The sequence below is a fragment of the Archocentrus centrarchus genome, chromosome 18 (assembly GCF_007364275.1).
Source record: "Archocentrus centrarchus isolate MPI-CPG fArcCen1 chromosome 18, fArcCen1, whole genome shotgun sequence".
In the NCBI taxonomy this organism is placed as follows: domain Eukaryota; kingdom Metazoa; phylum Chordata; class Actinopteri; order Cichliformes; family Cichlidae; genus Archocentrus; species Archocentrus centrarchus.
In genome coordinates this window covers 426,169-1,002,884 of record NC_044363.1, presented here as the reverse complement: position 1 = coordinate 1,002,884, position 576,716 = coordinate 426,169, and the positions used below count along the sequence as shown (strand labels likewise).

The following is a 576,716-nucleotide window of genomic DNA, read 5'->3' as shown; positions in this document are numbered from 1 at the left end:
GCTTAAGGTTCTGTATATCATTATATGTGTGTGTGTGTGTGTGTGTGAGAGAGAGAGAGAGAGACAGAGAGAGCGTGAGCGAGCAAGCTATTGTGACCATGCTAGAGCGGAGATGGAGGAGAGGATGACCAGAGTCCTAAATCATACAGCCCTCGCTTGTCATGCTGCAGTGTGTATGTGTGTGTATGCACTCACTCTCTCAGCCAGTGGCATAAATAGCCCTAATGTTTTTCCTTGTGCATGTCACCTTCATTTGCACAGTCAGCTCTCTCCCTTTGTGGCACAATGTAAAAACACATGTACAAAGAGTCTTTAACCTTCATCGGGAGGTTTAACTGCATGAAAAAGATGAGTCACTGTAACAAACCACACTCATCAAAGTCCATTAAAAGTCAACAAAGATTATCCATCCATGCCTTATCTGGGGCAGCAGCCTAAGCAGAGAAACTCAGACCTCTCTCTCCCCAGCCACCTCCTCCAGCTTATCTAGGGGAAAACTGAGGCGTTCCTAGCTGAGAGATGTAATCTCTCCAGCGTGCCCTGGGTCTGTCCCAGGGCCTCCTTCTGGTAGGACATGCCCAGAACTACTCATCCAGGAAGCACCCAGGAGGCATCCTAATCAGATGACCGAACCATCTCAACTGACTCGTTTCAATGTGGAGCAGCAGCAGCTCTCCTCTGGGCCTCTTTCGGATGATTTTTCATCCTATCTCTAAGGCAGAGCCCAGCCACCCTTTTTGGAGACAGCTCCTTTCTACCACTTGTATCCATGATTTTGCTCTTTTGGTCACTATCCAGAACTTGTGACCATAGGAGAGGGTTGGGATCATAGGAGAGGGTAGGGACTTAGATTGACCAGTAAATAGACAGCTTCACTTTTACACTCAGCTCTCGCTTCACTATCAATTCCGCGTCATTGCAGCCACAGCCCCAATCCGTCTGTCAATCTCCCTCTTCTTTCTTCCCTCACTCATAAACAAGACCCCCAAGATACTCCTCCACTTGGGGCAGCAACTCATCCCTGACCTGGAGTGGGCACTGCCGCAAGTGGAGGCCAGACACCCTTTACTGGCTTAGAACCATGGCCCCAGGCATGGAGGTGCTACTTTTCATACTTGCCACTTCACTCTCAGCTGGAAACCACCACCTGATGAAGCCAACAGGACTACATCATCAGCAAAAAGCAGAGATGACATTTGAGGCCACCAAGGCGGATCCTTTCCAGCATCCTGTGTCACAGCCACTAGCCCAATTGCTAAAGTGGATCCAAGAGCAGAACCAATGAGGACACAACTGTTTACAGATTTTATTTTACACAAGAGAATCTGAGAGTTGCAGTGTAACATGGGGAGACTGGGAGTCTTTCCTGTCAAAGGCAGGAGAAGGTCACTGAGGAAAAGAGGAGACAAGAGTTATCAGACAGTCTGGGTTTCACTACGGAGTTTATGCTATGCAGAGAATGAGGAGGCTTAGTTGTATCTTTGCTGGAAGCAGGTCCTGGGAGAGGCATGAGTGCACTGGTTGATTCCAAGAGGAAGTTTCCGTGGGAGAGTGAGTAGGCAGGCAGGTGTCACAGGGTTAGTTTCCATTCGGTGTTCCAAAGAGGTCAGGATGCAGGTGAAGATTGAAGGTGACTGGGTTAACGCTCTTCAACAGGAAGGAGCAATGGTTAACACAGGGAATCAAGATGACAAGCAGAAACTGAGGTTGAGCCTGATTACCACATAAGTGAGGCAGACAATCTGGTGGAGACTAGATGCAGAAGCAAGTCCCTTTATAAAGCGTTTGATGAGGCTGATGGTACACAGATGGTTGGACTGAAGCACCTCCTTAAGAGGTCCTGAATCAGGGAAACAAAAATATGGGTTATTTTGAATAAGCCACTGAATAAATTCTGCCATTTTTTAATGAGAAAGATTTACAGTAATAAGCCTATTTTGCATGCCTGAAATATGCTCAATACAAAACACGCTGTAATTAAAGTATGAAATAGCAGTTCTCATAACATAAAACTATGTTAAAAAAAACTTACATGTACCCTCACTTACTGTATCAGCCAGGCATAATCTCAAACTCAATGTAGTTCCATCCTTGAATATCCTCCAGCTCTCCAAAAAATAATCCATTTATAAACAGCGTTCGGGGAGAGAAAAGACAGAATGTGTGTGCCATGAGGGTTTAGTTCTCATAAAATAGTGATTGGCTTTCTTCATCTGGTCCTTGTACTCCTTCACAGAAAGCAGGAAACGAATACAGTACTGCTTTACACACAGGCACACACACCAGCTGTTCTCTGCTTGATGGCAAAAGCACACACTTCAAATGTATGGCGGAGGAACACACAGAATGCAACTGTGAATATACACATAATATCATCGAAATGATGTACTCAAATGCACATCAAATAAGCAGGCTGCATAGGCAGATGTCCTGCAGCTAGAGACCAGCACCATAAATATTCATGTTTTCCCATGATTGCAAAAATGTAAATAAGTCAACAGTCATGAAATTGCCAGCATCTGGTCACTCGGGGGGCAGAGGAGAACAGAGAGAGATAAAGTAGGGAGGAGAGATGGGCAAAGAGGGAGGGCGCAACGTGGTGGATTAAGTGGAGAAGTATGAAAGACCAGGGACAGAAAATGGCTGGCAACGGGAGAGAAGACAGTGGAAGGCTGACGGGTGGGGAGCCAAATCACCCAGATTATTTTCCACTTCCAGCATAATGACTCTCACTTGGATTCGCACGCAATTACTTAATGATAAATATCCTGGAGAGCCCATCTATTTTGCGTTCTGCCGGTGGAGAGCAGCAGCTGTAGCCAGAGCTGAGGAATGAGGAACATCTGTTTTACATGAAGAGAGTTAATGTCTCTGTGGGCACCAGAGGATCACGGGTTCGGCTCTGATCTCTCTTGAAGTTAGCAACAGTGTGCTGTGAAGCAAAATAAATAATTAAGTGCAATTTATCCCTTAAAGATCGGCCCGCCTCTATATTATGTAATAACATTTGTGAATTTACTTTATATCACTCTTCATTTAATCATTTGTTATTATTAATCTCTGGCTCTCTTCCACAGCGTGTCTTTTCTCTCCCCTCAGCCCCAACCAGTCGCAGCAGATGACTGGAGAAACTGGAGGTTTCTTCCTGTTAAAAGGGAGTTTTTCCTTCCCACTGTCACCAAGTGCTCATAGGGGTCGTTTTTGACTGTTGGGTTTTCTCTGTAATTATTGTAGGGTCTTTGCCTTACAATATAAAGCGCCTTGAGGCGACTGTTTGTTGTGATTTGGTGCTTTATAAATAAAACCGAATTGAATTGAATTTAAAGGCACATTTAATGATATGTTTCATATTATAAATGGATCAAATGTGAAAGGTGAGAAGTGACAAACTTTCAGAAATGTCATTTCGCCTTCAGTGTTAATATGTTAGCAATTAGCAAGCATCGAATTCACATGTCCACTGAAATGGACTAGAAAGAAGTATAAAGTAACACAATGAAATTCATGCCTGAAGTCCTTTGGACACTTTCTGAAAAGACACATTCATTTACTCATTATTTCAAACTAAAAATTAGACTACCCTCTCTTCTCAGAAGCAGATCACTACCAAAAGGAGGGCGCTGTAGAAGAAGAGCTCGCACGCTTGGTGTCTGCACCATAGGAGCCTGATTCATGGTTAGAGCCATACAAGAGGTTTGGCAGATTCTTTAATCACATGGACTATAATGAAAGTTTTTTTTCTTTGCCAGAATAAACTCCATCTCTGCCATCCAAAACATACACCACTGTGTGCCACCTTCACAAAACACCTTCAGCTCAGCATCTCAGAGGGGCTGAAAGACAGACTTTGTAGAGTGGGGAGGTTTCTCCACCATGGACTGTTTATTAACCGTCATTTTAAATAACATTTTAAAAACATTTCAGATTGTTTGACCTACAGTGGCGGGGAAACAGTTCCTTTTAACCCCTGCTGAATTTGTAAGTTTGCTCACTTAAAAAGAAACGAGGTCTCAAGTTTTTATGGTAGTTTAATTTTAATTGCGATAGATGGAATATCAACAAAAAATCCAGAGAAAACACATTACATAAAAGTTATAAATTGATTTGCATGTCACTGTGTGAAATAAGTATTTGATCTTCAAGGAAAACATGACTTAGTACTTGGTGGAGAAATCCTTATTGGCAAGCACAGTGGCACGACATTTCTTGCAGTTGGTAGCCAGGTTTGCATTTTGGCCCACTCCTCTTTACAGAAACTCTCTCAATCCTTTAGGTTTCTAGGCTGCCACTTAGCAGCTCAACGCTTCAGCTCTCTCCTCAGATTTTCTATAGAACTGAGGTCTGGAGGCTGTATAGGCCATCCTATAACTTTAATGTGCTTCTTCTTTAGCCACTCCATTGTTGCCCTGGTGGTGTGTTTTGAGTCATTGTCATGTTGGAACATCCATCCACGACCCATCTTCATTGTCCTGGCTGAGGGAAGAAGGCTTTCATTCAAGATTTGACGGTACACTTCGGCCCCTCGGTGCAGTGAAGTCTGCGGGGATGGTGTTCTTAGGGTCAGCATTTCTCTTCCTCCAAACACAGTGGATTGATTTGATGCACAATTTTGGCTTCATCTGTCCACAGCACTTTCTCCCAAACCTTCTGATTTAGATGTTCACTGGCCTGCACGTGTGCTTTCTTAAGCAGGGGGACCTTGCGGGCGCTGCAAGATTTCAGTCCATTACAGCATAGTGTGTTAGCGATAGTGTTATTGGTGACTGTGGTCCCAACTGATTTCAGATCATTAACAAACCTCTTTTGTGTAGTATTGGGATGATCCACCACGTTTCTCATTAGCATCATCATCCCATGAGGCAAAATCTTGCATAGAGCTCCAGACCAAGGGCAACTGAATTTATATTTCTTCCATTTCCGAATAATCATACCAACAGTTTTCACCTTTCCATCAAGCTTCTTGCTGATGGTCTTATAGCCTATTTCAGCCTTCCAGCCGGTGTGCTTTATACACATAACAAGTTGAGGTCAAGAGTATTTATAATTGATTGGTTGATTGATTGTTATCTGTGTGTCGCACAGCCAAACTGTGGGAACTGGCTGGGTTGTAGGGGATCAAATACTTATTTCACTCAATGACATGTAAATCAATTTATAACTTTTATATAATGTGTTTTTTTCTGGATTTTTGGTTGATATTCCGTCTCTCCTTTCCATTGCTATGCAGATGATACACAGATTTATATGCCCCTAAATCGCAAGGAAGCCAACTCTGTACCAATGGCCCTAGTACCATTGGTGGATTTCCTCCTGTGGACCTGGGTCCATTATCACAATATGTAAAGCCGTCTGTCACAAATTTGGGTTTTATGATGGATGAGAGTTTTAAGTTGGAGGGCCAGATCAGTGCAGTGGTGAGATCTAGTTTCTTTCATTTGAGGCAGCTGGCGAAGATAAAAAAAAAATATATATTTTATCAAAAAAACACTTTGAAGTAGTGATCCATGCCTTTATCACAACTAGGCTGGATTATTGCAACGCATTGTATGTTGGTGTTAGCCAGTCTTCCCTATCTCGTCTACAGCTGGTTCAAAATGCTGCTGCGCGGCTCTTGACGGGATCACGGAGAAGGGAGCATATTACTCCTGTTTTATCCTCACTGCACTGGCTGCCCGTCCATTTTAGAGTCCAGTTTAAAATTCTTTTATTTGTTTTTAAGTCATTACATGGCCTTGCCCCACCTTATCTTTCCGAGTTGCTGCACTTGCATACTCCTTCCCGGTCACTCAGATCAGCTGAACAACTGTACCTTGATGTGCCGAGGACACAGCGGAGGCTCAGAGGAGACAGAGCCTTTGCTGTGGCAGCTCCTAAACTCTGGAATTCACTGCCATTGGGCATTAAACAGGCCTCGTCATTGGCCAGTTTTAAATCTGCTCTTAAGACCTATCTTTTTCATTTGGCCTTTGACTAGTACGAGCTGCTGTTTTATTTTGTTTTTATTTGGCTTACTTATTTTTTAGGATAAACTGTGTATTTTATTGTTTTTATTTATAAATTGTATTCTATTTATGTATACATTTATTTATTTAGTTATTTCTTAATTACCTTTTTAAATTTTATCTTCTCTCGTCCTGATATGTTTTATGTACAGCACTTTGGTCAGTGGTTACTGTTTTTAAAGTGCTTTATAAATAAACTTGGCTTGGCTTGGCTCTCTCAATTAAAATTAAACTACCTTAAAAAAAAATAAAGACTGTTCATTTCTTTGAAAATGAGCAAACTTATTAATTATTTCCCTCGAAGTAACTGAGTGAGCTGAAGAGGGAACTTGAAGAAGCTCGACTGTGTCACCTGACAGTGCAATTATCTGTGCGATAAAAATGTTTAACTGTATTGTGAAATCAATACAGAGCCAGCGAAGAGTAAAACATGATGTGGAACCATGTTTGTTCCACTACATAGCCTAGCAGCAACAGAGCTGTTTTACACAAAGATTCTAGATTACACATACTGATATGAACAACAGATGACGTGAGCCTTAGACTATTTCTGATCATGTATGCAACATTTTCTGGTGCAGCAATTAAAAACGCTGTCTTATCAGCACTGAGGTGTAAAAAAAAAAAAGTCTTCTTGATAGTATTCAGACAGTCCATTAACCTAGAAAATCTACTGTCATGTCCTGGGCCGGTGGCCCAGTGTTTTATGTTTTTATTGGTATGGTTTCCGTTTTCTCAGGTTGTTTTGTTATCTGTTAGAGTTGCCCTCAGTTATTTCTAGTCCCTCATGTCTCTCTGTATTCTGTGTCAGGTTTGCGTCTCTGTTCCCTTGTCATACTTCCTGTTTTATTTTGATATTCGTCCAGCCCCTGTCTGTTGTATTCAGTTTTGCTTCCCTCTGGTCTCGTCTTAGTTATCAGTGTCACCTGTGTTCCCACCTGTTTCCTCTTCCCTGATCAGCCCTTCTGTGTATTTAAGTCCTGCGTTTTCTATGCCTGTTGTCGCGTCGTTGATGTTTTGTGCCCGCATGGTCCTGTGTTCCTTGTGTTTCCCTTCGTCATCCCTCCGTTGGATTTTGGTGTTCATTCTCCTCCGAGCCTTAATAAACCTTCTTTAAGTTATGTTTACCTCTGGAGTCCTTCGTTTTTGCCCTTCCTCACCCGTTTCCTCCCCGGCCATGACATCTACAAACCTCATATGGTTTCTATCAAAAATAAAAATGAATGTCATCAGCAATTAAGTAATAGTTCGTTTTTAAACTCTAAATAATCTGTCCCAAAGAAAGCAGATAGAAAATTAATAACAGGTGTCCCAGAAGACAGCCATGCGGGACACCACAGGACAGAGGGAAGGAATTATCGTCCAATAGAGAGAATAAAACTTCTGTCTTTGAAATTCATTGGAACCATTTTAAACGCAAAACCTGAAATGCAACAAATTTAATCTTACACAAATGAAGAGCAGTGTCATCATCACAATCCAATAGTTTCAGCATTCCAAACACTTCAAATGTACACAAACAGATGGCAGGTTATAAATTATAGTGGAAGAGTTTTTGAATCAGGAGGCATTGTGATGTCATTCTATATGACACATCCTTTAGTCTGCTTGCATTTTGTGCAGAGTAGAATTTTCAGCTGACTGTACTGGACAGTAGATGCATTCGTGTTTAATATTTGCACATTTTCAATACATTTTAGCTCTGTATATTAGTCAGCTAAATATGTTTCTAGTTCAAACAGCTTGCGTTGCCAGAAGGTTTGGATTCTTAAGACACTGTTTGTGTGTATGTAAGGGTAGGGGGATTGAATATTTTAAGAAAAAAAATTAAAATATAAATTACCGTGAGAGTATTTGCTGTTATCTGTAGAAGATGGCTTTTGCTCCTGCTAAGCCGAGCCAACCTCATCCGTGCAGCCCTGACCAGGCTATGCATGCATAAATAACTGTAGTGCTGATACTGTGCTTGAAGGCAGGAGAGAACTCATACAATCTAGGCCGGAGCACTTATCTCCTTTTTGGTTTGCAATCCCAGTTACTATGTGAAATTGTAAACCTCGCAGAGCCCTGTGGCAGCACAAAAGTTGCCTCTTCTGTACATTATTACTGTAGTGTTTATTTTGTCAAAGACTGATGCTTCTTTATAAAGTCTTGGTGTATTAATTATACCAGGAGTGGTTTTTGATTTTTTTTTATTGGCCTAAGTCACAGAACTTCATGATTACATCTTGTTTAAGAATGTCTTCTGAGATATTTTTTGTGTGTCACCAAATCTTTGTGCCATTCATGTATGTTTAATGTAAGAAGTCCTGCAAGGGAGGAAAAAAGAAAAAAAATATTCTTATGCACGATCTTGCAAAAGTTTTTCATTTAAGGTCTTGTTTTTTAACTTACTGAATTTTATAAGTACCTTCTCCCATTGTGTGTGCATGATGTCCTTTTGTGGGACTTCTCTTGACTGCAGGAAATGTTCTAAATCCTCCTCCACGTCTCTTCTGTGGACCCTTCTGATTCCTGAATGGCCAGAACCGTTACTAAAAAAAAAAAAAAAGTCTTTCTCGGGATCTTGCAAAACTTTTGTGGGATCTCACAAACGTAACTCAGGATCTCATAAATTTAGTGATGACGCACACTGAAAGAAAGAGAAGCCTTCTCGTCCTTGTGCTTAAGTTCCAAAGGGTGAGAAATGGTTGCAGGGGTTACTATGACTGATGAGGACTACAGAGAACAACCTTGATCTGTGTCTGAGATGGTTTGACATTTTGTCCTTACCAAAGTCAAGCCAGCAGGAGCCTGTAAGCTCCACCTCCAACAACAATGAAGATTCTTCTCAGCATGTCCTTTAGGAATACTGTATACCCCAGGTGTTAAAGGAAGAGGAATTCCTCGATGAAAGGGATCGCCATGGCCGTGCTTATGACACATTATAGTTCTATAGTGTGAAACTATATGTGTGTGATCATGTATCTAAGGTCTGAAATGATTGATGTTGCCTCAGAGGCCTCGGGGCTTTGGGGATGGCGAATATGACCTCTACAGAGGTGAGTGGATCAGCAGCTCTGCTATGACTGACTGCCTACATGGAGGAATACTTTAGATGCCTCCTGTGACCTTGTGGAAAGCACATGGGACACTTTGTACGCAGAGCTGAATTGTTCATGTGTGTGGCAGTTACACACCAGTATACAAATGCATCCCAAACATCTAGTGGACATTTCTTATCTTCCTACAAGGGTAATGGACTGATAAACAAAATGCACCCCCCCCCCCCCCCCCCCCCCCCCCGCCTCTGCATCTCTAAAACCATCCAATCAGAGCAGAGTATTTCTCTGATGTAATTCTTACCCAATCACTCTGACACCACTGAGACACACAAAGACACACACAGATTAACAGAGTATTTTGAGATTGTCAGCATACATAAAGAAATGCAAAGAAGCATGAAAACAAACCTAAAAAAAAGTATAATCACTCATTTAAACCGTCTCCCACTTCACACAAATCATGAGTGTATCAGTCTGCAGTTTACATGTCAGCATTCATGAGGGCAGCTGTGTAGGGAGGGGGGCAGACATAGTAAAGTAACTGCTAAGAGTTGCAAAGGGAGACACACACCTCATAGTGGAGGTCCTAAATCTTCATCAGCAGGACCAGCTCACCCGAGGAACAGAGCACAGAAAACTCACTGATGAATGGCTCTATACAAGTGTGTGTGGAGAAGGCACACTGTGTGTGTGTGTGTGTGTGTGTGTGTGTGTGTGTGTGTGTGTGTGTGTGTGTGTGTGTGTGTGTGTGTGTGTGTGTGTGTGTGCATTCATCTGTGTGAGGATGTCCGTTAGTGCTAATGTTCCAGTGGGGATTAGCTTCAAACCAATCAGGACAGCACGGTGTGATTAACCCCAGTGTGATATAACAAACCAGGAACATGCACATCCACAAAGCAAACATCCTCTGCAATGATGCACACACACACACACACACACACACACACACACACACACACACACACACAGGGGCAGTCAGTAACACAATGCATTATTCCTGAATGTATGGCTGTTCACAGTTTTGAATTTTAATCTTTGAAGTGCCATAACCAATTCCCAAAATATATGCCTCTAGCATTTGTCATGCATAAATCAGCAGCTGGCTCACAGTTTAAAGTTTTCATGTCAGTTTTAACCAACGTAACTTCAAAGCTGCTCCGATCGAGATTTTTCACATTAACAGCAGATCATTATATGTAATCTGAAAATGGTTGCTGGTAGAGAATTATTATCCAACTTTACAGTTCCCTGTTTTAGCATCTTTCAGCGCGTTGTTTTGGTTTTATGACCCCTTTAAAAAGGGTCATAAAATCAAAACCATGCATAATGTTTTATAAGACTGTATAAAACATGGATGAAGCCACTGTGATGTCACCCATTGTGTTTTGAAGCCAGAAGTGACCATATTTTGACAAGAGGGTGAAATGCTAATGCAAGCAAGCATAGTTAGCAAGCTGCATCTTTAAACTATACAGGTGCAATGCACAGACACACATTAACACTGCTGCTTAGTGCTACATCAGTGACTAACAAAATACTAGAATTTCACACACTAAAACCAAACCACAAACTTCTTGGATGGACTTTACCTCACAGTAGGCCGTATTATATCTCAGGTAATTCCACTGAAATGCTGTCAGTCAATGTAGCAACAACCTTAACTACAGCATCTGGATAGGAGATTCATAAAAACAAATAAATAAATAATTATTGTGCTTTAGGATTAAAGTTGTTCATTCTAACATGGGAGTCTGTGGAGACTGACTTGCTGTTGGAGCCGAAGCAACTGCTGCTTGCAATATTGGTCATGTGTGGTGTGTTTCTGAGTTAAATTTGTCTGATCTCACCTTCAAGGTCATCTTCTTAGGCATGTCCACCATAGCTCCTTTTTTTTTTTTTTTTTTTTTCCCCGGATTGCTCTCTGGAAACCCTGTTCAGCTCTCTTGTACCTGTGTGCTCTGGAGCTCTAACTTTCACACAGAGCAAACATCAAAAGGTCTCTTTCAAACTGATCCAGATTTTGGTGTTGAGGATCATCGCTGCTGACGAGAGCGTAGTCTTCAACTACGACCAAGCAGTTTACCATTGTAAAAATACAGTGTCCAGAGCATCGGGTGAAGCGGGAGACCAGGAGAACATTCACCATGAATTTGTCCCTCTGGGTGAGATTGTTAACATGGAGTTGGAGACAGAGACGTCTGAGGCAAACCATTAAGGACTGTGGCCCCTGCCAGCTTCCCACCTCATGTCGACTTAGAGGGCTTCGAGCAAGGGAATTTTCTGCCCACACCATCTTCATGTACCACATGCCCTTCACGTCTGATTTGCTTCACTGCTACTTCAGCCACTTCCTACATATGAAATTCTAGCTGAAGCATGGCAATTTAGATACTGGAGGAGATCCAGTATCTAAAGCAGAAGCACAGGTGAACTTCATGAAACTTCTATGGTGACCCATCATCCATCCATTTTCTTCCACTTAAACAATTCAGGGTCATGGAGGTGCTGGAATCTATCCCAGCTGTCACTGGGCAAGAGGCAGGGTACACCCTGGGCAGATCTACCACAGGACTTACACAGGGAGAGCAGCCAGAGAGAAGCCAAGCAGGCACAACAAGCAAACTCCACAGAGGAACTGGACCAGAAACTGGGGCAAATCGGCCTGTTGTCAGAACCTTTTGATCACACCTCACATTCAGTCATTGGCTGATTGTTATACCAAAAACAATTTGTTCAGATTACACAGTTGTTAAGTGATCACTTGATGTTTTTCACCCCATTACACTTAAATAAATTACTAACAGGGCTAACAGGTCAAAATGCCCATAAGCCCCTGTGTGTAGTGAGTGGCGCGATTATTTCTTATTAAAAGGGCTTAGTCATAATTAAACATATGCTGAGCCAAGTTATTGGCTCCTGACCCCCAATTTGAGTCCTTTAATATAAAGTATTTGACCTTAATGTTACCTTACCTTTTGCTTAAGTTTGATCATATCAAATGTGAGTAGAAAGATGTCACTCCTTCTGGAGTCACTGCAAACTGCGGGAAACTGTCATTTGCTGAAATCAGCATCTACATACAGCTGTTGAGGATGGTGTTAAAACAATATGCATCACACTGTACCTTTATATTTGCAAATTTGAAAATATTTGAATCCCACACAACAAAAAAAGAGCAACTAACAGAAAAATCTGAGTGGACGGACCCTGAAGGAGCCTTGGTCTTCAGTTCTGTGGTCACATCAATAGATCGGATCCAGCTTCAAGTTGTTGACCCAGCCAACGATTTCAGTTCCATTTATCGATCTGCTCCCCTTTGTTTGTGATTGCTGCCATTCGCATTTTGATATTGACGGCTTTGCTTTGATCTGCTTTTTGTGCCGCCACATTTTTGACTTTCCTCTGAATTTTCTCTTTAACTCGTGTTATTCTTTGACAGCATTCCCTTTCCCACTCGATGAGAGGTAGTGAACCAGGACAAATGACAACACAAGCGATTGGTTCAAATAATTGACCACTGGGTTGATTGACCAAGTTATTGCCTTGTAATTAAAACGGGCTCTTGCCCTGAGTTTAAACGCCTCAAGATAAGGAAATACAACAGCATATAATTTAATCAATGCAAACCAAGGACCTGAACGTATGAGTTTCCACAGGCTCACGCGCTCTTTAGGAATCTCCTGTTCAACCTTTGAAGCAGACGCAGCAATGTTAGGAGGCTTTTTCTGTCTTCAGCTCTCCAGGAGATGTCTTTTAATCCAGACCAAAGGGGAATCTTCCCATGAAGAAACTAGCAGCTGAGTGGTGACCAGGGATGAAAGAACGTCAGCGACATTCAGCAGCAACTGTAAGTTGACAGGAAATAACCACTGGCAACAGGACGTGCACGGTCCCGAATTAAACTTTTGTCAAGGCGCAGTGATTGACTACAAAGGATACCACTGTGACATCAACACTGAGATCCCCAAAGGTTTACCAGAAGGAGACAAACATGTGACTTTAGTTCCTACGGGAAGGACTTCACCTTTACAAAAAGATTAGAAGGGAAGCTCTTGACTGCCATATTAAAACATTCCCCATTAGCATGCATTTATATATGGGTTGGCTCAACTATATAAGCTAAGCTAACTTTGCTAACGCACATAATTCACAGCAGGGCGTGATCTTCATCAGAGCTTCATCGCGGGTATTAAGTGGTATTTTACTTTTAAAAATCTGATTGTCTTACCAAAGTATACTTGGATGCATATAGATGTGTTCTCATAAAAACATATATTGCTTGACATTGAAATTATTAAACATAAATTACAATATATAGTAGTAAGTAGCCGAGTAACAATGTGAGCACATTTTATTGTACTGCATGCTGCTGTAGTTAATTTGCCAGTACTCATGAACTGATGGTCAGAAATTAGTTTGAATCATAAGATATTTAGTGAAGGTATGATTTTGGAGTCCTGTCTGTCACTGGCAATTTTTCCTCCTCCCACTTTAATTGACAGAATGTGAGGCAGACATTGGGGTTGAGATTTATTTTTTTTTTGGGTGGGGGGGGTTGTTTATTTGTTTTTTTCCCTATGTGGCTGCATGATGCTTTCTAGCCCTCTGTCACACTCTACAGCCCCTCTCTGCAGGTGTCTCTCCCCATTCTGTTTCATTCACAGCGCAGTGCCGAGCGAGATGACTCATCCTACAGTGTGAAAGACGTGAATTGCTCTCTGTGTTCATCGCAGCGCTTTGCTTCTCTTCTAGTCTCCCTCGCTGTCCTTCCTGTGGTCGCTCTCGCTCCTGCACCCCCCCGTCCCACCACTCCCCCATTCTGTCTCCATCTATGAAGCACCGAGCCGTGGCTTCGGCTCCGTCACATGTAGACGTTGATGGACAAGAGGAGTAAGTGGCTGAGACAAAGGAGCACATGTTATATATGCAGATAGAGCCGAATGACAGCCACCTCATGTCACCTCGCTGCTACAGACTGTTACTGTACACATCACTAGATGCCTCAGCACCAGAGCCTGAGTCCTGTTTCACAGTACACGTGCGCAGAAATTTGACTCAGGTTAATCATCCCTGTGCACCAAAATTACTTCAAAGCAGTGAATCAATCCCAGCAAATGAGGTCCTCGTGTTGCAAAAACATCTGAGAAAAGGTAAGAAGAAAACGCAGGTGAGCCGCAACAGAGTTGCAGCTGCAGTCAGATTATCACACATTTGACATATTACAGAATTTTGTCTGAGACTGCATTTGGTTCCCACTGTTACAACAGATAGCATGCACCATAGCACCCAAGCAGCATCCAGGGCTGAAAAACAAAGCTAATACAGAAGTGTTAAAAACTGCAGTTCCACTAGTGGCCAGTAGATGCTAGACCTGAATTGAGTTAGAATTCATAAATTTGCCCAACTTTAAAAAGCATGTTTGCAACCTGGTACAAAAGCTATTTTTTGGCATCTACAGATAGCTTCCCCCGTATACTACTATGTTTGTTTTTTTACTAGTAAGTACTGTAATGTAGATGCTCTCTACTGAGTTGAGCCACTGAACTGGACCTCTCGACTATGGTTGCTGGTTTAGAGCATTTTAATGGAGGACCAGTCCTTCTAAGAAGTTTGTGCTCCAGCTGCAGTGACTGAAATTGAAGTATTTTATTATTCAGTTACTTAGCAGTAATTACCAGACATCCTGCGTCTTTGTGTAGTATTCATAGAGTTTATGGGTGCAGGCTGTTAACCCAATAACTTGGGTAAAACAAACAAACAAAAAAAAACATGAAACATGGTATTTTCAGGCTTGAAGATGCTGGCTATAATTCTAACACTGAGTCTGAATCCTGGAGTCCAGAAGCAATGGGTGGCATCACAGCAGCTGCAGCCACCTTTAATATGTAGTCTACAGCAGGACAAAGAATTTGAAGCTATGAGCAAAGATTTTTTTTTTTCAAGCTTTTGTCTATGGAAGCTCAAAGACTGCACAGTGTATTCCTGGCTTTAAAGCAAATTTCCATCAGAGCAGAAAAGGCTGTGTTGAAGCTCCCAAACATGACTTACCAACAATTCAGAGCATTTTCATAAAACACTGGTTTTAGCTGTTGATGGAATGGCTGGACCCACAACCACTCAATTTAAATAACAATGTTCTGAGTTACCCTTCTGCTGCTCCAGGAAGGCATTTTCCCATAGGCTTCTATAGGACCACAAGTCTTTTTGGAACCACAGCTTTTGCCATCTTGTGGTCTTCGGATAGAATGCATTTTAAGGCACCTCCTCATGGACTTCATTTTTCCAACCGGAATCCACATCCATGTTTTTATGTTCCCCTTTGTGTATCTAGCACGAGTTTTGTCTCATTTGGTCAGTTTGTTAAGCTCTAATTTTGTTAAGCAGAACTTTTGTGTAGCAGCCTTTTTAATTGATCTCTTTTATCTTGATTGTTATTGGATAATAATTTTGTTGTATTTTGGGGGTAAAAAAAACCCTACTTTTTGAACAGTACACTGCCTACACACACACACACATACTACAAAGACAAAAGGTCTTGTGTTTCTTGTCAGCAGTAAATCATCCATCCATACAGAACATACAGTGTAAGGCAGTCAGTGTGAACAGCATTCTGCACTTTGGATGCACTTTCTGCTGTAACAGTGTGTGTGTGTGTGTGTGTGTGTAAGTGCCACAGAGTGAGTTACTACAACAGTTCTGTTGTGGAGCTTTTGTGGGCCGTAATTTCTATGTATGTTTGTTTTGTAAAATTGCTTTGTATTGTAAGTACGGCAAATGATGGATTACCCACAAAAAACATGCACACACATTGCATGCACACACACACACATGAGCCAGCTCTCTGGCTGCTGCTCTTGTGCTGTTTTTATAATGTAAGTTCGCACCAGTGCCCGTACATAAAAGGTAATATAAGGCTGAGATTATTGCTCTATATCATGCCTCCATATTCTTCTGCTCCTTTCATCTGTTTCCATTATCGCTCCCTGGAGTATTCCACCGTTCTTCCAATCAGCCTGTTTTCATCTCTTTTTTCCCTTCACTCTGCTCCCCCCCACCCCACCCCATCCTTCCCCACAACACACAACCCAGAGGAAAAAAATGTGTTCAAAAATGGATTACTTGCCTTTTTAAGTCATGTCTGAAATAGGTTACACACCTTAGAGCCAAACATAAGCTCTGCATGTGTGCGTGTGTTTAGTGTATGCAAATATATGCACATAAACTCACAGAAATACAGTACACATGTAGATTTTTAGGGAAAAATACAAACAGAGCACACATTTACAGACAGAAACACACACACAGATTTTCTCCTCTGCCCCTTATTTTGTCCCTTCCATAGCTCAGTGTCAATAAAAGCTGGAACAACACACACACACACACAGACACACACACAAACACACAGAACATTGCATCACTGACCATGTAAAGTCATAAACACAGAAATGGACATGCACCCACCCAACATCCACCCACAACATACCAACACACACACATGAATTGATTACACATTTGCATAGAAACATTTGCACCTCAAGCTAAACACACACGGTATTAAAGACACACACACTTGAATGAAATCAAATGTGATTAAGTTAAATGGATTTCTAATGTCCCTCCACTTGTGTGTTTTTAGCACATGTACGTGTGTGTGTGTGTGTGTGTGTGTGTTGGGGGGATAGTGATTTTGTCATTGTTGTGGGGTACATTTCTATTCATGCCAGCGAGCTTCAATCTGTGTGTAGAGAGTACGAATGACAGGTTACAAATTGATGGGTGAAAGAGAGGCTCACATGCGTGCACACACAAACACGTACGCACTCATATTATTCTCAGTCCTATTAAACTAAGCGCAAGAGTAAATATAGCTCTGTTGTAGAATTATTCATGTTCTCTATCCCTGGTCTGAGCACTTCTGGTTAGCCTGGAGGGAAAGAGGATGAGTGACATCTCAAATGTTACTAGCCTGGACTAAGGTTGTAGTGCCTTTGTGAGCTCGAGAATGGCAGGAGACTGGGGAACAATGAAACGTAAACACTTGAATTTGGGTTTTTGACCTGATGAGATTTTTAGAGCTGAAATTAAAGTGATACAACAAACCGTATTAGACCTTTATAGGACACAACAACTATCTGTGAAAAAAAACACACTTTATGAAAGATGGATGTTGCCACCATTACATCACCCACTGTAAACTACCAAATAGGTGGTGTTTGGGGGTGGTTGGCAAAAAAATGGTTGGCAATATGTGGATGAGAGAAAAGAGCTGCAGTGTTTTCACCTCATGTTAGCACTGGCTAGCTACCTAGCCTGGATAACAAGGTTCCTGACTGCTTTATTTTTGTTTCAGGTCTTTTTTTCAAAGACAATGGCGGTGCTAGTCTATGAATAGGAATTTTTTTTATATGAGGTTATAAATACAAATTTATTTTACCATCAACATGATAATCCCACTTAGCATAATCTATTTTGAACAAAAGATAACAAATTAGCCGTATTATTGCAATTTCTTTGGTCACTAGAAGATTACTGTAGTAGCCCACAGCTTGTATGGAATATGCCAACTTGTCTGCAAACACTCACCAACTACTTGGTAGTGAAACTGTGAAAAGTGCAACACAAACCGGTGGTGGAGAATGTTTGCTTTCAAAGTAAAAGTTGCACCTTTTGAAATGTGTTGGTTTCAGTGATAAGACAAGTTTTATTTTGAAAATGAACATTCTCTGGGCACTTTTTCAAGTTTTCTTACTGCTCGGTCATTATTAAGCATGTGTTTGCAGACAAGTCGTCATCTTCCTTGCAAACTACAGGCAACCGTAGCAATCTGCTAACAGCCAAAGCAATCACAGAAAGGTTTTTGTGTAACACCCTCTTTGTGATCAATTTCACTTAGTGACAACTAGCAAACTCCAGCAACTGCTTGCCAACTGGTTGGGGAATACACATTTTTCCCTCATGACCAGTGTTTGCCAGGTTATCACCAAAAAGTCTCTAGGCCTGTGTGTCTGAGGCGTAGCCTTTCGAAATTCACCCCCAGTTGAGAATCTATGGAGACAGGATGACTTTTGGACCACTAGAAGAACAGCAGGGTTTTTTTTTTTTTAAACAGCATTGAAGGATTGGCTTCATTTTTTAACTTGATGGTTGCCAGCTGGTTTAACTGCTTTAGGCACTTATTTGGCCAAACACACGCACATTTATCAGGAATTTAAAAGGGCATTTTCATCAAGTTTGAAGAGACTTTGAAAACATTTTTTACACATTAAATTTTGTCTCTGATATGGGGTCATGTTCTTAAATTACTGTACCTTACATTTATAATAATGTATCTGGTAGCTTGTTTTGAAGGTCTTTCATTGCCTGGTGAATCCTCAGATTAGACTTTGGACTAAAAGTTTCGCTGCCTCTGCTGCTCCAACTGATTATTCAACAGTCTTGCATTTCAACAATAATTTAACAACATTAAAGCTACAAGTCACAGTACCAACCAACAGCATGAATACAGACTGCACTGAATGTTGCTGTCTATATTCAGCTGAGAAGAAATGTGTGAAAACTGTTTTCAACGTTTACAATTTTTCTTACATTTTGGTGTTTGGACTCGGCGTGTCGCACCACAAATACAATATGGAATTTGTATTGTTTTAACTCGGCACAGTCCTACGAAGTCACAGCTTCACATAAGATGTCTTCCAGTGCCTTCAGCAGCTATGAATAATGAGTCTCTTTTCATGAATAAACTATAAAAGATGCTATGGGGAAACATTTGCTCTAAGGTCATGAAATGAGGACGAGCAGCCTAGATACAAAAACAAATCATCACACAATCTTTATTGATCCCTGTGGGGACTAATGCGCTCACCCCTCTCAGTTTTTTTTTTTCCTACTGTGTCCTCACAGTGGGGTCAGATGTCAAGTTGAGGCTGCAACAAGTGAGAGATCGTTCAGAATGTGACTTTTTCTTTTTTTTGACATTAAGATTTTAAGCCCCCACCTTTCTCTACATATCGCTCCAATGTAGCATCTTTATGTTCTGGCAGTAAATTTTGCCCAAGTAATTTCACTTCAAAGATACAGAGGCCGTGACCAATTTTCTTTGCTCGTCTAAGATTCCCTTCTTGGCGATAGTAATTACATACGGATTTAATTAATGTGGGAACAGGAAGGGAGGAGCAGGAGGGGTCTTTGAACTGTACGTTCATAGTAGACGGAGGAAAAGATGGAAAAGGAGAGAGAGAAGAAAGAGAGGGAGAGATTAGTGAGGGAAGGCAGAATGAGTTATTTTAGATCGCAAATGTGAGCCAGAGCTGGGACCAGTAATCTCTGGTGGATGCATAATATGTCAGTCTCTCATCTGTCTTTTCTGTCTCATCATTTGCTTCTGGAAATTTAATGTCCCATTTGCCTCTCCATCACACGTGTCTTTGTTAGCCCGCCGTTGCTCTTTCTCCATGCCCCTCTGGGCTGGTAGCCATCCTCCCTCTCCTCTTGCTCCTTCCTCCCTCGTTTCCTTTTCTCCTAGGCTGCGGAAGCGCAAGAGGTGGAAAGCAGACGGCACAAGACAACTCCTGAGCGCTGTGTCAGCACCGGGCGCCTTGGGAGAATAATAAAACGGCGGGATGATTCTGTAGTGACGAAGGGCTAATGAGGGATATAGAGGGGCATGTGGGAGAGAAGGTGTTGAAGGGGGTGGCTGCAGGTGGTCTGTCTTTCAGGTGAGACCATACTGCAAAAAAACTGCAAACCCCTGATTTGTGTAAAGTTAATAAAAAGTATGTTTTGTCTCAAGGCTTTTATATGTGGAACTTACTACATTTTAAAAACCAACACGCAAAGATGTTTTTTTTACACTTTTGCTGAATTTATTTCACATGACTTGAGAAACAGCAGATTAAAATCGCCACCTATTTTAAAACTGTTGGGCCACTGACTGACTGTTACTGCCTGCTATCAGTCCCACATCACAATTAAATATCCTCCTTAAAGTGGGTAATTATCATTTCACGAATGCTGGCCATTCTGCCTTGCTGAGTAGAAATGGTGGATGTCTTTCTAGTGTAAAACAGCAGCTAAAGTCCACATTAGGAGACGTGGGGAAGGAGTAATCCGCTTGACTTTCAACTATGAGACTTGAGTTTGAGAGCTCGGCTTTTCCTTTTAAAAGTACTTGGTTATGGTTTGGGTATGGTGCAAAAGGACACGTTACAAAAATGCATTTGCTCGTTCTGCTAGCATTTACCACTGGAGATTTTACAGGCAATGATTAGGTCTCCCTTATCATTGATTAGAAATAATGAAAACCACCTTCTGAGCTGCAGAGGATTCAGTAGAGAGACAGCTAACAAATCAGCTGCAATACCCCAGTAACATCTTAATGAGAGAGTAGGTTTGGCAATCAAAGAACTGTACAAACAGACTAAAGTGCTAACTGATAGACTAACAAAAAAAAACCCCAAAAAAAACACAGTCATCATATTATTTGTCAGTGAATTCCATTAAAAATGCCCCCAAAAATATCAACACCACAAACAGGTGCAGCTCAGTAACTAGATCTGGGGGAGATGCGGTCAGTATGAAAGACGCACTCAACCAAAGACTCTTTTTGTTGTTGTTGGTTTTGTTTATTCCATCTTCCTCTTCCTCCCTCCTGAGCCTGAAGATAAGAAAACTTGAGGCGGGAAGTTTTACATTCTCTGGCCGAGCCACAAAGTCAACAGTATCGACTGCGCTGTCAAAAATCGATGGGCACAAAAATCATTTTGGCATCTCTGCTTCTGCTCGGAGCCAAACTTATGGGCCCTCGTTTGTATAAAGCATTCTCACCCTATATGTTGATGGAGATTTGCGTTAGCGTAACAGACACACACACACTGGTAAAAATGTGACCTGCTGATATTTCACAGCATTAAATCAGAGCTGCCGCTGAGATGTGTCACGGTGTTGGCGGCGGTGGCGGCTGAGGAAAAAAAGCAGAGCTGACTGCTGACAAAAGGCTGGAGCTGTGCAACTTTGCTGGATGTGGTTTTAATGTTCAAGAGCTCCAACAAGTCAAACTGAGATGTTCATGTTGGATTTGAAGCTGGAATGTAGGAGTTCAATATGCTTTACTAGTCCGGGTGGCTGTGCTTCAGGAGGTTGACATAAGGTTGGTGGTTCGATCCCTGGCTGCTTCAGTTTGCATGCCAAAGTATCCTTGGACAAATCCCGAGTGTCCATCAGAGTGTTACTTCACTTAGGAACGTTTCTAAGTAAAAACTGTTTGACCCAAACTCTGGAGAGCGGGCCTAACAAACACAACTGACTGAGACACTAAGAGTAGGTGAGGCAGGTGTGACATATAGGAGACTGGCTGCTGACAACCTATGACAATAGGTGGGTGGAAGGAGTGATGCAAAGAAAGCCAACATGGCTCACAACTGACCTTTAAATGGAGCTTTTTTTTTGTGGTAGGCATATTTGAGCACCTTACAACACAACTACTTAAATGGGTGAAGCGTTCATGCGGCACAACTAAGCCTGATCTAGAGAAAGGCTGTGAAGGAGAGTCGGCTGAGGGCTGGAAAGAGACACCAGGCGAAACATGCTGCACACCAAGTGAAGGGTTATCACTGGTTCAAGCTGGGAGATGTTCAACATGCTATACATCTGCACACCTGCTGGAGAATGCATTATACTTATAGAAGAGTAGCTACACACGTTACAAAAGTAAAAGCATGCATTTCTCAGGAGTTTTATAACTACCACCACGTGCATCACTCAATCATAACAGAAAACTATCAGCCTACTGACGTGTGCTTTACAATCAGCTATGACAGAGGCCATTATGAGGAGATGCGGTCCTGCTGCCCGGCCAGAAAGGAGCAGCTGAAACTGTACAGTACAAGGGCAAAAGGTGGGGGAGACACCCACGATGTGTGCGCTGCATGCAAACAAAGCAGTGCTCTCTCCTAGTTGTCCTCCCTTTCTTTTTCTCCACAAACTCTTAATACACGTGAGTCAGTAATGGAGATTAATGCACACTGGCACGGGCACAAGTTTCACAGAAATGCAGGTACGATGGTGAGAAAGGCAGACAGAGTTTGATTATAAAACAACAGGGTGTGTGCGTGTGTGTGTGTGTGTGCCATGTCCAGAGTGTGGGGCGAGATGGGATTGCTTTAGCGATGTGGTCACGTGGTTTCACATGCACACAACTACAGGTGAGTAAGGAAGCTGTGAGATCCAGCTCTTCTGCCCAGTTGTGTTGGATTGACGATCGCTCTGCTGAGCATTGGAGGATTTTTGATAGCTAAACTCTTTTCATTTAGGTAACAGGATGAGAGGATGGGCGAAGGCCCACTGGCATGAACTAGAGTTACAACTGTGAGTCGGGTGAACACATGTCCCCGTTCAGCCCCAGTTGCTCAGCTCAGTCGTATGGAGTTACAGCCTGGCCTCATTCACACCAACACACACAACTTTAAAACTGCAAACACACAGAAACAGGCTGCCTGCGGGCTGAGGTTACAGTGGCCTATTTACAAGAGAGAGACACTGGTGAGGACACGCTAAACCCAAAGGTGGAGGATGTGGGCACCAGTGAACATTACAATCTTATAGAATCAGTGAGTGCACCCCCACCCCCGTCCCCTCAGAATCTGCTGATCTTTTTCTATAATACTTTAGTTCCTGATTCTCTCTCATGTCTGGGGGCAGATTTTGACCAAATTGAACTGGATAAGCAGTCTCAAGTTTAAAGCCAGGTCTTTTTGAAGTGGACTGCACCCCGGGGTACACAGTGTGTTGAATGTTCTCACAGACTGGAGGTCAGAGCATGACAGAGTCACATCTGTAAATCACACAATCCAGCGATTTCCTCGCTTCATAATCTGCTTAAAAGACATTAACAGATTGCTGCTGTCAGCATGCGGTCTCGGGTATTAATGGAAAATGATACGTGTGTGTGTTTGTACCAAAAACACCTGTGCCATCATCACATAACTGATGACAGAGTATGGATAACGTTCTTAAATGTCACCGGAGGACAAAACCAAATTGCTCATAATTATTTTTGTCAAACGATGTCCCCTGGATCTGCACGCCGGTAAATAAACAACCAGAGATGAAGAATTACACAGTGGCTCCTGTTTCCTGAGAAAATTCAAGAGAGATTACATGAAAAAACTTCTTTACTCAAAGGAATCATCTTGAGCTCAGTGTGCAAGTTCTTCACTTTTTTCAATAATGGCTTAAAGAAGTCACTTCAGGGATTTGCCCCGTGCTAAAATAGTGCTAATGCATGAACTGAGTGAGCATATTATGATTAATCAGCTCTATAATACTTCAGATAATAACAAAAGAATGCAAACACAGACATGTCTCTGCTTAGAAACAAGGATACAGTAGAATGACCGAATCGATCGATAACCTAAATATCAAGTTCCAACCTGGAAGATTATGAAGTCAAATTGTGAGATCAAGTAAGAAAATCATTTGTTTAAAGTAAAATGTTTGCCTTCAAAGTAAAAGATGGGCCTTACCTCTGAAACTGAGACCTTTCCAAAGGTGCGACTTTTACTTTGAAGGTAAACAGTCTCCACTTCCTGTTTGCAGCACAGTTTTCACTGTTTCACTACTGCTTGATAAGTAGTTGGCAACGGTTTGCAGACAAGTCAGCGTCTTCCATGCAAACTACTGCTGACCGCTGCAACCTGCTGATCGCACTAGCGATTCGCAGCAACCTGCAGCAGCCAGTCGCAGGCTACACTCTTTGAACTTGCAACCAGTGGTTACCGGCGGGTAACTGATGTCTAGGCCTGTGTGAATGGGAGCCTTAGTGATGTGAAGACAAATTAATGAAGAGGCAGACAGCAAGACAGCAAAAAATAAGATCAAAAAAGCAAATAAAGAAAAAACAAAAAAAAAAAGCAAGAAAGCAAAAGTGAAAGCAAGTTTAAAAAAAAAAAAAACGCATGAAAAATAAAAGAGAAAGTGAGAAAAAGAAAGAGAAAGCAACCAGGAAAGAAAGCAAAAGTAAATAGAAAGAAAGCAAAGAAAATAAATAGAAAGAGAAATCAAGCAAGAAAGATCCACATTAAAAACAATCTGCACATAGCTGACATTAACAGATGTGAACAATTAATTCAGAAGTATTTATATTTAGGTTAATACTGCTGCTAATGATGAAGTAGAGTGGACCCGCTCAGTGTCATTTGGTTAATGTAGCTGATGTATGAAACTCTAAGCAGTACCTTTATTTATCCTGAAAGGTTCTAGAAAAATAGGATTTTTACTTATTTGCCTTTTTGTTTAGCTACAAGTAAGTTTTTAAAGATTTTATAGTTTTACTGATAATAATTCAAATTTTTTTTTTTTTAATTGTAAAGGAGCCCTAAAATATGTTTGTATTAATTCTTCTTACATGTTGGGTAAAACAAACTTCTATTAAGACAATCTGCACCAATCTGCTGCTTAGGCTTTGAGGTTGACCTCTGACCTTTGTAGAAAACAGAACCTGAACTTACTTTGTTGCGTAGCACAAGTTTTTTTGTTTTTTTGCAAAGTTTTAATCTGATATTCATCAAGAGTGTCAGAATGCAACATGAGCCTCTCTTGCCGTGGTGCAGCACAGCCAGGCCGTCTGCTGAAGTGCTCTCACTGAAACGCTGTCCTGTGGCGCCCTCTCTTGGATCAAACATATATTGCAGCTCAATGTTAAATCTGTCCACCGTGAGACTGCAGAGGAGTCGCAGGGAAACTGAGAGCAAAGTTTTTTTCTTAATAAAAACGCACACATAGTGAAAGCACGCCACGTGACAGCATTTTAAATGTAATGTTTATTTCATGCTAAAGCTTGAAGACTGATCAATATAAATCCCCAGAACACAAACAGTAATAAATAAAGCAAAATCAGTCAGCATAGAGAGAAACAAAAACTTGCAAAAAATAGGAGGAAGAACTCAAGTAATAAAAGAGATATGAAATTCAATTTCTCAAACTGTGGAGTAATCCGGTACAGATGTTTATCTCAGTGCCTGGGTACACAGCACAGCGCATCTGCTGAGATAACAGTGAAGGGTGATTTGACTGTGATCTCAAGTAGGGAACAAATTAGAAAGATATGGTGGATACATTCAAAAGTTTTAGAACCAAAAAGAGAAAAAAAATCTTCTAAACTGAAGAACACAGATGTTCAGCTGTGTCATCCGTGGGCAGCAGATAGTGAATGAACCCCGCCGCCCTGCATTTTTTTTTTTTCCTTCAATCAATAGTAAATCTACACTCAAGTACGATTAAGAGCAGGCCGATTCATCCGGGGCATCCTGTTTGCATATCTATAAATCAATACTCTCTTAAAATACAAGATCTGATGCTCCCCACAAAGATTTTATGTGTATAATTCAGGTAAAAACATTGATTGTTTTCAGTGTCTAGTAATCTCTAACTGGGCCCGTTAAGGTACAAAGTGAGACACACTTTAAACATCCAACGCTGAGAACGTACCGTAACATCGTCTCTATGTTCCAATAAATAAACGCGGCTCTCGGTAAATCTTGTAGAGTTTGGGCAACAATAATCGGGCCCGTCTTGGAAAAAGTGCTGAAAACACACAGTCCACCTTTACAGCTGAATACACACCATGCTGACACATTCTGTACAGCCTCCACAACACACTTTGGTTTTTCTCAGGCTCGCGCGCACACATTATTAAAGACAAATAATAATAAATCATTCAGTAGTAAGTACACAATAGCTGACAGTGTAACACAAGACACCTGAAACATTCCACCAGTAGTTTAAAACCAACCGCCACCCTGATTTTTAAGAAAACTTTGTACCCAACACTGGAAGCAGCATTGTAGTGCTAGGTCAACGAATTGAATCCAAGTCTCAGACTTATTTAAGTAAAAACAAGCAACTCTCACTTAATTGGTGGAAGTGGAAGTGATCTGGGTTTGCTTCTGGTTTCTGCAGCAGCACTTACTGGCTGTTCAGCTTGTAATCAAATCAGCTAAGTGGCGCTGCAGGAGAGCATCTGTTTACAGAGTAAACAACATGTTGGAGTGATACCAAGTATAAAGAGTTTGCTTTATTTATTTATTTTTTTTTTTGTGGCTCCAGACCAGAAAGTTGCCAGCAGCGGGTGGGCCGGAAATAAAAAGGCCAACTTCAAATCACCTGCACCTACTGAGGGGGTGATTCAACAGGCAGCATTTGGGTGCCTGTCTGCACCCTGCTGTATGTTCTGTCTCTCAGTGAACACACGCGGCGCATATACAAGCGCATGAAGCTCATTCAAAAAGACTAGCCAAGCAGAGGAGACGGGACACTTATCAGAAGCAGTCAAGTCAAAAATAGCCTCCAAAAAAAAATAAAAACAGACACTAAACTGTATGTTTCTCCTACAGTAAGTGAATGGATGTGCTTACACAATGTTCAATAAGAAAAGATGTACTGGGCCCTCTGTGGGACCTTTGACAGTGAAGTATCTAGACTTAGTGGTCGCTATAGTATACAATCGCCCCAAAAGCCCTGGCTGAACAGCGTGCCACTTGTTAGGTCTGACAAAGTGATCCATTTCCGGGTCCAAATGCTCCTTCAGTTCCCAAAAGTAAACGGACACAGAGGCACCTTTGAGGGTTAAAAACAGCCCAAATTCTTTCAACTCCAAATCTTTACAATCACGCGTAGCATCCAGGCAGCCACGAAAAAAGATTTCCAAGGTTCAGTGAAGTTAAAAGTGTTTTTAAAAAATATACAAAACTGTAACTTTGGACATATAAACAAGAGTGAGGGTTAGTGAGGTCAGGCTAGCTGACAAATAATGATCTGATCCCCAGCGAGCTACAAAGGTGTTGCGTATCAACACAGCAGCAAAGGCAATGAATTTGAGAAGGTTCGGGGTGACGGCTGAACTGTTCTCCATCAAGCACAGTGAAGCACAGCAGCGAGCGCCATCACGCAGAAAAAGGAGCTGGAAACAGGGTCGATATGACATCACGCGACGAGCAGACTGAGTACAGCTGCTGCCTTTTACTTCAATCCAGACCTTCTGTGTTTCCTGTTTTCGAACTCCTACCATAATACTGGAAAAAAACTGAAAAGCTTGGACTTTTATGGCTTTATCACTAACTTACAGTGATAACTCAGAGTACCAGCAAACTCTTGTTTTCTTTTAAGTGCTTGAATTTCTGTTCCTGTTTATTCTCAACTTGTTTATAACTTTAAGGTTTGGTCACACCAGAAGGTAAAATAGCAAAACGGATCCACTTCTTTGACACAAGAAATTTGTTTCAACACGACTGTCTCTCTCGTTTTTTTTTTTTACATTATCGTCCTGGCATCCAGCGTAAAAATCAGCCAAATCAAACATGCGGACCTACCCGCCGTGCCGACTCCTTTTGAATAAGGGAGCAGCCGAGAGCAGCTGTGATTGTCACGATTGACCAATTTTGCTTTGTGAAAAAAATGCTACAGAGGCTGAAGTGACATTTTCCATCACTGGTTATTGTCTAAAACCAAGACGATTCAACTGCTAGCTTATGCTTCAACCTGTTAACTGGCAGCACCAAAATCACCTGAAAAAAACTACCTAACGCCTTCTGGTTATTATTTGCTCTGGAAAACCCATTTCGTAGCCTATGAAGTGCGTTTTATACGGCAGGCTAGACCCTCCCATTTTGATTGACACCTATTCGGCCAATCACGTTAAGAAATGGGTTTCACGGAGCCAATATTAACCAGAGGGCATCACGTAGCTTTGTCAGGTGATTTGGTGCGGCCAGTTACGTGATTGGGCGAATGAGGTGTCAATCAAAATGGGAGGGTCTAAACTGCCATATAAAAAGAACTACAAATGCCCCGCAGACGGGACACGGCCAGTTAGGAGGCTAAAAGTGCAAAAAAAAAAAAAAAAAAAAAAAAAAAAAAAAAAAAAAAATCATATTCCTGATATATTGTTATATACTAGTTTCAGCAGCATAATGGAACAACAGTTATGTCTCTTCTTACTGTGTTGATTCTGTTTTTGGGAAACCAATTCACTAAAGAGTTTTACTGAAGAGGAGAAAAAAGCAGCTCCTAACAGCTGAGAGTCGGTCAGTTAGAAGTCGAGCACTAATAGAACAAAATGCCTGGCCTCTCTCATCATCATTTACAAGCACGGTTTTTTTTGGAGCGGTTTCCACAGCTAGAGAGCTACAAAAGCTTCCCAGAAGCAACCTGAAACATCAACAGGTTTCCTGATATGCCACAGTATGAAAACTGACAGTTCTCATTATTCTACTCAGATTTTGGTATCGAAAGAAAAAGCAATCGCCTCTCTTTGTAGCCCTCATATGAGAACTGAAAAAAATCCTGCATTTTATTTTTTTTTACCCCATTTATGCTGTTCATCAGCTTTTATTTGAAAGATATGCTCCTTTTTCCCCTCCTCCCAGTTTCTTCGAATTGTATCCAGATATACATATTTCTGGTTTTTAAAAGGGAGACATTTTAGTTTCAGACTCCCTTTAAGGCCTATTGCAGCTTCTAATTTCATATTTTGAAACTAATACTTTCTTAGACTGTTACCGCACCATGATAATCTTGTTCCAGTGCAACCTTAGCGCTTATTTAATTTATCTCAGCATCAATTCCACTTTTTTTTTTTACGTTAAATCTTAACTCTGATTTGGGGCTAAATTTCACCATTTTACACGCTGGTGTGACCGAGACTTTCAAAGGATAAAAAGCAACCCGACATTCTGACCGTGACTGAGCGGATTCATCAACGTTTGACGAGAATTGGAGAATTGTCGACACGTTTCTTAAACCGTGTTTGTCTTTGCAAAACTGCTCAAAAGTAGATCTTTGGTACATTCCATCACCCCCGTGAAATGTGTTTGACATGAAACACAATAATCGTGTACCTACAAAAACAGCGATGTGCATACCTGAGAAAGATTTTTGAAAAAAGTGAGGAGAGGGGAAAAAAAAAGTCATAAATTGAGGCATGAGGGTCAAAAAAAAAAAAAAAAAAGGGTCTTAAGTGTAGTTAAAAGAGAAGAGAGATTATAAAGACTCGGCAGTTCTCCTTACAACATTACATTCAGTTACATCAGCCACACCTTGTTTTTCCTTTCCAACACAGCTATCGCCCACTCTGATCTGGAATAAAAAAAGGAGAAATGCAGCAATCATGAAGCTTTTCTCCCGCTGACTTCAGGAGTGTAAGTAATGCATGAAAACTCTTGGGCGAACACACACACACACACACACACACACACACACACACACACGCTCTATGTTCACCTCCACTGGACTTTTTTCTCATTAATAAAGCCCGGCCCTTGTCTTTGTAGCACCAGCTGATAAGTCTTGTTAAGGCCAGCTCATTAGGAGAGGGCCATCTCCGTGGCAACAGCTTGGTGACATCATGTCTATTATGCAACGTCTCGTAAACTGGACGCTGCTTTCAGTAGTGAGAAATGAGTGTTTTTGGTTTAAAGAGTCAGTCGAGCAGCAAGGCTTCATCGCCGCAGGATGGTTAACAGGCGGCGTGCACGCAGCTTTCTGGGTATCAAAAGTGTGTTTGGTAGCTAAAAACACACACACGTCTTCCCTGCAGCACGTCTGCATCAGTAGAACTTGTCATCAATGCGGAAGTGAGGCCTGGTGACATCATCGGGGTTGAGGAAGACGGATATGGATTTCCCAGGGTTCTCTGTGACCAGCTGTTGCAGTCGCTGTGCCAGCTTGTCTTCCGAAGGCGAGATGATGCCATTGGCCGGGTGGTGCCCGGGGGAGTTGTGGCCGTTGGTGCTTGTTGTTAGCTCCTTCTTCAGCTGGCCTGCCTGCTGGGCTTGGTCCAAAGCCGCCCGCAGGTGCTCGCTGGGATCCGAGCGCACGTGAGCCAGTTTCCTGGCGACGAGCAGCGCCTGGCTGTCTGTCAGATGCTCCAGCATGTTGCACTGGGGCAGGAAGTAATTTGGACAGTTTTTACCCAGGATGCAGTGAGCCAGGTCGTCCAGGAGACCCAGGAGGAGGCGGCCAGGTGTGTCACTGTCGGGGCAGGACAGGTAGGCAGCAGGAAGTCGGTCACAGGCCCAGAAGAGAAGGGTGCGCAGGTGGTAGAGGCTGAGGCCTGTACGCGGACGGGCCAGGATGCGAGAGAGGACGGCCTTGGCTGCTTGGAAAGCCTGGGCCATGGGGAAGGGGATGCACTTCTTCAGCTGAACCTGTAACAAAAGGCCAATGAGTGACCAGTTAGTAGGAAAGCATACAGAGGGCTGCTCTTAATATTTACTTAATTTACCTAATTTATGTTTCTTTGTTTCATTTCAGCACAGTGCCAAAATCTCTACTCAACTGTTACCAGACCACCAGCTGTGGCTGTGTGTGTGTGTGTGTGTGTGTGTGTGTGTGTGTGTGTGTGTGTGTGTGTGTGTGTGTGTGTGTGTGTGTGTGTGCTGGATAGGGAGGGGTGGAGTTCAAGCCCATAGAGTACGAGGAGAAGGCAAGACAGCCACAGACAGAGAGATGCTGACTGACTCCCAAACGTCTGCAAGTCTGATGGCAGGGAATCCATCTAGCCCAGGTTAGAGCACCAGCAGGGATATGAGCAACGTACGAACTAACACGACTGTGTGTTTACATTCTGTACTCTCTGATCGTGGCTTTCAGACTGTAATGTTCAAACCTGTGCGCTCCATTTACTAAATTTACTGGAGTGCAGCCTTCCAGCTCTGATGCTGAGATATGTATTAATTAATAATAATACTACAATGGCTGTCTTGACTTTAAGTCGTAGTAACATTCGCTGTTGTTATAAGTCGTCTATAATTCAGGACACAGTTAAATAAGCACTTCTTTAAATGTTCATAATTATTGCTTAGACAGGCAGCAGCCGCAGCAGACGCCCGCATCAAATTCACTGTCAATCAGCAGATGAGGGACAACAAGGCAGGACAAAAAAAAAAAAAGTGTTACCAGGCTGCTGGTGAGTTACTGTGAACAGATAACAGGGCTTGGAAGTGCGATAATTTCACTCTCAGTGGCAACAAATTACAGTGCACAAACTGCAAAATGTATTTGAAGTGCATGTAAATAAAATAAATAAAAAGCCAGTATTCTGGCTGTTTTGTAGCATATCAAGCTATTATTATCATCAGTGCTGTTTCTGCACAACTAAACCTTTACACAGGCATACAATGGCTCCCTTTGTCAGCAATTAAATATCTGACACACGGCTATAGAGTCGGTCCTTAACAGCGTGCTTTATAATTAAATGTAATGCTGTCCTGTTTTTAATCAAAGTCAACATGTGGCTTGTTAGCTGCGATCTTCTGCCTCTGAAACAAACTTTGAGGCACAGATTTTTCTGCCTCCAGGTAAAAACAAGTGTCAGAGTTGAGCTACACGTTATCATACGTTAAGCTCCTCCCAGCTGTTAACACACTGTTGTGCTACCTGGCTAGCTAGCATTACCTACATTCAGTGGTGTCATTTTGTAAATGTGTAGTTATTGTTATTATTATGCCAAAAATCAATCACACCACCACAGCGATCTTAGTGGCCAATAATATAACACAAGAAAGACTCTTGAAAAGCTGCAGCAGCTGTTTCATCTGTTCAAGTGATATTTGAAAATTCTACGACCAGCGGACTGCCCGGATCTATTGGTGAGCACGCTAATGTGTCAAAACTAGTCATAACCTCTGCTGTGTCTTTATTATACCGCAAGATGTGCAGAGCATTACCAAGAAGAGCATCAATAACAGGACCAACATCAATAAAATCCTAATGACACACAACTTTACAAATGAGAGCGTGACTTTAAAAATGGGACATAAAAGAAAAAGAGCAAAGAACATAACCTGTAATTACAGCAACGATCCCGCTCACCTCGCTGCGTGAGAACGCCAGTCTCCACTCCCTGTCAGGCCGACCACCCAGTGGCGAGCAGCAGGGCAGCAGATAGAAGCCAGATATGGCCTCTTCCTCTGTGATTTTACCGTCCCAGAAGTGGTTGGCAGTCAGCCAGCCTTGGGCCACAGCGGGCCAACCTCGAAACGACACCACTGGCAGAAGGTCGTATAGCACCCGGCTCGAGCCTGCCTGCAGGAAGGAGAGTGTGGAGAAATATTAAAATGTCACAGAGTCAGTGCTGAATTACAAACAGGGCAATTCTTTTGAAAAAATAATTTTAACATTTGACTACAATCCTCTGTGATATTGATTTCACTCCACAAAAACGTCCCGTTAAAATGAGCAATTTTCACACAGCTGCAAAGTTAAATAGCCCAATGTTCTTCATCGACTGAGGCGTAATCAGGACTTCAGTTTATCATCATTTGAGCAGGGAGCAAAGAGGAGCCTAAGCTGTACCTGGAGGATAATGGTAGTAAGGGGTCCGTTCCTCTCCAGTCGGTCAGGGGTGGGAATGCCTCTTTGGGGGCTGCGCCTCAGTTCCTCTACAGCCTCACTCACAACCCCCCAGAACCAGTCTGTCACTAAGGTGGGAGAGAAGTAGCATCCATCCAGAGACTGAGGGGAGCCCAGGGAGGGGATGGAGCCTTTACCTGAGCAGGGAAAGGAGGGAGGAGGAAGGATGAGTCATTGGTCCTGTACATTTATCTCGTGGTGTGCAGTCCCACAGCCCAAAGATCTCATATTCATCACTTCTGGTGTTTAGCCAGAGCCCCACAAGACCTGGAAGACTTTTGTTATTCTTTATTTTCTAAGCTTCTTGTGCACTTTCCTTGAGAAGCTACACTCTGTAGCCTGGTACAGTAATCTTGCACTAAAGAAGTAGGACACCAGATGCATTACATATTTATGGCACCAAAGTTTCAGGGTCCCAGTGGAAGCCAATTTCATACAAGTACCCCAGGCACGCTAATGGCCCGTTCCCACTGAATGCGTCATTTGTCACATGAAATCGCGGGCACATTCAAAACTACTGCAGCCGCTGAAACTGCTCTCAATGGACATGCATAACTCGCAGTATCACTGGGAGAAGTGTAGAATAAGCAAGGCTGAGGAGTGTGTAAAGATTTTCACTGAAAATCTGAATAGATAATGAAGGACTCCCGTTAAAGTAATACACCCCATTACCCCATCATACACCCGATCCTGCCAGCACCATCCTGCATGAAACGCTGAGACACACTCAGAAAAAGCAGGAAATAAATCTTCCAAATTGCTGAAAATGAGAGAATATATCCATAAATTTTGAAAGTTTCACGCTCGCAATCATGTGGCAGATTGTTGTAGAGGCGTAATCTGAAAACCACAAAGCAATGCTGGACTTTTGATTGTCAAGCTATACCCATTCATAAATGTTTATCTCCTGTGCAGGCTTTTCTTGTTCTCACCTATCTGAAGAGTTATAAAGAACACTGTGCTGAAAGCCCTCTGGCAAAATTGCATCACATCAGGCATCAAATTATGAGCGAGACATGCATTAAATTCAATCAGCACCCACGCTCCTGCAATACTTCCTCCCTCTCTTCAGTTGTAACCTCATTTTTCTTGCATTCATGCTTTACATCCACCTGTCCCTTACTTTCTATCCCTGCTGCTCTTCTTCCTGTTCTCCTTCCCGGTTTCTTCTCTGATTATCCTATTTTTGCTACTCACTCATTTCCCCTTCCTCCTCATCTTCCTCGGTGGGATGCCCATTCTCCTCCTGGCAGCAGATGCTCCAGCGGGACAGGATGCTGGAGTCGCAGAGGCGAAGGCTCAGCCACGAGTGGCAGGGTGGGGAGTGTCTCATGTCCAGAGTGACTGGCTGGTTGCGGTCGTGAAGCTTGAGGGCGGGAACGAGCAGGGTGAAATCCAGGTCAAAGTCGGCCCCTTTGGCGTAGTCCCCCAGGTCCTCTGGGTTGAGGTCCAATACGCCCTCTCGGGCCCCGCCAGATAGCAGCAGGTACTCGTTGGCCACAGGCAGGCGCTGGTCCACCTTCTGGACTAAGCCTAGAATTATTGAGCAAGAGGAAGAGACCAGGAAATTAATAAGATCCTGTTCTCATTTTCCTTATTTTCTGTCAAAATTTCACTACACTTCTAGATGGTCACATCAAACATGGCCAAAGCTTAAATTCAACACCATATGTACCAGTACTTCCTGTGAACCAAAAGCTAAGGCTTCAGAGGGTCCAAATGCTAAAGTTATCTCATCTCCTCAAGTGTTTGTCGACTGCACGTGTGTTTGTCAAAGAGTCCTGTGTGTGGAGGAGAGACAGATGAGCCCTTTACACAGAAACAAATGACGTTAGTAAAACTATCAGCCTAAAGAAAACAAGAGAAAATGTTTTTTTTTAGCTGTTTAGCAGATATCTGTCAACTCATACAGGCAGGTACATTATTCAGTATTTATTATTTATTTACTATATTCAGTATTTGGATAATAACACAATTTTTGTATATGAACATGTGATTGAAGTGCAAACTTTCAACTTTAATTTAAAGGATTTTATAAAAGTTTTGCATTAACTGTTTAGGATTTAGAGCCATTTTTATATACACCCCCCCACCACCACCACCACCACCACCACCACCACCACACACACACACCCACACACACACACAAAAAGTCTTTAAACCTGTATTTAGGATGCATTCTTTTTAGTTGCCAGCAGGGGGCGACTCCTTGTGGCTGCAAAAAGATTCTCAGTTGTATACAAGCATACAGGAGCAAAACACTTTCCTGATGACTTTAGTCTCTAATTTCAAATAATAATGAATACAAAATTGTTACAAAATTAGTCACTGGCAACAATTTGTGATTGACAAGTTAGCCAATGAGCGTATAGAGCCCATCTGCTTCAGTCGGCCCCACACTGGTGACAGCTGGTTTCAATAAGCTAACATGGCAACAGTGAAAACGCTGAGTTGAGGCTGGGTGACATTAAGGCGGCTCCATAAGCCTTTTGTGTGGCTTGTGCTATTAAAAAATGTCATTTTAAATAACTATTAAATAATTACATTTAAAAAAGAAACAGAACTAATGAAAGAAAGCATGTGGTTTCCAAAAACTGCCATGATCTTTATTTCCGGCCCTACTTTTGATCCTGAACTTGTTTTGTATCTTGTCAATAGTAGAAAAGAACTCAATTAGAGCAATAGCCATCAAGAGCTAGAAGTAAAGATGCTAACGGAGAATCACAGTCAGAACGAATCAATGCAAACACAAAGGAGTACATTTTTCATCTTAGGCTTGTGTGATTATCAGAGCTTGCAGGTTTGGGGGCGTAGCAGTGTTAACTTCGGGGATGGCTGCCATAGAAAGTCTGTTTTCAAAACAACTGACTTAATTCATATTTAGAGCTATCAAATCACCCCCCCCCCACACACACAGTGACCACTGCACTAAACACTGATGAACAATTCAGTGGTTACATGTGCTCAGCAAAGGTTTCAATTCAGCTTCCAGCCACTCTGAACAAACATGAGGTATAAGCATCCTGACCGACAGAAACAAAGCACCTTTTACAGATCTTCAGATACCACGCTAATGAAAATGAGGATAAAAGTTATATCACTTTGGTAGGTAACTGCTGAAATATGGGAGCATGGTGATAAGTTTAAGATGAAGCTGGGGCGAGAAATAATCAGTAATCGGATGATCATCTTATCATATCCTCACATTTTAGGCCTGGCTGCTTAAAAGAACCCCTCACTGTCCTATTTGGACAATTTATATGAGAGAAACTCCAGCCTGGAAATCCCTTTATGGCTACTTAGCTGTGTTGTATACTTTGCAGGCTCCAGGCCCATGGGAGCCGCAGCGCTGGAGTCAGCTATATTATGTTTTGCCAGCTTAAAAGTGCAACTGAGAAAGGCTTGATCACACAGCCAAAAACGTGCTGCTGGGGAGCTAACTGCTAGCTACTATAGGTCAAAGGTAAAGAATAGACATTTCAAAAACACGTCGCAGGAGCGAGATTGTTAGAGCTTGAACCTGTGAGTGTTTATCCCCGCAGGGCAGTTAAGCAGCTGGAGATAGCTGAAACAGGGCAATCAGACCGAGCCAGCAGGCCGTGGCTGCGGGCACACAGCTCCCAATGTGATCCTCTCATCCTGTTACATGGGCGCACAACTTTGGTGGCAAGATGCCATGTGACTTTCATGTACAGGCGTGTGTGTAAATAAATATCTGGATTACATGCTACATGCATTATTTAACTAAAGTTATATTAACGTACTGCTATAGTCAACTTAAATACTTTCAATGGATTTAATTTAGTTTACTGGGTCTTCTTTATTTTTTTTTTTAATTAGACAAAGCCAGCAGGAGAAATGACACAGCAAGCAGGATGCTAACAGGATACAGCAGCTAGGACATATTTCATGCCTGCTAAGCTAGCAGCTTTTCTTTAGATGCAGTAACTTTTGACCTAACTGAAAGCTGCATCAGTGCTTCAGCTCATCTCTACACTTGCACACAAGCTTTTATTGCAGTCACATGACATCTTATTTCACCTCCCTGCTCCACTCCACACGAGGCGTGTGTGTGAGGTGGTGCACTCACTGGGAGAAATGGATCGAGTACAGTTGAATTAAGTGAGTACTTTAAATGTGAGTACATTTTTTTCATTACTATATATTAATTTAATTTATATTCTGGGATGTATTTATGTCACACTTTATTTCACAAAGTTAGCAAAGCAGTACAAGTCCAGGCTGATGCTGCCATATTAAACTGTAACACCCACTCTCTTCCTCAGAGTGAGGAATACAGCTTATTAATTTAACACTGGTATGTGATCAGTGCTTAGTGTAGGCAGACACCCAAAGACGTGGGATCTTTATCATATTAAAATTTGGATAGGTGCAATAACAATTTTAGCTAACTATAGTTTGTTAATGCAAAACTGGATCTTCCCCGACACACACTCTGGAGACTACAACACTACGTGGGTTGTACCTGTAATATATCTCAAGGAAAGGGAGAAAAACTCAAAAGATTCAAGAAGCAGAATTTCTCTCTCTTTTCTTTTTTCCTTGCAGCCCCACATGTGACCGCATCAGTAACTTCCATCCACCCTTTAACATTAACGTCATAACTACAGAGTGCTATTCCACAAAAACGCTAACGCTGGCCGTAACTCGAGAACAATGTGACGCATGATGCGTTTACTAAAACTCCCGGACGAGTTTGAATCTCAGCGACCTTGACCTCAAGCTAAAGGTCAGAGGTCAGGTTTTCTGAAAAGCTTGAGAATGCGATAACTCGAGAACAATCTCACCATAGATGCATACTGTTCAAGCTCGACACACCAACCTGCACACACCTGTGCATTGATTTTACTATAAGAGCAGTCCCCACCCCCCCGTTACGAATCCAAAACAGCCGAGCGTTGGCACCCGCTCAGCAGTGCTCATGTTTAACATATGACCAGCTGCTAGTATCTCCTCCCCTTCATAGCCTGGCTGTACTCGATGATGCGTCTCAGCCTCAAGTGGTAAAGCAAGTGTGCCGTTTCCACCTTCAGTGGGAACATTTTCTCGCCTATTTTGCAAAGCATTGTGCTCTGTTGGAGGTTGCTGAAGTAGCTCCCTTTTAACTAAATCACTGGACGCTGACACACAGCTCTCAGACATGCCTGGGCTTGTCTCTAATGAATGTAAATGCATGGCGTCACTGATATGACTGATATCATGATATGAAACTTTTATATCACATAAAAATTCATACCAGTACTTCTCTGACAGCTCACTTATCCCCTGTAAGCTAACACCGATTTGGAACAATCCAGATATTTGTCAGAAAAAGAAAATGCTGAATTTTCCGTTATGGTGTGATAACAGTGTAAATACTTTAGAACATATTATCCAAGATGGAAACCTTATTACATTCCAAGAACTTATGTCAAAATATAGAATTGGCAACGGTAGATTTCTGGAATATCAACAACTTAAGTCCATTTTACAGGGAAGATTTAACCTTAATCAGTTGAATCTAGAAATACCTACATGGGTAACAGAATTTCTTAACCTCTATACCCCAAAATTGTTGTCAAAATTGTATAAATTATTACTGAAAACTGATGATTCAGTTTCCCTCCCAATTACAAAATGGGAGCGTGATCTTTCTGTTAACCTAGATCAAAATTTATGGACAGAAATATGTTTAAATATCTTCAAAATGACTAAAAGACCCCAAGTACAACTTTTACAATATAAAATTCTCCATAGAACACACTATACTGGACAAAGGATGTTCCAAATGGGCCTTACACATTCAAACATATGCACCCACTGTACAAGCAATTCAGAGGAGAATTATCTACATGCTCTGTGGTCTTGTGTACCTGTTCAGAGATTTTGGCAAAGGATATGTAAAGACCTATCCACATGGTTTAGCTGTCGCGTCCCAACTTCCCCCAGACTATGCATCTTAGGTGACATCAGTGAATTAGTGATGGAGTCAAATATGTCACACATAGTTCTCACCGCCTTGTGCATCGCTAAGAAAACTATCCTTATGAATTGGAAGTCAAAAAATAAACTATGTATTACTCAGTACAGAAATTTATTAATAGATTATGTTAGTTTAGAGAGAATGTCTGCTTCATCTAAAGATCAATTGGAGGAATTTGACTCTCTTTGGTTCCCACTGATCAGCTCTATTACTTAGTGGGGGTGGTTGGCTGTTGGTTCTGCCCCTGAGGTGCTTTGTAGGCGGTCGGGTGGGAGCTCTGGGGGCCTGTGTAGCTGGTAGCCTCCTGAGACTGGAGTCCTGGGGCGACCTTCTGGTGATGTCTGTGTGCCTGTTCTAGTTGATGGTGGTGGGGGCTTGGATGGTGCTGCCTTGCGGTCCTGGGGTGTGGTCCGGGGTGTTTGGGGTGATGGGTGCCGGCCCCCGGTCAGTTGGCTGGTCTTCCCTGGGTGGCTTGGGGGCTGGGCCCTGGGGCCCCGGGCCTGGGGCCGTGCCGGCTCCCGGTGGGTCCCCCCTTGCGCTGGGGGGTCTCTGCTGTACCGGGCGCGCCACCGGGTGGGGTGGGTTGACCTAACCTGCGTTGGGACGTCCGGTCTGCGCTTTTGGGGCCCTGGGGTGCCTGCGCTGCCGGGGGCTGGGGTGGGGGGTGGGGACGGCGGTGGGGTGGTTGGTGGGGACGGGGCACCGTATTTCCAACTCAGGCCAGCATGTCCTGTCGCTTGTTTGTGTCTATTGTTGAGTGAATGGGCGTCTAGTGAGAGTGGGCTACCCTCTATGATGGGGGCGGTGGCACCAGTCTCAGGTGCTGCAGTGCTCTGGGATGCTGTCACCATGGCCCCGGGCTCACCCCTCCCTGCCCTGTGCTGGGGTGTGGGAGGTCGGGGTGCCTACTGAGCCAGTGGACTGCTGGCTCTCTTCTTCCAGGTTGGGTGGGGTTTTTTTTTTTTTTTTTTTCCACCTTCCTGGTCTTCCCCCCCACACACACACACACACACACACGTAGGGTGTAGGGTTGAGAGGCTGCGTGCAGAGTCACGCGGCCACTTGCATCTCCTTTTTAATTGCACTATAGACATTATAATTCACAACACATGCACACATACTACACGATACATATAGGACCTTTGGGGCAGGCATGTTACACAGAGGTTGATGAGGGGCGGCCGCTGAGGTGGCCCCATTCAGATCCTCATTTCTGTCTGTCCCCAAATTTTATTTGCATTTTAGACATGGAGGGTTTTTGGGGGGGCAGTGTGGGCGAGCACTGACGTCCAGCAGTTGGTGCTTGTGGCACAACTGCCCCCTCAATTTTAACTGCACCCTATACAACTCATTTATTCACAACATAAACACATACACTTATAAGTTGGGCGGGGGGAGGGGGGGGTGGGCCATCTCACACCCCGATTTCTTATGCCTCGCCCGGGGTCGGGGACGGGTGGTTCCTTGGGGACCGGGCTGGCGGCATCTTGGGGTCACTGTTGGCCCTGGGGTGGTTTCCGCTCCCATCTTCAGAGAGTGGGTAGCTATGGATGAATGTGTGTCTTTGTATTTGTCACAGTCTTCGTGAGTATGGGTGGGCGAGTGAATATGGTGTATCTATGTTTATATGTGTGTGGGAGAGTGTGTTTGTGTATAAATGTGTACATGGGTGTGCTTGCCGGTGTGCGTGTGGTTGTATGTTTGGCTGGACCTGGGTCTGGGCCGGTGGCTTGCCTCCTGACCGCTCCTTGCTGGTTGCCTCTCCCCCCCTGCCCCCCTGGGGTGTGGGTACCTCCTGGTTCCTGGGTGGGGCCGGATGTTCTGATGTGGGTGGTGACCTGCTCCCCTGGGGGCTGCGGCGCGGGGCTGCGTTGGCTTCTTCAGCGTGGGGGGGGGCCCTGTGGGGGCTTGGGCGGCCCTTGGGTGCCGGGGGCCCTGGGGCCCTGCTGCCGGCCGTGCGGGGGGCTGGCCGCTGGGGGGGGGCTGGCTTCTCGTTGCCTCGAATGCTCTGGTGCCCTTGCTCCTTGGCTGCTGGGACTCCATCTGAGACCTCCGTCCTCCGTCTGCTGGGAGGGGTGTATGGTTGTCTTTGGAATGAGTGGCCGCGGGTCTTCGTAGGTCTTGATGGGCTGCTGGTGGCCTGGGCTTCCTGGGATTCTCTTTGCCTGCCTCTGGGTTCTGATGGGCGGGGCTGCGGCTTTCTGCCTTCATTGGTAAGTACATTTCATGACACAAACACATATACCCACATAATGACACAAAATGGTTGGTTTGTATAACTATTCTTCTTTTATTTTTATTTATTTATTTATTTTTTTTTTTTCCCCACACAATCTTTAATTTTGCAGATATTGTCAATATCTTAAGTTTAACACGTGGCTAACTATTTGGTTTACTTACTTGCACTCTTTCCTGTTTCTTTTTTCTATTTTCTCTCCTTTTTTTTTCCCCCTTTCTCTTTTCTTTCTCTTCTCTTTTCTATTTCTTAAGCCTGTCATTTCTGGCACAATTTGATAAATAGCATGTTAAAAATAATTCAAATAAAATAAAGGATTACACAGTAACAAGAGGAGCCTATAGAGAACCTATAGAGCTCATCTTGAAATAGCAAATATGTTTGGCACAACAATGCATTCAGATCACAGTTCTGTTTGCAAGATCTGCCAGACATGACAGGCAAAAAAAAAAAAAAAAAAAAATTCATACCAGTATTATCACACATGACATGATATAGTGCAGCCATAGTGACAAGCCAAATGATGACAGTAATAATGCACTAACACAAAGCGGCATAAAGAAAGCCATCCTTAAGTCTTCCAGTGATACAACCATTATATTTCATGTGGTTGATTTGGCTGGTTTCCTCCTACTTACGCCTTCTAATAAGTAGCACTTGCAGAATCATGTCACGTAAATAATAAATACAGAAGCAGTTGATGAGAAATATGTCCCAGTGCAGCGGCAGCATTACCACCACATACTGTGTGCTACTTTACATGAAAAGGGTAGAATGGTTAGATAAACTATAAGGGAAAAAAGGGGTGGAAACTGGAGGGAAAATGAACACGCGACTAACGTGGGAGTCCAACTCAAATCTGCTGACGAGAATCTCTCTGCTTTGAAAAGTAGAAAAAAAGAAAGAAAGCACCTTTTTTGACGCCGCCACAGGGTGAGCTGTCGATGAGAAGAAGGAAAGCAAGAAGTGTGTGACAGCTCGTCTTTAGATCTCCACATTTCTCAGCAGAATCGGCTCATCTCCCTCCACAAGCTCCAGTCATTTTCTGACTTGACAAGTGCACCTCACTCTTTAGACAGGAGTTCCAATAGGCCTTTATGTAAAACACTCAAAGTCCTCTGGATCTTTAGCCTTCCTGAAGCATCCTAAGATATCTGCAGAAAACCCACAGGAAATATTAAAGAAGCATCGTACTGTTGTGGAAGGAGAAGCTATCCACACAGGCCAAAACCCCCATTTTGTAAACATGCTTTTTATTGCAGTTGGGCATTTTAACATGTTAGTTTATGGCAGGGGTCGGCAGCATGCGGCTCTCTCATCCTTATGCTGCGGCTCTGTGTGACTTGGTCCAAGTCATGATGCCATGATGGCATCATGGCAAGTAAAATACCAACAATCATAAGAGAAAATACATTTGACCACTTGAGTGTTCTATAAAACTGTTTTATGAATTATTTCAACACTTTAATGGTCAAAATTGCAGAATTTACCCTTCGCCTGTTCCAACACATGTAAGAAATGCGGGGTGAGCCAGTGCAGTACTGTGGCTCACCTCTGGTGGCGCTGTGTCGCATACAATAAATGGAGCAGGCGACTGGAGCATGCCCATTGCTGTCTCTCTTTATATCGCCAATATACGTGTTTGATTACACCTGTGCTGCACATGCTGATGTTCCACAGTCTGTCTAATATACTGAATGAATGTGTGTGACATGTTTATTCTTTATAATCGGTCATAAATGCACAGTGAAAATACACAGGGGGAGGCAGGAAGTACCGCACCACACCAATAGGGGGCAGTGCTGCAGCAGTGCAGGATAGGTACAAAGGTAAGATGATACATGTTTTTTTTTTTATTCATTTAAAAAGAGAGAACCCCACACACACACACACTCACACACACAAAAAAAGTTTGACCTCACATTAAATATTTTGTTTTTCTTGCCATCATTTTTGAACAGTATGGAGTTGATTAAAGCATAATTAACCATTGGCATAATTTTGGGTTCATATATGTGAATATCCGACTCCAGACGAGTCTGTGCCTCACCCGTCACAAACCTCACGTCGCTGCCAGTTTGTTAGAGGGGGCTGTCATTAGCACTAGCAATGGTAGTGCCGGAAGCCTCCCAGTACCGAGGGGCTCCATCAAAATGTTTTTTTACGCTTTATTCCCTGATTAGCGACTAAAAATAGACCTGCAGTAGAAACATATTTAGGATAATGCTTGTGAATAAAAAGCATTACAGCGTTAAGCTCATGCAGCCCCCAGTTTTTCAACAAGAACAACAGCAAGCAGCTGTTTCACAGTCTGTCTGCAGCGCAAAGAGGCGGAGCCGTTGCTGAGACTGTGAGGTCAGGTGGAGCAACCAGGAAACAGCTGGAGGTCCTTCATCAACCACCTGATCAGCAACATGAAGAAAGGAGAACCTCTCCATCTACCTTGTTTCACACAGAAAAATCTGCAGTACAGAAGTTAAAATATGCAGATGAATTGTTAATACGAAAAATTATTTTTTATCTGATTAATCAATAGAATAATTGGTAGAATACTCAGTTGCTAAAATAATCAATAGTTGCAGCCCTATTTGTATTCAGAAAGCCATAGTCAAACATTAGCTTTCAGCACCAGAGGAGCTATGAAAGGCCTTCAAGAAAAAACTACAGGTGGCTGATATTGGAATGCAGGAAATGCTTTTAGCAGCTGATCGATAAAACATCTGGATTATTTGTTTGTGTGTGGATGCTTTTTACGTGATTTCTGCAAACCCATTAGTGGAAGGAAACAGCACTTGGGGACACATTTTGTTAGATCGGTTTTTGTTGTAGTTTTAAATCGTGACCTTGAAATATTAAAATAAAATTATTTTATTATTATTTTTTTTTATTTTTCATCTCTCAATATATGCATCACTCGCGGAAGCCAGCAGCAGCTACCAGCTTCCGGTAGTATTTGCGGCTCTCAGTGTTTTCTTTTCTGTGGAAACCGGGTCGAAATGGCTCTTTGAGTGTTAAAGGTTGCGAGACCCCTGGTTTATGGGGACTGACTGACTTGAAGCCAGCCCCAAGTGGCCATTAGTGAAATGTCACCTTTAGACACTCCTGCACTGTCTTCATTTTTCAGCCCTGCTGTTTCTTGCAGCTGACCCAGCCTGCAAATATCCCCATATCTCAGTCTAATTGAATATCTGCCAAAGCTCTGGACAAAAAAGTGGCTCCAAGGAGCCCCCTAACCCGTATCCTGTAGACACAGTGGATCTTCAGTGATCATCCTGTTTCCAGACACCACAGGACCTCTGGTCTATCCCTGATGGGTGAGCGCTGTTATGGCCGCATGAGGAAGACCTACACAATCTTAGTCAGACTGATTTAATGTTGTGGCCAATTGATGATACCATAGATATTCAAGCTGTGTCTAAGTTGCTAGCTAGTTTGCAAAATAAATGATCAGTTCACATATATTGACATGGGAATTTTTGACTTCCCAAAACTCAGTATTGGCCCTAAAGCTTGCTCTGATGTTTTATAGCTTGGCTTTTACCATTATATAAACATTTTCATTATATGAAATGCAGCCTACCCCACAAACTCCCTGTCACCATTTGCTACATTGTACATTGTTCAGGTCACCATTCCCATAATAATGCGAGCAATGCTACAGGTTGTTAGAGCAGATAATTTAGTGAGTTATCTGAGGTATTTAAATCTTTGAGGGCCAATATTAAAAAAAAAAATCCACATATTACAAACAAATAACTGCTGAAAGCAGATCTGGTGTGCCATCAGTATTTGCAAGAGCCACATCATACTTTACTCATCTGTCCTCTTTCTGAGGTATCAGTCTGTGGATACAACTTGCGAAACAAAGTATGACCAATTGATTGATCAGGACTTAAAATCTGGAAAGAGAGAAAAAGAGAAGGGGAAAGGGCAGGAAAGGCAAATGGGCAGATCAAAGCGAAGAAGAAGAAGGGGAAAGGATGGTGTCAGAGGGAGGAACAGATCAGACGCCAGCCAAAGGGCAAGGAGTTTGAAGCTACAGATCTTCTGATTTGTTTGGTTTTATCTGCACTGATAAATTGGGTCAAATAGGCGAGGAGGAGGAAGAGAGTGATGAAAAAGAGAATAAAAAGCATCTTATCTCTCCAGCTTCGCTGAGAGACCAGAGCACAGAGGAAAAACTGCATCAATTAACGAGGCCTCTTCAGTCTCCACGCTGGATGCGGGAAGTTTGAGGTTGTTCCAAAGAACACAATCTACTTTTTAACGCCAAACTCCCAAATCGACAGTCGCACGCCGCTTTACTGGGCATCTGCCAGTGAGCATGCAGGCACACGTGAACGCACATTAACACTGCGGTGTGTGAGTCTTCAGGCACACGCACAGTCTGAGAAGAGAACTGAAATGGAGACAGTCTAGGCTGGTTTCACAGCCACAGATTAACCCTAATCCTATAAGAAATGTCTCTGAATGTAGATTTCTATTAGTGGGAAGTTTTTTTTTGTTAAGAACTATTTCTACTCTAGACCCAATTCTAGGTCTGTGAAATGACCATTTGATGGCAGCTGGTTTATCTACATGTCTCAGTGTGTGGCAGCAGTAAAACCTGCCTGGCATGCCTCTGGCCAGTGTTTCCAGTTTTTTTCCAGTGTTTTTGTCTGTCCACCTCTGGGATGTTTACAGTAAGCCATGGTATACAAAGGTGCTGTTAATTTTTGGTTAAAATGTGCGGTCTACAGAAGTAAAATTTTATGCATCATAATAAAGTGGTTAAAGAATTTTTCACTACACAGTCTTGCTGCAGCAAAACAACAGGAGAATATTAAATTCAAATATGGAGGCCCATAGCTGCCCAAATCAATTATAAATTAATTTAAAAAAACAAAACACTAATAAAATATTCCAATTTATTTATTTGTCTTTTTTTCTATTATGTTTAATTATGGCAGCACGGTGGTGCAGTGGTTAGCACTGCTGCCTCACAGTTAGAATACCATCTGGAAGGCCTGGGTTCGATTCCACCTTGGCCCAGGCCTCTCCCTCTCTCTGTGTGGAGTTTGCATGTTCTCCCCGTGCTTGCGTGGGTTTCCTCCGGGTACTCCGGTTTCCTCCCACATTCCAAAGACATGCACTTACTGGGGTTAGGTTAATTGGCTAATCTAAATTGCCCATAGGTGTGAATGAGTGTGTGAAAGGTTGTCTGTCACTCTGTGTTGGCCCTGCAACAGGCTGGCGACCTGTTCAGGGTGTACCCTGCCTCTCGCCCTATGACAGCTGGGATAGGCTCCAGCCCCCCCGCGACCCTTAACAGGATGTGCGGAAGCGAATGGATGGATGGATGGATGTTTTATTTTTTTTTTTTATTATTTATTTCTGTATTATTTTCTTTTGCATATTTTATATTTCCATTTCATTACACAAATACATTTTTAGTCAGTCCATTGTGAGGGGAACATTTTACCTATCGACTGATTGATGCATCCAGTCAAACTGCTGGAAATTTGGGCACTTAGCTCAAAATACTGTCAAAAATTCATAAATACAATCTTGAAATGTAATAATAAAGAATGAATAATGAAATTTATGTTTGCTGTGATATACAGACACATTATTACAAAAACTGTCATGTCTGCTTTCTTATGAACCTGACTGTAAATTAAAGCAAAAACATCAGTTTACTGAGTCTTTATTTTTGCTTGTTTTACTTTCATGTGGCAATTCTGGTCCTCACTTAACCTCTCCGCAGATCGCCACCTTACTGTGGTGGAGGGGTTTGTGTCTCCCAGTGATCCCAGGGGCTATGTCGTCCGGGGGCTTTTGCCCCACTCGGCTGAGCCTCCAAGGCAAATTGGACCCGGGTGAGACAAAGAGCAATTCAAACAATCCATATGAGAGAAAGACCAAGGGAACAATTTACCCTGCCTGGAATGGGTTTACCAGGGCCCCCCTCTGGACCCAGGCCCAAGGAGGGTCTTCAAGGAACAGTGTCTGGTGCCTCTGGGGGCCTGGCTGGGTGGAGTCAGAGACCGATTGCAAGTACTTACAGCAAGCTGACAGCACAGATCACCTGTTACCATCTCAGTCAGACTGACTGTAATCACTCTCAGACAGATTGGCAGTTTGCAAATATTTAAAAAATGCAGACAGACTGAATCTGAGTCAGGCTCCGCCAGTGAGCACCCTTTGCAACAGGAGACTCAACTGGTTACCAGCTGGTTATATTCTGGTTAAGTTCCTGTATAAAAAGCAAGGTTGCCAAATACCTATGTCCTCTTGCAGTTAAACTGCTGTTCTAAAGCAATTATGTCACTAATTGTGGAGCAACCTCTGAGGTTATACTGGACTTCGAAGGCAAATAGTTAACATAAACTTCTGTGCATGTAGATGGCAACAGATTTGCAATTTCCTCCAATTTATCACAGTTAATTGCTGTATTATCACGTAATTCCCAACTTGTCCCAATTCAATTGTGAACTGATAATCATTTTCCATCTTATTGAGGTCTCATTGCCATCTTAATGCACCAAGCTCCCGTTTGAAGACGGCAGCTGACTGTGAGTGTCCGCAGACCAAGTCCCCATCTTCAGAGCAACCATTTCAGATGCAACAAAATCCTAAGTTCATTCTGCAGGCAAATTTTGGTCGTGTCACTCTAACCACTGTTTTCCCTAAGTGTGACCATAGAGTGTGTTTTTGTTTTTTCTTAAAAATCATACTCGACCAGTGTCTTTGTGAACACTGAAATTAAACTTGAGAAAATACTTCAAAATAAACCCAAACAAGTGTCTGGAGGCATTTCCATATGGCTGCCATCATGTAGCAGCTTCTGGAGACTGAAAGAACAAAGTGTGGGCAAGCAGGGATACACTTTTGACTACGATGAAAGAGACTTAGGTGACATGGTTCAAACTTTGAGATTCAAATGCATTTACATACAGCAGTGCTCACTTTACAATACATTCAGCAGGGCAGGGTACCCCTTCAGTCAAGCTCCTGCCTGAAAGTAAGAATAAATATCATGAACATTTCATTTTTTACAAAACAAACTAATTTACTATGATTTCAAAATCAATAGACCATTTATTTGTACTACAGCTCTATTCTGTCACTGTCACCCATCTTTGTCAACAACTGAACACATTAGCATGTAATATTAGTGCACATTGATTGAACTGCATCAGTGCACTATGGACTTGCATTCCAAACAGAGCAATTCAAAACTGAGATATCGTGTGTTTGAAATGAAGCCCTGCCTAAGTTTTCAAACAGTATACTTTTAGCGAGTAAAGACACATTCAAAAAGAATACCCTTCTCTACACTGCACAATGGTGCATTCAGGTTTCAGAACAAAGCTACAGTACAAAGAGATCCCGCTGAGAGAGCCCCCTGCAGCAAAGCACAGGCAACACGGGAACGACGTCCCCACTCACAACAGCCACGGCAGAGCAAGAATATCTTGCCACACACCTCTACAGTGCCGTACACTCCTAAAATAGCTCTGCAAATCTCTCCGGAAAATGTGATTCCTCTAAATAAACCGAGGATCCCTGTGTTGTAGCTGTGAGAGCAGAGGATCTGAAACTGACTGCGCTGAAAACTAGGCCGCGCTAACAACTGAGATGTAGGTAAAGCTAGTAATAACATTTATTTTTAATGTTTATTTATCAGCAGGAAGTTTCACGCATGAAATTCCTCATCCTCACAGCTTTAAACTGCCTGATTCTGTCACTGTCTAATGCTAACGGTGACGTGCACGAGGTCTGTGCGAGCATCTCCCTGAGCATTTACACAACTTCCTGTTTCCAGCACATGCTGTACACATGAAAAACATCCATGCTTTCCAGCCAACAGCCCAAAGGAACACTAATACTAAAACCATTACTGACTGCTATAACTATAAATCATGGCATAAACATATAATTACACTATTATCTTGTTTAAGCACTGTAGTCACATGTTGTAAAACTACCCATTAAAGCAGCCATTTCGATTGTAAATGCTTCTGGGATGCATCCAAGTTCTTATTTCAGGCCATCTTTGTAGAGTAGCGGGAAGGGGTGTCATTTGTGTCAAAAAAAAGAGATTTTTTTCTGAGCATCTTTTACCTCTGTGTGACCTGCTATTCCAGACAATAAAATCCCAATACTGCTGCAGAGCATGCCATGAAAATCATTTTAAAAGCAGCCACATCCCACAAGGAGCAATTCAATCCGTTACAAATGGCTCCTGACTAATATAGTCTCACCCTGGATGTTATCTTTGCTTTTCAACTGCTGCTCCTCGCAGCCTCACCTCACACGCTAATAGCGGAATTAATCCGAGACAACCCCGCCGCTGAAAGGTGAGCCATTCTGACGCTGCACTGTTTATGAATTCATATCAAGTCAGGAGATTAGCTCCAAAATAGGGCTTTCAGAAGGATAGGAATTGAGAAGTTCCAATTTAATCTGATTGGAGGGGATGTTTCACATCACTGAGCCAGGTGTTTAGAGAGAGAGTGTGTGTGTGTGTGTGTGTGTGTCTGTGAGTGTAAATGTGATTAATAGGAGCAAGTAACAGGGCTGAGAGTGATGGCAGACATGGTGTGTCTGAAACCACCTGCAGAGAGAGAGGGGATGCAAGAAGCTGTCAGTGTGTTCCAGCTCCACATTGCTGCTTTGATGCCAGCTACTTGGTGATACCATGTCCCGCTAAATGACAGGCAATTATCACCAAGGGGGGAAAAAGCCGGGCTGCAGTTTTACTTTTACATTTTAGAGCAGCAGTGAGCCTCGTTTGTTTGAGAAACCACATAAAGATGGTGGTTATCCACTAAAACATGGGCAAAAGAGGTGATTCTCCTCAGTTATCAATTAAGTCTCACAAAGAGGCTTTGTGCAACATCCATCCATTTTCTTCCGCTTAACCAATTCAGGGTCGTGGGGGTTCAGTCCCTGGCTGCTTCAGTCTGTGTAACATCCAGATAACTGTTATTAATGACACCCGCAGCAGTTAAGTGAACTGCAGTCAGCACCTCACAGCTCATGCTTGAACTCCATGCAAAAAACATGAATCTTGCATGCATGCACCACATACTATCTTGTACAACTATGACACCAGTGTATATGCTGTGCACCTGAGTACCAGTATAATCACTAATAAAGTTAGCTTAGATGTGATGAACGTGCCAACCGCAGATACAAGCTGCATACCTAAGTTACACCTAGCTGGCTAACTGCCCTCATGTTGGCTATTACAATTTAAACATAGTTTTAAGTTAGTAATGAATATTTTCTTTGTGCCATTACATAAGTGACTGTTGGCAAAAATGAATGTTACTATACATAAGTTAGTTTTATGGATAACATTAGCTGTTGAAATAAGTAAAATGGTCAGCAAAATTATCAAATCAGTCCTGAGAGTCTGGATCAATTAGCCAACATTATCCACTCCAAACAGCATTTTACTAATAACTTATACTCCACAGACAGCATGAAAGATGGATGAAAAAGTGAAGCCAATGTGAAAGCACATTGGTCTGTTTTGGTTTTGCTTTTGCTTTTTAATGCCCACCAGGGGGTAATATCTGCAGCTGTGTGATACACACAAAAATGTCCAGTCACATTATATGGTAGGGCTGTGCAATGAATCGAAATTTGATTTCAAATTTGGCTCCAAACGATCACAAAAACAGTGTAATTGACAAAAAGCATTTATTATTAAAATTATTCTGTCACATTATGCTCCGTATACTCTTAGCCTTGATTTATTCTACAGCCGTGAGTCTTTGCGGGCCCTACAACGTAACCTACGTTAAGTGACCACTGCAGTGTGCAGGTGCATTATGTGTTACCGTTAATTATCGAGCGGGATAACTCCAGACAAATATCAAATAACATCTGTTATGCCCCTACCAATCACAATTACCAAGGGACGGAAGAGAGACGTTCCTACCAATATTCTCTTTGTAGAAATGTACTAGATTTCTAAGTATTCATTGTTTAAGTGCAATAAATGCAGTGTTTGCAAAGTCAATGAATGATCATATTAAACAATCGTGATTTTAATATTACGATTTTTTCCATTATCAAGCAGCCCTATTTTATTATATATATTTCTTCGTTGTTGTTGCTCAGTTTGTGTTTCTTTTGTGTGAGGAGAATATTATAACCCATAATGGGTGTAAATGAACGGTTATGCCATGATTTTTGCTGTAGGCAGTGAGGAGGCAGTGTGGTGCTTTACTGAACGGACCTTTACATACAGCAGCTTCTTCATTCTGCTGAGTGAAGCCGCGCTGAACAGAAACCCTACTGCCGCCTGCCTCTTTCTTTCTCCTGTTTACACAGCAACAAACTTATCGACCGATTCCCTAATCACACCTGTAACAGCTGCAAAAAGAACTTGCAGTCCTATAGAAGACCATGGGGAAAACAGCTAATGACATGTGATTGCCAACTGGCTGGCCAATGAGCATTCAGTCTCAGGTCAGTCAGATCCACTCCTCCCTCATCACTAGTGGTGTGCGATACTGCAAGAGTTGTTATTGATCCGATACCAAGTTAATACAGGGCCAGTATCGCCGATACTGATACCGATACTTTTTAATAATTATGAAGAATTTTCATGTTTAAGTATTTTGTGATTTTTTCCATTGGATCATTAATTAGTTAAAACCCAGGATAGAATTGGGCAAAGTTTATAGGTAAACAGAAAATACTATTAAAGTATACTAAAAATAAACACTAAAAAAGTTTTTGTTCTCAAACAATAGAACAGTAACAAAACAATTTTCCCCATACACTGTGATGTCTGGATTTTTTTTCTTAAATAAAGTGTACAAAATAATCACTCAAGAACAAATTAAACCTTTTTTTTCCCCAGGTAGCGTGTTCAGAAAGTATAATACAAAAATGTAATAAAAATATCCCTTCACTCACTAATTTTCTGGATTTTTTTCTTAAATAAACAAGCTGTGCAAAATTATCACTCCACAACTTTATGAAACATTTAAAGCAAATTCCTTTTTTCCCAAGTAAAGTATGTTACCTGTCACGTGACAGTATAACATCAAAACACTGTGGGGAGGGGAGGAGCTAAGTGTGCCTGCTCTGTTCTGTGACAGGAGTGGCACCTAAACAGACAGTCAGCTCACTTCTTTGATGAAACCGCAGCACTGCATACAGGAGAGAAACTGAAGCTAAAGTATCGATCTCATTACACTGGTATTGGTCAATATCAATACCAACGTTGGTATCGATATTATCGATATTTGGATCGATCCGCCCACCACTAGTCATCACATCTGGTTTCAAAACACCAAGATGGCGGTTGCCAGAAACCTCAGTTCAAGGCTTAATAACAAGACCTTTACAAACTAATGGATGACGTCACAGTGAGTAAGTCCATCTTTTATACTATTAATGGTTTTAGCAGGTAGGCTAGCATAGCTAACATTAACTAGAAAAAACAAAACTCAGATCCCCTAAACTCAAAAGACTCCTCCATGAATCAAATGCCCTCGCTATGTTGACAGCATTTATTCCCCTAATGAACAAAGTCTCATTTGGCCAGCCAGGTTTCATTACATAAAACTTGTTTTATTCTGGCTAATGCAGCCAGCATGCTTGATACTAAATGTAGCAGCTAGCTGGCTAACCTTAACTTGTTGGCTCGTTCGCTGGGAGCCAGTTATTTGTTGTCATTAGTACTTAACGGATATATTTAAGCTTCCATTGAGACCATTTATCTTGAGTCTTTCACACAGAAATCAGTCCGCAGGCTGTTAGCAGCAAGAGAGAGTCGAGGAAGGTCTCATTTTTAATTTACATTACATTGTGTTCAAACACTGGAAATAACCAGTACCTAATGCATGGAAGAAGTTGCATGGAGCATGTTTAATTGTGTTAATAATTACCTAACCCCCCCCCCCATATTTGCACCTTACATTCAGAAATGCAAGCAGTCAGGAAGCAAAGGAGCTTCATAAACTGACACATCAAATAACTGCACACCGCTGCATAAATGACAAACCCTAGAAGCCTATTAACACGCAAAACAAACCCAGCACAAGCTCCACTGCCTCCTTGGATCACATTCAACATCAGTCCCAGAGTAATATATTCAGCTCTTTCTCCCAGGTCTTCTACAGTCCTCGCTCGGATTTTGCGTCACAATGGCTGAGCAGTTCCACACGAACGGGTTCAGTGTATCGGTTAATGTCACACTCACTGAATTTTATATGAAGGCTTAGTCACTCCATCCATCATGCCCTGTATTTGGAAACGTTGCTGCTTGAATGTCTTATTTTGAAACAAAGACGGGAGCTCATTTGAGACAATTAATGAAGGCAGAAATTAAATTAGTCAAATTAGGAGAAAATATGAACAGCGAATATTCAATTGTTTGAAACGGAGAGGGTATTTTCTCTCAGTCAGTGCCCTTCGACGTTCATTATGAAAAACTTTCTGTGAGTGAGGTGTGCATCGAACACTTTTAAAGATATTCCAGTGCCTCATATAGCTGCACCCACATCCTTAGATACTGTTATCAGTTGACAGCTACTGTCCAAATTATTCCTTTTTCTTAGCCTCGGGAATTCTTCAAGTGCTATTATGAAGGAGCGAAAATTAGAATGTCAGCCACAGTTATTAAAACGAGCAGATAATGTCACGCGGTGTCAGAGTATTTCTTATTTAACATGATAAATACAAGTCAAATTATAATGAGTGATGTCTGTGGTCATGTTCAGTCACAGAATGCAGACAGTTGTTGGATGATTTGTTAGAGTCTCTTCTAAGAGGCTGTGAACATCAACAATTTAGTATTTTGCAGTCAGTTTCACTGACACGCCAGCTTTCCGATAATTTAGATTCGAAGCTGCAATGTGCCAGAACAAGCTGTCAACAATGACTATCACTTGTGGCAGGTAAGATGCTGCTCGGCACTGGTGGGCCCGAGGGGACGGAAAGTGAACAGAAACCAAGCCTAACTAATCAAAGACGAATATTTCAGTCATCTTTGGTGTCTGCGGTGCCACGATTCTCGCATACCTGCCAAGAATGAATGACGACAGACTCTTAAATACAAAATGGCATTAACAAAGAATTAGTGAGAGCGAGCAGCCCATGTGGGCCGCCGGTCCAAGCGTGCAATAAAAAGCTACAGCTGGACCTGGATCATCGGAGCACGGCCCCTCCAACGAGGCAGAGAAGTCACAGCACCCAGCTGCGATCCAGTCACACAGAAGCCCACCAGCATTCACAGGCTGGAGCGACAGACCGGCCAGACAGAGCTTGGATCAGAGCGAGCTGCTTTCCCAAGGGGATAAAGCTGCTATTTTGGCGGCTCAAATTAAACCAAAAGGGATTTTTTTTCCCTCCCGCCCGTCACAAAAATAAAATATGCATCACACCATGTGAAAGTATGTGAAACTGCTGCAAAGTTTGAGAGGAGAAATTCAGTGCCAGATAAATGCACCCAACATTAAAGCATTAGAGAGAAAAAACATGCTCCGCTCTGACTGGCTTCTCAATGTTTGGCTGCTGCTGCTGCTGCCCAACTGTGAAAAAGGAGAAATACAAGATAAGAAAATATGCCGGTCTCTGTATCTAGTAGCTCAAAGATATGAAAATATATACCATTTTAAGTAGAAAGGTCCATGTTTACACCTGTGTTACTACAACTTTAATATCTGAACATACAAGGCCGTTCCTGTATATTAAAGAGGCTGTTTCAAGCCGCTTTAAGAGCTTCATACAAATGTAATTAAGGACCTTGTTCAAGCATAGTTTGGCATTACATTACTATATTATTAAATAATAAACGGATTAGTCAACTGACAGCAAATTAATCAGTTAATATTACTTTGTAAACAAGCAACAACCTCCAGGGCTAAAAAAAAAAATTAGGCCAACACAGCAGTGCCAAAAATGAAGTTCCTCTAGTGGCCACCTGAGGCTGACTCCAAAACAGCCAGCCCCCACAGACGTCCATGTTAAAGTGCCCAGCTTCAGCAACGAAATAAACATGTTTACAGAAAAACAGTTCTGGTCTCTATGGATAGTTTCTCCCTTTAGAACAACTGCACAGTACGTGGATTTTTTTTCCCCATCCATCTGCATCCTTGTAAGGCTTCAAGTTAGGGGCACGGCCACTTCAGCCGACAGGTTTGCTGACGAGGGCAACTGTACCCAACAGCTGTGTGCTAGGCCTTACCACCTAAAATTAGATGCCAGCCTATTGTGGCTTTTTGGAACAAATTTAATGGAATTACCTGACAAATGAGACAGTCTGCTGTGGGATACGTCTGTCAAAGTAATTTGTGCTTCAGTTCTGGTGAGTGAAACTGTTCTCATAGCACTGAGCAGCCAGACTCTGGCTCACACCTCTGTTTCTCTTTAGAGAGGATGAAGAACAAAAACAGGCCTGATAACTTGGGCATAATTGGCTCATGAACAAACAAAAACAAAAAAAAGACAGAAAACAAATCTCCATTATTCTGATGTCTTTACAGCTCATTAATTGAACAATTTTTAGCGACAGCTTTCAAAAAACTAGCGTGCTTTAACTAGGCATTAATGCAGAATTGTGGTACGTACAACTTGTCGGTCTTAAGAGCTGTTACGACCCAACCAAACCATGAGTATGTGGGTATGTCTGTCTCTGCACTGCACTAGTAGAGATGGTAGATGAAGCTCATTAAGCATGTTTGCTAGCCTCTGGAGCTTGAAAAAAGGCGACTGGACTTCTTTTTGTTTCTTGAAGACGTTTCACCTCTCATCCGAAAGGCTTCTTCAGTTCTCAACCAAATGGTGGAGAGACCCAGGTATTTAAACCCCTGTGGGCGTAGTCCCCTGGAGGGGTTTAAATACCGGGGACTACGCCCACAGGGGTTTAAATACCTGGGTCTCTCCACCATTTGGTTGAGAACTGAAGAAGCCTTTCGGATGAGAGGTGAAACGTCTTCAAGAAACAAAAAGAAGTCCAGTCGCCTTTTTTCAAGCTCCAGAGACTACTATGACCTGGATAACTGAGAATCTACACAGACATGTTTGCTAGCATTAGCTGATAACTTAGCACTTTAATATCTCATCCAAATATGGTCACTTCTGGCTCCTGAAAACCAACATGGCCACAGCCAAAGGACTAACATTGAGGCATCAAAATGTGGAGCCCAAAAACAAGCGGGAGACGTCACAGGGGCCACATCCATCTTTTATTTACAGTCGTTTTTCACAGCAGAAACACTGGAAATGTCACTTGTTCCAGCTTCTCAAATATGAATAAGAGGTTCAGTAAATGATTGATGAATGATTCACTATATTACCAAACGTACTCGCTCATCTGCCTTCACACACATTTGAACACACACTTGAGTGACATCCCATACCTAATCCACGGGGTTAATATAATGTCGGCTCACTCTTTGCAGCTTTACCAGCTTAAGCGCTTCTGGGAAGGCTTTCCTCAAAGTTTAGGAGTGGGAATTTTTGACCATTCTTCCAAAAGTGCATTTGTCTAATTCATCCCAAAGCTGTTCTATCAGATTGAGGTCAGGACTCTGTGCAGGCCAGTCAAATTCCTCCACACCAAACTCACTCATCCATGTCTTTATGGACCTTGCTTTGTGCACTGGTATGCAGTCATGTTGGAACAGGAAGGGGCCATCCCCAAACTGTTCCCACAAAGTTGGGAGCATGAAACTGTCCAAAATATCTTGGTATGCTGAAGCATTAAGAGTTCCTTTCACTGGAACTAAAGGGGCCGAGCCCACCTCCTGAAAAACAACCCCACACCATAACGTTTGGAGGTCTGTAGTGATCGACTCTGCAGAAAGTTTGGCAACCTCTGCACACTATGTGCCTTGGCATCTGCTGACCCCACTCTGTGATTTTATGTGGCCTACCACTTTGTGGCTGAGTTGCTGTCATTCTCAATCGCTTCCACTTTGTTATATCCCACTAACAGTTGACTGTGGAATATTTAGTAGCAAGGAAATTTCCCAACTGGACTTGTTGCACAGGTGGCATCCTATCACGGATTCATGCTGGAATTCATTGAGCCATTCTTTCACAAATGTTTGTAGAAGCAGTCTGCATGCCAAGGTGCTGGGTTTATACACCTGTGGACACTGGAAGTGACTGAAAAAAAATCTGAATTCAGTGTTTTGGATGGGTGAGTGAATACTTTTGGCAAAATAGTGTATTTGAGTTTTTGACTGTTGGCGGAACAAAACAAGTTAAACAGATGCTCCTTCAAGAGCTTTGGGGGAATTACAAGAAACATTTTTAATCACTTAAACAATAAATGAAATCATCACAATGTTAAACACTGATTTATACTTTTAGACAATGAAAATTCAAGATAAAATACACAATTACAAACTATGTGTTTGTTTCAGTGTTCTAGGCAAGGAACTGCAAAATTGACCAAAAAACAATAATTTCATGAAATGTTGAGATTCTAGTGATATTCCTGGTTAAAAAACAAAAAAAACCCCATTAAAATAAATAAATAACTCAAATAGACAACGTTTCCCCCTCAATTGTTTTGTTTTTTCTTTAAATCACAGCTCCAGGTGAACTTTTGACTCTTCCTTCCTCTGACTCGGAAGAAAGCAACTCAGCTGCTGATCACCCTTCTCGGTCTAACCACCTCCACTTATCACTCAAATGGACGCACAGTCAAGCGGTCTAAGTGTGAAAAATAGCAGCAAAGCGGCTGACGTAGGCAAGAAGTGGAGGTTACTGTAGCAACTAGGAAAAAGTAAAGGTCTGCTGTATACTAGAAATTTACTGTTATGTTTTTTTTTAGGGCTGATATTGATACCAATTATTACTAAGTAAGATGATATCGGTAACTGGAACAAAGTATATTAGTTGATCATGTCAGCGTCATAAAGCTAGCACCATCACAGCACCTCAAAATCACTACTGCAAGGAGTACCAAGGAGAGACAAATGCAAGCCAGAGATTCTGCCCACCATGACTTTTGGTTTTTAATCGGTTCTCACGCCTGTCAAAACGTGGGCTGATTCTCAAAAGGCATCAAGTCAGAAAAGAGGTGACAGGTCATAGAAATGTACTTCAGGAACGTTAGCAGAGAGGGCTGTGACATTTACAGCAGCTTCAGAAATATCTACCACCTCACCTGTGTGCAAACACCCTTTTTTTTTGTGTTGATAGCACATGATTCCTGGCATGTAAGCAATCAGATGGTGTTGTGGGTTGGACACTGCTAAAAACCACAGTCATTACTACAGAGCTGGCTGTTTAAAAAAAATAAAACCAATCATTCAAGTAAAAATTAAAAAAGAAAAATGCTGAATATGGCTCCAAATGATCGACTCACCCCTAGTGTACAGTATGAAGAAGAAAAAAAAATCAAGATTTGTTTTAAATGTTTGCTTTTCTTCAAATGCAAAGTAGTTCTTCAAAAACCCAAAACAGATACGATTCATGAAAAAAATGTCAGAATCAGGGCCAGTGCCAAAAAACACTCGTGACTTTTTAAACTCGGATCAAAAGTATTCCCACTCCCTGACATCAGGGGGAAGATGAACTCTGAACTAAACTCTCTCAAGCTGGCTAACAAACTTTAAGATCTGAGAAGCTGGCTTAAGAGACTGGGCCCAGAACCAGATCATCTGCTCCACCGGCAGCGTGGCTCTATTTCTGCCTTCATCACACTTTTGTTTTTCAAAAAGATATACACAGTAGCCCCACCACCACTGTTGCCTGAAGGCAAAACCACAGTATTTACTCAAATGCTGGGTAAATAAGGGCCTCTTCTTGGATCTGTCACGCTGTGAGGGAAATCACTGGGTGCATGCGTGTGCGTAAGAGTTTAATCTCTTTTCTCCTTCCTTTTCTCTGACAGCGTGCAAATCCCAGTGGGGATCCCTTTGCAGCTCAAACTTTAGAAAAGGCTGGCAAAAAACAGACACGAAGCCACTCATGTACAGCAGCCAGCCACACACACACACACACACACACATACACGCATGCATGACAACACCTTTGCAGCATCCTCCAACAGCAGGCCGGCATGCTTTAACAAGGCCCCTCCATCAAGACGTTTGCTTTTCAGTGCTGCTTCTCCTCCTCCGCAGGGTCTTGAGAGGCACAGAGCTGCTAATATGGCTACCACTGCATACTTAACTTTATATTCCTAGAACACAAACTGTCTCCCTCAGTGGAAAGTGCCAAACTTTTTTTTTTTTTTTTCCTTGTATTTCCATAAACAGTTGGAGCTGTCACAGCGGGTGGTGAGGCACAGGCTATGAAAATACTAGCAAACCATTGGTGATTATGCAGGCGAAAGACGCCTCAAAAACCAAGACTAAAAAGAGCGTTAGAGAGAGAGATTCTCAGCCAAGAGAGTGGGAGCAAAGAGGAAAGCAGAGGGCTTTGCGGCAGAATCATGAAAAATAAGAACTGAACAAAAGCAAAAGCTTTTACACAGAAAAAGGAATCGCTGCCTGTACACTGGTGACACAATGAAATGATAGAAACAGGCCTGGGTTCCATTTTGATACGTGTGATTTCTCCCTGGGTGAAGCAGCCTGTTTGATGAAGCTATTTCAGCATAGAGGAAGAAAAGCCTTGAAACTTAGAGGAGCTGTATGTCAAGCAATGCTACAGTACTGATTTGACAGGAATAATAATTCTGGGTGAGCGAGGCATCTCTGCAGAGGAACAAGAGGATATACAGCAATGTAAAACTTAGTAACAAAAATACATAAAGAAGATAAAGAAGTATATATATATATATATATATATATATATATATATATATATATATATATATATATATATGGCCTAAAACTTTCTGGCCAAACATGCCTCGTTTCAGGAGAGTCTGAGTGACAAGAGACAGCAAGGATGACAGCTGGGAGGGAGGAGAGTGCCACCTATTGGACAAACAAACACATTTCACTTCTTACTAATAAACACATTGTGAGCCTTATGTCTTAGCAAACCCAGCCCTCAGGAGCATGATGAAAACGCATGCAATGTACGAGATGTGCTTAATTCACACGCACAATTTTAAATCCACAGTCCGGCCACAAACTTTAAACCTCAAGTGAAGTTTTAAAAATCAAATTTTTAATAAAAAAAATAAAATAAAAAATGCTTTCTAAGTCCTTCATAAGGCCTAAATAATAATAAAATAAATAAATAAATAAGACCAATGATGTATTTTATTCAGGCTTTCACAAAAAGGCCATAGCTACTCGTTAGATATACAGCTATTTAACAGTGCAATCACCCCATTCAACACTGTGTATAGAGTACTGTATAGTACATGCAGAATTACATGCGTACCCCTGCAGGGTCCCTGCTGATACCAGCAGCACTGAGCACTTTGAGACAGTCAGTGGCAGAGTGAAGCAGCATAGTTTTCCTGATCCTGTTGGCCTTTATTCAGACTGGTGTGTGTGAGTACTATATTTATTTCGTACAAAGGAAAAGTGGATTAATAAACTGCCTTTCTGTTCTGAGGAGCCTGGGTGAGTTAATTGGATTAAGAAAGAAAATGTCAGCTCAAAGCTTACCCTGTGCAACTGTAAGGTAGGATTCTACACCTATTGTTACCCTTAACTGTTTACACACACACAAAAACTAGCTGACAGACTATGAAGGCTGGCAGACTATGACTCTGATGACTACGTGGAGTCTGCATGTTCTCCCTGTGCCTGTGCGGGTACTCCGGCTTCCTCCCATAGTCCAAAGACATGCTTGTTAGGCTAACAGGTGATTCTAAATTGGCCACAGATGTGAGGCAGATGAAATGCTTGAACTGTGGAGAACAAAGCACTATATAAATGTATGATTCAAATGTGACTTATGCTCCAAAGTGCTTTGAGTGGTCAGTAAGACTAGAAAATAAATGTGAGTACGTGACATTACCTGTCCACTTGTGATAAAGGCTAAATCATCCATGAGTGAACATGAACAAGGTTAAGCCTGACTCAGTGCCTTCAGGCTGATACAGAGTACTTTACTTTCTCTTCATGCAGAGAGTGAGAAACAAACTTCCTGCTGGCTCTCTCTCTTTTTCACACTTTTTCCATTTCCAAAGCAAGAAACAGACAACCATCAGCATTTAAAATGTGCACGCTAAATGTTATGACCTTTACATGTCTGCGCGCACACATGCTGAATCTTCGGATGTAAGAAATGCCAGGCTAAGCAACAGGAAATAACGTTCCACATGTGAGAAGTTGTTTTACAATAATTTATTATTCAGAAATAATACTTCAAAGTTTTACTTTTTTCTAGCAAACTTAGACACACTGTAGCAAATATTAGGGGGATATAACACATTTTAAGGCCTTACTTTTCTTGATTTTAATTTCAGACCCACTGGAGCCCTGGTGCATATTGGAGGATTCAATTAACCATACTGTACCTGGTCTATGATTTCATCACAGACTGGGTTGATGCTGTTAATTATTTTCCCACATGCTGGCTCCCAACATGAGTCATGAAATGAAAGAGAATCCTTTCACATGGTGTGAAAGTCAAGAGCCTTCTGATGCACTAAATCTACTAGCAGAGCCCTGCAACCACATCTGAACTTGTTGACGGGCAAATCAGAGCATGCACAGGAGGATGAAGCCGATGGCTTTAACCATTATTTTTCACAAAGTGTACACCGAGTGCCAGCACGGCTCACTGCATGTTTAGCCAACAAAGCAATGGTGTGATTGTACTGGGCAAAGTCCAGATGATCAGAGCGGGGCTCTCACAGTCACACTGCCCTGGGTAAATAAATGTACACTGCAATACAATATAAATCTGTGGGAAACCTTTTCAATATTCCACCCAGTCATAATTGATTGTAAGTTTAACTACAGGCAATAAATAACTACCATCTCAGAGGTTTGTACTGCATTAAAATCCCATGTTGTTAAAGCTATGACATGCTCTATGATATATTTACATTCCAACATCCAAAAAGACAAAAAGACATTTTTAATCACTCTTGGTAATAGAATAAAAATAATTCAGAGACCTTCAAAGTGAAGCCTGGTTTAAGGTACAACCATGCTAGGAAACAGGTTAGACCTGATTTTGCCTTCATGATCATAGATTCAACAAGGTGCTGGAAATATTCCTCAGAGATTTTGGTCCATACTGGTATGATGGCATCATGCAGCTGCTGCACACCTGTCAGCTGCACATCAACGTTGCAGCAGTTAATACATTTGGCTTTCAAAGATCCCCAGTTCGAGGCCGGCTTCACCAGCTACTGTACTCCTCACGCTGGTCTCCATCCCAGATAAATGGGAGGGCTGCGTCAGGAAAGATATCTGGCATAAAACCTGTGCCAAATTAAGCATGTGGTGATTCCTTGGAAATAAGAGAGTACCTCACATCCATGATGCAAATCTCCTATTCCACCACAGCCCAAATGTGCTCGATTGGATTGAGATCTGGTCTTCAACAAATCAGTTTATGATGATTTTGAGCTTTGTGGAATGGCACGTTATCCTACTGGAAGCAGGCATCAGAAAATGGTACAGATGAACATGGCCAGCTACAATACTTAAGTAGGCTGTGACATTTATACAATGCTCAGTTGGGGGCCAAAGTGTGCCAAGAACATATCCTCCATACCATTACACCACCAGCTGCAGAAGCATGAACCGCTGATATACTGTTTTTAATCAAATGCTGGCACTACCATCCAAATTTCGCAGCAGAAACCAAGACTCATGGTGTGGTCTTCTGCTGCTGTGGCCCCTCAGCTTCAAGGTTTGAAGCTGTGAAATCACAGATGCTCTTCTGCATACCTGGCTGTAACGATTGGTTATTTCAGTTACTGTTGCCTTCCTATCAGCTCGAAGCAGTCTGGCCATTCTCATCTGCCATTAACAAGTATATTTTCACCAAGAGAACTGCTGCTCACTGGATATTTTCTCTTTTTTGGACCATTCTCTGTAAACCTTAGAGATGATTGTGCGGGAAAATCACAGCAGTTTCTGAAACGCTCTGACACCCGTCTGACACCAACAACCTCACCATGTTCAAAGTCAGTTAAATCACCTTTCTTCTGATGCTCAGTCTGAACTCAAGTGGGTCATCTTGATGCACCTACTTGCTGCCATGTGATTGGCTGATTACATATTTGTGGCAACGAGCAGTTGAATAGATAAACCTAACAAAGGGGGTCAGTCAGTTTATATTCTGCTTGTGTCATCTCTCCAAGCAAGCAAGAAGGGCCACAGAATTGGAATGTGTGTCGCATTAATGAGCAGCTTTACCTAGCATGTTGAAGATGAAGTCCTTGGCGGTGTGGACCTCTAAGGCAGTCTGGTCTCCAAACTCCCCCTGCTCCAGTAGTACCAGCTCAGACACCTGTGCTGACAGCTGCTCCAGGGTCGCCCCTGAGCGGAAGTCCACCTCAGATAGTTTCTTGGCGGGGGCCGGGGAGCGTGGAGTCACCGCACTCATCAGGGACTCCATCTCTACAACCCTGGTAAGCAGAAAGAGACTCGTTCTAATTTTGTTACCCTATATGCTCAGGGTTGGAAAAGCACAACAGGGCCTACTGTGATGACTAAAGCAGTGGAAACAGCTCCCCCGAGGGACGAATTATACACTCACAGTGCGAGTAATAACTATTTGTTTTAAAGTTTACCATTTAGCACCCTAGAACAAACCACAGGGCTATCTGTTTTCAGGATGTATCTTACAGCAGACTGCATGCTCAGACAGATTTAGTGCTGCTGAGCAGTCATGTTTTCACTTGTATATAATGCTTGCCTTGTTTTCACCAGCCTTGTGTGAATCATGAGACTTAAAGAGGCACTTTCACAGAGAAACATATGACATCGGGGAATAACCAACGGTGCATTATAACACTGATATTTTAGCCAGCATTTCCTAAAGCAGTGATTCAAAACCTTTTTAATCAGACAAATCCACACTGGCCTGTCATATGAGCACCAGCATTCATTCATTACTAAAAACCATCATGGTCCAAATTAGTGTCTTTGATTTCAAATGTTATTTAATTCATCCATCCATCCATCCATCCATTCGCTTCCGCTTATCCTGGTCAGGGTCGCGGGGGGGCTGGAGCCTATCCCAGCTGTCATAGGGCGAGAGGCAGGGTACACCCTGAACAGGTCGCCAGCCTGTCACAGGGCCAACACAGAAAGACGAACAACCTTTCACACTCACATTCACACCTATGGGCAATTTAGAATAGCCAATTAACCTAACCCCAGTAAGTGCATGTCTTTGGAATGTGGGAGGAAACCGGAGTACCCGGAGGAAACCCACGCAAGCACGGGGAGAACATGCAAACTCCACACAGAGAGAGGGAGAGGCCTGGGCCAAGGTGGAATCGAACCCAGGCCTCCCAGATGGTATTCTATCTGTGAGGCAACAGCGCTAACCACTGCGCCACCGTGCGTGAATTAAATTTAATTCATTTAATTAAATGAATTAAATAACCGTGCTGTTATTTAATTCATTTTATACAATTAACAATGGGGATTTGGGCCAGTTGGGCCATTTGCACCCAGAACCTGGAAGTTTCACTCATGTTGCCATTATATTTAGCCATTATTTCTATCATTTTTAGACATTTACACTATTACAAGAAGTTTATCTAAAACCTATAACCATTTTCTATTTCTTTTAGCTTAATGATTAATATTATAAGCATTTAATCCATTATTTTGAGCAGATTTTCTTTCTTTAACCATTTAGCCCAACAACTTACCAACTGGTTAGACAGCGTTTTTGCCATCTAGTGTGTGTGTGTGCCACTTTTAGAAATTTTAAGTTTTATCTTTCCACGTACCTCTTGCAGTTATTATAGTTTTGTATTTTCTAATTAGTTTTTATTTTTATTTCTTTTTTTTTGTTTGTTTTAATGCAATTTAATTTAAGTTAGTTTGCTGAGCAGGCTTGCTTGTTAGTTTAGTTTTATTGCTTGAAATTGTTTGGTTTTAGTTTAGTTTTTTATTAGTTTCTGTGTTTCTTTTAGTCTTTTACTGTATGGCGGACACATGACAGAGGCAAGATTTAGGAAAACCAGCATGTCCATCAAAGCCTCATCAAATAAATTATGATAATAAATTTTTAACAGATTAACAAGTACTAAAACAGGGGACATTACCTCTGTATTTTTATTTTAGTTGTCCAAGTTACCAAAATGATTTCAGTTAAACTTTGTTTTTAGTATGTTTTTTTTTTTATATAAAAGACACTATGTACTTATATATTCTGCCCTGTATCTACATACATGAACACAGGGCCGAGTCTGTGGAGTTACCTGGTTAAAATGTACTGCGTCGTGCCTCACAGTGACCGGACTATGTGGCATAACGGGGCAGGAGTTTTTAAGGCTTTTGCGTAATTGGCAAGACACTGCGTCAGCGGTGTAGTGTTAAAAATACTTCTGCTGTTCAACAGGCTTGAATAATTGCATTAAATAGCATGTTCTGAAAGTAACAAGCCTAAAAGTTGCAATGTAAACAAAGCTCAGTCAAGCGGACTGATATCTTGGCCCGTGCCCCACCAAACACCAAACTAGGTCAATTAGCGAGCCAGCTTCTAGCTCCAAAGCTAATAGCCATGAAAATTAGCCAGACTGCAGTCTAAAAGTCAACACAGGCTTCTTAAACGCTTCGTTAATGACAGCAAATTCCGCTGTCCTGCTCCGAATAAACATATATATCAGTGTTATACTATCGTATTAGCGCAGTGTTTGACTTGCAGTGATAATGTGGGTGCGGTACATCGCCCAGAGCCAGCTAATTTCTTTTATTAGCCAATATTAGCTCACTAGCGATATCAAATTAGCATGCTAGCTAACGTGACAGATGGGGACAGGGAATACAAGTGCAGCGTCATACACACATACACACACACATTCACACTTAAATCTATACACACACACATTACCCACACAGATGCATGCACTCAGCTAGAGTGGGTGTCGTTAGCTTACGAGTCGCGGATCACAGTGAAATGATTAGCTGTCAAGCTAAAGCTGCCAAATATCCCAAACGGACACACACCCGTTACGCGGTGACGCGAGGGACTTTCTTCGCTATCTTCTATCTTTACTGTTTTTGTGATCCCTTTGCTTCAATCCGCTTTCCTCAGCTGTCATTTCCAACAGGTCCCGGGCACCACCTTTCCCCTGGCAACACCGTCCCAGAAATCATGGTCCTACTCAGTGGATCCAGGGATTAGTAGTATGTGTGGAGAGCACGCCCCGCGTTGCAAAACTACAGACGGATTTGTGAGGCCAGGTTTATGATTAAAAATGTACCTCGCAAAGAAGATAAAGGCAGAGCTGAAGGTTTAACAGGAGGACTGCACAGCCAGTGTTTTGAAGCTGCAACAGCAGCGGTGTCCTCGCAGCAGAGGGGCAGCCTGCTGGATGCTGGGAAAAAAATACTCCTGTACACATCTGTAATAATGTCACCTTTAGTTTGAGGTAGGTTGTGTAAACTGGATTATCGTGGTATTAGGGTAATGAATTTGGATCATACACTAATATATCTGACAGTACCAGCCCTGTTAAATGATGTCAGCCTATCAGGTACACCCTGGACAGGTGACCGGTCTATGGCAGGGCTAACACAGAGAGATGGACAACCATACACACCTACCTATCTGGCTGTTGGAGGAAGTGGGGTTGGATGTATTTTCTGCTGCTTCTGTGGTTCCAAGTAGCATGGGCAGCAGTCTAAGCAGAGATACCCAGACCTCCCTCTTCCCAGCCACTGACTCCAGCTCTGTCAGGAAACTGCACAGGTGTTCCCAAGCCAGATGAGAGACATAATCTCCTCACTGTGTCCTGGGATCTGCTGTCCAATTGGACATGCTCCAAAACACTTCATCTATGAGGAAACCAGGACTCATCCTAGTCAGTTAGCCAAATCGCCTCAACTCATTTTGGTGCAGAGGATCTGCAGCGCTACTCTGAGCCTTAAGGATGAGCACAGGCAACCTACAGAGGAAGCTCATTTCTGCTGTTCTGTCAGTCTCTACCCAAAGTTAAAAAAAGAGGATGGATGCATTTGCATCAGAAACCTCACTTTGAACAGAACCTGGCCTGAGCTTCAAATTATGAGCCTGATGGGTCCAGAGCAATAGGGTGTTTTGTGGTTTGGGTGACAGTTAAAAACAAAATCCTTAGTGCTCGAATCCCCAGGTACCAAAACTGACTACCTAGTTGGCCTACTATATATGTTCTGAAAATATAATTAATTGAAATGAATTCATAAAAAAATGCCTTTAAGACTAATTCAGTTGAACATTCACACATCCAGTTCTCTAAATACTTCAAAGGGTTTTCAAGCATAGTAACTTTTAAAGGTACCAACTTTGCAGCTGAGACTTTGAGACCCTGTTATAACTTTTGTCTAACCTTGTCATCTTCCTTGTGAAATACTGTGTAATTTAAACTCACAGGGATAGACAATATCACTTCATAAATGTTTAGTACCCTCATCCAACAAACTCCAACCCTCTGTCCAAAATGTATGCTCTCAGGTCAGATTTGAGATGAATATGATTACATCCTCGTGGTTTTTATTTTCTTAGCCTTTAAAGATCTCTCCAGATGACATTTCATAGTCGGGTTGAATTGAACTTCTCATGACACTGAATTTCAGGTGCAAAACTTTTGGCTCTTTGAGGAGGAACTTCCCTTTTCATATTCCCAAATGATATTTGGTTTAGAAAATTTTATATAGGGAAGGTGGAATTAAACCCACAAAAAATGTGTTTAAATAAAATGAAGCAATAATTTCTCTATGGGATACCTAGCAGTTCAATACTGTAGGTGAACCACTTACTGTTTAATATCTGAGGGTAAACCTCGTGAGCACCCTCCAGGTTATTCATATCTTGCATCACTGCTACATTTCACTGGATTGATAGCGCCTGGAATAACCTGTCAGACCTCCCCCTCAGCTTGTCAGTGGATCATTGCCACCTCACAGTCTGCTATCACGCTGTGACAGTGAGAAGAACTGGCCATATACAGCCACACGGTGTCTGATTCATCAGCCTATCCTGTGCCATAAGAGGAACATTTATCAAGATAATGCCGTACCACACCGCACTTAATAAGCAAGCTGAGGGAGTGACACTCGCTGTCTGCCAAATGAGAGGTAAGAGACAACCATAGCCTTCAGCAGACAGAGTGAGACGCTTCAAAAAATGAGAGCGTTGTCTCTTAAAGTCTTGTGCTTTTTCTTTTTTGACTTTTTTTTTTTAAACCAAGGGAGGAAACGACTGGGGAAACATCACCAGTCCTACTGATATTCCTCCATATATCACCCAGGTCCAGAATTAAGGGCTGCCTTAAAAATATTCCTCTTTGCAAGTCAAATCAGGGGGAAACTGCAAGCATGTAGTGGCCCTGTTTCAGGTCAAGCAGTGGTGTGATATCCAAAAATTCTGTCTATGACATCAAGTCACTGCCTGTTCAGCAAATGTAGGGATGGAAATCAGGAGAAATGTCGCTTTATGGAAGGACGTTTGGAATATACACTGCCTGGCCAAAAAAAAAGTCGCCACCTGGATTTAACTAAGCAAATAGGTTCGAGCCTCCTATTGGATAATTACTGCATGGGCGATTATCTTTCAGCTGGCAACAAGTTATTTAACCCCAACTGGTGCAATGAGTTGCTTCTCATTTCTTAAACAACCATGTCGAAAGACACATTGCTTGGTCATGGAAAAGATGGCAGTCTGTTTGAGAAGGGTCAAATCATTGGCATGCATCAAGCAGAGAAAAGATCTAAGGAGATTTCAGAAACTACTAAAATTGGGTTAAGAACTGTCCAACGCATTATTAAAAACTGGAAGGACAGTGGGGACCCATCGTCTTTGAGGAAGAAATGTGCCTAGAAAAAAATCCTGAATGAGCGTGATCGGCGATCACTTAAACGTTTGGTGAAAGCAAATCGAGGAAAAGCAACAGTAGCACTCAGGGCTATGTTTAATAGTGAAAGTAAGAGCATTTCCACATGCACAATGCGAAGGGAACTCAAGGGATTGGGACTGAACAGCTGTGTAGCCTTAAAAAAAATCACTAATCAGTGAGGCTAACTGGAAAAAAAGGCTTCAATTTGCTAGGGAGCATAAAGATTGGACTCTGGAGAAATGGAAGAAGGTCATGTGGTCTGATGAGTCCAGATTTACCCTGTTCCAGAGTGATGGGCGCATCAGGGTAAGAAGAGAGGCAGGTGAAGTGATGCACCCATCATGCCTAGTGCCTGCTGTACAAGCCTGTGGGGGCAGTGCTATGATCTGGGGTTGCTGCAGTTGTTCTAGGTTCAGCAACATTATGTGCTCAAAGAATGAGGTCAGCTGACGACCTGAATATACTGAATGACCAGGTTATTCCATCAATGGATTTTTTCTTCACTGATGGCATGGGCATATTCCAAGATGACAATGCCAGGACTCATCAGACTCGAACTGTGAAAGAGTGGTTCTGGGAGCACGAGACATCATTTTCACACATGGATTGGCCACCACAGAGTCCAGACCTCAACCCCATCTTTGTGCAGTGGTCAGAATCTGCCATCATCACTGCAAGGCCTTGGTGAAAAATTAATGCAACACTGGATGGAAATAAATCTTGTGACATTGCAGAAGCTTATCGAAACAATGCCACAGCGAACGCATGCCGTAATCAAAGCTAAAGGTGGTCCAATGAAATATTTTTTGGTCGCGACTTTTTTTTTTTGGCCAGGCAGTGTATGAATGGATGAAAAAAAAAAAGTGTTTAATGGATTAAAAAAAATATCATAACTGACAAATGTAAGCATTTTAAACTTAATCAATTAGCTTTAAATGTGGGTGTTCATTTTAACAACCCAAAACTCTGAAACCATTCAAGAACTCTGTTGAGGATTGAGGATTAATAAATAGCTTCTCGGCAAAAAAAATGAAAATAGAATTTAAATACATTTTGTCTGTGTGGCAGCAAAATTAATAATTGGGGTTTGAACTGTGGGTCAGACTAGAAAACAGTAATAGAAAACAGAAGACACTGGCTTGTGACATCATGTGTACATGTGCAGCAGTGGATAAACAGTCCATTAGAAGTAGAAGTCCTGCAGGTAGCATTCTGCTACAGTAAAGCCAAAAAGGAGAATCTGTAACTGATGCATGACCATATATAACATTAGGCTGTTAATGCTGATGAAGTGATGTCTCCTGGTCTGCGTGGGCTGAACTTCAGTAATGTAGTCCAAACTCTATGGCAATGAGTGATAAAATATCAGCATAAACATCGTTATTGCTATTCTTAGTCTTCAGTTTTAAATGTTCTCTTTTCTGTTTCATGACATCTCTTTTCTTACTTTGGTTCAACTATATTGTCTACAAAGTGCCACATAAATAAAGCTGAGTGAGATATGAACTGAGCCTGTGCATGGCTCTAATGATCCCCAAGGAACTAAGCTGTAGCGGTGAATATTGAGATGCAAATCAGATACATTCATCGTGCACATGAATGGCAAGGCAATATGTAACCATTAATCATATGAACGGTTCTTTTTCTGGAACTGAAGATTGTGCATTGATCCTTCAGAGTAAAAAAAAAAAAAGATCAACATTTGATGCACAATTTTTTTCTGAAATAAACTGGGTCAAAATCACTGTATGCATAAAGGGCTGAAAATACACACCTAATATTTGGCTCCTTTACCTGTGTTTCCCGATTTCTTGGCAGCTAGCATTGTGTGCATACTTAATGTGATTGTGTGTGTGTGTGTGTGTGTGTGTGAAATCAAGCACATGCATGCCTCCTTAACAGAACTTAAATAATACATTTAGGTGTTCCAGTACAAGTAACTTAATAATCAGTAAAGTATTTAACACAATCAGCTGAGTTTCTTGTCCTGCAGATGGACTCCAGCTTCGTGGTGTCTGAAAGCAGCAATCCATGCTAGCCCTCGTTCTGCTGTGCAGCCTTGTTGATCTTGATGAAGAAGCATATGAACCAGGGCTCCTCCTGCTGGAGATTCTGGTTAGCGGGACCCTCTTGTCGGCAGTGGAGCAACAAAGTACAACAAGAACTATTCTAGGACTAGTCTCACAGTGGGACAAGTGACTCAAGCAGCTAAATCATATGAGAAAACCACCAAAACATCCGGCAGAGAAAACATGGATGAAAAATATAAACAGCTAAAATAGCCAAATATACTTGGTCAGCCATTAATATAAACGGGTGCTTTCCTAGGTAAAGTCTACGTGTGAGAATCACTGCTTTGCAAGTTGCCCCTTGACCAGGCGCTTTGTTAGCCATTAACAAGCTGGTGGTAGAGGCCATTTAAAGTGGTTGCCTTCCTAGCGCAGACTGGACTTTTAGGTCTAGTCCACATATTTTTAATAGGTTTGATATCAGGAATAATTGCAAAAATGAAAAATTCATTGCAAATTGCTTTGTAGAACTGCAGATCGTAGAGTTTTGTAATATTATTTATGCAACATAATCCCAACCACTGTTTGCCATTATCTTTACCATCCCAGCTGTCTAATAACAATTCCCAGACATCGCATTACTCTGTGAGACGGCTGCTGATGACAGCGGTAACAATAGCAGCTCCCTCCGGTGTCATCCCTTTAGCTCCTGTGACGCATTGCCATCATGACTGTGCTGCAGAGTGAAGCGAAAAGATTGGGTATAAAGCCGTGAAAAGGGGGCTGAAGTGATGGGGCCTCGATGTCCACTGAAGTGAGGGTATAATCTATCTGAGGGTGTGATATCATTTAAGTGGCTTGAAAAGGTCAGAGGGGGGACCAGGATGTGGGAGCACTCGGGACGGCCATTACAGTCATTCCGCTTCACTGTGCGAGCCGCTGCGTCCTGATTGATGCCTTTGAGAGAGGATTTGGCGCTGCTGTGGTGGGCATTATACAGCATGCTCTTTAATATATTGCCCGTGTGTGTCTGTGGATAGGTGTTTGTGTGTCTCCTGGTCCATGTGAGTGAGAGGGAGGAAGCTTTGGGTAATCAAGTAGCCTAGCCAAAGATGGCCTAGCCAGAGAGTTTCATTCAGGCGTTCAGATTGGGGATCTGATGAGTGCACATCAATCCATAGCCAGCCTCTCAATTCCTATAAGCTCACTATCACCTTACTCGTTCATGACTGATAACACTCACAGAACCACTCTCTTCATGTTTTGACCAAAATAAGCCCCACCACCACACACTCACACACACACACACATAGAAGAAGCTGATGTAATTAAATCTGTCTGCAGGGTAAGATGAGAAAAAGGCCAAAGCAGAGGAAAAAATGGGGAACATTTTTGACTAAATAATATATTCTTGAGTTGAGGGGGAATAAAAGGAGAGGAATGCTTGTGAAGTGCAGAGGAAGTCCCTGGAGGTATAATTAACAATATCTACCGTTAGTATCTTTGCCTCTGCTTTCTCCCAAGCTCACAACAGTACAGACTGAGGCAGAGGCAAAAGCAGACAGACGTTCTGCCCATGGGTCTGCCTCTGTAATCCATCCTGCTTCATGGATTAAACAGCAGCACACAACACATTAAAACCACACTCAATCAAAGGGCATTTAGTGTACTTTTTGACACGTATCACTCGCCCATGTAATAGGACGTGTAAATCATAACAGGTGCACCCACTGGGCCTTTTTTCACAAAAGACACTTTAATATGTCACAGTCGGAAAAGCTGCTGCTGTTTTAGGATCCTGGTGTCGTACACACTGTCATGGCTGACTAGGACACTAAATAGAACTGAGCTAATGCTATTAGTAACAGATTTGCTTTTCCTACAGGGAGGAGTACAGTTAAATCAGTCTACAAAGGAAGTGATGAAACAAAGAGATTAACACCTCTGTCACAGCTGCCTGTAAGATTTGAAGCTACTGCCAGCAGCTAGCATAAACACTCAATGACTTGGTAAATGGCAAGTCTTAGCTCTGACTGGTTGCCATGTGGCTATTGTAAATTGCAGTGTTGGGTGTAACACATTACTGTAATCATATTAGTAATGTAGTAATGTAATGTGTTACTGTACTAAGTTCAGTAATCACATTGCAATTACAATTATGTAATTACTTATTTTAGAAAGGTTCTTCAGTTATCTGCATGTCAGGCAAACATGCTAACACAACGCTAGCGAAGAACCCAGAGCGATGATAAAGCTGAGTGTACGCTGACTCCAGCCCAGCAGACAGACCATGAACTTCAACAGGCAACAAAAGCCTCCATTTCTACCTGTTCATGTTTCTACAGTAGAATCGCTGTTGTGATGGCTTCGAAGTCTCATTGGACCAGTTTTAAACTTTTCTTTGTGTTGTCGGCTTTGTGTTCGAACTTAAACGCTAAAAGAAAGATCTCGTGTGTCCTCATTAGGATACGGGTTTGTCACCGTGTGGGACTGTAGCCTAAGGTTTATATTGTTAGCTGGTAATTATGTCATAATGCCCTTTACATCACTTTCGCTGAGTGATGTGAAAGTGATGTAAATTCACCCGGCACTGGTAAATTATGATTTGTGCAATCATACAACAGCGTGTGTATTGATGTGTTTTTGGTTTTAAAGAAGGGCTTCATTTGATTTACACACACACCACAGAATCATATAAATCTTACGGTGTGGCACTGATCTTACAGTAGCCTATATAAACCTCAGTGCTGAGATTTTTAATGTTTTTAACAAGTGGCAACCTCTGAGGCTAAAAATGAAGCCAACTCACGAGTGGTAAAAACTGCAGTTCTTCTAATGGCCACTTGAGGCTGGCTTTAAAAGTGATCCACAGTCTCACATATTTGCCTGGGAAAGAAACTATTCTAGCCTTCGTGGATAATTTCCCTGTTAATAACAACTGCACAGTGGGGGATTGTTTTAATAACTCACCCATATGGATAAAGGTAATGCTTAAATGTTTGTGATGTTGGTGCCTTTTAAAAGATTTTTAAGGGAAATATCTGACTAATGTCAGATATGGTTTGCTTTTTAGAACAGACGATACATGAATGTTCTGCTTTAGTTTCTAGCCATTAAAAAAAAAAAACAAAAACACTAATGGTGGCAGCAAAAATGCTATAGTTGCTCCAGCATGCACTGTGGAGTCAGAAACAAATGGCTGACGTCACAGTGGCTATGTGCATCTTTCATATACAGTCTATGACAGGAAGGGCATCCAGTGTAAAAATCTGAAAAATCTAATATGTGGAGCTACCCCCCGTAATGACCCTTTGTGAATAAGGTAGTAGCTTCTCTTGTTTGAAACATTACAACAATAAGAAACAAACATGGAGCCTGCCTGCTGTGCTGGAAATGGATCTGCTGAAAGGTAAACCAAGAGTCTTGGAAGAAGGAGGAACAAGGGGAAATTATCAATTGTATTGATGGAGACTGAGCCCCTGAAATTAATCATTTCTGAGTCCTCAGTATTTTCAGTAAACATTTTCAAGGTCAAAATATAAATGATTTTTAGTTGTTGTACAGATATGGTGCAAATTCCTAAATTAAATGTAGGATTTGTATTAGCAGAAGATCCAACTGCAAATGTTTGCCCCGGGGATCAATAGATTAATTGATGATAGAAGGTAAAATAGATTCATCAAACGTGTGGGTGTTTGTTTAATGAATTAAGCAAACTTGCATTTTATATTGTAATTAAATATATATATATATATATATTTTTTTTTTTTAAACTCCAGTTATCTACTTTAAAGGCACTGTAAACTGAGCCCAGTTAGAAAAAAAAAGCAAAGAAATACCAAGCACCCTTTGTACACACACTGAGAGGCTCCGTCTGAATTACCTTGTGAGATTATGGCTCAGACAGGAGGGTCTCCCTTTATCCCACTTTCCATTTCACCCTCCCTCATGTGCTCACACATTAAATGTGTCTTGCCACAGCAGAACTCTGTGATCCAGTAAATAGATTTTAACACCGAGTTGTGCTGCTGACAGCAACAGGATCCACCCATGTGAACGTCAGCTGTAGATGAGAGAAATAAATAACCCTAAAATAAGACTGCTGTGTGAACTTGTAGCTCACATCTTGTTAAAAAAAAAAAGCACATGATTTTCTCCTTAAATATTTAACAAGTGGCTGAAATTTTGATGATTGTGCTTCAAATATGCATCCGACAGAGTGGAACACCCTGTAACTTTCAGTAAGGTGTCTCCCATAAGCTTGAAAGTTGTGACTGGGTGTCAGAGCTTTCTCTTGTGTGCTTGCTTGGTCCCCAAGAGCAGAATACTTCTCGGTAGCTACTTAATTCTAATGAGGGTTTTATGAGTCATGATCAAGAGCTCATTGGCAACGTGTTCAGTCAATAGCACCTTCTCTTTTGAGCACAGCCTCGGCTTATGTGCCGACCCCGGCAAATTGACCCAGAGATTTATACAGCTATTTTCTAAAGGTCCCCATTCATGGGCCTACAGTCAGGAAGGAGAATTAGTGTTTCAATGGATTTGAGTTTCAATTTGAATGGCGAGCGGTTGGAACATGGTCCTGGCTAACAGGAGGCCATTGCTAAAGAACTCTTTTGTGTTCTGCCACTCAGCGGCTCAAACGCTCAGGGCTGTGAATAAGGTCAGCGCTGCAAAAGACACAGTTTCTTCTGGCTGCCTTAAGTGGTGAATCCTGTGAGTTTATCTATCCTTTACTGAAACCAACACACTGTAGATGCCCATTGAACTAGCACTACAGTTAGTCAGTGTTGTGTTTCTTCCAGTCAGATGAATGTGCACACACCAAACCTGGGAGTGATCTGAAGTGTTGTCCATGTATGGTAACAACAGTGGGAGAAATTAGTCATCAGATTTGTAACTAAAGCTGCTTTAACATGTGCACTCCTATAGCTGTCACATGTAGCATGCAACACATATGTTCTCACTACTGGAAATACTCCTTTTGTTTTAGGCAAGCACGCTGCTTAGTCGAATGTACAGGAAGACCACTCACTACCAATGACTTCACCAGACTACTGCCTTCAGCTACTCTCACAATGCGTTCTCATGTTGCAAACTGACATCCGCAGACTCGGTAGAAGGAAGCTGGTACTGTAGGTTAAAAATATTCAATGTCCAATCTGGCTGTTTTGGACATTTGGATTCTCATTTGCTAGATAATAACCAGATAATATCCAGAAATGTACAGAGCCGCAATATGTGTGATAGTGACTTTTGATATCATGAGACACAAAGCACTCTTCTGAGCTAAAGCACATGCTAACATGTTTTTGTTCTTAGTGTGCGACCATTACACACAAAGATTGACAGGGTCAAAACAAACAAAAGAACATAGTCTTACTGTGCTAGCAGAAAGTTCAATGGGTCAACATTTACTTATCATCTTTCAATAACATATTTGACTAGTTTGTGCATCTGGACCTAGCATGACATCAGCAGGTTTATCAAGAATGTTGCCACTTCACGATATATATATATATATATATATATATATATATATATATATATATATATATATATATATATATATATATATATATATATATATATGCTTAATGATAAATAGGCCCCTCAGAGTGATTCCTGGACCCTCCAGCAGCACAGCATAGTCTCTGGAGATCTGCTTGTTGAGATCTGAGAGCAGAGGGATGTGGGTGTTTCCCAAGCCACCAGCCTTTCGTGGGGTGTTGATCCATGCTATATATATATATATATATATATACAGGTATACATACCACAGAGAGCATATACAATGAAATATAGCTTCTGGTTCTGAAAGGTCAAGCCAAAGTGCCTTAAACCTGCATTCTTTTTAATAGCCACTTTTGTTTTGCTTCCATGGACTCAGACTTCCTTGTAATTTTTAAAGCTACCTTGAGTTGGTCCAGCTACTGTTTGGTGTAGCTTCATCAGAAATGGTCTCAGTGGAAGGGTGGCTGTCAAGACGCCATTCTTAAGGAAGGGAAACAGGGAGAAAAGGTTGAGGCATGCCAAATAACACAAGGCTGAACCTCAATGGTGTTAAGGAGTGATGAATCCAAATCTAAAATTTTTGGTTTAGGGTGTGATAAAGAATAAAGGCAGTCATACCAAATATTGACTTTAAAGCTCATTAGAATTGTACAAACTCTGTTTTTGCCTTATACACTGCAGTTCCATGGAGGTTTGCACATTTTTCAATAGATCGCTGCACCTATTTCCCATTTTTTTAGATAAATATAAAGAAATCATGGGTGATTGTATGAATTGTATGTTATCAGCGCTTTTACACAATCCAACAAATGGTGTTGCTGCCTCTGGTGCCAATCCAGGGCCTAGTTTCTGTCAGAAAGTGCGTCTCTATGCCACATGTTAACAGTTTCTCCTAACAGGTAGCTTCTGCAATATCGTTTACCTTTTTTCTTTTTTAAGTGGTGGGTTGTCTGCACTGCTGTATTTTTTTAATAGTTAGCTACACTAAAAAAAAAGCCCCCCCCCATTGAACTTCTCACAGTCTATAAGGGCCTCTCCATCCTGGCAATTGTGCCCATGGACTGGGGTTTTACAGAAGGTTTTTAAAGGATTTTATGGGGAAATGAGTGCATGCAAAGAACTGAAGAACAATTCTTTTATAGCATTAATAATGCATTGCTGTCCCAAAATCTCACAGCACATCTGGACTTGCCTCACAGCATGTCATTCGGGAATCACCATTCTTATAAAAAAGAAGTGTCAGGTAAATTATCTTAAGACTGCACCACAGTACAATATAAAAACATTTGTAACTATGAATATCTCTAAATGTGTAATCTGCTTGCGACAAGCTGATTATAAACTGATGGTAGAATTCCAACAGTGAAATCCTGCATTTTGATTCAATACTATCAAGATCTAGTCTGTTTTTATTCTAGCAAGACAGCTGAATGAATCAATATTGTGGCAGATGCTTTCCCAAAAGTATTTGTACACTAATTCAGTGTTTCCAGCAAGAAGTGACATTTATTCCTTGATAACTGAAATATGGAAAACTATAGCACACTATTTTTACTGTGTAGGCTATCTTAAGTAACTTATCTTTTGGATGGTGCTGTTCCTGGGCCAGTGGTACAGAGCAGATTGAGATTGTTGAGATTTAACTTGCTGACAAATCACTCCTTGCAGAGGTAAATAAAATCATCCTTGTGAAAAATCAGACACTTCAACATAGCGTATGAAAATCATTTAATTCAAAATCCAACATATGCCATTCTTTATTTTTACAACCAATACTACGTTATTAGTGCATTTTAACTTCTATCGGCTCATTTGTGAGTGTCCTACCAGTGCAAAATTTACATGTCATAAACAAAAATGTTCCATCATAAATTGTTTGGGGGATACAAATCCCCCCATTCATTTTGTATTCAATTTCTTATCCAGTTTAACATTATAGTCAAAGGGCGCCAGCCAGAATCAGACAGCAATGGCAGAAAACTGATACTCCTGTTGTGACCTTATCTCCTGCTGACATCCACGACCCAGGGCAGGCAGTGGTTAGATGGGTGACATTATAACTCAGCACTACCTCACAGCCAACTCTTACAAGTTCTCCAGTTCATTTATTAGCAGTCTGACAGTTTAGTGTCACATTGTGGCTCTCTGGAGAAGATGTAAGCTGTCACAGTTCAGAGAATCATAGCCAGCCATCCAACAATCATAGCTACACCCCCTATGGGAGCCATTTTGCGGAGTCCCGGGTCCCTTGTCAGAGCCTGGTGATATAGAGAGCCACAGAACATCCCCATTCCCGCAATCAAAATGGTACCAGCCTGTGAAGAAGAAATATGTTGAACTTAGTCATTTTAAATCAGTAGGTTTGCAAACACATTGCAGAACGCTGCCATAATGCTCTCCAACGTCTCTGCTGGCTTGTTACCTCGTCCAGTTGCCTGTTGGTCCTAATATTAGCGTTAGCCAGTGTGTGTTCTTAGCCTACTAATACGCTATTAGCTAACATAGTTTATAGTATAATTTATGTTAAGTTTGCCAATTTAACCTATTAACCCACTTCTTAGCGTAACATGTTATTAGCCAGCATATCTTGTTAGCCCACCAAAAAGTTAAATAACGCATCTTATTACCTTACTAATGCGTATTATTAGCAAACATACATTGTTTCCTAACATTTTATTAGCCCACCATTCAGTTAGCTAATGTATGTTATTAGCAAACATATCTTATTAGTTTACCACCACATTACCCAATGTATCTTATCAGCAGACTAATGCATGTTATTAAATATCATTACTTATAATGAATTAGCTAATGTATTGTATTAGCTAATGTATTGTATTAGCTAATGTATTGTATTAGCTTAATACGTGAAAGCATTTTGACACACAAAAACACTGGTTAACTTCTTCATAGGCGGCCACCTTGTGTAAACATCCTAAAAATCAGGCTGATACTATTCACGTTTCATGTTTTTTGCCCATATATTGCCAACTCATAATAACATTATTAGACAGCAGGGGAATATGCCTGCTTAAAAGTACAGATAATGGACCAATGACATTTGAGCCAACTGGGAATGGCTACTATTTTTTCCTTGGCTGAATTTGTCTGGATAATGTGTCCTTTCACAGTCAATCCACAAACAAATTTATGCTCACACTGTCAATTTTATCATTTATAATGTAACAAAAAAAAAAAAACAGAAAAAAAAACAACCTTTAATCACATTCCACTATTAGCTACAAGGTGCAACAATCTTTGCAGGGTAATGTCTCTGAGTGAGGACAGACAGGTAACACCATATAACACTATCCCAGTAGATCCATTTTAAAGGATAGTTAAGTGCCTCCAGCCCTGAGTGAGGCTTCTGTACTTACCACAGCAGGTTTGCCACAGTGAGCAGCACCCAGCAAGGCCAGGCTGTGGTAGAAATGGTACTTGTTGGCGGTCTCAAAAAGCTGGAGAGGCACACAGAGAGGCAGAGAGCTTTCAGAGGAATTCTGCCCTTTCCAGCCACTCTTCAAATTCAGTGAATCAAACATTTTCTGGAAAGGCCTTTTATTATCGAGTGAAGAAGTGGACATTTAATGATCCACTATCAGGCACCACTTACACCATTTTTATCCATCAGCCCAAGTTCAGACTGAAAAGTATATTATCCTGAAAGAGGAATCTTTTTCCTGTCTTCTTGCATTTATAAAGTTTACTCCAGATTAACAGAGTAATTTACATGTATAAAAATATCTATTAGCACCTTTTAGCTTTCTGGGAGTAAAAGAATTAAGAAAAACAAAAGACAGTCAAACAGTTCATCTAACTATAATTAGGGTTGCACCAACTGGGCTGATACAAACACTGATGTTTAGAATAATGTGGCCAGTAGTAGATGCAGCTTTTTTCCTTTCTCATTTGGATTTTGTAATCATGGACTTCTTTTTTGTGTAGAGTCTGCATGTGACAGTCTGGGTTTTCACCAGGTACTCAAGCTTCCTTCCACAGTCCAAAGATATACATGTTAGGTTATCTGGTTGTAAATTGGCCACAGGTCTCACCCAGTGTCAGCTAGGATGGGGTCCAGCAGCCCTCTCCCCTAGAACCTTAGCTGGATAAGGGGTCTTTCAGCCGCCACTACTGACACCAATCACAAAGCTGCCATTAACCCATACCAATATTTGGCCAGTGTACTGTAGGTATGCAGCAAACCCCCATTACTGCCCAGCAGCACTTCGGCAGGAGCCTCGTTTTGGATTTTGCCAAGGGCGTTTCAGGGAACTGCACAATCACCAGACTTCTATACAGGAACTGATAACGTAGTGCACACCATCAGTGACCTGTGTGTTTTTTTAGGCTTTGATTTCAAGCTGCCATTTTTCTACAATTCACCTTCAAAAATTTGCATTAAAATAGCTAACAAAACAACCCATTCACCTTATTTTGATGTATTATTCTTTATGCCGTGGACAGTATTTGTGCTAATTTTGAGCAAATTCTATCAGCTACCAGTCCACATTTTTGCACCAGCCACAACATGGGTCAGGATCAGTCACATCAAATTAGAATGATATTTAATGAATTCATCAATGAAATAAGCTTTTTAGCAATTTAGTCTTTAAAAACTTTTGATAAGCTTTCCACTGATATCACTGCCACAAATAACTTCCTTATTTGTCCTAGAAAAGTGATCTTGGTAATATTTGAAAGGTCTTTTTAAGATTTTTCTGATATCAGATTCATAAAGATTTCAAAATGTTCGCCACATACCTATGTATTGGTGTACCCCTGACTACAACCCAGTCTTAAAACTGACCATAACCTCTGCTAAGACCAGGAGAGAAACTGAATTTGGGGAAAGTGTCAGAAAATCCTAGAACATACCACTACTTGGTAGTCATCAGGATCTGTGTTTTTGAAACCTAAAACACAAAGAAAAACAGAAAAATTAATGGATGCAGTATGTTAGATGAAATGTTACTTCTTATTGCAGACATCGTGCGTATCATGATGACAGTCACAATCAACAGGCCTCACTTATTTTATTACTTAATGATTCACACACCCTCAAGTCATGTTCCTTAATACTGGTATTGTGGTAGGATGGACGCGACAGATAACCAGGTTAGTGTGTAATCCTAATCAACCGGCCTCAAATCCACATTTTAAAAATTAGCCAATCATTCAGCCATTCCCCGCATGTACACTGTTGACCCACTAACGGCCCTCTTTCGCCATTACACCCTGGAGTCACCTTGATTACGAAATTGGTTCTTTTTACTAAAAAACGTGATGTTTCGACGGTTTATTGAAAGCCGAATTAAGCGTCAGCCTGATTAGCATTAGCAGCATATATGTGTTGTTGCTATTCAGTTAAGTAGCCGTGTGGTGAGGAAGCAAACTTTAAGTCGACATGTTTGGGTACCAAGGCTGGCGCCGTAAGCTTCAACGTGACAAGTGTTTCACGACCGTTCAGCTGAACGACAGCTACAGAGAGCAGGACAGTCCCGTACCGTGAGCCCCGTATGCTCCAGCTCCCACTGCCGAGGCTCCTGACAGAGCTGCCAACCTCCGAACCACCACAGAAGCGGTCATGTTTTGGTTTGTAGGTGTCGCACGGGCGGAAGACGGACTGACGGCGGTGCTGCCTTCACAGCCTGCATGTACAATCAGACTTCTCAACTCCTTAATCACAGACATAGGCAGTAGACAGGATTATGGATTGCCCATGGGGGATAAATGAAAACGACCAAGCACTGAAAGAAAATGTAAAAGCAATACGCTGTATCCACAGTGTTATAACTGCATGGAAACGGGGAAATTTGTTGATATCACTTGACATTTGCATACCAAAATGACTGTAACATACATGCAAATAAGTAGCATATTGTAATGATCTGCAGTTATACTAACTAATGACTTCACAGTGAAGTCTCTCCTTTTGGCTATTTGCTGCTGTGTGTTTATTTAATCGGCCATTTGTTTCCTTATTTCCAGCATTTGAGTCCTTGAAAGCAGCAATGGGACAGCTTTGGGCTTCCTGGCGCATTTGAACCAAAATGGTACCAAGCTGATCTGACCCTGACACCCAGTCCTTTCAGCACCTTTATATTTTGCATAGAAAATCAGATACACTTTATGCTTTATCCCTGATTTGTTTGAGTCCTCATCTCTGAAATACATTATCCATTAAAATTTTAGTATTGTTCTGCATTTTATGAATAATTGATTTTCCCCAGGGAAGGGTAGAAAAGGCTTAAGAAAGTGGCTTATTTTGCCCCCCTTTCCCCCTCAGCAGCAATTGCCACATTCCACTGAATGACAGGCTCAGGGATGCAGAGGGTTCATTAGTGTGTGGTACTTTTCAATTTGTCTGTCACTGCAATTTTGGGCAAAACCAGTGATGTTCTCTTTGGTGAGCTATTCCTAATGTGTGATCTATTTCCCTGTCAGTAGAGGTGTTGAAGACCAAGGTTGATGCTATCCCTTTGATAAAGATACACTAATCCCAGTAGATCCTGCCAAAAGGGGGAGCTCTATTGCTTTCTCATCTGCCAAAATCTGTGGATAGGTTGTGTGTGTGTGTAGGTGTGTGTGTGTGTGTGTGTGTGTGTGTGGGCACATGAAGGGGCAGGGGGACTTCGTCCAATTATCATCCCGAAATTACACAGGGTCACACTGCATTACTGGAGTCGCTAAACCGCAGTTTCCGTTGAACCTCGTCCTTAGCTGACTTTGACACAGCATTAACACAGTGCATACAATTAACACATTTTAATGACCATGTCGCTAATTAAAAATAAGCCTTATGAGTCGCAAGCATTCATCATCAACTGTGAACTGAACCCAGTGTGTGTGTGTGTGTGTGTGTGTGTGTGTGTGTGTGTGTGTGTGTGTGTGTGTGTGTGTGTGTGTGTGTGTGTGTGTGTCCTCTTTGGGTTTTAATCTAAGTCTGTCATGAGCATGTGAACTTTTTTTCTTTTTTTTTTGTCTTTTGGTATGATTTCTAGCTCTGCCGGCATATAGGGTTATATGCAGAGGAATGTTGTGCTTACCCTGCAAACACAGGTCATTTTCATTCTGGCCCATGGCAGATGGGACAGCAAGGACAACAATAAAGTGTGGCTTTACATCTTGTTTTCACAGACAAGCAGCAAATTATCTCTAAGTCCCAGCAGCAGTGTGCTGTGAGGTTCCTCCAAGAGCCAACATCCATCTCACTTCAGCCTGCCTGCCTGTCTTCTTCTCTGCTCTCCAGTGACTGCTTTACTCCTCGCCAATCCTCGGTGTGTGTTTGAGTCAAAGTGTGTGCGTGTTTGTGTCTGATCTCTTCAGATTGTTTGCCCCTGGCCTGTCTTGTTGTGATCAAGCTACCCTCCAAGGAAACCATCAGTTCTTGGGGGGGGGGAAAAAGAACATTACTTCATGCAAATGGGAACCGGTAGATCGTCTTGCAACCTATACATTTACATAGCAGTCGCATGTTTGTGCAGCCAATAAACAGTATACAAATACTATATGGCCAAAGTCCACTGGTCCATCTGAAGCCTTGAGTGGGGTGCTTTCACTATTGCCATGTTGGTGAAAATCCCAGAAAAGCCTTCAGCTGATGTGAAACGTTACGGTGAGAGTACTACCAGGGACTTGAAAGAGAGATCATATTTCTCTCATACTGGCTTCTCTTCATTGGCTCCCCTTGAATCCTTTAATAGCAGCAATCGCCACCAATATATCCTTTACCTGCCCTTACTTTCCGTGGACAGCTGGTTAGCGCAGAGTGTATCACCAGAGACGTCTGATCAATGAATTACCGTAATTATTTTCTGTTCAAAGGGAATTCTTCCTCCCCACTTGTCACCAAGTGCTGCTAATAGGAGACTGTCTGCCTTTGTTGGGGGTTTTCTCTTTAACATTGTAGGGTCTTTACCTTACAATATAAAGCACCTTGAGGTGACTGCTGATGTGAATTGACACTATATAAATAAAAGTGAAATCAGTTTAATTGGCTAACTGTTATCAGTACCAAAATCATCTTTGATTGAAAATGCTAATTGGCTAACTTGCTAAATTACCAGCTAACATGAGCCATCATCTTAACCTGTGTATAATGACAAATGATAATGAGTAATCATGTAATAGTACAAAGTAACAGCAACTATATTGCTTTTTACAATAATAGCCAAATGGGAGCATTTCGCCAGCTAGCCAAAGTTTAGCTATGCAATATTAGTTTCTCATCATGTCCAAGTAAACTTTGTTATTATACTGATACCCAGGTATTTGGTATGTATAATGGTTTATGTTTATGTAACAAAAACATGTAACATTTATGTAAGGTTTATGTAACATAATAGTGCAGGACATTCTTGTGTATGTCTCATTACTGTTTTGGACAATGCTAGCATGTAAAACACAAGCAACAGATAATAAGAATTATAATAACACATTGGCTTTCTGAGGCTACATAAAGCTCTTTAAAAAAAAAGTGTATTCACCAGAAATGTTATTTCTGTTCAACTAAAAACACTGCCTTGGGTTGTTTTGTAAATCCAATTTCCTTGTTAGCTGTATAGTTAGATATGTTTGCTGGTGATGAATCTTTGTTCTCAAAAGAATTTAGGTGTAAGACAAAGAAAGTAGAAACAGGCTGTCTCATCAACATACAAATAAGGATTTCACTTTGTTTTCCTCCTGCAGGTAACAAGACAGATGGAAATGCCTCAGCAAGACCCCAAAGACGTCATTATTTCAAGATATAAGCTACACTCTGAGTGATGCTCTCTGAAATGGAGAACTTGCTTTGTAACAGTGTCATCAATTTAGTCACGTTTACTCATTTTGAGCTTGTCTTGTAGCAAAAATAAAACTAAAACAGGAAAACATAAAATTATGAAATTCCATTTGTGCCAAAGTGATGGTTGTGCTATCCACGTTGGTTGAATGTGGCAAAATATTTGTCTCTGTCTTTTTTACTTTGAACTGTCCTTCAGTTATGAGAATCACTTGGTTGATTGTCCATGTCAGCTGCTCTGCTGACAACACATTTGTCAGTATCACTGTACCTTTTCTTCTGTTATATTGTTCTGCTTGTCAGCCTGAGTCACAGAGGGCTGGAAACTGGTTAGCGACTATCTGGCAACCACTGGGCAACAGTGGTTGCCCCCCAGTAAAGCCTGGTAATCATCAGTCACTAGGTTAAAATGTGCATTCTATGACTGTTTGGTGGTTGCTGGAGGTTGAAATCTGTTGCAAAGAATGTGCTGCACCAAAAACCTTCTTGCGATTGCTTTAGTTACTAGTAGATTGCCACAGTTTTTCAGAAGACACCAACTTGTCTGCAAATGTTTCCCATTTACTCCGAGTTGTAGTGAAACTGGAAAAAAAAAAAAAAAGCAGTGCAAACGGGAAACTGGCAACATTCACCTTCAAAGTAAAAGTTGTACATTAACAACACATTTCAACAGGCATGTCCTTTTATTTGAAAGGAAACTTTCTCCATTTCCACTTAGCGTCACATTTCATGCAGTTTCATGGTGACCTAAGCAATCACAAGGAGGTTTTTGGTGTAGCACCTTCTTTACAACTGATTTCACCTAGCAACAGCCTGCAACCTCCAGCAACCACTTGCCAACCGGTTGGGGAATACACATTTTTTCCCCATATCCTGAGGTTTGCCTGGGAGTTGCTGACCAGTATCCAGGCCTGTGTGACTGAGTCCTAACCACTGTTTGGATTTTGTTTTAGCAGATCTGTCACAATTTTTTTTTTCTACACAGTATTGGACAAACACAAGAAAAATGAGACATTAGAGCAAAATGCTGAAGAACGCAGCCAAATAGGAGGAGGCTTGACAAGTTAGGACTGTGTTGGCAATGACAAGTGTTTTAACTGATGAGCAATCAACATGAATAATCTGTCTGTCAAAATAGTTGTGTCACAACTGAAATCCAGTTCAGTGTCCTAGACTGTTTTGACTTGTGTTCACTCAACATAGACAGTGTGCATGCAAACTTAATTTTAGCACAAATGGAACCTCATGCAAAGAAATCAGAAACAGGGTGCCTGGTTCTTGTGCCGAAAGCTTTGCTTGCTGGGCGGTGTGCTCTCTCTCTCTCTCTCTCTCTCCCGATTTTCAAAAAGAACTGAACATTTTGAAATTCTCCATTAACCTTGATGTGTTTTGACGGCTGCAGCCCATCACTGTCTTCAGCTTGCTTTGAGAAGCTGCAACCACATCCAATTATCTATCCGTTGGGGTGCTTTCATGTCTTCAAGATGTTTAGTCACAAATATGTGTATTGTGCCCCGGTGTCACAGCTTTTCATGCCCCAGCTCCATCGCTCGTCCACGTCATTACATAGCTTTTAGCAAAGAGGAAAGATGGGGGAAGAGAGAAAGACAGAGTGGGGAAGGATAGAGGAGAGAGGGAGGGAGAAGAGTCAGGCCTGTCGAATGACATTTTGTCTGGGTGTCCAGGCTATTGTTTGCTAGGGGAGACAACACCAGTCATTGCTGTTCCACTGGCTGGTAGAGTGACACACACGTACATACCCTGGATCAAAATAGCCTCAGGTACACACACGAACATGCACGATATTTGTCTATATTTTCATGTCAACACTGAAAATAATTGTTTTGTGAGTGTTTTTAACAAAATAGTTTCATTTTCTGCCTTTAGTTGACTGTACAACCTCTGACTGTATGTAGCTCGAAACAATGCAATCAAAGCACATTCACGCTGCCATGATATTAAGTCGCTCTGTTCTTAATGTCAGGTTGTTTGTCCCCCGCAGGTATCCACACAATAGTGCATACAAAAACATGCAGGCATGCACAAGCATAAAATCTGAAATATCCACACATACACACACACACAGACATGCTCTTATACACACACAAAGTCACGGTTACAGCAGGCTCCCCACACCGAGCGAGCATAATTAGCGGACTCGTTAAGCTCATCTGCATCTCTCTTCAAAGGAGATCGATGCAAATGGATAGGACTTAGCCACTGGCAGCAATTAGGCCAAAAACATATCCTAGCTGGAGAAACTTGGTTCCACTGAGGCGAAATTGGTTTCATTGTGGGGAATAAATGCATTTTCTGCTCCTGCGCTGAGCACATAATAGAATCCAAACCGAATGCTTTCATTTACTCTCTTGTCAAATCAAGTTCTGTTTAATCACGTTCGGCACCAGCCCTCCTGGTTATCGCATAATCCTGGGCGCTAAGGGGGAACAGAGTTTCATTAGGGAAATGCAACACTATCACCAATTCATTCTGCTAACAAGTCTCGGCTTCGCTGCCATACACTCATGTATCTTATTGCCATTTTATTGTCAAAAAAATTTTACAAACTCTTACATGACCCACACCATGATGACCAACTTGTTGACTTTCTGTCATGGTCCGGGGTCCGGTTGACCCTGTGTGTGCTGCTGTGTCTTTATTTTTGGGGGGGTTTTCTGGTGTTGTGGGATTGGTTATGTTTTGATTTTCTAGTTTCTCGTGTTTACTGGTTTTCTGTTGGGTCTGCGTCTGTCACTTCCTGTTTTATTTTGGCAGTCCCATCTTCCTTGTGTTTCGTGTTGAGTTTTACTTCCTGTGTCATTAGATTTATTCATTTCACCTGTTGTGCCCTGATGTTTCCACTCACCCGTCGTTACCTCCGTGTATTTAAAGTCTCAGTGTTGTTTAGTTCTTCGTTTGGGTCCTCGTCTTTTCTACATCGATGTTGATGGCTGCTGTGTGTTTTGTTTTCGAGTTTCGAGGTTTCTAGTCAGCCATGACACTTTCCCTAAAATTTACCTGGCAACAATTCTGTCCTAATGAGTCGGGTTCTCCACTTTTGATGTTTCCATGTTAACGACTTTTTGACAGGCATGATTTACAAAAATCACTTTAGTTTCCAGGTTTTTGTGTTTCATTGCAGTTTTTTTTATTGCATTAACATCAATCATCAAATTGATTAAAATAATTTACGCTAATTTAGTGACTGCATAGCATTATGAAGGTCATGTTTTGTTTTGATTAAAAACAAACCTTCTAATTTGAAAAAATAACCCTTTATTCCATTTGAATGATGTTTTAGGGCAGGGGTGTCCAAACTCCTGGCCGGCCGCCCACTTCCTGTCCCTCCCCCTACTTCCGGTCTGCGAATTGATGTCAAAAATGACACACAATTTGGCTTCTTTAAAAAAGTAACTTAAAGGGCCAAATTGTACGCCATTTTTTACATCAATTCGCGGACCGGAAGTAGGGGGCGAGGCCAGAAGCGGCCCACGGGCCGGGAGTTTGGGCACCCCTGTTTTAGGGTATGCATTGAAACATATATGTTAATAGAGAGATGGCAGATCTAAGATGACAGCAACCATAACAGTAAAGATATTCTGAAAAATACTTTACAATTTTTTTCCTGACCAGAAACAGTAAAAATATTGAGTCCATAAAAAAAGACATTGGCAAGTTTTTTTGTATACTGATAGTTAAGGGAATACTGCATTACATTTCAGCCAACAAAGCCATACTGATGACATCATAATGACATAATTTTTCATTATAATGAAATTATATTGGTGGTAAGACCTTAAATAGTTTAGGAATGGCAAAGCATAAAAGTGGAGGGCCTCAAAAGCCTCTTTTGCTAAGGTATTTTAGTCTAGAACCGCACATTAGCCTGTTTGTTAGACAAGCACTGTCTTCCCTTAGAGCCACAGTGAAAATACAGTCTGCTGCTTTGAGCACTTTAATGTTTGTGTTTTAATGACTTTGTCTTCACTTTCCCACCAGCCCCACTGCTGAATGTGCAAAAATAACAGTAAAATGACAAAACCGAAGACTTTTTACAATACAAAGAATAATTATCAGCTAAATGATTATTGCTTTCCAACCAAATCATATTTAGGATACAGATCACACACACCATTCATCTTAGCATCACAGTCCTGAAGCATGGATGCTTGTATCTCAGATGCCTCCAGTATTGCAGTAATGTAATATTTCCAGCCCAACATTCCTGTAGAGCACCACAGAGGTCTCCAGACTCTCCAATAAAGTGTCTTCAATCACAGTTTGCAGAGCACCTCCTCATCCATAGAGTGTCTCATGGAGAATGTGCCCCACTCCTCTAGTTCTATAGAGGCAGCAGCTTGTGGAAAAGTCTCCCTGTCCTCCATAAACTGTTCCTCCAGGCCCTCCACTTACTGCTGCTGTAGGTCTTCCAGATCCTCACCCAAAGACACAGCCATACTTGTGTCTGATTTGTCCCAACATGTGTTACAGTCTGGCATCTGCCTCTGGGGCTGAAAAAATAAAGCTGACAAAAGTTAGTTGATCCCCACAGACTAAAATAACGGGCTTTGTACATTTTGTTACAGTCCTTCCAAGAAGGCTGTGTTTCAGTTTAGGTGAGTGAAATTCTATTATTTTATTAGTCTATCACTTAACACTAGTTAGGAAGTATATATATGTCTGTGCTTTTTACCCATGCAGTTCCTGGATGCAGCTTGTTAACAAAGCTTAGTACTAATTGATAACTTACCACTCCACCCTCTGGTCTAAATATGAAGCTAAATGTTTGTGCTTTAAATCCTAACGCAGACTCTCCAAATTCACTGCATTCAGACATCAGTCCCTGTGCAGTGTGCCCGTAGTGCTAGTTTGTTCTGGCATTTTCCTTTTCACATTTATTTCCACCTTTTTTGTTTTTTCAAGAAATCGTGAACTATGCAGCTGCTGGAACTGTGCTGATTTACATGAGTAGGCGCACGAACGGACAGCATGTCCTGTTGTTGATTGTTACCACTTTCCTCATCATCACCATTCCTCACTGAATTACCTGTGTGCATGTGAAGTGGGGTTAAAAAGTCACATGGCGGCATCGTCCTTGGTGCCGTTGTGACTTGGGCCATCCATCTCATTCACCTTACCCTGCTTATTCCTCCCATCTTCCGGCTCAGTCTGTTTTTGCACTTCTAATGAGTCCCCTTCTGAATGCTTGTTTTTCTGCAACGGCATTAGAATTTCCATGCCACAGCTCTGATGGACGCGTATTTGCCAGGAGCTAAATTCACAGCAGAGTGAAAGAGGGGAGGGACGGGTGCCTGCGCCCGTAAGTTCAGCATTATGAATCTTTAAATGTTCTAATGAGACAAATGTTGGCGAAAGTGGTGATCAGCATCCCCCCCAGCATGAATGCCATCAGAGGAGTTAATTAACACAAGAAGAAGGGGCTTGGCTTTTTCAAGGTATCGCACATGGAGAGAGCTGGTCTTTGGATTTTAAGCCTCGCTGTGCAGTGCCCTGATGGACGGGTAGAATTAGCAGTGAAGAATGTAGGAAGTAGCAGGGCTTCTACAGGCTACAACCTGTTTCCTTTTTGTTTGGAAGAAAAGGGAGCAAAGAGGAATAGAAATCTCTGCAAAGGCTTCACGACTTGTTTTTATATATATATATATATATATATATATATATATATATATATATATATATATATATATATATGTACTGGGCTCATTAGTCATCTACCTGGAGAGATGCAGGAGACAGGGAGCAGGAAGTTGAACCAAAGAGGAGATGTGTTTTATTCATGCTTTCATAAAGAGAAAGTATCATGGCAACATTTGCACAATGGAATGGCTTCATATAGAAGTGAACTTTTAATTCTGCTCTGCTCAACTAGCCTAATGGAGCCTAAAATAAAACCTTTCAACCTTTTTTTTTTTTTTAATTATTTACTGCAGTTCCAGCATGTAAAAATACCCCCATACATCCAAGCAAACACCTCAGATATCAGTATGCACGTTTTACTCTAGAGAAATATTGCTTTTGGTTCCTTTCCTATTTTCATTTCCCTAACAGCAACCTTAAAATAAAAAAGAGTGCACCTTAACTATAAAGTTAATCTGTATGCAGCTTTCACAATGAGACTATTTTTTACTGCCGCTATCTAATTGCAAGTCATAATTACCTTTTGCCAAAATGGACAATATATATATGTGTGTGTGTGTGTGTGTGTGTGTGTGTGTGTGTGTTGCTGGCGAGAAGGATGCCTCGAACACCCTACTTAGCCTGGTGCCATCATGACCTAACTTTGGATAAGTGGAGGATGGATGGATGGATGGATTTCAGTGAACCTGTTAGTTTCATATCCTGCAGACATCTGTAAGTCCACTCCTACCTCTCTTTTCACCTCTAATTTGTTCTTCTCCAGCTCCTGAGAATGCATCTGGTGTTGGGTAACCTCGCTTGTGTGCCACTCGGTGCGAGACAGTTAATGTCAGTGGGTTTATCGAAGCTTTTATTTGTTGCCGGTGCTGCTGGAATTTGTCTTGTCTTGTGGAAACAAGGTATAATACCAGGAGTGAACAAAACAGTTAAATTGCAGGACTTTAAACAAAAGTAATGAGCTGAAAGAGATTAAAAGGTATTATAGAACTGATTAAAACAGTAAAGTGGGGTGTTAATTCTCTGCAGCCTTTGTCACCATAACCAGTTGTATAGAAAAATCAACTGATTTAAACTTTTAATGCTCTTGGGTGTTTCCCCTTATCTGAGCCCTCCTTCCTTACATTAACACCTTTTCTAATGAACGAGATACCAGCTCATGGGCTCCCTTTTACAAATTGCATGTAGTATTATCTTTAGTACTTTCTGTTTAATTCTTATCCAGAGCCAGTTTCCCCCACAGGGACCATTAAAGTATCTAATCACCTAATCTAATAACATTGGAAACTTTAAGTGTTTTACACATCACAAGAAAACGATTGCTTTAAGCTGAACGTCATCCATCTGGAACAATGATATAGCTCGTGATAGAGTCATTGAGATGCCTATCATCTGGATATTCTTCCCAGAGGAGCCACTTTCTGCTTTCATTATGTTGATTTAGCTGTGCTCCTTATGGCGCCGCTCAGTTTCTGAATGCTTTGCTCACAAGGCAGCAAGCTGCAAAGGAAAACAAAAGGAAGGCAGACGGTGGATGAATTAAATATATCAAAAACAATTACACTCAGCAAAATGTCAGGCCAGGATAAGCCTGCGTAATAACCTGTAAAACTGTGTCTCATTCCGCTTATTATTCATAATGGACTTTGCACAATCACACATAGAAATGCAAGCATGCCGGTGTGTGCGTTGGACAGTTGTAGTGCATGACAGAAAGGGTTGAGTTTTACTCTTTGTTCTGCTTTAGGTAGGGTCACCCCTTCAGTCTGCCATCAATTAAAATCAGGAGGTCAGTTACTCATATTACATATCACTCATGGAAAATAAATGGCATTATTTTGCTAATTGCTCAGAAACTCTTGGAAACGAGCCTTTTATTACCTCCAAACTCTCAGCGAAGTCGGGGGTGGGGGGGGAAATCACAAATGCTAATCACCTCATATTTCTTGACCCACTGGACGTGAGTGTAGCAATGCTGCCAAGAGCCTTTAATGTTAATGTGATGACTACAATGAGATCAAGACCAATAAAAACTTGTTAAAAGGAGCAAGAAAGCAGATGACTTCATACTCTGATAAGAGAATCCCATCCATCATCATTTACTGCATTTGCCTTAGACCTAACCTTAGACAGTCATCATAGGGCTAACACATTTGAATCATTTGTTCTGCAATCCAAAAAGAATCTCTGATATTACATGTAAGAACATTTCACCTGAAAGGACCAATAAAATCTGTGTTATGGAGCAAGCACACCTGACAGACTAGAGCTGAAGGCTCGTCCACTTTGATCGCCCTAAGGCTTAGGCATAGCTGCAAAACTCACTTTTAAAAGTCATGTGTGAGGTTCTCTGGATTTCTGACTGACCACACTGCGCCCATTGAGAACACGGCGCCTGGAGGTCACTTAACTTTAATTCATAACCGCAGGTCAGAATTACAGCTGCCCCAAACAACTGGTCGGGTTATTTCCTAGTGGAAGACAGTCTGGAAAAGACTTTAGAAAAGCTTTATTAAAAATGCAGATCTGAAAAAATGAACTCAAGAAAAGTGTGTAAATTAGAAAACCTGTGATCATTGGAAAAAAAAAAAAAAAGCTGACTACACCTGTGAATACCATTTAGGCAGGGCAGCGCCAGGTAGGGAGGGGCTTGGGTGTGCTGCAGCTACCTCTAGGAAAGTCATAGCACTGTGGTTTATTAATATAATTTCAACATTTAATGTGAGCACTATATACAAGTAAAAAAATAAAAAACACAAATACCTTAATAAAAATATTTTTAGATTAAAGAAAATAACTTATCTGATTGGCCAAAATAGGTGTAGTGTGAACTTGTGACTTTGCTCCCACTTCCTGTTGGTCAGCATATGATTTTTGGTTAGGCTACTGGGCTTTAGCAAAAATGCACAATGTTTTGTTTTTCAGTCCATAAACGTCTACGTCTGGAAACTCACTTAAAAACCTAAAACAAGAGTGATCGTGAACTTAATAGGCTCAACACAGGTGATGTTACTACTTCCAATTAAAATGTAAATATCAGGGATGTTGGGGACCCAGACCAGGAAAAGCCCAATGATAGCGATGCCTCTGGGAATGCTAGCATGCTCATCCTCAAGAAGGCCCAAGACGACCGCTTCTTCAGAACTATTCCACATGACCATTTGGGGGGGGGGCAGAGAAGTTTTAACAAAGGCTGGTTGGATCAATGTGGATGGATAGAACACAGCCTGTCCAAAGACTCAGCATTTTGCTTTGCTTGTCTATATTTTTTTTTAAATGAGGGCTTGGGTTTCATTTGGAGCCAGCATTTACCAGTAATGGGTTCATCAACTGGCGAAAAGCCTCAGCATCCCTGAAGAGTCATCATGAAAGTGTGGGATATACATTTGTTTAAACAAAAACAAGAAGCTCCAAAATAGCAAACATACTTGATAAAGGACGTTTGGCCCTTGTTATCAAGAACTGGAAATATATTAAGTGGATGAAGCGAGGATGAAGAGTCGTCTAATAGGGGGAATTTTCCAAGCTTCTGTGCGTCATAGGAAGGCTTGATGCAATGGTGGCCAACAAGTCAGCCAGTAATCCACCAAATGCTAAATACAGCCATCATGACACACAAAATGAGATTTTTCCAGTAATGGCTGATGTGATATGAAAACAAATAAGCGCTGAGGTCAGGGGTGCACAGGTGGAAGTAAAAAGGGACGGCGTTACGTGCATCTAGTATCAGAGAAAGTGCATGAAGATTTCCTGCCTTTCACCCCAGCAGACGGGTTGGACACAAACTCACTACCTACCAGCATCAAACACACAACACACATTCACACAGTATAATATAGACTTATATTTTTGTGTTGGACCATCAGTGATGTTGGGATGCAATAATGGAGCACAGAAAAAGATCAGAAAGAAAGTTCCTTGGGCAATTTATGTACACTGTTATGCACATAAACTCAATTTTCTATTCGTGGACTGTGTGCATAATGTTCCTGCTCCGGCAGAGTTTTCTGAGACGCTGCAGATGCTCTACGAGTTTTTCTCCGGGTCGGTACTTCACAGTCTTTTCATGAAAAAAACAGAAGGAACTTGAGCTGACAGTGCAGCGTGTTGAACTTAAGAAGCTATGTGTTGCTTGACGGGCATGCCAGTATAATGAAATCTCGGCTGTCAAGAAAACTCTCCCAGCAATCACAGCAACACTTGCTGACGTCCAGTGCCAGTCAAAGCCACATCGGAGGACAGGGGCGAGCGCCATCAGTGCAATCGTTGACGACAGGTTTGTTTTACAGCTCCAGCTTTTTGATGATGTGTTCAGAACAACCAAATTCGTGCCAGATCAGCTTTAGTTGCTCACTTTTCATCTTGCAGCAGCAGATGATCTGGCCCAGTCTGTAATCAATGCCATATCAGAAAAGATGACAAATGGGAAGAAAATCTGAAAGCCAAAAAAAAAAGGCCTGTGCCCAAACACAGGAAATGCAACAGAAACTTCACTACGTGAGATAAGGCAGACCCAAGCAACTTGACATCTCGAGGGTTATGTTGTGAAGGCCTTGTTAAAAAGAGCATGTGTAAACTGCATGGATGACCTTAAAATCCACTCTATCCTGTTATAGACAGGTTGTTAATAATGGAGATGAAGCAATGTGTTTCAGCAGAGACAAATGTTGAAGTGAGAGGTGTGCCAGCCCCAAGGCCAAAACACACAATTTTTTTTTTTCTGTTTATAAACCTTACAGTGTTGGTGGACAAGTGCTTCAAACTTGGCACAGGGATTAGCAACAAAAAAAAAAAAAATTTTTATGACAGCTTACATGGTGCATAGGGCATTGTATAAAAAAATGTGCATGGCAATAAAAAAAAATTAAAAAAAACCTCCCTTCTTTTTTGACATCAAACAACAATATAAAACCTATTATGAAAATGTATCAGTTAAACAGTTCGTTTGGGGCCTGTTTGGACTGAACCTATCCAGGGCTACAACAGCAAATGCATTTTCCTGACCGTGAAGCTCTGAGGTATGCGTATGATGTATGATGCGACATTTCTAGATGGCACCATGAATGCCTTTGAATATGCAGAAACACAGGCTGACAGGACGGCTCCAAGTTTCCAGAAGCCTGGCAGAGGAGGAATATTCCTGCATGATAACAACCCAAAGCACACTGCCAAAATCATACAAGTTTCTGAAGAAGAAGAAAAAAGTGAGAAATACACCCATAGCAAGTATGTCGCCTGGAGCACAAACTTCTTGGACTGGCTCTCCCTCACAGCAGGCCATTTTTTTTTTTTTTTTTTTTTAATTTGTTCTCTTTTTTTGTGATTTCTGTTATGAGCCCCTTAGTTCCACGGTTTTGAATGTTTGTCCCTGAATGTGTTTGAATGTTTGTTCCTCATGTGGCTTTTTGTGTTTTTACTTCCCTCTTTTGTTCCTTTCTCTCCCTCATTAGTGTGTGACTTCACCCGTCCCTTAGTATCTCCCTGGTGTACATTTAGTCTGTGTCTATTCCCTCCTGTTCCTGCTAGCTCTCTGCATTTGATTAGTCCTTGTTGGATTTTTGGATGTCATAGGGTTTTCCTGCTATACTGTGCAGCACTTTTCTGTTTATCAGCAAGTTGCATGTTTCCGTGTGTTACGTGTATTTTTTGGATTTTTGGATTCAGACGTGATTAGCAGCATTTATCCATAAACAGTATGCTAGTTTGTTCCTTATTCTTGTCATTTAGATTTTGTTCTATTTAGATTTGTTCCATGATATTATTCTCAGGTTATGTTTTCTTTATTTGTAATAATTATTACTCATAGTTAGTTCCCCGAGCTTGTGTCACTGCCCTTCTGTTCTCTGTGCGTCTGTGTTTCTGTGTTAGATGTTTCTTTGTTTAGTTACTTACTTACAGTTTTGCTTCCCTTGTCTGCTTAGTTAGATTCAGTTCACCTGTTCTCCCCAGCTGTCTCCACTCTCCCTAATTACCTTGTGTGTGCATTTAAGCCCTCAGTTTTCCTCCCCTCAAGTTGTGTGCTTCCTCAGCCCATTTTGTTTTTGCATTTCTGGCTCCAGTCCAGTCTTGTTTTATATTTTTGTAAGAGACTTCAGCATTAAAACAAAATAAGCATTTCATTGTGTTGACAGCGATGCATGAATGGCTCTGCTTTGCTAAAGAACAAAATAAATCCCGTTTTTCCAAAATTTGCTACAGGAATGTGCTCAACTCAGAAAGCACTACAATTTCAGAAATTTCCATTAAAAATTCTCTAGAACTGAACTCTAACTAGCAGAGCTGAGGCCTATTAGACAGCTACTTGCTTCAGCTGCCCATGCTGGCATCTAAATGGAGGAGTCAGAAAAAAAAAACCATCCATGTACAATTGTTATGAAGGCGGAAACTATCCATAAAAGCCAAAACATTTTTGTTGTGCCAGGCTGTAAACATATTATTTTCATTGCTAAAGTTGGGCATTTTAACAAGGGAGTCTAATGGGAACGGCTTTTTTTGCAGGCAGCTTCAAGTGGCCATTAAAGGAACTGCACTGGCTTTCCCTTTACAGCTCGAGAGGTTGCTGCTTGGTGTAACACTGATATCCCCCATACTAAAGAGGAGCAATAAAAGAGGTCATATGAAGTACTGAAAAAGTAAGAGACTTTAATGTGATGAAAGGTTTGTTTCAGTGTGTTCTACAGTGAGGCTTTTGAATATATTAAACTATGCAACTATTCTGCTGTTCGGTTCAGAGATCATGTGTTTTATTCAGTTACAGGGGTGTGTTCACTTCTATATCCTGTACATCTCTCAGCGCATGTGTGTTCACGTGCACGTCTGAGCTGAACATTTGCTGCTGTCCATTAGCACTAAAAAGTGTTGGGAACCTCTGTACTTACATCAATCAAGCACATGTTCAATTTATGTGAGTTTACTATCTCCTTACCATGAATAATGCATCCATCCAGAGCTCCTCTCTCAGCGGGCTCTCGCACTCAATGTTGCAACATACGAACGTATTAATGTTAATAAAGACTACATGTGCATATGTGATCACAAGCCCGTGAACTCGAGGTTTTAAGAGCGGAGGCAATGAAAAATGCAAAGTCACACTGTGCGAGGCTTCTCCTTCTCTTTCTTTATATCTCAGTGCAACAGCCTGCATCGAAGGGACATGTGGCGCTGCAATTAGCTCTGGCCGATTCGTGGATGTGGAAACTATGCCAGTGCTCAGATGGGTACAATTAAAAACAGATGCCACTCCAGCTAATAGGATGTGCATGTGTATGTGTGTGGTAGTGAGATACTGCCAGAGAGAGTGAGAGAAGGTGTGGCATGTGATGGGAACCAATGCAAGCTGCGCTACTTTAGCACTAATCTGCCGGGCTCCCTGCTGCTTCAGATCAGAGAAGAGGGATGTGATTCCCGACCTCAAGGGGCCAAAAGCTTGCTGAGGAGCAGAGATATTGGAAAACAGGGTCGGAAGGAGGGCTGGATGGAGGGAAGCAGACTTAGTGGTAAGGAGAGGCTGGGCAGAGGATTTCTGAGTGAGGCTGGGAAACGGAAGGAAGGCGGGAAGCAGGTAAATAAATCAACAGAAACCTCAGCAGGTCGTATGCCTTCAGGGGTTTGTGGTGATTTCTTTACCTGCAAGGTGGGAAGGAGGAAGAAAGAGGCCAAATGTAACAAGGGAGTGGAAGTAAACAGGAAGAAGATGAACCAAGAACAGGAGTCCAAGGGCTGAGGATGAGGAATGAGGAATGAGGGGGGTAGAGTGCAGTTCCTCTGTGGAGACAATCATGCTCTTAACAATCATTGCAACATTGTATTTATTTTACCTTTAGATCTCACTTCACCTTGAATGTATTGATTTAGCAGCTTCAGGAGGAGGCCAGCATCTCTCTAATGATTATCCACCTCAACATGGAAAAATAATCTCGACAACTCACAAAAACATTATCCTGAGCCTGTGATAAACACCTTTATTAGCATAAAGATAATTATGTATCTATGTATGTATGTGACAATGTAAAAGGGGTCCCAGAAATCCAAAAACATCAGCTGATTTCATGCTGCTCTACACTATTTACAACAGCAGTTAAAGAAACGAGTAGTTATCAGGAATCTGTAGAGAGCAAAAACAGAAAGATGAAAAGAGCCTAAAATGTTGGATTCACATTCTCCGGGAACACACACACGAGCACAAATGGGTGATAATGTTTCTTGATAGCAATTTACTTATTATCTAATGAAACACACAATTTTATCCATCCGTGGTGCTTCATTAGACACTCCTGCCAGCCCAGCCTCACAGCAAAACATTAAATAGTTATGAAAAAGCAATCTATTTGTTTGTGTTCATGGACGTGAACTGTGACATTTTTTTAAATTTTTTTTTATGACAGCACGGACTGGTGCGTAATGTGTTTCAATAGGGAGTATATTTTGTGTCTGCAGCACGTATGTCGCACAGACAAAGTGGGGGACACGTCGCCGTGGCAACCTGAAAAGCACAGCTGTAAAAGAAGCAGCAACGATTTTAACTGAACCCAAACCAGCAGGTTCATGGTCCCATCCAGGTCCTTGTTAGTGCCTAAACCTAACCTAACACATTTAGAATGAATAACAGCAACTGGACTGGACAAGAATGAACACAGGAGTCAAACAGGATCATATGTAATGCGACTGCAAATCATATTTAACCAGCAACCAATAATTCAGTCGCCCTTTCAGAATAATTATTTACTTCCTACACAGTCAACAAGTATTAGATAACTAATCAGCTGTAATCTACTTTAGGTGGCACAGTCAGAAGGTAAGTAAACGTTTTTTTTTTTTATCATATTTCACATTGGTATTCCATATCATAAACTAAGTTGAAATTTCTCTCCCACTGGTTTTCTTATCTGAATTGAAAAGCTCTCAGCATGGAACCAACAGAGCTGTTTAGTTAACATCTGCCTGCTGAACAGATTGCACCATGCATCTCTAAATGCAGAGTTACACAACAGCATTATGAAAAAAGAAACCAGAATCAGAGAAACTCCATAACTGCCAAATGTTACTGAATAAACCGTCAACCGAGCTTGATAATGTTTCCAAACTTTAGAAGCAAAAGAAGGTAACTGATAAGGGTTCAGATTGTTACTGGGGTTTATTTTTCTTCGAATTGAGTACCTGTCTTCTGCTACTTGTATTCGTGCTACATGATAAATTATTAATATACATTTATTGTAATTCGGCTTCCTCAGCATGCGGCTCGAATCTCTGCAGCCCATTCGCCTTGAACCAGAAATCTATTTTATATCACACAGAAAAGCCAAAGAATGAGCAAACCTCTGAATGCTAACAAGAACAGCGTGCAGCTCTGTCCTGTACAGAGCCAGATATTTCATATTCTTTAAATCACTAGATCTAACTGATATTAAAATGAATTACACGCGGAGTCATTTTGCATAGTATCTGTAATATGGATAAATATTGAAAACGGAAGCTATAGTATGTAAAGTGATGTAAACAGCACCTTGTTTAAAAGAATAAAAGGATGCAATTGTCATTTCACAATAAAAAAAAAAAATCACTAAAATGGCTAGCATTGTGAATAATATGGTCTGGTGTGAGGTATAGGTCTCCAAGAAGTGCCCAGTTTAGGTGAGTGAAATTCTAGTATATTGCAGGTGGCTCAAATACCTTCTGTGGCTCAGGAGGTGGAGCAGATCATCCACCAATTTGGAAGGTTGGTGGTTCAATCCCTGGCTGCTACAGTCTGTATGCCAAAGTATCCGCGGGCAAGTTACTGAACCCTGAGTTGCTCCTGATAAATGCGTGTGAACGTTACAGTAGATAGAAAGCCCTTAGGCATAGAGAGAAGTGTGTGTGGGTGAATGGGTGAATGAGGCATGTTGTATGCTCCACTACAGAGCAGAAAAACGCTATATAAGAACCAGTCCGCTTACCATTTAGTCTGTTACTTAGCACTAATTAGCAGTTATCCATGACAATGTTGCACCAGGAAAGCTTATGGATGCAATTTGATAAGCTGATAAACCTAGCTGATATTAGAGCCAAAACTCTGACACTGAGACCTCAAAATATGAAGTCCAGAAACCATCCACAGTGGAAATCTATGTCCATCTCCTGTCTCCAGTAGTGGTGTGCGATACTGCAAGATTTGGTATCGATCCGATACCAAGTAAATACAGGGCCAGTATCGCCGATACTGATACCGATACCAATACTTTTTAATAATTATGAAGAATTTTCATGAAGTTTAAGTGTTTTGTGAATTTTTTTCCTTTGGATCATTAATTAGTTAAAAACCAGGACAGAATTGGGCAAAGTTTATAGGTAAATAGAAAATATTTTATCAAAATAAAAGTTATTTTCTGAAACATCAGAACAGTAACAAAACAATTTTCCCCATACATTGTGATGTCTGGATTTCTTTCTTAAATAAAGTATACAAAATGATCACTCAAGAACAAATTAAAACTTTTTTTTTCCAGGTAGAGTGTTCAGAAAGTATAATACAAAAATGTAATGAAAAAAATATCCCTTCATTCACTAATTTTCTGGATTTGTTCTTAAATAACCAAGCTGTACAAAATTATCACTCCACAACGTTAGAAAACATTTACACTTCTGGCCCCAACCCCCTTAATTGGAGGGGAAAGCAAAATGTCAAAAAAGTAACTTCAAGGGCCAAATTGTCTTATATTTTTGACATCAAATCTCTGGCTGGAAGTAGGGGGCAGGGCCAGAAGTGGCCCACGGGCCGGGGGTGCTGATAAATTCCTTTTTTTCCCCTGCTCTGTGCTGTGACAGGAGCAGCACTTAAACAGTAAGCTCGCATCTTTGATGAAACCGCAGCACTGCATACAGGAGAGAAACTGAAGCTAAAGTATCGATCTCATTACACTGGTATTGATCAATATCAATGCCAACGCTGGTATCGATACTATCGATATTTGGATCGATCCGCCCACCACTACAGTCTATGCTGAGGAATGACAACAACACAGCGTTCCAAAGAACTACCTAATGCCTAAGCTATCCTTCTATGCCATGCTTGCCTCATACATCGCATGAGCGAATTCCCCATACAGAGCAACACTGTTCCAATAAATAACGCTCTGCTCAAATATAAATCCAACCTTTACAGTGATAAGTGAGAAACACAACTCGACACCAGGAGGTAAAAAAGCACGACAGGAGAAGGAAGCTGATTGAGGCTGGTGCCTCACAGCCAGCACAGAGCTACAAAGAGAGAAAAGAATAAAGGTGAAGCAACGCAGAAGTCAAGAAAGGCTATGTGTGACAAATTTAGAAGTAAAGAGCAGACACTGTGTGATATATAACAGGTTTAAAGATGTAATGGTGAGAATACAGAGACCAGAATAAGGGCAGCTGAGGGGAGCGTAAGAGGGGCGAGATTTTGAACACTCAGTGTTGTGCTGTGTGACTGAAGGATAATCACTGTTGCAGGGAGAGAAGGAGAACGAGTACGTTCAAAGTGTTTGTGCCGTGCAGTTCCTCTGCTTCTCCTGCCAAGCCAAGGTCCAGCTATGTGAAAGCTCAGTCTCTCTTCCTCAAAACAGCTTTGTGAATTAAAAGCTTTTGGCACCTGAGTTTGTTCCCAGCTATTTGGAAAGACTTTTGAAGGCCTTCTCTATAGCCTCCAACTATGTGTACATAGGTGAGCGCATACTGAAGTCCTTCGAATTAATTACAAGGGAACAATAAAGTATTTCTCCTGGATAAACTGTTTTAAAGTCTGTGATAATGGCACATGTCTCAGTCTGCAAACACAGAAGGGATTTGTGGGTACACTTACCAGGTCAGGTTGTTGGAAAGTAAATTAGGCAGAGAGAAAATACCTGAGACAGAAAGGTTAATGGCTTTATGAGATTGCAGTGACATATTATTGCAAACACCTCAGAGCAAACAAATGATTTGATTGTGATACTGAAGAATGTAGCAGGTGTTTCAGCCTGTTAATGGAATATTAAATCCCCAGGCTGTGTATGTGTGTGATTGTGGTTTACAGTGCCATGTATGTACATCTGTATATTGTTTTTGAATAATGTAAAATACTTTCAAAATAAATTCTTAAGTTTTTTGGCAGTCTGCTTCACCAACAAAGTAAGGAAACTCGGCCTTTTCACTTATTAATTCAGGAAGACATGATTTACTGCGTGTGAAATTATTTTGTGGAAAATGTAATTACAATAGTAAGGATGTGAGCTAAATTGCTAGCTTTCTGGAGAAAATGTGCGTCCACCTTGGCTTCCGAAGTTAGTGTCGTACCCGTAACTTAACTCGTGCTTGCAAACAAGCGAGCTAAATTGTTAGCTTTCTGTTTGGAACACTAAGGAGAAAAATGTAAGCAAGCTGTATGTGTGTGTGTATTCAGTGGTTTTTCATTATTTAAAAGTTGTCTGCATTGTAGATTAATACTAAAGTCATCCAAACTATGAAGAAATACGTATGGAATTATGTAGTAAACCAAAAAGTGTTAAACAAGCTAAAATATGTTTTAGATTTTAGATTCTTCAAAGTGGGCACCTCTTGTTTAGATGACATCTTTGCACATCCTGGCACTGACTGTCAGCTTCATGAGGTAGTCACCTGGAATGGTATTCAGTTAACAGCTGTGCCTTGACAAGAGATAATTTCTTTTCCTCTTAATGTGTTTGAGACCATCAGTTGTATTATGAAAAAGTACAGCTGGTATACAGTGAATAGTAATGTTGTAATCCATATTATGTTAAGAACTACTCAATTAAGTAAAGAAAAACAACAGTCCGTCATTGCTTTGAGAAGTGAAGGTCAGTCAATCCAAAAATTTCAAGAACTTTGAAAGTTTCCTCATGTGCAGTCACAAAGACCATCAAACGTTATGATCAAACTGGCTCTCATCAGGACCTCCCCAGGAAAGGAAGACCAAGAGTTCCCTCTGTTGCTCAGGAGAAGTTCATCAGAGTTACCAGCCTCAGAAACCGCAAGTTCACAGCACCCCAGATAAGAGCCCATCTAAATGCTTCACAGAGTTCAAGCAGCACACACATCTCAACATCACCTGTTCAGAGAAGATGAATCTGGACTTTATGGTCAAATTGCTGCAAAGAAGCCACTTCTATGGAAGAACGACAAGAGGAAGAGAATGGCTTGGGCCAAGGAACACAAGGAATGGACATTAGACCAGTGGGAATCTGTCCTTTGGTCTGATGAGTCCAAATTTGAGATTTTTGGTTCCAAACACCATGTCTCTGTAAGACGCAGAAAAGATGAGCAGATGGTTCCTACATGTGTAGTTCCCACCGTGAAGTACGGAGGAGGAAGTGTGATGTATGGGGGTGCTTTGTTGGTGAGACTGTTGGCAATTCATTCAAAATCCAAGGCACACTTAACCAGCATGGTTACCACAGCATTCTGCAGCGACATGCCATCCCATCTGGTTTGTGCTTAATGGGACCATCATTTGTTTTTTAACAGGACAACGACCCCAAACACACCTCCAGGCTATGTGAGGGCTATCTGGCCAAGAAAGAGGCTGATGGAGTGTTGCGTCTGATGACCTTCGTCTCCACAATCACCTGATCTAAACCCAGCTGAGATGGTTTGGGATGAGTTGGACTGCAGCTAACAAGTGCTCAGCACCTCTGGGAACTCCTTCAAGACTGTTGGAAAACCATTTCAGGTGATTACTTCATGAAGCTGACTGAGAGAATACCAAGAGTGCAAAGATGTAATCAAAGCAAAAGGTGCCTACTGTGAAGAATCTAACATCTAAGACTTATTTTGGTTTTAACTTTAATACACGATTCCTTATGTGTTCTTTCATTGTCTGGATGACTTCAGCATTCATTTACAATGTAGGGAAGAATAAATAAACAAATAAAAACACTGAATGAGAAGGCGTATGTTGACTGGTACTGTATGCAAAGTGATTTTTTTATAGACAGTAGTCAGAAAGTGCTTTACAAAGTGAATGAATTTAAAGGCAGAAAAAAAAGAGAAAATTTAAAGCAGGCCAAAAATTAAAACAATATAAAAAATAAATAAACAATAAAGATGACAAATAAGAAAAAAAAAATAATAGAAGTTAAAGTACAGTGAAAGAAATACAAATCAAAAATACATTTCACCCATATACACGTGTAAACAGATATATCTTTAGCCACTTTCTAAAAGGAACCACAGCATCAGCGACCATAGACTGAAACGTTCACCTCAGGTCCTTAGGCAGGTTTGTGAAAGGGACTGTAAATGTAGCTTTTTAAGACTAAGGTAAGCAACATAAAGAGTGATTGTGAGATCAGCCTGTGGTTGAGAATTTTAAAATGGATCCTGGACACAACTGGAAGCCTGTAAAAAGATATAAATAATTGGGTAAATTGAGACCATCTGTTTGACCTAGTAAGTAGTCTAGAGGCAGCACTCTGAATAGGAAGTGATTTAGGGTCACCTTACCAAGGGAAGCAAAAAGTCTGTTACAATACAGTGGAAAAAACATGTGTTAGCATCACTATAGCTCCTCTTTTGAAATAATGGATCTAGTTTTCCTGATGTTGGGTGTCAAAAGACTGGAATCATTCAAATTCCCTTCATATGCAGGATTTACAGGTTTTCTTGCATATACAGCCCATTTTAAATCCCACAGCATTTCAGCTGGATTCAAATCTGGGCTTTGACTAGGCCATTCTATAACCACGCACTTCTTCTTTTTGAGATTTAAGATGCAGAATTTATACTTTGATGGAAAAAGTATGATGAAAACGTTAACAATCCCCACTGGATGTACTTATTTTTTTCACATCACTGTTACAATGTATTCCTTGTAAGTCTCATTTTCCCTTGTGGGTACCGACTATTTCATTTTAAAGCAGTTCTCTTTTGAAAATCCAGACAACAGAAGAAACGAATCTGAGGTGGGTGTCTGCAGGGACCCAGGGGGCACATCAAAGGGCGGTTGACTGGTCAGTTATGCAGAGAACTGCAGTAATCAAGCACAACAAACTGTAATGATGTTTCAGAGGCGTACGAACACACATAAACACATGAATTCTCCGCAGACCAGCAGCTCCCCCTGGGGCTTAAAGGCGGCACAAATGACCCCTAACAAAATATACATCACTGCTTTAAGTGTAGGTGTGTGTGCGTGTGTGTGTGTGTGTGAGAGTGTGTGCGAGTGTGCATGTGTGGATGCGCATATCTCTATGTGGGCTCAGGTACCAGGTTTCCCTAGTGGGCCATTACCTCTGATTCCTGGCTAGGGTCTATCAAGTGTCGGACATCAACATCACCCCTGTACATGCAGACGCACACTTACAGGCCCTCTGCCTCCTCAGCTCGGCCTTGGGATGTCAAAGGGGAAATGCACATCGACCGCCAGAGACCATTTGTCTCAATAGTGGAGAGTGTAGCCCCACAGTGTCCTCTCTCCTCCTCTCAGGCATTTTTGAGGAGTCTGAAGGTAAAAAGCAAGACGGGTGGACATGATGTTTTGGCTGACTGACAACAGGTCGGCTCCGCTCACGGGTGGAGACGCGGCCTGTTTCTTTGTGGTTTATGAGGATGTGAATAGTGAATGGATGCAAAGCCATAAATCTTCTTTAAAATAAGATTCGAGCGCTGCCTGGGAGCACAGGCATCAGCTGGCTGTACCTAGGGGTTACCCTCATTAAGCTATACTTAAACTTCAGTGGCTGCAGATAGTGGAAGGTGAAGATGGAGCCAATAAAAAAAAAAAAAAAAAAAAAAAGTTTTATTCAGCGAGCTGGGAATTCCTGGCAGTCATCAGCCCACCAACCGTGGATACATGGCTCTGCTGTGGGATAGTGACGGAGGCAGATGTTTGGCTGTGTTACGACCCCTGGTAATAAGACAGGCATGTGGCTGTGTTGCATCCAGAGGAGCAGGTGCTGCCACCGCACTGCCATTACCATCTGCACTGATGAGATCAGGGACCCAGCCGTGCTGGATGTTTGATGGTTATTATCCCTTAAAGAAAAATATAAAATAAATAAGCATGCAAGCCGGTGAAGTCAGGAGTATCATTTTTATCCCCCCGTGATTTCACTATAAAATTAGTTTAATGCCTCATTTTGCCCTCTGGATGTGATATTCATCCCTCAAAGACATGTCTACAATAAGGACCAGCCAGTCTGAACTATGGGATGGATGTGGAAATGGGGAAGAGCCACTGGGCAGTTTAGGAGAATGGTGAAGGGATAGAGGAAAAGGAAGATGCGGAGTGATGGAAGAAAGGATGTGGAAAAAAATGGGAGAGTATCCCTTTAACGTCTTCTGACGTCATGGTGATGCAGATCCGCCGGGCTGGGTGCGAGCAGAGGAAAGGAGGAGAGTGATGCCGAAAAAAAAAAAAAATAATGAAACTCCTCAGTACTATTTTTTTTTTTTTAGTCTCCTTCAGGAGAAGAAGGAACTCGACACGCTTTATGCAGAAGAGCGGATTAACACCTATTGTCACCACTGAGTGAATATGTCAACGAAAGCACGGTGAACGCCACACGTTTTAATAGAAAAAGCGACCAGATTGAGGTCAGAGGAAAGCGTTGCCAGGGCGACCAGCTTGCTAGGGAGGACACTGCGGCGCGCGTCACACGCCGGGGACGAGCGTGCGTGCTTTACGAGGGCGCGCACGTGCGCGAGAGCGGAACATCGAGCCGGAGCGGTCACGGAATCCTCTCGGCGGCAGCGGCGGCAGCATCTTTCTCGCAAGGTTTGCTGGAGCACCGCGCATTGCGCGTCCGCCGTTTCCGAGGCGAGCCGAGGCTTCAGCCGGTGCTCGGTTCTCTTTATGGGGATTTATTTTGGATTTATCGTCGACGTACTAGGAAAATAAGAAAAAAGAGAGCGTGAGTTAAACTGAGCAGCTGAGACCATTGGTCAGCACAGGTGATACTTTCCGGCTGTCAAATCCGCCGAGTGCCCGCACACACGTCCGGGTTATTTCGGGGTTATTTTGTAAAAGAAAAAAAAAAAAAAAAAAAAGGAGGGCTCGATAAATAGAGACGTTCTTGTTGTGGCACACTGGACTGTCAGGAGAGAAAATTAATTTCTTGCGTGGACCAAACCGAGCTCGGCTGCTCGGATGGAGAAGCCTACTATACCGAGCTGTTTGTGGTGGGTATTGCAGTAGAGGCAGCTTTATTTTTGGTATTCAGTCTCCACTCTGTCATTGTCTCCAGTCATGAAGTCCCACCTGCCGGCCCGGTTGGACTGAACGAGGTAGAGCTCTGTCGAGGGGGCACTTTTTTTTTTTTTTTTTTTTTTTTTTTTTAAAAGTATTTTACCTATTTTTTTTTTTTTTAATCATTGTTTTCCCACGACCTGGCGGAAGGTTTAGTGAGAAGGACGAAATCTGAAGAAGAGAACAGCAGTGGGAATCTGGCACCCTACCAACACCCGTGGATCACAAATTAACAGGTAGGCTAGGGCTTACATGGTGGATGCTGGTTTTCACTGAGGAGGTTATTCTCACTGAAAAACGAGTTTCACACTAAAATATAATGATTCTCCCAATTTGCATAATCTGTTAAGAGTGTGTCAGCAGCTTAGTGAAAAGATGCATTTACCCCAAAGCCTGCCTGAAATCATTTATATGTTGTCTCACTTGCAGGCTTGTTTTTTGCAGCATGTTTCTTAACGTGTGTATATTTGCTGTGTAGTGATGTCAGACCTGCTGAGAATGAACCATGCTTCATGCAGACGAGCTTCTCCATAATAACAGAGCATCCGCGGTACCATTAATGAGCAACCTGCACTCAGAGCTCATCTGGTGGGATGAGAGAAACAGAGGTTGCCATTCAGTCAGGCTGAGCTTATTCCTGTGTCCTCTTACATGCAGAATTTGTAGCTTTTTTTTTTTTTTTTTTTTCTTGCTTTTTTTAAATCAACAGAGCTTCCCTGAGATTGCCCAGAATTGCTCATAGTGCATTTCCTTATTTGTGTGTTATCTGGAAGATTGAAATGAAGGAGGAATGCCTGGGAAATCTTGCAAGAAAACCACAACGGGTAAAGAAGGATGACTGAAATGACGCTCTCACAAAAGTCCTCCTTCAAGAGCTGAATCATCCTTCAACTTAATATGAGCCTGTTTTCATCTGACCTTTATTCTCCAAAGACCCCAGGAAACGCCTTGGCCTTGAGAACATATTCCCCTCCAAACACACACACGCACACAGATAAATGCACACACACACACAGCCCGAAGAATGGGGTGCATTTATATGCTGTGGCTGATGTTGTGGGGCATTTGGATCAGCAGGGCCTTCTAGGTGATGGAATTCAACAGGGACAAGAAGACTTCTGTTCTTATCTACAGCAACGAGAAGGGGAAGGCTCTCCTTGGTTTAGGCAGCTATCCTGTCCTATATAGCAGATAGGGACATCTCCTCTGTGGGGAGAAAGCATTTAAATGGAGGCAGGGGGAAATATGTGTGGCTGTCCTTGTTCCAAATAGATGTTGTCACAGAGGAGTTGTTATTTACCTCACTGGCGACTGGCTGGAAACTTTGAAGACGCGTGGAGATGTTTAAGGGGGATAAAGGTGGCGTGCTAATGCAGTCTGTTGAGAAATTGCAGACATTTGTGTGAGCGAGCAATATGTACACACAGGGAGATAAAAATGGAAGTGAGGGGAAGACATTAGTAAATCCTGGCTCCATTGTTTACAATGTTCTGTGCTCATCACAGCAGAGCACATGGTATATGGAGTATATAAATATAAAAATATATATCAATATCAGAATGTTTTGCTCTCTTGAAATTGGCATTAGTTAGCCTCTAGACGTTATCACTGTAATCTCAAGGTTGGTTGGTCATGTTGTTGGTTACTTTGCTCACATCTGACCATATTCTTGTTGGTCAGACAGTCAGAGGTGTAACTTATTAAGGAGAAAAGCACATCAGGAGCATTATGGGATGGATCCAATATTAGCAAGAAAAGATTACCTGTGAAAAATAGGTTTTTACAACTTGGAATTTCCCAAACCATTCAGTTTCATGACCACATACCCAGCATGGGGTCATGGGGGTGGCCGGAGGCTATCTAAGACAGGGCAAAATTTTGGGTACACAGCCTGGACCGATCACGAGTCCATCACAGGGCTAACACAGAGTTACAGACAACCACGCACTCCCGCTTTAAGACCTTACTGAGCTTTAAGTCAGAGTTGGCTCTGAAGTAACTGACATCGTCAACCATTGGTACCGGTGCCCAATCTAGAACCCGTTCTGCACATTCCTACCAAAAAGACGACTAATGTGCATACCTAAAAGCTGGCACCATCGTGGCTCCATATAATTGCTGAACTGAAAGTTGAAACCAGTGATATAAACACCAGTGACTGGCTGACGCAGCCCACATCATGTCTGTCATAATGTTTTTCCACAGAAATGATTCCATCTTTTGCTATTAACACTTTGTTGTAATCATATATGGATGTAGCCCCCATGTCTGCAATAGCCTCTGAGGATTTTTCTGTTGCCATGAGGGGTGAGATGACTTGGAAACTGAGGGACATGCCCACTGGCTAACAACTAGGTAATCATAGGTCCTGAGCCAGTGAACACAGCCTCCTTTCTGATTGTTAGAATGACCATAATTTTTTTGGCCATTTTACGGTAAGTAAGTATTAGCAGTGGAGAGAGACAGGAAAGCGGGGGAAGAAACGGGGAAGAAACGTGGCAAGGGGCGGCCGGTCGGGACTCAAACCTGTGCCCGCCACACTGCCATGCGGAATATATGATCACCTGCTCCACCTTCGCCCTGAGCCACCCCGGCGCCCGAGAATGACCATAATTGACAACAATGGACTGTTCGGTTCAGTATGACCTAAATCTAGCAGTTGAACCCATAAAGTCATTAGTGAAGTGTAGTGAGGTAAGAAAGCAAAGGAGCTAAGGACCTTTTTCCTGTAGACTTCTACACAACCAGAAAAGCTGCACCATGATGGCCATTAGAAAGAAAGCAGGTTAAAGGCATTTTGTGGTGGCTTCACTTTTTAGACCTGGAAGCTGTCTATGATACTGTCTATGTTTACAATCAGTTGTCAGACATGGCGAAATATGTGCTGTTTCTCAAAAGGCCCTGAGGTGGTACTTACTGCTCAGCAACAACACTCACTGCATGGTGTTGGAAAAGAGGTAGATGTTAAAGAAGTGTTGGAACGACTGCATAATTTGGAAAACAAAAAAAAAAAAGCCCAAAAAAGTCAAGCGTCAGCTATATCACAATTCAACAAACACAACAGTATATCATGTAAAAATGGCGGGCTACCTTTTGTGTCTAAAGCTTGAGGCGCTGAGAGAAAATGTATCAGAACTGGCACGTGTTTCAGTGTCTTTGGCATTCAGCATCATCTTCAGCAGCACTTAGACCCAGCTCAAACTGGATGCAAAACCTTCTCACCTCAAAACAGAAAGCATGTAATGAGGCTTGTTAGTGGGTTGAGTTCACCAGTTGATATACCATATTTTTCGGACTATACGTCGCTCCGGAGTATAGGTCGCACCAGCCAAAAAATGCATAATAAAGAAGAAAAAAACATATATAGGTCGCACTGGACTATAAGTCGCACTTTTTTGGGGGGGGGTTGATAGAATCCGAGACCCAGAAATTCCATCTTGAACGGCAATTTAAAATAATAATGGATTAAAGAACAGGACGAACACGGTTAAGCCTACGTTATGCTAACGTAGCACATTCAGCTACATGACGCACAACGAACACGTGTTCGGTATGTTAACGTAACATTAAGTTATTCAGATAACCATAGCATAAAGGACATACTAACAAGTTAACCAAACCATCAATCCATTGAATTCTTCATCCTCGGTGTCACTTCTAAACAATTCCGTACACTCCGTAGACGAAGCGCCGCTTCCTCTTCTGTGTCGCGTTAGTCAGACTCGTCGTCAGCTGCAGTTCCAATTATTCCAGCCTTTCTGAATCCAAACAGGATGGTTTGTCACTGAAGCCCATGTTTTCTTGATCCATCCAATGACTTCCAGGAAAGTTGGGTGGCGCATTCTCCCAGTTGCCGTTAAGCTGTGCTCTCCATCCATCATCCACTGCGCCCACAGGTTACGCAAGACTGCCTTAAAGCTGCAGTTCACGGAGATGTCAAGTGGCTGGAGTATTTTGGTTTATGTGTTATAAATGTCACATATACATCGCTCTGGAGTATAGGTCGCACCCCCAGCCAAACTATGAAAAAAAGTGCGACTTATACTCCGGAAAATACGGTAGTCCTTTCTTTTTGGGAATTTTTTTGAAATCCTATATTTGGGCAGAGGGTCAGTTGTCTCTGTCCACTGGTGATTTAATATGCTGGGTTTTTATGTCTGTTTATAAGGTTAAGGTAAAGCAAGAGAGTGCAGTCAGCACTCTGTGGCTGATTTGGTTAATCTAGAGATAACGTAGCAGATTTTTGGTTGAAGCGTTGTACAGTTTCATTTGAATAAGATTATATTTGATTGACCACAGCCCCAGAAGATATGATGGAGCATTTCTGTAGAAAGGCATCACGACATATACCGTTTATCCATTTATATGCACTTCTTTATATATGTGCTAGTTTGTGGGCATCCTGCATGCAAGAAATTGTGCTTTTTTTTTTTTTTTTTTGTGTCTCTGTGTGTGTCCTAATCAAATGCATTGAGCCCATGAAACCATTGCTCAATGCCAGCCCTCCCAGGCAAGATGCAGCAGAGCTGGAGGCAGACGGCGCTGAAGTGTTCAAAGCACGCCGGCGGGTGGATTGATGTCTCTTAGCACGGGTCGCTAAGCAGTCAACAGATGCAGGCTGGTGTTGTGACAGAGTGGGATGAAATGGTCATCACGATCACACACAATCACACTTTCACAGTGCTTAAAAAGCCCGACCTGTCAGTGTCCCACATCTAATTTTATCCCTCACTGTTTATTTTCACTATTGACATATCAGCGACAGCAGGTTTCCCAGTGGGTTAGGAAGCGTTCTCACTGTGGAGTAATAGGAGTCAGTGCTAATTTTAGGCGAGCGATCTTCAGCACTATGACAGCTGACACGCTGTCTGGAGAACTGGAGACTCGTCTGATGAATGCTGGTGAAATTAAATGTTTGTTTAGCAAAGTTGGAATGAATTAGTAAAGCTGGCTGTACACAGAAGTCCTCAGGGAGGTGCTGTTGTTCATATCTTCCTTCTGTTAGGAGAAGCTGTATGTGTGTCACTCATTACTTTGAAGCCACATGAAGATATTTTCAGGACTGCTGGAAGAATTTAATATCTGCATAAATGTGAATTTGCCTTCAACTTTCCAGCTAAGTTGAAGTACTGTGACTGTACAGTTATTGGATGATAAATAATATAATTATGGTAGCCTGTTTGCACATATGGAGGCGCGTGGCGCACACAGTTAATGGATGTTATATAGAAACTCATCATGGCTTCATGGAGCTGCGTGGGCTATGAGCACGTTCTGCAATGGCGACCTGTTGCTGTGATCTCATCTGCGTTATTGCTAAACTTCACAACCGAACCCTGTTTTCTCTGCTTTATTGGTCGACTGTGAAGCTGGTGAAATTAAATAGCTCTACAGTGGATACACTTTCTAACCTGGAACAGCTTGAAGAATTATAAGAAGCTGTTTAAAATAGAAACAAGCCTCTCCTCCTTTCTTGAGGACCAGTCCTCTTATGAGTCATATAATCACCCGTTATTAATTTATTATTTTTAAAGTAATTTAAATTTATTATTATTATGTTATTTATAAAAAAAATAAAAAATTCCAGCTGGCTATTGTTAGTCCAACAACAGGTGACTGCTGATACATTAGTGGAGTTGTGTCACTGCAGCAGATTTTTGGTATTAAATGGACAAAATTGTTGAGCTCAGTCAAAAGTAAGAAATGAAATGAAGGACGCTTAGCAGCGTCTGAATACACAAACAGGTGGGCATACGTGTGTGTTTAATGATTAGGGTGCACATGCTGTATAGTGTAGGGGTTTCAGTGAGGAGCTGGCGTCACACAGGCAGATTACCCAGCATAGTTTCTGGGATAGCTTTCTACTTTTATGGGTTTGTCAGACAGTTGAACCGAGACTTCCAAACTGTAGTTAAACATGCTGGAAATCTGGTGATTTCCACCTCGGTTTAACTGGTTGAGCAAATGTTCTGATTGGCTGCTCTTTGCAAACCGCAGGTATGAGGGGTTTCTGTGCTCACAGCCAGAGCTGTGTGCCTGAGGTGGATATTTAAATCAGGGCTCTCAGTGAGCTCATACAGAGCTAAGAGTAGAAAAAAACTGTCTGAAACAGAGCGTTCAGAGCAGTCTGACACAGAGGCTTTTTGGCTCAAAGGGATTGTACATATGCTGACCTAATTATTTGAAACTTTAATCATGTTTAATATTAACATCCACCATTGTTTGGCAGAGGAAAAACAATAATAACAATAGGTCCATCACTAATAATTTGTCCAGTTGCCCATCACTAATAGGTTACTGCTCTCAACACAAGCTATAACATTAATTTTGGACTCCTTGCGCTCTTTTGTATAACCATATAGACGGCGCGTGACTCCTTTAACGCCTTGTTTCTCGTTGACATATCCATTTATTTCTCCTCTGCATCCACCTGTGGCAGTCATGGATGTTTTGTTTTTTTGGTAAAAACTCTGTCGTTGCTATGGCAGCATTGTTTTGAAAGGCTAAGCGCCTCAAAGCTTTTAAACCTGAAGGTTTTCTTTCTTTTCTTTCCACTGGTTTTTAAGTGTGCCCCAGCATGTCTTTGTATACTTAGCCTGATAAATGACTCAAAAGGTAAATAAGCAAATAAAATAAACAAGTGACATCACCACATCGACTGCTGCAATGCCCAAAATGCTGCAGGCTGCATTTTTCTGTATCTATGATAAAGCCAAGTAAACAATGTTCCCTGGCGCTGTATGGAATGTTGACATGAAATCATTATGACCAGATATTTCATTGCATTAGAAATTTGCAAGCCTAAGCATCGGCTTGTCTCGAGTTGTCCAGTTTTTACAGCTGGCACAAAATTTTCAAAAATGGGAGGTCCTTTTCTTCAGACATTAATACACAGCCCTGGCATGTTGGTAAATGCTACGAATGTGGTACTTTGCCTTTAGAGGTGTTGAATTCGTGAAGGTAAGAGTTTACATTCTGCAGCTGAGGATCGTTCTCTGAAGTGAGTAGCTCCATCTTCTGTGCTCAGCCTGTCAGTGTGTCTGTTTTGCTGCCATTCTCTTCGAGTGCTGGGCTCCCACAGTTCCATCACAGTGGCCCGTCTCTCTTCTTTGAAACTGGTGAATGAGGTCTTTGATCGCCGGGGTGCAAGATGGAGATAAGGTTTTAGAGCCGTTATTCATCCCAGTTCTTTCCTTTCTCCCTCCTTTTCCCTCCTCCTGCTATTCCTTCATATTGCAGTATTTTCTGCTGGTTGTTTGTCAGTTGTTAATGTCTCTCTCTAGTCTTCCCCTTAGACACACTCTCCTCGTTTTTTGTGTTTGTCTTCAAACCCTTGTGCTTATAAACCTGAGGCGGACAGCGCTCATTAAGGTTAGATCAAGGTCGAATGATTGGACACATTTTTATTGAAAAAAGCAAACAAACAAACCAAAAAAACATCCAAAAACTGTGCCCTCCGAGTCTCCCGCTGACAGCAGCAGCAACCTTCACATCACCGCTCCTTCTACCCCCCCCCCCCCGCTAGAACCAGGCTGACCACCAACCAAGATCAATGAACATTTACTCCTCTTATTTCTTCAGAGAGATAAAAGCCAAAGGAAGACACAGAGACAGTGAGAAACCACCCAGAACACCCATCGGCCAGCTCTGGACTTGCTAACGTCCCTCTGACAGTTTCACAGTGCAGATTGGATACAGCTCCACATTTCCTCTTAAACGGGAAACCTGCAGAGATTAGGAACTCTGATATTTATCGAACGATTATTTTCATTCATAGTAGAAAGGCAAGGATACAATAGGATTTCATGCTTCTCTGTTGCACAGTCAGGTCCTTAATAGAAAGCATGATACACTTTTGATGCAATCAACAGCTGTGATTGACATCATGCTGCTCTCTGGCCAATCAGATTAACAGTAGGAATGAAATGGTGTGCAAGCTTGATGACTTCCTTGTAGCTTGTTGAATCCACCAGAGGGAAGTCTACACCTGTGCTTCATTGATGGCAGTAACATACACACATATACAAATGCATATGTGTGAAAGATCTATCTAGAAGAAGGAGAATTCATGAATAGTTTTACATCGGTAAACCGTGATTAAAAAAATTACCCTTTTCTCTGGATCTCCAAGGTTCTCCCAGTGGCTGCCATGCTGAGCTACAGAGGTGCACGAGTCCGCTGACTGGGGCTGGCAGTTGCCCTTGTGAGATCAGCGTTATGGTAAAAGAGAACCGCTAGTCTGGGTCTAACCTGTCAATTTAAATGAAGTTATAGGAGGTAGTTTCGTAATATTATAGTACAAGGTGGGCAATTAATTTTCCTAAGGGGCCACATGAGAAACTGGGACTGTTGTGAATAGCTGCACCAATGAGCTTGTACAGAGATAAAATTAATATTGAGCAGAATTGAGTTCAGCTTATTGGTGTGGCCCTCCTTGGAAAAATTAATTGCCCACCCCTGGTATTGTGTACAGTAATATGAAATCATTTAAAATAATTGAGATAAATTAAAATGCACAATAAATTCATATAAACCCATATATAATATATGAGAATCAGTTCTGTCTCTCACATGCACAGCACTGCAGTATATCACACCATCATGAGGAAATTGAGTGAGTTATGGTATTGACAGAGTCTCAAGGGCAGGAGTAGCCACATCCCTGCAAGTGCTCTGCAGTAAACCCTCAGCATTGCAAACAAGGTCCAGGTCAAGGTGCAGGTGGAAGCAGGCAGGCAGGCAGGCTGCTATCCCTGCCCCCTTACCCCAGACACATACCGAGAGAGGAGGAAGTGTGCTTGGAAAGTCAAGTGACCACGGATGTCGCAATCTGAAAGGAAAAAAAAAATAAAAGAGTGGAGGAAGCGAGCAGAAGTGCAAATAGGAGAGCTTTTCAGGAAAGCGTTCAGTAAAGGGACAGACTGTGGAGCAGGGAGAGCAAGAAGGGGAGAGGGATGCCATAACATTACAACAGCACCATCTCTATTTTGCACTCTTAACATCTGCTATATGCTACCTCTTCCCTGCTGTTCTAGTCACATTAGTATTGGCTGACACACCACGACATATATTAGTATGAGCTGTCAGCTGAAGCCCTAACAACTAGCTTGAGAAGGGCCAGTTGAATGGTAATGCTGGCAGAGGAGGCAGCAGCAGTTGTGGCTGTGTTGGCCAACATGCTGAAGTGTTATCACTGTGGCTGTACTGTATAATGATGTGGGTTGTTATAAAACACATATTTCCTGCTGGAGCTGGAACACACACACATGCTGACACACACACACACACACACACACACACACACACACACACACACACAGACACACAAAAAAATAAGCACGAGTCTCAGTCAGTCAAATATAACGAGCCTAGCCAGTTGGCATAGCTGGTGGCTGTCCCGCAGAACAGGCTGGACTGTTACCCATTTGATGTCCATCTGCTGACATAAGTGACGGTGGGTCGCGGTGGTTGGGTTTGAGGCATGGCCAGAGCTGCCAGCTAATGGCAACACTTGAGGACGCAGAGATGGCAGTCTCCGCTGTCCTCCTCCCAGAGCTTACTGCTGCTGCTGTTTAGAGTGCTGCCTGGAGGAGTTCTGGATGGGCTGTTTATAGCACCGTAGTCACTAACTCCTATACAGCTTAAACATTTACTGTTGAGGCGTGGAAGTGTGTGGATGCATGCATATACAGGATGCCACATTTTCAGCCTTACCTTTAAAAACTGAGCCTCTACCCCTCCTCCTTTAAATAAATGGAGCATTCACTTCAATACACTGTATGCTGTCTAGCTCCAGTTGATGCATTGTTAGGCTGCTAGGCCTTAGCTGTCCTGATGGCAGACGCTAATGAAAAGAATAAGCCCATTTTAACGTTGTGAATTACAATGTCTCTTGCTTGACAGCCTCTCACTACTTTTTGCTTGTGTTTGAATGTGTGTGTGCGCGCGCGCGCGTGCATGTGTGACAGTTTGCCGGTTATGAATGAAAGCAGTGGCACGACAGTGATGAATGAGCACCAGAATGGCAGTGTTACACTTTTGTGCGTTCAGTGATGCAGAGCAGGCGATGATCGTCACTGTTATTGTCACAATCAGCAAAGAAAACTCAAACCCTCTGGATGAAGCGGGACACACACACACATGCGCGTCAACACACACACACACACACACACACACACACAAGCGAAAGGTTTTGCCTTTGCACACAAAGCAAAGCAAATGCCTCGAAGCCCTCGGCACGCCTTTCTCCTTTGATTTATTTTAACTAAAGCCACTTTTCTTTTTGTTTTGTCCTAATATTTAAGGATGCAGCATGTGTATCCTCCATCCTTCATAGAAAACAATGCATGTTGCTTGAATCATTCATCTGTGGCTCTTCACGTTGTCTCTCAAGGCTGTAACAGTTCCTCTGTTGAAAAATGATAGCAGGAAAAAGGGGCTAAATTCCAATCTGTGTGGATCACTTCTGGACCAGACACTCCGCATGAGCAGATTTTCTCTGGCCATATTTTCACAGGTAGCAGCTCCCAGCACCTGGAACGTAAATGTCACTGTTCTGACTCGTAGCAAACTTTATTGAGTGCACTTATCTCCTACCCTCAGGCTACAGTATCTTGGTAAAAATGACTCGTGTTCCCTGTGCTGTGCCCTTGATATGTCCCCTCTGACTATCTAGAATTTGAATTAAAGAACTTTGAACTTTTTTTCAGGTTTTGAGGCTAACAGATTCATGAATTTATAAGGCAATACTAATCATAATAGCAATAGAGAATATTAGAAAAGCAGGTATAGGGAGTGTGAACTATAAAGGTTAATAGGGACAGCAATGTATAGGCTACATGTAAAGACTGCAACAGCTTAGTGGAAGAAAGATGGGCTCTTGTCACCTTAATTAGCCAGGGTAAGGGAGTGTAACCTTGATCACACGCCGGTGCCAGTGCCTAATGAGTAGTGAGATAGCTTTGCAGGAATGTTAGGATGTATAACTTTTACACTGTAAAAATCTGTAGGATGGCATTTTTTTTGCTGCAAAGCCAAAGACCTGGGAAGATCTTTGTTGGTGCCAACATTAAGCAGTCTCTTTTTGTTTGGCCTTAAACTCCAGTGTCTTGAAAATTACAAGGGGTGTAGGACAAGAGGGCGTTGATTCAGAAGGCTGCAAGTCAGCAGGATTTCTGAGCCCTATTAACTGTCCCTTTCTCGCTCTGCCTTTGTGGGGACTAAAAACATTTAAAGACTCCTCTCACTCGAGGACATGCTTTACGTTCTAGAGGACAGAACACCCATAAGGGTGCTGCATTATGTAAGTATGCTTGATTGGTATTTTTGTACTTGGCACATGCATTCCCGCTAATGAGATTGTGTTTACAAGTAAATACCTGAATTGATTTTCCAAATGTCTCTGAAGGTCTGAACCACATCTTGACATCTTATTTTGTAAGAGTTTGATAAATCTGAAGAGGTGGGGCTGTATTGATTCCAGCAGGTGAGCCAATAGTTCATGATCGTCACTAACATGAAGACATTTCCATCAGAGAATTATTGGATGGTCCCAGTCAATTTAGTTAAGTACACAGGGGAAATCAAATCCCACTGTGGGCGCCTCATCCTCTAGGTGTTCAGCTGGGAAAAATCTGTCTGCCTCTTTGTTGTTCCCAGCCTAACCTCCACCCATTTGGCCTCCCATCACCTTTTTCAGTGGTTACTCAGGCCCCTGGCCTCCCCATTTTCTCCTCTTTCCACTTAATTAACCCATTGATCAGCGTGCTCATAAATTAGTCCTTTGGAGAGGCACTCAAAGAGCGCTCCTCCCTTTCTATCAGCCCTTCACCTCCTTTGGCATCACTGTTACAGAAACAGTCCCTAGTCTACCCTAGGCAGAAGTTGTGTCATCATGGGAAGCCAGATTTATTCTTTTTAACAATCATTCAGCTGTTCATAGATCGTGAATGCAGGCTAGCATGGAATGAAGAATTAAGGCAAGTACAGATTAGTGAGTTGAGGTTACGTCAGTGTTGCTGATGTACAACCCCTCTATTCATTGCACTTGCATAGCTCAGCCTCTTCATGGTGCCCCTCTTGTGTCTGTAAACGTTTCCCCTTGCTTTTTTCTCTCTCGCTCACGCTTTCTGTCTGACCTGTTCTCTAGAACAGGGGGGGGGCAGGCGCCTACTTAAAGATTTGCCCAATTAGGGGGTGCTCAGAGGTCAGTATGGAAGGAGGCCTCTTGTCTCTTGTACCTCTTGTTCCGGCTTTTAGTCATTCTTTATAACAACCTCTTCACTCCTTTTATTACCGTTAACATTCATTATCCACATTTGCTACATTCCCCCTGCAGTGAAATCCTCTTTAATTCAATTCACTTCAGTTTTCTGTATGTAGCACCAAAATCACAACAACAGTCATCTCAAGGTAAAGAGCCTACAGTGATACAGAGAAAGCCCCAACAATCAGATGACCTTGGTGAGTATTTGGTGATAGTGGGAAGGAAAAACTCCCTTTTAACAGGAAGAAACCTCCAGCTGAAACAGGAAGGGGCAGCCATCTGTTACCTGGTTGGGGGTGAGGGGAGGGGGGGACTCGACAGAAGACACACTGTGGAAGAGAACCAGAGATTAATAATTACTAATGATTAAATGCAGAGTGGAGAGAGTGAAACGCTGCCTTGGTTCATTGAGGTTTGTAGGCATTTATTAGTGCACAGCTCTCTTAAGGTTCCACCCAGGGCTGCAACGGTTCGACGTGAAATTTTAAAGCTTCATATTCTAAAACCACGCACGTGATTTTGTAACTACAGGAAGATATGGGGGCAGTATTGTCTACATTGTCTGCCAGTAACAACAATACCAATGAAGAAGAAGGTAACATGAACAACATAACGATGGCAGAACAGAGAGGAAGGTGGAGAAAATGAAAGAAAATGGGTGTGGGAGCATTTCACAGCAAACCAAAATAAAGCTGAATGCAGACTGTGCAAAGCAGAGCTTTCCTCCCACAGCACCATCATGAGCATCTAAAACACCGGCACCCTGGAGCTGTGACATCTCTGGATGGGTACGTTTCAGAGTTAGTGCATCGTTGATACCTGTTAATGTTTGCACAGTAATGCTTCTGTTAGTTTACCTGTCGGAAACAAGCTGTCATGGATGATGTTTGCTAAGCGGGACCATTTCAGCGATGTTAGCTAACGAGTGAAGGACAACAGGAGCAGCTACATTGTCTCCTATTTTTTTTTTCTCGCATTAATATTAGCGTTCATTCTGAATAGTAACCGTCTTTGTGAACTGAATATTTGTAAACTTTTAAGCTGTTTTGGATGGAAAAAATCTTTTTGATTTAATTTGAAGCCTTATTTAAGCTTTTGAACAGAGGCTGTTTTTATTTACTTATTTGCGCATTATATTTTCATTTAAAAATAAAAATTGCATTCACTTTAATCTGCATTGTTTATTTGATATTTATTTTTTTATGGTCACATTAATGTTAAAAATATATTGGATTAGTGTCAGTATCTTTATGGGTCATTATTTTAAGTGTGAGAGGAGACAACAAGATGATGTTAACAGGTGTGCAGGCTTGAACAGGTGAGGTAAGATTGAAATAATCGTCGACTAATCAAAAAAATAATTGACAGATTAGTCGACTACCAAAATAATCTTTACCGTATTTTTCGGACTATACGTCGCTCCGGAGTATAGGTCGCACCAGCCAAAAAATGCATAATAAAGAAGAAAAAAACATATATAGGTCGCACTGGACTATAAGTCGCACTTTTTTTTGGGGGGGTGGTGGGGGGGGGGTTGATAGAATCCGAGACCCAGAAATTCCATCTTGAACGGCAATTTAAAATAATAATGGATTAAAGAACAGGACGAACACGGTTACGCCTACGTTATGCTAACGTAGCACATTCAGCTACATGACGCACAACAAACACGTGTTCGGTATGTTAACGTAACATTAAGTTATTCAGATAACCATAGCATAAAGAACATACTAACAAGTTAACCAAACCATCAATCCATTGAATTCTTCATCCTCGGTGTCACTTCTAAACAATTCCGTACACTCCGTAGACGAAGCGCCGCTTCCTCTTCTGTGTCGCGTTAGTCAGACTCGTTGTCAGCTGCAGTTCCAATTATTCCAGCCTTTCTGAATCCCAACAGGATGGTTTGTCACTGAAGCCCATGTTTTCTTGATCCATCCAATGACTTCCAGGAAAGTTGGGTGGCGCATTCTCCCAGTTGCCGTTAAGCTGTGCTCTCCATCCATCATCCACTGCGCCCACAGGTTACGCAACACTGCCTTAAAGCTGCAGTTCACGGAGATGTCAAGTGGCTGGAGTATTTTGGTTCATGTGTTATAAATGTCACATATACGTCGCTCCGGAGTATAGGTCGCACCCCCAGCCAAACTATGAAAAAAAGTGCGACTTATACTCCGGAAAATACGGTAGTTACAGCCCTAGTCCCACCACAGGGTTCCAATCGGGTTGAGGTCTAGACTTTGACTGGGCCATTTGCAACACCTTGATTTTTTTTTCTTCTTCTTCTTTGGCCATTCTGTTGTAGATTTGCTGCTGTGCTTGGGATCATTGTCCTGTTACATGACCCAATTTTAGACAGGTTTCAGGCTTCCTCCTGGCAGCCTTTCCAAAGAAGTCATCCTTACTCAGTCTTTTTCTAATTGTACTGTCATGAACCTTAATGTGCTGAAAGTCTGAGATGTAGCCCCTGGTTTTTTTTTGTTTTTTTTTGCAGTTCCTCTGAGCGTTGTATGGTCTGAAATGAGAGTGATTTTATTGTGATATCCACTCCTGTGTTAACACATACCTGAATGCTCCAGACCAGGAAACTGCCAAAACATCTGCTTTTGCAGAGGCAGTCACACTTGCTGATGAGCCATTAATCAATTTGATCAGCAGCACCAGGCTGCTACTTATTAATTCCTAAATACTGAATTAGTAGAGTCCCGTGACTGTATTTTTCAAGTTCTTTGGTACAAATAATTAATGGAGAAATATAATAGATTCCCTCTCAAATGAGTCAAATGATCTTGTTGTGTTTGGACCCCAATATCTTGGACTTCAACTGGTAGTTGCTGTTCTATTCTAAATTGCTAAGCTTGGCATAGTGGCATATTTCTTACCTGTTGCAAGTTCAGGTTTGAATCCCTGCAGAGTATAAGAAGGAATGCAGTCACCAGCTGCAGTCCAAGTCATCTGACTGTGGGACGAAAGCTATGGAGAGGCAGCTGAATGATTACAAGCACAGCTGCAACCTTGATATTGAACCAGTCTGCAGGGAAATGTGACACAGGAAGGGCCAGGGCTAGCTGATTAGCAGCAATTGAACTTTTAAGAAAAGAGCAAGGGCACTGTCCACTAGTTTGTTGATCATGGTTGATGGTGTCTTCTTGGCCAGCCATTACTATATTAGTCAGTCTGGCTGAGTAAAGCCTGCGTGTATGTGTGAAACATTGTATTCCAGAATGATTATTGGAAACACGCTCCTTACATGCTCCTTTGACACTGCATAAGAACAACTTTTACTGGATCCGACTATCAGAAAGTTAATTTTTTTAATGAAACAGTTACTGTCATTCTTCCCTCCTGGAAAGAAGTCTGAAAAATTTCACCAAAATTGTTATATTAATAAAACTGTCTTCTCTAGTTTTTTGATGGCAGGCTTCTCTACCGCTTCATCTTATAGTGAGACCACTCTTCATTTCTGACTCGGTTGGACCGCATGTCATATTCTGCTCTTGTACTGAGGGACCATGAATTTCCTTACCCTCTCTGATGTCTATGGTCATTTAACCCATGGCGCATTACACCCATTGCCCCTTGTCTAGTTTTCAGCCTCATCTTAAGGACTATTTAGGAGTGCTCAACGGATCTGAACCAGGAAAATGTGTTAGCTACGGTCCGGTTCAGGGTGGGTGGTTGGTTTGATTTAAAGACCTGGCTCTCTGTTACAATTGGTTCATATGCTGAGGTCTCCTGCTGAGTGAACAGCCAGGCATGGAAATCTTTACTGAACCAAAAGCTATGTGTGCACTTGTGCAAGTCGCTTAAATATAGAATGCTTTGGCAAACTGTAGAGGGGATTGCATATAGAAGCAAAGTATTTTCTATGTAATGACAGGAACTTTGTCACACATGAGCTCTCATGGGGCAGAACAATCTTCATGCAGCAGGAATATTCTTACCCACCAACCCCCTTGGCTGGGGTGCTTACAGCTATGCTGGGTGCTCTGTCAGCACCTTTGGCAGGTACCCATTTGCGAGGGAAGCTCGTCGCGATCATTTTTTTTTCTTGCGCAACAGCAGCAGCGATAAAAGGGGCCGCCTGTCGTGGAAGGGGACTTTGTAGTGTTTGTCCCGGGGCACATGTTTACACGTATTTGGGTGGGAAAAACTTAAAACAAGGCAAGCAACTGTTTCAGATAGAGGTTTGAAACAATTAAAAAAAAGAGGCTCTCCTGTAATAGTTGTATTTATATCTTTGTTGTTATACAACCTTTTTGTACGTTTGTTGTTCCTTCTAACCTTGACATGTGGTGCCTCTTTATGAAAGGGTGGCTTTTACAGTTGTAATGAAAGCAGACATCCTTCTGGAAATGAAAGAAAGAGTCAAAGACAGTGAAGATTCAAAGGTACAGAATGCCTCCAGGCTAAGAAGAGCTGAGCATACCCAAGGGTGTGATGAATGGTCTTCTTTCTACTCATGCGGTGGCCTGCTGTTGCTAAGGCTGGAGGGAAAAGATTGTGCAGAAGACATCATTGCCATGTGCAACCTAAGAGATCAAACTCATGGGCTCATTTGTCTATTCATTTATCCATCTTTGTGTGTGTGTGTTTGTGTTTTCTTACGGATGCAGGAGCAAAATGTGTGTGTGTGTGTGTGTTTGCATGCGTGTGTTTTAGGAAATTGTTATGACAACGAGGCAAAGCAGTGGCTTTTATCACCCGCTGTTAATGGGGAAATGCAGAGAACAGTTGTTCTCCTTGTCGTCCGACGACATCGCCTTGTATATTGAATTACCACTGACTCCTGTGGCTCAGTCTGTCACGCACATACGCACATGCGAGGACACACACACACACACACACACGCAGGTTTCGTAGCCCTAAGCGTATGCCACTATAGCTGTCACTACAGCACAGGTGTACATATGTTTTAGGGAATAATCTGATCTGCCAAGTGCCCTCTCTAGCTCGCGAGTCTTCTCCGTACAACAGTTATAATGCTATTACATTTACTCTTGTCAAAGCCAGACTTCAAGGTCAGTCACGACAGACAGGGATTTAGAGTCTGAGCTGAGAACAACTTAAACAGTGAGGTTTTACACATTACAGAAAAATGATTCCCAAGGGTTTTAGAAATCAAGGTCAGTGATTACACTATCACAAAGGGATGACTTGGGGAAAGAGGCAGGATGGGTGTAAAATCAAGCGCCACCTCATTTATGCGTGAAGTGACAGTCTGCAGAGACTGACATACCTGCCAGCCCCTCAATCCTCATTTTTTTTTGTTTTTTTTTTTAAAAATAACTTTATGCTTGATAAAGAATCTTATTGACATTATTTACAAGGTCATTTTGAAATTGTTTGAGCGCATTTACACTTCATGTTTGCCTGTGTGATCTCGATTTCCATGAAAATACAACATTCCACACAGCACTTATGATTACTACCGTTACAATGGCAGATATGCTTTTCAAACCGTGTAGTACTCACAATATGCTAGGGAAGTCACAAATCAACAAATCAATATCCAGTTGCTTCGTTCTCTGTGAACCCATGTGCCCTGATGAAATGTTAGGACGTAAAGGAAAAAAATAACTACCACCCAAGCCAACCTGGGACACAGCTTTTAGTTTTGTGATTTGTTTTAGATTGTGCCCCCAGCGGTACAATTTAGGTATATATATGGGAATGAAAATCTCTTACCATCCACCATATTTGGCCTGCCCAAAGGGGATGGGATCAGAAGAACTTTAAAGCCAAAATGCAAGTTAGAGCAGATTTGAAATAGAGCCCAGCCAATTTTAAGACTGATATAAATACCAATATTCAGTGATTTTAAGAATCTGATATTCTGTCAGGCAAAAAGATTTTCCTAAGATTTGTTATGTGTAATCAGTTATGTACTCTTATGCTCTGCCTGACTCAGATCAGCTAATTCTTATTTGTGGTATTGATAGACTGAAAAATAACTATAAATAATACTGGCCCGCCGATATATTGGTCGGGCACTAATTTGAAAGCTAAAGTCTTCTGGTTTTTAAAGCAGTGTTTATTTAGCATTTAGTAGGCTAACCATAAACCTACCATTTAAAGGTTCAATAATAACCTGGCAGATGGTGAGAAGTAATGAGCATTAAGTGTGAAATCCACTCAGCAAGTATTGTTTGGTTTTTTTAGTTGACATTTCTAGCCAGTCTGTAAAGGCAGCAGTGCAGCAAAGAGATGCTCATGTCGTGGTTTACATACTCTAGTGCAGGTCAACAAAGCTGGACAAGAAGTGGTGTTGAATAGAGTTTAAGCATTAATCGTCCCTCAGAAATGTGGTCAATAAGAACTGCTGCTGAAGCATTCAGTTGGAAGAATATTCTTTATGAATAGCTGGAAAATATAACTTGTGGAGAAAACTTTATAGAAAGCGTACTGAGCCTTGACCTTAAAAGCACCCCGTGTGTGCGTGTGTATTGAACCTGTGCACTGTCGGATTGCTGCATGAGGATAGAAAGAGTCTATCTCCAGGAAGACCTTTCAGATGTGACCTGTGGAGTGTGATAAATGAAAAGACTTTTTGACACACGATTCCTTTAAAACCCACCCCTTCTACCTACTGTACCTTAATCCCCATCATTATCCTCAACCTGGAAGCATTGAAGAGGTGGTAAATTACGACTTGCAGTCAGTCATCTTCATAAAGCTCAGTTCAGCTGACGCCAGCCTCACAGCCCCATCTGTAAGTACCCAGCATGACGCAGGCAGAAAGGCTTCTTTCACTGCAGTCTCCCAACTTATCTGAGAATATTCACTTTTGAAGCGCTGCAGTGTTTGATAGTTATTTTCCACTTTTCTTTAGTTCTGTTTGGTGTGAATTTCATTTCTGTTAACTCATCTTCATATATGCACCTCACTGCTGCCCGGGCACCTTGATAAACACTGAATTGGAACTAACATCAATTCTACTATGTTATCTTCAGATGACGCATGATGAGACCAAATGAAAAGATCCTGGATGGATAAATGTGAAGTGAAAGGGGTAAACATGACCAATAGAAGTTTCAGTTGCATACAGCTGTACTGCATAGCTTACAATTATGAATGCAAACTGCTTTGTGCAGATACCTGCAGTCAAGGTGTTATACAGCCCCAGCATTTCCACTAGCTTGCTACTGTGAGGATTAGTTTTAGGTTGAATGCACACACAACTAAAACACTTTGAGTGTACACTCACTGGCCACACCTTGCTACTAGCTTGGACCCCCTTTTGCCTTCAGAACTGCATTAATTTCTTTTGGCATAGATTCAATAAGGTGCTGGAAATATTCCCCAGAAATTTTGCTCCATATTTGCCACAATAGTGTCACACAGTTGCTGCGTGATGTGAATTTCCCGTTGTACCGCATGTCAAAGGTGATCTGCTGGATTGAGATCTGGTGACTGTGGAGGCCATTTGAGTGCAGCAAACTCAGTTTAAGCAACCAGTTTGAGATGATCTGAGCTTTGTGACATGGATTGTTACCCTGCTTGGAAGCAGCCATCAGAAGATTAGTACACTGTGGTCATAAAGGGATGAACATGGTCTGCAGCAATAATCAGCTGTGGCTTTTAACTCTTTAACACTGAGCCATCACTGCGGATGCACCTGTTACCAGCCTTTAGCACTGAGTGTATCACCACCAAAAGGTCAGATCAAACCCACTTTGCATTACCGTAATTACGCAATAGTTTGTCCTACTGGAAAAATTCAAATGGTTTCTCAAAGCTGATAAATTGTGCTTCACACGCAATATAGGGCTATTATGTTAATTGTTGCTGGAAGTCCACGAATGGCGAGACATTTGAAATACGTCATGTTTGCAAATTCCAAATATATAACTCAACGGTTTTCGTGTTTTGTCCTTGGTAATTAAATCCAATTTTTTTCCTCTTTGCAAAAGCTCCAAAGACCTTTAATGAAAGTATTTTTAATCACAGTGCATTCATCAGATTTACTTAATAGTATTGATATTGGGACCTTGGGAGACTGAAAACATATTTTTTAAATATGCAGTCATGAGATTATTAACAACTGAGATCGACTTTATGTTTTTGCTGTACCCTTTCTTGTGATTGTGTCATCTGCTTATACAGTATTATCATAAGGTACGACCCCTTAAACTGAATGTACGAAATAAACAAAATTTACAGGAAACTGTCTTAAAATACATACAGGAACAGGCTGATTTTCTAAAATTCACACAGATCATGTATAATTACAGTAATCCAGTGTGGAGGAAATAAATTGTTTTTATTACTTTGTGTCAGTTTTATCGTGACGAAAATACACACGTCTCAGTCAATTTTTAAAAAAATTTTTACATGTGAATGTTTCTACATGCAAACAATATATCTTGGAAAAAATACTGAATAAGGTGGAAGCCCTGAACGCAGTTACATACATGCAAATCAGGTTTGACGCCAGGCAGCAGAAGCAGGACATCGTGGAGCCGATGGGAATTAACACTTTTCCAGTAGATTGGAATGCATGCCCATTACATGTGAAAAGGCAGACAGAGAGAGCGCGCTTGGATTGCTCAGTACGGCTCAGTACTTTTTTTTTTTTTTTTTTTAACCTATTTATTTATTTTTTGCATTCCATTGAAATTAATTCATGAAAAGAATGTTTGAATGGAATGGTTTTGGTGATTTGCAGTGAAAAATGTGTGAAAGGTCAGAGTGACTAAAGTTCTGTCCATCTAGTTTAGATTGCTCCACCATCTGTAGTAGCTACATTTCAGCTAGTAAAAATACTTTGACATAAAATGTTAACATTTGTGAACCACAGAAGTCAAAGTTTTTGTGAAGAAAGCGCCATCTCTTGGTGGCAATTGAGGGAAAGGGGTGTGTTCATGGTTGAAAGTAGATATGCCCCAGGAGAAGGAGGGGGGACTTCTAGCGGCTGGCAGCTGGCTGGGAGCGGCAAGTTTAAGTGGCTGCATCTGTAAATGAGTAAAACACTCACACAGTTGTTTGTATGCATTTGGAAAGAAAGAACAGTACCTCGGGAGTTTAAAGACTCCACCATTGTACACCTTTACAAAGACAAGGGAAACTGCACTCTCAAGGTACAGTGGTACGCGTCTTTTTAAACAAGATGCTAGAGCATTTTGTCGAGTCAAGCAGAGTGAGGGTTTAGAGCTGAGAGAAAGTCTGTTGATTTGATCTTTGCCATAGGAAGATTCAAGAAAAATGCAAAGAACAAAACATGGATGGAATGCAGGAATTGCGTGGGGAATTATCAGATCCGTTTCCTGTCACCAGTGGAACCAAGCAAGGTTGTGCTCTTGCTCCAGCCATTTTCTCGTGTTCTCATTTATACTACTCTGTCTTTCATGACATGGCTAAGGCATATTTCGTACAAGTGCTGGTATGTTCAACCTTTGGCGCCTCCAGTCTTGTATGAAGATACTGCATATGCTGATTCACTATTTTTAAGTGGCAGTGGAGCAGTGGGTGGGCGTTCGCCTTGCAGCCGGAGGGTTGCTGGTTGGATCCCCTGTCCCTGCACTGCGTTGTGTCCTTGGGCACTTAAACCACATTGCCTAACGGCAGTGCCGGTCTCTGGCTGCATGACCGCAGATGCTCATCTCTAGATGAGTGATCTGGAATGATCATTTGTGCGCACAGTGAGTTGAATCTAACAATTTTGTTTATGTGGATGACTGCGCATTAGTTGCTCATACCATCGAGGACATCCAACAAATAACAAATGCTTGTGCATCTGAACTGTTTGGCTTAACAGTCAATTTAAATAAGAGGGAGGTTCCATCCATGTATCAATCCATACCAAATCAAACTCACAGAGATGCAGTTATCACGATCAACCGTGCGTCTCTCAAGTCTGTAGAGATATTTTGCTACCTAAGCAGCATTTTGTCCAGCTCATAAACCACTGATGATGAGATAACACAGTGTATAGCTAAAGTGAGTGGTTCCTTTGGGATGCTAAGACGGAGCCTGTGGAACGAGCATCACATCAGACTGTGCACTGATCGCAGTGATCGTAGCAACTCTTCTGTATGGATGTGAAACCTGGGCAACTTGTCGTTGTCACATTAAGCTTCTGGATATGTGGCATCAAGTGGCAGGACAGCATCTTGGTTGGAAGACTAAGGCTAAAATACAAAGACACCATAAAGCATAAGGCCTGTGGAATCTCTCCTGATGCCTTGCTCAAGAATGTGCAACTTGGTGTAACACCTGTTATGAGGGGGTACAGGCGTTTGAAGAGATCACATCTAAACATCTTTAAGATCAAAGATCGAGAAGGAAGGTAAACTCCAACAACATAATAGTGTCCATCTTCCACGTGGCATCCAGTCCCATTTGAAAACGCATCTGTCGCAGGATACTCGTGTGTCGCCTTTAACATAAGAATCCATCCTGACATGCCTAAATGCACTGAATTGATGTGCTGAATAGATATTTGTGTTAATGAGCAGTTGAACGGGTGTACCTGACAATGGTGGTGAGTGTACGCACAAGTAATGCTTGGGCGCAAACCTATCAAACACATAACTACATATACACCACCTCAGTGGCCTTTAAGTAAAAGAGTAAAGCATTAATTTGTTGCTTTGTAGCATGTATGTCATATCAATGGCTGGCTTGGTGATATTTTGTATCAGGTACGTTGACAGGTTCGCAGGCATTACACCTCAGTGCCTTAGTCATCTAGAAGAATATTTGTTTTTCTTGTAAAAGGTCAAAATGCATAAGTTGGACTTACTACCTGAGGTAAGGTGATGTATGATAATACAACCACACGAGTCTGACTGTCGCTGTGTGCTCCAGCTTGTTGGTATTATACTGACTCTGCTCTTGGTCCTAGATGGTTGTAAATGCCCATGTTTACAAACCCAACCTTGACTACAGAGGTAACACTGGATGAGTTGTTTGCTGAGTAATCTCAGCTGTGGCTGGGTGGCTGTAGCTCAGGAGGCACAGCGGGGCAACTAGTAATCGGAAGGTTGGTGATTCAATTCCTGGCTGCTCCAGTATCCGTGATAAAGTATCCTTGGTCAAGATATTGCACCCAGAGTTGCTCCAGATGAATTCATCAGAGTGTGAATGGGTGAATGCAAACATGTTGTATAAAGTGCTTTAGAGTAGAAAAGCACATATACGAACTAGACCATTTACCATTTAATCTCAGTTATTTGAGAGAATACCCCCGTGATTATATATATATATATAAAAAAAAAGGAATTAATGTCTGTGGTTCTTGTTTTAGTAGATTACAGGGAAAATCTGAATGACGAGTGAAGCTGTATCAACCCTGTGTCAAGCTTTGACTGCATTTGTTAAGGCTCTCTTTTTTTTCTTTCAATATGCTGCATGACTGCTAAAATAAAGTTCAGTTATGGGCACCAGTTTAGCTCAGTGGTTCAGCAGCAGCCCTGGTTTGAGTCCAGCCTGTGGCCTTTGGGTGTGTGTGTGTCTTCCCCTGCTCTCTCCCCCTCTTTAATGCTGGACTGTCAAATAAAGGCAAACCTGAAAAAAAAAAATCATCTTTATAAATGCTCAGTTATATTTCTACCCCTGTACAGCTTTTATTTATTTTAATTAACATTATTCAGGTGTGGCACACCTTTAGGCTAAGTGTTCTAAAGACTCGTGGTTTATACGACAGCCCTCAGGCTCAGGGTGTAGCACACACCATCATTTTAACGCTTTAAAAATGAATCACTGTCTGTGCGGCTAAGAGTTTTGTCTTGCCGTGCAATAACACTAGGCTGTCTGCACTACCCCTAACTAACCAACGCGAAGCCTCACCAGTATTGAATTTACACCCATAGCGTTAGCAGGGTTGCATGTTCTTGTTTTGTTTTTTTCAGACATTTCTCAGCCTAAACTCCTCTTTATCCTCCATTCTTTCTGTGTTTTCTCCCCCAGCAGTTATGTAAGGCCCAGAGCAGGTGTTTTAGAGAGATTGTGTTTTTCAGGCTATTTCTGGGCACAGGTGGACTCGGACAGTCGAAGCAACACATCAGCCCTCCCCAGACACTGCTGTCATTCGGGAGCGCAGATGTTTCAGCTCTGGCGGGAATAAACCTGTGTGTTTGCATTTGCACATACTAGAATACAGCGGGCGACATGCTTTACTTTGACGTTTGCAGAGAAACTGCTGATGCAAGGCAGTAAATGGTATGATTGTGTCTATAAGCATGTAGTCACTAATACATTTGTCTCACACTTAAATGCTGTTTTGACATTAGTTTAACGGCCTCAGGCTGGATATCTGTCTGTACAGTGTACACTTTGCTCCATCATGCCACATGACATACTGCTGTGTATGGAAGATAAACATCCTATAGTCTGCTTGTTTATCTGCAGGTAAAAGCAGCGCAGGAGCAATCTCTGTTGCGACATTCAGCTGATAAGAAACAAAATGAAGCCTGAAGCGTGGCTAGGCCTTGACATTGAGACAGCCGGTCAGCATATGTGTACAGTTTGTGTACATTTCGGTGCATGAATGGCATGTGATGTTAAGATTGCAGCCTTCGACTATTGATAAATATGGTTTTTAGAAAGTGATATGTAGCTGGACTGATGCTGCAGCTGATGTAAAGGATTATCCTCTTACCTGGGCATTAGCACTCAACTACTCACCTTAGGGATCTGCAGATGGACCAAAAGGAAGAGAAGGCGAGAAAATGGAGGGAAATATAAAATGTGAGGGGGGTGGGGGTGGGGGTGGGGGTCTTTTGGATGAAGAAGATGAAGAGGGGTGGCTGGACGAGGAAGAAATGGGAGAGAACAGTGACAATGATGGAAAAGTGAATGACAGAGAGATAGGATAGAGGTAGCATAAAAGAAAGGGTTGAGAGCGCAGGGATGAGAGACTGAGCTTTACTGCATGGATAGAAATGCTGTAGAAAAGGACAAGAAGCAGCAGCGGCAGCCAGAGAAGTCAAGGCAAGACTTTACAGTGGGGGGGGGGGAATACCAGATAAAAGCCGATGATGAAGATTTGATAGTGTGGCTATGAAAGAGATAGAGAGTGCATTAGGGAACAAAACCATGAATGATGCATCAAAGAAAGGACTGTTTGAGTTACTGGGGCTATAGGAGAAGAGTGGAGGGTGTAGGGGGCGGTAGTTGAAAAGAGAATTTTATAAGAAGGGAAAAGAAAAGCTGTTGGCAAGAAAAGGGAAATGGAGGATTAATGCAGATGGCAGTAAAATTGAGAAACGAAGGAATAAAGGGGAAATATGTGACATTAGAGGAAACAGAGAGGAGTTATTATTCCAGGACCAGTTTGACAGGAAGAGAAGATAAATAAAGGCAGGGTGAATGAAGGTTATGTACATATGTGCAGAACATAAGAGCCACAGTGTGAGGAGGCAGAGAGTATGGGTAGAAAGAGAGAGAGAGAGAAAGACTGATGAAAGCGGAGCACAGGTAATCTTTCTGCCAACCTCTGTCCCCTGTGGATTGATCCAGTGGTGGGGCTCACATGCACACGGGGGCGATAGATGGTGAACCAGCACTGATTGAATGAGGGTCCTGTCCGGTCTTGTGTTGCCTTTGTTCTTTATGATTTCTGTGACCTGCACATTAGCACTTGCACACACATATGGAACCAGATTTAGAGCCCGACCCCAGCATTGCCCTTGATTGTCTACGTTACAACACGCAACTTTGTATCAGCCGTATTGTATCTATAAATTCAGGGAATTTATGTTGTAAAGCTGACAGAAGACCTTAAGGACACTATAAACCAGTGTTGAAACAAACATAAGATTAGCGATTTGTTTTATTGGGATGACTTACAGTGTATAACCATGGCCTAGTCGATGCTATAAAGCTCTTTGTTGCCTATATACAGAAATGGAGGATATAGAATATTAAATAACACTTGTACACACACACACAGTAAATGTTTAAAATCCAAAACCAAAAACAACCATTTAAAATTTCCTTTAGCTGTTAATTATGATCCTCAAACGACAGAGGGTATTATTTGTATCTACCTTTTGGAAATTTGTTGAACTGGATGTCTTTAATGGTACTGTTTGTCACCAGATGGCAGTATTTTACCAGCATGTTTTCAGATCTTCTATGAATGACCTGCCTGGTTAAATAAAAATTACGCCCACTACACCATCTTGTGGTACAAATTGGTATCACATAAGAGTACAACCTGGACCTAAATTCAACTTCAGTTGATATCTCTTTGACACAAGTGATTGTTTCTTCTTGTTCTGGGGATAGACTTCAAAAGTCTAATGCTAAGGTTGACTTGGACTGGAGTGGGCAGTGCCTTAGTCACACAATGTGACGCTTACACTTGCTTTTTAGCAACAGTATGCAAATGCAGTAAAAATGAAGGCTGTAACAAAGTCAGAATGGGATAAATTAGATCAGTTTCTTTGATGACAGATGAAGACATTAAAGTAGTAGAAGCTGCCACCCAAACATGAGTAGGAGTTAGGTGAGCTGAACACTGAGACTGTAGACAATTCAAGTCAAATACTAAATGTCAATGAGTGATTTTGCTGTATTTAAAGAGGGGGATATAAAAATCAAAGAAGCTGTGATTAAATATAATTACAGTCAAGATCATTTTATCATAATGCTCAGAAGTATTATACTCAGTTTTTCTTTACTTCTGTTAGGGGATTGCCAGAGTAGTTAAATTTCTAAATGTCACTCGCCATTTTTCCTAAAGTGTAGAGAGAATTATTGCAGATTTATTGCTTTAGTGTTGTACTGTTACGCCACTGACACGTTAATGCGTGTGGAATCTGAACATGACCAAAATTCCACCAAAACTCAGTTTTTAATCCTCGCTTCTCTGGTAGTGTCTACAAACGGATATCTGAGACGAGGTTTTCAGTACCAGATTTTTGGCATTGCTGTTTGTTGTCAGGCCTATCAGCAGAAGAATAAGGGCAAAGAGGGGAATCCATTTTACTGTGTTTCACTGAGTGGTGACTATTCATGATTGGTACCCATATAACTTAGTATGCATTTTCCTCTGATTTCTTGCTATTTAACAAAATGTACACTGCTCAAAAAAATAAAGGGAACACTTAAATAACACATCCTAGATCTGAATAAATAAAATATTCTCATTAAATACTTTGTTCTGTACAAACCTGAATGTGCTGACAACAAAATCACACAAAAATCATCAATGGAAATCGAATGTATTAACCAATGGAGGCTTGGATTTGGAATCACACACAAAATTAAAGTGGAAAAACACACTACAGGGTGATCCAACTTTGATGTAATGTCCTTAAAACAAGTCAAAATGAGGCTCAGTATTGTGTGTGGCCTCCACGTGCCTGTATGACCTCCCTACAACGCCTGGGCATGCTCCTGATGAGATGGCAGATGGTCTCCTGAGGGATTTCCTCCCAGACCTGGACTAAAGCATTCACCAACTCCTGGACAGTGGTGGATGGAGCGAGACATGATGTCCCAGATGTGCTCAATCGGATTCAGGTCTGGGGAATGGGCGGGCCAGTCCATAGCTTCAATGCCTTCATCTTGCAGGAACTGCTGACACACTCCAGCCACATGAGGTCTAGCATTGTCCTGCATTAGGAGGAACCCAGGGCCAACCGCACCAGCATATGGTCTCACAAGGGGTCTGAGGATCTCATACCTAATGGCAGTCATGCTACCTCTGGCGAGCACATGGAGGGCTGTGCGGCCCTCCAAAGAAATGCCACCCCACACCATTACTGACCCACTGCCAAACCGGTCATGCTGAAGGATGTTGCAGGCAGCAGATCGCTCTCCATGGCGTCTCCAGACTCTGTCACGTCTACCACATGTGCTCGGTGTGAACCTGCTTTCATCTGTGAAGAACACAGGGCACCAGTGGCGAATTTGCCAATCCTGGTGTTCTCTGGCAAATGCCAAGTATCCAGCATGGTGTTGGGCTGTGAGCACAACCCCCATCTGTGGACGTCGGGCCCTCATACCATCCTCATGGAGTCGGTTTCTAACCGTTTGTGCAGACACATGCACATTTGTGGCCTGCTGGAGGTCATTTTGCAGGGCTCTGGCAGTGCTCCTCCTGTTCCTCCTTGCACAAAGGCAGAGGTAGCGGTCCTGCTGCTGGGTTGTTGCCCTCCTACGGCCTCCTCCACGTCTCCTGGTGTACTGGCCTGTCTCCTGGTAGCGCCTCCAGCCTCTGGACACTATGCTGACAGACACAGCAAACCTTCTTTCCACAGCTTGCATTGATGTGCCATCCTGGATGAGCTGCACTACCTGAGCCACTTGTGTGGGTTGTAGAGTCCATCTCATGCTACCACGAGTGTGAAAGCACCACCAACATTCAAAAGTGACCAAAACATCAGCCAGAAAGCATAGGTACTGAGAAGTGGTCTGTGGTCCCCACCTGCAGAACCACTCCTTTATTGAGTGTGTCTTGTTAATTGGCAATAATTTCCACCTGTTGTCTATTCCGTTTGCACAACAGCATGTGAAATTGATGGTCAATCAGTGTTGCTTCCTAAGTGGACAGTTTGATTTCACAGAAGTTTGATTTACTTGGAGTTATATTGTGTTGTTTAAGTGTTCCCTTTATTTTTTTGAGCAGTGTATTTTATGCTTCCGTAAATATAACTCCACTTAAAAAAGATGTCAAATACTTTTGTTGCAATCCTGGTAAAAAGCCTATTTGCTGAAATACAATCTCTAAAACACTAACTGTTGTCTGTTAATAATGAAAGAGGAATGTTTTCCTAGTGTCTAAATGTTTTAGATGTCACGATTTTTCTCTCACAATATGCACAGTATCAAAATAACTGCATACCTGTCTATATGGCGCTGATGAAGATGGTGAGGGCAGTCTCATTGCTTTCAATTAACTCATCAATTTGGTCATCTGAGACTGCATAGGGGTCTCCGGGGAGGGCAGCATGGCCACAAATCTATCAGTTTGTGCCAGGTTAAATTAACTTGGAGAGCAATAACAGGCGTGAAGTGATAGAGAAGTATCGCACAGCGCAAATGCAAAGCACTTTGCTGATAGTTTATGAAATACCAGGAGATATGTGTCCATTTTAACACTCTATACACAACGCAATTCTGTCCAATTTTGTTGCATAATATTGTGTCAGAGCCACAATTTCACTTGTGACAAACTGTTGGATGTAGATTGAGCCTGCTAATTTCCCCCAAGACATTTCACAACAAAAACTGTAAGGGAAGGAAAGAGAAACTTTGATATAGGGGAGTTAAATTGCTTTTGGAATAGCTTAGTTTTTTTTTTTTTTTTTTGCATAAATTGTATCAACACATTTAATGGAGAAATAAACTATAGAGTGATTGCAGTGCAACAGCAAATGTTGCAGAGTGAGTAGGTAATGTAAATGTTATCAACAAATAAATGGAGACATCAAGTGGAGTGCATGTAGAAAATGCAGAAGGCCATGTTGAATGCATTAAGGGAGTGCTTCCCCCTCATGCTAAGGTGTAAAACATCGAACGTGGATGGCATTTCTGATAGCACTGCATTGCTGTTTATTATACTGATGTTGGAGAAGACTACTGCATGGAAGAACATTTTGCTATCAGAGTGGTGAAACAGCAGGTTGAACATGCTGTTACTTATTCATAAGTACAGTATAGCTTTTTGCTGAGCAGTCTTATAATACACACTGCAGTATGTCCAGTAAAAAGTGAGTGAGTAAAAAAAGAGAGCTAGTTTTTTTGTGTGTGTGTGTGTGTGTGTGTGTGTGTGTGTGTGTGTGTGTGTGGGGGGGGGGGGGGGGGGGATTGAATTCTTTACATTAAAGGTGCAATTCACCCCCAAATCAAAAATGTCCTGTAGCGGTGTTTATCCATTTTTCATTATTTGTATGAGGTGCCCAATTTATGTAGATACGAGCTGCAGAAATGAGCTTGAGAAATTCTTAAGAAATTCTCTTGAATCTCGAACGCCTAAAAATTAAGCATGGCATCGTTTAAGGCAGGTGATGAAGTCAGACCCAATACTAGCAAATCACCTGATCTCAGTGCCAGTCCACTTCAGCTGGTGGCTTAGCGGATCTCCTTCTACACACCCAATTAGCTATCACATAATAGGGGACACTATTTAGGCTCCTTAAGCTGGTCCACATTTGCACCTGCAAGCCGCTTTGCAACCTACCTCCATCCCAGCCGCTCATTTGCTTTGTCTGACTTAATCAGTGTCAGTTTGTTGTCATTGATCCCTCCTCTGTTCTGTGTTATGAGCAGTTTTTCAGTAGATACAGTTTGATATCACTGATACTGTATTTTGAGGTGAACTCAGGCAATTTTCAAAGGGACAGACAGCTCCCTCCTGAGTTGGCACTCTCAAAAAAGGAATAGATCATAGTCCTTTACCTTGACTGGGCCTGCACCTTCATTATGATAACTGATATTGTTTGTTTTTTTTGTTTGTTTTTTTAAGAGTTTCAAAGCTTACTGTGTCGTTGCTATGTTGGAGTAATTGCAGTAATTGAGCACTGTTCTGTGTTTATGAGCTCTGGATGAGCTGACTCCACAGGGTCATCGTCACTCCGGCGCCTGGGAGACCAAACGCTAGTTGCTCCGGCAGTCACCTCATAATCGATCACAGAGCTGGGGACTGGAGAAATCTCGACCAATTATTAGACCAAACATGCACAAATTAAAATGCAAAAAAGGGAGCCAAACTTTGTGATCTTAGTGTCTACTTGGCAGAATTCATTTGCTTGCATTTAACTCAAACATTTTGGGTGTCTGATTAAAAGTGGGCCAGATTAAACAGATGTCCCCAAATTGCGGTGTGATGACTGGAGCACTCTCATGGTGGCCCAAATGGAACTTGCTTTGCCAGTCTCTTCATTAACTCAAGCAGAGCTGTGCAGTACTCAGCCCTGGCAACAGAAATCCACTTAGAAAGGTGCTGGGAGGCCCTGGGGGGGGCTTGTGAACACATGCATACAAGACACACATATCCATGCACAGGGATACGAGACCTTACGTATCCTAATGTGCATGAAATGGATGCGTGGTTATGGTAAGATGGGAAACTAGCACAGATACTACACCTCCCAAAACAAACTCTTACACATACACACATACTTACTCTTACCTCTTACTGTGCACTTCACACCAAAACCTGTCAGGTCACAAGTGGTTGAGAAAAGAGTTAGAGAGGCTTGGAGTCAAGATGGCCCTGGCTGATTAGGAAGTAGGAGGCGTTTTTCCTCCTTGTGTAAAGATGATAATGACAACTCTAGCAGCCCCTCGGCCACAGTGAACCGGTATGAAGTACCTGTGGAGAGGAGCTGGAGTGGCTGGTGGGCGGAGGTTTGGCTCTTAGGGTTAAAGGGCATTCAGCAATACCAGTGTTAAGCTTGTCGTTAAACAAGCTATTGGTTGTCCAAGTGCTGTGCTGGGAAAAGACAGAACAGAGGATTTCTGAATGTAAGTTTAAACATAATGCATTAAAAGTAATGCTAGTGATTGCATTCAGGTCTACTGTGCACTCCATATATGTTGTCAGGTACTAAAATCTGGCATGCAGCTGTGACTTAAAGTAATGAAAGTAATGGAGGCGCTCCATGGATTGTGCGGAAGTTGAGTTGACTCATTATGGAGAGTACTGCTTGGCCTGTAAAAACAGTTGTATAATGTCTTAGTGATAGCATCATGGTTAGTCTCTGCAGCACAGACCCCCTTTTTTTTGTTCCATGTGTGTTATATGACATTGATACGGGTAGGCAACGCTTGTTATTTTGGTAAAGTTGTTGACTTTAGTAACAGCCTTGGTCATCATGATCTGCAACAATTCTCTGTTACTATTTTGTTTTTTCAATCTGCTTCCTTAATCTTACCTATTTGAATTAATGCAACAATGTGGGTATTAGTTTAAAGGTCCCAATAATAATCCCATAATAAAAAAAAAAAATAAAAAAAATTCTAATTTTGTTACATCACAAATATGGAATGAGGCACCTGACACTGGGTTAGAGTTAATTACAAATCCCACATTACATCTTTGTCTTTTAACTTGTGTTGCCAGCCGTCCTCCTTCCCCATTACTGCTGTTTTTTCTGACTTGGCATTTCCCAGCCAGATATTACCTATAGTACCTGTAGTCCATGTAGTCCATGTGTCAGAGTACAGTGCTGGAGTGAGACAAGCAGACATTAGCAAGGACCTGGGGGAGGGCAAGGGGAGGGGGGGTTAGTGTGAGGCTTGGCTGGGCATCAGTAGGCACTGAAGGGCAAACACTGGTGAGGACAGCACAGACCTGCTTCTGCCAACAAAGCTCAGGGATTGATTACATGTCATACTGATGCAAGAGTAATTTGATTTAAAAAGAAAAAAGAAAAATAAAATAAAATCCATATCTGTAATCATGCATATGCAGATATAATCAGACAAGAAGAATAGTTAACATAAAACATGCAGAGGTTTGTGGTATTCTTTGATGCTAATTATACTTGATTTACAATTAAAATTGAGTTGAAGCGATATGAGCGGTATTCCTCAAAGGCCAAGTTTACAATAATCCAGTCGAAGTGAGGTTAAGAAGTTTGTCAGATAAATATTTTAGTGGTCTACATGAGGAAAACTGATGTTTTATACGATATCTATCAGCCCAGCTGATACTGGGTTTAGACTAATAACTTTACTATAATTTGAAAATTAAAAAAAAAAAAAAAAATGGGTGAGCAGGCACCCATATGCCCTACGGCTGAAATGCAGCGGCCTGTTGTGTCCTCTCCTGCTCTCGCTTCCCCCTCATTCCTGTATACTCTTCACTGCTACAGTGTCCAATAAAGGCAAAAAATGAATCTTAAAAAAAAGTAGTGTGGTATGTCACTTAATTACTTGGTCGAGAAGGTAATTCATTACACTACTAATTACATTACTTTCACGTTACTCTGCAAAATGACCTGAAATGCACTGACACGTAATTAACTTTTAACAATATAAACTTCAGGCTACAGTTCCACAGACTGACTCAAATCTCCATCTTAATGAGGACACACATACAATCTTTCGTTTAGTGTTTACATATGAACATGTAGCTGACAACACAAAGCAGCTGAAAAGCAGTCCAGAGAGACTTCAAAGCCACAGTGATTCTACTGATTATTCATGCTTTTATCTCTTCTCGTTTGGATTATTGTAATGGTCTTTTTACTTGTTTTAACAAATCAGCTTTGGATCGCCTTCAAACTGTGCAGAATGCTGCAGCAAGACTTTTAACTGGCACCAATAGAAGATCTCATATCACTCCAGTTTTGGCCTCTCTTCATTGGTTGCCAGTAAATTTTAGATTTCATTTTAAAATTTTAGTTTTAACCTTTAGGGCCTTACATGACCAAGCCCCCCCAGTATATCTCTGACCTGTTGAAACCATATTCTTCATTACAAGCTCTTAGATCATCAGGTCAAAGGTTACTGTTGGTCCCTCGCACTCGTTTCAAAACTCGTGGGGATCGGGCTTTTGGGGCTGTGGCACCAAGGTTGTGGAATTCTCTTCCACTGTCTTTACACTGTACAGACTCCATTGACTCTTTTAAAAGGCAGCTGAAGACATTTTTATACAGACAAGCTTTTAATTAACATGTTATATTGTATTCTATTGTTTGATATTGTTGTACTTTAATTTTGTTTTTTGTTGTGAAGCACTTTGTGATTTTTATCTGTTATAAGTGCTATATAAATAAATTTTACTTACTTACTTACTTACTGTAGAAACATGAACAGGTAGAAATGGAGGCCCAACTGCTCATCAATGCCTTTGTTACCTGCTGAAGACAGGGCTCTGGCTGCTGATCTGGAGTCAGCATGCACTCATCACTCTGGTTTCTTAGCTAGGTTTGCGTTAGCATGTTGCCTGTGCAGGTGTTCCCAAAGAGCTGAAGTTGTTAGCACTAGCACAGCTGTTTCTGAAGGGAGTTTGCACTTCACCATCACGCTCGTGTCCTTTCGTGATATAAAAAAAAAAACTAACGTCCATATCTCCACCCCTCGAAAGCTGTAGACCGCTCCATCATTTCCCACCTCCCAGCACACAAACTGAAATCAGCTGACTGTAGGGCAAGTGCACAGGAAGAAAAAAGCACGTTTGATGGATTACTTTGGAACATGTTACACCCAACACTGGTGATAATACTTTATTACTGTATGGTTATAGGGAGAGTAAATAGGACTAAAACCACTCAGCTGGATACATGCTTAATAACATACTGCACAGGCATGTGCAAACTAATCTGACAGTGTGCATTTGCAAAGTGCCAGACATTTCAGCAGCATTTAAAATACAGTTTGGTTATTTAAGAACGTTTTCAAATGGCTCTGAAATATATATGCAGTATTGTGACAGCAGTTAACCTTCTTGGCTTTTTTTTTTTTTTCTTTTTACTTTTAGGCTGATCCGTTTGACTGAATTTTTTTTTTATCCTCCTACTTATTTGACTGAAATGAATACATTAGTTGAGCTAGTGAGAGAGGAAAAAAACAAAAAACAACAGGGATGTCCAAAGTGCACTAAAGGAAGACTGCAATCAAAATCCATGTGAACAGGATGCATCATCTGCATAAATCATGGTAATACATCTGTGAGTGTAAAAATGGAGGTCGTTGTGAGATTGCCAGATCTCTGCCATGTAACCATGTGTGAAACCTTCTCTGAGCTTGACCTTGAAGACTGATTCAGCTTAATATGTAAATCGCACAAGTCAACAGTACTGATGGCCTTGTAGGTCAGTTGGGCCATCAATACGTATTAGGTATTGGAATTACATAAACTGATTTGATGGTGTCACCTTGGACGAAAAGGAAATATGATTGCCAGTCATTGTTATTTTGTAACATAGTGTTATAATCAATGAATTTATTGATCAGTTAAAAAATGGTGGTCAAATCTCAGCTAGATTTTTGAAAGTTTATGGAAACAAATCTTTCAAATGTACGTACTGCAGGTATATTTAATTGCTGGTCACCTTTTTGAGCTCATGCTGACATGTCTGTGAAACATGTTATCTCCATTGATGTTGTGATTCGTTAAAAAAAAAAAAAAAAAAGAAAGAACTGAACCATTGTGAGTGGTAGTTTCTTATGCATGAAAGATCCATTACTCTTCCTAAAGTCAGCACTGAAGGATGAACTAGACTCGGAGCCATGGTCAGCTGGCAGGGCGCCACTGTGAGTGGCACAGTGTTGCTCTGCAGTTCTTTTCATTACTCTATCCCTCCATCTCTTCCTGTCCTCAATCACCTCTCCCCCTCACCCGCTGCTCTCTCCCCTCCCTCTGTGTTTTGAGGGTTGTGTGTTCAAAAATTCTCAAGCGGAGAATCTGATTATTCCAATAAGACTATTGACTCATCAGCAGACACACTCAAGCACACACCACGAAGATAAATAGACAGACTGACTCACACATATGCACACATCAAATACAGACACGCACAGACTTTGATGTACAAACAGACAGAAACGCACACAGACACACACTCCAAGTTGACACAAAAACATAAAGACCACTGCCACACAAACACACAGGTTTAATTTAAATCACCACTGCACCCATGTACGTCCCAGCACTCCATTTTTAATAGACCTCTGCCTCTTTATAGCTTTCTACCTCCTAAACCTATCAATCCTCCCTTCTCTCGCTTCCCTCCCGTCATATCTGATTGGAGTTGTGATGCAAGCGCCCTCTCTCATCCACCCTCTGCCTGCTTTGTCGTGCTCCTTTTTCTGCAGTCATTCCGTTTTTTTGTTTTACCCCGGTTCTTTTTTTGTTTTCCACCTTGTTCTTTATGCTGCCTCTCCCCACTTGCCATCCACTTGCTCTCCCCTCTGTTTTCCCCTTTCTACTCTGCTGCTAAAAAGGCTGGAGTCAATGCAGCAGAGCATGTGGAGAGGGATTAGATAAAAAGAGAGAGAAGAGGAGAGAGACGAGTGGAAAGTGAGTCAGAGAATGGGACCAAGGACAGCAAACAGAAGGAGACAGATTGACTCAGGGGCTTGGGGGGGTGGGGACGACTCATGAAGCAATATTGAATTGTATCAATTTAATCTATCTGTCTGTCTGTCTATCGGTCTATTGATCTGTCTATCTAAACTATTCACTCACCCATCCAAATCATTGAATTCAGGTTGACTCAATCGCTTCCAATCACTTGCACGACCACAGGTGAATGAAACCAAGCACCTAGGCATGCAGACTGCTCCTACAAACATTTGAGAAAGAACGGGTCACTCTCAGGAGCTCAGTGAATTCCAGCGTGCTACCGTGATAGGATGCCACCTGTGCAACAAGTCCAGTTGTGAAATTTCCTCGCTACGAATTATTCCACAGTGGCATTAGAACAAAGTGGAAGCAATTGGGATGTAAAATCACAAAGTGGGGTCAACGGATGCTGAGGCATTCTGCAGAGTCAGTCGCTACAGACTTCCAAATCTCATGTTGCCTTCAGATTGGCTTAAAAACAGTGTGTGGAGCGCTTCATGGAATGAGTTTCTATGGCTGAGCAGCTGCATCCAAGCCTTACATCGCCAAGCGCAATGCAAAGCATCAGATGCAGTGGTGTAAAGCACGTGACCACTGCACTCTAGAGCAGTGGAGACTTGCTCTCTGGAGTGATGAATCACACTTCTCTGGCAATCCAATGGACTAATCTGGGTTTGGTGGTTGCCAGGAGAACAGTACTTGTCTGACTGCATTGTGCCAAGTGTAAAGTTTGGTGGAGGGGTTGTTTTTCAGGAGCCCCTTAGTTCCAGTGAAAGGAACTCTTAATGCTTCAGCATACCAAGACATCTGGGACAATTTAATGCTCCCAACTTTGTGGGAACAGTTTGGGGATGGCCCCTTCCTGTTCCAACATGACTGCACGCCAGTGCACAAAGCAGGTCCATAAAGACATGGATGAGTGAGTTTTGGTGTGGAAGAACTTGACTGGCCTGCACAGAGTCCTGACCTCAACCTGACAGAACAGCTTTGGGATAAATCAGAGCGCAGACTGTGAGCCAGGCCTTCTCGTCCAACATCAGTGTCTGACCTCACAAATGTGCTTCTGGAAGAATGGTCAAATATTCCCATAAACACTCCTAAACGTTGTGGAAAGCCTTCCCAGAACAGTTGAAGCTGTGCAAAGGGTGGGCCAACATCATATTAAACCCTCTGGATTAAGAATGGGATGTCACCCAAGTTTATATGCATGTGAAGGCAGATGTGCAAAAACTTTTGGCAATATAGTGTATCTGTCTATCTAATATACAGTCAGGTCCAAGTATTTGGACATATTTTGTAATTTTGCCTATGTACACCACTATAGAGTAATTTAACTAGATCACGGTGTTATCAAAGTGTAGTCTTTAAGTTTTAATTGAAGTAGTTTTACTAAAGTGTTGCATTAACTCTTAAGGAAACATAATCCCCATTTTACTATTTGCTTAAGTGAAGTGCTTAATATTTAGAAAAAGATTTTTGATAAAATAGACCTTTTCACAAAGCCAACCACACGATGAAAAGCTTAATTGTGCAGATGACTGCAATTTACGTTAACTTACAGAGGGTAATGTGTCCTGTCTTCAAAGATAAAGGCTGGGCCGGTAACAGAAGGTATAAAAGTGAGTGGCAAAGCAGCCTAAGATAAAACATTGAGAGGGAAGGTTTTTAGTTACTGAAACAAAATGAGTCGAGTGTCTGAAACAGCTACAAATTGGCAGAAAGAAGCTGTGTGTACCTGAGGCTTGTCATTAGCCTACAGAGTATAACCTGTGGGAATGACACAGTGTTCGTCAGGTGTGGAAAGTAGATCGTCCTCGTTTATCTGCTAAAACTAAAGTGTGTGTGTGTGTGTGTGTGTGTCACAGTAATGAGAGCACTGTTAAATCCATGTCATGGCAGAATGTGACACTGGTATACCGCCCACCCTAGGTATCATCGGTATGGTGACTAATATTAGCTAATCTTGGCAAACTCTTGATAGACGTTGCTGTCTAGCTGACAGTACTGAATGACTAAACCTCTTCCACGGTTACATCACAATCTAGCACTCACCATTATCCTATTATTATCACTTGTGGCCAAGATATCTAGTTTTTTCACAATGATTACATATTCTAAAAAAATATAAAGAGGATCTGTTTTAACAAGCCTTCATAACCGGGCCATCATGGCGTGTGACAGAGCTCAGGTACAGAGCATTGCACTCTCTCACCCTTTTTGAACATATCCAAAATTAGCTATTAGCATATAAAACAGATTTAAACTAAGGCAGAAGAGTGGTGTGGTGCTGCTGCAGAGAGCTGTTGTTGGTGGGCTCAGGTGGTGTGGATGGCAGGGGTCCTGGTTTAGGAAGCAGCGGGGCCTGACCAGTACATCTGCACACCTGCACCCTGCCTTCCACATTCCACCTCTTCGCCCTCCTAAACAACTCCCAAACCAGTAATCGCACTCCCTCACACACAGCTCCTCAATAACAGCTGCTCTCCACCCCAGCCCTCCTTTTCCTTGTTTTCACTTCCACGCCATCGGGTATCTCGTAACTCCTCACCCTCTCTGTTTCATCTGTCTTTTTCTTTTAACATCCCTAACTTCACCCATTACCTGCTAAGTAATTTGGAAGAGCCTGCTTTATATTCATCACCCTGTGGTCTTATACAAAATAAACGTGACATCCAGTAAGAATGCAAGTATAAAAAATACATTTCTGATGCAAGGCTGAAGGGCATTCATATTCTTTTCTAAATTAGCCTTGACTGCTGTGCTGTTCACTCAGCAGGATAACAAATGTCACAAGAGCAAAGAAAAGTGTAGACAATAGAACAAAGCTGTTAGCATGCTACCATTGCATGGATGGCAGTATAATGGCAAGTTTATGGTTCAGTGGTGGTAGCATGTTGGCAGCCCATTGGCAGCTACAGATTGCTTGTCTACCTGCACAGAGTGTCTGCTTCCAGAGGGGGGCAGTGTCAGAAATATGCGGGACAACCGGACGCATGTGCTGTCGCTGGTACAGTAGCCAGCTGTGCAGGAGAAGTTAAACTGAGTGCTAAAAATAATAAAGTGTCCACTGCAGCCACTGTCTGTACTTTTTATAGTGTTTTTTTTTATGTTTTTTCATTTTTTTCATGTTTCTCCCTTTCCCGCTGAACTCTGCTGTTGCTCCCTTCTCTGTTCCAGCTCGCTTGTTAACCAATCAGCATTCGGCCAATGCACAGCATCATCCATGCTGAGCAACGTGCAGTTACTGGAGTATTATACAGGAGCATGTTTGCATTGGTTGAAAACCCCTCACCGTGGGCAAATACCTCCGCAAACTGACAAGGTGCCTTAAATTAAGCTTAAGTTCATCTTTTTAGTTGTCACTAAAATATTTCAGCAGCTATCACTGTGACGCGGTTAGCATTTCCAGGTCCAAATGCTTCTGAAGCAAAGAATCATTGAGGCACCATTGATAATTAGAAGTTCAATTTAGTTTAATTCTCTTTATATATATAGCACCAGTTCATATCAACAATCACCTTAACGTGCATTAAAAAAGGCTTACAGGGTTCAATGGCATTAGAAGTTAGATGTCTAGCTAAGTAGCTATCTAGAGATGATATACCATATTCTTTGCTGAACTATTTCTTAAAAGGCGAAGCAAACAGAAACATACATCATGGACATAAATGAAGATTAAAATAGTGGTGGTGTTAGGCTTGTTAGCATATAATCATTTGCCACCCTGTGGCTAGCTAGGTACCAGCTAGGCTAAAAGAATCACAGCAACACTTACACAGTATTTAGCGATTAAGGGTCGTTCAGTGCTATATGGCAAGAAGGAGCAGCTGAAACCAGATAAAACTTTAGTCAAGGGAGTGTTTGACATGAGCATATCCACAGCATGATGTTTAATATGCTGCTGCTTAGTTTGAATTATTTGCTACCAAAAAGCTATAATCCCAAGCTTTATGTCTAAATCTTAGCGATTACCTTCTGAAGCATTAAAATACTGGTGTCTGGTGGATCTTGAGCCTGAGGCCTGTGCTGTACATCATGAGTTTTTAAAGACCTAGCTTCAAGGCATGCTTTACGTGAATAGAAAAAAAAAATGGTGTGATATAATTACAAAATCCTTTAGGATTTTTGTGTATTTGGCAAACAAGGGACATGGCACCGCCGCAAAAAATACAAGAATATCAACATAGTAAAGACATCATATCTTAACAAGGAGATTGGATGGATATTGTGATGGACTTTACCAAAACATGTTGTGGTAATGTTCATGGTTCCCAAAGGACAGACCTCCCTGGCTTTGCGGAGCCTTTTCCTCTACTTCACAGCGTGCTTTGCTTCTGGGGTTTATAACAAAACATCTTGACTGTATATTTTACATACTGAAATCTAGATGGCTGCCCTGAAATTGGAAGATATTCATAATGTATAGAAGATTAGTGATCACAAACTGACTATTTAGTTCTAGAAACAATTCAAAGTGTTTCAGTGTCTAAGAAGAGGATATCTGAAAAGAGAAATAAAGATTTAAATGCTTGCAACATTTTATGGTTTATAGATGATTTATCTTAATGTGTTTGGTAACTAAGCACAAGGTTTACGTTTGTGATCTGTAGACCTGAGAGGGCTAAAGTACTCAATTGTCATTATGGTAAGAGTTATACGTGATAGCCGTAGGCATACTGCGTACTGGTGTTAACATTTAATTCTAAGCACCAGTGTACTGGTGTACTGCATCATAGAGCCACTAGCATGGCAGGAGATTTACTGGTGATTCGATACAGTACTGCATGTACTGTATTAGTGTGGCTTAGCTCAAAGACTTTTTTGAATAATTTGGACACTAGTTGACCATTTTAGAAGTCATGAACCCAGGCTATAACCTCCATTAGACCAAGAGCAGTTATGAATAAGTGGCTTGGGCAGGTTGGTGGAGAGGGAATATAATTTGAAGTGCTGTATTACAAAACCTGTCTGTCCAGCTAAATCATACCATCTCTATTGCTCTCATTCAAAGACACTTTCTCACACACACACACACACACACGTTTTTGAGGTGAACCATGAAGCCTTCGTAATACCTGTGTGCACAGGGGTGTTTCAGCAGTGAGAGGAGCTCTTCTCAGTAAAGGGATAGATAGAGAAGAACAGAGGAAGAGAAGTGAAGGAAAAGAGGAGGAGGCGAGGGTAGGTAGAAACTAAAAATAGCTCAGAGTCTCCAGTCTTTCTGAAAACAGGCTTTTGTGAAGTCACATTTGCCCGAAGCAAAAGATTTGAAGTCTCCTGGAATAATAGATTCACCATTCACGCTTTTCTTTCTCATCGTGGCTCTCTCTCTCTCTCTCTCATTACAAACAGCTGCAGTAATGGGAGGGGGGGTGAAATTGACATTTGTCTATTTTGTCCACTTAGACACAGGTGATATGGAAAATAGATCATGTTTCACATTTAATTGAAACCTTGAAACTGACAAACACTTTTTTCATGCTGATAACACAATTCTGACAGTAATGAATATAAAGGCTCTGTAGGAATTTCAGAAAAAAATCAGTACAATACAGTTGTTGGCTTTAAAGAACAGTTTAAAAATAACACTCATTCTGTATTGATTGCTGTAAGGAAATTGCCTCAGTGGCCCACTTAGTTCACTGTGACAGAAGCGGTCTGGATGGGGCTACAGTAAAAGCAGTGTATTGCTCAAGGACAATCCGGCAGATACTTGCTGATATGAGTCTTGAAAGGTTAAGGAACATCCTGCTGGCTAAATAATTGATAACACAGATTTCATATACAGACTTGAAAGCAGAAGAGGTTATTTAAGTTCTTTGGTCAAAAGCAGCCGAATCTGTGCTGCACGGATCCTTGAATCACATACATTTGTGAAAGGAAGCAGTTTCTTTTCAGGGAAGAACTGAATGGGTTAATTAGATTTCATTTTACTCAAGAGGGCTGATATATCTGTTTGTGCTCCGTGTTCAGTGGGCAGACTGATCCAAGCTGTGTAGTCACCGAGGCTAAAGTAGCCTTAGAATTGTTAGTCAGCAGATTGTTGAGCTGCCTGCTTATAAAACTGGAAGGCTTGGAAATGTTTAAAGGCGACTTTGATGCACTCTACTGGGTTAGAAAAGTTAAGCAACTGCTAAAACTATTCTACTACTTTTGCTGCTGAGTCATTAGTAAAGTTACTAATGTTTTACTTCTAGTGTGTAATGATTGTTAGCCAGCCTCTGGATACCGACTGGTATGCAGCCACTAGATTAACCCTTGACTGTAGTTTTATATGTAGCTGTGCAATAATTGTCATTCTTATGCAAAGTTGTAGTTCATCCTATGAACTGTGATCTGTATTGGGTGGGTTGGCTGGTACGCCACTTTGTTTCAGCCTGAAACATCTCATTTCAGCCGGGAACGATTTGAAGTCATTAAAATTTATACAGATATTAAAGTTGTCAGTTGTTTTTTACTAATGACTTTGGTAATTGTGTAACAACCACCTCAAGGTTGACATTCATGTTTTTGAGTGAAATGTTTTGACAGCTGTTTGAAAGATGAAATTTAGCATTCACCCCTCAGGATAAATAATAATAGATTTGCTAAGCTTTCATCTAGTACTAGTTGCACAGCAGGAATAAATTTCATAGAACGCATATGAATGCCAAAAGTTGGCATAAGAGTGATTCCCTCATTTCCAGCAGCATCCGCATTAGACTTAGGAGTTAGGCACAAAGACTATCAGCTATATGCAACAAGGCTGTTACAAGCTGTTAGAAAACACAGTCAAAAAGCCAGAAAAGGAGCTGGTACTATGCTAAATGCTAAACTGTGTTAATTTACTTATTTGTCTTCTAACACAAAAGATGAGCTAAATCCAACATTGCCGAAAAGGTAATAAAGCATCATAAATGCTGATCATGCAATGACCCTTATCTGTTTTTGGTGGCATTAATTCCAAATATTGGCCTTCAAATGTATTTAGCACAATATGCAAGACAGATCCCAGCATATAAATCAATTAAAGAATCAAAACATGGGATCTGCCTTTGCCAAAATTGTATTTCCATGTTAGTGTTTTAAAAATTTACATATATTCACTGCAAAGGGTGGCGGTTGAGGTGCTTCAGGGATCTGAATAGGGTGCCTCCTGGTTAGCTTTTAGGTGAAGTGTTTTGGGCATGTCCTACCAGGAGGAGGCCTCAGGGCAGCCCGAGGACATGCTGGAGAGAGTGCATCTCTCGGCTGGCTGAGACTGCTGCTCCCGCGATCCCGCATAAACGGCAGACAATGGATGGATGACTGGATACTTGTACATTATGCCCACCAGTGTCATTGTCTAGCAATATCATCAGCACATAAGGTCATGAGTTTACTTGTCCTACACTGGCGTGGTGTATGACCAAATTCTTCAACCGCCTTATGAATGTAGCCCTGGTTAGCATAGGTTACCTGGTACAGTGTGCCCAAGTGCAGCCTCACAGAGCAGCTAGTGGCTTTACAGATGACGATAAGATTTTTTAATCCCCCTATGGAAGTTTTGAATAATTTTTGTCTTTTTAAACACAGCAAGGGATTTTTAACATAGGATTTCTAAACATACTAGATTTTCCTAGAAGGCATAAATTATTTCTATTCGCACACAATAACAAAAAACAGACTTTTTTATTAAGCCATAGCACAAACCACTGCTGTGCAATAATTTGCTTTAACTTTTAAGTGCTCAAAGCCTGTAAAATCAAGTTCAGACTGAGGGTTTCTGTTTACACACAGCATAAAAACCTCAGCAAGGCTTTGAGCTGTCACTTGAGAACGCATCATGCCAAAAACAAAAATCAGTTTAGACTTGAGAAAAACAATTATTGATTCTCACAAAGCAGGAGATGGATATACAACGTTACCATAATACCATAACATAGTTTCCAAGCGTCAAGAACCGGAATAAGAAGTATCATAAAGAAATTCAAAGAGAGCCACACAGTACAGAACAAGCCTGGCAGAGATAGGAAGCAAAAGATTTCTAGAAAGAAAATTATTGTCTAAAGACCCCAGAACAACACCAAAGACAGTAGTGACCAAGTCGGGAATTGTAGCCTCAAAGAAGACAATCACTAGAACCCTGCACAGAAGAAGAAGAAACAGCCTTTATTGTCCCACAGAGGGGAAATTTGGGAATGGACTGCGAGGTTGCAGACCAAGACAAACTCCACTTCTGCAGAAGAGACACCTTCAAGTTAGACTGAAGTATGTGAAGGACAACCTGGAGAGAGATTATCCATAGGAAGTACGTCCTTTGGTCAGATGAGGCGCAACTAGAGCCCTTTGCTTAAGTTTGGAGAATGAAGGGAGAGGCCCACGACCCAAAGAACGCCTTCCCCACAGTGAAACATGGTGGCGGGAGTATTATTCTGTGGGGATGCTTCAGTGGGTCTGGAACTGGGAATTTCATCAAGGTGAAAGGAATCATAAATAAAGAAAACAATTGCTTTATGTTCCAAGTCTGCAATGACTCAAAACTTGCATCGCTTCTGGTGAAGAACTACCTCCAGAAGACCAAAGTGAACGTTACTGACTGGCCTGCACAAAGTCCTGAATCCCATTGAAAATCTGTAGGGTGAAGTGAAGACCAAGGCCCATGCCAGAACACCATCAAATCTGGAGGGGTTGAGAGATTCACCAAAGAGTGGGCTGGGATTGCTCAGGAGATGTGCGTGAGACGTGTTGAAAACTACAACACATGACTGCAGTTATCCAGCAAAAAGGACACTATTAACATAATAGTCAGTTGGTAATAATTTTGTTCTTAATAATTTTGACACTGGTAGTTTTTTGTGGAGTCATTTTGTTTCTGTGTGCAAAGTAAAATAAAGTAAGCATCCAAAATAAAACTGGCTCGTTTGGGAAAGCCGTGTTAAAGATTTCTTACACTGTTTAACAGCAATTGGGAAATAATTTAAAAAAGTGACATTTTCACAGGGGGACTAATAATTCTGTCCTCATCTGTACATTAGAATAAGTATTGCCATTATATTAACAGGCCAGCAAAGACACTGTGTGAATGCCTGTCAAAACATGGATTCAGTGTTAACAAGTATCCTTCCATCCATTTTGGAAATAATCTGATGGGCATTCTGTCAGGAAACAGGGACACCTTTCGAGACCACGGAGGCACAGTGATGCATGGACTGTGCAGATAGATGCTGGGCCAAAGGTCACCACTGCAGACACACACACACACACACACACACACACACACACACACACACACACACACACACACACACACACACACACACACACAGATGTAACAGTGCTGGGCAGACAAACAGACATTTGGTTGAAGTGATACTTCACTTGTCATCTTCACTTACTGCAAACTTAACTTAACCTTAATTAAGAAACATTTAGCCTGAGTATTACTCAACATAACTGAAGTCAAATTAGGGTCACCGAGTCTTAAATGAAGCAATCACAAATTTGGTCTGGATAGAAAACATACACAAACCCCTGCATACAAACATTGGCATAATTACCTTCTTAACTCGTTCTTAATAAACAAATGGGCACATTCTCTTTCTGTCCCTTGACTCCAATCTCCCTCAATCCCCAGAGCAGCCAGCAAGTTCGTGCTTGGGTAACAAAGCAAAATCAAAGTGTTGTGAGAAATATGGCTGGGATTCGCTATTAGGTGAAGGTTTTATTTTCCCTGGCACGCAGGCAGACTGGGGGATTTAAGCCTCCCTATTGGAAAGCATACAGATTAGCCGAAAGGGAAGCAGCCGCTGTCACCTCACACTACTTTTTCAAGTCTGGAGCATGGTCAAATCTGAGCTGGCCAAGCATGGAGACAAATGGATAAACACTTGATAGCGACTCCAAAATGATGAGAGGAAGCATCAGGAAAAAGTTCGGTGAGCAAATAGAGCACAAGTGAAGATTCCTAGCAAATCGTTCTTTTTCATTTATTGGCATGTCAGTGGCATTAATAGGAACAAGTCATAATTTTTTTTTTCCCCCAGTTCACTTCGCTTGATTGGTCAGTTGGAGATAAAGGGGATGAAAGGGATCTACTCATGCGTGCTAATGTGGATGAGAGATGCTTTTTCAGACATCCGTCTCTATTTTTATACACGATACTGTATTTGTCCATATACAGTATGTGAGAGAGCTAAAAGGAAATCCGAGCTCAAGGGCATACGACTAAATGGACATGTTGCACATGCTAAGTGCTAGCCTGTTAGCTCAGCCAACATACAGTACACATGCATGCAGAGCAGCTTTCATGGGGCTGCAAAGCTGTGCTGCTGTCGTCTTTTATTCAGGGCGGGTCTGTGTGTCTATTCTGAGCTGCTATCTAGCAAGGATTTAAGAGAATGGGATCATTTCGGCAGAATATTTTCCTGCACTGCCCCTTTCACTTTAATATACACAGTCGCATGCATTCTGTGTAAATTACACATCACTGTAGCTGCTTTGCGTATTCGTAGAGTTGCCTTGTGCCAAAGCTGTGGCAGCGTTCCACATCTAACGGCAGGATGACACAGTGATTTTTAAATACTGCTCTACCATCTACAGCCTGCTTCCTGACTACATGGATTTCCTCTGTATAGACATGCATGTGCGCTTAATCTCATTTGGAGACTTAAAGAGGCAGAGAAGGAGTGCAAAGGTCCCCCTGCCAGAACCACAGGGAGAGAACATGAACTCGCCAGTAGGGGGGAGCAGAGGTGGGAGGATCAGCAGTGGAAAAAAACACAGGTGAGAAGGTTTTGTGGAAGCAGCCATGACCCCTACAGTGGCCTCATTGACACAGCGACGGAAGCCTGAATAATCAGAGCCATGCTCCGGCCTGCTCGTCTCTCATCATTACATCGGCGCACATATTAAATATTCAATGAGACATTTCGGGCAGCGAACAGGCAAAAGGGCAACTTTGCTGAAGGACGTGTCATGTGCCAGGAAAGATATGCAAACGTGCACTCATGCTTGTGCTCTGGCAGCTGGTTTTTAGTGTGAATGTGTGAACGTTTGCACACGTGTGCTTACATTAATATCGCAAAAGCATACAGTGGGACTGGAAAATTGCTGTGTTAAGGGTTATAGCTGCTTTAACTGTAAACGCAAGGCTAATCGGGTGCCTCTTTGCATCAAAGCTTGCAAACGCCCAAACATGGTCTAATATAAACAAAATTAGGACCATTATTGACCCTGTTAGTAAATGGTCAATTGATAGTTAATCTTTAGTTTTATAGATAATCCATGAAATGATATTTTTCACACAAATTAAGGACACTCATAAATTATAACATTAGCGATGACTAGTAAGTAATAAGTAACTAGTTAATATTAGTTATAAATTAATTGGTTGTTAATGATTAATTTAGTAGTTATTTTATAAACTAACAATTTGTTAGTGATGGTTATACCTCTTCAAGCTAAATCTAGATTCTAAATTTCCTCTTGGAGAGAAAACAATCATCATAAGTCTGTTTTTCAGATTTGGTGTAACTGCACACGTCTACCTCTAACTATTCAGGAATACACGTCACCTTTTAAAGGTCTAAGAGGAGCACGGAAAAGTTGATACGATTATGCAACGAGCATTTGGTTGCTATGGTGTGCATGTCAGAGGTACTTGTTTAGCTGTGCTCTGTGCTCACTGAGGCTACTGTGTGTAGGTGTATCTATGTGGGGGCATCATTTGCACTGGCCTTACTTTTATTGGTTTAACATGCTAAAAAAGAAGAGAACAAACACACACCTCCACTCGCACTCCTGCAGAGGGCACATGGGGATGCTGAGGCACACGCTCAGTTGACTTGCTCAGAAGTAACTGCCAATTATTCCACGTAAGACAATGCAGCTGTGTTCCTTGGTCATGTCATGTTTTGTCACAAAGAGAACGGTACAGCCTGTTACAGAGCAGATACTAAATGGATACAGATCATTGGTTGAGTGGAGCCACTTTGGTATCAAGCCCATTATAAATGTGCAAATTGCTTCCAGGCCACAGACTGAAGACTTCTGCTTTGGTTTATTTTAAATGTTTTGCAGTTTAACTCTGTTAACCTCGTTTAACCAGGAAAATAGGACACGGCAGTATTCAGACAGCAATATACACACAATAACCATACACCTGTACATCAATAAAGAGCCAAGTACAGAAATGTCAGAATTTCTTGTTCGCCTACAGTGTATATTTAAAAAGCAAGGTGAACCCACAGTATGTATTGAAACTTATCATCTATTAAATTCATAATCAAGCCATTAAATGAGTGAAGCTTGTTAACACTCACTTATTAAATATCTTAATGTTAGAACAAATAACTCCCCCTTTGAACCAGGAAAACTGAAAACCTCGTTAAGCCCTGAGCTTGGCTTCAGTGGATCAGAGGATTCTGAAATGCAAAAAGTCTCCTTATCATTATCAGCAGTCCAGAGAGAGGTTCAAAAAAAAAAAGATATGACTAGAGTCCAGTGTAGGAGGTTTCAATTTCTTGTGCATCATGCTATATTTCAACATTGGTGTTTCACAACAGATAATCACTGACCGTGGCCACTGGTAAGTGGCATCTTATTTGCTCTTATTTCATTAACAGCAAAGCAGTTTCAGCTGCTTTGCTGTTAATGAAACTAGAGGGGCAACAATGAGACATCCCCAAAACAGGAATAGTTTACAGGTGGAGGTCACTGACATTTTTCTCTCCTCATCTTTTCTGACAGTTTTTTCACTAGTTTTGCATTTGGCTAGGGTCAGTGTCACTACTGGTAGCATGAGGCGATACCTGGACCCTACAGAGGTTGCACAGGTAGTCCAACTCCTCCAGGATGGCGCATAAATACTTGCCACTGCCAGAAGGTTTGCTGTGTCTCCCACACAGTCTCAAGAGCACGGAGGAAATTTCTGGAGACAGGCAGTTACTCTGGACAGGGCCATAGAAGGTCCTTAACCCATCAACAAGACTGTTATCTGCTCCTTTATGCAAGGAGGAACAGGATGAGCACTGCAAAGACCTACAAAATGACCTCCAGCAGCCTACTGGTGTGAACGTCTCTGACCAAACAATCAGAAACAGACTTCATGATGGTGGCCTGAGGACCTGACCTCCTCTAGTGGGCCCTGTGCTCACTGCCCAGCACTGTGGAGCATTTTCCACAGAATACCAGAATTGGCAGGTCCACCACTGGTGCCCTGTGCTTTTCACAGATGAGAGAAGGTTCACCCTGAGCACAGGTGACAGATGTGAAAGGGTCTGGAGAAGCCATGAAGAACAGTTCGCTGCCTGTAACACTGGTTTGGTGGTGGGTCAGTGATGGTCTGGGGAGGCATATCCATGGAGGGACGCACAGACTTCTACAGGTTAGGTAACAGCACCCTGACTGCCATTCGGTATCAGGATGAAATCCTTGGACTCACTGTCAGACCCTACGCTGGTGCAGTGGGTCTTGGGTTCCTCCTGGTGCACGACAATGCCCGGCCTCATGTGTGAATATGCAGGCAGTTCCTGGAGGATGATGGAATTGATACCATTGACTGGCCCCCACTCTCTCCTGAACTAAATCCAATAAAACCCCTCTGGGACATTATGTTTCGTTCCATCCAACGCCATCAGGTTCCACCTGAGACTGTCCTGGAGCTCAGTGATGCCCTGGTCCAGATCTGGGTGGAGATCCCCCAGGACATCATCTCATTAGGAGCATGCCCCGATGTTGTCAGGCATGCATGCAAGCACATGGGGGCCATACAAAGTACCGAGTACCATTTTGAGTTGCTATAATGAAAATTTCGGCAAAATAGACTAGCCTGCTGCATCGTTTTTTACTTGGATTTTTGGGGTACCTTTGAATTCAGCCCTCTGTAGGTTGATAATTTCCATTTCCACCAAACGATGTGGCATCCCTTTGTTCCTAATGCATTACCCAGTCCATATCAGTATCGATATCTAGCATGGTTTGTTTTTTTTCCCCACTGAGATCTGATGTGTTTCAAAGTGTTCCTTTAATTTTTTTTGAGCGGTGAATATAAAATATATACAGTATGAATCAAAGGTTTGGACACACCGAACTCCTTTGCAGATGCATATTTACTGTACAGTATGTTTTACTGGCTGTTGGTTGATGGAACACCTGCACAAAAAAAGAAGTTTAGCAAAAAGTTGAAGGCAAAGTTTTACTTTTAATACACCTAACTATTTTAGAATCAGACCACAGGCACACACACAAAGCAGTTTTCTAAAGGTTAGATCCTTTCCTTTGTTTTTCAGTTCAATTTGGTGACATTTACTTTGTGTATCTGTGCATGAACCCTTGTTTTAAGACTTGGTAGTGAAATGCAGCACATGTCACAAGTTACAAAAACTCCTATAAGTTTGTGTAAGTAACTATTTCCAGACTATTTGGAGCCCTCGCTCACTCCGACTCAGACATGTTGGCGCAGTGCTGTGTGGAATAAGCGAAGTAATGAAGGAGAGGACAAATTCCACTCTATTTTCTCCATCAATCCTTTTTGAAACAACATGCCTGCTGCTTAAGGCTGATGTATTGTTACTGTACGTTGTGCAGTGGAGCTCCATTTGTCTCAATCACCTGATTCTTCTATTATCATTCCACCCCAGTTACTTTTGGGAATGTCACCAAGCGTAGCGAATGAATCATACGCTACGTATTCATTACACAAATAAAATGTGAGACGTGCGGGTGCCAAAGCCTGTTTTTACAAATAGCCGTTTAGCTGTGTTTAAAGAAGACCAATGGTGCATTTAGCTGAGGAATAATCACAACCATCAATACTGACATTGAGAGTAATGGCCAATGGACATCAACAAACAAATGTAGCAGTGCACTAATTGGGCAGCTGTACTATTTAAAACTGCCTGCTTCCCAAGAGGGGAATACTTCAGTTCAAAGGTTAATTTAAAGTCCATGTTGAACAGAACGCTCTGTTTGCACCTCTGTTATCCCAAGCTGGATTCAGCACTTCTAATAATAACATTGCATTAGTTGGAGTCTGCCCGCTGAACATAAGGACCTCTGAAGTCCTCAATTTTTTCCAATCATCCAGTCTCCACTGTCTCCCCTTCCCCGGTCAATAGTCCCAAACTAGATTGACGGCTGTTTATTGCATGCTTCGTTGTGGCCCGAGGCCTGAGTGAGTGAGTTTGCCGCTCTGCGGGGAGAGAGAAAACAGCACAAGATTACACGCTACTGTTCCGCTGCTGGGCCAGGCTCTGTCACAGCCCACCTCAATCTAATAAACACATGTCGTTATTGATCTCGTCCATACTCCTGCATGTTTTTACCGCACTTCCCTATTCTCCTGTTACAGAAGCTGTAACCGCAGTGCTACTTTGATTCAGTGTCATCATTAAGAGAACGTTCAACATGCATTTTGTTGTTCGACAAAAGCTTGCTATTGGAATATTTTAAGTATCAGCCTCTGGCAGTTGAAATAGGTGTGTGCGTGTGTGCGTGTGTGTGTGTGTGTGTGTGTGTGTGTGCGTGTGCTACAGCCTTATTTATTGAAACATGAATTAGCAGAGATGAGTGGAAAAAAATCTTTCAGTCACAATTTTGACTTTCACCACATATGAATGAAAGAAAAATAACACAAAGAAGACGCTGGTTTCATTTTTGCACTGCGTTCATAATAAATGGGGGTTGGTTAGCGTCTGTCCATTGCTAGATTTAGAAGAACTGGCACTTGTTGGGGAGTTTTTATTGCACTTACGGTTTCTCACAGTAGCGTGGAGTACTCTACTGCTCCTGCCTTTACTTCACCCCTCCCCCACACACTGCTGTTTAGTTCAGCTTGAGCCAAGATGACAGATGACAGAAAGTCTTCGGTTGTTAAGATCAATCTGGAGGATGGAAAAGTCAAAAATAGGTTAGCTTAGGTGGCCCTGTGAAGATCCCTCGCCCTGTGCCTTTCCCAGACTTCACATGGTGGAGGCAGCAGCTGACAGAGAGAAATCAAATAAATCATAATCAAAGTCAGCTTTAACTTCAAAGCAGTAAATGCTATAGAATGTAACAGTGCCAGCAAACCACATAAAAGCATTAAAACATGGCAAAGGACTAGACTTTGTGCTAACACAGTGTTCTCTCTAATGAGGCCTACTGTAAAGAAAAAAAATGACTTGGTCAGCCAGCACACGTCAGTACAGATGTCAGTAATACATGCAGTACTCAGTTTGTACAGCAAAAATGGAGTAACAGATAGCAGTGTCCTAATCAGGCCAGCCACAAACTATAGACACAGGGCACAGTAGCACACTGTAATGGAACAGCCAGCATCAGCTCAGAGCACTCGGAGAGCAGAGAGGAAGAGAGAAGCTGCAGGAATGGCAGATAACAAATTGGTAATTAAATAAAGCATGAATTCCTTAACAGTTAGTGATAGTCACCTTAATTTAGTCTGTCATAAAGGGTGTAGATAAGCTGAAGCTGTAGTAAAGGTGTTACTGAAAATCTGTAACTGAACCGCAGGCAGCTGGTGAGTCTAACTGGGATGTTTAGGATGTTATCATATCCATGTTTTTGACATGACACGATTTTATTCCTAAATCTCACAGTTATCATCTGTATTTTATTTTTAAATTAAATTGAAAATTCAAGAAAAATACTGTCAAAAAGATTTTTTTTTCTCAATTTAAAACAGACAATAATTAAAAAAAAAAACAACTAATGACCAATTGTGTTAAATAATTTATTTTGTAAAGTTATCTCTCACTGCTAGAGCCCAATCGATTTACCAGTGGGCTGATATTGTCATCCAATATTAGCTTTCAATCTCTGTTAGCCCTTCACTGATCTGTCAGTAATGGGATTTGTAACGACTAATAAATTAAAAATTTAAAAAGTAAAGAAGAGCTGAGATGAGAAAAACACCCTTCAATCATGTTATAAGTGTTGACACTGCATAGTTGGCTCACCAGAGGGCGCTCTGGAACTTCCCTGTTGGCAATGCGTGTTTGGAACACCACAAACACAACAACTAGCTGATCCGAGCAGAGTCAGATGGATCATAAACAAGGAAAAAAATAACTGCACGGCAAATGTTATGGAAATCTGTTTGGGTTTGACGGAAAAAGGTCGTCCGATATATCAGAATGTGAGATTTTTAAATCATCAAATATCTGTATCGGTATCGGTCTTAAGAATCCTGTATCAGTCGGCACCTCCATGCTTTTTTTATTTTGATTTTAATTGTCAAATTTTATCCCATTTTCTGTAATTATGACAATAATGTTGTCAAAATGATATGTTTCATACCACAGCAATCAGTACTGTGACAGCCGTACATCATAACTAGACTTTTTGCCCCAATCAAGTTTTACCTGACCTTATTTTCACTCTAGCTAAAACGTATCTAAAAAGGCTTCATATGTGTAAAGCTGTGCAGGGGAGCAGAGGCAGCAATTTTGAACGAAAACAGCATTTTTTATGTAATTTATGAGTATTAGTACTTTAATCAGTCTGTTAATTCAGTAGATCATAATAACTACAGATCAAGTGCTGTGAAACTGGTTGATAGATTTAGCTTAATTCTGGGGAAAGCATGCATTTTGTGTTAGAGATGTCTTTAATCAAAAATTGGTCATTGATCGTTTATACATTTTAAAGGCTCGAGAGTTAACGGCACATCCAGAATCCAGAGAATTGTCTCTGAGGCTCATTTGTACTCATGGAGACGCGTTTATGTCTGAGTGTGTGGTGTGTCTGCCTCTGACCGGGCGCAGTAGTAGAGATTGCGGTCAGTGGTTTGGCTTTGTGTGCCTGTTGAACCACGACAATGGGGGGAAGCGGAGGAGGAGGAGGAGAGGGAGGGTGGAGGTGTGAGTCATAGGGGTTTGACAGAGGAACAGAGAATGAAGAACGCGGTCACATGGGTTTAAGGCTACACTACACTGCAAGCTGGACAGCAGATAGGGTAGCAGGACACAAGGCACCGTGGAATTAAAGGGGATGAAATGCAAAAAAGATGGACGTAGTAAATCAAAGCTGAAAAAATGAGTAAATAAGTCATAATTCCTCCGTTTGTAATTTGCAATAAATGTGACACACAAAAAGAAAACCCCACACGAACACCTCTGTAAATATAATTAAGTGATTTGATTTTTTTTTTGGGATAAACCCAGAATTGATGTGGAAATCTCAATTAAGATAAGAGCGCACTTGCATAAACTCTCACACACGAGTCCTTGCGTTTACCGAGCCGTATCTCTCCCGCATGACCGCACACATTTCTAATAATTCAACTACTTCTCACACACGATGCGAGGCAGTTCCCTCCTGCTCTCCTCCAATTTTAACAGTTTCCCGCCCTCTTCATCTCAGCGTGTTTAATTCTGAGTCAGCGGGCCCTGTCGCACAGTGTGAGCGTGGGTGGGGCGGCTGGAAGGCGGCGTCTGTGTACACTACACTGACCAAAGTCACACACACGCGCTGTACACAAACACTGCTGATAGGCCTTGACACTCACAACAAAAAATGTGATAAGATGGCTATTTTTTTGTTGGAGGGGACACGCGGAAAGAACCTCAGCATGGCCAGTCACAGTGTTTTGCTGTAAACTCTTGGCTCCTTATGGCTGGTGAATGGTCCAGTAGTGACATTTGCTCCAATTAGCCTTTCCCTATCAGCTTGTTTTAGATCAGTGCTAAGTGGTTAGAGATAAGAGGCATGGCACTGTCACCAAAGCCTGAATCTCCTGCAGATGAGCCATATTCTCCTGAGCCGTGACTGCAGCAGTCATTTTAAACACCCCCCCACCCCACCCGGCGATCGCCGCAGCCATTACACACCTCGTTGGATTAAAAATAAGTAGGGACTCATGCAGCAGCCAATGGGGTGATAAAAATAGGGGGGAGGAGGATGTGAATGAACATGTGTGTGTGTGTGTGTGTGTGTGCAGTATGGCACCCCATGTCTGTGAGGTCCTGAGTGTGAGTGTTTTATGGATAGTTAATCCATATTCTGTGTATTGGCTCATTGAAAACATGAAATGAAAATCACTGAATCCTGAAATGTTTTTTTCAATGTTTTCAGACAGAAGAAATAAAACAGATGAACAGTGAACTGACCTGGATAATTGGAGCTCAGGTGCCTCGGCCCCGTAGATGCACGCACATAGATGATGCATGTGTACCAGCTTGTGAGATTGGTCTCCATCTGACGCAGGGATCTGATTTTGCATATCTATAAAATACCAAACGTTTTTGCAGCTTTTTATGTGAAAATGGAAGACACGATAAATGTAAGCAGCATTAACATTTTACAGATGAACATTTTAAATTTAAATCTAGCACAAAAAAGCTCACAAATGGTTAAGTTAGTCTGCTTACACCAAATTAAGCAAATGCCAACATATGTCAGGTACAAAAAGGTAAACATTTTTTAACTTAAGTAATCTAAGAGGAAGATGCTGAAAATGATATGTTGCTGTATGAGCTGTTGTTAGACCTAAATAATTAAATATGCCATTGTCTGCAGCTCTCATCTGACTGCAGTACGGCTTGTTTAAATGACGTCGTTAATAAGGATTTACAGCAAAAAACATCTAAATAACTGAAATATTAATTTTCAGTGTTATACTGCAGAATTACTGCATCATACTAGACACCAAACCAAATCACCAAACTCAGTAAGTTATGCTCTTGAGGCATTATGTCTTCATCCAATATGGCAGCTGTGTTGCTGCACCATTCCATTATATGTGGGCCTATATGTGAGGGAGCAGGAGCAAAGCTGGTCATAGAGTCCCGGCTGTGCACAAAAAACAGCCCAGCGGTAAATTTCTAATATTTCCAGTGTTAGTTATCTTAACTTCACTGTCTGCACAAGATCTTTCAAAACTGTCTCATGAAGATGTTTATTGAACATTTTCTGATGCATAAACTGCAAATAAATATTGCTATTTTTACCCCAAAAGTTCCAATGATGCTGGTGACGTTTCCATCTTTGGCCTGCGGCGACGACGCTGTGCGGATTGACCGTTTGCATCATTAAAAAACAACAATTCAAATAACGTACACAGTTTGACTTCTTCGAGTTAAAAATTCAGTGAAAATAAAGATCGCTAAATGAAATCTTCCTTGCGTGTTTATCTAAAGTTTTGAAATTTTAGGAAGCATAAAAAAAGTTAAACGATGTCATTTTTTGCACTTTAGCTTGGTTTTTGCATCCTGTGTCACATATATCCCTCAAATAACACATTTGGGTAAATAATATTTATGTATTTAAAGGTTTTGAAATCATTGTCATACTTCTTTAACGTGATTTCTTGGGGCAGCAGAAATGAGCTGTAAACTGGTAATAGTTGAATCTTTCAGTTTATATTTAGACAGAAAGGTTGTTAGCAGAGCTGTGAAGCTGCAGTGAGAATGCTGATTAATTTATGTGCCAAATCACAGCAGAAACTAACGTAGGCTTTACCAGCAAGAGAGCACTGTAAAGGGTATTCATGCTCCACTCTCACACATCTTAAAGATGTGTGAGAGTGGAGCATGAATATTAAAAATAAAGTATATTGTGACTTAATGGCTGTAGATCATATCTGAAGAAAAAACAAACTGCTATGATGCAATGCTGCTCCAATCCTAGTGGATTAGGTTTCCTATGAAGCCAAATGTAAGTCAGTTACTTTCTTTCAGGCTCTGTTTGGATCTCCACCATCACCACTGTGTATATCCTGCTCACTTTGTCTATTATGTATTCCTGGATGTGTGGTGTGCAGTTTGTTTATAGGCTGAAAACGTCGCAGTGAGAGCCATCCAAAACAGATATGTGTTAAACAGAAAAATGTCTTGTACAGCTATGGGCTGTAAAATCCAATATAGCCAAATTTAGATAAGGCAGCACATTTGGACACGAAATCTATGGATCCCAATGCCTGCACGAGGATTTTTGTTTGACAGAACAATCGAAATGATTAGTGATTATGTAATATTTAATGGGTAACTCAACGTGGCTGCACTGACAGGAGGATATGTGATTTCACTTTCATATCCCCCTTGCTGCCCCTGTTCCTTGAGACTTTCTAGTAAAGGCAGAAATGCTGCATGAATAATGAAGAAGAGCATGTAATCTGCATGTTGGTGCATGTGAGTGAGCCTTGCAGCATTATAACAGGTAGCACCCTAGTTGTTGATGCTGATGTGGGCTCGGTATGCGTTTGGACGAGGTTATATAACACATTATGCTGCGTAGCAGTCGAGCGGTGTTGCTGCTATTTATAGAAGTGCTTTGATGGAACAAACTGCGTGACACACAGACACAAAAACATCAACCTAGGCGTGTACGTGTGCAGAAAAACTCATCTGTTGGCTGCACAAGGCTTAAAATACCCTTTTTCTTGCTATTTCTTCCCTTCTCTCATCCACATTAGTCCATCCAGACAATAACAAACTGCCATCTAAAAAAATGTAATTGCAAGCTATCAGAAGGCTGAAGAGGCTCTGTGAAATTCTGAGGCTGCAGCAAGTAAACAGATAATTATTGATGTGTCCTGATCAGTCACCCTGTCCACAGTGTCCTCTCTCCACGCTTTGTCTGTCTGCCTGTCTCTCGCCATATGAATGAGTCAATCTTCTCCCTCTCTCTTAACCGCAAGCATATCTCAACGTAAGTGCACGCTCCCACACACATGCACATGCAGAGAGAATACCCACACCCACAGACTGGTGCCGCTTTTCCTTTTGTTCATTTAAATACCAAGGAGTCCAGACAAAAAAAAAAAAAAAAAACATTACAGGGCGCAATGTGGCGTGACGGCTTTTTGATCAGCTGGAAAGAGAAATAAGGGGAGAAATGTTAGGGGCATTACTACTCATTTCTCGAGGTGCTCTGATAACGTTTAACTAGCTGATTGCTTTGTTTAGGGCCCTGTCTGCCTCTGCGGCCTGGAAATGTAAAGCCGAACAAGCCTCTGCCCACTGTCTGAATAATTCCTGCAGAATTTCAATTGTTAGCACTTAAACTGACCACAGATGACCATAGTAGCAATACAGAAATTAGTTTCACAATGAATTCATGAAAGAAAGTGCATCCGCCTCTTTGGTGGCAACTGCAATATTTCAACAACTTGGGTTGTTGTAGGTTTGTCAGGAAAAGCTACATGATCCTAAGAGGACCACGCTGTGACTCTCCAGGGGTCCTACATACTCAGATGTGTTGATGACTTTTTTTTTTATTTTAAGGAACATTAATCAAGATGTACATCATCTTGATGGAGTGAATCTTAAATTCTCACCAACTTCTCTTCTAGCACCCCATCATGTAAAAGTTAACACACCACATAGCCATGCATATATGTTGCACAGATGTTTCCAGATGAATAATTGTAATGACTCGGCCTGCCTGCTTTATCTCTAGCACCATACAGATGATGATAAACTATGTCGATTAGAGTATCTCAGCTACAATTGGATTAATCATATTGGGTGAATTATGAATCTTGTCAAAACAAGACAAAACAAGGTATTTGAAATGACATACAACTTATTTTTTTCTGTGTTTTCATGTCTGTACATCAAAATTTAAATTCCAGTACTTTTGTTGATGAACAAAGTAGTTTTGGGTAAATTTTCCAATCACCAACAACTGCCAGTGGGTTTGCAGAAGTGTGTGCCACATGCATGGAGGTGAAGAAGTCACAACTCTTCACTTAACTTTTTCAGTAGCCACAGAAGAGTTCATACAATCTCTGATTATTTTGCTTTTAAACCAGGCAAAACTGGCAGGCTGAAGGACATGAAAATGCTCCTTGCAACCTGGAATGGAGTAGGTGGGGATGACATATGCAGTCAAATCATTTGATATATTTGGTCTACTTCTCAAGTGATTTACCCTCAGCACAAATCAACTGGAAAGCAAGTTCCAGGCCAGTACCGATATTGACACTGATCTTTAAATGAACAATTTAGTTGATAGCTGACGCCCATACAGTTATTGTTTTATTTCATATATATATATTTTTTATTTATTTATTTTATTTTTTAAAATCTATTTATAACAAAGACATTTTTATTCTAAAGAACAGCTTTTTCTCCAAATATTTAGCCAATGCAAAACTGATCCCAACAGGAAAATATCGGCCACTGGCATCTGTAAATGTCATCCTATCTGCCACTATACCGATATCAGCAAACAAGGTCGATACTAGCTGTGTTTTATTGTCAGTGTTTGGCAGATCTAACAGTGCTTTGATGGAATTGGTTCTCTTTAAGTTTGTGGACCTAATTTTGTACCTTGATCAGACCAGTTTGGCGGACATGTGAACTTCATTCCCTCCATGTCTGACATTTTGCTGCTTCAGTTTCCTACAGTTGATAATATTGTAGGATGTTGCTGTCAGCATGCTGTGACTTAACAATGCTATAGCTCCATGTGCCATCCATCCTTTGAACTCCACAAAATAAATCTACCCATATAGAAAACACTCAGAAGCTGAACGTGGAAATAGCCTTTTATGGGAACCTATAACAGCTCCACTCCCTGCTTGCCAGTCACCACCACAAACTCCTGATACCGCACAAACAAAAGGCTCAAATAGATAAATCTGGATAAGGTTGTATCTCAGCAGCTGTTTGTGCTGTGGAGGATAAGATAATGTAGTGAACAGGCGGCTTTGGGGAAAGGACTATCGCCAAAAATTTAAACACTTACTTACTGGATTTATGTCGCTGCCTGGTGCATATGTGCAGTCAAAGACTGATTTTCCAGAGAGATGCATCAACAGATGCATTTAGAGCTTTATATGATTTTTGAGATTGTTGAGTCCACAACACTTAAAACTAAAATTGCCTTAAATGAAAAAAAAAAACAAACATATATATATAAATTTACAATTCTGCTACATCACACTCCTGCCCCACTTGTTTTGATCGTAATGATTAAAACGGATGAGCGAGGGATCGAGCGAGCAAGGTGGCAAGAGATAGGAAGAGAGACAAGAAGGAGCGGGCACTGACAGCTGCCCAAACTGAGCTGCCTTTCAAGATATCAGAGCAACTGCAGCACCGCAGCAACCAAGCAGATAAGACTCCAGCCAAGATATCAAACAGCATCAGCAATAAGCAACCGCAACAAACAGTTCTGTAGCCAGCCACGTGCTCCTCACCAGCCACTGCCAAACAGCCAAGGGCCACCTCAGGAGGCCTGCAGCAGGGAGGGAGCGCTCCAAACAAATTGGAAATGCCAAACGGCGCACTGGTCGAGTCTGGTCGGCTTTTTCCATCAAGAACGAAATCAACATGTCTCAGTAGCTTCCGTATAGCTTTAGCATATTTGTGAGTAGGAAGCAGAATAATGTTCAGGTGTGTTGTAGGCACAGGGGAGGGATTTACATCATTGTCTTTCTCATGATTGCATCATTTTCTTACTGCTGCGAAGCAGTGCTAGAGGGCAGTTAGAGGTGATAAACTGGAGGAGGTTATCACCTTATCACCAACTGAAACACAAAACTCTGACACAAAAGAATATGCATTTTAAAGACCCCAGTTAGCATTTGTAAGGCCAGCTAAAGCACACGTGAAAGTCCAGTGATTAAAGGGGAACGTGTGCTCTGCCTACAGTGTTTTCCCATATTTATTCAGTTAAACGAGGTAATGCGATGAATTTTGCTGCTCTTTTCGCCTCAACACTGAGTGCCTGCACTGTTGTGAGCTGCATTTTTAATCTTTTACTCAAACAGTGCGCTACAGTTACTGTGAAACACTTTACAGCTTGTTTTGGATGTAGGGAATACTCTTGCTCTTAGTCGAGGACAATGCAATGCTAACGGCAGTAGATTCATCATTCTCTCCATAATGCCGGATATGAATCATGCTCTCCGCGCTGTCCCCCACCGAAGGAATTAGTTAAGAGTTGCGAGGCTGTCCCGTTCCTCATCCTTTTCCTCTGTCTCATTTATCTCTGTCTCTTCCTCAGGTTGTTTTTTTTTAATCCTCAGATTTACTGTCATCAGCACAGAGCTGCAAAGAATATCTTATTTTACCAACAAGACTAAGATTAAGAAGCGCAGAGAGAAGGAGCAGACAGCTGAGCCCATTACGAGGGGAAAATTAGATAATCAGCAAACCCACAGACATGCCAGTTTCATTCCAGAATGAGCTATCTACCACTAGTTTAGATTACACGGTGGGTTTGTCACGCATGCTCCAAGCTATACAGATCTCACCTTAAATCAGACCTATCATGCCTATTTCTTGCTCTATATTTTTTCTTTTCTTTTCTTTTGTCTTTGTAGTCTTTGTAGTTTTGAGTTTATTAACAGTTCATCACTAACTTTATTTATCTTGTACTGGGCTATGGTGCAGCCTCTCAGTCAATCTGCTGTCCCAAATGAGCTGTTTTAGCCACCTATCTCTCCCTTGTCTGATTGGCTGTCCTTTGCTGCTGTGTGCCTGAGATGACCATATCAGGAATATCTCCTCTCAGTGTTGCTATAAAGCGCCAGGCAAAGAAAAACATATTGGAAACTGGGCCTTTAGAGCAATCTGAAGCCTGAGCTTTGCGGTTCACGGAGATTACTTGCACCAACCTCAATTTTGGAAACTTTGGCCATGTTTCATTTTAGCCTCCGCTACTGCAACAGTGTGAGCGGTGTGATCAGGAAGTTCTGAGAACAGGTCCATAAAAATCCAAAGCCTTTCACATTTAAACTGGCTGATCCTCTGTTCAAGATCATCTTCTCGTGGCATTTTTTTTTCTCTCAGTGTGATTCAAGTCCAGTTATGTTTCTTTCAGTGTTCCTCCTCCGTGATGAACGCTGGATCTCCTCCTGTGTGTCAAAACAGCGATTCTTGATGATCATTTTTGGGAAGTGAATGAAGTTTCTGGTGAGTGGTCCAGGTGTTCAGTGAAGACTGAAGACAGTTTCCTCTGAGAGCTGTCCGTCAGACACCTCGGCATGTCACGGTATAACTCTACAGCCTGTTCTCAGAACTTGCATTTACATCAGAAAATAAAGCCCTCTTAAAATGACAGTGAATGCCACACCAGTGTACCCGGAGGGATATACTGAGTTTTTTTTTTTTTTTTCCTGATCGTTTATCACTGCTTGGCAGCCAAAAGTACACCAGCTAGCGTAGATAACACCATGTTCCAACAAACCTGCACTCTTGATTTCAGGAAAGATGTCTGATCAGGGCTGGCAAACAATGAAATCTATCATTTAGACTCCGGGGTCCACGACTTCAAAACCAATTTAAACCTAAATGAATTGACAGAAAGTTTTCAGGCTTCCTCGTTCAAACTCTACTGAAAGGAGTTTCAGTAGCTTTTTATTTATGAAATGAACATGTTATTTAGTGACTGCTGCATGAATGTCTTTTAGATTAATTAGAAGTTGTTCCACAGATGCTTGGTTAGGACCCACTGGCATCACATTTTAATGCACTGGATACTCCTAAATTGTTGTTTTTCCAAGTAATTGAAGTCAATGTCTGAAATAAACCTCTGTACTTGGTTTGATTTTACACTTATACTTATTTTATATTAATCTACAGCATTAGCAATGACTAAATCCTGACTAACAATACAAAAAACTACAGTAGAAGGATGCCCAGTGCATTCAATCATGGCGCCACAAGGTCGTGTCCAGGCGTATGTGATCAGACGGGAGTGAGAATATGCTGAAGGGGTTCAGCTTCTTGTTGGAGCATTTGTAAAGAGTTGCTTTACTCCAACTTTGCTTCCACTTAGTCTAAATAATGCGTAACCTTCATTATGTAGTGCTACTTTTTAAGCTTTGAAATCCATATATGCTTTCTCTCATTAAAGAATAACTTTAGACAGTTTGTGTGCAACAAAGTGGTATCACCAAAGTTCATAACGATCCGAATCTGGTAATTTATTCAGAATTGTAGAAAATAAGAAGCGCAGCTTGTGTAATTATTCCCCCATAACATGTACCTCCAGCCATAAACGTGGTGTGATTGCATAATATTTTATTGATTTATGCTGCTCGGACAGAACAGATCGGGATCGGATTGTATGCTCATACTGGAAGATCCTGCACAGTGTAGTTTTGTGTAGTTAGGTTAAATCTATACATTTTTAAAGAAATGTTTTTGTTATAACTTTATATTACACCTCGGTAAGTTTAGAGAGTCAAACCTAAGGTGGGTTTGTAGATGGTGGAAATACTGGACAAAGGATGTTGAAGATGGAGCTGCCAGGCAGGAGGAAAACAGGGAGACCTAACAGAAGCTTCATGGATGTATTGAAGGAGGACGTGCAGAGGGCTGGTGTGCCAGAGGAGGATGCTGGGGATAGGGTGAGATGGAGGCAGATGATCTACTGAGTGGGGGTAGAATCTATACATCACCATGCTACCATTTTTTTTATCCAAATATTGCACAGATATTACCATTCTGTTGTTAGCAGGTTACTATATTGATAGTACAATCAATACTCATTGGATTGCATGGTGAGTTGACTGTAGCCACATTTGTTTTTTGGAGCCAAAAGTGACCATATTTATATGAGAGGGTGTAGCGCTCACTTAACAGCTAAACCTACCAAGTGGCCACTAGAAGAAATGCACATTTTTGGCCCTTTTGTGTGTTGGCTTCATTTTTTAATCCACAGGTTGCTGCATGTTACCCTGTTAGAGTTGTTTCAGTCTCATATCTATTGTTTATATCAAGCTATTATGTGTTTATTACCTTGGTAATTAGCTGTGTTTAATGAGTTGTTATCTCTTTATCAAACTGTTACCCCACTATTAATTACTAAGCTGTAATATGAAAATGAAGTGCTACCAGAGGCATCACAAGGTGGCTGTAAAAGCACATTTGCTCCAAAATGTACAGGGCTTCTTAAAATGGGAAAAAAAACCCTTCAATTTAGCATTTCTTTGCTTTGCTTTACTACCTCATATCAGTGCCCAAAGGATATTTTTGCACCACATGCTATGACCTATCATGAGACTTCGTATCAGCTCGGTAAAGGCGAGGGGACTCTCTTTCAGAACTAAACAGCACAGTAAACAGAGTTAAGATGGAGTCATCCTGCAGTACATCCCTGCTGCTGCTGCTGCTGCTGCTGCTCTCCCCTTAAATCTCCTCTCAATAGCTTCTTTATCGGTCTACTTTTTCTCCAGCACTCTCCCTATTCACACTCTCTCTCTTCTTTCCTTCCTCTCATCCTCTGAACTCAGCCTCTCGGACATCTTTCTTTCTCTTGTCCTTCATTTGCCCGTGCCCTCCATCCTCCTCTCCCTCCATCAGGCCATGTCTCTCTCTCTCTCTCCCCCTCCATCACTGCTCATTCCCTCGCCTCCTTCCCCCTTCATTTCCTCCATCTTAGTTTGTCATTACCGAAGCAGGTCTTTTGCATGCTGCTGATGTCACAGGTGTTGTGTGTTTGTGTGTGTTTGTGTGTGTGTGTGTGTGTGTTTGTGTGTGTGTGTGTGTGCATCTCAGAATGATATCGCTCTCCTTCAGACCAAGTGAATGAGATGATCCACCTTCTCACGGCCTCCCTGCCTCCACCCCCCCACCCCCCACCCCACTCCACCAACCTTGCCGCACACTTCCACTCGCATAAAGGAGTCAATTTGTCAGAGATGTCAGGGGTGCTAACGAACAGCCAGCTTCTTGCCATATGCCCGTGTGTGTGTGTGTGTGTGTGTGTGTGTGTGTGTGAGCACTTCAGTACTGTTGCTGTGGCATGGTGTGAAAGAGTGTGTGCCAAGTGTACTAAGGAGACAAGTACACATGTATACATAGCTGCTGTGAGGAGACCTATGGAGACAGTTACTGGTGTGATGTGGTGTATGTGTTCAGGCTTTAGAGCTGGTAAATGTGCTAATTAATGTATGACAGCTGTATGTTCTCTTGTGCACGTTTTTGTATGTGTATGTCTGCTTTAGTGTGTGTGACGCCTGATCTTCATCAAGCTCTACCAGAGGAGTGTGATGAGCAGCCTCTTTGACAAGCGTTACAGGCACAGCAGTTCCCCCATCACCACGGCGCCTGGGTCACCAGAGTTAATTATTCTCAGTGCTGGTCCATCAAGTCGCATGCCGTGGACACACTCACACACACACACACACGCACACACACACACACACACGCACAGTCACAGCTAGCCATAAAGTAAAAGCTTTGACCTGGTTAAACATGATGCCTTTTAACTAAAGACTCAAAAACAGACATAAGAGCCTGCTGGTGCCCCGGCAGTCTGTGGGGCAAACTATTTAGTGTCACGGTCATGTACACTAGGCCTCCATTATGTGAGAAATAGCTGCCTTTTGCAATAGCATCAATCAGAAATGGAATCTTGAAGACAAAATATTTTTTGTATTAATCCACAGTTCATCAGTTGTTAATTTGCAAAATATATATAAAAGATATATAAGATGAGATAATCCTTTATTCGTCCCACATGTTGGAAATTTACAGAGAGTTGGAAATTTATATATATATATATATATATATTAGGGGTGGGACTTTAACGCGTTAATTTCGATTAATTAATTACGGGGAAATTAACGCGTTAAAAATTTTAACGCATTTTAATCGCACTTTGCACCGTGGAACGTTTCTCAGTGCGCGAGTTCCCGGCATACAGATTATATCGACGCACAATGTCCAAATTAGGGGCTGCATCCTGCGAAGGACCCGGCCCACGTCTTTCGCAGCCCACGAACACCACAAAGGCCGGAAGTGAGCGGCTAGCCTTCATATCAGCTGCCGTCACCTCTGCATAGCTCATGTCGCCTAGCAACCGTGAGTGCGAAGCACAGCTGTGTAAAAGCAGCTGGTTAAACGGAGAACGAACTTTTTCTCGTTTTTGTGGTTTAATTTTAAGTCTTTAATTCAAAATAAGCTGTTAAAACAAGCATAACACATTTCAACATCAAGGAATACAGCTGAGAGAATGATTAATTTTCAACTAGATTAAGTGAGACATTAATGTTGAATAAAACTATCCAGTTATGATGCTTAACTTTAATTTCAGGAGTTTGCTTATCACAGGAGCACTTCCACCCTTCGTTGGTCTGTGTAGTAGACTGGTGGGAAAATAAACAAAATTTTGAAGTTTAAGCTAATGTATATTGATTCATTCATCAACCAAACTTAAATTAATATTTCTCATGTCAAATATTGAAATGCGATTAAAATGCGATTAATTTCGATTAATTAATTACAAAGCTTGTAATTAATTCGATTAATTTTTTTAATCGAGTCCCACCCCTAATATATATATATATATATATATATATATATATATATATATATATATATATATATATATATATATATATATATATATCTGTCTATCTGTCTGTCTGTCTGTCTGTCTAAGCTCACATTTGACTTCCTTTTAGCCTTTTCCTCACATATATTTGTTTCAGTACATTTTTGGAGGTAATGGAGGCCAGTGCAAAACTTGAAGCTGCGTTGTTTTAACATAGTTTATCAGTTTCAAGTCTTTTATCAAATATAAAAATATGTAAAAGGTAGCACTAACAAGTAAACTAGCACAAAATACTCACATTTCACCTGTTTATTGGCTCAGGATGGAGTTGGTATTCAGTGGAGGGTTGGACCCAGTTATTTCTGAGCCAGTTGCTTTTCTTGGGGAATGACAGGGACTAATCACAAATGCATAATTACATCTCGTCTAGGTCCCTCGATATGCATAAAGCACCAGTGCTTGTGGCTTTAGTGCTTTGATACAGCACAAAAACCATCCACTGAATGACAACAAATGGACATTTGATGAAACTCAGTTCTTCTTAACTGAAGCACGATCACAAACATGATCAGCAGTCTGATCCGTCATCTGAGGGCCTCAAAAAAACCCACAAACTGCTCTAAATCACAAAGCTTGATAAACTAAAGACATCAGTTTGTATTTTTAGTTTGTCTAAATTTACTTCTATGTTTAACCATTTTGCACAATATGTTGAGGAAAATTCAAATCAGATCAGGATTCTGAACTGAACCCTTGATCAGTAACATTAAAAGAACGTTCAAGTTTATCTCTGGCCTTTTAGTTTTTATTCAGCGAAGTACTGTGCTACCTCACACAAATGTGCTGAAACTGATACGTGGCAAATTAACTTTCAGTTTAGCTTGTTCATAACAAATTATAGTGGCCTCAAAAGCAGCATCTGGTTGTGTAAAAATTTTCAAGGGTGCATGGAAGCGCGGGAAAAGAGTGGTGGTGTGACAAAGGCTTCTAGTTTTTTTTTAAATTTTACCCAGAAGGGTTTGATTGTGGTGACAGTAATGAGCATCTGCAGTCATCTTAACTTTACTTGGGTTCACTGTTTATGCTAATTAGTGTATGACAGCTGTATGTTCTCTTGTGCACAAAAAGTAAGTAAATTTGTGTTTGGTCGATTATTTCTTTGTTGAAATAATGTTTCATGGCTGTTGGAAAGCCTGTTTATTTTCCCTTCAATGGAGCCTCGTTTATAAGGAAAATGCATCTGTGGGTTGAGCAGCAGAGTTGAGTATGTGGGTTGCATCCATGAAAAACTTGCCAAATCTCTGTCAATACCAAACAGCTGATTCTGCTATTGACTCTTGTTGGATTGGATGATTGAAGTCTGAAGAAATAAGACATACTGTCAATTCAACAAACAGGAAGAACCATGTGGAAAAACCACACACAGCCACAACAGCCTGGCACTTCCTCATGCTCGTCACACACTGCTGTGGGATGGTATCCGCAATGAACACTTGTGGGGTCAGCTTGAGTGTGCTGTTTGTACAAGAGTGACCAACAAAACCACACTGCCTGACTTTGACAAATGCTGGTTGAAGAATGGGATACCATCACACAGCAGTGTGACCAAGCTGGGGACCAGCATGAGGAGGAAGCGCCAGGCTGTTGTGGCTGTGTGTGGTTTTTCCACATGGTTCTTCCTGTTTGTTGAATTGACAGTATGTCTTGTTTTTTCAGACTTCAGTCATCCAATTCAACAAGAGTCAATGGGAGAATAAGCTGTTTGGCACTGACAGAGAAGATTTGGCAAGTTTTTCATGGATGCAACAATGCACATACAGTACTCAACTCTGCTGCTCAACCCACAAATGCATTTTCCTTGTAAATGTGGTACCATTTAAGGAGAAACAAACAGGCTTTCCAACAGTATAAGATTTATTGCCAAGAAGCATTGTTACAACAACAAAATAATCAACCAAACACAAATTTCCTTACTTTTTGTGCTAAGTTTAGTTCATTTGTCTGTGCATAGTGTAACTAAGTAGCAGGGAAACCCATGCATAACTCTGCTGTGTTCAGGGCAGAGTTTGTGTGCATGGTTCATGAAAATAAAATGAGTGCTTTTATTCATCATAAGTGGTTTGTTTCTGTTGCATTGCAGTGATGATGTAGTAAAAACGATTTATCGTTGAGCACCAATGCTACACTAAATGTATGGACTTCTGCAGCTGAATTGAGGATGATGGTGATTAATATGAGTAAGGCTTCTTGCTAATTAAAGTCTTGTCATTCATTAATGAGCTGGTGTAATTGAGGGCTTAAATAAAGGACGGATAAAGATTGCCAGATGAAAATGAGAGAAAAGAAATTCCTATTGTCTGTTTTTAATGTAAAACTGTAGTACTATATATAATGTGGATGATACCATTAATTTTGAATTTAGAGGACTTGAATTGTATAAATTTTAATGGAATCACTTTATATCCTGCACTTATCACGGGTGTCCAGCTTCACTCCAAAAGCCAGCTTCTTTAATCATTACTCAGAATATCATGCTAATCCCCGTTATCTCCGTTAATGCTATACCAGCTAGCTTATTCGCTTGTGTTAAAGAGGTATTGTTTCCCAGGAGAATAGGCTCAAACATGTTGTTATCAAAATTTAAATGTGCATTATGGAAGGAAAAACTGCTCAGAAATGACCAAGGAGGGAAGCTTAACAGTTGAGATAAAATTCTTGATGTTTTTGGCATTTGGTTTTTCACAAAAAACAAAAACTTTTTTTTTTTTTTTCTTTTTTTAAATTCATACTTGGATGAAGTATTTCCTTGTTAAAGTACAGATTAGAAGGATTCAAAAGATAAGTTCAGGTATTCATTTAGTGCTTGTAAACCAGCAGATATATGTCAGCACTTTGTCTTATTAGTAGAATCTAGGCTTCATAGTTTGTACAGCAGGGAGAAGTACAGTTATTTAATAACTGTGCGTAAAGTGACCCTATTATATTTTCCCTGTTTTCTTTATATAAAGCGTTACATATTAACAAGGCCAGTCTGAAATAATTAGCTCAGTGTATGTAAGTGTGAGAACCTAAAATCTCAGGCTTCAAGTGGCTCTAAAGAGTCAGTTTCAGACTGTTTTTCTGCTCTTGGATCTACCTGATGTCAGCAACGGGGGCTTTCTCTAATGTGGTCATCTGAGGCCTGAAACTCTGGCTGTGAGTGCAGCAGGTTCATCCACCGGGGCAGCCAATCAGATGAAAACAAGCTTAAAGCTACTTGTTTCAGGCAGTGGATGAACTGGGGAGGTGCGCCCAGGCTTAGTAGAAGATAAATAAGGATTATTTTGAACTCTGAATCATGCAAAGCTACTTTAGTAAAGTGTAAGGACCTGGAATTAAGCATAATAGATCCACTTTACGAGATTATTAAAATGAAAAAGTAATGTTGATGGAGCTAACATCCAATTTATAAAAACTTTCATAAATCAGGTGGACTTACAAATACATAGCAATCATTTGAAAATATCTAAAATTCAAACTGATTATCATATCCAAAGGTTACCTGTGTAACAGCTGATAGTGGCAACAATTACCAGAGTAATCTGACATTTTGTTATTCCTGGCGGCTTCGACTGTAATGTAGTGCCATCAGTCTGCTAAAATGCTAATTGTGCGGCAGAGACAGAGCAGTGGAGCTGTGTTGGCCCACGCGCCTCTCTGCACACACACACACACAGGGTGAGGAAAGGTGGAGAGACCAGAGAGTTTATTACCCACTTTATGGGATATACCAGGAAGAGAGCGCAAGGTTAGCCTCGTTCACATATGGCAAAGAATGAGCTGGCCTGCTGCAATCTGCATTTATTGAACATAAGTGAACAGATATCAGCTGACCAGACACACAGTATTAAGTTATGAGATTCACCTCTTTATTAATTAAAAAAAAAACAAAACTTAGCATTAGATGGCTAATAGGATTTATTAGCCAGCTTAACAGTTGTAGCTTTTGTTTTATTTATTTATTTAAAAATTCCCCAGTTCTTGGGCCAGGCACCCAGCCAGGATTGTACACCTCACCTTCAATGAAGTCTCCCATGGGTGGTCTATCACCAAACAGTGTGTAAGGCAAGTAAGATATTATGTAATCAAGCCAGGTACCAAAACTTAAAGCTAAAAAGATAACAGATCACCTAAATTTGTTCATCTCCATTAATCTCTGTACACTAGAAGCTTTCCAACCCCACTGTCTTGACTTGTTACCTTGGTTTTATTTTAAGAAAAAACAGACTCCTCTTTAAATGCTCAGTGAGTGGAACCACATTGTTTACACTCTAAGATGTATTTATGGCTGTATACTGACACTGAGGCGAATCCTGGCTGAAATATTTCGAGCAGAAGGTAGCCATATGTGAGTGGGTGGGGTGATGGCATAATGCGCGCGCGCACACACACACACACACACACACACACACTGTTTGTTAGGAAGGCCACGTTCCTCAGGCACTATCTGAATTACATTATTGTGCAATAGTATTCACAGCGTGAACCAACTGTTCCAAATGTGGCCAGGTCAGCCTCTCTCGTCCTCCCTCACTGGCTCTGCCACCGCAGGATCACAGCTGAAAGTGGAGGTAGACTGAGACAGCTAAAAACTGAATGCAAACTGATAAAAAAAAAAAACCAAAATAATGATAATAAAATCCCTAGTTTGGCAAAACAAATGAATACCCTTGTGACTGCAAGCACATCAGGTGAGTGATATGTAAATGAGGTGCTCCATGTGCTCACGAGCAAACGTGCCAGATGCTGGTGAGCCGAGCCCGACGGGTGGGTCGTGAGGGAACTCGCCCGCCGAGATAGAGAGATGGCGAGAGAGGGGGCCGAAAAAAAGAGAGGGAGCGGTTAAGGAGAGTGTTTTAATGTGTTGTGATTACTGCTGAATATTTTGGCAATTGCCTCAGTTTGGCATGAGGTGTGAAAGGTACATTTATAGAGAGGGGGAGGTGGGTTTGGGGGGGGGGGGGGGGGGGGGGGGGGGGTGGCTACGCCGGGCTGTCTTTCCTAATGTAGCGCAAGTGATGCTAAAAGGTTTTTTGGACCAGATGTAAACAAATCACATGTGGGATTTCCTGGTGAGGAAAGTGGGGCAACAGCAAAAATCTCATTTGCACAGATTGCAGGAAACATCTCAAACTCAGTTAACGAGCTCTGTATGCAAAGCAGAGGTCGCCAGCATCAAAGGAATATATCTCAATGGTGAGCTATTGCTCGTCATTGATGAGTCAGTCCATGCCTGTTTGAATTACATTTAATACTCATATCAACAACTTCTATATTTGAGTGGTGTGACATTAATATACTTGGACAAACACTTTTATCTTCAGCATTCTGATTGGTGATTGCCCGACTGCAGAGTTTGAAAAATACCAATTATAATCAGCCTCTAAAAAAAAAAAGAAGGGGGAAAAACAGATGAGAGAGAGCGCTAACAACAACAACAACAACTGCCAAGCGTTCAGAAATAAATCGAGCAAATAAAAAAATGCATAAAAATACTGCCTCATTGTGACAGGTTTACAGGTTACAGGCAGATGTGCTACGGAGCTAATGGCCCTTTCATATAATTAACTGTACAGATGGAACAACAAGAATAAACAGAAGGTGTGTACAGAGGGTATCCTAACCTATCAATTTATCTCATATTCCGATGGAAGAAATACTTAGATAGAGGTAATAAATACAGAAATAAATGGATTTTCTTATCCGATAAGCCAGCAAAAGCAAAAATGTAATGCAGACCTCTAATGTTATTTTCCATTTTTATTCTTGGATTCCACTAGAGTAACTTTATATGATTCACATATCAAAACAATCCTTAGTTATTGTGTCCTGGACCTTTGTACAGCTCCTACCAGCCTTCCTTTAGAGCAGCTGACCCTGATATACCCTGTAGGGGACAAGGGAAGAACTGATATATTGGCCCAAACATCAGTATTGTCTGATATTATCCCTGTTAACCAATAATGTCATATCAACAAGTAAAATGCAGTTTTATTTTTTTTTAATGTTAGTGGGTGATGTTTATCTGCTGGCTCACATCAATTTTAAACTTTTTCATAGTGATGTTTTCTCAGGTTTTAGTTTTCCTGAAATACAAGGAGGGATGGCTAACATCAGCAAAACTCCAACAAACAGAAAAAGTTAATTAGAAAAGAGTCGGTACTGGTATCGCTTTGGGCCACATTGTTATTTTAAATGCAGGTATTGGAAGAAGATTTCAGAATCGGTGCATCTCTTGACAAAAGTAGAAAAGAAAAAAAATAGCAAAACTGGAAATAACAATCTGAAGCCTGAGCTTTTGGCTCATAGGGATTTCTTTCACATACACTGAACTCAATGTTTGAACCTTTGGCCATATTTAATACAAGCATCCACCACTGCAACAGTGTGTATACAAACACACACGCACGCACACATGCATGGCAGAAAATAAGGAAAAATATAATAGGTCCACTTTAAGACATTTCAGCATTTTGTTTTAACATTTTCTGCCCTGTAGTACGCACGCACACACACACACACACACACACACACACACACACAGGCGCGCGCACACACACACACCTCTGCAACCTGCATGTGCAGCTGGAACACTCATATTTAATGCATTGCATTTGCTCATTGTGTGTTGTGTCTCTGTGTACTCACACGTTCCCAGGTCTGTGTAAGAACAAGTAAATTAAGACCACATCATGCCAGCACAATAAACTGTAGACGACTGAACATACTGTGTGCCGTTGTGGACTTGTTTGCTACATTATAGCCACTGTGTATGAACAGTTTGTACACACACTAGTGTGTGTGTGTGTGTGTGTGTATGTGTGTGTGTGTGTGTGATGGAGTGCCGGTGTTCAGCCACAAAGCTCTGCAGCTACATCTAAATAAAACTGATGAATCACAGCTCTACAGTCCAGTAAGTCTGAGTGGCTGATGCCGGCACATTGTTGTGAATCAGCCACCCTGTCAGAGCGTACCGTGCCCTTCTTCCCTCCCTTTCTTAATAGTCCGTGTCACCCAACTCCCCTGCCAACACCCCTACACACAGGCTGAAAGCTGTTAGCTGCTGCAGTTGGTGAGCAGGTGCTAACGTGGCCTGGAAGCGCCCACAGGGCTCAGAGGCCGTAGACAGACACCAGATCGACCGCCAGTTTTCTACATTCTGCTCGATGGTGCCCAGCTTTAATTATTATTGGCCGCTGTAATTAATTACAGAGCCTCAGAGCGGCTGGCAGCCATAATCCAGGATCACCGCCTGACTTTAGTGGTATCATTTGGTGTTTCAGACTGTACCGGTATGGCTGCTTGTCCCTCTTATTAGTATCTCAGAAAGCATACAGTGTTTTTTTGCACCAAATTGCAATACAGTGCTGAGCACGTGGTGCTCCTGATTCTTGATTTGGCTCAAGTCTGCATACTAGCATATGGTCCGAGGTTCGAATGACTGCTTTATCTTAGGTTTTACATTAAATTACTTAGCTGGTAAACGAAGCTGTCAATTTAAACCATGCAATTGAATATGAGAATCACACTTTATAGTCACTGGTAGCGCCTACTGTTGGCCTGAAGGGGCAAGTATTCATGTCGCGAGCCATAAAGATTATGGGTTTATGAGCAAGGGATTTGTCCTCTCCTTGTGGTCAGAGGGCTGCTGCTGTCTGCCCACACACTAAAAAAGGGACTTACAATACACACACACACAGGCAGCAAGATTTAGGAGAAAAGTAGATGAGTATTGAGTGTAGAATATATCTCTCTGAAAACTGCACCGGGGAGGGCGAAAAACAGCGACCGAGGGCCAAAGAGAAGGCAAACAAAGAAAGCCAGCTAAAACGAAGGATTAAAAAAAGAAAAGAAAAACGGGACAGTTTTAAGAGGGAAGTCGAGCCAGATAGAGTCGAGGCCTGATGGCAGCTGCTGCCGCATTTTAAATTTGCGTCATCTTTTAAAAGCAGGTTTATGGTCATGTGTGTCCTCCTCCTCCTCCTCCTCCTCCTCCTCCTCCTCCTCCACCCATTTCAAATTACGGCGCGGGTTGCAAGAGAGGATCAAACAAGCCGCGCTGTCTTATTCATTTTTTATGCTGCCTCACTGAGGAGGGAAAGGAAAGCAGGAATGAGAGGCAACAAAACTGAGTGACTGGGGGAATGAAAGGGAAAAGAAACCCAGAATAACCTACTTTTTTCCCCCTTCCTCTCTGGGTGCATATGTAGGAGCTTAACGAATTAGAAACACACATGGACACTCGCATGCAATCACTGCACTTGTGATTGCTCCGGTTGGTGCACACGAACAGCGGAGTGTGGATCCCAGAGGTGGGAACAATTCTCAGGCTGAGAAACAAAGAGCTGGCACATACACGCCCCTCAGCACTGGCACTGTGCAGCGGCATGCTGCTAAGGATTGAGCGTGACCTCACCCCAGCCCTGAGCACCAAGTGGAACAAGTCTCTCAGGCCTCATCTTCCTCATGCCACAGTCTTCAGTGGGTTTCTCACTCGCTGTTTAGTGGTGGAGCTGCGACTCTCCGTTGGCACCTCATTATTTCCTCAGGCGCCGAGGGGCAAAAGGCTCCCAATTTCTCAGATGCAGAGATAGAAAGAGAAACGAGTGATAGCAAGATGAGGGAGGCGGCGGTGCCATTCAGTATCCCACTGCGCAGCACCACGCTGCCGGGGCACCTCAAACATGTCACATACTCTCACATACAGATTGAAGTACAGTAGCAGTAGAGGAGGAGGAGGGATGCAGAAAAGAGGCAGAGGGAAAGGGAGGGAAGAGATTAGAAGAGAGAGAAAGGCAGAGGCGGTGAAGAGGGAAAAGACAAACTGTCTGAGATGGATTCTGAGAGGGAGAAAGTGTCGGCTGAGAAGAGAGCAACGGCGGAGGAAGGCGTGGAAGACAGACAGAGAAGCAGGAACAGACTGAAACTTTTTACAGGAGCTCATTTCGCCAGCAAGCCCCACAGAAGCTGAAGAGATGCAGGAGTCTCTCTCTGTTTTTGGCTGCCAGTCCAAACCCGCAGACCTTATTCTGTCATTCAGAGCTGCAGGTATTCAGTCCTATACTTCCTCCACCAGCTACACGCATGTACCCTAGATAAATACCTCTCCCAAGCATGGATTGTCCAACAAAAAGAGGGCATGACAAGCTTTGGTTTTAAATTCTGTAGTTGTGTGTCTAACCCATCCTGCAGACATGACATGTTTTGTTGACTGATTTAGTTCAGAGTTCCTGCTTAAGGGCAACAGTAAGCATGTTCGTTACCTCATTGGACGAGCTTGTGGAGAACGTCAGCCAAATGTGGTACCTGAGCTCTTACCTGTTATGTTTTTCAGACCCCAGTTGTCAGCATTGATAGAGACTTTTCTCTCACCACATGTAAACCAGAATAGAAGCAGACATAGTAGAGTGAACTTTCATTTTTCTCCTTGTTATAATCACATCTGAACAGTTTCCTTTGTGGTAGAGCCTGACATATACTGTAAATCTTGTCGTCTCACTAGTGAGATTAATGAAGGTGAGTTTGGTCAAAAGTACAGGCCGTTTGCCTTACTTGCATGGCAAGCTAGCATGTGAGTCCTCAAACTTGTTACCATGTAAGGTGTCTGCCTAGAAAAAAGCAAAACCCATACCCGATTTGAACGTCCAAGCCAAAGGTGGCGCAGTCAGGAGCATAACTCTGAGGTTATGCACCATAAACTCATCCCCCAGAGTCAAATTTTATTCTCAGAGCATTTAAAGGAGGACATTTGGTGCAAATGACCTCGATTGTGATAGCTCACGGCACATTTAAAACTTTTTTTGGCCACACTGACGCAGTTGTGAATTACTGCCATGCCATAGTGAAAATGACCATTAAGTACACAAGAAGATGACCAAAGTGGACCAAATGTAAATCTCTCACGTTTGGTGGAGTCACAGAGCTTTTTGATACGAACTTGTTGGGAACAATGCATTTTACTGTGTTTGTCATTTAGCCATCTATGGTGCAGAACCCCAGGCTTTTTTTTTTTAAAATATCTTTTTTCCCATTTCCAAATGAAAAAGATGCTTACTTGTATGCATTTGCAAATATATTTAGCTGAATATCAATAAGAAATTAATTCAGTACAGCAGCATGTGATCATTGCTAAGGTAAGAACAGGCAGTCTCATAACCATAGTTTGAACTGTTTTACAGAAGAAAATCTTCAATGCGACGTTTGATTTTTGTTGGTCACCATTTATGATTTTAAAACTATTCCACTCATTTCTGTTTGGAGGGATTTGTTGGATGTTTTTGTAATCACAAAGAACCGCCTGATCTGGCAACAGTGATAAAGTCTTTTAGTAACAACTACTTGTTTCAGCTGACATAATTGGTGGGTACACACTTGAAATGAGAACGCTTTGTTGACTTCAGTCGGAAATCAGGGGTCTTTTGTTTCAAAAATTACCAAGAATCTCTAAAGGCACATCTGATGCTATTTTTATAAACCGCGCATGTGATGGGCGAGAAGGGAAATGTTGACAGGCTTAGTAACAATAACAGATGGGGTGTGGAAGAAAATCTATACATCAGCAATCATATTGTAGATCCTCGTATGTTTTGGCCTCTTTTCTTTCTTTTGTCCTGTAGCAGGTTGAATGTGTTCGTTACGACAGCTCGACATTTTTCAATCAGTCATACATGTAGCTGAGCACACTGCCCTGCACATGCAATATGTCATGATCATCATACCCATCAGGTCCTTGGAGGGGTGGTGAAAAAAAAGCAATATTATTGTGCTGATCATGTATAGCATCTTTATGAGCAAATATTCCTCCTCCAGCTCTCTCCTGCAGTTGTAAAACCAGCACTGTTTTTCTAGACGAGCTCAGCTATAGATTAAAGCTTTAGATGAATATTCATTGCTCATGTTAATAGCCAAAAGAGGAGAGGAGGGAGGGGGGGGGGGGGGTAAACAGGGAGAAAGATTTGGGAGAGAGGGAGGTAGAAGGGTTTAGATGCTGCAGCTTGTTATTAATAAAGCTGATTATAATCTAAGGCTTATTCTCGGTGTGCCCTTTCTTTTGATATTTATCCCTCAACCGCTCCTTGGCTTTAGAAAGCTGCATCACAGGCTCCTGCGCTGCGATAAATTCAATTAATTGAAGACCAAAATAGACAGGGTGGAGGAACAGGTAGTGAGGGAGGTGTTGATTGTTGCTGCACCCTCTTTGGGAAGCAGACAATCATACACATCAGCTGCTCGTGTGTCTCACTGGCCATCTGTCAGGGACAACTAGATCAGGATGGCAGCTCTCCAAACCCTCCTGCTTCCGCTCTGTCTCACACTCTCTGCACCATTCAACGCCGCGCATATCGCTCTCGCTCAATGGTCATTACCAGTCAAATGAGTGTGACTTAATATCTCCGTTTCATGTCCTCATTGAGGGCCCTTCAGTCCTGCTTTTATAGCAATCTCAGCACCTACAATCTTTAATATGGCCGTAGCTACAGTGCTACTATCCCCGCTATGCTGAAAAGACTTAAACAGCACTATAATCCCTGCCTTTGGTTTGTACTGTACTACTTCAAATACCAGAATAACTTACACTTTACCCCAGTTATGTCTACTTAAGGGGCCTATTTCTGTTCTCACATTATTGTGCACCCGACAATTTATTCTATCTGTGTGATGCTAAAATATTAAAATCCAAGTCTGTTATTTTTTTGTTTGTTTGTTTGTTTGTTTTTATTGCTGCGCCACTTTATTTTATTTATTTATTTATTTTTAGCTGCACCACTTTATAAGATGTAATTGTTTGGCTCAACATTTTAATTCACATTTACACATAATTATTAGATTTAACTTAATTTCTGCATGTTTCTCAGCTGTGCTTTTTGCCCACACGCTGAGCAGTACAGCTGTGCAAACCTGCAAACTGCTGAAAACTCCAACTTTGAACCTTTAACGTGGCAGTGCTTTAATCGCTGGGTTCTGTTTGGACTTTGATTCTTGTGGATGTGTAACTTGGTTTCCAGTGTTTGTTTGGCTGAGATTCCTGCAGCAATTAATAACCCCTGATCAGTGTTCTTGTTTACAATTGTTGTTTAAATGTTAATAACAGGTTAATAACACAGTAATACCACAAAAACTGAAATCTATCTCTTAACTCTTAAAGTGAATGTTTTATACTCTTAACATTAAAAAAAAAAAAACCTTCAAATTAATTATAGCTTTTTTAAAAGTATGAATTAAACCACATAATCCATATATGCAGCATTACACCCTGCAAATTCAGATTAAGCATCCCATTAGTCTGTTGACAGCTTAATATCTCTTTTCTCTAGAGCTATGATGGGACCTCAGTTGGAAAATTGCAGGTTTATTTCAATTTGCACAACTTCTCCTTCCTGCCTAATCCTCTAACGGAAAACTTTTATCTGTCCCAGGTCGCAAGTCCCTGTTAGACTGTAAACAAAGTTCAAGTGCTTTTCTGCTTGTCAAGTGAGCAGCTGGAAGCTACGGCTGACATTCATCAGCTTTAGCCTGGTTTGGGAAACAGTATTTTGCACCACCTTGTCCTTGCATCCTATCCATCCTGCCACACTTGCTCTACTTTTCATTTCTCTTTAGCAGCCCAGATTTTGCATAAACTGTGTCAGATTAGGTGTGCTGGTGTGTGCCCCTCACCAAATTTAAAAACTAAGCCCACATTTTTTAACAGTTGTAGGTTTTCTGGCACATCTAGATCATTTCTATAAACACAAATATGTAGAATTTGTAGACAAGAGGACAGATTTTTCTTTTAGCATAAACTTTCTGAAATGTGCAATTGGGAAGTCTTCAGCTATTTGCTTAAATGCAGTCTCAACATCATCTGGAAACCTCAGATGCAATCATAACCCATTAACACGCACTTTACCCCAACTATGCACCCTTAAGGGGCCTGTGAAAAAGGGGGGTACACCGACTGAAACATTCACACCTAAGATTCGCTTTTTTATAACAGCACCAGAAGCTATCTATTATGTGACAGTGATTTAGCTTTTTTAAATTCGGTTTTTAAAAATGGCCAGATATTGATATTTACCTATCTGCCTATCCTGGGTATACCGAAGCCCCTAAAATTTGGCTGTTGCCCCCAGATGCTAAGTTAGTAGACTAGCCGATAGGTTGCCAGATTGGCACCTACAGCACACCCTTCCTAATCATGTTTTGATTTGCATATTATTGTGAATCAGCTCTAAAGGTTTGTGAGGCAGGGACAAGCTTGTTGATGTGATGTTATTGGGGAACAGCTAACATTGCAGTTGCAGCCATGATGTTGTGGCTAATCAGAGAAAGCAGGTTTTCTCTCTGTGCTGCCGTTTACTCTACTTCTACTGTATAAGAGTTACTTGAAGTGTGCGATTTGCTTAGTTAGGCCTTAATGGGTTAGCAAAGACGTGTTTGCTCTATTGGTACAAGCACATGTGGATTAAAAGCTTATACAGACTCTTTGGACTCTTTGGCTCTCCGTCCCCTCAAAGGTCAAAACTGTCAGGAGAGTATGACACGGTGTGTCAAAATGAATCAAAGTTGAACTTCACAGATCAACTTCTATCTTGAAAGATAAACTAATCAGTCACTTTTCACACAGGGTTGGAAAAATGTTGATATTTCAAATGTTGATTTGACGAGATCTTTACTGACCACATCGCTGTGAAGAGAAACTGACAGAAGAGAGTTTGAGAGCCTTTAAAGCTTTTCTGCAGCAGTCACTGCAAAAACAATTTGTTGTAAAATCAGTTTTCTGAATAAAGGAACTTTATTATAAATGTATTTATTAACTTCTCCCCACATCAGACCTTCTCATGAATGATGCACACACAAGTGTTTGATGGTGCTCTACTACTGTAGAGCAGAGCATCCAGTTCTGGTATAAAAGCAGGTTTTTGGAAACGTACACAAGCCCTTTTTAGAAGCCCCATTTCAGCCCAATTTAATTACCACCAACTCTTAAAACTTTTAAAACTCTGCTCATGTTTCTCCCATACTGTGGTATAACCTACACTACTCCGATCCAAGGTCAAAACCACTTAGTGGACGGTAAAATATTTATGATATAGGGTACGTGTTTAATGGTGGCACCCTTAGCCAACTACTATGTCTCCCCCTTGCTCTCACGTTTCGCTGAGTTCTGGCAGTGTCCTCCAGCCTACAGATGAGCTCTTCTCCCAGGGGCAGGACCACGTCGTCCTCTGCCTCTCCTGGACGCTCCCACTGGAGGGCCAGCAGTGGGAATTGAGCGGCTCAGGAGCTGTCCTTAAGCAAGGGGAGGGGTAGATTTATAGCTGGTGATTTATTAAGGCGACAGAGGGAGAGGGAGCAGCAAGTAATCAGAGCAAGACGGCAGGGCAGTGACTCCATACAAGTTCATGTGCTTGAAAAATAGGAGGGAATAAGGTACGGTCGTCAAAGCTCGATACACTCATCCTCCCTGGCTGAGAGGAAAACATCCAGAGCATTTTACCGGACGCGCCACGCTAAGCGATGGAGCTACCGTGCGTAGCTCGTGGATGTGTGTGCTGCTGCGAGGCTGTGCTCCCAGCCTGTGATTAATCTACCACTGGCTGTCTAATTACCAGCCGTGCCCTCCCATGTTCGTCAGCTCCGTAGTAGACGCGCTGGCCCATACCGGAAGCTCGGTGTTCCCGATGCAAATTAAATCCCTGTAAATATTTGCTTTTAACTCTTGCAGACACATTGTTTCCAATTTTGCGCTTCAGTGGTCTGCATCCCCGACCCCCCCCCCCCCCCCCCCCCCCCCCCCACCGCCTTCACAGATGCCCACTTTTCTGCCCACCGCAGATGTTTGTGCGCACATTTAGTGTTGTCAACAAGTTTGCCGTCAGCCCACACACACTCTCTACCTCCTCTGTCTAGCCCTTCTTTCTTTCTTTTAACTGCATCCTCCCATTGTATTGTAGCTGGCAGTCTATCAGCCCCCCCCGTCAGAAAAGCCTAGTCTCTGTAGGAAGTGTATAGGAGTATGAGGAGGGGAGGAAGGACAATGAGCATTGTTTGAGGCTAGAAACACTGAATTAAAGCAGTAAACTGATTTCTACAATTTACAAGAAAAGTTTTCTGAGGCAGAAACACTTTTATGAAGTGTACAAAGTATCTTTACACAACAAACTATAATCTGTGTTGCTCAGCTGCCACTGTTACACTTACGTGTAATGTTTAAATCCACACATGACAGTTGTTAAGCTCATCTTTATTGCTGGTGTAAACATTATGTATACATAGGTTGTGAACTATCTTTGGAAATGGGAAATGCTAATTAGCCATGTGCTCATGTTGCATAAGCTAGTCATTCATTTATAGCTGTGGTGTTTAATGTCTGGTTACGCTGGAGTCTTTAAAGATCCAAACAGATGAGAATAATCACATTTATTTTTTTTGATTTTGTCTAATATGTTTTTTTTTTCTTAGGCTCTCACTTTGGTTTTGAGTAACTGTGGATTTGGAGAATAGAATCACTTGTAATAGTTAAAATTCATCCATGTGTGTTCTTTTGTTTGCTTGCAATATCCCCAGGTTTCTCCTCCATGAGGTAATTAGTGCTCTTTTCTGTCTCAAAACCCAGACCTTCATTTTACTGAGTTATTTATATTGATTACATGAAAAATTAGTAGAAATTTCCCGATCATCCGCACACTGAGTTCTTTGATGGAATGATTCTCTAATTTCACCAGGTATGAGGTTCATCATATCAGAGTAATGGCGAGCTATCTTGAACTTTACAGGGGCCCTTAATGTAACCGTATGGCAGACGAAGAACAAGGATTTAGCATTCATGGTTTTATCTAGACTTATCAAAGTCTTGGCACCTCCGTGACCTGAAAATATTTTTCTTATTTGTATTAATAGTTTTCCCAAATAGCTGCTGTAAATTTAGTTGATCACTGTGCTCATAATGTTGTTTGTTTATAACGTGCTCTGACTTTGATTTTGACTTTTTTTTTTTTTTCGTCACAAGCAGTGGGAGAAAGGCAGATGATTTAAAAAAAAAAAAAGAAAATAAGGGACTGACAGGAGTCTGAAAGAACACTGACCTGCCTGCTGGCTCTCTTCTATTTGGAGCTCACACAGAAGCTGTCAGCAGGATGGCAAACATACAGAAACACACATGCATGTCCACCCCATCTATTGCCACTTATGTGGCATCTGCTGAGATGAAACGGCACTTTTCCGTTCAGCCACTCAGCATCCACTCTACCGTGACCTCGCAATTACCTTGCAATCAACATGTCAAACTCGCATCACGTAGATAAAACACGTGCACACCAGCACTGTAGATATACAGAGAAACTCCAAAGAGCAGTTTCTTTTCTCAAGGTATATGCACCGATAACCGTATATAATACCCATACACACAGTCACAGGGATACATTGGCGTTTCAATATCCAATTTTCCTGTCACAGCCTTGATGTGTTAATTAGCAAATGTGAAAACAAATGAGTTGTGCTGATTCAGAGGCTGTCAGGGTTGACATGATAACGAGCGTGATGCATTTGTGTGCGTGGGCTTGAGTTGGCTGCACACTGACAAGGTAAATGTAGTGTATGTGATTTTTCATTTGTGTGTTATGGGCCTACTTTGATTTGTCTTCATCTCTCTCCCAGTTCCTTCATATTTCTTCTTCCTGACCACAAAAAACGGTTTTAAAGCAGTGACTCCTATTGACCTCGTCCTTCCAGAAACTTCATTCACTGAATTCCAGCTAATAGTCAGTACCCTTGGCCCAGCAAAGTCAGTTTATTATCTGTCATTAAGTTGAGTCCAGTGAGTATACTGACAGACCGACTGGCAACACAACACGGAGCTAGAGGTGGTAGGCAATTACAGGGAAGGTAGTGGTGGGCGATTCTGCAGCTGTGTTCGAGTACAATTGGGGGGAATTGGTTTTATTGGGATCTGGATTGTGCTTGGTAAGGTGTGTGGCAAAATAGTGATGGATGTGATTGTGAGACTGTGGTCTCTAGACTCTTTCAACAATGCAGGAGAATTAGAGAACCTTCCTAGCAGAGGAGATATTGAGGAGTATATGGTGTCTGCATCAAAAACTATTAAATACTGGTAAAAGGCTCTTGTTGGGTGCTGAAAGTGGCGATTATAGTTGATTGCAGACGCAGACAGCTGCAGGCACAATGCACAAATAATCATTTCTGTTTTATTTTTTTGAAGTCCTGAAGGGTGCATGAATGCAAACATCCATACAGAGCCTTTTGATGACCATCTCATAATGAATTTTACCGTACTCGCACCCAAGCAGGGTCTCGCATCATTGTGGGGGAGTTTTGACTCACTCTTCTTTAGAATGTTGATTCCATCCATAGACATTTGTGGGCATTTGCTCATGCACAGCTATCTTAAGGTCCTACCACACAAATCAATCTGCAATCAGGTTGCAGTCTGGACTTTGACCGGACCATTGCAGCACCTTGATTTTTTTGTTATTCAGGTATTCTGTTGGAGATTTGCTGCTGTGCTTGGGATCATTGTCCTGTTGCATCACCCAGTTTAGGCCAAGCTTTATCAGTCAGGTAGATGGCCTCACATTTGATTTTAGAAAACTGTGGTATACAGAGGAGTTCATGGTTGGCTCAGCGACTGTGACTGCAAAACAAGCCCCTCCACTACCATGCTTGAATGTTGGTATGAGGTGTTTGTCCTGATATACTGTGGTTAGTTTTAGCCCAGTGTGCACCGTGGCTGAACATCTCCCCTTTGGTCTTATCTGTCCAAAGGACATTGTTCCGGAGGTTTGAATTTGAATTTATTTATTTAAAAGGGACAGTGCTTGTGTTTTCCGTCTTTTTCTAATTGCGCTGCCATGAACTTTAACATCTAACATGCAAACTGAGGCCTGTAAATTCTGAAATGTAGCTCTTTTGCAGTTTCTCTGAGCAGTTCACGGTCTGACCTTGGGGTGAATTTGCTGGGACGTCCACTCCTGGGAAGATTGTGTTAACAAACTGTCAAAACTTTTATGGAGCTGGTCACACTTGCTGACCAATTTATCAAGTGTATTTGAGTAGGAGCACACAGCTGTTACTTATCCTCGTAATTCCTATGGAAACAGTAGCGGTGCGCTTAGAGTTTCACAGGATTGCAGAGACTCCTATGAAAAGTTTATTTTTCACATGACTGTGAAAATGTATCTAAAAGGATCATTTTGGAGTTGGTATATGCTTATATAGGTATTATGAATTGCACAGATTTAAGCTTGATGCTTTTTTTTTTTATGGTTGTGTCTCCGGGAGTTTTTGTGTTGCCTCTCTGCATCTGATTAGCTCTACTACATTTTAGATTGGACCTAGTTATTCTTTGGTCTGTGTTTGGCTGGTTCATTGGACAATTTTGGATCTCATTGGAATTTTGGACTCTGAAGATCTTTCTGATTGCATCAAAAGAAATGAAATACATGAAATACTTAACTGTCCAAGGCCTTGGAAAAATTAAAAATTATCACCAACTAAAATTAGCACCAACTTTCTAAAGAATAAATAGAGTCATTCAAGAGGAACATCACAACATAAACATCTAGTAGACACAAGTATTTCCTTTTTTGATGTATACATGAGTCAGTTAACAGTCATGGCTCATCTTAATCAATTCCTCACCCTGCCTTAGAACCAAAAAAAGGGGTACAGCTTATTCCTCCTAAGTGTGGTGTAATTTCAATCGCACTTACTGATCGTACTTCAGTCTCCATGAGCAGAAACATGACCTACACGTCGAAGATTAACAGCAGGTTAATTGGAGGAAGGCTCTCTCACAAAGCATAAAAGTGGTGCTGAACACGCCTCCCCGCAATTAAAGATAACAAAAGTAGGCTTGCTGTTGAAAACATAAGCACTTAAGTAATTCTTCCCTGAATGTGTGCAGCGATGCGGCTCCCCCCTCATGGCACCAACATCAAAGAGTGGTGTCAGTTTTGAAGCAGAGATACGCAAAATAAAACACAATTTGTGGAATGTGATCCCCGCTGAGACTTATTGTAATTAGTGAGGGAGAAAATTGTTCACACATGTTGGAGAGAACAAAACAATAAAAAAAAAAAAAAAAAAACACTTGCAAATTGGATAAAATCTAATTGTCTGTGCGGCAAATTGCAGTTTTTAATAGCTTTGTCAATGACACATTTTCAGATCATAGCTTTTAGTCTCGTGCTGGAACTTGTACTGCAGAGATCCATTCAGAATTTCTGCACTAAAATCCAAGACTTAGTTGCTTCAAAACACCTCCTCACAGTCATTAGTCATGGATGGTAGGAAGGTGCTGTGGTGGTTCACAGAACTTTCTGTTACTGAAAAGAAAACTCAGGTTTTCCACGTGTGGGTTTTATTTGTTTTACTTTTTCCTGTGTCCTCATCAGGGGGTGATATTGATCTTAAAGGGGATGACGCATTTGCTGCTACCTCACAGATGATTCACTTTTTCCAAGCTGTACAAAATAAATTTAACGCCATATAAATACCCTGCGGATATTAGGTTCTTTAGTATGACAAAGGCAAAGATTGTCATACCAGACATTGAGCACTCTGACTGGTACTGAATGGCGTTCCTGTGGTGGCTTTGATGGAAGATTGATGGCATTCATACAAGAATTGAGAATCACCGCTTAACCCAGTTTCCGTCATTTTTCTGAAGCTTTGAAGTCACTTATGGCTGAGTTCCTGTTCAGTGACTTTACTGTTTTTGCGCTTTTTTTCGTGTGCTGTAGAGATGCACTGATCCAACTTTGTCCGTTATTTTGGCGAGTACTGATCTCATGCCACTGTTAGATTGATAAGCTGCATTCATCACTGTAAGGAAGAAACTGAGAATCATTCTTTATCTGTAAAACAACTTATACTGGTGGAATAAAATATACTGCTCAAAAAAAAATTAAAGAAGCACTTTGAAAACACATCAGATGTCAATGTGAAAAAAAAAATCATGCTAGATATCTATACTGCTTTGGACTGGGTAATGTGTTAGGTATGAAAGGATGCCGCATCGTTTGATCGAAATGAAAATTATCAGCCTACAGAGGCTGAATTCAAAGACACCCTGAAAATCAAAGTGAAAAAATTATGCAGCAGGCTAGTTCATTTTGCCAAAATTTCATTGCAGCAACTCAAAATGGTACTCAGTAGCTTGTATGGCCCCCACATGCTTGTGTGCATGTCTGACATTAGGATGGATAGTGTCCTGGGGGATCTCCTCACAGATTTGGACCAGGGGATCACTGAGCTCCTGGACAGTCTAAGGTGCAACCTAGCATCATCAGATAGACTGAAACATAATGTCCCAGAGGTGTTCTATTGGATTTAGTTGAGGTGAGCGTGGGGGGGGGGGGGGGGGGGGGGGGGGCAGTCAGTGGTATCAAGTCCTTCATCCTCCATGAGCTGCCTGCATAATCTGGCCACATGAGGCCAGGCATTGTCGGCGTTGGGTCTAAATATTTCATCCCAATGCCAAAATGCAGTCAGGGTGCTGTTGCCTAGCCTGTAGAGATCTGTGCATCCCTTTATGGATATGCCTCCCCAGACCATCACTGACCCACCACCAAACTGGTCATCCTGAACGATGTTACAGGCAGCATAATGTTCTTCACGGCTTTTCCAGACCCCTTCATGTCTGTCACATGTGCTCCATCTGTGAAAAGCACGGGGTGCCAGTGGTGGACCTGCCGATTCTTGTATTCACCTGTAAATGCCAATCGGGCTCCATGGTGTTGGGCAGTGAACACAGGGCCCACTAGAGCATGTCAGGCCCTCATGCCACCCTCATAAAGTCCACTTTTTGTCCATTTGTTTAGTCGGATAATTCATACCGGTGACCTGCTGCAGATAATTTTTAGGGCTCTGGCAGTGCCCGTCCTGTTCCGCTTTGCACAAACGACCAGATACCGGTCCTGCTGATTGGGTAAGGCCCTGTCCAACTCTCCTAGAGTAACTAGGTATCGTTTCATACTTCCAGTGACACTGACCCTAGCCAAATGGTAAAGTAGTGAAAAAAACTGTCAGAAAACATGAGAAGGGCAAAAAATGTCAGCGGCCTCCACCTATAAAACCATTCCTGTTTGGGGGTCGTCTCATTGTTTCCCCACCTGCTTATAATTTCATTTACACCAAAGCACCTCAAACTGATAAACAGCCCCCTCTGCTACTGAACTGACCAGATCAATATCGTGGCCGTTTAATTGACTTGACGCTATACTCTGAGTACAAAGTGTTCCTTAAAGTTTTTTGAGCAGCATACTTTGCAGAAATTTGAAGACCTTCGGCTCCAATAAACAGTTTTTATTACACCGAATGTAACGATTAAAAGTGAGATCGTTAAGCCTTTCAGTTGTGGCAGCTCACTTGAACACAGTTTTATTTGACAAAAAGCTAATGTAAACATACAACAAAATAGTTTTTGGTGTCCCAGCTGTAAAATACCTCCATTCTGCTGACTTTTCTGTTAACTTCACGCTCTGATAGCTCACCTGCTACCAACAGGTACATCACTGTAAAACACAGAAGAACACAGGATTGAATTAAAAAGAGAGTTCCTATTGAATGGACTGTTTTCAGCGATATCTAGGTAGAACTGGACCAGTAACCAATCCAAATATCAGATCGCCTCTTATGGGCATTTCATATTATTTGTATATTTAGTGCACATTCATTTTTGATATAAAGTGAGACTCAGTTTGTTTCCTGTGAATTGCTACCTTATGAACAGATTTAAGTAGATTCCCTACATTTGAATGCTTCATTGATTTGTAAAGATACATTCTATTGCTAAGTGTGCAAGCTGAGGCATTAGCTGTTTTTTTCCCTTTACTTTAGTAAAGGTTCTGTTAGTTCTATTAGTTTAGTTGCTGGATAATATCTGTCTGATATTCTCCTCGGCAGATGATCCTGCCAGATCAGTCACTCTGCTTCCTTCTCCACCTTGCTGAGAAGCATTTAGATGTCCATTATGTGTATATACTCAGCATTCAATACTCATTTTTCATTTCTTTTGCAGCTCAAGTGATGACAACTCCACTGAGTAATGGCAATATTTGATATTGTTATAGCTTAGCTATTGGCCTAATGACAGCATTACCACTACAGCTAGGCAGGCATCAATTCAGGTCAACAAATTAAGCAGCAAAATTATATCACTTACAGATGTATAGGTCAAATTAAATTGTTCTTCTGGTTGGATCTGGCCCATAGCTGTGATCTTTATTTGACCGTTCCTGCTCAATGGATGAATGGCTGACACAGTGGTTTAAAGGTCAGAGAAATTTGTAACCACAGACATTGTATAAAAGAGGGATGTTGCTACTGTTGTCACCCACTGGTACACTATACTGCCAAAAGTATTCACTGACCCATCCAAATAATTGAATTTAGTTTCCATCACTTCCATGGCCACAGGTGTATAAAATCAAGCCCCTAGGCATGCAGACTGCTGCTGCAAACATTTGTAGCTTTCAAGAGCTCAGCCAGTTCCAGCGTGGTACCCTGATAGGATGCCACCTGTACAACAAGTCCAGTCAAGAAATTTCCTCACTACTACTACTATTACTACTACTACTACTACTACTACTACTACTAGTCAACTGTTATAGCAAAGTGGAAGCCACTGGGAATGACAGCAACTCAGCCACAAATTGTTAGGCTATGTAAAATGACAGAACGTTGTCAATGAATGCTTAGGAAGAACAATGTGACACTGATGAGAGGATTAGGCTTCCCAGGTCATTCCCAGGCCAAACCGGCTGGTGATCAGAATTATTTTATTTATTTTTTTACCCAGTTTCGCTGGCAGTGCAGCGCTCACAGCCTGTCCGGGGTCCCGGGCTGAACTTCAAGCCCAGCCCGTCCCTCCAGACAATACTCACTGCTCCACTATAATGACCGCTTTACTCTTATCTTTCTATTGTTTTTAATGGACAGTTCCGCTTACAATTACAGTTCAATGATGTGAGGATCCTTGGTACAGTATACAGTGGGCTGTAAATGAATGCGCTTCCACTATTACTGCTCCTCCTGGTGGATAAACAAGACATTACCACCATTTTCCCCAAATGCTGCTTAGGGGCGTTCCCACCAGTGGCCGGAATTCCTACGTCATTAACGGGGGATCGCGTTTAGGCCACGAATCGGCCAAGGTCGCGTCATGGATCGGGCGGCCATTTTCGGTGGCTGCTACTGTAGTACACAGAGGTCATTTGGACAATTTCATTCTCCCAACTTTGTGGGAAAAGTTTGGGGATGACTCCTTCCTGTTCCAACATGCAAGGACCATAAAGACATGGATGAGCTAGTCTGGTGTGGACGAACTTGACTGGCCTGCACAGAGTCCTGACCATCAACCCAACAGAACACCTTTGGGATGAATTAGAGTGGAGACTGTGAGGCAGGCCTTCTCATCCAACATCAGTGCCTGACAAATGCACTTCTGGAAGAATTGTCAGAAATTCCCATAAACACTCCTAAACCTTGTGGAAAGCCTTCCCAGAAAGGTTGAAGCTGTTATAGTTGCAAAAGGTGGGCCGACATCATATTAAACCCTCTGGATTAGAATGTCACTCTCATTCACATGAGTGTGAAGGCAGACGAGTGAAAACTTTTGGCACTGTAGTGTATGTGGAGCCTCGTTATTAGCATCATTAACTGCCATCACGTTGGTTTTCAGGAACTGGAATGACCATATTTGGATGATAAGGTGGTTTATAAACTCAATGTGTGCAACACACACATACATCAGCTAATTAGTGCTGAGTAACAGACTCACAAAATACTAGAACCAGAACTTCAGCACAAACGTCTTGGACTGGCTTTACGTCACAGTGGGCCATATTATTTGTCAGATAATTTCAGCATCAAAACCACAAACACTGCCACACCTCTAACTTTAAGTCCTGTAACCACTGTAACGTTATGTTCGGGGAAACCATCTATAGAGGCCAAAAATATTTTTGTACCATGTTGTTGACATGCTCTTTAATAGGCCATTTTAACATGGGGGTTGACTCACTTTTGGAGTCAGCCTCAAATGGCTACTCCAGGAAGTGCAGCTTTCATCTGGACCATGATGCCAGACATCTCTCTCTTCCTGGATTCCTATTCTGCAGAAGGCTCACATTTGTACCCAGTTTGAAAAAAACCATGGAAAACGCAGGAATGCAATTGTTGCGCATCTTTTTATGCTGCTCATCCTCAATGATACAGTCACACAGCCTGCAGTAAAGACTGACTGAGAATTGAAAATCATTTTTTTTTACCTTTTTAATTGCAGCATTGTTTGCCTTTCTCATTTAGATTGGAAATAAGTAAGAGAGGAAAGGAGATGAAGCGGAAAAGCAGAGGAAGATGAGAAGATGAGTTTTCCCACTGACAGTCTGCCACTGAGTGGTCTGTGCGGTCTCCCTCAGTCTTGCTGCCTCCCGGGAGTTGAGGAAAACATTCTGCTGATGACATGAACCTTGGATGTGTGTGTGCGTGCATGTGTGTGTGTGTGTGTGTGTGTGTGAGAGACAGAGTTAATCTTGCGTGCATGCAGAGAGATACAGTATATTGGGAGAACCTGTTCCTTTAAATCTGCGTCTGTGAGTATGATAGTGTGTGTGCGCCAGTGGCATTCTAAAATACCACTCACACATCCCCATGAATGTCTACTGTGTGGCTCTGCTGTCATGCTCAACCCTCCTCTCACCAGTCCACCCCTTTCTCTCTCTTTCTCTACTTCATCAATCACTTAAGCTCCCCCACTGCTCACGGCAGAGCTGGACCAATTAAACCCTCTAATTGAGCCAATTAGCAATTAAACACTCAGATGCACCACAAAATTCTGGAGGTCCCTTCAGGCAGACTCATGTGTGCCAGGGGTTTGGCCTTTTACCAGGGATTCTGACTTATGTGGGCCATGAGGAGCAAGTTATGGGCAAAAGGGAGTCCAGTTATCCCCCTTCGTGGGCCTGTGAGTTTATCAGTTGCTCACTTCCCTGAGAATCTCTTGGCCCTATGTCACTTTTACTCAAGGAGCCTGGAGGGCCTCTGCTGACCAGAGAGAAGCTTTTCATTAGCAGGACCTGTTTCCTCTCCATCCTCATTCTCACCTTTCATCTCCAGTTTGGCTCTCTTGCCATCCCTGCTCCTTTTTTCCACCCCCCACCCCACCCCACCCCACTCTCTCTCGTCATCTTCGCCAGTCTCTTTTATGTATGTTGGAGGATGAAAGTTTAACAGCAATGTAGATGGTTATTTTTGAGTGTTGGGTGTGTGGGTGAAGGGCTCGTCTCCGACTCTCCGTGGTTTAATTAGAGCACACATTGTGCTGCCCCGCTGCTCAGTGAGCAGATACACATCCAGACGCACACACGGGGGCGTGGGCAAAACAATAAAGTCCACTGTGAGAGGAACAAAGGCAGGCAACAATATATTTAGTGCAAACGCACTGCAACAAACAAAAACAAGGAGAGATTACAGGCGCTACGGACCCGCTCGCAATTACCGCTCTTTTTTTTTTTCTTTTTTCACTGCACATTTCCCCACAAGCCGGAGTATATCCTCCCCCTCAAAGAGCTTGTTGTACATAAGAAACTTTATTATCACATGAATGAGCCTCCTTATTCGTATTATCTGCTCATCAGCCTATAGGCTCTAATTATCTGCCGTGTTGCCTCAGGACTCTTAACTCCCATACTTTTAAATTTTAAATGGCTTTTTGGCAATGTGAGAGAATGTGAAGGTGGTGGTGGTGGGGGTGTTGGTAACGAAAACAAAAACAGAGGCACAAGGGTGGGTGCAGGCAATTGCAATAATATCCTTAATGATGGTTTTAAATGGGACAATTACAGCATGGTGATAAAGGAAACGGGAGCGATGTGAAGGATGGGAAGATTTAATGGTGAATTTAAAAAAAAAATCAGATAAGACCGAAAACGTATGCATGAACACGAAGGAGAGGTCTTACTGTACTTCCAGTCTTTCTTACTGGTGGGCCATGTGTGTCCCGCACCATTACATAACACCATGCAACAATGTTATGACGGCCTAATCTCCTCCGTGCCTCATGCATTTACTGACTGTGGATCTGTTCTACGAGGATTTGCATATTTCCGCAGTAGATTACATGAATGAGTGTACAGAATGTGGACTTTCATTCATGTGTGGTTCAGTTATTGCTACGTGTGTGTCTCTGTGTTCTGTATATAGCCAGAAAATGTCCCTGCTGGGCTGTTCTAAGCTGCTTACAGGCGCACATTATTGACATTTGACCTTACTGGGCAGTGAAAGGCTCGCCCTAATCTCTAGCTTCTACTCTTCCTCCAATGCTGTCTACTGTACTCCTATCTCCAAGAGAAACACTGAAGCCTCTAGGAATTTAATAGCCATAAATATTGAGGCATCACTAGCAATGTTGTTAGGTGAAAACTTGAGAATACATTTGCTGTGTTACATTAGCTCTCGGGAGAGATGTGCGCGTGCACACAGGCCAGACTGGGACAGAAAGGGTTTTTGTGCATAATAGAAAAATGTGCACTCAGCATGGAGTGTACATGGGATTATGTTGCAAACACCAGAGGAAGTAAAATGTGATGGCAGGAATTGCATTTGTGTTGCTGAGTTCCCTTTTCGTGCATTTTCAGCCTTGTGATGTAATGGAGGTGAAAAACGTTGATCGTCACATGAAATGCTCCCAAAATGAACCCTGTTAGCTTGATCTCCACAACACTGGATTCAGAATGTCTTTTATTTCAGAAAAAAAAAATCCCTTGGCAACAGCTGAAGGTGAAAAAAAAAATGTTGAACTGACAACATTTAATGGAATATATTTCTGTTTCAGATAAGCTTAATCTCTTTTATCTTTTCTTTCTCCCTCACCCCCCCTCTGCCTCCGCTCTCCCTCTCTTTATCACTGTCCTTTAAATCTCTTCCCTCCTCCCTCCTGCTTCTCTGTCTCATTCTGCAGAATTCATCATCAATCCAATTATCTGGATAATAGAAGACGAATAGGTATGGAACGCAACAGAGCCATGGCTTGGGAAGTGTTTCGGATCACTGTTGCTCAGAATCAGCACTGACCTGGCACCCACTCCGAAGTCCAACCCCTTTCTCCAGCACCCTAAAGGACCCTCGTCTCCCAAACAACTGCTTTATCCTCCATTTCACCTTCACTCAGCACTCCGAGTCTTCATCGAGTTTCTAAAAAAATTTCCTTTAGTCATTAAGGGTGTTTTACCTTCCAGATTGTTGGATATAATCCACTTTGTCTCATAAAGACAGAAGTTCTCCCAAACAGAGTAAAAGCAGGTGGCTGAACAGTATGAATTCAGTCATGCACCCCCTTCCATTTGCTATAAATAAACAGAGTCGACAGAGTTTGTTGTCCAGGACACGCCACCTCAGTCTCATGACAGACTGGTGCCTCATGAGCATGCTAGGCCTCATTCTGCTCTTCAGTCTAGCCTCGAGCCAGAAGATGGATCCTTCTAAACACCCTATTGTCACCACTAACTATGGCAAGCTCAGAGGCATCAAGAAGGACTTGAACAATGAGATTCTAGGCCCCGTGGAGCAGTACCTGGGTGTGCCCTACGCCACGGCGCCCATCGGCGATCGCCGCTTTCAGCCACCTGAGGCCCCAGGATCTTGGCAGGAGATCCGCAACGCCACACAGTTTGCCCCTGTGTGCCCTCAAAATGTCCACGGTGTGCTGCCGGAGATAATGCTACCCGTGTGGTTCACAGACAACCTGGACGTGGCGGCGGGTTACATCCAGAACCAGAGCGAGGACTGCCTCTACCTCAATATCTACGTGCCCACGGAGGATGGTGAGTGGACATGGTGAAATGAAGGGTTAGTGGATAGGTTGTGTAGACTTTTCACTAAGCCTCATCCCTTTAGTTACGGGTGCTGTGCCTGTCAAGCTTTCCGTGCTCACACAACAGGTATACACTTACTGCGCAACATCAGGTTCTTGGTAGAAAAAGCCGACTTGTTTTTGGTTTGGCTGCCAAATGGAAGATATTACATAAAGTTTATGATTTGATTGAGGATAACTGACTGACTTTTTATTCTTTGCATCTGACTTCTTTTAGCTCTACTAAAGTTCTTAAAGTTACTAAAACTATGAGCTTTCCTATTCTTGAAATTGACTGGGATGGGGCACCCAAGTTTTTTTAGAAACAAATTTTGGCATTTTTAAAAGAATTTTCATCTGTCTGATAAATCCAGGATTGGTTTTAGTAGCTAACAATACCCTCAATCATAGTTTGAAAGTTCAGCTGCTGTTAATCAGCCCCACATTTCCTGTCATATGTTTCCTTGGCAGTCCTTGATATTCAGTTGCTTCTCCAGTAATCTCTCGTCCCCTGGGCCTCATGGTCTTGTACTGCAGCTGGAGATGGTGGTCCTTGTTTGTGATCTTGTGTGAGCTGGAGAGACTCTAACCAGAACCTCAAGTAGGTAGAGAACTGGTTCATGAGCTGCTACACTGAGCTCGCTGAAACGGCAAAGCAAAAATAGGACTACTTTCTCTAACTGCTCTCCAAGATGGTGGTTTTCAACCGCAGGATGAGAGACTCAGCAGAGGTGCAGCTGATTATTGCTTGAGAGTCACAAAGAAGGCCTACTTATATTTGCAGAGGAGCACCTTCATCTGTCATTAATAAAAGAATGGATGCACATGCACCACCACCACCACATATAGAGTCCAGTTCTATCAGACTCTTATTTCAGTCTAACATAACTTCTGGTTTGCTTTGAATATACTTAATGTTACACCTGAACAAGCACAACAGAGGTTGCATATACACTTACTATGATCACTGAGGACTGATCTGTTCAGGGGAGGCGTTTAGTGAACAGTCACCACTTCAAAGGGATAGCCTAGGTGAAGATGAGAATGCTACTTTTTAGAGTTTTTCACAACTTTAAAAGCCCTAAATATTTCATATCCTTCTTGCACATAATATAGATGACGACTGTTATTTTTTAGAATTATGCTTGTGTCTGGTTTGGGCTTACATATAAAAGAAATGATATAAAATTCCAAAGAGAATCAAAAATCATTTCAACTACCCTTTGCTGGTTTTATGGTACATCCAATTCAGGGTGTTATAAAGCGAAAGGACTGGAGCAGCTTCCAGGCGCTTTATGAGAAAAGGGATTCGATGACTTTTGGCTTTCCCATTTTTTCCAGTCAAGAATTTTCTTCTCTCATCTTAGATCAAACTGTGGACATTTTTGTCGGTCAGGCACGTTTTGGTGCGTGAGCAATAAAGGGGAAATATTTCCATCTTGTCGGCAGGTGTGATATGAAAAGTAGAGATTTCCATCACCTCCCTCTCTCTCCTTGCCTAGGGTGTTATGCTTCACGTTTGTCTTTTCATTTCTGTATCTCTAATGAAAGCTGCACAAGTCCAGCAGCTTTCACAGAGAAAAGGTTGTAAGCATCTTGGGTTTTGCTTGGGAAAAAAAAAAAAAAAAAAAAAAGACCTGAAAGCCAAGCTGACATTTTCCAAAGAGGAATAAACTGTTACTAAATATCTGTGTGAGTGTCAAAAAAAAAAAAAGCCCCACAATGTAGTTTGAGTGTCTGTGCCTTCATGTCTTTTTATTTGTATTGATGTGTATGTCAAAATAAGAAGCTGATTTCCTTTCTGAGCCCTTCCATCAGTACGCTTTTTTTTTTTTTTTAAAGCCCCCTCGCCGTTCAGCACCATTCCTTTAGACTCTCCACTCCAGCACTGCAGCCTCAGCCCTCGACACCCCGTCGCTGCCTCGGGCATATTTAGAACATTATACATCAATTTTCACATTTTTTTTTTCCCCGTGTTTTCTGAGATGTGCAGTGTGGAAATGGAAATGTCATAACTCAGAGTCATATAAACACATTCCCAGCCACGCACTCACGTTCTCCTGTACAGTGCACCTTCTGCAAATGTCAGGCAGGTGCAGAACACCTTCCCACAATGACCTTCATTCATCAATATGAAAAATCAGCAGTAATTCCGGCATTATCAGTGTACCACACAATCACTGTGTGTGAGGTGTGTCCAATTTAGAAAGATGATGTCACAGCAAACACCTACCCAGTGTATGTCATAATGTATTCTAAATATGGAAAAAGAGCTGCACCCCACCCAATCCTTCATCATTATTGCTGTTTTATTTACTGTGGTAGAGTCAGCCATGACATTGCTAGCCTCAGCAATCCCTAGCAGCCCCGGGCTTGTCTTTCTCTTTGCTCCTCTGCCTTTCCTCCCACTTTCTTTTTTAAATAATTTTTAACACATGCAGCTAAAGAAGGAGCAGAGGAAACAAGGAAAGGAGATAAATCAAGAAGCAGGAAGGAGAGGAGACAGGGCTAGAGATTTCTGGGTATTTGCATGCAGACTGATTCTCTCCCATTTTCTCTTGCCACATCATGGATGGCACGTTTTCTTCTTACTTTTAAAATGTGAATTTTCTGTCTCCTGAGATTTTTTTTTTTACTTTTATCCTTTCATAGGGCACCCTTAAGACAGAATCCTTCAAAAAAAAAACAAAACTCTTATTTTAAGTGGATTAAGCTGGCAGAATTACATCTTAATGCTGCCATCAGTGCAAATGGGAGAAAGTGGGACTCTGACATGAATGTGTGTTTGTTCATAGATAAACAAATATGCTAACATTTGGCGGTTACTCGTGGCTCTTTAATTAATACTTAAGTGCTTAGTAAGTTGCAAAGCTAGCCATATGTTGTTGTTTCTTGCACTCATTCCATGGCTCTCTTGAATAAATATGCTTCTGAATGTGTCACGCTTTTGGAAAAAAAAAAAAAATTCAAGAAATGAAACATGACTTACAGAAAAAATGAAATATTACACTTTTTATTATCTGATTAACTGCAGCTTAATCTAACATACAAATGAGAGTCTTAGGATTTTACATTTTTCTAAACACACTCAGTGAGTCATTATTTATATACTGTTAGAGAAATTAATTTGCTGTGCAAACATTTTGGATTTCATTTAGATATCTGCATTTTTTGTCCAGCACATGTTGCCATCGGGGAGGCATGACAACAACCCAAAACATCTAGCCAGAACCGTAAAGAATTATTTTTAGTCACAAGAAGAACAAAGAGTCCTTCAACAGTTGGTACAGCTTAAGCAGAGCCCTGATCTCAATGCTGTGGAGGCAATTAGGGATTAAATAAAGAGCATTATCCTTCAGAACGGGGTAAGTTCTCCAAGATGTTTGGAACAAGCTACCTGCAAAATTCTTATCTGCTTTAAGTGGCTTATAAACAGCAGTGTACATAAGAAGACCAGTCCAAGACCTCTGTCAAGCGTGAAAGTATCCTCCATATCATGTATAAATTGAGTCCAGATAATATCTAGACCCAGATTAGGTTTAGATGTTCTCGTTTAGGCTAACCTTAACCCTAACCCTAAGGCTAACCCTAACCCCTTCAATGTGACAGGAATTCATCTGCCAATGACAACGAATATTTCTAAATATTCCTGGATCCAGATCTGAATCCTGATTGATGTAAAGTTAATCTCTTCTACACTGGGTCCAGCTCCACACCTCTCTTTGGTGAAAGCAATAAAGCATAATGCACAACAATATTTGTGAATCTTTGATCTGGCAAGTGCAGAGTAGTTTTGTGTTTGTCCACCTGAATTCAGCAAAGAATTGTCCTGGGTTTCCTTTATTAGTACCTCAGCTGGAATGAAATAACCATTAGGTTGTCATAAAGATTTTACAGTGTAGTAATATTCCCGTGACCGCATCGTTTTCTCATCCATATGGTAGTATGGACTCTTAGGACCGAGGGGAACTGGTTTTTGCTTCCGGCGGGTAGCTTCCTCACCAGATGCAGGGAGGGAGGGGCTCCACTGGTACCCCTTGGAGATGACATCCCATAAATCACAGTGAGAAGTTTTCATCTCACTCCTGCAGAGTCACGCTGGATCGATGAACGAGGCAAGGGGAGGACCGGCAGCCGATGCCGCCTCAGGCCCACAGACAAACCACATGCTTCTCTCAGCAGTCAGCTGCCGTTAACACAGAGCAAGCCTTCATGGTGAATAAGTTGGAGTAGCTGGACTCAGCAGCCCACAAATGGAAACTCGTTATAAATGTTTACCGGCATGCACAATCCATTATAGCTGTGCATTGTGCAGTTAGGCAGAGGGAATAAAGAAACCATCACTTTGATGCCAGCAGAAATAACTCACTTTTTTTTAAAGAAAGTTTGGCCCATCAACACCTCAAGCCTAAACAAAAACCAAAGCTGGATTCATTTACTGAATTTATTTATAAACTGATGACAACATACAGTACCCCATATTTTTGTCCCAGCTTTTTCTAAACCTTTATTTTATTTTACCAGGTAAAATGTTTGAGAACCAGTTCTCATTTACAAACAGCATTTTTAGCATTTTCACTTTCTTGTTTTACCTCGAGCTACAGCCTGTTTCAGGCCCAGTTACAGCTGTTTCAGCAGCATGTAGCTGGTCTGGACCACGCATGTTAAAACCTCCTTACATCTCCAGGTCGGTGGCAACCCCATCTAAGATTAGGGGTAGGGTTTGTATTAGGTTAAAATGAATATATGAGACTTCATTTGAAAGGTAACATCTTCTAGTTTCTGAAAGGTTGCCCATTTAACGTGTGGCCGAAACGAAACCCAACCTTAATCCTAGATGGGCTTCTGGTAGAGGTCAGTGCTCTACCGAACCCCCCCCCCCCCCCCACCCCCACCCCAAATAAATAAATGCACCACCTCACCAACGCTAGTTATGTTCTCTGAAAAGATAAGGTAGTGCACACAATTTCAGGTGTTTGTGTGTCGCCTTCAAATTACATGTTACCCTGTTCATGTGACAATTCCTCATTGTCTTAGAGCTGTTGGTTTTCAGCCTACCTTTGTTCAGCCATTCTGCAGTATGAATTAGCCTGTCTCACAAGCTGGGTGAGTTTCACAAAAACTGCAATCAAGGCTGTTAGGCTTCTGCAGAGGCATGTGAATGTAAGAGCTGAAAGGGATCATTGTGGACATAGTCAGTAGACTCGCATGAATTGCTTATGAAATGCTGACATCCTGCATTCGTGTATTAAAATCAAGTAACTGTATGGACAAGCACGAGTCTTGAACCAAATGAGACAAACTCTACTACTACTACTATACTGGTGGTAGGCTGGGGTTAAACCTAGATAAGCTGCTGCAAAAGTGCCTTTTAAGCTGCTAGTTCTGTTCAATTAGTCCCTTCCAAGAGGGTATACATCCGTTTTGCCAGAGAATCCTTCGGGATTTGAACCGCTAACCTCAGCGTTGTCAGCGCTGTGTCTTTTTGGCTGAGCTGCTGGATGCATGCTGGGGGCCTTATAAATTATTACAGCCAATGCTTCATCTATCTCCATGCATCAAGCTCAAACTCCCACATCTCCCCATTCTGCAGTATTTCAATTTTCTGAGGAGATTCATCAAGAAGGGTTCAATACTAATACAATAATGCACATGGCGGTCGAGCACCGTGCTGCAGCGTCGTCAAAGAGCAAGAGATGCATAAATAAATAAGAGATAAAAACAGATAAATAATGGAAAAAGTGAGGGAAGTGCCAGCATGCAGCAGTAGACAGGATAGATATTGCCTCTGAAAGACCTTGATTATTCTGCTCCATCTCTTTCTTTATGTCACCTCTTTCCCCTCCCCACCCTCTAAAGGACAAAAATGGGAGAAAAAGGGGATGATGGGGGGGTGGGGGTGTAGATCACCGTCTTTCTGCAGGCAGAATATACTTTCCCTAGAATGAACAATTGGTGTTACATACAGTATGGGTGCCTGTAGCTCCCTGCAGATGAAATATCCGCTGTCTTTCTCTCTTTCTTGCTCACACACCCTTCACAAAAGTTTTCTGTGATGTGACGGTGCTTGCCAGAACTGAAAGGCGAACCAGAGGCTTTAATAAAAAAGACAAGGACACAGTGAGAGCAGAGTTAGATTTCAAGCCAGGCGTCTTGAGATAGTTGTTATATTGTCAAAGATGGAGGTTAGAACAGAAGGCCTCATCCAGCCTGTGGTCCAGCCCTTTACAAACCAAATCTGACATCTTTGCTTTTTTGCCTCCTCTCATGTTTCACCTTTCCATTCTCCCGCTCCTTTGTTCAGTCTGCTCCCCTCTGCTCTGTGGTCTGTCCTGAGGCACAGTGGTGCAGACAACAAATGGACTGCTCGGTCAAAGGCTTTAGATTACACTTGGGTGGTGAGGGCAAGGAGAGAATCAAATCAGCCTGGGTCAGTCACTCGCTTTCATCTATTTCCATCATCCATCTAGGATAGTAAAACAGAGGCTGCGCAGCATGTCTGTTGGTTGTTGAAAAGTCTGAAGAAGATTTGCTCCTCAAGTTCCACAACTCCTAAATGTCTAAAGCAGTCTAGAACACCATTCTTTGGGTGCTGCAGCGTGTTCTGTAGTAAACTAAAGCAAATATTTTTGGCACTGACCGAAAAAAAAATACCTGAAAAGGGAAAGATTCAAGCTGGAGAAATGTCACATACCAGGTGTTGTGCCTTGCCAACTCATGGCTATAAATTAATGTTCCTAAAACTAATGCATTGGTATGCATCAAATGTATTGATGTTTAGATTAGGGCTAAATGCATTAAAAAAAAAAAACAAAGAAACAAACAAAAAAAAAAAAAACACTTTCCAAAATGCTCGTGGTCAACCGTGAACATGGTGTCAGTCTGAATGGGCGGTGTAGGAAAATTCCAGTTTAGTCTGATTATTAGCATTCCTTGAGTCTTCTCACAACTGAAATACAGGTTTCATGATCACATTTGTGAGATGCTTCTTAATAAACCTGGCATACCTCCAGGGTATTCATTCACAACAATTTTCACTTGGTTTTAATATCTTTAATTTGTTTTTAAGTAGGCCTTAAATCCAGTCTCAGGTAGCATTAAAAGAATTAAATTCCTCTCCCAGAAACCTGAAGATAACCCTTTGTGAAATCACTGTTGTTTGTGTGTTGTTCTGCCTGCATGAGGATACAAACGCATATGTGTATTGACAGATGGGTTGTGGATATAGACTACATGGTTGTAGGGCGATAAGGTTGTTTACTGTAGTGTTTATTTAAAACATTAAATTGTGTTTGAGAGCACCTAATGCAAATGTTAAAAAGTAGACATGTAAGTCAGGATAATTCATATTTCTATATAAACTCTTGAGTTAAAGTACAGAAGGGGGGTTTACAGAGACTGGCAGGCATAAACAGTAATGTGTGACATGTATCTGACTTGAAGTTAAGCCAGAATAATCAGATTACATTTACCCCTAGGAAGTGATGACAAGTCTTAGATGAGTGGCAAAAACATTTTGTAGACTAAAAGTGGAAATCCAGATGCCTTTGATGTAGTACCTCTGGTTATACGCTTAGGTTTTTAATTTTGATTTGAACGTGGGAGCTTATGAAATAATTGACATTTACATGACAAAAAGCATTCAACTTGTCATCAAAGAAACTACAGACGGTCTCCAGGGAAGACTGAGTGTTGTCTCATTTTGATATTTGCAAAAATCTGAAGTCTGTAACATCACTCTTTGCTACACTGTCAAGTACTTTATGTGACATGAGCTGAGAGGAAGAAGAGCAGATTGTTAAATTCCTGACTGCTAAGCCGGTGTAGCTTGTGGATTTGATGGACTATTGAAAGAGAGGAAAGGTTATTAGAAATGTGTCCAGAACTACTTAGGCTAACATATCTTACAGGGCAAATCTGGTCGGACAAAGTGAAAAGCTTGGGGCGGGGGGGTGGGGGGGGGGGGGGGGTGTCTGTCGGAAAGAGAGTGTGTCTGTCAAAAAAATGGATCATCTTTTTATCTGGTGGTATGTGATGGACAGTTATTTTCAAGTTGTGTGGGCTGCAGTTGGGTAGTATATTATCTGTAAAGCTCCACCTTGTGTGTGGGATGCAGTCCAGTCCCATAATTGGTTGTGGTCTGAAAAAGTTTGAAGTCTGAGTCTAAAATTTTACTTCAGTCATTTGAGGTGGTTGGCAGCTCACCAGACATTAATTTATTTGCAAGTGTAGTGCAATTTTACCAATTTTCTACCCACAACTTGTTGATTTCTTGATGTTGAAACAAAATAACTTGACAGCATGATATATTACAAGGTGGTATATCCCCAAATTGATTCAAAATACTAAAACAGTTTAAAATACTAAAGCAGTTTGAAAAGATCAGAATATGTCTGAACTATTGGTAAAAGGAAAGACCCTATCCCTAGCAGTTCATGAAATGCACCCGTTCCATTACTGTGTAATTTGTTGACCAACCACATCTTAATATTGGACAATAATTTAATAGCTCTGCAGTCAATATAAAAATAATTAGAGATAGACTGTTTAATATGGAAGATAAAGTCTTTAAGAACCCTTTATCAACTGCGGCTAGCTAATTAAGCTAATATTCAAGCGAATTAAGCTAATACTCAATTTGCTTACTAGATAAAATAATATCAAACACCTTGAGTTGTTTTAGTCGTTAAAAGTGAAGAGACCTTTAGTAAGAGTCTGCTTTTAGTCACATTTGACTAGATTTTATTGGACTCTGCACTTACCTTTGTTAAATTCAATACAGAGCAGGTCAGAGCTGCTGATGTTATTTTAAACTTCAACACAAATAAATGACACATGCAGCAAAGGATGTCATAGTCATAAACATGACAATTTAATATTGCTATTAATGTACGACTACTACCTATAACTTCTTATGTATTGACTTAAAGAAGCTCCTTGGCCTTCAGCACAAGCTGTTCCTCAATTGCTGGTGTAGCTGGTATGCTAGTTAGCAGGATAAGCTAATGATTGCACTGTTGCCAACTCCTCAGCAAGGAAAGTAGCTATTGGATGTCCTAAAACTCGCCAGAAGTCGCTATATGACGTCATCACCTAATTTTCATAATTGGTAATTTGCATGTAGTTGCAATTGAAGCTGTAGGAGAGGAATAACATCTTTGGAGAGACAAAAAGTGAAGAAAAACACCCGAAATATGTTTAGAACTACTAGGGCTGGGCGATATGGACAAAATAATATCCCAATATTTTTTACCTGAATGGTGATATATGAAATATATCTTGATATTTTTTTCTTCCCAAAGGTATAAACAAAAAGGCACTTCTGAGTCAAAGCTACATGTCCCAAATGTCACACAGACACTTTTATTAACATTCAGCTGTAGATGTACATGAGAAATTGCTCAAAAATAAACCAATGGCATATTTAATTAATAATGCTCCTCAAATAAATTAATGCTTTTTTCCTCCATAACAAAGGTAAAGGTAGCGCCGGTAAAATGGCTGCATGACCTCAGACACCTGTTTCCCCTGTTTGTGTTTGTCTCTATGTTTGTATTTCTTGGATGGGTGTTCTGTTAACTGTAATTTCCCCATTGTGGGACTAATAAAGGTATTCGTATTTGTAAAAGACTCACAGCCGTGCTATTAAAATGTAAACAGAAAAGATACAGAAATATATAAAACAGCAAACGGCTGACTGATTCTTTAAAAAGCCAGTAATGTTAATTGTACTGCTACACGGGTAGCTGTGGGCCCTTCTGCCTGGTGAATGCTTAGGAGAGGCCTTTAGTTCTCACCTGCCTGGCATGTTTTCCTGGTTATGTAAGTGAATCAGGATGAAAAACTATAAATGAATGCAGGGCAAAGCATAGTAAGCTAAGGATTCATGCTGTCAGTTTTTATGTTTTTTGTGCTTTGATTCACCCTGGACTAATTCTGGAGTCAGCTGAAGTGAATGTGCTCATATTAGAGTTCATATAATGTTCATTTAATGTGCAAGAACCTCTGCAGATTTATTCATTTAACTGTAACTGGAGAGATCATTTGCATATTTCAGCCTGTCTTTACTTACTGTGCATGCAGGCAAAGCAAGTGGTTTCATAATGTGATTACATGACTAAAGTGTAGTGCATTGTCAGATTGTGATATTGATCATATTTTGAAGCTTTCCATTAGCCTCTTGAGGAGGCTGAGAAGCAATAGAGTAGTTTGTGAGGGATGCTGAAATGAGCGAGGATGAGAAACAGGGAAGGAGGGAGATTCAAGGAGTGCAGATTTTAGATTGAAGACACGTGACGGAAGGGATGGAAGGGGAGGGTGGAGGGATTGTGTTGGCAACCATCCACCACTTCCTGTGTCTTCCTGTCAAAGTGTGCATCAAAGGCTGCATGCATTTTGCCTTTCTGCTAGGCTCTGAATGAAGGAATTAACAGGAGCTCAGTTCCAGCTATTTATAGCCTGTAAGATAGAGAGAATGAAAGAGAACTGAGGAGGGAATTTGTGTATGGATGCATACATGCTTGTGCTCTGTATGCACATGCATGCACATCACATGATCCCAAAAATCTGCTGTGTGTTTTTACTTGTTATGTTGCATGTGTATGGGTCATTGATTCAACTGACTCTTCTGTCCTGTCCTGTTCTTCCTCCATCTTGCTCTTTTTCTATCGTTATGGTGGCTCTCCTCTCATACATTACTACCCTTTACATCGTACCTCTTTTCCCTTCACTTTCCCACCATTTTACCTCCCTGCTGTCCTCCCTCCTTCCTCGCTTTCTCTCCAGCATCCCCCCACCCCACATTCCTTCTTGAATTTCTCACAGCTTCCCAGTCATCACCATATGCTTTGGATGAGCAATGAAGGCAGAAATAGGATTTAGCAGTAGACAGTCCATTTAAATGATCTTTTTAGCCTCAGGAGAGTGAATTGACTTTACAACAGTGCTTAAATATTAAGCTCTCAGGCTTTGACTATCCATGTTCTTTTGGCTTGGCTTCTGTAGCAGCGCTCCAGCACAATCTGGGATATCATCTGAATTAACGTGGGGATTGATGGAGCACATTTAATGTGATTTGATGAAGTCTAATATACCATGTCCTATCAATTAGACATTCCATGTGATAATAAGCTCACTCCCACAGGTGTGCCTTTTTGTAGGTTTAAAACCCCCCAAAAGATGTTTTACCTAAAAGTCCTTTGAAACTGATCTTGGTAATGTATTTTTAAAGCTGCTGCTGCTGCCAGTATTTTATGCATTCATATTTTAACTAACAATTATATGTGATGTAAGAGAAGCCGTATGCAAAGATGACTCCTGTGACTTATCACCTCTGTGTGTGCAGGCCATTAATGGCAACAAATTATTTAAGCATTTTTTACTGTTATTTTTTATCTGTTTGGGGGGGAAATAAAACCCACCATCCCATAATCAGCTGGCTTGGTGACAGTCTTATTGTTATTTTTTTGTACAGTCACCATCTAAAATCCACTTTTTACTGCTGTGACTGTAAAGTTGTGGTGTAGCTGTGCTTTTTCTGGCACGACCTCAACATGATTCACGTTTTGTGTAACGTATAGCAGGAGAGAACAGTCGTAAATCGCTGCCCACTTCTCAGTATATTTGCCTTTTATAATTAATCCTCCAGTTTATTGATATCGTCCACATTTTGAGCTGCTGAGTCGGCTATTTCAGGGCAGCACGGTCAGCTGCCCTGTTACCATGATGTTGATGAGACCAACTGCGTTGGGAAATTATTCAGCAATGCTGTGAAACGGAGATAAGCTTAAAGTATAGAAAATGGAGTAGTGCTGTGCTGGAGGATTGTGTAGTATGGAAATGAGTGAAACTGATACCAAACATTCTTATTATAATTAGTCATTTTGATCCCTTTATGCTGGATATTTACAATGTTTACTTGTAATGGAAGCAAATCATGAATACTGCTTATTCAAAAGGCATTAGAGAACAGAGCGTGCACAGATCCGATCTACCGCTTTTCTAAGTGTCCGTGGAAATTACAAACGGATCGTGTTCTCGGACTGAAAGTGTGCTGCAAGAGTTAAGAAAGTAACCTTGAGAAAAGAAGATATAGGAAGATCAAAAAGCCCAGCAACCTGTGAGGCGTTCAGCAAAAAGCAGAATTCAGCTGTCTGAGGATTAATAATGGCTGCAGTTCCCCCTCAAGGCCGAGCTACTGAAGATGCACATGTATGCAAACACACATACACACACACAGCCAAAGACTTGTTGGTGCAGATACACATTTAGTCATACACGCACATGCGCTGCTCAGTGTGCACTAAGAGGAATGTTGCTGCCTCCCATCCGCCTCTTGCTCTCCTTTTTGGTTACACACACACACACACACCCATCGTTTCTTTCAATGCAGCTCAAAGGGCCATCTCTTCAGGGCTTCTGAAGCCGAGGCGGCCGGTGGCAGTGAATGCAAATTACCCCTCCTGCACACAGACACACACACACACCCACACACAGACACACAGCTTCCTCTGCCAGGTCCCATTGCTAACAGTGCCTCCCACAACACTGAATAGTAGGGGAAGAGAGGAAAAGGACATTTTAAAAAAGGAAGGAATAGTTACAGAGAGCAGGAGGTTATCCAGAGGTAAGGCCTCCTCCTCTGGAAGAACAAGTCTGTTGATATGCTCACACAGGAGAAAGTCAATACCTCAGTGCAACACAATTCATCTCTAGTTAGCAAGGGGGTCTGCTGGGGTCAGGGAGACGCTGATTGTTGGAGATGAAAATTGTTCTCTGTGCAGCTTGAACACCTGGGCTAAAGCACTCATGCATATGCACACAGATGCACACATATGCTGACGTAGACAGATGTACAGTGTGGCGTGACATACAATATGCAGGCTGAATCACATGGTAATTGTAACATACCAGAAAAGGGAACTGTTTATATTATGTCCAGAGGGATGAAAAGATTTAGTTTGTATTCTGTGAACGTTGAATTTAAAAAATAAACAGAACTGGAAACAAAAATGTAACCAGACTATGTAAGGTAACATCATGCACAGACCAGCACATTTAATATTATTTCAAACTAAACTGATTAATACACATGGTGATATATCAAACTACCAGCTTGTATTTGTTATTGCATTATCCAGTTTTCAGTCCTTCAACACTTTATGATTTGTTAGTTTTATATCACTGTAAACACTGTTCTGCAGAGTCTTTGCTGGAATGCATGTAGTTTTTTTTGGCTCTGTCCTCAAGTTGTGCACTGCTAAGCCAGTTAGCCAGTCTAGGAGGCTTTTTACCAGCAGCATGTGCTGTACACTTATAATTGATCCTATTTCAGCACCATGGACAGCGTCACAGAAACTGTAACTGATCACAGTTTGAAAATACTTTGGTTGCTCCTTCAATCAAGGATTATGTAAGTTCACCTTACATAATGCTTACAAGTGAGCTTTCAAGTAAGTAACCATCTGCTCTTATGACCAGAACAAGAAACATTTCTCCCACTCAAAGTTTCTGCTCGTCTTTCATACTGTCCTTGTCACTGTGTGTCTGATGTACTGGAGTTTTCAGAGTTTTCAGATGTCTTCAGAATTCAAAACACTTTTGGATGAAGGTTTGTACAACTGCTTCAGTATAATTATAATATTCCCTAGCCATGAATACAGTGTTTTATTATTATTTCACCTGTTGCAAGCTGAACTGCAAATCCTCTCTGGCATACACTCAACCTTGAGTTGGGCCACATTGACTTAGATAAAGTAAGAAAAGGGTCCCTCACTGGATAACTGAGTCGACTTATTATTACAAGTTAAAACATTTTTACTGTAAAAAATCTCCCCCTATTCTTACTAGGTGCTAAATCTTTGTCTGTGTGTTTGTCTGTTTATTTGTCTGCAAACTCTGGTTGTTAAACTCTTAATAAACTTGGCACACAGTTATAACACCTCCTATTATTTTAATTTCACAGCAGTAACGTCTCAATTATGTCCACAAAAGCTAATTTTTGCATTTTTTTCATAAATCATCATAAATCTTACGAACAACATGAACAGACCAAATTTGCCAATGCATAGGTAACTGATGAAACACACTGCATTAGAATCAAATGAGATAACAGTGCAGACTGAATATTATTATTATTATTACTAATTACTTACTTTTTCTTTTTTTAGGGTGGTGGATGGTGGGTGGTTTAGTGCTTCTTTTAGGTTTTGGAGGGCTGGACTGAGATCGTTTGTGGGCTGGTTCCATTCCTTGGGCAGTATTTAACCCATGTTTGCTGTACCATGAGTAAAAATGTAGGTATAAAATCAAACAGTTGAACATCAGTGACATAGGAGTGTGGTAGTTAGCACTGTCATCTCACAGCAAGATGTTTCTGGGTTTCAAATATGCTAACTTCACATAGAAAGGCCCCACTCCCATGGAGCTAGCATGTTCTCCCTGTGTCTGCGTGGGTTCTCACTTTAGCTTCCTCCCAGAGTCCAGAGACTGGGGGGAGGAGCTTCTAAGTAGATGTGAATATTTGTCAGTCTCTGTGTGTTACCCTGTGTCAGACTGGCGACCTCTCCTATTCTGTTTGTAATACTATGTTAATATATTGTGGTGATAAGATGCCAATGAGTGATAAAAACAATGGATTTCTCTAGGGTCATAAATTGTGGAAACATTTAGGATAATGCAATCATAGGACTTAATGGAAGGTATAACATTGGTCCAGTCATGTTTGGACATTTTAATGCAGCATTGCTACATTTACTTTTACACCTAAGCAGCATAATAGGCAGAAAAGTTTTAAAAATTCATAGAAACACAAGTCATTCTATGAGGTATTTTTTTCCATTAATTGCTAAACTTTTAATTCCTTATCAAAGTTTTTTATGGTTCCAATCAAATACCTTTTAAAGTTAACAGAGCTGTTCCCCACTTGATTTTATAGTAAATGCAGCTGCTATGGGTTTAGTCTCTACCTGACAAAACACATTACACTGTTGGGGTGTATGTATGATGTAGCTTGGGGAGATAAGGTGGCTTGAAAAAGAGATGGCAATTGAACTGTCCAAAAGCATTAAAATAACATGTTCTGCTACTGCTGTCAGCTCTGCCTTATTTCCCAGAAGTCTCCTTTAGGTTTGCACTCAAGTTTAATAGGATTTTACTCTCATTTTAGAAGACCTTACTGAGCTAAATTAATATTAATGGAAAATCTCCAGTGGTTACATTATTCAGAGTTACCAGGCTTATTTAAGAGTGGACTTTTCCTTAAATGGAATATGCACAACTGACATACATAAGGACGGAGGCTGATGAAAAGCCAAAGGAAGACACAGAAGGTATAAAAAAGAATATATATATATATAGGCATGTTTCTACATCTTGGTGTCCCTCCTGGCCCTTTGACCTAAATTACTCCCCATGCTCCATCTCAGTACTCCCTCAGTGGTCCACTCTGTCAGCATTAGGAGCTGTGCCTCATCTGCTCACTGGTTAGTGATGTCCCAGTGCTGCAGCCTGCGGTGGAATAAGCTCTTACAAGGCTGCACAGAGAGGAGATGGATTTAGATGGAGGAAGATATAAAAAAAAAAAGTGTCTGCCCCAAACAAGCTTCACTCCTTTGTGTCATCGCTGTCAGAGCAGCCCTCAAAAGTTATTCAGGCTCTTTTATTAAGACATGCCCAGATTGCTGTGTGCAGTGACCATGTCCATTTTAGTTAAAATTTACATTTTAACTGATATGTTTTCTGAAGCTTGATTAGTTATAGCCTAATGGCGATTTATATTTACAACAGCATGTAGAGTATACACCCTGTGCACTTGTGAAATTGTGGCCACAGCAGGTAGCTCGCATTTTGGACAATTTCTTTTCTTTCTTTCTTTCTTTTTTTTTTTTTTAAAAAAAAAAAGAAAAATAAATTTTTTGAAAGTGTGCAAGATAAAATTTTATGGGGCTGCATTTATGTGTGAGCCTGTTTTGGTGCTCCTCCAGTAAAGGTAGCTACTGCTCATTGTGGTTGAAAGTAGTAATGTTTTGTCTCATTCTGTCTCTTCACTCACTCTGCCTGCACTTTCATTATCATTGCGTGCGCACTGATGCACTGACGCGTGAAACAATCCATTTAGCTGTTAGCGTGTTCTAAAGATGAAGCAGTCTATAGCTGATTATTTAGAGAAAGAAAACAATGAGGAGAGAGAGAGGCAGAGGCTGATGAAGAGGGAGAGCCGACAAGAGGCTCCGACTCAAACATAACTGATAGTAAGAGTGCAGCCAGGGAAATCCTGACTAACTCAGTAAAGCGGCACCCTTTGCTGGGTGTATGAGGGAAATTCTGTTCTCTGTGTGTGTCTGTTGTCATATTGTCAGCAATCTGGCTAATCTATTGCAAGAAACACTAAACTTGTCTCACAGATGGTGAAACAGAGAGCAGAGGAGAGAAGCAAAACAGCAGTGGAAATCGACACAATGCTGAAATTAAACGAGCACACAAAATAACACCAATCAAATACTATAAATATTTGGTTTTTGCTGGCACTTTCTGCACGCAGTGGACTGCAGTCTGTCATTTCGAAGCCTCAATTTTTGCATTTTGGCTGCTGCTGTTTGTCTTTCGGAGGCAGACGTGACAAGATCATGTGCTGGTGCGACCAACTTCAAGTTGCTGTAACCAGAGATGGACCAAACCTTCATGTGAGGCTGCATATAAGGATTATTTTCTGTATGAATAAATTTGTTGTGGATTTTTGTGTACTATGAGTTTAAGTGTTTAGTCTGTTAGAGATAATAAAAGCAGAAAAATGACATTTGCAGGTTCCCACAGCCCAGTGTGTGAAAAAGATAGTCAGTTTGTAGTGATATAGTTCAGAAAAAGAAAAGTCTACACATTGTTTGGCTCTAATTTAATAATTTAATTCTCTAAAGCAATTTTACAAAGGCAGCATTTTGATCCATGATCCAGTACCTTATTGAGTCCTATGGATTGAAATGTTGCCTTTGTAAAATATTCATTCAAGCCAAACGGTGTGCAGAAATTTCTCATTGTGGCTTGTTTTGGTCTTTCACCTATGCTTTTATTTATTTATTTTGCAGTTTTTATTTTCTCAGTCTGTAGTGATATAAAATAGAAAAGAAAAATACAAAATGAATGTAGTCTCAAACAGAAATCAAGCACATATTGGTGAGTATGTTTGGTGTCATCGGTCATGCAAATCGCAGTGGCAGTCACTTCAGATGAATGAAGACTTTTTTCAGCATGTTTCCTCTTTAGGAGAACAGAAACCTTCTGTGTATCGTGCGGTGGAAGCAGCTTTGGTGTTAGAGAAGAGTTTAAAGCCCACATAAACAGATAAACAGCCACCGTGATCTTGGACCGTACTAGAAGGTTATTGCACAGATCACCAACAAGCCTTTGTTGAGGGCAGAAATAGCCCAGGGGTTGAATGACTGTTCAAACACACAAACACAGATTGATGCCTTTGTGTTTTTCATGAACAAAGGAAGACAATACACCGCAGAGATTACCTCTGAGATGAAATACTACATGAAATGGCAACAGAGCAGCTGAGCCTGTCGGCATTTTGATAGCTCAACAGAGCAGCCCCCCGCCATATTTTTTTTTTTCTTGTTTCCCTTTACCTCCTCCACCTTCCCCATATGTCAGACAACATAAAGACTTGTTGCTCTTCAAAGGTTAGGCTAATAAAGAGCGCACACAGCTCTGCTGACAAAACCGCAAATGTCAAAATGGTTAAAAAGTGAGCTTTTCTAAACATAGCTCTTAACTTTTACATGGGGAGCTGAACAGTGGGTGGTGTTCTGATGGAGTCGGGGTATTATGGGAGATGAGGCGAGTGTCTCTCCTGTAATTTATCACCTCTGCAGCCAAGGAAGCGAGTGTATTAAGAGTAGGAATTGACTGGCTAAGCACAGACGAGAACACACACGGCTTAAGAATTTGCAAATCTCAGTATTTGTGCTTAAAATATGATTATTTTGTTATAATTCAACTCCAGACCTCTAATACCACAATCTTCAGTGAAAAAGAACAGGTGGCATTTTTAAAAATATATCTTTGTTTTAGCGTGAATGGATTTAAAAAATAATGCTTGTTGAGATCTTGCTATGATTCATGCCGCTCAGTCAGAGAACAATGGGATAGCCTTCTTTTGAAAGGTAGACCAGAAGTCAGTAGTAACTGGATATAGTCACAATATTTGGTACTGTAATAATGGTTAAGTGGTAAGCTGGCAAGCCACATCATTATAATGTTTTGAGTTGCTACCTGCTGAAGCCATTGTTTACCCTGGCTTCACAGTCTGCCAGAAATCACTGGCTTCAAAACCTCAAATCCTGGAGTCCTCAATTACAGTAAAAAGCTTAGACATTATATCATGTGCTTAAGAGTTAATGCCACTTTGCTCCTCAGTTTCCCGTTATTTACACTTAACACCTAAACATGCTGCTTTCTCAAACAGATGCAAGGTGATCGCAAGAAAAGCAGTTTATTAGTTTAAAGGGTGAGTTTTTGTCATACGTGGACTTAGATTAAACATGGCCAGACTTTCAAATGATGACATCAGCATGCAAACGAGTGCATAACACATTTATTAGACCACCATCCAGTGTAAGGTTTATGCCACAGCTGCTCTAAATCAACATTATAGGTAATGGTCAAAATCACTGTTTTATATTTCTGTAATGGTTAATCCACTTGCATGGACAAGCTCTTTAATCAAAATGATATGCAGTATTTTTTAATGCTAAAACGTAATTATTGTTTTTAATCCATGAATTTTCAAATTTACTATTTAAAAAAAGCATAAAAAATAGTAAAGCACACTTATTATTTTTTAAATAATTATAGTGATTGCATTCCTGAAGAGAAAATTAGTTTTAGTAGTTGACTGGTATGCTTGATTAATTTCTAACTGCTTAGAGAAGTCCAGTGTGCCGTTACATTTCTAAAACATGTTTTATCTTGTTTTTATGACAGATTGTCTAATAAATTTGTTAAGCACCGTATGTGCAAAGCTCAGACTAAAAGGCTTGGCTTCAATCAGTTTTTTTCTACTCCTGGTTCTGTATGATGTCAGAGAATGGAAATATCCCTAACATGGTCACGTGAGGCACACAGCCCTGGTCGTGAGGACAAAAGCCCCACCCACTTGCTATCACATGACTGCTGAAACATGTGGTGGGGGAAGGGGGTGGGGGATTCTTCATTAAAATGTGTGTGCAGTGAACAATGAGCAGCTTTACACAGGGTATTCACTATGGCATATGAAACAATATAACTATTGGATTTCTTTTTCTTTATTTGGTCACCTTATGAAAAGTTAGTGCAGCAGCACAGTCCCCCATTTAGGTTCAGTGCCGGTTAAGAATAGCAGAATTTCTCATTTGTGGTTGATGGTAATCCTTTTTTTTATTGATAATCCTCCTTTTTATTTTGTGAGGACTGCATATTGTAAAATCCTGAACTGTTGTAATTTGAAGGCTATAGTGATTCAGATTCAGCTCTAAAGCACACATTTGTCAGTGTAGTGAATGCATGAATGCATGAACAGATAAGCCTACTAGTGCGTGTGTGTGTGTGTGTGTGTGTGTGGCTACATGGGGAGAAAATGGCTTTAACCTTCATGCCTACGCGATCATCACCACTCCGTAAATGTCACTCCATCTGCCTCCCCACCACTCCCTACATCTCTGTTTACCTCGCTTTCTCTCTGATTCACATAATCTCTTTATCTGTCCTCACTGTCATCTCTTTATCCATCGTTTTTTTTCCCTCTCTGAATTCTGTTTTCCGCACAGACTTTCGCTTCCCTCCTCATCTCCTTTGCCTCATTCCTTCTCCTCTTTCCTTTAACTCTACACTCTTTCTCCCACCTCCTGTTCTTTTAGAAATACCCTACAGCCATGCTTTTCACTTTCCCCTCAGTCATGACACGCCCGCCCCAACACACACACACACACACACACACACACACACACACACACACACACACACACACACACACACACACACACACACACACACACACGCACACACAGACCTTTTCTTCTCATGTTCTTCCTCATACCTGTACAAATAGCAGCCTCTTTTTTGGCTTCAACTTACTGCTTCTGTGTTTTCTGTGTCTCTCGTACACACATTATTGTAGAACCCCTCTGTCAGCATCCTCTTCTCCCATGTCTTCTCCATCCTTTTTTTTCCTCTTTTTATTTTGCCTACTCGATTCTGCTCCTTCAGCCAGGGTGGATCAATATTTCTCAGGCTCTCAGTCTGAGGCTTGAGAATGAGGCACCGAGAGACTGAAGAGGGAGAGAGAGCTGACAGGGAGAGAAAAATGGTGAACAGAAAGGAGAGGAGAGGAGAAACAGTATTGGGGAAAAGGGAAAAGAAAGAAGGATGGAAATGATAAATTGTATAAAAAGAAAGACAAAGGGAGAAGGAGGGACAGAGTAAGAGCAGTTATTTCTCACTTTGCATTATAATTAGCTGACATATTAGCATATATAGTATGTAAAGGGTTGGATAATGGCTATATATATATATATATATATATATATATATATATATATATATATATATATATATATATAATTTAAGTAATTTCAAAAGAGAGGGCATTAGAGAATTTTTTTTTTTTTTTAAACTCCACAACAAAGAAAACTGTTGGTCACTTTGTGTAATTTCCACTCAAAGACCAGTCGCGCACTATCACAAACTACATGAACAACTCCTGTGTTTTGCAAGGTGAAACTTCAGATTTCCTCAGTGGCGTCTGGTGGAGTGTAATGCCTTCATTTCCTCATCGGAAAGTGTTCTCTGACTGCAGGTAAAAGGTGAAAATGTTCTAAATCTAACATGCACTTAAATCAATATCGATTTATTTTGGGAAACTAAAATCAGCTTTGTTGCTCACTGTGACCACAATAATGCTTTCGTTTCTGTGCCGGTTGGTGCTCCTGCCTCCTTAGGGGGAACGCTCTATCCCCAACTGAGAGAAAACCGTTTACCCAGTGAAATGGTTACTATCTGAAAGAAATTTGTAGCATGGCTTTACCGAGATTGCTACAAATTGCAGCAGCTCCTCAAACTGCTCTTAAATATTTTTGCATTCCTCTGTCTCTGTTTAAAAAAAAAGTGCTTTTGACCTCTCAACCCTTTGGTTTTGTGGAAATTGTAAGATATATCTTGTTTTGCATAAATTCACAGCCTAAGCATATATCTAAATATGGATTTTGTTGCAGAAATGGCCACAGTTATAGGTTACCCAGTATCATTGGGTTTCTGTAAGCAAAGCAGGAGGTATTACAGTGTCAAATCAATGCAATAATTTAAAAGGAGCCATAAAATTAGCACCAGCAGTAAATTTACAGAGCATCCTGACAAGCAGTTTTTTGCTTTCTCATTGTGGAGTATATAGTGTGCATTGATAAGATAATAAATGTATTAATTTGAAGATTAATCTGAAATATAGCAATGAATGTAAAGTACATTAACTCAAATTAATTGCACATATTTGGAAGGACATCTAGACTTTGTGTTTCCAGATGTATCAATATAGTTAAATCATTGCAGTTTCTACATCACGATCCACGTAGAGCATTTCATACATAAGCCAAGCATCTAAGTGTTATTTCAAAAATGTTTTTTCTTTGTGCATTACCAGCTTACAGATAATTAATAACTTGTGACTATAGTTGTCTTAATTACTTCAGCACAACACACAACTTCATGTTTATTTTGTATATGCAGAATTTTCTTATTCTTCACAGGAATGGAGACATTTAAAAAAAAAACAATCCAAATGCCTGGGCTCAGACTTAGGGATCAGGTGAGAAGCTTGGCCATTTGGGAGGGCCTCAGTGTGTAGTTCCTCCACATCGAAAGGAGCCAGTTGAGGTGTTTTGGACATCTGACCAGAATGCCTCTTGGGCACCTCATAGGTGAAGTGTTCTTCAGGGCAGACCGAGGACACGCTGGAAAGACTGCATCTCTCGGTTGGCTTGGGTATAGCTTGGTGTTCCCCCCGAAGAGCTGGAGGAGGTGGCTGGGGAGAGGGAGGTCTGGGGGTCTCTGCTTAGACTGTTGTCCCCCATAACCCAGTAGACTCAGTAGATTCAGTAGACCAGGAATTTCCTATTGTCCAGTTTTGATGAGCCTGTCTGAATTGTAGCCTCAGTTTCCTGTTCAGGAGTAGCACCTGGTGTGGTCTTCTGCTGCTGTATCTCATCTGTTTTAAGGTTTGAAGTGTTGTGCATTCAGAGATGCTCTTCTGTGTACCTTGGTTGTAATGAGTTGTTATTTGAGTTACTGTTGGCTTCCTATCAGCTAAGAGCAGTCTGGTCATTCTCCTCTGACCTCTGACATCAACAAGGTATTTTGACCTAGAGAACTGCTGCTCACTGGATATTTTCTCTTTTTTGGACCATTTTCTGTAAACCCTAGATGGTTGTGTGGGAAAATCCCAGCAGATCAGCAGTTTCTGAATTACCAGCCTGTCCGGCACCAACAAACATTCCACATTCAGAGTAACTTAAATCACCTTTCTTTCCCATTCTGATGGTTCAATTGAACTTCTGCAGGTCCACTTAACTATGTCTACATGCCAAAATGAACTGAGTTGCTACCATGTAACAGCTGGTATGATATTTACCATAAGTAGTGGAAGAGGTATACCAAATAGCGCATATACACGGCTACAATGTTAGATGCCCATATTTCACATGACTCACCAATGCTTCAAATAATGAGGTATGTACAAGTAAGAGTCATCACTGCAGTTGGCTGCCCCTCCCTGAGCCTCCCTCTGCTGGAGGTTTCTTCCTGTTAAAAGGGAGTTTTTCCTTCCCACTGTCGCCAAGTGCTGCTCATAGGGGGTCATTTTGATTGTTGGGGTTTTCTCTGTAATTATTGTAGGGTCTTTACCTTACAACATAAAGTGCCTTGAGGCAACTGTTGTGAATTGAGTCTATATAAATAGAATTTAATTTAATTTAATTAAAGTAATGTGCTTTTGATGTGATAACAGCAGCCCATTTGGAAGAAAGTTGTGGCCTTAAAGTGGGTGGAGCTAAAGCAGCTTCCTTTAGACACAGGCTGAACTGAGGGGCCCAGTCTAAGATAAATAATTTTGATCAGTACATTATGCAGAGCTTCGCTAGTGGAAGTGTAAAATTATAGAGCTGGAAATGAGCACATTAGGTGCGCTTTAAATTCTTTCATTAATTTTAAACATGATTAACTTTTTAAGTTTGACTTTCAAAACACAATATCCAATCAGATTTAGCACAGCTGGCAGCAGTCACAGAGATGATTTTTTTCCTGTCATTTTTGACAAAAACAGCCCAAGTGGTATGCAGATATAAACATTAATAAATTTGCAGATCCTTCCACGCATATTTCTATCTTACCCGTTTTTTTTATTTGCATATACTCTCCAGAGAAGAATGCAGAATGAGATTAAAGTCTGCCAAAACCAGCTCAAGCACAACAGATCTACTTCTTATAGTCCAAAACAAGGATGGAGAGGAAGCAGAACTTGAGTGTGCGCTTGTCTCATGAATAATTCGAACTTTCAAAATTAGGAGATGGGCAGCATAATCCCTAAGTTATCAAGCACTTCTAAAATATGGAGCTGGAACCAATTTTTTTTAAATGTATGCAGCTTCGTCTCCGTTGTTTTTTTTCCCCCCTCTGCTTTTAAAGCTTGGGAAAATGCAAACATGTCTTCTAAACATTTTAGCACGCTCGAGCCGAAACTTCACAGAAATGTGTTGCACACAAGTTATGTTGTGTAAGTTGAAGCAACCTTTCATAACTCCGGCTCAACGTGCTGCTAAAATTTAGTGTGCTGTGGTTTTTCCCTCTGGTGGCCTTGGGCATCATGGGACAGCATCGTGACAGTCTCATCTATCTTTCTCTGTTAGTTTAACCCCCCCCCCCAAAAGCCTATTATTCACCTAATGCTGCGACACGTAAGGTTACTGTGTGCTAAGTGAGATGGACAGAGAAAGCAGCTTCTTATATAAGTCTTCTTAATCGAAACAAAGCCAGAAAAATTGTCCCATCTGATTGGAAATGGGTCTTGTTGCGCGCACACAAACACCTGTTGTGTTTCATCCAGTTTTAAATTGATTTATTTTGCTCTTCCCCAACATTACCGATCAGTGTGATTTCACAGCGCCTCCTGTTTGATGGCTTTATTTCTTCAAATTCTGCCTTCCACGGCAGTGTTGTCTGATAAACAGTCATGCAAATCGCGTCGTTTAATTGAGAGAACTGAATTGAGACTTAATGACACGAGAGTGCCGGAAAACTATTTTTGACAGGGTGACTAATGACAGCTGTAGAAATCCATTTGGAATATTTCTGATGTGTGAATTTTGAACATCACCTGAAAGGACAGAAGCTCCGCCAAGCTCGCAGTGGCTCCCACTTTAACTGCCATTCATCTGAAAATGGACTTCACAGTTGTTTTGTAATGTAGTCACAGCTATTCATGTGTGACCTGCCCACACACTACTCATGCACACGCAGAGTTTAGTGGCTCAGGGAGCTGTGCTGTGTGATAAATGGCTGTAGTATATCTGCTTGCATGACTGCTTGATTGTCTGTACATCTTACCATTGTACCACACCATCACACACACACGCACACATACACTGGCACCAGAACATGGACTTACAATGTGTGAAATAGGGAATGTGGGTGAGCGACTCTCAGAGGGACGGTCATGTCTCACTCATCCCTGTTGCTCATCTCCAACCTGCTGTCTCACGCGCTTATGCGCAAATCCGATTGAGGTATTCGTTTCATTTCTGCCGCTATACTTTAGCTCGAGGACAATGGCAGCACCCTATCTTCCTGTCTTTATCACTATCTCACAAAAACACACACATAATCTTTTGTACGGGCGTCCATCTTTCAGGGTCGGCGCTCACTCAGAAGCTGTCAGACGCACTTCCTTTTCCTCGTAGATCACGCCGGACTGCCTAAATGAGCTACTCAACACGTACTTACTCGTGTGGCGGCGCATAAACAGTTTTACGCACGTTCACTCATATCCATAAACACAAAGAAATAAGCCTCTTTGGTGTTTTGGAATTCAGTCTGCATCAAATAACATAATGGCACCAGTTGGTGTGGTACAAACACACTGATATGAATGTACATCAAAACATGGCAAAATACACTATTGTAAAAAATATAATCCAAGCAATGGACTGGGCTCTCTTACCCATTCCCATTACATCAGATGAAGTTTATTATGTCGTTATAAAAGATAAAAACTTACTTTGAGAAAACACTGATGACACTTCCTGATTCTTGTGATCGGCTAAAGAGCTCGTTCACTTTGTGCACATTTTTGCCTGTTTCATTACCTATAGGCTTTGCTTATCTGCTGATACCAAATATGGATCTGATGCCAGTGTTAAATAGTTTCCTGTTGTCCAGTTTTTGGTGAGCTTGTGTGACCTGTAACCTCAATTTCCCGTTCTTAGCTGACAGGAGTGGCGCCTGCTGTGGTCTTCTGCTGCTGTAGCCCATCGGCTTTAAGGTTCAGCATATTGTTCAGAGATGCTCTTCTGCATAGTGGTCATTTGAGTTACGGCTGCCTTTTCACCCAGAGATCTGCTGCTCTGGATATTTTCTCGTGGTTGTGGTTGTGTGGGCGAAAAGTCGCAGCAGACAACAACCATGCCACATTCAAAGTCTCTAAAAATCACCTTTCTTCCCCCATTCTGCTGCTCCGTTTGAACTCCAGCAGGTCATCTTGACTGTGTCTACATGCCCAAATACATTGTGTTGCTGCCGTGTGATTGGCTGATAAGACATTTGCATTAACAAGCAGCTGAACAGGTGTACCTAACAAAGTGGCTGGTCAATGTATATGCTTTTTGAGCACATTGAAGGACAATAAAGGGGAGGGAAAAAAACATCCTCTCATGCTTAACCTGTCTGTTCCCTAAATGTCAGACACAGCTGCACAAATACAGTTCAGTGTTCAATAATACAAAACACAATCAGGATTGTTTTTGTCATTTTCATCTCCTCTGACTTTTTATTTCGTCTCCCTTGCTGCGCGGACCTTGTGCGCTCCTCACGGTCCATTTTGCATCCATGTTCAATGTTTTGCAGATGTGTAAGTGTGGCGTTTGGGTGCGCCCGGATGTGGCCATCGGGAGAAGTGGAGCCAAAGTGAAACCTTACATAACCGGCTTCAAAGAGAGCTGCAGTCAGCCCACAATCCAGACACAGAATAACGCAAAGGAGAGGAAGAAGAAAACAGTTTCACAGAGGGGATGATAAAAGGACGAGGCTGTATAAAAGAGACAGGGTGTAAACAACTGGAGGTCTGAAATATTCTTAGCCACGGCTTTGTGGAGAATGGATGATTATAATAAATTTTAATATCTGAAAAAGTACACACAAAGGCCTCATTAGGCTTTTTTTTTTATTATTTGAAAACTAGCAGATGTCTTTGTTTTAGTCCAATGTTAATTTCTTCTGTCTGTTTCGGGTGCATTATAATAACACGCTGCTACTTTTAGCATCTACAGGTACAGTCGGTGCGTGTGGGGGGTAAACGGGGGTTGATGGGTTTGGGGTTTGATTCTCCAGCAAATTGCTCACGCTCTCATCACTGCAGTTCTTTTGATTGGGGGCAAAAAAAAGGCCTCAAAATGTCAGGAAGACCAGTCATTTCTCCCCCCCCCCCCAACAGCTTGATTCTCACCGCTCAGCTCCTCGCCCGCTCGTTGCAGAAAGGTGTCAATCAAGCTACACTTTTACACTTTTTCTCAGCATGTTGCTGGTAATGGTTGCTTGATTTTTTTCTTTTCTTTTTTTCTCCCCCATTTTGTCACGACCCCCAACCAAACCTGAAAAAAAAAATGACTCGCTCCTGTTTCTTTGAGAGGCAGCTCAGTATTTAAACTTTTCGCTACATAATTTTGATGTGCATCAATCAGAGATGTGTGTTTAGTTGTTTGGTGATGCCTATAGCCAACCTTGAACTTATCTTACACAGTAATTAGTCAGTCCGGGGCTTTATTTTTCTCTCATGTATTTTAGGTTTTTTGTTTGTTTGTTTTTTAAATCTGCTTTATCCTCTTCTGTAACAAAAAAAAAATCTGAACGCAGTGTCCACGTCCCATTGTCTTCAAGTTAGAGATGGAGTTCACTTGGGTCTTCACTGCTGCTGTTTCTAATAATCAAGTTCCTTTTTCAATGCTGACTTTCTGCTCTCAGGATGTTTTTTTTACGAACACAAGTTATACACACAACCTTTGCTTTTTTAACGTGCCGTAGATGATGTCATACATTTCACCCTGCAGATTTTTAAGTATGACCGGAAACATTTGAGAAATCAGCTCGCATGTTGTAGGTACTAATTAAATTCTTGTAACCTTTTGCTTTTAGGTCATTAATCTTGGAAGTTTCCATTAAATTAGTCACCTTAACTCAATTTGCTGCTTGGAGCCAGCTGTCAGGCCTTTTCTAATAATTAGCACAGGTAAGTACCCAGACAGTGTTTATGGAGGAATTCTTTGTTTATGTCTGAAAAAAGTCAGCAACACTAACATGTTTCACTTTTTAACATTAACACAGGTCTTAGATACAACATCCGCTGTACTTTTTGACTGTGTGGCAGAACATTACCACACTGATGTTGAAGTTTTAAGGGTTCATGTGTCAGTTGAGCTCAACATTTAGCTGCTGCAGGACTGTTGTGAACTTTTGTGAAAACACGTTGTCCACATGATGAATCCTTCTGGCCTAAGCACACGTGTCTCTGTGTGACAGTTCTGTGCTTGAAGCACCTGTTTATCATGTGTCCCTTTGCAAATTTTAATTTGGCCCACATATCACTTTTGGCAAACCCACTTTTAACAGTGATCTTCACAGCGATGCGTGCCCCCCCCCCCCTCCCCAGTTCATGCAAAACAGGACAGACAGGCTAGCTACCAGAGAGCGCAACAAAAAAGGAAAACTGATGCTGGGATAGTGTAAACAGACACACGTGTGTTTGTTTACCATGAGACGGTTTCTGTCTTCAAAGAACATAACTTTCATCATTATTCTGTTGTTTGAATCCACACACTAGTAAAGATATGGGGCCATAGATGAGGCTTCAGAAAGTTAAAGAAATAAAAAAAAAGAGTCATGTGATTATGGTACAACAGTCTGTGTTTGTGTGTGTGTTTGAGGCCAGTCTCAAAGTGATGTGTGTGGCCAGTTTCACAGCAGATGGCTGAACTGTATATGTATATTACATGAACTGGGATTTTTTTTTATTTTTTTTTATTAAATTTCTTACCCAACTTTTGAGATGCTTTTGCCTTTCTTGGGCCTTTGAAACAGGCTTGGTAAGTAGACATATGTGCATATAAAGATGCATTAGATTGCTTTATAATCAGGGTGTATTTGGTGTTATTAATTGCCCACACTATGAAAGTGAGGCTCTCACAGCGAGGCTGTGAAACGGGCTGTTGTAGACAAATACATTTTTTTTGCGGGCTGGTTGAGAGGTTTACATGGACTAAATCAAAAAAGGCTCCATGAAACATACTTTCAAGATTAAAATGAAAGCATTTCAGGCTATATACAGTCTCTGCACTTAATATGATTTTCCCAGCATGGCCCTGAATCTGACACCTCTGATCGATACCATCACCCCTAACCCCCCCTGCCTATACTGTAAATCTGACACAATGTAACACATCCTGGATTGAAAGGGGCCAGTATAGCACCGGGCAGTGTTAAAGTAACAAAATGCTAAATGTGAAACTGGGAGGGTCAGCTCTTGATCTTTTTATAATTCCTGCCTAAAATCTCTTAACTCAAAACTCCTCCTCATACTTTTTTAACCTGTGTTGTCTTCATAGTTAGAACAACAGGCTGCGTTACTCAGCTCTAAGAGTTGTGGTAATATTTTGTTACAAGCTTTTTATTTTGAAATCTCCTGGTTGGAGGTGAAGTGTTTCTTGGATTTTAGTCATATATCTGTCCAATTCTTAGCGGGTAATTGGCATTCAACATTCACCTTGTAGTGTGTACACTGGCAGTATTTTCACTCTGATAAAGTTCAGATACTTTCAGTAAGTCAATGTTATATAAGTTATTTTTTTTTCATAAATCCTTCAGAAAAAAAAAAAAAATGGTTCTCTGCCAAACCTCAAGTTCAAAAAGTGGATTTATCAGATGAAAGCCAAAGTGATGAAAGGTGAGGAGTATCTTGCTGTAGTACTTATTTTCTGAGCACCGAGGTGAAGAGTATTTTCTACAAACGCTCACCTTCTGAAAGATGAGGTGAAACCGTATGCGTACATAGCATTTGCTAGAACTAGAAAAAGCATTTGTCTTTTATTCTGCGATATCTGTGCTGGACGTGACTGCAGCGATCAGAAAACTGACAGGTGGGTGGACGATAAAAGGAAGATGATAATCAAAGTGGGTGATGAAGTTTGTTTTTTTTTTTAGTTCTCACTTTGTGGTGATGAGGAAGAAGTCTACAAAGACTTGATGACAAAGAACCCACTTGATCATAGCGAGCTTCCTTGAATGTGATACAAGCAGTTCATCAATGAATAAAAACAAAAACCATCCAGAGCTGCTGATGGAGAGAGGGCGAGAGAAGGGTATTTTTTTTCTCCTCTGTGCGGATCTCTTTGTCTTTCCGTCTTGTTCCATTCTTGTCTTTCTCTTCGCCAGTCTTTTAATTTACCAAAAAAAAAAAAACAGCCTGTGGCCAGATGGGGATCAAATTACATTCACCTTTTACCTGCATTCCTCTGCGCAATTAGTGTCATGCTTACTTGTCATTTCAAACTGACACACTGCTGTTGTGTTATGTAATTATTTGCCCGCCTGGGGAATAACGCTGTGGTTTACCCACTAAACAATGCACACAAACACATCCACGCATTCAAAAAACCCTCTGAAACACTAAAGCGCCTGTTCTCGATTTTACCTGAAACATGTTTAACATGCTTTTGACATTCCAGGGTCCTGCTGTCTAATTAAAGGTGTCTTTGTGTGTCTTTCCAAAAAAGTTCTAATTGACTAATGTTGTGCGGCAGCCCGCTGAGCCCTCGCTGCTGAGAGCTCAGCGTTAACATTTTGAGGGTTTGAGCATCAGGACCCAAACCTGCCGTTCGTCCTGTAGGTGTTTTCTTCTTTGCCTGTGCTTTTTTATGGTTGGAGGAAAGGGCTGGGTCCTGTTCTTCAAACCACGGAGGCCTTATTAATCCACATTCTCTTTTCCCCCCCACCTCTTCCCACCTTCCACCTCCTTCCCCTTCCACCCACCCAGCTTCCAAAAAAAAAAAAAGTCAGACTCAGGAACAAATAGGAGAGAGAAAAAAAACAGGGACCATAAACAGTGGCAGCCATTTTCTTCTGCAGGGGGAGAGGAGGAAATCCAAAAACAGTTTTCTTTGATCTTGTGTCTTTTCTTGTAATAAATCTGTGTCTGTGATGCCTTTTGTTTTTGTTTTTGGTGCTCTTTTTAAAGAAAAAAAAAAATCACACAATAAGCAAACATGAACTCTTGCTGATTTGTCCTTTTTGCTCTTGCTTCTTTTCTTTTTTTGATATTCTTTTTTTTTCGGTTTTTGCCAGTAATCTTTTTTGAAATTTTCTCTTTTCTCTTTTTCCCCCCTTTTTTTCTTAACCCTAGGTCCGCTCACAAAAAAACACGATGAATCTTCAATGAACAAGCCTCGAGACGAAGGTATTTTTGTTGCATGTTTTTCCTTTTTTCTTGTTTTGAAGTCTTTTTGGGGGATGTGTACATGCTGTACAGGAAAGCACACACACACACACTCAAACACAGGTGAAACATCTTTTAGGTGGGACTTTGGATATGAGATGCATACCGATGTGTTGGTGTAAGTCTATGTGCTGACCGCTGCAATTAAAAAGCTGTCTTTCATATGCAAATCATTAGCCTCACGTAACCTTGGATGATCATAACGGCTGGCTAATGGAACCTAGATACCCATTATTAGGCTATCTCAAGTGTTTTCAGAGGTCCTTTTCCCGCTCTCAAATAATAGCCGGCCACCATCATCACCGCCGTGCCCTTGAAAATACATTGGCCAACTAACAACATTGTCCCCCAAAACCAAATTGTTGTCAGGAATTTGAGCAACAAAGCACCTATTGAGACCAGCTTACACAATGAGGTGCATTATTATTGCGCCTCAACCTCCAGCTCAAGGATCAAATTGCTATTGAATAAGGAACTACACAAATATTAAGCAAGCTCTATTCCAAGTCACTGATGATAACATCAAATCAAGTTAGGTTAGGGTAAAAAAAAAAAGGGGGGGGGGGGGGGGGGACATACAAGGACACTCAGCCCCGCTTTGGAAGATTTAGGCCTAATAGGCTGTTGGAATAAGGACACAAAACTCTCAGCCTGCTTTTAATTTATCTCCTACCTGCAGCAGTGATACCACAGAGGTGATTTTATCTGCACTTTCATCTGCCGCCCTTCCCCCCCGCACACACACACACACACACACACACACACACGCAATCTTTCCTTATTCTTTTGGACTTGTTTCTTGGAGAAAAAGATGACTGATGATATTTTGATGCATATTTCTCTTTATGCTATTTTGAGGGTTGTGCGGTGGAATCTTTTTCTTGCTCTTTGATTTGGGGTCTTTTTTGAAGTTGGGAGTCGGAGGAAGTTTGACACAGGAGGATTTTCTTGGTGATCAAACACGGCTGGCACAGACACAACTTTTTTGAGCTGCCACAGTCAGGAACGCAGTCCAAACAGTCAAGGCCAGTCAAGACGCGTCCCCCCCCCCCTTCCTCCTCCCTCCCCCCTCCTCTAAATATGTCTCTCATTCCTCATCGCAGTGTGCAATTAACCCCATTTGATTGGGAACTGCTAATCCCTTCACAGGAATTTAGCATCACTATACTAAACCGGAGTTTAACACCAGTAGAAGGAAAAAAACTAATCCGTCCACACAGTGAAAAACACATATAGAAAACTTGCCTAAACAAACAAACTTTTATAATCATCTTTGCTTTGGAATATTCATGCATAAAGTTGTGACTAATACAGGCAGCCTTTTAGTTACACTGGTTCAGAGCCAGGCTTTTAGAAATGTTAGGAATTGAAATCCAAATCACCCTAACAAACATCAGCCCATTAAGCATTTTGTGCACATATTTCATTCAATTATATTCCTTTTTGTAATATATCTAATGTGTATATAGAATACTGTTTCAAAGCCTTTTACAGCCACACTGAATATAATTGTTTAGGAATCCCTCCAATAAATTGTGATCATGTGTAGGGTTAGTTCAGGCAGGCCTCAAGTCAGCCTCAGCTGCAATCCCATCTCATTGCCAGCCCACATCAGCTGATGGCTCTGCTGATGCCCTTCTCTACATCCACTTTGCTGTCTCACATAGGGCACTCTAAATGAGCTTGTTTAGCCTGCTTTAGTGCTGCAGATCTGCAAACTGCTTTGCAACCCGCCTCCACCTTTCACGCTGTAGCTAACTTTTTTTGATGCCTGCCATTGATGGCTGTTCTGTACCGGAGCCTTACGCAAGACAGAGCCACGCTATTAAACAAAAGTAACTGTCCCTGGAAATATCGGTTTTCTTTTTACTAAAACTGTCCTGACAAAAATGTGTTTTTTTTTTCCCCCCAATATTTTATCCAAAGAAATGAGACTTACATAAATCCCCTCTCCACACAAAAACATGTTTGGTTTGCTGTTTATTCCCTTGGATGTTTGACCTTCACTGTTCAGAACAGTGTATGTGCAGAGTTTTTGGCATTCATCTGCCGAAGGGAGAAACCTTTTAAAGGTTTGACATGTACATGCAAGATCAATTTTAAAGCAGTTTGGAGGCCAGTCATGATTGCTTGTGCAACATACTTGCAATGTGGACAGCCAGATGTAGCCAGTAAACATTTTAAACATTAAGCCTTTATGATAGATGTAGGAGGAAGAAATCATTTTAATGATGCTATAATGATTTATTTAATGCTTTATTATTGCAGCCTTTGTTTTGAAAGCAGCAGTGGATGGTTCAGTATATTTAAAACAGAATTAGAGCTTTCAAAACCTGGCATGTGAAATTAAACTGGTCCTGTGGTTGGTAGTTACCTTAAAAGCAGTAAAAGCCAACTGGCATGTCTATTAAGAAAAAAAAAAAAAAAAAAAAAAAAAAAAAGAATTACTTGCCACTTTCAGCATCTGATACAAGTCAGAAGTTTCCTGAGTAACAATTTATTTTGATGGAGAAAAGTGCATTACCAGGAAACAATGCACAATGAAAAATGGCCTGCTACTTTATCTCCAAAAAAAACAAAACATAATGGTCAGTATGATTCAGCTGGTAATTTTTCACATTGGCATGAACCAGCTCAAAGTAAAGGCCAAAAAGAAGCAAAAGGAGCTGGTGTGTGTGAATGCAGACATTTAATGATGATCTTTAAAAGACAACAAACCAAACAAATGACACACTGCCTGCTGCAGAGGAGAGAATGTTATAATCAGTTAACCAAGTGACAGCAGGTGTGCTTCTCACACCAATGCCGCTCGCTTATAAAAAACAGAAGGGTAAGGACCAAGCAGGCAGAGCTGAGGGGGTCATCACAAGAGTTTCCATTTTACCCCAACACTAAAACACAACTAAATACGCTAAATATGCAAACTGCATTGCTCTAGCACTTTTCTTGTTTTATGATTCTAGCCTAACAGCCACTGTAGGGCTGTAGTACCATCACTTACCCTCTCTGCAACCTTCGTATACTTGGAGCATATTTGAGAGAGCCCGCTTGCTGATTGTGGTGATAATGATCAGTTCCGATACACAAATGACAGTAACATGACACTACAAAAGAGTACAGCAGCTATAAACCAAAAGGATCATTCAAACCAAATTGCTATTCAATTAAATGTAGCAAAAAATCCTAACCAAAGTGAAAAGGTCAAACAGTGGTCCTCAAACACAACAAGTTACAAACAAAATAAGTAAATGCTCCTTTGAGCACTGATTCAATGACTATCCCGTCTTTAAGTCCGACATCACTTCTGGGTCCAGATGCCCATAAATGGGCAGCAATGGCAGCCCAGTGACTGTTCACTATTACATTCGGATCGGTCAAAACAACGAGGGATACAGCATTGCTGAGTATTGAACGCAGGAGAGTTTGGACCCGGAAATGGAATTCTACGTCATCACTTAAAGACCGGATAGAAGGAGAACCCATATTCTGAACCCATATTCTGACCAAAAATGGCAAATTGGAGAACAATCCCACTACTTGCCAACTCAACCTTAGTCTTCAGACATTAATTGTGAGGGGTACTGACACACTCTTAATTAGTGGTGTAAGTAGGCAACTGGTTACACTAGATCCACTGAGGTTGTTCCCGAGCATGTAGCTCTAACCACATTCACCACTATGATACAGCTAACCAAGTGGATTCCCTACACAGAATGTACTGTCTAAAATGTAGTACTGTAAGGGCATTCAACTCCAAAACCTATTGCTAATCAGAAAGAACAACCATTCCACCAACCAACTAAAACCAAATACCTGTGTATAGCTCCTCAAATCAATTCACACTAGTGACCAAATAGGCTAGAATAAGCCAGTAAGCGATTACAGTTTGTCAAAATTAGAACTGGATGAGCCACAAGTTTGTCATGAGCTGGCTCCAAGTTCAGACAACATTGAATGCCAGTGTGTGGTGGAGCTCTGTAAAATAGAGAAAACTAACCAAACCCAAACAACACCACACGCCTGCCTCCAGCAGAGAGGAGAAAGAACATTAGCTTCCAGACCCTTTTAAACATTTTCACCAAGTGGCAACAGGTGTGCTTCCTCTTAGGACCTGCCTCTCACACCAGACGGAGGAAAGATCAAGCAGGCAGAGTGGGGAGGGGTCATCACAGCATGCCCTCTTACTCCAGACTGCTCCTCAGCTTAACCTATACAGTCTTCTGCTCTGAGGCAATGCACTATAATCTTTCAGAGATGCTGCAATTTCTTGAATAGTGGCACAAATAAACATTTTAGTGTGAGCTTCCAGATCCTGTTCAGTTCGGTCTTATTTATATAGCACCATTTCACAACAACAGTTCTCTCAAGGTGCTTTATATTCTAAGGTTACAGTTCTACAATGTTAGAGTAAGAACTCCAGCTATCTGGTGATGGTGACAGTGGAGAAGGAAGAACTCCCTTTTGAGATCTCTGGCAGACCAAGGTTCAGGGAGGAGTAGATGTGACAGCAATTTGAAGATAGAAAATGTGAGCGCAGAGAGTCCAGAGAACAGGACAAAACAAACACTGTGGGAAATAGCAGACAAAAATTTAGTGACATGCAGCAGTAGCATGTAGAGGAGAGTGAAGAAGAAATGAACAGTGCCCTCAGTCCCCCAGCAGCCTTAGCACCACAACTGATCAGTTGTTGAGGGTGATCCAGCCCTGATCCTGATCCAGCTTTATCAAAAAGGAAAGTTTTTAAACCTGATCTTAAAAGTAGAGAGCGAGTCTGTCTCCCAAATCCAAACTGGGAGCTGGCTGCACTGAAGAGAGGCGCCTGATACCCGAAGGCTCTGCCTCCCATTCTACTTTCAGAAGCTCAAGAAACCACCTGAAATGGGATTTTATGGTACTTTTAGGTCTTTAAGATATAATAGGGCCTGATCATTCAATACTTTGTATATAGAAATGATTTTAAATTCAGTTCTGGTCAAAGCATGATCTTTTAGAGCTCCTTTTAGGACTCTTACTGTGGTATTTTGGCTCAACTGAAGGCTTTCAGGGACAACCACATACTAACAAGGACCTACAGTAGTCAAGCCTATAAGTAACAAATGCATGAACTACCACTGCAGCCAAAACAGGATGTTGCTAATTTTGGCAATATTGAGCAGATGAAAGAAAGCAGTCCTAGAAATGTGTTTAATGTGCGTGTTAAAGGTCAAAAATGGCTCCAAGGTTCCTCGCAGTAGTACTGGAGGCCACGGTAATGCCATCCAGAGTAAGTATCTGGTTAGATCCAATGCTTCAAGAGTGCTTTGACTCTAATGTTAATCTGTAACCTGGCTTAAATGCTCCTCAAATTCTCCCCTACATTATTATTATTATTATCAAACCAAATAATAACAAATCAACACCTGACTGGTTAATTGTAAAGGATGAGGATGCAGGATTTTGGTGGCTGTCAGTTGCAACCCGTTCCTTCGCCCCTCCCTTTTTTCAAGCATGTATGAGACCCTCAGATGGCCTCACTTTAACTTAAATCTCTGTACGCGGTGTTCAGCGCTACCATAGAAACATGCTCATGCAACAAGCTCCCTACAGGAGCACCTGCTCCCCGTGTAGATTAAAAAGGGCTTAATTTAAGCTAAAGGAAAGACAGCTAGTTGTACTATGTGTGCAAATTTTCCACCTAACTCGCTATGACCCTTTACTGTAAGTGAAAAACCTAGCAAATCCACAGGCAGCTTTTATCTGATACTGGCCACGGCCCGCACAGTCAGTTCATCTGTTTTAGCCACCATTTTGTCCTCATTCTTTCAGCTGCATATCAACAGCCTTTTCAAATGTGCATGCTTTGAAGCAGGATGTTCTCTGCCATCTATTCACAAGCTAGTCTATTCAAGTAAAACAGCGCTTACTATGAGTATACTCAAGACGCATCCTTGACCAATCTAGACAGCTTCATAGAAGACTAACCCCCGCTTTTGCATCAGGTGTGAGAAAGCAAAGGTGATTGGGCCTTAATGCTGCTCATAATCAATGTTCTGGAAGATTGATAGAGCTTACAGCGCAGCTGTTTGTGTGTTTGGGGAGAGAGAGAGAGAGAGAGAGAGAGAGGGGGGAATTACAAACCACGTCAAGATTGTGCTAAATCAAGAAAGAGACAGCGATTGTGTGTTACTGTGTGTCAGCTCTGATCAGAGACAAACCAGAGCCACCTGAGCCCCAAACCTGGAACATATTTCTGCCAAGAACAATGTCACCCCTCTCCAACACACTCACACAATTACACACACACACTCAGTCTCACTTGCGCACGGTGACACGACGAAGACCAAACCACATGAAATAAGAAATATTCCATCAAAGCCAAACTGGCAGTAAATGCATCACATTGCATTAAAAATGTAGTGAAGGAAACGGCTACCATTTATAATAAAAAGTTAGCGGTTACTTTATTTTTTTAATCACAGCTACATTACTGAAACATAAGAATATCTTATGTTTACTATTAAGTCCAAAAATCAGTTAAAAATATATATATAAAAGCAGCAATGAAAAACCTGAGCATTCGTTTTGCAGCATCTCGTACCGATTCGTTATTAGCTGCCTTTCCCTCGAAAAACTCAATTCTGTGATTGTGGCAAAAAAAAAAAAAAAAAAAAGTGCTGATGATCGGTGACACCAAAAACCAGCAAAAATCAAGTAAATCAAGTTGGTTGCTGCAGAGCTGTTTGCTGTGTCCTACATCATAATTGCTGTATGGCGACATTTGAGGGGGCAGCAGTCTGCTGGCTTTCTTCTGGGAGGGTGCTGCTCCAAAATACGTAGCCCCAAAGTAGGCAGTGCTGTCTCCCTTTGAAATCGGCCCTGAAGGAGCTCCTACAGAGGCAGTTCTCGAGTTCGGAAGACACAGAAATGTTGATTCCTCCTTACGTTCTGTTTGGTCTCCCTAACACAAATCATTTAAAATGACTTTTTGTTTTGTCTAGTTAAAAACAAAGAGGAGACATAAAAGCTCTTGGAGATCTACAAATTGAGGACATTTTATGCAACACATTGTTCAACTAGTAAAATGCTTTTTTGTGCAGCCACCAACAACAAAGAAAGACAGGAAAATAGATTAAAAAATTCACTAGTATTACTGTATTGAATATCCTAAACAACCTGCCTGGTTATCTTCCACTGAAAAGCAAGCTGTCCTCTTCAAACATTACCTGTGAAAATTATAAAGTGGACTTAATGCAGTCAATTTTCATCATGATTATTAAGCACACAAATATGAACCATCTGTCTGCTTAAATTACACTGTGATAATGTCATTAATCAAACAAAGGTTTATATTTTCCTCAATTAGTCTGTCAGCCTTTGCTGCATTCGTAATAATTATTTCATGTTGCGGCGTATGCGCCTGGATGTAACAGGTACTCATTTTGTGACTTGCCCTCACTCCAGCGATAATACAATCACATTTCTTTATATAGTTTCTGTTGCATTAAAATTCAATATTCTTTGGATATTTTACCAAAAGCTGTTTTCATATGCAGAGCAGCTGCACTGAGCATAGAGTAGCCACAGACATTAACACCAGTCATTGGCTTTCAAATGTATTTGCATCCTAACATCTGTTAGAGGATACAGCCAAACATGCGTCTCAAGCACATACAGCTGCCAGCACCACTGTTACTCCACACAGTTCACTTCTTCATTAGGCTGAAATAGAAATTGTGGTTAATTTTAACCTTAATTCTAATTTTAATGTGCAGGGAAACATTGCTGTTCCATTTAGATAACTAAACCTGTATTTTAACCTAAAATATGCAGTACTGTGAAATAATATATTTCTCAGTTTTTGCATATTTGTCACACTTACATGTTTCAGATCACCAAACAAAATGTAATATCAGACAAAGATAACCAAAAACTAAATGCAGTTTTTAAATGATGATTTCATTTCTTAAGGAAAGAAAAAAGCTATCCAAACCTACGTGGCCCTATGTGAAAAAACTAAATTCTCCCTTTTGATTAATCATGAATTGACTGTGATTTATCACATTTTTTGGAAAGCTGAGTTTAAATTCACCAGTCACACCCAGGCCTGATTACTGCCAGACCTGTTAAATTAAGAAATCACTTTGTCTGACAAAGTGGAGCAGGCTAAAAGCTCTCAAAAAGCAACACATCATTCCACTGTCTAAAGAAACAGATGAGAAACAAAGTCATTGACATCTGTCAGTCTGGGAAGGGTTACAAAGCCATTTCTAAGGCTCTGGGACTCCAGCTAACCAAGGTGAGAGCCTCTATCCACAAATGTCAAAAACTTGGAACAGTGGTGAACCTTCCCAGGAGTGGCCGACCTACTAAAATTACTCCAAGAGCGCATCAACAATTCATCCAGGAGGTCATAAAAGAACCCAGAACAACATCTAAAGAGCTGCAGGCCTCACCTGCCTCAGTTAAGGTCAGAGTTCATGATTCAGCAGTAAGAAAGAGATGAAAATGGCATCCATGGGAGAGCTCCAAGGAGAAAACCACTGCTGACCAAAAAGCACACAAAGGCTCATTGAACATTTGCCAAAAAACATCTTGATGATCCCCGAGACTTTTGGGAAAATATTCTGTGTCCTTATGAGACAAAAGCTGAACTTTCTGGAAGGTTTGAGTCCCGTTCCATCTGGTGTTAAACTAACACAGCATTTCATGAAAAGAACATGATACAGTCAAACATGGTGGTGCTGTGATGATCTGGGGCTGCTTTGCTGCTTCTTGATTTACACGATTTGCTGTAACTGATAGAGAGCAGAATTCATGGTTCCACCAGAAAATCCTGATGGATGATGTCTGGCTATCAGCTGGATATCTTTTTTCCATTAAAAAATAAAGTAATAATTTTAAAACTGCATTTTATATTTAGGCATTTAGGTTATCTTTGTCTATTATTAAAATGTGTTTGAAGATCTGAAACATGTAAGTGTGACAAATACGCAAAAACTAACAAATCAGGAAGGGAATATAATTGATAAATTATATGCATGCAGGATAAGAATGTGTTAAGTATAATGCTGATATATAATAACCTTATTAAGCATATTAATCAGCAGATATAGTCATGAATTTTTCCCAACTGAAAAATACCAAATATTTGCTCTGTGTTAGCTCTGCTTTTGTTTCCATGAAGACTCTTTATAAGAGAACACATTTTGTTGCACCGCTAACTGCGCAACAAAAGCTCAAATTTACACAAATCTGCAATACTGAGTCCTTATTCAGTAACACTCTCTGTGGTCCACAGAGTACAGGGCAACATGAGTCGATGTTATAATACACAGTCATAAAAACACAAAGTGTTCTTTCTCCACACAAATGATTCTGAATTGCAACATATTCTCAGGTTAATCAAGATTATCATGTTTCCTAATGTCACTATACAAAAAAGAGTCAAATCATTTATTTTGATTAGTTAAATAACATGATTACATAATATTTTTCATTTGCTATGCCTTAAAGTCATCATTCACGTCTCCCTTGGGATAAGCTTAAGAGATTTAAAAAGAAAAAAGGTACGCAAACACATTATTAGTGGATACAGTTATTAGATTACACACAAGCAATGTAGTAACAAATAATGTTACTATTTATTTTAGCCTTTATTTAACCAGGAAGTAAAACTGTTAAGATCAAGAATGTCTTTCAGCAGAGTGTTCTTGGCTGACATGCTTTTCATTACCTTTTAAAGTTAAAGAACATTTTTTTCTGAGATTGAAGTGGGGTCATTATTTATTGCACTGATTTTGCTCAGCATTGTTAGGCATCAGTGGGACAGATTGATGTTTAGCTTTAAAGTCCTTTATTTTAAGATTCATTTTAGCATCTCTTTGGACAGTATATGTAGGAACAGTGATAACTAATAACCCACTGCACCCATGGTGTCACATGTTACATAAATGTAATTGAGGTAATGCTTTTATACTTTATACTGCAAACCTGGAACTTTCATGATTCAGAATTCTACAACATGAATTAAAAAAAAAAAAATTAAATTATTACAATAGGGGTGCCCGGGTGGCTTAGTGGTGAAGCCGGCGTTGCGGTGCGGGCGGCGCAGGCTCGAGTCCCGGCCTGTCACCAATTTGCCCGTGTGTCTCCCCCTGTATCTTTCCCCCATTTCCTGTCTTTCTCCACTGCTGATAAAAGCCACTGTGGCCAAAAATGCAAAAAAAAATTATTACAATAAAAAGAGGTCTCGATTGGTTGTTGGCTTCTTTCTGTCTTTCAGTCCATAAACGCATGCATAATAGGAATCTCAGCTACTATACTATTATTACCAACTAAACATATTAATGGTACTTATGTAACTAAGTTCAAACTCACTGTTAAAACAACAGAAATAATGAAAATATCCTTTTAACTGGTGCTTACTTAATCAGCAAAACTCTGTTAATCAAAAATAATCTCATTAATTTAAAAGGATAAAATATTACACAGGAACTCTCATGAGAAATAAGGAATACTTATTAAAATAGTATAATTTTATTTATTTAAAAATCTTAAATTTGCTCTTCTTAATCTATTTAATTACATGCAGCATTTGGTTTACAATGTGCTGTCTAAGCACCAAAGGCTTGTAAAACTTTATCTGTAAAATTTATTGTCCCTGCTGACTGCCGTATGCTCAAAGCAAAACAATGGCACTGCATTAGGCTTTTGATAAACAGCCATAGCAGTGGCTCTGGAGAAAGTTGTTCTCCACCAGCTGCATGAGTGAGCACAGCTCACTGAATCAGCTCTTAATTAATGTCTCTTAATTGAACATGTTGCTTACAGTAATAGCTGAAAATGGCTTTGATGTCATACAGTATTCCCAAGGAAAATGAATTTTTTTTGGCTGCCAGAGACGTTTTTTTTTTTTTTTTAGTGGTCGAGATCTTCAAGTTAATTTTACGGGATTATTGATAGATTATTATTAGCAGAGTGAGAGGCTGATAAGGATGAGAAAAATGGACTAAACGACACCAGAGCGGCATTAGTTAGACTGATGGAAGCATCAGGGGAAGTCTGCCCTCTTTTTTGTTGGTGTGGCTTTATCGCACAGAGACAACCAAAGACGTTCATGATGCTCTCTCCTGGATGGCAAGATGGTAGATGGGGTGAAGGAATAATAAGAGTTTGTCGTCGTCTGTGTGAGACAGAGACAAGCTTTTTTCTTCACGCTGCTTTTTGTCTGCATCGATGTGTTTTTTCTCAATTTGCTCTTCTTTTTTGCTTGTTACCCCCCGCCCCCCTTTCCTCCTCTGTCTCTCTGTGTTATGTGTTGTTTCCACTCTGGTTAGAACTCTTCTAACAGACGCTGGCCTGTGGGCAATGCAACATCTCTCCATATCGGCGTCTCTTCCCGGGCTCTCACATGTACATGTACACATTTGCTCTACAACTACCCCCCCTCCATTATTGTACTCACTCACAATCCTTCGTTTTGGAAAACAGCGCCATGCAAGGGTGCCGACTTGGCACGATTCATCTTTTTCGTATAATTAGGAGCATCCAGGGAGATACTCTTGTGCTAAATCTCTCCATTTCCTGGTGGATTTTCACTGTGGACAAAGTGTAATATTCAGTGTACTGTACAATACATATTCATCCAAGCAAATCTCCAAATTGTGAAATACAAAAAGACAAGGGGACTGTGAGCAATCAGCGATGGAAAATACGCAGGGCAGCATCCATTATATGATTTATTTCACCATTTTTACATCCTTATGTGCTGAGCGCAAATTACTTCATAAGAGGATTTTGAATGGAATTAGGTGGCACATGGACAAGATTGAGTAGTCCTGTGCATTGAAATAATGATGAGAGGAGAATGAAAAGAAAAACTGAGGGGCAGAAAGATGGTGATGGAGCAGAATTCAGCAGTGACAATACAGAAAATAAAATGACAAAACAGGAAGGCCTGATGTACTAGAAAACTAGACGCAGTGGCATGTCGTGGTATAAAACAGCACAGTGTGGCTGGGTGCAGCAGAAAAGAGCCCAGCGCAGAACCAAATAGAATTTTCCGCAGGAAAGGATCAACAGTACTGTCAAACCAACTTTATTTCAACATAACTATAGAGACTCAATCTCTTGTCTCTTTCGATCACTCCGTCTCTCTGTGGGCCTGTCGCTTATTTGCTGCTGAAGCTCCCTACCTCCCTGTTACCTCAATGCTTGGCCCACGTCGTGTCAAGGTTGTGTCAATATCATGTCGAATACACCTACTCCATCGCACGCTGACAGATAGTATTTTATTGAGCTTGAAACCCTTTGACAAGACAAAGAAAGTGAAGAGGAGGCAAAGGAGGGAGGCTGAGAAAGAGACAGAGATGAAAAGGACTGGAAGGTAGAGGGAGATGGAGCAGGGTAGGAGAGAAGGAAAGAGAAAGGGGGAATGAGAGAGCTAGCTGGCGCTGTGTGGCCTGTCAGCTAGCTTAGTGCTTGGGAAAAAGCTCCACACTGTTTTTTTTTTTCCTTCTTTTTTTTTTTTCTCTCACTTGGCCGGGTTTATTGCCATGTGTAATGGCTGTAAGGGACTCAGGGAAGCAACTGGCTCAGCTTCTCTTCCACTCCTGGATCCCAGTGAATACCCCTGATGCTGGCTTTGTGCTAGCCAAAAGCTATTGTTGCTCTATTTAATTTGAATCAATAAACTTTAAAGTGCTCACTGAAACAAATGAAGTTTGGAAATTGTATTGCGGACAGGACCTCCCAGCAGGTATTGTTGAAATCGCCAATATAAGTAAAGCCGTGTAGAATTTTATTGTCTATTAGAGAGAATGCTAATTCTGACAGAGGCATTGAAAATTGTCATTGAGGGCCGGTGTCCTGCAGGTTTTAAATGTGTCCCTGATCCAACACACCTGAATCAAATGTCTGAATTACCTCCTGAGTATGCAGTCAGGCTCTCCAGAGTCCTGCTAATGACTTCTATATTTGACAGAGACACAACTAAAACCTGCAGGACACCGGCCCTCGAGGCCTGGAGTTTGAGACCCCTGCTCTAATGTATTTACCACCTTGTTAAATCAGTGGTATTCATGACTCTCACTAGAAGTTGCTTCAGTCACTCACCTGTGATTTGGCCCATCATCATTTTAAATCACTGAATGTCATTTAATTGTTGTGGTCTCCGGTCCCCACATTGCTGCTAGTCACTTCCTGTGTGGATGCCCCTTTATTTTGAAAGTTCAGTTGCTGCTAACCAGATAGCTGCGGTCCTTCCTGTCTTGCGTTTCCCTTCAGGCAGGCTGGTCGCCCTCCTGATGTAGTGGTCCTTAATGTCATTCAGCTGTCTGGAGTCTCTTGCCCCCCCCCACCACCACCACCACCGCCACCACCACTTCCACCATCTTGGGCCACAGTTGCCAATAGTAAACTTTGTTCTGCTTTGGAGGAAAGATGGTGGTTTTGGTTTAATAGTGAAAGCAAAACCAACTGACATATTTAGGACATATTTATATCTATTCACTTCTGGCTCAAACTGCCACCAGCCTACATTCTGTGATGTCTGCGTAGTACAAAAAAAGCAGCTGCCGCTTGACTTAAAAAAAAAAAAAAAACAATACAAGAATGTATTTGGCAAAAGTAATTAGTATATAGACAAAACCTCCAAGGAGGTGGTATTTTGGGATTTTTAAAGGTTTAACCTTATTGTGCCTAAAAAAAAAAAAAATCAAAGCTGTGTAAAATAACATCTGATGAAAATACAGAAAAAAAGAAAAAAAAACAGGTTGTGTGGCCTAGTTTTAGGATTGCATATAAATAGTGTGCCCTGTGAAAATATTCTTGGCAGGTACATTTATTTATTTGTTTTGTGGAAAGAAAGCCAGAAAAGGAGGCAGTTGTGATCAGCTGGGAATGCATCACTCATGTTCCAAGACACTTTTAAACACCAAGAGATTCACCGGGATTCTTTTTGCTTTGGCTGCATCGGTACAAAGGGGGAGTTTGAGCGGGGTGAATATGTGCAGGGAAACCAGTCGGAGCAGAAGGTCAGTGAGCTCTGGGAACAGAAGTAGAATTTACTTCTCAACCATCAGATTAACTTTGAGGACAGACGGGACGAGACAAGTGGATGCTGATAACCCGTGACATGGAGCACAAACAATAAGTTCTCCATTCATGTAAAAAATGTTTGATTAAAGATTAACGGCTGCCTTCACATCAGCACACACACACACACACACACACACACACACACACACACACACACACACACACACACACACAGGAAAGACAAACCCACTCTGTGTGCACATGCAGTTCTGCTGATACATGTTGAGCTAAGTTGCTGCAAGTTGCAAAAGTTCCACTCAATTTGACCAGCTGCTGCATTTTTCAGGATATGCTGTCTCTTCCTTACTTTGTACACATTGTGTTTGTGTGTTTTCACCTGGATTGTGTTGTAACTGTCGGAGGAGCATTCCAATTAAGGAGGTATTGTTATGTATGAGATGGAGAGCCGGTGGGTAGTGACAGAGCTGACAGCATTACTTAATGGAAACGCTGGTGCCTGAACCGATACGACAGCACAGACTCTCTCACACCCATTTCCTTGTTTCTGTGCTCTTCCTGCTGCAACTCACAAATAGAAAAAAGAATACATTACACCCACAAGGTAATAAACTCTGCAGATCAATATATATCCAATCCAACACAACATATAAAAGGTGTTACTTCTGTGGGTTTCACGTGTTCTCCTGTTGTTCAGGTAAATAGTAACTTTTACTTAAACTGGGAAACAACACGAAGCAAGAAGTTATTGTGGTTATCCTTTTATCATCATGCATATCATTTTAATAACAGTGATTTTTAGATATTAGCATCCGCTGCCACGATAAAGTCCTCCTCTGCTTTTCATCCGAGTCATTTTCATTCCATATACATCAGTTCACACATATCTGCTGACGACTGTTGACTGCATCTAATGGACTGTGTGAAAGATGGATGTAGCTGGCATAATGTCATCCACTGGTTTTGGTCTCTGCATTTTAAAGCTTTAATGGTTTTCTGGCTAGAATGTACCCTATCTGGACATATCAGTGGAGTTACCACATAGTGCTGGCATAGTGGTTAGCAAGCTGCATAGACACGGGTACCTGCTGATTAATGCTAACAGACAAGTATTCAGTTCAATTCAGATTTATTATATACTGTGATGGGGTTGTTACTCAAAAAAGCAGAGTATTACACATTACTCTTTTTTTTGTTAAGTAAGGGTTTACATTACTTTTAATCGTAACACTGCTTTATGTTACTTTTATAACATGGCCTCAAACGCACCGTCACATAATTACCAGTTACAAATACAAACCTTAGGCTGCATTCCTACACACTCACACAAATCCCTGCCCCAATACATACCATCTTTCTTTTAGTGTTTGAGCACAAAGCCAGCAGCTCAATGCAAAGTTGAAAATCAGACCAAAGAGACTTCAAAGCGATCGCCACAGCAGCTCCGCTGCGGAAACACGAACAGGTTGAAATGGAGGCTACAATGTAACCATGACTGCTCATCACCGCCTTTGTTACCTGTTGAAGGTGAAGTCGACATGCCCTCAGGTTTAACATCACTCCAAGCTCTTTGTTGGCTTTGTGCTGCCTGTTTGCAAAATGTTGTTGTGTTGGCAGCATAATGCAGTTCTTTCTGTCCAGGATGCAGTTTCCACTTTGCCATCACGCTCGTGTCCTTTGGGGCAATAAAAATAAAAGCGATGTCCATATTTCACTCCTCATAAATTGTAGACCACTCCACCATTTTCCTCTTCCCTGCACATGAACTGAAGTCAGCTGATTGTATCGTGAGTGCGCAGCAGGGGTGGGTGATATAGCCTTAAAATTTACAGTCATAAAATCCACAATTCACACTCATCCATTCATTTGAATGGGTGTGTCCAAACTTTTGAGTGGTACTTTATATCATGATATTTCAAGAAAATTTGCAATAATGATAATTTTGACAATATAGAAAATAAATACTGAGCGTTTTATTAATATTTGCAGGCATCAGCATTTATAAGTATAAATGAAGGGCATTTCTCATCCCTCTGTTCCAACAAGCTACTGTCATTGATGACAGACTGCCTAATCTCAAGTGTGAAGGTACTGAAACAAAGTGCCAGCAGCAGCATTAAAGTGCAATAGTAGTACCACAACATAAGTCAAATAAAGCTAACCTAGGGAGCCTGGAAATGTTAAGTATAAAATAACTGCCTTTTACTTTAGTTTAGCACTAATTTAAGTAATTTAACCCTTTAACTCTACAGGAGTTTCACTGTATGATCGCTTAATAAAACTGAAAATATGCTCTACCTGAGATGTTGGATCTTGGCTCCGCCTTTTCAACCAGCCGTTTAAAGCCCCGTTTTTCCACTGAGTTACCGCGTCAGCATTTTCCAGTCACTGTCTGCGCGGACCCTCATTGTTTTGCACGCGCTGTTTGACGTTTGATCTTTTTTCTTTGTATCTTCTGAATGTGTAAATAAATGAAGAATCTTTGTAATCACATATTTGTAATTGTAATTTGATGATTTACTGTAGTACATTAATTCATTATGTTACTGACATTTGGAATATTTTTAGACTCAGCAGCTTTTTTAGTGGATGGTTTGCCGCCTACCAGGAGAAACCTAATTGTTATGTTTCTTAAAGCAATTTTCACTTGCTACCCAGGAGCGTTTACGCTTCCTGTTGGACAAAAATGTAGGCACTACGTTTAATTTTAGTGACTGCTTATACCCAGCAGCATTGTGAGCTCTTATTCATCTAAATGAATGAAATGCACTGGGATAGAAGTGAACGCTGCCGTGAGTCTTTTGTCGAATATCACTTCTCTTTATTCCTTTGTATTAAAATTACAGCCAAAAGTAGCACATTTTGGGATTTATTAATTTATTTTTTGACACTTAGAATACAAATTATAACTAAAGTAGATTTCAGCCATTTTATGTCATTGATGCAGAGCAAATCTCACCCAAAGTAATGCCAGTCTATGTAGGTCAAAAAAATTGGGTTAAAATTTGTTGAGTAAATTATAATATTTCTTATGTTTTTAACTATTCATATTGCAGTTTAGGCTCCTTTTAAATACACTGTGGATAACTCTTTCTTGTTTCTGGTAAAATACAATTAATAAACTCGTCGAGAAAATAACCTGATAACTACAAAATCTTTGATTTAAATAATTGTCAGCTGCAGACACAGTTGTATTTATCTACATGTTAACATAGAGTTGGCATACACTAATCAGCACTTAACTGTGAAAAAGCTTCCCATAAATGATATTTCCTGTATGCTGTCAGATATCTCGCAAATGTACATTTCAGTACTCAAAAAAAGCTGATATACTGTTCCAGTTTTTCACCAAATGAAAGAGACACTTTGAGCTCTCTAACATTTACTGACATAAAGTTCTGTTTTTTTATGTGACTTGAATAGAAATGGTAGAAAAACTGCAGGAGTTTTGCCACTGTGTGATGTTGCCATGGATCATTGGGCTTGCAGCTATTCTGAGTTTTGCATATTGCTGTTGCCACAGGGGAGCCAAATGCAAAATATATACTTGCCTCTTGTTATATTAAACCCACTGAAAGTAAAAAAAAAACAAAAAAACAACAACAACAAAAAACAGTGCCTCACTGTAGACCTCTCAAAGTCAAACATCTAACAGTTTGGTGCAGGAGAGTTTGCTGAAATGTGTGTGCGATATGCTAGAATGTCTGTTTGTATGTAAAGACTCGATTCAGCTACATTTCTGTAAGGTGGGATAGACGCACCAAACCCCTGGATCCCATTCAGTAAGACCTCACAGCAACACACACTCATGTTCATTCAGTCCCAATTAGACCCCAGACACCCCGTGAAACCAGGGCTGGAACTGTAGCCCCGGTAATGACCAGATCGTTATAGGAGAGAGCAAAGTGGTGAGGGCAGAGAGGCCGAGGTGGTGGACTGGGGATAACGAGAGGTTGCATGAGGACAGGCAAAGAAGCAGATGGGGTGAAGTGTTAGAGCACGGCTGTTTGCACTTTATTTATTGACAAATACATAGAAAGAAAAAAATAATGTGATTTATGTTCACACATACTGGGTTGCATATGCAGAATATCAGACAAGTATCACTGCTGTCAGCATAAATCACTCCGTGCAAAAGTGTTAAAACTTGAAACTTCTTTAACGCTTAACCGGTTTGACTTTATTAAGTACTTAGGTACCATGAATGTAAGACTTGCTCTGAGTATTCTTTCATAATACATGTGTAGGAACTACAGTTAATATCCACAATAAATGGCTACACTGGTCATAAAAGCAAGAAAGCACAAATATTTTAGAAATTTGTCAAAAAGTTGTTTATTAAAACTAAAAATCACTGAATTCCCATTTTTATACCCAAATTTGAGCCAGTGCACTGGACTTCACTGAGAAGTTAGAAATGAATCAAGCATAACATTCAAACAAATTCTTCTGTTCAGAATGCGAGTAAATAACTGTAATTTGGTTTCTTGATCAAATAATAATAATGTGTGTTATTATTTTTCCTGCTTTTCTTTTAAACAGTAAATTTGAAAATTCATGAATAACAACAATAATTATTTGCATTATTGTCATTGCATATTTTTTAAGTAATCAGAGACTGACTAGTATTTAAGCAATAAGGAGTCTAATACTGTATTAATGTATAAGAGATGTATTAAAACAGAAAGGTGTAATGATTTTATGCCTGAAGAAGAAGACGCGATTGCTTTCGAGTGAAAAAGGGTTAAGGATATTTAAAAGTTATGAAGACAGTCTTTATAACAAACAGAACTTAATACAGGTTTAAGTAATAAGAATAGATTTTAAGCAGCAGGAAGGTAGAATGAGTTAAGCAACAAGGAGCACATTTTAGTTAGTGTGTGTCTTTATTCAGTGCTAAAAAAAATTTAAGGAATACTTTGAAAACACATCAGATCTCAATGGGAGATGCTGTTGTCTGTGCTGATATGGACTGTGTGATATGTTGGGAACAAAAAGATGCCTCATCATTTGATGGAAATGACAATAATCAACCTACAAAGAGCTGAATTCAAAGATACCCTTAAAATCAAAGGGAAAAAATGATCAAGCAGGCTAGTCCATTTTGCCCAAATTTTTCAAAATGGTATTCATTATTTTGTATGGCCCCCACGTGCTTGTATGCATTCCTGACAACATTGGGGCATGTTCCTAATGAGACGACAGAAGGTGTCCTGGGGAATCCTCTCCTAGATCCAGGGCATGGGGCCAGTCAGTGGTATCAGTTCCTTCATCCTCCAGGAGCTGCCTGCATACTCTCGCCACACGAGGCCGGGCATTGTCGTGCAGCACGAGGAACCTGAGACCCACTGTATCAGTGTAGGGTCTGACGGTGGGGCCAAGGATTTGATCCTGATACCTAATGGGAGTCAGGGTGCCGTTACCTAGCTTATAGAGGTCTGTGCGGCCCCCCGTGGATATGACTCGCCAAATGATCACTGACCCACAACCAAACTAGTCATGCTGAACAATGTTACAGGTAGCATAATGTTCTTCACGGCTTCTCCAGACCCTCAGAGACGTTCAGACTGGTGACCTGCTGGAGGTCATTTTGTAGCTCTGGCAGTGCTCATCCTGTTCCTCCTTGCACAAAGGAGCAGATACCGGTGCTGCTGATAAGTTAAGAAACTTCAACAACCCTGTCCAGCTCTCCTAGAGTAACTGTCTGTCTCCTGGAATCTCCTCCATGCTCCTGAGACTGTGTTGGGAGACACAGCAAACCTTCTGGCAATGACACATATTTATGCGCCATCCTGGAGGAGTTGGACTACCTATGCAACCTCTGTAGGGTCCAGGTATCGCCTCATGCTACCAACAGTGACGCTGACCCCTAGCCAAATGCAGAACTAATGAAAAAAACAGTAAGAAAAGATGATGAGGGAAAACCTGTCAGTGGCCTCCACCTGTAAACTATTCCTGTTTTGGGGATTGTCTCATTGTTGCCCCTCTAGTGCACCTGTTGTTAATTTCATGAACACTGAAACTGATTAACAACCCCCTCTGCTACTTAACTGACCAGATCAATATCCCAGAAGTTTATTTAACTTGATGCTGCTCTCAAATTACAAAGTGTTGCTTAAATTTTTGTATAATAAGCAGGAAAGGACTAATAAGGAAAGAGCAGTCCTTAAGCAGTAAGAAGGAAGGCAACTCTTTAAGAAACAAGGACTTAAAATGGGCACTAAAGATGATTAAGTTTCACATGATTAGAGTTTTATACAACAAGAAGTAATCTCTCTTAACGCCCACCAGTTCCTTGCTGACCCGTCTAGGGTTAGGGTTAGTGTCCGTTAACGCCCAACTCTTTTAAAATCAAATCTTTGCCTATTTACAACATTCAAAAGGAAACGCTTTTAACTGAAAATATTTTCAAGGTGGAGGATAAGGTGGACGCTTTAAACAGAAAAAAAACTCATGAAGTTCGACTTTAAGCAAGACCAGAAGTTACAGTAAGCATAGACTCTGAGCAATAAGACAGTTAAAGCAATGAAGAGGATGTTTTTAAGCAGCAAGGATCAAAAAACATTTTAAGATAAAAGTTATGAAGGTAGTCTTCAAGAAAAAAAGAACTTCCAGTAGTATTAAGTAATTACTGTATGTGTATGGGTAGTGTTAGGAACTAGCAGGTAGACGGCCTCAAGGTAGAAAGTAATAAGGAATTAGCATATATTTATATATTTTAAGGCTCAAGCTGAGTTTGATTTATGCGTATGGCATTTGTATTTATATGAGCAATTGTGTTGTTTGCTCTCTGTATTTTTGTGCTTATATGATACTTCAGACATGATCCTGTTATCTTACACCATGCATAATCTTAGAGCCAAACAAACACATTCATATAAAATTAGGGTACTTTGTTACCAGTCATGTATAATGAATGTGGAGAGAAAGAAAAGGAAAACCAAAGGAAAACGGGGAGGAAAATGAGAGGGGTCAACTGAAGTCCAAAAGGCTTAAGGCTGAAAGAAAGGGATGTGGCAAATGGAAGCGAAGAGGGCCGTTACCAGAGAAAAAGAGCGAGCCCGCGGTGGGAAAACAAGGACAATGCCTGTGTTTGTGTCATCTTTGTCACTGTGGCATTTTGGAGGACACAGGGGCTGTTTGTGTGCATTCGCTTCCCCATCCACTCAATTTGTGGAATTGATCCGCTCTCTAATAGTGAGCAAAACAAAAAAAAAAAACAAAAAACAAAAAAAGTCAGCCTAATCCAACCACTATTTATAACACAGATTGGAGAGAGGAGAGGGCGAGGGATACAATTTAACAGTAGAAGTGCTACAAAAGCCTGTGACAGAGAGATGAGAGAACGATAGAGGAAGACAAATGAAGTGGAACAAAGACAGAAACGGGGAAGACTACTCAGTGCAGTCTGAGTAAAAACAAGAAGCTTGAGCATGTTGGGCTTTCAGCCACATGAGAGGGTGTAGAAACTCTCCGAGCAAGAGGCTAGCCAGCTGCACATTAAGATGGAGGCAGGTGGTGGTGGGGTATAAAATAAAGGCGATAACAGGCGAAATGGAGATCAGGAAGAGGAAAAGTAAAGAAAAGAGGGTTACTGCTGCTGGAGAAATGGAAAGAATTTGAGCTAGATAGAGCAACAGGCTGCTTGCGGTGGTAAAAGTGAGAGCCAAAGAAGAAGAAGAAAAGAGTGATATATATATATATATATATATATATATATATATATATATATATATATATATATATATATATATATATATATATATATGGACAGCGAGAGGGAAAATTAGAGTACTTGTGTTTTTGGAGATGTTTCTGAGTGTAATAAGAGCTTGTTGTTGAAAGAGAGGCCAGGGCACAGCTATTCTTATTCCCAGTGGCCCTACTCATCTTTCCTCTCTCGCTCCCTCTGCTCCTTCTCTACCTCGCCCACTCTTAATCTGCTGAGGGAAAGGAGAAGCATTGCCGTCTGATTTGGGGACAGGAAAGTGGTTGCAGGAGGTGTTGAGCTCAAAATACAAAGGAATAAGTGGAGAAAATGCTCAGGACACATTTGGTTAAATGTTTGTTTGTTTTCGGTGATCTTAACTGCTGACTGCAGGTTATGAATTATGTTTCATGAAATTAGATCTAGTATAATATCTCTGATGTTATACAGTGCTAGATAAGTACTGCATGCGCATCCAATTCCCTCGAGCAGAAGCTGTTTGCTTATTTTTTAGGAAATCGAGTTTTGTTGGTCTGATCTTTGGAAGCATATTGAGCTGCGAGGTGGGCGTTTGCTTGCTGTCACAGGCAGTGAATTTGGTGTAGACAGAGTACAAACAGTACAGCGACAAGGATCATCCCAACTTCACGCTGGTCCCTGCAGTCCAAGTGTTATAAGCTCGGGCAGACGGAGAGAACAGAGGCAGCGCTTTGGTGTGTGTGTGTGTGGCACCTGGGTGTAGATAGAGGTAGAGAAATAGATGCCCCCCCATTTAATTTTTACTCTATAAAAAGGACACATTTGCTTGGGACAAATACTATTGCTCTTTTTGTTACTGTCAAATCATCTAAATGTGTGTTTTGGGTTGATATGTAGTTCCGCCAGCAGGGGGTGCTTGGTGCCTAACGCATTAGCAGCTGACGGCCAGAAGAAGAAGGCTAGTCAGTTGTAATGGCAGACTTTACAGCGAGTGCGCTCCGAGAGTAAACCTTTCTCTGTATTTCCACAGGTAAGCTGGTTGTAAACAACACTTAAATGATAGACAACAGTAGCAATAGATCATAAATGCCCAGTAGTGTCAAAGAGATCGAGCTAAAGAGTAGATCTTAAGGTTTGTGTCTGGTAGGATCAAATCGCCACACTGTTATTGTAGAATGGCGGATGCGCGTCCGTGGCGACCGCGGCGATTAATCAGACGAGTGTTTGTTTGTGAAAGCTAAAATGATGAGAGTAAACTGTCAAAGGAAGCAGATGTCTAGCACAGAAGCACGAGTGGCTGGCGAAGAGTATATTGGACAGAGTGAGTGTGTCAGGATAATGAGATGACATCAGAGCTAAGTGTAAAGCTAAGCTAAAGCACCAAGTGGGGGCTGTGTAGTAGTACAGACCCAGTTACTGAGTCGTGATTAAAGTCTATGGACTCTATATGCTTGTTATGTGTTTTAAAGCAAGGATTTATATTTTGTTTGTGTTTGCTAAAGTTTAACATGCCTGAAGTTTGTTTTAAGAAGAGTTAATACAATATAACAGTGTGTTTTGAGTTCTTAAAAGAATTTGTTTATTATGTGAATTTATAAAGTTATGTGTAAAACTGTGGCTACAGATACACCAGTATGGTGATCAGAGAGACTGTCCAGAAGTAATATGGTTTGTGTTTAACAGTATTACTGTAACATGTTATGTATAAGAAGCTGACAGCAGAAGAAGAAGGCTAGTCAGTTGTAATGGCAGACTTTACAGCGAGTGCGCTCCGAGAGTAAACCTTTCTCTGTATTTCCACAGTGTCTGGAAAAAAATAAATATGTTGCACGGGATCTGACTAGGCCCATCATTTCCGTCTGTGCTACATATTTTGGCGAGCCACAGCCAGGAGGTGGCGCTAGTGAGTCACAACACCACCAGCCGCCCCTCCTTCCCAAGAGACGAACCTCCCTCAATCAGTCAAAGATGGAAAAGGTGCAACCTCTGCGAGACCAAGTGAGTGCAGCTTTGTGGCAGCTGGAGAGAGAGCCTCTCGTGGACGTCTGCAGGCGATTGAAATGTTCCGGCTTAGACAGCGGAGGCCTTCCCAGCCAAACCAAGAGGACACTCATCAAGATGGCAGAAGGCGTGTTTGATGAGATTGAGGAAGCTCAAGAAGTGGATGAAGTGGAACAGTTCTACACAGACATAGCCACATACATCCAGAGTTTAAGTGGAAATGAGTGTCAGTCATCTGAGAAACCCCTATCAGAGGAGTCTGTGCCAAAGAAAGACCCTGAGAATATCAGGTTGTGCGCCACTCCACTGAAGACTACAGATTCTCCACCCAAAACCCAGCCAGAGCCAACACGAACTCTGCAAGAGGTAACCTTGAGGAGGGAGTTTAAAATCTGTGGGCAGATTGGAGAGCAGGGACAGAGGGATAAATTATCCTATCTCAGCTTAGTCCGCCAAATTGAAATGGGGGTTGAGAGAGGACACTCAGAGGCTGAAGTAGTTGAAGCAGTAATCAGGGCTATTACCCCAGGAATGCCTCTAAGAGATATGCTGGAGATAAAGCGTGGGCTGACCCTCAGTAAAATGCTCACTATATTAAAGGGTCACTACAAGGTAGACAGTCCCACAGAACTTTACCATCAGCTCCTCAACATCTCCCAAGAGCCCAGAGAAACTGCCCTAAATTTTGTATTTCGTGCCATTGAGCTAAAAGATAAACTGTTATGGAAGGTAGCAAACGAAGAGACTGATGAACTGTACAGCAGAGCCACCATCCAGCGCAAGTTTCTACGTTCTATTGAAACCGGGTTGCTCAGTGATTCAATAAAGTATCAGTTACTTCCTCTTCTTCACAACATAAGCATAACAGATGAAGAACTGATAGAGAGAGTCAACGAAGCTTCAAAGTTGGAAGGTGAAAGACTTGAGAAACGTAAAAGGTCAACTGCAGCCAAGATTCCCAAGGTGCAAGAGCTCCAAACAGAATGCCAGGTCACTCCGACGTCCACTCAGAGCTCCACCGTGTCCAAAGATTCTCTTACTGCAGTGGCTGTGAAGACAGTTAAAGGGAAAGAGACTAAGTCGGACAGCCCGAACACACAGCAGATTATAGAAGAGCTGCGCAAAGAAATGAAACAGATGTTTGCGGCTGCTCTGGAAACCAGTTCACGCCCTATGCAACCAAAACAGCGAGAGAGAGGCTGTAGAAAGTGCAGAGAAGAAGGAAAAGGAGAAAACTGTTCGCACTGTTTCAAATGTGGGCGAGAGGGCCACTACTCTCGTGGATGCCGAACACCAAGACAGCCGTCGGGAAACGGAGAGGGACTGCTGAGATGGGACCATCAGTAGTCCAAAACCACGTGTCCCAAAACAAACAGTCGAGACCAGCACCAGCCCCGAAGGAGACACCTAGTGCCTCATCAGCAGTAACTGAAGTTCACTACCTTCCCCCCCGACGTCAGTCACGTTTGGTGAGTCTGGTAGGAAGAAGATGCATGGTGAACTGTTTCATGGACAATCATTCAGTCAAAGCATTGTGGGATACAGGTGCACAGTCCAGCATAGTGAATGACACCTGGCGGCGAAACAATCTTCCCCACACAGTTATTCGGCCCATTTCAGAACTGTTAGAGGATGAGACGCTGACAGTTTTTGCCGCTAATGACACGCCCATCCCCTACATTGGCTGGATAGAAGTCAATTTCAGACTAGATAATGACTCTTCCCAAGTAAATAATCTACAAGTCCCGATATTAGTATCAAGTGACCCAGCTGTAGCCAGTGACCCCATCATTGGCTATAATGTTATAGAGGCTATTGTCAACAAGAAAGATGGAAGTACAAAAGATGGAAGGAAACAGCTTGCACACAAAGTGAGTAAAGCCTTTGAAATAACTGTGAAAATGGCACACAACATGGTCAAGCTGGTACAGAACAGCAGCAAAGATTCAGAGACTGGTGTGGTATGTACAGGAGTCAAGAGAGTGCCCTTACCAGCTAACCAAGTCACAGTAGTCTACCTGCGGGCACATGTTAGTCCACAAGCCAGAGGTCAACACATGCTCTTCTCACCAGATATGCCAGACCCACCACCCGAGGGCATAATTTATCATGAGGTACTTCTACAAATCCCAGAGAGAAAAGTGCCATATGTGCCCATCCCAGTGACTAACACAACAAGCCACACCACCTACTTGGAGAGCCGTAAGGTGATTGGACACCTCGAGCCAGTTAAGACAGTCTATGCAGCAACCGTGGAGACAAAGGTAAATGAACTGACACAAGAACCCAAAAGCAGTGCAGCGCTCAAGTCACCTGAGCCAGAGAACGTGTATGGAAACAGGCCAGAGTCATGGGACCCACCTGTTGATCTCCAGCACCTAAGTCCAGGTCAGCAGGCAGCGGTAAGAGAGGTGCTGAGAGAGGAATGTGAGGCTTTTGCATTTGACAGCGATGATGTGGGCCAGATACCATCTCTGAGGATGCACATCACCCTCCATGATCCAAGCCCAGTGCAAAAGACCTACATGTCTGTCCCAAAGCCCCTGCACAAAGAGGTGAAGGAGTATTTGCAAGACCTGCTTAACAAAGGCTGGATCACACCATCACGATCCCCCTACTCATCACCTGTGGTGTGTGTCCGGAAAAAGGATGGTAGTCTCCGCCTCTGCTGTGACTTCAGAGAGCTCAATCGCAAGTCAGTTCCAGACCGCCACCCGATACCCAGGATTCAGGACATGTTGGATGCGCTGGGTGGGAGCTCATGGTTCTCAGTTTTGGACCAAGGAAAGGCGTACCACCAGGGTTTCCTGGATGAGGAAAGCCGCCCGTTGACAGCCTTCATCACACCCTGGGGGCTTTATGAATGGGTGCGCATCCCTTTTGGGCTGAGCTCCGCACCTGCAGAGTTCCAGAGGAGCATGGAACATTGTTTGGCTGGCCTCAGAGACACTATCTGCCTCCCATACCTGGATGACAATCTTGTGCACAGCGATAGTTTCGAGAACCACCTAGAGCACATCCGCCTTGTCCTCCAGCGGTACAAGGAGCATGGTGTTAAGTTGACCCCGAAGAAGTGTGAACTGTTTAAGTCAAGTGTAAAGTTTCTGGGTCGGTTGGTAACAGGAGAAGGCTATACCATGGACCCAGCGGAGTTGGCTCCAGTAAGGGCTCTAAAGGAGAAGACACCTGCCACTGTTGGAGAAGTACGTCAGATGCTTGGTTTTCTGTCTTATTATAGACCCTTCATCCCCAACTTCTCTCGTGTGGCCCAGCCACTGTACAGCCTGCTTAGTCCGCCAGCCCCTGAAACCAACTCTACAGCCTCACCAGCAGATAAGCACAAAGGAGGAGAGAAGAAAAATAGAGGCCACTTACCTTCACGCACACCTGTCCAGTGGACCAGCTCCCACCAGGAAATACTGAGTCAGCTTGTAGACGCTCTTACACGGCCTCCTGTCCTCGGATACCCTGATTTCACCCAGCCCTTCGTGTTACACTGTGATGCTTCACAAGTTGGTTTGGGTGCTGTGTTATACCAGCGACAGGAAGGAAAAATGAGAGTGATAGGCTATGGCTCCCGCACCCTAAGTCCAGCAGAGAAAAAGTACCACCTGCACTCTGGCAAATTGGAGTTTTTGGCGCTGAAGTGGGCCATTTGTGAACGTTTCCGGGATTACTTGTATCATGCCCCATCCTTTGTGGTATACACAGACAACAACCCGCTGACGTATGTGCTCACTACTGCAAAACTCAATGCCACAGGCCACAGATGGGTTGCAGAGTTGGCTGATTATAACTTCACCATACGTTATCGTCCAGGCAAGACCAACACCGATGCAGATGGGCTGTCGCGGATGCCGCTGGACATAGACGACTACATGAGTCACTGCACAGTGGAGGTCAGTCAAGAAGTATTAAGTGCATCCATAGAAGTGGTGGCAATAGAAAAGAACGACCCCTGCCAAGGCATTGGAGTCGTCCAGGCCAGTGCTCTTGAGCTGGTAAAAGACCAGAACAGCAATCAGCCTTTTACCCCAGAACAGATCCGCAGAGCACAACAGGAAGATGAAGTCCTGGCAAGAGTCCTCTGGTACAAGTCCCAGAACCAAAGACCGAGGAGAATTGAGGTGAAAGCAGAACCACCTGCTGTAGCTACACTACTTAAGCAGTGGTTAAAGCTTCAGGTAGACCGAGATGGCATTCTGCGCCGGTATACTTCTCGTCGAGAGCAGTTGCTGATCCCCAAATCTTATCGTCCATTGGTCTTTAAGGAACTGCACCAAGAGATGGGCCACTTAGGAGTGGAAAGGACATTAGACCTCATTCGAGAAAGGTTCTACTGGCCTCAGATGAGTAAAGACGTGGAACACTTTGTCACCAAAGAATGCGAATGCCTCAAGAAGAAGAAGCCGAGTAAGCAGACCCGTGCACCTCTGACACCGATCCATACTACCTACCCATTCCAGCTTGTGTCTATAGACTTCCTGCACCTGGAAAAGTGCAAGAACGGATATGAGTACATATTGGTCATCATGGATCACTTCACGAGGTTTGCCCAGGCTTATGCTACAAAGAACAAGGCAGCTAAAACAGTCGCTGACAAGCTCTTCAACGACTTTGCGCTCAAGTTTGGTTTCCCAACCAAATTGCATCACGACTTGGGCAAAGAGTTTGACAACAAGCTGATGGCAAGGTTAAAGGAACTGTCTGGCATCCAGGGCTCACACACGACACCCTACCATCCACAGGGTAACGGTCAAGTGGAAAGATTCAACCGAACCCTATTGTCCATGCTACGTACCCTGGAGGACAAGGAAAAAGATGATTGGAAAGAGTCGCTAGCGAAAGTTGTACATGCGTACAATTGTACAAAGAGCGAGGCAACAGGCTACGCACCCTATCACCTGATCTTCGGACGTTCACCACGCTTGCCCATTGATCTGCTGTTTAGTCTAAAGAAGGATGAAAGTCATCTTGATTATGATGACTATGTGGACTGCTGGAAGAAGAGAATGCAGGAGGCATATGCAATTGCTGCCAGGACTGCTAATAAAGAGGCAGCTCGAGGAAAGGCCTATTATGACAAGAAAGTTCAAGGGAGAGATCTTCAACCCGGTGATAGAGTGCTCCTCCGGAACCTCACTCCTAGGGGTGGCCCAGGGAAGATCCAGTCCTACTGGGAGAACCACGTCTACAAAGTGAAGGAGAGGAAAGCTGATGACAATCCTGTCTACCAGATCAGTCCTGAAAACGGTAAAGGAAGAGATAAGGTAGTGCACAGGAACCTCCTGCTCCTGTGTGACTTCCTTCCCCTTGAAACAACGCCAGCGAAGACTGTTCATCTGCAGAGAGACTCTCAGACTGTTACAAGGAGAAGGTCACCACCAGCACATGGACCACAGCAGCAGCCAGAGGACAGCGACACTTCAGATGACGACTACAGTGGTACCTATCAGGGGTACCTCAGACCCGCTCCAGGGAGAACACAGAGGCACACTTCACTAAACCCCTTGGTGGAACCCTTCCAGCCTCAACGAAGTCATCAGGAAACAGCAGAGTTGCCACCGCAGAGTGACAAGGATGTATCCCTGCAGGTCGGAGTCCCTCAACAAAGTCGTCAGGAAGCAGAGGAGTTGCCACTGCAGAGTGACAAGGATGCCTCCATGCAGATCGGAGTCCCTGAACCTGACCTTGACAGGTTGGGGAGTGGTGAGTCAGAGACAGATGTTCCAGCTGGAGTTGGAGGTGAGACAGAGACTGTAAGACAGCGGCCTCACCGGTCAAGACAACAGCCAACGATGCTCAGTTATGACACGTTAGGTCAGCCGACTTTGGTTCAAAGACACTGTAAGATAATTAAGACTCAGGCTATTGAGACAAGGGCCTTTTGGAGACCCTGGGCTGTTGGACTGTGTTAAAGACACTATTGACTTTGTGATTTGAACTGAAATGTCAGGAGACATTTAATTTTGTGGGGGAGAGTGTGGCACCTGGGTGTAGATAGAGGTAGAGAAATAGATGCCCCCCCATTTAATTTTTACTCTATAAAAAGGACACATTTGCTTGGGACAAATACTATTGCTCTTTTTGTTACTGTCAAATCATCTAAATGTGTGTTTTGGGTTGATATGTAGTTCCGCCAGCAGGGGGTGCTTGGTGCCTAACGCATTAGCAGCTGACGGCCAGAAGAAGAAGGCTAGTCAGTTGTAATGGCAGACTTTACAGCGAGTGCGCTCCGAGAGTAAACCTTTCTCTGTATTTCCACAGGTAAGCTGGTTGTAAACAACACTTAAATGATAGACAACAGTAGCAATAGATCATAAATGCCCAGTAGTGTCAAAGAGATCGAGCTAAAGAGTAGATCTTAAGGTTTGTGTCTGGTAGGATCAAATCGCCACACTGTTATTGTAGAATGGCGGATGCGCGTCCGTGGCGACCGCGGCGATTAATCAGACGAGTGTTTGTTTGTGAAAGCTAAAATGATGAGAGTAAACTGTCAAAGGAAGCAGATGTCTAGCACAGAAGCACGAGTGGCTGGCGAAGAGTATATTGGACAGAGTGAGTGTGTCAGGATAATGAGATGACATCAGAGCTAAGTGTAAAGCTAAGCTAAAGCACCAAGTGGGGGCTGTGTAGTAGTACAGACCCAGTTACTGAGTCGTGATTAAAGTCTATGGACTCTATATGCTTGTTATGTGTTTTAAAGCAAGGATTTATATTTTGTTTGTGTTTGCTAAAGTTTAACATGCCTGAAGTTTGTTTTAAGAAGAGTTAATACAATATAACAGTGTGTTTTGAGTTCTTAAAAGAATTTGTTTATTATGTGAATTTATAAAGTTATGTGTAAAACTGTGGCTACAGATACACCAGTATGGTGATCAGAGAGACTGTCCAGAAGTAATATGGTTTGTGTTTAACAGTATTACTGTAACATGTTATGTATAAGAAGCTGACAGCAGAAGAAGAAGGCTAGTCAGTTGTAATGGCAGACTTTACAGCGAGTGCGCTCCGAGAGTAAACCTTTCTCTGTATTTCCACAGTGTCTGGAAAAAAATAAATATGTTGCACGGGATCTGACTAGGCCCATCATTTCCGTCTGTGCTACATGTGTGTGTATGTGTGCTTCTTCAGTCTGCAAACGGATGCGGTGAGGAAGAGCCTTCCTGTAATTGTCAGCGCCAACAAGCAAATCAAATTTAGCTTAATGTAAAGCATTACACACACTAGCTGATCACTGAGCTGTACCGCGGTGCTGTTGTTTATGCTCGTGCCCTAACTATGTGTATACACGCTGGGCTGAGTATTTTCTGCCGTTGTATAAATCTTCTCCGTTATGCACAAAATGTAAAGTGGTAGATGGATGCATTGATGTTATTTAATAGTATCAAATGTGTTTAAACAGCTGCTTTGGAAGTATTAAAATAGAACTGATGACTTGAAAGGCAGTACAATAATATATCATCTGAAGATCTTCAGATCGTGGTGCAGACTTTAAAAAGGCCCAGTCTCAGTATGCTTTCTGCAGGATTCATATTTGGGTTATTTTTTATTATTTTACATTTTCCTCATTCAATATAGATTTTCTTAAAAGCGTATCTCAGAACACTTAAATGCACCCATAAAAGAAGAAATCAGATTACTTGGATTTATATAATAATAATAAATAATGGACATTAAATTGAGGTACTCTACTAGAGTAGCTTTGCATAATTGACATTTCAAAGCAATTTTTTTTTAAATATATATGTTATACTTGGTGCAGTCACTCAGTTCATCCACTATTGGAAATACGGCTTTCATCATATCAGTTTGTGCCTACAAAGGATTTTTGCATACTTTTCTCTGTAGAAAACGTGATTAACAGTCATTTCACTGACAGGAAATTTCATTTTTCACATTTTTCAGCATGTTTTTGTCTCGTTTTTTTTTTAACAGATGACACGCACTTAAAATGGAGAGTAGGGAGGTGGGAAAGGACTGTGATCAGAACCATGGTTTACAGACCAGATATCAAAATCTAATTTTTAAATATCAGTTTCATCAAACGGTGCCCTGCAGCATACCTAGTGTGAAACAAACTTTTAGCCCCTCCGTACATTTAAGTCAACTTTGCTTCAACTGGCTGCCCGTCACAAACAGCAGGTATGAACAGCAGGTGGGTGGAGCTGAAGCGTACTGGGCTATACCCACATCTCAGATTCAGCCGAGTGCTGCAACACTGATCAGAGCTTCACATTGCAAATGGATAATGACCCAAAGCATACTGCAAAAGTTTTTTTTTGACAAAGAAATGAACTATTCTTCAATGACCGAGTCAGTCACCTGATCTCAACCCAACAGAGCATGCTTTTTAGTTATTAAATACAAATCCGAAATCAGAAAGACCCACAAACAGCACATGAAGGTGGCTGCAGGCCCCAGCAGAGCATCTGAAGAAAGGAAACGCAGCTTTTGGTGATCATCCAGGTATTAAAAACCAAGCTTATATTTCAAATTTTCTTAGTTTATCCAGTTAAATTTGAGTCTCTGAAAATGGGGGACTGTGTATTAGTCAAGGTTATAATAAATTATGCACCAAAACACAGACAACGGGTAATTTAATCGCTGACACAAATACACAGTGTTCCTAACCAACCACCTTAATAAAAGGCCCTCACTTTCCTTATTTCAGTGTAGAAGTAGTTGGTCCTCACAAGTATTTGTATATCACACCAAAGACAGGCACGTCCCAGATGCAATCAGAATGGCCTTTGCCTTGATCCATTGTGCTCTAATGATTAAGCCTTATACACCTGCTCGGTGGGTCAGCTCTGCTGCTTTGCATCTCATCACAGCCCATTCATCACCGTACGTCTGTCTCCACCTCCGGCAGCCCTCTGTGACATCAGCTTGCCACTGACCTCCCTCTGAATCACATGCACACTCATCTCGTTTAAGACAAACAGCCTTAGTGACAGCACCTAAACTGGTTCATGCTTCCTCAGAGCACGCATGCTCACATCACAAATGACTGTATTCACAAACTGCATTATTGTAGGGTCTTTATCTTACAATAATTGAATTGAACTGAATTGAAATGAAACAAAATGTTAAAGACACATGTTAAAACTCATAGCCATCCCCCTCCCCAAATGTTCATAGAAATGACCATAAGGAATTCAATTTGATATAAAGAACAGACATATTAAGCCTTCCACTTCCAAGTTTCATTGATACAAAGACCAAACAAACAGTGTTATGCATGATAGCAATCACTTTAATGCTTAGCATTTTAAAACCCCATTCAGTAAAAAAAAAGTAGCTTTCTTTTTTTTTCTTATTTCTTGGCAATATCCCACTTATGAGTGTTTTTTTTTTTTTTCAGTATTTGTCATGAGTTTCTCTCCTTCACTGGTAGATCAAGTGCTCTTTGTCCTCCAGCTTCCTTTCAGCTACCTTTGAGTCTTCTTAGCAGTTCACCTGCTTGGTTTTTGCATTCTGAGCTTTGCCTTATTTATTTATTTGTTAATGCCATTCTCCAGGAAACACCCTGGAAGGATTCACCTTTTTTGGCTTTCTCTGGCTTTCTAGTTCTAGTCGAGGAATTCTCCTGCTGATTTGCTTTAGTGGCCAGGGGTCTATTTTATGACCCCTTTCTCTGGGATCCAGCTTGATGTACAGTCATGGGTGTGGCAAAGAGCATGCAGCTATTAATTCTGGTTCATTAACATGCGGGGTAGTGAGAACGAGATTGGCCTGTGGGAAAGGATGTTTTTTGATGTACAAAAAAGGCTTTTTAATACGCTGCATTTACGCACTGTTCTACCTTGCTTTTTGGATTCTAGCAAGAGATATATTTTCAGTTTTTCAATAAATGTTTCCCTATTGAGCTTCTTTGCATATTTAGAGTAAAGATTCATCCCAGAATATACTTAGCACCATAATGTGAGGATATACAGTAAATCCACATTATTATTTTTTTTAAAAAAAGGCCTGACCTGCACACTGAAGATAAGCTTTCTGAAAGAATTGCAGTCCATCGTGGCTAAAATTACAGCGTTCAGAATTAAAGAAATATGCCCCGACGTGTTCTCGCCATTACCCTGCAGCAATATTTTCACTACTCTGTAACCTTTCTGTTAATTGGAACACTAACACAAAGGGCCTCTGCGTATTTGCACACAGATGACAGCTCATCATTCGCTGCGAGCAATTTCACTATTATTACAGTTTGGAACCTAAGTGTAAAAGGCCGAAAATTTATCTCTACCTTCACGCTCTTCTGCATTCACGCTCGCTGTCGTACGTTCAATGGGAAGTAGAAATATGTGGTAAAACACATTATGTGGAAGAAATGAAAATGTTAATTCGTAAAACATTCTGTATGATTTGCTCTTCCCCCTCCTGAGTTGGCGTTTTACCCCCAACACGATTCAATATCTTTTTAATTATGGCTTTTGAAGGGAGAGGGCCCTGCACTCCATCTCTCCACTCTCAGGTTAACGTATGGGGAGATGATATCTCCATGTTCTGTTAGAAAGTAATCTATGCTTTTTAAACACTGTTTCCACGTACCCTTCACGTGTGCCTCTGCTGCTGCAGCTCAGAGGATAGTCTACCAAGTCCTAATGTTGCTGCAGTTGATCTTGGGTTTAGCCTCACTTTTTATTCAAAAAAATCAAGCTAAAATATTAATACGGGCCTTTAAATCTGAGGCATTTCATCTTTCCAGAGTGCACGTCAGACTTTCCCCTCCCTCTCTGCTGGCACTGTCAGTGTTTACTGTCAGCAAACATCAATTCCCATAAAATCAGCAGCCGACGGTGACGCACAGAGCGTGGCCAACCATGCTCCATCCCCATGACTAATCACTCAGTTGATGATGCAGTGGAAAGGAAGGCGTGCACCTCATCAAGAGACCAGAGGGTGGTGTCTCTGAGGGCCACGGTGGACACTGTGCTAAACTGGAATGCTCAACACAAGTTTAGGCCTAATCGTCTCATTGTCTCCGTTCTGCTTGAAAGGATCAGCAGCCGTGCTAAGCTCCTCGGGGTACCGGCACTCAGCTGCTCTCTGCCATCTTGCTTTGTCTTCATGGCTGTTGTTTGTGTTTACTGAGCCGAGAAGTGTTTTCCAGCGACGTTGTTCGGTTATTAGATTTCGTTCATCTTTTGGTTAATTATCGTTCCATCGGTGCGCTATGGCGTTTCCTGTTGTTGAAGTTGAAGCAGCAAAATGTGACTTCTGGTGCTGCACTGTGGTGACGGGCGTCTGTAGGCCTGTCAGATATGTTTGTATGTTTGTTTGTTGTGAGTGTTCTGTTGCCGTTGCTCGCCTGTAATCAAATTGTCTTGGATTGTCCAATTCCTGGGATTTAGGGAAAGAACCTGCTCAAATATGCTGGCTGTTTGTTTTCCACCTGCTGCTGCAGGCAACAGTGCAAACTTTGACAACACCGCAGCACATTTCTGCAGCTGAGCTGATTGTGTTACAGTGGCTGGCATTTTTCGCTACAGTCCAGAAGAACTTTGGCAGCTGAGGCGGGACGCTGACTTTAAAGATCTCTGAAGGAGCTTAGGAGAGGAGCGAGGGGGTGGACAAAGGTGAAGAGGTTGGTGCACAGGTGTGCGATGGAGGGTGCAGACGCTTGGTAGTAAGCCGCCTCTGTCAACAATGATCCTTTCAAGCTCACTTTCTGTCCCAACTAACTAGCAAGTAACAACTAACAACTGATGGCATTCCTGTTGGCTGTGACTTATTTCACTGAGTACAGTGAGAGCTACCATCTGTGTTTTCCTGAAATATGGCTAAAGGATACAACTGACAGTTTCTCCCTTCACGTCGCAGGGTTTAGCGGTCCCGTGAGAATGGAGGGTGATCTATTGGCGCCCGGGGAGAGAAAGAAGGTGGAGGTGTGTGCATTTATGTTAACGAGAGATGGTGAAAGAACTGCAAACTGTTCTCAGGATATTGAGCCTCTGTCCTTCTACCTCCCTCAGGAGTTTAGAAAGTTATTTATAAATTGTTTATATTCATCTGAGAGCAAATATTAGGGCTGCTGCAGATATAATATATCATACAGTGGTTAGGTTTGAAAGTGTTTCTTTTGATCACCCAAAATTTGTATGGGGGGACTTTAGTGGCTACTCAGTAAGACATGTATTGCTCCACTTTTATCAGTACATTAATTATCCTACCAGGGGAGGGAGGATACTTGATTTATGTTCGGCATAAATGCTGACCGGTTGGTCCCTCTCCATAAACATCAGCTTAAAACCAGCAAGCTTGAGCAGCAGTCAGTCGAGATGTGGAAAGATGACTCAGCGGACTCTCTGAGAGGTTTTTGACTCTCCATGATGGGGCATCTTCACAGACGACTTGGATGAACTCAGTACTCTGGTGTCATAGGGCTGCAACTATCCATTATTTTAGTAATTAATTATAGCATCGATTAATCAAGTAATCCGATAAGAAATGCTTATTAATAAATAAATATCCAAAAGAGAAAAAACGCAGGTCTTTTAAAATCAACAGCTTATTGGTTTCCATTTTAATTCAATTCAATTCAATTCAATTTTATTTATATAGCGCCAAATCACAACAAACTGTCGCCTCAAGGCGATTTTAGAAATTGCAGCATTTTTATCTCCTGGATGAGGTCAGTTTGGTGTGTGTGTGTGTGTGTGTGTGGGGGGGGGGGTCTGCATGTTTAACTGTGCTAGTGAATGAGTGAGTGTGTGTCTGTGAGCCTCCTGCATCATGACTGAAGGAGACAATATTTAAATTTTATATGAATCTAAAGCTGCAAAATAATGTCACTAAATCCTTAAAATCAATATGGTCTCATGAACCCCCATGCCCCCCCCCCCCCCCCCCCCCCCCCCCCTTAAACTCGCCCTTGCTTTTTTGCAGGTTTTGCTGCCATATAAACCCGGACGGCTGCCGTCAGCCTGATTTAAACTTGGTGTCAGACCAAGTTAAAAGTTCATCTGCATATTTTATTTTAACTTCTGTATCTTTACTGTTGGGTTTTCTCTGTGTAAAACAAACAGTGGTGGGTGGGAGCTGCTACAAAGTTTGCTTTTCATCACGTTTGTGCTTGTTGATCAGGTGGTTTGGTGAAGGACTCCCTCCAGCTGTTTCCCAGTAAAGGTTTAATGGTATTCACACGCATGAGTCCAAGTCCATCACTCTTTTTATGATGAATACATCTGAATATCATAACTGGAGGAAAAGTATCAGCTTTGCAAACTTCTTGTACCCAGAGATATTTTATTTCTAGTAGCAGAACTCTGTTGAACAAATGCAGGTGACATGATGTTTGTGTCGCTGTTCTTTGATTTTTGGTGATGTTGTTGCTGTTGTTACACAACACTTTTTTTGTTCTTGATATAGTTTGAGTTTTGCCACAAGGTACCAATGGATCTTCCAAAAAGGACAATAAATGCTACTACTACTACTACTACTACTACTACTACTACTACTACTACTACTACAAAAAAAAAAAAAAAAAACACTAACAGCTCCAGCACATAGCAGATGACAGATACAGTGCATAACCAATTTATTTACAAGAAGTGAATCAAGCGTGAAATTCAACCACAAAAACAAATTTTTCTGTTCAGGAATCAAAATAAATCACTGTAATTTGGCATCTTGATTAAAATAATAATAATAATAATAAATACTGTATGCTTTCCTATTTTTTCAGCTTTTTTTTAATAAAAGAGTAAATCTGAAAGTTCGTGCACAACAGCAATAATTATATTTTAGTACTAAAAATATTTTAATTTAAGAGCTCGTGCATACTGCTGGATTTACCAGTAGGATTTTAGTCAGCATGACTTTTCAGCCTGTCTGAAATAATGCTGCAATTGATTTGTTCACAGTTTACTTTAAAGGAACGACTGAAAATTCATAAAATCCACAATGGAAAAAAAAGAAAAGTCCTAATAGCAGTAAAAGGTTGTAAAGAAGCCTTGAAGTCCCATTAGCATTTAGCTTTGGTAACTTGAAAAGCTATGTTAATGAATCTGCCACTGAAAATAACAACAGTACAAAAATAAATGTGTAGTCAGTATCTTGAGTGGCTCTTTAAAAAATTAAAAAACAAAAAAATATCTACATCCTTTAATTTTTGATGTCCCACATTGCCTTCAATAATTTGGTCCACATAAAGCGAGCAACCACTCAGAAAAGCTCTGAAAAAAGTTGTTTTCCGTGATTCCCTTTAATCAAGAAAATTATTGTGTTCTTATTACAGTAGGCGACCATACAGCCGTCTCACAGCCTGTTCCACGGGCCTGAACATGACAACTCAACAGCTGTGTGAGAAATTTCATTAGAAAATAAAACATCTTTGATCATGTAGTTTACATATGCTCTACAGCTTAGCCTTCTGCCATGAAATTGGCTGCACACAAAAAAATTAAAACAAACTTTGCAGTTTTAAACAAAATCACGTCTTGCGCGCGCTTTCTGCTGTGATGAGGTTTGCATTTAAAGTGTCATTTAAAGTAGCTGCATGTCGTCTTTTAGTTCAGCAACTTTTTTGAAGCCTCTGCTCCATGCCTCTGCTGGATTGAAAAAAAATGACAACGCAAATTGTGTTCTTTGAACTCGGAGATTGACTCGTGGTAAATGGATACATGGGCCTCTCTTTAAAGATGCACTCAGTCTCCCACCTGTCTTGAAATTGTCTGCCTTCAACTTCAACTTTCCTTTTTTCGTGCCATCTGTCAGCTAACTTGTTAGCTTGCAGTTACAGCCGAGTTGTGCCTGTGTGTTTAGTTTGGTGCTGTGTGTGTTTTGTAGGTGGCAGGAGGACCAAAATTAGCTGACATGCCAGATTTGGCCCGCATCCTTGAGTTTCACATGTTTTGCACTGTTAGGCTGTCAGCCTTCATTTGAGTTACTGAATCATCAATTATTCAAGGGGAGTTATGTGGATTTTTTTATACAACAATGACCAACGATGACCGAGAAGACAGGAGTGTCGTGATTGGACACATTTAGTCCACAAGGGTATAAAAAAAATGTCACAGTGTGAGCAGTTTGTGAGTATTTGTCATTGGCCTGGCATGGTCAAATCAAATGCTTCAATTAAATGATAAGGTAGCACTTTTCCTAGTAATTATAGCTAAAACTAAAATATAGGAAGTCTTACTGGATATGCAGTGGCCTAACCAACCATGGGAGGGAGAAGAAACCAACAAGAACGAGAAAAGAATTATTGAAGATACTGGCAAAAAAACCCATAACAACTCATATTGTCTTTATTAGGTTCTGACACACATATAATTATTTGGAATTATGTACCAGCTGTAGGTGGCTGCTTGCATAACCTACAGAGGTCCCTAAAAACATCCATAAATTTTAGATGTCTTCAGAGTACAAGCTTGCAATAAGACAAATATGATAAATCATATGAAAAATATCAACTGTGCCCTATAGCCATTATCAGATTAAGATAGTTGTGCAACAAGTATATGATTTTGTTCCCTATTTAAATGGAAATACTTAAATACAGCAGAGATAGATACTTCTAGAAAGCAATAAAGGCTGTGATACAAAGTGCAGGTAAACCTCCGTCAGTCTGTCCTGTACGGCTGTGTTGACCTGTTCCATAAATCTGCTCCTTTCAATTCCTTTGCTCGATCATGTAATAGGTAATACAGCACAAATCAGTCAGGTTTAAGCCCCTCCTTTAGCTCATGCCTGTGTGAGAGTGTTACCATCTGCCCATGATGGAGCATAGGACGTGAAGGATTTGTTGAGGCTTTGTATGTATATGTGGATACTATCCCATTTCCCCAGCTGCCTCCATGGTATGGGACATTCTGCTGTTGTGCAGCACATGTTCACACTTTAAACAATATAACTCATAAGGAACAAATGATGCAAAAGTTACATATACACCACAGGCTCTCCCAGTAGAGCTGATGAGCTTTTTTTTTTTTTTTTTTTTAAGTATCTTGGTGCATAAAAACTGCACATTTTGATAAAAGATTAAACCATAGGTGAGTTGGTGTTTAATTTTTTCCAACCCACATGTGGATCAAATGTGAAACCCGGAGGTGGAGAGCTAACCACCCGCCCATTTGTGGGCATTGCATGCTAAGCTTTTAGTTGTGGTGGAAACACAACAAAGCCAGAGGCAGAGAGAGAGAGAGAGAGAGAGAGAGAGAGAGAGAGAGAGGGAGAGCTTGTTGCCCCCGAGGGTCTCAGTCCTATCTGTCACTGTGCCACAACGATTCGCCCTGTAACTGATCCATGGACACCGAGTCTGCAGGTCAACTGTGACAGACTGCTTGGCGCGCGTGTGTGTGTGTGTGTTTGTTTTCGTCTCAAGGGTGCGGGTGCATCTGCATTCTGTCTCTCTCTGTGCATGGGGGCTGTCAATCTTCATTTCCTGCAGGAGAATGCAGAAACATGCATGTAGGAAGTGTGTATGCGGTCGTTTGCTGCTAATGAGAAGACGTGCAGGTAGAGGCACGGTGAAGGGCATCACGGGGTTAGAGATGCACGATAGCAATATGTTGCCACAGCAACAGTCAATGAGACTTTGTCCAAGTAAGAGGGTGAGGGAGGAGAGGCGGAAACAAGTGAAGCAGTTGCCATAGCGACTTGTCCATTGCAGCTGCCTGTAAATTTCTCTCTCCCCAATGTGAGTGCGTCTGCTTGACTGATGCACCGGTTTTAGCGTCACGGCTGTGTATGTATGTTTGTGACGCCCCAGTCTATCACTCGTGATTTAGGGTGTAACATTTGCAGCTACCTCACATATGTCTGTATCCTTAACACTGCATCTACATATATATATAAAAGCAGGTTTCAAAGGGAGACACAAACCCTCCATCTCTCTTGCCTTCTATAACAGATGCTGTAGTGGTTATTTATGTGGTTGTTCGGCACTACTGTTTGCTCATATCCTCGGGCCTACACACACACACACACACACACACACACAAACACACACACACTCACAGGCACACAAACAGAAGCCAACAGGGGCTGTCACTGTGCCACACTTCTGAGTCTTGTGTGCCATATGCTACCGTAGGCTCCTGGCAGGCAGGAGCGACGTTGTTCACAGTCAGCTAGGAGACTGGTTCAAAGGCCAACGAGGGCCCATCAGGGACCATCCTACATGCACGCACAGCACTGCAGGAGAGGGCGCCTGTTAAAACCTCTCAGGACTGACATTGGACGCTTTCTGAAATGATCTGTATGAGTTTTTTTTACTAGAGGATGCCAGAATTTGTAATTGTAGTTTCCCCGAGCAACAATACAACTTAAAGGGCACCTACTATGCTCATTTTCAGCTCCATATTTTTATTATTAGAATCTGCTGGCATAGCTTTGAATATCTAATACTCTTTATTTATCTTATGCTGGGCCTCGGTTCAGCCTGTCGGTTCATCCAGCACCTGAAAAAAGCCATTTTAGCTACCTTTCAAACATCCATCTCACAGGCTGCCTCTTACAAACAAAAGGTTTGAACAGAAAGTGGGTGGGCTCAGAGAATTGTTCCATTTGGGATGCGTGCCACCACCTCAAGCCAATGGTAGAGAAAACATTGCCTCATTATTTGAATTTTTTGCCATATGAGGATCTACCACTGAAACAGTACATAGTGTGTATGACAGAATATAAGAAAATTCATAATAGGTCCTCTTTAACTAAATATCTTCAACTTGCCTCAGAAATTTATATTCTATATATTATAGATAATTTATAGTTTGTAAGCATGTTTAGGCAACAATAATTTAAATAAAAACAGCTAATATTAGACCATTCTCAGATCCTGCCTCCATCATGCACATTTATACTTGCTTTCAGTAAAATAATAGCACATAAAACTTAATGAGATGCAACCCTGGACCTAAATTTTGTCTTCTAATGTTATTACGTGACAGTTTCATAGGTAACGTTTTAGCTATCTTTCCATCTTTCACCTCAAGGCAGGCAACAACTAACAATTTGTGCCAGTGCAAAATGATGGCGTCCAAGAAAACTGTGTTTTTCTAGAGATTCCACACAGGGGGGGGCTGACCTAGAATTAGGATGATATAGTTGTCCCTGCAGCTCAAGGCGTTTGGAAATTTGCATTTATGGGATTTCCAAGTTCCAAGGTGCAAAATAAAATGAGGAAATTATGGAAATTTATTGCAGACATGATATATTAAGAGCCAGTGGCCTTTTATTTTGTGTTGATAGCAAGCTGAATGTTCTTCAGAGGGGAGTGTATAGACATCAGCTTCACTCCTGTGGGGCCCAGCTTTCATGTGTCATCCCGGTACCTTTTTTTTAACCTTGTGTATGTTGTGCTTGTGGTGCCACATTGCTTTGAGTGCATTTACTAGAGAGTGGCTGTTTACACAGTGTTAAACATCCCTTCTCTACAGCAGAGAGCTCTTTGGGATGAACTCTTGACACCAACACGTTGAGCTACCCCAACATAAGAGCTGTTCTTCAGATATTCTATGAATTTATTTGGACATCCCCAGTTGCAACTAATTGCTTCAGGCTGCCATCAAATTTCTGCCTTTGCTTGTGGGATCAGTTGCACATACGGATGCTTGACCGCATCAGTTTTGGTCAATCTGGGCCTCAGTGGGACATAAAGACTGATGTACGACTGGCTCTAATGTGCAGCACTACAGTAGCTGGTGATTTTCTTCAAGCATTTTTCAAGCTTTAATCACCAGGAAACATTTGATAAGATTCTTGCAGTGGCGCCTCGTATTATTGCCTGTTGTTAGAATCATTGGCTAAAATCTAAATTACCTCAAGCCCATTTTTAAAAGCAGACATCCAGCTGCAGGGAGTAGTGCAGTACTGATTCAGTACTATGTTTTCATCCAGCTGAGCAATTTGCAGTTTGTTCCATGTATCATGGCCTAACAGAATGTGTAATCAAGAAGAATATGAGAGGCATGAATAGAGTTATTGACTTTTTGTTCTTTTACACCCTCCTTTTTCCTCTCTGTGTATGCAGATATTCGTGACCGCAGGAAGAAGCCCGTGATGCTGTTTATTCACGGCGGCTCCTACATGGAAGGCACAGGAAACATGTTTGATGCCAGCGTCCTTGCCGCCTACGGCAACGTCATCGTGGTGACCATGAACTACCGGCTTGGCGTGCTCGGTGAGTGACCCGGATGACTTCTTCACGCTAACAGAACTGCTCCAACAAATAGATTTTATACCCATATATTCCCAAATGTTGAACTAAAGAAAATAACGTGTACACTTCTCTCAGTAAACCTGTCTTCTTTTATCCGAATTGAGTCGATGATGGGTGACATGAACAAACTCCATCAGTGCAGGCCTCATTAGAGCTCACTCTCGCCTGCCTAAACACTGATTGTGCTTAAATTTTCTTTCAATGCCGATGTTTTTATTTTATTTTATTTTTTTACAAACCCTTGCATTGTAACCCCCCCATCTCCCCCAGTGTTTTGGGGGTGAACTTGAGATGAAGAAACCATTGTGCCTCATCAGAAACACAGGTGAAAGGAAAGTCTGGCTCAACTTGATCCCGTATTAAGTATGAATATTCTGAGGGCTGTTCATCATCATCATCAGTTAAAATCTTCAAAGATCATTAAAAAATACAATTCAAGCTTAGTTTTCATGTGATATCCCAGGGTGGGGCTACCAGAGTATATCATGATCATTTGGGAAATTTACGGCTTAATCTGATTTCTGTAAAAATGCAAACGTTGTGGTGCACCCTGATACAACGCGACTGGAAGAACAAAAGTATAAAAGTGCATAAACACCCATTGATTGTTTATGGTTAAATGCAGACGTTTAGAGGACATGAAAGCAGGCTGTATCACCTGCACACAGGAGGACTGTGATTTATAAAGGCAACAGATGTGCAGGTGTGCATATGCGTTTTTTATAAATCTGAGACTTGTTTTTCCCCGTGCATGCCATCTTCCATTTTTGTGCGCACTTTTATTGTGGATCCGTCATACTTTTTTTTTTTTTTTTCTTTTCATAAATGAGGCTCACCTGAAGGCAGAATAAGTAGAATAGAGTGGAGAACCACTGGTAGGAAGGAAGATATGGTAGTGCAATGTATTAATCAGAAGAATTTCACCTGGGAGCCCTGTGTGATGTCACCATTGACTTATTTTTAGTGCATCTGAAGCCCATTGCTTTAAATTTTCAAATTATAACTTTTTGTTTTGTCCTCTTCTAGATTTCTCCACACTACATCTTTATTACAAGCTGTCAGAGTTACAGTGCTGTGAAAAAGTGTTTGCCCTCTTCCTGATGACTTAGGTTTTGCATATTTGTTGCACATATTTGCGATCATCAAATCTGATAACTGGCAACAAGTTTTTGACATCTCTGTGGAGGAATTCTGCCCCATTCTTCTTTGCAGAGTCGTTTTAATTCACCCACATTGGAGAGTTTTTCAGCATGAACTGCCTGTTTAAGGTCATGCCAAAGCATCTCAATCTCAAAGTCTGGACTTTGATTAGACCGCTCCAGAACCTTCATTTTGGTTTTGTTTTTTTTTGGAACCATTCAGAGGTGGACTTGCTGCTGTGTTTCGGATCATTGGCATTCTGTATGATCCGAGTGCACTTTTGAGAGCACAAACTAATGGCCGAACATTTTCCTTCAGGATTTTCTGGTAGAGAGCAGAATTCACGGTTCCATCGGTTACAGCAAGTCGTCCAGATCCTGAAGCAGCAAAGCAGCCCCAGACCATCACACTACCACCACCATGTTTGACTGTATCATGTTCTTTTTATGAAATGCTGTGTTAGTTTAAGGCCAGATGTAACGGGATTCAAACCTTCCAAAAAGTTCATCTTTTGTCTCATCAGTCCTCAGAATATTTTCCCAAAAGTCTCGGGGATGATCAAGAAGTTTCTGACAAATGTGAGATGAGCCTTTGTGCTCTTGGTCAGCAGTAGTTTTCTCCTTGAAATTTTTTTCCAGTCTCTTTCTTACTGTTGAATCATGAACTCTGACCTTAACTGAGGCAAGTGAGGCCTGCAGTTCTTTAGATGTTGTTCTGGTTTCTTTGAGTCATCGATGTGCTCTTGGAGTAATTTTGGTAGGCCAGCCACTCCTGGGAAGGTTCACCATTGTTCCATGTCTTCTGCATTTGTGGATCATGACTCTCACTGTGGTTCACTGGAGTCCCAAAGCCTTAGAAATGGCTTTGTAACCCTTTGTTTACCAGCTGTTCCTTTAGATGGTGGCACAGTGTGTTGCTTTTTTGAGATCTTTTAGCCTACTCCACTTTGATCTGCACTCCTTTATTTCTAATTTAGTTTATATAGACTTAAATCTTTTCATCGTGTGGCCATACATCCTGTTTTGTTTTTTAATTTGGCTACTGAGTCCTGCATTGCCAGTAAGTCCATTAAAATTAGAAATGCAAGAAGGGAACAAGCATGCAAATCATACACAGATGTGGCATTTTTACTGACATAGAAATGCGCCTCACACTTCTTCATTTTAACTACACGCCCTCGCCCAGCGCCTCCAACCTTCAGATGACTGTTTCGCCGATGTATAATTCATTCCACAAAGGGCAGGGATTGTAAAAAGAAAAATGCCTTTGCAGAGTATTTTGGTAGGGGAAGGCTTGGCTATGATGCACTTTTGAGCTGTTAGTACCAGCAGCAGCACTGAGGGAAAGTGAGGGATTTTGAAAGTAGTTAAAGTGGCTTTACAGGCCCGGCGTAGCACGCTGTAACCTGTCTGCTCAGTTCACTGTGGGATCTGCCAGCACAGTATTGTCTGCCACCTCAGCTCTCCGGCACGAGCTCGTCATCCCTTTTTTTGAAAATACACTCGACTTCTCCTCTTTGTTACCGCACTCTGTCTCGCTCCACTGAGACCAAGTAATTTAGCTTGGAGAGGAGGAACATGCCTCTAAGGAGGCAGGTGCTAACTAAAGGAAACTAAGTGCTTTAGATATTTCATTAGCCGAAGAGAAAGTGGGCTCCTGGAAGCTGTTTTAAAATAGGCTGCCTGGCTTTGATTTGTTTTGTTTCTTTCTTAAAGGATGTTGCTGTGTTGTTTTTGGAGCATTTAAAAAGGCTTTACGGCAGTGACACGTTTTCATTTGCATGCAATTACCCAAAGTGTTTGCCTTTCATTGCTTCCCTATTGAATTCATCAGCAATCTTCTGCTACAGTGAATAATAGAATGCAACATAAAATATCTTTTAAATGACTATTAAAAGAGGCCTTTTTTTTTTGCTTTTGTTATTGCTGATTACTGCTATCTATAAAACTCATTCTTCTCATCATGTTAATTGTTAAAGAACAGCCAAATCCACCCAAAATCTAACCTTTGTGGTTTAGCTTTAGCACTAGCGTCATTCTCCTCCTCAAAGTGCCACCACCAGTGTTGTGGAGCTGTAATTAGCTGTAATTAGCTTGCAGGTGAAGTAGTGCTCGTTAGCAGCTAACACACACTTGTTGTGATACAGAATAATATGTATACTACTGTCCTGAGTGCTGTCGCGCTAGCTCACCTGACTGATACAACTGTAAAATTGTGAATAAGGGATTTTTTTTCTCTTCTGTCTTACTGAAAAGATCAAGAAAATGTTGTAATCTCGTTTCCTTTTCCTACATTGCATCACTCATTTCAACATGCACTTTGTAACGTTATAACAAACATCACTAAAGAATGTGGGAGCATGCCTGTGTGTCTCAGGGCAGCAGTTAGTTTTTTTCATATTTACAGCATATAATAGATAGAAAGTAATTAGCATTACTGACATACAGCAAAGAATGATTCGCCCTGCATTAATCTGGAATTAATGAACATAAGTGGATGGATATCATCTGAACAGGGAATAATTTAAAGTTATATTTGCCTGTTTCTTTATTCCCTTTGAAATTTGGTTGGTACACTTTTTTCTTTGTCCATTGCCACACTAAAGCTACTGAATGAAACTAGTTACACTATATTAACAAAAGCATTGGCTTGTCTGCCTTCACACACATATGAACTTGAGTGACATCCCATTCTTAATTCATAGGGTTTAATGTGACATATTCATCTCTTCTGGGAAGGCTTTCCATGAGGTTTAGGAGTGTTTTTGGGAATTTTTGACCATTCTCCCAGAAGCACATTTGTGAGGTCAGATACTGATGTTGGATGACAAAGCCTGGCTCACAGTCTCTGCTCTAATTCCTCCTAAAGGTGTTCTATCAGGTTCAATTCAGAAGTGTGTGCAGGCTGGTCAAGGTCTTCCACACCAAACTCACTCATTCATGTCTTTATGGACTGGCTTTGTGCACTGGTGTGCGATCATGTTGGAACAGGAAGGGGCCATCCCCAAACTGTTCCCACAAAGCTAAGAACATGAAATTGTCCAAAATGTCTTGGTATGCTGAAGCATTAAGAGTTCCTTTCACTGGAATTAAGGGGCCGGGAAAAACTCCTGAAAAACAACCCCACACCATAATCCCCCCTCCACCAAACTTTACACTTGGCACAATGCAGTCAGACAAGTATCGTTCTCTTGGCAACCACCAAACCCAGACTCGTCCATCACATTTCCAGATGGAGAAGCGTGATTCGTCACTCCAGAGAGCATGTCTGCATTGCTCTAGAGTCCAGTGGTGGCGTGCTTCACACCACCGCATCCGACGCTTTGCATTGCGATTAATGAAGTAAGATGCAGCTGCTCGGCCATGGAAACCAATTCCATGAAGCTTTCTACTCACTGTTCTTCAGCTAATCTGAAGGCCACGTGAAGTTTGGAGGTCTGTAGTGATTGACTCTGCAGATAGTTAGCAACCTCAGCATAGTGTGCATAGGTCAGTCTTTAGAGCACAGAATGAAGATTACAGTTATCTAAGTTCAGTTTCACAGTGATACAGGCACAAGGAGCTATTCAATGTGAAAGGGTCATGGTGAAGTGAAAATCTTACTTTTGAAAAAGTATCCAATATCTTTGGATCAGACACACTCACCTACTTCAAATTTACCACAATCAGAGACAATGCTAATACCCAAGTGCAGAGCAAAAATGAGACATCTGGCTTTTGCACAGGTAGGTGTTTCAACAGTCCCTCTGTTCCAAATGTACTCGGTCTACCTTAGTTATTTGAGCTGTTTTTATATGTCTAAAACAGCTAATGGCAACAGCATGCTAATGAGGTACAGTCATGATAAAATGATTTAAATATAATCAGCAGAACCTGACATAATACATGTTGTCATTATTTATTTAATAAACATCAGGTTAAAATGTAGAAGCAGTGTGTGAAAGACTAAGTTCACTCTTACTGTCAGAACTAATAAGGTAAGTTGCAGCCAGGTGCTGCTGATCAAAAGCACTTGATTTACTGATCATCAGCAAATGCGAGCACCTCTGTAAAAGAAAAGGTTTAAGCAGTTTGCTGGTCTGGAGCATTCAGGTGTGTGTTGCAAGGATCTGAACAAGCAACAAGACTTCTGGAACTATGTCCTTTGGATAGATGAGACTAAAGTGGAGACGCCCTGTAGTTTGGACCTTACAGGAGGAGAGTTGTGCATAAATGAATGCCCACCTCAATGGACTGCAGCAATGCTGTAAAGAAGAGTGGGCCAGCATTCCTCCACAAAGATGTGAGAAACTGATAAAGTCATATAGAAAGCAATTAGTAAATTAAAGCTATTGCTGAAGGTGGTTCTACAAGCTATTGACTCATGGGGTTTTTCACACACTTTTCTTTCTTTTTACCATGACTGTAGATCAGCCAATTTAATGGTTGTAGCTTTTGAATGTGTATGAAGAAAAAAATCCCCAGTGCTTAGGACTAGCAGTGGGTCAGTTTAGGCCAGTTGGGGGCCAGCAGGCTTATAATACAGTGGTGCAAACCCTGTTTCTGAAAGTAAAACCAATTCTAGCAAAGTTCCAGGTTAGGTGAACTTTGGAAATTTGGAATAGAAAACAAAGGCTAATTTCCTGCTTGATTTGCTCAACAGGGGTATTGGTAACTTTTCAGGCATGTTTCCACCTCCAGAGTAAAACCTGGCTTCATGGTTGGTTTGTTAACCTGTCAGACCACTTGTGTTTCCAGCCCTCTTTGATTTATTTGTGATAGTATGTCTTATGTGGTGAAATGACAGGATCATATATGTGAGCGTGCCACTTTTATTATCAGACCTGCTTTCGTGATAGTTGCCACAAAGTGGGCTTACAAGGCAATGTTGCATAACAGCTCTTTGGAGATGAACTTTATAGTATTGTTTCATGCCAGCTTGAACCTGGTTTGGTGAGTTTTAGATAAAAGTAATCCTGTACAGAAGACATTTAAATACATGGATTACAAATATAGTTTTCAAAGATGATAAAAATAAGTCAGAAGCCTCAGCAGCTCCTCATGGCTGTTTGCTGAATTTGAAAAGAGATAATGGTAAAGTATTAGATTCGCCCAGAGTATATATGTCATGTGCGTTAGGTAGGGCTTAATTATCTACCCTTTTGCATTACATCTCTCTCTTCCTCCTTTCAGTACTCAAGTTGCATTTCTGCATTTTCCTCTTCCTGCACCCTGTCTGCAACACTCTAATCGCATTCTTTGAGTCAAGGAGAAAGCAAATTGTGGGGGAGACTTTGTCATTTGTATGCAAAGAGACAGCCTCAGCCATCTCCCAAATATGAGAGCCATCCAGAGCAATTTGGCCATGATTGGGAGAAATGTGAGTAATCTTTCACCCCATGCATCCCGCATGATGGATGGCATTTTCCTTTGACAGAGAGAGGCACGCAGCAAAGCTAGTGTGGGGTTAGAAGCGAGCGTTTGTGTGTTTAGAGGTGGTGTGCACCGGGCACGTGTAGCTGCATGCATTCATGCATATCAATGTCTGCTCTGTGAATACGCTGTGCGATGGTTTCTGCTGTGTTTGTGTTCTTGCTTCAGCAATCCGACATGCCGATTTGGAAGGGCAACGCAGGAATTATTGATACAGAAGCTAGATGTGGTCATGCGATATGAAAACTCAACACTGCATGTGTTTCTGTGCGGGCTGGCATCTTTGCATGAGATCCTATTCAGTATCAACTGTCAGACCCCTCCTGTGCATATGGGATGCTCGAGCTGTGTTCGTGAGTTCAGTGATGCGGCCCTCTGCTGTTTCAGTTAGTGGTGCAAGAGTTCAATTTTGTGGTCTTGGTTTACGAAGCCTACCACAAATTAGTTTGAGGCTTGCAACGTTTTCTATCGCTGTATGGTTTCAATTTAGCAGAGTATTTAATTACCCCGATCATATAAATGATTAAAGCTGGAGTTGAGTTAATTGGAATGCACTGCTGCTAATTAAGAGTTAAAGCTGGTCTTTTAAAACATGCCTTGCCCATACCGTTTCTGAAGAGCAAGAGGAAGTGTAATTTATTCTGCTCCTGAGCTTTAAATCTGGTTGTCAAAACTCATAAATGTATGTAAATCAGTTCATCTAATGCATAGTGAATGTTTTTAGCACTTTGGACAGTGTATGCTCATTGTCCACTGTAATTAACATGTTGCTGTTGCAACATTATTTAAAATTGGACCAAACTGGAGAATTATGTGGCACGGAGGTTTTGCCAAAAATAGAAAATAACTGATTGTTAATTGGTTTATCTGGTAGTCACCGGGTTTTGGTCTTTTTACAGGATATTTTGAAAGTAACAAAAAATATACTGTATGAGTATATGTACATGTTCAGTGTCAGTAGTTGGGCCGAGACCAATTTTTTAAAAAGTAAAAAAACAATTATTCTGATCATAGGCGTAGGAACCAGGGGGGATGGGGTGGACATGTCCCCCCCATAGTGGAGACAGGGTCATTTGTCCCACCCAAAAATAACACAGTGGAGGAAAATAAATACTTGATTTTGAAATCTTTAACTCGCGTGCTTTTATTTTGAAAGCGCAACATAGCGTCATGTCACCCCACACACACACACACACACACACACACACCCCCACACCCCCTTCTGAACAGCTCTGCGACAGTTGATAAGTGATATCGATAATGGAAGCGGAATTGCTAAATTCTTACTAATTCCCATCCTCAGGCAGGAGTGAGGAACTCTTGAATGAGGTAAAACGGTCTGTCGGGAATGTTGCCATCAATATGGCTTGTTTATAACGTCTTGTTGTCAAATTACTTTCATATATAGAAACCAAATCTTTTTGGTTCAGTCATCTTAATCCTGGGATGGTCACTCGTCCAATATTTAACTGCTAACTTTGCCTAGAAGTTAGCTAGACGAGCCAAAATGTTTTGTTATCTCATTTCAACACAATGCCACCACCAACGAAAAGACTGAAACAGCAGCAGGACTTACTTTGTGGAGAGGCTGAAGAAGCTCTGATGAGGTCTTAAATTAGTTTAGAGAAATATGTATCAACCTGTTATTAATTTTTAAATATAAACCTAAACAATTTAATCATGAGAAGAACTGGTTCAGGGAAGAGAGAGGAGAGCCAGATGGAGCTTCAGGGTGCGAGGTCAGCTATAAAATCCATATTAATAATAATAGATCCAGAAAGAACAGGTGAGGACTGATGTCAGTTTTTTTTTTTTTCCAAGATAAATTTTCAATAATGTTTTCATTATTTCCACAGCACTTATAAGCGTATGGGTTGGGTTATGTTTAGGTTGACAGGCGCAGTACAACACCCCACTAGAGTTGGTGAAATGCTTCTCCACAGTGACCAATAAGTGGGGTTGTTTTTCTTGTTTAGTATAAAATGAACCACCTTTAGGCTCAGGAGCTGTGCCTCATCTCCGAAACCATTTTGTATGTTCAGGAGCAGCAATGCAGCACAAAGGAGACAGGAAAAGGAGAGGGTGGTACAGGGTCTGAGGTGAGGTCTTAAAATAAATGAGTGAAACCTTTTCCTGTAAGGTTAGGTGATGCTGTAAACAGAGTTGACAGCGTATGAGAGATAATGTATACATCTAAGAGTTGGGCAATAAATCAATAACAATATGTATTGCAATAGACACGTGATCATTATAGCATTTTTTATGCTTTGCTCCGAGTATTTATGGATCTGTCAGGTTTCCGATATGTGTCCCCCCCAATAGTAAACTCATTCCTACGCCCTTGATTCTGATATCAGTACAGCAGTTGATGCTCTTTTTTATTTCCACCCAGAGCACTCTCAAATGTTTGTGTGTAGCGGAGTATAATAGAAGCTGCCCGGCTGCTAGTTTTAAAACCTAGCTGAGTTTGTACTCGACCTTATTTCGGCTAATTTTCTGAAGGCGTTCCACGCAAGTCTTTGACGGCTGTTGTCGGTCGTGGCTTTGCAAGTTCTTCTTTTGCACTTGTTTCACGCATGTTTAACGTTAGCAGGGTGTTCTTTTTATGGCGGTTAGGCCCCTACAAGTTGTCCGCTTACTGCCACCTTCTGGCAACAATAGCACATTACATCCTACTGGGATAAAAGCAAAGGAAAGACAAACATTTGTCACATAAGCATAAATCATGACCATACAAAACCAGTATACTAACTCCAATGCCAGTATATTAGTATTGTTGGCTCACATACTTTGTTTCAAGTTTAGAGAGTGAGGATATTGTCCAATAGATACATTTTTTTATATATATAACATAATGCAGAAAAGGGGGGTAAAATAGCAGCCTCATTTTCCCATTTCAATATAAATTTACCAGAATTCTTTTTTTTTTTCTTTTTTTTTGTGTGTTTTTCTGTTTTTAATTTAATATTAAAATATTAACTTTATTTATATCGGCACACATGGGACTGATATAGCATATAGATATATCACTGATAGTGATATATCTATATGCTAGGATAATATCAGCCAATAACAGCGGCCAGTCGATACATCTGTCAAACCGTCCTGTTGAGCAAAACTCCTGTTTTGACCTGATTTCTAACTGAAAGACAGAAACTCTTCTTACAGTTAACATTCAAACTGGTCTCCACTGGTTTTCTGATCTTATTGACAACTCAAAGTGCTTTATTTAGTGAGATGTTCTACACTCTACCTTTATTCCAGCCTGCAACTCCCCCATTTTTATCCTGGTTAGTGCTTTGCTACTTCTGCGGCCTGTTTAGATCTCCTTTCCCTTGTGGCAACTTGCTCCTTAATCCATCCATTGTAGACCCTTCACAGCATCTCATTTAGTGAGTTACAGTCCCAGTCAGGACAGCAGCTTTGTATCCTGTGGGAAGAAAGCCCCCAAGAACCATTTCTTGAAAGAACAAACTGGTCTTGATTTTTTTTTTTTTTAATAATAATTTAAAAATTCCCCCCTCTGCTTCTTTTTTTTTATTATTGTTATTCAAAAACAGTTATTAAGGAATAAAGGCATAGCTGGGATTTACATTTCCATTAACATGTAAATAAATAGTTTCTCTCACTCTCTCTGCTAATCTCTCCCCTCTGGGCTTTATCTGTATGTTTGTGTCTGTGTATGCGCGATAGAGCTGATACGTGAGCATTTAAGAAAAACAAAATGAAAGTCAAGCACAGAGAGGAAAGGCAGTAATAGAGGTTTGAGGGGTGTTATTTCTTTTTCTTTTTTTTTTTCCCATCTGGGTGATTGAGAGATGTGATCTTTTCTCTATCTTCCCTGACACCCCTGTTTAACAGTTGCCTCACCAGCCGTGGCAGCTCTACACAAATGCTAACCACCGTGGAATTATTCACCTAGCAGGACACGCCTGACTCCGTGCGTATGCTAATGTGGTGGAATTGTACCTGTCTGCAGCCAGACAGGCGCGTTCGCGGCGAGACGAGCTTCAGAGGGGGAGAGAGGAGCAGCGGGCAGTCTCCAGCGAGGTCTCTGCAGGGAATTCGGCCGAGTTAAATATGTAATGAAAAGCTTCACCGGGCCACCGAGCAATTGACCTTGGCTTGGCTGCTGTGGAGACAGACGTGCTTACAGTACATACGTCACCTCCACCCCAGTGAGCTTTTTACATCCCTCGGCTGCCTGAGAGGAGAGAAAATGAGACTGTGTATTCATTCAGACATTAACAATGATGATAAGAGAGGTGGAACAGCACGGCACAAAGCTTATAGAATTTGTTATTTTTAGTGCTGCAACCCTTGCATCAACATAATGTATGCCTCCTGAGCTGACTCTGTGTGTGTGTGTGTGTGTGTGTGTGTGTGTGTGTGTGTGCTATGGCCAAGATACTTGTAGAATATAGGGTGAGATTTTAAGAGATGAGAGAAGTGACAGTGGGGGAGAGATGAGAGTGAGGGCAGAGAGCAGAAGACGAGGGAGGAGAGGGGCTCCATTTGCCTGCGATGCTAAAAATAAAGCTTGCATATTTTTGAGTGTGCACTAGAGCAGACATTCATCTAGGGCACAATTATATATGCTTCGTATTGCTGTCTGTGCACACGCACACAGGAGAGATGGCACTGACTCTTCAATGCAGTACACACACACACGCACGCACATACACACTCGCTCTCTCTTTCGCACTGCTACTTTTGAATTGGTATTCATAGAGCGTGGATTTGAAAAATGTCTCCTCCAGGCTTCTGTGGGGGGTCTTTAGTGGGGGGTGGGGGGGTTAGCTGTGCGTACCATGCTATGAGCAGACATCAGTGTGAAACGTGACCTGACAGGACCACAGAAGATATTAAGACACACACAGGCTCTACACCACAGCCTCACACACACACACACACACACACACACACACACACTCACACAATATTCTCAGTCTCCATAGCAACCCCTGACAGAATTGATGAGCAAAGTCCTATTGACTCTGTGTGAGAGGAGAGAAAGGGGGACCGTAGTGTCTTAAGTGTGTGTTGGGTGGTATAGAGTGTGTGACTTTGAGAAAGAGGACAGACTGGTCCACTATTTTCTGAGAGGGGATTAGCCCTTCCATCACACACACACACACACTCCCACGGGCAGGTAGGACGCCAGGAACACGCCCTCCTGCACTGGCACACACATTAACACAGTTACAGGCATGTTTTCAGGCATCCCTCGTGACTTCTTTTCACCGCTCCCCAGACGTTTCTCCTCTGTGCGTCCATGGCCTTGATACTCTCTCAGCCGACACGACTCCTACTTCTTCACTTTCTCTCACCTTCTCTTCTGCTCTCGTCATAATTCACCCTTAAGGAACTTCCAACACTGTGAATCCTACCAGGGAACCGTTCCCACCAGTGACTGAACCGCTCCTTCTCCAAGTCAGAGCTGTGGCTGCTCTTTCAAATAATCCAAGTAATTAAACCTTAGAAAATATTGTGGCTCCCTACCACTGTGGGGGTAATGTGTGACAAAGTAACTTTTAAGAGTAATTAAGTCTCTTTTTGGTTGGAGTTCTAGTAAAAAAAAAAAAATTATATATTTGCTGTTATTTCACAGTTCCTTTTGTAGCCACGAAAATAATGCTTCTGTTTTCCTAACTTTGGCAGGCAGCTACAGCTAGTGTCACTGTGAACGTGTAGCTCAGTTAGCGAGGTGTCACAAAGAGCATCCTTTCTGTCATGGAAGCATTCCTTTTATCATGATAGAAAGGATGAAAAGTACAAGAAAACATTGTAGTCAAATGCAAATTGTATCTGTCATCTGCATGAAGCTCTACTTTTAAGTGAAGTAAGCACCTGCTAGCTTAACACAGCTCTGATACAGCTTTTAGGCTTTTAGCATGGCTAAAGCACCGCTCTACTGAAAGATGCTACTGATATCATGCAGGGAAGCGCTCATTCAGAGGTACTGTAATGTAGTATATATATATATGTCCTCTGGACTATATAACCAATATGCACACGGAGTTGCAACAGGGTGTTTTCTCAGTAGATAACAATAGGTAACCTTTAGGCAGTAATCTAATAATGTAATAAGTAATTTCAAGAGACACATTACCCATAATGCTTCCTGCCTTCAGGTCAGTCTTGAAGTCCAACATTGTAATAAATCTATATAATAGATATATTTAGTTGATCTAACAACAAAAAATAGCCACAGAGTCATCAAAGCAGAAACACTGTCTACTCTTTCCTCTTTCATGAAGCTTAAAGCTCAGGTTGGATCATTTGACCCTGAACCACCTCAGTTATGCTGCTGTAGGCCCAGAGGAACTTTCCATGATGCAAAGAGCCGCTGCTGCACGTCATTAACTTTTGTCTATTTTTTGTTTTTCTGTACTTTTTTTGCTTATGGTCCCTTTATGCTCTGTTTTCCTGGTTGTGCTGGAGGCCTCTTCCTGTTAAAAGAGAGTTTTTCCTTACCACTGTTGCCAAGTGCTTGGTGTTAGCAGGTCATCTGATTGTTCAGATTATTTTCTCTAATATTGCAGAGTCTTTACTGTATAATATATAGACCACCTTGATATGACTGCTCTTGTGAACTGGTGCTTTATCTATACAATGGAATAAAAATTGATCTTGATTGCAGCAGGAGGGAGCTAACAGTCTTATGTAGCTGACACAAGGTGATCACAGATGCTCTGTTTACACTGTGCATCCACGTTTCTCTTTGTCTTTTGCATTTACTAATCCAGTGTTTCAGTAAAAGCCCTCCTTACTTTTTCAGTTTGCTCCCATGTTTTGTCCTCTGCTCATCTTCTATTTCATTTACCCCACCTTGTAACTCTAACCCTCACACGCAATGCATGATTTGCTGTAGGCGCTCTTTTAAGAAAAGAGTTATGGGGCAAATTATGCTGATGTATGTTGCGCATGTCAAACAATCAGCTTTGTAAGTGAGAAACCATGGGCTGGTAATAGCTGCGGATGGATCATCATTACAGAAGGATGACAGCCGTTTGAATCATCGTGCAGCGCTACAGGGCTAACTGGGGGACTTAGTTCTCCCGCAGGGATAGTGGAGTTGTTTGGGGAGCCAAACTATCATCCTCATGCATCTGTATATTCAGATTGGTGCTCATAGAGACAGGCTGTTAGCGAGTGTAAACACTGCTAAGAAAAGCAGTCAGCATTTGTGTGTGGAATCCGCTGCGACACCGTGTGATGTTTGTGTCAGCCTTTGAGCTCTCTTTGCATGCAGTCAACACAAAGATGTAATAATTAACATATGGCATTAGGATTCTACAGTGCTGTGTATTTAATGCTCACTGCACTGTAGGCTGTGTGTGTGTGTTTCCCTTAGTATTTATTCAGACAGAAGTGCTTGGGTTGCTGTGAATTACTAATGTAATCACAAACACAACTGACTTTTCTGTGAAAGAAAAGTAATCCCCGGTGAAAATGGTTTAAATGTGACTTTCTTTCTTTTTCTTTTTTTCTTTTTTTTTGGCCATCCTTTCTGGTTCTTCTTCAGCTGGAGTTTTTTTTTTTAAATGATTTTCTGAACATCCCCAAACAGTTCTCCATGATCCTGAATGAAAGGGTGTGAAGTTGATGCTGTCACCTGATAGTTACATATGTGTTAGGCAGAAAAGAGTGACAGGTGAGGGATTTTTCAGTAAATTAAAATGGCTTTCCTTCCCTCTCCTATAACAATATCCATGTTGTGTGGCTTTTGTTGCACTCAGTGCATCTACTGCAGTAAATTCATACCTGTTTGGCTGCTAAATATTAATGGCATCTAATATCAATAAGAACCCAAACCAGAAGCCATTCATGAAGCCATTGAGAGCTGAGGGCAGTGACAAAATGTATCAAGCATTGACATTTCCTTCATTTTTCTAAAATTAGGATTAAATTGAAATAAAGGTGAAAGCTGCCAATAAATTAGTTTAGCCCTGAGGCATCTCATAATGTGAAGAACTGGTTAGAAGGAAATTCAATAATCTGCTCTCGGTCAGCGAGATTGCAGCCTCGGGCACTTAAAAAATGTAATTCCTTCTCCTGTTGTTTTAGTTGCTAGATTGTTGCACAGTATTTATAATTATAGTGCATGTGAGGGATATTTTTAGAAACACCTTAAGATCTTTAAAAAGATTGGAAATGCTGTCTCTGATACAAACTGGTCTCATACCGGATCCACCTGGAATACAGGGAACTTCGTACCTCCATTTATCCTTGGGTGCAGGCGGAACATTAATCCTAGCCAGCACAATGAACCCAGTCTCACAGCGAAATATGTAAAAGCTATTACATATGCTATATCATACTGTCCAAAATAATACTGGCATAAATTTTCACGTCATAAAAAAGTGTCATCCTGCAATATAAATGATATATCCATGCATTTACGTTCCCGAGTGTGTGCAACAACAACTATAGCTATATCACCTGCCCCTAAGACTTAGTATATTTTTTTTCCAATAAAGGCTGTAAAATTGTGAGATGCCAAAGTTTTTATGTGGGGTATTCTCGAGGTGGTAAATCCAGGCAAATTAATGAAATGAAATTAAAAGTATAAATTTGACACGTGTGGTTGATGTTGTTAAAGGGTCTGTTTTTACCCAAAACAGCATCTTTTCCTGAAATAATCAAACTAAATATTAACATTAAAAGAACGTTAGGTTACACATCAATTAAAAAATACCCGGAGTGAACGCACTCCACACAGAGTCCCCAGGCTGGATTCAAACCCAGGACCTTCTTGCTGCGAGGCGACAGTGCTAATCACCGCACCACCATGACTTATCTTCACATCTGTTCCTCATTGATTTACACACTGCCTGTTATTTCCCATTACACCATCCTGCGCCTCTTCCTGCCAGCCTGCTCTGCTGTGACTCTCTTTCATTCAGAAACACCAGGTCATCTCGGAGCGCCAGCTCTCTTGGTAGTCTTTTAGATGGGGCGCAGCTGGACTCCATGGTCTGTCTACTCTCTTCGTCCCTGGATCTGCACTAAACCTCACTCGTCCGCATGTCCATCCTGCTATTACTGCCGCATTAACCTATCAGCACTGGCTAATACAGCACCTGGGGCCAGAAGGGGAGGTGTGCGTGCTTCGTTGCTCATGCTACATATTCCCCTCTTCTGTTGCACACGTTGGGAATATGTATGACGACATATTTCCAAGTCATTTGCATTTTAGGAGGTGCGAGGTCAAGGACAGACCTGCCCGGTGTCATCGGCATGGCTAGCCGCGATTGACAGGAGGAAAAGTATGATAATGGCAGAGATGATAGGACACTTAACATGAGCACACACACAGTAGCATGTACAACACACGCATAATAAATTGAGACAGCAGAAGGGAGCTGGACAAAAGGGAAAGCGAGTAAAGCGCAGAGAGAGTAGTGAAAGAAATAGAGTTCACCCATCCGTGTAGTTCACTCTTCTCCACTCTCTCACACACACACACAAACACACACACACAAACACGCACACGCCAAACACAGGCTGATCATAGTAACTCACTGGCCCAGTAACAGATGCTGTGAGCAGTGTGGGAGGCAGGCTACACCTGCTCTCCTCCACCTCCTTTATGGTCCACACAGCAAGACCCAAAGACAGTTCATGCCTCTCCCCTTACCCAGCCATGTCATTTCTGAGCCTGAATACTGCACGTGCCACGGCCCACCTCTTTGTATCCACCTGCATTCTTAGACACAACAATGGAGTCAATACCCCCGAAACATACACACACACGGAGTTACATACTGTCCACTGCACTTCGCACTTAAACACGCTGAGAAATGTGCATGCATGCCAGCAAACTCCATTTAGTTTATTAGAGCCAAGCTGTGAATTTTAGATTTTAAGATCCTGTTAATTGTGATAAACTAGTATCTCGAATATCTATGTACACTTTCAACCTGTTACAACACCTGGCCCTTTAATTGAAAAACCTTACCTGGTCCTCTGCGGTGCCGGGTGTGTGTGTGAGGAGCATTTGCACAGGCTCCCCCTGCTCGACGCATTAAAGAATTTATGCAGAGGTGTTAATTTCTATGGCAGTAATGGAATAGTCTATGAATATGTACAAGGAGGGAGGCATTGAGTATGTATGTGTTATCCACCTGTGCTGGATGAAGTGGTATAGGGCTCTCATTAGGAACTGCTGGAGCTAATTATCTAATTAACCAGCCTATCCCGAGGAACCGACCCTTTCCCAATCAGCAAGCCTGAATGAACTGCGTTCACCAACCTAAAGGGAAGGCTGCAGCCGGCTGTGTATCTTTCTGCCGCATTTGCTTTCTACAGCCTTGACATGCCCACTCACACGTGGCTTGACTGAAACAAAGACGGCTGATGATAATGAACGTTTATTTGTTCCTCAGACAGTGCTGTCTTGTGGATGGATGCGTGTGGGTGCGCAGACGTAGACGCTCTGAAAGTAGTTTATGTTTTCCTATGGAAAGCCCTGTGATCTGTTGAGCTTTGAATGAGGCAGATGGTGCCTCCAAAGTGGTGCCACGACAAGCTCGAGCTCCTCTGTGGAAATGTGCCTTTTTTTCCCCCTCTCCCTCTCTGTTGTAAGCTATTCCCTGAACCCTCCTGGAACATAACTACATTTCAAAGTGCACTAAATGAATGACTGCTTCAAATTGTTGCATTAATACTTGTGTCTGTGCAATCACCGTGATCTGTGAAACACAAATGAAAATCATTGAAAGCTTTCATTTTACAAAGTACATATATAAGCCCGGATGCACTCTCAGCACTCAGTGTGACAGAGACTGTAAGAAATGATGGAAGCGACGTGTTTATGATCCGTGTGCACGCATGCTGACATTTCTCTGCAGATCCCTCTACAGCTTCTCGTACCCTCTGCCAGCTTTGTCAGTGTTGTGTACATACAGGAGTCTCCTCATAACAGTTGACTCTTGAATTAGTAATGTACACAGTGATGGACAGCTTTATCCTCAGCTCCCAAAATCCAGAAGGAACAAGAGCAGAAAAAAAAAACCCATCAACCGGCTGTCCATTTGGAAACTCCTCTCCCAAACAGCTACTCATAGCTTAGAAACAGGCAACATGGTTTGTATGGCTGCTGATAATCATAGTGGCTATGTCTGTAGTTCCACCTGTACAGAACCAAAATACAGTGCGTACAAAGTGGTTTAAACACTACTACAGTACCCACCTAGCATTACTTTTAAAGTCAGAGTGCATATCATTAACCTGTTAGATTATTTTGTGGGGTTACAAGTTATATAAGGGCACACACTTCCACTGGATGGGAGCCACGATGCTGCTCCGTCAAGTACTGAACCAAATATGTGTTAGTAAGCAACTCATCACTTATTGTTCATTCTCAAATTACTGTTATTATACTGGGAAAAGGCATATTTTTGCACAGTTGCTCATTCAAGTATGTTTATATGAGTAATTAAACATAGTTTGACAGAAGTATTGAAATAATTAAGGGATTATGTCTGTGTAGGTTCTCAGTCATCCAGGTCATAGTCGTCTGTGGAGCTTGAAAAAAGGGTGACTGGACTTCTTCTTGTTTCTTGATGTTTCGCCTCTCATCCCGAAGGCTTCCTCAGAGATTAAAGGATTATGTTCATCAAGTACATGTTTAAGACCCTTCTACAGAATTCTTGCTTGAAATCAAGTCAAGTGAAAACATGGAAGACTGACAAAGTGTCAATTCGTGGACTTCTGTCAGTACACATTCAAACACACTGTGGACTCCGCTCGGTTCCTGCGCGTCCCTTATTTCCACTGCTCCGATCTGCCGGGCCGCAGTATCCCATCCGCAACCTGTTCAGCCCTGCAGAAATGTTTTTATCTTTCATCCAAGTACAGTCCCATATATATATTTATCCATCAGCCACATCTAGCTAGCTCTGGGTCATGATACAGCAGCCTTCATTTCAAAATGTGTGTTAACAATAAGTGCTGCTAGGCAACCAGACATGCCACAAGCCACTGAGTGCAGCATTGTAAATTGATTTTCATGGGAGTCAGAATGACTCAGTTGGTGGTCCGAGGTATAAGTGTTAGTAATTATACTTCTTTTTATCCCACACACACCCCCAAATTCACTGTGTGATGAACAAACCTATTTCAGGAAAAGTCATGAATGAATATGAGATGATGGGGTTTTATTTAAACACAGTTACATGACTTTTATTTTTTTTTTTAAATGTCTTTGGCAGTTCTAGTGTTGATGAGCTTAGACCCAAACACCATTTCTTCTTCTCTTAGATTGTTAGCATTGGCAAGATTGATGAAAATCGTGGTAATGCCAGCTAATTGTTGGTGAAAATTGTTTGGCTTTTACTTTGATTCCACTACATTACATTCATACTCAGCCATAGTCACAGCTAGAATGGCTAACTTGGCAGACATAGGAGTAGTTAGCATGGGAGTGGAGCTTAGTGAGCCTACAAAAGAGGACCTGTCTCTGTGACCTGAATGGACCAATTATTTGTGAAAAAGTCAAACTGTGGTTGAGTGATGCGTATATGTGCTTTCTTATGTGGCTTGTGACATGTTTTGGATGTATTCGCAGCTGTCTGTAGAGTCGCTGTGGAAGGTTTTCATTAATGTATTCTAGCCTGCAGGTATGTGACCATCCATATATTTTGCTGTGTGAAGCATTAGTGCTGTGAGGCGTACGATCCACTGGCTGCACCGGCTTTCTTTTTTAGCAGAAATTTCACTTATTAAAGGACTGCTTCTGTAAAATATTTGGATTTGAAGCACCCAAAAGTGAAGTGAGATTAATTTGCTTGGTGGTGTTTTATAATGTCAAGTGTGTTTTGAAGGACCTTCATGCAGCACAATGATGGAAATGAAATACAGACATGAGTGTTTTGTTACACGTTATTATCCGTATTCCGTCTGATCTTTGCCTTGAGACGCTTGGTTGCCTGTGCTGTGCCCTTTGTGAGAAGCATGTTCCCTCTTATTAGAATGCGGAGAAGAAATGGTTGTGGGGTTAGTGGCTTGCAGAATAAATCCCGGCCCTTGAAATCTATTAATTGTTGTGCTTGTTTGCATAGTGAGTCTTCTAATTCATGTCACTGTCTCCCTCTTTAGGAAGGTTTACCTACTCCACCTTCGCTGATTGCCATCGCCACCTTAAATGTTTCCCTGCTTCCTTGTGCTGTATTTTAATTAGAAAGAAACAAATGTGCTCATTAGCTGGCTGATGAAAATGAAAAAGAATGAAGAAATAAAAAAAAAAAATAGCATTCAGTTCTGCTGATGAAAGAAACAGGGTGAATCAAATATTCAGTCTTTTTTCACATGCGCAGAGATCCGAGCAGAAAGATCCTTGCATGTGAACATAGTGCTGGGACCATTTGTTGTGGTTTTTAGAAAGCAGAATTGTATTAAACGGAGGGTGTTGCCTTACACGTGTAAACATGAGATGTCTGGGTGACTTTGCAGAAATGAGCTGGCTCCAAGTGGGCTCGAGCAGATGTGTGGTATGGAAAAAGCAAATTGGAATTGGCACTCAATCTGACAACTTGGAAGTGTTCTTACCCTCCCGTCCTCAATATGAGTGTGGTAAATTGAGTGAAGCGTAATATGGGAATAAGATGAGGGGATTTTTTTTCCCTCTCCTTTTCTGGCTTACTTGCATGTCTGCAGATCCTCAAAATACTGCTACCTGCACTTCTGAAAAAAAAAATGTATGACTGACAGCTAATTGAAGGCTTTTTCCTGCTTATTGTGATCTGAAAATCACTTACTCTTTTAATATCAAGGGTGGTACAACAAACACACACGTGGCATGTGTAAAGCTAACATGACAGAAACCATTTAGGTGTCACGGGGAGGACATGTTGCTCCCTTACACTAGCAGTGTACTGTTCTCTTATTCATGAACTGTACCATGGATAATGCATGACTATAGCTGAGGGAGCTCCAAAGAGGCCCTCCTCTTCCACCATTATCCAAATACTGTGTGGGCTGTTGTGTGCACGTGCACATGCACGTACACGCGTGCTATAAGATCATCTTGACTCCCCAACTGAATTTGTAGCACGGAGCTCTCAATTGTTCCCCCTCTGCTTTACACCTCCCAGGAAGGATGAATACAGATGTGTGTGTGTGTGTGGGTGTGGGGGGGGGGGGGGGGGGGGGGGGGGGAGGGGGGGGGGGGGCTGATAGCTAAGGTGCCGTTTACACGAGACCGTTTTCATTTTGAAACGGTGTCGTTTTGATGCGTTTCGGCCTTGCGTTTACACGACAACGGTGTCGTTTTGATGCGTTTCGCCCTTCTGTTTACACGACAACAGAGTGAAAACGATGTGTTTCAGAAACGGGGTCCAGAGTGGAGCATTTCAGAAACGCACCGGCTTGCGTTTTCGTGTAAACACTTGAAACCGGGGTGATTTGAAAATGCTCGACTCGCACATGCGCACTATGGTTGCGACGGCCAGTTTTTCGCGCACGCGCAAACTGATAAACAGTACTCGCGGATTCACGAGTGCTTCTTATGCTTTTCCTGTGTTTTTACCGTTTTGTAATTCAGCGTTGTGTGCAGCAGCGATCCAACCTCATCATCGGTCCACACAAAACCTCTCACATTGGCCGTTTTGTAAGTAATGAACAATTTGCCGCACTACCTACTGTGTCACTCCACGCATGCGCGTCTTGCGTAAACAAACTTTGCAAAGAGAAAACCAACGCCAACTTGTGGCCTGGCATGGGAACTACATCGTTTTCATCGTTTCACATGTCCTCGTGTAAACGCGGATCGTTTCTGAAACGCCATCGTGTAAACGAAAGGCTGAAACGCATCAAAACGACACCGTTTCCAGTGAAAACGGCTTCGTGTAAACGGCACCTAAGACTATGACTGTGCACTCTTCCATTAGTATTCATGAGTCAGAAAAGTCTATTCACATGCTTACACAGAACTGCCTCGTGGCAGGTTTCCTAGCAGAAGTGATGTCAGTGTGTGAGAGAATAGAAAAGCTCTTCTTCCTCTTCTGTTGTGGGGAGAACTGCAGAGAGCGCCGCTGGGAATTCCTTAGATTCCAGTCTTCGCTCATTCCCCACTCCACCTTTCCCCCCCACTCCAACCTCCTCCTCCTCCTCTTTTTATTCCTCAGTGTGAAATCACACCTTTCCGTCTTCCTTGATGTGCCTCCCTCCTCGCCAACGCCGCGTTCATTGCCTCCCCCCCCCCCCCCCCCCCCTCATCTTTCTCTTAAGTGTGAACATGTATTAATAATTTTCCAGGCAACTGGTTCGTCTGCGCAAAAAGGAAATTAAATTAGTCATTTTTGGCACGTGTGTCTGATTACTACTTCAGTCTTTAGTTCTAATTGGAAAAAAAGAAGTTGTTACTGTTGTCATCGGTCCTCGTGAATAGGTTTTGTGATCAGAGATTACATTTCTAATAAGCATATCAGCATCGGCTTCCACTTCCTTATATTAATGAATCATTGTTTTCTTAGTTGATGTGGCCCTGAGCTGCCTGAAATGTTTACCTTTATTCCATCTGGAATAAAGATGCATTTAATTGAGTGTGGGGATGGCAGCGAGTTTTTATTTGTCCTTTAACTGAAAACCTTTGAAATATAATATATTTTGTAGTAATCACTGAATAATATTAGCATTTATATATATATCTGTTTTTACATTTCAACAAGCCAACACTAGCAGTACATGTGTTTGTGTTTCTGATGTAAACTGATGGATCTTTGGATTGCTATTTTTTTGACAGCAGAGTGGCTACTCAGTGCATCCTGTTCAGTCTTTTTAATAGAAACATACAAAATATGCCCCCCCAAAGGAAATCCCATACTCTATCAGTTATGCATGAATAATGAATCTACTTTTTTCCAACAGTGACTTACTCAATTTACATTTTCTATTTGCAGCTTGTTTGCAAAGCACCTTGCAAACCTGTTCTTTCTCCACAAGTGAGTAAGTGTCTTTATTTGATGTTAACTTCCTCTGAAGTGTGAATCTGGCAGCAGTCACCTCAGAGAAACTGGCCTACTGCTCTCCTCCAACCTTTCTTTTCTTCCCTGCGTCTCATCCCTCCATCACCCTCTCTGCTGCAAAGTAAAGCCATCACTTCAGACGAGAATCCCTCCACCTCTCTGTTTCTCTGCGGTATCCTGAGTCAGACGGATCAGGCTGGACTTCCGAGTGTTTGTACGCCTCTGTTTCACATTTTTTGCCCCGCCGCCTCCACCTCTCCACTTTATTTTTTGTCTTTTTGCCAATGTACTGAAGCCTGCAGCTCTGATAGGTACAGGGTTCAGGGTTATTTGTGTTTATTTATTCATTTATTTCGATTTTTAGGATTTTTTTTAAAAATACAAGTTAATATTAAGCAAGCTAAGTGCTTTTGCACGTAGGCTTTAACAGCAGCATCAAAGAGCAAGTAGAAGAAAAAAGAAGTTAAACAAATGTCAAGATTAATACAAACTTTAGTCCCAGTTGGTCAAATGTCCATCCAATGTTCATGACCTTTGTAGTATAAATCATTGAAATCGTGTAACTGCTGCATGTGAATGAGGTGTTTCAGTGTTCTCCAGCTCTTCCAGCTGGAAGAAGGAAATAAACTTGCTGGGACTCCACTTGCAGTCATGAGTTGGACATTCAACTATTTAGATGTTTCTTTGTGCAGGTATGCTGTTTTCAGGTTTGGGATCCGGATTATCATTGTTTAAAATTTTTACAAGATTATCATCTCATTTTGGGCGCTTGCCATTTCTCCCTTCAGCAATGTTTGTGTGTGTGTTTGTCCCCCCCCCAAAAAAAAACACCAAATCCTGCTCTCCAGCCGTGCTTTCTTAAGTGACTAAGAGGATCCAATTTTTCCAGTTTTTAGACAGGCTGGTAATAGGGTAGTATGGTGATAAAGAACAGGTGAACAAACCGCACAACGAACTCACCTTCAAAATAAGACAAGAAGTATTCTGAAAAACGGAGCAGGACCAGAACTCACACAGAGGGGCGCACAGGAAGCACATGAAAAAGGAAAACAAGAGAAAAAGTTAGGATAGCAGCAGCCGGAGGTAATGTGAAGTCCATGACAGCAGCAGAGCTCTCGCTCCCATTGCTCTCCCACTGCGCTCTCAGTGTAGAGGCCATGCATCATGCGAGAGAACAAAGTAAGAGACACTCTGTTGCTTCTGGCTTTCTCTGTCAGTGATTATGTAAATATGGCACATCCATTATCTTGAACTTTTGTGCGCGCGCTGTCGAGGATCATTGTTCAAGGTAATTACAGGTTGCCTGTTTTTTAAAAAAAATGGAAATGTTTACCAAAATGCAGCTGGCAAAAAAAATCTGTTGCGGCGCACACCTCCCTTTGTAGCATTTATCTGGGATCCGATGCCGTTGCGATGGTCATCAGCAACACTTTGTGCGCGCACAGAAAGAAGGGAGCGGGCTGTGTTGCTGTGTTGTCCGTCCCGCACAGCGTATGTCCATGGCTGTCATCACGAAGTAGTGAGCAAGACTATCTGTGCCCCAGCGTATGACTCACTGAGTATGCTGCAACCTAGATGCGTTTCTAGGATGATATATACATGGTTGATTTTCCTGAAAATGGTACTATTATGAAACCCCACTTACCCCACCCTCCCCAAGCCAATCTCAGCCACTGAGTAACAGTTTTGGTGGACACCGCGGGTGCTGCCTCCGTGCCCTCCTTTCATTTTGATGCCCTCTTTGTCGTTGGCAGTGTGGGTCAGGCCAGTTCAGGCCGTCGGGCTGAGCAGTCAGCTCCTGTTATGACAGCCTGTCAAAGTGAATGCACCTTCCACTCCACTCCTGCTCCTCCTCTTCCAGCCCTTCTTCCTCTCTGTGTCTCTAAAATGCAGCTTCGCCGGACTCTCGGTCCTTCCTCATCCACCCTTCGTCTCTGACTGCAGTTGCACTCTTGCCCTCCTCACCATCCTCTTCCTCTTCTACTCCGTCCAGCCGTTGTCAGCTTCTTTTCCTCCCTTGTAACACTGTGTTGGCCCTCCCATCCATCACAGACTCATCCTGTCTTCTCTCATTGCCTCGCATATGTCTCAAACCTAAAAGCTGTCCCTCTGTCTCCGTCTCTCTCAGTTCATCTGTCTCCTCCTTTCTCCTCCTGCACCGCTCCACATGCACCACCACCGTTCCTCTGTCCCTCGTCTGCCTCTAGATTCCTTTTTTTTCCCTCCATTTCTGTTCTGTTTTTGTACTTTTTCCCTAATGAAAAGATCCATTCGTTCTGAACATGGGAATCGTCCATCTTCATTTTCTTGCATTACATGCGGCCCCGTCTGTTCATTAATCTTTAGCTCTCCCCTTGTCTTTCTCTGTCTTATCTATCATCTATCTGTCTCTATATCCCTCTCCTCCAAATTCGAAACTCTTTCTGGGATTAAACTCATTCCCATCTGAGATATATTCCCTGATTGATTTACTCTTACATGTTCATTTGGACTAATGCTTTCTACAAGTATTCAGCAGTTAGCATTTAATGCTAGGTGAGGATAAAACTGTATAAAAATCAGCTTCAGTCTGCATCAGCCCACATATAATTACATTTGGCAAAGAGAATGCTTTTACATGGAGTGAAACTATACTTTACAACACATATATACAACCTTTAAGACCTTTTATTGCAGGTATGCTCTCCATATTCCCTATAGGGCGTCTTTCTCACCGAACAACATTAGAAGACAATCTCATTTCAGCCTGTGATTATTACTGATCCTTTATTCTGTTTATTTTTTTAAATTATGTCCTTTTTTTCTGGTTGTGTTCTCAGTGTAGACTCCAATTTAAGCAACATCCTCACTGTTTATTAACATCAAAAGACTGGTGGCTAACGAAAAATGAAAAATGTTGGTTCAGGCGGGCCGCAAAGTTGAGCTCAAATGCAATCCTGCCAGATCAGCCTGTCTCAGTGGCAGCCCACAGCAGCTGATATCATTCTACCCATTCAGTTGGCAAACCTCATATAAGGCACACAGTTCAAGCTTCTTTAGCCTGCCTACAATTTCTGTGCATCTGCAAAGACTTTACAACCGACCTCCACCTCAGCTCTTTTCATGCTGTTTCTGACTTAATCAATGTCATATCTGTTGTTCCTAATGGCTGCTTTGGATTCTTGCAGCTGCTCTCCCCAGAGAGCAGATCCTTGCTGCGGTTGGAAATACCAATCTTCTTTTAACTATAGTTGTACTCTTGTGGTTACTCTCATGGATGTCAGCTAAATGTGACGCTTGGCGCAAGGGACGGTGACCTTTGCATGGAGTTGTGGTAGGAAGAAATTAGCTGAAGCCAGCCAAGAATTACCAACCTCATTGCCACTTTGCTTTAAGTCAGACATCCCTTTGGTTAAAGTCATAAAAATGAAGATGTTGCATTGACTCTGATGTCTACCTTTTTGTTGTGCCCAAGAGTGAAGCCAGCTTCCTGAGAGGAATCAATAGGATGTCAAATTATGATTGTTATCACACTAATTGGTGTCATCAGCAACAATCACTGAAGACAGTCCCATTCTTATCTTTTCACTCTGATTAGTTTGCACACTTAAATTAGCAAATATCACATATAAAATGAGCCGTTAACATAACTCTGCCAGTGTAAATTGTTCTATCTTTACTGGTTTACTAGAGTATTCCCTCTTAATTACTTTAAATTACGATTTACCATCAGTCAGCATTCCTTCATTGGTTTGCATTAATAGTTAGCGAGGACAGCGCTAATGTTTCCATAGTCATCTCCCATTAGCAGCTGTTTAGCCCCAGCTTTCCATTCCCATTACTGTGACCGACAGTGCAGCTGGGTGGAGGAGAGCCAAGCACCCTGAAGCCGACAGACCAGTGCACATTTCACTCTGCTCATGCATCCAACACACGCACACGCACGCACACACACACACGCACACACACACACACAAAGCACAAGTCCCACAGTTACATATGAACCCCAATCTTAGTAATTCCAAATTAAGGTCAGTATATCTACACATAACTGAACTAATTTCACTTTACTACCCCCGCCCCAAATTGTAGTATTAGGATTTAAAATAGCCCATATTGAAGTTTTACTAGCAATTCAAAGCTCATTGGCTTGCTGAAATGGTCACAACACTTAACACCAATATTAGAGTAACAATCTAATGCCCACACTGAATCATTTGTTCATTAAGCCTCATTGTTCTTTATAGCTATTATAAGCAGGCAGGCACATAACCTGCGTACACATTGACGCACTCGCCAGATCATCAACCACCGATGGAGCTTGGAATTGAACCTGCAGGAAGCAGAGTTTTTCTTTTATTTGCTGTTCCTAAGTTATGTCTCTGGTCTCCGTGTCCACTGGCTGCCGAAATGAGTCCCTTTGGGACTGCGCTTTCCTTGCAATCGTGTTCAGAGGATTTTGATTTGCTATTTTTGTGTTATTTGGTGCTTTTAACTCCAACTAAAATAACATTCACACGACTCACACTCCAAAAAACGTCTCTGTGATATTTTTGCTATGTTCAGAGGCTTCTCTGACCAATGATGAGATATCGTTTATGACAAAGAGATTAAGAACACTGAAAAGTTAATCACTAAACATGGCTTCATTTTCCAGATTAAGCATTAAGCCATCATTTATTAGCAATAAAATCATCAGTGGATGATGTGGGATACTCCTAAGAATCTTTGTGGCATGAGTCAGTGTGGGTCCTTGAGCATTGCGAGACAGCAGGACATGAAAGATCACACAGCAGTGGGATAAAAAGATCCACGGTGAAAAGAAAGACAAAGGGAGAAGAAAGCATTGGAGTGCAAGTGATTGCAAAGGGAAAGGGGGTAAGAGGGCTGATGACGGACGGATGGATGAGAGGAGGTGAGATGGAGACCTAGAAAGTGTATGCGAAGGACCTGAGTTGACGAGAATGGAAAGGACAGATCAAGCAAGCGAAAGGGACACCAATCAACACCTCCTGATTGCCTCAGGTATCCCAGGAGAAAGATCGATCTATGGGAAAGGGGAAGGAAGAGGGTGTAGGAGAACAGAAAGATAAGTGCTCCAGACACTCGTCAGAGAATACAAAGGAGTGTCATATCCTCCGCCAGCTCTCCATCTCTCTGCGGGCCACTCAGGGGAATGAGCTGAGATGGTGCGGGGGTTTGATGCTCAGCTTCGTTCAGTTGTTGCTGACAATAAATGAATGCTCCAACATTTCTTTCCCAAATGCATGTACTAGCCAATCTGTGCCACCATCAATCATTCAGCCGTTGTGTATGTAACTCATTACTTAAGCCAAAAACAATTCAAAGCTGTAAAGTTGAACAACAGGAAAATGATCGTAGATTGATATTCTCACCAGGACTTAAAGAAAAGCTGACTTGCAATTGAGTCACATCCTGATTGAAAGGTAGATTCACAAGATTGCTTACATGGTCAATATCGTAAGGCTGTGAATGAAAGCATCGTATTTATTTTGTTTCGTGGCCCTGTGCCTCTGTCCTATCAGAGAGGCTCAGGGAATTGAGATGTGAATGGACACGTTCCACTGTGAACATCAAAGTAAGTGTTGCTTTCTTGTGGGGAAGTGGATGCAGCGTGGCATGTTCCCAATAGTCAGTAACTGGTGTGGTACAGGCTCGGACAGGGTTAGAAGAAATGATTCTGTGGGTTAAACAGTTACTTTTAAGGTCATGGTAAAAGAGTAGCACACTAATGAATTACATTTACATGCATGAGGACATCTTTAACTCAGTCTGCTGAGGAACGGTGTTTGAAAAGTGAACGCCACACACCTAAAGAACATCTAAATTAAATTTGCTTCTCTATTAAGAATTGGAGAAAGCTTTATTAATATGGTTGGCTAAAGTCAACTTGGTATGATGTGCAACTGATGATTTGCACCAGTACAAAACTCTTTTTTTTGGCGTTTCAAAATTACTGTTTGGTAGAGGAGCAGTGACAACTAAGCAGGATCTGTTCTGTGTTCACTACCTGACAGCTCCACTGGTACACGGGAAATGCAGGCCGAAATGTTTGTAATTAAACAGCCCTTCTCTGGATAATCTCGCTTGCACCTTCTTAAGGTGGCATCTGTGTTCATTAAAAAAACAACAACAAAAAAAAACCAATAGCTCTTTTATAAATCACCTGCAGAATTTGGCACTTTTTTCCCTCATTTTGGCCTCACAATAATCTGCATCGTAACTCTAACCGTACAGCTGCAAAAACCAGAAACAACAAAGAATAAGACATTAGCCATGCCTATTCCATTCAAGGACCAAAGCATACCTCGAAGTACTTCTTAATTAAAGTTCAGTCATCCATGCCAACAGTTAGTACAATAAAGAGGCGAGATGAGCTCACTTGTACCTGCTGATTACCTTGTTTTGGAATTGTAGAGGCACTCAGTCAACATTACTCAAACGGTGTCTCCCACAGATGTCATATCTAGGTCTCTACCTCTGGATACGTCTACCCGCTTGTGACTTCTAATAACAAAACAAGGGTCTTGTGTGAGCTAAACCAACCGTAACTCAGTCACATTTGTCTTTGTTTGGCTTCAACAGGAGGGAAATCGGTGTCTTCTGGTCCTCCTTTTTTTTTTCACTCATGTCTCTATTTGCTATAAAAGAAAATAACAGTCATACCCTCTGCAAAGTCCTGCTACTCTCCATCTTAAATAGCTAGCAGTGGCTCGCACCATTTTGTTGAGAGTGAAGCCGGCCAACTCAAGGAAGTGAGGGTTTTGCTTTCTCCTTGCTGGCATTTAGTAAATACAGGTACAAATAATAGCGTGAGTCACAGGGAAAACTGAATGGAGTGATTCAGCCTCGAAAAAAGGGGGAAAAATTTGAAGAAAGCCTTTTTTTTTTTTTTTTTTTTAAACTTTTAGAAAGCGTTCAAGGTTCCTGCAGGCAGTTGCTCACATTCATGAGAATAATTGAATGAAATTAAACAGGAGCGTCAACATTTCTTGACACCTTCTCCGTTGGTGATAATTAATTAATCTTTCTCTGTTCTTCACGTGTCAGAGGAATGACATTTGCTTTTTGTGTGCGTTTGTTGAGTGAATGTTTAAACCTATTAGGACCTCAGTCAGCAAAGCCGTAAAGGAAAGACGACACACACTTTCGGGCTCCTGCTAAAGTGGATGCTGAATGGTTGAGCAGCATCTGAGACCTTCTGCCCACAAGTGTTTGTGATGTGGAAACTGTGAGGGGCTGGATGCCACAGTTTAGACAGCTTTCACAAACTGACAGTCTGACATTCACACCCACTTGACACAGAGGCCAGTTGTGTGGAGGAGTGAGTGTTTGCAGGATTTAAACTTCTATCTCAAGTTCTCATTTCTTTTTTTTTTTTTTACTCAGTATACTACAACTATGACAAACCCCGGGAAAATTATACATCTTTACCATATTTAAATGTTAAGTTCTCACCGTGTCCCTCGTCTCTGCGTGCTTTTCCTCTTTGAGTAAATTGATTCTGAGCCGCCATGAGAGCTTTATTTCTTTACCCAGCGTTGGATAACACAGACTGCATAATAGTATAGCATTCCTCCTTTACTGTTTTAAATGAATATTTTGCCTTTTCAGCTAGCAACTAGAGACAGCGTCTAGAGTTCCAGCCCACACTCGTTTCTCGTGTTAACACTTTTGGGAGCATGCAACCTTTTTTGTAACAAGCACACCCACGCCGTACAGCAGCTAGCCATTCCTGTGAAGTTGACAAAGGATCTGAGCTTCCATCTCTCCATTTTTTTCCCCATTGTCTTATTCTTCACACAGCTACTTTTTTATTGTGTACAACTTTAGCGCCAAAACACTTAGTGAGCCTTTCTAAATGAGTGTGGATTATTCACATTTGTACAATTTATTTATTTCTGCAAGCGCTGGCTTAGCATGCCACCCTTGAGTGTGGTCGTTCAGTGTGAGAATAAACACTTCTGCTTTTAGACACATTATTTTAGAACACACATTGGCTTTTAAAGTGGTTAAGCGCATCAGGACCACTTAGCTTATTTATTACACAAGCTGACTCTGAAGCTGGTGTGACATTTTCAAATAAAAGGTGTGTGGGGGGTGGGGGGGGGGGGGGGGGGGGGGGCAACACAAATTTTAGCAGGGATACACCAAGAGTGGGTTTAGCCACTAATGCTGATCTCCAGCTCTTGTTTCACAGCAATTCCTGGCTTCATGTCATCTTTATATAAATGACTTTAGAAATGTTTTACACAGTGATAATTACAGATTACAAATTTGTGAGAAAGATAGCTCTGGTATCGAAGCTGCACTGTGTATTAACAGATACCTACTGTAAAAACTGTCAACATGGAGTGGATTGGTGCATCCTAGAGCGAGTAGTGCTAAACTGTTTCCAAATATTTTTTATTTGCCAAGTGTTTTGTGACAAGTAGTGGAGAATTATATTTGTCTGTCTCACAATCTCAAACTGCAGTTGATGACTCTACTCACTGTACTGCAGCCTCAGTGAGGTCGGTGTAGCAGCACGCGAACCAGTTCTGGTTAGAATTGATCTCCAGAGTAGAAGAGAGACTCCTGTTGCTGCTTGGCTGTCTGTCTACTGAAGACTAAGCAATCTAAAAAGTCCACCCAACTGTGGGCAGAGATCCTCTTTGAAAAGGTAGCTGAAGGATATCGAGGAATGCCACAATAGTGATTTGGCCACTGAGGCAGGCAGTCTGGGACGGGCAGGGATAAGTTCTTTATCAGCAACTGTAGGTTCAAAATAAGAGCGAGAGGACTGTCTGCTTTTTGACTGATTGTGGATGACGTTATCTAAAACAGATATAAGGATTCCAAATATACTGCATGGACAGCCTGACCAAGTACAGTCTTTGTGTGGTTAATGGTTCAGTCACACTAGAGTGAAAAAAGGACGGCAACCTCCTTGCAACTAGGAAATATCTGTGGTTGCCCGGTGATTGCATTGAGTGGGGTTTTTTTGCATTCAGCAACTGACTGCAAGTAGTTGTGGTGACCAACTGGACGCCCAGATGTTGAACAGCAAACTCAACCTCTGGACAAACACCTTTGATTGCAAGGTCAGCTAGTGAGGGGCAACCTGTCTCCAATCAATCGCGATCCAAGTTGGGCTGAGTGTAATCACTGTCAGACAAATCGGCGAAGGTTTGCAAATAACTGTCAAATTTATAAACACAATTGCAGAGTAATTTTGTGGTGATGAGAGCAACTCATCTGTGACACGGCCGTTTGAAATAGGGACTCGGCTCAACTGGTTGCCAGTGGCTGCCTGTATTCCCATATACAGGCAGCCATTGGCTGCAGGTTGCCGCGATGTTGTTTTGCAGTTAAATTGCCATCCCGCAGCAACTACATCACTATTTGTGGAGGAATTTCTGAATGTCTGTCTCAGATCGGTGAGGTTTTGGCTTTACTCTGAGTGGTAAGCACTCGGTTTCTGTTTAATGTGAATTTCTCTATAGACACCAACAGATTTGCAGTTTTGGCTGATTTCTCACAGTTTTTCACCATGCTGTCACAAACTGCATGTAACTGCCACCTTGACCCCATTCAATTGCAAAGTGATAGTAGTTTGCAATCCCGTCTTATTGCCGTTTTATTGCCGTCGCATCAAGTTCGGTTTGAAAATGTCATCTCGCTGTGAGCGGTCGCAGACCCGGTCGCTGTCTTCAGAGCAGCTGTTTCAAAAGAAACAAGATCACAAAGTTCACTGCGCGCAGTCACAATCATTTTGGTCGTGCTGCATTCTCCAGCCACTGTTTTCCCTCGTGTTATTGCAGCATTACACTGCATTTTTTTAATCAGTCCATCAGTTTGACATGCACATACCACAGACAGTACTCACAGCATGAAGCGGAAGCATTTTCTCTTTTGCTTCAGGCCACTGGGTGTGGGATCCTTATACAGCATGATCTCGGAGGAATGGGGGCAGACTCTCCGGTACGGATATATTAGGAATACTTATTTTATGACCTTTAATGCCACGACAGAATGGCTGGTACCATGGCAACAGCTAATGGAGTGTAATGAACTCTATAAACCCCTTTTAGTTGTTGTCACTGTGTGGATTAGAGGAGGTCTTATGACTTTAAAAGAACAGATGGTGTCATACGTGGGTTCACGCAGTTCTGTCAGGTTACATCACATGCATTCACACACACACTGCATTCACACTGGACATCATGAAATATAGAATATATTGATATAATGTGATGGCAGCACTCATACATACTTTTTTTTTTATCTCAAGGCAGGAAAAGAAGCTGCAAATTTTCCGTTAAAACTTCAGTTTTGCGAACAAACTTTAAACTCTGCTCTCGGCCGCTGACCCCCTCACTCATTGTTTAAGAGACCTTCAAATGGACGAGCAGAGGACGCTGATTTCATTAGCCATTCAGTCAACGGTGTGTGCGCGTGTTTCTGTGCGTGTGTGTAAATGTTAATGACATAAGAAATGGAAGGATGGCTTAAATGAAAGCCGTGTAAAATGTCAACTGTGCACATGTATGTGTGCGAGGGTGTGTGTGTGTGTGTGTTTTTCAGTTTTCATTATTGCTCCCATCTCTCCCTCCCACTCTCTGATTCACTGTCTGCCTATCATGCTCTTGCTTTGCAATTATAACCTCCATTAATTATGAATCGGGCCCCGGATGAACGGGGCGACGCTGCTGCCACTGTCGATCGAGCCAGGTGCCAGAGACCTGGCAAACTCCTGAGCTGTTGACGTCGCCTACGGAAGCGCCGCGTTTGAATTTTTCTTTTTATTAATTCAGGTCGCTGACGGTATGAGCGTGGAGCGGAGTCGCTGAAAGGAGGAGGAAGGGACACGCTGGAGGGACAGAGAATGAGAGAGTGTGGCATATAGCTACAATTATCCTGCATTATTAGCAATGATAATAATATTGCTGAAAGAGTGGAATTTGTTTGCCCCTCAGCCTTGCCTTCATTTCCGAGCGTGGATTGATGAATTAATAAAAACTTTCCACTGGCTGGCTCGTTGAGTGGCATGTGACATACACTTCCTCTCTCTTTACCTCTTTCTGTCTTTCCCCAGGTGACTGGCTCGCTCACTCGCTGACAAAATAACAGCACACAGACCCACTTTCAGAAGAGTGATGCAGGAAAGAGGTGGAATCAGCAAAATTGAGGCAAAGCTCCACCCGTGTCAGTTCACCGGTGGCCCGGTGTGTGCGTTCGGACACCTCGCTTATGCGCGTGTGTCTGTGTGTTCCTTTACAAGGTGCCTGCCTCATAATCAGGGCAGAGAGTGAGGACAGGTTGGATCGGGAGACGCCCCTGCGTCCATCCGTCAAAACTTCATCACTAAACCAGACACTAGATGGCCTCAGCTCACCCTGAGCAGTGCTCGACAAATAGACTTGTAGGAATGTTTATCACAGAGAAGTTGATGTCTGTTATGTGCAAGAAGTTGGTGATGAAAACAGTCTTTTGAGGTCAAAGATTTTTTTTTTCCTAATTAAGTCACAATCCAGCGTAAAACCCTGTGAGATTCAGAAGGGCCATTTTCAAAAAGAAGCTGTGTCTCATCGCCTGCGATGCACCGCGTCTAAAAACATTTTGTTTTGCCTGAAGAAAAAAAAAAAAAAACAAATCCCATGCGATCGCAAGGTTGACAGCGTTCAGCGCCGGCCCGTCTGTGCACTCCTCCTTTGTGAAGTTGATGAAGCTTCTCTTAATGAGACACCGCTATGTTTCTGCTCTGAGACTGTTTAACTTGGAACACTTTTCTCCTGTCATGGCAGGTCCTCTCATTAACCAGCATGTTCTCCTTATTTCACTTGGCTTGTTTGTCGGCCTCGTATCCTGCTGCCTCTCTCCGTCTCTCCTCCTCTCCTGTGGCCGACCGTGTTGTTACGTGTTGTTGTCATTTAGACACCTAAGAACTCTTGTAGTCCCCACTGGCTTTTGCTGACAGATCTGGTGATAGGAATGGGTAGACAAATTGAGTTGACGAAAGCAATTAGCACATTGAGGAGCTCTGTGTTGCTGCACGTCACTTTGTTTTTCTAGTTGGAGCTCCATCTCGCCATGACCGAGAGGTCGTTTATCTTTCAAAGGGACAAGTGTGTGTGTGTGTCTGAATGTGTACTTTTGTGTCCACACAATGGTGACTAAAAAAAGAGAAAAGCATTCTTTATTTTGAAGTATTGCCATTGTTGTCTTAAATTGCAGTAATTCCCGGAAATGTGAGGCATTATCAGCGAAATGTAAAATATCAAAAGTAAAAAAAAAGTCGTGGTGCAGAAAAAAATGTCTCCTCAGTGTTACCGCGCTGCATGAATCACTTACAGAGACCACAAGGTTAAACTAGCGAACTGTAAACCTCAGTAAACCAACAGGTAGTTTCATGCAGACTGAGAGCTCGAGGTTCATTTTGCTGACAGTGCTGATATAGGACTTCCAATACAAGACTTGTATTATTATTTATTATATGTATTTATGCGTACAAAACAGTAGCAGTAGGTCTGCGATCCTAACTTGGTGCGGGGTGTAAGCTTTAAGTCATCCTGTCTTCCTTCCTTTGATCCACAAAACCCACACTGACTCTGCTTGTAGATAATAACAAAAAGGCAGGATCCCTTTGTCTAAACTAAATGTGGTACACAACAACATTTCAGAACAAAAATGCAGTAGTACATCTGCGTACTCTACAGGTGGTGCAGGTGGTCCAGTGTTATCAACAGCACATTAAAACTTTGGCACTCAAAGTGTCCATTGTCATGTGTTGGCAGTGGCCCTGTAAAAAAAAAAAAATTAAAAATGAAACACAATCAACAGCAAAAGAACATAAAAAAAAAAATACAAAATCCCACAATGTTGACTTACAGACTAATGGAGCGAGCCCTTTATCTGTCTCACACACACTCAAAAAAAAAAAAAAAACTGTGCTGGCATTGAAGAGTGCCAGTAAACTCTGCCCCAGCTGGCAGAAAGAAAACATACACCTCTGTGTTTTTCCTGCAGGCAAGAATTTTTTTTTTGGCATCCTCCAACAAGTTTTTAGCTCAAGCAAAAAAGATTTAGATTTCTAAACAATTTTCTTAAATGCTGTTTGGCTTATTCAAACACAAAGATTGAAATAGTAAAATGTTCATCAAATAGTCAGCAGTAACGGGATACGGGACTCATTTCTGTCAAAAAAGGAAACACAAAGTCATTACTGACCAGTCATGTTTGCATGCTTCTGATCCAGGAAAAACACACACACTTTGAAAGGCTTACGGTGCGCAGACTACCTTCAATTCTTTTCCCATCTTAGCACCCTCTCCCTCCTTATGGCATCACAACACTCCCTCTGCTGTTGAAATCCATACAGTGAGGTCGCCACTAAGAGTCAACCCGCAACATGAGGAAGTGTTTCATCCTCACCTGTTGCAGATTGGAATGCAGATTAATGGGTATCATCACAGGCCATTTCCAACAGATGGCTAGGCTATCATTAGCATCTTAATCATTGTGGTTATCTGCTATCTGATAGCCATCGCAGCGCGGGGCAATTTCAGCAGCCTAGTGCTCTGAAGTCATCTGATCTTTTTTAGCAACAGGGTCATTCTGAATATAAGTGTTCCAGAAACAAGAAGCTTTTTTTTTTTTTTTCCAGCGGGAAATAATCCATCATCTATCACACACTGCTATTCTTTTTGGCATGTAGATTATAATCAGAGCCCTGCGGCGTACATGTGGAAGAAACTGCTCACAGTCCAGTGACAAGACAGCAGCAGTAGTGGTTATCTAAACAAATTTGATGTTGGCACACACTGTAATCCTGTGAAACATGCCACTAAAGTCATTTTATCTGCACTGACATACCATCCACACAACACCTAATCCTGCCTCTGTGCTAATGGAAATGTGGATGCACGCCGTATCGGTGCAAACTCCCCAAAGAAACTGACGATATTAAGATGGCTTAATGCTCTCATCCTGCGCTCACACATAAACATGCTGTACATGCACAGAGAGACACACACACCACCTCCAGTTTGTCAGAGTGGGACATTATTTAATGGAATCATGCTTTTTTCTGTTTTCTTTTCTTTCTTTTTTTTTTGCTCTTATCGGCCTTTCCGCAGACACCCTGGTTGCCCTGGCAGGAAAACAATGAGCACACAAAGCCTTTTGTTTAGGACGAGTACCCTGCATTTCCACCATCACTGCCCACCCATCCCCAGAAAACAACCCACGATGTACTCACACCTCCCCAGTGTTATTTCAGTGTGGTCGCGCTTCCATCCCTTTGTCTGCGTGCCTGCCTGCCCACCCTGCTTTTGGCAGCACGTTCACCACCACAGGATATTTTTTTTTTTTTCTCCTCCCAATACGGTCAAGATGTGCTCAGGAAGATGTGGAGGTGGGAGTGATAGAGGAGGAAATGAGGTATGGCACAGGAGGCTGGAAATAGGGCACGGCTGTGCAACCCACCTTTCATTATCAGCTGCTTTTAACACAGTGACTTCTGCAGGTTGGATGTTGATGCATACATTGTCCGAAGGCCGCGAGCTGATGCGCTCCCGGCTCGTAAGGACCTCAAACGCATTTTCACATGAACACGTGCATACATATAATTTCTCCCTCTCTCCCAGACACGCACACACCTCATCAGCCTCCTTTTCCATTAACACCAGAGTAGCTGCAAGCACCATCTTCTTTAATTTCTACCAACCAGCTCCGCCTTCCCTAACATGGACGGTGTCATTAAAACATGATTAATTTCCTCTGAGGGGCATTTTCCTTCCTGCATACCATGCTAATATTATTTCAGCCTGATATGTATGCGCAGCCACATTTACTACATGAATAATAGAATTTAGTGATAGCAAATTCATATTACTGTTTGGCAAATCTATGTCCTCGGGGCAAAAGGTGTGTATGTTATTGGGCGTCATTGACTGATTTGTGCATGGAAATGTTTCTGCCCTGCTCACATAATAAGTGCACACAGAAAATTACCATCAAATTTGTAAAATGTGTGTCATGGAAAATGTATTTTTTCCCTCCATGTGTATGTTATTAAATCAGAGAACGCGTGCTTGATATCTGCAACCTGCCTGCTGCCGTTTCTCCATGAGGAAACCAATCACCTTGAGGAGGATCATAGAGATAGCGCTGAAGTTATTCCAAGACAAGAGCCTGGCCACCAATCTAAAAAAGCAGGAGAATTCCTCGAGTGGAAAAAAAACTAAAAGCACACCTTTCCGAAGTGTGTCATCAGTAAAAAAGAAAAAAAAAAAGGTTTCATGTTACAGTTGAGGCCTTACAAATAAAGGAAGCAGGTGGAGAACTGCAAATGAGTGCAAGTGTATTGAGCATTAGAGGACCCGGAGGCAGAAAAGGAGGCAAAAATAATTTAACAAAAAATGAGGTTTAAAAAAAATCGCTGAAAGAAATCCAAGAGGTTAAAATATCAAGGAAAATAGAAAGAAACAGAAAACAATCCTTTGGTGGTGAATGTGGGAATATAATAGAGACAAACAGAGACCCCATAGAAACAATGAAGAAACTAAAAACACAACAAGAAGCAGTAAACTAAAAACAGGAACCAAAGCTCGGTAAAGAATCAGAAACTAGAACATTGAAGCAATAAAAACATGGACCAAAAACTCGAGAGGAACGGGAGCCAGGACTCAAATAAAACAAGCAGATTTAAAGCCCAGCGTTACTGGAATGATGCTGAAATCAAATCAGGAATTCAAAACCAAGATAAGAAAACTTTAATTAAATTAACAAGAAAACTGCAATGAAACCACATATTAATTCCTCTGCAGTCTCCACTGCTTTGTTAAATAAAGTAACATGAAGTAACAGGTAACTGCAGCTGTGTGAATGATCACTCTGATCGATTAGCAGTGATATCATGACCAGAGACCTCTGAAAGTCAATGACATTCGGCAGTTGTGGGCGATGTATCCACTGGTGACGTGAGAAGGGTTTGAGGCAAGCGATTGAAGCACCTACCAGTGAGACCGAAGCATACCGATGATTGACACGAGAGGGTGGCATATGCCTTAGGGGTTACCTAGGCAACTGTAGCGTGTGCTAGCGACCAGGCGCTGGTGCAGCGAGTGCATCGTGTCCTGAGCTTACGCCCCTGTGGCAGGGAGGAGAGGTCCTCCTGGTGTGAATGAGAGCGACGGTGCTGCACCAACAGCAAAGTGCAGCTTCCAGCAGCTGTCACCTTAATTAGGATTTAAGCTGAAACTTGTTAACTGTACTGGGGCTGGATTGTTTACAATGTTATCATAATTGTGTTTTTAACACAACATGAATTTTTCTTTTTAAACATCACAGCGGCCGTCATCAGCGGCGTCTCCTGCCACCCCCAGAATGTGCAACGTGTGGCTATATTAAGCTAACTAACCTTTACCCTACATCTTTTTTTTTTTTTTTTACATTATATTTAACTTGTTTGCATATTTTAAGCTCTGTTTGTGAATGAGCTCCATTGAGACTAATAAACAGGGATGTGTCCTTCCCCCCTTTTATGAATTTGGTAAATATCGAAGCCCTGCCAATGTCCATGATAAGTGTATGAATAAACACTGTAATTATTTGCAACAATTACATCACCACACCCAGTCTGCTGCCATTCAGTCCCAAGGTTCAAGCACACATGCAGTATTGTGTTTTTCTTCCACCGATACATTATTAAGGATTATATCTATGATTAGTGAGTATTTTGTAGGGTGGCATCTGATTATTCCTTTGTTCTGTCATGTTCTTTCTCTTAGTACTTGAGTCTGTTAGTGGATCAAAGATGAAACTGCATATTGATTGCTTTTTCTCTTGTCTGCTCGTTTTGCCATTGAGCGTATGGTTCTCCGTCCCCTGTTCTTTTTCTTCCCCTTATTTTCTTTTTATCTCTCTCCTCCACTTCTCCCACTCTTTCATTACCCCCGATCTCTGTCGCGAACCAATCAATCCCATATTCTATCTTAATACGGTCTATCACAATTTTCTCATTATAATCAGAGAGTGATTGGATTCTGGGGTAAATGAGGGATTCGGAGAGGTAATTAGCAGACTAATAACTCCAAGTTCTGACATGCTGAAATAAGAGACGGATGGAGGGACTTTGAATCCCTCATATGCATAGATGAGAGGAAGAGGAAGAGGAAAATCAGCCTCTTCTGAAGGCTCTCTGCACAGATACATCAGTCACAAGTCCAATATTATTCTGTGGAAGTGGGAGGAAGGGATAAGTGTGCGTGAGAGTGGTTATATATTTGTAGAAGAGTCGGCACGTTGTCTGAATGTTTAATTCTTCTGCTGGAGTTTTCTGAGGAACAGAGTACGACAGTACAGAAGTCTTCTTAAATGCCACAGTCCACACAGAATGACTTTGAACAAATAAGAAGACATGTTCTGGGCATAGCCAATGAACATGCAGAATCCTTTGGTTTCATAGTCGTGGCCGCGTCGAGGTGTCTCAGTTTATAAGATAATGTGCTGATGCTGAGAAGCTCAATTTCACAGCAGGACTTCACTAAACAGTGGGTGTCTTCATGTGGTGTACGCCCATTTTTAAAATGCAATCTATTGGACTTGCTGGCATTCTCGTTTGGAGCATGCCTCGTGTGGTCATTTGAGGAACTGCAGTTTTGGCCCTCACATTTACAGACCCGCAAAAGGTCATTCCAGTCCTAGTCTTTATGCTGAGATTTAGCTTTACCAAATCATAGAGCAGGACATCAAAGTGGTTTCACTCCTATGAATCCTGCATCTTTTCCAATAAAGGGATTGCTGTTAGGTCATAAATGTGTACCACATTTAAAAAACTAACAGTAGACTAAATGGTGGACAAACCTGCACTTTTCAGAAGAAGTGCTCGTTTGATCAGAGTTGCGTCTGTCTGATTTTCTCCTCAGGCACTGTGATGCTGGCAGCTTTGTCTCATTACAGGATCAATGAAAAACAGCTCCAACAATTTCTGCATATAATGAAAAACGTGTTTATCTGATCCCTGATCAGTTCAGTCGCTGAGTGATCTTTGTGGGTGCGAGAGCACTGATTGCTTTGCGGGCAGCACTGACTTAGAGCCAGTCTGCAGAAGTAATTCTTCTTCTTTTGTTTCTGGCAGCTACCAAACAGCTTCAGGTTTGATACCAGCTCTTTCAGGACTGCAGGAGGGTTTGACATTTATTTGCATGTTGGCCAGACAAGCTGCGATGGATTGCAGTCAGATCTGAGATCTGATCAGCTTAAACATGCATACTCTATTCGTCCTATTGTTGATTTTATCTTGATATTAGATTGAAGCCCAATAAAATGCAGTGCTTTTCTTTCAGTTGCAACACTAAATGGTGTTTTCTGAACCATTTCCTTTAATTGAGACTGGAATACCTCCCAAGGTGACCTGCTGGCTTATTCCCTTAAATGTCTGGCATCTAGTTGGTCACATTTCTGCAACATTATAGACTCCATCTCATTCAAAAGGTTCAGAGATCAGATTCTGGCAGATGGCAAATTTTGGGCTATATCTGATGCCATGAAAGGGATTACTGTAAACATGATTGTGAGCCAGCCTTTAGATAGCGATTATTCAGACTGCTATTTTTAGAAGATGGATTTCTTTCACTGCTAACGGTTAACAGACAGTGTAAACACAGCTGGGGGTCTCTATAATTGTAGTATAACCAGAGTTCAAAATACTTGTGCAAATGGTTCCTGTTGCAGCATTTATGGTCCCATCATGAATGTGAGAGTTCAACCAAGCTGTGGAGACGCACTTGCATACAGTCCTCCTAACAGCCAGCAGTGCACAGGCTGCTGTCAGTGATCCTAATAATAGATCGAATGCTGATGCTGAAAAGGAAGTGGCAGTGGAGTTAACCACAAAGAGCAGGAATAATCAATTCAAGATTATTGTTTAATCACTAATTCACAATAAGGAGGGAAAAAAAAAACAGCCAAAGCACAAACCAGAGTAGCCCTCTGCTCATACACAGCTACAACATGTAGATGTGTGTGTGCGCAGTTCTGCATAGCACCCACCAGAGCACTCTGATGCTGGGTACTTTTGACTTCTTCAGAACCATACACTGCATGAATTTATGTGATGCAGCCTAATTATAAGTGGCTCAGCAGATGTAATGTGTTTCTGCACATTAAAGGAATGCTGCTTTTTTCTTCTTTTTCTTCAAGCACTCTGTTCCCACAGCACAGCACGTGCTCTGTATGCTTAAGGTTTATGTAAATATTGTCATGTTTAACACATTTATGTAACTCCGACAGACATTAGAACTATAAGTTCACATTTTTCCTCAGGATGAAAAGTACCTTTTTACAGTTGCTTGGCTCCGCTGGCCTCAGGTGTATGTGTCCTGACCAGCGGAGCGCGTGATTAGCCAGCGCTGCTGCTCATCCATCTTGGTTGGTGGAGAGGACGGGAGGGGCTAGGCTGACAACAGACCTGGCTGGCCTGGCCTCGGGATACGACTATGTCTCCATCCACTACTGACCACACACACACACACACACACACACATGCAGCAACAGCAGCTCCAAGCCTGTGAGGTTAATGGCTTTGACTCCTGTCCACTCCATCTCTCCCTCTCTTTGTCTCCTCCTCTCTCCCTGTCATTTTGTTGTCCTCCTCAAATGTTTGGGCTCTCCCTCTTCAGCACTCTGTGTCTTCATCACCCCCACATATCCACACATCACCTTCTCCTTCACTGCCTTTCTTTTCCATTACTCATTTGTTTCCTCCATACGATCCATCTCTCATTAATATTATGCTAGTTCCTCCCCCCCCACCCCCCCCCCCCCCCCCCCCCCCCCCCCCCCCCCCCCCCCCCCCCCCCCCCCCCCCCCCCCCCCCCCCCCCCCCCCCCCCCCCCCCCCCCCCCCCCCCCCCCCCCCCCCCCCCCCCCCCCCCCCCATCTCTCTCTGTCTTACCTGGGATGCATGTTGCATATGTATGAAGGACATGACAAAGTGCTGCCCTCAGCGCAAACACAGCCAGAGCATCAAACCTATAGGATGCAGAGAGGAAGAAAGAGAGAGAGCACGAAGAGAAGAGAAGAGAAAGGAAGAAGATGTGTAAGAGAATGAAAGGGAGGCAGAACAAAGAGAGAGGAACTAGAAAGGAGGAGGGCGAGAAAACGTGACATGCTGAAATAGAGGAGTGAAAAAGCCATTCTATACTCGTGCTGTTCTCTAAAGGGAGGACCGTGCTGCCACATATTTCCTCACCATTATCCTCCTTTATCTTTTCATACTCCTGTCATACAGTTTGTTTTTTTTTGGTGGCAAAAATAAAATGCTTCTCTTTGCTGGGATTAATTATGGGATGCTGTCGACCATTATGTAGCTAGGAGGCCTCTTGAGATAAATTATCATGCTCATACAGATAACACACAGTTCATTTTCACCATTCATATATTCATTGTGCTCTGCTGGTACCAGCGTGTGTTCTGCTCAGCATTTTATGAGTTTGGATCTGATTTTCAGATGTTACCAAAAAAAAAATAGTTTTTTAATCTGATTAGTGTCGCCAGAACGTCCCGGCAGAGACACATTGTCCTGGAATTGTTTTTAAATCCACCTCCAAATGTGGTTTGAAATTTCAGTTGAATACAATCTGGGTACAATCTGTATGTGCCAAAAAAATGAATTTAGGCTGCCAGTCTGACCAAGGCCTGGCATACACGCATGAAGAACTGCAGCATTCACTTCTTTTATCTTGATTTTAGTCATTTATAATTTCTAAAGCTATGTTATATCAATGATGTTTGATTCTCATCAGGAGCCCTTTGAGCATCAGTTGAAGACTGACAGTCTTCAATAAATTCAACATATTTTCCCTGAAACTGCACTGATAAATGTTTTATGTCATTTTGATCCTGTCTGGCCCTCATGGACCTGTTTATGCTCACAGAAAGCTGCATTTCTACTTATCTGAACATTACAAAACCTTCATATAACTTTGTAGATTTAAAAAAAAAAAAAAGATCAATTCCACTGTGGGTATTAATGAGATAAAATAGCATGTTCATATGAGTAATGAGTCTATAGCATTTCGTTCATATTTCATCACGGTGGGCAGATACACTTCAACCATATTCACCCATGTCTCGTTTCTTCAATCCCGATTTTTGTCACAGTAGCTGAATGCAGTCCCAGCTGTTTTTATACAAAGCAGACCAGTCACAGGACTACCAGGGCTTTGAAAGTAGAGAGGGAAAGGAAGTAGAGCATGAAACAAGTTAGAGAGGGCCGTGCTAGTATTTGAAAGAAAGAGAAGAGAGAGAACGCTAAGATGATGAATGGCTAAAAGGGAAAAAAAGGCATGAAGAGTGGAGCGAGTGAGTGGGGAACAAGGAAGGGTTTTACTCACAGTTGTCCATTCACTGTCACTGTAGGTAGATTGCGTTGCAGTTTTTAAGTCTTTTGTTCATCATGCGAAGTGTTTTTAAATGTGGAAAGTCTTAAAAAGTGAAACAGCTTTTTCAACAGTGAGAGGCGAGCTCTGGCAGATCTGAAGTTATCATCGTCTTATTTGATAAAGAAGAAAAGGTCTGAAGTCAATTCGGGGGAATTGGAGATCCTTAATATCCGCTCGATTTTTTATTTTTTTTTTAACCAAGTGAGGAAAAATTGAGACAGGCAAAGATGCAGCTAGGTCTTTAATGAATGAATTATGTGTGGCGGTAATTCCTAAACAGCTAAAGTGATATTTTTCTTAAACTACTGAATAAAAGCTGAACATCTGCGCTCCAATCACATCTCGATTCCTTCATTTTAAGACCACTGTATGAAAAACTGCCCAGACAGTTATGGATCTGAGTGTCAGCGGGCAGAGAGAGCTGGTTAAAAGAAGAGATTTAAAGCAACGATGAAGAAGAAGCACAGGAAGATGGGAGCAAATGAGAGGACATAAGGAGAATTGTAAGGATGCAGGCAGGTTGTCGTCCCTCTTATCATCTCCGGCGATGTTCTACCTTTGGCCAGTTGCCAGGCAACGGTATGCTTGACAACAGCTGAGGATGAGTTGATGTGGCTCTTCTGTCACAGCAAGCAAGGAAGCCAGTGTCAAACACTCCCTCCAATGCTCGCACAAGGTCAATAAGCAGGTGCTCATCTTTTACCAGAGGGAGAACAGAGGTCATCAGCAAAGTCAGAGCAAAGAATTGCCTCATAAGCAGCTCCACCCAAGGAGGACACGCTCATTGGTCCGAAATGAAGACACACTCTCACACACTAACACATGTAGCCACGCCCCAAAATGTGAGGACTCAGTCTGCAGTCGTGAGAGTTTTTACTCCTCCCCACCGCTTCACGCTGTGTCTTTGAATAAGTGAGTGGCTGTGCATCCCCGCTGAGTGCGAGCCCACCTACCTGTGTTTTGCTCCTTTTTAGTTTCCAACCAGACACCTTAACAGAGACCCACCTGTTTACACCTGTAGCTTATGGTAATACTACCATTGATACACAAGCACAGATAAAAAAAAAAAAAAAAACGTGCACACACACACACACACACACACACAGAGCGAGCGCTGTCCGTGGGAGTTAAGAAAAAAAAGACTTCTTGTAGTGGCAGATGCGAGTAACTGAGTAGAAGAAAGGGAATGAAACATAAGAAGACATCTGAGAGGACTGAAATCTCTGAACGTGTCGTCTGTTGTGGATTTGTTGTGCATAAACTCTCATGAGCTCAGTAATATTTATTTTAGTGGAATAATTAAAGTAATCTTGCAGCTAAATGCGTCTAAATGTTACTACGGTGCCCAGCCGCGGTACTTTATGATGAATCTACTGAGCTGTTTTAAAACTGGTACTATTTATGGTGTGTCTTTCATAGCATGAAACATGAAAGGGAGGTTTAAAAATGTAAGCTAATCTGATTTGTAGACACAAGAAAGCTAAGTGCCGTCAAAGCAGTGGCATCAGGCTTGTAAATTCACACAGTAATTCTGCAATTTACCTAAGAAAATCCACAAGCTTCCGCTCCGAATTAAATTTAATGTCATTTGTTTCAAATATCTTTTTACAGCCGGAAAGTAATGTGTAGCAAATGTATTCATTGTTAATAAGAATAAAGTAAAGAACTTTAATATCCATGCTGCAGATATCATTAAAAAACAAACCTTATTTTAACGTTTTTGGGGGGTTTTTTTCTCAAGGCCTTGAGTTAGTGTACACACCTCCACAGAGTATATTCATCTGTAATGATTTAGTCACATTACAGGGAAAACAGAGGTAGAGGTCATGGCACAAAATGATTGCAACTGTGTGCAATGAACTTGCGATCTTGTTTTTTGTTAAGTGCTTTTAATGTGAAAAGTCTTCATAGAAAAATATCCAGCTTTATGAACTTTGGATGTCCCAAAATAAACAGTTTATTCCAGACTCAAATGTAAAACTAGTTTTTAACTTCCACACATTAAATTCATGTGTCAGAGAGAGAGTGTTTGGCAACAGTGGTTAAGCAAATGGATATATTTGTATTATTTCACTGATATCTTAAGAAAATTACATGCTGCCCCCTGTTTTTCAACTAAATGATGCCCCTTACTTTATGATGAAGCATCAATCACAGCGTGACTGAAACCTTAAAGGAAACTAAACAATAAGGATGTCATCCCAGGAATGAATGTTCTCCTCCACTGTTCTTGCCAGTCATGCACTAATATGTCAGATTTCTCTGGCGTGTAATATTTCAGTGCGAGAATGTGTTGCTGAAATGCATCATTCCTTTCAAAGCTTCATTCGTCCTGGCCCGCCTGACCTACAATATCACACACGACCGACGAAAGGGGGGAAAGAAAACCACGTTATTGGCAGCTGTAATATCACTTCCACTCTGACTTACTGTATATCCTTGTTTTTCTTGTCTGCTGTTATATGTTAAGCTCCACATGTGCTTGCTCAAACCCTCCCCTGTCATGTTGGCAGTAACAAACGGCAGAATGAGGAGTGCTCTGTTATGCCTGGCTGCCTGCTCGGCTTAAGCGAAATGGTGCATTCACAATAATGTGATAATACAGCTCTGATGAGCTGTCACTCAGACACGTCGCTGCTGAACGAGATGACACAGACACAGTTTGTGCGTGCTTGCATGCCTGTGTGTGTGTGTGTGTGTGTGTGTATTAATATTAGGGTGGGTAAGGAGGAGGGAACAGGTGTGCGTCTTCCCTCCTGTTTATGTAAATTCTTGCCTGCGTGTGCCTGTTTTATCAGCAAACCTGTGCTGTGCTGCATTTTTCACCCTGCATTTTTACTTGCATTTTCCAGCGTGTACACGTGTGTGAGAGAGAGTACCAGTGTGTGCATTGATATGGGTAAACACACTTTGTATGTGTGTCATTAATTTAGCAGAGCCCAGGAAGCGTCCAGGCAGGCCAGTCTGTTAGCGTCGCCGCTCTGCCGCTACTTATTAATCAACCTGGCAGACAGACAGTGGTGGCACTGCCCCTCTGCCTGCCAAATAGAGAGCTGGTCTCACTCTGATAACTTTCAACACACTGCAGCCATTGCTCTGAGGATGCCAAATTAGGAGCAACTTTGGCTAAGATAAGTCTAATAGTCTCATGCTGTGGGAGGGTGATAGAGTGTGGCTTGCCTAAAAGACTGATGGTTTTTGGTAGGTGCTGCAGGGTGGGGGGTTGAAAAGAAGAAAGAAAAGATTTTAAGGAAGTTAGCGCGCGAAAACTGAGGAATTGTCTTTTTTTTCCCCCTAGATGATCCAGGGAGACTTCACACTGCACACGCGCTGTTTATGGAGAAAGATGTGGGTGCAGGAAATATCCATGCTTTAAGAAAAAGCAGATTCACTGAACGTTGGTGCACAGAGCAGCTTTTCTGCCAGCAGAAAAGATGATTATTTACAATATTCCTTCATGTGCCAGTCCAGCAGAAGTAATGTCACTGCCAATCTTTGCTGGCACCACTTCCAGTAGGCACAAAAATGCAAATTGATCGCCCAAACTGTGACTTTGGACGGGTCAGAAGATTTAATCCCTTCGCTCTGTGCTGAAGTGTAAATAATTGTCAAAACCTCAAGTGCAGCAGAGTGGAATCTGTAAGTGTATTTGTTAATTTGGTTCCTTTATGGTCTGCTAAACTTAAAGACTTCTTAGCTTGGTTTCTGATGAATGTTTAATGGCAATTTAAAATCATCTGAATAATGGACATTTATGGTGTACAGAATCATCAAGTGTTGTGCGTGAAATTTCTACAGAGTGAAGGCTTTTTGGGTTACTTTGCTTCTATTTATGCCGTATGAATTATTCATCAGAGCCTCGGACGTGTATCATGACGATGTGTCTGTAGATTCACAGTATACGTACTTGTTGACTTTGACTTACTTATCTCTTTCACTTAACTTCTGTCTCGCTCTATTTCACAACCGTACTTTAAACATACCGGTGTTTTACATAATCAGTGGCTTAATGGAGAGTAAAAAAAAACTGTGTCAAGCATGTTGATTGGTCAGTTCTGGCCAATCACAATGAGCGCTCACTTCTCCTGGGATGCTAACTGGCTGAAGCTAACCCTAAATCCCCTTTGAAGTAGTGTGAAAGCTTGACCTCCAAGATATGAGGCTACTCGATGAAAGTCACACAAGGAGAATGCAGGTTGTGCCATAAACATCTGCAGTTTGATGCATTCTGTCCAAGAACAGTTCAGTGTTGTTAGTATTTGACCATTATGTAAACATGTCTGAGTGACTCAAATCATGGCTGTGCTCACAGTGTTCACTTTTTCACTCACTCACCGACTGTAGAGGGCTTGCTTTGTGTGTTGCACTCACCGGGGAACAGTGCAGACCTCTTTTGATGGATTCTGACACTGAAATCAAAATTTCTAACACAATTTAACTTACTTCAGTTGTGCTACACCATCCCACACACGCCTCTCCTTTGTTGTTATTGCAAATGTTTTGTGCAAATAGTTAATAAGCTAGCTACATAACAATGCATTGCTAATTTTTACAGTTTGGACTCAGCAACTGAGTGTCAAATATGTTATTGGTAGGTTACTTCATGTTCAGGTTTTAAGAAATAAATGTAAAAATAACTGAAGTTCTAATAAGTCATAGTTTTCTTTCAGCAGTTACTCCAGTGAAGGCGATTTTTAGCTCGTTTCCCGTGAATTAATTAGCAGTCTGGTGTGTGGGGAGGGGCAGAGTGAAGGATTGAGGAGAGCAGGTGAGCCATTTCACACATACAACACAGAACAATTTAGTGGAACCACAGGTCAGTGGTCACTAATTTGAGTAGGCGAAGTCATTCATCGCTGTATGTGCAATAAGCGCTCCTGCTGGTGGACTCGACATTCTTTGTCTCGATGCTGGGAGCAGTAAATAAACTCCCTGGTGTGTGTGTGAGTCTCTCATCAGTGCTGGTGAGAGCGTACTGTTGTGTTTTTGGCTTTTGGGCCACATAGTGTGCATTATGGAGGGTTGGTAGCATTACTTTAATGGGTGCCCATTAACCCCCCTTCTCTTCCCTGTATGCGAGGGGGTATCTGTTATTGTCAGTTACATGGGGGGGGACAGCGGGGACGATTGGATTATGGGGAAGATCACCCAACTCCAGTGTGTTTTCTGCATCATATTCCTGACATTTCTATCTCTGTTATTGTTTTACTATGCAACGACAGTGATCACACAGCAGAGCTACCCACCACTCACATTTAATACTTTGCGACTCAGAGTCTGAACCAAAAACCCGGCTGACCTTTCAGTATATACAAAAGGATTGCAGAGGATGCATGAAACATATAAATGTAGGAGGCATCTCAGAGCTTCCAGAGACAGACTGTGCTGTGATTCTGGCATTTTAGCCACTTTCACCATCGGAGGTTAAAGACTTTTCCAAGGAAGAATCCGCATCCGCTGACTGACTGATAGCCGAGTGTGTGTACTGGGAGGGATGAAACTGTGTGAATAGCAAGCTGTTTAATGAGCCTATTGTATTCATACTGTTACTTTATTCTTTCTCCATTATGAACTGCAGTCAGGATGAAGTTGGAGTGTTATGTTTGTTCTTTGGTCTCATAAAAAACAGACTTTCTTGTCTTGAAAATTCGTATTAGTCTTTGCCAGTAAAAAATAAATCTGTTTTTAATAAGAAAACATGTCTCTCTAGTTTCTCTCTGATTTGCTGAAATATATGTCATTGGTTTTTTAATTACTGTTATCTGCAATCTGAGCTAAATATGCTTTATCACTGCTACAGTGGCACTACAGATCAATAAGAATTCAGACTTTGACAAACCAGAACTCAAAACAAACAAAAAGCCCGGTGCAGCCACAGCGTTATATCACTTTCATGCTGCTCAAGCACACGTGGGTTAGGACTGCATGCTATCACGTTTCAAAAAATGACGTTCAGCTGTCAAAATAAATTTCATTGTGGAAGAAAAGGAAAAAAAACGGAAATGTTGTTAGACACAGAGCTGCTGGGGGGGGGGGGGGGGGGGGGTAGTACATGCTGTGTGGCAAAGTTGGAACAGCTGTGTGGCATAACTGCAGGCTTCAGATGTGCTGCTGCTAGTGTGAGGAGAGAAAGCGGTGATTAATTAGCCAATATAATTAGGGAACATAGTTGGACGATGTCAACTGATTCACTCAAGATAAAATGTGTTAAGTCATTTACCTGGTTTCATTTACCTGGTTTCATTTACCTGGTTGTTTTTCAACATTTTTTAACTTCTTTAGTTCAAACATTTTTAGTTGGATATGATAACAGGTTAGCTTAACGATTGTTACGCACATCTAAAAAAAATCTCATAAAAAAATCATCCCACTGTGGAGTATTTATTTGGGTGAAAGATTTTAATTTTTGTTTTTTAAGTAAAATAATACTTTTTTTTTTTTTGTATTTTATTAATTACCAGTTGGTAATAATGATGGGCTAACTTGGACTGTCTCACCTGTTATTATAGGGCTCAAACATGTTTGTGGCTCTGAGTTTTCTGCTGAAAGTCACTCAAAAAGGCCTCTTTGGATCGTGAACGTTGCGACTCCTAAGCTAACGGGAAAAGCTTTGTGCAGCACGGCTTCCCGGTGGTTTGATTATTTCGTGTTTTATGGTGTGGAAAATAATTTGTTCCATGTTTTTTTCACAGTTGTGTCAAATCTCCGTTTGCTTATTATTTGTCTGTTTTGGAATGTATAGTTATGTGGGTCTATTAAACCTGCTGCAGTAGTCACAGTGTTTGTTGCACTGGCTTGCCCTCTTGTGGATGCATTGTATTATTTGAATGGTTCAAACCTGTGTTTTGTTTTGTTTTGTTTTGTTTTGTTTCCCCCAAAAATTAATCAGTTGGGGTTTATGGTCAGTTTTGACACATTTAATATGGGCCCCACACATATTTCCCTTATAGGTCCAGTTACCAACTTAACTTCAAATGTATGAGATGGCATCTTGGAAAACAAAATCTAATTCTGTTAATACATCCATAAATTTAGGTCAAAATAATGTGAAAGTATCACAGGCAGCTATTACAGCAAATTGGTTCAGTTTCTTTTGCTGCTGGAAAGAGAAAAGTTACCTACAACTAGCAATCAATCAGTTGAGCTAATTATGGAACATATTGCAAGGACTCTGCACTCTGGCTATAATCCGAAGGCTCTCCCACTCTCGCGCAGTATCTTTTTGACGAAAGGCAATTAAAATTCCTTTCCACAGAACACAGCCGATAATTTATTGGGTCATTTAGAAGCTCAGACAGTTGTCATGTACAGACAGCCCTGCAGTTTATTCTGGCTCAGAGAATAAAAGAGGAGAGTGATGGACACTGAGATGAAGAAAGAGGAAAAGGAGATGAAATGTACTGTGTTCTGTCACCAGAGCTGTGGTGTCGCCGGCTCAGGGACGGTCTGACATGCACATGGAGGAAATTTCATGCCTGAGCTTGCCCTGGAAGACCTCACTGAATTGGAGGAAAGAAAGGGCCCAATGCACTCAATAACACTGAGAGTGTCAGGGAAAATTGCAGTGCAGTAATAGATACCACACTGTCTATGGAGGTACGCTGCACGCTCCCTGTGAATGATTGCCCTGCAGATTGTTCAGCTCTTTCATTTGTAGAGGGGGATGCAGGAGAAAAATGAACAGATCCAGCTCAACCTGTTTGATGATGGTGGTGGTTTATGTTTGTTTAGTTTGAGTTTTTTAGGTGCCTGTTATGTTTCTTGACATTAGCTGTATGTGTGGGGCAAAAAAAATTATAGCGTCTCTAATGGCCACTTGAGGTTGGTTGACTCCAAAAGCATATCAGTCCCCTCAGACTCCCATGTTAGAAAGGCCAACTTTAAAAGCATTTAAAAGTAGGTTAACAGCCTGGTACAAAAACAGTTTTTCTCACTATTTCTCACTCTTTGTAACAACTGTGTGCTGGGTAAATATATATATATATATATATATATATATATATATTATATATATATATATATATATATATATATATATATAAAACTCACCCATTTTGATTTCATTGAGGCTTAAGTTTAGGGCTGTAGATGCTTTGATCGTCTGCTTGGAGGACAAGGTGGAGAAGTCCAGTGAAGATTGGACCTCTCCACCTTGTTTCTGCTGTTGGATCCTTTTCTGGCATTTTTAATGGAATAATTTGACAAATAGTATGTGTTATTTTTTTGTTCAGTCAATCAAGGAAGTTTGGACATAAAGCGAAATAGTGTCTATGTGTTGCACCCATATGAATGTGATTTCTTACCAGGCTTGCTGGTGTTAACTACTAACGTCACTCTGTGGTCACGTCCAGGCTTTAAATTGCAAATTGCATGTAGGTCACGGTGGTTACATGACTCGTCGGTGAAACTGAAAGAAGAGGAGTGTTTGGTGTTTTGGTTCTGCACGGCTGGATATGAAATGTGCATGAATGAAATGTTCCGTGTTCTTTCCTTGTCGTCGCATTAAACATTGCCGAGGCCCATGGTTTGAACTTTGAGAACACTGGATGTAACTGGTTGACACATATTACATTATACATGAAGTAGATTTTCTAGTAGTGCTGACACTGAGAGATGATGGAGTGTGCGCTCACAGTCTCGCTTTGTTTGGAAATTCTAAGTCATCTTTGGTACTTCTTCTACTTGTGGTACGGATTTGATCGATGTGCTCTCGACACCGACGAGTCTTGTGAGTTGATCATATAGTGAGACAAGTGTGCCCCACCCCCACCCCCACAGTGATTCTATTCACAGTCTTACCTTCTGTGCAGCATTATCTGGCTTCTCACGCAGGAGGGGCGTTTTTGTTTGTAAGTGATGCGGTGAAGACAGAAAAAAATCACCTCTGACAAACCACTTCGGCAAACTTATTTGTTCTTGTTTTATTATTATTATTGCCTGAAATAATAGAAGCTTTCCAGTAGCCTTTAACTTCTAGTTCTTAGTAACTACTGATGCACTCCACCTCTGTCATCCTGCTGTGAGTGTGATGGGATCTCCATGTATGCTTTCAGCAGGCTTTTAGTATTCACTAGAGGATGGAAATCGTTTGTTACTGTTGTGGTGTATTTTTAACCATGTGAGTTCCTCCATCCTTTGTGTTTTTGTTGCAGTTTTTACTACATTACATATATTTGAGCTTAATTATTTGTTAAATGTGTTAAATATTATTGGGTAAACTATAGAGTACTATCTAAAGTAAGTAAAAGTAGCTTTTCCTAAGTTAGCTATAGCATTTAAAAGTGTATTACAGAGTATTACATTTGTAATTAACTACCTTTAATAGTCATTTTTAAAGGGATTATACATTTTTCCGTCAGAATGAGAAGAAAGAAAGGTAATTTAAGTGATTTTGAATGTGGCATGGTTGTTGCTGCCAGACAGGCTGGTCTGAGTATTAAAAAAAAAAAAAAAAAAAAAGAAAAAAACTGCTGATCTGCTGGGATTTTCCCACACAAGTATCTCCAGGGTTTACAGAGAATGGTCTGAAAATATCCAGTGAGTGGTAGTTCTCTGGGCCAGAATGCCTCATCGATGCCAGAAGTCAGAGAATGACTAGACTGCTCCGGGTTTGTAGGAAGGCTGACATGGAGCAAAGCTGATATGTCATGCAGCGGTTTTGATACAAGTATGGATCCAGGAGCTCGTTTTTCGTATCAATGCAGTATACCTACTTTATAATAAATAACTTTATTTGTACTGTGGCTGACAGCTGGTGGTTCCCAGTCTGTGGTTACTTCCCAAACATCTATAAAAGGTGCTGATCAGCTTGTGACACAGTTAAGGATTTATGAAGTTCTGATTTTAAATTACACAAGCTAATCACAAAGTAATATAAATTATAAAAAATATAGAATATGGTAAATAATATTCATAATCGCTTTCCAGTTTGGAATTTATGATATTAATAAAGGTTATTATAAAGCATTTTTGATATAAAATGCCGTAAATAAAATACATTCATAAATAAAAAAACAAGAATGCAGAATATTAAGTGTTTGGCATATTTCCTGGGGGAGGAGCCCCCCCCCCCCCCCCCCACACACACACACACACACACACACACACACACACTGTTAATCACAGAAATGCTCTTTGCTTAAGCCCTATGACTGTGTCAAAATATTCTGTGTGTATGTTTTTCTGCAAACTTAGACGCACACCACATATGTGGGAGCTGGCAGTGCAGCATTTTTCCAAAACATTATTATCTAAATTGTTTACTCAAAATACATAGAAGGTCAAAGTAATTGAAAGCTCTGCTGAGCACAGCGGTGTGCGTGCAGAGGTGTTGTGTGAAGGATGAGCAGTCGAGGGGATTTGAGGAGCTGTCCTCCGCAAACTTCAGAGGCAGGAGTCAGATTAGTTCTTTATGAGCTGCAGATAAAGCCCAGAATTCCCTTTTGTCTCTCAAACACACGGCCTCATGTCACCCTCACGTTTGATGTGAAGCCAGCCTTATCTGACAGTAACCTTTCAGTACTGAAGGCATTGGGCATAAATGCCATTGAGTCGGAGTGAAACACATTTTATGATCCCATTTGCATATTTTAATTACGCCACTGTGGAAGTGGAAAACATCAGACATCTCAATGTTGTTTTTACTTTTAAAGGATGGATTGTCATGCAAATTCAAATGCGTACAGATATGCAGGTGTGTGGTGTGTTGTGTGTGTGTGTGTGTGTGTGTGTGTGTGTGGTGTGTGTGTGTGTGTGTGTGTGTGTGTGTGTGTGTGTGTGTGTGTGGTGAGGGAGGGAGGGAGAACTGGATATATACTGGTTAAGATAACTGAATGAGTGTTGGAGAGTTTTGGTTTAAATGGTTGCAGCAGCGGAGCATATTAACGCTGACGCTCCCCCAGCGATGCTGGCTCTTTGAGTTGAGATGGAGGTTAGCAGCTGAATAATGATCTCAAAGGCATTTTCAAAGGGAGCAGATATGGAGCAGTCTCTTTCATTGACATGTATTGAGGTGAAAATGTAGGGCTCTCTGTTCACTCTGAGCCCAATTTAGTGATGCAGCATAACACAGAAAAACTTCTCCCACAATAGTAAATAAGAGATTGATTTATGAGTGCTCCGTACAGAGGCTGGTTAACGAGCATAGAGGCCCTCTGTATTATCACGGTTTTGTAACGCAGTTACACACTTAAGGAGATGTTTGTACGAAATGATGACAAATGGCCAAAAAAAAAAGATTCCAAAAAGTGGCAGCAGTGGCAGCTGAACAAAAACCAAGCTCAGCTAAATTGTAGCCACTGGCTATATGCAGTGCTGCGTGTAGTGGTGTTACGGTATGTAGGCCAACACAGCATGAGCTCATTTGAAGTATTTCAGAACTTTGCCAATGCGTAGTGGAATAGCAGGGGTCTGCTTTTAGCTCCAGAGAGCCAGAATTGTGAAAGGGAGCCGATGGTTTACATTCACAAATAAGCATACGCAGCAAAATATGCAGATAAAGATACAAATAAAAAAGGCTTGCATGCAGACAAGTATAGTCAGATGCTCTGACACACACACATGCATTCATAGACCCCCGCAGACTCACAAGGAGTGTTTACCCATTTATTTTGCCATTTGTTGTTTTGCTTGGTAAATCCGAACCACCGCACTGCTGCTGCTGACAGACACCAGTTTGGGGATTCTTTAGCTCTGGTTGTCCTTCCTTTTTCTCCACAGTGGATTATTATATAAGTGGTTTGTTCTGCAGTTGGACCCAGATGCTAGTTCTGTGGAGCTGATTGTGGCACTTTGTGTAATCTTTTTATTTGCCCTCTTAAAGTTTTAACCACTCCAAGTCTGTGACAATAGTTATAAAGAGGTTTGGGAGTTACTGTGGAGGAACTGGCTAAGCTGGAGAGAATGACCCCCGTCGATGTCCTCGGGTTATCTCAGGTTGGGGATGCAGCCTACACGGTTTACCTGTTTAGCCTGTTTTCCCACTGGGGGTGTGAGGTTGGTACACTGTGGCATTTAGCAAGCAAAGAGGACATACTAAAAGATGCTTTCAGTAGAATTACGGGCGCTTAAGCTATATGGGGTACAATCATGAGAGCGCCACAACTCCACCTCTAAAAATAAAAAACTGTAACTGATTTTCCCTTCAAGTCTGTCTCCTTGTGCACCTCTCAGTCTTGACTGTTTTTCGATTGCTGTGTGGAAGTCTACTCTAACCCGTTACCCATGTGCACCTGCAGTGGAACTACGCAAACCTGTACAGATAGCACTTGTCAAACTGACCCAGTTACCATGTTGAGAATTATCTGTTGATGAGAGATGAATCTGCAGATACAACCCAAACAGCTTTCACTGGAAAAGACCACATGTCCAAAATCCAAGATGCTGCATCAGGTCATTAGCGTGACCTGGATGGTGCTTTTCAGAATTCAGAGTTGTGCACTGTGAGGTTGCCCCTCAGGGTCAGACACACCAGCCCAATTCATCACAGTGGGGTTTACACCTGAAAATAGCAGGAGTGCTAGAAGCGTTTGCAGCTCTGCCCAAGATGACACATTTGAAGAAGCAATTTTTTATTTATTTTTTTACAAACTAACTTCTTATTCTGTAGTTTAAAGCTGCATCCATACTGGAAGCCTCATGGCGACCAGAGAAAGTGAACGACATCCACAACTTTCGAGCAACTACGGGCAAAATAACCGCTGGCAACGGGAAGCAGGCGGGACCCGAGATAAACTTTTCTTAACGTCCAGCCGAGCAACTGAAGTGACCAATGAGAGTGAAGAATACTGCTGATTGACATGTGACCTGGTAGTAAATACATTAGAGGGTCACCTAGGCAACTGGAGTTTGGAATGTTGAGCGCAACCTGAGAATTCCTTTATTTGGGATGATGTCAGCTTCAAAGTGATGCGCGACCAGCGAATCGCTGCCAGCTCATCCTCAGACGCTACTATTTATTCAGGCCTTTAACAGTTCAACACTGAACATTTAAACGCGTTTAACTGAACCACTCGCTCATTAGGAACACCTTCACTGCTTTTAAATACCTGATACATTTCTACACAGATGTGAATTATTTTTTTAAGCCAGCAGTTGTTACGTTTTCTGGGGGAAACACATTAATACGCTCTAACACCTGTGAACTGGTTAGCAAATGAGCAAATAAAGAAACACAGTATGCTGCTTTCCTGTCACAATACCTGGGGATTAGCGCATAACATGATAGCGTGATGTGAGCCCACGCAAGTTTATGTAACACACATATAGCAATAATGACTCACTGATCTTATAAAGTATCACGAGAGGGGGTTAAGTCTTCATGTTAGTGTCAGCCATGGCAGTGACTAAAAGCACTCACTGTAGCCGTGTGGATAGCACTTGCACACAGCTACAGTATACTATACATCGCGGTCCGATCTGGCCCACGGCACCCCTATTTCACCCACCATTACCCTCTGACTGGATGAAGACCCCGGGGGATGAACACACCCGAGGGACCTGAATGAAGGATAAACGGGGAGTGGAGGGAAGACTTTAGCTGAGGAAGAGATGTAGAATCACAACGAGGAGGAGACAAGGATGTGAAGGCTCTTTGATTCTGAGCACACACATGCACACACTCATGACGGGAGTGTGTGATCAGGACGATGAGCTATTGTTCCTCAGGGCTGTAAAAGTGTTCACAGGGCAACAAAACCTGATCGATAGACACACACCTCCACTCTATAAAGAGTCTTGTTAAAGAAGAAGAGTGAAATAGATACTAGTCTTTCTTCTCATCCCTGTGGACACACACACACACACACACACACACACACACACACACACACCTGGCAATCTATCATCTCACTTACTCTCGCTGTGTTTGTCCCTTTGTGACTCATTCTGTCTCTGTCAGCCACTTCTCCTTTGCTGCCTTCGTCTCTCTGTGTATGACCGAGCGTGTGCGTGTGTGTGTGTGTTCGTCTGCATCCCTCTGACACACTTGGACTGGCCTGTGACAAAAACAAGAGCAATCATACCCCCTTCATGCTTAACACACACACACACACACACACGAGCCTGCATGGGCAGATTGAAGGCTCTGAGAAACGCTTGTGTGCATATGGTCGTGCTCTGCTGGGAGCTGGCCTGGTTTCTCTCTCACCAGCGTCAGGACTTCAGATGCTAGCAGCTCCAGCTCCAAACCAAACCCTGAAAGAAAAAGAGACCGAACCACAAGGGACGTGGCAGAGATGAAAGAATGAATGACATAAGAGTGAATGAAGGTGCATCCGTGAGGAGAAAGACAGAGTGCAAAAAGGTGATGCATATTCAGCTGTAAATGATTAAAACACGATGTACCAAAATGATTTTTCCTTAAAGTCGCGTTCTTGAAGACTTTTTGTCCTGGTTGATTTGCTGACACCTCTGGTCGCTTGATGCAACAGCATGTGTGCGCTTTAACCACTATTGCATATGTGTTTGTGGGAGTTTTTGTGTAACATGATTTACTTGGGTTTACATAAGAAATTTGCTGGTAATTGTGCCATTACTTAATGTTCTTACCTGTGCCTGATACGGCTGTGTAGTTGCGACTAGGAGAATTCATTTATTTGGAATGATGAGGGCCATGTTGTCAAATGAGTATGTGCGGTTCTCCAGCATCACAAATCACACATTGTGCTCTTATATATTAAGATGTCTGTCAAAATACAGCTATTAATGTGACTCAGGGTGGCTTAGACTCATAGGGATTTGTGGAAACCTTAATAGACCTGGTTCTGCCTGTTACCCGCGGCTGGCTGTGTGTCAGATTTTTTTTCCCTTTGATTTTAAAAAGTACCTGCAGCATCGCGCAGAATACAGAAAAAAAAAAGAGTCTGATGTTCACATTTATGCACGGCACTGCACCAGTAACTTTATTAACATCGGATGTGACTGTAAATAATATTTTGTGTTCTACTGCACATCCAACAGGTCAGCTGTGAGACACTGACTGAAGCAGCCCCCCCATCTCCAAGACCCCCCCCCCCCCCCCCCCCCCCGCCCCCCCTTTTAGTTTTTCATTCTTGCATCCAAATGTATGCATTTTTCTCCCGCTGCCTCCCCTCATGCGTAAAACCTGTGCTTGCTCTTTATTATGTCTTTGAGATTACAATAACAATCAGTGCTCGTTGTTAATAGATTACTCACTACCTCATCATGTCTGCTTGCTTGCAACCTGCTAATTTGCCCAGCTCTTGGCACTTTGTGCTGATCGTTATTAAAATGAACTTTCTGCTTGTGTTCACAAATTACTGTTTTTTATATATATATATGTATTTAATATCACCTGAAAAACATTCCTGTTCTGTCAATGCTTTTTCACCAGCCTCACGCTAATCTGCCCTACTTAATAAATCTGGATTAGTGCTAACAAGTGGACTCCACTTCCTGTTACCTTCATGTTAAAAGTTGCCTCATGTTTATGTTGAATGGTTTCAGTAGACAATTATTAGCAGTAACCTAATAAAGATGCGTTAAGAGGGTGCACAGTTAATGCTGAGGCGTATAACGACCAGTAAAGCTGAATTATAAACCAACCAGGTGCAACACTGAAACCACTAAAACCTGTCACCATTAAGGCTTTTCACAAATAACTTTGGTAACCCTTTAATGTACCTCATCAAATGTCAGTCAACAGCATCCTTTGTTCCCATTGGTTGAGACAGACCTGCCCATTTCACATAGCTAGTGTTTTTTTTTTTTTTTTGCCTGTTGTTGCTACAGGATGCTGAATTTCACTGTGTTGCCACATCACCACTAGTCTCCTTCTGCATCGATGTCCCTTAAGAGATAAAGACATAAAATGAATAACAACAATGCAATGCTGTGTGGGAAACAGCAGCTGCCAACCCTCTAGTGCCAGACACCACCAGAGACCCTCAGAGGCCCCATGTTTGTGCCCTGATGGATCACAGCTGTGTTGATGACACGATGGGGACCTACACAATATTAGACAGGTGTAATGTTGTGGCTGATCAATGCATGCATACAGCGTTTTTTTTTTGGTTTTGTTTTTGTGTGTGTGTGGTGTGTGTGTGTGTGTGGTGTGTGTGTGTGTGTGTGTGAATCCTTATGCATCAGTGATTTCTCGACTCCAGCCCAGAAACCACAGTCTGGCAGAGAGGTAATTACTGAATGCATTACCATTGATTGGCAGCATGACAAAAATGAGGTTTGATTGATTTTAAGCATATTTAACTTAAAAATGAGAGGCTGCTGTGTTATTTTACATCACCCCGCTGTCGTTTTTCTCTGCTGTACTCAAAACCAGAGGTGGCTGTTACAGAAAGAGGAGGATTTGGAAGGCAAGGAGAAGAGGACAAATCCAAATGAATAAGCGGTAGGAAGACAGGAAGTGAATTGAACTCCCTGCTTCTGATACTAGCAGGTAACCCTCTCATTCGGCGCGTGGTTCTGCTCAGGAAAGGACTTGCATCAAGCACATCCCAACACACACACTCACACACACAGAGGTCCTGCCCAATAAGAGGGCATAAAATCTGAATAATTTCACAGATAATTTGGTTGTCACAGCCTGGCAATAGCAATAACAACTTTAGATAGAGAGAGAGCACAAAGGGAAGGAGAGAAAAGAGCGGAGCGAATCACCCTGGCCAATCGCTGTGTCTAAGCCAAAGTGGTGTTTGTGTGGGAGGGAAAAAAACCCTCTTTTTTAAGCTGTCGAAGAAAAGGGGGGGAATCTCTCTTATTTCATCTTTTCTCCTGCTTCCAAATCGTTCTTCCTCTCACTCGCATCATTCAGCTGACCCTCTGAAAAAAAATCGCCAGACGTTTAGCGTGGCAGCAGGATGATCGCACGCTCCAGCCTCGCGATGGTGGCCTAAAATACGGGGTACTGCAATTATAAAATAGACTCAGACACAGGTTGGGGATGTGCGCTCTATCCAACACACAGGTAGCTTCCATCGCCTTCGAAAGGAGCAGGCAGCATGTAAGGTGTGTGCGCCACATATTGAAATTGTGTGTCCTATACATTATTCAGATGCTTCGAGCCACCACATCTGTTCATTTCTCTGAGCGATACACACTCACACACACTCACACTCTGATAAACAATAATTACTCTGCTGCCAGGTGTGCATACACTCACTGCTGCTTCACTCCGGCACCCATGTCACCCTCTAACAATGGATTCACGTGGCATATAGTGTGTGAGGAGTGCATTTTTGTCACCTTTACGCACAGATCGTAATGAGCAAACCTGTGCAGGTGCCTGCAGGTTAGATGCACAAAAGTTTTCTGTGTATGTGCTCGCAGTTCACGAGAGGAAGTCTTTTCAAAGCATTTTAAGAAGCTGCTTACAATATGTTCTAACATGATCCCGCGTCTTTGTGTGCTTACATGTGTGTGTGTTGTGTGCCGCCTGTGTTTTGGGAAAGGAGAGGGAGATAAAGAGAAAAGGAGACAGTCTTTTCTGTAGTGTCAGCCTTTGATCAATGTCCCTCTGTGTACGTGTGTGTATCTGTGTGTGTGTGTGTGTGTGTATACCAAGCCCTGGTGTCTTGGAGGCAGATGAAACAGTGTGCCTCTATCCGGGACTCACAGAACACCCACTATCCCTCTCGCCTTTTCCTTTACTCTCGTCTCTGCTTCTCTCCACCCCTCCCTCATCGCCCCTCTAACCACTGTTCGTTACCACAGCCATTTTAAAGGCTATTCATGCGGCGCAGCGCCGTTCATCTTGCATTGCTGCGTTTTCACCAGCTCCTCTAGTTTTTTTTTTTTTTTCCTCGGGCCTTTTATCTGATTAGAGCGGAGTCGGGAGAGTGGGTGAAGTGGGCCTGCTGTTGTACGCTGTCTCTCAGTCAGATGGACGCAGCGTGAAGGTCCAGAGAAGACAACGGCTTTGGCTGTTAGAAAAGATAACAGGAGGATCTTGGGTGTCTGCTGACTCTGTGTGGCCCAGTTCTCTGTTTTGCTGCTCCACCAGCACAGCGTGCACTTTAGTGAGAGCTTGGAGAATGATAATAGATGCTTCAAAAAGCTGCACAATGATGATTATTTCCCACCTTTGGACTTTCTGTTAGCACTGCTGCCAGAGCTGTTTTGTGCAAGAAACTGTGCTGACATAGAAATATTGCTATGTATTGCAGTAATTAGCCAAATTAATGACCTCATTAGAATAATTGGTTATGTTTAATATATCATGGTGATTACAGTAGGGCATTAGGCAGCTTATTTGCCTCTTGTTTGTGCCTGGCTTAATTAATGCACCCAAACATTCTGCTTATTTGTGCGTTTGTGGTCTTTTAAGAGCAGCACAAAAGCCAGTAATGGAATGAGATGCTCATTGAGATGCACTTTGATCTGTTTTGTTTTGTGCCTCATAAAAGGTGAACCATAAAAAGTAGAAAATAATTGGTTCATTATGTACTTAATATAATTATTGTTACTTTACTGTTACCTGTCTCTAAGTGCAGCATCAACAGCCGTTTTTTGGTGCAGTGCAATTAAAATTAAATATTGATGTTTCTGCGTGTATAAAAGGTGATCAGGTAACACCCCTCCCTTCCACCACCAAGAATAAGAGAGATCATATTCCCCCTCTCACCATGAGCTGGATTCAGTTGGCTGGTAATGAGCTCACCACCAGCAGAACAGAAATCCCTGCTCAGCAGCAGCTCCTGCAGTCTGGGCTTCTGGGTTTATGTAAAGAAGTTTGATTATCCGTTTTAATGTGTCCATGTAGGTGTACCAGGTGCCTGGTGTGTAGTGCGACTGTAACTGTGTCCTCTATTTACTGCATTTTCTCTCCTGTTCTTGTGTTTTAATAACTATTATCTGTCTCTCACTGACATGATAATCCAGGTTTTCTCAGTGGTCAGGTGCAGTTACAGCTACTGCATATTCACAGATAATTGTGTGTATTAGCTCTGCTGTATTTCATATTCTATATTACTTTTCAAGCAAATGAGTTCTACAGTATACAGTATGAGTAATGTTTGGTAAGTATTTGGAGAAAATGCAGGTCTTATTTTGGCCACAGGGTGGCACCACATCCTTATCAGTAGGCTCCCTGAGAAGTGTTGTTATGTCTGTGTACTGAGTTCTAGCCAGAGTAATACCAAAGTCCTTTTATCCCCTTCTTATTTATATACCTAATGATTTCTGTTCATTATAATATAATTTATGTGATTCTTGTTGTATTTTTAGTGTTTAAGTTGCCTTTAATTATTTGTGTTTATTTGTATTTACTTTTATTCTTTCTCCACAGACAGAGCATTAGACCCCATAAAAACAGCCAAGCCTAGCTGAACAGAGGAAATGTATAATAAATTAAGAAATGTTTGTGATTTTGGTTCTAATGGGAAATTCCCCATCATCATAATATAACACTAATAAGACGCCCATTGCAGATAACATACTGTATGTTTGTGTTAGGCCAGATTGGAGTAGCTACCAGCATACAAGTGTTTAACATCCACTGTAGCAGCTTAATTGATGACCTTTTCAGTGCACCTGTCTTTAATAAAGCTTTAATTAGGAGTCCCGGTAGGATCTCAGAGGCTGCCACTTAATGGGTACTTAAATAGGAAAGATTTAGGTCTTGGGTGGAACAATCGAAGATCCTTACCAGTAATCATGAGAGGCAAATGTCAGCTAACAACATAAAGGGTAAGGTATATTCAGCTGCTCTGATAAATGAGCGGTTGTCTTACGGGGAAACTTGGGAAGCGTTCGGCACTTTATCGTCCGCAAGGGAAATTTGCATTTGAAAACAGCATTTCGTGTCATTATGAAGCACAATGAAGAAATTAAACTCAATTATATGAGACAAAGCACTGAATGAATAATTAATGTGGTAACGGTGCTGCATGCATAGAGTAGGTGTTCAGAGTATGTATAGTCCACATTATGTATGCAAATTAGGGCCCTGCAAATCTCGCAAGAGGATGCATGTAGACACTGAAGATTTCACATTTCCAATCACACCATATTTCTCCGTTAATTCAGATCTCTCCCTTTGAGACTTTTACTAATTTTAGAGTCTTCATGGGTGTGATGGATACACACACAGCGTGGCAGCACCTGACACCTTTGGTTTGTTTTTCCTACACGTAAAATCTGTCTGTGAGCATAAATGTTTCTGCTTGATCTTCTTCATATTTGATGTAACTGATAGAGAAGATTTAAAAAAAACAAAAAAACAAGCACAATCGTCTGTTCCTAAATCACAATCACGATGTGTCATCGTTTATAATCCCGTTATGGGTTTGATTCAGATTAGGGCCACCTGTATTTCTCAGACTGCCGGCTGCTGTACTCTAAGTGGTTATGTGTAGAAGTCGCTGCTCAATGACATTACACAGAGTAAACGTCATTAAGAGAGGGGCTGAGAAACCAATTTCTTCTGCCACTCCCTTTGATTTCTCTGTGCACCGGCTGTGACTCCTTGTTGATGAGTGATGGTGCTGCTCACTCGAACGCTCTTCTTCTCTGCAGTCTTGCGATTCTCTATTAGAAGCTGAGCTACAGGCCAAAGTAGGAATCATTTTAGCATCCGACAGATGCCTAAACGTCAAAGCTACACTTACTAATAACATCTTGTCTTGTTCTCTCTTCACTTTCCTCCACTCCCCCCCCCACCTTTGTCCTGCATCCATCTTTGTGTTCCACAAATAGGCTTCCTCAGCACTGGAGATCAGTCCGCTAAGGGAAACTACGGCCTGCTGGACCAGATTCAGGCTCTGCGTTGCTCAACGAGAACATAGGGGCACTTTGGTGGAGACCCCAGAGAGGGATCACCATATTTGGCTCCGGAGCTGGGGCCTCTGATGTTAACCTCCTCATCCTATCGCACCACTCTGAGGGTAAATTTAACTTTCTAATCTGTTATTTGATTGTTTTTCTTTGTACAGGACACATTTTGTTAATATTATTGGTGCTATTTTCTCATTTTTATGTATTTAATACTAAATAGATAGATATAAATAGAAAATCCAGCATTACCACTAAGCATAGGGTTCATGGATTTACATGATTGACTGACTTTGCTAAAAGCTTTGATTCAGTCCTATGTATTCTTTAATTGAATTCAGTTCAGTTCAATTTGTTTATATAGCATCAGATCACACCAAACAGTCACCTCATGGCGTTTTGTATTGTGAGGTAAAGCATTATATGATTCACAGATCAAAATATCCTTAGTCTGAAACAAGCCATTTTAGCTCTCATCCCCCCTTCCTTTAAACCAGCTCTCTTCTGATTGGCAGCTTGTTAAAACTCCACGTGCGACCGTTCAGGTCTGCTACTGGCCAGATGTGTGTGGGCGGGGAGCACAAAACCTAAATACAGGATGAAGGTGCTCTGAAGTAGTGGATAACATGGAGACTTTACTCCTTCATGTTTATCTGTGCAGTTTAATTCATTTACAGCAAACTGCTACAGTTTGTGTTCTCCCCACCTCTGTGGTGCTCGGCCGCATTTCAGATTGCGAAGCACATCTGGCTCCGCGAAGATGTTTAACTCAGAGTTGCACCTTAAACGCAGGTCGTTGGGGTCAGCTTGAGTTTGGATCACGTTCATTTCAACCCGGACTGAGACCACCTCCAAAAGGTTTCAGCGCAATTGTTTTGGTCCACACCTGAGTGTGATGACTGCTTTTACATCTGCACAAATGAACTGCACCAAGAGGGAAGCAACCAAAAAAATTTGAATTAAACAGACTAAACAGCACCGGTGTGAAAACACCCGCAGAGCTCATAGTGCAGAGGTTAATTGTCTTAATGACTCATTTCCCATTAAGGGAACCAATATATGATTGAAATGCACATATCATCATTTGCAGTGTGGTAGCAATTGTCATTTTTGTGCTGTTTTATAGTTTGTTTGTTTAACCATTAGTGAGATTGCATTCTTGCTTGCACAAATTCTGTCTGAACCAGTAAAGTTTCTGCCCTCACTCAGTCAGCTCTTGTTCTCTGTAGTGAGCCATGTTTTATTTAAAGTAAAATATGACAGCAGAAAATTCATGTCACGTGTAGAAAGGCAGCTTGCGGCATCCAGCCCTGAAATGGTTAAGTCCTATGATGTTCACTTGACACCTTTATCCCCAAAGGAGGGCCCTGCTTGTCCTTTGAACTGAACAATTTAAGCAGTCACGTAAACTAATGTGCGAGTCGAGGTTTGATCCAGGTTATGTTATTCATCTCTTTGGAGGATAAATGGGATGGAAGCTCCAGCATTACTCTGAATTACCCGCCTTGGCGTCCGCTCTTCTGTCAGCGGTTCACTGCTCTGCAGCAGGAAGTCTCTCCCTCCACCGAAATCCAACATCTATCTGACCTCGTGCTCCCCATTACCAACAGCACAACCCGAGGTCTAAGTGTTAACACGGCACCGCCAAAAGACAGAGGCCGACAGACCAATCGGCTTTGATCGGATTTGAGATCAGTGTGGCCGACGATCCGCAGCCAAACGGTCACGCACTCGCCGCCTTTGATCATGCTGTTCTTGAAGCTGTCCTCCTCCAATCGTAACTCCTCTGTTCTCTCGGCTCCTCGAGGACTCTCCCTCAATATCGCTCTCCTCTTTTCATTTTCTGTCTCGCACACGCAAACTGCAGAGGACAGAAACAGGGAAGAAATGGTGGGTGAAAAGAACGAGAGATTAGAGAGAGCGTGTTCGCACAACCACACATCTGTTTCAATTACTGCTGTGTGTGCGCGCGCGTGTGCATGCGTGTGCGTGTGAGGCACCAAGCAGACGTCTGACTTGTCTCTAATTTTGACTCATTCTGTCTGTGTAGATGTGCCTTGAAAACAAATGTGTTGTCAAAGCTTGAATGAGCATCTGTGCACTGGTGCTGTGTCACTGTATCCATTTAGCACAATGTCTGTAATTACTACTGATGTCTGTTAACCCTTCATATTAACTCTGACAACCCACAAACCTTCTGTTGGTAGGTGAGCATCCTTGTCTGAGTTTATACATACATATGTCCAATACAAAGCCTGCTAACTTAATTACTTTTATACTTAAACTTTAAATTGGGTTCTCTCCAGGTACTCCAGCTTCCTCCCACAGTCCAAGAGAACTCCCCTGTTGATCACTGGCATTGTAACCCATTAAGCTCCGCTAACCACGCTCTGCCAACCCTATGTGCTCTGGAAGGGTTTTAACCAGTACTGCAACAGTCTTGTATGTTAAAATAGAAAAAAAAAAGCATAAAACATTTTGAAGGGAAAGTTCTTTGTGATCATAGGTCAATGTGTGATTAGCATAGCTTAAAATATAAAGGTATAAATAAAGAGGAAAACAGTTACATCCCTCAAAGTGACCAGTACTCACTTGATTAGATTGTAAATGTTTGCTGTTATTAGTAGTAGTAGTAGCAGTAGTAGCAATGGTAATATTGTTGATAATACTTTAGTTATTAAATGATTTTGTTAATTATTAAAGTGCATATTAGCTGCTTCTTGCCTGTTTATCCATCACAATAAAGAATTTATTAATACTTTATAATAATAATAAGCTGAGATTCATTTAACTCGGTATCTTGGGTGTTATTTTTCTATCATCACTTCAAGTCACTGGTTTCTTGTCACCTCTCCGTGCGTACAGCCCTTTGAAAGGTGGCAGTACCATCCCTTAAGAGTCCCTTAATAACATCTAATAACTGCAGTGAAAGTAAAGTCTAGTGTGTTCCCTGTTTACCCTCCTGAGACCCTGCGTCCACATATAGGGACATTACATTTTGGCTTTGTTGCACCTTATACTTCATTGTGCTCAATAGTATTTTATACTTTAAGTCATGTTGTGTTATGCTATAAAATAATCCCAGTGTCCACATCTGAGGACATCTTTTTTTCTCACAAAAGTATGTAACAACCATGTAACAACATACAACTTCCTGTTCAAAGAGGAAGCTTAGGATAAATACATATCAGGTCCATCTAATCACAAATATCGAGGAGAAATTGAAAATGCATCGCAAACAGGAGCTCAGGTATCAGGAGGTTAAAGTAAAATCTTGCCCATAACTAATTAACACGTTGCTCAACACTTATTAAATAGTTATAAGAAGGTTATTGAGGAAAAACTCTAACTGGTCTTCTAGATGTAGAATATGTAAAATAAGGCGTTAATGCTTTATAAAGAGCAGTGACTGATGAAGAGCCATTGTGCTACTAAAATGCTATTAAGCAGCTTGTAAGTTGTGGAATTCTGTGCATTTATGTAACATGTTGTCTTTTTTTCACATTTCTTTCTCTTTGTGCATGTATTAACCCAACACGTGAGCTCCAGAGATGTCTCTAATTATGTTTCCTAAGCATAAATGCTGTGCCACACTGATTGCATTCCAGCTCCTACATGAGCACAAATAGAAAAAATATCTAGTAGTGCAAAACGACCTTAAGAATTAAGGAAACCCACTGTTAACACCCTTTTGTCTTGTTGCTGACAACCAACCTCACCCGGTCCCTCACTCTCCACCTGTCTGTTCTCATGCCTCCGCTTTGTCATCACCCCATCGTCATCTTCCTCTTCATCAGCATCTAATGGTGTTACATCAGTGCACTAGACGCCACCTGTCTGTCATGCCTTCCCCCCCCTTCTCCCCTCCGCCAGGGATATCAGGTAAGGAGTCTGTCATCCTCACACTTAAGGGACACCAATCATGTCAACAACACAGTGTCACAAATCAGGTCTGACATCAGAGGCATGCAGGATGGATAGCAGGATGAAAGTGGCAGGTAGGGGTTGTTAGTGATACTGATATGAAGGTTGGAGGGATATGGAGGACAGTAATCAGTATCCATACACATTTAAGAAGAGGGAGACAAGGACAGGATGAAAAACAGGTGAATGTGTGCTGTGGTAATAATGTTGAAGAGGAGAAAGAGGGAATAAAATGCTTTGAAATGGAAAATATGAAAGAAGCAGCAGCAGCCAGATAGCGCAAGGTTATCAAGTAGGGAAGGCAAGAGGCATTAAGGGGTGACAAAGAAACTGATTTTAAGATGAGTAAAATATACCTCCTCTATCTGTCTCTCTGTCTCTCAGTGCAGATATGTAGGTATAGCTGCTTCCAAGCTACTTCTTACTATAATTGATTTCCCAGGGAAAGGAGGCTTTGCAGCTCTGCTTAATAATTAACTGACCAATCTTCAGCCCAGGAGAGGGGAGAGAAAGAAAAAAGGGAGCGCAGGAGGAAATGAGAGAGAGCCAGGCGGCCCCCTTAACGAGCCACTTGAGTGGTTTAAACAGCAAAGGACAGCCAGAACTAAGGAGGCAAAGAGAGAGACAAAGAGGGAGAAATACAGCCAAAGAGACGCTTGGAGGGGGGAGAAAAAAACAAAAAAAAACAGCCAGCACAAGAAAAGGAAAAATGGATCTTTTGACATCTCAGATGAGCTTATTCCCAGTCCTGTCTCCACTTTTCGGTGCTATAGCCCCACAGCATGCTCTGTCAGTGTTGCTCTGGGTCTGTAGTCCCATCCTGTATCTGCCAACTTTTCTCTAGTGAGAAACGTGGGATGGGGGTGAAAAAAAGTTATGTGGAAAGTTATGTGATGTATACATCAAGCATCTTCTCTTTGCCCTGTCCTATTCACAAATCAGTTTTCTTATGCAGAGCTCCATCCTGCCAGTAAAATTGATTTTAAAAAAATTTGGAAAATGCACAACCTCACCGACCTTCTACCGTGTTTCTGAGATAAAAAAAAAAAAAAAAAATCACCCTCTTTCCCATGTGTCCTTTCAGGTCTGTTCCACAGAGCCATAGCGCAGAGTGGCACTGCTATCTCCAGCTGGTCCGTCAACTACCAGCCCCTCAAGTACACCAAGATCCTGGCCCGGAAGGTGGGTTGCACCTACACTGAGACGGCCGACCTTGTTGACTGCCTGAGACGCAAGAACTTCAGAGAGCTGGTGGACCAAGACATCCAGCCGGCCCGCTATCACATCGCCTTCGGCCCTGTTGTGGACGGCGACGTAGTGCCTGACGATCCCGAGATTCTCATGCAGCAGGTGAGGGAGGAGAGCTCTACTGTGTTTTATTGTGTAAGCAAAGTGGAGAGAACTCACTGGATGAGTGTTGACGCTTGTCAGCTGGTGTGAACTCACACCTTACCAAACTGTAATGCAGTGAAAAAGAAGTGCAGATGTACATTATCTGGGTGGTATACTGTATTTGAGACACGTTCACAAGTTTCTTTTGTGTTGTTGACAAATAAAACTTTATTAAAACTCACTACACAACAAGAATAATAAAAGTTAAAGGTCAGAAATTATGAACAGAACTCAGGTAAAAACACCAAAGCAGAGGAACGCGTATGTGGAATGAGGTGGGTCACAGTCACGCACACAGAGAGGACACAACTGCAAATACACGGCGGACCAACTGGCTCAGACGAAACCAAAACTGTGAGAGCAAAAGCAGCAATGAAGGCTGGAAAAAGACAGAGGAAGGAAGTAAACACAGCTACAGATGCACCAGGAAAAGTGGCTACCAAAGTAAAGCAGAAAGCAACAACACAGAGTGGCAAAGAAACTCACAGGCACAGAAAAACAAGAAGTTCTAAGAGAACCCTGAAGCACTGAGATGTGATCCTCTAATTCAAAGCACTGAGTGCTTGCAGAGTGTCTGCCTACGTTTTCAAAGATTAAGTTTCTCAGTACGATAGGGATGTTTTACAAGAATAAAAGTTTATTCTTTTTATTATTCTTCCTATAATTAACTTACTGTATGTTGTCACCACCTGCTTTTATGTACAGTGGCATATTAGGGCCACCAAAGGTTAAAAATAAAAAAATAAAAAGGAGAGCAGGGCAAGTGCAGGTAAAATGTATTATTATTATTTTTCTTTTAATTGAAAAAGATTCACGTATTTGGTCTCCTGGGGTCAATAACTCATGAGAAATGTTATTAGAACACCAACAGCACCTCTCACAAGCTAAAATGAGCTGAACTGAACCAGCACCTCTGGCCCCTGTGTGAGGCGAGGTGAAGAAATGAAACAAAGAAAGTTCATCACCAAATAATAACCACATGTTGTATGTGTGAGGAAGAAGCACGAGTTTTCGCAGCTGCTTTATTAATAGGCTGCTAGACTCTCCTATAAGATCCCCTAAATGATTCATAACTGCAAGAAATAATTAGAGGTGAGCATGAGAAGCTTTCTTTGCATTAATTGACACTGTGGAGTTTTAAAAGATCAGCCTGCAGCTGTGTTTTAGAACTAATGTGATGAAGCTAATGGGATGGATTTGAAAAATTACATTACTGAAGAAATTATATCATCTGCTTATTATTGAAGTTATTGCAATATTAAAGCAGAAAACCCTATATCTGCCCCCCCCCCCCTTTTTTTTTTTAAACTGAGCTTATAGTGGGGGTCTCATGCTAACAGTTATTCTTGTTTTACTGAGAAATTAAATGCCACCTATTCTCAGATCTGTTTTTTTAGTTGCATTTCTGGTTGCAGATTTCTGAGACATTGTTCCAGCACTCAACATGTACTTCCTTATGTCCTCCACCAGGGGGAGTTCCTAAACTATGACATCCTGATAGGCGTGAACCAAGGAGAGGGGCTGAAGTTTGTGGATGACAGTGAGGACAACGACGGCATCTCAGCTGCAGCGTTCGACTACACCATCTCTAACTTTGTTGACAACCTCTACGGATACCCGGAGGGTGAGCAATACCAACTCCATACTTCTGCCACTTTTCAAAAGGCTTTAATTTTATGGCCGCCGCCTTCTGTCAGATAGCTGGCATTTGCAGCTTCAGATTTTGTCTTATTAGGAGCCCTGTTTGTTTGGTGCATTCATAAAAGACTTAAAAGGATAATAGTCAAAAACAAACTTGGACAATATAGGTCATTATCAAAAAGAGTTTTTCAATGAAGAACATGAGCAACTCTGAAACTATGGCTCCCTGTGGAAAAGCAAGCATTTAAACATCATGCGGGTAAAGAATGAGAAGCAATAAAATGTGAGCCCAGTGAAGTGCATCAACCAAGACAAGCATGCTAAAGAGATTGCCTATCATCCAGATTATTTTACACCATGGTGGGTCTGCGCCTTAACCTTTGAGTCTCTGTGGGCGCTAATGCTGTCGCTCATCATCCCCCAGGCAGCCAGCGCCCAGTCACAGAGTTGTTGTTTCTAACAGATCAGCGTACAAACCCCTCACAGCAGACCACAGTCATAATACAGACATGTTTGGATAATGCAGTCACGCTCCCTCTCTGGCTCCTGCCACTCATTCTGTTATCTGAGAGGCTTTTTTTCCTCTTTTGCTCTCCCTCCTCTCTGTCTGTGTATCTTTCACTCCTTTGCTGTAATTCTGGTTAATCTTACCAACGTGTACTCTGGTTTCAAATCTCTTGATCACACTGATCTCATAAAAATTGCTATCACTGCTGTTACTTTACTCTTAACAATTTTTCACCTTTTTCTTTTTCCCTGGTCCATTTTTCCCCCTCCTGTGCTTTTTCCACCAGGCAAAGACATTCTGAGGGAGACCATTAAGTTCATGTACACAGACTGGGCAGACAGGGATAATGGTGACATGCGACGGAAGACTCTGTTAGCCCTGTTTACAGACCACCAGTGGGTGGCGCCAGCTGTGGCCACTGCCAAACTCCATGCTGAGTTTCAGTCCCCAGTTTATTTTTACACGTTCTACCACCACTGCCAGACCGAGACGCGACCTGAATGGGCCGACGCGGCGCATGGAGACGAGATACCGTACGTGTTCGGCGTACCAATGATTGGTGCCACAGACCTGTTCCCATGCAACTTCTCGAAGAATGACGTGATGCTGAGCGCTGTGGTCATGACTTACTGGACCAACTTTGCTAAAACTGGGTAGGCCTCATGTCACAGTCACACTCTACTGTACGTTGTCTTTTTGCTCTGACATATGACTACAGGGTTATCATGCAAGGGTGTACTGTTTTAGTTGTAGACTTTGAATGTCTTTTCAAGGGTTTGCTTCCAGTTTCTGGTGGTTTAGGTAAACTTATTTAAGTCTGGTGACATGTCATTTAATTTAAGTTGTTGAATAAAAAGGTAAAACACCAGAGACCCATTCTCTATGTATGTGCATTAAGAGTAACTCCAGACAAGATCAGTAAATGTTTGGGAAATCACCATATTACATGACCATGGTGTTAGGTGACTGGAAAAGAAAATTTTATGCTTCATTTTCAGATTAACTGCTGAGTGGGCGACACCCACTTTTTTGGGAGGCCTGAGCACTAAAGTACCTTTACCCCTGAGTATCCATGGGCCATATGGGTTATTTATGTAACTGGCAAAAAGAAAAAAAGTGAGATCTTCATGCAGATCTGCAGCAGCTTCACCTGGATTCACTCCATTCATTGATTTTGGTCCTGGAAGTAGATCAGTATCTCACATCTTCTTACAGATCCCACAAATTTCTTTATTTTTACTTAATCAATGTTAGATGGATATTACAAATCATCAAAAAGAATTATGGGTAGCCTCCACAGATTAAAAACAAGAGCACAGCTGAATGGCTGAAATGGTCCGCAAAGTAGGGTCAGATGGTGTGGTCGCTGAACTTCAGGCCTCGCCCACTAAAATCTGCTTACACTCTCAAGTCTACTTAAAACATATAAAGATACATCAATTTTAGTTTCTATCAAAAAATATGGTTGGGCATTCACGTTTGTGAGCCTAACGTTGCACAAAATGCAGAAATAAGAAGGTGTGAAAGTTTGAACTTAATGCATTTCCATTAAGTCTGTGAAGAAAACACTAAATTAAAAGGTCACTTTAATTAAGATTTAAGATTTAAGATAGTGTTTATTTGTCACATGCACAGTTATACACAGTACAATGCACAGTGAAATGTATTTTGTACCTGCAACCATATATACACACACATATAAATAGGAAGAATAAAATAAAAAAAAGTAATTCACACTATACACTATACTCTATATACTATACACTATACACACTTTTATAAATTATAATATTTACATTGTGCAATAATGGTCCAGTTAGGGCTCAGAGTTGAGCAGACGGATGGCTTGTGGGTAAAAACTCTTCTTCAACCTTTCAGTCTTAGTCCTCAGGCAGCGGTAACGCCGGCCTGATGGGAGCAGGGAGAAGAGAGAGTGTCCGGGGTGGCTGGGCTGTTTTAGGATCTTCATGGCCCTCAGCCTGCACTGCTTGGTGTAAATGTCCTGCAGGTTGGGGAGGGTGGTTCTGATGGTCCGTTCAGCTGAACGAACCACCCTTTTTAGGGCCATGAAGTCCTGCTTGGTGCAGTTTCCCATCCAGGTGGTGATGCTCCCACGCATGATGCTCTCGATGGTGCAGGTGTAAAAGTTCCTGAGCACCTTGAGTGGGAGCTTGAAGTCTCTCAGCCGCCTGAGGAGGTAGAGACGCTGTCTGGCCTTCTTCACAGTGATGTTTATGTGATGAGTCCAGGACAGGTCCTGTGAGATGGTCACTCCCAGGTATTTGAAAGTGTCCACTCTTTCCACCTCAGCACCACTGATGACAAGTGGATGGTAGTCCCTCTGCTGCTTCCTGCTGAAGTCCACGATCAGTTCCTTTGTTTTGCTGACGTTGAGCAGGAGGTGGTTCTCCTGGCACCAGTTCTCCAGGCGGGAGACCTCTCTCCTGTAGGCTGTCTCCTCATTGTGAGAGATTAGTCCCACAACAGCAGTGTCGTCAGCAAACATGATGATGACGTTGGACTCTGACGTGGCCTCGCAGTCATGGGTGTACAGTGAGTACAGCAGAGGGCTGAGCACACAGCCTTGGGGGGATCCAGTGTTGAGGGTGAGGGAGGATGAGGTGAGGTGACCCACTCGTACCACCTGTGGTCTGCTGGTCAGGAAGCTGTGAACCCACCTGCACAGGGATGGGCCCAGGCCCAGGTCCAGCAGCTTAGAGACCAGCCTGGAGGGAACTATGGTGTTGAATGCTGAGCTGTAATCTACAAACAGCACTCTCACATAGTTCCCCTTACCAGTGTCTATGTGTGAAAGGGTCTTGTGGAGGAGGAAGGATATGGCGTCATCTGTGGATCTGCCTGGCCGGTATGCAAACTGTAGTGGGTCGAGGGTGGTGGGCAGTGAGGAGGTGATGAATGTCTTGATGAGTCTCTCAAAACACTTCATCACCACAGAGGTGAGTGCTATGGGCCTGAAGTCATTGGGGCTGCTGGGGTGTGGTTTCTTTGGGACAGGGACTATGATGGACTTTTTAAAGCAGGTGGGAATCACACACAGTTTCAGTGAGAGGTTGAATATCAGTGTAAACACAGGTGCCAGCTGGTCAGCGCAGGTCTTAAGGACACGTCCACTAATACCGTCTGGTCCAGCCGCTTTCCTGGTGTTTACACGTCTAAACGCCCTCCTCACGTCGCGCTCCGTCACAGTGAGTGTCTCCGCCCCTCCGGCCGGGAGCGCAGCGGGCTGTCGGCTTCCCGACTCAAAGCGCGCAAAGAAGATGTTGAGTTCATCAGCCAGAGAAGCGTCGGCACTCACCGGGTGTGTGTGTGGTGCTTTGTAGTCCGTGATGGTGCGTAGTCCCTGCCACAGTCCCCTGGAGTCAGACTGTTGTAGTTTCTGTTCCAGTCTGCGGCCGTAGCGATGTTTAGCCTCTTTCACCGCTCTGCGGACGTTGTATGATGCAACCTTGTAGTCCTCCATGTTCCCAGAGGCGAGGCCGGAGTTGTAGGCAACGGTGCGGGACCTCAGGGCGTCGCGGACAGATTTATCCACCCACAGCTTCTGGTTGGGAAAAGTCCTGATGGTCCTCCTAAGTGAAGTGTCATCAACAACTTTCCCAATAAATCCCACAACAGTTTCCGTAAACTCCTCGATGTCTCCGCCCGCGCTGCTGCGAAACATGTCCCAGTCGGTTGAATCCAACGATCTGAATATGCCAAAATTTGCTAATTTAGTCACAAACATTTCTGTATCTACAGTACATCTTCTCTGTCTGGCAAGCTGATGGATGAGTCTGGGTTTGGTGGTTGCCAGGAGAATGGTACTTGTGTGACTGAACTGTGCGAAGTGTAAAGTTTGGTGGAGGGGGTATTATGGTGGTTTCAGGAGTTGGGCTCAGCCCTTTAGTTCCAGTGAAAGGAACTCTTAATGCTTCAGCATTCCAAGACATTTTGGACTATTTCATGCTCCAAACTTTGTGGGAACAGTTTGGGGATGGTTCCTTCCTGTTCCAACATGAGTGCACACCAGTGTACAAAACAAGGTCCATAAAGAGTTTGGTGTGGAACAGCTTGACTGGCCTGCACAGAGTCCTGATCTCAACTTGACAGAACACCTTTAAGATGAATTATAGGAAACTGGGAGCCAGGCCTTCTCATCCAACATCAGCATCTGACCTCACAAATGCACTTCTGGAAGAATGGTCAAAAATTCCCATAAACAGACTCCTAAACCTTGGCAGTATAGTGTATCTTCTGTGAAGAGTCCTAAAATTGCAAGATATCATTCTTTCCAGTATGAAAGCGAAGGTCTTTGATGCTCAAAATACAACAACACACAATACACATCATAGATCATGTACTATAGACACAGAAATGTTTGTACTTAAATTTGCAATTTCTGGTCCGTTCAGATTAAGTGACCATTTAATTTAGTGGAAATGCATGAAGTTCAGACTTTCACATTTATTTCACTTTATTTCTGCATTTTTGTGCAAGGTCGTGAAAACTGAAAATTTTAGGCTCGCAAACATTTCTGGGTCTATAGTGCCTTTCCAATACCTTTTAAGAAAAAGTAGCAGATACTATGACATTGAGCCCAAGTGACGCTATTTGCTCCATATTTAGCTAAATGTACTCTGTTAGGTCAACACGTCTCAGTTCTAAGAAGAAAACCTGTGCTGATATGCATTGCCGTCATGTACCCATATAAAATTTGTACAATACACACACGACATACAAGCTTCTATCAACAGTGAAAATACTGTGTAAGAAATGGTTTGTTTTAACCATTTTTTATGGAATGCACATAATTTTTATAGAAACTATAACAGGACATATTGACGTATATTTATATGGTTTAAGTAGCCTTTAGTGTGTGAGCAGACTTTGGTGGGTGTGGCCTGAACTTTAGTAACCACACCCTCTGATCCTGCTTTGAGGACCATTTTTAGTTTTTCAAAGAAAAAGTCGATATATTGTCAAAGCCTTGGTGTCGGCGCCGTTGGTGTCTATTCCACAAAAACTTTAATGTTACCCATAAGTAAAGAATGTATCTACTAAAAATCTTGGGACAAGTTAGAATCTCTACGACCTTGACCTAAAGATAAAGGTCAGAGGTCAAGTTTTGTGAAAATCTTGAGACTGTAACCTTGGATGTTCAAATTCACACCATAGATGCATACTGTTCAAGCTAGACCCATCAAACCTCACACACTTGTTCAGTGACTTTACTATAACACCCCTTCCCCCCAATCCCACTTCCTGTGCTCTTGTTTTTAATCTGCTGAGGTTACCCATAATTATTTTTGATGATTTGCAATACCCTTCCAATACTGATTAAGTGGTAACAAAGAAATCTGTGGGATCTGTAAGAAGACCTGAGATACTGACCTCCTTACAGGACCAAAATCAGTGAATGGAGTGAATCCAGGTAACACTGCTGACAGTCCCAGTTCTTTTTGCTAGTTGCATAGAAAACCCATATGGCCAATCATTTGCAACTGTCAAAACCATGGGCTCGTCAATCAGAATCTAGATAATCAGGGGGTAAAGTTACTCAGTGGGTGTTGCCCCTCAGGATGGAAGGGGTTAATCTGAAAATGCGGTATAAGAATTTCTTTTCCAATCACCTAACACCATGATCACGTAATATAATCAGATTTGGAGATGGTGATTTCCCAAATTGTGATGATTTCGTGGTGTTCTTATCTGGAGCTACTCGTGACATTTTAGCCAAACTGTTGATGAAACTGTTGATGATTTGAAAACAGATTTTAGAGTTCTTCAAAGAAGTTGTTAGATTGGTTGCCTCAACAATGTGTCCATAAAGTCAAACCTACTTAGTAGGAGGTTTATTCAGTATAAACAAGATTGAATGAAAGAAATTAAATGAAATATAAATTCAGTCAATAATTTGAGTTAAAGAGGAAGAGAGCGTGAGAGAACCCCAAAAATCAAACGACCCCCTTATGAGCTAGCACTGTGGGAAGGGAAAATTCAACAGGACCAGGCTCAGGGAGGGGCAGCCATCCACCACAGCTGGATGGGAGATGAGGGGAAAGAGGAGAGGAAAAAGAAGAGCAGAAAGATGCAAGGACAAAACTGAAACTGTGGGAGAGAGAAAATAAAAGTTAATGAAATGCAGCAGTGGCATATAAACACAAAGGTTGCGAGAAAAGTTAAGTAAGGAAGGTCTGTTTATTGCATCATGGGAAGTTCACCGCAGCAGCCTGAGCCTATAGCAGCAGAACTGAGGATTGGTTCTGGATCATGTGGTCCAGCCCAAACTGTAATCATAGTCAAAAAGGAAGGATCGGTGCATTGATAATAAGAGAATTTCAAAAACAGAGAAAGTTGTGTAATGATCATGATCCCTTCGCATATCCTGACTGATCACTCCTAGAGAGGTGCAACTTCAGTCAGGATTAACAAAATTAAAATGTGTAATTCATTAGTACCAATATTAAGACCAGAATTGTGCTTCTGCAGCAAGAGACCTACATACGTACCCGGAAATCCCCTCAAAACCTTATGCCGTAACCTATGACGTAACCGGACGTATATCTCTCAGGAAATAATATAACTACAGGTCATGTCAGCGCAGCAGAATGTGATTACTGCATACGGTTCAGAGGGGTTTACGGTTACATAAGTGGATCCCGCAAAGATCTGATGAAGAAGCATATTTCAGGCCCAAGAGTCAACTGTAATGACATTTCTTGTGATTACCTGTAAACAATTATGAACACAATGAAGAACACATGCCAAAAGACCTGTGATATGATACAAACAGAAACAGGCTAGTTTAATTATCTTGTGGCGTTGAAGAACTGAACAAACTGGATTAACCAAAGCAACCAGATCCTGGATCACCCAGCTGATCTAAGTTAGTATAAAAGTTGCACAGAGAATGGGCCTCTTGTTTGTGTTCATTGTATTGATGTCATCTCATCTGTTACCTATAAGACGGAGTAAAACTTTGAACTGAAACATTTAACCTTTATGCTCCACTAGGGACCCCAACCTGCCCGTCCCTCAGGACACCAAGTTCATTCATACCAAGCCCAACCGCTTTGAGGAGGTCATCTGGACCAAGTTCAACTCAAAGGACAAGCAGTACCTTCACATTGGTTTAAAACCCCGTGTTAGAGACAACTACAGAGCCAACAAGGTGGCCTTTTGGCTGGAATTAGTCCCCCATCTTCATAGTCTACATGAGGAGCTCTTTTCCACCACTACCCGCTCACCGCCAGGTCCTGGCTCTGGCACCAGCCGAACTTGGCCGAAAAATCCAGGTCCTCGAACCACTCGTCATCCTTACCCTACCTTCCCTTCAGAAACTGAGCCTGATGGTTCGGAGCGTCCGCCCCAAGACCTCTTTCCTGGAGACACCCGTGACTACTCCACTGAACTGAGTGTGACAGTTGCAGTTGGAGCCTCACTCCTCTTCCTCAACATCCTGGCTTTCGCCGCCCTTTACTACAAGCGCGACAAGCGGCATGAGATGCGACGGCATCGGCTGTCTCCTCAGCGGGGCGGCCCTGCCAACGACCTGGCTCACAGCCAGGAGGAAGAGATCATGTCCCTGCAGATGAAGCACTCGGAGCACGATGCTCACCACGACATGGAGCCCCTACGGCCCCACGACATTCTGCGGCCTGCCTGCCCACCTGACTACACGCTGGCGCTGCGCCGTGCCCCCGACGATGTGCCGCTGATGACGCCAAACACCATCACCATGATCCCCAGTACCATCACCAGCATGCAGCCTCTTCATGCTTTCAATACATTCCCCTCCACTGGCCACAACAACACCCTGCCCCACCCTCACTCCACCACCAGGGTATAGTAGGGACAGTACCGACACAGCACCATCTAGGGACCAGGAATACTGGCTCTGCTACCGCTCTAGAAGGGAGGCCTCTGGATGTGGGCCTTCATTCTGTTCTCTTATTCTCTTGTTTCTTCAAAAGCAACTACACCTGCTGCATCACCTGCTGTAAAACTTGGCAGCTCCCTCCACTGGTGACATTTGGAGATGCAACTGAAGCATACAGCAGCAGATGAACAGTTTGGGGGTGACTTAGATCTTTCAAAGATACTGTTTTCAAAGTAGGTCTGCTGTTTCCAGACTTAAGGCCTCCAACATTTGTCTAAGGGACAAATGCTTTCTTGCTGTTTTCTCTTTTTTACATTGGTGTCATCTCTTTTCTGTCCCCGTGTTATGTGCGCATATGCTTCTCTTTTCTACATCCGTGTTTTATTACCGATCTCTTCTTCTCATTTGACATGCCTCCCTCTTGCTCTTCTCCTCTAAAAATTCACGATCTACTGAGCAGTCGGAGGGGGCCTAGAGGCATCCAGTAAACATATAACTATAAAAACACTGATATCTTTCATTCTACCAGCATTTTTGGTGCCAAGTAAGTACTACTGTGTTTGCTTTCTCATCGAGGGAGAAGAAAACAAAAGAAAATAGAGTATTCCTATTTACTGTCAACTAACAGAGGCTGTATGTTCTCATGACAAAGTGCCAAACCGGCCCTCAGTTGTGTTTTTCTCTTTCATCTTCTCTTTTTTTCAAGCATTTGTTCAATTGTTGTTTTTTTGTGGAAAGAATTTTTCTGAAAATATAGATATAGAGAAATGATATTATATATAGTTCTATATAAAAATGTGTACAAAGGAGAAAGTATATAAAAGGGTTTTCTCAGTGGGGATCTATGCATGAATTATTTTTAAAGATGGGGGAAAGGACACTGTATCTGTCAATGCACGTTTCCCAAATCTAAACAAGTCATATCAGCCCATGTTTGATACGTCGGTCTTTGTTTTCTCCCGCAGAATAAGAGCATCACAGGAGTTTCTGAAGTCACTCAACAAACGATCTCTCGCTTATTAAAAAGGAGTCGATGCCAAAAGTCGTAGAAAATGTTTGAATCAGATTATTCACGGCGTCATTCGCAGCCCTTCATCTCACTGTCACTGCTTTTTTCTTTCTGTCTCACTTTTTAGGCTACATGAGGTAAACATCGGTTGCTGTACTTTATCGTACAAAATTATTTTTCTATTTCAGTGGGGGGGGCATCAGTGAGCCTGATGGCCTCTGCTCCTGTACACCTTCCTACTGCTGCCTGCCCCCTTATTTCCAGCACGTGTGTGTGCCTGTAAGAGCGGTCGTTGCTGTGTGAAGGTGATGGCAGCTCTGCATCACAAAAGCGTAGGTGGGCCCGAGTTAGACAACAATAAATATAAAAGCAGAGAGGCCGGATCAAACCAATAGTAAAAACTCAGACTCCAGCATGAGCTCCTTCCTGCTGCTTAACCAAACACCTTTCTCCATGTCATCGCCGCTCCATCCTTTCTCCATCATCCACCACCTTTGTATTTAACACCGGCCCCCATATTGATAATCCTGCAAATTCCAAAACACCTGACTTCACTGTGTCAGCACCGTTCCTCACTACTTCTGACCTCAGTTCAGCTCTGCCATTATCGTCGCATTCAAGGGTTCAGTCACGAGCCTGGAGATGTTCTGTGAGCTCATCGGTTGTAAATTAAACTCTAAGCACACTGAGGGTAACCGGTGGGCCTTCATGGCCCGCAGTGCAGAGCTGCAACATGAAAAGGGGGGCTTGGATGTCCTGAACAGGGTAAAAACAACACAGTTGATAAGTGCTGTTTGTGATTCTGCTCCTTCCTTCCTTCCTTCCTTCCCTCCCTCTGGTTGTGATGACTGCAGCTCAGCAGCGCCCCCCTCTGATTCAATGATGAAGATGTCAAACGTGATGGCTAATGCAGTCTGTAAACTGAACTGAAGTGCTGCTGTTTGAGCCCACATGGTAGCTTACGTTCAGTATGGGAGAACTTAGTCACCGGTGCTGTCTTTGCTTGTGCTCTAGCTTTAGCTTCTTTGATTGTTTGTTTTCTATTTTATTACTGCCTAAAGGGGTGGTGGGGGAGGACTGGAAGGGGAAACACATTCTGTCAGAGATTTTGTAAGCCCGCTGGAAGGAAAATGTGCACAATGTAAATCATAAAACAACTAACTGGGGTGTGCTGCCCGAGGATCAGTGCTGTGGACCAGATGAGTGGCAGTAGCTGTGGACACTGGACAAAGACTCACAGCCTTAAATTTAGGAATCACAACAAGAGAGGATGATCAGTGAGAAAATAAGGAAATCAAAGGCATCTTTGTACCAACAGTGTTCAGCAGAGGGACAGCCGGCTGATGTGTCTGCAGGGGGACTGATGTGTCCATGTGAACCCTTTTGTACTCACTCCTGTGTGTAAGGAGGCAATGAGGGGTTGTGAAGTTAACCTCACCACAACACAGCGACAACGGAGGAGAGAACAGAAACGAGCCGTTTCATTTGGCTCTGTTCTTTCTCCTGGTCTGTTTTATAAGCTAACACTGGAGGGCGCCATTGTGGCACATTCAGTGCTCACTCTGATGTAACTGGACAGAGAAGAAAATACCAAACTGGGCATCAGGATGGAGACAAAACATCTGGAGGAGGATCAGAACTGTACATTTTTAAGTGTAAGAAACAAACAGACAAAATATTTGTAAATATTAAGTTTCTTGGTTTTTTTTGGTTTTTTTTTTTTTGTTTTGTTTTTTGAGTGAATGAATGATATGCTTATTTTGTGATGACTAAAGACAACAGGTGCAGTTTGTAAAATGAAAATGAAAAAAATAAACGGCCATTAGCTTGAGGGTTCAAATTCGTGAATCCTTCTCACTGATCGGTTTGCATTTCTGTTTAGTTTGTCATGAAGTTTCTTGTTATCATGTGGCCATCCTGTAGCATCATGATTCCTAACGGGAACGTCGCTGTAGCAGAAGTCATCTCCGCTGAAGCCCCCTCACAACACAGAGATGCTGTTTGTTAGCATTCGCTGGTTTTCAGTGAGAAACACATTTTCAGCATGTTTCACATCTGTTGTCTCATTTTTTTCCAGCTTTTATTTTGAAATCCATCTTGTGATCCAAGATGAATCTGTGCGTGTCACATCAGAGTGATAAAAGCCAGCTTTGCCTTTCAGTGATTCACAGCAAGGACACAAATGACCCTGAACTGAGACTAAAAAAAAAAAAACAAGTCAGTTAAATGTTAGCTCCCTGAACATGTAGCAGTGTTTACATGTAGCCGTGTGTGACAGACGCCAGGGCTTTGATACCATAAGATGCCTCATATCCTCACAGACTCGTGGGATCACACAGGTGGTCCGACACCTTCATTTCACACTGTGCTGTGTGTCTGTCGTGTTTCTGGCGCAGTGATGTGATGTAGCAGAAAAACAGTTTGATGCTCTGAAGTGCAGAGAGACACGTGGAGGAAATGATTAAAATCTGTCACACTCTGGGCGTGTGTGTGTGTGTGTGTGTGTGTGTGTGTGTGTGTGTGTGTGTGTGTGTGTGTGTGTGTGTGTGTGTGTGTGTGTGTGTGTGTGAGAGACCCACACTCAGTCTGTTCTGCAGCCTCGTGTTGCAGCTGGATCTGAGTTTATTTCAACCCTCAAAAAGTGTCAGCCATGCGAAACGAGGCGACTTCAGACATTATTTGGAGATCTTGTGTCAGGTCACGTCCACAGTGTCACACATGCATAAAGACAGCGACACATGAAACCCTCAGCTTGGTCTCCGTTGCAAATGTGCACCTGTTGTCTTGTTTCTACTTTCTTTGTTGAGCTCAGAAACCCAAGACTTGAGATGAAGAAAAATGTTATAAATAATGGAATTTAAAAAAAAAGAAAAAAGATGATTATTAAAAAAAAGTGAAGTAAAATTATATAAATAAATGAGGTGATGATATTTCTGTTTACTTTAGAAGTTATTATACACTGTATGCTGTGATTCTGATCTGGGAAACATTAAAGACATTCATAGCCAGACTGCTGACTTTGTCTCTTCATTCAGTCACTTAACAGAAGTACAGTACAGTTAAAAAGTCTTTTATTTGCTCATTTGATGCAAAATGCTGTTTTCAAAAGCTTTCTGTTATTAAAGGGGGAAAAAAAAACTATCCAAACCTACCCAGCTCTGTGTGAAAGTCTGATTGTCCCTCAAGCTAAAAACTGCTTGTGCGACCCCTGGTAACAAGAGTTTGTGATAACTGGAATTGAGTCTTTCACATCCCTGTGGAGGAAATTTAACCCCGCTGTTCTTTACAGAATTGTTGAGGATAATCTCCAGCATCCCAGTAACTCTGGACTGGATAAGTGGAAGAGGATGGATGGTGGGCACATTGTGCACACACCTTAAAGTGTGAAGCCAGTCTCGTTAACTTTCATTTTCCAGGAAAGAGAAATGTGTTTTACTCCAGCTGTAACCTGAGGTGGGGCCACAAACACGATTTTTAGCTTCCTGAAGTGAATTGATCTCACGAGATTTCAAAATGCTCCAACAATTAAAACGAAAGCAAAAGCAAATCAAACGCTCCCTAAATCACTGCTTGGTCACTGCTTATCTTCACTACTGATCCAGTAAAGTAAACGAGCTCTCTCCTTATGGGAGGCGACTCAAAGCCCCATACTGATCCAAGCTAATGGGAAGAATACCAGTTACCAGCCAGGTACATTTATTTTGTGGGCACTGATTTTTTTTACTTAACTTTGCTTTTGTACACACTACAGTGAATTTTACTGCCAATCCCTGAAATCCTGTGCCAAACTAAACCACTGTTCATTAGAAATGTGAAATTAAAGTACTTTTATTGTTATTTAAATTGCTTCTACTAAACCATAAAGTGAAAGTGTATTCAACTCACTCTTTTACAGTTTCTGTGGCAGCTTTAATTGTTATTGTTTGTCTTCATTTCCCATGCAAAGGATATGAATAGTTTTAGGGGTTAAGACATTGAAAGGTTTAAGTGCTTTTGTTGACATTTTGTAGCTATGTAGAGTTTTTAGGCTCATTTTTATCAGAGGTATAATCAGGGTCAAAGAGGACCAGCAGCATCTAGCTGAGATGCTAGCAATACAGAAGATGAGCAGCATAAACAGAGTGTGTAATTAGCAGGTGTTGGGGTTTTTATTTATTCATTAATTTATTTTTTTGGGCGTTTTGGTATGTTTGTTTCATATCTGACAAATATTTAAACATTTACATTCAGTTATAATGTGTAATTATATGTCTGCTAATTCACAGCAGATAAAACAGAGGTCCTGCTGACTTGTTTACTGATGTTAGTCATTACAGTAGGAGCATCAAACCTCCCCTAACAGTCTCTGTGTTCTTGCTGATTAGCATCACATGTCAACATCACTGAAGTTTTCAATATTGTTTCTTGCAATTTTACTGAACAGTTGCAGTTTGGATTTGGAAATTAACAGTAGGCAGACATTTACCGCACTTTAGAGGCCTTCGGTGACCACTGCATTAAAAAAAACATACACACACACACACACACACACACACAAGGACTAACTTCTGTATCATATACATTACCAGTCAAAAGTATGGACACAAGAAGCTGTTCCTCAGTCTGGTGGTCCTGCTCTTGATGCTCCTCAGCCTCCTGCCTGAGGAGCATAGTGTGTGGGGTCCTTCAGGATGTAGGTGGCCCTTTTCGTGCATCTGGAGGTGTAAATGTCAATGGTGGTGGAGAAGCTGACACTCCCATTCATTTCCTCATTCATAAAGTGGCTGTCAGAGCGTCAGAGGAGTGAATTCATCTGCAGACATTTATGTTCCTACAAGCACTGAAATCCCAGTTAGACATTAGTTTATTTTTGTGCGTAACATGAAGCTTTTACAGTCGTTCACTCGTCAACAGTCTGTAAGGACGGAGACAGCGATGATGTCACAGATTTATAATGAGGCAGCTGCAGGTGTCAGACAGTCAGTTCCTCTGAACCATTTACTGTAGTTACTGTAGCATCACTGTTACAGTACATCACACTGATCTGGATGAAGCTTTAGACACAGAACACTGATCAATGATCAATGATCGATCATTGGTCGTGTTGGAAAAGCTCACTGATTGAGAAACGTCTGGATCCTGGAGATGATGTGAATGTTTGAGTGAAGATGAAGCTGAAATGATTTGAAGACTTGAAAACTGAACTAAATGGATTTAAAGTGACTTAAATCAACATTTTGAAAGTTATGGTGTCTGAAATTCAGAGTATGACGACATATTTACCACTGAAAATCACCAAAATCAGTGATCATAGGCTCTATAACGGATCCGCAAATCATGTCCAAGTCCACCTGAACAGCAGGAGGATCCAAATGGATCAGAATCATGGATTGAGCCCGGATAAGGTCCAGATCCAGTTCAGGCTCCAGTCATTTCCCAGCTCATCCAGTCCGGATCCATTCATAATGGATTCATTTTCCTGACATGATCTGCATTCTATTTTAAAAATATCTCATCCTCCCAAAACTGGACTGAAATACTTTAAACCTTTAAAGCTAAGACATTCATTATGTTTGCCTTCATTGGTAAAACTTTACTTTCATTACTGGAAAGCTGCTCTGAATGTTTTCAGCTAAATATGAAACTTTGACTGGACTCTGACCTTTAACAGTAACTCAGTGAAACATCTCTGCTGTGTCTGTCAGAGAGCCGTCATCTATCAGTGAAGCTGATCTTAGATCAGATTGGAAATAGAAAACTGGAAACATTAAATCAGTTTTTCCTGTAAATCTCAGTACTCATTTTTATCCAGTAATGGCAGAAATAATGAAATTCTAAATTTATAAAATGAATAAAGTGAGGTTGCTATTCCATCAGTAGATTAACATTTTCACTGAATAATTATTTAAACAAATAAATGGCCATAAAGTGAGCTGTCATAAACTCTAGCAAAAACAGATTTTATTAAGTAATAATAGTAATAGTCAGCCCCCCCCCCCCCCCATGCGTCCATACCCTGCGGCCTAGTATCTGCTTTTCTGTCATTGTTCAAATAAATGTGGTGCCATTTTGTGCCATTGAGGTGGTACTGTGTGAATCTATGTAGAAATCTTTTTATCATATCTGATATTTGCACCATTTGCCTTCATTCGGGCAGAGGACGGACTGAAGATTTTTCTGGGTTTGCCTCAAAATAAAATATTATTTATTAAATTATTTATTAAAAAGTAGGTAAATTACTAAATTTACATTTTGAGGAAAAAAGCACCTCACCATTACCTGTGAAATTAAATTACAAAAATGTACCAGAAGATCCAGATAAGAAGAAAAAAAACCTCTTTTAAAAGAAAAGTGTCCGGGCAGATTTTGATGATTTTGCATCTGAACTCTTCATATGTTCCTATATTCATTTTTTAAGAATCAACAACAAAAACACCTTCTGAAAAGTAGACTGTGCATAGATAAGTTTCCCGTGCTCATTATTTCTATAATGAGGACAACTGCACACAATTGTGGTGTCTCCATAACAACCACTAACATAAGAAAGAAGAACATGTAAGTGCAAGACTTGCACATCGCATCATTAAAAATAGTTTAAATTTGAACGAAAAATTAATATACCAAATGATAATATATTAGGATACAATATTAATTTTACTTTATGAGAGCATCTGGCCCTCACACTGTCTGCTGAGAAAACTTCTGTCCCTTGGACAAATGTAGTTGATGACCTCTGCTCTAAATGGTTCAGAGAGAAAGTGCTGTGGTCAGATGAAACTAAAATTGAGCTCTTTGTCATCAAATCAACCCGCTGTGTTTGGAGGAAGAGAAATGCTGACCCTAAGAACATCATTTCCACAGTCAAGCACGGCGGTGGAAACGTTATGCTTTGAGGCTGTTTCTGTGTCTGCTAAGGGTACAGGACGACTTCACCGCACTGAGGGGAGAAAGGACAGGGTGTTGTTCTGTAAAATCTTGGACAGGAACCTCCTTCCCTCGGCCAGACCACTGTAGACGGGCCATGAAAATGACCTAAAACGCACCACCAAGGAAACAAAGGAGTGGCTAAAGAACTTTGACTGGGGCAATGCAGCCCATTGATTATTTTCTTTTCAGTCATTCTGTTGCAGGTTTGATGCTGTGCCTGGGACCATTGTCCTATTTCATGGTCCAGTTTGGGCCGGGCTTTAGCTGTGGGACAGATGGCCTCACATTTGACTCTAGAATAATTTGGTATAGAAAGGTGTTCATGGTTGACTCAGTGGCTGAGAGGTGTCCACATCATCTCCCCTCCACTGCCGTGCTGACAGTTGATATGAGGTGTTTGTGCTGTCATGCTGTGTTTGGTGGTCTCTGAATGTGGCGCTGTGCATTATGGACAAACATCTCCACTCTGGCCTCGTCTGTCCAAAGGACATTGTTCCAGAAATCTTTGTTAAAATGCACCTTTGCAAACCTAAGTCTTCTAAACAAGCCAATACGTCAGTCTTTTTCTATTTGTGCTGCCATGAAATTTAACATTTACCATGCTGACTGAGGCTCGTACAGTCTGAGATGCAGCTCTTGGGGGTTTTTGCAGTCACTCTGAGCATTGCACAGTCTGAGCGTAGGAATGAATTTGTTGGGACGTCCACTCCTGGGAAGACTGGCATTCCCACTTGTGAATAATCTTTCTCACTGTAGCGTGATGGACTGCAGACTGCAGAGCAGTAAATTTCCAAAAGGTCTACTTTTATAACGGGTGGCCACAATTTCTGGTGAGCAGTTAATCAACTGCATTTGATTAGCAGCTCCTGGCTGTCACTTTCCCACTTAATTGCCAATGAAACAACAAGGATATACTTATTATGACCCTGCATTTTAGCGTAGTTTAATAAATAATGACACAGTGTAATGTCATGCTGTTAATTTGAACTTGGATCTAAAGAAGTTTACAACCTCAAAAAGAGCAGAGGATTTTCTTAATAGTATGTATCTGCAGTATGTATATGTAGCATCAAGTGGCTACTTTTTCATGCTTGTTCAATGCACCGTGGATTTGATTCATATTTATATGGACACATGCTGTTTTAAAGAAGGTCTCAACTCTGCCTTACCTTCATACTGGACGAGTAATTGGATCAGTTAAATCTTTTTTCACAAAAATGTGGAAATACAAAAAGTTTTTAAATTTTAACAGTGTATCTTTGTGTGCAGTGGGCTTTATCTGTTATTTTCTTCTTAATTAACCATAAGCAGGTGTTGGTTGTAAAATCTAAGCCATCCCGCTGTAATTTCTTATGTGTTGTACCATATTTTTTACAGTGAAGTTCTGGCGACCACAGCTGCCAGTGTTTTACCATAAAGATCACGTTTGCAATGAGAGACTGTAATATATCACACAGTTGTATTGTGATTTTCATCGAGAAAGACTGTAATTAGGTTTACCCTTTGTTTTTTAATATTGTTTACTGTAAACAAGTTTATAGTACACGTGGTATTTTTAAAGCAAATGACTGTAAACAGGTTTACATTGTCACTGAATTTAAATTGTGAGGCTCTGGCAACAACAGCTGCCAGTATTTTACCATGAAACTGGAAACCTTTTACAGTATATATGAAAACATTCACACAGATACTTTGATTTTTATTTATTTTTTTATTAATTTAAATTTGGTCTCTGTCCTAACAATCATATTTATATACAACCAAACGTGAATCAGCACATATGTTTTAAATGGATGATTCTTCACTTTGTGACACAGTGTAACGCCACGATTGTGAGGAGTCATCCGTTTACATATTTGCTGAGTCTGAAATTTAATGCCGGTGAACTGATCAGTGGTGGGTTTAACGAGCCCCCCAACAATCAGAAGACCCCCGCTCTGAGCAAGCCCATGGCGACAGTGGGAAGGAAAAACTTAGGAAGAAACCTCCGGCAGGACCGGGGGGGGGGGGGGGGCATGATGGAAAAAAGGAATGATTTGTTACCGTACCACTGAGAGGTTCACTGACATATTTAATTGTGTATAAATGTGATATAAATCAGATTTTTTAGGACACTTTTCTGCTGAATAGCCGAAACAGCCAATTGCGCTTCTTCTTCTTCTTTTTGGGCGTCTCTTCCTCGATCGTAGGCTGTGCCTCAGGCTCATCCAGCTCTGTGATAAGGATGCTCTCTTTTTCTTGTTTTGTTGTTATAGACAAAGATTTTATAGTTTCTATCAGTGAGTCCCTGTTGTCATCCTTGCCTTGTTCGGTGTCTTGTTTTTCTTCGGCAGACTCCTGCAGAGACATGGAAATCTGCGGCACTAATTCCACCGGTCCTTCCTTTCCTGCAGAAAGAGCAAGGCATGGAGCAAGCTTGGTGCCTTGCTCTTTCTGCAGAGACTCCACAGTCTGAGGCAGTAATTCCTTCTCTGCATCTTCTTTTTCCAGTTGAATTGCCATGCTGCTCTTTTCTTCTTTGCCTTCCTTCGTTTTAAGGTGGGAAGCATGAAGGTCCTTATTGGTAGAGATCTGGGATTTCAGCTCATTAATTTCAGACTGGAATTGCTCTCTTTCCTGTCTGTGTTGAGCAGCCTGTTCCTCCAGTTGTCTCTGAGCTTGTAGCAGCTGCTGCTGGAGGTGTTGGATCTGCTCCTGTTGTTCACTACGCTGGACCTCAATGACTGTGTCACTCTTCTGTGGCTTGTTACCACGACCCTCTTCCAGCTGTTTTCTCAGATCATTAATTTTTACTGCTGCACTTGTTCAGCAGTAGTCATAATACTTGTGAAGCTGATCCAAACGAAACTGGCATTGTGCACCATTGGCAATGGAAGCTAGCCATTTCTGGCGAAGGTCCTGCACCTGCTCCTGAGATTCCTGCAGCTGCTGTCTCAGAGCTGCAATCTCCTCCCTTGCATTAAATGGGACTCTGCCCTGGTTGGGTCTAAAATTAGGATTAGGCCCGTGATGCTGCGTCCCTCCATTAGGCCTTGGATTTTGCCCTCTAGGGTTTGCATATCCATTTTCATGCTTCTGCATGTTTCTTGTCTTGGGTGTGACAACCTTTTGATTCTGTGCCTCTGCCATAGTAGATGCTTCAGAGTTTTGTCTTCTGGAGTCTGCGTCTACGTTTTTAAGTGTCTGCCTTGCTTTGGGAGTGACAACTCTCTGTTTCTGCTGTTGGAGATTCACTAAATCTGGCTGAATGTTGAGCCTACTTTTAGCCTCTTAGATCAAAACTGTGATGACATTATCTCTTTATATGTCTTTAATGTGCACTAGAATGAATCTCTTGGATTTGATTCTTTATTCCTTTTAAAATAAAACTCCCACAGGCCTTCTGTAAGGAAGGGCTTTTATTTTGTAGTATATGCTGAATTGCCACTATAAAAACCACTCTGCCAGAATTATAGTAAAAAAGACAAACTCAAACCACAAATGCAGTTTGATTGCTGAAACTAAGAAACAACAGACAGACTGATATTGATAGAGGCTGACTGACTCTTAATGTCATATCCAGTGCAGCACAGAATAGAATAGAATAGAATTTGTTATTATACAGAATGTACAGTGAGATTCTAAGGTGGCACAATCACATAGAGATAGCATAGCATATTAATATTCAAACAAATAGCCAAAGTATGCAAAATAAATATCACGGGTGAGTTTGTGATACCAAAGCACTGTCGAGAGGTCCAGTTCAGTGACACAGACACAAGGAAGCTGCAACCACGTATATGTCAGCTCCCACCTGTCATCTATAGCAGCATTGCCATGCTTTACTATGCAGAACTTTGAGCCTTAATACATTTTCAGTGTAACTGCAATGCGCTACAGGAAGATATGGGGGAAGTTTTAATGTATTAATGTAAGTTTTTTTATGGACGTTGAGAGACATTTTCTATGTGTGGATTTTCTATATTTAAGGATATTTTGTTTAACCCTTACTGATGATGTTATTGGATGCTACAGATTTTTGCAACCATGTAACTTTTATAAAGTTGGACTTGTTGTTGGCTGTCTCAGAGTAACTTTATTTAGAATGTCATGGGATATTATAACTGATCACTGTTATACAAAAATATCAAAAAATATGAACCCTGTAGGACACACTGTGAACACACTGTGCACTGCCCCTAGTGAACATTTAGAAAGAAAAGTGTTCATGCTGTTCAGGTTACTTTTCCATTCAAATGGATGCTCGTTCTCTCTCTGTCTGTCTGTCTCTCTCTGATTTAGATCTCAGTTGTGTTCAAATCTGTAAACAGGTCTTATTGAGTCTTATCCCAAACACACTGCCAACACAGTAAAAGCAGACCTGCATAGATAAACATGACTATTCTGCACTGAACCCTGTCAGTCAGTAAACCCTGTTTACTGACTTTGTAGCTGCAGCTCAACATCAGAATCAAACAGAAAATCAAGAGAGCTGAGCAGCAGTCACCGAAATCAGTGTTAATCAACCGAGTCCACGTTTACTGAGTCCAGAGGTCCCTCTAAGCCAGATGCTGACTGGCTTAGACAGCAGCTGGACATGATTCATTGTCATATAGGGATGAGCTGACGAAATGAAGCTCACAGCTGAGCAGGGAAGAGCTGTGAGGAATGAATACTGTTCACACAAACTATAAATGAAACGTGTTATTATATTATTATTCATTACAAACAGCAGAAATCTTGTGCTGTTGTTGCAGTCAAACTAAAAACACAAACTACATTTCTTTCAGGGAATACATGCTCCATGGTGACCCTCCTGCTTCATAACTAACAAATCTATAATCATTTAAAGGCCATTGGATGAAGCCACCTCTGTTTATTTCAGCATGAGTACCTGCACATCCAGACCCTTCAGTGCTGAGCCCTGTTCAAAGTTTAGACTCTGCTGCACTGGTGTCAACCCGGCCTCGTGACCACTAGATGGTAGCAAAGTCACAGATCACAGCTTTTGTATTCCATCAGGTTTTGTTACAGCACATCTTATCCCATAAAATATGGCTCATGTTAAAAATTAAAGCTGAAGCTAAATTTTACAATTATAGCAAAATGTTTGTTTTAAAGTTACAAAAGCTTCTTGGATGGTACAATATGTCATGTCAATGTTCTGATCACTTTTTAGAATTAATCACCAGTTATTTAGTTTTAACAAGGTGCCATCTTTTTGCATTTGATCATTCAACAATATAAAAACCTCAGAATGATTAATTGTGCTCAAAAATTTAACCCAAAAATGAATGACTTACAAAAGGAGTATTGTTTTCATTTGCGACTAAGAGAATATATTATGAAAATTAATGAGTTTTTAGTAAGAGCTTCTTAAAGGTGATAAATGACCAACTGATACAGTTCTGCAGGAAATAAAATAAAATGCAGGAAGTACATTTTTCTGAAAAACTTTGGCTATAACTAGAGAAGGACCATAGATCCATAGTGTTAAAGCTAGACCCATCAAACTTCACACACTTGATCACTGTTCACTATAACAGCACTTCAAAATCAATAAATGGTGGCACTGCTGCAGATCTGGAGATTGTTTTGCCAGGTGCATAGATAATCTAAATGGCCTATCATTTTCCAAACCATGGATTCTTCAGTCAGATTCTAGGTAATCAGGGGTAAAGGTACTTCAGTGCTCAGGCCTCCCAAAAAGTGTGTGTTGCCCCTCTGCATGGACGGGGTTAATCTGAAAATGAGGCGCAATAATTTCTTTTGCAATCACCTAACACCATGATCATGTAATATAATCAGATTTAGAGACGGTGATTTTCCAAGTTGTGCTGATTTCATGCTGTTCTTATCTGGAGCTACTCTTAACATTTTAGCCAGATCAAATTGTTGATAATTTGACACAATCCCAGGTTTTACACTTCTTTAAAGAAGCTGAAGTCAAACCCACTCACTAGGAGGTTTATTCAGACTGAATGAATGAAATTAAATGAAATATAAATTCAGTTTATAATTTGAGGTAAAGAGCAAGAGAGAGAGAACCCCAATAATCAAACAACCCCCTATGAGCCATCACTTGGCATCATTGGGAAAGAAAAACTCCCTTTTAAGAGGAAGAAACCTCAAACAGAACCGGGCTTAGGGAGGGGCAGCCATCCACCACAGCTGGTTGGGGAATGAATGGAAAGAGGAGAATAAAGAGAAGAGCAGTAAGATACAAGGACTGAAACTATGGAAGAGAGAAAACCAGAGTTAATGAAATGCAGCAGGGGCATTAAGCTCAAAGGTTGTGAAAAAAGTTAATTAAGAAGGTCTGTTTATTGCATCATGGGAAGTTCTCCACAGCAGCCTGAGCCTATAGCAGCTGAGGGTCAGTTCTGGATCATGTGGTCCAGAAGAGACTGATGATAAGAACATTTAAAAAACAGAAAATTGTGAGATGATCATGATCCCTTCACATATTCTGACTGATCACTCTTAGCATCAGTGTGTGTGTAATTTGTTGTCACCCATATTAAGTCCTGAATTATGCTTCTGCGTCAGGTCTTTGCGGGACCTACGTATGTAGCCAGAAATTCCCTCTGAGCTCTACGGAAGCCTTAAGCTTAATCTTAAAAATAGAGAGGGTGTCTTTTCTTGAGATGCTTGAGAGGTCTATGTGCAGCATTCACTTTAAATCTCAGTTTTCTGGCGCCTGGGTGGCTTAGTGGTGAAGCCAGCGACCACATACATATGCTGTGTTGCGGTGCGGGCGGCATGGTTTCGGTCCCGGCCTGTCGCCAATTTGCCCGCGTGTCTTCCCCTGTATCTTTCCCCCATTTCCTGTCTCTCCACTGCTAACAAAAGCCGCTGTGGCCAAAAAATCTCAATTTTCTTCTGTAAAAGAAGGTACTGGCCAGAACTTGGATCTTGGTTTTGTGCAAAATAAATTAAAGAAATATTCTTCACTCTTAACCTCTCTTTTGCCTCTTTGGCTGATTGACCAGTGTTTAATAGTGTAGATGTACAGGGGTTGGACAATAAAACTGAAACACCTGTCATTTTAGTGTGGGAGGTTTCATGGCTAAATTGGACCAGCTTGGTGGCCAATCTTCATCAACTGCACATTCCACCAGTAAGAGCAGAGTGTGAAGGTCCAATTAACAGGGTAAGAGCACAGTTTTGCTCAAAATATTGCAATGCACACAACATTATGGGTGACATACCAGAGTTCAAAAGGGAACAGATTGTTGGTGCACGTCTTGCTGGCGCATCTGTGACCAAGCCAGCAAGTCTCTGTGATGTATCAAGAGCCACGGTATCCAGGGTAATGTCAGCATACCACCAAGAAGGACGAACCACATCCAACAGGATTAACTGTGGACGCAAAAGGAAGCTGTCTGAAAGGGATGTTGTGGTCTAAAACCAGGTGTTTCAGTTTTATTGTCCAACCCCTGTATGTGTATACACAAATATGAAGCTTCATGGTCATAAATCTGGGGCTAAATATAGTTTATTCATACTTCACACATTAAAACTGAAGCAACTTAAAACAACACTTCATGCATATTATTGAGGTTATCTTGAGATCCTTTGTCATGCCACACTCTACAGACACAAAGACAGTGATACATACATATCACCAAGGTTATAATCCCTTTTAACATTAAATTCGTAAAAATAAAGAAAATGCTATTTTCATTTTCATTAAACTTTCATGCTGGATTGGGCAAATATGACAGGTTGTACAACAAAACCAAAAATTTCTGTAGATATCCAAATAGAACAAAATTATGGAATTACTAGAATTGACTAGAATTACTCTACTTATAACTGAATAATATATAATAACTAAAATAATTTAGTTTATTATGTGCATATTTTTCAAGACCTGGGTCATTCTATCTCAAAACATCAAATTAGAAACAGCTGAGCAGAAGGCTCACACTGATCTGGGATAGTATGACCCAAAAGAATTAAAATGTGTACACAGATGATGTCTTAAAACATTGAATCTGTAAATATTTGAAACTAGATTTCTCACAGAAACACATTTTCTACTAAGTCTGAGAGTCAATAACAAAAATATGAATATCTGACAAGAAACAAAGGGAAACAAAAAAATCACATATATCAAATAATAATAATAAACATAATCACTTGTGACTGCTTAAATTGCTTTAGGGTTACATTGCACCTACATACACCTACAGAAAAAAATAAAAATAAACAAATCCACCAAAGACAGGAACACACAAATAGAAAACGAGATTTTTTTTTTTAAGGTCTGGTAATTTTTCATTATATTTGTTATATTACTCAGGTAAAAGTGAGCAGTATTTTTTTAATTTGAGCCACATTAGTTAATGTTACATGTGTAGTAACAGTAACTTAATTTAGTCTCATAAAATATTGAGAAGCTTTGTTTAATACCGCAAAAACAATATCTGTCGTATGTTCTTCTGTACACCAAAAGGAAAACAAAAAAGACAAAACGAGGAATTCCAATTGTTACTTGATGTTAAATGATTGATACTTTTTTCTGCCTGTGCTTTTGTGATTTGTTTCCAAGCTGGAGTAATATCAGCAGGTTGCACGTAATAGTTGTTGCCAAAATCACTGTTGTTATTTCCAGTAGTCTGATGCCCATCTGGAGGGATTTTCCAGTCTGGGGAAATTAACTTGTAAGTCTTGATAGGATCCCATTCATTGTTTGTGTCACTGCAATGAAAACAGTTTATCAACAACGTCTTTGTAAATCTCTTTTCACTCTTTACTGTTTTGCCTTGGTTATTGCATCATTTATGCTGCTGATACATGACTGGAGATGTCGGTTTTCAAAAATAAATACTGTCAACATAGTTGAAAAGTGCTCCATTTCTCCTCGTGATGCTCATATGATAGTTTTCAAAATCATTAATTTAAAAAAAATCCAGTAAAACTGAATACTGGAAGGACATCTGTGTGGTGAACTGCACGTCAGCATTTGATCACTGATATCTTGTCCCAGGAAATGATTGACGAAATCTTCAACAGCAGGCTTCAAGCACTGATTGGTGAATTATTTTGCCTTCTTCTGACCCTGGTCTTGTTCATGGAACACATCTATGAAGTCACCGCAAAACCTTTCCTTGTTTTTCATCAGGGATCATTTTCTTGGATGAAATCTTCGAACATTTTCTGAAACTCTTTGGCTACAAATCCACAGATGTGCTGTTTTAGAGAAACTTAAAACTTGATTATCTTAACATTTTAATTGTTTTGTAGCTTCTCATCAATGATGTATAGGATCAAAGTAATTGTTTTTTTCTTTTCTTTTCACTTTTTCATTTACAAACTGAGTGTAGGCACCTATGGTGCTGTCATCTGGTTTTTGTACAGCCATTATGTAATCTTGAATATTGAATAACAAGCTCATTGTATGTTTAAATCTCTTGTAGAATTCTTCATCTATATATTTGAAAGTGTCTTTTCCACAATATTGCAGACTGTTTTGACTTAATAGTTGACATGCATGACTCCTTCTGTGTGACAGACTTGTTCTCAGGCACTGAGAGATGCTGGTGAACACATTTGTGGTAGGAGGAATAACTTATCTTAGTTTCTGCAAAATAACTCTTTGAGACTTTTTTCTGCCTGCTGTTGTGTGATTTTTCCCCAAGACTCAGGAATAACGCAGGTTTTGCATTAAATTCTTCAGCAAAGCGACTGTTGTACTTTGTCATTATATATTTCCAGTAGTCTGATGCCTGAAGGCTGGCATCTGGAGAGATTTTCCAGTCTTTGAAAATGGTTTTATAATTCTTGTAAGAGTGCCATTTATTTTCTGTATGACTGCAACAGAAACTGTCGTTACTGGTCACAGAGGACGAGCATATGTCAATGACAAGTTCCTTTGTTTTGTCCATACTGTATTCACCCAGACCCTGTGGCCTATGCAGTGAAGTCCAGTGCTCAGTATGGGCTCCTCCTCCTGCATCACAGGGAGTTTTGCAGAATGGACACTGTTGGCCACAACCAATCAATCTGTTGAAAAGCTCATTCTGGGGCTGCACATGGAGACGTTGTAGTTTTATTTCAAAGTTCAGTTTTTGAAACTCTTTTCTAAGGTATTGTGCCATGTCCTTTACACACTCTGTGAGCCAGTGAGCAAACTGTTCCTTGTCAGCGTTGTTCAGGATCATGAATCTTTCCTTGTTTTTCATCAGACATCTGTAGGGATCATTTGCTTGGATGAAATCTTCGTGCATTTTCTGAAACTCTCTGGCTGCAAATCCACAGATGTGCTGTTTTAGAGAAACTTCAAACTCTGTGTCTGTCTGGACATTTTGATTGCTTTGCAGCTTCCAATCAATGATGTGTAGGATCTCCTGGATGTAAGTGTCACAGTAATTCCTTTTTCTTTTCACTTTTTCACTCACAAACTGTTTGCAAGCCTCTATGATCCTGTCAGCCAGTTTTTGTAAAGCCATAATGTGATCTTCAATGTTGAGCATCTTGCATAGTTTGTGTGCAAGTTTGTAGAATCCTTCAGCTGGAATTTTGAAAGGGACATTTCCACAATCTTGCAGACGTTTTTGACTTAACAGTTCACATGCGTGACTCCCCCTGAGTGACAGATTTATTCTCAAGCGTTGAAATACACTGGTGAAGACATCTGTTGTCTTTTGTTTAGAAAAAGAAAGTTTCTCCAATGTTTCACTCCACATCTTGTGAAATTCATTTTCTAGTTCTGTGTCTCCCATCTGGACATTCTTTTTTCGACATTCTTCAATTAACGTATGGACTGCCTTTTCAATCTCTTTTGTGTGATTCTCTTTGATTCTATCAAGTTCTGTCATCCCTTCTCTGATTTCTGCTGCTGCTGTGAGCTGATTATAAACAGATCTCTCCATTTCTTTTCGAAGGCTTTTTGCACTGTTTGAGAATTCTTCTTTGTAACCTTCAACCAAATACACATGACCCTCTGTTTGCTTGAAATACTGTGTCAGATTTTCTAGAAGCTTTGTCTCCCATGTAGACAGCTTTATGGCAGCTTCACTTTTCAAACAGGTGAGAAATTCTCTCACGTTAGAAGATTCAGATTTTGCTGCAACTGTACCAAAATTGGAAATTCTTGTTTCTGCATTTGTTACCCAGGTGTGCATTTCTTTTTTGAATTCCCACTCCCATTTGTTGAATTCCGTGCAGAGCCTCATGTATGCATCAGCTACTAGACTGTTTCTGAAGCTGAAGATGAAGTTTTCGTGCTTTACTGCATTCCACAGACTCTTCATCCACTCTTTAAACTCCAAGATCTCATTAGCAGATGACTCACAGTTTTTCAGTAGTTGGATGATGTTTTTCTTGAGCTCATATACAGCCTCACTGTATCCTGCATTGACTGGTGCCATTGGCGGGTTTCCATTCCAGAGTCCAGGAATGTACCAGTTCCCAGTGTCTGGACTGTACTCCATCACATCAGTGAAGCTCTTGTTCTCTTCTTTCTTTTCCATTTTGGCTGCTGCCTGGGTCATCTCATTTAACTGTTCCAGGAGCAGTTTCCTGTCTCGTGAGTTCTTCTCATGGGCTGAAACATCTGACACATTCTGGTGAACAAACAGACATTTAGGTTTTTTTCCCACTTCCTTCATCCTGAGAAAAGCATGCACAACTATTTGTAGGATGTCCTTCATTTCAGTTGAATTCTCCATTGCAATGTTGACAATGGTGACATCACTCAGACCCACAACAAGTGTAGCGAGCTCATTGTCATGTTCATAGCTGTTGTCCAGTTGTGCAAGTTCTGGTGACTTTAAGCCCTCGGTGTCAATGATCACCATGAAGTCACAGTTTAGGACTTTTTTTATGTCTTCATTGATTTTGATGAGCAACATGAAGGCACCTCGAGTACATCGACCACTGCTGACTGCAAACTGCACTCCAAACATGGTGTTAAGGAGAGTGGACTTTCCTGTGCTCTGAACTCCAAGAACTGTGACCACCAGTATCTTTCTGTTTGGAGACACCAAGTCACTGAGCTGAGAGAGAACATCACTCACCCATCTGAGTGGGATGTTGGATGTATCTCCATCTACAAGCTCAATGGGAAATCCGTCGAGCAACAACTCTGCACACAGTTTGGGCAGATGCTGCAACTGTTGACGTGATGGGTCTGTTTGTGGAAGGGACAGTGAGGCTTCATAGATCTGACCCATTTCACGGAAGAAGTGTTCAGTCCCCAGAGAGCTGTTGGAAAGTTGTTTGTCAATTTCTTTGATCTCCTCTTTGTTCTCAGAGTTCTTGCATTTTTCGTTATATTTCACCCTGAGTTCAGACAGTTTTATGCGAGACAGGTTATCGAGGTTCATTCGCATCCATTTCAGGAAATATAACCTCTCTGTTCCCGAGCTTGATATGGCATTGATGAAGCATGCCATAGCTGGTGACACGTCATAAGAGTTTTGCTTTTTACGCAGTTCTTCTTTTCTTTTCTGAAGGTCACTTTTGTACATTTCTACATTTTCAGACCCAACATCTCGAAGTCGAAATTCTTCCTTCTCTAATGAGGCCAGATTTTTCCAAATTTCACCTTGCCGGGGAAGCTGATCTTCTTTGTATTTAAGGATGTCTTGAATTTCTGCAGTGATGGCTTCTGCATTTTTCTTTGCAGTCTGGCACTCTGGAGAGTCTTCATCAACCAGGATTCGCAGTTTATGGGCAATGTCCACCATCTGCTCTATTTTCATCTTCATCTTTGAGTTCTCAACTACATCTCTGACTGTTTCCCTCAATCTTTTCACAAAGTCTGCAGCTTTTCTCTGTTTTGTCTTAATAATGACGTTGTTGTTAGTCGAGTTCAACTTGGTTGCTACTTTTTTCAAAGTATCTAAACTGAAGCTCTTGTTCTCATAGTTACCGACCAAGAAGATCTGTGCCTTGTGGTGTTGGTTGGTAAGTAGACCGTAGTCAGAGTCCAGATGGTCAAAAAACACAAAAACTGCTGCAGATGTCTGACACAAAAAGGAGTATTGTGTTTCAAAGGAAGCAATGTCCCCACGAAGGTTAGCTACAGCCACTGGCTGACTGAAAATATCAATGTTTGTGTTTCCACCAGGAAGATACCAAGAAATTTCAGTCAGTCCGTTAGATATTCTTCTTGAACTGTCACCACATTTCATATCGCGATGCACAAAGGTGTCATGGTACTGCTGAGAACTGCTCAGAAGCTTATTAAGAATCTCTGACTTTGATAAGGAGCACTCACCCAACCTCACAAAGGAGATCATTGGAAGTTCAGAGAGAACAATTCTGTCCTCAATGAAGCCCTTGGATTCTGACAGAGAGTGAGGTCTGTACTTTTTAACAATGTCTCTCATGGCCCACAGCATGAGTGTGCACTGTTTTGTGTCACAATTGGGAAGCAGCAGAGGAACAGAGAACTGACACATGGACATTTTTAGTGCCATTTCCTGCTGCACAAAACCATCAGAACACAGAAAGAGAGCAGTGACTATGTCAAGAGGGTTTGGCGTGTTATCTATGTTTTGACTTTCAAGCATATAATCAAGATCTAAGTCTGTACTCCCTGATTTATCATTACAGTTTGACTCACAATCTGATGTATTTGTCACATTTCTTGCTGTCACATTAACCATCATTAATTTCTTCAAATAATACGACGGAAGATCTGAATTACTCTTGGCAGTCTCATCTGAAATTGTCTCCTTATCAATCTCAAGTATTCTGCTGAGTGATAGCTTGTCTTTGTAGAACTGCTCTAAGCCGAGATCCTCCATTAAGCTCTCCAGGTGTGACTCTGTGGATATAAAGATTGTTATTTCTAACCAATCAGTTATGTTAATATTCTAAAACACAGAGTCAACATTAATGATCTTATTCACACAAGAATCTAAATGCTGTCTTGATTTGATCCTTTTTGGGCCCTTGTGACCATATACCTTATGCACAGTATGCAAGAATTTTTCTACCACAGCTTTTCAAAGTATCTACCGCTTGTGGTTTAAAAGCCAAATACCGCCCTTTGTCAATGTCAGACAGTGCAAAAGCAAGTAGAATTTTCTGGAAGCAAGTAGAATTTATATAGTTAGCCCAAGGGAGCCACAAGCTAGCATGCTCCAAGCTAGCATACCAATACTATTGTTGGTCCTAAGCCTTGGATACAGTGGGGCAAAAAAGTATTTAGTCAGCCACTGGTTGTGAAAGTTCTCGTACATAGAAAGATGAGAGAGGATGAGAGAGATTTCTGACTCTCACAGACCTGTAACTTCTTCTTTAAGAAACTCTTCTGTCCTCCGTTCGTTACCTGTATATGGCACCTGTTTGACCTCGTCATCTGTATAAAAGACACCTGTCCACAGCCTCAAACAGTCAGATCCCAAACTCAACCATGGCCAAGGCCAAAGAGCCACCGAAGGACACCAGGAAGGAACTGTGGGAGTAATTGTAGTGAAATGGAAGACATACAAGACCATTGATAATCTCCCTCGATCTGGGGCCCAGGCAAGATCTCATCCCGTGGGGTCAAAATGATTATGAGAACGGTGAGCAAAGATCCCAGAACTACATGGAGGGACCTGCAGAGAACTGGGACCAAAGTAACAAAGACTACCATCAGTAACACACTACGCAGAGAAGGACTCAAATCCTACAGTGCCAGGCATGTCCCGCTGCTTAAGCCAGTACATGTCCAGGCTCATCTGAAGTTTGCCAGAGAGCATATGGATGATTCAGAAGACGACTGGGAGAATATCATGTGGTCAGATGAAGCCAAAATAGAACTTTTTGGTAAAAAGGAAGAAGGAGAGGAAGAAGAATAGTGAGTTGCATCCCAAGAACACCATACCTATTGTGAAGCATGGGGGTGGAAACATCATGCTTTAGGGCTGTTTTTCTGCAAAGGGGCTGTGACAGGACGACTGATCCGTATTATGGGAAGAATGAACGGGGCCATGTATCATGAGATTTTAAGCTAAAACCTCCTTCCATCAGTGAGAGCATTGAAGATGGGACATGGCTGGGTCTTCCAGCATGACAATGATCCCAAACACACCGCTCAGATAATGAAGGAGTGGCTCCGTAAGAAGTATTTCAAGGTCCTGGAGTGGCCTAGCCAGTCTCCAGACCTCAACCCCATAGAAAACTTGTAGAGGGAGTCGAAAGTCCGTGTTGCCCAGTGATAGCCCCAAAACATCCCTGCTCTAGAGGAGATCTGCATGGAGGAATGAGCCAAAATACCAGCTACAGTGTCTGCAAACCTGATGAAGACTTACAGGATGCATTTGACCTCTGTCGTTGCCAACAAAGGTTATGTTACGAAGTATTAAGTTGAACTTTTGTTATTGACCAAATACATATTTTCCACCATGATTTACAAATAAATTCTTTAAAAATCCTACAATGTGATTTCCTGGATTTTTTTTTTTCTAATTTTGCCTCTCATTGTTGAAGTGCACCTATAATGGAAATTATAGACTTCTCTCATCTTTCTATGTAGGAGAACTTGCACAATCAGTGGCTGACTACATACTTTTTTTGCCCCACTGTAAAGGATGGGGAGTGGGGGGTGAGGCATCATGAAAAGGGTATCTGATCTAAAATCTGTGCCTCATTAAACGTGGAAGTATTTTTTTTCTACAGATTTTTGCCTAAATGTAGTCCATGCATCTGTAATTTCTCCTACTTTTTTACAAGTATGTATTTGTGTATCTTTTACTTACTTGTCTGTATAGCTTTGATAGCACCCTGGCTTTTGCTTTTTTCATTCACTTCTTCAGGATTCTGGGAGTTCTCTTCCTCTGATTTCAGTGTGCTGGGCCCTGAGCTGTATGTGTTGGTTGTCTGTGATATAGTTTCTCCCTCCCTGCAACTGGTCACAATGTAGCGCTCCACTTCACCAGCAGGAGTGTCCAAATGCTGAGATACTAACTCACTGCTAATATTAAGCAATGTTGTTGTCACATGACAACAAGGGACTGAGGGAATAATAATAGTAATATGGATAATGTTAATCATTTTTTGTACTTCCAGACATTGCATCATATTGTGTCTTTGTGCTGTACAGGGTTATTATAGTTAACGAAAACGAACGAAATAACAAAAAGTGAAATTGGAAAAACATTGTCGTTAACTGAAATAAATAAAAACTATAATTAAAAGGAAAAAACGATAACTAATTAAAACTGAATTGTGAGTTTACAAAACGAACTAAAACTAACTGAAATTATCGATAAACTGACTTTCATTTACTTGTTTTTTTTTTTAAGCCTTGTGGATTGATATGAAATCATTTTTTCCGCTTTTCGAGTTTAAGCTGGGAGCGCCACAGGACAACTGTGTGAGTGCGTGCGCATGTGCTGGTCCGCAAAGTAATGGCTGCGGTCTGCAGAGAAAGCGGCAGAGTCCCGTATGGAGGTTCTTTGAGTACAAACACCTGCACACGACCACAAGGTAATTAACACACACAATCCAGCTACACAAGCATAAATGCGGACATGAGGTTGGACACTTCTGTAAGTTGTGTACAGAGGCCGCAAAGACCCTGCAGGTTTAATTAGCAGCATCTAACCAAGCTAGCTCCAAAACAGAAGCAGCTTCAGGTGGTGAGAACATCAGGATGCAGCTGGATTTGAGCTTTGACTCCTTCAAAGAGTTTGTTTTTGTCAAACACCACATGTAGGTGTTATTAATCTGCTGCACTGATGCTGAACTTTATTGTGGAGTTTATTGTAGAATTTATTGAGTTTGGGAGTTCACGTTTTTCTTTGTTTCTCCCTGTTGATGTTCATGTGTGTCCTTAATATTACACAAATTTAGCATGTCTTGTGAACAGCTGGTTGTTGAATATATTTCTTTAAATGGTATCTTTTTGTCATTACACAATAGTCACTTTTGCGCCTTGAATCTTGCACCTGATTAGGTATGAAACTACTAAAACTAATACTGAAACTAACTGAAACTAACTAAAACTATGCATGAAACCAAAAATAAAAACTAATAAAAATGAGAAAAACCACTCTGAAAACTAATTAAAACTAACTGAATTAGAGAAAAAAAAGTAAAAACTAACTAAAACTAAACTATAATGTAAAATCCAAAACTATTATAACCCTGGTGCTGTACAAAGGAATAGCATAAAGCTGACCTTTACCTCCTGTAGAAATCTGTTGACAGCCATCCCTGCAGGTAGGCCATGGTGTTGTTGGAGGATCATTTAATTCTTCACAGTATAGCTCAACAAATGAGTCTTCATCATTGATTTGCTTTTGACAAATGACAACACAGACATACACAAATATATTATTACACATTATCTTATGAGGATAGTATTTCTATTTCATATATTTTACCTCCATTGTTGTTGCAGAGTATGTCTGTTGCTCCAGGGTATTCATAAAGCTTCTCCCTGATGACAGTAATGAGATGCAAGTATTTAATTTCTATTTATTATTTTTATTTATTCCCCAAAGACTATTTCATAGCTCACATTTTGACAAAGACTCCCAACACCTGCCTCTATGGCACATAAAATATTTGAATACTGACATGATAAACACAAGCATTAAAAAGCAAATTACAATACTGACTGAGTATGATTTTGGTGTTCTTTGCAGCTTTGTGACATAATACATATGGTCCTGCAAAGCAGTAGTTTTGTAGTAATACATGAATTTGTGTGAAGTATTTAGACCCTTTTATTATACAGTGTGAGTTTAATGCAATTTCTGATGAATACAGTGTAACAATGCAGTTATCAAAATACAATTACAATTAACACAGTGTTGGGGCTGTTACTCAAAAAAAGTAATGTATTACGTATTAATCCTTAATTATTTAAAATAGTGCATAGTGTACTCCCTGGAGAAAATAATTTGTTACACTACTACATAATTTTTGCATTACTCCATAACATAGCCTGAAATACAAGATCACATTTTGAATGCAGGGCTGGACTCAGCATACCCTCAACTTGAACTTCACTCTGGGTTCTTTGTGAGTTTTGTGTTAGCATTCAGATGCCCACAAAACGCAGTTGTTGTGTGTATAGAGTTATCTCTGTCCTGGGTGTGTTTTGCACACATTGCTCTTGTCTTACGCTTGTGTGCAATAAAAATAAAACTAATGTCCATATTTCCACTCATCAAAAACACTCCAACATTTTCTTCCTCCCTGTACAGGAACTGAAATCAGTTGACTGTATGGAGGACCAGGTGAGTCATGGATAATAATTAATTGCACATTTAAAAAATGTGGATTAGTTAATTCCTTTGCTAATTCCTTTATCATTTTTTTTTCTATTTATTTAGACATTAATAAAGTAAATCACTATTTGATATTTTAATACACAATAAAAAGAAGAATTATAAAGGATTAACTATTACTCAGTTGATGAATAGTACAAATGGAAAAGGTATCTACTGAGAAAAATCATTAACCAGTTAAAAAAAGCTCTTTTAAAAACATTTCTAAATTAAAATTTTCAAAAATATTTTTGAAAATGCTATTTAAAAATGCAGTGTGGTGTCTGTACTGCTCTGTTAAACTCTTTGTATATGCACATATGTTCTCTTTCCTTAAGGCCTTCATTGATTTGTAACCTGAGCTTGAACATAAAGGTTTGGCCTCAGGAATGCAGAGGGGGCCTCTTTTAGCTCTCTGGCCTTCCATATAAGGTATTGACCATATGTCCACATATAGGTTGTAGGTTGAAGCTGTTTTTATATCCATATATGGAAAGTTAGGAATGTGGTGGGTTTCACCAAATATATAACCTTTGTTCTTCCCTTGCTGAGTCGAGCTAGGGCGATTGGCAACTTACCCTCTCCCAGGTAGCAAGAAGAAGCGCCTGTTTTGATATTGTCTTTTTTGTAATAAACTTTGTATATGCATTAAGACTTTGTCAGCGAGGATTTTTTCCCAAGACTAAACACACCACTCAAGAGACGGCAGTAGAAATGTTAAATGAGGAATACAATCTTTTTTCCAGATATTTAAAATAGCGATTCACTTCCTCTTTTTTTATTTCCATTTTTCACTGTATTTCCTTTTCCTGTTCATAATAGGATTTGCTTGGTCATTTAAAATTTCTTTTTAGCCTTTAAAGTTAAAGTGGCTATGTCCAAATTCAGGGACTGCATCCTTTGAAGGCCGCATTTGTAGGCCGATTAAGTCACAGCGAGGTGACGAAGGCTGTCCAATTTTGAAGACTCCTCCAAATGCGGTCAACAATTGTCCCCTTCTTTTCCCAAGATTTGAAGGATGGGTTGAGGCTCACTATACCCAATGAGAACGCCTGACTCCCAGCACATCCTTTTCAAACCCCTACTGGCTTTTGCCACTGGAGTGGAAGTTAAACACAGATATCATTCACTCCAATCATCTCTAACAGTTGGTGTTTGGTTTATTTCAGTGTTTCATTTGTTCTGGAGAAAATTGGTTTGGTTGGGATTAAAGTTAGGCTTCATGACTGGATAGTTTTATTTAAGTTTAATGTCTTACTGAAGCATTGTCAATATATTTGGAAAGGAATTATTCACTCATCTTTATTCACTGATTAAGAAATGCGATATAGTTGTTTTAGCAGCTTATTTTGAATTAAAGCTGACATTAAATAGACTGACTGAGACGTAGACTGAGTCCTTCAAAGGTGCTGCCCCTGAATTGGGACAAAGCTAGTGCAGATCAGAGTGCCGTCATTGCAAATTCAAAATTATAGTGAGAGCAGATTCCACTACAAGCCTGCATGGACATACTGTGTCCATCCCTTGGTGCAGTTGGAGGAGAGAGGGCAAGCTAGGTCTCCATCTTCTGACCCTGGTGAGTCTGGTCCCGAACCAACAACTGTTGCGGCATCCACTGCCGTCCCCCAAACTGCAACTATAGCCTGTCCTACTGGAACACAAAGCAAAATAAGTCAGTGTGTTTGTTTGACCTGTGATCCATTAAAAGTTTATTTATTAAAATGAGAGTTGGTAACACTGATGTCAGTAACATGTTACTCTAATCCACATGTCAAACTCAAGGCCCACGATATAATTGCATATGGCTATTAATAATGGCCTGCAGGTAAATAGCACTTCTACCATTTATACTACAAATCCCACAATTCACTGCAACAGCTGCTGCACAGGCCAAGACCTGTGCGCTAACCCGTTTTTTATGTTGCCAATGACATATTGATCAGTGATCAGCAGATAAAAACATCAGGCAGCACTTTTTACAGTGACATTTAAGCTAGAATGCTAGAATGCATCTAAGCTAGGATGAACAGTTCGAATATGTCTGTGCAGGTTGTTTGTGGAGCCTGCTCGATATGAGTCTACACTTCCTGTCTATCACATTAAAATACATCCAAACTTTAATACATTTTCTGTCACTCATTTTCCTCACTGTTCCCACGTGTAGCCTCTATGTAAAGCGCAACTTCCTCTAGCTCTTTTCTGTTTCCAGGCAAGCTTTGCAGGAGCCCCTCACTCTCTGGTGTTTGTGTACTCACTCTACGGTGTGTCTGTGGCCCCCTCCCCTCCCGCTCAGCAGCACCTGTGCATCTGTAGATGCACAGATGCTGCCACTCATCCTAACGAATCATGTGCAGCTTCCACAAAAAAAAAAAAAGAAAAGAAAAAAGTACGAAAAGAAAAAATAAACAGCACACAATCAGGAGCCGGTTCCTGATTTTTTTCTTGCATTAATATCAGCATTCTTTCTGAATCGTAAACCTCTGTATGAACGGAATCATCTGTAAACTTTTCAGCTGTTTTGGACAGAAAAAACATTTTGATCTAATTTGAAGTCTTATTTGCACTTTTTGACAGAGGCCAATTTTATTTATTTGCACATTATATTTTCATTTATAAAATAAAAATTGCATTCACTTTAATATGCATTCTTTATTTGATATTTATTTATCACATTAATGCTAAAATACACTGTATTAGTTTCAAACTCGTATTTTTATGGGTCATTATTTTAATTGTGATAAGAGACAACAAGGTGATGTTAACAGGTGGGCAGGCTTGAACCGGTGAGGTAAGATTGAAAATTGACAGATTATTCGACTACTAAAATATTCTTTAGTTGCAGCCCTATTACTTATACAGTGCTTTTCTTCTCTAGCTAAGTGTTGCAGGTCCCAGGTGTGCGACCACACAACAGTTATCTGATACAAAGGAATAAATGAGCAGACAGGACAACGTTTGGCTGTTGCTGCATCGCTCTCTCGTAGCAGAAATTTTACTTACATATTTTCATATTTCAGACAGTCACACAATTATTCTTTTAACCACATCAACAATATTAAACCATCTGTTGGAATCATTTTCTTTAGCAACTATAGTAGCCAGAACAACAAATACAGTTAACCATTTAAATACTATCCTATGAACATCTCAAGCATCAGCAGACAGGGTGCAAAATAACTATATCTGTGCAGTGGTGGACAGTAACAAAGTACAAATACTTCGTTACTGTACTTAAGTAGATTTTTCAGGTATCTGTACTTTACTTGAGTATTTATTTTTCTGACAACTTTTTACTTTTACTCACTACATTTTTACACAAGAATCTGTACTTTGTACTTATTACATTTCCAAAACAAGCTCGTTACTTTAGGTTTAATGCGTCTGAGAAACGTTTGCATTTCCGGTCAGTGCGGGAGCCGGCTTCTGATTGTGAGCGGTTTTGTCTTGGAAGTCGCAAGAACGGGGGGGGGGGGGGGGGGGGGGGGGGGGCAGACACTCCACACGGTAGAGGGAGAGGCTCCTGCAACGCTCGCTCAGAGACCGGAAAGAGCCAGAGGAAGTTGCGCTTTACATAGAGGCTGCACGCTGGTGTTGCGCCAAAAAGTGATTGTCGGCCATACAGTGATTTTCGATGTTTCTATGTGCTTTTATGTGTAATGTCTTTGCTTATATTGGTGAATAGAGCGTAGTCAATAGGATTTATGAAGGGCTTAAATATAAAATGAAGAAATGGCCTGTTTTTTCAATTACATTTATGACTCTGCATTATTGCACGTACATTATAATAAATCCAGTCCTCTTTGGTCACTTAAAATATCTTTATAGAGTGTAATGTTATATTTGTTCTGATTTCTGCTGCTCTCTTGGCCAGATTTCTCTTTAAAATCTGACCGATCACAGTTTTTACCCTGATAAATAAAGAATATATAAAAGTCGCTGCCAAAAACTGATTGCAGCTTCTACCTTGTGACAGAAATGTTGTTTCTTACTCAAAATTACTTGATATCATTCATGAGAGAAATGTTTGACATATTTTTCACTGATTCTAGGTCAACAAGTCATTTACACAGTTTAAATACGGACAATCATTTTCTGGCAATCACTTTTTGGCAGACGATCACTTTTTGGCACAACAGGCAGCTGCTGCAGTGCGTGGAATTTGTAGTATAAGTGGTGGGAGCACATTTACCCGTGGGCTATTAATAATAGCTGTATGAAATCATCTTGCTGGCCGTATAAAATCAGATCGTGGGCCGGAAGTGGCCCGCAGACCTTGAGTCTGACACATGTGACATAGAGAAAAACTGCAGTACGGAAGTTAAAATGGGCAGATGAATTGTTAGTACAAAAAAATATTTCTTATCCGATTACTTGATTAATTGATGGAATAATCGATACAATACTCGATTCTGAAAATAATCGATAGCTGTATTCAGAAAGCCATAGTCAAACATTAGTTTTCAGCACCAGTGGAGCTGTGAAAGGCCTTAAAGAAAAATGACGCCTAAAAATGTGTCCGCATACACCTCAGAAAGTATATAGCTGCGCCCCTGGTAACAGACCTAATCAGATCCAAATAAGCTATTATGAGTAGATCAAAAATGAATCCGGACCGGATGAACTGGTTAATTACCAGATCCAAAATGCATCCGTTCGGAACCTGTTCCGCTGTGCAAGTGGAGTCCGATTCAGAGCAGGTTAAGGAGCCTGTGGTACCTCCGGTCCAGGATGACTTTGCTATTTGGGTTCTTGACCAGTAAAAAGCGTGACATAAACACAGGCAATCATAAACCATGAGGTGGTGGTCGATTAATGTGTGCTGATGCTACCAGTAATGCCGCGAATTATTATGTTTGCGAAAATTTTAATTACTGCCCAAAAGCTGGAGCTACATGTTGCAGTGCTAAGTGTAAATAGACCCGCAATATTAATCACTTTCTGGATAACTTCCAACATAGGGTTGGGAGGCTGAAGCCTCTCTCAGCTGAAGCCTCTCTCAGCTGACTGCGGTCAAGTGAGCCGTCAACTCTGAGCCGCGGTCAAGCCAGCCGCAGATCAGCCGCCGCTTAAATTTTCTTGCGCTTCTACCCTCAGCTTTATGGTAATGCTCGACCTTCGTTGCCGATTTCTACAGCGGAACAAAAATTACCTGTAGTTACTTTTGATTTATATATATGTTCTCGTTCTGTAAAACACTATGACATATAACAATAACATTTATTAAATTATGGATTTTAAGACAAAGTTGTGGTGTGTGTGTGTGTGTGTGTTGTCGTGTATTTTTATCATTCGACATCAGTATTTTCTATCAATATTTTTATATCATGTATTGTTATATATATTAATCACACACTCTAATTAATGGTCACATTATATATTATTTGTCACCTATATTGTCATTCACACAGTGGAGCACTGCATGCTGTAGGCGGGTGGAAAAGGGCCGCGACCTGGGATTTTTCCATTGGAGTAATGCTAGCCCCCACCTTTGTGAGGAGCTTCACCTTTTACACAGTGCACTTTTGACCCAGCTTCTCCCGAGGGGAGGGCGAGTAGCAAGGAGTGTGTCCTGGAAGGGAGGGGTAGAGGCGCACCTGAACTGCGGGAGGTGTTTTTCCGTGGGAAAGTTGGGTGTCTTGCTAGCCCCCGAGATCAATTCATAGAACTGTTGCCTAAGGAGCATCTTACTATGCCCTCTACTCCTGATAACAGCAAGGGGAGGTGTGAGATTGGTCTATAAAAGGCAGAGGCAAAGTTGGGAGGTAGCGCTCTTCTTTGCTCTTCCTCTCTCCTGTGTTTGCAGCGGCTGCAGGCTCTCACTCCCGAGAGGGCTTCTGTTTTTTATACTCTGTTAAACTCTGGACGTCTACTTCTTTGCTTTTCTACCACCTTGCAACAGCACCAAGGCACTCACTCTCGGGAGGCTTTTTGCTTTCTTGCATTTTGTTTAACTTTTTGCTATCTTGTACTTTGTTTAACTTTGTGCTTCAATAAATCCTGGAAACGAAACCTGCTCATCTCCAGTGAGTTTCTGTGTAGTGTGGAGTTTTTCTCAAGGTGCATTTGCTTCCATTTGGTCTCCCCTCCGCCTGGTAAGAGCAACAGGGGGAGAGAGCCGCAAATAAAACCCGACAGTGTGTGTGTGTGTGTGTGTGTTGTTTTGGGAAGAGAGAGAAGTACAGCCCCAGAAGTCCTATTTTTTCTCAATAAAGATGTTTTCCTTTAGTCGTGTCAAATTTGATTCGCTCTCATTACAAATTTATTCAAGTCTTCATCATGGCCTGCACAGCTGATTTTGCAGACATCTGCGACAGGCTCCAGCCCGACAACCCTCCACCTGCGACGCTTAACACAATAAGCGCAATAGGATGGATGGATGGGTGGATGGATGTGGCTAATATTCATGCAGAAAATTACGAGAAATAAACCCAGGGTCAAGTTATAGGACTGTACAATTGTAATTATAAACTGACAATTCTGAGCCTATTTAATGAACTCAGTCCAGTGTGGTTATATTTTTTATAAGGCCATTAAAGCTTATCATTGATAGCTGACGTAAAAATTTTCTGTATATTCAGCTTCTGCCTTATCCACTCTACCTGGCTGTGAAATTTCATCTAAGGCTAGTTAAGGACTCCACTTAAATTACAGAACAAATCTACACAAAGTTCACCAAGGTTTGTTCAATTTGGAAAATATCAAATTAAAAAATTCATAAAAAATCAGCAATGGAAGTTGACGTGGAAATCTCAACAGATTATCGCTCTGGCTGACCCCTTCTGCATGTGGACCCAGTTTCATCACAAATAACTGCAGGAATCCACAGAAATCAAGTAACAAATCCACTCATATTCACCGTGGTCCATTTAATATGGAAAATATTTTAAAATATTCATAAAAAATCAGCATAGGAAGCTGATGTCGACTTCTCAACAGAATATCACTCTGGCTGACCCCCTCTCCACGTGGACCCAGTTTCATCACAAATAACTGCAGGAATCCACAGAAATCAAGTGACAAATTCACTCATATTCACCCAGGTCCATTTAATGTGGAAGAGATCTGCCCTTGCAGATTTTTAATTGATTTTTTTTTATTTCTGCAGAATTCACAGTAAAATTGTGGTCTTCTTACTGTAGCTACATCACTCTCTTTCAGCCTATATGGCAGTGTGGTGCAGGGGGATTGCTACTCTATCCCTTTTATACTGTTAGGTGAACACTTTCACTCAGGATCACATGATGTCTTGTAAAGCCTTTTACAGTAAACTGTCTCACTGCTGCAGATTAATGACATTTTGTTAGAAAGTGAAGGCTGCACAGGTTGAATTCACATTTTCCGTAACAGGAAGTGTTAAGCACCAGGGTTTTATTCAAAGGCAAAGAAATATATATTTAAAAAATATAAATTCTCCACAAACACACACACTAATCAGCTGAACACTAAAATATGTGGTTTGCAGCAGTGTAATGAAATTTATAAGCCTATTTTTAAAAAACATACAACAATAAAACAGTCCATTCTACCAGTTTAATGTTACATAAAAAATTAAAGTGCTGGTTAGTGAGTGCTTATTTTAAAATCAGTTCAATCAGTTTTTAGTCAAACTAAGCAAAATAAAGTCTGTTCATTTTCATGTTCATAAATTCCCGACATCGTTCTGGTTCTTTGTTTTTAACTGACATCATGACTCATTGTTGGGTTAAGGTTAACTCCAATGTGCTGTAAACAGCAGATTTTTGTCATGCAGCAGTACTTTTAAAATGGTTGAAGTTTGGCATTTAAACTGTATTAGAGTCATGACTTTGCAGCTGTGGCTGTTCAGACATTCTTCACTTAGCACTTTAATACAATCTCAGCTGACAGTATGTTTAAACTCAAAGGCTGAAAACTGTGGTAAATTCTGAAAATGTGAATAAAAAAAGAGAACAATGTGCTGCACTACAATGAGCTATGCTATACTGTAAGCTGCAGTTTTTCACAGTTAGTTATAAACACACCAAGCTTGCCTTTGTTGTGCTTATGGACCATAGACACACACTCACCCATTAAATGCAGCAACAATTATCCAGTGAGTCATTAAAATTGGGAAAATTATCATTATCTTCAAGATTAGAGACATTAAGCTGCAGGTGGAGTGGAGACTGTGAGCCAGGCCTTCTCATCCAACATCAGTTTCTGACCTCACAAATGTGCTTCTGGAAGAATGGTCAAAAATTCCCATAAACACTCCTAAACCTTGAGGAAAGCCTTCCCAGAAGATCTGAAGTTGTTACTGTCATAAATAGTGATGTGCCCTTCTCTGTTGAGGTTTTGAAGCATGTGTCGAGTAATCGTGTAAAGGAAAATTTGTTTTTCAACTCTAATAACCTCTATATACCTCTTGGGTATGTAATTGTAATTTTCTTGTACAAAGACCAAGTGTGTGAACATGAGAAAACAACTTAAATGTAAGCTGTGTCCAAGGTCATGATGCAGGTAATTATCATGCTGATGCTACATGGTGGTGGGAACTCAAACTCCCCACAGCTTACAGAACAAGATTGTATCTACACAATGAGTATAAAGGAGCCGTTATTATTTTGTTCCTTGGTCAATGCCGGTGCAAAGACTGTTTGTGCTGTATTGATCCCTTTGGAAAGGTTTACTCTTTACTTTCAATAAAGGGTGGCCGACATCATATTAAACCCACTAAGAGTGGGATGTCACTCAATTTCACATGTGTGTGAAGGCAGATGAGCAAATACTTTTGGCAGTATAGTGTATTTTTGTCTTCCACTGCTTAAAAAAGTTGTTAATATAATAAACTCTTAGACTGCCCTTCAATGTAACCATGAAGTTAGCATTCACTTTCTAACAAAATGTCTTTATTCTGCAACACAGCAGAAAACTGTAAGAGGCTTTACAAGAAATCACTGCATCCTGAGTAAATGTGAAAGTAACCCTGCAGTATAAAAGGAGTGGCCAGTGTCCCTGCACTACAGTGCAGTCACTGATGTTTCCTTTGGGATGAATCTCTTTGATGTGATTCTATATTCCTTTCAAAATAAAACTCCCACAGACCTACTGTAAGGAAAGGCCTTTGTTTTCTAAACTGCCATCATGAAAGTCACTCTACCAGAAATACAGTAAAAAACAAAATCAAACCATAAACTCAATAAATAGTTCTTAAACAAACCTAACCAAAGTAGAAGAAGAGTGTTTGATGGAAAAGAAATGTCAAGAATAAGACATCGGAGAGATTCTTAGTCACAACTTATATCATGATGTAATCCCCATACATTTAGCAGAGAAAGCAATGAGATTTAATGTATGTTTTAAAAATGCAATTCTTTAAAATGTCCCACAGAGGGCGCTAGCCAACTATGGGGGTGGTCTAAACATGGGGTCAGAGAAGGAAAATTGGAGGGAAAAAAAATTAGACAAGAAGCCAACGTTTTTGACCCAGCTGAACTAAAACTACATGGCTGACTGACAAATAATTTTGACTGAACTGAACCAAATATTTCAGCTGAGGAACCTGCAGTCGCTTCCATAAGCAAGGGTTAAAGCAGCAGTGACGAGCTGAAACATTAATGTTACCCAGGGAGAACGTTAATTAAAGAGTGGACAATTTTATTTATGAATTTATACTTTGGTCATTATTTCATAAAAGTTCTTAACAGAAAGGGATAATCCCTAGGTAGTTTTAAGTTACTTTAAGAGGTTAGACCTATTGGGGAAAAAATGGACAGAAATGTGAAAGTGCAGTTTTTTGTTTTTTATTTTGTGTAATAAATTTTGTTTTCTATATTTCCTAGTTTACATAATAGAAAATTATAGGGCAGCCAACAATTCTTTGTGCTGTCTTGACTACCCTCTGAAGCCTCCCCCTGTCTGCCTCAGTGTAGCTGCTGTACCATACTGTGATACAGTACATCAGCAGGCTCTCAGTGGATGAGTGGTAGAAGGTCAGCAGCAGGTTTGAGTCCAAGTTGTTCTTCCCGATAACGCTCAGGAAGTGAAGTCGCTGCTGAGCCTTCTTGATAACAGCTGTGATGTCATCTGACCAAGAGAGATCAGCAGAGATGAGGACACCAAGAAACCTGAAGGTGTGGACCCTCTCCACATGCTCGCCATTGAGCCGGAGCAGATGGGTTGTCCTGAGGTGTCTCAAAGAAAACAAAGAAAGAGATAAGTTCCTCTGCTAGTGACACACTCAGGTCTCCTGCTGTCACCTCACAGCCTCTGAAGTTTGTGATGTTCTGAATGCCCTGCCACACCTCCCGTGTGTTATTGCTGGACAGGTGGGACTATTCTGTAGTCCACCTTGGCTTTTTTAATTCCCCTTTTCATGTCAGCTTGAGCAGCACTATGCAGAGCTCTGTTGCCTGACCTGAAGGCAGCATTGCGTGTTTTGAAGAGTGAACGGACCTGGCTGTTCATCCAGGGGGTCCAGTTCAGTGACACAGACACAAAGCAGCCATCAGCTGACAGGTGGGTGCTGACATATACGTGCTGTATATGTCAGCACCCACCTGTCATCTATAACAGCTTTGCCATGCTTTACTATTCATAACTTTGAGCCTTAATGCATTTTCAATGATGTTATGTAAAAGAAAGATGTCATATCTTTAATTAATGTTTCTGACACAGTGATGATTGCAGCTACAGAAACAACTAAAACTCAGCAGAAATTATGTTATAGTGTGGCTACACACTACCAGAGGCCATTGAGTTCTGTGATATCACTCAGCATCCCTCACAGGTTTCTTTGGAAAACTGCATCAGCTGTTGTAACCATTGTTGGTGAAAGGAAACTGTCAAAAATGATGCCTAATTTCCCACTTTATTTAGAATGTAATGGCATTTTATAAGTGACCATTATTATACTTTGCATCAAAAAATGTGAACCCAGTAGGACACACTGTGATCACATGTGATTAGATTTTCCATACATACTAATAGTGTGCAGCTAAAGCTACCACTGCCCCACTCTTCATTAAGCATCAGTGTAATATCCTGTGATGCTTTAGTGAGTTTTTCAGTTGTGATTACAACAGCGACACCATGAGACTGAAGCACGTTACTACAAAAGCATTTGTGCAAATATAAAAACATGCAGTTGCTGGAAGCTTTAAACTGGTCCAAGCTGAACCTGGACCAGCAAATTAAAACTGAGGCACTTTAAGTTAAAACCTTTTATTGAAAGTGCTTTGAAATATACACTTAAAAAAAAAAAAAAATCTCTGCATTACATGTTTCTCCACTTTTCTTCTGTTCAGTAAGCAAGATGTGATTTTTTTTTTTAATTAAAATTCAAAGAAGAAAAGCAAACTTGTCAGAGAAAATCTTTCATATTTATATTACAACCTGCCGAAGTCATATTTACAAATCATACAAGAAGAACATCAGTAAAAATTATAGCAAAATTTTTGTTTTAAGTCACAAAAGCTTCTTGGATGGTAGAATATGTTAAGTCAATTTTCTGATCACTTTTTAAAGTTAATCACCAGCTTTTCAATTTTAACAAGGCGACATTTTTTCACTTGGCAATTCAACAAAATAAAACCTCAAAATGATTGTGTTCAAAAATTAAACCCAAAAATGAATGACTTACAAAAATGAGAATTGTTTTCATTCACGACTAAGAGAATATATTATGAAAATTAATGAGTTTTTAGTAAGAGCTTCTTAAAGGTGATAAATGACCAACAGATACAGTTCTGCAATAAATAAAATAAAATGCAGGAAGCATCTGCCACAGGGTGAATTCAAAGGCCATTTGCTGAAATGAGCCAGAATTTGCAGTTTCAGTGGCAACAGCATCAGTGTCTGTTTCACAAAAACTTTGGCTACAACTAGAGAAGGACCATAGATCCATAGTGTTAAAGCTAGACCCATCAAACTTCACACACTTGATCACTGTTCACTATAACAGTACTTCAAAATCAATAAATGGAGTGAATCCAGGTGGCACTGCTGCAGAGCTGGATATTATTTTACTAGTTCCATAGATGACACATATGGCCTATCATTTACCAAACCATGGACTCTTCAGTCAGATTCTAGATAATATGGGATAAAGGCACTTTAGTGCTCAGCCCGCCCAAAAAGTGGGTGTTGCCCCTCAGCATGGATGGGTTTAATCTAAAAACGAGGCATAAGAATTTCTTTTGCAATCACCTAACACCATCATCATGTAATATAATCAGATTTAGAGACGGTGATTTCCCAAGTTGTGCTGATTTCATGCTGTTTTTATCTGGAGCTACTCTTAACATTTTAGCCAGATCAAATTGTTGATAATTTGACACAATCCCAGATTTTACACTTCTTTAAAGAAGCTGTTGGTTTGATTACCTCAGCAACGTGTCCTATGAAGTCAAACCTACTCAGTAGGAGGTTTATTCAGATTGAATGAAGGAAATGAAATGAAATATAAATTCACTTTATAATCTGAGGTAAAGAGCAAGAAAGAAAACTCCAATAATCAAACAACCCCCTATGAGCCAGAACTTGGCAACAATGGGAATGAAAAACTCCCTTTTAAGAGGAAGAAACCTCAAACAGAACCAGGCTTAGGGAGGGGCAGCCATCCACCACAGCTGGTTGGGGAATGAGTGGAAAGAGGAGAAGAAAGAGAAGAGCAGTGAGATACAAGGACTGAAACTATGGAAGAGAGAAAACCAGAGTTAATGAAATGCAGCAGGGGCGGAGTCACGGAGACTATGCTGTAGTCACGCGAGACTTTGTGAATCTCGGCAGTATCGTTAATGGCGGCGTGACTCTATCAGCAAACATTTGCGTGATTAGCCTTTTTTTTTTCGCCAATTTATAACTAGACAGGCTTAAAACTAAAAAATATAGGTAGTTTCTTAGCCTAACTTAAATTATTTTCAACAATCTGGAGGACGGTGGAGAGGACCTGGATAGTTTGCTGCGGTACATCGACGGGTGTTTTGAGCGAGTCGTCATGGGGAAAACAGACAAGACGCCGACTCCCTCCACCAGCAAAGCAACGCCGTCCACAAAAAGAAGCCGCCCAGAAGATTCCCCAGAGGCAACTTCGCCACCCACCACCAATATTGTGGACATTCTGGAGTCCATTAATAACAAATTGTCCAGCTTTGACGCCCGCTTGGCCCTGGTTGAAATCCTTCACAAGGAGTTTCAGGCCCTGCGGGAGTCAGTCGAGTTCAGCCAGCATCAGGTGGAAACACTGGCTGCTGAAAACGCTGTCCTCAGAGAGTCGGTGAATTCCCTCACCGAGGAAACGACCCGGCTCTCAGAAGAAAATAAGAAAATTAAAGAATCGATTATCGAGCTTCAGGCCCGCAGCATGAGAGAAAATCTTGTGTTTTCAGGTATCCCGGAGAAGGCAGAGGAGGACCCGGAGGCTACAGTGAAGGAATTTATCCAAACTCACCTGAAGCTCCCGGAGGACGCCGTGAAGACCATCGCCTTCCATAGAGTCCACCGCCTGGGAGGGAAGCGACCCGGAGCACGCAGACCCAGACCGATCGTGGCCAAATTCGAACACTTCAAAGAAAAAGAGCTGGTGAAGAGCCGCGGCCGGGAGCTGAGAGGGACGGACTTCAGCGTCAACGACCAGTTTCCAAAGGAGATTCTGGAGCGACGCAAGGCTCTATTCCCTATCCGGAAGAAGCTCATGCAGGGAGGCTCCCGGGCTGTCATCGCCGTGGACAAACTGTATGTAAACGGACAGCTTTACCGAGACAAAAACACCACGCCATGGCTCTGCTGATCGATCAGGTGATCTGTGTCCATATTAACGTTCTTTTCTGAGTTTTTTTTTTCTCAACCATCTAAACAGTACCATTAAATAGTCTAAATCTGTCTAAGTAGTACCATTAACGCCGACGAGTCAGCATAGTACCGTGATCGTTTGTTTGTTTGTTTGTTCTGTTTTGTTTTCCCCTCATCTAATTTCATTCTTATGTCACTTAGGTCACTTTTTACATGTCTTTTTTCTTTCTGCACTCAGCAATATGTTTACATCACTTACAATGCTACAGTTTACTACACTAACATACAGCGCAGATGCACACACACCAACATACAGCGCACATACACACGCACACATCAATATAAAGGGCACACGCCAACATACAGAACATATGTACACACACACACACATCCTTAGTGAGCACACAACAGTCCATCAGTTAGTTTAAATATGAGCACACTCAGATTTGTCTCATGGAATGTGCACGGGGCTGGTTCGAGGGAAAAGAGACTAAAAATTTTTAATCGGTTAAAAGACTTAAAAGCAGATGTTGTTTTTCTACAGGAGACACATGTGTCCAAAACATCTGTGCTCACTCTTTCCTCTCCACAGTTCCCTCACACGTACTCAGCCTGCTATAACTCCAAACAAAGAGGTGTAGCTATATTGATTAACAAGAAGATAAACTTTAACATTAGCAACAGTACAATAGACCCTGAAGGTAGATTTATAATACTTAATTTATCTATACAGAATACAGATTTATGTATTGCTAGTATATATGGACCAAATGTTGATGACCCCTCCTTCTTTCATGCTTTGTTCACTTCACTCTCAGATCACTCTGACACCACACTTGTAATAGGAGGAGACTTCAACCTGGTACTTAATGCAGATATTGACAGGCTCAGTACAGCAGTGAGTCAGAGGAACTGGCAGTCTGCAGACATTCTTAAACAGTACATGAAGGATTTTGGACTTTGCGATGCTTGGCGTTCACATCACCCTACTTTGAGAGATTATAGTTATTTCTCACCAGTACACAAATCTCATTCCCGCTTAGATTACTTTTTAGTTAGCAGCTCCATAATGATGGATATCACAGACACTCAGATTCACCCTATCACTATTAGCGATCATGCACCGGTGTCTATGTCTCTGACACAGAAAAGAGTCACACCACCAATCAGGAACTGGAGATTTAATACATCATTACTTAAAGAAGAAGATTTTATTAATTATTTCAAAAAGGAATGGTCAGCATACTTAGAATATAATGATATTCCAGGAATATCACCATGTGTTCTTTGGGAAGCAGGAAAGGCAGTAATGCGGGGCAAAATAATATCTTACTGCTCGCATAGGAAAAATAAAGAAAAAGCACTTGTGTTAGAATTAGAACAAAAAATTAAATCTTTAGAAACTGCCTATGCCGCTTCACCACAAGAACATACAATTATCAGCCTGAGGAAACTGAAACTGGAGCTAAATGAAATAATTGATAAAAGGACACAATTTATGTTGCAGAGGCTGCGTTTGGAAAACTTTGAGCATGGAAATAAATCTGGAAAATTCCTGGCCAAGCAATTAAAACTGAATAAAGAAAAAACAGCTATTTTTTCTATTAAAGACTCGACTGGTATTATTACTCGTGACCCACAACAAATAAATAACTCTTTCAGAGACTTCTATGAAGCCTTATATTCACCACAGATTAACCCATCTGATACTGAAATTGAAGAATTTCTTAATAATATAAATCTACCAAAACTAAATGACAGCCAGGCTGCAGCTCTGGATTTACCTCTTTCATTGTCTGAACTTAGTGAAGCCCTACAGCATCTCCCAAATAATAAAGCCCCAGGCCCAGATGGTTTTCCAGCCGAGTTTTATAAAGAATTTTGGTCTGAGCTAGCTCCCATTTTTTTCAGAATGGTAACTCAGATTCAGAATGACCACATCTTATCTCCAACCTTAAACTCTGCTAACATTAGCCTGCTTCTTAAACCAGGCAAAGACCCCACACTCCCATCCAGCTACAGGCCAATCTCTCTCATTAATGTAGATCTTAAAATAATTTGCAAAGCCCTTGCCAAAAGATTAGAAAGTATTACTCCATTTATTGTACATCCAGATCAAACAGGCTTTATCAAGGGTCGGCACTCAGCCAATAATACACGTCGACTGATAAATATAATAGACTATTGTTCTATTAACAAATTAGAGACGACAATCGTGTCTTTAGATGCAGAGAAGGCATTTGATCGGGTAAATTGGAAATTCTTACTAGCAGTTCTGCAAAAATTTGGATTCGGTTCATCCTTTGTAAACTGGATCAGAACACTACACAGCTCTCCGAATGCGCGTGTTAGGACAAATGATCTCATTTCACAAAGTTTCAGTCTGCAGAGGGGCACTAGGCAGGGCTGCCCACTCTCTCCCTCTCTTTTTGTAATTTTCATTGAGCCGCTAGCAGCAGCAATCCGTCAAAATGCAAATATTAAAGGGATTCAAACTGAAAATATGAACCATAAACTTAGCCTTTATGCTGATGATGTATTACTTTTCCTTGGGAATTCACAAGGCTCTCTTTTGAAGACTATCACACTGATAGATAAGTTCTCATCTATATCTGATTACTCTATCAATTGGAGTAAATCAACAGTTTTGCCTCTGAATTGTAATTTCCAGAGAACCTCTAGGACCCCACTAAAGTCAGGAAATATTAGATATTTAGGCATAAATTTTTCCGCCAGGCTCTCAGACTTGGTACGATTAAATCATATCCCCTTATTAAAAACAATAGAGGATGATCTCACACGTTGGAATAGTTTACCTATATCACTCATGGGGAGAGTTGCTGCCATTAAAATGATGGTTTTACCAAAAATTAATTATCTATTTTCATTGATCCCTAATAAACCTTCTATTCCTTGGTTCAAGTCACTAGATTCAAACATCTCAAAATTTTTATGGAAAAACAAACCGTCAAGAATAAGCTTAAAAACTTTACAAAAGCCAAAACACAGTGGAGGTCTAGAATTACCAAACTTTTATTACTATTTCTTAAGCAGTAGATTGCAGTATATTTCAAAGTGGATCAAATCCAATTCATTAGACAACCCATGGCTGGATCTAGAACAGGCGTTTTGTGGAAAAATAAAAATCTCAGATTTACCTTTCATTAGTTCCAGTATTAAACATCATAACTGCTATAAAGTCCTTAGTATAAATACCTCTCTGACAGCCTGGTGGGAATTTTTAAAGATAACTAAGTCTTCACTCATCCCCTGTAAACTAACACCCATTTGGAACAATCCAGATATTTGTCAGAAAAAGAAAATGCTGAATTTTCCGTTATGGCGTGATAAGGGTATAAATAACTTAGAACATATTATCCAAGATGGAAATTTTATCACGTTCCAAGAACTTATATCAAAATATAGAATTGGCAACGGTAGATTTCTGGAATATCAACAAGTTAAGTCCGTCCTACAGGGAAGATTTAACCTTAATCAATTGAATCTAGAAATGCCTACTTGGGTAACAGAATTTCTTAACCTCTGTACCCCAAAATTGTTATCAAAATTATATAAATTATTAATAAAAACTGATGATTCAGTTTCCCTCCCAATTACAAAATGGGAGCGTGATCTTTCTGTCAACCTGGATCAAAATTTATGGACAGAAATATGTTTAAATATCTTCAAAATGACTAAAAGACCCCAAATACAACTTGTACAATATAAGATTCTCCATAGAACATACTACACTGGACAAAGGATGTTCCAAATGGGCCTTACACACTCAAACATATGCACCCACTGTACAAGCAATTCAGAGGATAATCATCTACACGCTCTGTGGTCTTGTGTACCAGTTCAGAGATTTTGGCAGAGGATTTGTGAAGATCTATCCACATGGTTTAGCTGTCGTATCCCAACTTCCCCCAGACTATGCATCTTAGGTGATGTCAGTGAATTAATTATGGAGTTAAATATATCACACATAGTTCTTACTGCCTTGTGCATCGCTAAGAAGATGATCCTCATGAACTGGAAGACAAAAAATAAACTATGTATTACTCAGTACAGAAATTTATTAGTAGATCATGTTAGTTTAGAGAGAATGTCTGCTTCTTCTAAAAACAAATTGGAGGAATTTGACTCTCTTTGGTTCCCACTGCTCAGCTCCATTACTTAGTGGGGGTGGTGGGCTGCGGGCTCTGCTCCTGATGTGCTTTGTGGGGGGGTGGGGGGGGACTCCGGGGGCCTGGGTAGCTGGTAGCCTCCTGAGGCTGGGGTCCTGGGGCGACCTTCTGGTGATGTCTGTGTGCCTGTCCTGGTTGATGGTGGTGGGGGCTTGGATGGTGCTGCCTTCGGACCTGGGGTGTGGGCGGGGTGCTTGGGGGGGTGGTGCCGGCCCTCGGTCGGTTGGCTGGTCTTCCCTGTATGGCTTGGGGGCTGGGGTCTGGGGCCCCGGCACTGGGGCCGCGCCGGCTCCCGGTGGGCCCCCCCTGGCGCGGGGGGGGCCTCTGCTGTCCCGGCCGCGCCGCCGGGTAGGGTGGGTTGGCCTGACGTCGGGATGTCCGGTCTACGCTTTTGGGGCCCTGGGGTGCCTGCATTGCAGGGGGGTGGGGTGGGGGATGGGGCCGCGGTGGGGTGGTTGGGGGGGACTGGGCACTGCATTTCCATGCCCAGGCCAGTATGTCCTGTCGCCTGTTTGTGTCTATTGTTGAGTGAATGGGCATCTAGGAGGAGCGGGCCGCCCTCTGCGGTGGGGGCGAGGGCGCCAACCTCGGGTGCTGCAGTGCTCCGGGATGCTGTCACCGCGGCCCCGGGCTCACCTCCCCCTGCCCTGTGCTGGGGTGTGGGAGGTCGGGGTGCCTATTGAGCCAGCGGACAGCTGGCTCTCTTCTTCCAGGATTTTTCCTGGTCATATGCCCCCCCCCCCCCTCCCCCTCCCCATACACAAACACACACACACACACACACAGAATACACATCACTCACAGATGTAGGATGGAGAGGCCACGTGGAGAGCTGCACCACCACTTGCCTCTCCGTTTTAATTGCACTTTAGTCATTATAACTCACAACACATACACACTTACACCCTGATACACATAGGACCTTTGGGGCAGGCATGTTACTCAGAGGTTGATGAGATGGGCCGCTGAGGTGGCCCCACTCGGATCCTCGTCACTGTCTGTCTCCAAATTTATTTGCACTTTAGACATGGAGGGTTTTGGGGGGGCAGTGTGGGCAAGCGCTGACGACCAACAGTTGGCGCTTGTGGCATAACTGTCCCCTCAATTTTAACTGCACCCTATACACCTCATTCACTCACAAACATTAACACATAGACCTACAAGTTGGGGAGGAGGAGGGGTGGATGGGTCATCTTACACCCCGATTTCTTGCGTCTCGCCCGGGGTAGGGGTCGGGTGGTTCCTTGGGGACCGGGCTGGTGGCGTCCTGGGGTCGCTGTTGGCCCTGGGGTGGTTTCCACTTGCCCCGCCTTCAGAGGGTGGGTAGCTATGGATGAATGTGTGTCTTTGTGTATTTGTCACCGTCTCCGTGAGTATGGGTGGGTGAGTGAATGTGTATGTATGGCATATCTGTGTGTGGGTAAGTATGTATGGGCATGTATGAGTATCTGTGTATAAATGTGTACACGGGTGTCTGGGTGTGTTTGTATGTATGGCTGGACCTGGGTCTGGGCCTTGTGCCTTGCCTCCTGGCCACTCCTTGCTGGTTGCCTCCTCCCCCCTACCCCCCTGGGATGGGGGTGCCTCGGGGTTCCTGGGTGGGGCTGGGTGTTCTGGCGTGGGTACTGGCCTGCCCCCCTTGGGGGTGCGGTGCGGGGCTGCGTTGGCTTCTTCGGCGTGGGGGGGGGCTCTGTGGAGGGTCGGGCGGTCCTTGGGTGCCGTGGGCCCGGGAGCCCTGCCGCCGGCCAGTGCAGGGGGCTGGCCGCTGGGGGGGGGCTGGCTTCTCATCGCCTTGGGTTCCCTGGAGCCCTCGCTCCTCGACTGGGGGGGCTCCGTCTGAGACCACCCTCTCCCGTCTGCTGGGGTAGGTGTGCGGTTGTCTTTGGACTGAGTGGCCGGGGGTCTTCCTGGCTCTTGGTGGGCTGCTGGTGGCCTGGGGTTCCGGGGGCTTTCCGTACCTGCCTCTGGCTTCTGATGGGTGGAGCTGCAGCGTTTTGCCCTCATTGGTAAGTACGTTCCATGACACAGACACAAACATGACACAGACACAAACGCCCACTCAATCACAACTCAACAAAATTGTTGGTGTGCGTAACATGCTTTGTTAGTTTTGTTTTTCACACACAAATTTATTTTTGCAAGTATTGATAGTATTTTTTTATATGTTAAAGTGATGAAGTATCTGATTAATAGACTTGTGCTCTTTCCCCTTTTTTTTTTTTTTTTTTTGCTCCCTTTCTCTCTCCCTTTTTCTTCTCTTTATTTTCCTCTTCTTCAGCCTGTCAGCTCTGGCTGTTACATAGTATGTGGAAAAATAACTCAGATAAATAAAATAAAGGGTTAAAACATCAACAAGAAGAGCCTATTGAGAACCTATAGAGCTCATCTTGAAATAGCAAATATGTTTGGCACAACAACGCATTCAGATCACAGTTCTGCTTGCAAGATCTACCAGACATGACAGGCTAAAAAAAAAAAAAAAAAAAAAAAAAAAAAAAGAAATGCAGCAGGGGCATTAAGCTCAAAGGTTGTGAAAAAAGTTAAGGAAGGTCTGTTTGTTGCATCATGGGAAGTTCCCCACAGCAGCCTGAACCTATAGCAGCTGAGGGTCAGTTCTGGATCATGTGGTCCAGAAGAGATTGATAGTAAGAACATTTCAAAAATAGAAAATCACACATTCTGATCACTCCTAGAGAGGTGCAGCATCAGTCAGAATGAAAAAAATTCAAATGTGTAATTTGTTAGCACCCATGTTAAGTCCTGAATTATGCTTCTGCATCAGGTCTTTGCGGGACCTACGTATGTAGTCGGAAATTTCCTCTGAGGCCTCTGGAAGTTTTAAGCCTAATCTTAAAAATAGAGAGGGCGTCTGTCTCTTGAATCCAAACTGGGAGCTGGTTCCACAGAAGTGGGGCCTGAAAGCTGAAGGCTCTGCCTCCCATTCTACTCTTAAGTATCCTAGGAACCACAAGTAAGCCAGGAGTCTGAGAGCGAAGTGCTCCATTGGGGTGATATGGTACACTTCACATTGGCAAACTTCAGTTCAGTTGAGTACACATTGCAGTGTTGGCTTTAAAAGCAGACTAATTAGTTGGTCTAAGAATTATTCAGAATGAATAACCACAGATAAATATAACACGTTGGTTTTAAGGTGGATCCTTGAGTTGTCAAAACTGTGGAAAAAGCTCAGTTGTGTTGTCCAGAATTTTCCAAAGTAAGTTAAAGAACAATTTGTGACGAAGCATAAAAGAGGAGAAACATGCACAACATTGTTTCAGTCTCTTAAACACATCCGTCAAGCAATTAAAGTAGCATTATTCAGTAAAGACAGTGGAAAACCATCCTGCCGCTCCATGTGCCTGGACGAGAAGCAAACTAGTCAGAGATTTGTTTTATTAAAGTTTTTTGAATTAATACAAACCCTCCCTTACTCAGCACAGAACATCATTTACCTCAATTCCAAGAGCAGAGAATAGATTTGTACTTTGTCAGTGTAGTGGCAGCCATCCTGTTCAAGCCACGTTTAGATATGAATCCTGTAAAATGCTGCATTCATACCAGTATGTTTTGTTCAGAATTTCCACTTGCATTTTTAAATGTGCTACTGGAAGGCATACAGAGCATCCATGAAATGCATATACAATTATTTTGTGAAAAATAACTTCACTGTCTACTCATTTACTCACCTGGTTCTTCCTGTTCTGGTACAATCTCTCTGTCCTGGCTCTTTATCCTCTTCACTCCTTTTTACTGACAGTCACAAACATTCCATTCAACTAGATATTAACAAAGATATGATCTATAATAATAATTATATTTAACACATTGCTTGGTTATATGAAAGCATCAACATGAAAACAGAACCTACACTGACTTTATCATTGTTTGTTGACTTTTGACTCAGTCCTGGTGCTGTTACCCAAAACTTAAATGCAACAGTGAAACAGAATTTAAAAAGTAATGTGTTATTACTATAGTTATTTTTAGGGGTCCTATGATTATAAAAGGCTCTAAACCTGTGTTTGGTAAACAATGAGAGAAGCTTTTTGGTGCCTAAAGAGGGTTTCAGACCAGTCATTTTTCTTTCATTGGCTTTTTCCCATTGAATATTGCTAAACTGACAACTAAAGTCAGTTTAGCAATATTGGTTGAGCCAAGTGTGCATATTTTATTTCCTGTCTTGGGAAAGAAAATTGGTGGGTTGTTGCTCCCATACATTCAGGACTGCAGCTCTGATGGCAGAGTCACTTTAACTTTCATTTTATAGGAACAGTCTATGAGTGACTAGTTTGCATGAAAACAAAACTTACCCATCACTAACTACCCACCAAGCATTTTTTTGGCCTGCAAAAATCAAGGCTTTATCATGACAAATGACTGTGATTATAATTTTGGCTGTAATTGTGCAGCCCTTGTAGTAACACTGCTGTCTTGATATAAAGACCTACAGCAAGCCATCATGTTTGCTCGTGTAATGTTGGTCTCTGATCTTCTGTTGCTTCGTCTCCTTCTAGCTTACAGCAATAAAGTCGAATCTTTCCAGACATTTGGCTTTTTATTTAAGAACAAAAATCCAAATTTTATCCGACTCAAAGACCAGTCAAAGCTGGTGGATTGTTGCATTATGTGGGTCTTAAAATAATGTTATTCAGCAAACTACGATGATGGCTTCTGGGCAGACACACAAAGGCGTGCTCACTCACACAATGGCCACAACTAGTGTAGGTTTAATCAGTAATATAATAATTCATCATAAAGCAGCTCAGTCTTTCTGCATGGATCAGAATGAATGTAAATGTAGCTCTAAATAATATTTTCCACTGTGACCCTTCAGGGTTCTAATACAAATATTATATATTGTGTAGTATGACTTTGGAAAAAGAAAAAGTTAAAGACATTCATAGCAGAATTATTTTTGTCTTTTTATTTGATCAGTTGATAGAAGAAATAAATCCATTATGTGGACAATAACACAGTCAACTAAATTTGTTAATCAATTACAGTTCCACATGCAATATAAATGCAATCATTCAACGTCAGATGCTTCACAAATAGCAGACTTTGTCAGGGAAAATAAATCAAGCATACACTCAGATACAAAAACTTTCATCTCTCTAATGACAAATTTAGTTCTTGAAAACAATTTTAGTGTAAATATTTGACATCAGATACTTCATACAAACAAAAGAAAAAAGAAAATAACCAATAAAAGCTGTTAATTCATATGACTTATTAAAAACAACGTTGCATTGATGAATGCCACACAGTCTTTTTAAGTGGCAATCGAAAGACATGAACCAGTCTTTCTCTCACGCGCACAAAGTCAAAGTCAGATTTAATCAAAGTAAAAATATTTAACTGAAAGCATCGGGTTTTTTTTAAAGGTCCACATAAACATAGACTTAATGCATTTTAATATAAATTGTTCAAAGAGGACTAAATAAAGTGATTTTCCAACAAAAAGTAATATCGAGGTCTACTTATAATATTTTTGACATTGCCTTCTTTTGGAACTTCTGTCAAAAACAATAAAATGACATGAAATCAAATTACCAAAAGACCAGGATATATATGTGTTTGCATATCTTGTCTTCAGTTTACATTAAGGATTGTTCATCTCACATGATGCTAAAGGACTCTTTCAGGCTTTGTTTGGCCTGCTGGTAGTTGATAATTTTCCAGGTTATGGGAATTACAGCTGGTGCTGCGTCATATTCTTTGGCAAAGTCCGTGTTGTAGTTTGCCATCACATATTTCCAGTAGTCTGATCCCTCAAGGCTCACATCTGGAGGGATTTTCCAGTCTGGGTAAATTTCCTTGTAATTCTTGTGAGGGTGCCATTGACCATTTGTAGCACTGCAGCGAAAACGGCTGTCACTGATCACGAGAGAAGAGCATATGTCAGTGACAAGTTTATCTGTTTTGTCCCACCTGTATCTACCCAGACCCTCTGGTCTATGCAGTAAGGCAAAGTGCTCAGTATGGGCTCCTCCTCCTGCATCACAGGGAGCTTTGCAGAATGGACACTGTTTTCCACACCCTATCAGTCTGTTAAATAGCTCATTCTGGGGCTGCATATGGAGATGATGTAGTTTCTTTTCAAAGCCCAGTGATTGAAACGCTTTTCTAAGATTTTCTGCCATGTCATTCACAGACGCTGTGAGCCAGTGAGAAAACTCTTCCTTGTCAGCATTGTTCAGGATCATGAAAGGACCAAGAGCATCCTGGGAAATAACCAGTTTATCACCAAGTTCTTTGCAAATATCTTCAACAAATGTCTTCAAGTCATCGCGTTTTCCTGTTTTGGCCTTCTTGATGGCAGCATTTATATTCCTGATACATGACTGGAGATGTCGGTTCTCAAACTCAGATATTGTCGACACAGTTGAGAAACGCTCCAGTATTTGGTTGAGTATCCATGTTTTTACATACTTCTCATATGAGCAAGTATAGCTCACATAGTTTTCAAAAACATCCTTTGAAAGCAAATCCAGTAAAACTGAATACTGGAAGGACATTCGTGTGCTGAACTGTTCACATGTCAGCATTTCATCAATGATATTAAGACCCAGGGAACGATTGATAAAGTCTTCAACAGCAGGCTTCAAGCACTGGTTGGTGAATTCTTCTGCCTTCTTCTGACACTGGTCTCGTTCTTGGAACACATCTTTGAAATCATCACAAAACCTTTCCTTGTTTTTCATCAGACATCTGTAGGGATCATTTGCTTGAATGAAATCTTCGTGCATTTTCTGAAACTCTCTGGCTGCAAATCCACAGATGTGCTGTTTTAGAGACACTTCAAACTCGATGTCAGTCTGAACATCTTTATTGTTCTGCAGCTTCTCATCAATGATGTGTAGGACTTCCTGGATGTAAGTGTCACAGTAATTGTTTTTTCTTTTCACTTTTTCACTCACAAATAGAGTGCAAGGATCTATGATGCTGTCAGATAGTTTTTGTGCAGCCATAATGTGATCTTGAATGTTGAATATCTTACAAAATTTGTGTGTAATTTTGTTGAGTCCTTCAGCAGTAATTTTGAAAGGTTCTTTTCCACAATCTTGCAGACGTTTTTGACTTAATAGTTCACATGCACGACTCCCTCTGTGTGACAGATTTGTTCTCAGGGAGTGAGAGATGCTGGTGAAGACATTTGTGGTCTTTTGTTTAGAAAAAGAAAGTTTCTCCAATGTTTCACTCCACATCTTATCAAACTCATTATCTAGCTTTTTGTCACTCATCTGGACATTCTTTTTCCGACACTGATCAATTAGTGCACAAACTGCTTTTTCGATCTCTTTTGTGTGATTCTTCTTGATTTTTTCAAGTTCTGTCATCCCTTCTCTGATTTCTGTTGTTGCTGTGAGCTGATTATAAACAGATCTCTCCATTTCTTTTCGAAGGCTCTTTGCACTGTTTGAGAATTGTTCTTTGAATCCTTCAACCAGATACACGTGACCCTCTGTTTGCCTGAAATACTGTGCCAGATTTTTTAGAAGCTTTGTCTCCCATGTAGACAGCTTTATGGAGGCTTCACTTTTCAAACAGGTGAGAAATTCTTTCATGTCAGAAGATTCAGATTTTGCAGCAACTGTACCAAAATTGGAAATTCTTGTTTCTGCATTTGTTACCCAGGTGTGCATTTCTTTTTTGAATTCCCACTCCCATTTGTTGAATTCTATGCAGAGCCTCATGTATGCATCAGCTACTAGGCTGTTTCTGAAGCTGAAGATGAAGTTTTCGTGCTTTACTGCATTCCACAGACTCTTCATCCACTCTTTAAACTCCAAGATCTCATTAGCAGATGACTCACAGTTTCTCAGTAGTTGGATGATGTTTTTCTTGAGCTCATATACAGCCTCACTGTATCCTGCATTGACTGGTGCCATTGGTGGGTTTCCATTCCAGAGTCCAGGAATGTACCAGTTCCCAGTGTCTGGACTGTACTCCATCACATCAGTGAAGCTCTTGTTCTCCTCTTTCTTTTCCATTTTGGCTGCTGCCTGGGTCATCTCATTTAACTGTTCCAGGAGCAGTTTCCTGTCTCGTAAGTTCTTCTCATGGGCTGAAACATCCGACACATTCTGATGAACAAACTGACATTTAGGCTTTTTTCCCACTTCCTTCATCCTTAGAAAAGCATGAACAACTATTTGTAGGATGTCCTTCATTTCAGCTGAATTCTCCATTGCAATATTGACAATGGTGACATCACTCAGACCAACAACAAGTGTAGCGAGCTCATTGTCGTGCTCATGGCTGTTGTCCAGTTGTGCGAGTTCTGGTGACTTTAAGCCCTCAGTGTCAATGATCACCATGAAGTCACAGTTTAGGACTTTTTTGATGTCTTCATTGATTTTTATGAGCAGCATGAAGGCACCTCGAGTACATCGACCACTGCTGACTGCAAACTGCACTCCAAACATGGTGTTAAGGAGAGTGGACTTTCCTGTGCTCTGAACTCCAAGAACTGTGACCACCAGTATCTTTCTGTTTGGAGACACCAAGTCACTGAGCTCAGAGAGAACATCACTCACCCATCTGAGAGGGATGTTGGATGCATCTCCATCTACAAGCTCAACGGGAAATCCACTGAGCAACAACTCTGCACACAGTTTGGGCAGATGCTGCAACTGTTGACGTGATGGGTCTGTTTGTGAAAGGGACAGTGAGGCTTCATAGATCTGACCCATTTCACGGAAGAAGTGTTCAGTCCCCAGAGAGCTGTTGGAAAGTTGTTTGTCAATTTCTTTGATCTCCTCTTTGTTCTCAGAGTTCTTGCATTTTTCTTTATATTTCTCACGAAGTTCAGACAGTTTTATGCGAGACACGTTATCGAGGTTCATTCGCATCCATTTCAGGAAATAAAACCTCTCTGTTCCTGGGTTTGATATTGCATTGATGAAGCATGTCATAGCTGTGGACATGTCATAAGAGTTCTGCTTTTTACGCAGTTCTTCCTTCTGTACCTGAAGTTCACTTTTGTAATCTTCAATGTTTTCACATCCAACTTTTCGAAACCGAAATTCTTCTTTTTCTAAGCAGGTCAGTTCTTTCCATATTTGGCCTTGCCTTGGCAGCTGATCTTCTTTGTATTTAAGGATGTCTTGAATTTCTGCAGTGATGGCTTCTGCATTTTTCTTTGCACTCTGGCACTCTGGAGAGTCTTCATCTACCAGGATTCCCAGTTCATGGGCAATGTCCACCATCTGCTCTATTTTCATCTTCATCTTTGAGTTCTCAACTACATCTCTGACTGTTTTTCTCAAACTTTTGACAAAGTCTGCATCATTTTTTGTTTTTGTCTTAATAATGATGTTGTTGTTAGTCAAGCCCAACTTGGTTGCTACTGTTTCTAAAGTATCTAAAGTGAAGCTCTTGTTCTCATAGTTACCAACCAAGAAGATCTGTGCCTTGTGGTGTTGGTTGGCAAGTAGATTGCACTCGGAGTTCAAATGGTCAAAGAACACAAAAACTGCTGCAGATGTCTGACACAAAAAGGAGTATTGTGTTTCAGATGAAGTAATGTCCCCACGAAGGTTAGCTACAGCAACTGGCTGACTGAAAACATCGATGTTTGTGTTTCCACAAGGAAGATACCAAGAAATTTCAGTCATTCCGTTGGATATTCTTCTTGGACTGTCACCACACTCCATGTTGCGGTGCACAAAGCTGTCATGGTACTGCTGAGAGTTGCTCAGAAGCTTATTGAGAATTTCTGATTTGGACAAGGAGCACTCACCCAGTCTGACAAAAGAGACCATAGGAAGTTCAGAGAGAACAATTCTTTCCTCAATGAATCCCTTGGAATCTGAAAGAGACTGAGGTCTGTACTTTTTAACAATTTCTCTCATGGCCCACAGCATGAGTGTGCACTGTTTTGTGTCACAGTTGGGAAGCAGCAGAGGAACAGAGAACTGACACATGGACATTTTTAGTGCCATTTCCTGCTGTAGAAAACCATCAGAACACAGAAAGAGAGCAGCAACTATGTCAAGTGGATTTAGCAGAACACCTGTGTTTGGACTACTGAAGAGATTTTTAAGATTTAACTCTGTACTGCCTGATGCATCATCACAGTTTGACTCACAAAGAGATATATATTTCACATTCCTAGCTGTCACATTACCCATCATCAGTTTCTTTAAAAAATACCATGAAAGATCTGATTTACACTTGGCAGGATCATCTGTGATGGTCTTCTCATCAATTTCAAGTATTTTGCTGAGTGACAACTTCACTGTGTAGTGCTCGTCCAAGCCAAGATCCTTCAAAAAGCTTTCCAAGTATGTTTCTGTGGATCAAGACAGGGATTATTAAATATATTGTCAATTTCAAAGAAAAATATAGCATCCTCAACTGCACCAAGAGTTAAATGTGGGTTATTAAACATTAGATCTCTGTCTTCTAAGTCCCTGTTAGTAAATGATTTAATAATTGATTGACATATTGATTTATTCTGCCTTATAGAAACCTAGTTACAGCAGGATATACAGGATAACTGTCAGAATACTCGAAGCAGAGGTTAACGAGGAGGAGTAGCAGCAGTCTTCTACTCCTGTCACGGCTGTGTGCGGGCAAGGCAGGGAGGACCCCAGTGCAGGACACGACGAGAGCTAGGTTCAGTGAAGATTTATTGGTTGTGCTACACAATACACTCAAAACATGAAACTAGAAACTTGAAGACTCGAAACTCGAAGACAAAACACACAGCGAAAACTGACGAGGACCCGAACAAGGAACAGAGGGAAAACAAAGGGCTTAAATATACAGAAGGGGATTAGGGCAAGTGGAAACAGCAGGGGACGACAGGTGAACCAAATGAACCTAATGACAAGGGGGAGCAAAACTAAACACAAAGCACAGGAAACAGACCGTCAAAATAAAACAGGAACTGAGTACACATAACAGACGCAGACCTAACACTGAAAACTTAAGGGAACATACACAAAAACAAGGGAGACTAAACAGCATACTCAAAACAATATATAAGAAACACAACCTGAAAAATACAACAAAAGAAAGCTACACAAAAGAAAACTCAAAACGCTGGGCCACCGGCCCAGGATCATGACAGTACCCCCCCCACAAGGGCCGGCTCCAGACGGCCCAAAACCCGAAAACAAAAAGCCACACCAGGGCGGGCGGCGGGGGACCAGGACGGAGGGCTCGAGACAAAAACAAAACAAAATCCCCAGGAGCAACAACGTCCAAAAAACAAACCAGGAACGAAACAGAAGGCGGCAGCACACGGCTGGAAAAAAGTCCAAACAAAAGAAAACACAAGTCTGGAGGCCGACCGCGTTCCCAGCGGCGGTGGAGAGGACGAAGGCGAGCAGGGGGCCGACCGCGCTCCCAGCGGCGGCGACGATGACGAAGGCGAGCAGGAGGCCGACCGCGCTCCCAGCGGCGGCGACGATGACGAAGACGAGCAGGAGGCCGACCGCGCTCCCAGCGGCGGCGACGAGGACGAAGACGAGCAGGAGGCCGACCGCGCTCCCAGCGGCGGCGACGAGGACGAAGACGAGCAGGAGGCCGACCGCGCTCCCAGCGGCGGCGACGAGGACGAAGACGAGCAGGAGGCCGACCGCGCTCCCAGCGGCGGCGACGAGACAGGACAGGAGGCTCGGACAGAGCGTGACCTTCCAGCACGGGTTCTGGCTGAGCAGCACACACAGGCTCTGGTGCAGGACCCTCTGGCTCATGGCGCTTGGGCTGAGCGGAACCCTCCGGACGCTCGGACTGAGCGGGTCGCACGGGCTCTGGCGCAGGACCCTCAGGACTCTCAGGACGCTCGGACTGAGCGGGACGCACGGGCTCTGGCGCAGGACCCTCAGGACTCTCAGGACGCTCGGACTGAGCGGGACGCACGGGCTCTGGCGCAGGACCCTCAGGACTCTCCGGCGGCTCGGACTGAGCGAGACTCCCTGGCTGCATTGCAGGGCACGCAGCCATCTCCTCCGACGACTGGGGCTGCTTTGCAGATGGATCGGGTGAGTCTGATGGTGGTGGTGAAGACAGATGAAGTGCAGGTGCAGGCTGAGGCGGAGCAGAGGAGGGAACTAAGGGAGTGACCAAAGGGACCGAAGGGGAAGGAGCTGAGGTGATAGGAGGGAGTGAGGGGACTAAAGGAACCAAAACTGAAGGGACCGAAGCTAAGGGAAGTGGAGCTGAGGGCGCTAAAGGAACTGAAGCTGATGCTGAGGGAGCTGGGACCAAAGGGACTGGGACTGATGCTGAGGGAGCTGGGACCAAAGGGACTGGGACTGAGGCTGAGGGAGCTGGGACCAAAGGGACTGGGACTGAGGCTGAGGGAGCTGGGACCAAAGGGACTGGGACTGAGGCTGCAGGGGTAACCAAAACTAAAAGAGCTGACTGAGTGGGAGGCAGAGCTACAGGGGTTGACTGAGAGCTGGGGAGAGCGGAGGCTGGAGCTACAGCTGACTGGGATAGAGCGGAGGCTGGAGCTACAGCTGACTGGGATAGAGCGGAGGCTGGAGCTACAGCTGACTGGGATAGAGGGAGAGCCACAGAGGCTGACTGAGTCCCTGCTGCTGCAGCTAACGCTGAAAACTGATACAAAGGCTTGGACCTAGCTGCCCCCACCCGAGTAACAGGAACGGGTGCAGAGGTCAGCCCGTCCGTGGCTGCCCCCACCCGAGGAACAGGAACGGGTGCAGAGGTCAGCCCGTCCGTGGCTGCCCCCACCCGAGGAACAGGAACGGGTGCAGAGGTCAGCCCGTCCGTGGCTGCCCCCACCCGCGGAACAGGAACGGGTGCAGAGGTCAGCCCGTCCGTGGCTGCCCCCACCCGCGGAACAGGAACGGGTGCAGAGGTCAGCCCGCCCGTGGCTGCCCCCACCCGCGGAACAGGTACGGGTGCAGGGGAAGCTGGAGCTAAAGGAGCAGGGCGAGCAGAGGGAGCTGGAGCTAAGGGAGCAGGGCGAGCAGAGGGAGCTGGAGGCTCCGAGGCGGCTGATGCAGGAGCTGAAGGCTCTGATGCAAGGTGAGCGGAGGGAGCTGGGGCTAAAGGAGCTGGGGCTAAGGGAGCTGGAGCTAGGTGAGCGGAGGGAGCCAAGGGAGCTGAGTGAGCAGAGGGAGCCAAGGGAGCTGAGGGAGCAGAGGGAGCCAAGGGAGCAGAGGGAGCCAAGGGAGCTGAGTGAGCAGAGGGAGCTGAGTGAGCTGAGTGAGCAGAGGGAGCTGAGTGAGCAGAGGGAGCTGAGGGAGCTGAGTGAGCAGAGGGAGCTGAGTGAGCAGAGGGAGCTGAGTGAGCAGAGGGAGCTGAGTGAGCAGAGGGAGCTAGGGGAGCTAGGGGAGCGAAAGGGACCTGAACAGGGACTGAGGCTAAAGCAAAGGGAGCAGGAGCTGTGGGTGCTGAAGCTAATGGCTCTAGGCGCAGACGTGGGGCTGCTGCAGGCTGTTGGCGTGGAGGCTCTGAGACGGGCTGCTGTGGAGGCTGGCGGCGAGGGGCTGCTGCAGGCTGCTGTGGAGGCAGACGGCGAGGGACTGCAGCTGGCGGCTGTGGAGGCGTGATCCGCTCGATCCGCTCCGGTGGCGGTGAAAGCGTAGAGCAGGTAAGGTGATGGGTATCCGGAAGAAAGAGAGGTGATGCGGCAACAGCTTGAAGCAGGGAGGACAAATCCACCTCTTTAACAGGGTGGCCAACGCGAAACAGTTCGTATTGCAGATGGTCTCGGAGGGAAATGATTGAGTGAGCCAGGGAAGCTGTGGTAGGGCACTCCTGAAGCCAGGGCGTGGAGGAAATGAATCCACCGCAAAAGGTGAGTTGCATAAGTCTCTCACACTTGTCCGTGGCATTTAAAATCCGCAGAACATAGTCCATTAACTTAGGAACTACTTCCTTCACCTCCCTTAAAATTCCATTAGAGTCAGTTTTAGGAGGGGCATGCAAAACGTCTTTGTCTTTGGCTGACGTAGAGACAAAAAACGTGGGGCCTGAGTCTCCAGCCAGCTTGGAAAACTCACTTCCCTCTGTGGTCAAATTATTGGGAATAGCTGTAGTAAACTCAGTCTTCGAATTAAGCAAAACAGCGGAGTTACTCACAAATTGCCCGGTGCCGCCACACATGGGTGAGTGAGCAGAATTGTCCTGATGCTGCACAGTCTGCGCAGTGACACCGAGCTGTTGCTGTGCAGTGCTTATCGGTGTGGCAGCCGAAGGCTGCCATTTCCCTCGTCGAACACCGCGCTTCTTTCTCCAAGAAGCAGGCGGAGGCTGCGACGAGGTGACAGACGGCATAATCCGCGGTGGCGGCGAAGAGACATAGCCACCCAACGTGATCGCCGTCGGAACGGGTGGAGGGGTTGCAGCTGTCGGTGCGATCAGCTGCCGTGGCGAGGCTTGGGCTCGATGCTGAGGTGGAGCATGACGTTGCTGGGCCTTTTGCCAGCTGGCCGGCCCGCCCAGGGCCAGACGAGTGCCAGTAAACTCAGATCGGCGCTCCGGGGTGAGCCAGGGCTTCCACCTGATCTGTTCATTGTGGTAATATTCTATCACCGTATTGCGCTCCTGAAGATCGTAGTCCGCGGGGTCCATCTCGGTTCGGGTCCTACTGTCACGGCTGTGTGCGGGCAAGGCAGGGAGGACCCCAGTGCAGGACACGACGAGAGCTAGGTTCAGTGAAGATTTATTGGTTGTGCTACACAATACACTCAAAACATGAAACTAGAAACTTGAAGACTCGAAACTCGAAGACAAAACACACAGCGAAAACTGACGAGGACCCGAACAAGGAACAGAGGGAAAACAAAGGGCTTAAATATACAGAAGGGGATTAGGGCAAGTGGAAACAGCAGGGGACGACAGGTGAACCAAATGAACCTAATGACAAGGGGGAGCAAAACTAAACACAAAGCACAGGAAACAGACCGTCAAAATAAAACAGGAACTGAGTACACATAACAGACGCAGACCTAACACTGAAAACTTAAGGGAACATACACAAAAACAAGGGAGACTAAACAGCATACTCAAAACAATATATAAGAAACACAACCTGAAAAATACAACAAAAGAAAGCTACACAAAAGAAAACTCAAAACGCTGGGCCACCGGCCCAGGATCATGACAACTCCAGCTTATTTATTAACCAAATACTTTTAGACTTCTCCACCCTAATTGGAAAACTAAAAATCCCATTTTATTTATTGTTCTTTGTCATCCACCTGACCCTTACTCAGAGTTTCTGTCTGATTTCTCAGACTTTTAAACTGAATTTGTCTGAGTTTATCAGTTCAGATAAAATAATTATAGTGGGTGATTTCAACATCCATGTAGATGCTTAAAATGGCAGCCTCAATACTGTATTTAATCTATTATTAGATTTTATTGGCTTCTCTCAAAATTTAAATTAGCATACCCCCCACTTTAACCACACTCTAGATCTTGTTCTGCCACATGGCATATGGCAACTGAAGACTTAACAGTATTCCATGAAAGCCTCCCTCCTGTCTGCTCATTTCTCAATAACATTTACATTTACTTAATAGATTACACAGAATGGGGAATAAATTTCACTACAGTAGTCTTTCTGAAAGTGCTGTAACTACATTTAAGGATGTAATTCCTCCATTATTGTGCTCTTCAATGCCATGTGCCAACACAATGCAGAGCAGCTACCTATTCTCTACTCCCACAGATGTAGATTATCTCATCAATAGTTTTAGATCCTCAGTTCATACGACTCCGGATACTGTGGCTCCTCGAACATCGTGACTATCTGATAGTCACGCATGACTATCAGCGTGACTATCAGATAGTCACGATGTTCGAGGAGCCACAGTATCCGCATGACTATCGAACATGCGTGACTATCTGGTTTAACTTACAAATGTGTAGCTTAAAGCTGATAACCCATAAGCTGGAAAGGAAATGGTGTCTCATGAATTTAGAAGATCTTCATTTAGCCTGGAAAATTAGTTTGTTGCAAAAAAAAAAAAAAAAAGCCCTTCATAAAGCTAGGACATCCGATCACTGATTGAAGAAAATAATAACAACCCCAGGTTTCTTTTCAGCACTGTAGCCAGGCTGACAAAGAGTCAGAGTTCTGTTGAACTGCATAGTCCTTTAACTAGTAATTACTTTATGAATGTCTTCACAAATGAAATTTAAAAAAGACCCCATTCCTACAAGACTGCTCAAAGAAGTCCTATGATTAATTAATCTAATCGAATTAATCATTAATTCAATCTTAATCATCAGTCTGTCTTTATTAGTTGGCTATGTACCACAAGCTTTCAAGGTGGCAGTAATTAAGCCATTACTTAAAAAGCCATCACTTGACCCAGTTATCTTAGCTAATTATAGGCCAATCTCCAACCTTCCTTTTATCTAAAATAGAGTAGTAAAACAGCTAACTGATCATCTGCAGAGGAATGGTTTATTTGAAGAGTTTCAGTCAGAATTCATCACAATACAGAAACAGCATTAGTGAAGGTTACAAATGGTCTTCTTATGACCTCTGACAATGGACTCATCTCTGTGCTTTTTTAGGCTGATCGGGCAAAGCATATGTGAATGTGTGAACAAACAATTTTGTGGCGAGTGAGAAAAATGAAGGCCGACTTCATCAGCCTGGTGTGACAAGGCCATTGAATATTCTATAAAACCTTCAAGAACTTTTGATGCGCTACTTTTCTAGATGATGCTGAGCCATTTTGGTCTCACTGGGTCAAAGGAGGAGATGATTCAAATAGCAGACCTGAAAATGGCAAAAATTGACATCTTAATTTGAAGATGGCTGACTTCCTGTAGGGTTTTGGGTATGGGTCTAAGAGACTTTTTTGCACATCTTAGGATGTTACACGAGCCTGCATAATTTCAGATATATAGATAAAATGTAGCTCCGGGGTTATGCAAAAAACATGGTATTTCATGATATTTCCAGGACCCATTAGGTGGCGCTCTAACATTTAGGGACTTTATGCATATCAATGTGTTCAGGGCAGGAGGCTTATCAAACAAATTAAGTTTGATGCAGATTGGGCAATGTGGCTTTGAGTTACTGTCATTTTTGTCTTCATGGCAAAACATAGAACTTTGCCATCCCACCAGGTATGAGGGCAGGAAATGGCTAAAATCAGCCATTTAATTCAAAATGGCGGACTTCCTGTTGGGTTTAGGGCATTGGACCTTTTTTGTTCATCTGGACATGTTACATTATGTATACCAAATTTCATACATGTACATGAAACACAGCAGTGGGAATTGAACTAAAGGTGGCGCTATAGAGCCATTTAGAAAGGGCTATGTCTGAAACCATTAAAATACGTAAATTTTCACCAGACCTGATGTGTACAAAATTTCATGAGTTTTTGAGCATGTTAAGGCCCTCAAAACACCAATTCATTTGCCTGAATAATCAAAAGCAGATATAATAGGGCCTTCACACAGGTTGTGCTTGGGCCCTAAAAAACAAAACAACAACAATCACAATAAAAGAAATAGAATTCAAATGACCTAGGAACTAAAGTGAGTAGGCTGTCTTAAATAGGTGAGTTTTGAGTTGTCCTTTGAAGACAGGGAGAGAGTCAATATTATGAATGTCAGGTGGGAGAAAGTTCTACAGTTGGGGAGAGGAGCAAAAAAAAAAGGCTCTGTTCCCCATTTTGCTGAAGCGGGCAGGGGATACAGTAAGGCTGATGGAAGAAGAAAAACGAAGGAAGCGGGAGAAGGCGGCAATGAGAAGAAGATCAGATAGATAGGGAGTTGTGGATGTGGATGGCTTTGAATGTATTCAGAAGAATTTGGAATTGAATTTGGAATTGAACTGGGAGCCAGTGCAGTTGCTGTAGAACTGGGGGGGATTTGGTGAAATGAGGGGGTTTTAGTGATAATGCGACCGTCTGAATTTTGAACCATTTGAAGCTTATGGAGGGATTTGAGAGGGAGGCTAAATAGAAGAGAATTACAGTAATCAATACAGGAGGTAACAAGACTATGAACAAGGATGGAGGTAGTATGCGGGGAGAGGGAGGGGGGAGACGATTAATGTTAATATTAATTGGAGATGAAAGTATGCAGTCCGGGTAATATATGATATAGGAGTGGAAAGAAAGAGTGCTGTCGAGGATGACACCCAGACTCTTAACCCAAGGGGAAGGGAAAACTGAGGAGTTGTGAGGGAGAAACTGTTGAATTTCGATAGAATGGATTTTGTTCCGACAAGAAGGAAGTTGGTAGTTGAAAACTGGAAAACGGACTTCAGCGTCAACGACCAGTTTCCAAAGGAGATTCTGGAGCGACGCAAGGCCCTATTCCCCATCCGGAAGAAGTTCACGCAGGGAGGCTCCCGGGCTGTCATCGCCGTGGACAAACTGTATGTGAACGGACAGCTTTACCGAGACAAAAACACCACGCCATGGCTCTGCTGATCGATCAGGTGATCTGTGTCCATATTAACGTTCTTTTCTGAGTTTTTTTTTCAACCATCTAAACAGTACCATTAAATAATCTAAATCTGTCTAAGTAGTACCATTAACGCCGACGAGTCAGCATAGTACCGTGATCGTTTGTTTGTTTGTTTGTTCTGTTTTGTTTTCCCCTCATCTAATTTCATTCTTATGTCACTTAGGTCACTTTTTACATGTCTTTTTTCTTTCTGCACTCAGCAATATGTTTACGTCACTTACAATGCTACAGTTTACTACACTAACATACAGCGCAGATGCACACACACCAACATACAGCGCACATACACACGCACACATCAATATAAAGGGCACACGCCAACATACAGAACATATGTACACACACACACACATCTTTAGTGAGCACACAACAGTCCATCAGTTAGTTTAAATATGAGCACACTCAGATTTGTCTCATGGAATGTGCACGGGGCTGGTTCGAGGGAAAAGAGACTAAAAATTTTTAATCGGTTAAAAGACTTAAAAGCAGATGTTGTTTTTCTACAGGAGACACATGTGTCCAAAACATCTGTGCTCACTCTTTCCTCTCCACAGTTCCCTCACACGTACTCAGCCTGCTACTCCAAACAAAGAGGTGTAGCTATATTGATTAACAAGAAGATAAACTTTAACATTAGCAACAGTACAATAGACCCTGAAGGTAGATTTATAATACTTAATTTATCTATACAGAATACAGATTTATGTATTGCTAGTATATATGGACCAAATGTTGATGACCCCTCCTTCTTTCATGCTTTGTTCACTTCACTTTCAGATCACTCTGACACCACACTTATAATAGGAGGAGACTTCAACCTGGTACTTAATGCAGATATTGACAGGCTCAGTACAGCAGTGAGTCAGAGGAACTGGCAGTCTGCAGGCATTCTTAAACAGTACATGAAGGATTTTGGTCTTTGCGATGCTTGGCGTTCACATCACCCTACTTTGAGAGATTATAGTTTTTTCTCACCAGTACACAAATCTCATTCCCGCTTAGATTACTTTTTAGTTAGCAGCTCCATAATGATGGATATCACAGACACTGAGATTCACCCTATCACTATTAGCGATCATGCACCGGTGTCTATGTCTCTGACACAGAAAAGAGTCACACCACCAATCAGGAACTGGAGATTTAATACATCATTACTTAAAGAAGAAGATTTTATTAATTATTTCAAAAAGGAATGGTCAGCATACTTAGAATATAATGATATTCCAGGAATATCACCATGTGTTCTTTGGGAAGCAGGAAAGGCAGTAATGCGGGGCAAAATAATATCTTACTGCTCGCATAGGAAAAATAAAGAAAAAGCACTTGTGTTAGAATTAGAACAAAAAATTAAATCTTTAGAAACTGCCTATGCCGCTTCACCACAAGAACATACAATTATCAGCCTGAGGAAACTGAAACTGGAGCTAAATGAAATAATTGATAAAAGGACACAATTTATGTTGCAGAGGCTGCGTTTGGAAAACTTTGAGCATGGAAATAAATCTGGAAAATTCCTGGCCAAGCAATTAAAACTGAATAAAGAAAAAACAGGTATTTTTTCTATTAAAGACTCGACTGGTATTATTACTCATGACCCACAACAAATAAATAACTCTTTCAAAGACTTCTATGAAGCCTTATATTCACCACAGATTAACCCATCTGATACTGAAATTGAAGAATTTCTTAATAATATAAATCTACCAAAACTAAATGACAGCCAGGCTGCAGCTCTGGATTTACCTCTTTCATTGTCTGAACTTAGTGAAGCCCTACAGCATCTCCCAAATAATAAAGCCCCAGGCCCAGATGGTTTTCCAGCCGAGTTTTATAAAGAATTTTGGTCTGAGCTAGCTCCCATTTTTTTCAGAATGGTAACTCAGATTCAGAATGACCACATCTTATCTCCAACCTTAAACTCTGCTAACATTAGCCTGCTTCTTAAACCAGGCAAAGACCCCACATTCCCATCCAGCTACAGGCCAATCTCTCTCATTAATGTAGATCTTAAAATAATTTGCAAAGCCCTTGCCAAAAGATTAGAAAGTATTACTCCATTTATTGTACATCCAGATCAAACAGGCTTTATCAAGGGTCAGCACTCAGCCAATAATACACGTCGACTGATAAATATAATAGACTATTGTTCTATTAACAAATTAGAGACGACAATCGTGTCTTTAGATGCAGAGAAGGCATTTGATCGGGTAAATTGGAAATTCTTACTAGCAGTTCTGCAAAAATTTGGATTCGGTTCATCCTTTATAAACTGGATCAGAACACTACACAGCTCTCCGAATGCGCGTGTTAGGACAAATGATCTCATTTCACAAAGTTTCAGTCTGCAGAGGGGCACTAGGCAGGGCTGCCCACTCTCTCCCTCTTTTTGTAATTTTCATTGAGCCGCTAGCAGCAGCAATCCGTCAAAATGTAAATATTAAAGGGATTCAAACTGAAAATATGGACCATAAACTTAGCCTTTATGCTGATGATGTATTACTTTTCCTTGGGAATTCACAAGGCTCTCTTTTGAAGACTATCACACTGATAGATAAGTTCTCATCTATATCTGATTACTCTATCAATTGGAGTAAATCAACAGTTTTGCCTCTGAATTGTAATTTCCAGAGAACCTCTAGGACCCCACTAAAGTCAGGAAATATTAGATATTTAGGCATAAATTTTTCCGCCAGGCTCTCAGACTTGGTACGATTAAATCATATCCCCTTATTAAAAACAATAGAGGATGATCTCACACGTTGGAACAGTTTACCTATATCACTCATGGGGAGAGTTGCTGCCATTAAAATGATGGTTTTACCAAAAATTAATTATCTATTTTCATTGATCCCTAATACTACTCTTCCTTGGTTTAAGTCACTAGATTCAAACATCTCAAAATTTTTATGGAAAAACAAACCATCAAGAATAAGCTTAAAAACTTTACAAAAGCCAAAACACAGTGGAGGTCTAGAATTACCAAACTTTTATTACTATTTCTTAAGCAGTAGATTGCAGTATATTTCAAAGTGGATCAAATCCAATTCATTAGACAACCCATGGCTGGATCTAGAACAGGCGTTTTGTGGAAAAATAAAAATCTCAGATTTACCTTTCATTAGTTCCAGTATTAAACATCATAACTGCTATAAAGTCCTTAGTATAAATACCTCTCTGACAGCCTGGTGGGAATTTTTAAAAATAACTAAGTCTTCACTCATCCCCTGTATACTAACACCCATTTGGAACAATCCAGATATTTGTCAGAAAAAGAAAATGCTGAATTTTCCGTTATTGCGTGATAAGGGTATAAATAACTTAGAACATATTATCCAAGATGGAAATTTTATCACGTTCCAAGAACTTATATCAAAATATAGAATTGGCAACGGTAGATTTCTGGAATATCAACAAGTTAAGTCCGTCCAACAGGGAAGATTTAACCTTAATCAATTGAATCTAGAAATGCCTACTTGGGTAACAGAATTTCTTAACCTCTGTACCCCAAAATTGTTATCAAAATTATATAAATTATTAATAAAAACTGATGATTCAGTTTCCCTCCCAATTACAAAATGGGAGCGTGATCTTTCTGTCAACCTGGATCAAAATTTATGGACAGAAATATGTTTAAATATCTTCAAAATGACTAAAAGACCCCAAATACAACTTGTACAATATAAGATTCTCCATAGAACATACTACACTGGACAAAGGATGTTCCAAATGGGCCTTACACACTCAAACTTATGCACCCACTGTACAAGCAATTCAGAGGATAATCATCTACACGCTCTGTGGTCTTGTGTACCAGTTCAGAGATTTTGGCAGAGGATTTGTGAAGATCTATCCACATGGTTTAGCTGTCGTATCCCAACTTCCCCCAGACTATGCATCTTAGGTGATGTCAGTGAATTAATTATGGAGTTAAATATATCACACATAGTTCTTACTGCCTTGTGCATCGCTAAGAAGATGATCCTCATGAACTGGAAGACAAAAAATAAACTATGTATTACTCAGTACAGAAATTTATTAGTAGATCATGTTAGTTTAGAGAGAATGTCTGCTTCTTCTAAAAACAAATTGGAGGAATTTGACTCTCTTTGGTTCCCACTGCTCAGCTCCATTACTTAGTGGGGGTGGTGGGCTGCGGGCTCTGCTCCTGATGTGCTTTCTGGGGGGGTGGGTGAGGACTCCGGAGGCCTAGGTAGCTGGTAGCCTCCTGAGACTGGAGTCCTGGGGCGACCTTCTGGTGATGTCTGTGTGCCTGTCCTGGTTGATGGTGGTGGGGGCTTGGATGGTGCTGCCTTCGGTCCTGGGGTGTGGGCGGGGTGCTTGGGGGGGTGGTGCCGGCCCTCGGTCGGTTGGCTGGTCTTCCCTGTATGGCTTGGGGGCTGGGGTCTGGGGCCCCGGCACTGGGGCCGCGCCGGCTCCCGGTGGGCCCCCCCTTGCGCGGGGGGGGCCTCTGCTGTCCCGGCCGCGCCGCCGGGTGGGGTGGGTTGGCCTGACGTCGGGATGTCCGGTCTACGCTTTTGGGGCCCTGGGGTACCTGCATTGCAGGGGGGTGGGGTGGGGGATGGGGCCGCGGTGGGGTGGTTGGGGGGGACTGGGCACTGCATTTCCATGCCCAGGCCAGTATGTCCTGTCGCCTGTTTGTGTCTATTGTTGAGTGAATGGGCATCTAGGGGGAGCGGGCCGCCCTCTGCAGTGGGGGCGAGGGCGCCAACCTCGGGTGCTGCAGTGCTCCGGGATGCTGTCACCGCGGCCCCGGGCTCACCTCCCCCTGCCCTGTGCTGGGGTGTGGGAGGTCGGGGTGCCTATTGAGCCAGCGGACAGCTGGCTCTCTTCTTCCAGGATTCTTCCTGGTCATATGCCCCCCCCCCCCTCCCCCTCCCCCTCCCCATACACAAACACACACACACACACACACACAGAATACACATCACTCACAGATGTAGGATGGAGAGGCCACGTGGAGAGCTGCACCACCACTTGCCTCTCCGTTTTAATTGCACTTTAGTCATTATAACTCACAACACATACACACTTACAACCTGATACACATAGGACCTTTGGGGCAGGCATGTTACTCAGAGGTTGATGAGATGGGCCGCTGAGGTGGCCCCACTCGGATCCTCGTCACTGTCTGTCTCCAAATTTTATTTGCACTTTAGACATGGAGGGTTTTGGGGGGGCAGTGTGGGCAAGCACTGACGACCAACAGTTGGCGCTTGTGGCATAACTGTCCCCTCAATTTTAACTGCACCCTATACACCTCATTCACTCACAAACATTAACACATAGACCTACAAGTTGGGGAGGAGGAGGGGGGGATGGGTCATCTTACACCCCGATTTCTTGCGTCTCGCCCGGGGTAGGGGTCGGGTGGTTCCTTGGGGACCGGGCTGGTGGCGTCCTGGGGTCGCTGTTGGCCCTGGGGTGGTTTCCACTTGCCCCGCCTTCAGAGGGTGGGTAGCTATGGATGAATGTGTGTCTTTGTGTATTTGTCACCGTCTCCGTGAGTATGGGTGGGTGAGTGAATGTGTATGTATGGCATATCTGTGTGTGGGTAAGTATGTATGGGCATGTATGAGTATCTGTGTATAAATGTGTACACGGGTGTCTGGGTGTGTTTGTATGTATGGCTGGACCTGGGTCTGGGCCTTGTGCCTTGCCTCCTGGCCGCTCCTTGCTGGTTGCCTCCTCCCCCCTACCCCCCTGGGATGGGGGTGCCTCGGGGTTCCTGGGTGGGGCTGGGTGTTCTGGCGTGGGTGCTGGCCTGCCCCCCTTGGGGGTGCGGTGCGGGGCTGCGTTGGCTTCTTCTGCGTGGGGGGGGGCTCTGTGGAGGGTCGGGCGGTCCTTGGGTGCCGTGGGCCCGGGGGCCCTGCCGCCGGCCAGTGCAGGGGGCTGGCCGCTGGGGGGGGGCTGGCTTCTCATCGCCTTGGGTTCCCTGGAGCCCTCGCTCCTCGACTGGGGGGGCTCCGTCTGAGACCACCCTCTCCCGTCTGCTGGGGTAGGTGTGCGGTTGTCTTTGGACTGAGTGGCCGGGGGTCTTCCTGGCTCTTGGTGGGCTGCTGGTGGCCTGGGTTTCCGGGGGCTTTCCGTACCTGCCTCTGGCTTCTGATGGGTGGAGCTGCAGCGTTTTGCCCTCATTGGTAAGTACGTTCCATGACACAGACACAAACATGACACAGACATGCCCACTCAATCACAACTCAACAAAATTGTTGGTGTGCGTAACATGCTTTGTTAGTTTTGTTTTTCACACACAAATTTATTTTTGCAAGTATTGATAGTATTTTTTTATATGTTAAAGTGATGAACTATCTGATTAATAGACTTGTGCTCTTTCCCCTTTTTTTTTTTGCTCCCTTTCTCTCTCCCTTTTTCTTCTCTTTATTTTCCTCTTCTTCAGCCTGTCAGCTCTGGCTGTTACAGTACATAGTATGTGGAAAAATAACTCAGATAAATAAAATAAAGGGTTAAAACATCAACAAGAAGAGCCTATTGAGAACCTATAGAGCTCATCTTGAAATAGCAAATATGTTTGGCACAACAACGCATTCAGATCACAGTTCTGCTTGCAAGATCTACCAGACATGACAGGCTAAAAAAAAAAAAAAAAAAAAAAAGAAAACTGGAAAATGACTGATAGCGGGGGGCGAATTCAGATGGAGGAAGAGTGGAGAAACACAGCAGAGGTGCTAGTGGATTTTGTTAATTTTTCCAGTGAAAAATAGCATAAGGGAGTTGCAAGTTGCAGTTGAATAAAAGTGGGAGGCAAACGAGTCAGGGGGTTGAAGAACACTATTTAACAGTGAAAACAGGGTCTTAGTGTTGCCTTCATTTAAGGAAATAAGGCCAGAATCGTAGACAGATTTAGCATGAGTGATTGAGTTCTTATATAATAATACATGAGATAAATACGTTAGGGTTTAATATTTTTCCCGAAAATGAGATGAATCAAATCCCGGGAAAAGACAAGCCATTTCCCGGGAATCCCGGGAAAAAGTGTTTGTTTTTAAAAAAAAAAATTTAATTAGGCCTTCTGTAGCCTGTATCGGGCTTAACCTATTTTGATATTGTAGAGGTAGCTTTCCAGCTATGTCCTGTTATGCCCAGTAGGGGGCAACATTGGCTTGATTAATGCAATAAAACCTACATCTCGTCGAGCTATGCAGTGTTGTATCGTTCCTCAACACTCCCTTAACAAATGTAATTCGAATATTCCTGCATTGTACATGGAATTATACTATTACAGCGTTCAACCAGTGGAACAGCGTTCCACTGGTTATTACAGCGTTCCACCAGTGGAACGCTGTAATAGTCACTGAAAAGTTAACTACCGTACTACACTATAACATGACATAACACAGGGCCTTGAGTAATGCACTACGACTTGGTCATTGCCATTCTGGCAACAGCAAATTTATAACGCCGTGTCTAAGGGTTAAAGTAGGTTAGTTGTGAATCGTCTTTTGAAAAACTGGCCAATCCTTATAGCCTAAAAAATATACATTTTACTCAACTCTATTTTAAAAGTGAAATATGTTAAAGTAATATATTTCATGATACTTTCTTCACACATTAGGCCCGTATCCTAATTCATGATTGTTAGTAAGCGGCTGCAAACGAGGAAAAGAAACACTCGAAGTTAAACAGATGTTTCTTTATTGTTCAGGGCAGGCATATTTTATAGGCTATATAATGCAATATAACAATATATAATAATATAAAATTATATAATACAAAATACCTTAGGCTAAACACATTCCCTATGATTTCAACAAATTAAAGAGGAAAAAAGTACAACTGTGTAATATCTCTATTAAAACGCTTGAGATGAAGGCTGAAGCCAGCCTTAAACGGAGGCTGAACGTGCCTGCAATGAAGAGTAATGCTTTTCGCATTAAACGAACCCTTCCCTCAATATTTCCTTAAATTTAACATTCTGAAGCTTTCTTTTCTTTCTGAAAGTGTGTTTTAAGAAGCACGACTTTTTTTCCCGGTTTCCCGTCTTAACGTTTCCCAGGAAACAGGAAATGGTTCTGATCCGGGAATCCCGGGTACTGGGATTAAACCCTAAAATACGTGTCTTTGTGGATAGTGAGACCACTTTTTTTATAGAGACGCTTCAATCATCACCCTTTATTTATTTATTTTTTTTATTTAACCTTTATTTATACAGGTAGTCCCATTGAGACTTAGTGTCTCATTTGCAAGAGAGACCTGTTTCCAAAACATAATAAATTTACAACAATAAAATAATACAATAAATAGTAAGTAAAATGACAGTGATGGTGGGAGTGGGTCCAGGCAGTTTACACACGATGCACTCGAACAAGCTGACGGTGGGTATTGACACAATCAGGACTTTCCACTTCTCACGATGAATTATCGCGAGACCACCGCCGCAACCTGAGCCACAGGGTTGACAGATGTAAACAAAGCCAGGTGGAGTGGAATCGTTAAGTTGTGAAAAGTCCATGGGTTGTTGCTAGGTTTCAGTCAAACACAGAAAATCAAGCTTACGGTCAGTGACGAGATCCTGAGTGAGATGTCCTTTGTTCATGAGTGAACAGATGTTGAGCAGACCGAAGTTGACAGCGGTGAAGACAGGTTTGACAGACGGATTAGCCGACCTTGCTGGGCTGGCCAACAGGTTGAAGTCAGCAGACCGTTGGCATTCTTGCGAGGCCGACGAGTGGTAGACCAGATGGAATGGATGGGTTTTGACCTGCCGAGCTGGAAGTTTTGGCCAGACCCTCGGTGACTATATTTCTGGAGAGGCAGGAGAGCGATATCTGGGTGGAGACGAAGTGTCACCGGCAGAGGTATGGACAGGTGCCAGTGGAGTCAAAGGAGCTCAGCAGCTGTAAATTGGAGGAGACCTGACACGGGTTGAGCAAGAAGTGGCAGAAGAGTCCAAACAAGAGCAGACCAGACGTAAATCAGACTGACCCACATTAAGAGTCGCAGCAGCCAGGTAAGGTCATGAAGCTGGCCGATTAGAGTGTCAAGGAGTTAAGCTGTTGCTTGCCTGACTGAGAACTGAACTCATGAGTAACGGAGAAAAGATAGCTCACATATACAGAAAAAAGTCCAATCATCCAAACGAACACAAATCTTAAACACATCAGGATGTGAAAAGTTTTCTCAGTGAGTAGCGGCTGCAAAACCAGATGTGAGTATATGAGGAAAGACCTGGATGACCTCTAATTTCTTGCTTCTAAATTCAGAAAAAACTGATGTTATTGTACTCGGCCCTACAAATCTTAGAAACAGTGTCTAACCAGATATTTACTCTGGATGGCATTATATCGACCTCGAGTAATACTAAAAATCTTGGAGTCATTTTTGACAAGGCAATGTCCTTCAATGCACATATTAAACAAATATGTAGAGCTGCTTTTTTTTTCATTTGCACAATATTTCTAAAATTAGAAATATCCTATCTCAGTGAGATGCTGAAACGATAATTCATGTATTATTAATTCTAGACTGGACTCCTAGACTCCCTGTTAAATCCAGATTTGAATTTAAAATCCATCTTTTTACATATAAGGCCTTGAATAATCAGGGCCCACCTTATCTTAAAGACCTCATAGTACCATATCACCCTAATAGGGCACTTCACACTCAGGCTGCTGGCTTACTTGTGGTTCCTAGGATACTTAAAAGTACGGTATTTTCCGGAGTATAAGTCGCACTTTTCTTCATAGTTTGGCTGGGGGTGCGACCTATACTCCGGAGCGACGTATATGTGACATTTATAACACATGAACCAAAATACTCCAGCCACTTGACATCTCCGTGAACTGCAGCTTTAAGGCAGTCTTGCGTAACCTGTGGGCGCAGTGGATGATGGATGGAGAGCACAGCTTAACGGCAACTGGGAGAATGCGCCACCCAACTTTCCTGGAAGTCATTGGATGGATCAAGAAAACATGGGTTTCAGTGACAAACCATCCTGTTGTGATTCAGAAAGGCTGGAATAATTGGAACTGCAGCTGACGACGAGTCTGACTAACGCGACACAGAAGAGGAAGCGGCGCTTCGTCTACGGAGTGTACGGAATTGTTTAGAAGTGACACCGAGGATGAAGAATTCAATGGATTGATGGTTTGGTTAACTTGTTAGTATGTTCTTTATGCTATGGTTATCTGAATAACTTAATGTTACGTTAACATACCGAACACGTGTTCGTTGTGCGTCATGTAGCTGAATGTGCTACGTTAGCATAACGTAGGCGTAACCGTGTTCGTCCTGTTCTTTAATCCATTATTATTTTAAATTGCCGTTCAAGATGGAATTTCTGCTCTGGGTCTCGGATTCTATCACCCCCCCCCCCCCAAAAAAAGTGCGACTTATAGTCCAGTGCGACCTATATATGTTTTTTTCTTCTTTATTATGCATTTTTTGGCTGGTGCGACCTATACTCCGGAGCGACGTATAGTCTGAAAAATACGGTAGATTTGGAAGCAGAGCCTTCAGCTTTTAGGCGCCTCTTCTGTGGAACCAGCTTCCACTTTAGTTTCAAGAGACAGACACCCTCTCTATTTTTAAGATTAAGCTTAAAACTTTCCTTTTTGATTGCAGTCACACTGCAATAGGCCTAGGCTACTGGGGGCTTGTGTCTTGTTAGTGATGCCGATGTATGGAAGAAATTCTCCGCCGACAGAGTTTTTTTGAATTACATAGATTTCTTACAAGAAAGAACTGTGCCATATCGAACACTCCGCACGAGCTCAGGAGAGACCCCCAATTGTCTTTTCTCTCTCCTTTTCCAAGAGCGCAGAAAATGTCAGCTTATATACCATTCCTAACATCTGTTATCCGTTACATATAAAATCACTTATAGGACCATAAGAGCCCTGATATCTTGTACATTGTTCTTGTCTATCTGCAGCTGATGTAATCAGGAAAAATGAGACCTCTGATCCTTTATTGAATTATCTCAGGAAAAAAGGCCTTACATATACATTTTCAATCAACCAGAGCATCAGACACCTCACTCTATATAAATAAAATCGAACTGAACTGACTTTATCTTGGAGCAGACCGAGCCCCAGGGGTGCAGTGTGCAGGCCCAATGGCGTGTGGACATACCCTGGCGCTCACCAACAGCTCCCTGGTGCCTTGTAGAGTACGCCTCTTGCGGCAAAGGCTAGGAGAAGGCAACTCCGATTACAAAGCTGCCCACTGTCTTGCATGTTCCCATGACTTTATGAAAAGTCTAGGAGAGTAAACCCAGAATGGAAAAATTCTGGTCATCCAGTCTAGGTAAACCCCCATAAAATGAAAAAACTGTTACTGAAACATCAACAGATACCCAAACCACATAGACTTGAGACATGAATGCCAAAGTTAGCAACAACACAGACAGAGCACTATGGGAAACCACGGTTTCCCACCACAGTACCATGAATGACAATGGTGAGCGCCTTGTTGACTTCTGTCAGGACAATAACTGTGTGGCAGGAGGTTCCATTTTCCCCAACCCAGGAAATGTCGACAGACTGGAGTCACCACAGGTCAATTAGCAGTTCACCTCTAAGCGGAGGAACAGGTTGGTGTTCTGGCCAAAGAAGACATGGAACCAGACACCAATGCCAGATGGGAGTCTATCAAAAAGACAATTGTCTTGGGTTACAGAAAAAAAAGACCAAGGAGTGGATAACAAACACCAGAAACATGGCAGGAGATCAGTGAACAAAAGGTCCACCTAGTCACCAAGACTTCACAGTAGAGCTCAGGAGACATAAAAGTCCTTTTACTCTAATTAATATTCCATAGATTGACAGATGTGATTGCATAGCTATTGAAGTTGTTAATAACTAATTTAATAACTCCTTAAGGAAAGCTCTGATGATGTTAATGAAGTTGATGAGGTGCAGGCTCAGCAGCACTTTCACATTAGTATCTATGAAAAATCACTTGACTGAATGTAATAGGTTTAACCAACTGTTTTGCCAACATTCCACCTTCATTTTTTCGTTTAGATATTTGTGTGTTATTGTTCATCCATCTGGTAATTTAGCTTGAAATGCAGCATTATAAATATAACAAAATAAGTTAAAGTAATAATTCTGTAATGATTCAGAATAAGAGATGCACAATAATGTTATGAACAGGAGGTCTATCTGTACATTGATCACGATGTACAGAAAAACACTGGAAAATAGGAAGTAAGCATGGTGCATCAACAGTGATCTCGGCAAGTGTGGTGAAAAAAAATAGAGGATTTAACATTCACCATTCTTATGGTTAGAGTAATACAAAGTGCTACAACAACATATATCTATGTGTGATTTTGCTAATCATAAGAATTATTTGAATTATATATAATTATAATAAGTGTAATGAATAAAGTGTATAATGTATAAAGTTAGGAAGATGAGCTGTGTTGATTTATCTATGTGGGGATGAAAAGAAGAAGCATAGCAGAGTCATGTTTAGGCAGGGTGTGTGATACAGGAAAGTACTAATACGTGTAAGCGTGTGTGTGTGTGTGTGTGTGTGTGTGTGTGTGCGTATGTTTATAATACCTTGTGGGGACAATTTTCCTGACATATACTACGTTGTGGGGACCAATTGCTCCTTGTGGGGACTGGAACCTTGTCCCCACAAGGGGAAACCCTGTTTTTGGGTCAGGGGTCAGAGTTAGGGCTAAGGTATGAATTGAGTTTAGGTTAGGGTTAGGGTTAGGTATGTGATGGTTAGGGTTAGGAAAAGGGTAAAGGTAAGGTTTAGGCTGTAGAAATGAATGGAAGTCAATGGAAATTCCCCACAAAGATAGCAAAACACACTTGTGTGTGTGTGTGTGTGTGTGTGTGTGTGTGTGTGTGTGTGTGTGTGTGTGTGTGTGTGTGTGTGTGTGTGTGTGTGTAAATACATCTGGCTCAGAGAGTATATGTTTGATGCATATGGGTAAATGAGTATAAAAGGGGGCTGTTATGAAGATTCGGGGTTCATCCTCTAGTTTCCCATGGGGTGAATAGAGAGCAGCATTTGACTAAAGAAGGGATTTTGGAGTTCACAGTCAAAATTTTCACTAAGACATCTCAGATGATTAGTCATCAACCAACCACTGTGGACTTATGAATTGCACTTATAATTTTTGGCTTTTTCTCTACTCATTTTTGCTGTGTTGGATTAAAGTCTTAGAGGCATTGGAGGACATTGAATGGTTGTAATGGTTCTTACAGGTTGTTCTATCACTTAAAAATCACAGATCCCTTGATTTTCCTGGCCACTAAAGTATAACCTCGCCATTTTACCAAGAGCAAGGACTGTAGAGTAGAGCTGCCGTTAATGAGTGTGGCTGGTAATGACACTTTACTTTTAGGGTTGCTAACTGGTTGTACCTGGATTTAAGGCAGTTAGAGTCACCTCACCACCAGCTTTTCTTGTGCGTCTCCTGTGCTTTTATCCCTGACTTTGTCTTTCCTCTTTGGGATTGCTTTGATTTTCTCTGTTTTGTTTGTATCTATGTATTCATACAGTCCTGTCTTCCCTTTTTCAATTCCACTTTAACATATTTCTGCAGACATACTTAACTCTGTGTGGTTTATTATCTCCAGCTCTATTGAATCATTGTATAATTTAATGTTATCCATAATTATATTGCTGACTTGTTCACCTACTTGTTTTGACAGATGTTACTGCTGGCTTGCTTTTTCTTCCATTTTTCAGTTGTGCTGAAACATAAAAGGAGTAACACACCCCTGGCTCCAGGCTGCTGAAGGTGAGACTGTTTGTGTCTGTTGCCAGCTCTTGCAAAGTTTTCCCATCATTCCAGCAAGTCACAATGTAGCTCTCCACTTCACCAGCAGGAGTGTCCCACTGCAGAGACACTGACTCACTGCATAACTCAGTTACAGTAATCTGCACAGGACGGCTGGGCTCTGTGGAAATGAGAAAAAATTTTTTTACATGAAAGTAAATTTGGGTTGACATGCTAAGTTTTCCATTCATGAGGATTTTAAAGTGATGTTTGCTTGCCCTATTAGTTTGACAAACTTTTATAAAATAAACTCACAACATACATAAATGTAAGAAGTAGACTAATGTACTTTAATATGTTAAGAACACACAAAAAATGCTGAACTTAAAGGGCATATTAAACAATTGATTTATTCATTAGAGCAATAAAACTGATTCCAAGAGTTGCTGCACCTGATACTTAATTCTGCTCAGTAGCAGAATCCGCGCTTAATCCTCACTGCAGGAAGGAACGCTTTTCCAGGTCATTCATTCCGAAAGCAGTTAGACTGTACAAAGCATCATGATGTCATGTGTCACTTGGACACTTTACCTCCACTGCCATCATTTTATGATGAAATCACTTTATAAATGTGCATTTTATTTATTACACTCCCATCCATAATGCATACTGTGTATGCTGCATACAATTTTTTTCATTGGCTATAAATGTATATAGTGTTTTGATTTCTGTATATAGTGTTTTGATGTATATGTGTGTATATGTGTATTGATATATATTTTATGTATATAGTGTTTTCTATTTTATTTTATTTCATTTGTTTTATTCATCCTTCTTTGTACTGAGCTGCTGTAATGTGCAAATTTCCCCATCATGGGATCATTAAAGTTTCATCTAATAGTGTTTTATACTTTGTTAAGCCATGTTGACTCTGTTGTGTTATGCAGTAAAATTAACCCACTGTTTGTTTTTTACAAAAGTATTTAACAACCATGTAACAAAATACAACATTCTGTTTGAAGAGGAAGCTTAGTTTATATACATATCAGATCCGCCTAATCACAAATATCTTGGAGAAATTAAAATGCATTGGAAACAAAAGCTAAGGTCTCAAGAGGTTAAAAAAAATGAGAACTAGATGCACACATTTGGATTTATTTGAATTTTCTCTAATTCGCACAGGATCAAAAGTGTACATACAGGCTCAAATAATTTACTTAAATATTTTAATTAGTGGTGCTGAAGGTTCTACAGCATCGTTTAACTTGACAAGGCCAGGGCCTATTAACTTCCTGTGATAGTTTAGGTGGGTAGACTGATAGTTAATCTTGGCCAGCATAAAATAGATTTGTTTGAGAGCACTCATTGGATTGACTGCCAAGGTCTCAAAGAAGACCCAAACTGTCACCCTCAGATGAGAGGAAATTGGTTAGGATGTTCAGGAACAACTGAGGAACCTCAAGCCTGCCATGAACTGGAAACTGCGGAGAAAGACTTCTGGAGAAAAGTTGGTCAGCTGAGACAGACTGGGTTATTTGACCAGTCAGTCTGGGGCTTTCAAACCTAAGAACACGGTGTATCAACTATCAAGCATGGTGGTGGCAGCATCATGCGCTGGGGCTATTCTGCTGCCAGTGGTACTGGTATATTACACAAAGTGGATGGAACAATGAATAACGAGGACTACCTCCAAATTCTTCAGCTTCACCTCAAATCAACAGTGAGCCGAAACTTAAGACACACTTAGATAGTATAACAGGACAATGATACCAAGCACACATCAACACTGATTTTGGAATGAATAAAGCAGGCTAACATCAAGCTGCTGGAATAGTATTCCCAAAGCCCCATTCTCAACCTTATGGACAATTTTTGGGCTATGCTGAAAAGCTGGGTCTGTGCCAGGAAACCAAACAGTTATGCTACAGTGCTTACACTTACCAGTGGACTGCCACAGTACAGAGCAACCACGCTTTATTTCTTCTAACAACAGATTATTCAACTACTTTTTAACCAATTCAATGTCTTTAAGGGACAGTTAACAAATGGTTATTTAAAAAAAATTGGCAGATAGTTATGAAAAAATACATTTTAAAAAAACTAACTTCTTAGCACTTGAAGAGTGTTTAGAAGTGTAGTGTTTAGAGCATCTCTTTATCAGCTGATTGGTGGAGTCTGCACTCATGCATTTTTTCACTTACGGTCAGACTGTGTCAGAGAATCTTCTTCCTCACAGTGAGGCTCAAAAAAGCTATCCACAGCATCGTGGAACTCCTTTAAAACAATTCATAAAATACAGGATAATGCATATCTAGCGAGTTATATTGGATTAAAATACAAAACTAGCATCAATCCAGTATTTTCACAATTTTACCTCTTCCTCCTCTGAATTGTCCATTGTGAATCCACTCTCAGTCATCCCACACGTGATCCAGATTAGTCAAGGTGAGTCTCACTAAAAGCAACAGGAAACAGGACTAAAATGGTAATTTTAGAAAATATGCATCCAAAAGCACAACAGAAAAAAAAAAAAAAAACACTATAAGAGTACACGTGCTGCTGTAGGTTTATTCTCTTGTGGTTTTATTCCGAAAACCCACAACAGAAATAAGTTGTGTTTTATCACTTTTGTTCTTATTCAGTTTAAAAAATTATTTTAAAAACAAAAATACCAAACAAACTTACAGGTGGAAGCATCAAATGTTATAAAAGACAGATGAGAGTTTTATTTTTCTTGTGCTGTAATAAGTACTAGTATTGTAAGATATTTTTACATAAGTCAAATTTAGATAGCAATGGACCAATTTAAAGATAGTGGCTTATGTTGTAAAAGTTCTGGGGGACTGACATGCAAATTTTGCAGACAACCCCACAAACAAACAAAGAGAGAATGTGCATATATGCATATGTACAGCAAGATTTGCAACATTTTTTAATCTATTGTAAATTTAATATTTAGCGACAGGTTAGGGACAGTTAAGAATGTACAGATTCTCCACTTGGAAATGCCTGTGTCACATGCAGGCGTGCACACATCACTGTTGTCTTTTCTTGTTTGCCATGTAATGCTTGATATGTATTAAAGTTAGCATTATATACACTGTGAGATTCAAACATTAATCTCAGACACTCCTGATATTTGAGTAACATTAATGACAGCATTTCAATATTTTACAGTACACATCTGGGAGAAGAAGAAGAAAAACAAACTAGCTTGTTTTTCTTCTTCTTCTCCCAGATGTGTACTATACATGAAAGTGAACTGTGGTGTTGCAGAGCTGGATGACTGCACTTGTCTTTATTACAGCGTGATTTCTTTAATTTGACCAAAAAAACAAAGCAAAAAAAAAAACAGCCCAATAAACAGAAAAACTCCAAATCCATCAACTCAATTTAAAAATATCTTGATTGCCCACAGGCTTCCCCATGAGCTCTGAAAGGAAATCTACATACTTAATGAAGTTACCTGTAATTTATATCTGTGTTCATGGCCCAGATTTGCTAATGCTGTGCACCTGTGCACAGTAAAACCCTCCGTGGCGTTACAAAACTTGTGTCAGAATTTCATGAAAAGGCGCAGTGCGTCTTGGCGTGTGAAGCTGACCCTGCGGCGTGTGTGGAAGGGTATAGTATACTCCAGAACAGTGGCGCAAAAAGTGAGTACTATATGCAATGCATAGGGGTGTCGCACAAGGGGGCGCCAAAGCGATGCGGGGAAATTGTTTCTCTATTCGCATTTTCCGTATTTAACAGCCGTGCATATGATATGATCAATAACAGACACACACACACACCCACACACACACTCTATCATCTGACGACAGGTAGCTAAGGATGGAGAAGGGAAAAAAGAAAGCTCTCTGGGGCACAAAAGAGAAAACGGAAGAAGGAGAAAGATAAAAATGTTGTTGCGATGAAAAAAAGCTTTTCAAAGTGGTTTAAAGACAGACGCCTAAAAATGTGTCCGCATACACCTCAGAAAGTATATAGCTGCACCTCTGCTCCAGAGAGAAGTCTGTGCTCGATAATGTTGGGCTGTCTAGATCACTATGTTCCTGTGTTGTACCTTTGGTTTAGTTTCAGACAACTCATTTTGGCTTTTTTTGGCTTTCTTACATGGAATACTCCTAAACTGACAACTAAATTTCAATGCCAAGTGTGAATATTTTATTTCCTGTCTTGGGAAAAACAAAAAAAAAGGTGAGTCATCGCTCCCAGGACTGCAGAGTTACTTTCACTTTCATTTCCTAGAAACAGTGGATGAGTAACTAGTTTACATGAAAACAAAACTTACAGCTGAAGATTTCACAGTAATTGCCCAGCCTGTATGGCTTTAAAAATCTGTAAACAAAACAAGACAAAATGCTATCACCGGATTCACAGTTCTGCCTTTTTTTTCTTCTTCTTCTTCTTCTTCTTTTTTTTTTTTTTTTTTTTTTTTTGCATGGGCACTAATTTCTAATAATAGCTACAAGTTTAAAGAATTATTGTTGCTGAAATGTGAAAGTAGAATTTTACTATTATAGTATTTGAAGTCTATCTATCTATCTATCTATCTATCTATCTATCTATCTATCTATCTATCTATCTATCTATCTATCTATCTATCAAGTAATATCAATATATTATTGTTTATTTTTGTTTGTTTTTTTAATGGTTTTGATCATATCTGAATGTAAGCAAAATCTATAGAATCTATAGAATAGTGACTTACCTTTGTAAGACAGAATTTCCGTGTCAGAAAATCAGGCAACCCCAATTTGTTCATCCAAGAGTTTATTCCTATGAAACAGCACAAGCAGTACTGGATTGCTAAGAAAGTACATTCTCTCTCGGCAAGATCCAGTGAAACATTATCACTTTCTCCTTTTATTCTCCCGGGATTATTCATTTAACTTTCATTTTCTGGGAAATCACGCACCCTGCTGTTGGAAAGAGGTGGGGCTGGTGCGGGTGGTTTTCTTTTTCTTTTTTTTTAACCCTTTGTTTCCTATGGATAGATTTCTCTGGGGCTCTTGCCCTAAGAGAGCGGATCTTAAGGGTACGTAGTTTGTTTTTTAGCACTGTCACAAAAGTCCCCCAAAGGCTCCGAGCAGTCCCAGCTGTACGGAATCCCGGAAGGGACATAGGAGGGAAAAAATGGGAGGAAAAAAGATGCACTTTTGCGAGATCCCGGTCAAAAGCTTTATTGTCATTTCAGCTATTAGTGATGGCTTCTTGGCTGTTTTGCAACAATGTCAGCATGGGATTAATCACTGCCAAAAATAGAAATAAAAACACCTTAACTTGATTTTTTTTTTGTGTGTGTCAAAAACCTGTCATAATTTCAGTCAGTGTTTAAACAAATCCAGTAGGACATTTATGTTTAAACTGTTGCAGTGTTTTCAAAAGATGGGACAGTGATTGTGCTTACATGTATGTATCCCATTCCCATGTATCCTATTCATACCCCAGTATGAATACTGGGGTGATGTATTTATGCATTTTTATTAATGTCACTCACCCTTAATGAAGCTTCAGTATGTGCTGCATAAAAGGCTTCCTGGATTTCTCGACACTCTCCAAAGTCTCGGCACAGTAGTCCCATCACTAGTGATGGCCAGATGAAACTTTATGAAACCTTGAAGCTTTCTATCCAATTGGTTCCAAAAATAAAGGTTCATTTCTGAGGTCTTAATGCGCAAACCACCCTGCTGGTCAAAACCTTTGTCTTTTGAACTATTTGTAATGGCCTCTTGGCTGTTTTGCAACAATTTCAAGATGGGAATAATCACTGCTAAGAATAGAAATGAAAACACCTTAATTTGATTTTGTGTGGTTTATTCATTTATATGTATTTGACTGTGTGTGATGTGGGAAATGGTATTAGAGGTCAATGTCAAAAAAAAAAAAAAACCTAGCCCATATGATTTCATTAAATCAGGGGTATTCAAATAAAATTTAAAGAGGTCCAGTCAGACAAAATTTCATGAGGCCAAGGTCCGGAAGTCCAACTATTTAATGTTGGACTTCCGGACTTCCGGACTTCCTATATATATATATATATATATATATATATATATATATATATATATATATATATATATATATATATATATATATATATATATATATATATAGATAGATAGATATAGATATAGATATAGATATATATATGGGCAGTTTCCATTTTAAGTATTGATCATGGTAAATTTGACCTGGAAGGTGGTAGAAACACTGGACATGTGCTCTGATGTCATCAAGTAAACTGGTGTTCCAAATAAAAAATGACTGCACTGCGACCTTCCATACTTGGAAAGTACACAAGTATGAACTTGTCAAGTATGTACTAGCAAGTACAAACTTGCATACTTGAGTATTGAGAAACGACCCTTGTGTTATTAAACATCACATTTATTCTGAGAGTGTGGACACACACTAGATCTTGTTTTAACATATGATGTTCTTAACCTGGAGATCTGTGAGGCAGTGTTTTCAGGCCACTTGGGCTCTTATTTCACCTCCTGCGAATGACCCTTCGGTGTGTTTCTCCTGTTCTGCTGTTTTAGACACATTTAAGCCTGTAACATCAGCATTTCTACATGAAATTGTTGGTCATTTGAAGCCTTCAGGTTCTCCAAATAATGTCCCTCCTTGTCTTTTTAAAGATGTTTTTCCCACTGTTGGGCCAGCTGTTATATTATAAACAGCAGTCTGTACGCAGTCTGACTGTAAATTTTAAACATGCAGTTGTGCGGCCTCTGATCAAAAAAAAAAAGAAGCCTGGTATGGATCCCACAGTTCTTGCTAACTTTAGGCCTATTTCTAGTCTGCCCTTTTTATCAAAAAATCTTGAGAAGGTAGTTTACAGTCAACTAATGACCTTTTTAAATGAGCACAATATTTTTGAAGTTTTCCAGTGTTGTTTTAAACCACTGCACAACACTGGAAACGGCACTTTTAAGAGTTTGTAATGACATCTTTTTAGCTACTATATATACTCAAATGATCATTTAAAACATTGAACGTGTAAATATTTAACATCAGATCCCTCATGGAAACACAAAATTGCTATTGACTCTCAGTTTTTTCTTTTTGACTGTCCAATAAAAACAATCCAGACTCAGTAATCCTTAACAAACATATTGAGTTTCTGACACAAAGCAAAAGGAAGCTCATATACATCTATTCAATAACAAGAACATCAGTAGTGAACAGCAAGATACATTTTCTTAAGGTTTATTATAATTCCTTGAATCGATTACTCAAAAATGCAACACACACAAAAACTCTGAGCAGATTATGTGTTAAATGTTAAATGTGTTAAAACCAAAACCAAAAACAGAGAAAAGTGACCAGTAACAGGTTTTTTATTAAGGCTTACCATATTGTCATATTGGCTAAAACCCTATTGGATAAATATGTATATGAACATTAATATCTTTAAATTTGTCTTATGAAATACTAGTTTTTCTGCCATATCAAAGAAATTAAAAAAGACAAATCACAATATTTGGGATGTGTTTTTCTGTACAGTAGATAAAAAATAAGAAGAAGAATGTAAGAGCCACTTTATAAGAAGTTTGATATAAGGTTTAGTCAAAGTTTATTACTCATTTTTAGTTCGTGAATAATTAAAACATGATGCATAAAGATTTGTAAATGTGCATTTGACTGTTGTTAATGCTGCTCCTTTTAATTTAATGAGTGACATCAGATGGGGGAAGGATTGGAGGGCTGCATTAGGGACAGGAGCAAAAACAGTTTTTCTACCGTGTGACTATGGTGTGATAATTACGAAATAAACGTTTGAAAACTAAAACAAAGTCCACTGTCATACACGTCGGGATCAAGTTTTTGTGCTAGCAGCCCAGAAGCGGCATGGAAAAGACAGAACAAACGCCGCTACAAAGAAGATAGAAGTTGTTACTTGATGTTAAATGATTCTTTGAGGCTTTTTTCTGCCTGCTCTTTTGTGATATAATTCCAAGTTTCAGGAATATCAGCAGGTTTGGCCTTATATTCTCTGGCAAAATCCTTGTTGTACTTTGCCATTACATACTTCCAGTAGTCTGATGCCTCAAGGCTCCCATCTGGAGGGATTTTCCAGTCTGGGTAAATTTCCTTGTAATCCTTGTAAGAGTGCCATTGACCATTTGTAGCACTGCACCTAAAACAGTGGTCACTGATCACAGAGGATGAGCATATGTCAGTGACAAGTTTGTTTGTTACGTTCCAAGTGTATCTACCCAGACCCTGTGGCCTATGCAGTGAAACAGAGTGCTCTGTGTGGACTTCTGCATCACAGGAAGCTTTGCAGAATGGACACTGTTTGCCACAACCAATTAGTTTGTTGAAAAGCTCATTCTGGGGCTGCACATGGAGACGTTGCAGTTTCATTTCAAAGTTCAATGTTTTAAACTCTTTTCTAAGATCTTCTTCCAGGTCATTCACAGACACTGTGAGCCAGTCAGCAAACTGTTGCTTGTCAGCATTGTTCAAAAACATGAAAGCTCCGAGAGCATCCCGGGAAATGACCAGTTTATCACCAAGTTCTTTCTGAATATCTTCAACAAATGTCTTCAGGTCATCACTCTTTTCTGTTTTGGCCTTGTTGATGGCATCATTTATGCTCCTGATACATGACTGGAGATGTTGGTCCTCAAACTTAAATACTGTTGACACAGTTGAGAAATGCTCAAGTATTTTGTTGAGTATCCATGTTTTTACATAATCTTTATATGAGCAAATATAGCTCAGATAGTTTTCAGGCTCATCCTTTGAGAGCAAATCCAGTAAAACTGAATACTGGAAGGAGTTCCGTGTGCTGAACTGCTCACATGTCCGCATTTCATCAATGATATTAGTACCCAGGGAATGACTGACAAAGTCTTCAACAGCAGGCTTCAAGCACTGGTTGGTGAATTCTTCTGCCTTCTTCTGACACAGGTCTTCTTTATTAAACACAGTTTTAAAATCATCACAAAACTTTTCCTTGTTTTTCATCAGACATGTGTAGGGATCTTTTTCTTCGTGCACTTTCTTAAACTCTCTGGCTGCAAATCCACAGATGTGCTGTTTTAGAGAAACTTCAAACTCAGTGTCAGTCTGAACATCTCGATTGTTCTGCAGATTCTCATCAGTGATGTGTAGGATCTCCTGGATGTAAATATCAGAGTAATTTTTTTTTCTTTTTACTTTTTCACTCACGAACTGAGTGCAAACATCTATGATGCTGTCAGCCAGTTTCTGTACAGCCACTATGTAATCTTGAATGTTGCTCACTTCATGTCTAACTTTCCTGGACTGTGTTTCAGCTGTATATCTGAAAGGCACCGACCCACAATCTCCCAGCTCTTTTTCTAAGAGTTCATCTGAAACATCCCCAGTATGTTTTAGATTCTCTCTCAGATACGACGATATACTAGTGAAGATTTGTATGGCTTGCTCTTCAGAACAAGAAAGTTTCTTCAACATTTCACTCCACATCTTGTGAAATTCATTTTCTAGTTCTGTCTCTTCCATCTGGACATCCTTTTTCCAGCAGTCATTAATTAGTCCCCAAACTGCATTTTCAATTTCTTTTATATGATTCTCTTTGATTTTATCAGTTTCTGTCATTTCTTGTGCAATTTCTGCTGCTGCTGTGAGCTGATTAATTACAGATCTCTCCATTTCTTTTTGAAGGCTCTTTGCACTGTTTGAGAATTCTTTTTTGTATCCTTCAACCAGATACACATGACGGCCTGTTTGCCTGAAATACTGTGTCAGATTTTCTAGAAGCTTTGTCTCCCATGTAGACAGCTTTATGGAGGCTTCACTTTTCAAACAGGTGAGAAATTCTCTCATGTCAGAGGATTCAGATTTTGCTGCAACTGTTCCAAAATTGGAAATTCTTGTTTCTGCATTTGTTACCCAGGTGTGCATTTCTTTTTTGAATTCCCACTCCCATTTGTTGAATTCTGTGCAGAGCCTCATGTATGCATCAGCTACTAGACTGTTTCTGAAGCTGAAGATGAAGTTTTCGTGCTTTACTGCATTCCACAGGCTTGTCATCCACTCTTTAAACTCCAAGATCTCATTAGCAGATGACTCACAATTTCTCAGTAGTTGGATGATGTTTTTCTTGAGCTCATACACAGCCTCACTGTATCCTGCACTGACTGGTGCCATTGGTGGGTTTCCATTCCAGAGTCCAGGAATGTACCAGTTCCCAGTGTCTGGACTGTACTCCATCACATCAGTGAAGCTCTTGTTCTCCTCTTTCTTTTCCATTTTGGCTGCTGCCTGGGTCATCTCATTTAATTGTTCCAGGAGCAGTTTCCTGTCTCGTGAGTTCTTCTCATGGGCTGAAACATCCGACACATTTCGGTGAACAAACAGACATTTAGGCTTTTTTCCCACCTCCTTCATCCTGAGGAAAGCATGGACAACTGTTTGTAGGATGTCCTTCATTTCAGCTGAATTCTCCATTGCAATGTTGACAATGGTGACATCACTCAGCCCCACAACAAGTGTAGCGAGCTCATTGTCGTGCTCATGGCTGTTGTCCAGTTGTGCGAGTTCTGGTGACTTTAAGCCCTCAGTGTCAATAATCACCATGAAGTCACAGTCTAGGACTTTTTTGAAGTCTTCATTGATTTTGATGAATGACATGAAGGCACCTCGAGTACATCGACCACTGCTGACTGCAAACTGCACTCCAAACATGGTGTTAAGGAGAGTGGACTTTCCTGTGTTCTGAACTCCAAGAACTGTGACCACCAGTATCTTTCTGTTTGGAGACACCAAGTCACTGAGCTCAGAGAGAACATCACTCACCCATCTGAGAGGGATGTTGGATGCATCTCCATCTACAAGCTCAAGGGGAAATCCATCGAGCAACAACTCTGCACACAGTTTGGGCAGATGCTGCAACTGTTGACGTGATGGGTCTGTTTGTGGAAGGGACAGTGAGGCTTCATAGATCTGACCCATTTCACGGAAGAAGTGTTCAGTCCCCAGAGAGCTGTTGGAAATTTGTTTGTCAATTTCTTTGATCTCCTCTTTGTTCTCCGAGTACTTGCATTTTTCTTTATATTTCTCACGAAGTTTAGACAGTTTTATGCAAGACAGGTTATCGAGGTTCATTTGCATCCATTTCAGGAAATAAAACCTTTCTGTTCCTGGGTTTGATATTGCATTGATGAAGCATGTCATAGCTGTGGATGTGTCATAAGAGTTCTGCTTTATACGCAGTTCTTTTTTCTGTATCTGAAGTTCACTTCTGTAATCTTCGATATTTTCAGACCCAAGATTTCGAAGCCGAAATTCTTCCTTCTCTAAGCAGGTCAGTTCTTTCCATATTTCACCTTGCCTGGGAAGCTGATCTTCTTTGTATTTTAGGATGTCTTGAATTTCTGCAGTGATGGCTTCTGCATTTTTCTTTGCAGTCTGGCACTCTGGAGAGTCTTCATCAACCAGGATTCCCAGTTCATGGGCAATGTCCACCATCTGCTCTATTTTCATCTTCATCTTGGAGTTCTCAACTACATCCCTGACTGTTTTTCTCAAAGTTTGTACAAAGTCTGCATCATTTCTTTGTTTAGTTTTAGTTATGATGTTGCTATTACTTAAGCCCATCTTGTTTGCTACTGATCTTAAATCCTCATTGCTGCTTTCACCATTACCAACCAAGAAGATCTGTGCCTTGTGGTGTTGGTTGATAAGTAGACTGCAGTCAGAGTCCAGATGGTCAAAGAACACAAAAACTGCTGCAGATGTCTGACACAAAAAGGAATATTGTGTTTTAAATAAAGCAATGTCCCCACGAAGGTTAGCTACAGCCACTGGCTGACTGAAAACATCGATGTTTGTGTTTCCACCAGGAAGATACCAAGAAATTTCAGTCAGTCCGCTGGATATTCTTCTTGGACTGTCACCACACTCCATGTTGCGGTGCACAAAGGTGTCATGGTACTGTTGAGAGTTGCTCAGAAGTTTATTGAGAATCTCTGACTTGGACAAGGAGCATTCACCCAGTCTGACAAAGGAGATCATTGGAAGTTCAGAGAGAACAATTCTGTCCTCAATGAAGCCCTTGGATTCTGACAGAGAGTGAGGTCTGTACTTTTTAACAATGTCTCTCATGGCCCACAGCATGAGTGTGCACTGTTTTGTGTCACAATTGGGAAGCAGCAGAGGAACTGAGAACTGACACATGGACATTTTTAGTGCCATTTCCTGCTGTAGAAAACCATCAGAACACAGAAAAAGAGCAGTGATTATGTCAAGAGGGTTTAGCAAGTCATCTATGTCTGTGCTCCCTGATTGATCATCAGTGTGTATCCCATTTCTAGCTGTAACATTAACCATCATCAGCTTCCTTAGAAAATACCACGGGAGCTCTGATTTACACCTGAAAGCTTCATCATTAACTGTCTTCTCGTCAATCTCAAGTATTTTGCCAAGTGATTGTTTCTCTCTGTAGTACTGCTCCAAGTCCAGATCCTCTAAAAAGCTCTCCAGGGGTTTATCTGTGGAAATAAAAATACTTGTTATTACTGACAGTTGTATGCATTTTAATTACTTTGTTTCTTACAGATGCAAAGTTAGTAACTTTGTTCACACAAAAACATTTCACAACTTTTAGACTCTTTGTCGTAACCTTACAGTTCTCACACACTATGCAAGGGATACTGTCCCACAGTTTAAGCATGTACTGCAGCCATAATTATCATTTGCAGTTTATTTGATAATGCATATAATATCTGATTATGACAGATCAGATAATCTATACACCTAGGAACATTTATATTATGTAGGTAGCTGCAATTATCAATTATTTTAGTGATTGAGTATTCTATCAATTATTTCATTGATTAATCAAGTAATTAGATAAGAAGTTATAGAAGAATTATTAGCAGTTTAACAGCTTTTGTACTGGAGTTTTTGCTGTGTGAAACAAACAGCGGTGGATGGAGTAGCTACAAAGTTCTCTTTTCTTCACTTGCTGATCAAGTGGTAGATGAAGGACATCCAGCTGTGTTCCAGTAAAGGTTTAATGGTGGATACAGGAAAAAAAAAAAAGCAGCTGTTTTAGATGCTAGAAAAACTTTTCTTTTCACTTCACCTAAATACACATCTCTATAGTGGCTCTGCCCCTTTGTGCTGACAGACTGCACGTAAAACAGCTGCCTGCTGCTATTGTGTCATCAGCGTTTTTGTTGAAAAATTGGGGTCTGCGTGAGCGTAATGTTGTCATGCTTTATGCAAGCACTCTCCTAAATATCTTTCTAGTGCAGGTGTATTTTTAATCATTAATCCGAACAATCGCTAGTGCTAATGCTTGCTAGCAAACTGTGGTTGTAGCGATCCATTCTGGGAGCTAACAGCTGTAGTAAAGAAAAAAATAACAGCTGAAATTCTCAGCACAACACACAAACACAGCAAGGAGGCCTGGAAAAACATGTCAGCGACGATCCACTCAGTATTAACAGGAATTTGTTGCAGCAACAGAGAACTTTTTAGAATCAGGGGGAGTGATCCACTCTCCAGTCCAGTACGTGGAGGTAATGTGGCTCCAAGCTGGTTTGACAACTGCTATTGAACCCACAAGAAAAAGGAAATGACTCAGGTGAACTTGAATGCTTCTAATGCAGGTGAAAATCTCCACTTACAGAGAAAAACGTGAGTGCTGCAGAGTTTAAATGAAGCTTCAAAGCAACAAATCTGCTTTGAGGAGTTTTTGATTACTTAATTATTCGAGTTACTTGAGGAATTGTTGCAGCCCTAATATTATGTAATGTTTAGTTACTCTGTTGTTGATAGAAAGTATCCATCACTTGTGGTTTGTTTCGTAATATAAAAGCTTAAACCAGAACAGAAATCTGATGTTTTTTTTGTTCAATGTTGAAATGCATGCGGTACTAAATCCTACAGCCTTTAAGTTGACATACTGCTATATTATTTTATGTTTATCTTTTAAAAAAAAGGTTCCACAAAGATCTTATTCACTGTTCTGGCTGATTAAAAGTGAATATAGAAACATGAAGAGTTCAGATGCAAACTCTTCTAAATCTGCCTGGACACTTTTCTTTTAAATGAGCATTTTTTTAAAATCTAGCTCTTAAATTTTAGTAATTTTATTTCACAGGCAATGGTGAGGTGCTCTTTTTTTGTAAATGTAAATATAGTAATTTACCTACTTTTTAATAAATAATATTTTGTTTTGAAGCAAAACCAGCAAAATCTTCAGCCCATCCTCTGCCCAGGACGGACTGAAGGCAAAAGGCGCAAATATCAGACTGTGATAAAAAGATTTCGACATAGACTCACACAGTACAATCGCAGTGGCAAAAATGGCAGCACATTTATTTTAACAGAACCCACAGTGACACCAGTGGCACAGTTTTGCATGTCGAGGAAATTTCCTTAAATAAGTTTGTAGTTTAAAAGCTGTTTGAAATTCTTTATAAATTTTCCTCACAAGAGAAATGTGTGTGGGTGGGCTGTGAACACATGCGAGTACATGGCGAGCCACCGACCTGTCCGGTCCCCCGCAAGCATACAGTGTGAGATATCAAGTCTGATTGCAATGGGGAAATCTCGGTTGGAGGCATTTGACGATTCAGACTACTCAGAGATTTGTATTTAATGGGTTATGACGATTGATTGGCGTGTAGTAACAGTGGCAGTACTCTTTGGGGGGGGTTGGATGTAAAGCTCTGGTGAGGTGGATGTGGCCCCCGGGCCACCGGTTGAAGTTCCCTGATGTACAGTTTTTTTAAAAGTGGTAAATGACAGATGGGGCATAAATTTCCAGTCTACCAAATGTTACTGAGCAGACTGTTTGAAATTAATCTCTCATCTTCCGCTCCTTCTCTTTTTTCATCTCTGAGAGTGAAGTTACCAAATTAATTTTTTTTCTGCCAAAAACAGCCATTATGTCTTAAAATATATTATGTCCTTAGATTTGCTATTCATTTAATTCTAATAGAATATGATGTTTGAGTTTTTAAAGTCCTTTTTTTTTTAAAGCCGATTTAATTCAAAAACTCTAAATCTATAAAAGGCTAAACAAACATCAATAATTACTTTAAAACATTGTAATAAATAGAAAATTATGTTCAGCATGTGTTTTATACAAATCCATAGGAACCAGTGACCTGCTGTGTAAAACCTTTAATTCTTTGTGGGTCTGATCTGCTTCATCAGCAGTGATGGCATAGTTACCTTGAAAAAGTAATCTAATTTCTGATTACAAAAAGAGCTTACCTCTTACTTTCTTACTTTACTGACTGCATAATTTTAGAAGGAACTAAGTTAGATTATAAGTTACTTTATTAGTTAATTCAACTGCTGTCAGTGAAACGTACAAAGCCCCAGCCGCCCTCTGTACCTCCACCGAGGCAGCAAAAGGGTGCAGGCTGGCCACAGAAAGGCCCAACTCAGACAGCGCCCCTGCCAGGACAACCTACCCAGCCTTTAATCAGCAGGCCAGGAAGAAAAAGAGAGCAGCCTGACAGGCCCCTCACTTCCCACAGATGAAGAAGCTGGATGTTCCCCGTTTGCCAGCCCCACCTGCTACTGTATGTTCCAGAGCGTGTTGCAGCACACTCTGTTCTGCTTCTAAGTAGGGCTGCAACTAATGACTATTTTGATAGTTGATTAGTCATCTACTATTGAAACGATTAGTCGACTAATTGGATGATGAATCACATAATTATAAAATGGCACTTATTTAGCTATCAGCGTTTACATTTTGCATAGCGTTTTTTTAAAATGTGGTAGTAAACACATGGAAGATGGATACTTCATTCAAAATTTTTAATCAGGTTTGCTGCTGATATAAATTTAACGGTCCATTTTTCCAACCACTAAAAAAAAAATAGCACTTTTTTTCCCCTTCTAAAACAAAGTTGGCACAGTTTCCCCAGTAGCCACCATGACTAAACATGCTGCTGAATGCTATCCGGACATTATTTCCAGGGCCAAATGCTCCTAAATAAACAGCAATGGTATAACCAATAAACTTTTTGCCGGCTAGGAGGTGGAGGCGACCCGTCCTGGCCCTTAAATATGGGTCTGATAATCATTGATAACGTGCATTTAATGGACTGATAACATTCGATTTGGCTATATTACCAGGCTTTGGTGGATATTTTTGTTTCAGAATAAAACACAGTGTCCGTATTTCTTTTCAAAGCATGGCTCTCGGTGTGGATGTGCTTGCATATGTTTGGCCACCTGTGCTCCTGTACACTTTTCCTCCTCTCGCTCTAATATTGCCCACTCTGTCCAGAGTGAGGGAACATTGCCACACACTAATTTTGATATCTCCACTCTGGCCAGCAATGCACTGGCTAGCGGAGATATATCAGCTTCTGTGCGGGCAGGTATGACAACTCCCGCTGTGCAGGAATATGCTGTCCCAGGGACGGAGAGTTATTTTCCACCCACATCCAGAGCACCTGGTACTTTGGACCTGGCGCATCCTCCACCAGGTCTCTTTACAACTGTAAGTGGAGGGTGTTTGAGGACTGGTGCCACGATAAGGGTCACATTCCCTTTCAGTGTCCAGTGGGCCTGATTCTGTCAATCCTACAAGACTTGATTGACAAGCAAAAAGCTTTTTCCACAGTTAAAGTGTACTTGGCTGCCATTACTGCCTTCCACAAGGAGTTTGGTGATAAAACGGTTAGCCAACACCCTTTGGTTTGCCATTTTATGAAAGGGGCTCACAGGTTATTCCCTGTCTCCAGGCCACTGGCACCCTTTTGGGATTTAGAAGTGGTTTTTGGCTGGGCTCTATGGCCCTCCATTTGAACCTCTACAGGAGGCTGATTTAAAGCATCTGTCTCTGAAGATTGTGTTGCTGTTGGCTTTAGCCTCAGCTAAACATGTTGGTGATATTCATGTTCTTTCAGCACATCCTTAATGCACTCAGTTTGCCCAGGAGCAGGCTAGGGTGCTGCTGTAACCCAGCCTGGCCTATGTGCCTAAGGTGATGGGTCATATGTGCCTATTACCCTGACAGCATTCTCCCTGCTCCCATTTTTCTTCTGATAAAGAGCAAAGGTTGCACATGCTGTGTCCTGTTCGTGTTCTGGACAGGACTAACAGTTTCTGAAATAGTGATCAGCTTTTCATTTCGTGGGCAGGCCCTCACAAGGGCAGACCTATCACTAAAAAACTGCTCTCACACTGGATGTGGAGGCAATTGCACTGGGGTATGCGAGTCAGGAGCTGTGGGCTCTGCAGGGTCTGCGGCCTCACTCCTCTCGTAGTCTGGCAGAACCCTCGGTCCTGTTTAAAGGGGTGTCAATCCAGGACATCTGTGCAGCAGCAAGCTGGTCTTCACCGCTCACCCTTTTTCCAGTTCTGCAGGCTGGTTGTCTCTCTTCCAAGTATAACCCAAGCAGTACTGAGCTCTGGGTCCTCACTTGGATAGGTGGACTACTTGATATTTTGCTGGCGATTGCTGGAGATAAGCTTGTCTGGCAATACGGGAGTCTCCATTTCCCATAGTGAGACATCGAAACGAATGCTAGGAATGAGAATCAGTGTTCTAGCTAGCGATTGATCACCAGGCGCTGCACCTTGCTGAGGTGCCCTCGTGGTGGGCTGAGGATTTCACCGCTTCACTTTTGGAACTCTGCTGTCTCTGCAATTAGCAAACAGGAGCTCACCCTGCGGACTCCTCCCAGGCTAGATTGCTTGTATTATCGACGCTTGGGCCTTTATCATTCCGAATGAATGAATGAAGTTTTATTGCCATGTGGGTGAACAAGTTCACACATTGGAAATTGCAGTTACAGAACACCATCCAAATACACAAACACAACACACATAGGGGGATATGTGTCCTTGGGTCATGCAGCCGTTTACTTGCGGCGCTACCTTTGGCAGGAGGAGAAAACACATCATGGGGAAGTTAGGTTAAAAAAAAAGTCATCTGGTACAGTGCTCAAAAGAGCACTGCACCAGGGTCCAAAAAAACCACCTTAGCAAAGCATTTGCACATGTAAAGCAAGGACAGCAGCGGTAGGTGAGGTCAGGTCAGGAGGGGATGCAGACGGAGACGAGAGGTGGGGGCATTGTGGAGCCAGATGCCATGATCCAGCCAAAACAGTTCGCTGATAGCGGTGGAATTTCATCAGCGGCCGTGATACACCAGACCCAGCTTCACAAATCACAACGCGGAGTGGGGGAGAGAGCAGCCGCACACAGAGCCCTGGAGAGAGATATGGTTGCCAACCCAAGGCTGGCAGGGAAGCCGAATTCCTGATAACAAATGTTGTTTTGGAACAGGCTGCTTGTTTTTCCAACAGCCTTCAGTCTTACTGGGAAACCATTCGAAAATCCAATATTCCAAATTCGTTGATTGCCGTCCTCACTGTGCAGAACCGAACTATATCTCCTGATCTAACCCCTCTCGCCTGCGAGCTCGCTAATCTTGCGGCTCAGGTCCACCAGGCTTTGAGTCTGAGTTTGTACGGCTCTGCTCAGCCCCTCCACCTGGGTCGGCAGCCTCTGCAGATGTCGAACCGCCGTCCAGATTTTCTTAATTTGCCAGTAAAGCAGGTATCCACCGAGCCCAAACAGAGAAGATACTGCTACCAAGAAGCCGAATATGTAGGCGTCTTCCACGTCTTCCACTCCAAGGGCCGAGAAGCACACAGGTCTCCACGAGCTCCAAGAGTCGATGACGTATCCAACTGGGTCTGTTCCACTCGGACACGCAGGCTCCCCTGTCCCGGATCTCATAGTGGAAAAAATTCGATCAATGATGGAGAATGCCCAGTTTGCCAGATCCATGGTTCAATCTTGTTCTTATTCGGACAGTGTGTAAAAGACGCTCTCACAGCAAGCAGCAAGCGGAGAGATGGGGAGGGCAGGGAGAGAGAGATAGTGCGACCGTCTCCGACAAGAGCAGGAAGAGGTAGATTGCTATTTGCAATCTACCTCAGGGCACAGGCAGTTCCATTCACAATGTGCGTGTGTGATCTCACTGTGGTCGTGCCCTCGCTTGATTTCGCGGGCTCCAGAAATCGAAATGACAACTGGCATGAACACCAGGAGAAGTAAGAGGAAAAATGAAGATCAAATGAAAATTTCAGGCTTCCTATTCAACAAAAAAAAAAATCCCATAATTAAAGGTAAATACCAAAGTTCATGTATTTTCATACACAAATTGAAAATTTAACCCAAATTTTAGGGCTGCAATGATTCCTTGAGTCACTCAAATAATTTGATAATTAAAAATCCTCGAACAAATTTCTTGTTTCGATGTTTTTTTTAACTCTGCAGCTCGGGTGTCTCCGTATAAATGGAGCATTTCATCCTCTCTGTTACTGCAATGGATTTCCATCATTTGGAAAAAATAACCCTTTAACTCATTGCTAACAATTTTTTCCACATCTCCATTGCCCTCTGCTGTGTGTGTGTGTGTGTGTGTGTGTGTGTGTGTGTGTGTGTGTGTGTTGACTTAGACTAAAATAGGGGACATTTTTCAGAATACACACCAGTTGATTGGGGACGGCTTTCCAATTGGGGACAAAAATCACCGTCCCCAATCTGATTCCATTATAATCGTATTCTACAAGCTCCAACATGCATTTCGCTCTTAAAATCTCCATTGTCCCAAAAAGTGACTTTTTTCAGATTCTTTGTGTAAAAGTGTGTACACCCCCCCACCCCTCACTACCCCCCCACTCAATTTGTGTATAATCTGACACAGTGCCCCTTGTGGAAGTGTATGGAACTACATAATTCATGTCCCCGATTTGACTATAAATTTTCTGACAAAAATGTGTACCTCCTCCTTTGGTAAAATATAACAAACCTGTAGTTTTAAAAGTTGTCAGTCAAGGAAAATACAATCTAATATATAATAGATTTGAATTTATTTGTAACTTTGAGTGTACAATCGAAAACTAGCGGACTACTTTTATTTCTTAGGAACTGTATCACAAACAATAACATTAGCATTTAGCTAAGTTAGCATTTAGCTAAGTTAGCATTCAGCTAGGGTTAACATACATATAGAACATGTCCCCAATATGACTATAATTTTTCTGTCAAAAATGTGTACCTCCTCTTTTTTTGTTAAATATAACAAATCTGTTGCTTTAAAGGCTGTCAGTCAGGCAAAATGCAATCTAATATATAATAGATGTGTATCAATTAGTAACTTTAGTTTGTGTGTTCAACTGAATGCCAGTAGACTACTTTCATTTATTAGGAATTTCATCACAAGCAACAAAGTTAGCATTTAGCTAAGTTAGCATTTAGCTAGGGTTAACATACAAATTGAGCATAGCGTTCTTTATTATTTGCTGGCTATTAAAATTTACTTTATTAATTTGTTATATATATTGAATATTGTATTTTATAGTAACAGTATTGAAAATTAGGGTTCAATTTCTATATTCCAAGATTTGTTTGAGGGTTTTTTTTTTTTTTTAGGTTATTTAAACAAAAAAATAGAGGGCTTGTATATAAAAAAAGAGCATACCATTAAAAATTTTATAATTGCCAAATACAAAATAATCAGTGTTAGTGTTGTCTACAAATATGTCCAAAATCCTTCATTTTCAAATGAAAGGTACAAGAAAGTAGTCAGCTTTACCAGCTTCCTAATCACAGGATATGTTAAAAAAAGTAAAAAATACAAAGAGGCATACATACTAGATTTTTTTTAATAGATTGTTTACTATGTAGATTTGTACCAAGTGTGCTATGTGATGCCTGCTACGGCTGCCTGCCGTTTTGTTTGTCTCTCTCTCTCTCTCTCCCTCCCGCAGGGGTGTCTCCTCCTAATCAGGGCTGCAGGATAAAGGGAGGCAATGTAGGAGGCGGCACGGGGAGAGAGGAGTGTGGTGGCGAAGCAGTCTGCGGAGTTGGTGGTTTGAGCAGCTGTAGAGTCGTGTGTCTGTGGGTTGACTGCAGACGTCCTCCGGGGTTCTGGAGGTGTTAGAATGGTTGCTTTGGCGGCCAGGGGCCAGTGTGCTCCACACGTTCAATCCTCGAAAGAGTATTCCAGCGCTTAACAGATGCTTCTCTAACACTCAACTTCACAAAGTGTGAGTTTGGCAAAGCCACCATAACCTACCTAGGCAAGGTGGTCGGGCGGGGACAAGTGCGCCCCCTGGACGGTAAAGTGGTTGCCATTCTCGCATTCCCAGTGCCGAACACTACGCGCGAGTTGCGGAGGTTTTTAGGCATGGCTAGTTACTACAGAGGCTTCTGTAGAAACTTCTCACAGGTGGTTGCTCCGCTCACCCGCCTGTGCAGCCCGAAGCGATCATTCCTGTGGGATGACAGCTGCCAGCACGCCTTTGAGAGCGTTAAAACTCTTTTATCTAACTCACCTGACTTAGCCGCCCCTGATTTCGCCAAGCCCTTTGAACTCGAGGTGGATGCTAGTGACGTGGGTGTCGGTGCTGTGCTGCTGCAGGATGATGAGCATGGGATTAGTCATCCTGTTTGCTACTTTTCGCGGAAGTTTAATAAACACCAAGCCAGGTATTCTACCATCGAGAAGGAAACTCTTGCCCTGCTGTTAGCATTACAACAATTCGAGGTGTATGTTGGTTCCACCCCACAACCTGTCGTAGTGCATACCGACCACAACCCGTTGGTTTTTTTATCCCGCATGTACAACCATAACCAGCGGTTGATGAGGTGGGCCCTCTTGTAAAACACAAGAAAGGGTGTGACAATGTGGTGGCCGATGCCCTCTCCAGAGCCTAGGGACGGTGTTTACCTGCCTATGTGGTGTTTATTTTTATGGGTGGGGGCCTCCCCCGAATAAATAAAGTTTATTTAAGCGAAATAAACTGAAAACCACTACAACTCAAAACAATCTCCAAACGGGAGATGAGAAACCTACAAGGGAAAAACACAAAACAATCTCCAAACGGGAGACGCCACAAACTTGTTAGGGGACCAGAAAAAAAACAGGAACGTGTGGAGCACACTGGCCCCTGGCCGCCAAAGCAACCACCCTAACACCTCCAGAACCCCGGAGTACGTCTGCAGTCAACCCACAGACACACGACTCTACAGCTGCTCAAACCACCAACTCCGCAGACTGCTTCGCCACCACACTCCTCTCTCCTGCCACCTCCTACATTGCCTCCCTTTATCCTGCAGCCCTGATTAGGAGGAGACGCCCCTGCGGGAGGGAGAGAGAGAGAGAGAGAGAGAGAAACTAAACGGCAGGCACCCGTAACATGTCAGAAAACTCATTAAAGACAAAGAAAAATTTTTCCCCTAAGAGTTTCTGAGTAAAAACTCTAATTTGAGTGACATTTAAAAATCCTGAATTCCAAGCTGCCTGGAGCTCAGCAAGTTCAGATCTCAAGGTAAGTTTACAATAATTACATTTTAAATTAACTATTAATTATTAACTATTCCTGCTAATTGCAGGAATAGAATAATCCTGATATCTAACTGGAGAAATTCTCAGCCCAGCCCAGCGCAGGACAGCATCAGCATTGTGCACTGCTAGGTGATCAACTGCTAGCTAGAACCCTGGAGTGTCAAAGTGAAGCTACTGATATACAGGTGGTGATCATAAAATTAAAATATCATGAAAAAGTTGATTTATTTCAGTAGTTCCATTCAAAAAGTAAAATTTGTATGTTATATTCATTCATTTCACAGACGGATATTTTTCAAATGTTTGTTTCTTTTAATTTTGATTATTATAACTGACAATTAATAAAAAAACAAAAAACAAATTCAGTATTCAATATTATGAAAAAGTTCAATATTGAAAACACCTGGTGCCATACTCCAAACAGCTAATTAACTCAAAACACCTGCAAAGGCCTTTAAATGGTCTCTCAGTCTAATTCTGTAAGCTACACAATCATGGGGAAGACTGCTGACTTGACAGTTGTCCAAAAGATGACCTTTGACACTTTGCACAAGGAGGGCAAGACACAAAAGGTCATTGCTAAAGAGGCTGGCTGTTCACAAAGCTCTGTGTACAAGCACATTAATAGAGAAACGAAGGGAAGGAAAAAATGTGGAAGAAAAAAAGTGTATAAGCAACAGTGATAACCGCACCCTGGAGAGGATTGTGGAACAAACCCATTCAAAAATGAGGGGGAGATTCACAAAGAGTGGACTGCAGCTGGAGTCAGTGCTTCAAGAACCACCACACACAGACGTATGCAGACATGGGTTTCAGCTGTCGCAGTCCTCGTGTCAAGCCACTCTTGAACAAGAGACGGCGTCAGAAGCCTCTCGCCTGGGCTAAAGACAAAAAGGACTGGACTGCTGCTGAGTGCTCCAAAGTTATGTTCTCTGATCAAAGTCAATGTTGCATTTCCTTTGGAAATCAAGGTCCCAGAGTCTGGAGGAAGAGAAGAGAGGCACAGAATCCATGTTGTTTGTGGTCCAGTGTAAAGTTTCCACAGTCAGTGATGGTTTGGGGTGCCATGTCATCTGCTGCTGTTGGTCCACTGTGTTTTCTGAGGTCAAAGGTCAATGCAGCCGTCTACCAGGAAGTTTTAGAGCACTTCGTGCTTCCTGCTGCTGACCAACTTTATGGAGATGCAGATTTCATTTTCCAACAGGACTTGGCACCTGCACACAGTGCCAAAGCTACCAGTACCTGCTTTAAGGACCATGGTATCCCTGCTCTTAATTGGCCAGTAAACTTGCCTAAACTTAACCCCATTCGCTTAACCCCATCTATGGGCAATTGTGAAGAGGAAGATGTGATACGCCAGACCCAACAATTCAGAAGAGCTGAAGGCCACTATCAGAGCAACCTGGGCTCTCATAACACCTGAGCAGTGCCACAGACTGATCGACTCCATGCCAGGCCGCATTGCTGCAGTAATCCAGACAAAAGGAGCCCCAACTAAGTGTTGCATGTTGTACATGCTCATACTTTTCATGTTCATACATTTCAGTTGGCCAACATTTCTAAAAATCCTTTTTTGTATTGGTGTTAATATTCTAATTTTCTGAGATACTGACATGGCACACGTCAAGACCACAAACAGCAGTCATGACCCTTAAAAGCTCAATGTCACAAATGCGCAGTATGCCAACTGTTCAATGACTGATTTTGATAAAAATGATTTCATTAGACTGGCATAGCACCCAGTTATTAAATATGTGGCAAGATTTATGTTAAAAAAAAAAAAAATAGACATCATGTAGAATTAAAGTACATAATGTCCACTCCATATAAACAGTCAATAGAGCAGCACTTCTACATAACATAAGCTAACACATATCTTGCATATTAACAACTTACTGTTTGATGATGTCATGTCTTGAACAATGCTGGTGCTGAAAATCCCTTTAAAGTTCTGTTTCTGCTTCAAATTAATATCATAATCCTTTCTGTGTAGGCGTTTATTTGCAGAAAAACTTCAAGGCTTCATAAAAATTAATCCAAAAAACAGCAACGTCAGAAGTGTGCTGCTGAATCCTCTTCGGTAATCCTAATAGACTGGCTTCAGGCCTGGGAGAAACTTAGCAGGCAACTCCAAGACTGGAGCTTGTGATTGGTTCCATCAAGGAAAAGACAAGCTCCACCATGAATGCATTTTTTTTTTTTAAATGTCCTACTTTCTTTTTTTTCTTTTTTAGCATAATGTGTTTTAATATGCATTATTAATTCATAATATTTAAAGTCAATGAATCTTATACAAATATTTAAAAAAAAATATAGACATCATGCCATCCACCCCCCTCCTCCCATACGTGGTTTGATCCAGAAGATCGGGACACACCACAGCACTACAACACGGACTACAGCTGAACAATGACAGGTAATTGTGTTTGAAATAATTATTGAAGTCATTTTGATTTTGTTCAATTAAATTTAACGAGTTATAAATAATTTTTACCTGATATTCTTTGCTGAATTACCTGTTAATTATATTCACATTTTCACTCAGTGTGGTTTTTGGGAAGTGAGCTTAGCTTAGCTCTTAGCCAAGTCACTAGCAGCATAGCTTCTTCTCCCGTCCCTCCTGCACTTTCCTGCTCTGTGTCAGATGTTTAGTTACTCCACGGCCTCCTTTACAAGAAAAGATACTTGTAATACATGTAGCTTCGAAGGCCAGGCTCAGTAAATTGGAGACTCAGCTCAGCACTCTGAAAAATTCGGTAGCTAGTGAGGCCCCTGTAGTCGGTGAAGACCAAGGTAGCTTAAACACTGTTAGCTTCCCCAGCAGATCCTGAGCAGCTGGGAAAGCAGGCTGGCTGGGTGACTAACCCATTCTCTATCCGTTTTCTACACTTGGCAACACACCCACCGAGGAACAAACTCTTGTTGTTGGTGACTCTGAGAAACGTGAACCTAGCGACACCAGCAGCCATAGTGTACACCCAGGGGTGTTAGCAGGCCACATTCAAGGAAATGTGAAATTTGATTTTAATAGCAATATTGACTCCAAACGATCACAAACACATTATAATCGACAAAAACCCCCGATTATTATTAAAATGATTTAGTCACTTTCCATATTAGCCCTGATTTATTGTGCAACTGTCTTTGCGGCCTTAAAACGTTACGTAAGTGGCTGGCAACAATGCCAGCACTTATGCTTGAGCATTGTGTTAATTACCATTAATTATCAAGCGGGAAATCTACACTGTAACCTGACCTGCACCTCCCGTGAAACATCAAATGACGTCTGTTATGTCCCTACCAATCACGGGGCATGATTAGAAGGGAAATATCCCTACCAGTATTTGCTCCACAGGTGCTCAGCGCCACACAAGACCCTGATTGCACCATCTTGGAAACACTAAGGGGCTTGACACACAGGGAGTGACATCGCGCCCGCTCCATTCATTTCCTATGGAACTTGTGTGATGAGGCGACAATTGCTTGGCACAAGTTCCATAGTAAATGAATGGAGAGCGAGCGACGTCACTCCCCGTGTGTCGAGCCCCTAACAAGAACGTGTCAGCTGTCATTTATGCTTGGTACAAAAACAGTATAGTGTTCACATTATAGTGCATCTTTCTTTTGATGTTTGGAGCTTACAGTATGCTGTCATTTTAGGGTACCTTCACTCACGTAGTCACAGAGCATCCTTTACAGAACCGATCGATGAGACTTTAATCATGTGTACGTCTTTACTGGTTTTTGGTAGGAGTGTGTCTTCATGCTATCCCTTTGTTGAACTGCAGGTTTCTGCTTCAAATGTGGACATGACATTGCTGATGTCTCAGGCGCCACCGACCAGTCACTACTTCCTGCCTCGCACTTGATACCACTGCCCTCCACTGCAAATAAGGTACGTGACATTGCAACTACAAAGACAAACAGTTTATGTACTTACATATACTTTGGTCAGATGCCAACAAAATACATTCTCAGTACAGCGTAGTTATTGTCCTCTTATTCATATTCATAGCAGAAATTCAGACATCTGAACTACAGAAATCATCCATGTGGCAAACGCCTCAGGATACAAAACTAGTACAATTATTACCTCTTCTAGCAGCACAGTTCTTGGCCTGCTTCTGAATGTATGAATTCTTCAGTGTTCAAGTTGAATGCTGTTAATTGTAACTTATGGATCATAGTTGATCATTTTGTTTTGTCCCTTAGTTTATGCTGAGGTCACCGCCTGAACAGTGAATGTATGAGTGCACGTTGTAACCCAGTGGGTTTCTCGTGCCCACGTAGCAATATCCTGACATGATCTGATATTATAGACTTCTGAATATGGATGGCAAAGAGGTTCAGTCACACAAACGTCCCCATTTTGGATCATGGACTTTGTGTGTGTGTGTCGAGTGTCCCCGGTTGTATGGACAGGATTATTCATTTTTGATAAAGCAGTTCAGTCACACAAACGTCCCCATTTTGGATCATGGACTTTGTGTGTGTGTGTGTCGAGTGTCCCGTTGTATGGACAGGATTATTCATTTTTGATAGAGCGGCCCAATCATGTAAACATCCCGATTTTGGATCATGGGCTTTGTGTGTGTGTGTGTGTCGAGTGTCCCGTTGTATGGACTGCTTTATGGCTTAGTGTTTGAGCATGTTTAACTCTAAGGGGCTCGACACACGGGGAGTGAGCGACGTCACTCCCCGTGTGTCGAGCCCCTAACAGGAGCATGTCAGCTGTCATTTATGCTTGGTACAAAAACAGTATAGTGTTCACATTATAGTGCATCTTTCTTTTGATGTTTGGAGCTTACAGTATGCCAGGGGTCTTCAACTCCAGGCCTCGAGAGCTGGTGTCCTGCAGGTTTTAGATGTGTCCCTGATCCAACACACCTGAATCAAATGGCTGAATTACCTCCTCAGTATGCAGTCAAGTTCTCCAGAGTCCTGCTAATGACTTCTATATTTGACTCAGATGTGTTGAAGCAGAGACACATCTAAAACCTGCAGGACACCGGCTCTCGAGGCCTGGAGTTGAAGACCCCTGCAGTATGCTGTCATTTTAGGCTACCTTCACTCACTAGTCACAGAGCATCTTTTACAGAACTGATCGATGAGACTTTAATCATGTGTACGTCTTTACTGGTTTTTGGTAGGAGTGTGTCTTCATGTTATCCCTTTGTTGAACTGCAGGTTTCTGCTTCAAATGTGGACATGACATGGCTGATGTCTCAAACGCCACCGACCAGTCACTACTTTCTGTCTCACACTTGATACCACTGCCCTCCACTGCAAATAAGGTACGTGACATTGCAACTACAAAGACAAACAGTTTATGTACTTATATATACTTCGGTCAGATGCCAACAAAACACATTCTTAGTACAGGGCAGTCATTGTCCTCTTATTCATATTCATAGCAGAGATTCAGACATCTGAACTACAGAAATCATCCATGTGGCAAACGCCTCAGGATACAAAACTAGTACAATTATTACCTGTTCTAGCAGCACAGTCCTTGGCCTGCTTCTGAATGTATGAATTCTTCAGTGTTCAAGTTGAATGCTGTTAATTGTAACTTATGGATCATAGTTGATCATTTTGTTTTGTCCTTTGGTTTATGCTGAGGTCACCACCTGATCAGTGGATGTATGAGTGCATGTTGTAACCCAGTGGGTTTCTCGTGCCCACGTAGCAATATCCTGACATGATCTGATATTATAGACTTTTAAATATGGATGGCAACGAGGTCCAATCACACAAACGTCCCCATTTTGGATCATGGACTTTGTGTGTGTGTGTGTCGAGTGTCCCCGGTTGTATGGACAGGATTATTCATTTTTGATAAAGCAGTTCAGTCACACAGACATCCCCATTTTGGATCATGGACTTTGTGTGTGTGTGTCGAGTGTCCCCGGTTGTATGGACAGCATTATTCATTTTTGATAAAGCAGTTCAGTCACACAGACGTCCCCATTTTGGATCATGGACTTTGTGTGTGTGTGTGTCGAGTGTCCCCGGTTGTATGGACAGGATTATTCATTTTTGATAAAGCAGTTCAGTCACACAGACGTCCCCATTTTGGATCATGGACTTTGTGTGTGTGTGTGTCGAGTGTCCCCGGTTGTATGGACAGGATTATTCATTTTTGATAAAGCAGTTCAGTCACACAGAAGTCCCCATTTTGGATCATCAACTTTGTATGTGTGTGTCGAGTTTCCCCGGTTGTATGGACCGCTTTATGGATTAGTGTTTCAGCATGTTTAACTCTAAGGGGCTCGACACACGGGGAGTGACGTCGCTCCCACTCCATTCATTTCCTATGGAAATTGTGCCAAGCGATTGCCGCCTCATCACACAAGTTCCATAGGAAACTAGAAGCACTCAGAGAGCACAAACCTCCGCCAAGACCATAGGGTCACTGACGCTGCAATACGTGTATCTGAATACTGTGAAATAATCTTTCATCTTTCCCAGACAACAATAACCCCCTATGCCGCAATAGTGTGTTACCTCGACCAGATCGCGGCTCCCAACCGTAGTAGGGAGACCTCTGGTTTCTACTTCGCTTGGCTCGTGGCTGGTAACTATCTTGCTCATCCATGTGGGTCAGCTTCAGCAAGGCGGAGAAATGCAGCAAGTCGAAGGATTTTAGCAACAGAACTTTTATTCCTTTTTCCACCGCCACCGAACACACTTTTTCCCTCGTGCTTGTCTACCGCGCTAGCCCGCATACACACACATACACGGAGCAGAGAAAAGTGGGCGGTGTCTCTCAGCCTACAACATACAACCTGTGCCTTGAAATACATTTCCCATAAGGCTACATTCTTAAAGGGGAAGGCTCTGCCTGTATCCCGCAATAGTGAAGAATCTTTAAAAAAATTCCTGGATCCAGATCGTGATCCGGATCACCGCCAAAATTTAATCACTTCTTCCTCTTGTCATTTCCAACCACTCCACAAAATTTCAGCGAAATCCATTCATAACTTTTGGAGTAATCCTGCTGACAAACAGACAGACAAACAAACCAACGCGACCGAAAACATAACCTCCTTGGTGGAGGTAATGAATGGAGATCGAGCGACGTCACTCCCCATGTGTCGAGCCCCTAACAGGAGCATGTCAGCTGTCATTTATGCTTGGTACAAAAACAGTATAGTGTTCACATTATAGTGCATCTTTCTTTTGATGTTTGGAGCTTACAGTATGCTGTCATTTTAGGCTACCTTCACTCACTAGTCACAGAGCATCCTTTACAGAACCGATCGATGAGACTTTAATCATGTGTACGTCTTTACTGGTTTTTGGTAGGAGTGTGTCTTCATGTTATCCCTTTGTTGAACTGCAGGTTTCTGCTTCAAATGTGGACATGACATGGCTGATGTCTCAAGCGCCACCGACCAGTCACTACTTCCTGTCTCACACTTGGTACCACTGCAAATAAGGTACGTGACATTGCAACTACAAAGACAAACAGTTTATGTACTTATGTATACTTCGGTCAGATGCCAACAAAACACATTCTCAGTACAGGGCAGTCATTGTCCTCTTATTCATATTCATAGCAGAGATTCAGACATCTGAACTACAGAAATCATCCATGTGGCAAACGCCTCAGGATACAAAACTAGTACAATTATTACCTGTTCTAGCAGCACAGTCCTTGGCCTGCTTCTGAATGTATGAATTCTTCAGTGTTCAAGTTGAATGCTGTTAATTGTAACTTATGGATCATAGTTGATCATTTTGTTTTGTCCTTTGGTTTATGCTGAGGTCACCACCTGATCAGTGGATGTATGAGTGCATGTTGTAACCCAGTGGGTTTCTCGTGCCCACGAAGCAATATCCTGACATGATCTGATATTATAGACTTCTAAATATGGATGACAAAGTGGTCCAATCACACAAACGTCCCCATTTTAGATCATGGACTTTGTGTGTGTGTGTGTCCAGTGTTGAGTGTCCCCAGTTGTATGGACCACTTTATGTATTAGTATTTGTGCTTGGTACAAAAACAGTATAGTGTCTTGCCGTTCACAGACTTTCAGCAACAATTACTTTAATAAGCCTATGTTGGGTGAAGCACAATTTCTCAGCTTTCAGAAAACGTTTGGATGTTTCAGATTGGAGAAACATTCGTGTAATTACCATAATTCAAATTACGCTTGCTCTGACATCTAAGCCGTGATATGATCAGTGTTAACCAGCTGTTCACTGCAATTAAGAGCAGGTAACAGGTTAATTGGCGGTGATCACCTTTGGTTAGAGGGTCAATCTGTTGAACTGATAAAATGAGTTTTTGTGCTGGACTGAATTCTAATACAGCGCCTGTTTTTGTCCATTGTGCACTAATTGGTTGTGTGTGGCTGAGGCTCGGGAAGTAGAGCAGGTCACCTAGGTTGAAGGTTGGTGGTTCAAAATCTGGCTGCTCCGGGCAGCCAGGAAAAGGAATTGCAGCCAGGAATTGAAAGTATAAGTTGCTCTCGCAAGCGTTGGAGTATGAATGTGTGTGAATGTTAGACAATTAAAAAATAAAAGCCCTTAGCTTAGTTACATAGGGAAGTGCTTGTACGAATGGGTGTGAATGGGTAAATGTAAAACGTGTTGTATAAGCGCTTTGAGTGCTCAGAGTAGAAAAGCGCTATATAAGAACTAGTCCATTTACCATTTATATAGTGGGTCACTTGATGCTTTATGTTGTTTTCCTCTTTATCTGCCCTGTGTCCACAAAGCTGCACTAATGCTATGACTGTAAGCACATGCTCAAAGTAAATCTGGCCCTACAGCTGTCATCTCAGGGTGACATACAGTTCATCCACACTTTGGCAATCACCCGCAAAATACTTTCTCTGGATAAATGTTCCTCTTTCTCCCTGAAATAACGTTTCTTTGAGATTACTGTCAATACCATGATATTCCAATACAATAGATCCCATTTTTATTGGCCAATTTTATGGTTACATCTGTAATTCTGTGTTTATTGATAATGGCTTTATCTGCATGTGTTACAGATTTATTATATAAAGCTGCATTTATTTTCTTCTTTACAGAATGAGTAGAAAAGCCCAGACACAAATGGACGTAGGAGAAGTGAATGCGGTTGAGAAACACCTGATGAAGTTCATCAGAACATTCATGGTTCTAGGCAAGAGCGACTGCATGGGTTTTTACAAACGGAAACACTGGCATTAAAGGATCGAACATGGGCGGATGTCAAAAACTATGTCAGAAACAGGATCACTACCCTAAAAAGACAGACAAGCCTCTAAGTAAGGACTTTGCTATCTCTGCTGTCTCCCATGTTCATAGTATTAATGTTCTAAACTAAGTTCAGTTAAGCATCACAATGATTTCTTGATGTTTAAAACAAAGTTTATGTAAGTTATTACATCACACATGTTCAAATTGTTTTGGCTTACAGGCTTCTTTTGTCTTTTTCTCAGTTTATTTTGTAGTTTGTTTTGCCTTTTTGTCAATAAAAGACAAGTGAGGCTGCAACAAAGAGCATTCTCCTCAAACCTTATTCTCAGTGTATCTGCATGTATGTCACCTTCTTTTTGGGTGTAACATTTACTTGTCATAGTGCAACGGTTTGCTTTAAAGTAAGGTGCCACCCAGGTCTCCCTACTGATGTAAGATTTTACAAACCTGACAAAGCATGTAAGTAACATAAGGACTTAACAACCTTAAATACAGAATTAAAAACAATCTAATTCAGTCAGTTCAAACAAAGCGACCCAAAAAAGAACCTCCAATCTGTGTTTCCCAGTCAAAGCAGGCTCAAAACGAGAATGTGTGCCCAGCACTTCCAAACAACTTGTGCTAAAATTCCAACAACAAACAGCCAGCCATCCAGATCCACCAGGTTTAGCCAGCTGGTCTGACTTACTACACCAGGGTTAGTTTTAGGGTTTTCCACTTCAGGGAATCCTCGTCCTGGCAGTTTCTCCCGGCTGGGTTCCTGACATGAGGTTAAACTACCTGTGGAATTACTGAGTGAGGAGGATAAGTATGCCACATGTCAGGCTGAAATATGCTGTAAAGGACAGTTCTTTCAACTCCTATACTGGTATTTTTGTATGGCCCATAAGACAAGCAATACAGGGGCTGAACTCGAAGTGCCAAATCCATGGAATCCCACTGGTCTTCACATGGCAGGATGTGGGGGTAAGCTATAAAAAACAAACAAAACAAAACAAAAAAAAAAAAACCCATGCATGTCTTAAAGAAGGGCCATTGGGCTGTCACAATAGATTAAACTGTCATCACGTTTTGTATATATTCAGTTAGTTCAGTTAAAATGATATCAGGTATATTTGTCCCCTGCAGTTCAAATAATTCCTCTTTGGGGAGGTAAGACCAAGCTCAAGGTATTGATTCTCTGAATTGCAAAGCACAAGACCCCAAAGATGAGTTGTGTCAGATTTGTGTATGACCCAAGTCCCCTAAGGTTGCTTAAATATCATATGTCCCCAATCTCAGGGTGAAAAATCAGACTGGACAAAACAAGCTCTAATCAAAAAACTAGTGTGATTTTTGTAATTGTCACATTCATTTACATGGGGTAAAGTTGTCAGTTTCTCTCTAAACCATGTAGAAATAGGTGCATCCCCAAAGGTGGGGTGTTGTGTCAGGTGACCCCTAAGGTGGCCAAAGTACGTATGTGTGTGTGTGTGTGTGTGTGTGTGTGTGTGTGTGTGTGTGTGTGTGTGTGTGTGAGCGCGTGCGCACGCGTGGAGCCGTTACTGAGACGGTGAGCTCAGGTGGAGCGAAAGGAGATGTTTTTCTATTGTCCAACGCAGCAGCACTTGTTCCTGTAACCACCGTTAAAACCTTTACTGAAAAACAGCTGGAGGTTCTTCATCAACCACCTGATCAGCAACATGAAGAAAAGAGAACTTTGTAGCTGCTCCATCCACTGCTGTTTGTTTCACACAGCAAAACATCTGAAGTACGGAAGTTAAAACATGCAGATGAATTGTTAATATGAAAAAAATTATTTCTTATCCGATTGCTTGATTAATTGATGGAGTAATCGATAGAATACTCTATTACTAAAATAATCGATAGTTGAAGCCCTACTTGTATTCAGAAATGCATAGTCAAACATTACTTTTCAGCACCAGCTGTGAAAGGCCTTCAACAAAAACATAAAGTTCCCAGCAAGATGCTGTCACTTCCTGTTGTTGCATTAAAAATGTGATAGTTTCTGCTTACAACATAGTGACTGATATTTGAAAGTAGGAAGTGCTTTTAGCAGCTGATCAATAAAACACTGAATTACTTAATTATGTTTTTGTTGTGTCTGTTTTTTAATGTGATTTCTGCAAACCCATTAGTGGATAGAAACAGCACTCTGAGACACATTAAATGCATTCTATATAAGTGTAACTCTTCTGGATTATATGCACAAATTATCGTACTATCAGTTGAATAAGGCCTGATTTAGACCTCGAGAAATGTAACTACATGCCCACAAAGATTACTGTGATTACTGCCTAGGCTTCAGAGACTTCCAGTTACATACATAGGCCCCATCACGGGAGAAGGGGTCTCAAACTCCTGGCCCGGCGGCCACTTCCGGCCCCGCCAATACTTCCAGCCCGCAAATTGATGTCAATTAAGGGAAAAGCGAGTTTTCCCCTCCAATTAAGAGGGAAAAGTGAAATGTCAAAAAAGTAACTTAAAGGGCCAAATTGTATTACATTTTTTACATCAATTCGTCAGTTGGAAGTAGGGGGCGGGGCCAGAAGCAGCCCCACCGAGGGGTGGGCACCAGGCTGAAAAAAATTTCAGGCTAGAACCCTGGAGAACTTGAGGTTACATGTGTAACTGCGGTTTTCAGAGTAGCATGAGTGAGATGTCTCACCAGACAGCCCTTCTTGCTGGGGCGAAGCAAGAAGAGGCGCTTATCTTGAATAATAACTGTTGTACCGTAAGCTTCTTAAGGGTGGGTGGCTCTACCCGACATGGTCATCACGATCACCAGTGAATCAGGATTGGTGGAATGAAATAAATGCTTCTGAGGAATGGGCAGGGAGGTGCATCCCATTGTGAGACATCTCACTCATGCTACTCTGAGAACCAGGGTTACACAAGTAACCTCAACTTTCCCATCAAAAACACTCATAGCACAACACCAGCAACAGCTGTTTTATGTGCAGTCTGTGTGCAGAAACACAAAGAGGTGGAGCGGTTACCGAGATGGTGAGCTCAGATGGAGCGAAAGGAAATGCTTTTCTAGCGTCCAAAACAGCAGCGCTTTTTCCTGTAACCACTATTATACCTTTACTGGGAAACAGCTGGAGGTCCTTCGTGAACCTGATCAGCAAGTGAAGAAAGGAGAACTATGTAGCTCAGAGATACTCATTGCACGGCTCCCAAGCTACATGCGGCTTTATTGGTGGCTCTCATGACTGGTTATAACAATCCGCCAGCACAGCCAATACATTTTTAAAGCATGCTACAGAAACATATAATGTGCTTTACATTCCAATTAAAGTTGGTTCCAAATGGGGGATACTGTGGAAACTGGCGCTGCCACAGCCACACTAAGACAGCAGAGTGCGCTACACAGCAGTAGTGATTCTACAAGCTAGCTAACGCAATGTATTCGGCACCCAAAATGAGGCAATTTATAATCAAACACAGACAGAAAAACAGATGTGAGAAAGCACATCAGTGACGGATATTTCAAGTAAAAAACGAAAGGTACGACGCATACAAGACAAGCACAGAAAGTTTCAAGAGAAATGGACCAAAGAGTTCTTATTTGTTCTTAACTGCTTCTGCTGTGATGTGAATGAACATAAGGACATGTTTAATTTTATTGAAAACCCCTTCCGAGTGGATGTATCCTCACTTACACAACTCTGCTCTGATATTCGTGCCAGGCTTGAAAGTGAAACATTTGAGTTGCAAACAAATGAAATCCTCCAAATGGAACTCCGAGATGGTGTTGGTCACCTCTGCAGTTTAGTTCCTGAAGCAGACTTTCCCACTTTGAAACCACTCGTTTAGTAAGTGATGTCTTTCTTTATGAGCACGTACACCTGTGAGTCAACATTTTCAGCCATGAACACTATCAATCGAAAACGGAGAAACTGGCTGACCCATGCCCATCTTGAATGCCTCACTGTGATTGCAACAACAAATTACAAATACAAGAAGAAAGTCAAGGACACACACCACAGCTTCCACTCATCTCACTACTAAGGTAAAATTTGTTTAAACAGATAATGTGTTGGCTGTGTTTCTTTTTTGTTCATAGGTGGGTTGTTTTTTTTTTCCTTCATTTGAGTGACATGGTGTGATATTGTGGTTCTCCCCTTGACTTTGATCTGTCAATATACCTCTTTTGAAAAAAATAGTGAGGATCACTGATGTAGCTGCTTCATCAACCGCTGTTTGTTTCACACAGCAAAAAACTGCAGTACTGTACAGAAGTTAAAATATACAGATGAATAGTTAATACGAAAAAAGTATTTCTTATCCTATTACTCGATTAATCAATGGAATAATACTAAAATTACTGATAGTCGCAGCCCTAGTCAGATTAGAGTATCGTGTCCCTCTGTCACTGTTAATCACTCGACTCTTTGCAGTCATATGAAATATTATGCCACTACAACTCGCTATAATCCATTGTGTGTGTGTATGTGTGTGTCTATATATATATATATATATATATATATATATATATATATATATATATATATAAAATATAAAATTTACTTACTTGTTTGCGCACATTTGCCACAACTGGTCACAGTGTAGTTCTCCGCTTCACCAGCAGGAGTGACCAAATGCTGAGACATGAACTCACTGCTGATATTAAACAAAGTTTTCTTCACATGACAACATGCAGCTGTGGGAGGAAAAAAAGTAAAAGTGACTGAGTATGTTTTTACTTAATAGAATAGAACTTTATTGATCCCTTGCAGAAAATTGCTTTGTTGCAGTACAGTAGTGTTACAGTAACACTAATATAAGGACACAATATGAATACTATATAAATACTATATACTTTATACAAAATATAAATACTATTTGACTAAGAATATTATATACACAATATAAGAGCTATATACACAACATAAATATAAATACTATATACAACTTAGTTAGTTAGTGGTTTGCGTTAAAAAGTCTGATTGCTGCCAGTAGGAAGGACTTCCTGCTGCGTTCTGTTCTGCATTAGAGATCTCATCATATTGTGGCTTTTTGCTGAAACAAAAAATTGTATAAAACTGACTTTTACCTCCTGTTTCAGTGTGTTGACAGTGATCCTTGCAGGTAGAACATGGTGTTGCTCGAGGGTCCTTCATGACCTCACAGTAAAGCTCAACAAAAAAATCTTCAGCACGGATTTTCTTTTAACAAGAGATGATTTTTAGGTTAAAAAAAAAAAAAAAAACATAATTTTAATCTCATTTTTAACTTATCATGTACAAAGTAGCTGCTTACCTCCATTGTGAGTGCAGGCACTGTTGCTTCAGATTCAGACAGTGTCCCTGTAATGACTGTAATGAGAGTAAAGTGATTTTTCCTCAAAGACTGTTTCATATCTCATGAAAAAATATTGAGATTAACTTTATTCATACACTGTAAAAACATTAATTACAACTTGGGAAAAGAGAAGCCTAAAGCCCATAGAATTAAGTGTATCTAAAGTTTGAATCAGCTGAAAGAGAAGCCCGCTGTCCTTCAGAGCAGTTTATCCTTCTGCAGCTGACACAGCTGCCAGCATTTATGCTTGTGCAACAATCATTGCTGGCAGAGTTAGAGTTACATTATTAGAGAGGTGCAGACTGTCTGTTGGCAATAGAAGCATAAATCCCCTGAGGTCTCGCCCAGCTAGCACAGCATCAGAGTTGGTCACACAATGGACTAATTAATGTACTGCTGGCGCAAAAAGCAATTATCTTAGTTTAAGTTTGGGGGTCCTCATCATGCCCAGAAACATTACTAATGAAAAACTATTACAAAACAACCTACCTTTATAGAAGAGATTTTTTTTCTTTCTTCTTTTTTTTAATTCTTCAATATTCACAGTGAAATTCCTGTTACTGCAGATAAATCACTTCCTTTCTGTCCCTGCAGAAGTGTAGTATGGGTGACTGAGAGCACTCCTTTTATACAGTTAGGTGAATACTTTCACTTTCACTCAGGATCAGATGATTTCATTTGAAATCTTAGAGTTAAATGTCTCGGGGGGTGCAAGTGGGAATAACTGAAAGTGGCAATTATTGATAGGTTGATAGGTGCTGTAAAATATACCACAAGTTTGCATTTGTTGCAGTTTCACTTATCAACCATAGACACACATGCACCCAGCATTTCAATAGACTTACACAGTCACAGTTATCCAGTCAATCTGTATCACGACAGAAGTGAAACAGCAAAATTATCAGCAGCTTCAGTTTATGTCAGATGCATTCCAAGACAACGAATTTATAAGAGAGAAACGTGTTATTAAAAAAAAAAAATCTTGGGATGAATCTTTAAATCTCTTCCTCACATTTGACCCATGATTCGGTATCTGCAAATTTATTTTCATTAAATTTGTAATTGATTTTAAAAAAGCTTCAAAATGACTGCCCAAATAAGTGCACTGGGACACTTAAGGGTAGCGGATGTGCCCTGAGCCTTGCTTCTAGATGGACTTTTTTTAATGTTCATATTAAACATCACAATGAAGAAAATTTGATATTAGTGATGTAAATTTGGGCAATATTGTGGTTGATCTACTTGATATTTACACAAAGTGTATGTATGTGTCTGAAAAGTGAAACCGATGTGGCCTATCAGAATTTTGCAAATCTTGGAAAAATAAAGCATGGCTGATCTTCTAACCTGCATTTCAACTAATGACCAGCAGGGAGAGACAAATCCCAGTTTGGCTGATGTGTGACCTCAGTAAGCACTTTGCTAATGAGTTTAGGGTCTCATTTATTTTATATATTTATATTATAATGCAAGAGGCAGGTTGCCAGCCTGTCACAGGGCTGAGACAGACCACCATTCACAACTGTGGGCAATTTAAGATCACTGATTAACCTAACCCCACAGACTGCAAGAGGAAACCATAGTACCAGGAGAAAACCCACACAGACATGGGAAGAACATGCAAACTCCACACAGAAAGGCCCCTGCCAGAGGGTGGATTCAGACCTAGGACCTTCTTGCTGTGAGGAAACAGTGTTAACTACCACACCACCATGCTGCCTCCTATGAAAAAGGCATCTAACTCAAGGGATAAACCAGTGTTGTGTCTACAAAAAATTATTCAAGAAGATTGAATGATAAATCAATCACAGCCCATCCTATGTGATACTGTGCGGCTTGGGTGGGGGTCATAGGTGACACACAGTGTTGCCAACCTAGTAACTTTACAGAACCTCTAGTGGCCTTTTCCAGTACCTCCTGCAAATTTTGGTGGCTCTTTGAGAGAGCCCGAAAAACCAAAATCCTTCACCAATGCACTGCTTTGTGTACATAGAGCGCTCCCTTCTTATGTCCAGGACTTCACATTGGTACCTAGGGGACCCCCACCCCCCAGACAGTCTACTTTCCACTATAAGCAGAGACATAACCCATCCAAAACACATGAAAACATCAGAAATCACTTCTTGGCACAACATTGGTCAACTTTCCAGAGATGAACATTTGCAACAAAAATGTTCGGCTTCTTTGGCTCCACATATTTGTATGTGCAGATTTTCTCTGTTCTGAACTTAAACTTAAACTGCTTGAGATCCAAACTAAGTGACTCCAACCTACATGACATTTTACACATGCCTACCACTGAATGAGTGCAGGTCAGATTTGATGCAGTGAACAGGACACAAAATACAGGACATTTAACACTATTAACAAAAAAAAAACAACCTTTATTCAGTCAAACATGAATCTAAACAACAAAAGTAAAAATAATATAACTGAAAAAAAAAGGCATACATGAAGCAAGATCACAGGCAGGAAAAAACAGACCAGGAACATCAGCAAAGAACACAAAGGAATGCAGACACTGTGAATTGAATAAGTAGTAAGAGGATGGATGGCTGGCTTGGTTTGTACATTTGTTTTCAATTTCCTTTTGAATTTGAGCCAAATATGGACTAACTTTGCTATCCAGGAAATGTTGATAGCAAGATAAAAGTAAAGACAACACTTAAACGAATTCTTCCCCTTTTTCTTATTTTTCAGTTTATACATCCTTGATTCCTTTGCTCACATTTCCTTTAGAGAGACAAACTCACTTTACCAGTTTTCCCTCCTTTGGTTCGCAACAATAACAGTGTGTTTATGACATTGGTTTTCTTTTTATTAAAGGACACCATTTTTAGCAGCACAGGGGTGTAGTGGTTAGTGTTACCACCTCACAGGTCCTGAGTTTGAATCTACTAGTTGTCTGGGACAATTTAGTCATGCATGGGTCCTCTCCTGATATGCCAGCTTTCTCCCACAGTCCAATGACCTGCAGTTTAGGTTAACTGGTGATTCTAAACTGGCTTTGTGTTAATGATTGTTAATATGTTAATGATTGTTTGTCTCTCTGTGTTGGTCTGTGATGGACTGATGTGATGATGAATTGGAAAAGTGGAAGAGGGTGTATGGATGGATGGATGGATGTCAACAATGCATGGTCCCTCACATGGTCCTATCAATAAGATGGATGAGATCAGATTTTTGCCCTACTCTGTAATGGTCATCAGTGAATCCTGATTAAATGGGAATATTCCCAATGCGGCTCTTCAGCTAGCCAGCTGCTCCATGTTTAGAGAGGACCGAATGGGAGAATCAGGGAAGAGAAGGGGAGGAGGCCTGTGCAACTATGTGAATAGCAACTGATGGACAGCTGTGGACATGATGGAGAAACTTTGCAGTACTTACCTGGAGCTACTAATGGTGACACACAGACCTTTCCTTCTCCCACAGGAATTCACAACAGTAACTTTAGCCAAGCCAAGTTTATTTATATAGCACTTTAAAAACAGCAAGTGCTGACCAAAGTGCTTAACATTAAAACACAATAAAATATGAAAGCATTAAAAACATTAAACATAATTAAAATTGATAAGTAAAACAAATGAGTAAAAGTCAATAAAAGTCAATTCTCAAACAGTTGCCAATGAAAAAAGGTGGGTTTTAAGAAGTGACTTAAAAATGGACAGTGAAGAAGCCTGTCTAATAGCAAAAGCTCTGTCCCCTCTGAGCTTTCGGTGTGTCCTCTGCACATCCAGGAGCAGCTGATCAGCAGACCTGAGCAACGGGGAGGGCGAGTGCACATGTAGGAGCTCAGAGAGGGAAAGGGGGGGCAAGACCATTTAATGACTTAAAAGCAAATAAACGAATTTTAAAATGCACTCTAAAATGAACAGGGCTTTATTGTGGGAATACATTCCTCCACAAGCTAATACAAAGTTATCTGAGTAGGCACCCAGATGGTGTCATTATTGCAGCGAGGGACTTCAACCATGTAGATATGAAACTGGTCTAAACAGAAATATGAATTTGCCTAAAAGGATGAAAAATATATTCAAGTTGAGAGTTCAAATCTCAATGCAGCACAGTGATGTGGTGGTTAGCACTGTTGACTCACACATAGAAGGTCTGGGTTCAAATCCACCTTGGCCCAGGCCTCTCTGTGTGGAGTTTGCATGTTCTCCCTGTGTTTGCATAGGTTTTCTCTGGGTACTTTATTTTCCTCCCACAGTCCAAAGACATGCAGTTACTGGGGTTCATTGGTGATTCTAAATTGCCCATAGGTGTGAATGGTTGTCTATCTCTCTGTGTTAGCCCTGCGACAGCTGGTCACCTGTACAGGGTGTGCCTTGCCTCTTGGCCTATGACAGCTGGTATAGGCTCCAGCTACATGTGACAGGCTCCTTAACAGGGTAAGTGGAAGAGAATGGATGGATGGAGGTTAAATCTGGAGGAATAGGCTTGCTCAGTGCTGGGATACATCAAATTCTGCACTGAAACTATGACAACACAAAAACAATAAAGCTATTTCCTAATCAGAAACCACAGATAAACAGAAATGTAAAAACACTATTAAAAGAGCAGGATGTTGCTTTCAAATCTGGGAACCAGAAAACCTACAATGCAGTACAGCAGGAGCTGGAAAGAAACATCAGGGAGGCAAAGCTCAGGCACAAACAGCACAAAGAGGATCAATTTAATAACAGCAACCCTTATTCAGGACCCTCATTAAATCCTATATAATCACTGCCCCCTGTTTTAATAATCTATTTAATATCTATTTATTGTTGTTGTTATTATTGTCTATTTTTTTTTAAATAGTATTTGTTTCTGGGTTTTTTGGGGGGGGGGGGTTGGCTTTTTTTGTGGGGGTGGACAGCAAAAATACAAAGTCTAACATCTGTTTATGTTAGAAATCAATTTTGTAATACTCCCAAAATCAGTGCAGATATCAGCCTGGAAGACGCAGTCAGCAGCAGGCTGATCCTGAAGGAGAGGTCTACACTGAGATGAGGTGTTCAAGACAGAGATGAGTTTATTCCTCCATCAAAATTATATGTATTTCTGGGATTGTGCCACCAATCATCTGCACTACCTGTGGCTCAGGAGGCAGAGCGGCTCTCTACTAATCAGATGGTCAGTGGTTCAATCGTTGGCTCCTCCAGTTCATAAAACACTGAACCCCAGTCTGTGGACCACTGCAGTCCCTCAGCAGTCAGTAAAGGAGCTGGTTGAACTAGCTATCAGTGCAATGATTACTGCTAGGAAGCCACTCTGTGTGCTCACTCATATAATGGCATCAACCTACACCCCCATCCTCACCCCTCATTGTTGTAATTCATGTGCTTTTTCAAGTAGAACAGTTGTTATATATTCTACTAAACAGGTAGCTGAGACTTTGGACCAAACACAATAATTTTGTTATCCAGGAACTGCTGATAGCAAGGTAACAGATAAGACAGAAGGAAATACTTTCCCCTCTTCTTATTTTTCAGTTTGCACATCCTTCATTCCTTCACTTTCATTTTCTTGATCCTCTCATTGTATCTTTTTTTTTTTCAGCCTGTCTTGTCTGGCAGCTTTTGGAATCATAATCATAATCTGAATCCATTCCAAACATATTTGTTTTTCCAAGGTGAGCTTTATAAGTTCACTATAGGCTCTTCTTGATAGAGGTTTTCTTTTATTTATTTGTTTCAGAAATAAATACACTATCTTGGATGAAACAACAAAGACCCATGAGTACATCAGGAAGATGGCCACAACTGATCATGTGTTTAATGAATACTTCAGTCAACAGAAACCACAGAAAGAATGGAGCAGTTCTTATAGTACTTTTCTACTCTGAACACTCAAAGCATGTTTGCATTCACCCATACACACACACACACACACCCACACCCACACATTTCATGTATCACTGGCAGACAGAGGAAGTGACAGATATTGAAAAATCCTAGCAATGGTTGGACTGACCGACAGCACAGAGGCACTAATCATGGCAGCACAGGAACAAGCTCTGAGCACAAGATCAATAGAGGCTCGGGTGAACCACATCAGGCAAGACCCCAGGTGCAGGCTGTGCAGAGATGCCCCTGAGACAATCCAGCACATAACAGTCGGGTGCAAGATGACAGTAGGCAGGACATACATAGAACGCCATAACCAAGTGGCCGGCATAGTATACAGGAACATCTGTGCTGAGTATGACCTAAAAGTCCTGAGGTCAAACGCCCCCTTGGGTACTCAAGAAAAACAGAGCTAAGATCCTGTGGGACTTCTTTATAATAGCTTCTTCCTACTGGATTCAGTACTTACTTGAATATATGTAGCCAAGTAATTCAGTGCAACTTTACAGAAATTTGTTTTTAACAAAAAGGTGATGTGTGACATTTAACAGTGAAGTTCAGTGTAGTTTTAGGCTCAGGTGTGTTCACTAGTGGATATGTCATGGTCTCAGTTTTTTTTGACCCAATGTTTTTAAGTTGTGGACTTTCTAATTTTATTTATCCTCTCTTAGTTAGCTTTGTGTGTATTCTTGAGCTTTTGTTTCATTACTTTTGCAGGTTGAGCTTTGCTATAAATAGTAATGTTGCGTTTGGGTACAATTAGCTTTGCTATCTAGCGTCTGTTCATGGTTTTAATTTAGGACTTGTTTTACTCTTTAATTAATAACATCTCTTCTTTTTTCTTTAAATTCTGTGACCTAGGTCAGCATTTTGGTTCCACATCTCACACAAGGTCTTCATACACGTATTTTCAATCTTCAGAACTGCGGCCCGGTTCATAACAAGTCACAAACCGGACCGCATGACCAAGACAAAAAAAGAAAGATGCACAGAAATGCCTTTTTTTTTTTTTTTAATTAAAAGAACAGAAGCAAAACTCAAACTAACCATGAGATGTGTAGTGAGTGCAAGAGTGAAGAAATGGTGCATGCAATGTTGTCAAGCGCAAGAAGCCAAGTAAAAAGCCAAAGTAGTGTCTCGAGGAGGAGAGCCCCACATCGACTGATCTGTGAGAACTTATAGAGAGCACTGACACACATTGGGCCCAGGTGTTGCCAGTGTCACTGATTGACAAACAAGCGACTCCGGCCCTCTAATGCTTGCAGGAGACCTGCCACACAAGCAGGCCAAAATGAAGGCAGGGCAGAGTGGTTAGTCTGAATAAATCAACAACACTAAGTCACAATAACTGTCACAATCCACGAAGCACAAGCAGAGGAGGAGGAGCAGCAAACTTTCACTTGAGCTTTCCAATAAACCAAAGAAGTGTACAGAGTTTGCTTCAGCTTTGTGTATCCTAACTGGGGTTTCTTTCTGTTAAAAGGGAGTTTTAACATCACCATCCAGGAACTGCAGATAACAACAAGGTAACAGTTGAGACAACACAGAAACAAATTCTTTACCCTGCTCTTCCTCTTCAGTTTGTACATCCTTGATTCCTTTGCTCTCACTTCCTTGATGGAGACAAGCTCACTTTGCCAGTTTGTCTACCAGAGGAGGCAAAGAACACATGAAGAGAGAGAAGACGAGAAAACAGGCATTTCATAAAATGAAGCATTCTTCCTCAGGGCTATCCTTCAAAAGGTGATGTCAGTTAAATATGCTGTTTGGCAAAGCTGCAGCTGTTCAGTGTTGTGTTACAAGAGGAAGTACGAAGATGTCAAATGATAACAACAGTGTTCATGATAACTTTGATATTTAGTCCTATTTTTAAACAGATTCACAATGTAACAAAATTATTGTATTATACATACGAATAAAGCGTTTAATCATGCAGTTGAGCATTTTAAATAACTTAAACAACTTCGGCAAAGGAACACTCATTTGTAGCGTCCTCCTTCCAGTACCTGTTGCAGTTGTGGACTGTTCATACCTGTTTTTAACAGCAGGGGGAGTAGTTTTATTCTTTACCTCTTTTCTACATGTAAGAGCTGTTTGTTGGTCAGCAGCCAACACACAATACAGGAAGCTGAATTAAAGCCACTATTCTGCTGTTTGCTTTATTAAACATTTTTATCCTTCACAGATTCAGGGTTATAGTTATTATAAGTTGTAGTTGACTAACTTTATGATTTAAAAAGAAAACATTTTCTTTATTTTCATCCATCTATCCATTCTCTTCCACTTATCCTGTTCAGGGTGGAGCCTATCCCAGCAGTCCGGGTACTTTGGTTTCCTCCCACAGTCCAAGGACATGCAGTTAGTGGGGTTGGGTTAACTGGTGACCTGTACAGGGTGTACCCTGCCTCTTACCCTATGTCAGCTGGGATAAGTAGAGAAAATCTCTTTAGTTTTAGTATTTGTTAGGTGGTAAAATGTGTTATCATTGAGACTTTGGACTTCTTCAACACTGTGAGTCAACTCCTTTCAAAATGCTCTGTATTTTTATTGCAGTACCTGTAACACCTGAGTATCTTAAATCTTGCCTGCAGCATATGCCCTCTGTACATTAATAATTAAAAAAAAGTCTAAAACTAACATTTTAAAACAATAAAAAAATGAAATGAGCAACCCATTCTGGAAACAATTTCAAAATAAGCTGAATTAAAAACAAAACAAAATGAAAGCTAATTAGAAAATACAAAATTATAATGAATTCTTTCCACTGCACCTCTCATATCTCTGTGGGAGTGGATAGCGATTTTGAGAAACAGTGCTACATGAATGAATTTAGAAATAAATGCTTTATTATCACAGGAAAGCAGGAAAGTCTCACTTTAGTTTTGCTGCTTCAGTGGAGGAGTGCTGACTGAGCTCTGCTTGCACTCCAGGCTCCAGCCACTGGCCAACTCTAGGACAACAGAGCAGGAAGGTGTGATGGACTGACGTACCTGTGCGCACCCTGGAAGAACTAAATATTACTTTCCTGATTATTATTGCTATTATATGGGTTCTCTATCCATGTGTCAGTGTGACAAATGCAAACCAAACCAGGCATGAAAGACAAGTCAGTGTGTGGTCTCATTATGTGATCCAGCTGATAAGGTTGGCTATTCATTCTCTGTCAGCACAGCTGGTTCAGCGACACCCTCCAAATGAGTTGTTCAAAGCAAAACTCTGTTAACATGGCAGATAGTTTGTCTCTGTAAGTGAGTCTGTTGTACTTTTTCATGAATAACCTCCTGAGACCCAAGTTCCTGTTTGCAATTCATTTTTAATTTCTCCTAGATATTTGTGATTAGACCTGATATGTGTATAAACTAAGCTTCCTCTTTGAACAGGAAGTTGTATTTCATTACATTGTTACATACTTTCGTGAGAAAAAAAATGTCCTCAGATGTGGACAATGGGATTATTTTATAGCATAACACAACAAAAACAACATGACTTAACAAAGTATAAAATGCTATTGAGCAGAATGACGTATAAGGTGCAGCAAAGCCAAAATGTAATGTCCCCATATGTGGACGCAGGGTCTCAGGAGGCTATAAGCCATGCAGACCATTACATACATACATTTATATTTATAGAATACAGAATACTGAAAAAAGGGAAGACAGCATAATTTTTACTGGGCAGACAAGCCTATCAACGCATGCAACAAAGTGTTCATTTATTGTTCGTAGTGATCTCCTTCCACTTTCAAGATACATTTTTTTCCCTTCCTGGTATGATGGCTCTGTCCAATCATACTGTGGCAAATAGTGCGCAGAGTCACCAACTTTCTGCTGCCAGTCACCACAGACCTCCAAACATCATGTAGCCTTCAGATTAGCTCAAGAACAGAGATCTCCATGGAATGGGTTTCCATGGCCAAGCAGCAGCAGCAGCATCCAAGCCTTAGTACACCAAGCAGAATGCAAAGTGTCAGACGCAGTGGTGTAAAGCATGCCGCTACTGGACTCTAGAGCAGTGGAGATGTGTTCTCTAGAGTGACAAACGACACTTCACCATCTTGCAACCCGATGGACGAGTCTAGGTTTGGTGTTTGCCATATTTTCACTGTACTGTTTTTGAGCTGTGCCTGTTTTCAACAATTATTTCTCTAATAAAATTCAGTAAGTTGAGCTTGATGTTTCCTTACACACAGGGGTGAAAGTAAGCCGGTACGGTCCGGTGCTGCGTACCACTAAAAGACTCTGCGCTGACGACAGCTACGTCTAGTAAGCGGAACGGATGCAGCGCATTTTATATGGCAGGCTAGACCCTCCTATTTTATTGACACCTCGTTCGGCTAATCATGTAAAACACCCCCCTGGTTATTATTGGCTCTGGAAACCCCATTTCCTAATATGATTGGCCGAATGAGGTGTCAATCAAAATAGGAGGGTCTAGCCTTTCATATAAAATGCACTACATCCCGACGGACAGGACACGGCCAGTTAACGGGCGACGTGGGTTTTCCAGAGCCAATAATAACCAGAGGGTGTAGTTTTTTCAGGTGATTTTGGTTCGGCCAGTTAACAGGTTAAAACGTTCACCGCTACGTGTAATGTCAGTTTGCTTGTTAGAAACTCTCTCAATTAAAATAGAGATTAACTAATTGTGTTTCATGTTATTCTGCTCAATTTCAACAACACAGGACAGCTCAAAATGCGCAAATTTCCCCGTCGTGGGATCATTAAAGTTTTATCTTAGCTTATCTTAGTCAGCTCCAAAACACAGTGGATGCCAAGGGGATTGGGGTTTGAGAAAGTTTGGTAGTTATTTACTTTCCAGAAGTTTTGTATTGTGGACAGAGCCAGAAGGCATGGAGGTGGTCATCAACTGTGTTAAGTGTGCATTGTGTGCAAACATCTCAGTTCCTTAACAACAAAAATATATTCCACATTGTCAACTGATTCTATATATATATATATATATATATATATATATATATATATATATATATATATATATATATATATATATATATATACACACGTCCAACTATTTCATGTTTTTGTTATACATATATATATATAGTTTTTGTTAGTTTTTCAGAGCATTAGTTTTTATATTTGGTTTCATGCTTAGTTTTTGTTTAGTTTTCGTCAGTTTTAGTTTTTCATACTTTGTCAGGTGCAAGAGTGACTATTGTCTAACAATAACTTGACAAAAATACCGTTTAAAAAATTGCATTCAACAACCAACTGTTCACAAAATAGCAGCATTACATGTTAAATGTGTGTAATATTAAGGAAACACATGAACATTAACAAGGAGAAACATAAAGAAAAACATGAACTCCAAAACTGAATAAACTCTACAACAAACTTCAGTGTCAGTGCAGAACACGTGGTGTAAAACATCAGAACGCAGCGAATGTTGGACAAAAACAAACTGAACTTTTGAAGGAATCAAAGCTCAAATCCAGCTGCATCCTGATGTTCTCACCACACGAAGCTGCTTCTGGTTTGGAGCTGCTCGGAGAGCTAGCTTTGCGGCCTCTGTACACAACCTACTTAAGCGGCCAACCATTTACACTTGTGTAGCTGGATAGTGTGTGTTAATTACCTTGCGGTCGCGTGCCGGCTGGGACTTTTTTGGTCCTCGCTCTTTGTGCTCAGTTTTTTGGCTGCAAACATATTTGTCCCTGTTTTTCCACTTTCTTCATTTCCTCACATCCATTCTGACAGTCTCAGCAGTCTCCCTCCAGGAATTTGCTGACATTTGTGAGTCCTTATATTGATGCTTTGATTATTATTCCTGATTGTTATTCTCTCACTGATAAATTCAAACACTGCAGCAAAAAGTAGCCAGAAACGCACAAGGACTGAACAGGTTAATCACAACCTTGTGGGCTGTGTGGACCCGACACCTAGTTCGATCTCTCCGGAGGCGCACGTCAGGTTACGTTGAGGGATCAGTGCGGTTTCTCGGCAGACCGCTGCCATTACTTTGCAGACCGATCTGGTGAGCACGCACACGCACGCACAGAGTTGCTCGATGGCGCTCCCAGCTTAAACTGTTAGAGCGGAAATAAATGATTTCATAACAAATCCACAAGGGTTTTTTTAATACAATTATAAAAACAAAGGTCATTTTATCTATAATTTCTGTTAGTTTTACTTAGTTTTGTAAACTCACGATACTGTTTTTTGCTTTTAATTATAGATTTTATTTATTTCAGTTAATGAAAATGTTTTTCAGTTTTCATTATTTATAATAACCGTGTTCATTACAAAGTTTAACAGCCAGCAGGAACCAGCTTGGTGGTATCACGTGGTATAGCCAAACTCACATGCAATTAGTCAGTGGGTTTCCTTGGACGCTTCACTACTACCGTAAGGACTGTAAAAGCTGCGCCGGTAAACCAGAAAGCGCTCAACAAGATTTTAATTAAGTGGTTATTTCTGTTTGGTATTAGGTTCGGGTCCGCTTGAGACATCATTTCGGTCCAGATCCGGACCGAGGTCCGCCTATTGGTGATGGCTGGTATAGAATATATGAAGCAGAATATAATAAGATAAATAAAACATAAATAATGCATAATAAAAGGCTTTGTACACATATGTTTAAGTTAAATATTTACACAACTAAGGAATTTGATTTACACAGCTGAGGAAAATATCAAAATAATAAATATACTTTTTGGGATGTATGAGTGATAGCAGTGTTAGCAGCAGTTTGGTAGGTATTGCAGAGTATAATTATTGCACATGATGGAGGCACTGGCAGAGTGAATATCCAGTTCAGTGGAGATGTTTAATGTTCTGGATGTGCGGGCTTTCATTGACCTGAATCATTTGCCAGAAGGCAACTGTTTAAACAGGTGATGTGCTGGGTGGGAGGGATCATTGAAAATGATCGTGGACCTTCTCAGGCATCTGGAGCCAGTGATCTCCACCAGTGAGGGCAGAGGGCAGCCGACAATTTTCTGGGTTGTGTTTATGATCCTCTGGAGGACATGTCTATCTACAGCTGAGCTCCCAGTGTAACAGGCAGAGATGCAGTATATGATCACACTCTCAGTGGTGGATCGGTAGAACATCACCAGCAGACTCTGATCCAGTTTCAACTTCAGGAGTGTAATCTCTGCTGGGCCTTCACTATCACTGCATTGGTGTTGACAGACCAGGTCAGCTTCTCTGATATGTAGACTCCCAGGAATCTGAAGGAGTTCACTGTCTCCACCATCATAAGTCTACAATGATCTTGGTTTTTGAAGACAACCTGTTTGTGCAGATTTATTTTATATTTCTGTAACAGTAACATATTTTATAAACATATATATAACATATATAAACACTACTATTAGACACAATGTATATTCTATTCTGTATAATGTTAATTACTTATTTTTAATCTTCTTATTTATATAGATTTACATGTTAGTCATGTAAAAGCAGAAACAGCAATGAGCATAGCCTTGTTAGGAAAAACAAGGCATGTTCTGAACCAGAAATCATTGCATATTTTATAATGGTAAATGGACTAGTTCTTATATATAATTTCTACTCTATCTGAGCACTCAAGGCACTTATACAAGACATTGATACAAGTACTTCCATGTGTAACTAAGTGCTCACTGTCTAACATTCACATTCCAACACTTGGATCGGAGAGCAACTTGCCCAAGGATACTTTGGCATGCAGGAATCAAGCCGCCAACCGTCCGATTGGTGGGTGACCTGCTCTACCTCCTGAGCTCCAGCCGCTGTTCAATGGTTGTATCTTACTTGAATTATTGTGCGGAAATATGGGGTAATGCATACAAAAGCACACTACAGCCACTATGCACATTACAAAAAAGAGCAATAAGGATAGTTAATAATGTTAGATATCTGGAGCACACAAATGCTTTATTTTTAAGGTCAAACATGTTGAAATTCATGGATCTGGTAAAGTTTAAAATATCTTAATATATTAAAATATCCTATAAATATCTCGGAGTCCATCTTGACAACAAACTGGACTGGTCAGTGCACATAAATGCAGCTTATAAGAAAGGACAGAGTAGACTATTTTTTGAGGAGACTCAAATCCTTCAATGTCTGTAGTGAGTTCCTGCACACTTTTTACTATTCTGTTGTGGCAAGTGCTGTGTTCTTTGGGGTGACTTATTGGGGAAACAGCATCACTGTAAAAGATTGCAACAGGCTTGATAAGCTGATCAGAAAGTATGTTTCTGTGATGGGTGGGAGAGTGGACTATGTGGGGGGAGCTGGTAGAGAAGAGGGTAAGGTGTCTTATCCAAACCATCCTTAACTACAGCAAACACCCTTTGCATGAGACTCTGGCAGGTCAGAGAAGCAGCTGAAGTAACAGGTTCCTCTCGCTGCGCTGTAGAACTGAGAGGTTCGGGAGGTCCTTTGGTCCTGAAGCTGTAAGGTTGTATAACACCTCTTGTTGACATGTGTTATGTTTTTCCTGTGGGTCATTCCATATGAACTCAACCAATGGGTCCCCAGTTCACCATCAGAAAGTGTGTTGCATGTGTTTATTATACACATAGAGGTACTTTCAAAACAATTTTCACTCAAATCTGAGATGGTGACCCGGGAAGGATTTTGGCTTTTTGGTTCAGTTCATATGGAATGACCCCTGTGTGTGTATACCAGGTTTGATTTGTGATGTTTTGTGATGTGATGTATACCTGTGTGTAGTTGCTGTTAGACAAATGAATCTCCCCAGTGGGGATTAATGAAGTATTCTATCTAGAATAGAATGTCTTTATTGTCAATATACAGAATGTAAAATTAAATTGGAGGGTCACTTCTGTTCAGTGCCATGCTGAAGAAAGTCACACTTTCTAAAATATAAAACAGAATGTATAAAAAAATATATACATTGTAAAAAAATAAAATAAGTGTGAGGAAATCACAGACTCACACTACACAAACATTTGTGCACAGATGCAAACTTTTTTGACATCAGATAACTCACAGCAAGAAAGAAAATGTTAAAAAAAATCGTAGTGTTTTTTATTTGTTTATATGCGATGGAGTAATTTTTGATGAAACACAAATGTAAATATTTAATTATGAACAAAAGCAATAATTAAAGTTTTTTATCTTAAATCTGCTTAATTAAAAGATAAACACAAAGAATTGTTTACTAAATTCAATAAACTCTAAGCAGATTTTTTGAATGAATATGTTAAGAATGAAGTGATCACTAATTTTCATGTCTTATTATAAACCACAATGTTTAAATATCTACATCCACTAACAACAATTTTAACTTTGTCTGACATAATATTTGGGGTTTTCTTTTTATTAAACCAAAATTAAATTGCTGTATCTGGGATGAGTTGTTTTCTCTACACCAGAAGTCTCACCGGATGGAAAACATCTCTTTGAGACTTTTCTCTGCCTGCACTTTTGTGATATTGTTCCATCTCACAGGAATGTCAGCAGGCTGTGTGTTACATTCTTTAGCAAAGCTCCTGTTGTATTTTGTCATCACATATTTCCAGTAGTCTGATGCCTCGAGGCTTGCATCTGGAGGAATTATCCAGTTTGGATAAATTTTCCTGTAATTCTTATAAGGGTACCATTTATAGTTTGTATCACTGCAGCGAAAATGCTGGTCACTCATCACGAGAGAAGAGCATATCTCAGTCCCCAGTTTTTGTGTAGATGAAGATCTTAATCCTCCCAGACTCCGAGGTCGATGCATTGAAGCAAAGTGCTCAGTATGGCGGCCTCCTCCTGCGTCACAGGGAGCTTTGCAGAACGGACACTGTTTGCCACAACCAATCAATCTGTTGAAAAGCTCATTCTGGGGCTGCACGTGGAGATGATGTAGTTTCCTTTCAAAGTCCAGTATTTGAAACTCTTTTCTAAGATCTTCTGCCATCTCATCCACAGACACTGTGAGCCAGTGAGCAAACTGTTGCTTGTCAGCATTGTTCAAGATCATGAAAACACCAAGAGCATCCTGGGAAATAACCAGTTTATCACCAAGTTCTCTGCAAATATCTTCAACATATATCTTCAAGTTTTTATTCTTTCCTGTTTTGGCCTTATTGATGGCAGTATCTATGCTTATGATACATGACAGGAGATGTTGGTCCTCAAACTTAAATGCTGTTGACACAGTTGAGAAGTGTTCCTTCATTTTTATGAGTATCCAGGTCTTTACATACTTCTCATATGAGCAAATATAGCTCACATAGTTTTCAAGATCATCCTTTGAAAGCAAATCCAGTAAAACTGAATACTGTTAAGGACATTCGTGTGCTGAACTGCTCACATGTCAGCATTTCATCAATGATATTAAGACCCAGGGAACGATTGATAAAGTCTTCAACAGCAGGCTTCAAGCATTGGTTGGTGAATTCTTCTGCCTTCTTCTGACACTGGTCTTGTTCATAGAAGATATTTTTGAAATCATCACAAAATCCTTCCTTGGTTTTCATCAGACATGTGTACGGATCATTTTCTTGGATGAAATCTTCGTGCATTTTCTGAAACTCTCTGGCTGCAAATCCACAGATGTGCTGTTTTAGAGAAACTTCAAACTCAATCTTTGTCTTAACATCTCCATTGTTCTGTAGCTTCTCATCAATGATGTGTAGGATTTCCTGGATGTAAGTGTCACAGTAATTCTTTTGTCTTTTCACTTTTTCACTCAAAAACAGAGAGCAGGCATCTATGATGCTGTCAGCCAGATTTTGTGTAGCCATTGTGTGACCTTGAGTGTTTAACCACTTGCTCATTGTGCGTAAAATTTTACCATGGAACCCTTCAGCTGTATATTTGAAAGGTTCTTTTCCACAATCTTGCAGACTTTTTTGACTTAATAGTTCACATGCACGACTCCCTCTGTGTGACAGATTTGTTCTCAGGCAGTGAGAGATGCTGGTGAAGACATTTGTGGTCTTATGTTCAAAAAAAATAAGTTTCTCCAGTGTTTCACTCCACATCTTATCAAACTCTTTGTTCAGCTCTGTGTCTGTCATCTGGACTTTTTTCTTTCTACATTTTTCTATCAACACAGAAACTGCTTTTTCAGTCTCTTTTGTGTGATTCTTCTTGATTTTTTCAAGTTCTTTCATTCCCTCTCTGATTTCTGCTGCTGCTGTGAGCTGATTATAAACAGATCTCTCCATTTCTTTCCAAACAATTTTTGCGCTGTTTGAGAATTCTTCTTTGTATGCTTCAACCAGATACACATGACCCTCTGTTTGCTTGAAGAACTCTGTCAGATTTTTTAGAAGTTTTGTCTCCCATGTAGACAGCTTTATGGAGGCTTCACTTTTCAAAGATCTGAGAAATTCTCTCATGTCAAAAGATTCAGATTTTACAGCAGCTGTACCAAAATTGGAAATTCTTGTTTCTGCATTTGTTACCCAGGTGTGCATTTCTTTTTTGAATTCCCACTCCCATTTGTTGAATTCCGTGCAGAGCCTCATGTATGCATAGCTACTAGACTGTTTCTGAAGCTGAAGATGAAGTTTTCGTGCTTTACTGCATTCCACAGACTCTTCAACCACTCTTTAAACTCCAAGATCTCATTAGCTGATGACTCACAGTTTCTTAGTAGTTGGATGATGTTTTTCTTGAGCTCATATACACCCTCACTGTATCCTGCACTGACTGGTGCCATTGGTGGGTTTCCATTCCAGAGTCCAGGAATGTACCAGTTCCCAGTGTCTGGACTGTACTCCATCACATCAGTGAAGCTCTTGTTCTCCTCTTTCTTTTCCATTTTGGCTGCTGCCTGGGTCATCTCATTTAACTGTTCCAGGAGCAGTTTCCTGTCTCGTGAGTTCTTCTCATGGGCTGAAACATCCGACACATTCTGGTGAACAAACTGACACTTAGGCTTTTTTCCCACCTCCTTCATCCTGAGAAAAGCATGAACAACTATTTGTAGGATGTCCTTCATTTCAGTTGAATTCTCCATTGCAACATTGACAATGATGACATCACTCAGACCAACAACAAGTGTAGCGAGCTCATTGTCATGTTCATAGCTGTTATCCAGCTGTGAAAGTTCTGGTGACTTTAAGCCCTCAGTGTCAATGATCACCATGAAGTCACAGTCTAGGACTTTTTTGATGTCTTCACTGATTTTGATGAATGACATGAAGGCCCCGCGAGTACCTCGACCACTGCTGACTGCAAACTGCACTCCAAACATGGTGTTAAGGAGAGTGGACTTTCCTGTGCTCTGAACTCCAAGAACTGTGACCACCAGTATCTTTCTGTTTGGAGACACCAAGTCACTGAGCTGAGAGAGAACATCACTCACCCATCTGAGAGGGATGTTGGATGCATCTCCATCTACAAGCTCAAGGGGAAATCCATCGAGCAACAACTCTGCACACAGTTTGGGCAGATGTTGCAACTGTTGACGTGATGGGTGTGTTTGTGGAAGGGACAGTGAGGCTTCATAGATCTGACCCATTTCACGGAAGAAGTGTTCAGTCCCCAGAGAGCTGTTGGAAAGTTGTTTGTCAATTTCTTTGATCTCCTCTTTGTTCTCCGAGTTCTTGCATTTTTCTTTATATTTCTCCCGAAGTTCAGACAGTTTTATGCGAGACAGGTTATCAAGGTTCATTCGCATCCATTTCAGGAAATAAAACCTTTCTGTTCCTGGGCTTGATATCGCATTGATGAAGCATGTCATAGCTGGTGACACCTCATAAGAGTTTTGCTTTTTACGCAGTTCTTTTTTCTGTACCTGAAGTTCACTTTTGTAGTCTTCAACATTTTCAGATCCAACTTTTCGAAGCCGAAATTCTTCCTTCTCTAAGCAGGTCAGTTGTTTCCATATTTGGCCTTGCCTTGGCAGCTGATCTTCTTTGTATTTAAGGATGTCTTGAATTTCTGCAATGATGGCTTCTGCATTTTTCTTTGCACTCTGGCACTCTGGAGAGTCTTCATCAACCAGGATTCCCAGTTCATGGGCAATGTCCACCATCTGCTCTATTTTCATCTTCCTCTTTGAGTTCTCAACTACATCTCTGACTCTTTTTCTCAAAGTTTTTACAAAGTCTGCTTCATTTTTCTGTTTCCTCCTAATAATTATGATGCTGTTTTTAGTCAAGCCCAACTTAGTTGTGACTTTTTCTAAAGCATCTTCACTGAAGCGCTTGCTGTAATAGTTACCAACCAAGAAGATCTGTGCCTTGTGGTGGTGGTTGATAAGTAGACTGCAGTCAGAGTCCAGATAGTCAAAGAACACAAAAACTGCTGCAGATGTCTGACACAAAAAGAAATATTGTGTTTCAAAGGAAGCAACGTCTCCATGAAGGTTAGCTACAGCCACTGGCTGACTGAAGATATCAATGTTTGTGTTTCCACAAGGTAGATACCAAGAAATTTCAGTCAGTCCATTGGATATTCTTCTTGGACTGTCACCACACTCCATGTTGTGATGCACAAAGGTGTCATGGTACTGCTGAGAGTTGCTCAGAAGTTTATTGAGAATCTCTGACTTGGACAAGGAGCATTCACCCAGTCTGACAAAGGAGATCATTGGAAGTTCAGAGAGAACAATTCTGTCCTCAATGAAGCCCTTGGATTCTGACAGAAAGTGAGGTCTGTACTTTTTAACAATGTTTCTCACGGCCCACAGCATGAGTGTGCACTGTTTTGTGTCACAATTGGGAAGCAGCAGAGGAACAGAGAACTGACACATGGACATTTTTAGTGCCATTTCCTGCTGTAGAAAACCATCAGAACACAGAAAAAGAGCAGTGATTATGTCAAGAGGGTTTAGCATGTCATCTGTTTCACTGTCACTATCAAAATCAAACTCTGTACTTTCTGATTCATCATCACACTTTGGCTCACAACCTGATGTGTATGTCAAATTTCTTGCTGTTACATTAAACATGATCAATTTCCTAAGAAAATACCATGGAAAGTCTGATTTACACTTGGCAGGTTCATCAGTAATGGCCATCTTGTTTATTTCAAGTATTTTGCAGAGTGAAAGCTTCTCTCTGTAGTACTGTGCCAAGGCCAGATCCTCCAGGAAGCTCTCCAGGTGTGTCTCTGTGGATAGAAAGAATTTTATTTTTAAGAAATTGTAGGTATTTTTTAAAGGCAATTCTAAATCACTGATCCAAAGTAATGATCTTGTTCATGCAAGAACCAAAAAATATCTTCTTCTGGTCTTTTGGGGCCTCCATGGCTGAATAGCTTTCACACAGTATGCCATCAATAGTGTATGACAGGTTAAGGTAGTGATGGGCAAAGCGGGGCTTTGTGAAACACTGAAGCATTCAAAGCATTTCTGCCGGAATTGTATCAAGGCTTCGAAACATTCTGAAACCCATCTCCACAGCGTCACCTGCTGGACAATTTGGTTATCATCACATCTTGATAATGCTGTTCAATGAAACAGTGACACGGACAAGCCCCGCACAAGTCCAAACAAAGCTACTGATTATACCAAACTATCAATAATTATGATCAACACATGTTTTGGAGAAACAAGGAGACTGTTAAAGACAACAAGCTGTGACTGTAGTGAAGAGAGGGCTTCAGCAAACACTGTTTTCTTTGTTAACAGGCCATTTTTGTTGCTTAGTATTCAGTGGAATAAACCAATTTATAAAATAAAATATACTGAGAAAGGATGCTTTGTTCATTGTCATAACCACACAGCTGTCTTTGTGTTCAGTAAGCTTTATTTTTTTTTGCCAGCTTTGCCCCAGCCTTGGAAAAAAAAAAAGAAAAAAAAGTTTTCATTGGTTAATCTGACCAAACACTCATTTTCACATCTTCACCTTTCTAAATCTGAGGAAACACGCCATCCTGGGCTAAGCAACCTCCAAACCATGACGCTTTCCTTCACTTTATGTGTCACCTGTACTACTGTAAATGTCACTTCGTGTCATGACTGTGATGTTTTATTCAGTCTGACGCTTTGAACCTGCAGCATTTCTCCTGTGGTTTATGAGATATTTACATCAGAGGCCTCAGTGGAAATAAAAAAAATTAATTTGTCATGAGAATTGTTAAGACATTACAAAGCAGTATTAGGGCCACATTGAGAAAAAACTAATAGACCCTTTTACAGCCTACGTCATCAAAGGATGCATGGGCATTTTGGCAACGGAAGTGAACTGCTACTCCATTCAAATCAATAAGAACAAGGAGACTGCGCAGAGTTTAAAAGTGATTTAAAAGTGATATCAGCATCAAAATGTCTGCTGTTGCGTGTTTGGCTGTCAGAATTTCTACTCTACCAAAAGTGGACTGAAGTTGTACCGAATCCCCCGGGATCACAGCTGTTTGAGTGAAAACGGAGGCTGTGATTGCAAGCCATCAAATGTACTGATAACATTTGGACTGAGGACACGATCAGAAGCGCTCACGTTTGAAGTGCCCATTTTATATCAGGTAAAGTTATTTATCTACTCTGGTATCTAAAGTAAACAGCATTAGCTGGTAGGCTATTTGGCTTTTAAACTGTAGTGTGGCTGGCTATTTACAGGTGAGGCATTGCTGGACCCAGAGTCCTCATTTTTAAATTAATATTTAATCGCACTATCGATTCCAGTATGCAGTGCCAGTCAAAAGTATGAGCAGACTCACATATGAATGGTTGAGCGTGTCTCATTGTGACTTGAACAGTATATATTTTTTTCACTGTAAATCAATAATATCTGCTGACGGAAAACTCTTAGCAAGCTACAAAAGCAATTTGACGAAGTACTCAAGCTGCCATGCGGGTACAATTTGCTGAGGACGTAGTAGTCTCTGACTTGTTTACAATGGCCTGAGCCTCATACACAACGGTCCTGTTTCCTTTTCTTTGACTTGGAAGAACTTCTGCCTTCAAGACACAAAACTCAGTCTGTGTCATGATATTTGGTGTTCGGTACATGGCCGCAAACAACATAATTGTAAGCATACAGTGGCTTGTATGTGCAGCAACTTCTCTCTATAGGCTGGGTTTCGCCACCAAATACACGTATATATCCGCCCACGGATACTGGGCCACTTGCTAACGTACCACAGGGATCTGAGTCAGTTGCCGGTGGTCAAAATTAATTTTTGCAGGTAGTTTTCATGATCTTTCGTTGATAATCCCTTCTGGTAGATTGAAACGCTATTGACCTCCGCCGTATTTCCGTTTCCAAAATGCGCGTGCATCACTACCTACGTCATCATTGTTTACAAACAGTAAAAGGGTCTATAATCAGAATCAGAATCTGAAGGTTTTATTGCCATATGGGTGAACAGGTTCACAGCATTAGGAAATTGCTGCGGTACTTCTTGCTTACATAAAAACAAATAAGTATAAAAACTATAAGACAATATTACAAATATACAAATTACAAATATACAGAGATATTAGAAAACTATAACTATAACACAATATTACAAAATATACAGTGCAGAGAATAATTAAAAGATAAAAGAATGTAAACTATAGTCCAGTAATATCTACATGACAGTGCAGTGATCAGTGCAAACAGACAGATGCATGGTAGTTCCCAGGAAGCGAAATTAGTCCACTGTGGTGATGGGGGTGCCAGTCAGGATGATAGAGGGAAGAGGGGCTGTGTGCTTCCTAAAGTCCACTATAATCTCCCCAGTCTTCTGGGCGTTCAGCAATCGTGCATTTTGAGAATAAAGTCAAAATTTTGGGAAAAAAAATCTAAATATGGAGATTAAAGTTGTTGTTTCAAGTCAAACAACTGCCACATCACGTTTGCTATACCTTCTCCAAAATGTCTTGTGTTATGAGTTAGTGAAACTATACTTTAGAATCAGTTTTAGTAACAAGGAAATGATTTCTCTTTTAGTACATAAACACAACGCAGTGATAAGTATGAGGACGTTAAAGAGATGGTGCAGAAAGCTGCATCTGCTCAGAAGGAAAAAAAAACACACACTGGCAATGGACAGAAGCAAGGATATGTAGGAATATTTTTTACTACTTTCACTTATCATCTATATTTTCCCTACTGCAAGCAGAGGCCCATTCAATATTTTGTACGGTGTACTGGCTGGGCCCTTTCCCACTGGCAGTAGCCGCCTATTCATTGCGTCATATACTAGGCGGGACTTTCCCTGCCCACAGCAGTGGGACATCCATCATTGTGTGAGGGCCACTCTTCCACTGCTAGGAGGGACTCATCCATTATCTCAATACTTTACTCTGCTTTCCCCATGGCTAATTACCGGCATTGCTCCCATGGGCCTCTGATGAGTCATTGTTACTTTCATTTATCATCACATATGGGAATATATCTACATTTATTATTCACCTATGTTATTTGTACTGTCACTATTTTTACTTTTATTACTTATGCTGAGACTATTTTATATTCTGTATGGCTGTCATACTGGTGCATGGAGTCATTATTCTCATGTTTTAGGTAGGTGGCTGTAGCTCAGTAGGTAGAGCAGGTCACCTACTGATCGGAAGGTCAGTGGTTTGAGTCCTGGCTACTCCGGGCTACATGCCAATGTGTCCTTGGGCAAGATACTTAACCCCAAGTTGCTCTCCGACTGTCCCGTCAGAGTATGAATGTGTGTGAATGTTAGCTAATTAAAAGCACTTAGCTTAGTAAACATGGAAGTGCTTGTATGAATGGGAGTGCATGGGTGAATGTAAAATGTGTTGTATAAGCGCTTTGAGTGCTCATACTGAGTAGAAAAGCGCTATATAAGAGCTAGTCCATTTACCATGCACCACTTTTATGGCTTGTGTAAAGTAAGAGAAAGCCCACACACACCAATGTATAGAGTGCTTTATGTTCTCTGGGTCACTGGGTGAGACCTGTTATGATCTTGGGTGTGTGTTTGAATCTTTTGGGAAAGTTACCAGAATGAGCACTGTTCGCCTTGATACTTGTAACCTGATGTTGTATTTCAGCAGTGTTATCCAACAGGTGCGTTCCTAAAATGAAGTTCCGTAAGCCCCCACCCTCGTGCTCTTCTGGCCAGGAGGGGGTAGAGACTAAGTGGAGTGGTACTAACAATGTTATCCTAACAGATGTTTGAGTAGAAATGTTCATCATTTGTGATACCTGTCTGAACTGTCATAAACCAAAAGGTACCCCTGTGACGTGTGCGCCTTAAGCATGAGACTTTAGAGTGGGTGTAATATAGCCAAGACAGTTGGTTGGGATTCAAGTTTCATGGGCTGAGACTTTATGTAAATTAGGAGGGGTCAAAGGCAAGTGGGCAGTTATCATGGAGACAAAGAGATATCCACTCTTTGTCTCACCTCACCTCTCTGTGTGTGCTCTTCTCTTTCCTGTCCTCTCTTTTTTCCTGTTTCTGCATCTTTCTCTGTCTCTGTGTTTCCCTCTTCTCTTCTCTTCTTTCTTCTTCTCTGTTTGTGTGTGTATTTTAGTCTCAACTATGTTACTGTCTGTATCTTGGTTTTTGTCTGCATTCTGTGTAACTAATATGTCTAATAAACAGCCTGCACCGGAACCTGCTCGTCCCAGTGAGTTTTTGGATATTTTGGGCTTAATTGGGTTTGAATCTTCGGCCAAAAGGAACAAATGGAGACCCTAAGAAAATATCACAGACAGATATTGATGGTTGCACCTTCGTGTATTACAGAGGGGATATGCAGAATCACAACACACAATAAGAAAGCTGAAACATATTTATAAAATAACTTAATGACTTTAATGCTTTCCCTAGATCCACATTACATAAATCAAATTTGTCCCATATTGTTTAATGTTAGAATATCAAATTTAACAAAAACACTTATGTAGGTGCGATTGCTAGCTCTACATTCAACCCTCCTGCTTTATTTGGACTTGGGGTGGCCACCTTGGTGCCGAAGCGAGGTCCGCGCAATGCCAAACCATATGAAGGGACGCAGTACGAGCACTGTATGTACACAAAACACAGCAACAGCGGAGTGACTTTCTCCAAAAATTGTAACTTCACCAGAAAAAGTCACTAAATTTGTCACTAGTTGGTTTTTGGGAAAAAGGTCACTAGGGGGGTCTGAAAAGTGGCTAAATCTAGTGACAAAGCTGCTAAATTGGCAACACTGTAGGTTCATAAAAAGAACAAAAAAGGTAATCCTGGCGCCTTGGCTGCCTGGAAACAGCAGGAGTGAAGCATGCAAAAGCCTTGCTTAGCCACAGTCATGTGATGTGGGTGTTTTGAACCACATTTCGGCACAGTGTAAAAACGTCAGCATCAAGCATCCCTTCCGTAATTTAAGGTCATATTGCTTCCATATTGATCACTGGCAGTTTGTTTGAAAATCCGTAAAAACTGAATATGTAGAAACAGTTAAGTGCCTTTGTCAGCGTTAGACAGTGTTAACTCTTCCTGGAAGTGTGTGAATTACATGAAATATATTTGCATACTTCACAATTTTTGCTGGTGTTATCTAGTATGTTTAATTTTGTCTCACTGGATTTTAGTTCAGCGTGTGTAAGAAGAGAAATCTAACGGGTTTTGTTCAATATTGAAATGTGTGTGAAGTTTTACCCTCAGCTTTACAGTGAGGATTTTAGCTGCTTACTTGCTGATGAACAGTGTCTTGCTTCCTCTGAGACAAATTAAAATGCTGATCCACAAGGCTAAAGTCAAATTCCAGTATGTTGTTCAGATGGTAAGTTCTGTGGAAACTGCTCCCTGTGCAAAATGCCTGTAGTTTTTTAAAGACCCTGCAGAGATGTTATCCACTGTTCTAGCATGAATGACATCAGTCAAATTCATCTATAAATTTAGTTTCTGTGTTGTCTTTTTGTCAAACTAATAAAATTCCAAATAAAAGTGTGAAGTGGTGAGACTGTAACCCTAACTCTACAAAAGCAAAGAAACTGTTCTTGTTTGGCTTTAATATTCTCTTATAGTGCAGTCATACTGAATAACAAATTAATGTAACTATAATTCATTTTAGCTGCTATTTTTTGCAAATGTCAGGCCCTCTTTGAATCCTCACTTCAATCAATCAATACTGCTCACATTGTTCCAGATTTGTGTTTGAGTCCCTATACAGTATCTGCACTTTGTAAAAGGAAAAGGAAACTGTGTGAGGAATTGCTTAATATTTTATATCATTATATTTCTTTTACTTGTGTTTGTAGGCATCTCAGCAGCCTGGCTTTCTCTGTTGTCCATTTCTTGAGGAGTCTGGAGAGACTTTTCTTACTCTGGTTTCATGTTGCTGAGAGGTGAGCTGTTCGTGTATTTTGTCTCATACACTGTTTCTCCCTCCATGCACAAGCAGGACAAGGACCTGTGGGAATTAGTAATGTTAATTATAATTTTAAAAATTATTTTACTTAAAACTGCTTACAGGGTACACATAATATGCATTTATACTAAAACTATCAATTGCATAAAGCTGACTGCTACCACGCACATCAGTCTCAACGTCTTCTTGCAGGTATCACATTGTGTTGATGGACAAAGCCATCCACGTCAAAGAGTGGGATAAGGTCCTTCTCACACTACCTATAAAATTTGGTTCCTGGAGCTAGGAGGTTTATCTCACTGAGCTTAGATCCAAGAAACTCAGCTACTTCCTTTGGCAGAGCCAAATCTCGCACTCAGTCATTTAACTCTGGCTGAGTGAATAACCAGGGGCTAGATGAGCTACTAGAAGATGGAACTTCAAAGTCTTCATCAATAGAATGTTGTGCATCTGGAGACACATCTGGAAAATATCATGTTCTCCCTCAACAACTAAACCAATTCAATTCAATTTTATTTATATAGCAAACAGTCGCCTCAAGGCACTTTATACTGTAAGGTAAAGAGCCTACAATAATACAGAAAAAAAAAAAAACACAAGTCAAAATGACCCCCTGTGAGCAAAACGAGGAAAAACTCCCTTTTAACAGGAAGAACCTTTGGCGCAGGCACAGGAAAGAATTTGCATCGTCACGCAGCTCCCCTCAGCTGTTCTCAACCAGAAATCCAGAAATATGTCTGGTGATCCCTTATTGATACGTAAAACCGTCTAATTGTATTACAATATTAATGCCGTTTAGGCTGACCCATCTGCCTCTCTCTGCTGCACTTGTGAAAACATTCCCATTATGCGACAGAATTCCTAAATATATCATAAATCAGTTGAAGATAGCATAATGTGCGCAACACAACGCAGGAATAACTCAGTAATTCGTTCATCTGTGAAAGAATGAAGGTTGATCCTGGTGAAATGAATCACGCTGAGCGTCCAAAGCTTGAAACTAATGGAAAATTAAAGTAAAACGTTTCTTTTCGCACGCTGTTCACACGCATACTGGGAAATCCATGACAAAACGAAAGAAAGAAAGAAACTCACCTTTGCAGAACAGGCCTGTTCTTGGAAAAAGATTTTTTTTCCCTCTTTATGCAGTAGGTTTTGCAAACTGTCCTGTAGATCAGTGGTCCCCAACCTTTTTTGAGCCGCGGACCGGTTTAGTGTTAGAAAATATTTCCACGGACCGGCTTTTAAGGTGTGGCAAATAAATACGTCAAAATAAATGATATGACCATAACCAAGTGTGATATTTTCTACGTATAATAATAAAAAACGTGAATCCACTTTGTATTCGTATGCAACTCTATCAGCAGCGTTCTCGTAACATCCCGCCGCAACATGAATAACAGGCTCTCTGCCCACAGCGCTCCCTGGTCAGCTGTTAGAGCCATGGTAAAACATGCCTTCAAAATAAGATACACCGCAAAAACAAATACAGTAGAAATCACCTCAGTCGGATTCAAATGGCCCAGTTTGGGGTCTATTATCGAATTTCGCTGCAATGGCTTCTGCTTCATCTATGAATTTGCTTCTGCAAATTTTATAATCTGAAATTTTACTCGTAAGTGCAAGTTTGTAGCTTACACTTGCCACGATTGTCCCCGGTGAAATGAACTGATATAAACACTAAAACAATTTCCAGGCGTTGTTAGTGTGTGTGTAGTTGTGCACGAACGAGCCGATGCATGGAAGTGGGCGGACAGGAGCTGAGGGGGGTTTTAGCGCTAAACTCATCCAGTTTATGCGATCACATTTAACTGGAAATTTATTACAATGGGACCAGATTTTTCATCCGAGGTAGGTGAATATCCGACGGATTTATGTGATGATTTTATTGGAATTAATGTTAGGAAAAATCAGGACCTGCAGATGCCATCCAACTAGAGCGAAAACCCGATTTGTGCGACTTCGACTTAGGTGATTTTTACTGTATAAAGCGCATGAAAAATACAACTCACCATAACACTGAATCAGTGTAAGCCCCCTGAGCTTGTTTCTCTGATACTCATTTTTGCTGGCTTCTGGTTTGACTGGGTTCGGCCGATTTCACATGGAGCGTGGCTGCAGAGCCGCGGTGTCAAGCGCTGGAGAGTCAGTTTGATGGCTGGGTCTACCTCACTGCTATCCCCGGTGTTGATAAATAAAAATGGTAAATGGACTAGTTCTTACATAGCGCTTTTCTACTCTTGTTGAGCACTCAAAAATTTAAAGAAGCGTTATGTAGGTCAACCAACCGATTTCGTTAGACAGGCCTGAAGCTTCTGGGTTTAATTTTAGCGGTGACGTATCATGTGAGCAGAAACGTCTTGACACGTCAAGAGGAAGTCGTGAAGGGAAGTAACGGAGCGAATCCGCCCATTTTTCAAAATAAAATATAGTTTAGGCGCAGATAAGTAAAACGGAAATAATTTAAGTTATTTATTCTTTATGTGCGGCCCGGTACCAAATGTCCCACGGCCCGGTACCGGTCCACGGCCCGGGGCTTGGGGACCTCTGCTGTAGATGAAGCACGTTTCTGTCCAAATGTCACAGCAGTGCTGCTGTGCACCGCCGTTCCTTCTATGGTGTCTGATGAATACTGTCAAGACTTTCACTTTTGGTTTCACGATCACGTGACTTCTTAGCGTTGATAATCTACAATAAACGACAAAGTACTTTTTCATTTTCCTCAGCTCTATTGCAGATTAAAGATATGAAAAAAATCATGACACACAGTTGAATCCACGTTTATTCGTTTATCTTTAAAACGAAAAGAATCTGGTTCATACATAACAAAAATAGTTTTAATCCTTATAAGATCCAGTCATCGCTAAACAGTATGTCACACAAAAGAGAGCCAAAAAAAAAAAAAGAAAGAAAGAAAAGACTTGATGATCATAGTTGTGTGTTTATTGTCAAACTATGCAGGAAAAAAAAAATTCAAATTTCCGTTTTGGAATTAGTTGGGACAATAACCCAAATACTGTTATTTTTCCTCATTCATCCATATTTCTGTTATTACATGTTGGACTCATGTTTCAGAATATACAGCTTCTTTTTAAAAAGACTGCTAAGTCAGAATTCTGTTCATTGACTTCAGTTCAGCATTCAACACAATCATCCCTCAACAGCTCATTCTTAAAGCAGTAAAGGGCTGAACTCCTCCCTCTGCAAACGGCTGCTGGACTTCCTGACCGGGACCACAAACAGTTCGGTTTGGCAGCAACACATCCAACACCATCACTCTGAGCATTCCTTCACTCATATTTCCTTGGGCGTGGGCTGTGGCTCAGCAGGTAGAGCAGGTTTGGTGGTTTGATCCCTGTTCGCTCCAGTCTGCATGTCAACGTATCCTACTGAACCCTGAGTTGTTTTGAGTGCTTAAGTAGAGTAGAAATATAAGAACCCGTCCATTTACCATTTACTTTGACCCTCTCATTGGCATGCAAGACATGAATAGATGGGAGCTAGGACAACAGACATTTGAACAAACAAGATCTTCTTGCTTTAGAGCCATCATTTTAGAGCAATGTCACTACTAAAGTATTTTGTGATTTCAGATATTAGATTCAATTCAATTCAACTTAATATACATAGCAATTTGGTGGTGGGGTGTGGTTTTGGGGCATGGCTGTAGGGGAGAGGTGTCAGGGGAGGATGGGGAGCGCAGCAGCATGACATGAGTTTTGATGATGTGTTTCTGTGTTTTTATGCAGTAGCTGGCAGGGGGAGAGGAGGAGAGCCGAGGTGAACCACAAAGACAGCCAGGTCCAAAACACAAAAACAGCTTTATTTGTTGCCCTTATTCAGGGATGGTCCCTCCATGAGCCTGTTAATACTGGAGGTTTCTTTCTGTTAAAAGGGAGCTTTAACTTCACCATCCAGGAACTGCAGATAAGAAGGTAACAATTCAGACAACATAGAAACAAATTCTTTACCCTGCTCTTCTTCTTCAGTTTGTACATTCCTTTGCTCTCACTTCCTTGATGGAGACAAACTCACTTTGCCAGTTTGTCTACCAGAGGAGGCAAAGAACACATGAAGAGAGAGAAGACGAGAAAACAGGCATTTCATAAAATGAAGCATTCTTATCTCAGAGCTATCCTTTAAAGGAGATGTCAGTTAAATATGCTGTTTGGCAAAGCTGCAGCTGTTCAGGGTTGTGTTACAAGAGGAAGTACTAAGATGTCAAATGAGAACAACAGTGTTCATGATAACTTTGATATTTAGTCCTATTTTTAAACAGATTCACAATGTAACAATATTCAGATAGCATACCTTTTTGATTTTATCTGTATGTGTGATCACACACATACATACAGATAAAGAGAAAATATAGAGAGAAATATAGAGAAAATCTCTTTAGTTTTAGTATTTGTTAGGCAGTAAAATGTGTTATCAATGAGACTTTGAGCTGCATGTTTATTGAGACTTTGGACTTCTACAACACTGTGAGTCAACTCCTTTCAAAGCGCTTTTTATTGCAATACCTGTAACACCTGAGTATCCTAAATCTTGCCTGCAGAGTATGTCCTCTATACATTAATAATTAAAAAAACTAAAACTAACATTTTCAAACAATAAAAAAATGAAATGAGCAACCCATTCTGGAAACAATTTGATAAACACACAGACAGTACATGTAGGTTCATTCTTTCCACTGCACCTCTCATATCTCTGTGGGAGTGGATAGTGATTTTGAGAAACAGTGCTACATAAATAAATTTAGAAATAAATGCTTTATTATCACAGGAAAGCAGGAAAGTCTCACTTTAGTTTTACTGCTTCAGTGGAGGAGTGCTGATGTAACAGTGTTTATGATGTATGTGATTCCACTTGCCATAATAACCACAGTTGGAATGTGGAGGTTTACTGGCTCAATGGCACCCTCTCTCAAAAAGGCAATGGATAAATGCCACTGGCAATGTTGTAATGTGGCCAGATCATGAGAGACGAGCCTGAAGTGGGTTGTAGTGCACAGCAGTGTACATGATTATTAAGTATTAACATCTGTCTAGCCATTATATGAAGTGTATGACCTCTATAAATGATATAACTGTTAACGGAATACCTTAAGTGGATTATTGCAGTTGTGGAGTGCTATAGCAATCACATAAGAGCATGATGCCCTGGCTAGGCTAGCTAGCGAACTTCTGTGTGCCTTTACAATGTACTGTTCTTTTGTAGAGCGCTGTGCTTGAGCTGCCCCGTACTGAGCCAACCTGCTTGACCAGTATATGTTCTGTTCTTATCCAGACAATAAAAAGGGTCACATCTTAAAGATAAACAAGCCTTAATCCATCATTACTACACAACGCAGAGTCGAAGAGGTTTATTTGGACCAGCCAGTTACAGTGTAATTGTGCCTGGTTACACTGACTGAGCTCTGCTTGCACTCCAGGCTCCAGCCACTGGCCAACTCTAGGACAACAGAGCAGGAAGGTGGAAGAACTAAATATTACTATCCTGATTATTATTGCTATGATATGGGTTCTCTATCCATGTGTCAGTGTGACAAATGTAAACCAAACCAGGCATGAAAGACAACACAGTGTGTGGTCTCATTATGTGATCAAGGTTGACTATTCATTCTCTGTCAGTTCAGCTGGTTCAGTGTACAGACTCTGAGCAACACCCTCCAAATGAGTTGTTCAAAGCTCATGACTGGACTCCACTGTATTTTGATTTTGACAAAGAATCTGAAATTTCAGAGTCAAATTGATGTTTTGTCCCTGTTTTCTTTCTCCTCACTGCTTGCCACACACCAAGGTGCAATGGTGGACAGTAACGAAGTACAAATACTTCGTTACTGTACTTAAGTAGATTTTTTCAGGTATCTGTACTATACTTGAGTTTTTATTTGTCTGACAACTTTTTACTTTCACTCACTACATTTTTGCCCAAGTATCTGTACTTTCTACTTCTTACATTTTCAAAACAAGCTCGTTACTTGAGGTTTAATGCGTCTGAGAAACGTCTGCATTTCCGGTCAGTGCGGGAGCCGGCTTCTGATTGCGAGTGGGTTTTTTCTTGGACACCCCACACGGTGGAGGGAGAGGCTCCTGCAACGCTCGCGCGGAGACCGGAAAGAGCCAGAGGAAGTTGCACTTTACATAGAGGCTGCACGCCGGAACGGTGAGGAAAATAAATGACAGAAAACGTAAAGGACAAAAAAAGTGTGTGCAGTTTGTCACACAGTGTGTCTGCTAGCTAAAAGAACAGCTGCTGTATTTTAAGGGAGAGCAAAGAGTGAGCGATAACTTCACTCAGATGGAGAAAGATGTAAGAAAGAGGTAGAAACGTCCTCCAAGGAGCTACTTTTACTTTCTTACTTTGAGTAGATTTCAGAGACTGTACTTTTTTACTTTTACTTGAGTACAGAAGTTGAACCAGTACTTCAACTTTTACCAGAGTAGTTTTTAACACAAGTACTTGTACTTCTACTTAAGTACAGAATGTCAGTACTTTGGCCACCCCTTGGCAAGGGGTGTCTATGAAAGCAATAACATCCTTTCTGTTTGTGCCATATTTGTAAATGTGATATATTTGAGTGATCAATGAATGATCAAAAGAAAGGAATTGACTAAGTTAGGTCATGGGGAGACTGCTCCTTTTTTCGGGTTAATGTGGACCTTAGTGTTAAAAGTTCTGTTGAATTTGTAGGGAGGTTCGCTTCACTTCAGATTGACGTTTGTGGTGAACCCCACTGACTCTTCTCTAACTGGAATCTGACACTGCACTCCTTCATCCTACACTTGCGTCCAGATTCTGACAGTTCGCGACACTATGCTTGTTTTTTACTGAAAAATTAATTCCACCATGGGTGCAGACATTTTCTTTGGTGGATCGTTTTTTTTGCATGTATAGACTTTGATGGAGCTGAACAAATGATCTGCTAGTGTCCTATTTCAAACTCTACCAGGTTTGAGGTTGAAAAATTAAGTGTTGAAGAAGACACTCATTGGTTGCTACTAATGGTTTGTGCCAAAGGATATTTAAGAGGTCTGTGTTTGGTGCAATCAGGTTTAGTCTCAGTCTGTCTGTGAGCAGAAATGTGATCTTGTGTTTGCATTTTGATTTTTTACACTTAGAAGTTCCTCTTGGACTTGTGATCTAGTTTTGCTGAGCTGACACCATTTGATAGTGGATGAGACCAGACGAATTTACTTCTCCAGACACATTAAAACTTAAACCAATCAAAACAAGACTCCACTGAGGTCGCTTTGAGATCCTGAGTTATATCACTTAAAACTCCGCAGACACAAAGAAAATGACAAATACACATTACTGAGGTTATAATATAGTGACTATAATTAAAAAATAACTATAACATATAAAATTAATTATCCTGTAAATACCTTAAAAAGTGTAAATGTCTTAGATCAGATATGTCACTGAAAGAAAAGCAAATTCTAAACACTGAATAAGAAAATTACTCACATAAAAATGTGCATGTATACTCAGATGATCGTTTAAAACACTAAACATGTAAATATTTAACATCAGATCCCTCACAGAAACACAAAATTGCTACTGATTGTTTTTTCTTTTTGACTGTCCAATTGCAGAATGAGTCAATTACAACAAACAGTGATTTTTCTGACACAAAGCAAAAGGAAGCTCATATATCTATTCAATATCAACATCAGTAGAGAATAGCAGCAGTAACTGCTTTTTATTAAGGCTTACCATATTACCATAATGGCTACAACCATATTGGATAATGTGGTATGCTATCTCACAAAAAACAAAAATCACAATATCTGGGAGGTGTTTTTCTGTACAGCAGATAAAAATAAGGAGCAATAGAAGTTGTTACTTGATGTTAAATGATTCTTTGAGGCTTTTTTCTGCTCTTTGTGATATAATTCCAAGTTTCAGGAATATCAGCAGGTCAGGCATCATATTCTCTGGAAAGGTTCTTGTTGTACTTTGTCATCACATATTTCCAGTAGTCTGATCCCTCAAGGTTCCTATCTGGAGGGATTTTCCCATCTTTGTAAGTTTCCTTGTAATCCTTGTAAGGGTGCAGGTTCTCATCAGTGATGTGTAGGATCTCCTGGATGTAAGTGTCAGAGTATTTTTTTTTTTTACTTTTTACTTTTTCACTCACAAACTGAGTGCAAACATCTATGATGCTGTCAGCCAGTTTTTGTACAGCCATTATGTAATCTTGAATGTTGCTCACTTCATGTCTAACTTTGCTGGACTATCTTTCAGCTGTACATCTGAAAGGCACCGACCCACAATCTCCCAGCTCTTTTTCCAAGAGTTCATGTGAAACATCCTCAGTATGTTTCAGCTTCTCTCTCAGATAAAAGGATATACTAGTGAAGATCTGTGTGGCTTGTTTTTCAGAAAAGACAGTTTCTTCAACATGTGTTAGTAAACTGTATACAGAGGAATTCCTCATCATCAGTTTCTCATGCAGCAGCACCACCTGCTGGACAAACTCTGACCTGCAGTCAAGCGTCAAATAAAATTAAAATATTTCATTCAGCTCTGAACAGCAAGTGTTTGACCATCTCTGCTGGGTGATGTGAAAAAGATTAGATATGGATGTGGATGGATTTTTTTTTTTTAGAAGGCCTGGCTGCTCAAAGTTAATCCGCTAATCAGAAACAATTAGAGTTTAACAATCAGAAGGATCTGTGTGTGATCAGAGGAATTGATTTTGATATGAGAATAAAATGTAAAAAGACAAATAAAGGCTGCAACTGAGAAAACATATTTAGGGGGCTCATAGGGGGTTGTTTTGACTGTTGGGTTTTCTCTGTATTATTGTAGTTACATCTTCTTCATCCTCTTTTGGCTATCCTGTTCAGGGTCACGGTGGGGGGCGAGAGGCAGGGTACACCCTGTACAGGTTGCCAGCCTGTCGCAGGGCTAACAGAGAGAGAGAGAGAGAGAGAGAGAGCCGACCATTCACACCTATGGGCAATTTAGAATCACCAATTAACCTAACCCCAGTAACTGCATGTCTTTGGACAGTGGGAGGAAATCAGAAACCCACACAAACACGGGGAGAGCATGCAAACTCCACACAGAAAGGCCCGAGCCAAGGAGGATTCAAACCCAGACCTTCTAGCTGTGAGGCAACATTGCTAACCACCACACCACCGTATTATTATTATTAAAGCATTTTTGTAGTATTTTTAATAAATTCAATTCAATTCAATTTTATTTGTATAGCGCCAAATCACAACAAACAGCAGATAATTGTTTTTACACAATACTGTCCTCCTCCTCCTCTTGTTGGTTCAGCCTGCTGTCAGTCTTCAGTCTTCACTTCCAATCTCCCGCAGACAAATTCAGTCAAGTAAAGTTATACATTAACATACACATAAGAAACAGACTGTATGTAGAAGATGGAGGAAGCTGCTGTGACATCACCATTCATTTTGATTTTACATATTATATTGCTGAAGATGATTGGTTTTTATCTTTCCATGTTCTGCCTGAGGGGAGCATCACACTAATAAAACAAACTTTAAATTTAAGGGTGGCATTTAACCACAGGTAAGCTTGGACAGTCCAGACAACAGGTTTAGGTCACTCTGGCTCACCTGAGATTTGAACCCAGAACCAGAAAGTAAATGGCCTGGGTTGTTGTTGTTGTTGTTGTTGTTGTTTGTTTGTGTTTTTAAGATTAGATTAGATAAAACTTTATTAATCCCTTCAGGAAGATTCTGTCAAGGAAATTAAAGTTCCAGTAGTACCATTTACAGATAAAATAGACACACAAACACATCAGAGGTCACAATAAACAAATATATGAATAAATAAATAATAAAACAGACAACAAGGCACAAAGGTAGCCTTGCAGATAACCTTGTTATTGCACATTTTCCAGTACTTCGTTATTATGTTGTGGTCAGGCTCAGGCTGCTATACTCTTCTCATATTTAACTCTTTTCTCAGATGACTACGAGACATTCAGGAAAGAAGAGCATTTGTATACACATATTACATGCAGCAAAATTCAGCCAGTCTGTGGGTTCTCTGAAGCTTTCCCAGAACGACTCCAATCCAGTTTTTCCAATACACGTCAGTGTCCGAGGATTTGAACCAGTGTCCTCTCAGTCATAACTCCCCTTCTTAACCTCTAGGCTCTTAGGCTGAACCAGCACTAAACTAGCAGATGACATTTTTTTAGGGGAAAGCAATGAACCTTGTGGAAAACTCCCTGCTGGAGCAGCGTCATAACACCAGAGTGTTTGAAGCAATAATTTAGCTTCTGAATGTTGTATTGGCCGTAAGTATGGTTCGATGCGTTGCCATGGGAACAGTCATCTTTCTAAGCTTTCCAACGGCAACACTGCTTTGCTATTTGTGGTTTCAAAGCGCCACCTTTTGGTCACCAAGTGCATTGTGCTTGAATTGCTCTACGGGTGCCTAGTCTTCACCGATATTGTTCTGCCATTACTTGCCACTTGCAGTAATTTAGTTTCTCTGTCACATTAATGTTACTAGGTGCAACTGTATTATTATGTATACCGTGTAATGTGACTCAATGTGTATATTCTGCATAATTTAGCATAATGTAGAATGTGGTTGTATAGTTTCAAATTACCTTTCTGTATACTTTTACTTCACAGAGACCACACACACACACACACACACACACCTGTATTCTGGCACCCACACTTGGATCTTTATTCACCATACATTGAATGTGTATGCAACAGTTCAATGAAGAATCCAACTTTGATGCTTGCCTGTCAATAAATCTCTCAATATCACCTGAAGTCCCAGCTGTTCTCTGACCGGAGCACATAGCCAGTGGTGGGTCGACCAGCCATCTACGCACACGTCCGTCACAAACCTTTTATAATGCATGCCCTATAAACACCACCTGGGACTCCTCACACCCAAAGTGAGAGTCATACCCTTAGATCAAGGAGCCAAGGATGTACAACCTTTGCCTGTCTAAAGAAATGTTCAAAAAGAGAAGTGAACTCAAGTGCCCAGATGAGCACAGCAACAGCATAATGAAAACTAAGGAGGATGATCACAACTCTGTCATAAAAACACGGGAGAATCTGATGGACTATAATGAGTATGTCAGTAAATTAATGATTAACTTCCTCAGAAAATACAGTCTTTGATGTGCTCTCATGATCAGGTACGAGGTGTTCTGTGTCCATTTTAGATTGTTGGATATGTGGACCCCAACGAATTTCCCACTCTCCACACGTTCCACTAGTTCTCCGCAGATGTAAAAGGGGTGATGTTCTGACCTCTTTGTTCTCCTGAAGTCCACAATGATCTCTTTTGTCTTGGAGGTGTTCAGTACTAGGTCACTGACTTTGCACCATTCGCCCAGACATTTCACCTCGTCCCTGTAGGCACATTCATCACCATCTGTAATTAGGCCAACAATGGTGGTATCGTCAGCAAATTTAATTATTGTGTTGGTGGTGTGGATTGGGGTGCAGTCGTGCGTGAACAAGGTGAAGAGCATGGGGCTCAGCACGCAGCCCTGGGGGGTACCGGTGTTCAGGATCAGAGTGGAGGAGGTGTGATGTCCTATCCTGGCACGTTGTGGTCTGTCTGTCAGAAAGTCCAAAACCCAGGAGCAGATGGAACTGTCCAGACCCAAGCACCCCAATTTTCTGACCAGTTTGTGAGGAATTACAGTGTTAAAAGCTGAGCTAAAGTCCACAAATAACATCCTCACGTATGTGTTAGATTGTTCCAGATGTGACAGTGTGGTGTGAAGTGGAGCCACTGTGACATCTACTGATAATATGGACATTTATTCACCAGTCTGCTCACTGTGATCTTGAGAGGTATTGTTAAAGTAACACAACTGTGGTTGGATGAGCAGTTCTCCTATTTTATTTTCTTCTGTGTATTTAAAGCTGCAGAAGTTATTGTCAAACACCACCAAGACTGCAGCTGAAATAATAAAAACTCACACTGTCTATTAAAACAAGCTCAGCTTCCTCAAAAACTCCTGGTGAACTTTTACCGCAGCACCATCGAGAGCGCCCTCACCAACTGCATGACCGTGTGGTACTCCAGCTGCACAGCCTCAGAGAGGAAGGACCTACGTAGGGTGGTCAGAGCGGTGGAACGTATCATCGGGACTGAACTCCCCAACCTGGACAGTGTATATAACAGCCGTCTACAGAACAAGGCTGACAGCATCAGGAAGGATGCAACACACCCTGGGAACTATCTGTTTTCTCTGTTACCATCTAGGAGGCGCTATAGAGCTAATCTTGCTCACACAAACAGACTGAGAAACAGCTTCTTCCCTAGAGCTGTGGCCTCCATCCCCCCTCTCAACACCTAATAGACTGTAAACTTGAACATTGCGTATTTGCACATCTTCATACAACCATTTTACCCATAATTTATTTTATTATTTATCTTGCAATCCATACTTTTAAAATTGTACTGGTTTTATTGTGTAAATATCCATATGCTTATGTACATATGTTTGCTTCTTCTTAAATATCCATATGCTTATGTAAATACTTTGCTTATTATTTATTTATTTATTTTATCTTTTGGAGAGTGTCAAACTAAATTTCGTTGTATGAAAGTATAATGACAATAAAGGTTCTTCTTCTTCTTCTTCTTCTATCTGCCTTCTATAAAGAGTACTGTATATACTGTAGCAGTGCTGTGAACTGACTTTTACTGAAACACAACCAGAATCAATGCTGGTAATACTTTGAATTACCAGCTAGCATAACAAGCACATCATTTTAAACTGTGGGAGAACAGAAACCCCACAGAAATGCTCCAGCTGAGCAGGAAGTTTGAATGGATGAGCACTTCTCCTGTTTGTGCTGAGAGTTATTTTCTCAGTTGCCCAAATGAGACATTCAGGGAACATCTGTGAGTTGGAGCTGCCTATTACCTTTGAACCAGTGCTGAAGTAGTAGATTGTTTCATCTGGGATTTGAACTCGGAACCTCTCACACCCTAAGCCACAAACTAAACCCTAAATAATGGGTGAGTAACTTGGCAAGGGCAAAGACCTGCGGTCTGAGCAGCCAACTAGTAACCTGAAGGTAGTTTGACTTTCTGTTAGGCATCTTTCAAATAAGACTAAACTCATAACCAGCTTAACTCATCATGTAACCTACCTATCAAAGTAACAGCGGGAGGAGCAGGAGGCGCTCAGTGCAGAGACCCCCTGTTCCAGTGTACGCCTACATCGCCCTGCTGAGAAACTGCACCTGAGGTTCTGGAAGCACTTCCCAAACTGATGGAGGATAATCCCAGGCTGCAGATATTATCAATGAGCCTTTGCATCATGTCAGTGATGCTCATCAGCACATGACCCAACAGTTCCTTTACAGAAACACCCATACTGTGAGTTCTGTGTCTCGTTGTGTGTGTGTGTGTTTGTGTGTGTGTGTGTACATGTGTGGTTTTCCTTCTGTGTGCTGAGCAAAGAGCTGGGGAACTGCGTGGCAACATTTCCTTATCATGGCTGCGACAGGCTGCTGTTCTTTATAAACAGAGCTTCATGAACTGACCTTAGGTTCCCTCAGTAAATCAGCCATAAAGTCAGTTGGACGATTATTTCCAGTCAGCTTAAATGCTCTAGTTCGGCGGTTTTCAAAGTGTGAGGCGCGCCTCCCCTAGGGGGCGCCAGAGCACTTTAGGGGAGGCGCGGTGCGAGGGAAAAAATAAACCGGGAAAAGAAGCTATCTGCTTGCTGTCTACTGATGTGAGAGAAAGAATGAACACATTTTTAGTAAAGAAAAAGGCAGGGGAGACAAGCTCTGGCGTAAGTAGAAAAAAGAGGAAGTATGACCACGACTACTTAAAGTATGGATTTTGTGATGAGTTTGGGGTTGTTCTTATCATTAGAAAAATGAAAAAAGGGCATATTTGCCATACAAAGGCCCTGATAAAATAATTGAAATGGGAGGAAATGTTTTAAAATGTTCATGCGTTAAATTTCATTCAGATAAAGTGTCATTTTAAAAGATGAGATGGTTCTAAAATAAAAGCAATTAGAAGGTGTTTTGTAGTGGCATTTGTTTGTGTGGGTTGATTATTGGGGGTGCAGCAGGCATTGTGCTCCTTGGAGGGGGGGCTCACCCATTCATACTTTGAAAACCCCTGCTCTACACTGGAATACATATTTAATGCAGCTTATAGATATGAAGGTTTTGAGTTCAGGCACATTACAAAAACTGATGATCTTCATCACACTAATTTGGATTAAAAACTGAGAACAGGATATTGTGTCACCTCTTTAGCGAGTCCCTAGCAATGAGCTACATTAATTATTTAATGTTGAGCTACATTAATTATTTAATGTAGAAACTTATCTCAGGTTATGTCCATTTCCATCATAAATATTAGAAGGCTTGGAAAAAACTCTGATATTAGGTGTTTTTAAAGCTAAGCCACACAGTATGTTGATAACACTACTGCGTGAAATGATGGTGCAAAAATAAATAAATAACCTTCTACTGCACACATTGTGACGGTACATGCTGAAAATTATTCAGCATCATTTACTGATTCACTTTGGGCCATTTTATTGCCAAAACAATTTTTCTTTTTATATTTCAGACACTCCCTCCCTAAGATATTTTTTCGTTGCATACGGGCAACGTTGTGCAACAATGGTACAAAACTACAGAGAAAACTATTAATTCAACTGTTACAGAGCAATAAAAACATCAGATTCCAAAAATGTCAACAAATGATGAAACAAACAACTGAAAAACACATTCGCTGGAAATTCGCTAAGTTGGCAACACTGTTCGTCACTTATGACCCTCACCCAAGGCACACAGCATCACACAGCATGGGCTGTGATTGGTTAATCATTCAATCTTCTTCTTTTTGAGGTTTTGAAGCAGTTGGCAGACATCTGCTGCACGACACAAATTAAAAAAGAGGAATTGCATGCTGAGTTGTATTCTTTGGGCCTGCGAGCCAACAGTAACACATGTATGGGCAAGACTCGAAGGCCATATAAAATACGAGGTCGGGCCATGTGTGGACACCCCTAGAGCTAGCAGTCGCACCCCGTACGTGTTTTCGTGAAATTTTATATTCTAACATTAAACAATACGGGACAAAATTAATTTATGTAATGTGGGTCTAGGCAAAGCATTAAAGTTATTTCATAAAGTTCATTTGTGATTCTAAACACAATTTTTGTCTCTCCAAAGATGTTATTCCTCTCCCCTACAGCCTCAATTACAACTACCTGCAAGTTCTAGCGACTTTTAGGACAGCCAATAGTAAAAAAAAAAAAAAAGAGGACAGCCAATATTAAAAAAAAAAAAAAAAAAGAGGACAGCCAATATTAAAAAAAAAAAAAAAAAAAAGAGGACAGCCAATATTAAAAAAAAAAAAAGAGGACAGCCAATAGTAAAAAAAAAAAAAAAAAAAGAGGACAGCCAATACTATTGGCTGTCCTCTTCAGTTACGTTCCTTAATGAGGAGTTGGGAGCAGTGCTTGGAACTCGGCTCATTCACTTAGACGCAGCCAAGCAGGGACACAACATGACATCGGCTAAAGGTAGCAGCGCTCCGCTCGAGCTGGACGGATGTCCGTCTTCCAGCAAGCGGCAACAAGTGAAGGATAAGAGTCACATAGCAGCTGTTATTTTAGCAAGAGGAGGAAGCAAAGGGATCCCGCTTAAAAACATCAAGATGTTAGCCGGGGTCCCCCTCATCGGATGGGTGCTGAGGGCTGCTGTGGACTCCGACATGTTTGACAGGTAAGGTGGAATAAATGCAGCTCTAAGAAGCGAGCTCAGCATACCCGGGGTATCTTTCCTTTATTTGAATTAATTTGCTCTAACACCTGCAATCGAGATAAACGGGAACACGAACGTTCACTCCCAAAGTTTCCTTAATGTCACGTACGCAAGTTTTCTGTTAGGGAAAAGTACGCTTTGGGGAAAAATTATGGTTCGGAGGACCTTCCCCGGACCTTCACGTTCACCGTTCGGGTTAACGCTGTCCCCTTTACCCCGCCACAACCACCGTCTTCGGCAGCGGCTCGATCTTTCCCTGCTCCCGGGAAATTTCTGTTAACGGGTGTTCTGTTCAAACTAGCGTAACAAAATCACCATTAATCGCTCTTACGTTGAAAACATACAGTGTCACGCAACTCTGATTAATCCTCCTTCCAGCTTCAAATGCAATAAATGTGAGAAGAAATTCATAAAGATGATCCAGATTTTATTAAATGCTTAACAAAGCGCGGTTTCCCAAACTATTACAAATTAAGACTTCAGGCACCAACTGTCAGATCCAACGATATACAAAATAAATCTAGTTTATATCAATCCATAAAACCAGATCACAGTAAATAGTTAGAGAAGGTCCACTGAAGTTCATTCTGCATCTAAATCTAGATAAACAGATAACTTCTTTTTAAGAAGAAGAAGTGCACATCTTGATTCATTTATTTATGACACTTTTTCCCTCTAACTAATTCTACTGTTGAGTACCACTGTTGAGTTTAGATCCTCTGTGAGCACCAAGACTGAGCTATAAAGGCAGAACACACATTTAACAAGCTCTTAGAAGACTTCTCTGAATTAGAAGTGAAGCTTCATTTAAAAATGGATTTCACACATTGTAGATCACATACCTGAACAAAAATACTGTGTTTTTTCTTTCCTTCAGACAGTTACTGTACAGAGTGCATTTTTATTTCTGTGGTTCTGCTACAATGACTGGAGGAAGAACCTGATAATAGGACAAACAGCACGGAGTAAAAATAATGATGTCACAGTTACCTACAGACACCCTGTGGCAAACTAACCAGCAATCAACAGCAATTTTGATCACATCACACACTTTGAAATAGTGTTATTAAAAACCACTAACACCATGTGTAGAGAAGTGTTTAAAAAAAATTTTTTTTTTTGTTTAAAAAAACATTTTTCCTCTTTACTCGTCAAACTGTTCATTGACTTCAGTTCAGCATTCAACACAATCATCCCTCAACAGCTCATTCTTAAAGCAGTAAAGGGCTGAACTCCTCGCTCTGCAAACGGCTGCTGGACTTCCTGACCGGGACCACAAGCAGTTCAGTTTGGCAGCAACACATCCAACACCATCACTCTGAGCATTCCTTCACTCATATTTCCTCGGGCGTAGCTGTGGCTCAGCAGGTAGAGCAGGTTTGGTGGTTTGATCCCTGTTTGCTCCAGTCTGCATGTCAACGTATCCTACTGAACCCTGAGTTGTTTTGAGTGCTTAAGTAGAGCAGAAAAGCGCTATATAAGATAGCAGATTCACAATCCCTTTCTTAACATGAATAATGAATTACACCAATAATGCACCTTCATTTTTATAGTGTGTGGGTGTCAACGGACCATGACAAGATTGAGGAAGTTGCAAAGGCATGGGGTGCTCAGGTGCACCGGAGGAGTCCTAAAGTCTCCAGAGACTCTTCTTCATCAATAGAAACCATCCAGGAGTTTCTCCATACCCATGAAGGTAGGCACACGCCACGTATTTTAGGCTGGTGACAAAGCATCACCCTGCTGCCACACTGTGGAGACTCCTTTGCTTATGTTTTCACAGAGGTGGATATAGTTTGTCACATCCAGGCTACATCACCGTGTCTACACCCATTCCACGTGAAGCAGGCGTTAGAGAAGATCACGGTGCAGGGTTACGATTCAGTCTTCGCAGTGGTCAGGAGGCACCAGTTTCGTTGGAAGGAGGTCAATGAAGGATGTAAGTGAATAGAAGCAGGACAGATTATATGCAAGTTCAGTTCACAGCGATTAATCTTTTTTTCTTTTTTAATTTTATTCTTTTTTTTTTTTTTTAATTTCCCCCCAACTGAGCTGTTATGAGCTATTCTTGTGTGGCTGAACCTCTAACAAGGTTCTAGCCAAGCCAGAAATAATTTCAGCCTGTCACATGTGTGGGAGGGCTAATGCTAATTAGCTTGCTAATTTGGGAAGGGAATGTGGGGGTTGTCTGAAGGGAGGTCCTGGCGATGCCAAAGCCTACGAAGAAATGCAATAGAAACACTGTGTGCACACAAAACAGGCTGTTGGACTCGGCTTTCCAGGCTGTCTCTGAAGTCACCGGATAAAGTAACTGAATTTGTCGCTTTTAGGAGTAACGAAAAAGTCACAGAGGGAGGTCTGCAGAAAAGTCACTAAATCTAGCAAAAAAGTTGCTAAGTTGGCAACCCTGAGTTCCTGGGAATTTATAGGAATCTCAAAATTGTCATTTGTGCTTCCATTTCCCACTTGTTCCCCCTCGGTTTCACGTTGGTCGCCATTTTGCTTTCTGTAACCATGCAAAATCAAGCGTGAATAAGACTGTTGCGAGATCACACGTGCACGTTGTGAATGAAACCACCCCAGGTGGTAGATTGCGAATTGCAGTGAAATAATACTGTAGCTCAGTGATCTAGCGACAGAAAACAAATCAGTCTGGTATTAGCAATGGGGCGGAGGGCGCGCCCGCACGCTAATTGCTGTGATAATGAAGAGTTACAATAGCGAACTGGTCATATCTCAGCCCAGCGCAAGACGACCTCAGCATGGCGCAGCACCGAGCGAACAACCGCTGGCTAGAACCCCGTCTAATCATCGCTACTGCAGAATCACAGACAGGTTTCTTTTCAATTCCATGAAAAAAAAAAAATCAAGCACATTTTCCACATAAACAGTGTGCCATAAAGTCAGACAACTCAAAACACATCTGTCTGCTAATATAATTAAGTTATTGAGGAACTGTTGTTGCTGTTGGCTCACAGCTTGTTAGTTTTATGGCTGACACTGCTGATCTTCTTACTTGTTTTTTCAGACTCACTCGGCACCATTGCATGACAGTGTGAACAGGTTGGTTGTTAAAATTAGGGATGGCACGATACCACTTTTTTATGTCCGATACCGATATTTTACATTTGGATATCGGCCGATACCGATATAAATCCGATATTTAAAATTGATCCAGGCATTTAAGAACATACAAAAAAAATTTTTTTAAAAAAGAAGTCAACAGTCTCTCACACAACAAAATCAATGTCTTTTAGTTGTCCCACATACAAGACTAAGGACCAGGGCGGGCAGAGCTTTTTAGGCAGTGGCACCAAAGCTCTGGAACGGTTTACCACTCCAGCTCCATTTAGCTGACTCTGTGTCGTCATTTAAAAAATAGTTGAAAACTTTTCTGTTTAACCAGGCTTTCTGGTTTCTGACTTTATTTTTATTCTTTTTCTTTTAATATGGTAATGTTATTATGTTTTTAACATAGTGTTTTCTGGGGGTGGGGGGGTGATATTGTGTCTTAATTATTGTACAGCGCTTTTCTGTCTGTGAAAAACGCTATATAAATAAACTTTACTTACAACAATAACTATCACCTGAATCCTGTTGCTTCTGTGTGAGAAGGTGATGCTTATGGCATGTTGCAAATTTCATTAGGGCTGCAACTATCGATTATTTTAGCAATTGCGTATTCTATTTATATTGATTACCCAAGTAACTGGATAAGAAATACTTTTTTTCATATTAACAGTTCATCTGCATATTTTAACTTCTGTACTGCAGTTTTTCCCTGTGTGAAACAAACAGGGTGGATGGAGCAGCTACAAAGTTCTCTTTTCTTCACTTACTGCTCAGGTGGTTGATGAAGGATCTCCAACTGTTTCCCAGTAAAGGTTTAATGGAGGTTACAGGGACGAAAAGGCTTCTTTTGGACACTAGAAAAACATTTCCTTCTACTCCATCTGAGCGCGCCGGCTCCGCCTCTTTCCGCTCGTGCAGACAGACTGCACGTAAATCAGCTGACTGCTGCTGTTGCGTCATCAGTGTTCAATGCTTTATATTTACAAGCATTCTCTTAAATACGTTTCTACTGCAGGTCTATATTTAGTCACAAATCAGGGATTAAAGTATCAAAAATATTTTGACGGGGAAGGGGTTCTTCCAGTACCGGACGGTCACTAGTGCTAATAGCTGCGCTCGCTAGCAGTATGTCCGGGAGCTGAAGTAGAGAAAAAAAATAACAGCTGATTCTCAGCACAGCGAGCACAACACACAAACAAGGCAGAGAGCGGTGGAGGCGGAAAAACATGTCAGCGATGATCGCTCGGTGTCAAAGGGAATCCGTCGCAGCGACAGAGGATCTGAGGGGGTTGTTTTCTAACTCCTGATCCCCCACTCCATTCCAGTAGGTGGCGGTAATGCAGCTCTAAGCTGGTTTGGTCAACCGCAAACCCACAAGAAGAAGAAGAAGACGACTGAGCCCTGTAATGCAGCTAATGTGAGCGAAACGTTATTTAATGTATCGGATTACATTTTTTTATTTCTTTCCGATATCCGATCCAGTAATTTAGGCCAGTATCGGACCGATACTGAATATCGGATCGGCGCATCCCTAGTTAAAATGCCTTTAAATCTTCACGTAGATTGGCCTCAGCATTGCCTCTGATAGCTTCTTTGTCTGAAGTGCCACTAACACCTGCCATGCCAAAACCCTGATTTTTTTTTTTTTTATTAGAAGAGCGGCTCTTCTAGAATTTTTTACATTAAGGAATAACTCGACTGCTCTGCAAATATCATTTGACCTTATTTTGTTTTTTCTTGTGTTAGAGCATTAAAGCAATTTTATTTTTGCCTTCCAAATTATGTATATTCCTCACTTTGAATTTGATCAGAGACTTGTTTGCATCGCTGTCTTTCTCCCAGGCTTTCTGGCTTCTCTACGCTTTTGCTGCCAAAAGCCCCGTTTGTGCTGGAATTGTGTTACAGGGGAGTGTTTAAAAAAAAAACAAAAAAAAAAACACTCTTGTGCCACTTAACTCCACAGATTTGCTGATAACTCTGGATAACGATAACGCTATGGTTTGTAGTAGAAGTTTTCTCTGCTTCATGCACAAAATGCATATCAGTATCATGAAGTGTGATTTAGCCTTAGGCTTGGTGTGGATGTCTTTATCGCCAATAGCCATTGTGAGTAAAGATCTATAAATCTCCTTAGAAATCCTGGAAAAGGATGTATAAGGACCTACTTTAGAAATGCTGATAGGGTCATTCCATCTCAGTTTATTCATTCAAAAAGAGATCTGGAGGCCTGTATAAACCACAGTGTTGCATGTACAGTAGGGAACTGGTATGGGGAGAAAAAACACATTTAGATCTAATTTCAGTGCGATATTCCCCAGGTATGACAGCACATACCAATTAACTTTATTAGAAAGAGCAAATTTATATAATAATGTTATATCCAAAATTTGTGATGCCATTCTCTCTATCTATGAGTTATCGTTGATTGGTGAGGCTGCCAGAAGGAACTTATTTGAACTGCTCTTAGAGGACGTGGCGATACTGATGGCTTTGTTAGTTTTCTTTGCCAGGTAGACCCATGTGTTGGTCTTTTACATGTTTCAGGCTGCCAGTGCTTCAGAAACATTTCCCACTTTCTCTGCTTTCTCAAAAAGGTCAAATTTCTTGTCCTTACAGTAAAGGATTTGAATGACAAGTAGGAGCAGCCATTAATCAGACTCGATTTTTGCACCTCTGCCTTAGTAATTATTAACTGGGATGAACAAAATCCAGCAGGTGCTTCTTTGAACAAACAACCAAGCCCTTACTTACAGTGACAGCTTTGTTCTTGTTTGTTAACTGCTTGTGTTAACAGGGGTGGTGCCACCATAACAAAAATGATTTCCCTGCAAATACAGGTAACATTCAGGAGCAATGAAGACGCAGTGTGCTCGGTTTGCCTTCCAGATTGCATCTTATTCAAATTTCCATAAACACTAACACATTCGTGTATGCATTACTTTCTTTCAGTTCCAGTGTCTTTACAATTCACATATGCCCATATTTCCAACAGTTATAAGAATAGAAGTAAGTGTGTCCACACATCAACACTCCACTATCTCCAATGTACAACCTCTCTGTGCAGGTGGAATAACAGTACACAGTTGCCCTTGCATAAGCAATGAAAAGCTACTACATGTCTATAGTGCACCTTACAGTCATTCTCAACTGTATTTAAAACAATGCTTTTAGCTGTTCCAATTTGCGATAGACACTGTATCTGTTCTGGATACTGAAACTAAGCAATTAATCACACATTCTTAACAGCATTGTGAAAATAAAATAGTCCTGTATAACATGTGAAACACTCATACACTCATTCAAACTTAACTTTACTTAAAGTGCCAAAACATCTTAACGTACATCTGTATTCTAAACAGTAAGGTGTGCGTGAGTATAAATATTCATCATGTAAAGCAAATAAACCTGCAGTGACACTCCTGCAAGACAACACTTGGGGCATACGACCCACAACACCGCAACGTTACCATGACGTATTTGCTAGCGGCCTGCAGAGCCTGTCCCCTAGCTGAGGCTGCTGCAGGTCTCCAAACTGCTGCTCACAAGTGTAAAACAATGCAACTTTACAAACGTAGCATGCAGAATAACATTTTCTCCAAATGACAGACAGTGGTATCATTTCTAACCAAGTGCTAACCTGCAAATACAGGTAACATTCAGGAGCAATGAAGACACAGTGTGCTCGGTTTGCCTTCCAGATTGCATCTGTTTAGCGGGCGGAAATTCACCCCCTAAAGCAACCGGGGTGCATCTTCCCTGGAATCAACAGTTCCACCTGAGATGTTGCTCCAATTTTACTGTCCTTCTCTATAGTCCATGTTGCGCAATAAATCAGCACAAATATTGGTCATGTTTCCCAAAAATATTTTGAGTCTTTGTTGCTGGAAATCACAGGTAAGCAAATTAAACAAATGAAATTAACAGATTAACACAAAAGTGGCCACACATTTTGGGTGTGCCACACGCTCCCCAACAAACAAAAGTGTCTCCCGACACTTGCTGTTAATAGTCCAAATTCCGTTTACCTCTTGAACCAGGTTTCAACTCCTATATGATACTGTAACAGTCTGAGTTATAAGTTCTTGATGTGTTAACATTATAGTGTTCAGAATTCCTATTTAGTTAAGGCAGAGGCACTCTTACACTGCAGCAATAGGATTAACTGAGTGTCCTTAAATGTGTAATGACTTAGAGGCTGCAAAGCTTGTCAATCATTCTAGTTACCTATGATAGAGAGTCTACAAGAGAACATGCTGGTGATTGGCTGAGTGCATGGGGGGTGGGAGTGTGGGCTGGGGCCCGCGTGAGAGAGAGAGAGAGAGACGGCTGATGAGCATTGCAGTAGTTCCTAGGAACAGTTCTGTTGTTTTGGCGTTGGCTACGGCCTACAGTAGCCTGTGTTTGGTTCCAAATAAACAGCAAGTAAACTGGCACAAGCTTTCGCTGTGGTCTGTTTGAGGGACGCTACAACTGGTGTCAGAAGTGGGACAACTGTCCTTCCTACTACAGTGAAGCTCCAGACAGTAACAGGGGAGCGGGCCCCCATGTTGGGGGAGGCATTGTTAACCCTGGGTGTTGGGAGGAAGTCAGTCCGCTGCTCGGTGTGGGTAGCAAACCTTGAGGACTGTATTCTGGGACTGGACATTCTTGGGGCACTGGACTGTGTTATTGATACCAATAGAGGAACGCTCTCCTTCCCGGACGGACACATTATCCAGATGTCACGGCGGCCACCTCAACCAGACTGCCCAGCAGCCCATACCATTACTGTGCTGACAGCCAAATCATCACCGGACGCGACCCCCAGCCTTGCCTTCCCCAGCGATCCAGCTGCTCCGACTTCACCTGTAGCCGACATTAATCTCTGCTCATTTTTCCCCCCTGCTAAACAACCTGATCAGGAAGTGAGAGTTTCAGTTGTGAGGGAGGTGTGGAGGAAGAACTGTGATGGACTGACTGCCAGTGAACAGGGCGCTCTATGGCAGCTTTTACTGGACTTTAAAGACTGCTTCTCCCTCTCAGAAGGTGATGTGGGCCGAACTGACCTCATTCAACATGACATCAACACTGGAGATGCACAACCCATTCGGATGAGGCCTAGACGCCTCCCCTTGGCTAGACAGGCTGCAGCAGACAAGGCCCTGCAAGAGATGCGACGGGCTGGGCTCATTGAACCATCCACCAGCTCTTGGGCCTCCCCAGTTGTTATGGTTCCGAAGAAGTCTAAGGATGATTGGCGGTTCTGCATAGATTTCCGACCACTGAATAAAGTGACTAAAAAAGACCCATATCCCCTTCCACGTATTGATGAAACCCTGGACACGGTGGCAGGATCTTCATGGTTCTCATCCTTGGACCTGCGCAGTGGATATTGGCAGGTACCCCTTGCCCTTGAGGCCAAACCAAAGACTGCGTTCATCACCAGTGGGGGCTTATGGCAGTTTAAAGTCCTTCCTTTTGGCCTCTGCAATGCCCCTGCCACATTTGAGAGACTCATGGACAAGGTGCTTACTGGTATTCCACGCAGAGAGTGTGTGGTGTACCTTGACGACATTCTTGTCCACAGTACCTCCTTTCATGGTGCCCTGGGGGCCCTTAGGCAGGTTTTGGAGAGGGTAGCAGCAGCAGGGTTAAAACTCCACCCACAGAAATGCTGCTTCGTGCGTCGTGAAGTCACGTTCCTGGGCCACAAACTGGGAGCCGGGGGGGTTGGCACCATGGACGATAAGATCCAAGCTGTGAGGGACTGGCCCACCCCCAGATCCGTGCAGGACTTAAAGAGCTTCCTGGGCTTGGCATCCTACTATAGAAGGTTTGTGAGGGGCTTCTCCTGCATAGCCGCACCACTGTTCCGCCTGCTCCAAAAAGGTGTGGCTTTCCAGTGGACAGCGGAATGCCAGGCAGCTTTCACCTCACTGCAGAAAGCTCTGGTTGAGGCCCCGGTGCTTTCTCCCCCTGACCCCACGCTGCCTTTTGTCCTCGATACTGATGCCAGCAGTGTTGGATTAGGTGCTGTGCTGGCCCAGGTGACACCAGATGGAGAGAGAGTGGTTGCCTACCACAGCAGGATTTTCAGTAAGGCTGAACGCCGCTACTGCGTCACCAGGAGGGAGTTGCTTGCAGTGGTCTGCGCCATACGGCACTTTAAGTACTACCTCGGGGGCCTCAATTTCACCATCAGGACCGACCATGCTGCCTTGCAGTGGCTTATGTCTTTTAAAGAGCCAGAAGGACAGCTAGCACGCTGGATCGAGGAACTGCAGGCTTATGATTTCGAGGTGGTACACAGACCTGGGGGCCGCCACGGAAATGCAGATGCACTATCCCGCAGACCCTGTGACCCAGATGGATGCCACTACTGTGAGAGAAAGGAGGTTCAGGAGAGGGACCAATCGCAGCCTGACGTAAGGTGTGCAGTGGCAGGTTTGGGGGAACAGTCTTACAGTTGGGGGCTGGTTGCTGTGGATGCAGAAGAGTGGAAGCGCCAACAGGAGGAGGATGCTGACATCAGCCCGGTACTCCAGTGGGTTGAGGAGCAGAAAAAACCCCAGTGGGAGAAGATTGCCATGTTATCACGGGCCACAAAAGGACTCTGGTCCATGTTTGACGCTTTACGGCGGAACGATGGGATGCTGCAAAGGGGCTGGATAGAGCCGGCCACAGGAGAAACGAGGTGGCAATTGGTAGTGCCACGAACACTGCGGGGGACAGTGCTTCAGGCGATGCATGGGGCCCCAGGGTCTGGCCACTTTGGGGTCACCAAGACGCTTCGCCGCCTCCAGCAGGGTTTCTATTGGGGCCAGCATAGGCGTGATGTGGAGGACTACTGCCGCCGCTGCGACAGCTGTACAGCACGAAAAGGCCCAGTGGCCAGGTCTCATGCCCAACTCCAGCAGTTTCCGGCGGGATACCCCATGGAGAGGGTGGGAATTGATGTCCTGGGTCCTTTTCCCCGTACAGAGAGCGGAAACCGCTATGTCCTCACAGCCATGGACTACTTCACAAAGTGGCCAGAGGCATACAGCCTGCCTGACCAGGAAGCTGAGACCATTGTGGATGCACTGGTGGAGGGGATGTTTAGCAGGTTCGGGGCACCAGAAGCAATCCATACGGACCAGGGCAGAAACTTTGAGTCCCGTGTGTTTGCGGCCATGTGTGAGAAATTGGGCTCTCATAAGACCCGTACAACACCCCTCCATCCACAGAGTGATGGACTCGTTGAAAGATTTAACCGCACACTGGCTGAGCAGCTAGCGATAGTAACGGCTAAACACCAGCGTGACTGGGATGCTCACATTCCCCTGGTCCTCATGGCTTATCGCTCAGCAGCCCAAGACTCCACTTCTTGTTCCCCTGCCCTACTGATGTTGGGCAGGGAGATTCGGACTCCTGCAGAGATGATGATGGGCAGACCCCCTGACACTGCTGGGGTCCCACCAGGACCCGAGTATGCAAGGAAGCTTCAGGATCGCATGGAGTCTGCACATGACTTTGCAAGGGGGAAACTGTTGAGTGCAGGGGCAAGGCAAAAGAGGAACTATGACATACACGCCAGGGGCCGACATTTCAATGTTAGAGAATTGGTCTGGGTGTATAGTCCCCAGAGGAAGAAGGGTAGGTGCCCCAAACTGGACAGTGATTGGATTGGGCCCTGTAAGATTCTGGAGCGCTTAGGGGAGGTGGTGTACAGGGTCCAATTACCCCCAAGGGGACGGAAGGTTGCCCTACACCGTGACAGACTGGCTCCCTATCAGGGCACAGCTACTTTCCTGGGGCAACTTAGTGGATCACAGGCAGACCCGGAGTCTACAGGTCCTCCCACCAACAATGTGGCCTCGCCTGATTCCCCTGTTTCAAACCCACATTCCGTGAGCCCTGTGTCTCCTGGGCCAGTGGCCCCCTCTGATGCAGCCCTGTTGCCTCGTTGCCTGGGCCCTTCTCCATCCCTGCCTGCTCCTTCCTCTGGATGCTCTCGCCCTAGGAGACTTCACAGGCTGCCTGGTCATCTGAGAGACTTTATCTGCCCCTCGTGGGCGAGGGCCGGGGTAGTGTAACAGTCTGAGTTATAAGTTCTTGATGTGTTAACATTATAGTGTTCAGAATTCCTATTTAGTTAAGGCAGAGGCACTCTTACACTGCAGCAATAGGATTAACTGAGTGTCCTTAAATGTGTAATGACTTAGAGGCTGCAAAGCTTGTCAATCATTCTAGTTACCTATGATAGAGAGTCTACAAGAGAACATGCTGGTGATTGGCTGAGTGCATGGGGGGTGGGAGTGTGGGCTGGGGCCCGCGTGAGAGAGAGAGAGAGAGACGGCTGATGAGCATTGCAGTAGTTCCTAGGAACAGTTCTGTTGTTTTGGCGTTGGCTACGGCCTACAGTAGCCTGTGTTTGGTTCCAAATAAACAGCAAGTAAACTGGCACAAGCTTTCGCTGTGGTCTGTTTGAGGGACGCTACAATACATATAAACACACATTACAAATTTATAACAGTATCACATGAACAAAACCTGTCAGATGTCTTTCTCGACCTTAACAACAATAGATACAATGATTAATTGGTGAGTATGTGACAAGCATGGTGTGAGTGGGTTGGACTGAATACCAGTAACATTGTGGGTACTGGCACATGTGAAATATTGGCTGTACTCCTATGGAGCCAACAACCAAACGTGGCTGATAAGTTGGCTGACCAAGGGAAGAGTAGGTCAGCATCTGGCCAGGTCGCCTCTCCCTTGTAGATCTCCTCAGTGGAGGCTGGAAGTCTGGTTGACACTCTTGAGTATTTCCCCTTGAGTTGTTTGTCTGAAGCGCCTGCTGTGCTTCGCCAAGTTGGGGCTCCTCAGCAGAGAGCAAAATCTCATTTTCCTCCTCTTGCTCTATCTCTCCTACGTTCATGCTTTCAGACTCAGATTCCACAGGGATGTGCTCCTCCAATAGATCTCCAGGTGTCTCAGCGGTACTCTGTATCCTGCTTGTGGTATCCTGCCCATACATGTCCAAATTGGCCTGCACTTGTTCCCTTGGTACCCATAGCCAGTAACGGGGTGCCTCCCCATCGATCTCGGAATCACTTATGTCACTGTTCTGTCTTTGTTCGACAGTTTCCAGTGGTGGATTTGACTTTCCTTTCCTATTTTGAGGCTTATCATGCATGGCAGACTCAGTTAGGTCTATTGGCAGATCATTAACTTGGAGTAACAAGTTTCTATGGAGGATATGAGTGGGGTGACCCTTCTTCTCAGGACTGACTTTATAGACTGGGTTATCCCCAACCTGCTCCCTGACAATGTAAATGGCTTTCTCCCAGTATGGTTTCAGTTTGCATGGACCTCCCCTTTCTGAAAGGTTGCGAACAAGAACCCTGTCCCTGGGCTGCAGAGTCACACCTCTGTTCCGTTTGTCATAATAGTGCTTTCCTTTTGCCCTTGAATGTTGGCTGTTAGTGCTGGCTATCTTGTATGCCTCAATCATTTTCTCTTTCCATCTATTTGCATATTCACTTTGAGTGAATCCTTACCAATCCAAAGAGAAGGTCAATAGGCAGACATGGATGGCGGCCGTACAGAAGGTGATATGGAGAGAACCCTGTTGACTCATGTTTGGTGCAGTTATATGCATGAACGATGTAAGCCAGGTGATCTTTCCAGTTTTCTCTCTCTTTCTCACCCAGTGTCCTGAGCATCTGTAGCAGAGTTCGATTGAATCTTTCTGCGGGGTTGCCCTGAGGATGGTATGGGGAAGTTCTGGAATGGTTTACCCCAGACAGCTGTCTGAGTACCCTGAACAACTCATTCTCAAACTCCCGGCCCTGATCATGATGGAGCTTAGCTGGGTACCCAAATCGCAGAATGAAATCACTTAAGATTCGGTCTGCAGCTGTCTTTCCAGCCTTGTTTCTGGTGGGATATGCCTGTGCAAACCTTGTGAAGTGGTCGACTACAACTAATATGTATTCGTACCCACCTCGGCTGGCCTCAAGGTGCAGGAAGTCAATGCACACAAGCTCTAGTGGTGAGCTTGATGTGAGGCTTCCCATGGGTGCTTTGTCAGGCAATGCTGGCTTTTTTTGCTTTATGCAGCGACATCTTCTGGTGATGTATTCCTCAACCTCTCTTTTCATAAAAGGCCAATAAAAGCGGTCTCTTACTAGGCCAAGGACTCTTTCCACCCCAACATGTCCCATACTGTCATGCAGGTGTGAGAGGATAGTTGGCTTGTAGATGGCAGGCAGGACAAACTGTCGTTGCCCGGGAGTCTTCCTATAAAGAAGGCCGTCCTCCACCTGCAACCTGCTCCATTCCCGTGTCAGTTTTCTTGTGGGCTTGTCAAGTGTCCTACGTACCTCATCAGTTAGTTCTCTGTTTTTCTCCTTTAACTCTAAGATTTTACCTATTACAGGATCTTCATGCTGTTCCTTTGTAAGTTCTTTGTGACTGATTACTGAAAGTGGCTCTATGTTTGAGTGTGTTTGTTGTTGTAACGTGATATTGAGGGCTGCTACCCAAGCTACATCCCTTTGTTTGGCTGTCCTAGTTCCCTCCCAAGTGGCACACACTACTTCTTCTGAGCACTGATCCATAAAGACATTGATATCAAGTGGACAGCGAGAAAGGGTGTCTGCATCAATGTTCTGTTTGCCGGGCTGATACCTGATTTCAAAGTGGAAATCAGCAAGCTGCCCCACCCAGCGATGTCCCACGGCATTGAGCTTGGCCGTACTCATAACGTAGGTGAGGGGGTTGTTATCTGTGAATACAATGAAGTGGGGTGCATAGTACAAGTAATCTACAAACTTGTCACATATGGCCCACTTCAAGGCCAAGAACTCCAGTTTCCCACTGTGGAGGTGGTAATTCTGTTCAGCTGGAGTCAGGTTATGGGCCCTGTACCCTATCACCCTCATCTTACCATCCTGGTTTTGGTATAGTACTGCCCTGAGGCCCTGTTGAGAGGCATCTGTGTGCTGTATGAACGGGTGGTCAAAGTCTGGGTAGGCCAGCACCGGTGGGTTTGTTAGAATATCTATGAGGTGCTCCAGAACCTCTTGGTGCTGGTCATCCCATTCTACTAAGGTCCGTGAAGGAAGCTGAGGCCCCTTCATTTTCCCTCTTTTTGGCTTGGTCAGCGGTGGACTGGGTTTTGTCTGGAGTAGTCCTGGAAATCTGTACACAGACAGACAAATTTGCAGGAGCATAAATTAAGCTTCAGAAAAAATATCTACTTTGATGCTGAAAACTTTTGTTAGTCTACTGCACACCTATCAGCCTTATAACCCTACTGGTGTTTTAATCTAGAAAAGTGTTCTTATACGAGGCATGTGAAGAAATAAAATTAACCATAAATTTCAATATTTATTGCAAGATTTGTGTGTAAAAAATGTCAAAAGCAAAGAAGCCCCATGCAAAAGCTTGAACACCCCAAGAGATTTGAACAGTCGGATAACTTTTACCAATGTCTCTCTTTGGAATTATCTTGCAAATTTCACAATTTCTGAACATACTTGACCCCTCAAACTTTTCCCCCAATAACCAGCAGCCATCGCTCCTCTGTATATCTGTCTGGCACTCTAAAAATGTAACTGATTGTCACAGAGCACGTAGAGTCTTTGAGAAAATAGCAAAGACGGTCTGTTCATAAAAGAAATAATAGTTAACAGGAAGGCTGCTGTCAAAGCAGACCTAACTCTACATGTTGTAGCTATTCAGTGTCATTGGGGCATAGCCTAAAATATATGGAACAACCAGTTACCGCCAGACTGAATTCAGTTTTTAAACAATGAAAATTGTCCACTGCAGCAGTGTTAATTTTGACAGCAAATTTTGATATAGTTTTAGTCATAGTCTTTTGACAAAAATGTAATTTAGTTTTAGTCATAATTTAGTTATCTGAATAGTTTTAGTTTTAGTCTAGTTTAGGTCGCCGAAATTATCATAAGAAGTCGATTTAGTCAACTTAAAAATAAAGGGTGTAAAATGTAAATGCTTTTTCTTCAGTTCCCTTGAATTAGTCATTTTACACACTTTCACAAAATTAAACATTTAAACAAGTTATGCAATATTATTAATAACATTAACATTAGCATTTCACCCGCTTCCTACACACCTGATCATTAACACCACCTTACTGAGATAATATGAGCGTTTTACAGCAGGACGCTCTGAAAGCTACAGGGCAGTGTTCAGGACTAAGATTAGGAAAGGCTAATCCACTGCGGTGTGGAGATTTTCTCTAAACACAAACACTAAACTGGGAAAAACACTTTACCCTGCATGACATTAAAATGCTTATCTTTGCATGGGTGACTGGTTTGCAGATGTTTAAGGTTTTTACCCAAGATAGTTGCCCCACATGGTTTACACATCATTTTGTTTGTCACAACGTCAAAGGACAAATGTGTCCATACATCGGCTCTTCTCTTTCTCCCTGCTGACATTGTTTACATAACTTAGTTCTATCGGAAGGAACGACAAATCACAGGCTAGTTTGGTCTTCCCGGGTTTAGAGCAAATTTGTGCAACTGTGCGTTTGGATGTTTTCCTAACTTGTCCCGCCCTGTCACAAAATTAAATCAGTTCTGGTTGGATTTCGTCCCCGCCAAGCATTTTCGTCTCGTTTTCATTTGTTGACGAAAGTGTCAATTAATTTTGTTATCGTTTTTATCATTTTAGGTTGTTTTTATTTAGTTATCGTCTCATTATCGTCATGAAAAAAAGGGTCGATGACGAAAATATTTCGTCAACGAAATTAACACTGCACTGCAGCCATTGTTCGTATTTCTCACTGACGCTTTTTTTAATCTTTGGAGTTTTTTTTTTTTTCTTTTGATTTGTTCTCTTTGAGCAAAAGCAGAATTTGCTGCAAACAAACTTATTTTATTCTCAAAACATCATCAGAAATCCACTTGCTGTCGGGCTACGTGTTCTTGCTTTTGAACTCCCACAATTCATCTCTGTATGTAACCAAAGACCTGCTCAAATGGACCCCCATGAATGACTATAAATCTTAACTTTCAGACAGAGCTGCTCATTGTGCTTTGCTAGAAATCCAAACTCCTGGTTTGTATGGAAAAGTCTTTCAGGAGCATTGGCAGACTGAGGATCACTGATAGAGGGAAGAATGCACTTTATTAAATACCTGAAGGTGATCCTAGTCCTCAATGGATGACATCACAGTCCCCCAACCTGAAGTTTATTGAAAATCTGTGGATAGAACTTGAAATCAGGGATGTTCCTGGTGATGAATTTGCTATTTGTTTAAATGAGAGAAAAGGATTAGAATAGTCAACTAGTCTAAAAGACAGAAAACTAAAAATGTACCAATTGACCAGCCAGGGACTGGATTCAGGCTACTTCTAGTGTACTTCACCTGGACCAGTGACTGGTCAGTCAGCCTCCCTTATGACTGATAACGAGCCAGTCTGTTTCTGTAAGATATATCAGGTAAAGAGGGTTGTACAGCAACTGAGTTAATGATCCACTTGCTTATCTATTTCCAGTAATAAATTTCCGTTGGACTCCAGCACAAGAGCAGTTTGTTCTGTATGTCTTGAGTTCAAATATCTGTATCACACACCTACCTCTAAGCTTATCTATGTAAATCAATAAACCAGTTCTTGGAAGTATGAAAATGCTAGGCAACTGCTGTTCATGGAATATAAATTTTAGCTATTACAACAATTAGCAAGAGGGCAGGCATTCGTTTGATTCTCTGATACCGCTGGGTTGTGATTTATTTATTTATTTATTTTCTGGCTAGATCCCTGCATCATGGTTACTACACCAGGAAGCACACATCCTCTCTGTGTAAATAAGTACTTGATGAAAAAATAAATTTCTATTGTCTTTAATGGATCCTCTTTCCTTTTAGCTGGTGAGCAAACAGTGCCATTCAATCTGGACCCAGCTCGCCGCCCAAGGCGTCAGGACTGGCCAGGAGAGCTGTGTGAGAATGGCTCTTTTTATTTTGCCAAAAGAGAGATCATTGTGAAGGAAGCACACTCGCAGGTAAGGGGGGGAGGGGAGGGGGGGGGGGGGGGGGGGGGGGGGGGGTGTGCAAATATGGTTTATCAGTCATCTGATTGCCTAACAGTTAAAGCATGCCTGAGTATGCCTGCATTCACACATAAACCACTCACTCACTTATTCTGGGCTGGAACCAATATTAAATATGTACCCATAAACCAACAGCAGATGTCAGCTAAGGTGGAATGATATTGAAAGACAAATGGATCATTTTTAATCAGCTAAGGTGACAAAGAGGTAATTCAGTTGCATTCAGTCAAATCTCTGGACTCCTTGTTGATGGAAAGGGCTGCACAAGTTATAAGAAACACCAGGAAAAACCACACTGGACCACTGGCCTTACTTGATTGGACTAGACATACTGATGATCTAGTGAGTAAATAAAAAGAAACTAAAATAAGAGTGCAACATGTTACTGTGAAAACACGAACACATACACAATGTTCATATTTAACTCTATGATGCTTTATACCTAACCGTCTGGCCTAACCTATACACCCACCCCCAAACAAGATAGGAAATTGGCCACAGCCATCGGCGCCCTGGGCCCATGGATCACCTTGAATTTGAAAGGTTGCAAAGCCAGATACCAACAGGTGAGCTGGGCATTGGCATCTTTTATGCAATGGAGCCACTGTAGTAGGACGTGGTCCAAGCAGAGGGTGAATGAGTGTTCCAGAAGTGGAGAGAGTTGACTGCCCACGAGATCGCCAACCACTCCTTTCCACAGTGCTGTAGCAAGTCTTGCGCTCTGATAGCTTCCAGCTAATATGCACAACTGGGCAGTCACCCCCCCCCCCCCCCCCCCCCCCCCCCCCCCCCACCTGCTTAGGCAAAATGGCTCCCAGCCCTCTGTTTGAGTCTGCAGAACAAAAGTGAGGGAAAAGTTAGGCATGTGGAACAGGGGTTTCTGATCAAGCGCTACCTGGCACTGCTCTGTCCACTGGACCAGGTCCAAGGTACCATTTCGGGGGAGGTTGGCTAAGGGGCTGGTCAGCACCCTGAAGTTCAGAACAAGCCTGTGGTAGTAACAAACCTGCCCGCAAAACCACCTCACCTCTTTTTTTTTTTTTGGTATTGGGACATGGGCGGGATGCAATGACTGCTGTCTTCTCCACCTGGGGGCACACCAGCCTTTCTCCAAAGTGCTAAATCAGATACCACGCCCTGTCCATCAATCTTTCACTTCGTCCAAGGTAGAGTGTCATCATGAGACTGCTCCAGAGGAAAATCTTCCATGGCCTACTGGCACTGGGACCTGAGGAGGTAGAGCAGACGTGTTATAATTAGTTGCAGTGAGTGTTGGTGTTTGCTCCATGGTTGAAGAGGGCAGCCCCAGAGCAGGGGGAGAGCTTCCTCCTCGGTGCTGAGATAGGCCAGCTTCGCGCCGGCGCACCTCCAGCAGGTGGGAATCCTCCAGACGTGCCATGACATAGTTCTCCGTGAGTGTGACTGGTGCCTCCAGGCTCACCAGTCGATGGCACCAGACCTACTCTGTCATACTTGCCAGGAGCCTCTTTATAAATTGCTCCAATTACTACACATTACTACTTCTAGCAACCGCTGCTCCCCCTCTGATGGCCCCAGCTGCAGCCACCTGGCTTCTGCATCCCCAAGCCGCTAGGTGTAGGCAAAGGTTTATCACCTGCCTTCATTCGGGAGCCATGGAAGCAATGGCGGTGGTCCTCCAGAGACAGACCCAGCTGGTCTAAACCTGCCCAAGGCACATGCTCAAAGTTACCCTACGACACCAGGGACAAACTCAGTCCTGTCCCTCCCTGAACAGGAGGAGCAGCAGCAGTCTCATGACCCATTTCGCATTTAGCCACATGCATGCCTCCACCGTGGCCTTCAACATATCCAAGAAGGACTGAAGATCATCCACCTGGAGCTAACAGATTTTCCAGCACCTGAGTGTGCTGCTCGGCCTGAGCTTACTCCCTTTTCTCATCAGCGCCTTCAGTTACCGTTGCTGCACCAACACTTTTGAACTGTGGACTGTTTTTCCAGGCTTGACCGCCAGTAGTCCACTTGATGCTGCACTACTGCTGCCAGCTCCAGTCTCTTCCTCTGACACCAGCGTCCCAGTATACTACTGCAAATCTAGAGAGACATAATTAGATCATGCTGTTCAACAGAGCCAGCCTGCCACCCCTTACACTGCTCTTCTGAACCCACTGTGCCACCCCTCCCCTGCAGCTAGCCACAAACCACACCCCACCGCCAAAAAGAGAGAGGACTAGAACATTTTTGTTGGGACAAATTTCAATTTTTTTGTTATTGCATAGACCACAGAAAAAGGTGTACTCAAAATAGGAAAGATTTCTTAGCATTAGATTAAAAAAAAAAAAAAAGTGGTATATTTCTTTCAGTTGTGTTGTATTCTTGTGACTCTGGGGTTAGGGAGAAATTTTACATATTTGCATATTTGTCTGTGTGTGTGTGTGTGTGTGTGTGTGTGTGTGTGTGTGTGTGTGTGTGTGTGTGTGTGTGTGTGTGTGTGTGTGTGTGTGTGTGTGTGTTTTTTACTGAAACTGATGTTTAAGGGAAGAATCTGACCACAAACAAATTGTAATAAGCCCAAAGTAACAATTAAACAAACAGTCACAACTCTTCTTTATTTCAGTTTGTGTAATGGTGTATTTACGTCATGTTTGTGTTTTCATCTCTCAAGGGTGGTAAGTTAACCTACTATGAGATGATGCCGGAATACAGCGTGGACATAGATGTGGACATTGACTGGCCTGTGGCAGAACAGAGGGTTCTCAGGTAAGAAGCTCCCCAAATAATTCAATTCAATTTCAATTCAATTTTATTTATATAGCGCCAAATCACAACAAACTGTCGCCTCAAGGCGCTTTGTATTGTGGGTAAAGACCCTACAATAATACAGAGAAAACCCAACAGTCAAAACGACCCCCTATGAGCAAGCACTTGGCGACAGTGGAAAGGAAAAAACTCCCTTTTAACAGGAAGAAACCTCCAGCAGAACCAGGCTCAGGGAGGGGCAGTCATCTGCCGCGACCGGTTGGGCTGAGGGAAGAGAACTGTGGAAGAGAGCCAGAGATTAATATCAATTAATGATTAAATGCAGAGTGGAGTATAAACAAAGTAAATAAGGTGAATGAGAAACAGTGCATTATGTGAACCCCCCCAGCAGACTAGGCCTATAGCAGCATAACTAAGGGATGGTTCAGGGTCACCTGATCCAGCCCTAACTATAAGCTTTATCATAAAGGAAAGTTTTAAGCCTAATCTTAAAAATAGAGAGGGTGTCTGTCTCCCGAATCCAAGCTGGAAGCTGGTTCCACAGAAGAGGGGCCTGAAAGCTGAAAGCTCTGCCTCCCATTCTACTCTTAAGTATCCTAGGAACCACAAGTAAGCCAGCAGTCTGAGAGCGAAGTGCTCTGTTGGGGTGATATGGTACTATGAGGTCTTTGAGATAAGATGGTGCCTGATTATTCAAGACCTTGTATGTGAGGAGAAGAATTTTAAATTCTATTCTAGATTTAACAGGGAGCCAATGAAGAGAAGCCAATATGGGAGAAATATGCTCTCTCTTTCTAGTCCCTGTCAGTACTCTAGCTGCAGCATTTTGGATCAGCTGAAGGCTTTTCAGAAAGCTTTTAGGACAGCCTGATAATAATGAATTACAATAATCCAGCCTAGAAGTAATAAATGCATGAATGAGCTTTTCAGCATCACTCTGAGAAAGGATGTTTCTAATTTTAGAAATATTGCGCAAATGCAAAAAAGCGGTCCTACATATTTGTTTAATATGTGCATTGAAGGACATATCCTGGTCAAAAATGACTCCAAGATTTCTCACAGTGTTACTGGAGGCCAAAGTAATGCCATCCAGAGTAAGTATCTGGTTAGACACCGTGTTTCTAAGATTTGTGGGGCCGAGAACAAGAATTTCAGTTTTATCTGAATTTAGAAGCAGGAAATTAGAGGTCATCCAGGCCTTAATATCTTTAAGACATTCCTGCAGTTTAACTAATTGATGTGTGTCATCTGGCTTCATTGATAGGTAAAGCTGAGTATCATCTGCATAACAATGAAAATTGATGCAGTGCTTTCTAATAATACTGCCTAAGGGAAGCATGTATAATGTAAATAAAATTGGTCCTAGCACAGAACCCTGTGGAACTCCATAATTAACCTTACTGTCTGAAGAAGACTCCCCATTTACATGAACAAATTGGAGTCTATGAGATAAATATGATTCAAACCACTGCAGTGCAGTACCTTTAATACCTATAGCAAGCTCTAATCTCTGTAATAAAATGTTATGGTCAACAGTATCAAAAGCTGCACTGAGGTCCAACAGGACAAGAACAGAGATGAGTCCACTGTCAGAGGCTCTAAGAAGATCATTTGTAACCTTCACTAATGCTGTTTCTGTACTGTGATGAATTCTGAAACCTGACTGAAACTCTTCAAATAAACCGTTCCTCTGCAGATGATCAGTTAGCTGTTTTACAACTACTCTTTCAAGAATCTTTGAGAGAAAAGGAAGGTTGGAGATTGGCCTATAATTAGCTAAGACAGCTGGGTCAAGTGATGGCTTTTTAAGCAGAGGTTTAATTACAGCCACCTTGAAGGTCTGTGGTACATAGCCAACTAATAAAGACTGATTGATCATTTTTAAGATTGAAGCATCAATAATTGGAAAGACTTCTTTGAACAGTCTAGTAGGAATGGGATCTAACAAACATGTTGCTGGTTTGGAGGAAGTAACTATTGAAGTTAACTCTGAAAGATCAACTGGAGCAAAAGAGTCTAAACAAATACCAGCAGTGCTGAAAGCAGCCGAACATGAAGAATAATCTTTGAGATGGTTATGAATAATTTTTTCTCGAATGTCTAAAATTTTATTTGTAAAGAAATCCATGAAGTCACTACTAGTTAACGTGAAAGGAATACTCGGCTCTACAGAGCTCTGACTCTTTGTCAGCCTGGCTACAGTGCTGAAAACAAACCTGGGGTTGTTCTTATTTTCTTCAATTAATGATGAATAGTAAGATGTCCTAGCTTTACGGAGGGCTTTTTTATAGAGCAACAAACTCTTTTTCCAGGCTAAATGAGCATCTTCTAATTTAGTGAGACGCCATTCCCTCTCCAGCTTTCGGGTTATCTGCTTTAAGCTGTGCGTTTGTGAATTATACCACGGAGTCAGGCACTTCTGATTTGAAGCTTTCCTTTTCAGAGGAGCCACAGTATCCAAAGTTATACGCAGTGAGGATGTAAAACTATTGACGAGATAATCAACCTCACTGGGAGCAGAGTTTAGGTAGCTGCTCTGCACTGTGTTGGCACATGGCACTGAAGAGCATAACAATGAAGGAATTAGATCCTTAAACTTAGTTACAGCACTTTCGGAAAGACTTCTACTGTAATTAAACTTATTCCCCACTGCTGTGTAATCCATTAAAGTAAATGTAAATGTTACTAAGAAATGATCAGACAGGAGGGGGCTTTCAGGGAATACTGTTAAGTCTTCAGTTTCTATGCCATATGTTAGGACAAGATCCAGAGTATGATTAAAGTGGTGGGTGGGCTCCTTTACATTTTGAGAGAAGCCAATTGAATCTAACAATAGATTAAATGCAGTGTTGAGGCTGTCATTCTCAGCATCTACATGGATGTTGAAATCACCCACTATAATTATTTTATCTGAACTGAGCACTAAATCAGATAAAAAGTCTGAGAAATCAGACAGAAACTCTGAGTAAGGACCAGGTGGACGATAGATAATAACAAATAAAACATGTTTTTGATTTTCCCAATTAGGATGGACAAGACTAAGAGTCAGGCTTTCAAAAGAATGAAAACTTTGTCTGGGTCTCTGATTAATTAATAAGCTGGAATTGAAGATTGCAGCTAATCCTCCTCCTCGACCTGTACTTCGAGCATTCTGACAGTTACTGTGTTAATGCCTTCAAGTGAGCTTTTAATCCACTGCCCACTCCCTTTTCTCATCCAGTCTGTGCTTTTTCAATCAGGTACGGATACTTCGGTAAGGAAACGCCAGAGGTAGTCCGCCTGATGTTCTGCAATGTTTCCGGCTGTTTAACAGACGGAAAGATCTTTATATCCGCATCTGGAGAGGAGATGGTTTCTGTCAATACGAGAGACGCTACTGGGCTTAGCATGCTGCAGAAAGAACAAGTGGAGGTTGGCTTTTTATCAGCTGTCTGAACAGACCTTAGTAAACTGGCCCATCTTTCATAACATCGCTTACAAACTGCACTCTGTCTTGCTTCACCAGGTCATACTACTGACCTCTGAGGAGGACCCCATTGACTCGACTTTGCTTCAAAAAATTGCAGACAGGATGAAGTGCAAGGTCGAGAAGGTGGGAAAGGAGCCGCTGAATCATGTGCAGGGAATCGTGACGGACAAGAAGCTGGATTGGAAGGATGTGGCGTTCATGGGTAAACCAACTGTACTTCTAGTTATTAAGAGTTGAATTGGCAGTGTTGAGGTTACTGCTTAACAAGTGGTGTATTTATCATTTACGTTAAAGTGTTGTCACTGCTTAAATCAATTCTGATTTTTACATTGTTTCTGGAGCAAAATGGACTCTTAAAGACATCTGATTGGACTTAAGACTGTTTGCTTTTGTTCATCCAGTGTTTTAAGACTGTTTAAAGGTACAGTCAGTAATTATTTGAGGTTATTTAATAGAAGAAATTGATATTGTACTCATAAATATACATAGATTAGTGTGTCATTACATCTTCCAGCATTCTCATAAACATATCCATTAAAAAGGAGCAGACACCCGTTTGTGGAAGTCACTATGTTGCACCGCCATATTTGAATACAGTGGCCAAGAAGAACATTGGCCTTTAGCAGCGGGCAGTCACCACTGATACACCTGTTACCTGCCATTACTCACCGTGAACAACTGGTTAACACCAAGCATCTGATCAAGCACACTTTGAATTACCATAATTACACAACAGTTTGTACTATCTGAAAAAAATTCAAACAGTTTATGAAAGCTGAGAAATTGCATTTCACACCCAACATAGGGTAATTACGGTAATTGTTCTCCTCGCAGGTTTTGATCACGCAGATGTGAAATGCCTGAACCTGGCAGGTCTGAGCGCAGTACCTGGAGATGCTCCAGTTGTAGCCTCGAAGGCAGCAAAGTACATCTGTCACCGTTCAGGGGGTTCGGGAGCCCTGAGGGAGTTCGCCGAGCACATTCTCCTGCAGAAACAAATGGCAAAATCTCAAAGAGAGCAGGACCGCATCGACCGTAAGAACTTCTGAAAACTGAAATCTACGTGGAAAAGGTTGAGAGTCAGAGAAGTTCATGCCCTGAGTAATGGAAGATATCAAATGAAGTCAAATGATGCATATGTATGTTAGAAATATCAAGGCCCAGATTTACAGTAATGGTAAAAAGAAAATACACCTGCTTTCAATTCTAAGGTTTTCTATATCAGAATATAATAATAAAATCATCTTTTCTTTATCAGGTCCTAAAATGAGGTAAATACAACCTCAGATCCACAAAAGCATGACATATTACACTTTGTCATTATTTAACAAAAGCTAAACCAAAATGCAGATGGAGATTAGCAGCACCTGCTAATCAAGAGCTACATGTCAGACTCTGCAGGCCTCAGTCAGCATGTTAAATGTTAAAGGTGTAGTGGGCCATTATGCTTGCTGCTGTCACCCAGTCACCATCACATCCGCTGGTGCAAGCCACCGCTTCAGTCGCTCATGCAGCTCTTGATTTTTTTATTTATTTATTTTGATTTGATTTATTTTTTTGGTAACCTGGTTCATTGTGCCCCTGCTGCGAGCAGTGAGTAAGACACAACTGTACAATCATGTTAGTTTTTCTGCTATTTTAATGATACATCAGTGCCGTCACCTGTTGTTCAGGAGAATACTGCAGCAGGCACCCGCACCTTAACAGTGGTGTAAAATTTACACAGCTCCGTACCATTTAGACTGTAAATGGTACAGAGCTGTGGTGATGTCATATTACAATATCACTGCTGTAGCAACGTCATGCATTTACCCTGCTCACAACTAGGAGACGAGCCCAGACATATCTGAGAGCAAAAGCTGCGTGTTAGCCTCCGATGACGCTTTATTAACTAAAAAGGGAGCTACTTCACCAGCATCCAACAAAGCACAATGCTTTGTGAAATATGCAAGAAAACTGTTCTCACTAAAGGTGGAAACGACAAACTTGATTCCCTCCTTGAGGCAAAAACACATCGTTGAGTGTAACCAAGACTATGAAGGAGGAGATTGTAGCAGCTGGTAATGTGCAACCCAAAAACAAATGACTCCACTGAGCGTCTTTCATTTATTTACACTTATAAATGCTGCTGCCTGCAAGCTGCCATCATCAATAAAATATGAAGTATTTAGATTTTTTTTCTATATTATGAAAATATTTTTAATCACAACTTTTCTTGAAATATTATATTATTTTGAGGCTATATCATACACTCCTACTGCTAAAGATGGTTTTACAAGCTTTGAATCAAGGAGTGCACTTAATTTTCCACATACTGCTTCTGCATTCTGGGTTAGTTTTTATAAAATGATGACACATGTAATATATTATGTAGTGCTCTTCACTTGAGGTTGTATTTACCTAATTTTAAGGCCTGGCAAGGACCATATAATTTTTTTTATAATATGTCCTAATGTTAGTTACGAAAGCAAACTGGTGAAATTCTCAGCTGGGCACAAAATGATCTCAGCAAGGCGCAGCGCCATGGCGATCAACCACTGGCTAGAACCCTGATGCTATGAATCTATAAGCTAAATCAGATGTTAAGTTGAACACAATAACACAGAGGTAAACAGAAATAATTGTTTCACCACTAAAAAGGCTACACTGGGAACTGCTGTCACTTTTACTACAAGGACACCAGAGGCCTGATAAGATAAGATAAGATAAGATAGTGTTTATTTGTCACATGCACAGTTATACACAGTACAATGCACAGTGAAATGTATTTTGTACCTGCAACCTTATATACACACACATATAAATAAGAAGAATAAAAATTTAAAAAAAAAGTAATTCACACTATACACTATACTCTATATACTATACACTATACACACTTTTTAAATTATAATATTTACACTGTGCAATAATGGTCCAGTTAGGGCTCAGAGTTGAGCAGACGGATGGCTTGTGGGTAAAAACTCTTCTTCAACTATGAAGCAGGATTAGGGGTTATCCAGCTACGTTCAGGGTCAACCCTGGGGTTTCTGTCCCGCTAAAATGGTTCATTTCTTTCAGGGGTAAATTGTCACGTTAAGATGTGATTTAAACCTAGCCTTCTCCAAGAAATTATATTTGAGATTGGTTGGATGCTGCCAACAACACCCCTTTCAAATGAACATGAAGGTGAAACTCTGGGTTAACTTGGTGATAACCAGCTTTGTGTGACTACTTATCCTACGTGAATCCAGGTAATGTAAAGCTATCCTGTGAATGTTGACCTTGCTTTATACTACAGGGCCCAGGACTTATCTTAAACAGCACCAACATTTCTAAAATAGTGACTAAGATCTGTCTGTAACTACACTTCTGTGGGTGCAGTCACTGTTATGTGTTTCTTTTCAAAAATGACAGATTGTGTCTTCAAATCCTTGACAGAAGGCATGCAAAACCCAAACAATAACAAGGTCGATGTGGAAAAGTAATGAAGTCCTATCACCTCCCCGCTCAAAAACATATCACAGTTATCATGCATCTCTTGTTCATGCTGCTCATATCACCTGATAGCACTGGTTCTGAAACAGGGGGTCAGTGGGGCTTAGAGCTGCTGTGGATCCATTTTCTTCCTCCGAGGGCCATGCCTGTTTTTGCTACTGTGGAGTTACATTTACATGACTGTGTTGTCTGCCAGAAAAATGAACCAAACAAGTTTAGTGCTGATGTTTGAGAGCCACAGGCTTACCTTACTAGGGATGGCACGATACCACTTTTTTATGTCCGATACCGATATTTTACATTTGGATATCGGCCGATACCGATATAAAACCGATATTTAAAATTGATCCAGGCATTTAAAAACATTAAAAAAATTTTTTTTTAAAAAGAAGTCAACAGTCTCTCACACAACAAAATCAATGTCTTTTAGTTGTCCCACATACAAGACTAAGGACCAGGGCGGGCAGAGCTTTTTGGGCAGTGGCACCAAAACTCTGGAACTGTTTACCACTCCAGCTCCATTTAGCTGACTCTGTGTCGTCATTTAAAAAATAGTTGAAAACTTTTCTGTTTAACCAGGCTTTCTGGTTTCTGACTTTATTTTTATTCTTTTTCTTTTAATATGGTAATGCTATTATGTTTTTAAAATAGTGTTTTCTGGGGGTGGTGGTGGGGGGGGTGATATTGTGTCTTAATTATTGTACAGCGCTTTTCTGTCTGTGAAAAACGCTATATAAATAAACTTTACTTACAACAATAACTATCACCTGAATCCTGTTGCTTCTGTGTGAGAAGGTGATGCTTATGGCAAATAAGCAAATTTCATTAGGGCTGCAACTATCGATTATTTTAGCAATTGCGTATTCTATTTATATTAATTACCCAAGTAACTGGATAAGAAATACTTTTTCATATTAACAGTTCATCTGCATATTTTAACTTCTGTACTGCAGTTTTTCCCTGTGTGAAACAAACAGGGTGGATGGAGCAGCTACAAAGTTCTCTTTTCTTCACTTACTGATCAGGTGGTTGATGAAGGATCTCCAACTGTTTCCCAGTAAAGGTTTAATGGAGGTTACAGGGACGAAAAGGCTTCTTTTGGACACTAGAAAAACATTTCCTTCTGCTCCATCTGAGCGCGCCGGCTCCGCCTCTTTCCGCTTGTGCAGACAGACTGCACGTAAATCAGCTGACTGGTGCTGTTGCGTCATCAGTGTTCAATGCTTTATATTTACAAGCATTCTCCTAAATACGTTTCTACTGCAGGTCTATATTTAGTCACAAATCAGGGATTAAAGTATCAAAAATATTTTTGACGGGGAAGGGGATCTGAGGGGGTTGTTTTCTAACTCCTGATCCCCCACTCCATTCCAGTAGGTGGCGGTAATGCAGCTCTAAGCTGGTTTGGTCAACCGCAAACCCACAAGAAGAAGAAGACGACTGAGCCCTGTAATGCAGCTAATGTGAGCAAAACGTTATTTAATGTATCGGATTACATTTTTTTATTTCTTTCCGATATCTGATCCAGTAATTTAGGCCAGTATCGGACCGATACTGAATATCGGATCGGCGCATCCCTGTACCTTACCTTATCAAATTCAATTGTATTTAATATTCTAATTTATTTTACTGCTGAGAAGATCGATACCACTTAATAACCGCATACTAAATATGAAGCTACAGCCAGCTGCCCATTACAGTTCAGCCTGGCCCAAAGACTGGAATTGAGTTATCTGCTGGATAAGGCTAGGCTTCTCCTGAGTGTAGATTATTCTAGACCTTTTCATGAGACAAAGCGAGTGAGTGTTTTTTCTTCAAAATGTTAGGTTTGGTAATGAGGTAATGAGGCAGTGGGTGTTAGATTGTAATTGGTGAGTAATGTGCTCTTTTTATTTATTTATTTTGTATGTGGTGTGGAAATGTGTAATTTTTGTTTGATTTCTGTTATCCATCAATCAGTTTTCACAGAGGTACCTGTTTTGGTGAAATGTCTTTTGAATCACTTCTCAAATTTTTTTATTATTATTTTTTTTATTATGATTATTTTATTATTAATTTTAAATTAATAAAGTTAATTTTATTGTTCATGAGATTTAAACATCTGGCTGTTGTCATTATTTTGTTCCAACATTAGATTTAACTTTAGATTTAGTTTTTTTTTTTCTAACAGTGTTGTATTGTAGTCATAGCAATGCAACACTTAACGGCACCTTATGGCATTTACTCCCCCCCCCCCCCCCCCCCCATTCATCAAACAAGTAGTGGGAAAGAATTTCTGGCAGTGGTCAATTTCAACCACCTCAACCTCTTGTTTCTTATATACATGTAAATTTGTGTTTTGATTTAACTCCACTCTTAACTTTTGCAGTGCTCCTTTTTTTCATTTGGGGAATACCCCTCTATTTGCGAGGCCTCTCTATACTGGAGACGTGAGCAAACCTTAGTCTCAGTAGAGCGATGGCCTCTAACTGATGGATGTTTTGGCTCTACAGTGGACCACAAGGACACTGTAGCTACTTGATAGACTACTAGTGCATAGACATGTCATCTTTGTCCTTATCAAGTGATATTCCATTGTAGATCTATCTATACATTATTCATTCTCCTGTAGAGGGATCGTGGGCTTGAAGCAGGTGTAAATTTTGTCTAAGTAGCTCCATTCACTCTTGTTCTTTGAGAACCTATTCACTGAGGTGAACCACAGCTAATTTAGTTTCATGGGAACAATACATAGCAAGGAAATGCAACAAACCTCATTCATCAACATGGTCATCCTAACCTTGATGTGAAATTTGGTCACCTTCAAATGAAGCCTGTCATCATCACATAGGAAGTTGTGTAGATGTAGTTGCATGACTGAATTTTTCATGTCAGCAAATCAGACTGTACCACACAGGGTGTTCCCACAGTCTCTCCCCCTAAACATGATGCACACAACCAAATGTGAGGGTGCCATTCATGCAAATTGGAGAAAATGTGGTTAAATCACCAAAATACATTTTTAGCTCCGCTGTTGTCAAAGATGACAGACAGCGGAGCTGATCAATACCAAGCTGTCTGATGTCTGTCCGTCAGCTTTTTGCTAAATTCGTACTCCTCAGTCATTTATATTTCAAATCTAAACTTGGCACAAATACTCTTTGGATAAGGCTACAAACTAGGTGACAGATTTTTGACTTTTTTTGTTGTTGTTATGAATTTTTGAGAATTACTGTAGATTGATGTTTACCTTCCTAATCCTCCCTTAATCTTAGGTCGATTCTTCTGAAACTTGCCATGAGTATTCAAAATTCTACAACATTCTGGAGATGGATTTTTGACTTTGTTACAATTTTTACAAATTTTCAAGGAACCTGTAGATTGATGTTTAACTTCAGTAGCTTCAGTCGTTTTTGGGGTTTTTTTTCTTTTCTTTTTTTGGTCAATTCTTCTGAAACTTGGAATGAACATTCATGAGGCAAATGTTTACAGAATGTTCCAGACAGGTTTTTAATTTTAACCAAATGACACAACCGCATTATAAATTGTTTTGTTTTTTTTATAACTGCTGCTATAGTTTTGATTGAAGATCTAGTAGTCAAGTGCAGAAAGTTTGATCAAAAGAAATGGCTGGAATTAAAAAGGATGAGTTGTTCAGAGTCCTTGACATTGTTTGTATAGTCCAGCCATGAGCCGCACCTCTCATAAAAACCCTTCAAAGGACGCACCTGTGCATCCTCGATTATAGCAGCCTCCTCTGTCCTCTCTCCTCCACATTCATTTTTGGGACTTCAGAAATCCCTCAGTGTGGTGAACTGAGATTGATTTCAGGGTCACAGGCAGGAGGACACAGGACAGAGGAGACAAGGATGCACAAAGTAGAGAACTGAGAAAAGCCTTTTGTTTAATTACTGGTATTTAATCCTGCTTTTTTGTGCCTCATGTTCCCTGTGTGTGTCACTCGTCTGCCAGCTGCTCACCTGCCTGCCAGCTTTCTCTCTTCAGTAAAAAACACACCTGTCTGGCAAGATGTCACCAGTTTCACCTCTGCCACAGTAACCACAGATTTTCAGGATTGGCACTGCTCCTAGGTTGAATCAAGTAAATTTATTTGCATAGCTCTATTCAGGCACAGCATAATTCAGGTGCCGTTTACACGAAGCCGTTTTCACTGGAAACGGTGTCGTTTTGATGCGTTTCAGCCTTTCGTTTACACGATGGCGTTTCAGAAACGATCCGCGTTTACACGAGGACATGTGAAACGATGAAAACGATGTAGTTCCCATGCCAGGCCACAAGTTGGCGTTGGTTTTCTCTTTGCAAAGTTTGTTTACGCAAGACGCGCATGTGTGGAGTGACACAGTAGGTAGTGCGGCAAATTGGTCATTACTTACAAAACGGCCAATGTGAGAGGTTTTGTGTGGACCGATGATGAGGTTGGATCGCTGCTGCACACAACGCTGAATTACAAAACGGTAAAAACACAGGAAAAGCATAAGAAGCACTCGTGAATCCGCGAGTACTGTTTATCAGTTTGCGCGTGCGCGAAAAACTGGCCGTCGCAACCATAGTGCGCATGTCCGAGTCGAGCGTTTTCAAATCACCCCGGTTTCAAGTGTTTACACGAAAACGCAAGCCGGTGCGTTTCTGAAACGCTCCACTCTGGACCCCGTTTCTGAGGTGCCGTTTACACGAGACCGTTTTCATTTTGAAACGGTGTCGTTTTGATGCGTTTCGGCCTTGCGTTTACACGACAACGGTGTCGTTTTGATGCGTTTCGCCCTTCTGTTTACACGACAACAGAGTGAAAACGATGTGTTTCAGAAACGGGGTCCAGAGTGGAGCGTTTCAGAAACGCACCGGCTTGCGTTTTCGTGTAAACACTTGAAACCGGGGTGATTTGAAAACGCTCGACTCGCACATGCACACTATGGTTGCGACGGCCAGTTTTTCGCGCACGCGCAAACTGATAAACAGTACTCGCGGATTCACGAGTGCTTCTTATGCTTTTCCTGTGTTTTTACCGTTTTGTAATTCAGTGTTGTGTGCAGCAGCGATCCAACCTCATCATCGGTCCACACAAAACCTCTCACATTGGCCGTTTTGTAAGTAATGACCAATTTGCCGCACTACCTACTGTGTCACTCCACGCATGCGCGTCTTGCGTAAACAAACTTTGCAAAGAGAAAACCAACGCCAACTTGTGGCCTGGCATGGGAACTACATCGTTTTCATTGTTTCACATGTCCTCGTGTAAACGCGGATCGTTTCTGAAACGCCATCGTGTAAACGAAAGGCTGAAACGCATCAAAACGACACCGTTTCCAGTGAAAACGGCTTCGTGTAAACGGCACCTGAAACACATCGTTTTCACTCTGTTGTCGTGTAAACAGAAGGGCGAAATGCATCAAAACGACACCGTTGTCGTGTAAACGCAAGGCCGAAACGCATCAAAACGACACCGTTTCAAAATGAAAACGGTCTCGTGTAAACGGCACAGTGCACCCACACCCACACACACTAAGAGGAGTTAATAGTTTTGAACTGCAACAAGATGTTGGTCTCTTATATTCTCTTATATTCAGTCTACAGTAACACAAAAATCATTCTAATTGCACAATGTGCGTGTAAGTACATATCAGTGTACTAACAGAAATACTGAGACACACTGACGATCTCAGTTATGATTACACAAATGCAATAATTTTGTGTAATATTTCAAATCAATTCAGAATATGGTTACACATGCAGGTATTTAAGCAAACATACAAAGATTGTTGCATTACTGGAGAGCAGGCTACTGTGTCCAGTCTTTGTGCTAAGCTAGATTTGCCTTGACTCCTCCTTGACTATAAATCCCGTAAAAAGCTTGTGAGGAAAACTGAAATGTTTCTATACTGCTCAGAGTGTTTTCCCCTCAGCAAACTCTCCAGACTTTTGCTCGTCGGGCTCATGCAGTTTAATCTGGAGTCCCAGAGTCCTGTTTCACAGACACCTAATACTTTTTAACAATCCTTTTCTAAGGGCTTGAGGCTGGGTGGCAGCCAGAGAGATGACTTAACACATTGTTTGTTTGGGCTCACTAACCTGAGCTCCCATTAGTGAGCAGGTGCAGGTGAATGCCAGCGTGGCTTCTTGCTGCTTCCGGTTTCACTGTGACAGGAACTGGGCTTTTAGCTGACATGCTCGTAGTGATGATACTAAAGCGCAGACCATAGATTTCACAAAACAGCTAAATAAACAAAACCCCGAAGTCCCAGAAATACATTTATGAAAACACTGGGTAACTGACCCAGCACCACGGCACAGTCAGTACAAATATCAGGGTTACAAATACACCAAATAAATGATTCAGCCTTTTTATTTAATGTGGATTTCAGAGCAGCTGAACAAAGAAGGATCCAAAGATTTTTATATTTCCATTTTTTTCTTCTACTCTGACTAGTTTTTCCCTGCTTATTTTGTTTCTTGGACATGTACCTTTTTTATTATCCTCTTCTTTCTGTGACACACAGAGCAGCAGTGGTGCCTTCTGAAACAATATTTGCACGGCATGTGTGTGTGCCCTTGACTAGGATGTTTGAGTCAATATTTAATTTTTTGCATGAATGAATGGTCCTGCAGGTCCTGTAAAGTTTGCCCAACACTGGGTAAATGAAGCAAGTGCAGCTTAAAGGATTTTATGGGTGTATTGTCAGTAAACACTAGATGATGTCCAAAACCATCCGCCCTGATGATGTCAAAGTTTTGCAAGTTTCATGGTTTTTAGTCCAGGAATATGATTCTTTCTTTGAGTGTGATATGTCTCAAATCCAAATCCCGGATAAGCTCCTGTAGTGTATACAAATGTAGCCCAACCTTATTGTAAGTAGGAAGAGTTAAACTGAAGGAAGGTTTGATATACAACCCATGTAACCTTACAGCTGTCATTCACAGATGTTCCCTCACATATAGGCAGCTGAAAGATGAGAAAACTGCCTTTAGCTAAAAAATTAAAAAAGAAAGGGGGGGAAAAAAAAAACGCAAACACTTCAGCCTTGATGCTACCCTTACTCAAGATCCCAGTGATAAGTGATAAGATAGGTAAGAGATACTATAGCAGTTTCATAGGCATACCCAGCTAGATAGATTAGGATGGAAAATCTCTGTAAGAGACCCCGATCTCTAGTATGATACCATTTCTACTTGGAAATTCCAAATTGTCAGGTGTATAATTTGTGCTAGGCAGATGGCCTACTACAATAATATATCCAAATATGTCCAAAAGATCGACCCCAGCTATATCCTGCCACCAAGAAACATGCTCAATGAAATGGTGGAGAAGTACATCACCAAGGAAAAAGCGATGGCTGACCTAAAGAAGGCTTATTTGGTTAGTCTTACAGCTGACACGTGGTCTTCCATAAACATGGATGGGTACCTTGGTGTGACTTGCCACTATATGACGCAAAGATGGCAACAGTTTTACTTGGGGTGACCAGGTTCCACCAGTCCCACACAGCTGAGCACAGAATGAAAGTGAACAATGTGCTCATGGCTGAGTGGGGAATAATATCAAAAGTTCAGTGCCTGGTCACCAATAATGCAGCAAACAACCTGCTCTGCAAGTAATCTGCTACAGAGCCCAAAAAATAGTTGGACTGTTCAAATCCAGCTCCAAAGCCAAAGAAAAACTGGTGGAGATGTGGGGCTTAATGGGCAGACCTCCACTGAAACTGATTCAAGAGGTGGAGACAAGGTGGCTGTATGAGCAATGTGAGCTAATGGGTGCTGCACTTGCCAATCTCAACCATGATATTTTTCCTCTGACAAGGTGTGAATATGGACTCATTCATGAATGCGTGTCACTAGCAGAGAGTGTCAGCATCAAACTTAATACCACTCCACCGAATGCTGCAGTACAGTCAGCAAAACATATAACATGCAAGTTACATGTAAGGTAAGTTACAATAACAGTATGGTCTGTGCACAATTGACATAAACATCAAGATATCTCCATTAAATTTATTAATATTTTATGGTTTGTTCCTGTTTTCTACCTCAGGCTAACGGTTGAAGGATGGCCTGTACACCAGACGTGGGACATATGAGTCATTCCGGGTATTTGCCTCGGCCACGTTGCTTGACCCAAAGTTTAAAAATCTGGCTTTTGAAAATCCAGTGCAAGCCCAGGAAGCAGAGGACCCTGACTCTGGAGTGTGCTTCACTGATAAATGATGCTTCACTTACCACCAAAAGATGGTGAGCAGGCTCTGTTTTCATTTTACTGTATGAGGTGATATCAGCTAAATATGTATAATGGAAGTTATGTTTGTTATGGCTATGCTGTATAACTGGCTGACCCTACCATCAAAACTGTTTTCATTAATGAAATTCCTGCAACAAATCTTTACATACGACTGGATTTTCTCTTGCTTTTTTTCCCCCACAAGCATAAGTAGATTACTGGGGTCTGCACTTAACTTTCTCACAAAGTAGGTGGCACTCAAATCCACAAAACCTGTGTAGTCATTACAAGAAACAGCAATCTTTTTGCAATATGTTTTATTGTGCACTACAATGAATCCTGAACACCAAACACCCTCATGTATGTTAACATAACACGGAGAAAAATAGTATTTGCTGAAAAAAAAACAGTTCTTTGCAGTCACAGCTTAATGTCTGACAGCAGTTTTTCTTGCTTTGTTGTATGGCGATTTCTCCCAATACATGTGCAGATCATAGTTATTTATAGTTTGGTGTAATTAGTAGCTCCGCTTAAAAATCATCCAGCACATGTGTGTGTTATTTCAGAGAAAATAAATATGAATATATGACAATAGCAAAAGTAGCCACCACTCACTAGAGCAAGCTGAGAATATATACACAATATATACAGGTAATCAGGGAGAGTGTAGAGAGCTGGGGGAAAACAGGTGATTTGAATCTAATGAATGAGACAATAGAACAAACAAACAATCTAAAGAGGAACCAAGAACTAGAAGCTAATTTGTCTGAATAGTGTACAGCGCGCGCACACACACACACACACACACACTATCCATCACAAACATGCATTCGCTTTACAAACACCTCAGCAGAGCATTATACACCTCTTGATAATGAAAGACATCAAAGCGAAACTGCCTGTTCATTCAGCACCGAACATCATAAAAATCATTGCAACAATATCACAATATCACTCAGCTTCAGTCTCTCCTCCCTTTTTTACTGCTTCTCCCCATTAGTGATTTTAGCTGATCATGGGCCTCGTTTTATAATTGTATATTTTACTAGTGATTGTTCTTATGTGAATTGCACGTAGTGGAATAATATTGAGCAATGTGCAATCCCTGAGTGGAGGCGAATACCTGGTAGGAATCTGACCTTATACAGGTGCTTAGGATTCAGTGATCTGCTGTGTATAGTATAGCATAATTTGGTTGCACTGTATCAACTATTCCAATATCGAGGTGCTTAGTGCATATGATGAGTGTCTTTGTGGGATCATATTTCTAGTGGAGTGGTTTATTAAAGCAGCTTTAGGCTTCCTGTTAGTGTGATTGGAGTTGCTGTTGTCAGGTGATTGCTGCAAGGCTGATATGTTGCACCACTAAAAGTATTTTTGTAAGTCATTAGTGCTCATGGAGATGAGGCTTTTATTACAAATACTTTTAATATAACTTATACATTTGCTGTAACTGACCTCCTTCCTGCATAATTGTATCTAAAGGTTGTACCAGTGGACTCAAGGCCTTGGTGGCCACGGTGCCTCTCTCTTTCATCACTACATTTTTTTTATTATATTTTTTAGCCATTTTATGGCTTTGGCCGTATTAGCAGTGGAGAGAGACAAGAAACCGGGGAAAGAAACAGGGAGGACATGCGGCAAATGACGACAGGTCGGGACTTGAACCTGCACTGGCCGACTGCCATGCAGCATACCTGTTCGCCTGCTTACGCCCCGAGCCACCCGAGTGCTCATCATTACATTTTTTTGACTCTACTATACCAACGATCTTTCATTCAAAAACAATGACAACCGTCAGATGTTACCCATAACCAATGAAGTCTGTTAATTTAAAAAGCCATGGTGTGGGGGCTCTGTTCTTAGATATGTGGGCGGGGTGGGGGTTATGTGAATGTTGGGGGTGGTGCAGCTGGGGGATGGGTGAGGGCAGATGGGTCTTGCTGTGTTCTGGGTTCCTCTTCCTGGGTGCCCATGCGGCCTGGGTGGGTTGTGCTCTCAGCCTCTGTGGTGGAGACCTTCCTGCATGTTTCTGCCTCGGCACACAGGTGTCCAGTCCTTCTTGGCTTTTGATGTAGGTTGCAGCCACTTGGATTCTTATCACCATCCTGTGTTGTGATGTTTGGACTCACCACACTGCCTGGTTTGGTTTCTGCTAGTCTCTTTAAACTTACTTTAGGGGTCTGAATGCCAGCTTTCACTGAGGTGCATTTTGCTGGTGGCTTTTTTTCTAAAAAAAAAAAAAAAAAAAAAAAAAAATTCTCATATACAGTAATGAGTCAACTTCACCACATTTGATTTGGGAAAATTCACATCCAAAAAAAAAAAAAAAAGAAAAATCACATGCATGTCCTCATATATGCATGGATAAGGGCACATGTGCACATGCGCAGGCACACACACAAAAAAGGGCGAATGTATTAAAAGAATACCAGCCAACAGGTATCTCAACCTGTAGCTGATTGTACAAATGGTATTTCAGTTATTTCAGGGTACCTGTCAATATTTCTGAGGCCCTTAAAAAAAATAAAAAAAATAAAATAAAATAATCACAATCCAAAAAAGAAAATCTGAAAAATGATTCAAAAGACATTCCACCAAAAAGGGCACCTCTGAGAAAATTAGAAAAAAAGAATAATGATAACATAAATACAATTTTGAAGGAATATGCTCAGTTGCTTTCCTTATATTAAAACAGAGTTATTAAGTGGTATCAATCTTCTCAGGAGGAAAGTAAATCAGCATATTAAATACAATTGAATTGGATAAGGTAAGGCTGTGATCCTCAAACTTGAACACAAAAGCTCAGCACTTGCAGGGATGAAAGTGATACTGAAAGCTGCCAGTGGCTCAAATCCAGTCTGACGGCTTTATGTGTGGAGCTGGGATGTTCTACCCGTGACTGCGTTACTTCTCTCCGAGTACTCCGGCTTCCTCCTGCAGTCTAAAGACATGCATGGGGTTAGGTTAAGCACTGATTCTAAATTGGCTCTAAGTGTGAATGGTTGTCTGTCTCTGTGTCTTAGTTTGTGACAGGACTGGTGGCCTAGCCATCTTTCCATTACCTGGATTCACTTACCCTAATATCAGCAATCAGGATAAACAGTCACACAAACCTGGTTATCACTAAATTATACAGTTTCCCCTTCATGTTCATGTGAAAGGGGTGGTGTTGGCAGCATCTGACCAATCTCAAACATAACCTCCTCTGGTTTAGATCACATCTTACCGTGACAATTTACCCTTGTAAGAAGAGAACAATTTTTGCGGTACAGAAACTATAGGGTTGACCCTGAAGTTAGCTGGATAACCCCAAAACCTGCTTCATAGCACAGGCCTCTGGTGTCCTTGTAGTAAAAGTGACAGCAGTTTCCAGTGTAGTCTTTTTAGCAGTGAAACAACAATTTGTTTACCTTTGTGTTGTTGTATTCAACCCCAGGCTTACTTAATATCTAATTTAACTTGTAAAATTCACAGCATTACCAAAATTCCTTCTTTTATTCCATCTGATTATAAATAATTGTCTTAACCCAGCTGACTCAGTCAGACATGCATGCAAGGTAAATATTTAGGACCAGATTTACTAACTACCTGTACCAACACAAAACCTTCTTTTGGTGTTAAAAATGAGAACTTAGAGATTGCTTATGTATTTATGGGTGTCACTGAGTCCTCACCCACAATGTTTAGAGGACAGCCACAAATATTTAACATGAAATGTCAGAAGTTGGGCACCAAATACAAGACACGTTACAGGCAATGGATGCATTAGTGGCAGTAAAGTCATGGTTGAGTTAGCATAGTGTTTTTTAGGCATATTTCTACACTCTGAGCGGACCATGAAACTTTGGGTGGCTTACTTCAAGAGTGCTCCCACACAGAGCTCTGCAACAACACAAACCATCTTTCATTCATTTTCCTTTTTTATGACACTTATTTTAGTGCCTTTATAAACTGAAATGTCTGTCAAGCCTTTAACTTTTAACATGCTGACTGAGGCCTGCAGAGTCTGAGATGTAGCTCTTGATTAGCATGTGCTGCTAATCTGCATCTGCATTTTAGTTTAGCGTTTATTAAATAATGACCAAGTGTAATATGTTGTGTTTTTGTGCATCTGAGGTATCAGGTCCTAATTTAAGCACCTGAAACAGAACAGATGATTTTATTATTATATTCTGATATAGAAAACCTTAGAATTGGTGTATTTTCTTTTTACCATTACTGTAAATCTGGGCCTTGATATTGCTAACATACATGTGCATCATCTGACTTCATTTGATCTCTTCCATTACTCAGGCATGAACTTCTCTGACTCTCAACCTTTTCCATGTAGATTTCATTTCACATTTCAAGTTCTTATGGTCAATGGCCATCCGGCTCCCTCTGAGATTTTGCCATTCGTTTCTGCCTGAGAATACGCTCGACGAACTCCCTCACAGCTCCCGATCCTCCGGAACATTGGCAGATGTGCTTTGCCGCCTTCAAGGCTACATCTGGAGCATCTCCAGGTACTGCGCTCAGACCTGCCAGGTTCAGGCATTTAACATCTGCGTGATCAAAACCTGAAAGGAGAACAGAAAACATAATTAGGCTGTAGAATAATTTATTTAAACAGTCTTAAAACACTGGATAAACAAAAGCAAACAGTCTTAAGTCCAATCAGATGTCTTTAAGAGTCCATTTTGCTCCAGAAACAATGTAAAAATCAGAATTGATTTAAGCAGTGACAACACTTTAACGTAAATGATAAATACACCACTTGTTAAGCAGTAACCTCAACACTGCCAATTCAACTCTTCAGAACTAGAAGTACAGTTGGTTTACCCATGAACGCCACATCCTTCCAATCCAGCTTCTTGTCCTTCACAATTTTCTGCAAATCATTCAGCGGCTCCTTTCCCACCTTCTCGACCTTGCACTTCATCCTGTCTGCAATTTTTTTAAGCAAAGTCGAGTCAATGGGGTCCTCCTCAGAAGTCAGTAGTATGACCTGGCAAGACAGAGTGCAGTTTGTAAGCGATGTTATGAAAGATGGGCCAGTTTACTAAGGTCTGTTCAGACAGCTGATAAAAAGCCAACCTCCACTTGTTCTTTCTGCAGCATGCTAAGCCCAGTAGCGTCTCTCGTATTGACAGAAACCATCTCTTCTCCGGACGCGGATATAAAGATCTTTCCGTCTGTTAAACAGCCGGAAACATTGCAGAACATCAGGCGGACTACCTCTGGCGTTTCCTTACCGAAGTATCCGTAACTGATTGAAGAAGCACAGACTGGATGAGAAAAGTGAGTGAGCAGCTGATTAAAAGCTGACTGGAAGGCATTATTTGGGGAGCTTCTTACCTGAGAACCCTCTGTTCTGCCACAGGCCAGTCAATGTCCACATCTATGTCCACGCTGTACTTCGCCTCCATCTCAAAGTAGGATATCTTACCACCCTTGAGAAATTAAAATACAAGTATGACATAAATATGCTGTTACACAAACTGAAAGGAATTATCGTGGTCTGATTCGTTCTTCTGGCAGGCTGTCTACCAATTGGAAGGTCAGTAGTTTGATCCCCGGTTACTCCTGTCTTCATGTTGAAGCATCCTTGGGCAAAATATTGAGTTGCTCCCTGGGTATGAGTGTGTGTGTGTGTGTGTGTGTGTGTGTGTGTGTGTGTGTGTGTGTGTGTGTGTGTGTGTGTGTGTGTGTGTGTGTGTGTGTGTGTGTGTGTGTGTAAATGATTGAACTAGGTCAGGTGTATCCAAACTTTTTTCATTTATATTTAAATTATATATATTTGTTGCAGCTTCTGCCACCCCCTTGGCCAGCTCTCTGAAAAGGTTTTTTTTCCTGATAAATAAATATAAAAAAAGTCACTCTGCCAAAACATGATTGCAGCTTCTACCTGAGACAGGAGTGTTCTTTCTCACTCAAAATGAATTGATATCATTCACATATGTTTGACAGATTATAGGCCAAAAAGTCATTTACACCAGTTTAAATAGAGCATTTTTTTTCTTTTGGCAAATACCAAAAATCAGATTTTGGCATGACACCGGTAAAAAGATGCTGGTGTCGGCCGTCACACTGAAGCTCAGTCTGCTCCAGCTGCAGGTGTAGCTGCAGGTGAGGTGAAGCGTCATTCAATAGCAACAAAATCCCAAAAACAATCACTTAATTCACCAGCGCCAACTGCTGCATATGCTTCATTGGCACACCCGTGTGTACTACTGTGTGTCAACTATGACCCCAACCCAAAATGCACAGCATCACACAGCATGGGCTGTGATTGGTTAATCGTTCGATCATCTTCTTTTTTAGGTTTTGAAGCAGTTGCCGGACATCCGTTACATGACACTGCCTCCATGCGTTCAAAAGAGGAATGCATGCTGAGCTGTATTCATTTCTTGGGCTAGCGGGCCAAAAACAACACATTTAAGGACTCGTGGGCCAAATAAAATCTGCACTCGGGTAAAGTTTGGTCCACGGGCTATAGTTTGGACACCCCTGAAATAGACAAACGGCAGATTGTCTAGTTCAATCAAGTAAGGTCAGTGGTCCAGTCTTGGTTTTCCTGGTGTTTCTACAGCTGGTGCTGCCCTTTCCATAAACAAGGAGTCCAGAGATTTCAGAGGTTTGCAGGGAGTATAATTATATATTAGTATATTTTTCCAGCAAAAGGGATCGAACAACCTCTTCACCATCTTACCTGATTAAATATGATCCATTTGTCTTTCAATCTCATCCCACCTTGGCTGACATCTGCTGCTGTTTGTGTGTTTAATGTTGGTGCCAACAAGAAATTAATCAGTGAGTGGATTGTATGTCTTTGCGGGCATTTTCCACCATGCCCCCCCCACCCCACCCGTACCTGCAAAAGTCCTTCATTCACAATGAGATCTCTTTTGGCAAAGTAAAATGAGCCATTCTCGTACAGCTCTCCTGCCCAATCCTGACGCCGCGGGCGTTTGGCTGGGTCCAGATTCAAGGCCACTGTTTGCTCACAAGCTGGAAAGAAACAAGATCCATGACAGACAATACAAACTTCTTTTTCTACCAAGTAGTTATTTACACAGGGAGGCTGTGCACTTCCAGTACTTTAATGTAATAAAAAAAAAAAACAAAAAAAAAACCATTAAACCCTTCAGCAGACATCTTGTTACCTCTTCTGCAAAACTATTTTGCCCAAATTTGGAGGCCTTGCTCTAAATTTTCATCCAAATACTTTAAGTCATCCCTGGGTTAGTAAAGATATAATACATATCCCAGCAAAAATATGTCTAAAGTATAAACAACACTCATTAAAATTATTTTAAGCATGCTGTAAGAAAGTAATATTCTGTGATTATCTTTAACATTTCTATAAATACTTTTTGGTAACCACATCCTAAAACAGACACAAAATTTCTGTGGTAAACAAATTAGAAAAGATACATACAGCACTTTTGTACAAGGGTGTATATACTACATAATGTCTTTCTATTCATATAATCTGTAACAGTAAGACAGACATAATTCATACAAGGTATTCACATCATATTATACTCATGTGTGTCAGGGAAAATTACTACATAATGCACCCATCCTACATAATCTGCTGATATGAATGCATTATGTATAACATTACTATAATCACAAGGCAACCCTTTTGTTTACATTTGAGCAATATTGCTGAGCATGGCTTTAATATCGCTCAATGATGAGTCATAGTCTATACTATTTATGGCCATGAGTCATCCCTGACCAACATATTAAACAATGCCAATCAGATGTTGGCATCACAGGCTAATCAATAAGGCTGCAGCCTAGAACTGATGTTACTATAAACAGACTGGCTCTTTAGCTAGGAATTTGGGATTCTCCAGTTTCTCACCATCTTGCTACTGCCAGCTGTTCAGTGACCTAGGTCAGTTGTAGATATGGGGAATCCCCACTTTCTCCATTTCAGTAAACAGATAGTAAACAGATGTGTTTTGAGTTGTCTGGCTTTGTTGTCTTGTATTAGGTACAAGGCAACAAAGCCAGAAACTAATTAGATATTAGATCGCTACTACAGAATCACTGTGATTCTGCAGTAGCAATGATTGGAGGTTCAACCACACAAGAATAGCTCATAGCAGCTCATCTGAAATGAAGAAAAAAAGAATTCATAAAATAAACACATTTTAATCTCTGAACTGAACTTACTGAGCTTTTATTCACTTACATCCTTCGTTGACCTCCTTCCAACGAAACTGGTGCCTCCTGACCACTGCGAAGACTGAATCGTAACCCTGCACCGTGATCTTCTCTACGGCATTCTTCACGTGATGCGGGTGGAGACATGGTGATGTGGCCTGGATGTTACAAACTATACCCACCTCTGTGAAATCAGAAGCAGAGGAGTCTCCACAGTGTAGCAGCAGGGTGATGCTTTGTCACCTGCCTAAAACACATTGTGTGTGCCTACCTTTATGGGCATCGAGAAACTCTTGGATGGCTTCTATTGATGAAGAGGAGTCTCTGGAGACTTCAGCACTCCTCTGGTGCACCTGAGCGCCCCATGCCTTTGCAACTTCCTTAATATCCTTATGGTCTGTTGATACCCACACACTGTGAAAATAAAGGTACATTATCATTATTTTTAATTGTAATCAACTCTTTTCATAACAGTACTATGCATTTCAATATAATGATAATAATTCCTGTATTCTTTCCACACAGCCAAAGCTACACTGATTAGAATCTGACCAATACAGAATTTTTAAGACCACTTTTTGGTTCCAATATATTTGCCAATAATTTTTATTCTTTCAAACACACAAAACAAACAGATTTCCCTAACATTTGTTATGTATCATTTTTTTATTTACTTGTTTACACTCTACCCAACTCTGCTCTGACCAACAGGTTGTTGTTTGTGGTGTTGCCAAGAGGGATGTTGTTAAGTGCCTTAACTGTGAAAGTTCAAGACTTGTAGCGTGATTGAAGGATGTTTCTACCATCTCTACTTTGGTTTTCAAATTTTTATTATTCAGCCATTATAAGTGATGATACCAGTGGTTCAGCAAATAGCTAATACTGGCCAATGACATCAGGCATTGTTGTGGTGGCCACCTAATGTGTTTGCTGATTACGATTATGGGCAAAATAATTCTGTAAATGATGCAAGCTGCGAAAAAATAATAGTTTTGTTTCTAAGGAGAAAGTGACATCATATTTAAAGGCCATCTCAAAAATCTAGGTCTACAGATGTGCGATATATATCGTCTACGATAATATTGTAATTGCCGCGTTAACGATATGCAAGCTGACATTATCAAGTATGCTAATGACCGGGGAAAAAAAACAGACTGCTGCGCGTGTGCATTGAAAGTGCCCATACTGTGTGCTAGCATAGCTGCCTAAACAACACACCTAAAGCTGGAAAAGTGTGAACACACTGCGCCAGAGGAAGAAATTCAGACATCTCCAGCCTCGCAGTCTACCACCTTAGATTTAATTCATGGGCGAGGAGGTGGTTTGGATTTGAAAAGACTGACATTGATCAAAAGACGGCAGTTTGCAGACTTTGAAAGAAAGCAGATAGCTCAACAACTAACCTGTTCCATCATCAGCGAGTATGAGGAATATGAAAAGTTACGAGAGCCTGCTGTCCAAAACCTAAATCAACTAAGGTGTGTGGCAAAACGCACACTCAGCAAACTTTAGCCCCCCCGTGACCCCGACTAGCGGAATAAAGAGGAAGATAATGGATGGATGGGTGGATGGATGTTACTATCCTTTAAGTTAAAGTAGGTATATTGCAATCACGGCATCATAATCTAGAAACTTCTCAGAGCTCACCTGTTTGAAGCCTTGGATAATACGCTGAAGTGGTCTACCAAAAAGCGGGTTTCTGATCAGAAGAAGGTGTGTATTTTCTGTTATTTTTTATTTATTTATTTATTTATTTTGCTATAATGTAGGAGGAATCCCCCTGGACAGCCTCTTTTTCAATTTTTTTCATTCTGTCAAGTCTTCCATATTGAGCGATTGCTTTTGAAAAACTCGCCAAAGACTTAAATCAAAAACACTGATTTAAGTCTTTTATTTTACTAGCTTGCATTTCCTTTACAAACACACTTTCAAATAATGCAAAATATATTATCGATATCGACAAAATTACAGAAAATATCTAGATATTATTTTCGTCATTATTGCACACCCCTAGGCTCCGTACACGTGAAAGATCCCTGGTTCTCAGTTCACTTCGGGGTTGCATTAGGAAAGGCCTCCGGTGTAAAACTTTGCCAAATTAAATTAGTGGAGTCATCCACTGTGGCGACCGCTTGTGAATAAGGTGGTAACCAGAAGAAGCTTCAGAGGTATGAGAGACCTGCCACCATGTGTGGTTGAACTAAAATTTGTGATTTGTAAACTTTGTTCATTTTTTTGTCTTAAAGTTTGCCGTTAATAATACTTAAATTGATTAAAAACACAATATAAAAATCTTTTTTTTTAAATTCAGAGACCCTGCAGATGTCAGGATGTGGTCATTATAGGCATTTACCGTCACAGTAACAGCGTTAGAAACATTAGTAGCCGTAAACACTCATAAAAACAGTAGAAAATACATATGCCTGTACTCTAAATATGCATGGAATACAAACATTTAGAGAAAGTTATTTTTGGTGCATATCATCAGTTTCCCAATACACATTAGTGCATGTCACTGGTCAAATGCAGCTTTTTTGAGTTTTAGTTTTATTTAATAAAGTTCATTTGTAGTTCTAAGCACATTTATTTGTATTTTTTATATCTCCTACTGCCTTGATTACAACTACGTGCAAACGACCAAGTGATGGCGTCATATAGTGACTTTTAGGACATCCAATAGCTACTTTCCTTAGGGAGGCGTTGGCAACACTGTACCTGTCAAACACTCCGGAGTCCACAGCAGCCCTCAGCACCCATCCGATGAGGGGGACCCCAGCTAACATCTTAATGTTTTTAAGCGGGATCCCTTTGCTTCCTCCTCGGGCTAAAATCACAGCTGCTACGTGACTCTGGTTGCTCAGACTTTGACAGCTGCTGGAAGACGGACATCCGCTGTCGTCGCGTCTCCGTTTAGCCTCTCTGCTAACCACATCGGTATCCTCTTGCGTTTTAAGTGATTTGACTCCGGTTAAGGAGCTGGGTCTCCGTTTTTCTTTGTCCTTTTCCTTGTTCGGAAGTTGCCGCTCGCTGGCAGACACGGCGTTTCTCCTTTTAGCCGTTGCCATGTCGACATAAATCACCCTCCCGCAGTTTGTGTGATGTGTTAAAAACAATAACGCTTTAGCTGACACTGCGGCTCTGTTTCCGACAGTCGTTGCAATGGGATATAACCAGTAATGTAATGTAACAAATAAAATGTAATGTAATAAAATGTAATAAATGTAATAAAATGTAATGTAATAAAATGTAACAGCTGCGCCCAAATTTTCTAGCCTTAAGCTATGTCTACACCGGAAGTAATTCGCAGGTTCCTTTTCGTCTTCGTCTATGGACCTTAATGGCGGTGGGCCGACCGACTTACAGGTGCATTATCGCCACCTACTGGAAAAACCAAAAAGTATTCTCTCCATCTATCCTGTAATTCGAAGATATTCACATAACAGATTGCACACTTTCCCTGTTAATGTCCCTAACAAATTCCCCAGTGTAAAATTTTGATTGCCATCCTTAAATAAAGTCAGTAACTTGCAAATTTTGATTGCCATCCTTAAATAAAGTCAGTAACTTGCTATTTATTACAGTGGATCAATACATATTCAACAGTTTCTGATGTACAACAGTAAAAACAGACTTGTTGGGTGGAATGTACAGTTTAATCCTGTCTGTCCTGTTCTCAACCGAGTAAACAGCATATCTCCCTCTGGGTTCCTGCCCTGCCTTCTGTTCAAATGTGCAAACATTTGGATGCTGTGCATATGTCTTCTTGTGTCGGCTGTGATCCAATATTCCTGACAAATAATATGGATGTAATTCTTAATGATATTTTTAACCTCTGCTTTATTGAACAGTGTTTCTGTGTTAATTTCCTATAATTTTAATCATTTTATTTTGCCAAAAAGTTCACCTTTTTGTTCCCTTCAACCACCACATATGCAGGAAGGCAAAGCCTCTAATTCATTCCAAAGGTTTTCTGTCAGGTTGAGGTCAGGACTCTGTGCAGGCCAGTCAAGTTCTTCCACACCAAACTCGCTCATCCATGTCTTTATGGTCCTTGCTTGGTGCACTGGTGTGCAGTCATGTTGTATCAGGAAAGGACCATCCCCAAACTGTTCCTACAAAGTTGGGAGCATGAAATTGTCCAAAATGATTTGGTATGCTATCTGGCCTGTTTTTTTGTTTGTTTGTTTGTTTGTTTTTTTGAATTAGCGAAACATTGAGCGACACCGGCTCATTTGTCTCTTAAGTCGCCGGCAGCCAGCCTGAATACATTTTAGATGTAGTGTCATTAACTGAAGCCTTATTGGTTCACATGATCCTGAGGAAACACTGCAATATTAAGCAGACAGTCCATCACAGTACCATTTAAACACTTTCTAAGAATTTCCAAGATAATTATCTCATTAGTTGAAAAAGAGGGCTCGCTTTGAGGTTTGATTTTTAAAAATAATCTGTAACTGTCATTTGTGACCATTCATTGTGCTCAAAGCTTCTGTGAAATATAATATGACTGTATATATACTGTGACAGAGCTACTGGGTCTGAAAAATGAAGCAAATGGCCAGCAGGAGACGACTTCTAGCCAAAGCCCTTTCTGTTGTATAGAAGTCTATGGCAAAAATGGCTCCAATCTTCTTCTGTGACCTGACTAAATAATTTCCTGATGACTGTATGGGCTAGTTGCAGATCATATTGAATAAAACGGGAAGTCCACTGTGTAACTTATGGTTATTATTAGAGTCAGAAGGGTAAGATAAGAATGTCCACTCATTAGCTCGTGAGTGTCCTGTCTTCATTTTCACAGTGCGATTTTAAGATGCTTTTTCAGTAACCAGTTGGGTCTGACAAGGTAGGGTATCGTCACCAGTTTGTGGTGCAGTTAAAAAAAAGAAAAAGTTTCAGGTCGCACATAATGATGCATTCAGGATCTTCCTCAAGTTTCCAAGATGGATAAGTGATGGATTTTCATGCTGCGCTTATAAATTTTATGTAAAAACTTATGCATTAATTTGCAAGTCAAATAATTTTTATTGACAGAACTCCAGCCAACAAAGTTATCTTGTGCATGATCATTAGCAACCAGTTAAATATGGAACATGTAGTTTTTTGTTGTAATACCAATTTCTTTATTTCGTGTTTGATGTGTGTGAGGAGAACATAACAAGTGGGCTAGGGGCTGTTTTAAGCGTTTGCCAGCAGGGGGCAGTGTGGCGCTTTTAACCTCCACTGAACTGAAGTCAGTCTCATTATCGCCCTCTTTATGAAGTGTGGAAACACCAGTGGCGGTTTCTGATATGGGCGACATGGGCAGCCGCCCAGGGCGGCTTTTCATCTAGGGCGGCATGACTGCCCCCCTCCCCCCTACAGATTGCGATCGCCGCAGCAGCGCCTACCGCACTACTCCACTTGTGGGGTAATGAGCGCCCTCTGCCTGCTGTGTGCTGCATGTAGCTTTCTGCCATGGTCTGACAGACAGATTGTAACAGAAGGAAAGGGGCGGGCGGGGATTCTCTCGTCTCGGTTGCTGAGCCTAGAATTACGGAATCCCGCAAGGGACACGAAAAAAAAAACATGACAGGGGAAAAAAAAAAAAAAAAAAAAAAAAGCACTTTTGCGAGATCTCGCAAAAGTGGCCATCACTGCTTCACTCGACTCGCACCCCCGGCTGAGAGGAGAAGGGGGCGGGGCAGCGCTGTGTGTGTGTGTGGCGATCGAGTGAAGCAGTGACGGCGTGAGAGCGAGACAGTCAGCCGGGTTCATTCATTCATGCCTGTGCAGTTTTGACGTGATCTCGCCATTCCTTTTAACGTTCTCACGGACGTTGCTGTAACAAGATTAACGCGGAAGCGCATGTCCTTATATTAAAAACATTTGCGAGATCTCGAATGCGTTTCCGTGTTAATCTTGATAGGCAGCGTCACTGAGGACGTTGAAATTGAATTTATAATTCAGCGGTTACTGTTGACCGTAACCACACCAAAACTGTACATGCATGAACAGAGGTGGGCTGTCACTGCTTCACTCGATCGCCACACACCACACCCCCTTCTCCTCTAAGCCAGGGTCGAGTGAAGCAGTGATGGCGTGAGAGCGAGACAGTCAGCCGGGTTCATTCATTCATGCCTGTACCAGGGGTATGATAGTTTTGGATTTTACATTATCGTTTAGTTTTAGTTAGTTTTTACTTTTGTTTCTCTAATTCAATTAGTTTTAATTAGTTTTCAGAGTGGTTTTGCTCATTTTTATTAGTTTTTATTGTAGGTTTAATGCTTAGTTTTAGTTTAGTTTCGTTAGTTTCAGTATTAGTTTTAGTATTTTCATACTTTGTCAGGTGCAAGATTCAATGCGCAAAAGTGACTATTGTGTAATAAAAGCTCAACAAAAGATACCATAAAGAAATATATTCAAGAACCAACGGTTCACAAGACAGCAGCACTACATGCTAAATGTGTAATAATTAGGACACACCTGAACATCAACAGGGAGAAACAAAGAAAAATATGAACTCACGAGCAGGTGTGTAGAGTCTCAGCTTTATTGGCGGTAAACTACACAACAATTAAGGACTCAAAAGATGACTGACAGAATAATGGAAAAGTCAAGCCCTTTTGGCTCAGGCTTTTCACTTCCGCCACCCCCCAGACCCTTTCCGGTCTCTTCCTTCGCAATAAGAGCTCAGGGCATTCTGGTGTGAAATGTGCATATATGTGGCCACCACACAGGCCCCCCCTGAACACACAGAATGGCAAACAATACAATAATAAAAACAGCAACCGTTTTCAACTGAACATAGCAAAAATAAAGTACCACATCAAGAGTATCTCCTAGGGGGTTTAACAGGGCGGCCACTACGGCTGTGCTTGGCGACCACAGGTGGTGAAAACGAGGGAGGGGCATGGCCTCGACTATGGCGAGACTGCCCCCTCGCAGGGGAAAAAACAGCAGCCGGGGGCAGGTCCTCCGAGTGAGGCATAGAAACGGGAGGACGACCGTGGGAAACTCGGCAAGCAAACGCTGGTACTCATCACCTGTGGCAAGCATGTTAGCGAGGGGCAGGGGGCCAGGACTACCAAGTGTACAGGGGTAGGTATCAAAAGACACAGCATCTATCAAACACCTATTAGCTACATCGACCAACAACCTGAAAGCACACAAGAAATCAGTGCCGAGTATAGGTACTGACACTGACGTCCCTTGAAACACACAGTCACCAACCTTGTTCCATATGTGCGAATGGGGGTACCGTTCGCCGCGTCCAGCAGGGGTCCGTGACATTGTCCCAAGGCGTCCACAGCTGAAGCCGGCATGATGCTACACTGAGCACCCGAGTCCACAAGCAGACGGCGTCCTGAAGCAGTGTCCTCAATGAGGAGCAGCTTGTCCGAGCTGCCAGCGCACACAGCTGCTAGCCCTCACTAGGTGCTGGAAGGTACACGGCGGAATGCAGCACTTCGCCTTCACTCCAAACCGGCGATGATAGAAGCAGAGCACGCTCTCCTTCCTCCGGTGCTCTGCAACGGTGGCCACAGCACCAGCTTCTCCAGTCCATGTAGAGCCGCACTCGGTAAAAGTGCACGCACTCCGGAATGCCTGGATGCCAGTAAAAGCTTGTCTGCCTTTTCAGCTAGCCCGCGGTAATCCTTGGCCCGTATCAGAGCCGAGCTGGCTAGCGGGACAGATGGAACAGATGCGTAAAGATAAACGAAGCGTCGCCCGGGCCGAGCAGAGCCAGCATGTGCTCCATCAGTTCGGAGGGTTTACCATCTCCCAAGCCATTCAGGGACAATAGGCGATCAGCCCGCTCTTCGTCCGAAAGCTGATAAATCTGCAGCAGGTTCTCCTTCAGCGCTCCATACTTGTTAGCAGGCGGCGGGTTCCGGAGCAGTCCCATCAGCCGGCGGGTAGAAGCAGAGTCCAGCGCCGCGATGACATGGTAATACTTGGTGTCGTCTGAGGTGATCCCGCGGAGGTGAAACTGGGCCTCCACATGCTGGAACCAAGGCTCTGGATCGTGCTGCCAGAACACCGGGAGCTTGACCGTGGCCGCAAAAATAGCGGGAGAAACGGCTGGTGAGGAAACAGCGGCCGCGGCCGTTGAGCTGTCGTCAGCAGATATGTTCTTTCGTCTGGGTCACCAATGTAGGAGTCGGTGGAAGGAGACACGAGCAGGTATGTAGAGTCTCAGCTTTATTGGCGGTAAACTACACAACAATTAAGGACTCAAAAGATGACTGACAGAATAATGGGAAAGTCAAGCCCTTTTGGCTCAGGCTTCTCACTTCCGCCACCCCCCAGACCCTTTCCGGTCTCTTCCTTCACAATAAGAGCTCAGGGCATTCTGGTGTGAAATGTGCATATATGTGGCCACCACAGTGTAGCTGTGTGTGTTGTGTGTGTTAATTACCTTGTGGTCGGGTGCTGCGGTGCCAGCTGGGACTTTTTTTGATCCTCGCTCTTTGTGCTCAGTTTTTCGGCTGCAAACATATTTGTCCCTGTTTTTCTACTTCCTTCATTTCCTCACGTCCATTCCATCAGTTTTAGCAGTCTCCCTCCAGGAATTTGCTGACATTTGTGAGTCCTTATACTGATGCTTTGATTATTATTCCTGATTGTTATTCTCTCACTGATAAAGTAGATGGAAACGCACAAGAACTGAACAGGTTAATCACAGCGTTGCAGCAGAGTCGCTCTGAACCCGGTCGGTTCAGAGCGACTCTGCTGCTTTCTCGTGCACACGCACGCACACAGCTGCCCGACGGTGCTCCCAGCTTAAACTCAGAGAGCGGAAAAATGATCAATCCACAATAATTAGTTAGTTTTAGTTAGTTTTTTAAACTCACAATACAGTTTTAGTTAGTTATCGTTTTTTCCTTTTAATTGTAGTTTTTATTTATTTCAGTTAACGACAATGTTTTTTCAATTTCAGTTTTCGTTATTTCGTTCGTTTTTGTTAACTAACCCTGCCCTCTACACTTTTGGCGTGGTTACAGAACAAAACTGAATTATAAATAAAGGCGACTTTTGCTGGCCAAACCTTTCATCCTCACTGACACTGCCATATCAAGATTAACGCGGAAGTGTATGTACTAATATTGAAAAGTTTTGTGAGATCTCGCAAAACTGCCTCTTTTTTTTTTCCCCATGTCTCTTGGTTCCGTATAGAATGAATCTGTTAAAATTAGATGCACACAACTGATAGAAAACAAAGCACATTTCATTTATAATACTGTAAATATGGTCATTAATTCACAATATTTGTGCAAACCTGAATCCTGATGAAAAAAATAACACAAATACGAATCTAGACGGTTCGGACAAATGTTGGCGGTTGGCGCAGTGTTGCCAGATCGGGCAGCTTGTGAACACATTGGGCTGGAAAATTATATAGATATATGTAGATAATTATAAAATTATCTAGATGTATAATTTTACAATAAAAGCTTCCTAAAAACCTAACAAATATGGTGAAAAGCAGCCAAAATTTTAACAACTCACCCAAAGCTGTGTATATTTAAATATATATATCAAACTTGGTGCTATTAACATGAGTTTCAATGAAGGTTTTGTTGTGTTGGGCTGGCAACTGTCAGTCAGATCTGACAACCCTGGGGATGGGTGGTGATAACCTATTCCGCTTCAGTGCAAATTACGTACGTAAATTACGGAAGAGTAGTGCGGTAGGTGCTGCTGCGTCGATCACTACTGGGGGGGGGGGGGGGGTGCTCACCCAGGGCGCCAAACAGGCTAGGACCGCCACTGGGAAACACACACCTGTTTATGGACCTGCTGATTAGAGTGTTTATTAATCTTAAAAAATATTGAAAAAAGAAGTATCATGAATATTCTAAATATGTGGTTTAGTGTGAAAGGTGGATATGCTTTTAACTAAAGACTGTCAGCAGTTACAGTTATGATGCTGTCTCCTGAACAGGCTCCAACACGCTGGTTTTCAGGTGTTGTGTTACTGCTTAATAGTACATTTGTGTAATGTCATTTGTCCTATTAAGCTGTAGCTGTGTAGATTAGTTAGAAACACTTAAAGGATAAAATACTGCAGACTTTAGCTCAGGCACCCTGCTTTACCATAGCGGTACGTTGTACAGTTAGTCTGGTACCTGCACACACATGCAGTAAATGTTATTGTATGCATGTGCTGTATGTTATTTTGTCCAGTGAGCAGAAACTTACTTACAGTATTTTACATGTGGCTTTAGTGAGTGTGAAGGCAGAGGGGGCCGAAATCTAAGAAATTACTTTGCATATTGTTTATGTAACATCTGAGAGCAGAAAGTATGTTTTGGTATTTGTTAATAAATTGTGCTGAGTGAAGCAGCACTGATCTGAAGTCAGCTGTGTCCCGTCACCTAAAGACAAAGACTGTTACCGGCCAAAGTTGGACTTGTACCCAGCAAACACAACTGTCACAAATACATGTTCAATAAGACAAACACAGAGTTTCCTCATTTTTGTTATGCCAGTCATCACCTCATGCTTTTTGTTCTTGTTCTTGTTTATACCCACATGTGACACTGATGTATAGAATAAACAACACCTATTGCTTATTATTTATTACCAAGTTATTATAGTTAACTAAATCTAAACTAAAAACTAAAACTTGATGTAAACTTGATGTAAAAAATAGACTTAAAAAGACTGAAATTAATTTTGCAAACTTAGGAAACTAAACTAAAATATAAATAAAGAGGAAATCTCCTTATTTTTAGTATTTGATAATTACAGTTACAATTTACAATTACAATTACTCCAATCTCATTGTACATCCTGTATAATGACAATAAATGCATTCTATTAAATATTTGCTATTTGATCATCACATTTTCACTTTAAATTCCTTTAAAACGTTTTCATTGTGTGATTGTTTGTTAATGAATTTAATGGAGCAGTCTCAGAAAATAACCGGTGCCTTTTAAAGAAAACAGATCGATGAGATGAGAAGCTGCTGATCCTGGTTAGCTGTGGAGTAACTCGCACTACAGCAACTGCTTTTATTGATCAACAGCGCCACCTTTTGCTTTTGGACTGTCAAGAAACTCAGCTGATTTCCTGGATTGTGACTGAATTTTTACTGGACCTTCCCTTTGTTTTGTTTTGGTTTTTTTGCACAGATAACTCATTATGTTTAGTCACCTGTCACAGTAATAAAGGCCAGACAACAGTCTGGTGCCATAAGTAGGAAAAAGTTGAGTAGGAAATTAAGTGTAGTCGCTCATTATGCTGCGAAATGCTGTTTTGTTGATGTTTATAAACCTGGAATGTGAAATGCAGTTATTCAGGAAACTGGTGTATTAAATCCTAGCTTACCAAAGTTAATCCCAATATCAGTAATATACTGTAATTATTACTGGATCAGTACTCAAGGGTTAGACTACTGTGACACTGTAATATACACTCACTGGTCACTTCATTAGGTACACCTTGCTAGTACTGGGTTGGATCTCCCTTTGCTGCTCTCAGAATAACCTTAATTCTTTGAGGCACAGATTCAACAAAGCGCTCTTCCTCAGAGAGTTTGGTCCATATTGACATAAATAAGTGATTCTTTTTGATGTAGAGCAATTTGGTCAACAGTGGTTGTTTTTAAATATGCTATAGAAATAAACTTGATAGCATCAAACAGATGCTGCAGATTTTTCAGCAGCACATCAATGATGTGACTCTCCCGTTGCACTGCATCCCAGAGGTGCTCTATTGCATTAAGATCTGGTGACTGTGGAGATCATTTGAGCACAGTGACCTCACTGTAATGTTCAAGAAGCCAGGTTGAGATGATTTGAGCTTTGTGACGTGCTGTGTTATCCTGCTGGAAGCAGCCATCAGAAGATGGGTACTCTGTGGTCATAAAGGGATGGGCATGGTCAGCAACAATGCTCAGGCATCCTGAGGGATTTGGTACTAAGAGACCTAAACGGTTGATAGGATGCAGGATGGATCCATGCTTTTATAATTTTTACTCCAAATTCTGACCCTACCATCAGACTGTTGCAGCAGAAATTGAGGCTCATCAGACCAGGAAATGTTCTGTTGTTCAGTTTTGGTGAGTCTGTGTGAAGTGCACCCGCTGTGGTCTTCTGCTGCTGTAGCCCATCAAGTTTCAATGTGTTGTGCATTCAGAGACGCTCTTCTGCAAACCTTTGTTCTAATGAGTATTTGTTTGAGTAATTGTTTCCTTCCTATAGCCTGAAACAGTCTGGCCATTATCCTCTGACATCAACAAGGTATTTTCACACACAGAACTGCTGCTCCCTGGATATTTTCTCTTTTTCTGACCATTCTCTGTGAACCCTAGAGAGATGTTTGTGTGGGAAAAATCTCAGCAGTTTCTGAAATACTCAGACCAGCCTGTCTGGCACCAACAACCATGAAAGTCACTGAAATCACTTTTCTTACAAATTGTGATGCTGATTTTGAGTTTCAGCATTGACTTCACATAAATGCTGCTGCTATTTGATTGGTTGTCTCTATTGAATCTATGCCACAAAGAATTTAAAGAGGTTTTGAGGGCAAAAGGGTGTCCATGTAAATCTCTGCTCTTTGGTCAAATGACCTTGACAGGGTAATGCGCATGGATGGGAATTTTTTGGTAATCTCTCGTGCAGATTTAAATAATATTTAGAATGGAAGATTTGTTGTTGGAGCAGTCTCAGTTGCACTTCACTTTCCTTTCGTATGAGGCAGAAATTAAAAACAAAAAAAGGGAAAAAATAAGTTATCAATTTAAAAGTGTGAAAAAATCTGTGATTTGCTCATCCCCTACTGATACTGATTGAAGGTATCACAATTCAGGAAACTGTTTTTTTGTTTTTTACAAAGAAAATAAATTGAAATGGAAAACCATTTAAATGGCATATATGAGACAAAGCCCCCAGATATATAAAGAACTATAAGACTAATAATGACTTTACTCTTCCTGGAATTGATCTATATAATAAGAAAATCAGTGAATAATCTAAAATTTTATGGCCAGCTTCATTGACTCTACTTCCCTCTAGAAATGTCACAACACAGTGTTTCTTTTACTGAGTCACAGAGACTGGAAACATGCTGCGCTCCCTTACAAGTTACCTTCAGCTGTTGGTTGGTTTTAGTTTATTTGTTTCTCAGAAGCACCACGCAGATGCTCACAAACCCGATGTGAAAGATGACACGTGTAATTAAGTAAGAAGCGTCGACAGTAGCTGGTGTCTCTTCCTTTTAGCTGTCAAACTTTCGTTTCAGCTCTCCTGCAGGCTCTTTCTTTCATTTCTTTCCTGGAATATAAAACCATTGTGTATCTATCAATCACAAACTAAAATCACCTCTTTGCTGCACCCAGCAATGTGCTATGGGAAGCTTTTCTCACCAACAACCACACGCGCACGCACACACAGGTATGCTACCTGACCAGTGCTCCTACCTATGGTTAAAATAAGCAAAGGCTATAAATATAAAGTGTGAATACTGACCTACTACAATAATATGAGAAAGGGGAGGGACAAAGATGATTGAAGAGGACTGAAAGTTAAAAATGTACAGTAAGTGGTGCAGAGAGTGGTTGGGACTCATTCATTAACAGCATTATTGTCTGGATGACCTCTGCATCAGCTGATGGAAGAATCCAAACAGCATATTGATTCAATCTGAATTCAAGCAGCCACAGGAATGACTAATTCCCTCAGCGAGGAATATTGACACGTTCCAGCATCTAACAGTTCAACATTCAAGCCAAAGAAATGTTCCTTGACAGTAACAAGTCTGGGATTACAACCTTTTTCATTCACAATCAGTGTTGCAAATTTGCCAAATCAGTCTCAACAATAAAACCAAGTGACAGGTGACGTGAATGCCATTGATAATGCTGGACAATGCAAAGCTCTGCTGGGAAGCTTTGTCCATGCCAATCATTTGGATGCCACTTTGAAAAGTGACATCTGTTGCCAACATTATTCACTCATCCATCGCATTCATTTAATTCAGGTGTTCCAATCATTTCCATGGCCACAGGTGTATAAAACCAAGACTGCTTCTACAAACATTTGTGAAAGAATGAGTCGCTCTCAGGAGCTCAGTGAATTCCAGTGTGGTACTGTGATAGGATGCCAAGTGTGCAATAAGATTAGTCATGAAATCTCCTCACTAATATATATTCCACAGTCAACTGTTAGTGGTATTATAACAAAGTGGAAGTGATTGGGAATGTGAATAGGCCACATGAAATCACAAGAGTGGGGTCAGTGGATGCTGAGGTGTATAGTGCACAGAGGTCACCAACTTTCTGCAGAGTCAGTCACTACAGACCTCCAAACTAAATGCGGCCTTCAGATTATCTTGAGAACAGTGTGTAGAGAGCTTCATGGAATGAGTTTCAATGGCCAAGCCTAACATCACCAAGCACAATACAAGAGAACTGTACTTGTCTGACCTCATTGTGCAAAGTGTAAAGTTTGGTGGAGGAGGGATTATGGTGTGGGGTTGTTTTTCAGGAGTTGGGCTCAGCCCCTTAGTTCCAGTGAAAGGAACTCTTAATGCTTCAGCATAACAAGACATTTTGGACAATTTCATGCCTCAAAACTTCGTGGGAAGCACGGTGGTGTGGTGGTAAGCACTGCTGCCTCACAGAATAACATCTAGAAGGTCTGGGTTCGATTCTCTCTCTCTGTGGAGTTTGCATGCTCTTCCGGTGTCTGCGTGGGTTTCCTCTGGGTACTTCGGTGTCCTCCCACAGTCCAAAGACATGTAGTTACCATCCACACCTATGGCTACCCATAGGTGTGGATGGTTGTCTGTCTCTCTGTGTTGGCCCTGCGACAGGTTGGTGACCTGTACAGGGTGTACCCTGCCTCTTGCCCCATGACAGCTGGGATAGGCTCCACCCCCCCACCCCCGCGACCCTGAACAGGATGAGCAGAGGACAAAGGATGAATGGGCTCAGCCCCTTAGTTCCAGTGAGAGGAACTCTTATTGCTTCAGCATACCCAGACATTTTGGAGAATTTCATGCCTCACGACTTTGTGGGAACAGTTTGGGGATGGCCCCTTCCTGGTGCACCAGTGTACAAAGCAGATCCATAAAGACATGGATGAGCGAGTTTGGTGTGGAAGAACATGACTGGCCTGCAAACAGTCCTGAACTCAACCCAACGGACCACCTTGGGGATGAATTAGAGCTGAGACTGTGAGCCAGGAATCACAAATGTGATTCTGGAAGAATGGTCAAAATCTGGTAATCGTCTTTTGGGTTTCCATGAGGATGCCTCCAGCAGATCAACACATGTCTTGTGAGACTCATGTGAGTTGACTTTTTATAAGCTAAAGCCAGCTAAAATGTGAGATTCTGTCTCAGTGTCAGGGAGAGGAATAAAAATGCTGTGCAGGTTACATAAAAAGGTAAACCCAGTCTGTGTCAGAGCCTTTGGGCGCACCAACAGCACGCACACCCAGGCAGGCAGATCGAGGTGTTTCCTGCTAAAAATCAGCATATTACCACTTCCATTTGGAGCATATTTTCATGCTGTCTGATGAAAATGTCGGCCGCCAGGTTCACAGAGCAGTTAACGCTGCCGTAGGCTGTGATTCAGGGCGCCACCATGGCAGCACTCAGAGCTGCTAATGTCAGATATTCACCAGTCCTACACATGAGGGCTTTAAACCTACCAGGTCAGATAAGTCATGTATGGAAAGCACACTTTAAGGTGTCCTGATAGAAATGATAATAAATCTAACAATTGCATTTTTATCTATAGTTTACAAAGAAGAACAAAACTTAGAAGAATCTATGCTCACTGAATATGAAAACATACAGTGAGGACGAAACTGAAGGAAGTAACGTTCACATGGAAGAGGACTGAGAAGGCACGAGGTTGTCGATCAGGTTGAACTGGTGTGAAGTTGGCTTTGCTCCATCTGATCTTGCTCATCTCTCTTCTTCTCTCTGCAACTAAAAAAAATCTATTTTAAGTAACATAATGTAAATCTTTTTGCAGGCTGATTTAAGGGGATTCAGGAAAGCAGGAAAACTAACATGGGGATTTGAGTTGCCACTTTTTTAGGCATGAGAAAGAGGGACAAATGCAACAGAAAGTGTGGATGGCAGTTAGAATGCAAAAAAGAGAGGGGAAGAGGTGGGGTAACCCTTCTGCTAAAACTCCTCTAACAGCCCGGGCAGCATACCGCTCATTCATTTATCCTCCACCACTCCTCTTCTTCTTCATACCTGACTCTGACCGCTCCTCTTCTGTTCAGACACAGGGATCAGCTGCTGAAAAACACTGCATAAGTTTTGCATAAGTTTATTATTAGACCGGAAAGATTTTGTTTACTGTGTGTCAGAGTGCTGGCACGCAGAAGAAGAAGAAGAAAATACCTCAAGATGAAAGACAGCAGGAAGAAAATAGGATAAAACAAAGAGGATAATTTACCTGTAAAAGACAACAAAACGTGTGCATTCACTCCCTAAAGCATTTTTAAATCTAACAAAGGCATGTAAGCAGCCAGTAAATGAAAATAAGTGCTGCGTGTGACAAAAGGGATTTCTCAGGTAATCACATAGGTGGAAGTGATCCAAAGCAAACAGAACCAGGGTTTCATCCACTGCAGGCGGTTCTTCTTATAACAGTTTTGGTCCTTTTCCATGGACTACATGAGCTAATTAAAACATATTACAGTCACATCACAGCCTGCTGTACATCCTCCATGACTGCACAGTACCACAAATGTAATGACCAAAGCTTTAGTGACATCACAAGTTTAAACCTCCACTCATACGCAATCAGACAGCATTTAGTGCTCATTCTGTCTTCAGCTCAGTATGTTGAGCATCTGTCAAGTTCAGCTGATACTTTCACTTCAGTACAAACACTTCATCTAATGTTTTTAGCTCAGCAGCCTTTTATTTGTGATGGGTATCACAATGACATCCTTTCTATGGTGTTCAAGGGTGTTCAGTTAACGAAATCCATCACTGAGTCCCCGACTGATTTATGCCGCTGAAGCTGAATGTTTTCCCATCATATTGTTTGGTCCATAAGTTATTAGACAACGAGACAGTTTTTGGTAATTTTACTTCTGTGCACCACCACAGTGGAATTTATATCAAACAATCAACATGTGATTAAGGAGGAGAGTTTCAGCTGTAGTTCAAGGGGTTTAACTAAAAAATTGCAGCCAGTTTTATACACAGTCCCCCCTTTTCAGAGGTTCAAAATTAATTTATGATGAGCCATTTTATGGCCAGGATTAGCAAATTCCTTCATACTTCCATGACAAACTAAGCAAATGGGACATCTGAAATTGATCCCAAGTGCTGAACTTTCATTGCTTTTTGTCTGGAATGAGGTCCAAAGATTTGTCGCTACAAGTGAAGGAAGCCATGATTAGGCTGAAAACCTAAAAAATAAACCTGTGAGAGAAACAGCAAAAGCTTTAGGAGCGGACAAACCAACAATCAGGTGCAAAAAAAAATGCACTGCCCAGCTCAGCAACACCAAAAGTCCAGAGAAGTGCATGATCACAGAATTATTTGGCTTGAATGATAAGTGGAAGGTGTTGCATAGAGTGAAACAGTATGAAGGCCAAAGCCAACCAAACAAGTAAAACAGCACCACAGGAAACATTTAGAAATCTTTTCTAATAAAACAGAGTTGGAGATGGAGGCTGTGGATGGAGCTTTTTCACTTCAAAACCAGCTTCGAGTCTGGTTTCAGGAGACAGACGCTCTCTCTAACTTTCAGATTAGACTTAGAACTTTTCTGTGTGATAAAGTTTATAGTTAGGGCTGGATCAGGTGACCCTGAACGCTCCCTTAGTTACACTGCCATAGGCCCAGGCTTCTTCACTCTCTGTTGTCATTAAACCCTAGCTCTCTTACACGGTGCGTCTTTAGTCCCGTCTCCCTCCCCGAAGCCCCCCAACTGGTCTCGTTCTGGATATTTACATAGTACCTTGTGAATTGGCCCTGTGTAAATACAATTAAACTGAATTCAAACTTAACTACATTTAGTCAGATGCAGTTAGTATGTAAATGCTTAAAGTCCCTAGAATTAGTATTTAGACATGAGAAAAAAAATCTCCACCAATATTTGTCATAAAAAATCTAATTTTGTGTAATATGTGATATCATGTGTTTTGGTACAATGATTTGCAATGGCAAAGGCAAAGTTTCATAATAACAGTCATTACTATTCAAATTAGAAACACTTAGTAATCCATTAATCAAAATCATTGTTTAATGTTCTCTGCAGTGTCCAGAGTAAAGAGAGAGAAAGATCATGAGGATGCCAAAGGAACAGGGAGCAGTGCTGAGTTAAAATCCCCTGACTGGACGGGGCCCTTCTGTGTGGAGTTTGCATGTCCTCCCCATGCCTGTGTAGGCTCTCTCTGGGTACTACAGTTTCCTCCCATTGTCAATAGACATGCAAAGACATGTCTATTAGGTTAACTGGCCCATGACTACTGCATGGCCTTGGTTTAACAGTTCAATCTAAGACGGATGGAGAGTCGAGATCAATCAAGTTTCTGTGTTGTTATCTTTAGTTTTTAGGCTTTTTTAGGCATGCAGCCATTAAGAGAATAGGGTGGGTCTTAGTGTGTGTGTGTGTGTGTGTGTGTGTGTGTGTGTGTGTGTGTGTGTGTGTGTGTGTGTGTGTGTGTATGTGTGTGTGTGTGTGTGTGTGTGTGTGTGTGTGTGTGTATGTGTGTGTGTGTGTGTTAGGCTACTTGAGCTCCAAAATGAGGGAACAGTGAGAAAGCAGGAGGGGGTTGTAAACACACAGCAGGGATGGAAAGGTGGGGCAAACAGTGATCCTTAAATGAGTCATTTGCATACCTGCAGGCTGATGTTTGTCCCTTTATCAGTGACGCTTCACTAGGTCAACGATCACGATGCTGTCGTCACACCGTTGCTGTCGATAATAAGCATACAATCAGCTGGTGATGTCAGCATCATTATTAAACAGGCAACAAAAAAAACCCCTGAAACCATAAACAGCAACAAAGGAGGCTCCTCGGGTTTAAAACAAACAAATAAAAAAAAACAGATTCTATTATCAAAGTGTATCTTACAATATTTTATCAAGTCACCAACTGTTTCAATTCTAAAATACATAAAGGATTTCACATGTATTTTATTTTGTTGGTTGGTGCTAACGGGGGTTGCCAGGTCTGGGGCTTTGGACTGAAATACTTTTAAAATATACAATAAAAGAAAAAATACACTGCACATGTCTGCTGCCTCTTTTTCAAAGTGTCGCCACAGGTTACCTATTCTGTCCATTGGTTGGGTAAACCTATTTTGCATAAAACTAATACATATTTGTTATTTCATTAAAAAAAAACAGGTGATTATTCTCATTATCACAACAAATTTGAATGCACGTCATCGCAAATGACAACACGCCACCCCCACACACACAAACACACACACAACATAGCCCTGCCTATTGTTGCTTAATAAACAAATACTTTGCTTATTAGCTGTCTTCAAAAGCATTTCTCTTGCTGTTAGTCATGAGGAGAGTGGAGCGGTAACAGGTGAATTCCATCGTACTGGAGTTTCCTGTTGTATTTAAACGCAGCACCGAGACAGGAGACTCTTTAAACCCTGCAAGGTCAAAGTCCCCACCTTGACCCGGTGCTATCACAATGCATCATTTTTGTTCTTTTTAAATTGTTTCCTCAAATTTTGGCAATCAAGGGGCAGAACATTTCCACAACTTAGGGGCCGAGGTTATCACAACATAATTATGTAGCCACAGCAAATGAGCAGACAGCAGGTTTGCTCTCACATCTCTTTCACTAAACAGGAACACAAAGTTATGAGTCTGCAGCTGCACAGCATGATCACAAGAGCTTCAAGTGTTCAATATATTATGCAAATACAACATGATGTCTGATCTGAGCAGGCCTGCACTGGGAGCCGTTTATGATGTTAGATATGTAACGCTCAGCCAGTACAGCTGTGCGTCAGAACCAAAGGAAAGCAAAGAGAGCAGTGAAAGAGTGATGGAGGAATGAAGCAGCTCACAGTCTGAAACAGCTCACAGAATGAAGCAGCTCACCTTCTATGACTCTGTGGTGGCATCAGCCATCTTCTATGCAGCAGTATGTTGGAGCAGCAGCTTGTCTACAGCTGAGAGGAAGAGGATAGACAAGCTCATCAGGAAAGCCAGCTCTGTCCTAGGATGTCCTCTCGACTCAGTGCAGGTGGTGGGAGACAGAAGGACTCTGACCAAAATAACATCACTGATGGACAAAGTCTCCCATCCCATGCATGAAACTGTTGCTGAGCTGGAGAGCTCCTTCAGTGACAGACTGCTGCATCCTAAATGCACAAAGGAGCGTTACCGTAGATCCTTCCTCCCAGCAGCTGTAAGACTTTATAACCATCACTGCTCCCAACAAAAACCACAATAGCCTACACAATGTAGGATAATATATAATATACTGTAAATAGTCCGGCCTGTTAAGGTTCAACACACAGGCACATCATGTACATTGTATATAGTGTTATTATTATTAGTAGTATTAAGGTTAATATTGTTTGTTGATTTTATATATATTCTTTTCTTAATAGTGTGAATTATTATATCTTTATTTATATTTATAATAACTGCGGCTGCTGTTACACCCAAATTTCCCCTCTGTGGGACAATAAAGGCTGTTTCTTCTTCTTCTTCTTCTTCTTCAGTCGAAGGCAGCAGGCCTCCCATCAGTCTGCAGCTCCTGTGCTGCTGAGCTGTAGCACATGAGGCAGAGAGGTGGGTCATTTATTAAACTTGCTTTCACTGATTAATGTCAAAAGGGGTGGACAAATTAATAGAAACATAGGATGAAATAAATGGCACCACAAACCACTTGTTCTGAAGCCTTTTTGAAGTTTTTTCTTTTTTTAAAGCTGAATCTGTAAGTTTACTAAATAATCTGGCATCTGATTATTTAATTAATTTGAGGATATGTAAAAAAAATACTGCATTTAAAATGTGCCTGTAGTGAATGAAAATGTAAACAAACAAGAAACCCAGAAGGCCTGAGAGACTTCACCATATAACCACTCACAGCAGGCTCAGACAACAAAACAGTGTTTTAATAGTCATTGTCTTGGATTAGTTTTATGACCGACAGACAGGACAGACTACATGCTGCTCCCTCCATCAATCATCGCGTCTTTTTCAGTGTGCCTGATGTTAATGCTAGCAGTGTAAACGGACATTGGAAATGGAAGCAGTGTGTACCACCCCCATTCCAATAAAGATCGACTCAGAGTGCAATGATACACAAATATCAGAAACCCATATTTTACTCATAGTAGGACATATAAAACATAACAAATGTTTAAACTGAGATGTTTTACAATTTCCTAAAAAAAAATATTAGCTCAGTGGTACTAAGACTAAACAGCTGGAGAAACATACCTAATCAGGTTAAGTAAAAATGGGCAGAGGCAAAAAAAGAAAACCTTCTTCTACAAATTGTGGAACAATTTTAAAATAATGTTCCTCAACATAAAATTGCAAATCATCTACAGTACATAATATCATCAAAAGATTCAGAGAATCTGGAGAAAACTATGCACAAGACAAGGCTGAAAATCTGTACTGGGTGGTTGGGATCATCGGGCCCTCGGCCAACACTTCATTAAAAACAGGTCTGATTCACTGCATGGGTTCAGAACACTTCCAGAAAACAGTGGTTGTGATCACCGTGCCATCTACAAATGCAGCTTAAAATATATATATATGTGAAGATGATCCAGAAACGTTTCCATCTTCTCTGGGTCAAAGCTCATTTAAAATGGACTGAGGCAAAATGGAAAACATGGACAACATGTCCTCTGGACCAAAGAACAGCGGAACCCTCTGGCTTGTTATCAGCCCTCAGTTCAAAAGGCTGCATCTCTGATGCATGAGAGTCTCTGGAAGCTTGCACATCTGGAGAAGCATCATCAGTGCTGAAAGGTATGACAGGTTTGAGAGCAACATATGTTCCCATCCAGGCAATGTCTTTGTCAGGGAAGGCATGGCGTGTTTCAGCAAGATAATGCTAAACTGAACACTGCAGCTGTAACAGCACCATGGCTTCATAGTAGAAAACATCTGAAGCAGAAAGAAGAACCAGGACTGTTGAGCAGCTAAAATCTTCTCTCAGACCAGAATAAGATAGCATTCCTCTCCCAAAGCCCAGCAGCTGGTCTCCTCAATTCCCAGATGTTTATGGACTGTAGTTAGAAGAAGCCATGAAATTCAAAATGAGGTCATATTTCTCTCAGTTTAAACATTTGATATGTTTCCTATGTTCCATTTTAAATAAAGTGTGAGTTTATGAGTGTTTATAAAATTACTGCATTCTGTTTTTATGTACATTTTGCACAGCGTCCCAGCTTTGTGGGAATTGTGGTGCACTGTGTTTACAGTGATCAACATTACAGAGAACCACAGAGGAAGACACACAGACACACACACACACACAGTTAGTTTTTCTGTTGGGATGTTATTGAGGCCAGATGCAGCACTGGTTTTCCTTCATTATGACATACTACATGAGATAAAAAGATCAATATTCATGGGTAAGCTACATGGTCCTGTTTGTAAGCTAAAGCTGGTCTAATATCCTGATGTGTCCCCAACAAGGAATAAGCAGGAAAATACTGTGTGCAGTCAGTGTGAAGCATGGTGGTGTTTATTAACGTTCTCCTGCACTCTCCTGTAGGTCACTGTTGGACCTAATGTTGGAGCAGACCTTACGGTTCATTTCAGAGCATTTTGTTTTCCCTTGCTGGTCCTATCTGAATGAATCTATCCCTCTTCTGGCAGCAGATTACTGTGCATTGAGACCTTTGACCTTCTGGAGTAATCAACTTAAACAGTAATGAATTCTGTAGACAGCTAGACACCTCGGAGACACGTGACAGACAGAGTAGTAAATAGGGGCTTATTTCTCAGCTGTCTTACCGT

The 576,716-nt window shown here is 41.5% G+C and overlaps 9 protein-coding genes and 1 long non-coding RNA gene across 13 annotated transcripts; 3 read left to right on the top strand and 7 right to left on the bottom strand.

Moving 5' to 3' along the window:
• Positions 1 to 27,950: 27,950 nt before the first annotated feature.
• tmem102 (transmembrane protein 102) lies at positions 27,951 to 66,035 on the bottom strand. 3 transcript variants are annotated; one of them, XR_004021396.1, is made up of 7 exons: positions 65,694 to 65,915; positions 62,922 to 63,133; positions 33,647 to 33,982; positions 32,393 to 32,586; positions 31,910 to 32,122; positions 29,318 to 30,243; positions 27,951 to 29,173 (listed from the first exon to the last, which is right to left on the bottom strand). XR_004021396.1 is itself a non-coding variant. In XM_030753741.1 (6 exons), exons 2-6 carry the CDS (start codon positions 63,121 to 63,123, stop codon positions 29,644 to 29,646), a joined length of 1,545 nt encoding a protein of 514 aa, XP_030609601.1. In that variant the 5' UTR covers positions 63,124 to 63,133; positions 65,951 to 66,035; the 3' UTR covers positions 27,951 to 29,643. The 3 variants fall into 3 exon arrangements, 2 of the variants coding, with proteins under 2 accessions (XP_030609601.1, XP_030609599.1); XM_030753741.1 differs by lacking the exon at positions 65,694 to 65,915 and adding an exon at positions 65,951 to 66,035 and having other exon boundaries at positions 27,951 to 30,243; XM_030753739.1 differs by having other exon boundaries at positions 27,952 to 30,243.
• An 11,776-nt stretch (positions 66,036 to 77,811) lies between these two features.
• Positions 77,812 to 81,684, bottom strand: tmem256 (transmembrane protein 256). Its single transcript, XM_030753742.1, has 4 exons — positions 81,588 to 81,684; positions 80,959 to 80,996; positions 79,461 to 79,541; positions 77,812 to 78,398 (listed from the first exon to the last, which is right to left on the bottom strand). The coding sequence occupies exons 1-4, from the start codon at positions 81,667 to 81,669 to the stop codon at positions 78,255 to 78,257; spliced, it is 345 nt and encodes a 114-aa protein (XP_030609602.1). The 5' UTR covers positions 81,670 to 81,684; the 3' UTR covers positions 77,812 to 78,254.
• Positions 81,685 to 107,721: 26,037 nt separating this feature from the next.
• Positions 107,722 to 201,447, top strand: LOC115797493 (uncharacterized). The gene is made up of 3 exons (XR_004021418.1): positions 107,722 to 107,752; positions 107,865 to 107,950; positions 201,141 to 201,447. It is a non-coding gene; the product is annotated as an uncharacterized LOC115797493 (long non-coding RNA).
• A 44-nt stretch (positions 201,448 to 201,491) lies between these two features.
• On the top strand, positions 201,492 to 359,744 carry nlgn2a (neuroligin 2a). The gene is given in 9 exon segments (XM_030754074.1): positions 201,492 to 202,002; positions 232,717 to 232,770; positions 275,511 to 275,660; positions 340,319 to 340,434; positions 340,437 to 340,506; positions 345,402 to 345,667; positions 347,180 to 347,333; positions 348,145 to 348,511; positions 354,873 to 359,744. Coding segments are annotated over 9 exon segments (2,520 nt in total). The 5' UTR covers positions 201,492 to 201,494; the 3' UTR covers positions 355,708 to 359,744.
• A 13,357-nt stretch (positions 359,745 to 373,101) lies between these two features.
• On the bottom strand, positions 373,102 to 383,504 carry LOC115797491 (up-regulator of cell proliferation-like). Its single transcript, XM_030754073.1, is given in 6 exon segments — positions 373,102 to 373,293; positions 373,296 to 377,438; positions 379,360 to 379,590; positions 380,766 to 380,877; positions 380,965 to 381,020; positions 383,368 to 383,504. Coding segments are annotated over 5 exon segments (4,611 nt in total). The 5' UTR covers positions 381,010 to 381,020; positions 383,368 to 383,504; the 3' UTR covers positions 373,102 to 373,213.
• A 21,228-nt stretch (positions 383,505 to 404,732) lies between these two features.
• LOC115796747 (interferon-induced very large GTPase 1-like) lies at positions 404,733 to 436,801 on the bottom strand. 2 transcript variants are annotated; one of them, XM_030753168.1, is made up of 6 exons: positions 436,670 to 436,792; positions 436,250 to 436,296; positions 434,330 to 434,410; positions 434,157 to 434,229; positions 431,876 to 432,136; positions 404,733 to 410,091 (listed from the first exon to the last, which is right to left on the bottom strand). In XM_030753168.1, the coding sequence occupies exons 3-6, from the start codon at positions 434,372 to 434,374 to the stop codon at positions 405,413 to 405,415; spliced, it is 5,058 nt and encodes a 1,685-aa protein (XP_030609028.1). In that variant the 5' UTR covers positions 434,375 to 434,410; positions 436,250 to 436,296; positions 436,670 to 436,792; the 3' UTR covers positions 404,733 to 405,412. The 2 variants fall into 2 exon arrangements, with proteins under 2 accessions (XP_030609028.1, XP_030609027.1); XM_030753167.1 differs by lacking the exon at positions 436,250 to 436,296 and having other exon boundaries at positions 436,670 to 436,801.
• Positions 436,802 to 439,860: 3,059 nt separating this feature from the next.
• LOC115797324 (interferon-induced very large GTPase 1-like) lies at positions 439,861 to 444,435 on the bottom strand. The gene has a single exon (XM_030753879.1). The coding sequence runs from the start codon at positions 444,289 to 444,291 to the stop codon at positions 439,861 to 439,863; it is 4,431 nt and encodes a 1,476-aa protein (XP_030609739.1). The 5' UTR covers positions 444,292 to 444,435.
• Positions 444,436 to 483,990: 39,555 nt separating this feature from the next.
• On the bottom strand, positions 483,991 to 495,970 carry LOC115797455 (up-regulator of cell proliferation-like). The gene is given in 5 exon segments (XM_030754036.1): positions 483,991 to 484,881; positions 484,883 to 486,081; positions 486,084 to 488,666; positions 494,690 to 494,853; positions 495,907 to 495,970. Coding segments are annotated over 4 exon segments (4,719 nt in total). The 5' UTR covers positions 494,736 to 494,853; positions 495,907 to 495,970.
• A 14,353-nt stretch (positions 495,971 to 510,323) lies between these two features.
• Positions 510,324 to 536,735, top strand: LOC115797584 (N-acylneuraminate cytidylyltransferase-like). Its single transcript, XM_030754184.1, has 8 exons — positions 510,324 to 510,557; positions 512,150 to 512,292; positions 512,380 to 512,535; positions 527,539 to 527,675; positions 530,368 to 530,462; positions 533,702 to 533,873; positions 533,968 to 534,133; positions 534,766 to 536,735. Exons 1-8 carry the CDS (start codon positions 510,340 to 510,342, stop codon positions 534,978 to 534,980), a joined length of 1,302 nt encoding a protein of 433 aa, XP_030610044.1. The 5' UTR covers positions 510,324 to 510,339; the 3' UTR covers positions 534,981 to 536,735.
• An 11,695-nt stretch (positions 536,736 to 548,430) lies between these two features.
• LOC115797152 (N-acylneuraminate cytidylyltransferase A-like) lies at positions 548,431 to 557,078 on the bottom strand. The gene is made up of 9 exons (XM_030753644.1): positions 556,493 to 557,078; positions 554,049 to 554,191; positions 553,806 to 553,961; positions 552,471 to 552,607; positions 550,955 to 551,049; positions 550,694 to 550,865; positions 550,439 to 550,604; positions 549,935 to 550,176; positions 548,431 to 548,558 (listed from the first exon to the last, which is right to left on the bottom strand). The coding sequence occupies exons 1-8, from the start codon at positions 556,840 to 556,842 to the stop codon at positions 549,977 to 549,979; spliced, it is 1,419 nt and encodes a 472-aa protein (XP_030609504.1). The 5' UTR covers positions 556,843 to 557,078; the 3' UTR covers positions 548,431 to 548,558; positions 549,935 to 549,976.
• Between the last annotated feature and the right edge of the window lie 19,638 nt (positions 557,079 to 576,716).

What these genes read in the sequence shown, in the direction of transcription:
- tmem102 (XM_030753741.1), bottom strand. Translation starts at nt 63,123, where the DNA reads ATGGAGTCCCTGATGAGTGCGGTGACTCCACGCTCCCCGGCCCCCGCC. An exon ending in CTTCATCTTCAACATGCTAG is followed by an intron (nt 33,983 to 62,921) that starts GTAAAGCTGCTC and finishes CAATAATTCTAG; the next exon opens with GCTTAGTCCAGAAGGTGGAC. An exon ending in TGGCGTTCTCACGCAGCGAG is followed by an intron (nt 30,244 to 31,909) that starts GTGAGCGGGATC and finishes CTTTTGTTACAG; the next exon opens with GTTCAGCTGAAGAAGTGCAT.
- tmem256 (XM_030753742.1), bottom strand. Translation starts at nt 81,669, where the DNA reads ATGACCGCTTCTGTGGTGGTTCGGAGGTTGGCAGCTCTGTCAGGAGCC. An exon ending in CTGATGACTACCAAGTAGTG is followed by an intron (nt 79,542 to 80,958) that starts GTATGTTCTAGG and finishes GTGCCTCTCCAG; the next exon opens with CTTTTTGAGACCGCCAACAA. An exon ending in ACTGTGGCAAACCTGCTGTG is followed by an intron (nt 78,399 to 79,460) that starts GTAAGTACAGAA and finishes TCTTCTTCACAG; the next exon opens with GCTGGTACCATTTTGATTGC.
- LOC115796747 (XM_030753167.1), bottom strand. Translation starts at nt 434,374, where the DNA reads ATGACTGAGAGTGGATTCACAATGGACAATTCAGAGGAGGAAGAG. An exon ending in ACAATTCAGAGGAGGAAGAG is followed by an intron (nt 434,230 to 434,329) that starts GTAAAATTGTGA and finishes ATTGTTTTAAAG; the next exon opens with GAGTTCCACGATGCTGTGGA. An exon ending in TTCTCTGACACAGTCTGACC is followed by an intron (nt 432,137 to 434,156) that starts GTAAGTGAAAAA and finishes TCATTTCCACAG; the next exon opens with AGCCCAGCCGTCCTGTGCAG.
- LOC115797324 (XM_030753879.1), bottom strand. Translation starts at nt 444,291, where the DNA reads ATGATGGTTAATGTTACAGCTAGAAATGGGATACACACTGATGATCAA.
- LOC115797584 (XM_030754184.1), top strand. Translation starts at nt 510,340, where the DNA reads ATGACATCGGCTAAAGGTAGCAGCGCTCCGCTCGAGCTGGACGGATGT. An exon ending in GTTTCTCCATACCCATGAAG is followed by an intron (nt 512,293 to 512,379) that starts GTAGGCACACGC and finishes ATGTTTTCACAG; the next exon opens with AGGTGGATATAGTTTGTCAC. An exon ending in GAAGGATGTGGCGTTCATGG is followed by an intron (nt 534,134 to 534,765) that starts GTAAACCAACTG and finishes TTCTCCTCGCAG; the next exon opens with GTTTTGATCACGCAGATGTG.
- LOC115797152 (XM_030753644.1), bottom strand. Translation starts at nt 556,842, where the DNA reads ATGGCAACGGCTAAAAGGAGAAACGCCGTGTCTGCCAGCGAGCGGCAA. An exon ending in GACTCCGGAGTGTTTGACAG is followed by an intron (nt 554,192 to 556,492) that starts GTACAGTGTTGC and finishes TTATTTTCACAG; the next exon opens with TGTGTGGGTATCAACAGACC. An exon ending in TGAATGAAGGACTTTTGCAG is followed by an intron (nt 551,050 to 552,470) that starts GTACGGGTGGGG and finishes TAATTTCTCAAG; the next exon opens with GGTGGTAAGATATCCTACTT.